The sequence below is a fragment of the Hypoxylon fragiforme genome (genome assembly GCF_022984875.1).
Source record: "Hypoxylon fragiforme strain CBS 206.31 chromosome Unknown GGS25scaffold_3, whole genome shotgun sequence".
NCBI classification, from domain to species: Eukaryota; Fungi; Ascomycota; class Sordariomycetes; order Xylariales; family Hypoxylaceae; genus Hypoxylon; species Hypoxylon fragiforme.
Window position 1 is genome coordinate 3,559,834 of NW_026054758.1, and position 528,182 is coordinate 4,088,015.

Genomic DNA, 528,182 nt, shown 5'->3' on the forward strand with positions numbered 1-528,182 from the left:
TGTAACTCTTCAATGACACAAGACATAACTGGAGCTGTAAGGGTTCAGCTATATCTTGAAGCCACGAAACTAGACCTGGTTCCTGGTTCTGCTCATATTTACTACGTTTGTGAATGTAGCATATCATGTCGCAGGGGTATACTCATTGGTAGTAGGTTGGTTGATATTTCGTGACCTCAGAGGCTATATCGTATAGAACAAGGCACTATTCATCCTTCTACATTCGAATGTTACATTTGCTAGAAGAAACTGAATCAATATGCATATACCGACTACTACAAAACCATGTGAAAAGTTGTGGCTGTGGTTGATAGTCGTGGAGATCGGTCGCTTTTGAGGTCACGATGTTTCGACTTTGCCGCCCACCCAAGCGAGACCGTTAACGAACGACAGCAAAAGGGGGGCGCTGGCAATCAATCTTACAATTTCTCCCCAAATCTTGATATAAAAGAGTACATCTCCGGTCTCCCAGATGAGCAGAACAGACAGTTTGGCAAACGGGCGAAGAGACTCGAGGAAAGGAGTAGGTCCGATGAAGCGGTTGCACGAACAACAATGCCTGAGGTTGGCTGGGGGAGTACACGCTTGGGAGGATGGGTTTGGCCTGATACAGGAAGACAAGGCGCTGCATATGTATACCTGTGGGAAGCTTACTGAGCATTGGGCTATTATCAGGGATAAGCATTCGTACATGGCGGCGGAGAAGAACAAAAAACCTAACTTTTATTCTCTCGCCTGGACAAGCGACGGCTTCGTCTGGCCGGTGGATAGTGAGATGTGGCGGGTTACGCGCCGCGATAATAGGTGTCGTCGGGTTGATCTGTTCAGGTGTACGAGGAGGGTTAAGTTTGTGGAGACGCATGGGGGGGGGGGGGGAGATGGGGAGGATACGGAAGAGGTATAGGGATGCTGTGGTGAGCGAGCTTGTTTATCTTAACTAGATACCTGCCTAGTAGACAGGTAGGGAGGTGTGTCTTTTGTGTGGGAATAGCAGGATGCTGGGCACATTCATTATATCATTATTGTAGAAGCCATTTACCACTCAAAGGGGGTTGATGATGATGGATTATGTCGATATCACCACTCTAATACCCCCGCAAAATGTCAAGTACTCCCATTACTTACCGGCCTATCATTCAACCCAACAACACCCATCCAAAAGACCACCCAAAGCCAAGAAGTTGACCACCATATCGGTTAGAAACACCTGCGCCATCAATGACCGACTTAAGCCAAGGCCACTTACACGTAAACTACCAAGCAGGTCTGCCCTGATGAGAAATTCGAGCTCCCATTCCTTTGACCTGCGCTCTTCTCGATACCTAACATAGACGCTATTCACAGCTTTTTTTTTTTTTTTACCCCACCCCCTTTTTCCTTTCTTCCAAATCCATCAACCTGATACCACCAACCAACAACAAGCCACTTCTATCTCACCCACTATCTGGCCTAGGTAGGTACGTCTAGTAAAACTGAACTATTCACAGTTCTCAGCAAATTTTATACAGAATACCATCACGTAGTAGGTAATTTACGTATGTATGTCAATATCTCTCATCACCATAATAAATAACCACTGAACTTCCCCCGAAAGAATCAATCCACTTATTGTAGCACTAGGCACCAAGCACTCATATAATACAGTCATAGCCATAGCAAGGTAGTTGGTATAAAGAAACAACAACACTCGCTTCCAATTAACACTAACACTAGGTATCACTACCACCAACTCTAACAACCTTGAACGCTAACAATAACCCAATCACAATACTCCAACGCTATGTCTCCTTGACTCCCTTATGTATGTATGTATGTATGTGTGTATGGAGGGGATGGGTATACAGCAATGATAACCTCCAACAAAGTCCCAAGATCCCAAACCAACCCGAAACCTGACAACCTAATCCTATCTTGCGATTTCTTCCTTTTTATACAGCCCAGCAAGTCCACCAAAACTAATAATGCCTAATAATAATCCAAAAAAAAAAAAAAAAAAGCAAACAAGGATATCTCCCACGCTGTATCTTCTTCGCTTCGCTTCTCTTCTCTTCTCTTCTCTTCTCCTTCGCTTTCTCCCCCTTTCCACAAAAAGTTTCCCCCTCTTACAAAGCATCTCGCCAAACTACCAACCTCTCACCTTCCTGCTGCTCACCTTCCACACCCGCACCCGCAACTCTACTCGGCCCAGCTCCGGCAGCAACTCTACTCGGACCAGCCCCACCCGCACCTCTACTCGGTCTGCCCACAACTCTCCCCGGCCCAATCGTCGGCCCCGCAGCCGCCGCAACAGCAGCACTTGATCGCGGCGTCACGAGCGGACGCACTCCCACTCCCTCTTCCTCTCTCGCTACTCTCCTCACCCTCTCCAAATTCCCCCCCAAGCTTCTTCCAATACTTCTGGCCCCCCCATCCCAGCGATCCCCCACCACCCCCTCGACTCTCCCCGGCAGCCTTCCCACGGCCCCAACCACCTTCTTCACCAACTCCCCCTTCTTCTCCTCTTTCTCCCCCACCACAGGCTCCCAAACCTTTCGATTCGCAGCCTAGATGAACCGATCGGCGAGGTTCTCGAGCCTAGCGTTCTTAAGCCTCTTAGCCGACGGCGCCAGATCGGGGGCCGGGAACCACGACTCCAGCGGCCCGTCCGGCCTCCCCACTTCGCCCACCACATTGTCGAGCTCGGTGCCCGACAGCATGACGCCGAGTGCGGTGCCGCACATCCAGGCCCAGACCATGCCGTCGCCGCAGTATCCCGCGGATATCCACTCGCCGGGCCTGACGATGCCGCGGTCGGCGCTGCTGCGCTTATGTGGGGGGAGGTCGGGCTTGCGGCCCGTGAGCCTGGAGCCGAGGCGGCCGACGAGGGGCAGCATGTCGCCCGTCACGCCGATGATCCCCGTCCAGGCCTTCATCGACCCCGAGCGCCCGTTGGCGCCGCTGCCCCAGAACTTGGAGTCGAAGATCGTCGAGAGGATCCCGCCGAGGTGCGCGACGGGCAGCGGGTCCAGCTGGCTGTCGTCCCAGACGCCGACGGAGCTGGCGCCTTCGCCGAGGGAGCGGGAGAATCCGCCGCTGACGAGCAAATCGCCCGGTCGACCGGCGACCGAGGGTCGCTGGACGGCGTTGTCGGAGTGCTGCCCGTAGATGACGGACCACGACCTCTTGCCGTTGCGGTCGGGGAATTTGACGCCGGGTCGTTGCGCCGTCGTGGTCCCCAGGAGCCCGGTCAGCTTCCCTCGTAGGCCGGGTACGAGCTCGGGCGCGAAAGCATTCGTGGCGTGCACGACGTGGTTGCAGAGGATGGTGCCTTGAAGAGTGATAACTCCGTAGGCGTAATTTGGATTGTCTTGTGTCGTCTCGATAGCTAGCACTGGTGTGTTGGTTTGCAGGAACAAAAAATACTTATACTTGTACAGAAGTTCCTTCCACACCAAGGAGACAAAAGCGTAGGGCCAGATTGCGCCGGCCGTGTACGTCATGGCGCCTTTGACGAGCTTGTTCACATCGAACCACTGGGCGGGTTATATCAGCATTCATGTCGGCACTAATTCATCCCCCCCTTCCCCGGACTACTACATTGTCCTGAGGTAATATAAATCGGGACTCACCTTTCGTGCTTCGCGTCCGTCCCATTTATTAGCTCTGAACTCTGGAATATGGTTCCGCATCTCTCTCATCTTCCGAAACGCAGCATCGCGGTCCTCTTCGTTAAGGAACAGATCCACCGTCTGTAGCTCGCGACACTCGGCAATGTCCCAACCCTTGGCATTGCACATCTCACGGAGCATGATCAAGTTGTACAACTGGAGTCTGGCGAGCTTAGCGGCACGGGTGGCTCCTAGTGATGACTTGTGGGCGGCGAATAGTTCGTGCGGCGTGCTCTTGATGTGTCCGCTGCTTCGCCCCGTAGCTCCCGAGCATAGTGACCGTGACTCGAGGACCACGATACGACGTCTCTTCCCCCAACGGTTGCCTTCTTCAAAGACGGAGCGCGCAACAGCGGCAGCTGTAAGACCGGACCCAATGATGACGATGTCGGCCTGGTTCGAGGGAAGTGGCATGAATGCATCGGCGAGATCGGGAAACAGGGGCTGGCCTGTCCAGTAAGGATCGGTTGGGTTCTTGACGGGGAATCCTGGCTGCTCGCTGGCACGTTTGAGAACATTCTTAATATGATCGTTGAGACCCTGGACAGCCTGCGTAGCGCGCCATATCGACTTGGCTGTAGACTGGACGACACCCATCTCGGTGAGTACCTACCTGCCTATACTTAATACCTAGTAGTACTATGTATGTAGGCACTAGGTACGTACAACGGTAGATGAATAGATTAAGAGTGGTGTCTATGAAGCGAATGGATGACACCCCAAGAAAGGAAAGATATTCAACAAGGTATAAAATTTTATGAGATTCATACAAAGTATTGTCGGTTAGGATTAGATGAATTAATTGTACCTAGTCAACCACCGTATCTTGGAAAAATGATACATCTACCTAGACAAAACATTGAAGATGATCGATGATCGAAATATGACAAAGTCTAGTAATAATCCATTACCGTCCTTCGGAACCAAGTATGGAGTTTGTTCGACCGGAGCCAACATGTGGCTTCCGATAGTTCCCTCTTTTCTTTTTTTAATTATTTTCTTCTTCTTTTTCGTCTTACCTTTTCAAACGCCAAGTAAGATAGGTAAGTAGGTAGGTAGGTAAGTAGGTGTTGTCATGTTGCAAAGACAAGCTTACAGCACCTTCTTAAGGGGCTGAGATTATTGGTGGTTTCCATATTGTGGAGAAGGAACAGGATATCAGGCCATATGGATGTTGAGTTGAGTGTGGATGTGGTGTAGATGTGGTGCAGATGTGGATGGAAGAAAGATTGAGACAATTGAAGTCTAAAATTGAAGATTGAAGATTGGAAGATTGGAAGATTGGAAAGCTTGGGTTAAGCGGTAAAGGGGTAAAAATAGTATTGTACATACCTTAGGATTGTACCACGTACTTGGTAGGTGGATTTTTATTAGGCTTTTTAACTTTCAGTGTGGTCCGTGCATTATAGTAAGGTTACTATGTAGATTAATGAAGACATGTCTAGCAACTTCCATTCAAGCTCTTCATATTCACATGTACATAGTTACTACTAGTAGTACATAGAATACATATATGTAGATACATTATTTATGTATGCATTTCTAGAATCTCAAGAATTCACATATATATTCACAAAAAAACCGCACAATACACACATCTGAAGACAAAGACAAATGGTGAACTTGTATCAACCAAACACTCTCAGAATCCTGGGTAGTCGTCTCAGTCTCAGTCTCAGTCTCAGTCGTAATAGTAGTACACGTCAACTGCATCACCGCTCTTTCCCATCATCAATATCACCATCACCCTTACAACTATCGCCATTACCAAGCATAATAATAAGAACCATGTCGTCAGCACAAAACCCAAACCCAGAACCGGGCACCAGCAACAACAACTCGCAGGAAGCGACAGCGGCTGCGGCTGCTACCGAACCTCACAAAACGCCGCTTCCACTCCCAGAGCCCACCCACGCCAGCGACAACAACGTCACACAACTACCCGTAGATGGGGAAGGCGTCCGACTGGATCATCGTAAGTACCTACCTCCCCTGCCCTGCCCTATCTACATACCTACCCTAGATAGTACCTGTCACATGCTTCCCTCCCCTTACCCTTCCCTACATCCCTAACCCCCCCCCCCCCCCCTCTCACCAAAAAAAAAGCCACCACCAAAAAAAAAAAAAAAAAAAAAAAAAGAAAAAAAAAAAAAAGAAATAGACGCTAACAACAGCCGGTATCCGCCCAAAACAGTGGGTCCCCTCGTAGTCAACCAAGACGGTACGACCAGCCGCATCGCCAACTGGGGCGAGATGGCCGAGATCGAGAAGCAGAACACGCTGCGCATCCTCGGGAAGCGGAACAAGCAGCGGCTTGAGACGCTGAGGGGGGGACAGCAGGGGAAGGAAGGCACGCAAGGCTGAATGAATGGATGAATGAGGGAAGGGAAAGGAGTGCTTATGTAATTAGATGTCTACTACATACATATACTATGTACTAGTAGTAGTAGGTGTGCAATGTGCATGAGTCGAAGAATGCACTTGGGAAAGAAAAGCAGGTCCAAGAAAAGAAAGCTCGGTGTGTGAGTCCAGCTAGCTAACATACCTTACATATGTAGCTAGGTAAAAGCTAGGGGGTGCTAGTACGAATTGATCGTCCTGTCCTATCTGTTGTAAAATACGAAATACCTATACCCAATTGCATGCATATGCCATACATACCTACCATACATGTAACTGCCATAGTACCTACCTATCTATATATACCTAGTTCAGGGGTACATACTAGGCGCGGTACTGGGCACGGCACCTTTTTCATATTAGAAGATTCAGCAATAAAGTATACTGAACAAATTCCCCGCCATGAGTATGTAGTACAAACATCAATTCGTAGATAGCTGCTGGCGTGGCGCATACACTATTAGTGATAACTGGCGGTAAGTCGTTGTTTGAAAACTAGACAAAGCTTTGGTAGCGGATCTGCCGGAACTATTGTATACTCATACCCAGGACGGAATAGTTCCAAAATAATACAAACCGTTGATCCCGAGATACCACCAGAGGGCGTACATACCTGTCTGGAGACGTGCCCTCAAGCTGATGGACAAACAGTCTCAAACGGTTGCACCCACCAGTGTGTCCAAGGGGAAGAGGACACCATCGATAGATAGTTATGAATAAATACCCAACATATTCATGCAAATTGCTTCACAATAACGGCGACTGATAGTTAGATTTAACATATGCCAATAAATGGCAGTTAGGGCATAGCCCATATATTGTAAATTAGGCACGAAGGCCCCCAAGAAAAAGATCCTGAAAATAGACGTGATATAACCCAAAAAGCAATCGCCCAACCGCGACGTGCCACCTTATATGCTTCCCCCCCAATAACGCCATCGTCAATGTTTCATGGCGAGATTTAATCGTTATGAAGCCTTCTCAGCTTCCACCTTTGCATTACTTTCCGACTCCTTGGCGTTAGGTGCTTTCTTTTCGTTACGCTTTTCTAATAAGGACGAGATGAGCGTGTCGTTTCCGCCCGTCTTCTCCATTACAAGTTCCCTTAACCATTTGTTCTCGGTCTCAAGAGTCTGAATTCGGCCTTCGAGGCTACCAACTTTGTCGCTTAACTCCTTCTCGCGCTTCTCGAGTGCTTGCTCGCGAGCCTTCTTTTTGATGCGGAACCTGGCGCTGGCAGCCGTGTTCCGCCTGCGCTTGTCCTCTTCCGCAGCAAAGCGCGACTGATCCTCAAAGGATAGCTGGCGGCGGGGTGGAGCAGCAGGATCATCGACAGACTTTCGCTTTTCCCCGGTTTGCGAAACTGATGGGGTGTAAGGGGTCTGTGGTGACCCGGTAGATGGGAATGCCGGAGAGGGCTGGATAGGTTGCAAGTTTCCCAAGTTGTCTGGATAGGCCGAGACATTTGGTGTAGAGTAGGCGTGGAAATCAAAGCCGTTGAAATCGCCTGGAGACATGACGTTAAAACTGTGGCCCAAATGACGAGTGCAAATTAAACGCGACACAGAGCCTTTCCAAAATGCTGAACATTATCGGTGACGACTTAATTTGTCAAGGAATGAGATAATGGGATAAAGAGATAATGAATAGGGTCAAGCCATGTTTTGCAAAGTTGTCAACGACAAGCAACGGCGGACGGGGTTGAGCTCTTCAGGTCCATGACTTCGGCCGGATCACCTAAAGATCACGGGATATTGCACCATAGCTCGATTGCGCCATCGCAGGGTAATCTTTCGTGTGCATACAAGTGCAGACAAGTGCAGACCTGTGCAGATAAAAAAATAACAACCTAAACCACCGATCGCTTGCACTTGGATGCGACATGGGGCAATCCGCACCAATCAGACAGTCAAGAATAGGGAGTGTGTACTTGGTGGGGTAAGGGGTAAGGATTATGGCTTGTATGGCTTGTATGGAGTGTATGGAGTGTATGGATTATGGATTATGAAAGGGCCTAAGCCGTGATAAGACGAGGAACTCTCCTTGGTGGCCTTGGGTAGTTTCGGTGCATGGTCAATCCAATCCTTTCCCTTTTCATCCTACAGTTCCACTGCACGAGGACGCCGCGTCCACACACACAGACCGAAAATGATTGGAGGTTGAAAAGAAAGGACAGGGCAGTAGGTGGTACAGATGAGCAAGGCTGATTATCTTGTCAAGGTCACCCCGACAAGAATCGCCCATTGCGCAACGCCGCCTCGTAATTGTCCAATGCGGGGGAAGAAATGGTAGTAAAGATGAGAAAGACGAGAAAAAAAGAAGAAAAAAGAAAGATACGATTTGTTAATAGACTTGAGAAGTCTTGATAGACATGGGAGAAAAGGTAAAACCCAAACATGGCTCAGGTTGACAGGTATAGAAAGATAAAACAAAATAAAATAAATACAATAAACAAAATAAAAACAAATAACAAGGCAAAAAATGAAGATCAAAAACTTACCTGGAAGATTAAAATCAAATCCTGCCAACTCTCCTCCAACTGCTGGTCCTTCTTCCGCAGGCGATGCCGTCGTTTGCGTATCCATATTAACACTAGGCGGATGCCTATGTCCTTCGTTCGCATCCCAATCAATGAAGTTCGTGTTGGTAAACATGGCAAGCTCATCGTCGAGACTCCGTAGATTCTCTTCAGAGACTGGAGCTGCCGGTTCTGGGACCCTGTTCAGGTCTTGTAATAGTTGCGACACGTTGACGGCCTGGCCGCGCCGGCTAGAGTAGGTAGGAGGCATCTTTTCCAAAAACTCTTCGATTCCTTTTTCCTTTTTTCCCTTCCTTCTTTTCTCACTCTCCGTCTTTTCTCGCTGTCAACTCACATACGCACGCACACACTCTTCCTATAAGATTTTATAAGTCGCAATGACGACAGACTTTTTCCATGCACTCGAGTCGATAATGCCGAGTTGCTGACAATATTCGAGGTAGTATTATGCTGTGTATACTACCTATAGGATTTGTGTTTTTGTCGAATTCGACTATGTAGTTGTAGTTGAAGAAAGAATTTGCTCAGATGAGAAGATCTGGCGGGTTGGCAACGGAATATAGTAGCTTCAAAGTATCGAGTGGGTCAAAGGGGACCACTAGACAAAAAAAAAAAAGCGAAGTTTGTTACGAAGCAACGCAAGTTTCAGGCCGATTTTGACCGATGGTGGTACTATGGCCTTACTCGTAAACCGGCTGACGCTCGGTTGACGTTTTTAGGAAAGGCGGTCCCTCTAGCCCCTCTTCTTTAAGATGCCGCGGTATAGATGTATTATTCAGCTATTGCTGTACCAGTGTGCAGTCTGTACCAGACATACATGTACCTACCTTACCCTAGGTTGGTAAGTTACCTAGGGTAGGGTACTAACTATCTGTGACTTAATTCTCTTTTTTAGTGGCGGGCTGAGGGGGATTGGGGTTCAAGGTTGTAAATTGACTTTGGGGGTTATTATTATTAATAAGAATTATTATTTCATTTAATAATTTTTTTGTGCTCCAACAATGATTGACTGAGATGTACAAGTTGAAGAAGAGAAAAAAGTTGCGAAAAAAGTCGGAAAAACAACCTTCAAGCAAATGGGAACTCTTTTGAAAATTGAATCTGATTTATTACATATGTAATTCCATATATAGGTAGGTACACCAATGTAATGTTATTACACACGTACATACATCCATACATACATACCCGCGAACCACTCCCCTTTTACAATCCTACCATAATAGACCCGAGTTTCCCTGAAGTAGCATGCAGCCCCGGGCCTGGAGTGGATGACCTACCATGACTATTAGTAAAACAAACTGTTCTTGACCAATGAACGGTTGGGGGAACCCTAAACCTTCCACGCTGCCCACACACTCTCGTAGATATTCTATTCCAACTGTAACGTGAACCCCCACTATGTTCCTCGTCTGGAACTGGTTGGACCCTGATTGTCTTAAGGACCTAACTACCTAGGGATGTAGTGTATCTCTCAAATCATAAATGCTGTCGGACTGTCCTGCAGACTCCTGCTTGTTGCTTGATTAATCGAATTAATCGAGAATGTCTATAAGCTATTAAGCTGCATGTCCATCCCGTACACATGCATGGTCCTATGTAATTCTATAAGTGTCTTAGCCGGTGGATTAGAGGGTAATCCCCCCATTCGTTTCCCTTCTTTTTTGTTGACCAAGCGGTATTACTTGTGTGCTTAGAAATCAACTGTCTTCGACTGCCTATCCAACCAACAATCGTGGAATATTGGAAGAAAATAGGGCTAATGGGGAAGGTAAGAGCTTAGTAGTAGAAGCAACCAAATGCTGCAAGGATTGGTCAAGTGACATGTCCTTATTTTATTTCTTGATAGAATCAGGTAATGGATGCTATTCGTCAATTGGCACCCTATTTATTACCGGTGGCAAGTACACGGTCAAGGGCTGACGGTGACATATGTATATGATGGCATGATCTGAGCCCAATATCTAGGTACATATCCAATATCCATTATAATAGAGTTAAACAGACAAAGACATCTGGAAGCGTTCAAGTCTTGACGTCAAGTGCCACAAGAAATTCTACAAGAAATTCTATAAACGTCAATCATGTTAGAACCTAACAGCCTAGCAGCCTAGCGGTAGCACAGGTAGGTAGATTGATTGAAGATCCTCGGGTCCGTGGTCAGATCTACACCAATGGATATCTGACGCAGTGACGGGATATTTATTTATGTAACATAGTACCTAACCCAGCTCTGCCCAGCGCCTACATAAGATTAGATAGCCCTGATACAAGGTACATACATACATTTCAGCATGTGTGCATCCGCATCCATCCCACGGTTTCTCGCCAAGATCTGTGCGAGCCGTTATCGGGTAACGTGGGGTACGGCCGGCTTAATGTGAGACTCGGGCGTTCGGAACTTCGGGATACTGTAGTATTTTCGTCGGCGTCTGGAGTCATTCACATATGACCAGAAACATATCATTGTATATATCAAGTGTATATGTACGGGTTGTTTCATATGGAAGCTACATGTAAGAAACCTAATCTGTCAGACTTTCAATATTTCCAACCTTGTTGAATAATCACATATTCCAGAGTCATCAATCATGAAAGTACGGTAGGGTCTAGGTTAGGTAGGTAGATTTCGGCAATACTACGGGAGTAAGTGCATATCTTTGTCCACGTGCAACCTCAACTCAATCAACTTAAGGTTTGCAGTATCTAGGAAGGATGACGTAATCTTCCAACGGGCATCTTACACTGGCTACAACATTTTTTGAATTGATAGGGTACTGCAGTCTTTAAAGCCATGGTCATGTTATACTAATCAAAACTTAATCATTAACTTTACAAACACATGGACATGTAGGTTTCATTGCATGTCTTATCGTACATACCTAGCGTAGCCTTCAATCGGCTGGATATGCTACAAGGAACAAGAGAAAAAAAAAAAAAAAAACCTCCGACGCGTCGCGTGTTCCACTTGACTTCACGAATGACAATCATTGATCGACAAACATCCAATACGTAACCTCGCCATTTACGTACTAGTATTATACACAACATTGAACAGGTGCATTTACAATTATACTATTAGCATAGTATAGTATATAATCGCATCAATCAACCAAAATACTAGCTTAGGTACCAGACAAGACAAGACAAGACAAGACAAGACAAGCGGACTCCGCGTAGCCATGGCACGTTTATCGTTGCCAACTGTCGCGCGACTGTCCTCAGCCTTACGAGTCGATCCAGCGAATACCACTGTAATCAAAACCCTCAACCGCCTCTCGCGATCATCCCTTTTATCACTTGTACTCGACTGGCTAGATGAACAAAACCAAGCCTTATGTCCGCCTCTCCTTCGACGCCCCGACGCCCCCGACGATGAAGACGAAGATGATTTTTACCCCCCAGTGCAATCTCTCGATGAGTTGCGGGACCTATTCGAAGCTATGCAAGCGCGCAAGGGTGGCCGCCGCGAGGTCGTTGACCGCGTTTTGGAAGGCGACTGGAGGTACGGACTAAGCCTGTATCAGCTCGCCATGGCAGATCTACAGTACCTATACGACCACCCGGGCAGTCTGAAGTGGACAGCGTACCGCATCCAGCGCCTTCGAACTCCGGACCACGAGGAGGACGCCGAAGGCCCGGAAAGGGCTGATAAGGAGTCCCTTGTAGTCCCACGCTTCCACCCGTCGACTTTCTTGCAGAACTTGCAAGCCGAGGTCTTGCCCGATGTCAAGGCGCATTACAATTTCGACCGCCCGAAGGGCATGCCGTTATTGCTACTGCGCATCTTTATCGTGGATTCTCCTTATAACACAGACCTAGCTGTATCCACGCGGCACCGTGGCCGGAACGGGATTGGTAGTAACTTACATTCCCACGGCAACGCAACCACGAGCTTCGACGCCTCCCGCACTATATACATCGCCTTCCCTGACGCTTCACCACATATATACATCTCCAAATCTACTTCGGCTGCCGCCGGTTCATCGTCAGCCGGCGCAGCCGCCAGCACTGCAGGCGAGGCCAAAAGCCTGCGTGCTCTCATCGTCGAAGGTATCCCTAAAGCGCTGTCGCGACCACGCGAGCGCTATGCTCTAAAAGCCACAAACTTGACTACCAAGAACTTAGCCGCTATGCTCGCGGTCAAAGGACCGGGCCGCACAAACGCCGCCGGAGGGGGCTGGAGTGTGTACGCCGGTACCGAGACGGCGGATCTGAAGGTGGATAATCCGTTGCAGACGATGTTGCCCACGCCCCCTCTTTCAGATGCGTCGTCCGCGGATGGGGAGAAGGAGAAGGATGGCGAGGGAGCTGAACGCAAGAGGACGAGGGGAAATGAAGAAGAAGAAGACTACGAAAAGCAAAGCAAGAAGGCAAAACTTACCGCGCAGGCAAGGTTTGGAAGCAGCGCGAATATGGCCGATGGGAAAGGCATCGAGAGGCTGGACGTCATAATCGAGGACCCGTTCCCCGTGGCCAAAGGCACTGCTCCCATAACCACTAATGACGACGATGACGACGAAAATACCCCGGTTCCCTCCGAAGCATCGCGGCGGAAGTCAAAGGGGGGCAGAAGAAGCACGCTCGACTTCAGCAGTCTACCAGCGCAGCCGGAAGAAGACGAAGAAGGAGAAGAGGAAATGGACAGAGACGGGGGCGCGGGGAGCTGGAGGCCGAAGGTCAAGCTCTCGTTTCACGGGTCCCATGTCTTCGCCGGCCTGCGCCAGCTAGTCGAGGCCGGCATTGTGGATGGGGCGAGGATGCCCGGTTGGATGACGGGCGAGGAGGGCGTGACGATTGGGGCGGTGAGGCATGGGAGGATTAGGGGGTTTAAGGGGTCGGGGGTGTGATGGAGGTAGGTATACATGCATGCAGGGGGGCTACCCACGCACATTCACCACAATTAATCACAACATCACCCACCCTTCCCTCTCCCTCCGAGAGATATTCGACGAGGGATGGAAGGTTCACTTACTTGCATAGCCCAGGCGTTTGGCTTGCTTTTTTTTTTTTTCGGTTTGCTAGCCGGTCGGCATACCTAAGGATATTAATAGGACGGGCGGACAGGCGGATGGACGGACAGATTTGGTGGAGGGCTGGCTACCTTTAGCCCCTATCTAGGTACCTAGGTTACTTGTCTATGTGCCTATTAAATACTTGGCTTGCAGTATATATCGTATGCCTACCTAGGTAATAGGTAACCCCCTATCTGAATCAGGAATCGAGGAGGCTTTCAAGACGCTTTTGTGAAGAGTTGCGGGTATTGTAATGATATTGTGATGTTGTATCCCTCTCAGCTGCGCTGCCTCTTAAGTTAGATATCTACCTAGCCTAGTTAGGTATCTAGGTGTCTAGGTGGGTAATCATGATCTACTCTCATCTTGTCTTTTCTTTTCATTCCTTATTCCATCTACTCAGGTATCTGTCTAACCAGGTATCTATCTCTGATTCTCTGTAAGTGAGCACGTACCCAGACATCCAAACATCTGGGCCAGGCAGGTGGGCACCTACCTATCTGGGTGTGTATCTATTCACCCACCCGAAACACCCTCACGGTATTCCGCCACGCCGCCTCGCACACCTCCTCCACACTAACCCCTTTAATCCCCGCCACGATCGCGCCCACCCGCTCGATCATGCACGGCTCGTTGCGCCCCTTCACCATCGACCCTTCCGTCCACCTCTCCTTCCTGACCGTCGGGAAGCGTTCGGGCACCGAGGTGGGCTTCTTCTTCGGTTGCGATTGCGTTAGGCGTAGGGGTTCTTGGTTTCGCTTAGGCTTCTTCTTGGATTTGGGGGGTGGGGGTGGAGGTGGAGTTGTTGGGGCTGAGGGTTCGGTGGCCGTATTTGCCTCAGCGTTTGGATCTGGGGGAGTATCTTCCGTGCCAGCAGCAGCAGCAGCAGCAGCAGCAGCAGCAACCTTGGGCTTCCTTGGCGGTGGCTCGAGATACTTCCACCCTTCGTGGCTGGGCCGGACCTCGCACCAGGGGCCGTCCGTCTCGAGCATCAGGCGGTCGAGATCGATCTCCTTGACGACAGCGCAGTTCTCGGCCGTCTTGAAGCTGCACCCGTTGATGCCGATGTACAGGCCCAGGTCCATGAGCTCGCGCATCTCGTCCGCCGTACCCGTGAAGCTGTGGACCACGCCGCCGTGCTCGAGCTTCTCGAGCCGGGGGCCGAACTTGGCCTTGAGGAGGCCCACGAAGTCGGCGTGGGCGGCGCGCGAGTGCAGGAATAGGGGGAGCTGGGGCTCGAGGGAGAGGACGAGGTCTAGCTGTGCGGCGAACGAGTGTAGCTGGATCTTCTTGCTGCAGTAGTGCAGACGGTCGTAGTCCAGTCCGAATTCACCGAACGCCACGAGTGGGCACGGGCCCATGAAGCTGTTTTCCCGTGCCTCTTCAATTATACCTCGGAGTTCTGAGATTATCGACGCCGTTCTCTCGACATCTGGCTCGTCGTCTTCCGAGATCGGCTTGGAAGGGTCTGCATCACAGGGCATAGTATGGCCGTCGGTATCCACGTGGGAGTGGGTTGTGCTAAATATGGCGCTGGAACAGGGGTGTATTCCAGCAGTCGTATAAACAGTTCCGGCTTTTTACTATGTTAGATCCCGCTTTGGGTACCGCAATGAGGGCTTTTCTTATATGAAAAAGGAAAACAAATAGCTACTTACGGAATTCTTCAGCTACCTCAAGCGCAGTCCTAGAGCTTTTGAAATCTGAGCCGGTGACAATGAGTCTTTGGCAACCAACTTCCTGAGCCCTCGACACAACATCTTCTAGGTCGTCAGGATGTCGCTGGGTACCGTGATATTCCCCCCGATATATTGGGTCTGCAAGATTGATACCAATCTAAAATTGAGGATATTATTAGAAAATGAGTTTTGATGAGAGTAGAGTGAGAATAGGAGAGAGAACTGAGAAGAGGAGTTGGGCTAATAAGCCCGTGTGTTGCTTACATCGATATATCTTGGCTTATATGATGATTCATTCGCAGGCACTGTTGAGCCTTGTGGGCTAGCAGCCATCTTAGAAATGACTGGATATTGGTATCTTTGATCAATTATTCTTGAGATCACTATCCTCTTTGCGGCAAAGCAAGTATGGTGTAGGGCCCGACGTTGCATCAAGAGTGAAGTATGGAGGTATTTCAGCAGGATCTTGTGACTCATACACCTAAAGTAGTTCTCTGTTAATTATTATTCCTTTTCCTCCAGTTGTCTAAGTTTTATATATGATAGTATAGAACTTGGCGAGTCAGTTTGAAGCATGAGTTAAGCTATTGTGCATTAATTGTAGAGAATATTCGAAGTTGAGAAAAAAGGTACATGAACAGAAGTACCTTTTTGAGGTTTTTACCAATTAAAGTGCATCTTCTAGGCTTGGAACTCACGTGCTTTCGTGGGGTCGTGAAGTCGTGTTGTGGGGTTACAATTAAGGACTAGAGCTGCATTGACACGACAAATATGCATGTGCCTTACTCTAGGTACCTAGTACAAAACAATGGAATGTTCAACAATTGAGATTTCCTACTACTTAGTAACTACCTAGTACCGCTGTTCAAAAGGGAAAGCGATTTGAATCAGAAAAGGGAGTTGCTATCCGTATAAATGAAACAGAGTTTTAGGGGTTCCGTGTTAGAGACATTCAAAATTTCAAATGTTATTTTATCGTTAAGATTAATAAGATAACGGCATACACTTAATTCCATGTGGGGCAAATCCATTCAACTTAAAAGCACGCGCGTAATTAACAGGGATAATGGTTAAAGGTTACACAGGAAAGCACTTCTGGTAAGACCCCGCGACATAGCGCGTTTAGTGGTTTGCACTTCAGCACGGACGGCCACAAGATTTTAGAAGGCACAAGCAACGTTATTAAAATCCTAACAGTGCTAAACAGTGCTAACAGCTGGCAACAGGCCTGTCCATCCTACTTAGGCATCTACTTCATGACAAACCTGATAACCTTAACGAGCTTTAATTGTTCCGATATCCTACACTGTTTTTTATTTTCTTATTTTTTTATTTTTTTTACGCGCTACCTACCTAGTAAGTGCTACACTAAGCAACGCGCCATCAACTATAACACAACGCGCTCTACTTAAGAATCTTCTTTACTGCTCAAGATTCCAGTCCCTTTCCCTTCCAAAACATCTTCCGCTCGTTATCAACCACAGCGGCCCACCACTACATCATACAATAAACTTTTACGCCGCATACTTCTGCATGCTTCTGCATATCAGTAGTATACATAGTGGCTTCTAATTGATCCAATTGATCATCCTCATTCTCTAAATCCTACTTTATCACCCTTTCCTCCTTCTCCCCATCTTCCATCTTTCACTTCTTTCTACCACTTTTAGGTTGTCCACCCCCCAATCTTCAAGATGTATGTCAAGAAGCGTGACGGACGCCAGGAGCGTGTCCAGTTCGACAAGATCACTGCTCGAGTCTCTCGATTGTGTTACGGTCTCGACACCGACCATGTCGACCCAGTTGCCATCACCCAGAAAGTTATCTCTGGTGTCTATGGAGGCGTCACTACAGTACAACTTGACGATCTCGTAAGTTTCCCCCCCTTCAGAAATTGATCAACTAGCTTGCTAACCAAGTACTCCTCATAGGCAGCCGAGACCGCCGCGTACATGACCGTTACCCATCCAGACTATGCCATCTTGGCCGCACGTATTGCCGTGTCCAACCTCCACAAACAAACCAAGAAGCAATGGTCCTCAGTCATCAGTGACCTCTATCACTATGTGAACCCAAAGAACAGAACGCCTTCTCCCATGATCTCCAAGGAGACATACGAATGCGTTATGAGACACAAGGAGGACTTTGACTCTGCCATCGTCTATGACAGAGATTTCAACTACCAATACTTCGGCTTCAAGACACTGGAGCGATCCTACCTGCTTAAACTAAACGATAAGATCGTGGAGAGACCGCAGCATATGATCATGCGTGTAGCCGTCGGTATCTGGGGCGATGATGTGGAGAGAGTTCTCCAGACCTATAACCTGATGTCAAGCAAATATTTCACACATGCTTCACCCACTCTATTCAATGCCGGAACGCCGCAAGCACAGTTATCATCCTGCTTCCTCGTTGATATGAAGGACGACAGCATTGAGGGAATTTACGATACCCTCAAGACTTGTGCCATGATCTCTAAGATGGCTGGCGGTATTGGCATGAACATCCACCGTATTCGTGCTACCGGCTCATACATTGCCGGCACTAACGGCACCTCCAACGGCATTGTGCCTATGCTACGTGTTTTTAACAACACCGCAAGATACGTCGACCAAGGTGGAAACAAGAGACCTGGTGCCTTCGCCATCTACCTTGAGCCATGGCATTCGGATGTCTTTGAGTTCCTGGACCTTCGCAAGAACCATGGCAAGGAGGAAGTCCGTGCCCGTGATCTCTTCCTTGCCCTCTGGATTCCTGATCTTTTCATGAAGCGGGTTGAGAAGAATGGCGAGTGGACTCTTATGTGCCCTAACGAATGCCCTGGTCTAGCCGACGTATATGGCGATGAATTTGAGGCTTTGTACGAGAAGTATGAGGCAGAGGGCCGAGGCCGCCAGACGATCAAGGCTCAGAAGCTTTGGTATGCAGTCCTCGAGGCACAGACCGAGACTGGTAACCCATTCATGCTCTACAAGGATCACTGTAACCGCAAGAGCAACCAGAAGAATCTCGGTACTATCCGCAGCTCAAACTTATGTACCGAGATCATCGAGTACTCGGCCCCAGATGAGGTCGCTGTCTGCAACTTAGCGTCCCTTGCGTTGCCATCCTTTGTGGACTATACCGCTGGCACCTACGATTTCCAGAAACTTCATGAAGTTTCTCAGGTCGTTGTCCACAATCTAAACCGAATCATTGACGTCAACCATTATCCTGTGCCTGAAGCCCGTAACAGCAACTTGCGACATCGTCCTATTGGACTAGGTGTTCAGGGTCTCGCTGATACCTTCTTGGCGCTACGCATGCCCTTTGAGTCGCCAGAGGCTAGACAGTTAAACAAGCAAATCTTCGAGACCATCTACCATGCTGCCTTGACGGCATCTATGGAAATCGCTAAGGTAGAGGGGCCTTATTCCACATATGAAGGCTCTCCTGCTTCACAGGGTATCCTACAATATGACATGTGGAATGTCACCCCGTCCGATCTCTGGGATTGGGCCAGTATCAAGGAGCAGATTAAGCAGAACGGCATCCGCAACAGCTTGTTGGTTGCTCCTATGCCCACCGCCAGCACCTCCCAGATCTTGGGTAACAATGAATGCTTCGAGCCTTACACTTCCAACATCTACTCTCGTCGTGTTCTTGCTGGTGAATTCCAGGTTGTCAACCCTTGGCTGCTAAAGGACCTAGTTGATATGGGTCTCTGGTCTGATGCTATGAAGAACCGCATCATTTCTGAGGGTGGTTCAATCCAAAACATTCCCAATATCCCCACAGAGATCAAGACCCTTTACAAGACTGTCTGGGAAATCTCTCAGAAGACCGTTGTCCAAATGGCTGCCGACCGTGGTGCATTTATTGACCAGTCCCAGTCATTGAACATTCACATGAGAGAGCCCACCATGGGCAAGATTACTAGCATGCATTTCACCGGTTGGAAGCTTGGCCTAAAGACTGGCATGTACTATCTACGTACTCAGGCTGCCGCGGCTCCTATCCAGTTCACTGTGGATCAAGAAGCTCTTAAGGTCACGGATTCGGCCTCGGCAAAGACACTGAAGAAGCGTGCCCCTCCGGGTAACTACGTCTCTTCCACTTCTACGAGCCTAGCCAGACCCTCATATGCCAAACGGGAGGATTCTAACAGTCTGGCTATATCGGCTCTTAACGGGGTCCCGACGCCTAGCACTACCCCACCTCCTGTCTCAGAGGCCAAAGTACCTCGACCAGTCGCCTCCCCGAACAAGGCTGCGCCATTCAAGGCAGATGTTGAGGAGGGCGAGAGTCCCAAGGCTTTAGCTACCGAACCAACAGAGAAGATTAAGGACGAGGAACTTCCCGAGCCGGCTCTCAACGAGAAGAAGTCAGGCCAAGATGAAGACAAGGAGGACAAGAGCAAGGAGCGTGAATACGACATTTACGCAGATGCTGTTGTAGCTTGTGAGTCTATATAAATAACCCACTCATGTTAATTCATACTAACCAATATTATAGGCAGCATCGAGAACCCAGAATCCTGCTTGATGTGCAGTGGTTAAAGGGTCTAATGAGGACATAGAAACGATTACGATACGTGGCTAATGATGGACGTAATGAGAATTTGGGGTTTCTTGACCCCGACCTGGTTGGCATAATGGCTAGGTAGGCTTTGGGGAAGAGCCACACAACGGGAATGCAGATATACCACGGTTAAGGATTATAGGGTACTGTTTTTGCCCTGGGCATGATTTTGCATGATCGTATCGTGCTTCTCGACAATGGCTAGCACATGGCGAGCACATGGCTTGTGTTGCCTTGGGTGCCAATTCGCGCATCTGCGGCGGTTGATGGCCGCTGCTTTTCCCGTAGGAATAGATGAATCACAATACGATTATGAACCCAATGCTGTCCTGAGTTCTGTGATGTTGATGAAAGTGAGGCGCATGTCTTCCTAATTACTCACTGGACCTTGATTTTAAGCTGCATAGGCTATATCTTGGTGTTTACCTAGGTAGATACCTACCTACGTAAGGGGTATTAACTTAATTCATGCATCTCTACTCAATTGTCTCACCTTCCTCGTTCACAACTCGCTGGATAGCATATTAGGGGAAGCATGACCTAGTATTAGTGAATGAATGAATGAATGCATTCTGCTCTCAAATATCAAAGGAGGTTTGGTATGATTTGGTTTGATAAGTGCTCATGAAATAATCATAGCCATACCTACATACCTAGCCGTCTCCGCGTGAAGACGGCGAGTGCCCAGGTAGGTAAAACAATGAGCGGTGGGATCTATTCCTATTCTAGGTACTATGTAAATTGAGCACGAAGGAGTATGTTGGCGAGGCTTTCCTCTCGTCGTAGAAATAAGGATTTTAAAAGCCTAGGTTGGGAGTTATGTATGTATGTATGTATGTATGTATGTATAATAAGTCGCGGTCTCTGATCGTAGGGGCATAGGGGCATAGGGGCGCAGGTAGGTAGGTAGGTAGGTAGGTAGGTAGGTAGGTAGCACGAATGGAAATGAATCCGAGGTGTCTACGTAGTCAATTCATTCGCTCGTTCATTCATTCACTTATTTCATCCATTCGTTCATTCGAAGAAGAATAAGAAGACGAAAAAGAAAATACCGAAATAAGAGACTACCGGAAATGAGTCGTCTTGAATTGTACGAAAATCTTTCCTTGGGAGTATAGATTAGGTCGAGACATTGTTACACCCTTTTCCAGGGTTACAGTAGTTATACCTTACAGTAGGTCTACTCACTCACTCCTCCCTCCTTTCTCTGTTGCCATTGGAAAATGGTTTATAGTTGGTTGCGAGGTGCCTGCCTCCACGGTTTACCCTATGCCCTATGGAGGTACCTACCTAGCCAAATACCTTGAGGAGGGGGCAACTCCAGCACTCAGTTGGGGAACAAAGGAGAGGTCACCGATAGTAGTAGTAGTAGTAGTAGTAGTATGTCCGCAAGGCAAGATATCCCAAGGGGGCGGGTTTTCTTTCTTTCGTAAATATTCCCAGGAAACACGCGTCCCCTATTACAGCGTCGGCGAGACATCAATCACCGTGAGAAAACACCGGGGGGCCGTCGCACAGAAATCTCCCCTTCCCTTATGTACTTTCCCCCTTGCCTCGCACGACTGTCGTACACAATCAAAAACTCTCAGCTGGGCTTTGATTTCTTTTTTCGTTACTTGTTGTTGTTCTTCGCCGCCGCTAGTGTTGCTGCGGCTACTACCTACTAGAAGAGGGAGCTTGGAGTTGCACTCACCGCCGCGTTTGCCTTATTTGATGGGGAAGCAGGTACTAAGTATGTATATATGTAGCTCCGGCAATGGATGACTGATTAAACGGCAGTACCTACAGTACTAGCGGCGAACATAGACAGCTGAAGGGTTTGACTACTGATGTTGGGGGCGGGTGTCGGTGAAACCTGTGTAGGTAGACAGCCCATATACCAAGATAGAAGACGTTGTCACTGCATCAATTAGAGCACCAATGACGGTGGTGGAGCCAATGATATTTTATCTGTGCGGAAGTCCCAAGACAATTGAGGGAAAGGACAAGGCCTTACCATAGGTACATTACCTAGTGCCTCTGCTGTTGTCTATGGACCTACGTAATCGAACGGGCTAGAATTATTCCTCCAGATATCGGGATAAGGTGCCGTCGGTAGTATTGGAGGCCATTGGGCATTAGGTACATGTAGATATTTTACAACCATCTGCTTCGTACCTACATAGCCTTTCAATGTTGACAACAGGACTAGTTACCTATTTCCATAATGTGGTACCAATCAATGGCTTGGGTCGAAGTTTGGCCAGTTTGTCGGGTAGCTGAGGAGCATTTACGCCCATTGTTCGAAAGTGGCACAGAATAGTCGTGCAAATTTCCAGGTGTTTCACTTGCCGAATGTGGTGGTTTTCTTCTTCCCGGTTGGATTGCTCAATCCGACATAACTGTTATGCACTTGGGGTATTACCTATACTATGTAAGTCCTTGGATCAAGGTAAAGTAGCCCTGGAGGTAAGATCCAAGGACATCGAGATGGGAAATTTGACCGGAGTAGAGGCAGTATAAATCCCTTCTAGGAAAAATGGTGAAAATTTCGTGTGATGGGATACGAACCTATTAAGATACCAGCCCACCTACATGAGTTCAACTTTTGTCTCGCACATACATACATCAGCATGCACGCTCTGGAGATCTTTCTAGCCCCGCAGGACCGATTGATATTGATGCAAGCGACGGTGAGGAACCGTGCAAGTGGGTTCACCAGAAGAATCGGTTGGCCTGGCCACCAACAGGAGTGACACTTACATAAATTATGTATGTACCTAGTAGCTATTCGTATGTGTAAGTAAACACTATGTTACCATTAACAAGTAACAGGTTCAAGATCGGAGGAAAACTGGTAATGGGGTGGTTGGCATGGAGCATACGCCCCGAGATCACATGAGGCCTCAGTGAGTCGGGGGGAGTCAGCCCACGCCCGATAAGTGACATCAACATACATACTACCATGTAGTTATGTCCATAGACTCCATACTATGTATTTTCTTGTCTTTGATGATTTGACGATTCTTCTTTGCTTTTGTTTCCTGTTCCCTGTTTCCTGTTTCCGGGAAACAATTAAGACATGGGCCGGACCTAAGAAGCTTCAAAGTGCATGTTATTGACGATGGATAAAACAAATCAAGAGGTTGGGAAACCCTTGGACAACAAAGTGTTAGTCTTTACTATAGTATCATAGTAGTGACTGGTAGTCGTACGTTAGACAGGAACGCCTCTTGAATAATCTTCTTTTTCTTTCCTTTCAATGTTATTAATTTCTTTTTTTCTTTTATGAAGGTGGTGTGGAGAAGAGTTGAGCTGAGCTGGCCTGGCAGCACTCACGGCACTAACACTAGCTCAGATTCACACAAAGCTAGTGCGGGGCAAACCTCAAGCATAATATGATGTTCTGATCGCAACTTCTCATTGGTAAATCCCTCCAGGTATGACGTTTATCGTACCTAACAAGTACGTACTTCGTAGCTGGCCTCAAAAAGAGCCGTGCCTTGCATTTTCGATTTTCAATGTTGAATGTTCTACTGTATCTATCCTCTTGGCGATCAAATGTGGGTCCACAGACTTAATTCGACCTTCAATGTTCATTAACTTCATTCTTTGAAAGTCGAAGCAACTAATCTTAGGGGATCACAATATTGATGTTTAGTATTTCTTAATTAGATGCTATAATTACCTACTTCTATATTATTTGCTTTAGTTTATTCAAGTTGGAACTACTGCAACAGCCACAACCCTGGAAATTTTCAAGTTGAAGTTGCTAACAGCAATGAATAACATAAGTTACATAACAACGACTTTGCTCTAGCTCAGATTCTTTCTAGCCAATCAACCCAGTATCCAACTATCCATATGCAGTAATTACATGTACCTTGTTCCAAACCCTTGTAAGAGCTTGACCTCCACCTTGGATTAGCTTCAACTTCTTTCATCACAAAAAAAAAAAAAAAAAAAAAAAAAAAGACCGGAAAAAAAAACTTGCTTTCCCCCGCGAACGAACAAATAACATCGTGATATCCTCGATGACGGTTTGGTTCTTCCGTAGCATTACATAGCACGTACATACATCCCTAGTATTATTGCTTTGTTGGACGAGTAACATAATATGTCAAGTAACGAGCTCTATACGAGGGGGCTAGAACAACGACAAGAAAAAGACAGCATAGCATGGAGTATCGTTGGTTGCTAGAGTTACCTAGGTTAGGTTTCCTCTCATTGACTTCCACAAGCAGCGCATGCTTCCGCAGTGCTTCTATCCGTTTACGGCGAGCCCTGCTTTTACACTACATAGTACTATGATAGTAGTAGCATATGATGTTTCCACCTATGGTCTGTGAAAGAAATAGGATTCCCTCATTCGGCAACGCCTGGTGAAGCTATTTACACCAGGTCTATCTACTATATATATACTATAACCCCAAAGCGTCGGCGACCTGAAGTTCATCGCATATAGTTGGTTCCCACTCAATGATGCAAATCGGTATGAGCCGTCGTGTCCCGCACCACGCGCCAAGCTATAATCGACCACCCAAATGGGTGAGGCGGGTCAATATCATAATTCAACGTACTATCATCTATTATGTAGTGTATTACTAGTATCGTTCATAGTGTCGGTAACTAGTATTGCCATCCAGCTAGGTTGGTCCGAGGCCTCTTCCTTGCATTAGTTCATGTTGATAGTAGGTAGCTACATAGAGTGACTAGTGAGGATCTTCGAGAGGTCGAGAAGCTGCTGATCCATGCATGCTTAGGCATAATTGGAACATCAGGTATACACGGTATTTGGCCGTATTGAGCTCACATTGCCTCACAACGCGTAGAGATTCGAGTGATTCTATAACGTACAGGGCGTGCTTCGCTTCGATAATACTTGAATCTGGCACTGGGGTACTTGTGTACTTCGAGTTGAAAGAACCTGAACTTGACGGATGCCAGGTTACACCACAGTACCACATGCGCATCAGATCCATGATATCCACGTACCGTGTACATAACACATTAGTAGCAACCGCCTAAGGTTAGTCGATATATGTATGTACAGAGTAGGTCGCGCCTGCCCATGCTGCCCATTATTCAACAGGGTATGACTTCACTGACCAGATCGAATATTTATTTAATTACTCAGGGAACCTACGATTCTGTTTGTTTCTTCCACGTCCCTCCAATTTCATATTATCTGCCACGTGCAAGCAACCAAGTGGAAAGAAATACCGAACCACAAACAACCAAAGCTTCCAACTTTTGACATCCCATCTCTTCTTCTTCTTCACTCTCAAACCTTCAACTCTCAATCGTCAACCGTCAAGCAATAAAGCAGCAGCAGCCTCTAAATTACGACCAATCTTCCAACTTCGGGTTCATCAACCTTTCTGAAATTAGTAAGTGGCCAGTCAGTACATTGTGCTGCCGTGTTCAGCGCGTGCCTGCTTTCCTTCTGTCTCTCTACATTACACACACTACACACTGGGTGCGTATACACAGTACCTACTATATTGTTACCGCCCACTTACCCGCACCTCCACCATATTGAGTATTATATACATATATATATATATATATAGTCGGTATACCTACACTTTCCTCTTCTTCCCTTCTCCCCCTTCCCAAATTTGGTCACCTCTCCATACATACATGCAAGTAGACCTACCTCACTTTCTTTCTATCTGCATCCTCGTTTCGTGTCATACATCACACAAGTACATACGTACATAGTACTAGGTACACAGCCGAACGAAATTACCTCCTCAGGCAGAACCCAGGTGTGCCTTCCTTTTAATAACCATCACACCTGCTTGTTAAACCTCTCTTCGTCTATCAACCGATAAACAAACCCTACACAGTGCCCCCCTCTCTTCCTCTTCCCTCCTCCTACTTCCCACTCGAAATCTCTAATCCTCTCCTCTTCCACAACATTTCAACACATAAACAGATCAGAAGGACATCAATCTTCCAACAAACATCACAATCGTAAACTCCACTCACACAACGCATCTACACATTTTTGCAAGCTTTTTGAGCATCAATTTCAATTGTCTTCTTTTTGAACCAAAAATTCTTACAGTTATTGGCAGTTACAATCAAATCAATCAATCTCGACCATCAACTTTTTACGCAATTCAAAATGAAGACTCTCTCGATTCTCGTCGGCGTTGGCGCTGCCGTCACAGTCGCCCAAACTACTTTCCCTAATGGGTTTCCCCAGTGCGGAGTAAGTAATCTCTTTTCCCATTTGATATTCGGGACCTACTTCTAGGTGCCCATTCTTGATCACAGCAGCAACTCCGAGTTTGATCAAACAGCAATAACATGTTCCCTATATCTTGCTAACCGCCTATGTCCTAGATTACCTGTGTTCAGAACATGCTGAACCAGGCATCCGAACTTGGTTGCGAAAGCGCTGCCCCCTCGTGCCTTTGCACCAAACAGAACTTCATATACGGAGTTAGAGACTGCGCTACGGAGTCGTGCCAGGACCAATCCATTGCCCAGCAGGTCATCCAGTACGGCAGTCAATACTGTGCTGGTAAGTTGAACTTGGCAATTCAAGTAGATGGCTGGCCCATGTAATTTGTACTAATTTTGCTGATAGATGCTGGTGTTGTTATCTCTGGATATCCTGGTGCTGTAAGTTGTTATTACCTGGAGTCAACCTCGAGTTTATCGACTAATAAATTATACAGACTGGCGGAAACTCTGCATCAACCACCGTTATTGCAACGGCTTCTGCTACCGATACCGCGAATGTGAGATATTGAATCTGAGTTCCTACTCCTACATTGGCATCTGCTGACAAGACTAAAAGGCTTCCGGATCGGGCAGCTCGGGCTCATCCACCGAAAATGGAGGAACTGGAATCAGTGTCACTGGTTCCAATGGCGAACCTTCAATTTCCACTAGCTTCTCCGGTGGTTCAGTCCCTATCCTGACTACAACCTTTGAGAGCACCATCACCATGAGCGATATGACCATGACATCTTCGATCACTAGTACCGTTTACTCCCTCACTGGAACCGCTGCATCTGAGTCGGGCGCTTCTGGCACTGAATCTGGATCTCTTACTACGGGCGTGACCGAGTCCTCGTTCACTTCTAACGGCTCGACCTTGGTGACCAGCGTCACTACCACGGGACCAGCAAGCAGTGAAGCCACGGAGACTTCTACCGGTGGCGAATCCGCTACCGAAACCAGCGCCGAGGCCCCTTCGTCCACCTCGAACCCTGCCGCTCAGTACACTGCGGCACCAGTTGGCTTGATTGCCGCTGCTGGTCTAGCCGCCCTGATGTTTTAAACGGGCAACCTAACAGGGCGAAGGTTGGGTGGAGTTTCGGTACCTGATGAGAAGCAGGGCATCTAGGGTTGGGAGGTTAGACACATACGTCACATAATGTTATTGGTCGGCTTGTGCATGGATGGCTCACGAATGCGAGGTTTCTCTTCGCTTGATGATGAGATGATTTCGAGATTGCCGGAGGTTTTTTTACGATGTATAAATGATTCATAGTCCTCCTAGGACTCCTAATACCTGTTTAGAGATACCCACCCCTGAGCAGATGGCGTCAGGCATCAGACAGTGGAGTTGGTTTTCTCGTTCATCAAGGCAACTAATAAATAGAACTTCTTCATCTGCACCTGTGTTTCCTGTGAATATCGATTTCCTTGACATTTTGACTGCTCCTCGGGTCTTGTTACCTGCAAATGTCCAACTGCTAAAACAAACAATACAGTCGTATCATTATGAAGTTTATCTCCAGCTAAAATGTTAGCATGTTTTGTGAATATTTGCTCTTCCCGGTAGAAAGTGCAACGTGAGGCGCCATGCTCTAGTCAGTGTGGTCATGCTATAAATAAATTTTATTCATAACTTCAAACACTATTCTTCGAGCCTAGGCAATTGACCATTTATTAATAAACAAGCGCCTCTATCCTTGGAGCTGGGTATCGATCTAACCTAGGTTATTAGACAGGTACGAATACGTATCTCATCTACAGTAGGTACGCATCTAACCATCTAGCCATCTACTTGACCTAGGTAAAAGTAATAGGTAGTAAGCTCTGTTTTGGTATGGCTGTATTGATCGATTTGTGTGTGTGTGTGTGTGTGTGTATGTATTATCAATCATGGTCCCAGCCTTGGGTGGATGGGTGGATGGGTGGGTAGGTGGATGGGTGGATGGGTGGGTAGGTAGGTTAACTGTGAAAGGGGGGTGGGAGTGGCTAGTTGGTATTATTGAAAAAGGAATATTGGAAAATAGGCTTGGTAGGTAGGTAGGTATATTATTATGTGGGAAAAGGGGAAAGGGGAAAGGGGGGTGGCTAGTGGTATTTGTATGTATGCATGTATGTATGTATGTGTGGCTGTAATAGGGGTAATCCAACTGCTGTGACTTTGGCGGCTTTTATCGGCGTGGTATATCGATTTACCTCGGTGTGTATGTGTGTATATACCAGGCTTTATCGAATGAACTTTGCCGAGAAATGGAGTGCCAAGGTGGAAGAGGGAGTAGTGATTGTCATGTCTGTTAGCCGTCCCACGCCCGGGAGGCGCTATTTTCCACCCTGGGCGTCAACTGCAGCCCACTGAGCGCCTGGTTCATCGCTCTGCCGAGAACACTGTGTATCGCGGATTCCGGCGCCAGATCAGCGTCCGTGTGAAACACCAGCTCTTTCAGCTTGGGGAAGTGGGAGCCGGCGAGTCGCGGCTGGATGGTATAAAAGTACTCGAGGAACGGGAGGCGGTCGGCGCCGTACAGGTGGAAGGCGGTCAGAGAGGGCGGGAGGATCTTCTTGAATATACGGCGGTCGCGGGGGACGTCGGCGAGGTGCCAGCGGACCAGGAGCTCGTAGTCGATGTGGGCGACCTTGAGCGAGGTGCAGTGCAGGAGATTAAGGTCCGGGGGCTGGGGCAGGATGGCGGCCATGGTGTGCTCGAGGACGGGCCACTCTCTGTATTGATAGGATAGGAAGGCGTGGGTGTTGACGGGCAGGTTGCGTATGTCCCGGTGCACATCCCAGACGCCTTTCAGGTAGCTGAACACCTCGAGCTTCGGGCAGTGCTGGATCAGCATGCCCTCACGGGACGTGTAGGGCAGGTTTCCGTCGATGTGAAGCGCTCGCAGTTTGGCTAGCGTGGGGACCAGCGCCGGGCAGAAATGGTGTTGGGCTAGGCGTCTGGGAACGTACATGTCGGTCAAGACGTAGCGCGGCCGGAGGAAAAGGGTGTGGATGTTGGGGGCTACCCCTGAGAACAAACCGGGCGCATCCGACGGCCTGATTCCCGTGCCTTCTGCGCCGTAGTCCAGCTTCACGACCTCTAGCTTGCGGAGACGGTTGTCGGGAGACTGGTCGCGCCAATAACATAGAATTTGGAACTTGTAGACGCCTCCAACGATCCCTAGTCCCAGATGAAGCGTTTTCCTGTGGGAGTAGGTAAGGCACCTAGTTAGCCATTACAATCTTCCGGAGTAGGCACACTGGGAAATATAGTAATAAAAGGTGCTGAGTACAACTTACAGATTCGGAAGCAAACACGGTAGCATGTTTATTATGATGCGGGCTTGTTCGAAGCCTGACATGCTTGGCAGGGCAGGCTTATTTACCCTAATTCCTATCTTCTGACCTGCGTCCTCTAAGATGTGATGACTATACTTAGAAGCTGTGGAAGAGTCAATCTTGTCAATTCGAAGAGTGGTGACGAGGCTCGCCAGGCGTGGCGAATTGCAGATGGTATCGAAGTAGGCAGCGAGCGACCTTCCTGCTGCCTCCCCGTAAAGGCGGTAGGTGGTGTATGTTCGGTAGAGGTGCCGCTCTGCGAGATCATTAAGGAACTTGTTGCACTGGGAGAGATGGGCTATGGATTTGTAGCTGCAGGAACGCTCCATCTCATCCAAGATGCCTAACCAAATCTCGGCTGGGAAATGGCCGAGTACTGTTGGTTCTTTGCAATACATGGTGATGGGCCGTTGCTTGGTAATTTCCTTTTTTGGGAAGAAGGGAAGACAGTAAGTAGGTAGCTTTTGATACTAAGATATGGCAATCCTATATTTCTATTTCGTATAGATCAAATGAGGAAGACATCAAGTCAGAGTGGTAAAGGATAGATGAAATATAAATAGCATTGAAGGGAGGTAAGCTCATCGCATTTTGCCTTTACCTATTGATACCTATATGAACTAATTCAGTGTCTATCTCCTCTAAGCACATACCTCCGGTTAGATTCAACATCACCGAGAGTTCGGCTACCCGCCTAGATGGTTGGTGCGGTAGGTACATCTTTTTTTTTTTTTTATTATTACAAGCTTTGATGCCAAAGGATGATAGCCAAGTTTGTTATGAAATGGGAATGGAAATGGGAATGGAAATGGGAATGGAAATGGGAATGGGATGAAGTTAATAAAGTAGAGTTGGGTTGGGTTGCATCTTAAATAGGTATATTAAATACAACTAAAGTAAACTAATGCACCCCAGATCACGAGACGTAGCGGGGCAAAAACGCCATAGGACTGATAGATTAGGCTTCTTCTTGAGGGGTTAATGGGTTGATGGGTTGATTTAAGTTTTTGTCTATATTGATCGAATTAGTAGGCGCCTCCCCAAATAACTTGAAACATTAAAGTGCCCTATGCATAGCACTAAGGAGCTTACTATATCAACTTACTGTATCTTCACTTTGAGCCTCTTCATCATTTTGACTCTTCTCCATCATACTTCTCATCATACTTCTCATCATACTTCTCAAGGCTAGGTACCGAGTCCCCAAAGTTAACCTACATAACTTTAACAATGTCTCCTACATTGATTAGGTTGGCAACAGCCTCTCCATCCACAGCAAATACACCATCGGAGACACTAGCTCAACTTTACCAGGTTGCTAGCATTGCTGCTGCTAATGATGCTGATATCCTACTACTTCCCGAGGCTTATCTAGGTGGCTACCCGCGAGGTTTAGATTTTGGATGTAAGATTGGTTCACGGACCGCCGAGGGCCGTGACGAGTATCTCCGCTACTTCCAGAGTGCTGTCGATTTAGGTGATACTGTCGGCGATGGAGCTGGTGCCGGCGATGCTTGGGTGAATAAGCAGCTGGGGGCCCAAGCCAGGGATGGACAAGCTGACGCACCGGTGACCAGGGGTGATGGCACGCGAGAGGAGCTGGAACGAATCGCTAGGCACACCGGTGTGTTCATCGTGGTCGGCCTGGTCGAAAAGACAGGAGGCAGCTTGTATTGCTCTGTTGTTTACGTTTGTCCGAAGTTGGGAATGATTGGGAAGAGGAGAAAGGTCCTACCGGTAGGCTTTATTCTATTCTATCTTTCTTTTTTTCTCTCTTTCTTTGAATACTACTGTTCACCCAAGTTGCTTACGCACCCCCCTGCCGACTACCTATCATTGGTCAGCTGAGAGTTGCCCCTTATCTTCCTCACCAATCGTAGCTGTTGATGCTGCAGCTATTTACTTCATAGCCTTGCAGGGGGTTTGCTTGACAATCTCTTATATCTGGAATGACTCCCCTCCATAAGATCCCGGAACTCGCATTGCTATACTACTTATCCGTGAAGACCAAATTTCGGTCAGAATCATCTTCAAGATGGATTGTCAATCACACGACAATTTATCAAGTGCATATCCGCAACTACAGAATCGGCCAAAGAAATACGCAGCTCCGTCAGAATGGGAATCTCTTAGGGGGGTCATTAAGAGTCTTTATTTAGAGCAGAATAAAACTCTTAAAGAAGTCAGGCAGATTATGGCTAAAGACCACGGATTCCACGCCACGCAAGTTGCCCGTACAATGCAATATCCCAGAATGACCATTTCTCACCATGAACAGGATGGGAATGTACAAGAAGAGGATCAGAGCCTGGGGCATCGATAAGAAATTGAAGGAATCTGAGGTTCTGGAGATTCTTCATCAGAAATCCGAACGAGACTTTGCCGGAAAACCGTCTAAGCTGTTTATTCGAGGTCGAAATGTGGATTTGGAGAGAATCCAGCGTTATGTGGAACATAAACGAAGCTTCCGAGCCAATTGTGAAAACGTTTACGAAAGAGTTCCTTTTGGCGCCGTCGTGCTGCGCACACCATCACCAGTTGCTCTTGCGTCGCCGCCAGATGTTCGCAAGTTGGAAGAGATCATGACCGTCTTGCGCGATTACATCAGAGCGTGCACCGTTGGCCCTCAATCTCGTTGGGTGCGGACCCCTGATGGGTATTCTACTCGGAGTCCCGCCCCCATAGACTTGAGTGCTTCGAGATCATGTACAGTCGGAGCTTGGGATGAGCTTGCGTCCCTCCATTTATCTATGGAACATACAAAGTCTCCAGCCGAAATGTTTCAGGCTTTGGATTCGTCTCTGAACAATCTGAAAGATGCCATGAAGGATGAGCTACCCGAATTTGTCGTTATGATGATCTACTTCTTACGCTTCACCTGGCCTGGACATCCCGTCCTACTATACATGTTTCGAAAGCATGTTGGCGATCTCTCCTCGGTACTCCTTGGCCCAATACATCCGTTAACTCTTATCTGGAAAGATGCGTCTAACCTAGAGGATAATTTTGACGAGGTCGTTGAGGAAATCCTACACGTGCTATTCAAGGAGCTGTCGGAACGTCTTGGCGCAGATGATGACATCGTTGAGCTTGCTCGGCGGGGTTGGCGGTTCGCCCCAAACTCACTGGAGGGCATGTCGGAAGTAATGAGACAGTATCAGACATGGTTGGCTGCTCATGCAGACTGGCCTAGCTCTATGTTGCGTTCTTTTATTGTGCAGACACGCCTCATAATAGCGAACTTCGATGAGAAAACCTCGAGAAACCAGCTACTTGAGGCACATGCCACCATACAATCCATTTTGGGTAACCAGGAGACCAGTGACCAACCTCCCGCAAGTGCGGAGGAGGCAACTTCCCTGGCCAACCTAGATGGGGGTCTCTCCTTGCGCTTAGGAAATACCGTCGAAGCTGAGAGGGGCTTTTTGAGAGCAGTGGAGATTGCTCGACGTCATAAGCTACCATCGAGAAACCAGATCATCCCCCTGAAAAACTTGGAGATGCTCTACAAGGCTAAAGGGAAGCATTTGGAGCTCGCAAAAACCAGGCGGGAACTTCAAGTGTCAGAGAGCAAAATACTACAAGAGATTGGGCAAGCCCAATGATTCGAGCATCGAGTTAGGCAGACTGAACACTGGCTTTATAAATCATAGCCACCAAACATAGTCTACATATCATCATTTTCTTAGATGAATGCTGACAGCGGACTTAGACAGGGTCAGAACGACTCATTTGGGCTCAGGGATCGCCCGCAACCCTCAAGGCAGTGAGCACTACTATTCGTGGCGTCCGAATTAATATGGCTGCTGCTATCTGTTGGGAAAATTACATGCCGCTTTTACGGCAGACCCTCTACGCGCAAAACATCAATCTCTACCTCGCTCCTACTGCGGATAACCGTGAGGCTTGGTTAGGACGTAAGTATTTTCGAACGTGGTTATCCCTAGTAAACCATATGTTGAATCTCTACCACCTTATACTTTAAATGTTGCTGGTGAGGCAATTGCTAAATACACCTTTCTCAGTGATGCGTACTGTGGCAATCGAGGGTCGTTGCTTCGTCATCAGCTCAAATATGTGTAACACTTCGCCGCGTGACAACAAGCCAAGCGACTCTGAATCAGCCGGACATGGAGGCCATCGAGCCGGCGGGGCTAATGGCGCTGCTGGGAGGAGAAAATCTGTGATTGACGAGGACGGGAACGAGATCGCGCTCCCCAATGGAAAACAGACAGCTTCGACAACTGCCGTATTCGAAGCTGAAGGGGTCCGAAAGAACGGACATGTCGAGCCGGCGGCTAAGGCTGCCGTCGCCGCCGCTGCTAGCACTCGGGGCGGATCGAGCATTGTCTCGCCGTTTGGCGATGTCGTTGCCGGGCCGCAGTGGGATGACGGCTGTAACGTCATATTCGCGGATGTTGATTTCGATGACTGCGTGCGAGGGAGGCTGGACTTGGATGTTGCTGGGAGTTATTCGAGGTACGCACATGCTTTTATTTGCTGTTTTCTTCTCCCTACACCCCCTTTTAATTAGGTGCCTGGCATCTATCTTCCTTTCCTTGGTGATAAGGAAAGACTGTTGTTGCAACTTCCGTATTTGGAGATCATCTAGCTGACCATAGACGCGCATAACCATAGAAACGACGCCTTTAAATTCTCCGTCGTGGGCTTGAACCTTGAGCCCTTGCCGTACTGATAATTTGCTCTGGCTGCCTCCTAAGCATTCTGCTCCCTTCGTTCTCTTTCTCGTCTGCCTTTTAACACGGCTTATGATTCATGTAAACTCCGTTTCATCCATATATTGCAAGGTATCCATGTACATCATATGGCGTTGACGAGTTGGCTGAGCATGTGGAATAAGATGGGACAGGACATCTACCTCAAATCTTTGGGTACGATTTATGTCTTTCTTTCAAGGAGGATGATGGAATAGTCTATATTGCAGTATAGTATGGTACCTGTACATACCTTGTATATATACTACTACTATGCACCTATCTGCGTACACAAGCTCCACCCCCCCTCTCTTATACTCCCCGTTATTAAAGGCCTCTGAATCTCTAGGTACCTAGGTAGGCGTGTAACGCACCTGATGATATCATGTCCACGACCCATCCCTCACTTATATTTCTACCTCCCGAGTACTCAACAGTGCCCACTACCTAGTACTCTCCTTACCTACCTACCTACCTACCTACCTACCAACCAACCAACCACATATCATCATCACTACCAGTATACACTAAAGCTCAAACACCCCATACCTACCTACCTATCAAGACCAACAAGCACAAACCAACAGTAACCGAATAACTACCTACCTAACCACCCCGGACCAGGTCATTAAATATTTGTACACTAAACACGACCCCCCTTACCGTAGAGGAAACAACGGTAGCGGCAACAGCTAACCTAGGTAGAGCAATATCATCATGCATGTATGCATTTATGGTTTGATGTATACTACCTACTAGTAGGGTAGGATACACTGGAGCGGACGTGGCCCCTTTTCTCCTGTCATGGGAATATAGGAGTTTATGTAGGTACAGTACGGAGGTATATAGTACTAACCTAGAGGTAGCTCTAAGTGTTGTATAGGTATCTTTTTAGGGAGGTTGCGAGGGCAGGTTTTTTTTGCCATCTTGCCACGGCGTTGGATATAGGTATCAACTAATCAACCAACCAACAGTCATTGGTATTACCGGCATCGAAGTACATAGGTAGGTAGTCACCCATAGGTACGCATTAAACCCTCCCAAGTCATGAATACCTACCTAACCTAGGTAGATACCCCTAAGTAGGTAGCCACCCAAGTAATCAATGATTGCCATGCTTCCCAGTTTCAAATACTCAATCTCAAATTCGCGCTTAGCATTCTCGTACCTAGATAGGTACCTAGTAGGTATGTAGGTATACAACAACCCCATAGACAGCATACAGGTAAAAAGGTAAGTGCCTAGGTAGGTGAGTAAGTAGTAAACTCGAAAACCCAGGTCCTCTCTCTCTGTGTTTTCACTCCCTTTCTCTCTCGCTCAACTTACAAATACAAGTACAAGTACAGTAATAACGGGTATCAAAAATTTGCTTCGCCTTCGCCTTGGCCTTTGTTTATCCACTCCCTTTGCTCCCCTCCGAACCTTTAGGAGCCTCAACCCGGTCCAGCCTAAACCTAGCCCTGCCTGCCAGCCAGGTAGTCGGTGCAAAATCAATCAATCAGCCAACCAATCCTCTCATTCCCCAAAGTCCCCAGGGTGGAGGAGGCAACTCCCAGGTAGTCACTGACTCCTGGATTTATGAAAGAGAGAGCCCGTTGAAACCAACCCCTTTGCTTACTCTACTGCTCAAAGGAATGGAATTTATAACTTTGATGCGTGCCTGTACGAACGACTCTTCGGAGCTGTTGGAATGCTGTTTCCCGGCCTTCAATGCACCGCCTTTCTTTTTTTTTCTTTTTTTTTTTGCTTCGTTTGGATCAGGTGTTTTCGGGCTTGATAGCCTAGTATAGTTTTACCACCCTTTATTCATAATGAACGCTATACCCTCATCCTATTCTACAACCGTGTAGCCTTTCTCCGCAGCCTCGCGTGGGGATGCTAGTGGGCTTCCGGCACCGCTGACGCTATCAGCACGGCCATGACCTAGCAATCCACTACGCACGCTAGCTGCATCACCACCGAGTCCCTGCTTGCCTGCGTATAAACTAGTGCGCTCGCCGGCTAGAGTGGTAGTAGGCGTAATGCCGGTTGTGGAGTAGATGCTGGTACGCTCGTTGAGGCGTGACGTGGATTGGTGCAAGTCCCGGCCTGTGCCATCGATGTTCGCGCTCAGTACGCTGAGAGGGAGACTCTCGCGACTGCCACCCCAAAGAGAGGATGGCGCAAGAGCGCGCACGGAAGCGTCGGTGTCCATGGATCGGCGTCGCCGTCGTTTGCTGGAAGAAGCGAGGGTCAAGACGGAGGCGTTGTCCGTAAGGAGGTTGTTGGCGGTGGCCATGTTGTATGTGGTTGGGTGACCGGGTACCGAGTGCGGAGCTAGGTACGGCGGGATCGCGGACGCGGGGGAATTTGTGGGGAAAGGTTGAGTGAATTGGATGGTCTGGGAATTGGCTGGATTGGGTGAATGCCCGTTCTGATGCGTGCCGTTGATCACACCATTGGGACCCATGGATTGAATGGTGGTGAGGGTGGTGGTTAAAGATCGCACCGAAGGCGCAGGGGATGAGAAAGTGCTGTCTCCTCCTCTTCTCGAGTCAAAGTTACCGGCTGTTCGACTAGTCCCTGCCACCGAAGATTCCATGTTGGAAGAGGCATGCAAAGAATGTGTGGCTTCGTGATCGGTGGACATCGTAGGCGCTACCGACATATTACCGCGGGTGGGAGGACCGGCGCCATCTATGGATGTGCCAGCTGAGGAATGACTTCTTCGAGCGAGGGATGGATCGGAAACCCTGGCGCTTTGGGCAGTAGAGAAAGAGGGATCGCTCTGATGAGCAGGGACGGATATGCCGATGTGACCGGATTGAGGATAAGGGTTATTGTTTTTGGAAGATCGTTTCTTGGAAACCTTGGGGACGGCATCGCGTTTAGAATGGCTGTGGCGGCCACCTTCTGTAGTACCGTTCTTAAAATTGGCAAGCTTCTTGACCCATGTCGAGAAGGGACGTCTGCGTCCTGGGCGTTCTTGACGATCTGTCATAATGACTGTTAGAGCAGCAGGTTGGGATTCATCGGCTGTGCTGGGGGTTGTGAAATAAGAATGTAAAAAAGGAGAGTGGTTGGAATGGCGATGTTTGAAACGAAGGGACGGCATATAGATGATAAAGTATTTCCAGGAAGAGAGCAAATAATTACCAGTAGCAGCAGCAGTAGCAGTAGCTGTATTAGTAGTAGTAGAGGTAGTAGCAGTAATAGGAAGCGGGGATGTTTCAGTCATAGCCATCTCAGATCAGATGGGCCTGGGGGGCTTTTTATCTTTTCTATCTTTTTATTAAGAAGAATCGACTTAGCAGCAAAGTGTAAAAATCGACAAGTAACGATCGAATAAGAATTTAACTTTTGGTTGTCAAATAAAAAATAATGATGCTAAATAGATTAGGTAGATAAAAAAGATAAAAAATGATGAATGATGAAGAGACGTGTCGTGTCGTGTCGTATGGTTGTATGAGTGGACGCGATGACGATTTTGGGGGGTCTCAATTGACGACAGTTACGCAGCTGTATGGCCCTGGAGAACTGGAGTTGGGCAGCTCCGACTAAAGTGAAGGGATGAGAGGTAGTGTACAGTATGCGACAATGATCTAGACTCGTGTAGCCTATGCAGCCTATGTAGCCTATCTAAAGTTGAGACGGAACGAACGGATGGGGGGGTTTTATCGTTTAGTTCTGTCTACTAGGCTGTTGGCGCTTTTGGGATTTCTATTCAGTGTTGCACTGTTGGCAAGAAAGAAGAAGCTAAAGGTTTGAATTAATGCGGCCCAACTTGAAAAATGAAAAATAAGGTAAGATGGAAATAAAATGAGATCAATTGATGTTAGTGGATATCTACTTAGGTACCAAAAGTAAAATAAAATAAAACAAAACAAAATATTTCATGGATGATGGTGGCTTCCTCTTCAAAGCGCTGACAGCATCATCCGTGATACGTGATACGGTGATACATCAATGAAGCAAAGCCCCTTGGTATTTCCGATGTCCCATTTGATCATTGATCCATCAATGATTGATGAATAGTGGATATGAGGCTGATGCCTTTCTCCACAGAGATTACTACTAGGTGCTAGTGTAGTACCGCCTGGTACCTACTACTAACATCACCTAGAGTAACATAGAGTAGGTGCCCAAGGTAGTTACATGATCGATACAAAGTAGGACAAAGGACAATAGTTATCATCAGCCACATTACCTTTCAAATTCCACTACGTCAATGTGGCTAGCCAGCTTAAATAATCAAATAACATTGAACATCAACTTGGATGTTTAAACCTTTGACTTGGGAACTTTGGTATCATTTTCTATTCTGAAGTTATACCTGAAACCCCATGAACGGAAATGAGAATGTTGAGAAAGGGAACAATATTCTACATTCAGCGATGTCCATCCAGCAGTTGCCGGATCATGTCATTGCCCAAATCAAATCGTCTACCACCATAACATCACTCAACGGTGTCGTTTGTGGCCTAGTTAAGAATTCCCTCGACGCCAACGCAACCAAAATCAATATATCTATTGACTATGTTCGAGGAAATTGCTCAGTCGAGGATAATGGCTTGGGTATCTCCCCCCAAGAATTCAAGTCTACTGGTGGCCTTGGCAAGCTACACTACACGTCGAGGTTCCCTCCTTGCAATCATAGTCATGGTCGGCATGGTGTTTTTCTAGCTTCCGTGGCATCACTATCCTTATTGTCTATTACTTCCCACCATAGTGGTTATCATTCCCATAATTCGGTTAGAATCCACAACTCTGAGATATTGGCACGGCATACCCCTTCATTGCCAGAGCAAAGGTTGTTAAGCTTTCCTCATGGAACCCGGACAACCGTTAGGGACCTTTTCGGCTCCATGCCTGTTAGAGTGAAGCAGAGGGCCCTTGACGCTGATAGAGGCGCCAATGCCAAAAATTGGGAGCGACTCAAGCATTCTCTCGTAGCCCTATTGCTTGCCTGGCCATGCCAGGTTACCATAACAATTCACGATTCCCTTGACCAGCGAAACTTTACGCTTCGTGCCCCGGATGAGCCCTTGAATCCCCAAGAGAATAAACATGATATTCCTAGTCTCGTTACTCGTGTTTCGAGGATATTTTTCCAAGCCCAACTTTCTGATGACCGCTCTCGAGACTTATGGGTATCCTTGAAGGCATCAACAGGTCACATCTCTGTTGTAGGTGCTGTGTCACTAGTTCCTGTGGTATCTCGGCAAATGCAGTTCATCAGCATAGGCGTTAGACCCATCTCCAACGAGCATGGCTCAAACGTCCTATACGAAGAAATAAACCGATTATTTGCGAATTCTAGCTTCGGAGTTAAGGAAGAAAGTAGCGACCTCAACGAGGATGAGCAAAAAAGGAGGGCGAAAGACCGCCGATATAAAACAGACGGCTATACCAACCAGGAACTTCGAGGTAGGAAGGGAGTGGACCGATGGCCCATGTTCTACATCAAAATCAACTTGGAAGAGCCAATTTATCGACTTTCCGAATGTGACGTGGAAGAAATACTGAATGAACGTCACAAAAGTCTGAGAGAAATCGTGGATATTCTAACGGCGGTGATTTACCAATTCCTCAAAGCACATCACTTTCGCCCGAAGTATTCTAAGCCTCGTCAGACTGCGTCGTCCAGATCATTACGGCATCAAGATGTACGCAGCGAATCTTCATCTAGAAGCTCTACACCAAAGGCGGGTCATAGGACAGACCGGACTCGCGTGTCTCGAAGCCGAGTATCGAGTGGGGACTTGGCGAGCACCCGTCTCAGTTTTGCTTTGGATACTTCTCGCTCACGACCCGAATCTCCGTTCAATTCATGGACTCGCGTTAAATCAGGACAGCCTCAATATGCACATCCACAGGTGAAGTCCCATTTACATCGAGAAACCTCTGCAGATCTTAGTGCGACACAGCCCCCTATAAAGTCACCACGCGTTGAGAGCGATGATCCTGATAAGGAAGATCCCCTAGTTGCTCCAGACGGCACATTGCTTCGTATCCCTTTCCCCGACATAGAAACTAGCACACCTAAGTTTATTGAAGAACCTCCCCGTGAGAACCCCAGTATTATTGAAGAGCGACCGGAACTTCGGGGAGGCGAGGAAGTCTTATGGAGCAACCCGGCGACCAAAGAAACCTTGGTGATCAACGCACGAACTGGCGTTGTAATCCAACCCGTGAAGAATAGAGACGCAATATCTGAAGGACATGATGATATCAATGGCCAGTCATCTAGAAAAAGGCTACGAGTAAATACCCGACCAGCCTCCCGAGATGAGAGAAGCAGTTGGCTAGGCGATCTTTTATCGTCTTGGGAGAATCCCGTTTTTCCATCCCAAGAACCGCCAATTCCAGTTGTTTTCGATGAAGAAAAGGCATTAGCCTTTACAGATTCCTCCGAGGGCCATTGCCACGGATGCCATTCCGGATCGTTGGATGTGCTACAACCTTCTTACAGCGTGGAGGGCCGTCTTTCAAAAGAAAACCTACGAAACGCGACAGTCATAGCGCAGTTGGACTGCAAATTTATCTTGGTCAAAGTACCTTTGTCATCCTCGCCGTTCCATACACATGCTGAAAATGAGCCTGGGCCTTCACTACTCGTCATAATTGATCAGCATGCCGCAGATGAGCGTTGTTGGGTTGAAGCCTTGATGAAGGACTATTTTGTAGTAGTAGAAAATACTGATACATCTACTGAACAGCCTCAGCCATTGGTTCAAGCCCAAGTCGAGCTACTAGAAAAGCCTCTCACATTCGACATTTCGGCCCAGGATAGCCGCCAACTCGAACGCTCCGTGGAATATTTCAGATGTTGGGGGATCTTGTTCAAAACCAGCCTGGTGGCGAAATCCAAGCCAAACAGCCAGCGCCGGGCGCAGTTGCTAGTATTCGCGCTACCACCAAGCATAGCTGAAAGATGTCGTCAAGAACCTCGATTGCTGGTCGAACTACTAAGGAAGGAAGCATGGAAAGTTGAGGAGCAATGGCCCAGCGCCTCTCAGCACATTCGGACAGAGACAGATCAGGATGGTGGCGGTAATTCTACTGAATTGCATTGGCTATCTCGATTTCATGGATGTCCAGGAGGAATTCTAGAAATGATTAACTCCAGAGCCTGTCGCAGCTCTATCATGTTCAACGACCACCTTTCTCACGAAGAGTGTGCCGACCTTGTGAGGCGGTTGACCGACTGCGCGCTACCCTTTCAATGTGCGCATGGCCGGCCATCTATGGTACCACTCGTTGATTTAGGAAACAGTCCACTGAAGGAGGTGGATATAGGGAGATATACGGGCAATTTTGGTAAGGAGTTTAGGAGGTGGAAACAGAGGTTTGATAGCTCAAAAGCATCGTAATGAGTGGGCATATGATTTGTTTTATTCGTATTTAATTTACGTAAGCATGCAGAGATACCCATATATACATCAGGAATAATCCTTAAATTTGTTTGTATTTGATTTTCTATTAATCTTTTGCCATGATTTTCGAAGTTTGGTGACGAATATCACGTACATGTACTAGACTCTGGAGACAGTGACCTACTGTAGGACCTAATGATGCTATACGCCACAACGCCACGGGTAGTTCATCTGGGTTAATAACTAACCGCCGTGCGTTGACCGTAACACAATGCATGAATTTAGTGGACACTAAGCTTATCGATAATCACCTACCTATGTACTCCTAAGCTCTAAATTACTGGGTTAAGCTCCCCGAGTTCTAGTGACGTCCCTCAGCGTCTACAGCGACTTCAGCCTTCTCAGCGTCCTCAGGCTACAAAGATATCGAAACTCCATCCTTTGCAACGATGAACGACACAGAACGGATGCTACCAAGTTGATTGTCGCAAACACCTGAGCCTGCACCATGGCTCTGCTTTTGGTCAGTTAATGCAATCAATGCCCTTTAGTCTCCATATCCTCTCTCTACACTGACTTTAGCTAACTTTCATCGCGTTTCCTTTCTTAGTGGAAAGCATTCGATTTCTTCGAGGTCAGTCAGGTTAAGCTCGGAGACGACGAGACGCGATCCTTCTTCGAGAACAACGAAATATCGAGCGTATGTTCAGGATCCGACAGTTTATTCCTCGGAAGCGACAATGGATATGTGCGAATTATCGGACCAAGCTGGAAAGTTGTCAGAAGCTTTCTTGCCCATGAAACTGGTCGTATTACCCATATGCGCCAGGTCGAGGGTACAAGCTTGTTAGTTACAGTCTCGGTATGAAAATCATGGCATATGGCATATGGCATATGAAATGTAGCATATAGCATGCTATCAACATTATGGACGGTATCGAACAGGGCTGATGAATAGTAGGAAGATCTAAGCAACGAGCCAGTATTGAAAGTCTGGGCACTTGACAAGCCAGTAAAGAAGACGGGATTGCCGACTTGTTTGAGTACATTAAACATACACAACGGCCGAAAACAGTTTCCAGTAAGTATCTACTTGCACTATCACCCTGATGACATAACAATTAAAACTGGACGACACAGATTTCCTCTTTCACCGCTCTTGAAGACCTATCACAACTCGCTGTAGGCTTTGCCAACGGGGCCGTTACAGTGATACGTGGCGACCTAATACACGACCGAGGCACGAAACAGCGGATCGTCTACGAATCCGAAGAACCTATCACAGGCGTAGAATTTGTGGCCGACCCCAAACTCACCACCCTATTCGTCGCAACCACTTCCAAATTTCTCAAATTAGTCATCTCTGGTAAAGGACAAGGGCAGCCTGCCAGAACCATCGATGATGCTGGGTGTGCTGCTGGTTGTATGACCGTAAACGATAAAACTGGAGACATAATCGTGGTTCGAGAGGATGCCGTCTACTATTATACGTTGGAAGGCAGGGGACTTTGCTTTGCCAATGACGGAGCTACAAATCTGGTCGAGACATTCCAGGATTATGTCGCTCTCGTTTCTCCTCCCCCAGTATCTGGAAGTGGAGCATCAGACAGTATTGGAAGACGGTTTGGAACGACTAATACCGACTCCCTCTTCAATGCTGCTAGATTTACCATGGTGGACCCAGCCTTGCAAATAGTCGCCCATTCAGAGTCTCTCATCTCACAAGTCCAAGCCATTTTCCAAATATGGGGGGATCTATTCATTCTGACGCAAGACGGAAAAGTGAGGGGAATGATCGTGTCTATACGCGTGTTGCAATATGCTAATCAGAAGTCAGGTCAGTCGCTACCATGAGAAATCGCTGCAGCAGAGGCTCGAGCTATTGTACCAGCGCAATCTGTTTCCGCTTGCAATCAACCTTGCGCAAAAGTCTGGCATGGACTTGCAGCAACAGAATATCATTTATAGGAAATACGGCGATCACTTATACCAGAAAGGGGATTATGATAGCGCCATGTCTCAATACATAAGAGCTATCGACAACACGGAACCTTCGCAAGTCATCCGGAAGGTGAGTATCCTATACCACACATATATCCACACACACATACATATTCATGTATGCCTATATAAAACCCCACTCTCTAACAAAAACAGTTCCTCGACACACAAAGAATACATAACCTAATCGAGTATCTTGAGGAGTTGCATGAACACCACAAGGCTACATCAGATCATACTACCTTATTGTTGAACTGTTATGCCAAGCTAAAGGATGTCGACAAGCTGGAGAAGTTCATCAAGTCGGAGGGAGACCTCAAGTTTGACTTGGACACTGCCATAACTATGTGCAGACAGGGCGGCTACTTTGAACAAGCTGCTTATCTTGCGACGAAGCATGGCGAGAATGATCTAGTAGTAGATATCCTCATCGAGGATTCGAAGAACTATGCCGAAGCACTTGACTTCATATGGCATCTAGATGCTGAGACGGTATGTAATATAACTCAAATCTTCACTTCGTTCTGTCGCTGATCTTAACAGGCATATCCAAATCTGATGAAGTACGCCAGGGTACTTCTAGAGAACTGTCCAAGTGACACCACCAAGCTTTTCATCGACTACTATACTGGCAAATACAGACCAAGAGTTCATTTGGCACCAGCCGCGGAGACACAGACCATTTCAAGCGGTGGTCTCGCAGCTGGAGCTGCCATTGCTGTACAGAATCTTACAAGTCTACTTCCATTACCATATATGAACACCTCTTCGCTTCCTACGCCTACTGGTCAAGGATCACAAGCAACTGGCAGTGATGCAGGTGCCGGAGATTCGGATACCACGGATCAGAAGTATACCCCACCACCACCTAGAACCGCATTCTCATCTTTTATCGACCACTCGGACGAGTTCATCGTCTTCTTAGAAGCCTGTCTACAGGAAGATTCACTCCAAGAATCTGACAAAGTTGACATTTACACAACACTATTTGAGATGTACCTCCACAAAGCTAGCGAGAGGAAAGGCATGCAGAGAGAGGAATGGGAGCTCAAAGCAAAGAAGCTGATCGAGGGTCGCGAAGTCCCCATCGAGAACTCAAATGTGCTATTATTATCACATCTCTCAGACTTTCGGGACGGTACCACACTTGTTAAAGAACAGGCCGGACTGCTCTTTGATATCTTTCGGTCGTACACTTCAGCCAAGGATACCCGGGGTGCCATCAAAGCTTTGCGGAAGTACGGCGCCGAGGAGCCGCAACTGTATCCCGCGGCGCTCGCCTACTTTACCTCGGACGCACGGATCCTAGAGGAGGCCGGACCCGAGGAACTGGCCAATGTGTTGCGCAAAATCGATACCGATGGTCTGATGGCCCCACTTCAGGTCATCCAGACCTTAGGCTCCAACGCCGTCGCGACCATGGGCATGATCAAGCCATATCTACACGAGACGATCTCGCGCGAGCGCCGTGAGATCGCCGCCAATAGGCGACAGATCAATTCCTTCCGCAAAGAAACCCAGGCCAAGCGCGCGGAGATGGCAGAGCTCGGCGCCAAGCCAGCCGTGTTCCAGGCTCAGCGATGTCCTGGCTGCGGCGGCTTACTCGAGCTTCCCGCCGTGCACTTTTTATGCAAGCACAGCTTCCACCAGCGGTGTCTGAAGCAGGGCGGCGACGACGGCAACGAGGTGGAGTGTCCCGTGTGCGCCGTCAACAACGCGGCCGTGCGCGCCATGAAGCGCAGCCAGGACGAGAGGGCCGACCGCCACGACCTCTTCCAAGATGCACTGAAGAAGAGTAGTAGTAGGGGCGAGGAGAGGTTCAAGGTTGTTGCGCAGTGGTTTGGGCAGGGCGTTATGGGGGCTGGGGTCGTGGAGAGATGAGTAGGTACCTAGGGAAAGGGGTATGCTGTATTGTGTTGAAGCTTCCAACGTCATGGGAGCAGTATACTTCTAATGAATGGCGAATGAATGATATTTTGTCTAGATACCTACTTACTTTACCTACCTAGTCCATACTCACATAGTTTATGAGTGTCGTCTCGATGGATAAATCGATGAATGGGTCAGCCGCTTGGTACAGATTTTCATGTCTTATGTATGTCTAGCCTTTTAAATACAGGGATGATGGTATATATCACCTAAGTAAGGCTGTCTTTTGATTCTTTTGCCCCTATTCCTTTGCGTCGGTAGGTAGGCAAGTTCCCAGATACCCCATCCCAGTAATACGTAGGTACCTATGTAAGCATCCACGGATGCATCACCACCTCCCCCCCAAACTCCCCATCCCCTCCCTGGCCCCCTTGCCGCCAAACCTGCCGCCCAGCGTCAGATACTCGCTCAGCATGGCGCTGGCCTTGGCCCTGGCGGCCTTCTTGACGGCCTCGATGCCGAACAGGCCGTTGAGCCACCGGGCGACGCTGGGGTCGTCGACGTGGGCGGCCCAGTCGGCGACGCGGTGCAGGTGGGTGCCCTTGAGGGACTTGGGCAGCCAGCGGCCGGACATCTCGACGATCTGGCCGCGCTTGATGGTGGCGCCGGCGTGGAAGCCGGGGGGGATGTAGACGGGGAGGATGGGGGTGGGGCGGGGGTCCCCGGGGATGGCGTCGGTGGAGAATTTGAAGGTGGGGGTTTGGGTGTAGAGCCATTCTTGAGACTGTTGGTTTTTTTTTTGGTTAGATATTATTTCGTTGATGGGGGGGGGGGTTGTGTGTTCGTTTGCTGGTTCGGGTGGTTTTGATAATTATTTTAAACGAAAAAGGGGGGAGAGGGAAAAGGGGAGGGAAAAGGGAGAGCGGGAAGAGGAGAGAGGAATGAAAAAAGAGGGGAAAAAAAAAGAGAAGAGAAGAATAGGAAGGGGAAGAGAGGAACTACACACCCTAAGCTCATTATACCCCTTTATGATATCCGGTATAAAATCCAGCGTCTCCCTCGCCTCGGCGCTCGAGATGATCACGGGCTCCGTGGGCTTGTACATGCGGCCGAACTCGGCGACGACGGCCTTTTCGAACGCGAGCCTGCGCGCTTCTATGATTTCGTTGTTGTCCTTGGCATTGCTGCTGTGGTTGTGGTGGTTGGTGTTTTCGGGAAGCGGCCACACGTTCCGCACGGGACTGCGCACGCTCCCCACGCCCTTCGCAGTGATGAAGGGTGCGGCGGGGGAGTTTAGGAGGGCGCTGACGAGCCCGATGTTGGGCGAGGCGAGGAGGCAGGTCCCGTGGTGGAGGGAGCGTTGGCGGGTTAGTTTGTATGCGGAGCCGGAGATCTTGAAGGTTTGGATGGGTTTTTTGTCGCGGGCGGGTGTGCTGGCGGCGGTAGTATCAGTAGTAGCGGCGGCAATAGCGGCATCAGAGGCACCAGAGCCAACAGGGTCGGCAGGATCGGCCGCGTTAGCAGCGCTAGGACCGGCAGGAGTAGCATCCGAATCAGTTGGTGCAGGGTTAGGTGCAGGGTCCGCAGCAGCATCATGGTCTGCAGGAACCGGACCAGGTTTAGGAACATATTTGGGACCAGGAGTACGAGCTTTGGTAGGAATAGGCACATCTAGCACAATATCGTGCCGCTCATTGACGCGAGCCCCCTCCACACCTAGGGAGTTTAGGGCTCGGACGACCAACTCAGCATGCTTGTCCCTATTGAACACTATAGGATGACAAATAACGCTATAGTTCACGTTTCCAGCATCATGGAACACAGCCCCGCCCCCCGAGCGACGACGGACAAGCAGGATCTCCTCCGCATTCGCCCGCGTCCGCTTCCTGCCGCCCTCGTAATAGGGGACCAGGCCGTTGCCGTGCTTGAGCAGGTTGAGGTTCACCTCGATCCAGGGGTTCTGGTTGCGGCCGATGACGACGCACGGCCGGTTTGTGTACAGGAACAGGACGACGGTGTTGGGGGCCGACTTCAGGAGCAGGAAGTGCTCGATGGACAGGTTCAGGTACGGGTCTGTGGACCGCGAGATGTACACCTGGATTTTGTTGGCGGGGTCGGCGACGGCTTCTGCGCTGAAGAAGCGGTGGGGGGGTAAGCCTAAGCCTGACCCTAAACCGGACCGTGAGTGTGAGAATGAGAATGAAGATGAGTATGAGAATTGATTGAGGCTAGGCCTTATACGTGGTGGCTTGGTGGATGTGAGGGTGAGAAGGCGGCGTGGTAAAGCCATGTGGAAGGTTGTTTGTAGGGAAGCTTCCCTCTCATGTCATTCTTATAACATGATATCTTATTTCAACTTTTTGATTCCAAAAGTTCGATTCTATTTCATCCAATGAGATCTTACACTTAACAAATGAAGATATTTGAAGTGAAGTGAGAGTGAGTTCTAAGTAAAGTACACTGGTACTTAGGAGCAGTAAGGCTGACGTAAGGAGGAATAAAAAAGGGTCTTTCCTTATGATAACCGATAAGAAAGAAATCGCGGGGCCCGATTCGGATATTTTATTTTATTTTTTTGGTTAAACTTTTCATAACTCGGGGTTACTTTGATACGTGAACTTTTCAACTTCTTCAGTTACCGAACCTCTTTGTTCCCTCTTTGACTCATCCGAACAAAGACCTATCTATATTCATATCCACTTGAGACATTTCTCCATTCCTTCTTGGAACATAACTTCGACCAAGTAGTAGTCAATTGACATGTTTAAGATTGACTTCCAGTTCCCATTCTGTTCTAAATATCTAAGATCTATCCATCTACCGTAAATATCTTATCCTCCACCAGTCACCATCTATAGATTCCTTGTGACAGCATGTCCACATTCGGGGACTTCTTCAGGGTCACCACGTTAGTTCCATAACCCAATTAGATTCTTAACCCGTCCTAATGTCTCTTTCATAGCTACGGCGAGTCCCATTGCCGATCTGTAGGATGCATAGTGGACGGGTGCCCGCCGGGTATGGAGCTCACCGAGGATGATATCCAGCCTCAGATGACTCGTCGTCGCCCAGGCCAGAGTAATATTACCACTCCCCGAAATGAGAAAGACCGTGTAGCTATACAATCTGGCACTGAGTTCGGTATTACCCTCGGCACTCCTATCGGTCTTGTAGTCCTCAACGAAGACCAGAGACCCAAGGACTATGGAAACAAAACGATGGACCTATACCCACGGCCGAGCCATGCTGATTGGACTTACCTCGAGAAGTATGGCGTGAAGGCTAGTAGTGGTGGTGGAAGAAGCTCTGCCCGTGAGACTATCGGTAGAGTGGCTGCCGGCGCTATCGCTGAGAAATACTTGAAGCTCGCATACGGTGTTGAGATCACTGCTTTCGTCACCTCTGTCGGTACCGTTCACATGTTCCCGCCCTCCGCCGAGTACCCCACGCCCAGCCAAAATCCTGCCTTCATGGAACTGCTGCAGACCATTGACCGCGAAACTGTCGACAAGTTTTTGCCTGTGCGCTGTCCGAACGAGGAAGCCTCGCGCACAATGGCTGACTACATAGCTGATTTCAAGGAGCGCAATGATAGTATCGGTGGAACTGTGACATGTGTCATCAAAAACATACCGAGTGGATTAGGAGAGCCGTGTTTCGATAAGCTGGAGGCGAAACTTGCTCACGCTATGCTTAGCATACCCGCTACTAAAGGCTTTGAGATTGGCTCTGGTTTTGGTGGTTGCGAGGTCCCGGGATCCATTCATAATGATCCCTTTATCCGAGCACCGGAAACAGAGTCAAAGAACGGAGTACCGAGGCCTAGGTTGACGACTAAGACTAACAACTCTGGGGGTATTCAGGGTGGTATCTCCAACGGTGCGCCCGTTTACTTCCGCGTTGCGTTCAAGCCAGCCGCAACCATTAGCCAAGCCCAGACAACGGCCACGTATGATGGCGACTCCGAGGGTGTTTTAGAGGCTAAGGGTAGACACGATCCCTGTGTAGTACCGAGGGCAGTGCCTATTGTGGAAGCAATGGCATCGCTAGTCGTGATGGATGCGCTGATGCAGCAGATGGGGAGGCATGAGGCTAGGAGGCATCTTCCGCCCTTACAGCGAACCGTGCCAGTTGCTGATAATGAGATTTCAAAGGGGGTAAAATAGGGAAGGGGGGGTAGACGAATAAAAGGGGAAAGAGAATGTATTTCGAAGATGAATATCGGTCATGTACAGATACGAGTTGATGTCTGTATCTATATGCGTAAACCTATTACAAGCGAAGGTCACATACATGGTACTTTGCAGTCGCGAAGTGATTTCTAGAACTGGTATTATTCTACGTAGTAGATTGATTATTGTAGTCACAGCAGTCAACAGTAGATTATATCCTAAGAACATATAGAGTCTCTTATTGTCTAATTCTAGGATTTTATTCGATGATGTTTCAAAATTTCATGACTGCTGGTCTCTGGCTGCCTATCTAACCTAAACCCCAAAGTAGCCATGTCATGAGCGAGGAATAACATCATGACGGGTAATGACATGAACAAGATGAAAGTTGTATTTAAAAGCTACGTAGTATATTTACCGGAGTGTTCTACCTCGCACCACCTATCATGGTGAAATATCTCCCCTTAATATATTGAGGGGCACGACTGAAGGTCTGCGTGACTGATCTTTGCGACAAACAACTTCACACGGCTCGACATAAGTTCACTGTTATTTGGTGTTTAGCTGTACTAATTGATCACAGATGTGTTGCGTTGACGCCCCTTTGAGCAGCATTTGGTGGTGAGGTTATTGAAGCTATGGAAAATTCTTTCTTTGGGCAAGAAGGAGAGTGGGTTTCCGGCACGTAGGTATTGTACAACATGTCAGAACATACCGCTACGCCTAAGGGGGAACGATTGGTCTTTCATCGATTATACTTAGTTTGTGAGCATATCTGACATATGTGCCCCCTTAGGTTCCAAGGCGTAACACCGCAAACTGCTTGCTTTCTACGCTGTATGCTTATACCTACCTATCTATATATGTCATATGTAGATTCGAACCTAAGTTACCTTGGGACTTTGTCTTTTAGGGTTGTTTGTACTCTTAACGGGTAGCGGCATCTGAGTTGATTTTTATTCCAAAGGGATCAAACGAATGAGGCTCTTGATTGCCAGATTTTACCGCTACATATAGGGGTGAATGATTGACTGCTCTTAGTTCATGTCAGTATATCTAGCACGGTGCCCAAGGGAATTATGTGCTCTGAAATATTGGTTAGCGTAAGGGTCTCTTGGTACGTTATGTATGCCTTGTGAATGAGGTTGCCTGAATACTTACCAATGGAGGGCGGTGACCCTCCTATCCAGTATCTTCTACCTAGAAGGAGGGAATATACACTGCCATATGCTAACCCTAACATGCCTAAGGGTATCAAGGGGTACTCACCTAGCTACTAGGTACTGATTAGGTGCTGTTTACTAGAAAATGCTGCCATGGTAGCGTCCTGAGGCGGCGATATTAGGTACTGAAGTAGCTTTGACGCCTGAAAAATAGGGGCGACAAGGCGACAAGGCGACAACAACAGCGTAGCTGCCTGAGGCGACGACGACCAGGCGGTGAAAGATATAAGTTGGCAGAATGAAAAAGAAAACTATATAAAGCCCAAGAGATGCAACAGATTCTTGTTTACTTCTCCCGCTTCCACATCCAAAAAAAATAAAAAATAAAATATTTACGTCTTTTTCCCACCACCACCACCACCACCAGCCACCACGGCGAGGGTATTTGTAGAATTAAATGAGCACAATCATTTCATTTATTCTACAAATACCCTTTGGACACAGTAAGATGAATCATTAATCAATATTCATTCATCATTGATTAATGATTCATCTTACTGTGTTCCACACTCATCGTCTCCCTTCGCTCACTCATCCACACACACACCCCGACTTCGTGGTGCTTTGCTGCGGGTTTCGCATTACCAAACCCAACGCCTAGCATCACTTAGTCCAATCCGTTCTCTTCAAAGCCATCTCTTCACAATTTGTTGGCATTCTTTCACGTCCTTGTTACCTGTTTCTCTCATTCTTCACGCACACTGAGATCTAGAATCGCCACATTCTTCTCCTATGACTTCTTGGAAGGTTCATGTCGCGAACCTTCCAAGAACGAGGACGAGAATCAAGTCTATTGGCCCCGAGTGCCGGGGCAAACTGATCGTTACCTTGGGGCGAAGGCCACGTGTGACGGATAATTTTGACAAAGTTAAGATGCTCAAGCATATGCTGGGCTCTTTACAAAGTCAAAATGATCCGGCGCGCGTGGGCTTCGCTCCAAGGTAAAGATGTTAACCCACATTCTCTGCTCCTTTCAAAGTCAAGATGATCACTCACATTTGGGCTTCGCCCCAAGGTACAAGATAACTTTGATCTCGCAACCCGGTGGGGTGCGCTCGCCGAATCACAGCAAGGTCTTCGAGCGCGCGCACCTAGTCGATAAGAGCTGTGATGGACCAGCTACTCGAACTCGCACTCGCACTCACTGGTGGTTCTGGTCTTCAGAGACCTCATCGTTTCTCTGCGTTACCCACTCGAAGTCATACGCCGGCCTTTTCACACGTGCACGATATCAACACCCTCACATAAGTGCATCCACCTATGTGCATCCCAATACACCACAATTGCCGTCCCTAACTATCGACCACAATTACCTACCCACCCATCCTCTCGACACACATGACGGGCCTAGATATGACGGCCTTAATGAGTCTTTTTCATCGGCATGCATCATTATGACACTACCGCTCGGTGTTCCTCCTGGCACTCACTCCCCCCTTCCCCTTCCCCTCCCTGCCACGCACTCTGAGGCAGGGAGGGAGGCTTCCTCTTCTCCAGACAACTCACCAAAGTCTGAGAGAACGAGGCCTCGGCGTCTTCGGGTGACGAATACGTCGAGTAGCTGGGAAGGATTAAAATGGACGCGATTGTATAATGGGACTCCTCCGACCAAATCGTCCAGCTAGACCGATTACGATGATGATGCCAGCGACAACGACCCGAATTCCACCGTCGGTTTCGGTCCGCCGAACGAGAGGGAAAGCCAACGACATCCTCGATAACTGTGACGACCGCGACGTCGCGGGCGGAAGTCTATTCTGCCAAAGATTTGGTGTCGTCCCGTTTGCCTCTGCCGCACAGTGTCCTCAGTCCTCCCAACGCATTCAGCACTGGCAGATGGTTCCGCACCAATATCTTGGTCTGAGGTTGGGGCAGGGCTAGACCAATAGGCCCTCGACGAACCACCAACAAGAAAGCCACAAGGTCGCTGGCTTAGATGATGAATTGATGGGCAAAGCAGAACGCGACATCACACACCACGAGAATAACACAAACATAAACGGAAAAAAAAAAGGAAGGCTTGGCTGGAAGCCGGCTATAGAGAAAAGGCTATCAGCCTGTGTCGGTGGCTTTATTGGAAGATCCATATCTAGGATGATGCCATTCGACATTCCGATTTCCGACTCCTTATGACACCTTGCAACCCACAACTACGCAACGCGGGCTCCCATCCTTCCCGCTCACGTACCATCATCGTCTCTCCCTGGGGCGCGATACAAGAAACTGTCAGCAGTGACAAAAAGGTTTCTCGCGGGCTGATATTTCGGCCGCGGTGGAGACGCCTGTCCACGTGTGATCTGGGCTGGTCCCGAGACGCATGTCAACATGCGAGCTACTGGAGCCCCTCGCCATGATCCCTTTACAAGGTGAGCGGGGACATGTGCTCTCAGTTGACATCACACGAGACGCATGTCGACATGCGAGATCATGGAACTCCGAGACCTACGGGCCAGGACAAGCGAGCGCAAGCATTGTCGCTTGTTCCTGGCCCGGTCCTTCAACTCCTGGATCTCGCTTGTCGGCGTGGCGTTTTCGGGACCTGCCGGATCTCCGGGGCGTGGTGGTGGAGAAAGATGAGCAGCGACGTTTGTTGCCCGTCCGCCGGAGAAATTGTGTGCTATATGCCGAGTAAGACGGCCGAATCTTCCCAAACATACCTACCCACAGACATAAGTTGCTAACTTTGCTTAGGACGCAAATGGAAATATGGGACTGTTCTACGTGGGCGAGACGAAGCTGGCAGATTAACAGATTGCTCGGGTCTTTCTTAAAATTATATATGATTGCCAAATTCATCACCGGTGTACCTAAATCACGAGGGCGAGTCAACCCGCCCAGACGTCTGGTTGGGACACTGCAAACTTTACTGTGCCGCGGGCCTTGAAGAACTGACACGAACGACGTTGAATCGCCGGTCTGTTTTCTTTCTTTTTCATTCTGCAACCATTGTCTCGGGATGCTATCGACGGTGATATCAATGTTCTGGGCATGTACTAGCTACAGACACGGGTGACAGCTACATTGTGTCCTTGGTCTCTGGCGGTGGCCTCGTTTGGACAACCATCATCAGCCAACATGTGGGCCTCGGTCGGAAAAGATGAAGTCAAGCCTGGCGAGGAGTACGACCTTCAGTCTACTCCAGAGCTGGCTTATTGCAGTTGTTGCGCGCGATTGAAGAGCGTGAAACGTGGCTTGACGACACGCTCTACAATCTCGCCCATGAAAATCTTGTAGTATTGTCATGGCGTGGTTGATCTTTGTCACCTATTCCGCGGGCGGTTGGGGACGCCGCCAACCGAGAGTCGAAGGTCGCAGATTGTAGCGTCCTGGCCCCCTTGGTCTCCGAATCAGCCAAAATGCCCCGAGAACTAGGCTCGGCCAATGACTTGAGGATCGGTGTCGACGACGATGATCACGATCACGATCACGATCACGATCACAATAATGACAACGACGACGACGACTATGACTACGATTACGATTACAATATTGGCTGCTATGATGCTGACAGTCATGGTTTGGTCAGTGTCACGGTTACCCCTCATCGCTGGACCCATCACCACAAGCCGACTACCCAGACGTACTGGGGGTTTGGCCGGTGCGAACGAATGGTACTTCCCCATGGCGTTGAACACCACACCCTTGATGGGCATACGTCTTCGGCCAATATCCCTGACCCTCACTCTCTGTCTCGCCTCTCTCTCTCTCGCTTCACCATCACGCAAGCACGTGCAAGCTGAACCTACGAATTGACGCTATCCACCGACGGGCCTACATCTCGACTGGCCTTGCTAACCTCATAAGTTACGCCTGGTTACCTACACTCTTCCCTTGTTTCTCGTCTTACTTACAAGACCCCCCACCTCGACATACCTATGGGCCGGGAGCCACGCCAGCACGACCAACGCACGGCGGGCAAGACTGGCTGAAACCCCGCCAGCCGGCCTCCCTCCCTCCCTCCCTCCCAGCGGACCACGCGGCGCAGACAGACATCCTGCGCCGGCGCGTTGTGGGAAGGCGCCGCTCCTCGTCGACTTGGGCAGGGATATTCGATGGCAACTTCAACTGCTGTTCTGCTGAGACCAGTCCCAGCTCCAGCCCTAGGGGGGGGGAGGCGCATTGAAATTTTAGCGACAGCGCTCCTCCCCCTTCGGGTTGGGCTGGGTGAAGTTCTGTCACTAATGCCTACCGCGACCGTATGGGAGCGGTCTTTCCCTCCTTTCTTCCCTCGCCTCAGGGGAGGCAAGGCCAGAAGCCGGCCGACACACCGCTGGCCTTCTGCTCCCCTGGGGCGAGCTAGTCGACAACGGCGCAGCAATTCAGCTCCCGTTTTGTGAGAGGTTTCAGCGCAACGATGATCCTTTCACCTAACCTACAGAGTTTGTCATGGCAAAGAACAGGTCCTGCATCTTGCGCAAAATGGGGAATGGGGACTACCTTGCCGTTCAAGCGGTACCGTGACCGCGATTACCTCCTTACCCGTTTCCCCTCCGTCTGACGGGGGGGGACGGGTAAGGAGATATACCATCATGGTCCTCCTTCTCGTCAACTCCGCGTCACCTCCGCAACAATCGATTCCCCTCTTCGATCGGACCCTGGCGACCCGACGTCACCTGCAGCGCTCTTTTCCCAACTCTGGGGCGGGTGTCCCGACACCACCTTCGCAACAACAATGTTCGGTTCCGTTCCACATCGACGGCTTCCTGTGATCGGCATTTTGCGTCGTGTCTTGAAGAAGAAATGGGAAGGCAATAAGAAGTTAGCCTCGTTCCGGTTTGTGGCACCCATAGATGCCTTCCATCATCTTCGTTCGTGTGCCTTGGCCCGATCACGCCATGGGCGGTGGATGACTTCATGGAAGCCCTACGTCGGGGCCGGTGGACGATGGCTTGCATCTATCAATCTATCTCTGGGCCCCTAAGCAACGATGAAAGTCCACCTGCGAAGCTATCAAGATAGTTTCCAGGAGATGTCTTGTCGTGCAGGCTGCTGCTTGGAGAACACATGAGTCTCCACTCACGGGTCCCGGCGTGGGCTCCTGGGCCTTAATCGTTGTTCGCGACCATGGTGGCTCTTTTGAGTGGGCGACTGTCATCTTGGTTCAGCAATAACTACCGTCATAACGGAGATCCATGCCGCTCTCGGGTCAGAAATGAACAGAAGAACATTAAAGATCACTGGAAGAAGCACCACACGCCGGATTCCGCGTACCAGAGGGTCCGGAAACTAAGGTTGGGTGTGCAAATGATTGTTCTGAACGACCTGAACGACCTGAACGAGATGAACGACCTGAACGAGACGAACGACCTGAACGAGATGAATGATACAAAGAAGATGAATGATGTGGCAGGATATCACGTGGAGCTTCAATACATGTGCTCGTGTTAAATATCACACGACTTTATTCTGTTGGACTGGGTTTTGGTATTCATGATGATGGGATGGGATGGGATAGGCCTTTTATAGTTAGCCATAGTCACTTAGATACTCAACAGTCACAATCAAGGTTGGAGTACCTATAATTTATTTTGGTCCTTTTCTTCGCATTGATCGTGATACCTCCTCTGATGATTGTTAGGTATGGCAAAGAGATATGTCTTTGAGAGAGTGTATTATGGTATAAACCATGTAGAATAAGGGGCCCCAACTCTTACACAAGCACTGTGGTCTGCGTCTACCAGTTCAAGTTGATGGCGTTATAAATGATTTAATGTTGCAAATCTCAGTTTTAAAGCCACTTCATATGTGGCATATACTAAACTAATATACAAATTAGTTTTGAATCATTCCTGTTCTTTTGGATTTTTAAAAAGAAAGAAATCGATGAAATTTATCGAACTGAAGAAAAGAAGGGTAGAGGCTTATGTCATAATACCGTATATTTTCGGCATTATGGTCCTCTTGTTAGCTCCACTTATTTGTGCGCCTTGCCCAATGTGGTTAGTTCGGTGCTGAGGCTCTAGTACTAGTGTTATCAGAATCCACGTGATCATGATTTTACCTATCTTTCTTTTGTGTTTTTTCAATAAGGATAGGTTTAAAGTGTTATGCATTAATTGAGAAGCTTCAAATATCCATACATCTATTAAGAAACAACAGACAAACGTAGATATTAGAGAGCAGATATCACGTGTCGGCACGTGATATCGCGTGCTAATATTGTAGGAATCGGATAAGAATCCCTCCGAAATGAGGTGTAGTTGAATAAACCTTGGGGTAAATCACCCTAATTAGGTAAAGTGCATTAATAAGTGGAGCCAACAAGAGGACCATAATGCCGAAAATATGGTAGGGGAGAAGTACAAAAAGCACTACTAGTAAGTTAGTACCTACATACACTGTCATACAGTATGTAGGGCATGTCCAAAGTATTGGCAGCTGACCGTCAGCTGGAGCGGGGCACAGCGAGCTAATCGGCTATCACCGTCTTTCAGGGCTGTCCCTCAGCTGATGGAGCTTACTATGCAATGAATAGCGAGCACTACTAGTAGTACCTAGGGTAGGCAGGTACTAACTACTACTAGGTAACTTCACGATGTCGAACTATCACGGCCTCAAATCGCAAGGTCCCAATTTAAATCTTACGACCTTTTTGTGAAACTTACGATCAATCTGCCTATTCACCTTGATCTTCGGATCTTCGGATTATTATATTCATATTTAAAAGACATTCGTCTCTGATTAGTGTTACAAAATGTCCAATCGTCAGTTCGGCCAGTTCATCCGATTACGGCTACAACTTCTAAGAGCCAGTCGCCCTCCTCGACGATCCTTTACCACTGGCACTAGCAGGACCAACAGTACCCGTTGGATTACCGGAACTACCGTTGCTGCCGTTTCCATATCAACTGTAGCCTACGCAATGGTAATATACCTTGATTTGAACCCTGTTGCAGCTCTAGATGGATCGCCTAGTTAACCAATTTACTCTGTTCCTTTAGGCCAACCAGAAACCAGTAAAACTCGACGCACGCTCGCTCGCCGAGCTCGACGAGCGCACGAAGCGCGAGAAGGGCGTTGACGAGAATTCGCCAATGCGCCTGCGCATGGAGGAATTCATCCGCGAACAACAAAAAGCCATTGTCTTCGAGCTCGAAAAGTTAGACGGGAAGAGCTTCCAAGAGGACACGTGGTCAAGAGAAAAGGGTGGTGGTGGCATTTCCTGCGTCTTGCAAGAGGGCAACGTCTTCGAAAAGGCCGGGGTGAATATCAGCGTCGTGTATGGAACATTACCGAAGCCGGCGATTGCGAAGATGAGGGTCAACCACAAACACATCGCGGAGGCGGACGAGGTCGACTTCTACGCCCTCGGTCTCAGCATGGTCTTGCATCCGAAAAACCCAATGGCGCCAACAGTCCACTTAAATTACCGGTACTTTGAGACAATGCGACCAGATGGTACCTCGCAGGCTTGGTGGTTTGGAGGAGGCAGCGACTTGACGCCTAGCTACCTGTTTGACGAGGACGCCGTACACTTCCACAAGACCCTGAAAGAGGCATGCGACAAACACAATAAAGACTACTATCCCAAGTTCAAGAAATGGTGCGACGAGTATTTCTGCAACACGCACCGAGGCGAATCTAGGGGTGTGGGGGGCATATTTTTTGACGATCTGGACGAGACAGTGGCTGATGCGGACAACACTTTTGCCTTCATCCAGGACTGCTTAAAAAGCTTCTTGCCCTCCTACCTGCCCATCATGGAAAGGAGGAAGGACATGCCCTACACAGCCAAGGAGAAGGAGTGGCAACAAGTGCGCAGGGGAAGATATGTCGAATTCAACCTGGTTCACGACCGCGGCACGGCGTTCGGGTTGAACGTGCCCGGATCGAGGGTGGAAAGCATCCTGATGAGCTTGCCGTTGACGGCGTCTTGGCGCTACATGTACGAGCCAGAGCCCCGGAGCCGGGAGCAGAGACTGGTGGAAATCCTTAAGAACCCGAAGGAATGGGTGTAAAGATGCTATGTTATGTTATGTGATGTTATGTACCTAGACAGAGACGGGAGCTATGGATGTATCATATGACAAAAAGGCGCACGACGAAAAGATTAATAATGATAAGGATACTTGAGTAACGGATAGGGCTTGATGTATACCTAGAAATAGAAGCTATTGATTATTATATAGGGAATCCTTATGAGAAGATGAAGAAATTCAAGACAATTACAGCTTATACGTTTACATCCTTACCATACTCTAGGCATTCTCGTATTATATTTCTATATACTGGAACCAATTTTCTCTTATACGTAGCTAGCTAGACGATTGACGGTACTATGTAACCTTGAAGACTCAAGCACTCTGTATTGTACTATTGCTGCTACGTTGGCGCTTATTATAGTGAGCAATTAAATGAAAAGGTGGACCCGACTGGGTGGAAACCCCGTTTAAACTTTCGACAAGTTTAAATATTCCGAGGGTACGAAAGCACGTGCCAAGTCTTTGAATTTCAAGGCTCTGCTGCAAGTCAAGTTTGCGCATAGTTACAACAAATGCGGCGTACATACCAACATAAGGCAGGTTAAGCCTAGGGAAGAGTCATCATTATGGGGCTTTTAAGGCTTGTGCGGCGGGTTGAGATTGGTGAAAATTGGGGGGTTGACGCTAAGGGATGAGGGAAAGTCTTACCGTTTGGGGGGGGAGGGGGGCTGTCAGGGTAGTGTCAAGTTTTAACTATTAACCGTTAACTGACTAACTAGTTAAGTCCAAGGATTATTCTAACGGTTCAATGTTAGGTACATATGTATTTTACCTCCAGGCTACTATACTAACCTACCCTAGGTATCCCCTCGAGACCCAACACCGGGCTTTTTAGCGCCCCCCACTAAAACCTCACACGGGCCAGGCTCGCTACCAGCTTTTTACCATCGACTATGTACCGGTTCAAATAATAGGCGCGTTTTTACGTGTAGCAGCAACGTGTGGTACTTAATTTTTTGGTCCCGTTTGTATTAATCCTTTAACGTTCGAGAAACTTGATGTAAAAAAATTAAGGCTAAATTTTATCAACGACAATACCGACGGCGATAAGTTTAACGATAACGATGTGACGTATAGATTGGCGATATACAAACTGTTGATTTATTTAAAATGTTAGGTAGTTCTTTATATGAAAGGTAACTATTGATAAGAGTAGCATACATACATATATGCCTTATATTGAAAAAAAACGCGTACAAGTATCAAAAGTTTAATTGATTTTTCTTAGAAGTAGTGTACAAAATGTTCAAAATAAGCTCAGATAAATATATGGAGAGTAGGTCTAAGCTCTTGTATTTTATTCGCCAGCGAGGCTCAAAATATGGGGGGCGCTAAAAAGCCCGGTGTTGGGTCTCGAGGGGATAATAAAGCTGCGTAACGTTGTCATTCAAGGAAATTCATCAAATAACTCGAAAGGGAAGGAAAGAGCAGAACATAACAGCGCAAAATAATAATAAGACGTCAAACAGACCAAAGAAGAGAAAATACCTACATACCTAAACTGATAAAGATTAGAAAACCAAAAGCTTCAACCTTTTTTCTTTTTTCTTTCACTCTTTTACAACCAATAATATAGACGACACATCCCTACAAATTCAACCCCTCAACTCGTACTCAAACCCGAACTTGAGCTCGACTTAACTCAATTCAATCAACATTGAAATCTTTAAATCTTGAAGATTACGTTTATTTACAGGCATCTTACGTCGCTATTTGATCGTCAGTACTCAATACTCTGTACTTGTATATATACAACACCCTCACCTACATAGCAGCCTACATAACTACGTAGTTGCTTGATGTTCATAGATGCTGTCGATCCCTTGATATCGCGACGATCCATTTTTTCCCGTTCTTGTCTTCTACGCATACATGCGACAGAACATCATTCTAACCAACCAACTCCTTCTTTACTTAACGTCACCTGAAATATCGGTGTAAATTCATCTCTCATCCCTGCCGACAAACGTTACATCCTGCCTAAAGCCCTTGGGAACCCTAATAGCTGTTCCCGTCCGAGTCATGTTGGGAGTCGGTCTGCAAGGTCTAACTTTTTAGATCCAACCCATCGGAATGCTCTCACATCTCCGCTTCCATAGACGGGGCCCGTCCAATCCCTCTTCCCCCATCCCCGAAAATAGTCCTTGGGATGCTACAGCTCTTCAGCCAGCCCAGCTTGTCCCCGAAGATGGAGTTCCCGCTCCAGAGATCCGACCGCGATCAGCCACCTCCGTTCCCTTTGCTCATGGCCATGGCCAGCCACCATTGCAGTCACCTTCTCAGGTAGCGTCACCTCAATCGCAACAGCAACCGCCTGTCTTGCCACCCATTGCGAGAATTTCTTCGGCCGACTCAGATTTATCAATCAATGTCGCGAACCTCGAATCAAATCCCCGAGAGGAGTCGAAACCGCTGCCGCGATCACCATACAGCGAGGATACTGGCTTTATCGGTGGATTGGCTTTGCAGAAGTATCGCCAAAGCCAAGAGCTATCGCGACCAGGGCCACCCGATAGAAAGACGAGCAATGTGTCAGAACCCCCAGTTTTCAATCGTCAGCCGCCACCTGCGAGACCTACCAAGGCTGCCTCTTCCTTTGTCACACCCACATCTCAGAATGTGGTCGCGTCAGGGAAAAGACCGCCGGGCGCTAGGATGACTTCGGAGCCGCAGACTTTGCAAACCCAACCGGCGCCTCAAGGTGCTCCCAGGGGCAAAAAGAGTCTGCCGTTTCTGAAGAACCCCATGTCGACGTTGTTAATGCGGAGGAAGACTAGTCAGAATATACCAGATCTTACTTTACCATTACGCGGCCACGACGACGAGCCTTCGTACGATCCTCGAATTAGGGGTACCCGAGTGCATGATTTTAGTGCTCCGCGGCCGAGAAAAGTTGTATCGAGTAGTGAGCACACGGCTTCAGTGGCTGAGAAGCCTCGCCAAGACACCGTATCACCTATCGTAGAGTCTCCTTCATCTTCCGTGGCAGCACCTCCGGTGCCTCCTAAAGATGGTACTTCCGTATCCACTAGAACATCGTCCACGGGTTCTCGGACATTATCGGTAGACACGGGGTCTATTCAGAAGTCTCGGAGTTCTAGAAATGGACAAATGAGTGTTATGTCTAGGAATGAGATGAACAGCCAGAGGAGAAAGAGCTCCGTCCCAGCATCAATCAGGTCGTTATCACGCAATGTATCAGAAGCATCTGCTCGTGACGTTCTTTCGTCCGTACCAAAACATATGAAGAGCACATCTTCCCGGTTCAGTTTTGATATGATTGGCGCAGCGAGGCAGGAAAAGCTATTGGAAGAACGTCATCGGCAACGAGAACAGGATAAGAAGATTGAGGTTCCTGCCCCCCGGGATTCTCGTTTCGATGACTTCGATGAAGATGCCTTTGACTATGACGCAATGGATTACGATGATGGCTTAGAAGAGCGGATACCAGGTGTAAATGCTGATCTAGACGAGTACGAAGAGGATCATTTCGAGGGCGTAGACGACCCCGACAATGATCAAGAAAACTTTGCGGGCTTTACTTTCCAGAGATCGAACCCCGTTTCCGAGCTAACGAGCCCTTATGGCACTGGACTATTACCTACCCCTAGGGATGCTGATGGTAGTGTCATTGGCTACGCCAAAACTGGGGAGACCCCGGATGCTCAGCTATCCCCTGACGCTTATCTTCAGGCCCAGATTGAGGCGCTTTCCAAACAGACTTCTGAACAGAATACCCCAACTGGACTTGGCATCCAGGGGCTTGAGGCTGCTGGGGGAGTACCGGAGCAAGTCTCATTTCAACAGCAGTCGCAGGAGCCTATAGCACAAAGAAAGCTTGATAAAGATGATGAGCTTTATTTTAATGATGGTCTAATCCATGATTTTGATGGAGAGGGTGACGGCTCGGCATTCGACGAGTCCATATTTGACCTGGATGACACCGATCAATATGGACGGCCTATCCCAGGACTGTTTGCCAGGGCATTGTCACAGAGAACAGGAAAACAGGAGACGGAGGATACAGAGGGGTCGAAGAGGCGAGAATCAGACATAACCTCCAGATTGTCGGCGCAGTCTGAACTCTCGCACTCCACAGCGCATACTTCACTCAGTGCTGACCTACAGTCCAAACCGACGGAAGCAGAGATCAACGAAGACCAGGTTCCACGCATAGAGGAGCGGCAGTCGTCCATTGCTGGCTTGCCTCCTGCAGACCAAGACCAAATAGCAGCCTATCAGGCGGCCCTTGCAGCCGCAGCTTATGAAGCCGCTGCTTCGGGCAAATTTCGAAGAGATTCATCTCCATCGTTGCCTACCGAGCTTACAGTGACATCCCCCACCACAACAGGATCCTCCTATCACCCACCCGAAGAGCTAGATGAACTCAATGGGTACGATTACGACAATGAGCTATCGTCGGGACTGGACGATTACGAGCTCGACGACGACGACATTATCGCAGAGGCTAACGCTAGTGCTCTGGCGAACGACTCGGATGGCTGGTATGGACAGGAATTCGGGTTTTATTCTGTACCAGCACCGCTTAACGTTCATCATAATACTAATAACACCAATGTGCTTAGCGAGAAAAACCTGTTCCATTATTCCCATGGTGGTTATTTTGGGCCAAGTGGTGTCAATCGCTCCACTTCCGGTCGCGTCGTTTCCCGGGAGCCGAATTTGACACCTATCACGGAACGCTCCGAGTACTCGAACCGAAATTCCATCATGAGTCTAGGAATACCTCAAAGCGCAAATCCGAACGCACCCTTGCAGAGTCCTGGTTTGGCTCAGCTGGCGATGATGGCCGACGACGATAATATGTCGCTATCCGCCCTGCTTCGCCTACGCTCTAGGGCCTGGGGTGGCTCCCAAGCCTCATTAGTGAGCTCACGCGACGGATCACCCAGTGATAGAAATGGAGCTACGAGCCCGTGGAATCAAGATCAGCATGGGTTTGCGCCTTCGCATGCTCGCAAGAACTCTACCTTTTCCATCATTAGTCAGGATTCAACAGGACCAGGTAGCGGTTCGGGCAGTCCTACACTGACCATGTCCATGTCAGGCCTTCCAAACCATGCTATCCCACCCCTCAGTATCCCATCACACTCCGATCCAACGTCTTCCGCATCTCCTGTCAGCGCGCCAGTCTTCTCTCCCATGCAACCATCTTCAGGTTGCCCACCCGTTTTCGAGGACGAGGAAGCAAGTCCCCTAACGGAGAAGAGGAAGTCGACTGGAAGCACATGCACGTCAGCGTCGGGTACATTACCGAGACCTTTTGCGGAGAATATGAGTCCTACGATAGGTGTGCCATCTCAAAGGAGTCCTAACATGGGTCACAGGCACAGAGGAAGCGCAGACAGCATATCATACACCAAAGAAGAGGATAGTGGCGAGACACGCTGGGTGATGGAGCGACGTCGCACTGCTGAGTCGGGAGAGATTGAGATCCTAGGCCGGCAAGTTGTGGACCAGGGCAGGATCTAGAGGTTTCTAAAGCGTCTTCCCGGCTGACAAGTGAATGTCTGGTAGCTACCTATGACATCTCTTCAGTTGAGTGATGGTAGTGGGATTGGCGTGGCATGCAGGTGGACGATATACGTGGCATGGTATATGGCTTGTATGTCCCACTTGATTACGGTTTCACGGCGTGTAGTATTAGGGATATCCAGGACTGGTAGCATAGATATACAATGGGTTTGCCGGAGTATAAAAGGAATTGCTGGTTTCTTGGAGTTGGATTTGGGAACTACACCTACCTAGGTTAGGTAGATACGGAAAGCAAACCGACTCGCTTTCGTCGCTGCATACCTTAAGTGCCTAGGTACCTGCGCGAGCCACTATAATAAGTATAATAATAATAATATCCTGGTTCCTGATGGGGATTATGCCTTGGAATGATGAAAGTGATAGTAAGACATTGGTATGGGAGCTTGGTATACCACCCTAACCTAAGTAGATTATAGAGGTGGCTGACGACTTGACATTCAATATAGTACCTATCTATATCTGTCCATACCTATGGATTAGTATGTTTCTATAATTTTGTCATCCGTACTGCCTATGTTCATGTCCATTTTTCCCACCCGTAGCCTTTACATAAACCTCATAGCCAACCCAACTCCTAGGCACATTCGCTGAATATCACATATACTGCACATCGCCCGCCCTATCTCCCTAACTCTCCGCCTCCTTGCCAAAATCATCACATTCTAATTCGGAGAAACATGAACCTGCCAAAACCTTCTCCAATCCCACCACTCCCCCCTTTCTTCTTCTTCTTCCTCCTCCTCCTCTTCCCCCTTCCCACCCTTCCCCTTCTCCCCCCGCCCCTGCCCCTGCCCCGGCCTCCAAACCCCAAACCCCCTCCCCTCATCCAGCTCCTCAAACTCCGCCTTCTCCTTCAACAGCCCCCTCGTCTCCCCCTCCCCTAACAGCAAAAACCACAAAAAGTCCTCCGTAACATGAACATACTGCCTCAGCCCCTCCCCCACCTCAATCCTCGCGCCCGTCGTCCAAGATAGCAGCCGCGGAAATAGAAGCGGCGCGTCGGTGACAGACGGGTGGGAAGTCCCGAGCGACGTCGCGAACCAGGAGGGCGCGCCGCGAAGGTTGGCGTTTTCGACGAGGTCGCGGACGGTGGCGAAGTGGGGGCGGCCGTAGAACAGTGCGCGGTTGCTGTGCGTGGTGCGGCTCCATGAGTTACTGTGGATAACCAGTATGGGCACCCTCACGTCGTCGTTGAGCCGGCCGCTCTGCTTCCCGGGGTCGAGGATCACGGCGCCGTGGAAGGGGCGGCGGTGGCTTGGCCCCCCGCGGAGCGCTTGCAACGCGCCGGTTGCGCCGTAGCTGTGGCCTGCGATGACCATGTGCTGGGTGTTGAGGCGGGCGGTCCAGCTCTCGAAGTCCCTGCCTTCCCCGCCACGGGCATTCGAGGCGCGGACCTGCTTTCCGTGGCCGTCGTTTATTCGGCGGAGGACAGACACCACTTCTTCGATCTCGGCCTCGCGGAAGTCGAGCTGTGCTTTTTTGAACTTCTCGATCGAGACTTCTTCTCCCCCTACCCCCTCACCGTCTACCGACGCAGACGGGTACTCAACCTCGTCCGCACGGAATGTCAACCTCACCTTGTCCGCTTCACCCCGCCGCATCACCACCGTCCCCGGACACGAGCCATCCCTGTGCTCAACCAGCGCAACAACACACCCGCGCGACGCCAGCTCGCCCGCGTAGTGCGTGTAATCGGTGCGGCTGCTCGCCATGCCGTGTGAGAAGACGACGACGGGGAACCCTTCGCCTCGGGCGACGATGTTCAGGACCTTTTCCATCTCTACTTCCACCTCCTCCTCCTTCTCTTCTTCTTCCCCTTTCCTTCCATTTCTCCCCCCCGCCGACCGAGGTTGATCCACACCCCGCCCCTCCCCCACATCCGCAAGCGGGACGTCCACGCTCGCCGGAATCTCCACGCCGCCCACCAGCACCTTCAGCGCGACCTCGAACAACTTATCGACGAAGGGTAAGAAGGCATCAGCACGCGCGAACCTGGCGTAGCCCCGTGCCGTGGCGGATATCGGGCTGGCGACCCAGGGGTGGTGGTGGTGGTGTTTCTGCTTCTCCCCTTTCTCCTCGTGCCTGTGGGAGGAGACGGCGCGCGTGCCCGCGGGATAGTACAGCGAGAACAGCACCGTCTCCAGCGCAAACGCACTGTCCCCGCTTCCCTTGAACCGCGCCCCGTCGCCAACAACCCTCGCCTCGGCAGCCGGCACCTCGACGTCCACTGTCCCCACCGCGTGCGGGCCCGTGTACGCGGGGAGCACGCCCGCGACGAAGAGGGGGGTGGGGAATATGATGGGCTGGGATGCGGTGGAGCAGTACACGAAGTAGAGCGCTGCGGCGGAGCAGGCGAGGTGGCGCCATGGTAGTCGTGGTCGGAGGATGCGGGGGGGTGGTGGCCTGGGTGAGAGGAAGGAGGGTGGTGGTGGTGGTGGTGCGTCTGGGAATGGCTTCATCTTTGCTTGCAGGATTAAGATGGTAACCTAGGTGTTTTGTTGGTTTCAATTCGTTCATCGATACGTACAGTATCTAGATGTAGGTTATCAAGTCATGTTCCGAAGAATGGGATGGGTTCAAGTGGCTGAGCAAATATATACATACTAGGTATCTAGGACTGGAATTCATTCCAAGAATAATACGTACATCCGATGATGATGATGATGTATAAACCCCCACCTGTTACGCAAGTGGCTTCTACAGTGTCTGAGCTGTGAACCGTTCGATGAGGTTAGTACATTCTAAGCATTCAGGTTTTAAGCCAATACAAGTAAATAAATTGAATCCAATATTTAACTCTCTTAGAGTCAAAGCCGTCGGCCCTGTCAGTCTGTTTATGTGGAGGTGACGCCATCTTGGAATTCTTTAGCTTGGATGTTCTTGTAGGTATTGTGCCTAACCTAGGCAGCTTAGAGCCGGCTACGCTACCTACTAGTTTTCTCAACGGTGCGGTTCAGTTATATAGGTAACAGCATGCCTACTGACCCTACCCAACCCATGGAAGCCTTAATAGATATATGTACTTATTTCTGAAAACTTTTCGAGTTTAGGTACCTAGTTAGTAAAGTTGACAAAGTTAGCATAGCAGCAAAGGACTGGACAGTATCTAGGTACCTACGGACATATTTCTCGTGCCGTCAAGGCAGCTTAGGTTATTCACCGGCCAGTAATCTCTCACTACCTATGTCAAAATGGTTTATTTGGGGTCGGTATGCATATTTCGATACTTCTAGAAGGGATAAACAAAATAGATATATATTATTTTCAGCATAGCAGAGGAGATTTATCCGATAAATATTTAGGCACAGACGCAAGCACACCCGCAAACACATTCACACCCCACACCCCACCTCTACGCAGGCACCTTCATAACACTGATCGTAACCTTATTCGTCGTGCTCGGCGGCAGCCTCCCGCCCCCCGCAATCAGCAGCGAGCTCGGGTCCTCCTGGAACACGCGCAGCGACCGCGTGTACGACGCCGCCTCGGGCGACGCCACTTTCCTCCACGCGCCCTCGGCCCCCAGCGCCGTGTTGACGTAGATGTCCGAGCAGCACCCGGAGGACACCACGATGGTGCCGTTGACGCCGCCGGCGGACGACCAGACGACGTAGGGCGAGCCCGTCGGCACCGTGCCGTCCGTCGTGCGCAGCAGGTGGTGCGCCGCGGCGCCGATCGCCTCCGGGTCGCTCGACAGCCGGTAGTAGACGGGGAACGTGCCGGAGTTGGCCGGGTTCGGCCCGCCGCCGTACTCGTACAGGTAGATGTACTCGCCGTTGGGCAGCAGCGCGAGGGTCGGCATGCCGGGGCGCTGGCTGTAGGTCGGGTACGCGACGTCGTCGACGACGGGGCCCCAGGTCAGCAGGTCCGACGACGTCTGGTGCACCAGCTTCTGCCCGTGCGCCGGGTCCCGCTGGTCCGAGTAGTAGTAGATCAGCTTGCCGTTGTGCAGCAGGAGGAACGGCTCCCAGACGGGCGTGACGCCGTTGTTGGGCTGCGCCTCCCCGCCGGCCGCCACGTGGCTGAGGAACTTCCACGTCTGGCCGCTGTCCTCGGACGCGTAGAGGTCGAGCTGCGTCGAGGAGAGGTCCGTCGGGATGGAGGACCCGGCCAGCAGCACGGTCCCCGCCTTGAACCCGGCGAAGTCCTCGGGCAGCACGTACAGCTCGGGCTGGTAGCGCAGGCCGTAGCCGTACCCCTGGTCCTCGACGCGCGAGAGCTCCGTCCAGGTGGCGCCCTTGTCGGTGGACTTGTAGACGGGGAAGTAGACGGCGGGGGGCTCGGGGCTGTAGTTCTCCCAGGTGGCGAGGAGCTCGTCGTTGGGCAGCTGCGCCGTGCGCGCGTACAGCACCCGCGGGTCCTTGTAGTCCGAGGGCGGCGTGAAGATGACCACCCGCGAGAGCTCCTTCACCTCGGACGAGTCGGACGTTTGGGGGAGCGCGGTGGCGGGGAGGGAGAGGAGGGCTAGGCTCGCTAGCAGTTGTTCGTAGAGCAACATTTTTTTTTTAAGGCTTCGCTACCTTGGGTAGGTAGGACGGACACAGACGGGCAGGTGGTGATGATGTGCAATTCGATGGAAGTGATCTTCACGTTGGAGATCTTCCCGCTGCTGCTGAATATATGTAAGGCACCTAGGTAGGTAGGTAGATAAAGTAAGGTACCATCTCCAAGTTATATATGCATACCGATACCTGCCTAGTTTGCAATATAGGCGCATTGCGGTTAAAAAGTAATGCATCCATACCTGCCATAACATGATGCCACATGCGACTCGCTATTCTCTCCGCCGAAAACTACTCCGCACAAAGCGAATCAAGATCTTTTTCTCCCATGCTACCCCGGATTTCAACTTAGTCGACCCAATCATCGATCTCCCCCCAAGACGAACTGGGTAAGGGGGGGGGGGAGCCTAGACCTACGCTGATTTACGGATTTTTCTCTCTCCTGAGCTGGTACATGGACATGACCTGAGGGTCTTACTATGTAAAAAAGCACCATCAAGGGTGGTATTTCATCATCTAACCTTAACCTGCCCATATTCCATGCCAACCCCAGCCTCCGATGGGATGGGGTAACGGAGCCATACCCCTTTTTCGTTCTCCTCTTTTCCCCACACGTGCCTACTACATATGTACATGTATGTAAAATGGGCCACCAAGTTCTTTGTCTCCAAAACAAAAAAAAATAGCTCCCCCATTGCCCATGCGCACCTATGGGGAGGTAAATGGATACGCCAAGTTCGACGGATACGAAGAAAACCCACTTACATAAGCTATTTATATTCAGCATCTCCAGCCGACCAGGTTAGCTAGTTCAGCTCAGCCTTCGATACCCATGCCTTAAGGGGGAACTGATAGACATAGGGGATTAACAGGATAACTAAGGTCAGCTCCCCGATAACTAGTGTATTTACGTCTGAGGATGTCACGCGGATGTTTGACGGCTTTCATAACCTTTACCATAACCTGGCCGAAAATAGCTTCGTAAAGTCAGACATGACCAGATTTACGGTATAATAACATGGGGGGCCTCAGCTATATATATGCCCAAGCGCTGACCGATAGTAGCTCCACCGAACATATAACGATATGCTTGTTAGCAATTAAGAATTCCGAATACGCGCGGAAGCGACGGCACTTTGCCTATGGATAGCAACCAGGTACCTACCTACCTACCTACCAACCTGGCCATATAGCACCACAACTCATAGATATTTCAGATAATCAACAACAAAGATTCAACAAACAAAGTCGTAAATGAATTCTAAACACCTAGCAAGAAACAAATAATAGGTCTTTACTATGTACATAAACAGAAAGAACATGAAAACATGGATGTACAACCCACATCTCACTCAATATTGAACGAATGATTTGCCATAGTTAATTTGATTTTGGATTCTCAACCTTGGCCTTGGGAGTGGGATGAATTCAACACACGAAACACGGCGTTGACTTGGAACAGCCAGGCATGATTTACCCAGCGCAAAGCTTGGGTCGTACATATTCCTGGATCTCATACAAAAGCTACCTTATACAATACGCATCTACCACAGTAGAGCCCATTACACGGTACAAATGTATTGCGTTGTGCTTCCCCTTACGCATTCTTGCGTTACCCCCTCCTCCCCGAAAAAACATCCCACACAAACATACAATCACCTCGTTAAAAGCCTGAACTTTTCCCTTTGACCTACGAATTGCCATTCGAAGGTATGCCAAACCTCTCCTGCTTTTGTAGTCCAAACAATTGCATCCACAAATAACCGGCCCCCACCCACTCCCCCCTTTTTCTCTCGTAGTTTGGCCTAACCGGCTCATCCCCAAGGCGATATGTATGTGACTCAAAACACATGAGTCCACAATAGAAGTTGTAAGGTCGTTCCCATTTCCTTGCCTATAAACGCCAGTATCTGATGCGATACCTCAAATGAACACCAACCAAGTGTCCTAAGCCCCAAATGCTTCGTAATAGAACTCAATAAAGACGCAGAAACAACAGGGGTATCAATAAATGTGATGAAAAAATAATGAGGTGACGGTAATACTAGTAGTAAATATAAGGGCGAATAAAAGTAATGGTGGTACTAGTCGTGGAACAGCGATTCCGCGACAGGAAAATCAAATAGGTATGTCGTTATGTAGAAAGAGGAAAAGTGTGGTTGTTGTTGTTGTTGCTGTTGCTGTTGCTGTTGCTGTTGTTGTTATTGTTATTGTTATGACGGTCTCTTGATATCCAGCCAAACAAATCACCCTTTTGACCGGATGGCGTCGACTCAGTTGGAGTCCTCGTACTCAGAAAGTTTTCTCTCGGCTCAAGCATCAAACTTTTCCGGTAATAACTAACTTGGACGTTGCCTTGGTCGGATTCCTTTACCAGGGCAATCTTGGCCTGAATCCATTCCTGCATGTCAGGAACTTCCGCGAGTCTATACGGGATTTGAAATCGTTGTAGTTCGCCGATAATTTTAGCCGTTCGCGTATGCTTGTCGAAGTTGATCACCGTCAACCCATTGTCGTCCGACCCAGCGCTAGGTAGCTGTTTTGTGGCAGGGTTGCCGATGTCCACAAAGGTAAGATCGGTCAGGAACATGCCAAGGAAGGGCAGACATGGGGGAACGTGACCTTGGAGGCGTGCTCGAAGGACTTTGTTGTTACTGGCAGGTTCGACTATAGCTTGCAGGGACTTTAGCATTTCGCGTCGTTTGAGGCTGACGAGCTCCCAAGTCTTGCGCAAACGACTGATGACCGAGTTGTTTAAGCTACACACAATAGCCATGAGGCCGTCGTAGTTGTTAAGCTCAAGGCATTGATGTGCAATCTTGATCCATTGTTTGATGACCACGGCGCGCTTTTTCACTTCTGGATATTGAAGGATAGTGTCTGCTACGAGGTTGGATAGATCGGTAGAAAGCCCGGACATCGCTTTTACATTCGGCGAAGCCGCGCCATTCTTCTTCATCCACTGCGAACCCAACAGCTCCTCGGGTAAAATGGAACAGAAGATGTTCATTTGCCGAAGAGTTAGTTGGCGAGCAATTTCAAGGGGCTCAAAATCGAGAAAAGAAGGGAGACTGCCGCCTGATTTCCAATTGTTGAGGAGACCCTGTTGACTTTTGGATAGAATGGGATGGGGAAGAGGCGTATCCACAGGTATGTATTGAGAAATCGAGGTACTTGTCTTTCCCATGGAGGACACAAGACGCGGAACGAGGGAACCAGTCGTAGAGGAAACTCTGAGTGAGAGTTCCATGATTCGTTTTCCTGCCGATGGCAGAAGAGGCCCGAGCTTGAACTCAGCGAAGCTCTGGATATGTGGTAGTGCTTCATGGTCAGTAGCGTCACGCCAATGAGACTCCATCCACCCCTTTAGAACGTTATATACTCGTAGTCTGACAGGGCTCGCGGTATTGGGGTTTTCGCCCACATAATCGAACCGCTCAACAAGGCTCTCAACCAACTTGATGGGCGTACAGAAAAGTCGGAAGGTTAGGTAAAAGGCAGACACAAACATGGCGTCCGGTGTTGCTTCGTGTGTTGTGAGGCGTTCAACCAAGGCAGAGAGCGAGCCACCAGTAATTTGCCCCTCCTTGTTAAACATCAGCTCGTGCGCAAACGTCTTCTCCAACAGTTTTGACTCAAGCTCATCAGCTTCCTCGCTCATATTAGAGCTGCCCGCAGTGCTCAAGTCTGATAGAGAAGGTTGGGCCTTCGGAGCGAGAGTAATGTCTGGGGTAGTGGCGCGAGTTGAAGTGTCAGACACCATGCTAGATTCCGAATCGCGACTGAGATACGTGCTGTTGCTTCCGGAGCTAGAAGCGGTACCCGTATCGGAGCGGAACGAAGTATGAAACTCGCTGTCGTGTGAAGCCTCTGTTGTGGGGCTGTACGGGTCTTCCGGCGGAAGTGATGTAGTAAGCTTCGGTAACGCTGGCAGTGAAGGCCGGATGGATGATACGGAGGATGCCATACTCGAGGCAGCATCATCAATAACCATCGATTGCGGACGAGAGGCTGTTGGGGAGGCATCCGTCGAATCCCGTCGCTCTTGCTCTTGTTCGTCCACGGGGACCTCGGGGAGGGGCTTGTCGATCGACGAATTGACCGAGTGCGTGGGCCTATGTGACGACGGTTCGGACGGTTTGGCGTCCGATATGGTTGACTCAGCGGGTGTTCGTGGCCGACTATCCGTCACGGCTTCGAATACGCCTAAATCGATGCCCAAGTTTCCATTATCGGACTCGAATTCGAAATCGCCTATTTTTTCCAAAACCCATTTCGTTTTCGCAACGCATTCGCCTGCTGCCTTTACACATCCGGTCGCGGCGAATAGAAGCCGGCTATTATCTTGAGGCATGATAACATCTTCACCATCAGGTCCTTTGTTGCCCAGTATTTCGCGGGCCGAATAAACTAAATCTCGGATCCGATCGTACATAGCGACGCGTGACTGTCCCAACGTCTCCGAAACAGACGTGTTGTGATCGCATATCGCGTCAATCACGGCGAAAAGGTCCCCGCCAGAGATAACCGAGTGTTTGATGGCAAGGGCCAGCTCCGGTCGCGATTGAGATTGGACGTGTAACCGTCCAATAAAAGAACCCAAGTGGGACAAAAACGTATCGTGACAGGAATTGAGCCGCTCCGAAACAAGGTTCTGCGATTGGGAATGGGACAATGACGAAGGACCGGCTAGAGACACTCTGTGTGATATAGTGGCCGACATTCGATGCCCATGGGAGGGGTTGATTTGAGACAACCGATTATTTGTCGCGTTGGCAGGCGAGTAAACAGAAGATAGACGCTTGTTGGTCGGTTCCCCCGTTTGTACACCTTCGGTTACTGGTGGCGCCAATCCACTTGTACATCCTGCGTTGGCATCCGTTCGGGTGGATGCAGCTTGATCATCTTCTTGGCTATTGTCGAATGCAGTCGACTCCATCGGTGGCGTCGGTGGAACAAACGATTCTTCAATAACTGTCGCCATTACTGTTACTGCCCGTGCACGTAACCGCCTATCTTCCTCGATTAGGTCAAGAAATCTAACACCTTTAACGACGATCTTGAACGCCTTCAAGATCATCTCATCAATGATGTCATTTACTTCTTCAGTAGTTTGGGAAAATCTCAACATTTCTTGTAGTCGTTTCGCGGTTTTTACTAGAGACGAGAGTTCAGAGAGGAGAGATTTCCTTCCTTTCCGTAAACTCTCGCTTCTCTGTATTGTAGCTGATTCGCGTGTTAAACAATGACTCCGCTCCTATGAAAGAGTTAGCTTTCGTATATCACAAAGACCATACAATGAGTGCGACTATGTTGGGGTAGATCTCACCAAGAGATAGCGCACACCGGCTATAATGCCTTTCATAAACTCCTGGTTGCCAAATATGTCTCGGTCATTTGTCGCCGCGCTCCTTAGCAGATCCCAAAAATTCAAGAGCGCCTTGAGTAGGTTTCTCATCTCATCCGGGTCGTACGCCTCGCAATAATTCGTCGGTAACCATCCCCTCGCACCGGATACTAGCAAAGTTCCATCCGCCCATCCATTGGTGTGGATAGAATGAACCAAGACTACATCTCCTTCATTTAGTGGTAAAGTGACCGTCGAATCTGTCATGGCATAGTTAGGCTGAAACGGGTAAAAGGCCCGTAGGAAATTGTGGAATATAGGATTTGACGGTGTCTCAGGAACCAATTCTTCCTGAGAATCATTGGGGGTTGATGGGGGGGTTATTTGCGACTGTGAGTATAGATGTGCAGATGTCGCTGTTGCTGAAACATCATCCAGCGCGCTCTCCGCCGCATTTTCGGAACGGGACTTGTTGATTGCGAGGGGAGCAACCTGAAGGCTCGCTCGCATGGGTTGGTCATCCAGCATCATGATTGCTGTAGGCCTGCGCTGTAGAGAACCATGGGAACAAGGTGTTGCTGTTACTTTCGCAACAGCCGCGATTAGGAGAGGAGAGGCCCTAACTCCTTAGAACGTACAATGACTTCTATCTTCCGGGTTGTTCTGCACGTTTTCGAGCGCCTATAAGGTTCTGGCTGGCATAAACGATATTGGCTAGGCGTTTCTCGGATGCCGAATTTGGATGATGCGAGAAACGCGACTGTGTGAGTAGTAACGGCGTTACGATGACGAGGGTCTGTGTAAGTAAGATGGACGTCAGCACGGAATCGTTTGTTATTAGGAACAGGCGCGAGTAAGGTAATGTGAAGACATGACTCGAAATGGAATGTAGGGAGATCAGATTAGATGTTATCGGATTCTACATGAAATACATGAAAGGAGGAGCTAGGAATGCTTAGGGTATGTTGACGTAGAATTTCAAGCATTTCCCTCCCTATGACGAGCTCCCTTCAATTGAGTGAGAAGGTATAGTGCGGATTGTGCGGAGGAACGTAGGAGATACCTTCCCCCGTTGCACGATGCGGGATAAGAGGTCGGAAAGGAGTTATGCTAGTATGCGTACCTCGTGGATTTCGATGCAGCAACCCGGTAAACGAGACCAAAGCCTTCCGATCCTTTTCTTTTCGTACGAATGGGAAAGGCCACGATAAAATAAATCACCAAATCACTTTTTCGGTAGACCTTTGCTCGTATACCCAAGGTTCAAAGAGAAAACAAGGCAATGGCAATTCCAATTCCAATTCGGGGTTTCCAAGCTGGTAGAGATGTCGAGGTTGAGTGAGGATTTACGAGACCCAGCTGGCAATTCCACCAATCCTCCAAAATAACTTCCAATTCTGTGGTGTTCTTTCGTATTCGATTTATTCGGTTTATTCGGTTTCTTCGTCGTCCCTTCGATTGCCAATTATATGTTGTTTTTGAGGGTATTTGAGGGTATTCTGAATGCAAGACCAAGTTCAAATTCAAGCGCAGTGGAAAGGTGACACTACAACTAGTTATTCGAGCTCGACTGACTGACGTCTAGGTTAATGTACTGTATTAACGCATTCAAGTGGGGACGGCTAGAGAAAAGGTAGACCAAGTAGACAGATGGAAAGATGGATAGATAGAAAAGAGGGTAAAAGTGTTGTATTGTACTCTCGGACCCGTGCGATCGTTGAGTTGCGTTCTGTGCAGCCGCGATTATCAGACTTACAAAATCAAGCCGAGCTTGTGTAAGTGGGCGCAATGTATGAAGGAAAAGAAATGGTAGGACAAAAAACGCAGATACGGTAAGGTATGTAGGGGGAGATGCAGGAGAAAAAAAAGAGATACCAATGCGCTCTTGCTCTTCTATGCCCTGCAGCACTGCAGCCCTTGGCTCTATCAACTAGTACACTATTCTCTTATTACCCACGTTATTGGCCCTGGCCGTTGCAACCCCCCATGCAGCTATGCCTAACAAAGACTCGGCAACGTTTTTATTAGGCATGGTGGACCTGCGAGCCGGGAAAAGTACGTACCTGCAGGGGTGGGGGAGGGGGTGTATTCAGGAAAATACAACGTCCCCAGGGTTATTACATAAGGGTTCTACAAGGTACTAGGTTGTACTGGGAGACACCCTAGCAGTTAAAGTACCTACGTACCTAGCTACTAGTCGCAGTAGCTTCAATGTTGTCTAGGTTATTCGATGTTGGAACTTGACGGCGGACCCTTCCTCGAGCTTTGGTTGCAAAACCTGCTAATTTGACACCTACCCACGACGTAGCATGGGTTGAGGTTCAGGGTAGGACCTCATGCAGGGGTATCATGGGTGGAATCTTGCAGGGACTCCGGGGCACCCCCAGTTGATATGAGATGGGCCATGTACTATGTGGTACAGTAACGCATACTGTACCTAAACTTCCAACTTCGAAGCTTTTCTTCAAGTTACGAGCTTTTGAAGTGTCTTACACAGCCCAACATGATATCTAACTTAGCTTCTTTGAGCCCTATGTATTTTACCTCGTTGAGCAACAATGAAATGAATGCCTACTACAAATGGTAACTACATGTAGTTTCTAGAACCCCTATCCGCTCAGGAATGATGACACATATATCCTCATATAAGCCATCTTACGCCATTGGCAAAGCTATACACGTTGTGGCATTAATTTTGGGAAATGGCTGCGAATAGCGTCTCTTGAATTGATTCCTTAACATGCTTTGGTGAGTAGTGGTCATGACCTAGGTAGGCGCAAATCCCGGGAGTTCCGTACCAGCCTACTCAGCTGTTGTAGGTTTTAAAGAAGCTTTGAAATCGAAATAATGCGTATGTTTTGTCTTCAAGCCAATAGAAGTTCAAGCAGAAAAGGGATGGATGGAGCTTGGGCTTTGAGAGCATTACGATCCCAAAAGCCTAGAGGGTTGGGTGCATTTGACTTATATTATCATGTTAGAGGATGATTCGGTGGTCTCAACTCCGTCCAATGCCGAATACTGTAATACTCAATGAGCAGCACCATAATCATATATTTGTGGCTCGTCGTATCCTGTTACTGTTTGTATTGTCGGGTTTTTGGATTAGCGTACCAAGCTGAGAGAGAATGTGGTTGGATGTAATCACCCCAGCGGATCGTACCGCCCTTTGAGAAGAGAAAAAGATCGAGATGGTAGATCCCGTTGAGCCACTGGGAGCTTGTCAGCGGGAAAATGTTTTTTGGCAAAGGCAAGGAAGACTTTTCCCCGTCCGAATTTCATACTGAAAAATGGCATGCCATGCAATGGAACGGCGTAGGTCGGTCATTGTGAGGTTGACGTATTTATCTATCTCGGTTATTAATAAGAACAAGATGGAATTACCCGCGAACCTTAGCTACATAGTAGTGCTACGTAAGTACAGTACATATCCAGGGATCACAAACGTTGAATATAGTAAAATCATCGTACCAGCTTGAAGCCCTAACATTAAAGTTACTACTCACATATCATCTGTAGGCACCTTCCTAACAGCATTGGACATCCAATCATTACTAGGTTACTTGAATGTATGTACGATAAGTACCTAGTAGTATGGTACCTCAACTACATACTCCAACACTTCAACCTCATAATCTCGCAACCTATAATAGATTAAATCGTATTTATATTCAGATGCTGGGATATCAACCCTTCAAGTCGTAAGACTGTTCTTTTTTTTTCTACCTCACATCGATATCACACTACCCACATGTGCAATTGGATGTATACCTACCTACATATAGGTAGACACACATATAAAGATATGGCTATTGCTGTGCCCAATAGAAAAACACACCACATACGGCCCCTTGCTGCATGAACGCAGTGCGACGTTTAACACAATATCGTCTAGACCCGTCGTATAGCTCCCGCTGAAGAGAATGAACGCCATTTTCTCATCCCACATTCTCATCTTTCCAATGATCTTCAGGGACAGCTTCAAAAGGGTCCAGATGATTATGAATTGTTCAATAAGATCGTTCCCCGGTCACACGCGGCATTATACTTATTCCCATCACCAATAGCCTTCTCAGAGAACCTCTTTCAGAGTCCACCCCGAAGTCCGACTCATCGCCATATAGGTGTTTCTTAAGAGACCCCTCCTGATTAGCTACAGACTTCTGAGGCTTGCATTATCACCACCATCATCACCATCTTGGCAGGAGGCCAGTTTCTAATAGTTCACCCGCTGGCTTCCTAATCAACCTTGGGTAGCAGACTGAGGCACATCGCCACCGGATCGAAATCATCTATGTATCTAACAGAATGGCTTCGACCATTAGCATTGGCCACCTTACGAATAAACTCGTTGGCGGGATGGCACACGAGCCACACCCACAAGTAAGCAACCAATCGTGTCCACCGGCTTCTTTACTACATCCAGGACGCATAATATCGTTATTATTATAACATATACCTACAAGTAACGGTTCAAGGATTCCTTGTGATAAGTCCCGAGCCCCAATTAAGCTTTGGGTTGCCAATGCAAGCCTCTCCCATTTTCACCGGCGAGGAACTTGGGAGCATCGAATTCGCCACGCTCGGATAGCTGCCAAAAATGTGCCTTCTTCCGGATGGCTGATAGCTCGATAAGTAGGTAATGTATTATGCGAAAAAAAAAAAGGTTCCGGCGGTCCACTTACTTCCGAATTCGATATCTTCCCGTAGGATGTAGCTCAGGTAAAAAGTCTTCGTCATTATGCTTAAGGCATAACACTAACACAGGCAGAGGTATTGACGCAACACCTACATGTCTACGAGGCAAGTAGCTAGGGTGTAAAAACTGCCAAAATATCAACTCAAGTGATGGAAAGCACCTGTGAAATAAATGGCCAAGCCAGCCTATTGAAAACGAAGTCTTATGGCGTCTTTAATTGTGTGCAGCTCGTATCTGCATTGAGGCTGCAAAATAGTCCATTCTGACCCAATGGCAGCAAGTAGAGGGGTGAACGATAGCTAAATCTTGAACTAGGTACAATACAGAGCTCGAGGTTTTATCGTCAGCGCAGTCATGTTGTGCCCCGCGGTGCAGATCAGCTCGGCGAATACAGAGGTAGGTCCTTCGTTGGAGCGTCCAGCCGTGCCGCAAAGCTCGCAGCAGTCACACGAGCCCCGTTGGATCGCTTGGGTGCATGAGCCAGTAAAAGACCCTGGCCAGAATACTCGAAGCATTGACCACAATGCCATATGAGAGCTTTCAAGCCAAAAGGATCAAATTGTGATTACGAGCAACCACGCCTATACCTTATTCGGATGCCAATCCGGGGAGTAGACCCGAGAATCCTCCAGAATTAGCAGAGCAGTTTATGTACGTATGATAACTATGTACATATCTACGCGCCTTGTATGTACGTTCTTACTACACTATGTCGTACGTACATATGTTATACTGATATACTTACTTCAGTGCGTGGTCTGTACCTAATGATTCTAATGAATAAACACGATAACGTCACTTCCAGGGCTCTGGCGCACAGTCTGAAGAAGCTGGAGGTCAACTAACTAATGGCTACATATAGTATATACTAGGTACCTAATCGAGCAGCGCTAATATCGGGCCAATGCAATTACGAGCTTGGAAGGGATTCAAGCATTAGGTTTGTGCCGGAACTCGAGAGCTAGTCTGAATTCTCGGAACTGTTAAGACAAAAAGGTAGAGACGCAACAACCATTTCGCAACTGATGAATTGGGCTACGAAGTTCGGACAGGTAAACATCCATGCCCAAATCTCACTTTCTTACAAAGTCCACAACGTTTAAGACACATCCGATGAAAATCATGACTGTTGAACTGCCTCGGCATGTGAGAGAATAAGCTACCAGTCTGTGCGTTTCCTTCCTATTTACACGCCCCCAAGTGGTCAGAAGAGCTTGAGCCATTCGTTCCTAGAAATTTACAGCTCATATAGGTAATCCCCCACCTGCCTATCTGAACAAAAGATCGATTTTGAAAAAGAGGTCTTTCTTGCTCCACGCCGCCGGAATAGGTTCCGGGAATTGAGATGCTGACTATGGAGCGGGATAAATTCGTTACGCCATTTCGAGAAGAGGGCCTATCCTTGAAGATCTCATCCGTCGTGGAGCGGAATCTAGGTATTGCTCACATTAGGTACATGAGCTCGTGCTCAAGTCTCGGCGTACCTCACACTGGCTCACAGCCTATAAGGTAAGTGGGTATTCTATTAGAAGGTGGATGGCTGCTAGGTGCCTGAATTCCCACCGTGATTATTGAGCTTGGGGAGCTTGGGGAGCTTGGGGAGCTTGGGTACCTGCATTTTCTTTGTATTCTTGAAGTTCTATTTTGACCATCTCGAAGGAATCAGCCGGTTACCCTACCAACCTAGGGTTTTCTCTTTAATTCTAACATGATGGTCTTTGATGAACTAGGTTCATCCTAAGATACAGAGCGACAAGGTTAAGGGTCAACAATTTACCATCGCATGAGACTTCGAATTCGTCTCATACGATCTATCTTGATTGCCTATTTTATGTAGGTACAAGTACCAACTCATGTGCTTCAATATCCGATCTCCTGGGACGCGCATCTGTCCATCTAAATTTGGCCGAGGACCAACAAAAAGTTTCCAAATATGTACTGTACGACGGCTTTTAGTTACAGCTAATCGCATCTCGATTCTTTTTGGGGATTTCTTTTTTTTTGTTTGGAAGCTTGTTAATTTGACGAGATTCAAGGGACGGGCTGGGGCTAACCAAGCACTTGGGCCTTCAACGCCCTGTGGGGTTTTAATCAACTCGTGGCAAACCTCAGGGAGCTTGCAAGGGGCTTCCCAAGATTTTAATATCCAATCTAGCTACCTACCTACCCAGGTTGGCAGGTTAGACACAGACAAAAAGCCAGCTGCTTTCCTGGGAATAGCAGCATTATTGGAATTTGGAACGTTTTTTTTCATCCCGCCTAACCTTACCGGTAGTATTTTCTTATTCTTGCACCGCACCCAAAGATGGCATCATGTCGTGTGCGATTATTTCCACATAGAAGACAATGTTTCAGTTTCAAACGTGCGAGCCACAAACTCTTTAGTTTCCTACATACATAGTAGACAGTAGACTTCGTAACAGGTGGTACGATTATCTACGCGTCTTTGCTGATTAATGGAAACAGAGCGAGCGCCCTTTTAGTAACAGCACAAGCTTCTTTTTCGTCGTTTTCGTTCTTCAAAGTTATTTTTCTTAAACTTGGTATGTGCAACAGTTCTCGGCTTCTGTACGAAAGTTCGAGCCGCTAGTTAGTTAAAGGAAAACACCCGAAGCACGGATTCAAGGTTAACTGACTTACATATTCGTACCTAACCTACATTATGTAGGTTGAGCTGATGTAGGTTAGGGTAGAGGCCCCAACGAACCTAGGTTTTAAGCATCTCTTTTAACCCCCTAAAAGTCTAGCGTGGACGTACCGGTTAACCCTTCCGTCCCCATTTCAAGACCGAAACTAGTTAATTATCACCAGATTTTGAGATTCTAGACTCTTTTCTTTTATTCCTTCCCCTTGTCTTGTCTTGTCTTGTCTTGTCTAAGGTTGGGTTGTTAATGCCGTCCGTTCGCTCGTCCGTTGCAAGCAAGTTAGGTTAAGGCAATGAATGAGACAAATGGCCAATCATCCCGAAGACCTACCTAACCTACGATATTCTAACCAACATCATATATACTGTACTTACTACTAGTCCAGGCCATGACATGACGTGGGGCTACGTTAGTAGCTATAGTGTATACACCGCGAAGTAAGGCAGCGGAACGAGGCGAGCTGCCGTCGCTTAGCTAGTCGACAGACTATTATATTACTATCTATCATATGAAGCTAGCTAATGTCCGTCTGTGGCTGTCAAGTCAACGGAGAGGCGGGATGGTGGAAGCCACCGATAAAAAAAACAGAGCGAGCGCATCGGGGTGAAGTGGTCATGTGGCTTTTGGCCAATTTGCACGAACAAACGAACGAACGAACCGTTGGTCATTGCTCGCCTCGCCGTTGAGCTACCTAATCCCCTTAACTTGAACCTCCTAACCTAGCCGAGAAGAAGAAAAGGTTACGGTTAGTCAGTCAGCGGGAAGCGGGAAGCAGATTTGATTGATTGATTGATCCTCACGAGGAGTTGCCGTTTCGAATGCTTGGCCATTTCCGCTTTGGTCTAACTTACCGTGTATGTGTGTATGTGTGTATGTCACTGGCTCCTAGCTATGGCAGTTCATACCTACATATACAATATCAACTAGGCATATGAAGTTCTTCCCGTGTGCAAACCACGGCTCCGGCAATGCCGTGTCAACTCTGAAGGGCTGAATGGATGATCGGCTTCAGGGATATTCTAGTGTGTATTCGACCACGTGCATGAACGCAGGTGCTGATTCCGAGATGGAGAGATCATACATAGCCTGTTTCGCATTTCTATGTCACGGCAACCGAGAAGACTAGAGAGAGGAATAGGGAGGCAGGGAGAGAGAAAGGGAGAATTGGCAAATACTCTAGAAGGCAATCAGTAGCACCGTACTCCTCTCTGATTCCGAATTCCGATGGCGTTGAACGACATCAGTTATTAGACTGCCTGTCATGTTCGTCGCTTAGATGTTGGTGTTAGCTGGTGTGAGTCGTTAGTAGCTAGCGCTCGAAAGCTGACCCGGCTCGGCTTGCCTTGCCCTGCCGCTAGCTAGACTTGACTTGACTTGACAAACAAGCTTGCATATGAACCCTTCACTCAATGTGTTGGCTTATGTCTTGTCTTACCTTTGCCGGCTTGGGGACTGCTGATGAGAGAAGAAAGGGGTGATTTTAGGAATGGCTTCCAGGCAGGTACTCACATACCGGCATACGTAGTATCTACTGTATCTTAACCTAGGTTAATAGCAAGTACCGCACCTGGGTAAAAAGCAATATCTTCACTAAAAAATTCAAGCCGTCCATTTGAAACATCTGATCTTGTTATACCACACCATCCATCCATCCATCAAAACCATCAGCCATCGACTACTACATACCCCAGCTGCCCACGCGAGCTAAGCAGGCATGCGAAAATATCCACGAGTTGCCCTGCCACGAGGGGAATGAATCCCATTCATGTAATGTAGTTAATCCTCAATCTCTGAAATGAATGATTGCCGAGACCTGCGGTGCTGCTAGGTAACTGATGTTGCTCCAGTTCCTATTCCGTCTGTCCCCCAGAAAAATGTAGGTGCTAATTAACTAGAGCGGGAACCATCCCATCAGTGGGCCTGGCCGCAGCTATCGCAGCCTGCATTTGCAGTGCCGATCTTTCTTGTTCTTCAATCCTTCCTCTCCAATTTTTTTTCCAGTTCGTTCGTTCTTTCTTTCTGTACGACGGAAGTTTGGCTTGCTTGCTTGCTTACTGGGTGACGGTCCCGGCAAATGTGCGATGAAAGCAGGTTGAGAGGAGAGACATCTTGGATCTATGTATCTCGCTGTGTTCCAGGTTATTATTAGGCTTCTGTAACTGTGCGACGCAAGCTGTACGTAGGGAGTAACTAAACTACCTCACCTACATAAAGTATTTCCATACATACATACATAGGACATACGAATACACGCATGCATATAGATTGTAGCCGGCAAGCCTTGCATGGAGGATTTCGGCAGGTACGCGACCGACATGCCCAGACTCCAGTATAATAGATTATCCTCTACATACATATTATATTAGGCGCTCCCCCTTTTTAGCATCCTTCTTTCTTTCTTTCTTATCTAGGCATAATGCTGTCTAGTCTTTGAAAGCAAAATAAGTATGTAGGTACGTAAGCACTATTTTACCGGCCGTACGAATACGATGGTTCGTCGTCGACTTAATAAAAGAATTATGAATATTCATTACGGTATTACGTTTCGGGTAAGACTACGTATGTACAGTAGTTACCGAATACACAGAGCTATCTACGTACCTAGTAACTAGGTTAGGTTAATTCCTTCATGTAAGGCACGGCACACAGGTGTAGTTATGTAGATCAGCCTACTACTGCTACTGCGGCGCATACACAAAAGCCAACTGATCCAGCTCGTCGCCCCCCTGCCCCAGGAACCCCACGATCCCCCACCCCTGCGGCGCCGCAAACGTCGCACAGTCCGCCGTCCTCGTCCCCGCCGCCACCGTCCGCCCGCTGCTCGTCGTCGCCAAGATATAGAAGTTCCGCGTGCGGCCGTCCTTCTGCCCCTGGCACAGCTCCGCGCTCGCCCAGTGCTCGCCCGCGCCCAGGCTCAGCGTCGACGCCGTGCCGCCCGTCCCGCCGTGCGCAAACGCAGTGGTCCCGTCCGACAGCGTCAGCCCGACGTTGTCGAGCCGCGAGCCGCCCCGGAAGGTCAGCGTGGCGGCTCTCGGCGGCTCCGGCTTGGCGGCGAGCGCGGACACGTCGCTGAACCAGGTGCCGTGCGGCCCGCCCCAGAACCCGCTCTGCCGCAGCGACGCGCCCGCCGCCCACGTGAAGTTCACCGCGATCGGGTTGTGGTCCGAGAGGATGCTGCCGTTCGCCTGCAGGAACCGCGCGCTCTCGTACGCCCACGCCGTCGCCTGCAGCGACACCAGGGGGCTCCCCCGGTAGAACACCTTGTCGACGGTCTCGCAGGAGGGCGTGGTGCTGGGGTTCGCGCAGATGCTCTCGGCGGAGGGGATGGAGCCCGCGTGGACCAGCTCGACCCACGGGTCTGTCAGCCCGGCCGCGAGGAAGGCGCGGATCCCGTCGCCCGCGCGCGTGTACCGGCTGTTCGTGTCGCCGAAGACGAGCACGGCGTTGCCGGCGCTGCGCGCGGCGATCGCGTCGGCGACCTGCTGGATGTTGGCCGCGCGCGCCGCGATGTCCGCGCTCTCCGTCCCGGCGTCCGTGTGCAGGTTGTACACGTCGACGAAGGCGCTGCTGCTGCCGCTGCCGCCTGCTGCCGTGGACCCGTCGAGCGCGAGCCGCATGAAGGTGTACCCCTTGGGCGTCAGGCAGTCGGACCCCGAGGCGTCGCTGCACGTGTCCCACTTCACGCGCTCGTAGTCGAGCCACGGGTAGTTCGCGAGCGTGTTTAGGCCGGAGCCGAAGGGCACGCCGCCCGAGGTTGCGGTGCGGTAGGCGTGCGTGTCGGTCTCGTAGAGGTAGGCGTGGTAGTTGAAGTCCTGTTTTTGGTGCGCGGGGTGGTTAGCTCATGCTTTTCTTTTTTGGGGGCGGGGACGGTCGGGGGGGGAGGAGGATGGGGAGGTAGGTAGGTGGAGGATAGAGGGGGGGGGTCCATTTCTTTGGACTGAGCCTGAGTCGTTGACGTATGATGCGCTCTCGGACCTCTTCTTCGTTCGGAAGGAAAAGGGGTGGAGAGGGGAGAGGGATAGGGCAGATAGGTGGTAAGTGCATGCTGATGCTGGTTGCTGGTGGCTAGTAGCAGGGGCACGAGACGTGAAGATGTCGTTGGTTTCAAAACGCAACGTATGTTTTTTTTTTTCTTTTTTTCTTTTTCAACCCCTTCCGCATCGCATCGTAGCGTATCACCAAATGCAGGGAACGGGAAAAAAAAGCAGGAATAGAGGATAAGATAAGACAAAATAAAGCAATTGGAATAAAAAGATGGTGTATACCTCCTGTACGTGAATGATGTCGTAGCCGTACTCGGCAAACTTCGCTCCTATCGTCCGGGTGTTCGTCGTCTTGTCACCCGGAACCTCGTTGCCGTTGAGGATGGCGGGCAGGCCTGCGACGTTCATGGTCAGGACGTTGAAGTCGCCGCTGGTGGCGGCTAGTACGTTGCCGGCGGACAGTGCTAGCACGCTAGCCGAGATGGCCCGGTAGCTGGTTTGAGGCTTCATCTCTAACGTTTACTTGAGAGAGCGACGATGAGGATTTCTACCAAACTAGGTAATTAAAGTGCCTACTAGATAAATACCTAGGCTACCCCCTATATCGATAATGAAGGCTCTACGATACCTTTTATGTTGTAAATCATTGTTATGCCCCTATACCAAGCATCTCACCGGTAGTTAATATTAAGATTGAGATGACGACTGCGTGGAGGAAAGCTCGTATCCCGCTTTCTTGCTTCTTCTCCCCATCTTTTCGGCCTCTGATTACCATAACGGGGTGCTCTGCCGGCGTCGGTCCACGGCCACTAATAGCCAATGCAACTTTGGCCGCTGATGTTAATTAGACAATTGAACAATGCCCTTATTTACATAGTAGTTCGTGCCGAAAATTGGCGACACAATTGGCTTGTGAAAGCCACTAAGCCCACGTTTTGCGGCTTTGCTTGCCAGTTCTAGAAGGGTTCTAAGGCCTTTTTGAGGATGGCGACCTGCCTGCCTAACTTGGGTATATGGCTTGAAAGCTTCATGTTACCAATCACCACCACACGTGATAGTGTTCATGTCAAATAGGTAGGTTGTGCGGACCAATCGCGACTTGGACATCAATACCAAGGTGTATAGATCGTGCACGGGCAGAGTTCGTCGCGGGTAGATGATGAAGCATCGCTTCCCTTGATCATTCTCGCAAGTGGTAATATGTGATACATTGGTCAATTCTTTGCATCTACCCGACAATCTCCTAACTCAAGGTGAAGAATTGCCTGCTTACCCATCATTAGTTTTGCCCACGCACGTGGTCGGTCACGCACTAGGGCCGGGACGACTCTATCCAGCGTTTTTGGAGGTTTCAAGGAATCGGATGCAATAAATACCTAAGCCAAGATGGGGGGTTCACGATCTTCTGTGTCAGTCAACTCTAGCTAACCCTACCTATGTACCTAACATGCCAGCCCTGCCCTGTCCATGCTACGCACATTCCCTGGGTGGGTGTGAGCTTATCGACAAGGCGACGAGGTCATGGTATGAATGTGGTGTAGTGTAGTATGATTTACGTACACGTACGCGAGGCACACGACGATGAAGAAGAAGAAGGGATCTGGGATAACTAAGTAGGTATGCGAGAAGATGATCTTCTCTGATCTGTCGCAGGGTTATACCTTCAACATCAGACTGTCCTAGTTTCAGGCTTCAAACACGCACGTCCCTTGCCCACGTGTTGTTGCGTGGTGGCATACTACACAGTCTACACTATGTAATAAGTATATCGGCACTAGAGCTCTTAAGTTTCGGACGACTAGACTTGATTGATATCGCGTAGTAGTCTTGCTTTAGTTCCTGCTTTAGGCTGGCCGTTATCTAGATGTGTCATCCCGAAAGACTTGGCCTACCTGTTTAGTTATCTAATAGGTAGTAATAGGGGTCCAAAGGAGGGTCTTGATTCGAAATTTCTTGAGGGCTTCAGATGGTGTCGAGGTTTTCCTTCGAGCTTATACCAACTCAATGGCTGGTAGAAATGTGTGTACGCACACCCAGAATCTATAGATGTGGCAATAATCAAGCATCGATTCCCTCATCACCGTGCTCAGACTCCATCCAAGTCGTGATCACTTTCCCCGCATAGTACACCGAGATGCTAGATATACTACTACTAGGTAGGTATGATATCTGAGCAGACCAGGGCACAAGAGGAACCTGTCAAGGAATGCTCTTCATCACCACTACCCCCCCACCTTTACTTCGCCCATCTGCATGAATCCCAACCTGCGAAAAAGTGACGAGATGAAGATCCCAAACGGTATTATATTTCCGCAAAGTCTGTTATGCGGGTCTATCCCCTAGCTTCAACAGTTCCCTACCCAGCTTGGGTTGAAAAAACAGGAATGCCCCCGGTTCTGCCATTGCTTGGAAGACATGGGGGGCAGGGCATTGCCGACAGATGTCATAGCATTAATTATGGACTTGACTAACTGTCTGGATAACTTCCGGCAGAGCTCTAGGCCCCGACGATCAGTAAGATGTGATGTGATGAGGCTCGGTCCATGGGTTCCCAAAGTCCCTTGCCAGTGAGTGCATCACAAAGAATTCCCACCCGGTTGTTGCTCATGTGTTCTAATCGTAGTGGTGGTCGTCGTAAAATATTGGTACAGATCTGACTTGCTTGCGGCGAAGGACCTACTACACTAGTTATCACACCGCTGAAAAGAAAAATCTGGCCCCAAAAATGGTCATGTCTTGCCGCTTGCATCTGTCTATGCAACTACTAACTATGTACATACAATACAGACATTATCTTTCCTCCTCCTCCTCCTCATCCCTCCTAAAAACTCCGAGATCTCTGAATTTGATCGCCCGGACCCGCGCCCTATCCCACGACCAAAACAAGCAATCCGAGTTCCGCGGGCCCTAGCTTCTCACCACCCCTCCCCTCCCCTCTTCCCTCGTGCCTTTTTGTTTTGCCTCTCTCACCCCACTGTCTGTGTGTGAAAGAGTCGCAGGAATAGTTACCCCACACAGCTCTGTCTCTCTCTCTCTCTCTCTCTCTCTCTCTTGCATACTTTGCTTATCTGCATCATGTAATGTACACATGTATGTGCGTACAGTGCGCAGGCAACAATACCCCATTTTCCCCTGCGTCAAGCAGCGGGTGGTCCGCCTCACGGACTCAAGGACGACCAGTTAGTTGAGGGGAAAGAAGAGAAAGCCCTAACCTAGGTATGTAGACTACTGTATGTATGTAGGTAGGTATATTGCCCCAGCATGGAAAGAGGAAGGGGGGGGGGGGGGGGGGTTGAGATATAGGCATGCGGGGGCAGCAGCACAGCACTTCCAAAGCAACGCAATGTCTGGTACAGTAACCCAACCCAACTGCTGCTACTACGAATACAGTATTTAGGTAATAACTAGGTAGCTGACCGGTGCGGTGCTCTTAATCAGAGCCACCAAGTGGATGAAGAACTCTAACCTAGCACCTACCCAACTACACTATCGCTCTGAACAGTAAACACTTCTTTGGTTCCAGGCTTACTTAGGGTACTAGGTATTAAACCAAACGTGCTACCGAGAAATGTAAAATGTGCAACAACGTGCTGCTGCACGAGTTAGCCAGGTCCACACCTGTCATTGTCACATACTACATGATTAGCGTGGCACCCTTAGCACGGTAGTTGGACTGACTGACTGCCTGCCTGCCTGCCCCCCAATTCGCGAACCTGTTTTAATGGGCAGTGGTAGTTATACCAAACTAGTTAGGTGGGTAGGTATAATAGATAGCTGGCGCTTAAATTCACATGTGATGTATGTATTGTACGTATGTAGTGCCCTTTTTTAACGGATCCCCAATGGCTCCTCTCTGGCTAGGGAATCGTCAACTCCTCCACTCTTCGTCACCATCATTAATTAGATATCGTGCCTTTTTTTTTTTTTTGGCGCACGCTGGGGCTACTAAAAGTATATGGGTCATAGGGGCGTGTAGTTATAGCATACATTATTACATTACCTCCATCTAACTACTAGCTGCTATGATGGCTGTACCTACCTACTTGCGTACGTCTTAGCTTACTTCTACAGTAGTCGTTAATGGGGATCATCGGCAGTGGACAGGCACTTAGACTAAAGCTTGGAACTAACCCGCTAAAAGGCATCAACAGGATCAATAGACGCGGCATTTTCTCGGCCCCCATGGTTATGTATACTATGTACACTCACTACATCAACGGTGACTGGGCAGCGCGTCTACCTATGTATGGGCTTTTACTTTTGCGGTCGTGGGGAAATAATAAGATCAGGCGCCTACCCGATGCTAACCTAGGTGCGGAAGTGGATTCCATCGCGCGAAGCTATTTGGTGAGTTAGGTTAGCTAGGTAGCCTCGGTGAGAGGTCGCTAGTGAAGTAGGGAAGCAATGGAAGGAATGGTCGTTCGAAAGTGGAAATTCGGTGACGATGCGACTTTGACCGCTATTGTTGCGACTCGTGACTATGTTTTTTTTTTTTTGAATTGATAGGTTAGGTGTATACAATAGTTCTGTGAGCGATGTCACGATCTTGAGATGAGGTTGCTCCTACATACATAGGCCAGACACTTGGTTGTTCAAATTAGGTTCTAGAGGTTCTATTTTACGGTACGGTGAAAAGGATGTTGTTGCATGAAGTTACAGATTGGAGATTGCAAGTTAGCAATGAGCTGGTATGCATGCCTGTGTGGCCATCTACGTAGGTGACCCACGCAACGGGCTTAAGTAGAAATGACAACGCAATGGAGTTTCTAGAGGCTAGTAAATGAGTCTATATGACTGTGTCATTTGGGTTTGAAGTCCGTTGAATTGAATCTATCGTCTAAACCCTAATAACGTAAGATGAATTCATGATGCTAGTTAGGATCTGTTAAGGGATGCATACGTAGGCAGGTATCATCATGAATTGAGAGCAATATCATCTGAATATGAGGTCTAGTTGATATATCGCTTATGAAGGAAACTCTACAACATAGGAGCAATTTTCATCATCTACTTAACTTAACTCCTTGGTCCCGTGTGCATCTAAGATCCTAAGGCGCGTGTGTCGTGGTCAGTAAGGCCGTTCATGCTCACATGAATGAATGATTGCAGCATCTAAACGATAGGTGGCTAACGACCACTTGAGTAAAGACCGTTGAGATGTCTACTAGGTAGATAGTAGATGTATACCTGAGATCAATGTGAAGGTGTCAAAAGTAGTCTCTTAGTCTAAAGTTCACCCATGAAATATCAATCTCAGAACTATTAACGTCCATATCATCTGCTTACCCGAAGCCTTTTCCTTTTTTATTTTTTAAACATCTAACTAGGCTACCATAACGACCTTGGAGCTGTATCTCATGATCTGCCAGTAGACCTTTCATGCCTCTCACATCTACTCACAGTACCTATTCAATTAGATATAAAAACCGAGACTGAAGACACGACGATGTAGCTGAAAAGACTTACCTACCTGTTGAAGGGCACCAGTCATATACACCCCCCCTTTTCTTGCTACCTAGCTACGATATCGTCCTAGATTAGGCAAGTCTTTGACAAGAGCCATGCTCGGTGGGGATTGCTTTACGGGTTGTTTTTGACACCCGCCAGACAGGATCGGACCAAATATCTGAGTTTGGCCTCATAGTTGATGCCATTTCTATGAGGTTTTACATCTCATATATGCGTATTAAGGTGGTCTGTTCTATTATATAGTACTAGTACCTAACTAGGGGTCTAACCTAGATGCTCCCATAACTTAGCCATATAATCATGATATGTATCTGAAGATATGCAGATATATGCCCTCAAGGTCGTCTGTCAAGGGTACCCAGGACTACATAAGGGACCATATAGAACAATGACGGGCGGCTGTATGTATAGGAGCTTGACAATACTTCCACATACTGTCCTGGCGGTAGCTGGGTGAAGAGGAAGCCTTATATCTAAGGTTGCAAACGCATCAACCTCCGCCTCCGGCCATACTATTATTCCTTTCCAGGCTCAAGCTAGTCACCCACCTTGCTGCCTTAGTCACCCACCTTGCTGCCTTATCTCCCGAAGTTAAACTTATAGGTCCCCGGAAACCAACAACTACCACTTCCTGGGTGAGAACCTGGGTGCCTGGGTTTTCAACCTAGGTTGGCTCAGTGGTAAGGCGCGAAAACCACCAGGGCTCCCCGAAAAGTGCGGGTTCAGAACGAAAACCACTGTGGGACGTCCGAGGGTGCGGGTTCAATCCTACCACAAATCTTTTGGATGTTTCTGTTTTTTTTTTTTTTTTTTTTTTTTTTTTTTTTCACCAATCTACCCGGTACACTTAAAAACTGAAGCCATTCATAGGTAATCAGACTTCTCCTGTCATTAAATTCTACTCTCCAAAATAAGAAATTACTTTACAAAATGACCTGGAACTAGCCAGTATATAAGGTATATACCTATGCGGTTTCCATAGCCTCAGGAGCCCTGGAGAAATATCATAGGTCCCCGCGCGGCAGCAGAGATGTTGTTCTGCGTCTTCTAGGTTCCGCCTCATGACAAGCCGGCTTGGAGGTGTTGTCTCGCACCAAGGTTTCGATTAATCATCTGGAATCAACACTCAAGGTGCCATATGATGGCTTGGAGGCGATTCAGATCGAGGCGTACCTGGGCTCATTGATATGCGGCAAACGCTTCCCATTCTCGTAGCCATTCTACGAACCTCTTTGGCCGAAGTTGAAGAGATTCATTCTCCTTCTCACAGGGCTCAAGGGCAGCTTTAGGTTAAGCTCCTCTGCGTGGAGTCTTTGATAACTGATAAAGTCTCTAGCATAAAGTACATACCTAGGTTAGATACCTTAGGCATTTGCGTATAGCTTCACTCGAGTAGGTAGAGTAATCCGATAAAGGGGCCTAGAGGGGGCTTGGAAGGTGGCTTGGAAGGTGGCAAAAGCCAATCTGTAAAACAATCTCCCAACCTTAACAGACTGTGATTTTCAATGTCCACCTAGCATGGCTCTTTGATAACGGCAAGTATCACTGCCTATACAAGTATCACTGCCTATACAAGTATCACTGCCTATAGTATACCTAAGTCTAAGACTTAGTAGGATCTTACTTTGCTAAGGGCTTCTTGAGCACATACTGCTGAGGCTTTCTGTGGCGGTGTCAATCTCGTCGTAGTTTCAATAGAGTACCTAATATGCCCTGAATCCTTCTCGGGGCGGCGGGGATGATGATGGCCTCGATACCTAGGTATGTTTTATATCTGGATTATGAGTTGATTATTTGGTAGGGACTTAACGGTTACACTTGCTACCACAACAGGAACGAAGTAACTCAGCAGAAATACTACATATAGCGAAGTGTAGGTACGTATAAACTTACCCACCTACAGCAGGTAGGGAGTCGGTGTTGGCACTTCAAACTTGAGCCCTATATAACATTATGCTTCTATTAAAGAACGTTATAACTTGAAGGTAGGTGCAGTTAAGTTAGAAGATAGCATAGTAGATAGCCTAGCTTTATACTTTCTCTATACGTCACATTCATCGTCCCCTGACACTTGCCTATCGAAGATACTTCCAGCTTTATTGTTATTAGCATTCCCCTATTCCCGTCATCGAGGTTCATCTTCTACACTCTACGTATGTACTAAAACACACGTTATATAAACCTATCGTGAAGAGGTATCTAGTCTTTCAACATCCATTCGACAAGACTATTTCATAAATCTACCCTCCACATGCGAAACCGATACTACCTGGTGGCTAATCGAAATCCTAGAATAAGCCATCTCTTTACGCCAGACAACCGTTTATCCTATCTAACTAAGCCGACACTCAAACAGCCTTTTCGAAGAAACAACAATGCCTAGTCTTGCAAACCCAGCAACCCTCGGCAAAATTTGTGTTAGTGAGCTCGCAGTACCTTCCCCCTTTTAAGTAGGTAGTCTTTCTAAATTCAACAGTGCCACACCCTGTCGTACATGATCAGCAACCTAAGTGTCGCCTTCCCAGGGACGGATACATATGACGAATCTGTGGAGTCGTATTTCTCAAAACAGCAAGAGTCGCTCCATCCCGCCTGCATCGTGATGCCACAGAATGCCCAAGACGTCGCGGATATCATCATTCCATTGGGCACGATGCAGCGTAGTCAATGCAAACTCGCCATCCGATCCGGTGGACATGCGAGCTGGGCGGGTGCTTCCAACATCGCCGATGGTGTTGTTGTCGACTTACGTGCTCTCGATGACATCGATGTTAACCAGGATACGTCCGTGGTTTCTCTAGGAGCGGGCGCTACTTGGGATACCGCATACGAGGTGCTTGATCAGCTCGGATTGAGTGTGAACGGAGGTCGAGCTGCAGGAGTTGGTCAGTAACCTATCCGTGACCCCTTAAACTTCGAATAGTGGAACTGACTTTGCACATGAAAGGCGTTGGAGGTTCGACACTGGGAGGCGGCCTATCTTTCTTCTCTCCCCGCTATGGCTGGACATGCGATAGCGCATTGAGTTTCGAGGTTGTGCTGGCCAACGGCTCTATCGTCGAGGCAAGCGATGCTCAAAATCAAGACTTACTCTTTGCCCTTCGGGGCGGAAACAACAACTTTGGCATTGTTACACGTATCACATTAGAGACATTTCACCAAGGTCTTATTTGGTCTGGCACCTTCCATACCTCGATCGATTACGCGGATAATCAGATCGCCGAATTTGTCGAAATTAGCTCTGCCGATCCGTATGACCAGTACGCTTCGTTCAGTACCACCTTCGGCTACTCACAAATTGCTGGTCATTCTGCCATCTACAATCATCTGACGTATACAAAGGAGGAAGAGAACCCGCCCATTTACAGAGGGATCCGGAATTTGCCTTTGCAGGTGAAGTACACCGACACGACTAGAATGGCGGAGCTTGCCAAGAGAACAGAGGCCATTCAGTTGTACGGTGTACGGTATGTATCTTGCCTTTTCTTCAGTGCCGTGGAAGGTGACTAATCATCGAACAGTCGGCTTACTCGCGTAGCAACTATCATTCCCACGGTGCCGTTATTGAAGGCTGCGGTCATGCACTGGAATAGAAGCATCGTTCCCATCGCGGATGTCGTTGATCTCGTCTGGGACCTCACCTTCGAACCGCTACCATCAGAAATTTATGCCCGCGCCGTGGATGAGAATGCACTGGGCCTCTCAGACCGGACCGGCCCTCTTGTAATCGTCTCATTTCTTGCAACCTGGTCGAACGAACAGGATGACAAGCAAATCTATGATCTAGCCCACGCACTCATAAGTTCTATTGTCGGTGAAGCAGAGAGTCGTAATGCGTCTGATCCTTTTCTTTATCTCAATTACGCTGCACAAGACCAGGACCCGATTGCCAGTTACGGTGATAGAAGTGTTTGGCGTCTGAAACAGGTTAGAGAGAGGGTTGATCCTGCCGGTGTTTTCACATTTCAGGTACCTGGCGGATACAAATTTCCTGTCAAAGATTGAGTATAGGACTTCTCAGGGGTTGTATCGCGAAAGGAAGGCGTTCTTTGCTATGAGATAAAGCGGACCTTTCATGGGGCACTCTTCGTAGCTGTCATAAGAAGGCTCGGTATGGATAAAGGATAATGGCCTCCTACTGACATTGATCAGTATGATAAGATATACATATTGGGTAATGAATCTGAATGAGTAATGATAGAGTGTATGAGTTGAACTCGCTATGAATTAGATCTTTCTGAACTTGGCATCTACTCATTGATTGTAATGTAGACGATATTGATATTTGCTTGTCATCTGGACTGAGGCAAGCTACATGGACAACGATAGATGGCTTCGTTGCGTACTCCTTGAGCCATAAACATGGGCCACATGCAACAATACACTTTGACGAGGTATATAGCATACCTAGGCATAATACCCAGATAAGTACACAGGGTTCCTCGGCCTGTGTTACGACTACATACTAGTAAGAACTGACTTGAGATTTCCCAATTGGTCGAGAATATTGGAATGATAAGAGAAGAGAGGATTGAAGCATCTAGATCAGCACTAAGGCGACCCAGCATTAAGGGTATGTAGATGAGGCTCGATCCACATCCACGTGGTTTTCAGCAATAGCTTGCTGCGTGCTTTTGTTCTCCTATCCATGGACATGTACGATGCAATCGAGGCTGATTTGGCGGTAACTTGGCGGCTGTTTTCCTATACTACAGCACCAATGTTCCTGAGGCGTCACGGTCTGTGCAAGGTTGCTAGCCGGCTGAATCAGAAAATGTAACATCATGCATGCAACGACGATTCGGACCTTGAGTTGTATACGTGCCAGTGCGGGGAATGATAGCATGTATCTATCTCCGTGATTCCGACACAGCAAAGGCAATGTGCTTTACTTACTTATCACAGAGGGAGTAGCTGGCCGTTCTGTTGATTAATAACTGTTCTAAAGGCACGGGATGTATGCTAGATATGGGCACGTCGCCGCCAACTTACCATAGAAGTGATAGATAATATCTTGGGTTTCGTCTTAGGTTTCGTAGGAAATGACTCCTGAAGGAAAAAGATCGCTGACAAGATTCAAGTTCAAGATTGAATACATAGCTACTACCTGTATGATAGGAAAGTTTGGGCAACGTTACATACTAAGGTTAGTACCGTTCGGTATCACAGGCAGGTACTAGGCTGGTAAGCCGCCTCTAGGGCTACATAGTATCAACGACACTCTATCTGTATCAGGATTTTAAGTTACATATTGGCTTTTCCCCAAGTTTGCTTTTCTAACGGGAAGCTACATATACATTGGTACCTAGTGTGCCTATTGGTCCAATGATCAATGATTATTGAGGTTAATTGAAATCCTACTATGTAGTATGTACATGTGTGTCTGCTTCAACTTTCAAGTCAGCAAGCTACCTTCCCCGGACGTATGTCATTATCCGCCTGCCCAATGATAACGACACTTAAGTTGTTTAAAGTGGAGTTCAGCTCACACCTGGGATTCACAATGTCCAATCAGATCTGGTAAGATACCCACATTCGGCCCGCTCTTATCTCTCCTTATTGTCGCTTATCTCATCAGCTGCACTGAATTTAACACTGAATTTCAAAATCTGTATGCACTCTCCTTATCCTTGTCTCGGAGAAAGTACGAAATCCAGGGTACCTAACCAGGGCAGTATATTGCAAGGCTATGATTGGAGAATAAAGTTTAGACGAACTTTATCCCTGCAGAAAGTCTGCAGAAAGTCTTTTAGAAAGGGAAGGCGGAAATTTCAATTTCAATGTGACTTCTTAGCAGGAGTCAATTGGATTGAGGGATCCTAGCTACCTACCTATTATTGTACGTATGTACGTTTGTATTGTACATATTCAAGTGGCATTCAAATTGTGCTCTTGACCTTATACATAGTAATTCTGAAAATTTATCGAGACTGATGTTTCTTTGTTAATCACAGGCTGAATCTTTTTTTAGAGTGGCTGGTTTTACAGCAACACGAGATTCGCCTGCTAACACGAAATTCTTACAATGGGTAGCTTTACTGGGCATCGTACGAATTGAACAACAGAGAAGTGATTTGAGCGGAGCTTGCGAAGGATTGTCTAGAATCTGCCCACTGAATTCACCCAAAAATAGCTTAGTGCCGTGACCCTGCCCCAACATCCCCAGAAATCTAAGGGTATTAGTGGATTAGCACCCCTGCTCCCTTCCTTCGTCCTGTCTCGTGCAAAGTTCAGCTGCTACCACATTTTCTGTATTGGTACATATGTAAAAGTAAGAGGGTCATGAAATAATGTACATTGATGTACCTATCTAATGGCATTTACTTTATGCTAATAACTACCTCTAGTACAGTATCTGCAATTGATATTTAAGAGGGTCACGTAACGATCAAGCAATTGACCTTCTATCATATCATGATGCTGACCACACTTGGATTAGGGGTGGATGATAGCGCATACAAACCACATGCAACTTGGAACTACATGTATCTAAGCTCACGAAGATATGTACTATGTAGGTAGATATGCTCACAGCTGTCGATGGTCTTACCATGTTACCATGCCTATCGGCCGACACTCCTATGTAACTATCCTGTAGTTATCTCTCTGCGACTGGTGGCTGATAGATCAGCATCGGAGCCAGTAAAGTACAATGTATTGTACTATGTAACATGTACTATGTAACATGCGACCGCACTAAACTTTGGCAGGGCCTTTAATGTAGGTACAGCCACATAACTATGTATCTAGGAGATAAATGTGGGTGGACCTGAATATTAAAAGGATAAGATCTAAGGATCAGACCTTGCTACTGAAATGTTCTTAAATACATGACCACAGTGCTTCGCACTTTCCTCTCTGGCGTACCTGCCACCATCTACTGGGGGGGGACAATAGTGCCTGTCCCAGGCACCTCCAGGCTTCGTTTCAACAGCGCCAACAAGCTCTGATATAGACGTTCCCGAACCACACAGCCATTCAATGAGTATCAGAGATAGGTGACGCTGTATTGGAACAGCGACAAGGTGCCAGAAGTGTGGTCTTTTAGAGTAAGGGGTTAATCGGATAAATAAGGTGTAGTGCATCCCATATGGGAGGTAACAAAATGAGCCATAATGGCTAGTAAACTGTGGGCTTTTTGAATTGAATAAACGGTTTTTGGACTTTTTGATTTGAATAAACTGACTGTGGACTTTTTGATTAAACGACTTTTGAATAAACGGCTTTTGGAACAAACGACCTTTTGAATAAACGTTGACTTTCAGAACAGAGCTTTCAATCAACAATAACGTTTCAATCAATAAAAGGATCAAAACAACTTTGAAAACAAAAGCCCAATTATCAAAAAAAACCAAAAACCAAAAATGAGGCTATCACCACAGCTCTTCCGGTGTGGGGGGGGACCAGATAAATGTGGGTGGACCTGAATATTAAAAGGATAAGATCTAAGGATCAGACCTTGCTACTGAAATGTTCTTAAATACATGACCACAGTGCTTCGCACTTTCCTCTCTGGCGTACCTGCCACCATCTCTAGGGTACTTGCATATACTCCGCACATGCCACTTATCGTATTGATCTATGTATCTATTGATCTAAACAACGCCTTATCTCACAACCATGCATGTACTATGTAAGGAATACATACAATACATGCAATGTACTTGGGTTAATACGGGTACCACCCGTTACTTCTGCTGTCCAAACATTTCGTATATCATCTGCCATGGCGCATTTGACGGATTTTAATTTTCTCTGATTCTCTTGTCAGCCCAAAGGTCAAATTCAATTAGCCGTGACGGCGACCAAATAAAAGTTCTAAGGTTAGTACTTGCCTATTAAACAATTATTTATGTATAGTGCCTCTATGGCCATTGAATATTTAACACAGGCTCAAGTATTCTTTGGAATGGAATGCTTCTGCTAGAATCTCCCAATGCGCTTATCGTCACAACATAACATTTGTGTCAACAAACAATATCAACTAATTCTCACCGCTTTTAGGTCCAAACCAAAGGACTCACATTTCAAGTATTGCTTCCATTTGCTAGGGAATATCGATCGAATACCAACTTTAGTCGGCCGATTTCCGATATAGCTCCAAAATGTCAGACAAGGAGGCTCCCATCGAGGCTCCTCCTCAATATGTTGCCCATACACACTCCGACCATGGCGAGAGCACGCACCAGCAAGAGCGCCCTAGTGGAATATTATATCGAGGGTTCAAAATCTTTGGAAAGGAGGTTTGGTACGCGTCACCCAAGGTTCAGCTTATAATGATATCCTTGGTGTCTTTCTTATGCCCTGGCATGTACAATGCGCTCAGTGGTCTGGGCGGTGCTGGCCAGCTCGACACCTCCGTCCAAGATCACGCATCCACAGCTCTCTATTCCGTATTCGCCGTTGTTGCCTTCTTCTCTGGCTCTTTCGCCAACAAGCTTGGTATCAAGACCACTGTGACCATTGGTGGTCTAGGCTACTGTATCTACTCCGCTAGCTTCCTATGCTATAACCACACCAAAAATGTCGGATTCGTCATTTTTGCTGGTGCGTTCTTGGGTCTTTGCGCCGGCCTGCTCTGGACTGCCCAAGGTGCTATTATGATGGCTTACCCACCCGAGGAGTCCAAGGGCCGCTACATTAGTTGGTTCTGGATTATTTTCAACTTGGGTGCTGTCGTTGGTAGTTTGATCCCTCTTGGGCAGAATATCAACAATTTTAGCGGCACCGTTACTGACGGCACCTATGTCGGATTCATTATTTTGATGGTGGTTGGTGCTGGTCTGGCTAGTTTGCTCGTCGATGCCGACAAGGTCATCCGAGACGACGGTTCCAAGGTCATCATGATGAAGAACCCTACCTGGCAGAGCGAGTTCAAGGGGCTGTGGGAGTGCATTTCTCTTAGCCCTTGGGTTGTTGCTCTGTTCCCCATGTTCTTCGCCTCCAACATCTTTTACACCTACCAGCTGAACATCTTCAACGGCGCCTACTTCAATATCCGAGCCCGCTCATTAAACAGTTTGCTGTACTGGCTGGCGCAGATTATCGGCGCCGTCGTTGTAGGATACGGTCTCGACTCCAAACGATTTCGACGATCTCTCCGCGCTAAGATTTCCTTCGTTATTCTCTTCGCTCTCACCTTCATTATCTGGGGTGGCGGTTACGCGTGGCAGAAGCCCCAGGTCAACCGAGCTACGGCCATGAGCACAGACTATGACCCGTACAGAATTGACTGGAGTGACCGCAGCTTTCTCGGACCTATGTTCTTGTACATGTTCTACGGTGTATACGACGCCTTTTGGCAAACTTGCATCTACTGGTACGTTTATTATACCCCAACAACCTATCGAATTCAGCTACGGTATGAATGCTAACTTAAATACAGGTATATGGGAGCTCTCTCAAACTCTGGTCGAAAAACTGCCAACATGGCTGGTTTCTACAAGGGCCTCCAGTCCGCCGGTGCCGCAATCTTCTGGCGCTTGGACGGCATTCACGTCGAATACGACACCTTATTTGCTGTAACGGTTAGTGATCCCCTTTTTCGTAATTGAGCCTGAACTAGTGCTAACCTTAGATTTTAGTGGGCTGTCTGTGCCGCGTCCCTTCTAATCGCCGCCCCAATTATCTTCCTCAAGATACAAGACACTACCGATCTCGAGGTTGATTTGAAGTTTAGCGACGAGACGGCCTCAGACGTTGTGCCAGGTGCCGCGGTCGAGCAAAAGAATGCTCCTGCTACGGTGTAAATACCTAATCATCTTAAAGCGATTGATGTTAATGTTGGTCTTGTGGGTGAAAAATGCATGGGAAGGGGGTTTGGAGTGGTAATGGGGCCCTACTACTTATTATGGCTGGCCGATGGCGTATGATTATACGTAGATGATACATAATTTTGATGTGAAATAATGAATCAGTACCTTGACTGTACATTTTTAGGAATGTGTGTCGAATATGGCTAAGTTGTGCGTAGGTACTTTATAGCCCTCTACATAGGTACCTAAGGTAGAGATGTAGAGATGTAGAGAGAAAGCGTAAGGAGAGCACTGATTTAAGCATGAGATCGATCTTGCATAGGTATCTACAAGTCTCCCCCCTTCAACTTTACCTACACTATGTACCTTAGGTAGCTCTGGGGGTACCTTATGTAGTAGCATAAAATAATCTTGGAAATGAAGCTAACACTGATTCAGCCCCTGATTTAGTGTAGTGTAGTGTAGTGTGCTACCACTCCCGTTCCCGCTCCCGCTTTCTGATTTTCTCTGATGGTATTAGTGGGGATCCCGGGGATTTTGTACGCGTATCTCTTTGTCTGGGCCCACTTATCCGGCCGCTAGTCAAGGCCGGCCCGGGTGGTGGTTGTAGGTTAGGGGCCGGTGGGTTGTGGGGGTTGATTGATCTGGGAACTACAGGTAGGGGGAACACGAATGACTAGGTAGTTGTGGACTTGTGGGCATGTATGCTTGGGTAATTGGGCAATTGGGTGATTGGATGTAAGTATTTGTTGTTGGGGATGCTATGGGTGGGGTGGGAGTTCACGATGGTTAATAGGGGGAGAGTGATTTTCACAGCTGTACCAAGACTACTAGGTAGTACATGCCTTTTGTTTTTCTAAAATATGTTTGATTTCATGGCACATTCATGATCTACATTCAAATCAGGTATAGATACCTAACTCTAGCAATAATACAAGTACTGTTGCGTAGGCCAGCTTCAAAAATACACTCATAATCATGGACAAAATCGACTTTATGGCGCAGTGGTACAGACCTCAAAGTACCCCTATTTAATAGACCTTCTTGTACCCTTTGTCAGATCAGATCAGGAGGCCACATCAGTTCCCCAATTAGTACTAGTTCACAGGTACAAAACGTGGACCATGACAAAGAATATCGAAATACACACTGCTGGGCATGAACTGGGCCCAAAACTGGCATACCTTGTGGGTTTTAATTAGTATGTAGGTACTTGGTGAGTACCTGGATTAGACAAAACACTGATCTTATATGAAGCTATCGCGAACCTCACGTTCTGAAGTAGTGATTTTCTTCAGCATTTCCTGGCATATATCTCACCTTTAAGCCTGTACATAATGCTTTCAACCTACGTAGGCCTTCTGCTAGTGCACTATAGTACACAAGATTCTAGTTTAATGAAGTTCCAGTCCTGTTTTGTCATGATATTGAGTGAAAGGAATAGGGGTATACTGGCCACTGCTGCGTGAAGTGTATGTCCATGAGCCGCCCATCCCCAGAGAGAGTGTAGTTCCTTGTACTCTACCCTCTGTACCCTATGTAGGTTACTGATTGTAAATCCATGCCCTAACCCCCCATACCTGTCGACATCGAATCAAATAAATGATTAGCTCTAATAATTCTCTGCTCCTTCCATGACGACTTGTACCAAATACCCTTTGTAGCAGCTTCAAGTTGCACGACACCATCAGCCCCGTATTACTGATTTCGATTCACCCACAGAACTATAAATAAGGCCTCTGCCTTCTGTGCACCTTTTCCTTTCTTCCTTTCTTTTTTCTTCTGGTTCCCCAGAAGTGTAGGAAAGTTTGAAGTTTGAACTGCAGTGTATTCTATCATCATCAACCCCCTCTCTATCATCCTGACTCTCCTTATAGGGGATTCTACTGAATCATATTGTGATTTGTTTTATTGTTTGTTGATCTTTTGACTGAAACAACACTCCTCTCACACTTCTTACCCATCACTAGTTTCATATACGCACCCAAAATCCATTTGTTTTATCATCCATTGCGAGACACCATGGCAACGTACGGACTACGATCATCAGCCAACATGTGGCTACCAGTCGAAAAAGATGAAGTCAAGTCTGCCGAGGAGGCTTATGCAAGCACGCAGCTGGTTCCGCACCAACTATTTTCATTCCATAATAAGCTTGTCCAGAAGCTGGACCACTCAATGGTTGTTGATGCTGTGAGTAACATTCCATCCCCTCATGACCTATTCTACAAGCAAAGCGTTCCTTCAATTCTTCGAACAGTTTCGTAGCTGTATAGAAGATCTACCCCCCAAAACATCTTTCAAGTCACAAGACCCCGAATACTGAACCAATCACTGACTTCATACTATAGTGGCATCATCTTCGCATGCTAGGTGGCCCGTACAAGGAGGAAATGGAGTCGTTTTTTCGACTCAAATACTTACCAACGACCAGTCTATGTATTCATGGCTACGATCTCCTTATCTATTTGAAGTTTGTCAAGGTCTCCGAAGACCAGAAGTTCGTGATCTACGAATATGATACTACCTATGAGGAGCCCGCAGACGGCCAGAAGTGGGCGTCGGCCTACGCGAGTTGCCCTGGGAGTAACCGCATTGCGACGCGCCTCATATACGGGCATAGTCTTAATGTGCCACACATCACTGCGGGAATGGTGAAGTTAGGAAACTTCCATATGACTGCCCGCAACCCCCGGCGAATCACTTTCGAGTGGCTCCCAGTCATTCAAGCCTTCTTCAAGGCCTATCGAGAGTCCATTTTGATGGAGCAATACAAGTACATGACTCGCCACACCTACACCGCGAACCCACGCCCGTCTGAGCGATTTACGGCAAGCACTCGTAAGACGAATTACGATGACGAGTATCATGAAATCATTGTTCCCCCCTTCCCGGGTGACGATGTTTTCAGCCCCCCGGGCATGGAAATCTGTTAATTCCTCCCTACCTTATGTACCTGCCCGTGCTTAGTACGGAGCCTCGCGCGGAAAGAGAAAGAAAGAAAGAAAGAAAGAAAGAAGAGAACCGCGCCATATCTTCGAGCCTATTATCCTCGACTTGAACCAAGAATACGTTTGCAACTCGACATTTATATTGTCCTGTTCAACACCAGTACCGTACCGCACCATCATAGCAGAGACCTCGTATGAAGGCCATCTGTTCCAAAGAAGTAGTGGTACTTCCGCCGTCGACTTATATCGAACTTGCAGTTCTCGTTCTATTTTACTAGCTATTGGCTCGAACGAACCCCGAATTGAACCCACCCACCCATCTCGACTAAGAGACTAAGCCAACCATCGAAAGCAATGGAGTAACGGTACATACGACGTCCGATTGATCGCCCAACGAAACAGCAGTATCTCGCTTGCCGAATACTCCATTTGCGATTCTGGTTCTACTTTCGGGTTCTATTTTCCTTTTTCCTTTTTTTCCTATGTCCAAGAAAAGATAAAATACAAAAAAAAAGCCCAACAAACCAACACATCAACATCGTTCCTCTCGTCAGACAACCAGTACTTACTCTCTTCGACATACATATATCCGACAAGAACCGTCATCGTCCGCGCACCCTCGACGACCGACCATAAGGAAAGACAATTCCAAGATCAACAAGAAGAAAAAGAAACCAGGATGAGGAAAACGAGGATGGTGAACACCCACCATAGGACGTGGGATAATGGGGGGTGGACGCTAGGAAGCCCTGTTTCGATTCGGCATTTGTCTTGATTGGTGTGTTTTTGACCTGTGAAGTGTACGAAGTGTGTATTTTTATCGTGAGAAAAGAAAATTTGGCAGACAAACAGACAGACAGATTAGGTAGATAGATGGGTAGGTTCCCCTTTAGAGGGGGAGCTTACCTTGAATTCGATACTCGGTCGTTGTCGCCATTTTAGCTGGCTTTATGAGAAAGGTGACTTGAGTAAGATGTAGGAATTCTAACCTAGGACGTAGTGATCCTTCACTAGGGATCGTAGTGACTCAATCTCGTAGCTAGTAGGCACCTACCTACTTTCCCAACTAGTGCTAACCTAGGAACTGCTGTAAATGGGCACATAAGAAGACGAATGCAACTGGCAACTGCGCTGTATGCACCATCGTCTTCTCGACTACATGTGCTGTGTAAGCTTTTATAGCCACAGTCACCAATACCTACCTAGTACTTGGTAGATGGATAACCTTATCATCCCAGGATCACAAGATGCCGTAGAACTTATTCGATACCATTGATTCCATCACTTAGCACATCTTGACACAAGCTGCCTAGCTGCCTACCTACTTACATGTAGGTCCATTACTTTCCTCGAACACCACTACACTTAACCTCACAACAACCACAGCCCAGCCCAGTCCAGCGACACGGGCCTCACCCTCCACACATCCCTCTCCTCTTGCCCTATAGAAGCGCCTCCAACTCGGCCCTCCTCCCAAAACTCCCGCTATTCGCGAGCGTGATCGTGTGCACGTACCGCAGCTTGCCGTTCTCGAGCCGGAACTCGTGGCTGTCGGGCGCGTTGCTCAGGTGCTCGAAGATGCACAGCACGTCGACGGAGCCGTAGGACGGGTCGATGACGTAGCGGCGGTGCGAGTTGGGCACCTGGTTGTGGTTTGTGGGGATCCTGTGGTTGACGAGCCCTACCATTTAGCCGCGCATCTAAAAGAGTGTCGCTTTTAGGACGAGAGGAGAGGGGAGAGGAGGGGACAGGAGAGGAGAGGGAGTAAGTAGGTAGACTGCTAACCCGGGCTTGCACGAATCCGTCGGCAGGAAGTTCCCCGTGTACACGCTGCCCTCGAGCCGCGCGCACGGCGTGCCCCACGGCACCTTGTCCGTCGCGCCCGCGTCGCTCCACATGTCCAGGTACGCGTCCGCCGCGCCCTGCAGCGCCTCGCGCGTGTCCCGCCGCCCCTCGTCGATCAGCGTCCAGTTCTCGCGCGACGCGTACTCGAGCGTGCGCGTCGAGTTGAACAGCCAGGAGCCGGTCGTCGAGACGATCAGGTCGATCAGGTGCACGCTGAGGTCGCCGGCGCTGTGGCGGATCTGCGTCCCGATCACGTAGGGCGCGGGCGCCCCCGAGGCGCTGTGCGTGATGATTAGCTCGGTGTACGAGGCGCAGTCGAGGGTGTCGATTATCTGCGAAGAAGCTCTAGGTGTTAGTTTTAGTTTTCGAGGTAGACGTATATATAATATGGGACGTAAGAGGGCTGGGGGAACTTCCTGTATGTCTGTGGTCGATCTTGAGCGCGTTGCTGAGGATACCGCTGGCGATCTCGCGCGTCTTGTTGTTTTCGAGATACGTGAAGTTGTCGGCGATGTTCTCGAGGTTCGACAGCTGCCCGCTCTCGTGCGATTTCACGTACTCGTCTGCAAACGCCTGGATGTATGTCCGGTTGCACTCACTCTGCGCTGTCACGGTGGGTAAGAGGGCGGCGAGAACCGCGGCGCTTACGCTTAGGAGGCTGTAATGCATGGTGTTCGAGATATTATTATTTTTTCGTTTCTACGTTGGAGCGAGCTCATTCATGTGTCCCTGAACTTACAGTACCTAGATTTGTAAGGATGTGCTTCTCATAAATATGATCTTTGAATGGGGTCGTCAACAGCAAGTGCCGTTGCCACTAGTCGAGTACCCCTTGTGGGCAGAAGCATTCCCGGCTCCGGGAGAATGAACGGGAAAATAGTGCGATGCCATTACGACTCCAATCCTGCCTGATGAGAGCTCCGCGCATATTAAAATGTGACTCGAGAGTCTTGGAGAACTCCTCGACCTAATGGGGAAAATGCAGCATTTGAATGTTTAAGCCCCGGGTATCTTAGGTAAGTAGGTTATACCCGCATTCTCCATCTTGGGTACTAGGTAGCATTAACTATCTACAGCCTGGCTGGCATATACTTTTGACAGGTGTGATACCTGCCAATATATACAGACTCAGAGATGACAATACATTATGTTGTACATTGAGCAAGCTCACCTATAGGAACAACTGGGGCGCTTAGAATCCCATATAAACGCACCAAGGCTATTGTTCTCCAGCTTCCTTCACTGAGTTAGGGATTGACTACCACGAGAGCGGTGAGATGATAGAGACGAAGCCCACCAGATGTTGAGCCTCGTGGGGATAGGCGAAAGCAACACCTTAGTACTACGACTTAGGTATGCCTTCTGCAATCCTGGCTAAATCTTCAGGCATCAGCGCGTCCTTCTCGATGCCATTGATGGCTTGATCTAGCATAACCCTGGTGAGATCCTCAATGCTGATAGGGATGACGCCGAACAGCCATTTGGTTATGAAGGCCGCGATGCATCTCCAGATCTCACCCGGTGTCGTGATTAGACCTGGTCTGGGCGCGGTTACTTCTATCCCTCCGAGCTCTGTCGCCAATTCCTTGACCTTCTTTTCAGTCTCGCCCTGCAAGATGCGATTCAATCAGCGCACGTCTATGGAGATGTGGAAAGTGAGGTTGTACCCGCATCCGGAGATACTCGAGCATGTACCGCGGTACCTTTGATTCATCCCATCCAACTCCCGCCCCACTCATGTAGATGAAGCGAAAGGGGTTAGAGAGGCCAGACTCGTGCATGGCACTCAACCCTGCAAGAGTACTAGTTTGACAGATACGCTTGACTTCCTCGGGGTCGTACATTTTGGATTTACTTGGTGTGATGGCAACTGTCCTAGTCCTGGTCAGTGCTCTCTTCCCGGCTTTGACCTTGAATGTCGGGGTGAAAATGATCATGGAGGTTATGTTTGGGGGATCACTACCATATACAGGCATCAGCGCCTGCGAATTCTCTTTTTACTTCATCCGAGTAGCGGCCATAATCTTCTATTATCACGCTCCTTAGCTTCGACGTGTCTGCACCTTCTGGGAGACCGTCGGGAACGGGGACAGGTTGGCGGGACAGGGCCACCACGGAGGTGATTTCACTTTTGCATAGACTCTGCCGTATCACTTCCCTTCCCACGTATCCTGTAGAGCCTGTGACGATGAGTTTCATTGTAGCGAGTTGCGTGATGTAATGTAATCAATTATTGGATCTATAGAATGTAAGGTATACTAGGGATCGGGGAGATAAGGAGAAGTACGATGTAGGTGTAAATCTGTTTAAAATACAGTTAGTACGAGTACGGCACTAGGCATCCATAGTCTCGGGCTCGCTCTTTGGCCCGCGCCGTAGGACTACCGCTCCAGTGCTCTGGTTTAGGTGGATCATCCCTTTATTGTTCTAGAATGTCATTGGATTACTACTAGTACAGCGCCATGCTATTAAGGCTGAGCTAATTTCAGCTCCCTTATCCCGTTTGCTCATCCTAAATTCCGGTCAGCAACGCGTGCTGAATCATCCCGAACCGATCTTATCGATCCTAAGATATTGAGTCAGAGTCCCTGGTATGTGATTAATCTGTCAACAACTAGGTTTCCTTATATAAGAATGAGACAAGGCATAAATGATTTCTTTGAAGTCTGAGGATATTTTATCTGGAATGATAAAGAAGCATAGGAAACGAAACAATCGTATACGAACTACAAATTTAACCAATACGTCCTTGGCACAATTTTTATTTGAACATCCCTTAACTATTTACGACTTGTGTGTTCATATAACTAACAGTTCATTTACCTAGTTATATCTGTCTTACTATTCCATGATAATACCAAGAGAAAATAAGCATAGTATACAACCAAATCCTACGACGACTTTGGGGTATCAGTAAGGAGACAGTCTCAAAGCACCGTGCTTCTACAAACCCAGAACCACTTAACACAGGATCCTCTCTATCTTGATTTTGCCAATTCGGCGACGAAGTAATGACGCGGCCAGCAAAGGTATTGTCGCATTGGCTTCCGGTTTGACTGTCGATCGGGACATTGCGTAGGAATAGTGGAGACTCTTCTCTTCTTGGAATCCAATCTCCTGAGATGGGCACGGGAGACGTAGGTAGCTCCATGTGTTGGTACCGAGGTTTCTATCTTGCAAAGAAGAGTTTAGTATTAAAGGTTATTCCTTTCATAGCACCGGGCTGTCATGAAAGCGATGCATACCTAGTAATCACACACATTGGCCTGTTGGCCCACGTGGACATACCAAGCCCTACAGGGGCGGAGCCGGCTACCGATTGAGTCGAAAGCGATTGTCGCTTCAAAAGCCGACTGAACCCAGCACCGTCAGACCGGATTCTATGTTAGAGTTCTCCCTAACGATCTCCACAAAATGACCATCTCGGGACGGCGCGGAATACTTGGACGCTTTGAGTGTAGTAGACACTTCACGTTTCTTGTGGCGACGAATCACTCTGTGTACGTACCTAGGTTAGCAGGATGTGCTTTACGACGAGGAATATAAGCAATTTATTCAAGGCTACCTTATTGATGCGTATAAGTCATACAGAACTCACAGACTGTGTGTTGTTATGAAGGTTCGACGTGCGCCGATGTGCGATAACCCCCCTTTTTGACATTGGATGTAGCTCGACCAAAGACCGGATAACCAAAATGTGATTAAAGCCCCTCCCGTGGGATGCAGGATACCTGCTAAATATATTACCTGCAATTCAAGCTGCACAAACTTTGACATTGCTCCCTGGCATGTTCCGGGTATAGATCTTGCTTTGATAACTACATCACACCCCTAGTAAAGGAGAATCACGTACAGCATGAGGGTTAGGGTTAGGGTTTGTCAGTGGAAATCTGTCAACTGTATACCTACCTCGGTACCTAGATAAACTTTTGTTGCAGGATAACTGCAACCAAGAAGAAGAAAGATGAAACGAAGAAAGCTTGCTTTATTCCTGACTACACTGGCGGAGTGCCAATATATGGCCTAGTGGAGCCTATGGTGCCTCAGGCACCTGCACCATTTTGCAAGCAAGATTTCATGATATTCTTACTATTGAAAATCATCAACTCTATGTTAGTAGGCACTTAACTACAGAGATGCAATCAGATAATCGAATCTGCGTAACTTCCACCTATCCGGTGACCAGAATGGAAGGTCGCAACACACAGCTCCATAACCAAATCTTCGTGCCATATAGTCTCAATTCGGACCATAAAGTTGATCTATAATTCCGTGGTACGGTCGTACACAATGTGAATATCTACCATTAAGGGATAGAGCAACTTAAGTGCAAACATATCAAGCTTGCGTTACCTACTATGGCACAGTAACTAGTAGATCCTTAGTATTAGACACCTGGAAATGGACTATCCTAACCATACTCTAACCTACTTCATATCATGTGGCATACTTGATTGTCCTTATAGTTGCCAAGAATACTGAAGAGTTGATGGGTCCAAGGACGTAGATCGCCGGACTTAGACTTGAGCAGGGTACAAAACCGACCGATAATCCGGCGGCACAGCTGCGAATATGAACAGACGATAATACACCACGAATCATAGAGATATTATCTTCAGTCTAAGATGTCGGTTTTATCATCGGACCTGTTTACTCTTGAGATGGATGGCCTTGGCTTCATTATCCTGTGAGATTTGGCATGTGTTAAGACGGGGATTGGAGGGCTTTTGATGGTATAATGTGATGTAAACGAGTAGTAGATGGCTAGGAGGCTATGACATCAAAATAGTATAAATCACTGCTTGTCCTCGAGCTCACGATAATGATAGAAGTTTGGTCATCAACGCATGGTCAGAACATAGAATCGTGACTCAAAGAGACAGTGAAAACTAACCGAAGAGTCTCTGCAGCATATTGGAACAATCATACCTATCGATCACGTTCGAGTTATTATACGCCTGATTTCAGTCAAGATGCATGCATTCTCCGTGCTCATGGGCTTGCTAAGTCTAGGCCTTGCCCAACAAAGTATGTTCATCCCTCTCAAGCTACCCAGACACGAAGCTAACACTCGGGAACCAGAGCCAAATGTCCAGCTCATCGACCCCATCAACCGGTTCAAAGACATGAACTTGTCACTGCCGCCTCCTAGTGACGTTGTCCTCCAGAGCAGCTTCGAAGTTCGTCCGGACTGTGGAGAAACAAGCTACAAAGGAAACGGGAGACTTCAAGGTCTCAAAACACTGATCACGGGCGGCGATTCTGGCATTGGCAGGGCTGTAGTCATTGCCTTCCTCCGAGAAGGGGCGCAAGTGGCTATCAACTACCTCCCCGAGGAGGAATCCGATGCGGAGGACCTTGCCAAAACCTTAGAGCCTGAGGGACTTACGTTTGAGCGTATCCCTGGAAACTTGCTAAACGAGACCTTCTGTGCCAACCTTGTTAAGGAAGCATCGGACCGTCTTGGGGGGATTGATATTGCGATACTAAACGCGGCGTACGTACCCCCCGAATCCTCTAGGCTATTATCTACCTTGGAGGTTTGTATTTAGGTACCTAGACATTAACCATCACCAGCCATCCGGGTAACCTCACCTCCACGATCGAGCACCAAGAAACCTCGCACCTCGAGCGCATCTTCCGGACCAACGTCTTCGCCAACTTCTTCCTCGTCCGCGCGCTCACCCCAATCCTGCCCCGCGGCGGCACCATCCTCTTCACCACCTCCGACATCGTCAACAACCCGGCCCCCACCGCCGTCGACTACGGCGCCAGCAAGGCCTCCATCAGCCACATGATCCGCGCTCTCGCGCACCAGCTCGCGCCGCGCGGCATACGGGTCAACGGCGTCGCGCCGAGCATTACCTATACCCCAGCCCTGCCCGGCGGCGGCTATACGACGGAGTTTATAAACGACTTTGCGGCGAATAGTGTCTGGGGCCGCATCGAGCAGCCGGCGGAGTTGGCGCCGTTCTTTGTCGCGCTGGCGGACCCGCAGGGGAGCTTTGCGAGTGCGACGATTTTGTCGACGACTGGTGGTGAGCCGGGGCCGCATTAAGGGGTTTGCTGGTAGTCTGGGGATGCGGTAGCCTGTGAAATTATGAGATGGGTTACTGGATTACTGGGTGTAATGAGTTTCGTGTATATTTGGAGCGTGTGAAGTCACGAGGATGTACAGGTAGCTGTAGCAAACGGAATAGAAATTAAGAAGCCTCCGGAGTTGCTATAATTGGAACCATCAACCGCGGACATTACGTGACGGCCTAGGTGATCACTAATCCTTTGTATGACCGTTACTCTCCATCCTGCGAATAAAAAGACACCGACAACTCGACCCGACCGGACGGGATCTCAGCCAAGTTGAAGTTGAATTTGATATTCCACTGTGGCACGAAGTGTGACTGTCTCCCTACCCAAGTAACTTCTTCCATTGTAGCACGGGGATTCCAAGGACTCGAATGACACGGAAGACGACTTATTTCAAACGCGGAAAGGGGCATCTTCCGATTATCAGGATAGGACACGGACAGCTGCACCTGGGTTCCGGGGGGTCGGCTCAAGATGGCCGAGATAGGAAGTCAAGTTTCGCGCGCACACAACAAGGCACCGTCGAATATACATAACGCAACTCCCGATGCCAAGTTTTGGTCCTACAGTACGTGCCGTGGCCCCAGCCCCAATCCCATATTATATGCCATGTCGGACTCGATGCAAGATGGGAGTTCCACGATTAACACCCATGGAGAAACCTTTTGGGCAACCCAAGCCTACGGGATCGAAACCAACGCCCCTTCCAATCAAGTAGGCTCCCCCCCTTTTTTTTCCAAGATAAATAGCTTGTTATCGGATCATGCGTTCTGCTGTTACGTGTCCCCATAGGGATGCTGGAAAAAAGCAGATGGCCGTCTCGCGGCTGCGTGCAGCAACTGATCGGCCGGACGGGAAGCAGAGAAGGAAAAGTCCACCAGACCCAGTCAATGGGGAACGGACGGAATGATATCTCGGACGAATCTTGATCCAGCCCTGTTTTATTTTCCAGTGTTCTTTTCTAGAAACGACCCTTCCCGAGCCAGCCTACCTTCGGACCGGCAGGGGGGGAAGACAAGCGAGACAAAAAAAGCAAGCAAACCGTGTCGACTCCCCCCCCCCCCCCCCTATTAATATGCAACGGTGGCGCAATGGCATCACGAAGCAAAGAGGCGGTCTTGGGAGGATCTGATAGAACGCCCCTGGGTCCAGGGACACCGTCTGATTTGCCAGACCGCCCGCTGATCATGCTGCGAATGCTGGACTCTGGAGTGCGGGCGTGACCTGACCTGGCGTAGCACAGGGCTTTCAGGCGGCATGGATACTCGGTACGTGTGTGCAAACATGACGTTTGGGATATGGGAAAGGTGTGCTGGTTTGCCCAAGGCTGTCTTGCCTTTACTCCCGCACGCGAGAGGTACCCCAGGCTGCAAGCGAAAGAAAAAAAGAAAAAAGTCCGTTGGGCGAAAGCCTGGCTTGCTGTCTCGATTAATACTGGACTCCTAATGGCTGCGTCTTCGCGATGCAATGGGATGGCGATTACGAACGATATTTCCTGCATGAGGATGTCGTTATCCCAATTAATCTGATTAAGCCTGATGTCCAAGCACGTCGACGCTGACCGCTTCTTTCGGGTAGGGTACTCTGGGTAATCTACCTTGCACAGGACGGTGGGAAATAGATTGTCATGGACGTCAGAGTGAAACTGCTACCGCTGGCACACGAGAGCTCATCGTCGATTTAAGTATGGTACTTAAATATGGCAGTGATGTCTCCAGGAAGTGATGTTTGTTGACACAGATCTTACCACATTTGACTCTAGAAACTACACAAGAATACCCAGCTATTCCCCCTATTTCCAAGTTTAAATCTTTACAACATGTCTTCTCAGTCAAATAGCAACACATCGAGCTCCCCAGTAGAGGATCGAGCGATATTCGGGTTTGGGCCTGACCACCGCCTGCCCTATTCATGTTCCTACTGCCTCGGAACCCCGAGGATGTAAGTTGTGCCAGTCGTTGATAGTCTTTCAGGCGACAAGCTGACTAACACGTCTACTAGGGTCAAACAATGCCGTCCTTGCAACGGCACGGGGCTGATGTGGGATCGTGGCTCAGACGACGTGTATCAACGAAAGGACGAGATACAGTATACCCCGGGCGGTTCGTCTCCTGGAAGTTCTTCGCTATCATCATAGACTAGAGAGGCTAGAACTGTCTACCTATTTCAACGCTCTATGCTGGTTATATCTCTTCTCTTAACATGGGGCAAGCAACAACTGTTACCGTCACCGGAACTTCGTATATGTCGACCTTGATGGTCTTACATGAATAGTCATTGATACTCGGATTTACGGGTTATTCTTCTAGGGGTATTGGTTTCATACAGTACGTTTCTGGGTTGCGGAGTTCATTGGAATTCGGGGAATATATCCAGGGGCACACTTCATATTATCTCGATACTAGGCATTATTTCATATTACAATGATTATTTTGTTTTCACTGCTCATACCTATTCCCAACGAGCCTAGTTGCATGCGGAGAAGCTGGAGAAACTGGGGAAATGTGCTGCAGTCCTCCACTTCCTCCACTACGGGAGCTTCCACCACGACGTTTAACCGTGATAGCGGGTCATTTATTCCCGGTTCTACTCCCCAAGGCTCCCCAATCGTCAATTAAGCTGCCCTTGCCACACTAGCAACCCTAGCAGCGAGTGCTACTTTGGCCAGGTCTTAGATGGGGAATCGAGAGGGGAACCTGAATAACTGGAGGTAATGCGGAATCATGGTCGCTGTAAGAGACGATACATGGATACCGAGGGTAGGTAGGTAGATAGGTATATAAATGTACCTACCTCGGTAGCCATATAATTGCTATCGGACTTACAGCAACGAATTCTCAAGATGTCAGCATCAACATTCTCCGTGGTCATCCTCCTCGGAACATTCGCTCGCGTGGTCACAAGTTCCGCGGACGCATGTGCATCCTTCGGAAGCCGCCTCTCCATCCCCAAAACCGCATTAATCGCCCACGAGTACCACCCCAATGGCACGAGCATCCCACTCCCCGGGACCGCACCGTCATGCGGCGGGCCCGACCTCCACGCCACCGCCACCGCCTCTATCTGCCGACTCGTCCTCGCGACCAAGACCTCTCCCTCAAGCAAGCTGCAGATAGAAGCGTGGCTCCCCGACGAGCAGAACTGGAACGCGAACCTGCTGTTCACGGGCAACGGCGGCATCGGCGGCTGCATCGACTACGCGACGATGCAGAACGGCGTCGCCGGCCTCGGGCGCGGTGGGTTCGCCGCCTTCGGGACGAACGCGGGCCACAACGGGTCCGTCGGGCACGAGCTCTTCCTCAACCGGCCCGAGGCCATCAATGACTTCGGGCACCGGGCCGTGCACGTCGAGGCGGAGGTTGGGAAGGAGATCGCGCGGCAGTACTATGACCGGACGGGGAAGGCGGCGCGGAAGAACTACTACGCGGGGTGTAGCACGGGAGGCCGCCAGGGGTTCCAGAACGCGCAGATGCATCCGCAGGACTTCGATGGCATGTTGCTTGGCAGCCCCGGCGTCGATTGGCTGCACGTCGTCGCGTCGAAGGGGATCCTTGCGCGGCGGATCGGGTGGCCTGATCTAAACTCTCCGGCGTATGTGCGCCCGGAGCAGTGGGGGGGTATCGTCGAGGCGCAGGTCAAGCAGTTCGATGCGCTGGACGGCGTGGAGGACGGGATCATCGACGAGCCGACGACGCACCGGTTCGACCCCACGATCTTAGCGTGCGGGACCGGCGTGCTCAACGCTTCGCTCTGTCTCACTCCGCAGCAGGTCGAGTCGGTGCGCAGGGCGTACGAGCCGATTGCGAGTTCGTCGGGCGAGATCGTGTACCCGGCTTTTGAGCTCGGCTCGAGGACGGATGTGTTCTCGGAGAACCAGGAGAATGGGACGGCGAGGATGGGGTACACGATCTTGCAGGACTTTTGGCGCGGGGCGGTCTACAATGATACGGACTGGACGCCGGAGAGTTTCAGTGAGGCGGATATGGATTTTGCGGTGGGGATCAACCCGGGGTTGGTAAACTCGGCGGAGAAAGATTTGTCGAGCTTTTACCAGAGGGGCGGGAAGATTATTTCGTATCATGGGAGGACCGATGAGGTGGGTGGCCCCCTGACTATTTCTTAACTGAGTGATGATAGGGGATCCCGCGCCGATTAACTCGAACATATATTAACATCATTCAGACCGTCACATCTGCTAACTCCGAGCAATTCTTCACCGGGGTCCAGAGCGCCCTAGACCTCACGCTGGAAGATATTCATAGCTTCTACCGACTATTCTTCCTACCCGGGATGCACCATTGTTCAGGGGGGCTAGGCGCGTGGAGTATCGGAAATGCTATGAAATATCCATATGACAAGGCGTTGTTAGATCCTAAATACAACGCGCTTGCTGCGTTGGTGGAGTGGGTTGAGAATGATGTTCCACCGGAGACTTTGATTGGCACGAAGTACAAAGATGATATTGTGGGAGGCAGAATTCTAGCGCAGCGAAGTGAGTCTTTCTTTTTCTATCGTCTGAATATGAACTGTTGTCGTGTCGTGCCATTGCTGACTACTTCAACTAGCACATTGCCCCTATCCCTTGGTAAGCAAATGGGACGGTGGTAATGACACCAAGCTAGCGACTAGCTGGGAGTGTCGAATGCCTTTGTAGACGGTACATAGTTATCAGAATTTGGTAGAAAGACGGAATAAAAAGAAAAAAGAAGAGTTGACGATGATGCCCCCACACCGGATTGAACGATGGACCTCAGCATGTCGCATATGACTAACGATACGAGTGCTGCGCCTGAGTTACAAGTTAGTAAATGTGATCAATGCGAACTAAATGATAATTCTCGGTGACTTACTCTACCACTGAGCTATAGGGGCTGACTAACCCATTGCAGTAGCATTGCCTTCCGCTACATGCTATTATATGTGTAGGTGCTAGCCTGGCCCACTAGGATTTTTAGTTACCAAAACTCTGGATAGGGGGTGAATAGGGGGCTAGAGAAAACGATGAGCGTAATATTTTGATAGTCCAGTTTCAAAAAAGTAAGCGATAAGATTGTTTCCCTTTAGATCTCACTCATCTCCATCACTGTTAAAATCAAAAGACTTCAATGGCACAGAGTGAGTATTACGTTAGGGTTAGGGTTTTGCCCCATAGAGTCTCGACTCTCGATGCTTGCCTACCAGGTCTCTCTCCGGGAAGTAAAGGGAGTGTTGCAGGTATGCTTTCCACAAAAAGAGAGAAAGGTGAAAGGGAAAAGGCTTGCTTTATTCCCAACTACAATGGCGCAGTGCCAATATTTAAGGGAAGCCCAGCCCAGTGGGGCTATGGCACTTAAGGCACCAGCAACAATGAGAACGGCGTCAGACGAGATACGCTTAAGTATCGTACTAATGTCTAGGTTAACCTAATGCTCTACTCGTATGAGACCTTTCGCAGACCGACCGAGTGGTACTGGAAAGTTTGTTTGACGGAGAAGAGATGCCTGGAGCCTACAGCAGCGTAAATTGGGCTTAGATCATTTTAGCGCTCGAAGCCTGAATACCTAGGTACCTAGACAGGTATGCTTAGCGGCTGACTGGAGATCCAGACCAACGCTGCGATTAGCTATTCCAACTGGTTCCTGTGTGTCGTCATGAAAAGGGTGGTGATCGTCAGGTGACTGACCCAAGGGTAGCCATCACTACTAGGTAGTGTCCTGCGTTGGGGAGGACTGATTTGGTGTATTGGGCTTTGAATTTCAATGGTAGAAGAGTATGAAATATACCGCTCTGTATTGTCTTATTGTTTAGTCTTCTAGCTATTCTGTAAAGGGCAGATGTGATCCTGCTACGTGGCGTATCGAAGTGTATTGATATCAACCTCGAAAATGCAGTAGTCAAGACCGCACACTCGGCCGTAGGCAGGTACCCAAACTGCCAAGGTGAGTTCCATTACGAAACGCCAAATCTAGAACCATGGTGAATACCGGGTTTCTCTCATCTTTCAACCTTTTAGGACAACGATAGTTTACCATGAAGTCCGTAATAAAATCTATACCCATCTAAGCTTCGCTAGGCTGACCGTGTTATGCTGGGTAGTACGTAAAGACAACCTCTTCGTATATTTGCGTCTCAGTACCACCATCAACGCAAATAGGTAGGGATATTATTTCCCCGCCCGTGAACCCCATTCTTTTGTAAAAGGGAGCTGCTTCGACAGTGCTCTCCAAATACAGGGGAAAACCGCTTGCCTTAGACTGCTGAATACCCCACTGCATCAACAGTTTACCGGCTCCATGTTGAGCGTAAGCAGGATCAGTACCGATATAAGAGAGATCTAGTCATTACCTCATCAGCATCTCGATGTCGGCTGATGATGAAATAAACACCGTGGGTGGGTTAGGAAATGCCCTAACAAGGATGGGGACATACGATAGCATTGAGCATCTCCGATACAGCGTTTCTCAACCTCGGCAGCTTTGGTGACCCAATCTCCTAGGGTTTTGAGATCAGTACCCTCTGGCCATATCCAAGGCGGTTCGACGTAGTCTTCGCCGGGTTGGACAGGGTGCGACCACTTGGCAAATGCGACAACAGAACTACCAGTACTTTCCGGGTCTGCTGGCATCCATGGATGTAAGAGTTAGCGATTCAATCATGTCATGATATTTTATGCCTCAGGTTAGCTAGCGGTGATTGAAGCACCGGCACCAGAACACCCCTCGACATCCACCTCTCCATTATAACCATGAAGTTATGGGAGCATGACACTTGGACAGCAGATAGTTCTTACCGTCAGAACTTGTCACCACAAGCACAGTCGTCTTTGGGTCATCGATATCAGCGAGAGCCTTGTGTTCGATGGAGGTTTGTAACCCCTGACGGATTGCGGGGGTGGGAAACTGGGCATGGAGCATGGCGTTGGGGCCAAACGCTGCCATATGAATCTCCGCAATCCGAGGTGCGTCTTCACGTGTCGCAACACGCATCGTAAGTTGCTTTGATGTCGCAGCCATCCCTTCTATTTTTGCCTTCTTTTTCCTTGTGAAATATAGAAGTAAAAATTACCCATAGCGTAGTAGTTGGATCTCCCTCATGCGTGTTGGTTGTGAGTGTTGCCTTCCTTGCCTTTCTGCCAACTGATACCGCCTAGACCTAGGCTCAGTTGAATCCTTCAGATCTTATGTGGCATCTGTTAAGGGATCAATGGCGGCGAGAAAGACAACATATGCATGGAAAGCTTTAAGATAGGTAGTACATGCACATCATCTTCAGATTTAGACAGGATGGAAGGATATCTTCTCCATTACTCATACGCCTAGATTCTTGCAATGACTTGTGCGAGTACAAGGATGGAACAATGTGTTTGACACACAGGTAACACAGCAACAAATGAGTCGAGAATTGTGCATGCAAAAAACTGAGGTCTCTTTCATCTGAGAACTATAGAACACATAAAGTGATAAAGTGATAAAGTGATAAGGGGATAGCTTCGAAGCTAGAGCCCAGGAGCTTGTTAAAGTTTAAAGAATAGGGGGTGGGGGTTAGGACGCGGGATCCCCCTTTTTGATCATAAAACGGTTAAAGTCCGGAGATAGTTCGCATTGTCGTCATCGGCCGGCTCTATTCGCCGCTTATCTCCATTCCCGATTTTTCTCACTGAATTTATCAATCCCATCCACGCATCCGACGTAGCAAGACACAATGAACCCTTACTTATCCTCGCGCTTCTTAGAACGCTTGAATGGCTAGAGGGGCAGTACCTCCCTATATTTGCGCTTCGTGCGCTCGTAACCTGTTCAATCGAAACATCCAATGCGCCACCCCAATTCAACGAAGGAAATATGCAGCGAACATTCACGGGGCTTCGGGAAACATCACCTCTGAAAATAAATCTAAGGAAAATAAAGAATCCGAAAATTTAGAAAACTCTTCCAATGGCAACACCAAATCTGAGTTGGGCCCATTGGCCCGTCGTCTTGAAGCAGCGACAGAGGAGACCTTATTCACTGGTGGGAGAGCAGGCCGACGAGCTGTAGAGGATGCGGGTTTCTCGGACGAATTGAAAGAACGTCTGTTAGCAAAAGTGAAGGATGCAGAGTTTAGATCGGAACATGCAGCAGCTTTTGCTGAAGCTAATATGCCCTCCGAAGCTGGCGCAGGTACTCGTCTCACAGCTACTAGTCAACCATGGACAGGCACCGAAAGCACAGAAGACGCCGTTTTACGAATGCTCCATGACGCACATAAACCATTAAAACGAGAATTACGAAGCCGCCCCAAAATACCTGAACTTCAACCAATTGACATGCGAATTGGACAAGAGCGTAAAATGAAGCCAGGGCATAGAGCCGCCAATGCCAGGGATAAGGCTTCGATGTACGCGAGTATGGGCATGAAAGAAGCAGGGGAGGGCCTCAGTGAGAAGGAGAGGGAGGAGATGCGAAAAGAACTCCGCGACCGATTTCGACCCGCCGCTCGAGCTATGCCAAATACATTGTCTGGACTAGCTTCATTGGCAAACGAGAGAATCGAAGACGCCATTGCAAGAGGACAATTCAAAAATATTCCGAGAGGCAAGGGCATTGAGCGGGACACGAGGAGTGATAATCCATTTATTGATACGACTGAATACATCATGAACAAGATGATCAAGCGTCAAGAGATAGTACCGCCTTGGATTGAGAAGCAGCAGGAAGTAGCGAAAGCGGCGCATGTGTTTCGGGCACGGCTACGAGATGACTGGAGGCGCCACGCTGCTCGGATGATTGCGAGCAAAGGTGGTCGCCTTGAGGATCAGTTGCACCGAGCGCGACAATATGCGAAAGCCGAGCAAGTATATAACCCGCGAAAGCGTAACGTAGACCAGATAGTGGTACCTACCAATGTGACGGATGATCCAATTATGGCCAAGATGCGAGAGCAGGCATCCTTGGAAGAAGCGAATTCCGAGACGGCCCCGGACACGGTTGAGAGTGGGGCGACATCTCCAGACGAGCCCTTGCCACCTCCTTTCCGCGATCCAGATTGGCTAGCAACTGAACAATCTTACATGAATCTCTCAATTAGCCACTTGAACACACTCACTCGGTCATACAACCTGATGGCTCCGGAACTCGCGAAGAAGCCATACTTTTCGCTCGAGCGAGAATTAAATAATTGTTACGCCGACGTTGCGCCACAGCTGGCAGACATCATCAAGGACCGAGCTGCCAAGCCGTCTAGCAAGTCACTGTTGGGCGGCAACCACACTACCACCAGCATCTTGGATCGTTTTGGAAATAGTAGTCATACTGCGAAAGTGTATGACTCGAAAGCGCCTCATTATGGGTTTAAAGAGATGTGGCGGGATCTTTGGAGCCGTAACTGATTCTTGACTCCTGATGAATGAACGGGGTTTTTTGTTAATGCATATTGATTCCTGGTGATGAATGAATTCAAACACGAAGAGTTAGTTGCCCATGCATTACATGTAAATTAAAGATAAATGAATCAGGTCTTTAAATAAAATATTAAAAACTGATTGTGCTCTCGTCTTTATATCGAAAGAAATACAACCTGATTGTCTTGAGTCTTGACCCCTTTCCTCCCGGACTAAAGGGAGCTCAATAGGTCTCGGGCCGAGCCGTCAGCAGGTACTCCCGGATCATAGCCGAATTTGGATTATCCAGGAACGGACCACCGGCGCAGCGGCGTTATAAGTACCCTGCTAATGTCGTCATATCAGTATCAGTCAGTACCTATCCATAATTTTGATATGTTTGTCTGATTTTGAACTTTAACGTGGATTAACATAACACCTGAGAATATTACAATTAGAACATCAAAAAAACAAACACATTGGATGTTTAAAGAAAAACAATAAGACGATTTGTTTACATAGTTCATTCTATTGCAACACAGCCCGAAATCGCCTGTTTTGGTGGCTAAAATAGTTAAATAGTGGCACCACTTAGGCATTTAGGTCACTTAATGTAGCCTAGACTTTTTGGATTCATAGGATTTATGGAATTACTGGGCCTTCAGTTTCCGCAATAATCGGGGGGCATTCGGCGTTCTCCATTACTCCAGAAAGCTTGAAAACTTGTGAGTCGCGACTTATCTCTCCTCTAATTTCTTTCTCCCCATCTTCTTAATTTCAAGTTTCTCTTTCCTTTCTATTTCCTTTATAATTTCCTTTAGGATTTGCGCGGGTGTCAATAAAAGTTGCTTGCAGTGCTACATACCTACCTACCCTTCCCCCCTCGACCGAATCGACAGCTAGATCGATCGATTAACCCCTGTGTTAGATATCGATATCTCATCTGCCCCTCCAAAAAAAAACCCCCCAAAAAACTACACCAAATTTAGAGCTGTTAGCTGTTAGAGCTATTGAGCTCGGATCGTGACATCATGGCGTCGCCAATTGCATCCGCAGCTCTCAAAGCTCGCGTTTTTCGACCGTCTATGCTGAAGAAGCTATGTCGACCTGAGGACATGCTACACCATTTCCCCAATGGCGCCTACATTGGCTGGTCCGGGTTCACGGGTGTGGGCTATCCCAAGTAAGTACCGGCTAAATTCCCATTGTATAGCTTGTGGGCTGGAGATCTAATACTCAATTCGTAGGAAAATGCCCACTTTCTTGGCAGATCACGTAGAAAAGAACAATCTACAGGGCCAGCTACGTTACACATTATTCGTCGGAGCTTCATCGGGAGCTGAAACGGAGAACCGATGGGCTGAACTAAATATGATTGAGAGACGAAGTCCTCATCAAGTCGGCAAAGCTATCGCGAAGGGTATCAATGAGGGGAGAATTCAATTCTTCGATAAGCATCTTTCCATGTTCCCTGTAGACTTGGTATATGTAAGTTGAAGCTGCCAGAACGTTCCACAATACCACTCAGGTGTTTGATGAAGCATACTAACTTTTACTATCAGGGCTTTTACACCAAAGATCGGCCCAACAACAAATTGGATGTTGTAGTGGTGGAAGCAACAGAGATCAAGGAGGACGGTAGTATCGTTCCCGGCGCATCTGTTGGCGCAACACCCGAACTGGTCCAATTAGCAGACAAGGTATGTAAAGCTGGTGAGGGTAATATCTAAAGTTTTATCACTAACAAGAGTTCGCTATGCCAGATCATTATTGAAGTCAATACGGCTATTCCTAGCTTCAATGGACTTCACGACATCACAATGACCGATCTACCACCGAACCGAAAACCGTACTTAATTATGGACGTCGAAGATCGCATCGGCTCTACATCTATCCCAATTGACCCCGAGAAGGTCGTGGGTGTGATCGAATCCGACTACCCTGACCAAACGACGGATAACACACCTGCTGATGAATCTTCGCGCGCGATCGCTAACCACTTGATCGAGTTCTTCGAGCACGAAGTCAGCCACGGCCGCATGCCCAAGAACCTGTTACCCCTACAGTCAGGTATCGGCAATATCGCGAACGCCGTGATCGGTGGTCTTAGCGAGTCCAACTTCTGGAACCTTAAGGTGTGGACCGAAGTGATCCAGGACACCTTCCTGGACCTCTTCGACTCCGGCCGCCTCGACTTCGCAACTGCAACCTCGGTCCGCTTCTCCCCCGACGGGTTCAAGCGCTTCTACGATAACTGGGAGTCGTATCATAACAAGTTACTACTCCGATCGCAGCAAGTGTCTAACTCGCCCGAGATCATCCGCCGACTAGGCGTCATCGGAATGAACACGCCTGTCGAGGTGGACATGTACGCGCACGCAAACAGCACCAACGTGATGGGCAGCCGTATGCTCAACGGCCTCGGCGGGTCCGCCGACTTCCTGCGCTCTTCCAAGTACAGCATCATGCACACTCCCTCGACGCGCCCCTCCAAGACCGACCCCATCGGCGTCAGCTGCATCGTCCCCATGTGCACGCACGTCGACCAAACCGAGCACGACCTCGACGTTGTCGTCACCGAGACCGGTCTCGCTGACGTCCGCGGCCTCAGCCCCCGCGAGCGCGCGCGCGTCATTATCGATAAGTGCGCCCACGAGGAGTACCGACCTATTCTCAAGGGCTACTTCGAGAAGGCGGAGTACGAGTGCTTGAAGAAGGGCTGGGGCCACGAGCCGCATTTGCTGTTCAACAGTTTCGATATGCATAAGGCGCTTCTGGAACAGGGGAGTATGCGGAAGATTGGGAAGTGGTAGATGCCTGTCTGCTTAGACAATTAGATTCGTGTTAGAGTAGAGATAGGGGAGAAAGGGGAATAATGAGTGGGGCGGTTGCACGACTTTTGTATACCAGGATTTCGGCGCTGGCAAAGATGGACAACTGTTAACTGGGCATGGAATCTGGTGGCTAGGTCATCTCATATCTACTTGATGTCGTACATACTATGTAGATGCCATGTAGACTTTGGATTATATGTAGCATGTAGCAATGTAGCAAACACGTATTGTACATATTTCCTTGGATTTCTTTTAAGTATCGTTTGGTCATTGTATAGTAAGTCTGCATGTATCAACCTACTAATATTTTAGGTTAGGAGCTTGAAGGAGGCTATAAGGGGTAAACACTTCTTAGACTTTTACGGAGGTGCCTTTCTGAATATTCTTCCATGTTACACCCCTGTCAGAGCCGTTGTCGGTTGTCAGGCAAATCTGCCAATTGGTTATCAAGCTCCCCGCCACCTGGCGGTAGCTGTGTCGGTCCAAGGTACAGAGGCTATACAGTATGAAAGAATAAGACAGATGGCAAAGAATGGAGGATAGGTGGCAGTTATATTTAACAGCCGACAAAGATCCGGCAGGGGATTTGGCGGGGGTGTATAATAACTAACTATGTCTGAAAGGCACCTCCGACGGTCCTCCGTAGTTAGGCAGCTGGGAAAGTGATCTTCCTAAGGGTATGTATAGAATAATTGCAAAGCCCCTCCATAAGTCTGAACGAAAATAGCTATCTAAGTCTTTAAGGAAAAGGGCAGGGATAATATGTAGGTCTTTGGGGTCCAAGGATGCTGTAGATAGTAGGCTGAAGAGTGTGATGGGGCTGGGGATGAGGTACGCCGAATAGATAGTGCGACGCACTGTAGACATGTAACGATACGAATTTCTATAGATTTGAACCTTCTCCAAGCTACACCACTTCTCTCAAACCTAGTATCTTCCTATAAGAAGTACCTATACACCACAGTGCGCCTCTTATGTATTTCAGTAAATCTATACATAATTGAACCGACGGCCGCAAATGTGACAAACCACCACCACACGCATTGCCCAGCAGGGGTTCTATCAAGAATTGATAGTTTCATGCGAGGCGTCATTCTAGGACTGTCCTTTTGCTATACCTGGACCGCCCGGCCTGGGTACATGTTTCCACCCTACGCTTCTCCCCCCCTAGGATTATTTCATTTTTGGCGCGGTCTTCTACATCCATGGATCTCAGACACACGCAGGTAAAAGTGTATCGTCAAGCATCTCGAGAGATATCCGCAACGGCAGCTGAGAATAGCACACAGCAACAAGACCAACCGTCAACCATGGGCCCAAACACCAAGCTCCCCGCCTCCGACTCCCCCCAGCTGTGCCTGCACCAGCCCACCCCCGAAGAATGCATCCAGATCTGGTCCAAAACCGCCGCCGCCTGGAAGGACTCCCTGACCGTGCCCCTCTACATCCTCGAGGCCCAGTACCTGACCACCGTCCCGCTCGCCCGCAACCGCGGCATGACGACCTGGGTCCTCGCCGACGCCTCGCTCCCAGCCAACCACCGCCCCCTCCTCTGCTCCAGCGAGAGCTTCCGCAAGCGCGCGCTCGCCAGCGACGCGCACGGCAATGTCAAGGAGTGCGTCGTGCACGGCATCGCGAGCGTCTTCTGCCCCGCGGAGTTCCGCGGCCGCGGGTACGGGTCGCGGCACATGCGGGAGCTGGCGGCGGCGCTGAGGAGGGGGTGGCAGGGGGAGGGGCGCGGCGCGAGCGTCGGGTGCGTGCTGTACTCGGACATCGGGAAGCGGTACTATGCGCGGCTGGGCTGGCGCCCGCACCCGCGGAACGCGCACTTTGCGTTCCCGCCGGCGCAGGGCGGGGTCGCGGAGGAGACGCCGGCGCGCGCGCGGGCACAGGTCGTCGCGGAGCGGGACCTCGGGGCCCTCTGCTCGCGAGACGAGGCGATGGTGCACGCGGCGATGGCGACGCCGTGCAGCGCGACGGCGCGCAGGCGCGTGGTGGTTCTTCCGGACCTCGAACACATGCTCTGGCACATCCGGAAAGCTGACTTCGCGACGGCGTACATCTTCGGCAAGATCCCGGCCGCGAAGGGGGCTGCGGCGGGAAGCGCCCCCGGGAAACAGGTCTGGGCGATCTGGACGCATAGGTACTACGGACACCCGGATCATGTGGACGAGGCGGTGGAGGGGGTGGGGGAGGCGGGGGGCAACGTGCTGTATATACTGAGGCTCGTGGTCGAGGGCGATGGGACGGCTAACAGGCCGCGCGAGGAGGGGCGGTTACCGCCGCTGCCGATGACGGAGAAAGAGACGGAGGAGTATACGGAGAGAAAGGAGGCGCTGGAAGCGGTGCTGCGGGCCGCGCAGAGTGAGGCGGCGGAGTGGAGGCTTGATAGTGTGAAGTTGTGGGAGCCGTCGCCGCTGGTTGAGAGGATGATTGAGGAGAGTGGGATTGAGGGGGTGGAGTGGGTGGAGAGGGAGGAGGAGAGTATTGCTAGTGCGCTGTGGTTTGAGGAGGGGGGGGAGGGGGAAGATGGTGGTGGTGGTGGGGATGGGGATGATGGGGAGGGTGTGGTTTGGGTGAATAATGAGCATTATGCGTGGTGCTAGGGCTACAATACGCCGGCTGTTTCTTTGAATGCCATTTTGAAGGCAATACCTTCATGGCTAGTTCAAGTATTAGGTAGGTATGTAGGTAAGTACAAATGCCATGTACAAAGTAAACAGGATCTGTGTCGTGAGAATAAAACAGTGGTATCTCATAATGCAGATTTAACGCTGTGGAAGATTATATACGCCATTACGCGAGCTAACCCAACACCCCAAATAATATAAACTGCATTCCACCTCCCCCCCCTCTTTCTTCTTCCCCCCTTTTCCCCAACCCCCCAACACTCCAACAACAACATCTACCAAATCTCAACCCCCCTAATCCCCCCAATCAACCTGTATATAATCAAACTCCCTAATAACCTCCTTCACACTTCCATCCCACGTCCCCGCCTCCATCGCCACCATGCTCGCCCTTTTCCCGTCAAGCGTCTTCGCCGCCTTCCGGAAGCTGGGGTGCTGACACACTAGGCGGAGAAGCGCTGGGTCGCCGATCTTGGCGGCGTAGTGGACTGGGGCCCAGCCGTCTTTGCCCACGAGGTGCTGGGACTGAGGATGGAGATAGAGATGGGGGTGGGGGTGTTGGAGTAGGGCCATGGCACATGGGATATGGGAGTTCGAGAGCGCGGTGAGGAGGGGCGTGTTGCCGTTGTGGTCTCGCGCCTCAAGGATCGCCTCTACGCTACTAGGACTGGAACTGGAGCCACAGTCGGAGTTTGAGTGGGAGTTCGATAAGGATGATGACGATAGATACTCCAACATAACCTGCAACGCGGCAGTCTCCCCGTCGTTGCAAGCGCGATGGGCCGCGTTCTGCCCCGCGTCGTCCGTGATGTCGAGGCTTGCCCCGTGCTGGAGCAGGAGCTCGACGCAGTGCGCGTCGTCGAGGAATTCAAAGAGGGGTGGGCGGCCGTTGGAGTCTTGCGTGTTGACGTGTGTTGGTGTTGTGTTTGGCGTATTATTATTATTATTACTGTTGTTACTGCTGCTACCGTGACTGCACAACACGGCTACAATAGCAGGCCTCTGACTACTCTGCGCCGACAATCCCGCAAAATGCAACGCCACCTGTCCGTTCTCCTCCTGCACATCGGGGTCAGCGCCGGCATCGAGCAGCAACTTGACGCACGACGCGGAGAGGCATGAGGCGACGTGCACGGCGGTCTCGCCCCAGACGTTGACCTGGTTGATGTCCATCCCTCCCTGGTCCGAGCCACCACCACCACCACCACCACCAATGCCGCGACACCGCTTCCAGATCTCCAGTGCAGCAACAAGCCCCCTATCATCCTTCGACTCGACCGCCGCATGGATAATATTCGCGCCCAAATTCGACAACAGCAGCGGGTCCGCGCCGTAGTTTATCAGCGTGTGCATTGCCTCCACGCGGCCCGACGACGCGGCCCAGTGCAGCGGTGTCCAGTGGTACTTTTTGTCCTTCTGGTCGATGAGGTGGTGGATTACTTTGGTTCCTCGGGGAAGCGAGAAGGCGGAGGCGCGGAAGTACTCGAGGATGGAGGAGAAGAGGGGGGAGCGGTGCCGGTATTGCTGCTTCCATTGCGCCCAGTTTGTAGTCGCGGGGGCGTTGTTCGCGTCGTCCGTTAGTTGGAGGAGGCTGTGGTGGTTAGCATAGAAACCGCATAGGTAGGTAGGTAGGTACTATGCATTGCACTTGTGGTAAGGTATGTACATACTTTTCAATGGATGGCCGCTCGCGGTCTTCGGGGCTGTATAGGTCTAGTACTGCCACGTGTATGGGGGTAAACTCGAAATCCGCGAGGACGTCATCTTGATCGCCGAAAAGCGCCACAAGCTTTTTCTCGTTCTCGGTGGCGTCTTTGCCTATAGACTTGAGCACAGCAAAATCGGCCGGTACTCTAGGGGATGAACATCAGTACTCGCGTAAGCAGAGTGGGCATGGAGGGGTTCCGAATTAAAACATACCTGGCTCCGATGTCGCCGGTATGGGTTGCGACTCCAATTTCTAGCAAATATTTCACTATTTCGGTCTGCCTGTTGTATGCAGCAGCCTAACGAAGGCAGTATCAGCACTCCCATCCGACGCTGTCCATTGATAAAAGGGGGACGACTAACATGTAGCAGCGACCACCCATCAGGCGCCGTGTCCCATATTGTAGCTTCCCCGGACTCGATACACCCCTTCAGCTTCTCCAGGTTACCGTGCTTCACATATCGCACCGCGTCCGATCCTTCGGGAACCATCCGGAATGTCCGGAGATCGTAGCGTACCTCTACGCTCTTGGCCGACATGACGTTCGACAAGACCTTGCGGAAGGAGCGTGAGTACTCTTCTGCCGTATCCTCTATGGTGCCATTACCCCTGCAGGCCGGGTCGGTGCATTTCGGCTTCTGGTTCTTCGAGCCGCCGCGAGATCCCATGAAACGGTGTCGGGGTTTCGCAGCCGGCTCCTCGTGGCACTGGCAGTGGCAGCTGTAGCGGCACGACCGGCGCGTGACGAACATGTCTTGGAGGAACAGCTGCCGCTTGTTTTGGTGCGTGAGGTTCGTCCTGGCAAGAGCTTGGGTTTCCGGCTCGGCGATGCCCAGCGCCGAGTCGCTGGAGCCCCAGGACGTCGAGCTTTCGATGCTAGTTGCCGCGCTGGCCAAGGATATCCGTTCCATTAGAGACGTGGCGTCTGAGGCATTGGAGCTGGTGGCGTTGGAGCTGTTGCTGTTTTTCCTCGGGCGGAACCCGATGCTGGGGACTTGTAAGTTAGACGAGCTTCTTGTTAAGTCGTCACTGCCAGCCGGCTCTGTAATGGTGGTCTCTGTTCCTTCGATGAGCTGCGAGAGCATAAAATTTGGGATCTGACTCGTTATGGCCATGAAGCTCTCGCTGATGATAGTTAGCTTGGGCACCAGAAATTGAGTGCCGTATATCTAGATGGCGGTAGCATCTTACGCATGAGTGATGGACAAGAATGTGTGCAACATAGCGTTCTTCTCTTTTAACTTGTCGTGAATTTTCCTCACGGAGGACTTGTGCTGAACCCATTTTGCCCGGCGTATGGTTGCCAAGCTCGAGCTTCCTATCTGGCTGATATAAGTCTCGAGCTCTTGTAAGAGCTTATTAGAATGGCTTAGTATATCTTCGATGACGGGACCGGAGACACGGTGCAGGGTGTGTTTGCTCCGCAAGATTCGATCAAAGCTGATCAACGCCTCGGTAAAGACGGAGAGGTCCTGGGCTAGCGTCGCGAGTTCCTTCTCGCCATCTTTGAAGCTCCTGATCACGCCGGCGACCTTCTTGGCGGAGTTGATGAGCTGAACGATGGAGGCGGCTAGGCCGATGATGGTTATCGGGTCCATCAAGATCTCTCAGGCCCGCCTTTTTCGAAATGACGAGGCTCGGCAATCGTAGTCAACTAGTGAGGGGTGCCTTTTACCTGTGACCCCTATTATTACATGGTTGATCGGTACCGATCATGTTGGTTACTCTATAGACTATGCGATGAAGTCACTAGCTCTTAGCAACAGAGATGGAAGTGGAAGAAAATGGCGATGCATGGGTAGATTTGTTTGACGACGGGCACCCTTACATGGGCCCAGGTTTACTTCTTCTGCCTGAGGTGCACTTTACAGGGCTTCGTGGGTGCCAGGTGAACATTGAAACTCGATTAAGTATCAGCCACATGCCTCTGTACTTCGTACATGTACATGGTGATGCTCAGCTTAATGGGTTCAAGGCTCATGCATTAGTGCTTATTTAGTTTATGATGCTATCCAATCGTTTGAATATAATAGAAGCTGTTATCTGTAGGATGTTGTTTTTGCTAAAAATACCCAGCATCAGATAAACCAACACACATACGGGATCTTTATAGGTAGCCAATAAGACCTCGGGTACTTTTGAACTAGACGCTTTTGCGTTTGTACTTTGTGTACTGTGTACTACCATACTAGGCATACATATTACATATGTATTGTAGTAGTTATAGTACAATACAATGCCATTGAACATGTCAACGAAGGACCGAGGTCTGTCAACCAATAAGATCACAGGATGGTGCTTCAGGCATGTCTTGATTGATGGCGATGGTCAGGGGTAGCGGGACTATCCGAAGTGCACAATTAGATAACTAAGCTTCTACCACGTGATCTAAATCGTTCTATGATATTGGCCTTGCTACAGATGGCTGTTTGATGATACCTATCTACTATCTCATATCTAATACTGGATCATGTGAACTAGAAGTTCTTAGACAAGGCAAGCCTCCTTAATTGCAATTGTGTCAATCTTTGTGTATCATCATTGTAGATGCTACCTTAGCTATGGTAGGTACCTAGTAGCTACTTGTATCCCATATAAGTACCTACCTACACCAAACTTCACCAGCCTTATCCATCACCATCCTCCTGATCACGCCCACTTCCCCAAAAAGCTCATCAGCACCATTCCCCCCACCAACCCCAAGCCTCCAAGCGCCGTAACCGTCTTCCCCGCATGCACCAGCTCCCCACCCGCAAACATCCAGTCGCCCGCCCACATCTCCACAATGCCAACCCACATCAGGATGCCCGCGGACAGCGCGTCCAGCGTGCCGAGCGCGATCAGCGTGCTCGGGTCGTTGCCGTTGAACTGCCGCAGCACGCCCGTCCCGATCGCCATGCCGACGGGCGTCACGAGCGCGAAGGCGGACGCCATGAGGAGTTTTTTCGGCATCGAGAGTAGTCTTGCCTTTCCCGTTGTGGACGTAGACTCGCTGTGGTGGTCGTCCGTCCGGTTTTCCTCGGCCGCGACTAGCTCTTCTTGGCTGCGTGGGGCCTTGTTCTGGTCCTCGGAGGTGGAGGATGGGGTGTGCGTGCCGTTGCGGTTTCCGTTGGTGGCGGTGTTTGGGGAAGAGGGGGAAGAGTCGTGGAAAGCGCGGGTGCCGACGGAGGCGATCCGGGTGCCCAGGGCGAGACCCTCGAACATTTGGTGGAAGAGGATTACCACGAAGAGGGTCACGAAGAAACTGTCGCCGGCGACGACGAGGGTTATGCCGATTACTGGGGGGGGTGTTAGCTGGATGGGTACCGAGAGAGCCCAGCTAGGTAGGGTTAAGGGCGAATAGGAGGGACTTACGCAGCGAATGGAATATGATACCCGCCTCGAGGACCGCGACGCCGACTACCTCGTCATTGTACTGCGACCTCGACCAGAATTTCTCCGCGATGCGGTGGCTGGAGGTTTCAATGATGAACGCGAGGAATAGACCAGCCATCGTAACCGCGGCGGTTGTTCCCTCGTACTCGAGTTCGCCGAGGCATTCGTTGGTGAACATTAGTTGGGCATGCGTGAAGAGCTAAGAACGCGCCCAGGATAGGTTAGTAACTATGACTAAATTTCGTTCTGTGTCTGAGATAAATAGGGGTTGTGGGGGAGGCTTACGTGGACGAACGCCGTCGCGATAATAACCCCTGTGCCGAATTGCTTCAGAACGATGAACACCGGTTGGAATTTGGTGGACAGGACAGGCTTGAGGAATATCGGTCCCGCAACACCTAATCGTTGAGTATCAGCGCGTCATTCTGCTCGTAAAGTAACCATTTGAAACTCACCGATGAAGCTTGTCGCTAGGATGACGAAGATGAGACCGATTCTCAGCGGGATGTTGTATTCTCGGTCTCTTCGCGAGCATTCTGAAGCGCCACTTTCTCCTTCGGCGCTAACGCAGTGTCTTTGAGATGTTAGATTTGGAAGCACCAAATGAGGATAGGAGAGGATATGTATGTGGCTTACTCAACACCTGCATGGAAGTGGCAGTTTTGACCACTTGCGCTGCTGCTTTCAGTGCTGGAGCTTTCTGCTGCGTCAGAGGTACTGCTGCTCTCCTCTGACCCCCCAACGTTGGGATCGATCACTTGAACTTCAGATCCATCTGGGCGATAGCAGTATCTAGGACGTTTATTAGTTCTATTTCATATACATAGAAGTTTCTTGACTTACATGTCACTCCCGTGGCCATGGCAGCCAGTGTATGCAGATGGAGCCTCCGTGGTAGCTCGTAAATAAAGGGGGGCAGGTTCAGTAATCGTTGGAATAGGTTCCTTTGAGAGGATAACCGAAGCCGTAGTGCCTTGAAAGATGTTGCCACAAATTAAGGGGAGGGCAACAACGGCCAAAATGCCATTTAGGAGGCCCATTTTGTCGAAAGTGAGTGATGAAAAAAAGAAGAAAAGAATGAATGGCCGAGTTGAATTTCACCTGTTCGTGAAATTTCACCTTTTCGTGAAGTTTATATCATATAAACTCACAGACTAAAATATTACTGTCTGTGTTCCCAAGTCGTTATTAGCAGAGCCTCATAATATATTAAAAGACCCAGACAAGTACCTCGAAATGGTTCCAACAAGCGCCTGTGTGTAGGTATGTGTGTATTTCCCAGGTAAATATCTTCTGGCCATCAAGGTTGCCCCCGTTTCTCTCCACCCTACCAAAACCGTCCTGTGTGCGGTACTTGGCGCTCTCACGATGCGCAGTGGAAATCTCTCTTTGTCCCCTGTAACCCCCGATGCTAGGCCATCCTTTGCTAGGTACTTGGCAGGTTCCAGTATAAATGGCCCGATGATGATTATTTTTTTTTCTTCAAAGAGGAGTTATAAGTAAGCCGGATTTTGATGTAGAATCGGGCATGCAACCCGAGACAGGAGAGGACCTTGATGGCCCTTTTTGTATGACTCCTGGGAAATGACTTCCCAATTTCCAGGTCGGACAGAAATGTACCATGGCGATGGACATTCATCATTGTGCATTTATCCGCATCTAGGGGTACTATAAGTCTGGCAGGAAAAGAAGGGGAAAGGGGATGGGAATGGGGGAGTATACGACGCAATATGCAATGTAGGGGTATTTGATGCATACTGATTGGCCTGTTGCAGCGGAGTGATGTACATAACTAGATGCAGTCAATATCTATAGATTACTACGATGTTACTATGTGCGCTATTTGGAAATACCATCATATTGACTTTTAGGTGAGTAGGTAGGCATTTTTCTTAGTATTCGCCTCTTTGTGGAGACGACAACGAGCACGCGATCTGCATGACTTCACTTTACTATATATATATATACATGATGTTCCTTGGATACCTAGTACTAATGGATGTAGGTATTGCTATGATTTATATCACCAGGGTCCCTTATATTCACAAGCCCATTCCCGCAGCTGCAAGTAACCCCCCTACGAGAGCGGCACTACCCATTCTCAGATTCCCAGCACCCCCCGTCTCCGCTGCTGCCTCCGAAGATGTGGTGCTAGCAGGGCCGTCACAGTGCCAGTGGTCACCATGAGCCTCGCATCCGACAGACTCGGTAGGGCTTGGTGCTAGTGTTGCAGAGCCTTCTTCGTGGTCCTCATCGTGGTCTGATGTGCTAGATGAAGTCACCACGCTGACCGTGCTGGATGCAGTCACTGAGCCGGTAGCGCTGGATTCCGTTACCGAAGCGATAATGCTAGATGCAGTTGCTGCTTCGACGGTGCTTGAAGCTGGTCCATCGCAGTGCCTACCAGAGGAGTAATAATGAGTTTCTAGCAACACAATAAAGTAATACAATTAGATTGATAAAGCTTACCAGTGATCTCCGTGAGCCTCACACCCGACAGATTCAGTGGGAGAAGGGGCTAAAGTTTGTGCGGTGGCTGATGAGGCGGCGAGAAGAGCCATCATCAGAATATTAAAGTTATACATATTGTTGGATATACAACGCAAGTCTATAAGCGTGAAGATATCAAAAAACGAGTGGCCTGACCGCTCAAATCGTCGGTTGGCACAAGTCGGGGGCTTATATAGATGCCCACCTCCTGGGCCCATCATGTCAACGCCCCAGGATCCTTCCATGAACACCACGAATTTGATGACAACAGAGAACTCATTACTGGGACTTCGACCATCAAGGATACTATGCTAATCCTCTCGGTGAGCGATGCAAACTAACCCCCAATCTAGGATATTCAACCGACTGCTGCCCGCAGAGGTTGACGCCAAGCTGGGAGCCTGAATGGATCACGAACTGGAGAAAGACCGAATTATCCCACAAATACTAGGCCAGTTAGTAATGTTTTTCTCTTTCCGTAGAACCTATAGGTTCGACTCGAGTCGTATAGAACTTGCATGGTGGGAAAAGAGTACAGCAACGGAGCACCTTGATGGCCGTCGGGATAGACTATATATCTTGGCCTTCTCTCTAAAAGGGTCAGATCCAATTTTTGCGCCTTCTTGGCGTGGGCGGTTGGCCCGGCCATCATCGATGCCAAGTTATCGAGAAGCTTTTCAGCCTTCGTCACTCACGATTCTATCCCGCTTGTGCGATGACCTTTTTCGAGCTCCGATCGGGGGACCAACAGAAACCGGATTTGCTAGGGATATTTGACAAGGTTGTTGAAATTTGAGCTCCTCGGTGAGGGGAAGGAAAAATAGAGACCTCAATGGCTTTTTTAGCTAGTAAGAAGAAGAACTATATAATGCGGTGGATATAACAGGACGGTGCTGGTTCGACTTGAAATCCGGGTATTGATTCCTAAAGGAGTGATCATCTGTTCCCGACTTAACTCCCCTGAGATTTCTTATTGATCCAACCGTCCAACATGCGTTACTCCATCGGAACTGCGGCCCTGCTGTGTCTCGTGGCCAACATCAGCCCCGGCCTGACTTCTAAGCTTCGTGTCCGACAAGAAGTGGTGACTGTAACGCACACAGTCACCAGTTCCCCCTCAGAGCCAACACCTTACCGCTGGGCCGCCGGCGCAACTGAGAACTACCCCATCCACAGCTCCTGCAACGCCACCGAGCGCGCGCTTCTCACCCGAGGCCTCGACGACGCCATCAAGCTCGCGGAACACGCCAAGCAGCACGTGCTCCGCTTCGGCAACAGCTCAGACTTCTACGTCAAGTACTTCGGCACGGCGCCCTCGGCAGAGGTTATCGGATGGTACGATAAGATCGTGAGCGCGGACCGCGGCGGGATCTGGTTCCGCTGCGACGACGTTGATGGAAATTGTCACCAGGATGGTGAGTGCTGTCTAACTCTTACTTACCTACTTCTCTCTCTCTCTCTCTCTCTCTCTTGCTGCCAAGTAACAACAACAAGCTAACCCCACCCCCACTCCAGGCTGGGGCGGCCACTGGCGCGGCTCGAACGCGACCCAAGAAACCGTCATCTGCCCGATCTCCTACACGACGCGGATGCCGCTTGAGGGGCTCTGCGGGTACGGGTACTCGGTCGCCGCCGGCAAGCTGAACCTGTACTTCGGCTCGGACCTCGTGCACCGCCTGTACCACCTGCCGTCCATCGGCGAGGGCGCCGTCGAGCACTACGCCGACACCTACGCCGAGTGTCTTGAGCTGGCGGTGCATGACCCGGCGCGGGCGGTGAGGAACTCGCACACCCTGCAGTACTTTGCGCTGGATGTGTATGCGTATGATGTTGCGATTCCGGGCGAGGGGTGTACGGGGAAGGCGCCGGCGGAGGAGGACTCAGCGTCTTCGGAGACGCCGTCGTCAACGACGTCTGCTGATGCGGGGGCTTCGGCTACTGCTACTACCACGGCAGCTGCGGTACGTGTGATGAATTAATGAAGTTTGGGAGGGGATTTGTGCAGCTAACATGGTTAATAGGAATGTCATACTCACGCTGATGGGACCGAGCATTGCTCGTAGTCAAGGCGATACACCAACCTGGAAACTTAGGTTAGGTATTAGGGTAGTTAGTTTCGACTTAATAGTGTGATGGTGGTTCTAACTTCAGTAGTTCTATCAGAGAAGGGCTCTAAATTTCTTGTATATATGTATGAGCTACTAACGTAATAAGAGACGGGTTAGTTTGTGGAAAGTAATCATGAGCATTTTCTGAGTACATATCGACCTACCGAGGTATCTATTAATGAGGTACTGAGTATGGTAGCCTCAGGGTTTAAAGAACCTACCCATGAAATACGATGCTTCACGCCCCATAGTGTTAACCCTATAAGTAGCACGCCTACGATAACCCAGTATAACAACTTGGCATTTTAGCATTTAGAGATTAACTATGCCTTCATAGACATTTTTTTTTCACATTGAAGTTGATCTTATATGAGTGTTAGATTATCGTAGTTTTAGCTGTAGTTATCTGTATCCTCAAAAAGAGCAACTAACTAGAGATACCTAAGGTTTCTTGCTATAACGGTCTACAAAACCCCGACAACTACCAAGGTAGATTTCTAAGCATTATAACCATTGCAACCTTAACTCAATCCTTCCAGACTCAAGAACTATGCCATGATACGATACTTATACGACGACCTCTTAACCCCCCCTCTAACTAACCCCTTTTCCACACTATACCCCGATACCTCCGCAAAGTCCTTTACCATCTCCTTGGCATTGCTCAACAACCAACTCTATCCAAGTAACATCAACCAAACAAAAGTCAAAGTAACTATGCTACATCATAGATCCTCGGGCGTCTCGCAAAACCGAGGCCTTATTCCGACAGTCGTACCCTCTCTCCGAGCAGATCAAATTCCCAAAGAGGAAATGCACTAACCCCGGGCGCGACGCGAGCGGCGCAGCTACCTAACTCCGGAAGTGGCCGGGGATAAGCGCCCCCTACTATGGTAGCTAGAATAGTTAGAAGGAGAAATATGCTTTGGAATGACGTTAATTGGATATAGCGGTTTTCATAGTGACCGAATCTGTGGTTTAGAGGAGCTCAATACTTCGGAGATGCATGGATGGATGGATGGATTGTAGGTTTGTACAGTATATAAACCATGGCCGCCTCCTTTTTATCATGGAGAGTTTGTACTACGCAAATCAACCAAGCCCCTGAACGAACCATATCTATCTTCAACAGCAATCATACATACAAGCTCATCTCCTTCGCAGTATAAACTCTCTCTTTCCAAGAAACATACCCCAAGCTCAAGATGCCTGAGAACAACCACATCAAGAATGTAGCCCTAGTCGGAGTACGCTCACCCTCCTCTCCCCACCAACTCTCCTCCCAAACAACCCCCTCTACTAACACCCTTCCCCCCAGGCAACCGGCACAGTCGGCGTCCTCATCGTCGCCTCCCTCCTCAAGCTCGGCACGCACACCCTCACCGCGCTGACCCGCCACGACAGCCCCGCCGCCAGCTCCATCCCCCCCGGCGTCAAAATCGCCAAAGTCGACTACTCTTCCGAAGCCTCCCTCGTCTCCGCCCTCCAGGGCCAAGACATCCTCATCATAACGATGAACTCGCGGGCTCCCCTGTCCACGGAGCTATCCCTCGTGCGCGCGGCAGCGAAGGCGGGGGTGCCGTACGTGCTGCCGAATAACTGGGGCATCGATCTCGCGGACGAGCAGCTGGGGGTCGATGTCAAGCTAGACAGGAGGCCAGTGCTGCGGCTGGTGGAGGAGCTGGGCGTGAGCGCTTGGGTGAGCGTGACGACGGGGTTCTGGTACGAGTATAGCCTGGGGTACGGGAGCGAGACGTTTGGGATGGATTGGAAGGGGAGGACGTGGACGTTTTTCGACGGCGGGGAGACGAGGATGAACACGAGCGTAAGTTGGCACGGAAATCGGGAATGATGTTTATTACCTATAGGGTACTAACGCGCACGTCCAGACCTGGCCCCAAGTAGGCAGAGCCGTCGCCGCCCTCCTCTCCCTCCCCCTCACGCCCCCCTCCCCCGGTGTCCCCAGCCTCTCCGACTACAAGAACAAGTTCGTCTACGTGTCCTCCTTCAACCTCAACCAGAAAGAGATGTTCGCCTCCGTGCTCCGCGTGACGGGCACCAAAGAATCCGAGTGGACGATCAAGCACGAGGACAGTGTCGCGCGGTACCAGGAGGCGGAGAAGCGGCTGAGCGCGGGGGATGGGGCGGCGTACCCGCAGCTGCTGTATAGCCGGGTGTTTTTCAAGGACGGGTGTGGGAATTTTGAGGAGAGGAGGGGAAGGCTGGATAATGGGGTGTTGGGGTTGGAAAAGGAGGATCTGGACGAGGCGACGAGGGTGGCGGTTGACAGGGCGGAGAAGGGGTTGAAGTATCACTAGATCTGGTTTCAACAAACTAGGTAGATAGGGAGGCCTCTGGGTAGATACTGTATGCTACAAATCACGAGACAGTTTATCAATTGAATTGACTTTCGTCAATATCATTCATCTACCTATCGTATTCTACGGCAGATTTCCTTTTCCTATTTTTTTCTCTTTTTCTCTTTTCTTTTTCCTCAAACAAGATTCGGACTCGCCTTCCCCAAAAGCAGCCCCGACGACGGACTCATCGACACATAGTTCGTCAGCGCATAATACATCCCCCCCGCAACCGTGCTCGGATCCACCGGCATATGCGGGCAAGTGACGAACGCCAAGCCCGCGACCGTGAATATCATGATACTCAAGATCGCCACCGCCATCCAGAAACACACCGTGTGCGCCCAGACGTCCTCCGAGGACTGGTCTAGCGCCGTGCTGAGGACTAGTGGGAGTATCTCGGAGAGGATGGCGGTGATGGAGACGAGCCCGAGATAGATGTCGCGGCTTCCGGGGGCAAGCGAGTACCAAAGGCCGCTGAAGGGGTTGGTGGGGGGTGTTGTGTAAGCGGCCTCGCCGTTGTAGAGGCGGATGCGGAAGAGTGATTTGTGAGGGCTTAGAAACGCGACCGCTAGAGGATATCTTTGTCAGTACTGGTGTGTAGAAACAAGGAGGCAGACGTGATGCATAAACCTACCATAGAAGAACGAGTACCAGGCAAGCGAGACCAGAACGCTAACGCCAGTGAAAACAAATCGCACGATGCGCCACCTCCCATTGATGAACTCTGTATACTCCTGGTCCTCCCCCGTAATATTGTATATCAGCAAACCAACCTGCAGAGCACATAACAGTGCTACGAAAAGCAGTCTCCCCGTCCACGTCAAGATGAAGAATGGAATCGCGTTTCCCTTCCTTCGCCGCCGTCTCACATTCCCCTTTCGAGCAAGCCCTGATTTCCCCTCCCTCTTCAACGAATGCGCCTCGTTCGGGATGAGAATGCTATACTTAAGATCTTCGTTATCCTTCCAGTAGTCTAGGACAAAAGGGACACCCGTGAAAACCTTCGTCGCCTCCTTGCTGGTGATACGGCCCTTCTTCTCGCGTAAACGCCGCAGTAGCAGTGTGCGGACTTCGTGATTGGCTGCAAGGTGGCCCATGTGGAACATGCTCCATGGGTTCCAATCTAGGCCTGTCTTCCACTTTCGTAGCACAAACACGACTACTCCAGCCAATATCGTCATGAATGCGAGGAGTCCAATGGTGATGTATGCGGGTATTGGGTAAACACCGAGAGCCATGTTGCAGGTCGAAGAAACCAGCGCCGTCGGTGAACAGTCCGGGCCGCTTAAAGTAACCCGGACGGCCTCCGAACTCAAGGGAACCATGATAATGCTTCCCAATAACAGAAGACCAGTTAGCGTGAGGAGAATATCGCCATTCAGTAGCAACCGAGCGCGGGCCTGGAGGTTCCACGGATCGCTAGTTTGAAAACACAGGCTATCGCGGGCCTTTGACTCGGAAGAGGTTGCGAGGGCGTGAAATGGCTGGTAGAGCCTTGCGTTTTGGTCAATTAAGCGGATAGGGACGGAAACGGCAATGGCGATAAGAGTCGGAAGCATGAGCCCTAGAAAGTACTTCCCATCGGACATGGAAACCACGTGTAAAGCTTTGCTGCCTTGCTCGTTTGGCGAGGCTGTCGAGCTCGGTAAGAGAACCGTGGTCGTCGTAGACAGCGGAACAAATTCAGTTTTCGTGAGAGTCGCTACATTGTTACTATCATAAAGGGTGGTAAGGTGCACGCCTTCTGTGACAGCTGACGTCCTGGTCGTAGTCGGAATGCCGTTCTCATCGCGTAAAACTTCCGTAGTTTGACTGACATAATAATCTAGAGTCTTCGTTGCCCTTCCTTGGTAATCTGTTAAAGTCGTCTGTGAAAGTGGGATATTGTAGATGATTGCTCCTGTGCTGGTAGGCTTCCCATTTGCATCGGTGTAAGTGGTGAGTCCTACAGACAATTGCTTGAGTACTTTCTCTGTCGAGATCGCGTGCCCTAGTGAATCAAAACGGGTACTATCTTCCGTCTCCAAGAAATAACCGCCTTTGATTGGGCGGATAATGCTGACAAAGGAAGTCTGTGAGAACAATCCATTGCTCAAGCTGGCTGAAGTTACTATGGTTGTTGTGATGGGGGGCAGTTCCGCTGACTTGGTTTCTATGGCGGGGGAACTGGACGATAGGGATTGTACTGTATGAGCCTTACTCTTTTCCAAGGTGCTAGTCACTGAAGGAGTTAGATCGGTAGATGACTCATGATCAGTTGAGGCGGTATGAGGTGGGCTTGCTATCACACTGGTTGGTGCGTCAATAACAGTAGGAATGTCTACGAAAGTCGAACTACTTGAAAGCGATTTAGTTGAGGTTGAGGATGGAGGACTCTGATGTGATGTGGAGGGGGTATCTGGCTTGCTTCGAGTAGGGGAGGCTGGCGGAAGGGGAGTTTGTGTCTTCCCAGTGGACGTAGGGGATGTTGGGGTAGACTCGTAACTGGTCGATTCTGAGGATGAAGGGTTGGGCTTTGGAGGGTCCGGTTTTGTAGGTTGGTCTGGGAGGGTGGATGTAGGCGATGGATCTCCAGCTTCCGAGGTTGTCGCTTCACTAGTGGACGTCACTGTGATTGTCGCTGTATTAGATTCCTGTTTCCCTGGGAAGGTCGTTGCTGGAGACAGTGTAGAGGACGGCGTAGAAGATGGTGTAGAAGGTGCTGAAGAGGATGGAGGTAAGGGGTGATTTTTTGAAGTACTGCTGGCGGGTGTGGGTGGTGGGGGTGGTGGGGGTGGCTCAAAAGTTGGGCTTGAAGACGGCGGGCTTGGGTGTGGGTGTGGTTCTCCGACTTGAGACCTAGTACTAGTTGGAGGCGGAAGAGGTGATGATGACGGTGACGATATTGAGGTTGTAGTGGATGATGGGGGAGGCAGCGGAATATCCGGGACCAGTGATGAAGTAGAAGCAGTGGGTGCTGGCTCAGGCGGCAGATTCGGAATTGTGATCGGTGGCGTAGGTATTTCTGTACTAGTCGTACTAGATTGCGACGTTTCACTTTTTACGGATGTTGTTATTGTTGTTGATGGCTTCGTATGAGTCTGGGTTGCTGAGCTTGAAGGTGTCGTTGTTGTCGTGACTTCAGCCGACGTCGACGGAGTTGTTCCTGCATCAGGCGGGGGGTTTCCATCAGGGTTAGTGCCGTTCTGACGTTTAAAGGGAATTAGAAAATCGGATGGATAGAATTGGCCGAAAACAGCGGACCGCCGACGGATTTCGGTAGAGTTTGATTCAGGGGGCGGGATGGCACCGGATGCATGTGGAAGAAGTTGAATGGCCAATGCAGCTAAAGCCAGAAGAATTACTAGAACTGAAAATATAGCAACTAAGAATGGCCTCCTCAAGACACGGGGTTTATAGTTTTGAGGTTCGGTTGGGTATTGCTCCTGAATTTTCCCTTCTGAGCCGTGATAGCTGATGTGGTCCCAACGATCGTCAACGTGTAGTCCATTAGGAGACAAGCCAGAAGCAACAGGCTGGGAACCGACTTCAATCCCAAGACCGGCCTTCAAACTTGGTGTCCGGTTGAATTGACTAATTTCGGGGCCATAATGGCCATGATATTCCAGATAGTCTCCGATATCCACTTCCTCATGATCGTGTGTAGGTACGTCCAAATAATCACCAATGAGTGTAGTATCCGAGAAAGCAGGCGAGCCCTGGACACTCGTCTGAAAACCTAGATTATATTGCACCACGCTCTGTCGAAGAACTTGTTGGACTTGGCTGCGAAAATCTTTTTGAGTCCGTCTTCGTAGCGGTTGTCGTCCTGTTTGTTCTTGCTCTTCACCATCAAAATCTGTCGGGGCGTCAATCTGGGGAACCAAGACAAACCCGCCGCCACCGCCGCCGCGGGTCCTCCCGCCCGGCGTACGATGCATGGTTGGAGATAGTGTCACCGATTAAGGATCGCAAAACAGGCCCTTAACTAAGTCCAGCATCTTTTTAAAAGCAGTAAATTCCAAAGATTCTACTGCAAGGGGAGATGAATTGATAAAATGATTGTCGCAAAAAATTGCGACTGGTGTGCAAAATCGAATCTTGTAGTCAGTAGAGTCTTACTCCTCCCAAACTCCCTTCACTTTAGAATAATCCATGGGCTCATAACAGAACGGTGTAGCCTCGATATTATCAATATTACCCCTCAGTACCTACCTAGTAGGGTTGTACGGTCAGCAGTGCGACCTACTATATATGTTTTCACGGCTATGTTTAGTCTCTGAGAGGTGTTGGCTCTGTTGGTTACGTATATAAATGATTCGATACTACGGTTCCGAATCAGCATGCAACCCAGTCCCGAGAGCCAATAGGTAACATCTATACTCACATAAGTGTGTGGCATACAGGCCCCCAATATGCAACATGTCAGCAGCTTCGCCTACTTTGGTAGTGATATAGTGATATTGGATGGTTACAACCTCTTTATGATGCATTCCGAAATAGCACCATTGTTGAACCTGCATCAAAGTGAGCCAATCAGTGTAACTGTCTGAGATGGCCCTAAGACTTTCAGATTAAGATCGCTTGTGAGTAACGCGAATCGATCAAGGTCTAGCCTGGGTAGGTTGGAAATTGCCAAGGCCTCAAAGACATATGGCCCCAATGTGCATTTTGTAGGATGACTTTCCAAGGTCTGGCATCATAACTATTGATTATCTGGGTAGGTATTATGTAGTATCACATACTGTCAGCTTGTAGTTAGTTATGGGTTAAAAGGTGCAAGATGATGAAAATGTCAGCCCCGCGGGAAATAGCGTTTTAAAGGTCGGTGGAGGTGGCGTCAGCGAGAGGTGGTCCGTGTGTTCATACGCACATAAGATAGAGTGGATATGTTAGATAATTACATAATCAGCCCTTGGCATGATGATTGAGTTCTTCTAAATTCAGCAACCAACTTAAACCCAATGCTCCCTTTATGGAACTCTGTGAGACCATATAAGGGCTAGGGTCAATTAGACAATCTCTTGACTTGAGGCTCACTCTGTCAAAAGTCCGGTAGAGGAGCCCCGGATTCTAGTTGATCAGCTTCTCGCCGAAGATAATCAGCTTTGAACCGCCTATAAGCGACCTCAATTCGTTTGCGCCTCGCCTCGTCTTTGCGAATAGCTCGTGACGCCGACCACGTCCCAAGGAGCAAGCCCAGCTCACCACCCAATATCGTCCCACCAAGACCAAAGAAGAAATACGCAGCTATATCGCCATATCTAGTCGGTTGAATAAAGCGTGTGACGTCGGGTATAGACTCTGTGAGTAGATAAGAATCTAGTTTTCAACGCTGTATAACGGTATGTGTATGTGCTTCAACGGGATTTCTGTGCTTACCCCTTCTTCCATCCGCGAATACTACGTGCGTCGGCTTCTCTGTGGCTCGGAATGCGCCAAACAGGTCCGTGCGAATGCGCCGCAGCCGGAACGCAGCATATATACCCAGACCCAGCCCAGCAATAGTCCCAATAACGGCCGGAACAGTCACTCTTGATGAAGCTTTGATAAGGGCATCTCGATCGTCTTGGGTCAGGTCATGCTTCATATGCTCTTCGGCCAACTTGCCCAAGTCAATGTGTGGCTCGGACTTGCGAAAAGCGGCGAACGACATTTTGAGATAGCGTTAATTATAGAAGCCTTAGGAATATCAACGTCCATTCGCTACACAGAAAGAGGGATGATTTTTTTGTAGGGCGCTTTCTGGTAGGAGGTCGTATTTATTGACATCGCAGTCCCATTCGCAACCCAAAATATCTATGACGTCACGATATGAACAAGACTTTGCACAATTTAGTACCTATTTTGGATTAACTGACCATTTAATAGGTAGCTATAGAGTGATGCCCTATCATTATTATTAATTACATAAGTGTTCTGTTTTTATGTAAATGATCAAGACATATTTAACGGAGAGAGAATAGGGGCATCCATGCCTCAACCTTAGCCCCTTAAACTTAGAACGGGGAACAGATTACCTACGTACCTAGTAAGCACTGAATACTCAGCTTCATATATCAGAAGAGAGGACCAGGAAAATACGCGATTAATTCATTACCTAGTACTTTAGGTATATACATAACTAGGTATGTAAGAAAATGGGCTAGGTATTCAGCTAGCTCCTGGAATGAAGGCTATGTAACTCTGCTCACGGCCCTCAGCTCCTCGGTCAGCTTTATCTAGAAATCACTCTTACCAAGCGACTGCCAAAATGGGTCGAGGACTCTATTTTGTCAAAAAGCACTATCATCAACGCGCACGGTCTTGCAGATGCTGCGTTTCGACCGAAATTGTATACGGTTAGCATCGAGAAAGGCAATTTTATAGAACCAACTCACATTTGAAGCCCCGCCTCCAACCGCTCAAGATACGCACTTCGTCTTCTATTCGACAAGCCACCTTATCCGCCTCGATCTGAATGGAACGAACCGGAGAATGGACCGGAAGACAGTCAGTTATGGGACCATGTGGAGTTTGTCAGCCGGACTTCTTCGGACCTTCTAAAGACGGTAAAGCCCATGAACAACATAGTATGTATCGGTGAATGAATGGAATAGCTGCGTGGTTTGCTAAATGCCTCGATTGCCTCAGCTGCCAAGAAACCGACGCCCCTATTCCTATAGTAAATGATGGATACTAGACTCCCGTCCTACACATTGAACTATCATTTGTCGTACAATACCCCCCCTTCCTCAGCTCCATAACACGGCAAAGGCGAATTTTCACCGGTAAGTTCTTCAATGCCACCTCTCTTCGACATGTTAGCTTCGCTGATTGGAAGCTAGCCCGTCCTCAATGCCTCATATGAGCTATTGATTCTCGTCAGTGGCGCGCTCTCAAGCCCTGAGAATCTGCAACTACACATCTAGGCTAATGTGAAATTCTCTAATAGTTGAGGGATGGTATGAAATCTTCCGTAGATAAATAGACGAGGAGTTCTCTTAGCTATTCAATATGTAGCCAGCTCAATAAACCAAACTGGGTCTGAATCCACTGCCGATACTCAATATTCTCATCTTTCTTGATCTCTTATCGATCGTCAATAACTTGAAGAACCCGATGGATATCCCGGACGTACGAAACTGTATCAAGTCCTTCTTGGAGGGATGTGATCTCGTATACCCGAAGACAGAAGCTCACCTTCAATTCGAAGCAGATATTGTAGCTGAGAGCAAACGACGAGGATACATCACACCCGAAAATGCCAAGTTAAGGCCTTTCATATCAACGGGAGTCTCGATGGCTTGCAACGCTTACTGTCATCAATCACACGAGATCCAACTCTTCGTCTGTTTCTACACAGCGTTCCTAATCTACATGGATGATTCGTACGAAACGGATATTGAACATATTCTGCCGTACAACCATAACTTCATCACCGGCGAACCTCACAACGACATCATCCTCAACTATTTCAGGGAGTTGATGCTGGAAGCGCCAACCTTGTTTGGCATGGCTGAAGCAAATATTATCATATCTGCCACACTCAATTGGATCACCGGGCTCACGATCGAGCAAGAAGTGAGAAATGCGCAGGTATGATTCTTACATTCTTGTTTTGAGCAGAGCTAGCACTTTTAACACACACTCACAAGCTTGGGCCGTCCTCATACCAACTGCCGACCTTCGCCAGGATCATGGCTGGCGCAGCTGAGGCCTTTGCGCTTTACATCTTCCCAAAAGAAGTACCTCTGATATGGAAACTCCAAGCACTTACACATGCTTGTCCGTTTATCAACGGGGGAAAGTAGGTCCAACATGCAACAACTCACTTCTCCTACCTAAAGTTATATCAGCAGGATAAGTACTGATTTGATTGATCTATTAGTGATATCCTATCGTACTACAAGGAGCAGGTGCTCGGAGAGACAACCCGGGTTGCCCTCACATCCAAATGCCGCGGCGTCACGCTGCTTGTCGTTCTCAACGAACTGGTAGATGAAGCTGTGACTGCTCATCGCCAGACGTTAATAGCATTGGAGGGTAGCGGCAGCGCACTTGAAGCTTGGAAGGCGTTCAGTCAAGGATACATAGGATTTCATGCCGGCAGTACCCGCTATCTGTTGGACAGGCTTGACCTGGAGGCAGCTGCGTGAAGAAGTTCACGAGGGTCACTACTTCACTGACATCATGGATAACAGACGGTACAATGGCAATAATGGCGGAAACAGATAAATACACGCAGAGTAGGTACCTGAGAGGAAGGATTAGATGATATTTTCTTTCCTTTGCTTCAATGGGTTTGACTAGGTAACAAGATAGTTCTTAGCTAATAAATGTGGGACCTGAAATAATAGGGGTTGACTCAGGCACCGACTTAAAAACCTCATGGATGTGACTGAATGCCACGTGTTGCGTCCGCTATAGCGAACCTATTATTCACTTGAGAGATGTGAAACCCAATGTACTCCATTGCCGATATGTACTTGCCTACTTACCATCCTACATGCCTACTTACCCAGTAAAGGCCTAAGTAGGTACGTATGCTCCAGGTAGATATTCTAAAGCCACCATTACCAATACCATGCAAGGCCAGCAACCGATAGCCAGCCATGTTTCCCAAGTTACCTACTGGTCGTAATGCGCCGGATTCAGTCCCTTCTCAACAGCCGCGATCTGCAGCGCAAGCGACAGAGAAAACTGGCGACACCACATCAAGGCACCACTCATGTACCAGAACCCCGGCAACCCCGTCGGCCGCCAAAACTGCAGATAGATACCGTTAGTCATGCATTCACACGTCATTGGTAGGTAGGTAGGAATGTACTCACCCCTTTGCGCTCCTGCTCCTCATCAACGTCCATGAACTGCAAGCCCCCGACCTTCTCCGCGACCGCATCGCCCATGATCTCCCTCACAATCAGCAGCGCCCTCTGCTGGCCGGTCGCCAGCACAACCACGTCCGCGTCCACCTCCCTCCCATCCGCCAACACCACCCCCCTCCCCGTGAACTCCCTCACCCCGCCCTCGCTTCTCAGTATCTTGATCCTTCCGTCGATGATCATCTGATTAGCCCCCTGATCCACGTAGAACTTCCCACCGCGTATCAGCTGGAACTCCGCCAGCCCGACGCCGTTCTCGCCCGTGCGCACGGCGAGCCCGGCGGCTTTCAACCGGTCGATCATGTCCCGGTCGCGCGCGCACATCATGTGCGAGAGCGGGACGCTGAGCGCGCGGACGACGGCCGTGGGCAGCGAGTTGCCGATGACGTCGGCGTCCTCGAGGGCGACGCCGGGGGTGTTCCAGCCCGCGAGCAGCGTCTGCTCGACGGTGTCGGCGGAGAGGGAGAACGTCGGGCTGCGCTGCACGAGGGAGACGGACTTGGCGTTGTTGGTGACGAAGTCGAAGGCGAGGTCGTGGCCGCTGGGGCCGGAGCCGATGATCACAACGTTCTTGTTCGGCAGGTCGGCGATGTCGGATGCGGAGTCGTGCGAGAGCGAGTGGTAGAGCTGGCCGCGGAAGAGGTCTTTTCCGGGGATGTCCGGGAGCACGGGCTTCTTGCTGAAGAGGCCGGCGGCGAGGACGACGTGGCGGGGGGTGAGGATCTTTTTCGCGCCGTCTGGCCCTTCTATCTCGACGCGGTATCTCCTTTTATCTGCTTCGTACTCTGCCTTGGTTACAGTAGTCTTAAGCTGGACGTTGAGGTCCATTATCTGACTGTAGTGTTCGAGGAAGTCGGCAACCTTGTCTCGGCCGATCCACCTCGGCCAGTTATCTGGCGTCTTGAGGAAGGGGTAGTGGTCGGTGTATTTCGGCGTGTGGAGCATGAAGACGCGGTATCTCTCCCTCCATGAATCTCCTACTCGAGCGCTCTTGTCGACAAGAAGGGTGTTGATGCCCATTGCTTTCAGGCGTGCGCCTAGTCCGCATCCTGCCTGACCTACACCCCCATATTAGTTACTAGGCAAACAAAGTGCTAGAGATGGGTATTCTTTTACCTGCGCCCACGATCAAGACTTGCAAATCCTCATCCAACTGGGTCTCCTCCGTAGCAGCCAGCGCCTGAGCTGCAGATGCATGGCTCGCATTGAGCTTAGCTTCTAGGTCCTTTTGGAAGTCCAATTGGAGCAGCTGGGTAAAGACAATCCATGCCCTCCAGTCAGATTTCCCCACATTTGCCAGTCTGACGAAACCCTTACCCTCGCCATGAGGATGCCTAAACGTAAACCCCCCTTGTACCCAAACCATACCACCGGTATTCACCAGCGCGGGCTCCATCCCGGTGGACTTATCCGTCTGTATGTTTGAGAGATGGCTGGTAGCGTTAGACAGATACTTGCTGATCGCCGCTTGGCCGTGCTTCGTTGAGAAGTCCCATGTCAGGCCAACTATGTCCCTCCACCAGCAGTCTTCGATAAGCAGCTCAGAAAGATTGTCGAATGACTTTGTCTTGAAGACATCGTTCAGTTTTGAGATCCAACTTTCCACAATCTGACCGGCGTCGACATCTTCAGGGCTCACTCCATCCTGAAACGTGAGATTAGGGAGGGGAACATGGGTGATGTGGTCCATGTTTAGAGGTTCTCATACGTAAACGGCGTTTGTAGAGAACGTGAAAGATGAGCAGGTACGGTTGGTTCATATTGCTATCGCTATTGCTTGGAACCATCGCCATCTTTTATATCACCATCGTTAAGCGTGTTGCTTACAAGTCGAAGGTGGGGCCGTAAGCACAAGCTAGATGATAGACAGTCGACAGCCAGGCAGCGTCGCATTTCACGGGGATGGTGGGTCTGAAGTGACAAGGGGCGTGTATTCATCCCAACATACTTAGTAGGCTGACCTATCATTACAAGGATTTTCAAGTCGATGGATTCGTGCATCTGCCACTATTATAGGCTTCTTTGTAAGCTTAATTGAATGTATGTGATATCTGAACTTTTAATAATACAACAGACACCTACGTCCTCGGACAGCAAATCGGAAAAAGCAAAAGAAAAAAAAAGGACCGGTCCACGGATCCCCGCGCATTCGCCCATCCAATCCCTTACATCAACGGTAAACGGTACATCAACGGTAAACGGTTGCCTGGATCCCAGGTTCTTACCGACATGACCAAAAGCATGGACACCGATGGCCTAGGTCGGAAGAGACGGGGAAGTACTAGAAGTAGGAGCGGATGCTTGACGTGCAAGAGCCGCCATATACGGTGCGACGAGAAACGTCCCAATTGGTAAGTGAAAAGATGCTGCAGGTACAGCTGCAACCAAAAAGAAGAATGCTTGCTTTATTCCAGGCTACGGCCTCAGGCACCTGCAACAAAAGATCTATACCCGTTCTGGCCGAATAGACGGGAGAGTGACGATGCCGATATACGGTCGTATCAACACGGCATCCGTGCCCCTAACTCCTCTCAACTGCGCCGTTTCCAATACCATGGATAATGCTAACGGCCCTTGCGATCAAATAGTACAAATTGCCTTAACAGTAAGCGATCATGTGATTACCCACCGGTCCAACTGCCACTCCGAGACAGACGGTTGCAGGACAAGAGGCTACTATTGCCGGGCGAACAACAGCCCTGGGTATCTTGCAACAACCGTCCAAGCTCCGCTTGCCAGCTTGCTCGCGGCGCCGCTCTAGACCCCTTCGATGCTCTCCCCATTCGTATGCCCTTCAAATCGAAAGAGCTCTTCCATTACTGTATGTGGTGTTGTATTTTATGCATCTGCATGGGTCTTTACTAACTCCGTCGTATCAGTCTACCAATTCGGGCACTCGTTGAAAATAGTCAAGACGAATCAGGCCGAGGACTGGTAAGTCCACTGACTTGGCTACACGCACCAATATCTTTTTAGTATTCTACTTCTACTACAATTAAAGTATTCTAACCGAAGCATTGTAGTCTTACCTTAGCAGTCAACGACCCACACGCGCTCCGCAACACCCTGCTCATCGCCGGCCTGCACTACTCCTGGAACACAGGCGATTTGCAAGTATTCGACTCTGCCTTTTTCTTCCACAAAGTAGAGACCATCCGGACCGTCAACAAGCTACTCGGAAATGCGAGTCCCAAGCTGGCGGTGCTCTGCATATCGCAGATCTGCACGCTGTGCTACACTGAGGTGCGACGTCTCATTAATTTGGATCAAACCCCCCCCCCCCCCCAAATAGAAAAACAGAAAACACTAACCCGCCTCCATCCATGGTTCCAGGCCTGCTTAGGCAACGTAGCAGTCGCAGAAACGCACCTGGACGGGCTCATGACGTTCCTGGACGCAATGGAACAGCAGAACCCCGCAGTGCTGAGCGGCGATGATGCGGACAGCGAACACGCTCGTCGCTACCTCCTTATGTAAGTCAACACCAGCAGGATGCGGACTGCAATGCTACCTTTACCTGAGTAATTGCTAACCAGCAAATCACCACACCCTCAGCACGTACAACTTTGTGCACAACATCAAGAGCCGGCTCCGCGCCTTCATACTCGCGTCTGCGTCTGCGTCTGCGTCTATGTCTGAGAGCGCCCAGCCCCCAAGCCCAGAGGACGACCCGTCCGCGGCCGACGCTCTGGACCGCATGCACGAGTGGCACCAGATCGAGTACCTCGGGCTCGAGAACCGGCTCAAGGCCCTACGGGTATTACCTTCCTTCATCTGCCCCGCCCCTTCCGCCGGGCCACCGAAAAGGTTCGACGCCTCGACAGTCCTCCAAGGGCTGCGGGATGTAACTGCAGGCATAGACAAGAGAGACATCGACCCGACGGGGAACAAGATGTGGAACGAGGGGGCGCCCAATCGGCTTTTTGTCGCGCTTGTGAATCACCACGCGCAGTCGTTCTCGAACGAGCACACTACCACAAAGCCCTCAGGCTCGAAGGGGGGGAGTAGGAGTAGAGAGACTGCAAATACTAACCCTACCAGCACTAGTACTACGAATCTACTAACGACGTGGAGCGGCATCACCGCAGTCATGGGCCTGTACATGCACAGCGTGCTCAGCACAACCAACAACGGCGACCCGCTCGACCCGCGGCTCCTGCGGCGCGTCGCACTGGAGGTTGAGAGGGACGTCGAGGGGTACCCTTATGGGACCAAGGGATCTAGCTCCAGCATCACCACCAGTACAAGCGGCCACGACTTATGGCTATGGAAGGCCTTCGTAACAGCCATCGCGCTGGCGAAGAACCGGGAGCACTTTGCGAAGCAGAAGCGGAAGACCATCTGGTCGTCCCCAGTTCCCCACGCGGGGGTAGCGAAGGAGAAGCACGGCCGCGACTTGCCTTCAATTCTGGAGCGCATGGAGGACAGAGTGCGCCGGTGGAGCAAAGACACGGGTGTTGCGGGGTGGGCGGAGGCGAAGGCGGCGCTGGCGAGGGTGGTGTGGCCGGCGGATTCGAGTGGGCTAGAAGAGAGGGAGTTCGAGGGGGTGTGGGGGGTTGTGAAGATAGGGGGGGAGTAGGGAGGTAGGCTAGGGATTTGGGCTGTGTATCTAGCTAGATGTGTTTGTTTATACAGGTATCGGGTATATACATCTTGTAGTTGGTTTCATCGGTGAAGTGTTATATTGCGTTGATGAATCATCCTTCTTTGTCAGATATCAAGTCATGTGGATGCATTCAGTTGAGGTTCCATCACGTGATGCCTGTCTAAATCTTGTCGGCTGTTGGGGACATCTGCCACCTGTCAGGTTATTTTCTGTAGCTTAATTGATTAGGCGGAAACGTCAGCCAGGTGGCAGTGTAGTTTGCCCCACAAATGGCACCGCACCTGACAGCCGACAGGCATCCCGACAGTATGGAAAAACATCCTGCGAGCCACCTCCATACTTGGAATCTTTGTGGTTGTTTAAGTCGGGTGCGTACATCAATGATGGACCGAAGTAACATCTTGGATGTGGCTGATGACACTGCAAGCGCCGCTACGTTTACGTAAATTCGGACCCCTTTTGCCGGCCTTAGATGAGGGGGCCCTTGAATAACCCCAACCCCTTTTGTGTCCTTTCTTCTCTTTCTTTATTCTTTTTTGATCTTTTTTACCTATCTTATTAATTCGGCTTCGTCTTGCTTTTCAAAGTTTCAAAATAGCAAAGCCATGAAGCTGGGGGATGAAATGAATTCCAAGGTAAGTGGGTATCTTGATACCTAAGGTATCTCTCCTTTTCCAGTGTCCTTTCACATCACACTGCCATATATCACGTCAACCTGACCAGCTCCCTCCAATCCAAAATGATGAATAAAATTTTAGGTCTGCTTTGCCTGATCTAACTACATGATGTTTCACAAACACAATTTCTGACTTGGATATCCACTGTGCACCTACCTACCTACTTCCCTATTCAACATCTACTTACATCTTTCACGGGGAATCAATTAATAAGCTTGTTTTCGGCTAACATGAAATGGATGAAATAGGTTTATTTATTTGCTTGGCTAGTAAACATGCGTATAATGGTATCTATGCAAATGAAACTTTTCCGCCTTCATCTAAAATATTCCCGGCCATTGGGTTCAGTGCTACGTGAGCTTCTGCATTACCTGCCCCTATATACTCGAGGAAAATGGCCGTTTCTAGCAACCACAAAACTTGTGGTTTAGACATACATGCCTACCTCTTCGGTTTATAATTGACAATATGAAATTGGTCAACTCCCTTAATCCTCGTACTTCGGCATCTCCCCTATCCCATATGGCCACTGCAAGTGCGAGGTGTCAACCAGCTCATGCCAGTCATTCGTGCTCTGCTTACCCTTGGGCACAATAGCGTAAGCGTGGCAGTTCAAGCAAACCCACGCCTCGATCGGATTTCCCTCGCCCCCATCACTGCCTATATGGTGGTACTGGTCGACGCCGGGATTGATCCTGCACAGTGGACACACGGACTTTCCGTACAACTGCTTGCAGTAAAGCTTCATCTCAGCCGCTTTGCCCTTCATGTCCAGGATGTACTGTGTGCGGTGCGGGTTGCAGAGCACTCTGTTCCAGAGCTTGACGCCGCAGCCACACCCCGTGAACTGGTTTGGCGGTCCCTGCCATCCGCCGGCTCGTGCCGTCAGACCGTTCGCGGTAATGGAATCCGCTTTGAGGGTGGGTAGACTATGCCCTAATAGAGGGTTATCGGCCCATACTACAAGAACGTCAAGTTAGCAATCCTGCGATTTAATCGGAGATGTATATATTGGGGTATTTATAATATACGAGCATCAAGTCCCCAAAAAGCTTATGGATGAGCGTATAGCTCGTCAGGGTCAACGGTGAAGGCAATGACCCAGGAGAAGTACTTGGGGATGAAAAGGGGGATGAAAATTCAAAGGGGAAAACAGAAAGGAGAAAAGAACATACAAAAGTGTCCTTGGTTCTTCAACTTGTTCAGCAGTGGAACGACGCTGTATGTACATTCCGAACAGAGATAGGCTCTGATTTCCCTGGCAAAGTCATCGGTCCGGGAACGTGCTCGGCCATGCAGATCGCAGTCCTGGCAAACCGGAAACGCTTCGAAATGCCGCCTATCCTCGCACGCTCTCACCGTTTCCTTCTCACATATCCCCAAGACGGTGTTGTTCGCGCAGGTCACGCCTTGCTCGGGAGTCCAAAGCGCTCCATTAGCCCAGAGCCGCGAGAGGGGGACACTCGACATGGCCGACTCGGCGATCTCGTTGGGGTGCAGCGGGAACGGGAATCGTCTGATGACGGACATGTCGACCCGCTGGGGGTGGAACGGCGAGAAGAGATTGTCGTTCGGGAGGACCGGGATCTGCTCGGCCTTCGTGTCGCACGGGATGAAGTACGCCGGCCTGGCGGGCCCAGGAGATGGAGGCCGGCCAATGGGACCCACCGAGACGTTCTTTATCTCCGCTACAAGCTGCCTGTCTAGGTCGGCACTTGGGTTTAGGTACTGCACCCAGCGTACATCGACAGGTTTGATACTGTCTGGGGGGGCAACCGGGACAGATCTATACTGGTAGTTATTGGTTCTGGAACACACCACGGCCTGTCGACGCGCATAGGAACACAGATCTCGAACGGCTTGCGATGAATCTGCAATTATTGATGCGCTGATGTCTACGAGCAGCTTGTCTGCAATGGCGCGCAAATTAAAATTACCGCCGTCTCTTTCAATATTTTGTGCTTCGTTCACGACAAGTTGATATGGCCCTTTTAGACTGTCTATAACTGTCTGAAGATTTGGGGCAGCCGGGTTAGCTAGATTCGGAATGGTCTTGTCACCACTCATCCACCGTTGATATTGTAAATGGTAATCAGGGGGTTGCTGCCAAGGCACATAATTTGGGTCGTCAACGCCAGTAGGGCCACTATAATAACGTGTCAGTAGACATCTCGGAGCAAGGGACATTAAACAGCAGAAGTACACAAAGGCACTCGACTATGGAAGGGGCCAACGAGTTATTAACGAGAGAATTGCATACCTCCCCAGGTTGAGATAGTATCCCCACATATCATCTCCCGGAACACCTCGGGCAACGGCTCCAAATTTAGATCCAGTACATTCAACATTGTTCGCATAGCATCTATCACACTAATTAATTCAACGACGGTTAGCAAACCAATTTTCTTCTACAACGAACATAAGGGGTAATAATTCAAAGCAGAGCCGCCAAGACTTGGGTGCCCTGAGAACCTATACATACCGGTCTCTTATAGTCGCATTTCTTCCCCGTAAACCGACAGTTATCGCAATGTGGAATAGCCAGCCCCGGAAGTGGCGTTGGGTGGGGCGGCAAGGGTACGCCGTTGAGGACGCAAACAAGTCCCAAGCGTCTGCAAACTCGGCACTAAGAAACAACGACAACAGCCAGTCAGTAAGTAAAATCGATAAAATAGAAATGGCTTAGAATATGCAGATATAGGATCGGGGGGTTATAGCGGAATGGAAGGAATTACTTACACCGGCCCCATCAACGTCTCTTCGGCATTGGCCTGCATGGCGGCTTGCTCGTGACATACAAGCTACACAAGTATCAAGGTACCTCTCACCCCTTTTTGCATATTTGCGTTTCGGTCCGGTTTTTGTCCCCGTTGAATCTGTTTTATCTGAACTTTTTGGGCGTTTGTTTGAGGTACTTGCTGATTTTTGAGACATTATGATCAGGTCTTTCTTGATATTTGTCTAAAGCAGGTATGTGGTGTTTTCTTTTCAAGTTAAGAAATGGCACGATGTGTTGGTCGAATAGTTTCGATAGGATCTCACAGTATGTCTTAGATAAAGGTCGATCTTATGTGATGTATATAAGGCCAAAAAGAGAAATCACCAACCTCATCGTCTTTCCATATAAGTATATGAGCAGCGTTAATACAATGTTCATAGTTCTATACCATACCTTTGTCCAAAGCTAACTGACTCTTGCAATTTCAATTGGATAATGTTTTTTGAAGACTATGAAAACAATACTATTCATAAGTTCATTCATCTTTGGCTCGAAACCTCCTCTATCACGTATGAGCCGAAAGCTTAATCAATCTGTTATGCCTTCTTGAGACATTAGATATTGTAGCTCCACCTAATTATCATGTACTGGAAGGTAAACGATGCATACGATGATTATATGAACTGAGGTTAGCTATGTACCTACCTTGTGGTTACCCATAGGGGTATCACGTGCCTACTATGTACACATGACATGGCAACAGTCACATGACTCAGGTGGCTGAAGGGGGGATCACCAGACTTGAGCGGTATCCCTGGCAACAGTTCCCCCGCCGTATATCAGGTTTCCATTAAGCCTAGGTACGATAAGTCATGAATCCTACATGAAACTTACTTCAACCAACCTGTTCATGTTTGCCAAAACCTCGGATTCCTGCCCACAGTAGTGCCACTCTAAATTGCTGATATCGCGACTAGTACCTATATTAGCAGCACACTGAGCAAGACACTACCTACGTACCTAAGGTTAGTTAGTTTGCACAACCAATAACTAGTTACGGGGCAATTAAAATTATGAAAATGCGTTCGGCGCCCAATAACACGAGATATACGAAGTGTTGGTCGATCATTTGCCGGCACGCCCTAACCCAAAGTGGAAGGAAGGTAAGGTCCCCTGCTTTGTCCGCATGCATCTCTTCGCCGGAAAGGGGAAGGTCGCTACGATAGGGAAGTGACGCGATGGACCTTGGGGCGTAGGCGTGTCGGGGAGATAAGCTGCAGTAGGTAGGTAGGTAAAACCGACCCTGGGCAATCATTTTCTACTAGGGAAGCTCAAGTTCCTCCCTACCCAACGTCGTATCGTAGCTAAACCAACAAGGGAGAGAAGCGGGCAAGTTATAAATAATGGGCGACCTACCTCGTCGTATCTGGGTGGTGGTCCTCGGGGCTTGTTGCTTGCTTCGCTTTGTTTCGTAGGCCGCTTGTTGTTGGAACCGTCGTCGAGATGAAATCTTTCGCAGCCCTTGCCCAGCTCCTGCTGGTGGCTGGCAGTGCCTCTGCCAGGTACATGAGAAACCAGGCCGGCATGCAAGTTGGCCCAATTGACGAGTTAAGCATCATGCGAGCTGACAGCAGCACGGCCGGTTGGGGCACTTTTGAGCAGCTGATTGATCATTCCAATCCCGCGCTCGGCACATTTTCGCAGAGATATTGGTACGGGTCGCAGTATTGGAAGGGACCTGGCTCGCCAGTTGTCTTCGTCAACCCTGGAGAGCAGGCTGCGGATGGGTTCAATGTGTCGTACACCACAAACCAGAGATTGACGGGGCTCATGGCGGAGAAACTAGGAGCGGCCGTGGTAATCATGGAGCACCGATACTGGGGCAAATCGTCGCCTTTTGATGTCTTAAGCGTTGCGAATCTTACATACCTCACCCTCGAGAACTCCATCAAGGATAACACCTACTTCGCCAACAACTTCAAAGCGCCGTTCGACCCTACGGGCAAGAGCACCGCAAAAGACGCGCCGTGGGTTTACACGGGAGGATCCTACCCGGGCGCGCTAGCCGGGTGGATCGCAGCCAAAGACCCGGGCACATTCTGGGCGTACTACGGGACCAGCGGCGTCGTCGAAGCCATCGGGGACTTCTGGCAATACTTCGTCCCCGTGCAAGAAGCGACGCCACGAAACTGCAGCGCGGACCTGAACACCGTGATCAACTACATCGACTTCGTGCTCCTGCACGGCAACCCGCGGGAGAAGGCGAAGCTGAAGGGGAAGTTCCAGCTCGGCAACCTGCAGGACGCCGACTTCGCCGCCGCGCTCGAGAACGGGCCCTGGACGTGGCAGTCGGGCCAGTTCTACTCCACCACCAACCTCGGGTACACGCCCTACTACCAGTTCTGCGACTACGTCGAGAACGTGTGGCCGAACTCGACCAACGCCGTGCCGGGGCCCAAGGGCGTGGGTCTCACCAAGGCGCTCGACGGCTACGCCAAGTGGTTCTTGGAGGTCGCGCTGCCGGGCTACTGCGAAGGGTACGGGTACTTCGAGGGAGCCAACAACACGGACTGCTTCCAGTCGCTGAACGCGTCGAACCCGATCTACCACGACCTGTCGCCCGACAACGCCGGCAACCGGCAGTGGAACTGGATGCTGTGCAACGAGCCCTTCGAGTACTGGCAAGACGGCGCGCCGCGCGACCGCCCCACGCTCGTCTCGCGCCTCGTCAACAAGGCCTACTGGCGCTCGCAGTGCCCGCTCTGGTTCCCGGAGCCGGAGTACGGGATCGCCAAAGGAAAATCCGCCGCCGATGTGAACGCGTACACGGGCGGCTGGCGCGAGACCAACGTCACCCGCCTCATGATGGCCAACGGCCAGTGGGACCCGTGGCGCGACTCGACGCTGAGCTCCATCTTCCGCCCGGGCGGCCCCCAGCAGAGCACCCCCGAGTTCCCGATTCGCGTCGTGCCGGAGGGCACTCATTGCTCGGACCTGTACGGCCCGAACTGGAAGGTCAATCCTGGCGTTAAGGCTATTGCTGACGAGCAGGTTGAAAACATGGCTACGTGGGTGCAGGAGTTTTATGATCAGTGATTATGATGTGATTTAGGTACTAGGATGGAGCAGAATTACATATATCGCGCACATAATATGATGTAGCCAGGATGGGTATGATATAGCATGAGTTCGGATATTTAGAGTACCTTTGTAATGTTTATATCACATTATTTCTATGACTATGCCCCTGATGATAATGCCCATCGTACCCGATCCAAGGTTTCTGACACGGGGCACAACGAAAGCGTAAGGCATGAGAACAATGAAGTTGTTGTGCGAAGAATATGAACACAGGTCTTCTTTGTTCTTTACCAAGCCCCCTAGTCATTACTCTCCTAGACTCTTCCAGATAACGGGTGCTGCTAGCCCCACTAGGCTAGCTCCTTATCCTTATGAGCTGCCTTAAATCTATTGGCACTGCGCCAGCATTGTTAAAAATAAAACAAGCTTTCTCCCTTCTCTTGTCCCGTTTCTTGGTTGTTGCTTAGCTACATCAACTCCCGATTCCCGGGTTCCAACATATCCCTGGGCTTTGTCGCCTTATCTCGACTGCAGGGATGCCCCTTACCTAGCCAGGTCTTTAATTATATACCTACCTCATGAGGCTCAGCCTATGCAGGTACCTGAATTCGAGTTTCCTCTCACTACCTAGTTAGACCCTATCCTTATACGATATCCATTCTTTCTTCTTCTACGTCGTACTTCGTACTTCGTATTTAGCTCGCATTATCACAATATCAAACTCCTTCGCAATATTTTCAAAATCTCCAAACCTGATCAGAACCATTTCGTTTCTCATTCAACGTAGTTAATACCTATCAGAACTACAAGCATCCAGCACCGTACCCCTCAACTCTGGCCCTATTGAGCTAGTATCAATATCACTCTCTAAACCCAGAAGACGATATCCATGCTTGTAAGAAATATCACAACGGCCACCTCACCCCGTCATCTCCATCCATCCCAACTAATCTATCAAATCCGGCGGATCATAAGCCGCCGCCCCAATGAAGCGAGCTAACTGCCGTAGCTCATACGTCACCGTGACTCTGAACGGCCGCCTGTCCGGCCGCTCTCGGTACAGTATGTTGCGAGCCATTCCACCTGGATTTCTGGTATACGGATCTTGCGGATCAAGGTATTCTTCAAATGCTTCAGTGTATCCATTGTGCCCGTTGAGGCCATTTTGACCGCCGTTCAGCCCACTCTGTCCGTTTAGTCCGCCATGCCTATTCTGCTCATCGTATCCATCGTGTCCATCTAATCCATTGTGTTCGTTATATCCATTCTGCTCATCGTGCTCATTCCTTCCATTCTGTCCACCACCATTCTCAACAGTCGGATTCCCCCAATCCCCATACCCATGCTCATCCCCATTCCCATTCCCGTTCCCGTTCTCCGGACCCCTTAGATCCCCTAGACCCCCTAGACCCCCTAGCCCACCCTGATCCCCACCCTGATCCCCACCCCCCTCACCACCCCCCTCACCCCCCTCACCACCATCACCACCATCATCATCACCGTAATCATGATGCTCCAGCGTGTAATCCTCACTCTCCAAACTCACATTCACCTCGACAAAATGCCCATGCTCATCCAGCACCTCAAAGTACCCGTCCCCAAACAGGGGGTCGTACTCGAGCAAATTCCTGCGATTGGCCTCGTACGCACCGTCGATGACGGCCCCCGCAGCCCTCAGCACATTCCAGACCCTGAACGGGGGGCGGTCGCGCGACTGCATCGCGCCCGACAGGAAGACCAGCACCCGCGCGTCCGGCACCTTGAGCGCGCCCTTCCCGTACGACCCGCTCTCCAGCACCATCCACGTCGTCCCGGGGCTGAACGTCATCAGGCAGTCCGTGTTGTCCCCCGGCGGGTGCGTGTACGGCGTGCCCCAGCCGTCCACGAACACGAGCCCGTTCTGCTTCGCCGTCAGCGTCGCCACCAGGTCCAGCGGCGACTCCGGCGGCAGCCAGTACATGCCCTGCGTGAACACGACCCACATGCCCGTGTCCCCGGGCGCGAGGCGGCCCGAGTTGTAGAACTCGCGGGCGGCGGGGACGTTGGCGGGCAGGGTGAGCACGCGGAAGTCCTTCCACCGGGGCACGTAGACGATGCGCCCGTCGTTGACGTACACCCACATCGTGTTCTGCTCCGTCATGTGGATGGGCGGCCCGATGTTGTACAGGCTGACGTCGGGGGAGAGGGGCTTTAGCAGGTCGACCATGGTGCGGTAGGGGAAGCAGGGCTCGAAGCTCGGGAGGAGCCAGTGCGGGCCGAAGAGGGTTTTCTGTCTGTGCGAGCCGTACCACCCGATGGGGGTCGGGGAGGACTGGTCGAGGGCGCCGGGGCCGAGGCTAAATACGGTCTCGTCCATGAAGCCGGATTCCTCCTAGGAACCGCCGTCGGATCCGGACAATGTGACATTTTCCTCCTGGGTGGGATAGGAGGCGCTTTGGCCATCGTATTGACCGTTTTCATTCATTGCTGTTGAGTTGGGGTGATCGTAGTATCTAGGCTTCGATGGTACTTGACTTGTTTCTCATGCTCAAGCTCACTTGAGGTATGAGTCTATCGTTCAATTACAATCTTGCATGCAGATGAGGCCGTAATGGTTATGGGGAGAGGTTTGGGGCTCCCTGTTCTACTGGAGAGCTGACGACAGAGAAAGCACATATGGGGTGTTACTGCATCACTTATGTCAGGCCTCACGACTTCCCAATATACAAAAAAATAATTATAAGGCAAGGTAGGAGAAGGTTCGAATGACCAATGCCATTGATGATTGATGAATATATGCGCAGGTAAACCTTCAAACCATGATAGGTGAGTCTAGCTCATAATCCACCAGCACATGCATTGAGCAACACGACGTACTAGGTACCCAGTATATATCCAAACTACTGGTAGGTACACAAGTGCACAGAAGTAAATATCTTGACAACGTCCCTATAAATACGCAACACCAAGAAAGACCACCAAACAGCATGCCCAAAGTCTAAACTCGGAGTGGCGCTCCATCAGACCCCTTACGCAACGACGACAGCGGCTGCTGCGTTTTTCTAAGCCACTCATCATCCATCTGCACATGGCGCTTCAACAGCTCAGCAGCGCGCCTGCCAACTTCGAATATGGTTCGTCGGTTAACGGTAAACTCTGTCCAGAAGAGGTGTTCGTCAGGTGCATCGCACACGCGCCACTCACTACCATCATCACCGCCTTGTTCGGTGCTGCTTGTGGTGGTAGTGTTGCCAATATCGCTGTTACCTATGGTGACTCGTTTGATGCAAGGCTCCCACACCTCCGAGTAACCCTCAGCGCTCGTCATTGCCCCGAGTCCGCTATGATCGACAATATCCGCGTTCCGCAGCTGCTGCTCAACGATGAGCTCCCTTATATAGCCCGAGACGTCGTAAGTGATAGCCTCTCGCCGCGCAGGTGGCACAGGACGTCCCACCACCCCCTTTTTCCCCGTCGTGCTCTTCTTGCTGAGTAAGAGATCGGCATCTTTAATATCCGACAAGTCGTTGCCATCTTGATCAGTCTCTTCCAGGTCGGGAAGCCGCACCCACTCGCTAAGCGTGTCCTGCATTACCTTGTCCCAGTGGTTAACCAGGAACGCTGCATTGCGGACCTGCTCGGCTTTGGTGTGTGGTGGTGGAGGTACGAAGCGGACGTTCTCGAATCCAGGGGTCAGGGATATATCGAATGGTCTGGGTAGGAAGACGCGAAAAGGGGCGCGAGACAGTGGCGCTCTATCGATATCGTGCTTAGCAATTATATTTGCATCAGAATAGTAGTTCGAGAAAGCAACAGAGTTGTTCTTGCGTGCTTCGCTATATAGAAGCTCCAGCTGTGAGAAGACGTGTTCAGCCTCGGTCTCGATGAGGCGAGTAGCAAGCTTTCGGGGTAATGCTGCCAAGTGCCATATATCCCAAAACCCAATATTAAACACCCACAGAGTTTCTTGAGGGGTTGGCTGAGGTAGGGGCCCAGAAAGAAAGGCCTTGACCTGGCTGAGTAGGTCTAGGTTGGTTGGAACCGGATAATTCTCAACTAGCCAGGAGTAGTCAATCATCCCCGAGGTATTGTTGTCTACGGATGTAGTACGATATAAAGCGGCCTCGAATAGCGAGTTTGAGATGATAGCGCCCCCCTCGTCGCCAGTAAGCGGCGTGAATGAGAGATATCGAGAGCAATTTAGCTAAGCAACAAGACGTTAGCGCTGTATATCAACTATCGTGGAGCTGAGAGTCTCAATCCAGAGACTTACCTGTTGACACAAGACATCAGTCCACCCAGCATTCGGACCACCTAGCCGCGATGAAGATTTACTCGGCGTCGCAACATCGCCCCCACCAAACACCACTATCCTCAACCCACCTCCACCACCTCTGCTTCCCGGCTCCCCATGCTCCCATTCAACGACTGTGCCGTAGTCAGAACTCATGGTATAACCCGCAAGCCTCGAGGACCATAAGTACGCCCCGAAGAGTAATATGGTGATCCCGACTGCGATTTGCGGAAGTATTTTCGAGCCGCCGCGCAGCAGCTTGGCCGGGCTCGCGACTACGAGTCCCATCAGCACGAATGCTTCCGCCAGGTGGTTCATACCATAGGGCTTCTCCCATGGGGACTTCGTGGTCGCGTCGCCTCCTCCGGGGCCGGGTAGTCGTAGCGAGTATAGCATATCTGTTTAGTAGCCTTTGAAAACACTGTTGTGTTACATGTCTCGACGATGTTTGGTTGCTAATATTCCCCGAACGATGTTCTATAGAAATCACCGTTGACAACACCAAAACATTATAAATGCTATATCCGTGCAATAAGAAGAAAGTGTTAGAAACCCTGAAAACGGTAGTACTACATAGCAGACAACGTGGTTTGGCAGGTTGGTTTAACTTTTCCAGAGCCCGGACCTTGTGTCAAATGATTCTAACTGCCCTCTGTCTAGTGTTTCAGACCAAGTTTGTCAAGACTTTTCACCAGTTTACTGACTTTACCGGCTTTACCGACTTTACAAAGGTTATTGTGACGGCCGTGCGAGGGGCGACAACATAAGGGATAGACTTCTCACCAATGACGTATCCATGACTAACGTCCCCGTTATATGGATCGCTGAAAGGCTACGATAATAGTCACTTGTTCAAGGTACCTAACTCTAAGTTCCTATCTTTGTACCAGCAGGCCATTTGTAGTCATAAGATAGTGAACCTCTTATACAAGGTAGATCCAAACCGACCTAGGTAGGGTACCTACCTAGGTGTGAAAGCTGTGTCAATTATTGAGATTTACCATGTAGCGTAAAGCCTAGCTACCTAAGTAGGTATTGTACCACTACCCAGCATGATACAGTACAGTTCACAGTATACTCAGCTATGTCGTCATACCTATGTTGGGCATCCATAGGCACTTAGGCATTTTTAAGAGACTACATGTAGGTTACCTGAAGTGCTACACACATGCATACCTAAGTAGTCCCCATGGTCCCGTGTAACAGCGATGATATACGCCTAGATTGATGTAGGTAATTATCTTGCATGTAGGCCCAACGTCTCCTGTCGTCCGGTGGTAAGGTCGCACACAGTAATAGTTCTGGCCACTACCCTCTGTGCGGGTGGTCGTGTTGATGCCTGACTTGACTTCTATGGGTAGGTGGTGGCCGATGCTGGGCTGATTATCATGTAGCTGTTCTCATAGGGACAAGAACTCGATTGGCTTGGGATTGTTTGGGCTACCTACTAACACGCGGCAGATTCGTCCGAGTTTTACTGGATTGCGAGATTTTTTGGAACTCTTGGAATTGCTTGAATAGGGGCTTGGTTACACATATCTAACCTACCGACATTTGTCTTGCTCCCTTCATCCAATGTAGTCCACGAGCAGGAAGCGGGGAATGTAATGGGTACTGTGTAGGTAGGTATGTTATATACTACCTAACCTTTGGTAAATATATATTTGCAGACAGCTCCTATCCATAATAGCCGCCTTTTCCATCGCGATGGAAACTGCCACTAAAGCGTTTGTACACCTAACGGGTAGCGGCGTCTGAGTTTATTCTTTACTTAAACGGGATCAAACGAAGGAGACTATCAATTGCCAAAACATACCGCTACGCCAAAGGGTGCATAATTGATCTCTCCTTAATTGTCGTGGCCTAGGTAGTTCACGTCAATATATCTGACGCCTCTCCTTGTTCACGTACCAGTCTTGCACCTATATGAGACCCCCCTACCCTTTCCGGCCATGCCAAAGCGGTATGCCCTCCTAGTCGGCGTCGACCATTACTTCAGCGACGGGTTGCGGAACCTCAAGACCCACCAAGTATCCCTCGGAAACCTCCAGGGATGCGTCAACGATGCCGAGGCGTTTCGCGGCTTTCTCGAGCGCACCTACAGGTTCGACAAGATCTCTGTCCTCTTGTCCCCCCTGCAGAAGCTCAGTCCCTCTGATACTCACGCCGTACCGTTCGACGACTCGCTGCCGACGTTCGCCAACATCAAGAGGCAGTTCAACGCCCTAGCGGCCCTGACGCAGCCCGGCGACCTCTTCTTCTTCCACTTCTCGGGCCACGGGGCGCTGCTGAACACCACGTCCAAGTCCCCCATCGGCCGCGACAAGGACCCTTCGCTAATGACGGCAGATTATTGTTGTGGGAAGCCTGCCTTGCGCGGTTGGCAGCTGAACCGCTGGCTGAAGCGTTTGGATCGGAAGAACGTGCAAGTGGTGGTCTCGCTTGATAGTTGCTATTCCGGTGGCGCCTGGCGAGGGTATCAGAGAGATGTTGTGGGCTACCGCACACCAGACGAATGGCCCCTCTCTATTCCCAACTCGCGCGCGGACCTTGAGGCTCTCAAAGACGAAGAGAGCGATGATGGTGATATGTTGGAACCGGCATCTCGTGATGCCGTTCTTGAAACATCCTGGTCTATCAACCCACAGGCATTCACCTTGATGACAGCCTGTGAAACTTATCAAAAGGCCGCAGAGGTCAAGCACGAAGATGGAAAGATAGGCGGTGCCTTTACATGCGGGCTGATCGAATATCTAGAAGACAGCAAGTTCCAAGTGAGCTACCGCATGGCACGGGATTACCTACAGGCAAAACTCGAGCCTCAGAGACCGACATGTTTTGGCCGTGATCGGTTCCACTTTTTCGGGAAGTCAGAGCCCCTGAACGCAAATCCCATTTCATTCCGACTTGAAAATGACCGGGTACACATCAACGCGGGGCGGGCTCATGGAATCTGCATAGGATCTGAGTTCACCCCTTTCCCTGTTTCACCCACCACCGCCCTCACTATAACAATCAACAATATTGAAGAATTCAAGTCCAGCGCAGAACCGACTAGGGAGTTCAAGGAGGCCCTGAAGAGGCACAGAAGCGAAATGGTTATTCCGTCACGATGGTGTCTAGGAAACCACATGATCTTCCGCGTGGCCGTAGATTCAAGTCTCGGGAAAGATTTCCAACGCTCACTGCGCGAGATTCTCAAGAGCCGAATCGTCAACGAGATCGACATAACTGAGGATGCAAGGGACGACGATACAGTATTCAAGATTCGACACGACCGCACTGGAACCAAGATAGTCGGACCTGAGCGAGTGATAGGTTACGATGGCCCGGTGAGAGCACTAATGCTGGGAAACCTTTCTGGTAATTCAAAGCCGGCAGCGCTTGCTGCCGAAGTAGCTGCTCCCCTTTTGCACCTGGCTCGATTTCAGCACACTCTCGAACTGAAACCAGAATCCACGTCGATGCGACAGCCATTCGTAGTATCAGTAGTACCAAGCGACGAAACCACCACAGCGAGTGGCGGCAGTTACGCAACTGGCCAACGTTTTGTGTACGTGTTTAAGAATACCAGCAACGAGGACCTATACCTTGCCGTTCTCAACATTACCCCTGAATTCAAAATCCAGCAGCTCATCCCGCCTAACGACTTTCCAGATCGAGTAGGACCAGGGGGGGCCATAAAGCGTATTTTCACCTTTAACTTGCCAGATACTTTGCCCACACAACTTGAACACGAGATCCACCGCAGTGACCGTCGAGACATCATCCGTACGCTGGTGTCGACAGAGTGTGTGTCTACGTGGAAAGCCCTGGAGCTCCCAGAGATTTGGGACGCCGATAAGGTAGATAGTCCGGCTGCGCGATCGGCTCTGAGGAATGTGACAGTTGAGCGCGAGACAGAATGGTGGGTTTCCGATACACATGTCACCACAACTGATTTTAACTATACTATCCCAACCACTATCCCGGCCACCATTCCTGACGATAAACCTAAAGATAATATGACCACGGTAAAATCACCAGAAGGACAAGATAGGAAAACGTACCCCATATCTGGCATTCCAATGGATCCTAGCTTCCGTATTCCCATCCGCCAAGATGTCGATGACTGGTATCGCGAGCAAACAAGCCATCAAGGCAATCGTATACAGCTCACGCTGTTTGTAGAAGCATTGATCACTATTCAGCAACGCCCATTAACTGATGAGAGGTCGTATTTTCGCTTAGCTGGCATCCACGGCGCCCCCTGGACAGATTGGGACGGCAGTGCAGCTCCTCTGAATAAAGATAATAGAGTGACCGGCTTTAGCGTCCATAACGATTATACCTTTCCGACTTGGAATCGGGTTTATATAGCCTTGTTTGAGGTAAGACTTGTTCTCGCCCAAGTTTTCTGCTGGTGCTATTCCTGGAAGGGGTTATACGCCTCGGTAGATACCTAGGCACTGACGAATTATCTAGCAAGTGGTATATGAAGCGATGATTGACTTCATAGACAAAGCCAGCAATGTACTAGACGAAACCAAGAATAAATGGAAGACAGAAGCCAAGCGATGGCGTCTGCCGTACTGGGACTTTGCGCGGTTTGCCTCGCATGACGGCACCCCAAGTGATGAACTTCGGCTCCCAATTCTGGCCACGCTCCCTGTGGTCAAGGTCAAGGTTTTTGGGTCTGAAAACGAGTTGGTGAACAAGGCCAATCCCCTGTACAAATTCCAGACCCAGACTCTCATGGGCGACTTGGAGCGCCCTTATAACATCACCGCCCAACGCACCACGAGAAACGGTCGAGATATGTATGTCCCGGTACGTCCCTTCCCCACTCAACTATCCTTTTGTTTGGCCCAATTTCCGGTTCTCACAATAATGAGTTCAGTTCGAGAAATGTCTATCTACAACCAAATACGGGCTTCTCGAAGGCTACAGCCCAGATGTCTGGGCGGACGCGGGACAGAACTGGCTACGAGCCAATCTGGCTCTGAATGAGCATCCCTGGTACCAGAACAACACAGATGGCTGGGAATCGGTCCCCACATTGCAGGATATGACCTTCCGGCTACTCAAGATGCGGCTGGATAGCTGGGGCAGCTTTGCATCGACCCGGCATTCTGACGGTAAAAGACCTGCATATTTGGGAACGCAAGCCCGGAATGGGATAAATCTGGAAACGATCCACAATAACGTCCATGTATGTGGTAGTTCAAGAAGATTAAATACTATTTCGAAAAACGTTCCCGTAGCTAACGCTTGGCAGAACTGGGTTGGGGGATTCATGTTCAGTCGTCCTGGGCGAGAAGATCTGAAGCTCTGGGGTGCTGGCCACATGGCCAACGTGGACGTGGCGGCGTTCGATCCCATATTTTGGCTGCATCATTGGTGAGCCATAGCTTCGTCCTATATTACTTACCATCACACAAAGACATGCCTGCTAACGCGAGTTGGTGAAGCAATATTGATCGACTGACTGCAATCTGGCAGTGCTTGAATCCTGAGAAGTGGTTCGACGACCAGTGGAGCCAGGCATCCCAAAGCAATGTGCTGCATCCATTCCATAGAAATACCGAGGGTCTCGTGTTCAAGTCCGACGATGTGAGAGACTGGCGAGTCTTTAACTATGAGTATGCGATTACCATAGACCACTGTGATTTAAATAAGATCGAGGAAAGAGTCAAGATTCTTTATGGGCAACGAATGATGGATGTGTATAACAAATATGAGATGATTGATATCGTCATCATCGTCAAGTACGACTGGTTAGTACATACCTATGCATATTTGGCCTACGAACAAGGCGACATACTTGTTGGTTTGCTAACAGAATATAAGGAATGCATTGGGAGGTAACCCCTTTCAAATCAACATCTTTTTCGGTTCCTTGGACCCTAAGAATTTTTACGACTCCCGGTCGAAAAACTTCGTGGGCAGCGTCTTCAACTTCGGCGGTAGTTTCCAGAACAGTCACTGTTCCAAATCCTCGAAGCAGCAGACACAAGACAACAAGGCAATAGGCCAGCTTCCCGCTACATTGGTGTATCACTACAACATGAGCGAGTACGAGAAACTCCCGACGCTTTCATATGTAGTGGTGGATAGTCAGGGGAAGGTAAGGGCTCATTTTCCAGCCATCAACTTTTAATAAGTAGTTCACATGCTCACATGCGGCTTCAGTCTGTGGATATCGCAGTCGATATTTCCATGAGCTTTGCCTCGAACTTTTTCTGGTCCGATGCCCACGGTCGCTACCTATTATTTGGCCCTACTGGAGTGCCCGCCGAGGTCGATTATTAGTGTGCATGCGTGCGAAGGTCGGGCTGTCGAAAAGAAGAAGGCAACTAGGCGGGTACTTTGTAAATGAAATCAGTTCAAGTATTAAGTATTTCAGTTCAACATTGAATTGCCTCATGAAGACCTGGTATTTGTATACCTACCTAGGTAGGTAGGTAGGTAGGTACCTAACGTTGGAAAGAGATGAAAAATTGAAGGAATGAAGATACTACATGTAGGTACTAGGTTAGGTACCTAATAAGCATGCTACAGCGCATCGCACTTTCCTCTTTGGCGTACCTGCCTCTATCTACAAGTATTTGAAACTGTTTCAAGAAACTTTGTTTTGTCCAACATGAATTTCAGTGAATGCCTAGGTATTCCATTCATTCCCCCAGCACTCACACCACCCCCACCATAAACCCCCCCGCCTCATCCAGCGCCTCAGCAAAAACCTCCCCAGCCCTCCCCTCATCAAGCCCCAGCCCAAAGCGCAGACTCGTCATCACGAACTTCTCCGCCTTGAAATTCGCCACAAACCACTCCCCGCTATCCTCCGCATGCCTTCTTTCGAAAAACGCAATCACGCAGATCGCAGCCCAGACCTGGCGCTTAACGTCGTCGTCGTCGTCATCTCGGACCTCCAGAGCAGATATAGCCGCGGCGACGGCCGGGATCCCGCCAGCAATGCCGCGGAAGACGATGCGCTCGACGACGGCGGGGTCGAAGGCGCCGGTGGTGGCATCTTGCGCGGCGATGAGGTCAGAGAGGTCGTCTTCGCCGTCATTGCTGGCGATCGAGTCGGCGTCAGAGGAGGAGGCATCGTTTAAGGGGAGGGATAAGCTCATCGCGCCGATGCGAGGCATCTCGAGAGGAGTTATCTTCAGCGGTGGTGACGGCGGCAACGGCAACAGCGACTCGCCCCTGAAAACTTGGTTGCGCATTGTCATTTCCAGTTTCATTTGCGCGGTAACACTAAATTGCGCGTGTACGAAGTTGAGATCCGAGGCAGTATCACCCTGGGGGACGCTGGACAGACGGGTCCGGCCGCCTGGTGGAGCATTACTGGTGATCTTGGCCTGAGTACCCACGCCCGCCATGGTGGCAACGAAGGAGGTCTGCGTACTAGCCAGGCTGTAAGTTTTCCCTAGCCGGACAATCTCGGCCTCGTTCTCGTACTTCTGGCCCGCATTGGTGATGGAGATTGCCTTGTCCTCTAGCACTTGGATCAGGGCGCGCGCGGCAAGGCTGTGCACCAGACGCCCGGGGCTGTTATCTCCGTGGCGGATTTCGATTGTGTTGATGATGCCGCCGGGGATCTCGTACTCGATCTTGACCTTCGGGGTGTTGTAGGTGCCGTCGATGATGGCGTACCAATGGCTGCGGACGGCCCAGAACATTGTGCCGGGTAGAGGGGCCTGTTGAATAGCTTCAGGTGGAGGGACATTATCGCCCTTAGCAGCCGGTCCCAGTTGGCTTTGATCAGGTCGGGGGCGACTGGCCATGTTCTTTCCACTTGCCTGAGGCGGGCTTTCCGCTGGGGTCATCCCCCATCCGATGAAACGAACACGAATAGGGGCGCGGTTGATGCTGTTGATCATGGTCCAGGCTTTAAGTTCGCAATGATCACTGTCTTGCATCCACGAGTCGCTTATATATGCTGTAGCTCCTGAGCCACTCCGCACCAACGCTTCGCACATTCCTCTCGAGACATCGTCACCCAGGCCCATGACAAAGACTCGCAAGAGCTTGCCCTGTTCCGCAGCTGCTGTGGCATGCTTCTGAATGGTCTGCATAGCGGCCGTGACGCCCCAGTCAAGACCGTCGGTGATTACCACGACAGAGCAACGAGGCTTAGCAGCATCGCGTTGGTTGAAGACGGTGGTCAAGGCAGAGTTAATGTCCGTGCCTCCCCAGGCGTCCCATGTGTTGAGCCGATTGATAGCAGCGAAAACGTTTTTCTTGTCATATCCGACGCTTCGGCCATTGGGGAGGATTGATTTCGCTGCCGTGTTAAAGCCGTATATATTGAACGATGACCTCTTTTTCGTGGGAAGATTGGCCAGCATCATTTCGACGACATCCTTGGCCATTTGCAGGCGAGATCCTGACATGCTCCCGCTTCTATCAACAAGGAAGATGTATTCTGTCGTGGCCTGTCAGAGGTACAACTAAACTCAGCATGGCATGTGTAATTCAACTCACCATGCTCTTCAGGGTCTAGCATCACGTTAGAAACCAATGTCAAAGCGAAGGCTGTGGTTTCAGCTTGTCCATCAATCGGCGGGTGGAGTGGCTCGAAAACGCAACGGCCCGCGTCCATGGACTGGACCGCCCACACCAGGACAAAGTTGCCTCTTAAGAATTCTTTGCTTTTAAACTCGACGTACGCTTTCCAATCTTTGAACTTCTTGTTCATCTCCGCCGGGCTGAGACTCTTGAACGAGTTGTCGGAGAATCCATAGTTGATAGTGGCCTGGTGAGAGAGACAATTGAGACCTAAGATTCGGGTGGAATTAACATGGATCCCAACAGTGATGGTGACCGCAGCTGTGCCGGTAGGGGCCGTTGGGTATGTGGCGGGTCCTGGCCTTCCCGCGTGAGGTGCAAGGCCACAGGGGATGGTCAGACGAACAGAGTCCTCTATCGTATCGCTCGAAATGAGGTGAGCGTAAGTAACACTAACGAGATCAATACGGTAAGCGATATAAAGAAGAATGAAGATTGTTGGGCTTACCGGGTCATGATCGATGAGTTAGGAGCGATGTTTCCCAAGCTTATTTCGAACACTTGACATAGTGACGAAAGTCAATATTGAACTACACGCCAAGAAATTCCAAAGAAAAGGAGAAAACGATTTACCTTCTTCTTGAACCTTATCCAGCTTCCACGCCTGGACGCCAGCTGCTTTAGCTTCTTCATACTTTGCATTCGCCTCCTCCTTCTCATCTACGATCGCTTCAATACGGGTATCTCCGATCTGGGCGGAAAACCCGGTCACTGACGCCTCAGGGGGAATCTCAAAGAGGTACGAAACATTACGCTCGACATTGGTCTGAGCTTGGTAGGTCTCTGTAAGCGTAGCCTCGACAACGAAGTCCCGAACCTTGTAGCTATAGTTGGAGCTGAGAAGGGGATACTCGATGGGTGTCCAGTGGCCGTGCCAGTAGATGCCTTGGCGCCTGTGTGTAGGACCGTTGTAGGCCATTTTGTGGTAAAGTGGGCTTGGGGGTTGTGGTGCGTGAAGTATCGGAAAATAACGCAAGAAAAGAAGAGAAGGGTCGGAGACTTAGTAAGGAGTATATATATCGATGCCAGGCATCGATGAGATGAGCCTCAAGCCATGCACATATTCACAAAGAGCTCTTCACGGAGTTTTCATGTAGGGTATACAGACCTTAGATTAGACACCTCGTACCTATGTACATAGTTGAGCACACTTATTATTTCCAACCTACCCTCCAAAGAGACTTCGACTGGCATATGGCGGCAATGGAATAAAGCCCTTACCTAGATCAAGTACTCAATGGTCATGAGCATTCATGTGATTAATGAATACCCAAAAGTCAGAATGTAGTGCAACACGACACCAGGAAGTGCCTTCAATGCTGTTTGCGCAACTCTAAATAATCGATGCCCTCATACCTCCATACCTATCTAGGTAGGCTTGTATAAGAACATGTCAAACACAGTGCCAAGTACAAACTGTTCATGGTGTAGACACTTGCGGCTGAAGCAAGACCCTTCAGCCAATCGCATCACGAGGAATTATCATGAAATATTAATTGGGTGGTATAGTTCATATTAGGTACTGACCTAGGTTAGCTAGGCAGAGAAAGCGAGATAGCAGACAATTGGACTCGTGACCTTCCATTCGACCTACTGTACTATACTATATGACGCTGTGTTTCCCTGAATGATTTCATATCAACCATATGAGTGACATTGATGCACGTATGCCCAAGACCGTATATAATTGGCTGCATTATGCGTGATAGCCGTAGAAATTGATCCTTGGGTAGCCGGAGATAACCCCGTGGAAGCCGCCGAGGAGGGCCGAGAAAAAAAGGAAAGATAAACATGAAAAAGGAGGGAAAGTATTGGATTAAAAGGGAGGGGGGAGGAAAGAAACACTTGACTGGTATACATTAACGTCAAATATACGAAAGTACTCACCAATACCCCAAACCTCCTAGTTAGACTATCCATCATCCCCTATCCGAACCGTCATGTCAGACAAATCCCGTCTCGACCGCGTATACGCGCAACTCTTACGACACCATCCCTACGGATGGGCACTCTACAAGAAGGTCACAAAGCGAGACATATTCCCCGGCAGCTGTGGCTATTTTGACACGGATGGTGACTGGAAGACCCTGGTGGACCTGAACGACGGACCTGGTCTCGTCAGTCAAGGATGGACCTCGCCGGGTGATGGGATAACCGGCACGAAAAGCCCCGAGGCGATGACTTGGGGTCCGAAGAATTCGGTCTCGATCCAGTCGAACCACGTCGGAGGCACAGTTGGGGCTGCGTGAGTACAGAATACCCGTCTCCCATTTCTCACAGCGTCGATGACCCCTGAAGCATGTCATGTCATGTCGCGTCACGTAACCTCATCTAACACCCGCGCAACCCAAGTATACCAGGCGCCCCCATCTCCGCCTCCATCTCAACGCTCTTCTCGACCCAAAGCTCGCACGGCGCCGTCCTCGCAACCCAGCCCCCGGTCTGGAAAAGCGAGATCGGCAGCGTCGGCAGCGCCGTGCGCTGGATGATCGAGAACAAGCGCGCGATGTTGCAGCAGCACCGCGACGTCTTCACGAAGCACGGCATCTGGATCGTCACCAAGACGTACTCGACGCGGCGGTGCGCCGTCGCGGTCATGACGGCGAAGTCGTCCACCGTCGAGATCGGCCTGGAGGCCGACGCGCAGGGCGTGCTGACGCTGGCGCCGAGTAGTGGCTGGACGAGCAGCACGGGGAGCTCGGCCGTGGAAGTGCATGAGGATGAGAGGGATGGGCTTGTGGTTTTTATCAGTGGAGTTTATTTTTCCCCCAAGGTTTTTAGCTGGGGGTTGAGCCACACGGGTGATCAGGGGAAGCAAGGGGGGAAGCTATTCCGTGGTGATGAGGATGGAGATGCGGATGACGATGTTATGCTGGATATGGAATTCTACCCGCCTCTTGAGGAGGAGGAGGAGGAGGAGGACATGGGCTCTGAGTTGGACTCGGAGGGCGATTGATGGCCGGAGTAGTGGGCTAGATACCCAGCTGAACTCATCCATACCTCATCTCTGGCGTTCTAATCACGCTGAGAGACTTTAAGAGAGACTTATCGTGCGCTTATATTCTCAATAGCCTTATATTAAAAAGCTCCTCTAGGGTCGCGCGTACCGGAAGACCTCCTTCCTCAATCCAAGTCTTTAGAATTGATTAATAGCGCTTCATTATCAATCTCCTGTGCAGCGCTCGGTTTTGATTTGAAGTGGGATGTCCTGTTATGATCTATGATGTAGGTAGTAGGTACCTTGTCTCCGTTTGCTGGGTAAGGGGAAGCTAGCCGACCGCAAGAGATACATCCGGGATAGGAAACCGAGTCCTCACATAAACCGTGAAAGAAACTCGTGATGCTGATATGCATGTTATACATTCGAGCCATTAAGGTGAAAAAGTTCCGAGATCGTGAAGTTCGAGATAGTGTCACCAGCCACTAGTTCCCTCGGAAATAAAACCCTCCCCCCATCCCCCTTTTCCCCCAAAACGTCGGACTCGGCTTCGGGCTCGGGGGTATCGGCTTCGGCAAATTCAGTCCCTTGAAAGCCTTCACTCTTGATCCGTCCAACCCATCCATCCATCACATTTCAAATCTTCTTACCTTACGCGAAACAAATCTAGATCTAGATCTAAAAACAGTTCGTTTATATAATTTTTCATATTAGGTAAGATCTTAATAACATAGGAGGCCAAACACCCCGTTAAACCAAAAAACCCCAAGTACCGGATTATATACATGTGAACAAGAATCACTATGCCCGACCCCGAACGTCGGCGTAGAAGACCACCCGTGTATGTGTTTCTTTTTTTTTTCTTTGTTTCTAAAAACCCCCCGAGCTCAGTTTAGCTAGTAGTCAGTCAGTTAGCCGGTTCGCTGGTACCATGTAAGTCAATAATAGTGTGCGCGCTGACAGCGGTGCAATCCTCCCAACATAGTTCGTGTTCCCTGTGCCGGAAGCGCAAGATCCGGTGCAACCGGGAGAGTCCGTGCAGCAACTGTCTTAGATCAAGGCACCACAACGGGGACTGCGTCTACGAGGAGCTTCCTCCTCACCGTCCGGCACGGGCAACAACCACCGCTGGACCCGGCCTAGACCCTGCCGAGGAAATAACACAGCTCCCGATCCTTATCCATGGAACTTCCAGTCACACCAGCACATCTTTATCCCCCACGACACTCAGCCATGCATCCAACCCCTTCCACCCATCTTCTATCCAGAAGGTCAGCAGCAGCAGCTCCACGGCAGCCTCAACTCTCAACAGTAGTGAGCCTTCACCATCAGAGATCGAGGCCCTGAAACGGCGGATCAGATGCCTCGAGGAGCAGCTGTCTAGCCATGCTGCTGCTAGCCAATCTTCTTCCACTACCAGAACTTCCGCGCTATGGAAATGCAGCCCCACCTCTAATAACATAGAGACGATATCGTCTCGTATCAGCGGGACCTTCTACATCCATCATGAGGGCCGCCAATCTCCGGCCATCTCCCGGAGCGTCACGCACAAGAACCGGATATTTGGGCAGAGCCACTGGGTCAATGGCTTTTCACTAGTATGTCTTTCTCCTTTTTTTTCCATGAAGGTTACAGCCTCTCTGACAACCCCCAGATGCGAGACATAATCGACCTGATCGAGCCGCACGTGCGCGACAACTCCAAAGCCGCCCTCCTAATGCAGCGATCCAAGGAGCTCGCCCGAATCATCAAGGCGCGGCGAGCGCCCCCCTGGCCCTCGCTAACGGTATCCCACCTCCCCCCCAAGGACGTCGCCGACGAGCTGCTGGACTGCTACCTCCGGACCACGGAGCCCATCTACCGAGTCCTGCACATCCCCACTTTCAAACGAGACTACGAGGCCCACTGGATCTCCCCCGCCAGCACCAACAAGGCGTTCCTCGTGCAGATGAAGCTCGTCCTCGCCATCGGCGCCGCCACCTACGACGACAAGTTCACCCTCCGCGCCTCGGCGATCCAGTGGGTCTACGAAGCGCACACCTGGATCTCGGAGCCGGGGTTCAAGCACCGCCTCAGCGCGCAGTACATCCAGACCAACATCCTGCTCCTCCTCTCCCGCGAGATCGTCGACGTGGGGCCCGACCTCGTCTGGGTCGCCGCCGGCTCGCTGCTGCGGCGCGCCATGCACATGGGCCTGCACCGCGACCCCGCGCACCTGCCCAAAACCACCACCTTCGTCAGCGAGATGCGCCGGCGGCTGTGGAACTCGGTCCTCGAGCTCTCGCTGCAATCGAGCCTGACCTCGGGCGGCCCGCCGCTCATCTCGCTCGACATGTTCGACACCGCGCCGCCGGGCAACTTCGACGACGAGCAGCTGCTGCTGCTGCCGGCGGCGTCCTTCGAGGACCCACGGGCAGCAGAAGAAGAAGAAGAAGAAGAAGAAAGGAGCGCGTTCACGCAGATGTCGACGGCGCTCGCGATCCGCAGGACATTCGCCGCGCGCCTCGCCGTCGCGCGGTTCCTGAACAGCCACGGCTCGCGCGGCACGTACGCGGAGACGCTGCGGCTCGACGCCGAGCTGCGGGCCGCGTACAGGCCCGTGCTGCAGAGCTTCCAGGCCTACAGGTCCAGCGCGGCGGGGCCCCGGCCCTCGCAGTACGAGATGGACGTGGTGAGCCTCATCGTGAACCGCTACGTCCTGTCCCTGCACGTCCCGTTTGTGGGGCCGGCGCTGCACGAGGCGCCGTACGCGTACTCGCGGAAAGTGGCCGTCGAGACCGCGCTCAAGATATGGCGGCTGGTGTACCCCTCGCCGCAGCAGCAGCAGCTCACCACCCCCAACCCCACCTCCCCCCACGACCTATCCCGCCTCTCCGTCAGCGGCTCCGGCTTCTTCCGCATCGTAACCCTGCAAGCGAGCCTCCTCATCGCCACCGAGATCCGCGCCCAGATCGCCGAAGAGGAGACACTGGGCCCGGGCTTAGTGCGCGCAGACCTCGTGTCCACGCTCGCAGAGGGCAAGAGCTGGACGCTGAAGAGCGTCGAGGCGGGCGAGACGAGCATCAAGGGGCACTTCATCGCGTGCGTGATCGCGGCGCAGATCGAGGGGCGGATGCGCGGGCTGCGCGGCGACGAGCTCACGCGCTTCGTGGTGCGGGCTGCGGAGGACGCCGAGGAGAGGTGCGTTCCGCTGTTGGAGGAGATGGTGGCGGCGGCGGAGACGCGGGAGCATGATAATAATAATAACAACAACAACGATAACAGCACGTCTGAGACGACGCCGTCGCAGACTTTTGGGGATTGGGATTTCGTGGTGAGTAATGTGCCTGCCTGCCTACCTACTAACCCAGGTTAGTCGTTTCGGATCTTGCAATGCTTACAGTTATTTCTTCTTGTTTGGGGGTAGATGTCGGATTGTCGGTTTGATTTCGATGATACCGAGCCGATTAATTGGGCTTTTGACGAGTTTTCGCAAGGGCCTATTATTTGACCAGATTTAGGTACCTAGGTATCTACTTAAGCACTGGGGAGCTTTAGTTTCTGTAAGAATAGCTGGTGGTTAAGACAAGGTGTCTTTGATATTAGAAGATTACGCCCCTCCTTAGTATTACATAGTAACCTTAGGTAAGTAGATAAAGATCGCAGTCCTGGAAGAGCTGACGCCCCCCTTATCCTAATTGCTCATACGGGAGTCCTGTACCTTCCGTATGAAAAGCACTGCATACTAGGTACCTAATAAAGCATCGTCTCCCTGACTCCTTCTAAAGTGCTCCGAAGTCATTGGTATCAAGTTCACCGCACCTGTGCATACCATAATGTTCCCTTGCACGCCATCCTGCTCTTCGTGTATTAATCTTTGACTACCCCTCGTTGATGAACAGCATCCAGTCACCCCTTCTTCGCCTTCGCCGAAGTCCTCTTTGCATTTAATAGGTTATATATGTCGAAGGCACATGTAGGTAAAAATCCAGGTCGTCTAGTTGAGGATTGCCTCTACCACCCAAAAAGCATAATTAACTTGGGGTGAGAAGGAACGGATGATGGACGGATATGATAACAACTATCAGATATACACTGGTATAAACTAGAGACATTTAACGAGAGATCGATCATTTGACCTTCTGGCGTAGCGGTATGTTCTGAAAACAGCCCAAAACGACAAAGTGAAAGAGCACAAGACCGTTGAATTTTTCTAAGATCATCAATAAATGAGAGTCTTGGTTACTATATCCTAACATATTTTCCGTGTGCACCATGTAGCGATGACCAAATACCAAAATTTCCACACAATATACAAGCACCACATCTCCCAACCCCCCCCCAAACACCCACCAGCCCACCCTTCTCAACCCCCTCTCCCTAAACACAGAAACTCATAAATCACAGATACCTGCTTGCTTGCTATCCTATATCCCTCGTATCTCGTATCGTCGACCATCCAAACACACCTGCTCAATCACTGGTACTCAATCGTGCACTCAGCATTGAAGCCGGCGCCGAGGTAGCAGCGAGCGTTGGGCGTGAGCTTCTCCATGTGGCCGACGAGGCAGCCTCTGCAGCCATTGTAGCAATGGAGGGGGTTTTGCCACTGTTGTCGTTAGTTCAGCGTTCATCGTGTCTTTGGTTAGCGGGCCATCATCGCTGCTTTTGGCTGGGTTTGTGCCATTCGGGAAAAGGGGGAGGGTTTGATGATGGGGAGCCCGGGGTCAGGTATATAGGAGGCATGTTTCCGGGAGTAAGGAAAAAGGGGGGGCTACTTACGTGCGACCCACGACTCTCAAGTTGTTTCGAGGTCCCTGGGAATAAAATCGCATTTTTATACCACCCGCCTGTCACTACTCCGTTTATTAGCATCGTGTCCATATTCATCCCCTTCTTCCCTTCCTTTCTCTTCCCCGCCACCTACACAGGCACCCAAAGCGGCAGGTCGAGGGTCAAGTTATCCAGCACCAACAGGTACCTAGTATCTAAATAAGCAAGTAAACAAAATACAAAACCTACCCATCAAAACCTCATCGTAATAACTCTTCATCTTACTACTCTCCGTCTCGTCCAACGCGTCCTGCTGCTGCAGGAAATTCGGATGGCACACGAAGTGCCTGGTGATGGGTCCGCCATCCGCGGTGACGTTGTTGTTGTTGTCGTCGGCGGGCTTGGGGCTGTCGAGATGCGAAAGCTGGTATTGTGCGTCCGCATAGGTGTCATCAGATGACAGCGGCGCGCACAGAATTGTCGTGGACGACAGCAGGGTTGTCGCGAGGATGTTTAGGAGACGCATGGTACGTAGGTGTATATGAAGTCGTGTGGGTATGTGAAAGGACTATACTACCCTATGTAGGTATGTTGTAACCGATGTAGGCAGGTAGACGGGTAGATTATATAGTTTCTTGACTCGATCGATGTGTTGATTTCACAGAAAACGAGTAATATTACCGACGTAGATAGGAAAACAAGAACAACAGTGGTAGGTTTGGGAGGAAAGGGGGGACGGGCCTCTGAGAGCAACTACTGCCATCGCCCCGACCTTAAATAAGAATGCTATTCACCTGGGCAACGTCTTAGCATGGCCTTAACCTTTCAACTATCACGCATGGTGCCTCTCGACAACTTAAATTTTGCATCATACCTACCTACCTACGTACATACCTAACTTAGGTAGGTAGGTATCCCTATCAGACCAAATCTTCCACGTAGTTACCTAGGTAGATACCACGATGCTGCCGACATGTGGGAAATACACACAGCTGGCAAGCAGATAAAGTTCCCACGCATAAACATAAACAAAAGATTACCTACCGTTGATGAGCCTCTGGCGGGCATAGGTGTCAACAACAGCTTGATTCTTACTCTGAAGTTTTGAAGTTTTGAAGCTTTCTGACTTCGTCGATTAGACCCCCAATTATTGACTATTCATCAAAGTCCGTCCGTGCACTGGCCTTGGTCCCACGGCAACCCTGGCAACATTCATCTTACGTTCTTTCGTTACCTACCTAGGTACCTAGTAGTCATGTTCACCAAGACCACCCACCCACCTAGCTACCTACATATTTACTGTACATCTAGTACGTATAATTCTCTGGTCTGAATGTTCCATGATTTTAGCACTCACCAAGTGCTAATTTGTGGTTATTCAGCTTGAGCTAGCACTACGAATGAACTGCTTGGCAGCTTCGGCTTGTTTGAATTTAGGCAAGAGATCCCATTACAATGCAATGATACTGAGTCACTTACGTATTTACAAATTAGGACTGAGTCATAATAGTCTTATTGTTTGAATTCATCGACGTTTGATTCCAATATCCTTCGGCGACGGTAGCAACAGAAATTTGCTGACCGACCCTGGACATATGGCCATCAACCAACTCAAATCAACTCACCACCACCATTCTGCGGGCAAACCAGCTAACGCGGCAATGTAAGCCAAATTCAGCGGTATGAATTCCCTAAGAAGCCCTACGTTTGAAGGGGATAAAAACCGCACAGCAAAGGGTACTAAAACTTTTCTCCAGGGAGACGGATTTTGACTCTTTTGGCGATAAGCTTTGAGTCACCAAGTCAACGGTCAACCGTCTAAATTAAGACATCGGAAAAGAATATGAGACGTCATGAATTAATGCGAGTCACGGATTTCCGAAACATCTCATCATGCGTCGTCTGGGGGGGTTGAAAAGTGGTACGTAAATGTACCGAGGATGTAAAGCTTGCCCAGATTACCGATAAGTTTTTATCCTCATATTCTTCTTCGGAATCAATATCCTCTTCACTCTCAAGTCTACGGAGTGCTTATTCTTCTTCGGAATCACTCTCCTCCTCACTCGAATCCCCGGGGTGGTTGTCCTCGACCTCGCCAGGTAGAGGCTCTTGACTGCCGCTGCCGTGGCGCTGAAGTTGGGCCTTGAGCTCACGGAGCTGCTCGATTTTTCGTTCTTGTTCGTGTTTGTTCATTGGCTTATTCTTCTTAGCCTTGGGTGCACTAGGTTTGGTGTCTGGCTCCGCCTTGACTGGGACACTGAACTCCTGCTTCTTCTCGAGAGCAGCACGGATGCCCGGGTTCGACTTGTGGATGATGTCGTAAAGCTTTCGCAGGGCATCGATGGAGAGGGCATCTATGTCCAGCTCCATTTCGCCGTCATCATTCTCCTACAACAACATTAGTTTTAAATACGGGCTAATGGGAAAATGCCCTGCATCAACACAGCTTGAGGTGGGCTCAAAAGATAAGGGACGAGGGATAGTGGGTACGTACATTCTGTCCCGTGTCTCTCTTGATAATCTCAACAGCCTTCGTCAGAGTATTGCCATCGAGGTCACTAATACCTTCCGCGATAACTGCTTTCTCCAACGGTCCTACTGGGCGGCTTTTTGGAGCTGCCTTCTTGTGACTACCAACATGATTATGAGGCGCCTTTTTGGTGGCCGTGGCATTTCCAGCCGCTGCTTTCTTACTGCCCGTGGCCGCGGCGCCGCTTCCCCCTGACTTTGGCTTGCTCTTGGAGCTGCTCTTCTTCTTCGGCTTGGGCTTCTTCTCACTGTGGAATTTAGTTCGCTCCTCCACGAGCTTTCGTTGAAGCATTGAAACCATCTGCTGTTGTATCTCGAGCATCGTTAAGTCCGGCTTCTTCGACCCTAGGTAAGTGTTTAATTTTTCTTGTTCCTCGTCTAATCGAACTTGAAGAGTTCGTATTGCTTCATTATTATTGTCCTCATTGCCGCCCGCCTCACTTTCCTCATCCGAATCATGAGCACTTCGTTCAGGACTAGGCGCAGAAACGTTCGTCGTAGATGGCACTTCTGGAGGGTGATGTCGCTTCATCCATTGATCCCGCTTACTCAACTCGGATTTGAAGAGTTCTTCTAGCCGTTTTGCCAAAAGGGTGACATCGTGGTTCTGGCCATTGAACAGTTCAGCATTATGAACAATTAATCTCATGTCCTTCTCTATGTCCTTCACGTTCTTGTAGTCGCCATCGATGTTTTTCTGCGTCATAGTAGTAAGGTCCATTGGCTTCTTGATGACGCTGAAGTAGGTCGGGATGTTCAGCGCTACAGGGTCGACGGGCGTGAGGAACCATTGGTTTAACGCATAATGCTTTCCTTTCTTGACTTCATCCAAGACAATCTCAAAGAACCGTTGTTCGGGCTCCAGCTTTTTGCGATTAGCTGAGGCGTAGTCTAGGTCACGATTCTTTGGTGGGTGTATTGGTCGCTTGGGTCTGTCGTTGTCTTCTCGCGTCGAATCACGACGAATCTGAGGAATGCCATTGGGGGGGATAGCGAAAGCTGGCGCCGAAGATGAGGTAGCTGATTGGGTGGCTTGCGCGGGGGGCGTAGGTCTCGGCTTCGGGCTTGCTGCTGGCGGTCGCGGCTGAGACTGCGACTGTCGGCGAGGTTGAGTCGCTGCGCGAGGTTCAGGATGGCGAGTCGCATGTGCTTTACCCTTCTCAAGCTTGGCAGGCTCTTCCAACTTCGAAATTTCGAACAGGCGTGCCAGAACCTGATCTCTAATAATACCTGCAGCTTGCGTGACGCTGTTGGTTTCACCATTGAATGTGACTGAGTTATCATATAGTAATTGGAGGTCAGCCTTGAATGCACCGTAATTAGAGTACTTGTCTTCGCGGAGCTTCGACTCAAATAGTGAGATATCCACAGGATTCGTTATCTTAGCTCTGTAGTCATCCCACAAACCCGGCCACAGTCGTTCTACAGACTGCTTAAAATTGTTGCCATTCTTCGTCTTCTTAACTCCTGCCAAAACCTGCCTGATTTGTCTGTTCTGAAAGGGCGTGATAACTTGGTCATCCAATTTCTCATCTGTGGAATCAGTGGAAGTTGTTGCTGGCGGCACATCATTCGCGACAACCAATGAATCTGCGGCAGGTCCGCCCCGATCTTCTTCAGTCTTTGCCCGCTTCGCTGCTCGCTCATCGTCGCCATCCTCTTCTCGCCCGCGTGCGACCTTTGCTGTGGACGCTAATTGATCAGTCATAGGAGTGTCGGGCTGGGAGGTAGTCGCATCAGGTTGAGCATCCTTGATGTCCAACTTGGAAAGGCCGGTAGACGGCTGGCTCATTTCCTGAGATGATGTAGGGACAGACGAATCGTTAAGATCGGTAGGTTTTTGTTGTATATCAATTTCGTCATTGTCACCATTCGATGCTGGCTTAGTGCGTTCTGCAGCGGGATCCACGTCCATCGCATCCACAGGTTGTTCGACGTCGGAAACATGCGGCGCAGGATCTTGAGTCGTACTACCCTCCTTCGCAGGTTGTTCCTCGGGTACTGAGTCGGCCTTGTCTGCTTCCGCTGATACAGGCTTGTCATTACTATCCGAAGTCCCATTCGCATCCGGCATATCGGTGTCAGTAGTTTGGGGGGGGTCTGGAATTGAATTCGTCGACGTTTGCTCGGGGAGACTGTTGTTAGCAGCAAATGCTTTCTGGTTCAAAGAATCGTCTGCGCTTGCCAACTTCGACTCTGACGATTCTACTTTTCCATTGACCGTCAAGTCTTTAGGATCTGCCTTGACTTCTTCCGATTTGGAGTGTCTAATGAAACGCGTCCTTTAGTTTACTGAGCTCAAAGAGAAGTAGGCAAGTTACTTACCCGTTGACCGGAAGGGTATCTGATGTGCCCACTGCCATCTCCTCGTCTGGCGGAGAACTGACAACCTTCTGATCTGTTGATGTTTGAGGCTGCTCGGTCGCCATAATTGCCATTCACCTTGACAGTGTATGAATTTGATCGCGGGATGTCACGGTATTATAAACCTCTCACATGAACATATAAGTTCAAACCTAATAAAAGTGGATCGTTAGTTTATTGCACTGGCTGAAGTTTGAGCAATGCGCTACAGGTTGCTATGCTACGCAACAAGCCTACGCGATAGCACGATCACCCTCTATACGCACCACAAGGCTGCTCGAGGGCATCAGGATAACTAACCTTGAAGTATTAGCGAACGGATCGCAGCGTATTCTGATGCCTTTCGAAATGATTAGTGATGATCAAAATAATAAGCGGATTATGTGGCAAGAGTAATAGGAAAAAATGTGATTATTCAGGATGATGAATAAGGGTAAAAAGGGAAAAAAAATCTGAATGTAGAATACACGCAACAAGACAAGACCAAACGAACGACGAGTGGGTTTGCGATACGGTGAGGTCTGTTTGCTTCGTGCCTTCTGTACCCAGCCTTGCGAGATGCGACAACCATAAGAAGAAACACGGTACAATGTGACTGGCCAATGGGAAAAGAGGCTGGGAACAATGGGTATCTTTTAGTCGCAAGAGACTTCCAAGTATGGATATTAGCGGGATGGTATGGTCTTTTTATTGAAATTCGTCCTCATCTGAGCATTTTCTTGTCGATGCAAAGGTCTGCATTTTAACATGGCCGGCCTTCTATCCATGGAACTTTGGATACGCCAATAGTCAGTGTGGTCAGCTACGGTCAGCGAACCAGGCGGGATTACCGCAACTGGTCACTAACAAGCCTTCTCTACCTACCTCAACAATCCAAAGATGATTCGCGTTCAAATATCGACGCTAAGGACCGGGAGCGTGGACGCGTACTAGTTGTGCAACGGCCAGCAACGGCCAACGGGTTGAACGGGTATCGGGGCAATATGAAGCCGCAAGTACCAAGATGGATATATTTGGCTCGCGTAGGTACAACCTTCAATTGGGAGCGAAAGGAATTGATGATACATGTATGTATTGGCCAAGATGGCAAGATGGGAGGTATCAAGATAAGGGACAGCAGGGACAGCAAGTAGGATGAATAATGAATCAAGAATGACAAAAGAAATTCTTTCATTTGCCTTACCTTCGAATCCCGAATCCAGAATCCAGCACTCAAAGAGTTCGGATAAGGGATAGATGTATAGTCAGGATGGGGTGGCGATGATGAATAAAATTATTTTTTTCTTGATGATGCAAGACGGAGATGGAGATGGAGACCAATGGAATGGCGGTGGTTTGGTTGGTGATGCGCAATGGTGGGATGAGTGGATGCGCGTCGTTAGATGGCAGTGTTGTCAAAAGTGTTTAATGAGGTTTGGTGCGTTGAACTAAATCAGACCAAACGAACATTAAGCCGGCAACGATAATCCGCTTGTAGTTGAGGATAGGCGACGATGGGAATCAATCGCGAAAAAAAAAAGGCGATGATGAGGCAGATGCGCGAAGATGCAAATGCAATGGGTGGTCAATGCGGCTGCGGTCGCGATAGCTGCTCAATCCTACCGTTTTAGGGGATGGATTGGGGTGAATAAAAAATAAAAAAAACTTTAAAAATATTAAAAAACAACGAATCGTCGAGCAGCGCGCACACGAGGGAAATAAGGAAAGACAGTTAATGTAAAAGAAGTAAAAAGGTACCTGGGTACTTTTTTCGTCGCGTGGTGCGCGTGTGATCGGGGTGTTGAATTGAGGTAGAGAAGGGTATGAAACCAATTTCTCAAGATGCGAGGCGGTGTCGGTGATCGGAATATTAGACGGGAGGGGGTTGGGGGTTGGGGTTGGGCAGAAATTAGAAAAATAGGAGGAAGGGTTGTAAAAAAGATCTCAGGAATCAGAGGTCTCTTTTTTTTGACTCATCGCGAAAATTTCTGGATTGGGGCCACTTTCCTATTTGTAGAACGCGCTTTCCCGAGCTGCGAAATCACGGTTCGCCATCACTGGAGAATTGAGACAGGGATCTCCTTGAGACCGCGCCTACCGTGGGTGTAACAACGCATCCGACGGCAAATCATGTTATCGAGATGCCACGATGTGGGTCACTTTGAGACAAGGATCAGGGTACACACTCCTAAGATTGATCATGTACCTGCCACATACAACATTGCGTGTGCATGTAAGTATTGTGTGTATGAAAAAGTGTGAACGTATGAACATCATTGTGTATGTAGGTACTGTGGACATCTGGATGAAAAGAAAAAGTACATACTAACCTACCCACTGCTGCAGTGTGCACTGATAGGCAAACACGCATCGCATCTTGGCCATTGACTTGTCGAGTTCCATTTGAGTTCCATTGGAATAAGCAAATTATTCTCCCCAAGGGGTCCGCCGAAAATGGACTGTCCTCGGAATACAGTGAAAACTTCCCTGTGATAGTACTTGAGTCGACATTCCGAAAAGAAAAACTTATCGATGCGGTTTAGAAATTAGAAGACAAGACCCGGGCTCGAAGTTTTTGATGTGAGAATATTGTTTGACGGGCCAGATACAGGTATCCAATCAGAGTCCGAGCGCAATGATGACTACCCGGCTATGGCCCAATCATGACGCGTTGTGTTTTGGTATCCCTGTTCATTTAAAATGATGGAAGCCACCGACCGTCTCTTTTTTTTTTGAACGATGCTCGATGCACCCGAGGCGTGAAGGTATGCAGAGTATTCGTTCATTGTCAAGGAGAAGGTCGATAAGAACAGCACCAGAACACTAGATAAGGTCAACTTTAGGGCTTCGTGTTGCCACCAAGTACCTAGGTTTTGGTGCCTAGTATCATCACATGATTGACCCGAAAGAGCTTCATGTCGAAATCTCGCTGCCAAAGATCCTCCTTGTCCGCATTGAGAAGAGGGATTTCGTGCTCAGGAGAATAGCTTTGAAACCCTGAATGTGCGTCATAGATTCGAAGCCGGAGACCTAACCGGGTACCTAGATAATGGCTCCATATCTAGTAACTCAGTGTTCGGTGTTCAGTGTTGGCGACAGTTTAGAAATGCACAAATGTGATCTGAACAAAAAAGTTGCGGTGGGGAGAGATTTTACGCCCATTTGAAAAGAATGAGGAGTGCAATGGGGCGGCGAAGAAGATGTGACTACATAGTATGTACGTGGGTACTAAGAAAAACAGTACAAAATTCCAAATACTGTACAATACAATGCATTTACCCACGCAGCCACGCTGCTTTGAAGCTAGCGACAGCCGTCGAATAGTTAAGCGCAAAAACTTTCAATGTTGAGTAAATCTTAGGTACTTCAAGTTAGTACTGCATATGTTATGTGGTCTGAGCGTATTGTACATAGTTAGTATTTTCGGTAGCGGAAATACCAAGTGCCTATCGTACTGTGGAATTGATTTCATCTCTTATCATAGGAAAAAAAAAAAAAACTACCTGAGGTACCGTACCTTGCTTATAACTATTCGGAATCGCTACTTTCGTGAATAGTACAAGAACTTTTCAATCTTGCGCTCTCACCCTCCGCCAAATTTTAAGGTGTATTTTCTGATCAGTCACTGGAATATAAACCTTCTTGCCTAAATCATCTTCCTACATAATCAACTCAACCTGTCTTTCGCAGCCAAGGAAAACATGTCAACTAAACGAAAACCACCAAACGTGATCGCTCACCCAGTGGTCAAGCAGAGCGCAAAGATCCCCTCTAAGACTACTATCAACGAGTCTGAGACAGCTGTGTCAATTCCTAATATTTCAAAAGAGCCTGGAATCACGGGCGAATTGATAGAAATTTCAAGCGACAGTGCCAGCAGTGACTATGAGTATTCAGATGGAGAAAAGGAGGATGGGGAATCTACGAAATTGCGCAACGGTGCTGCTAAGGCCGAAGTTCCAGCTTCCCAAGACCAAATCACGCCAAAGAATGACAACCCACCACACAACAACGACGGAGACGTTGACATTGATATGGCAATTGATGGCGAGTCTGACCAAGACCCTTCCCAACCCACATTTGGCGAGCTTGCTCGCGCGCACGACGCCATTGAAGTTCCTGCTGCGATTTCCACACAGCCTCACGCTCCCGCTGCCCCGGGGCGTTCGTTAGCTCCTCCCAGCCTCTCGTCCCTTGGGACAGTTCTATCCCAAGCACTTCGCACCGACGATTCAGACCTCCTGGAGTCGTGTCTTCATACCACTGACCGTGCCACAATCCGACAAACCATCGAAAGATTAGACTCTAGCCTCGCCACTACCCTTCTAACCAAAATCGCATCCAGATTGCACAGGCGTCCCGGGCGGGCTGGCAGCCTCATGTGTTGGGTCCAATGGACACTTATTGCACATGGAGGCGCATTGGCGACCCAGGCTGGATTGGCAAAGAAGCTAGGGGAACTACATCGAGTGCTTGAGGAGCGATCACGAGGTCTCAACTCGTTGCTAGCCCTCAAGGGCAAACTGGATCTGTTGGAGGCACAAATGGACCTACGGCGGGGGATGCAACGGAATAGAGACCCCGATGAGGAAGATGACGAGGAAGGTGTCGTCTACGTGGAGGGAGAAGAGAGTGATGCAGATTTGGTTAATGGGGCAATGGACATGGTCGAGGATAACGACGAGCTGCCTGTCACCAACGGCGTGTTCGAAAACGATTCAGAGGATGACGAAGAATCCAGCGAGGGTGAAGAGGAGGGTGAAGATGACCTAGCGGTTCAAGATGATTTGGACGAGAACGAAGTGAAGCATGATGATGTGGAATCAGAAGAGGAAGATAGTGAGGCTGAGGCGGCAGAGTCTCAACGACCGGTGAAACGATCGAGGACGAAAAGAATATGAAGTATTATTGTGGAGAGATGCTGAATAGAGGTTTTCATCACAATATAAACTGATACCCGTCACTCTCCCTTGATTCACTGTAGTTCATCAATGGCATGAGGAGGCACACATACAGATGTACCAATACCTATATAAGTAGGTGCTAAGTAGCTTGAGATTTACTACTAAAATAATACTACGTGCCTACTTTGAAATTTCATGGAGATATTGACAACTACCTAGGTATTCAGACAGGCCGATAGAAATATCTAGTAATTACTAGTGGGGTGTAGTGCATGTCTCATCAATCATCATGTGTACCAGGGATTCTATATAGCTTCAAGTTTGATCGACGAGTTAAAGCTTCAGTATGGGAATACCATAGTGCACGCCCTCCTATTACTACTAGTAACCTAAGGTTAGTACATTACATACTAGGGTATGTATGTATATAACCATAACGGTAAGTGGGTCTTCTGAGGCCTATTGCCCGAAACTCAAAGTCTGATTGGAACACGAAGGAAGCCGTTATCGATATGAATGCAGGTGTGTATAACTATTAACTAAGCTCCAGCTACAAGGACCTAGATAGTACGTACACCTACATAGGTGGTTAGTTATGGGTATTCGAAATAATTTATCTGAGCGCGTCTTCGCCTTCTAGAACTCAACTATTACTCAACTATTAACTATTCCTATTTCGCGTCAATGACATTCGATTCTCTTTTTTCTTTTTTGGTTCGGCCTATGTAACTTATTTATAGTTGCTTCATAGAATGATTATCCATTTATACGTCTCTTAGATCCTCGCATTCCCGAATTCCTTGCCACTCACCAAACTCGAACGCCATAATGGTTGAATGTCCAGTCTGTAGCAAACATGTCCAGACAGCCAAGATCAACGACCACCTCGATTCGGGCTGTCAGACTTTCATATTTGACCCCTCGACGGTCTCATCCTCCCCCTTCGTCGCTTCATCCACCCAGCCCAACGGTTCTATATCCTCGCAGAAACGGCCCGCGTCGACCTTCTTCCAAACCCCTTCCGCCAAACGACATGCCACACCCGCCAAAGTCAACTTGCCCCTCGTCAACGGCAATGTGGAAGGTGCGAGGTCAAATGGAAGTCTGAAGCGTTCATATGATGAAGGGCCTGGAGAGGTGCCACCTGTACACAATGATAGCAACAAGATGGAGGAGGATGTGACACCAGTAGAGACAGGCCCGATGCTGAAAAGAAACAAGACCAATAGGGCAGCACCCCTTGCTGAGCGCATGCGACCACGAAACTTCGACGACGTCTTTGGGCAGGAATTAGTTGGCCCGCATGGTGTCCTGCGATCACTAATCGAGAACGATCGGGTACCTTCAATGATACTATGGGGCGCATCAGGTACAGGCAAGACAACCATTGCGCGCTGCATAGCAAATATGGTGGGCTCCCGGTTTATTGAGATGAACGCGACAAGTTCTGGCGTAGCGGAATGTAAAAAGATCTTCAACGACGCAGCCAACGAGCTGGGACTCACGGGGCGAAAGACGATAATATTCTGCGACGAGATACATCGTTTCTCGAAATCACAACAGGACGTCTTCCTGAAACCAGTCGAGGCAGGCACTATAACTCTTATTGGCGCAACAACCGAGAACCCAAGCTTCAAGATCGTCAACGCGCTACTTTCGAGGTGTAGGACTTTCACACTCCAAAAGCTGACAACGCAGGACATTCAACGCGTGTTAGCACGGGCGTTGCAAGCTGAGGTCTCCGCCACTTCTTCGCCCCTCTCCCCTCTCCTCGACGAGGAATTGATGAGCTACCTGGCCAACTTTGCCGACGGAGATGCGCGTACCGCACTGAATCTTCTGGAACTAGCTTTGTCTTTGTCAAATAGAGATGGGATGACGAAGGAGATTATCAAGGAATCACTTACCAAGACCCTTGTCTATGATCGGGCGGGCGACCAACACTACGATACTATCTCAGCCTTCCACAAATCAGTCCGTGGCTCCGACCCGGATGCCGCACTATACTACCTAGCGCGTATGTTGCAATCAGGGGAAGACCCTCTTTTTGTTGCACGGCGAATGGTTGTCATTGCATCCGAAGATGTCGGGTTGGCAGATAACTCGCTGCTAAGCCTAGCGACGTCGACATATACCGCAACACAGCAAATCGGCATGCCAGAAGCCCGGATTCCACTAGCTCATTGCGCCGTGGCTCTCTCGCTCGCGCCAAAAAGCACACGTGCGTACAGGGGACTCAACAACGCCTTCGCGGCCCTGAAGGAACCAGGCGTTGCAGCTTTGCCGGTGCCGGTCCACCTGCGAAATGCGCCGACGAGGCTGATGCGAGAGCTGGGGTATGGCAGGGAGTATAAATACAACCCCAATTACAGGGATGGGAAGGTCAAGCAGGATTACCTGCCGGATTCACTCCTTGGACGTACATTCTTGGAAGAGCGGGATTTGGGTACGGAGGTGGACCCGGATTTGGTTATGGCGGACGCTTGAGTAGTGCCTAGCCAGCAAAGAATGGCATTAAAGGTACTAGGTATGGACTGTATAAAAGGGTAGTACGAAACAAAGTACATTTCAGGGGAAAAGGATCATTGATCTTCATGGCACGCACGGATTGCGAAGGCGTTGTGGTCAGGATAAACCATGCATTAAAAAGTGGTAGGCAGGTAGTTTATATAACCGCCATGAAAGCAACTCACTTAGATAGGAAAGGCATTGACAGGTTAAAGGAATCTTAGACATTTTAGACATTTGCGGCCTTGATCGCGGCCTTGATTTATATGAGACCAAGCATTGCAGTGTGCTCTCCACAACCTTGGGGTGGTTTATTGGAAATCCCTTCTACATTATGTATGCTCTGGAATTACAATGGTTGCGGCCAAAAGTAGGACCAAAAGATACCTTAAAGGTTATAGCACATTATAGCTTCAAAGTGTGCTATATGGTGCTACAATTTTAAGGGTTGTGGGCGACTTGACTTTGAATGTGTGCCTGGTAGAGCCCTCCGAATAGTGGCGCACTATGGGGTTGAGGTATCTTTTGGTCCGTACCTTTGGCCGCAAACTTCGTGCATTGGATGCTCACCTACCTACCCAGGGTACTCTGCCTAGGTACATAATAGTGTCTTTATCACTACACCAGGAGATTCCATGCATCTCCCTGTACTTCGCACAATTGCTCAAGAGCTGCATCCCATTTGACGGCTTCCCAAAATAAGTTCAGGCTAGCTAGGTGTCTTCCAATCAGATGGTTTCAAGAATCGCGCCAAGCATTTGCTCAATCGCCATTGGTCAGAATGTCCCTGGGTTGTCCAAATTCGGCAATTCCTTGTTGCGTGTTTGTGTCATAGGTATCAAGGTAAGGAGTTAATAAGATAATGGGGAGGTGAAAAGAAGGGGGAGGAAGAGAAGAAAGGATAAGGGGTTTGGTTTGGTTTGGTATGGATTGTATGTTGAGTGGATTGTGTGTGGTGTTTGGCAACTAAAAAGTACATAGGTACCTGGGTTGGGTTCTTAGGTAACACTCTTGGTGTCAACCTCAATACCTACTGACTCCTAACTTTTTTCCCCAAAGAAATGTCTGAAGCAAAGATTATTACTTGGGATAACTACTATGATTTGTATCTTAGATAACCCCCCCACAGAGCTAGTTCTTCTGCAGAAGTTTCATTGTGCTACGATTCACTGTGGTGGTGACCGTAGTATTGGCCCATCACCTCAGGGTGAACAACACCCCAACCTTACCACTTAGTTTTCTTTTCTTTTCTTTAATATACTGTACTGTCTCTACTAGTGATTTTCCGTGCAAAATTCTCCCAAGCCTAAGGCACCAAAGCCCCAAGGCAAAATATGCATATTCCCAACCTCACCCCAACCAAGCAATTCAACCCTTCAACGACAGCAAGGTGAGTCCGGAGCCATCGGAAACACCTCATTTGATAGTGATCTAGCCACCCATATTCATGGTTCCAAAAAAAAGTGCTCAAATACGGTCCCGAACCGTGTACCAACTCACCGGCCGGGCACCCAACCACCCTCGGTCTAACTCCGTCCCCGGCAGCCGAAATCCGAATTTTAGCCGAAAATCGGTGTCTCCACTCCCTCTCCGGCCTGTAGCCCACCTGTTCCGGTTCCTTGGCTCCTGGCCTCACCCTCGCTGTTCCCCGGCACCCCTAAGCATGGGGATTTGGTTTTGGGGGGTAGGGAGTGTTAGAGTGGGTTTTTGGGCCGGGAATTGCTTCTAGGAGGTAGGAAAGGCCGTATTCCAGCCTAGATGTACTGGGTGTAGGATGTTGTTGTGGGAAATATAGGTTTATTTGCACAAGTACTTGGTTGGTGGCTGTGTGGGTGGCGGCCTATCTTCTACCAATACAGCGATGAACTAGGGGCTTGTATAGATTTAAAACACTCTTTTATACACGTACCTCTTATAATTTACGTCCTTAGATACTTAAATGGGTTTGGAAGATGGATGCTCATAGCGAATCCGCAAAAATGCCGATTGCTACTATCACGACTCATGAGGCGGAACCTAGGAGACTTGGGGCGGTATTTTTCACTGTACGGAGATCTTTTACATCCCTAGGGACTACTAGGGGCAATATATATATATGTATTACTCTCTATTCTATGACTTACTACCGCGAGAAAATTCGAAGAATGACTTATACGCGTGATAATACCTAGGTACCTAGGTACTACCTACAGTATGTACTAGGTAGTAGGATATATGGCTCAAGCTTGGGAAATTTACATCGGAACCCTCAACAAAGCAATCATTCTTTTCATTCTATCTTTCTCTTCTTCTCATGCTTACCCTTTTTACAAAAGTTGCTTATATATCAGTCATTTTGGGTGCTTGGTAGTACGTACATGGTACCTAGTACACGATTGACCACTACCTAGGTACCTACCCACCTTCTCCTTTTTAGCATTCACGTGTTTACAACGATTCGACATGCCCCATATGTACCCGTGGACCTCTCCAGTCATGAATCCTATCGACATGTCCCTTCCTCATCTACCCTAGGTATCCTCCAATGCCATCCTTGCGACTGAGAAACATCAAATTCTATTTTGGTGTTCTACACTGAACTTAACCTAGTGTGCCTGATACCCGTGAGATCAAAAGGTAGGTAATAGGCCAGTCGATTGTACATATGGGGCTCTTACACGTATAGAAAGAGCACTTGGGTATAGAAAACTCTCATGCATGGGCGTGGCCTGGTATAAAACGGCCTCAACAGAGCAAGTATCCTGATAGATGACACATACTACGGACAAACGTATGATCATTGAATTCAAAACTGACTCATATGCCACAGAGACAGGAAGGTTCGGTACCTACCTACTACAAATGTAGGTATGAAGGGAGGGGCTCGTGGATCGGAAGTAGCTTTGTAAGGATCCATAATGTCCCCATCTATACCCGCAAGGTGACTCGATAAGAATCCAATGGGAGTGAGGGGTATTTTTGAGTTCAATATGCTCAGTACGATGCTGCTTGGTAGATGGTGACGAGTAGCAGAGGCTGTCACGCTCGAATGTGAACAAACATGCCTCATTCTTATTATTTACCTAGGTACCTAGTATCTAGTAGTCAAGGAGTAATGTCTACCACCTTTCTAATCACCACTACTCAAGTATTGACTCAGGCAACACTTTGGCAAAACAAACTGTTTAGATACTAGATACCTAAGGTACATGAAGGGTTAGGGGTCATATGGGATAACCTTTCTGACAGTAACATTAGATTCTCACCTTGTCCTAGGCATGCAAAGAACTGGAACCTGTGACACTACCTACATAGTACTTACCTACCTACACGTAACTTAAAGTGGCATCATCATGATATTCCTACCAAGTATCACTATGTGGGCAAGTACAGGGCACTGAAGTCTGTATCCACGGTGTATCATGCCTAGGCAGCAATCTTATAACTTTGCAACCAGCTCAACATATTTCTTTCGTCTCTTCCCATCTTCTTCTCATCCTTCATCTTCATCTTCATCTCCTCCTCCTCCCATCTACAAACCTCCTGGGCAATCTTTACTCCAAATACTACTACACTTCTACACGGCATCACTCCATTGCCAACTTCCTACACATCCCAACACTCCATCATACTCTATATTCCTACTAGGTATATACTGTCCCAATCCTATCATCAAGACAATTGTCTTCACTCCTCTTTCTCGACACACCGTCATTCCTACAAATGCCATAATCCTAGGTGTGTTGATCAGCAACTAGGATCGTGGCATCTGTTGCGTTGACACACAACTACTATCCTAAAACACACTGCATCTATCAGACTCCCCTGCCTTACAATATCATCAAGCAAATACGCATATCTGTGCTCCCACATGGCAGCAAACTACTTTACAATCCCCACTTACTCGGCTACATCCGTTTGTGGAATGACTATCAGCACCACTTCACCGACGCTTGGTTCGGCGTGAAGCAGATCAAATCTCCCTCCACTTTTTGTGTCGGGTAATGAACCACGGCTATTTCAATCCATTTCTCCTAACGTTGGTGGGTATCTAGGGCTGTGGGGCTGTTTTGCTTGAAATGAACACGTTCCCCAGATCGCCATTAAGAAGAAAGATTGACTGGTGGTATTGATTGATGATCAATCGATCCTAGTTTGCGTCTGCCTTCTCACGTCAAGACATGTCATATATTACCAACTACAACCACAACCTCAACGTCGCATGGCGGCGGGCAGCTTGCATCACTGCCACCAATTTCTCGCCAATTCCCAAGCGCGCCACAACAGCCTTGGCTGTACTCACCCAAGACCACAACCATTCCAGACATCTTCTGCGACCCCATACGTACGACCTTGTCGATTTCATTCTTGACGACAACTCCCTCACTTTGTACCCATACCCCATAACCCATAGACTTGCCCCTTCAATTATTCACCTTTCAATTTTATCCACCACCGACTCTGAAGCTAGCCGGCCTAGACGCAGTTTCCTAGCCTCCGCGAACATCATCCGCGCTACGTGGGTATCACGAGCGAGCTAGTCCTGGTTTCCTAACCGATATATGTGCTCATTCTACGGCTCCTCGTCAAGACATTCACCAGGGGAAGCATGTGTTGCCCCCCCCCCCTCCTTTCGAATAGTGTTGCCTACTATTCCAGTATTGATGGGAGCACTCTACAGTGCCGCGAACCCATCTCTTTTGGCAAGCCTATCGAAGAGCTGCTGACCGGCGCATAAGCGGTCTCCACGTGCAAGAAGCTCTTCGATAGGCTCGCCAAAAGAGATGGGGTTAGGAAAGAGGCCCCTCTTTCTTCCCCCGTCCTACCTTGCCTACCCATCTTCCGAGTGTCGAAACGTGCTTTGCTAAACCTTTACGACTGCAAGCCGATTATTTGCGAAGCTTCCGAACATCGGCCCTCAATTCATGGTTCCGTCTCACCTCAACAACTCGCACATGACGGGGGGGTGGCGCAACGCATCCTCGATATTGATGGTGCCTTTGTGGAGTTCCGATATACCAAGATGCCCATACTCTCTGTTCCTGGTTTACGGAAGATTATTCTTAAGGCGATCTATTGCCGTTCGTTGCCGGTGCGTCCGCACACTGTGCGCAAGCCCCCTACAGAAGTCGGTCATACCTATCAAGTCATATCAACGATGAGGAAGCCCATCTCCAAAACCTCTATAAGGGCTCAACCACATTTCCAAATTTTAACATCCCTCTTATATGAGGTTTATCACCTTCTCTTTCTTTTAGGGCGGGGACAGCAACATCAACGTCATGCTCAAGGTCGAAATCGACGCCTTCGACTGGTGCCCTTGTATGCGATCTGCAACAACAAGACCAAGGCAGCTGAGCCTAGCCTTCACCCTCATCTACCTAGGTACGGACAACTATGACGCTGGTCTAGATCGATCTCTATACGTCTTCAGCAGACTTCAAAGGCAATTTTAACGTCGCTCTCGTACCCCGTTACGACCCGGGGGCAGAAACCCGTTTCCTGCCAAAAGATGGGGGGGCCAGAGAAATGGGCAACCAGAACGCCCTTTTTCATTCAGCTTGTGAGGTTTCGTTAGGATCCATGGTCCTGGCGCGTCGAAACCACCAACATGACGTTTCCCTCCTGCCTTTCCTTCAGCGTTTTGTGTCGCGACTCACCTTCGAAACGATTTTCACTATACAACATGGCCGAAAACGCTGGCCTTCCCAGATATTCAGATCTGGAGGGACATTGTGCGTGTGACGAGTTCTCGTACATCCTCTTCGTCCACCGTTCTCGGCAAAGCTCTTCCACCTCAAGAGCGAGCCCCCAATGGGGTACGTATTTGGTACCTATAAGACTACACGCGGAGTGCGTGGGAGCATTGTAATTATAGTAAAATACCCTCCTCTTCCATGCTACTTACCTCACATCCCACCTTAGTCTTGGCTCTACTGAGAGACCACCCACTATTGGCGGGGGGAAGGTGCTTGTGGCCAGAATGGCATGACTTCTCGCATTCCCTCTAACGGTAACCATCACTCTCGGCGACAACTCCTATCTAGCAGAGAGCCTCGAACACCTGCATGGGTAGCATCAAAGCTAGACCCGCTTCCTACAACGTGGGGCTCTGGGGAGCCCGATCCCGAGCCCAAACCCAAGGGGCGATGAAACTAGTCTTCATCATGGGGGCTGGCTGTCTTGCGTGTTTCGGCTTGATGTTGGCGCCATCGTCAGCCGGCTGTCAAGTTCGACATCTATTCGTTACGTGTTTTCTCACCTTACTCCCGCCCGCGTCATGAGCTCTCAAGAATTACTCGAGTCGCTAGAAACTGCCGTTTGCGATGACGAACGCCGCTACAGGACGGCTGGAACCAGATTGGCCGCCCCGCGCGCTGGGCCCAGTCCTCCTATGGCGGCATCGCAATCGCCAAAGGCAGCGTCGTAGTCGCCCACAGATGAACCGCCATGGCAGAACTTTCGTGACGTGGGTGGGACGAACCTCCTCCCAAGTCAGTTTCCTCCGCTGGAGGCCCGGCCCGGGAGCCACAGCACATCGACGTGCACCGACAGAAGGTGCCCAAAACTTGCTTTGCTCTGCGCTCTGCGCTGACGGTAGGACTCTCATGTGCCAGATTGCCTGCCTCTCGGCTTCCTGCTTCTCGGCTTGCCACCAAGCATCAATGACAGCCGGTTCGTTCAACTGCATCCCTTCTTTCATTTACGCCTGTCCTCGTTTGAGCACAGCCAGACGAGGCTCGAACCGAGGTACTTGTCGGTGTGCAAGGGATCTGCCACATACCAGAGTCCCAATTAAGGGCGCTTCTCCAGCATACTTGGGAATGAAGTAGGCTTTCTTCGCCTTCTTTCCCCATTTCCTGGTTGCGGTTGACAGCAACACTGGACCCTGTCACCAAGAAGGGTCCGCCTTGTCGTGCGTTATAATGGGCGGATCGCTTGAGGGAATTGCCTCACGGCCTCGTGGCCAGGAAGTCGCTTCCATTGCAGTTGGCCATGGGGCCGTGGCCGTGGCCGTGTGATACCACAATCCCCACCGCTCATAAAACCCGCCTGGCGCGTTACCACCACCACCTTCACCTTTCCCTCCTTCACCTTTCCCTCCTTCACCTTTCCCTCCTTCACCTTTCCCTCCGCCACCTACAATTCCTTCGCTCAACCAATAACAGCCATCTCACACGGCGCCCCGGTCCGAGCGCTTCAAGCACATCTGCCTTAGGCCGACTGGCCGGGCAGGTGGCAGCCGCGAACATACAGGGGACACCACAGAGCAAAAAGGGTCTGTAGGAGCTACGAAGGGCATGGCAAGTGAAGATGACAGCTCAGATGACAGCCATTTCGGAGAGAGGTGAGAATCTTCACGGATGGAAGTTGCAGCATGTCGGATATTTCCATCCCGACGCCCCTGCATCTGCTGGTGTCGGAGATTGCGTTACTATTGGATCCGGCGTCCATTGGCGCGACGTCAGCCTGTTTTGTGACGCATGTCGCAACCACTCTCTACATCCGGTAAAGGTCTACGCGGGGGGGAGCTACTCTCTACATCCGGTAAAGGTCTACGCGGGGGGGAGCTAAAGCAGGGTAGGCTATATGAGGAACTAGCTAGAGCAAGGACGACGACTTTATGTATACATAACCTCCATAGGTAGCCTTCATGGAGATGTTAGTGATCCCCGCGCAACAATGATATTGTTCTGAGTATTCTAGGTTCCGCCTCGTGGCAGAGGTGATACTCTTGGCTCGTGAGCTTCTATTGTGATGACTTGTCTTATGTTGGTATCACTAGGTTAGCCAGCAATAGCATTATGCGTGAGGGGATATGTATTATACGTAAGAGGAATATTGGTATCTGGGTTCCTGGAACGAGAAGGATTGTATCTAGCCATGTCGTGCTCATGCCTTGATACTGTCGACCTGGAAGAAACGCTCAATATAGTTGACGCCTTGCTCAAATCGACACCAATGCTTGAAACTTCTCCAAGGTCTCTGTACTTACAGCGATATCTCTTTCTAGCACGACCTAATAGCTTACAACACCAATTTTACGCAAGTACTTACCTCCCTAATCCACCCGGGGACCTTTGCCTTCCAAACTGTAGCTACCTACCTATCCACAATCAACCTACCTATGAAGAACCATGTGTCATGCACTTCAGCTACATAGAACCACAACGCCTCACTAATTAGGTAGGTTGACCTAGTACCTACCGCACCTAGGGCTGGGTAGTATAATTTCCACAGCTGAACTAGAAACTCCCCTCGTACCTAGCCTAGCCTAGCCTAGCTTCTCACCGAAAAGCTCCCATCATCTAGAGAGGAGAGAAGGGGAACGAGAGAGAGAAGAGAGAAGCCTTTGGGGTTACCTACCGACCTACCTACCGACCAAGTAAGAGGAGCACACGATCCACAGGTGTATGTATGTATGTATGTACGTATATCACGGATATATATGTATACTGGGTATACCGGGTACCTAGTTCGTTACGTAAAAGCGGCAGCGCGCCCGCTTCTCTCTCTGGTTCGGAATAGAAGGTAGGTAGGTAGCTGTCGAGTTAGTGGTGGTGGTGGCGGTGATGTTGGTATTGGTATTGTACAGATACCTGAGTTTTTATTACCCGGTGCAAGACCTAGCACTCTGAGCTGGGATGGGCTGGGCTGGACTGGGCGCTACATGGCATCTACTACATATTTATCACTACCTACCTAGGTAGTATGTAAGCATGTTGATAGGGAGGCAGGTAGGCAGGCAGATATTCGTTCCCATAAGACTGCCCACCTACCCAGTCAATCACACATAGAGAGAGACGGAGAGTAAGTTTAAGGGGAGTTGACATATACAAGTTAGACGAGGAGCTAACGACTGACTAAATAACTAACTAACTAACTGACTGACTGACTGACTGACTACCATGTATCCTGCCCTTTGGACAGAAGATAAAACGAGAGTGCTAAGGAAAATCCTGACAAGTAGGTAGAAGGAAATGTTGATAATCTTCGTGGTTCATAATCATAGCAAAGCCGTTGCTCTTTCTCCTTGAGTGTGCGTGTGCATGAGAGAGCGAGTGTGTGTGTTTGTGTTTTTTTTTGTTTTTTTTATAAGGGGGCGCGGGGGTTAGGGGTGGTAATGATACTTCATGACAAGAAATCTGTGATGTCGAAGCCTAGAAGCCAGAGATTCCAAAACCAAACAGTAGTAGTGCCGATGACATCAAGGACTGGCGATAGACCCTTCCTCAACTGCAACCCTGGAATCATTCTGCCAAACAGCAGGTATATTGGAACCATTCCCCCGGGTAGATGCACAGCCATTGGTATAGGCATCCAGTTTATCAGATTGATGAACTGCTTGGCGGTGGAGACTGAGATCTTCTAGACCAAAGAACTCACTGTTGCAATCCTTGCAGTAAACAGCGTAGAACCTCTCAGGACCAGCCCATAGACATATAATCTTCTGTTCCTGTGGATGCTTCTTCGTCAAATGGGCTATGAGGAGGTTCACAGTCGTATACCCTTTAGATCCAACTCGTATGCACCCATCCACATAACAAGGAAACGGAGTCTGGTTGTGAGCATCTTTCATGTGTCCGTAATAATCAAGTTTTCCTTCGAACGGCCGTTGCAAGAATTTCTCATGCGATAAAGGAAGAAGTTCATAGTCCTTGCCTCGATGGAAGCCGCAGTTAAGGTGAGGACATGCCCTGACAAAGTGCTCGCCTTTGTCCACTAGCAAAGGCTTCACAGCTTTGAAGTCGAATTTATGATAGCCGCGAAGATGTTGGATAAGATGATCCTTGCGGCGGAATGCATGCTTCCCGCGATGGCTCTTGCAGGAAGTACACGGGTATTTCCCATCGCCCGCAGGTGATAGGGTTTTGCAATGTCGGTTCAGAGCGTCACTACGTGCAAATGTGTTACCACATGAGCACTTAAACACAAACTTTGTGTGGTTCCATGACTCAGCATGGCACTTGAGTTCTTTTCTCGTTGGAAATGACCTCTTGCATTCGGCGCACGTGTTTGGCAAGGGATCTTGAATTGGGCAATGGTCAGATTGGCTTCCATCTTGTGTAATGTTGACAGCCAGGTCTCCATTTACTGGCTGCGTGGATGAGCATTTGCTGTAAGCTTCAGTGCTCATGGATCTAGGCTAGAGCATCAGAGGTGCAATCTCAAAAGCGAAGAATAGGAATAACTTACGACTCTCCGCGCTGTTTTTCCGAAAATTTTTTGGTATCTCGCCACCTTAATTGTTAGCAAAGCTCAAAAAAAAATAAGGCCTCACAATCCGCCGGGGGCTGCCGTAGCGTCGGGCGACATCTGCAGTGACGAGGAGGTGTCGGGATAGATGGCAGGGCTCTGGTCTCCCTGGTTGGCTGAAAAGATGTTGTCCGAGTGGTCCTTGTCGTAGTTGTACGCCCAAGATGGGGGGTACTCAAGGGAGTCGAGGTTGTCAAGTGTGACTGGCATGCTGGGGAAGTAGTCCGACATATCGCAAGATGTACTGGTTGAAGCGGTGAAAGGTACTCTTCTGGCTGAGCAACTGTAAAAGACAGTTAGAAATCGTATGCCGTCGAGATTAGCGACGAGAGGGAGGGGGCTGATGAATTTAGAGAAAATAGTAAAAGAGCCTGCATGTAAGCATCTCGAACAAAGTAAAGGTACTTAGGCAGGTACATGATGAATAGGGTGGAGATACTTCCCAACGCTGAAGTTCAACAGAGACAATGCCTGCGATTATCATGTCTGATAGGTTGCCGTGTCTACAATGTACATGGGTGTATGCCATGCCACGTACATACCTACCTATATGTAAGCAGGCAGGCAGGCAGGCAGGTGGCCAAAGGCAAAACAGGGTGGAAGAATGCAGGGTTTGAAGATGAGGCTGCATTATAAGTGTTATGGTGTGTTGCACAGGCAGAAATGGTAAGGCAGGGTGGCCACCAGATACCGATCTCGGCACCTAACCTACCTACAGCCACACACACACAAAGTCCAGCCGTATGTAAGCCTCGTCGCGTACCGGCCGTACTAGATACCATGATACCTATCCAAGCCCCTAAGATCCGATATTATGCTACCCACTAATGCATTAACCTAGGTACTAGCCTGTGTATAGATAACTTTATTCTACCTGAGTGCCTACCTAGTACCTCGGAAGGTAGGTATGTAGGCACCTATGTATCTCAGTAACGCTATACCCGTCACGTCATGTCCTGTCACGTCACCTCACGTCATCTCACCGTCCACTCCTAACCCTCGCATCGCCATCGCGCGCATCCGCGAGGACCCCGAACCCCATGCCCTTCCTTTTGCGGCGGCGCGCCGGGCCGCCGTCTCCGTACTTCTCGTCGAACTTGCGGATCGCCGTCAGCGTCTCCATGTCCTCCGACACGCTGGCCCCAATTTCCTGGAGAGCCTTGCCGAAGTGCCTCTCCCGGAGGATGCGCCTCTTCGGAGTGTCTGTGGCTGTATCGTTCCCTTGTTTTTGTTGTTGTTGTTGTTGTAATTTTTCTTGCTGCTGCTCCATATCCAGCTCCTCTTTAACAGCCGCCATGGCCGCTGCCACACAAACGTTCTTAAGATCCGACCCGGAGTACAGCGGCGTGCGCTTGGCGATGTCCTCGATGGAAACCGTCGCCTCGTCCAGGATCTCACCCTTGAGGTGGATCCTCAAAATCGCCGCACGGTCCGCCTCCGTCGGCAGGTCGATCAGCAGCTTGCGGGGCAGCCGGCGGAGCACCGCCTCGTCGAGGTCGAACGGCCGGTTCGTCGCCACCATGATGAACGCCTTCATCTTTTCCATTCCATCCCACTCTCGTAGGAACTGGTTGATCGTCTCGCGTCTGGAAAGTAAATCCCCCCTTCCGCGCGCCCCTAGCAAGGCGTCCGCCTCGTCGATAAAAATCACCAGGGGCTCCCTCTTCTTGGCTAGCCGGAATAGGGCGCGCACGTTCTTCTCGCTCTCGCCGACAAACTTGTTATTGATGCTAGCGCCACTAATCTCAATCATATTGGCGCCACTCTCCTTAGCCACCGCCTTTGCTAACAGCGTCTTACCTGTGCCGGGTGGGCCGTATAGGAGACACCCTGGTATCCTGTCCGTGGAAAGTACACCATAAGAAAAGGCCTCGGGGCGAATTAGGGAGAGTGTGGTGAGCATCTTGACAGACTCGATCGTTTCCGGTGGCGCATGGACATCCTTGAATGTCGTTCGGATGTCTTCCGCGTTCACCAGGCCAGACTCGAGGCTTTTCTCATGGTTCTCTTCATCCGGGCCGTATCTGCGTCCATCAAGAAACTCTTTTAATTCTCTTCGTGTGTTTTTAGAACTCTTGTCACCAGAGTGATTGTCACTCAGTCTTTCAAGGCTCCCAATCACCACGGCAACCTTCTCAGCCGATTGGATGTTGAATACATCCATTGGACTTTTGGAATAGCCAATCATCGCAGTTGCGATATGATATACCTCAGCGAGGGGGAGAATGCTAGTTAGCCAAGGCCTTGGTAACTTTTTCTCGTCTATCTGGCTTATGCCTATCTCTCCAGTAGTTGCTACTGTAGAGTCAGGTGGAAGATCCACCATGGAAGCCAGCGTTTGTACTATGTTGGCCTCATTTTCTCTTAGGTAGTCTGTTCTCTCCCAGGTCTCGAGCCTGGTCTCAAATGAGGCTAGTTCTTTTGGCACAAGGAGAGGCGCATGGTCCGGAACCAATCGAATATTCATCACCCGTTCTGTTAATTCAAGTTCAGTCAATGCACTTATGTATGGTTTCGGCGCGTCTTTAGAGGAGCAGGTCCCAATGAGCACTATCTTTCGCTCCTCTGCCCATAATCTGTCAATGAGTTTCCGTATCTTGCCTACGATCATAGCGCCGCATTCAAGGTCCGTATTTAGAGCGACGAAATCATCCAGATGAACGAGAAGTGGTCGCTGCTCAGTAGATTTGGAGTCTGCAGTATGGATAATTTCCTCTAAAGCGGCATTGATCTTCAAGTCTTCCCAAAGGTCGTCGTTTTTCCCTCGAGTTGGACCATTGAGGAAATCATCCATCAGAGAGATGGACTTTTTGTTGTCCTTCTTCAACCTATCATCGCGTAGCAATCGGAAGCCATCATAGGTTTCACCTTCATCGCTAGTCATCAAGTTTGTCTGTATCGATCTTCCGCTGCTCTCCGCAGCCTTGTATCCTAGTTGCGATATTGCACCAGGTGCTCTCATAGCGTCTTGTAAAAGATAGCCCCCAACAATACGTGCAATATCGGGTGCTCTTATGTGTAGAACGTCAGCTTCCAAGCTAGCTCCGATGTGCCGTACAAGATCACGCCCTATGGAAAACCCAGAGTAGCCAGGCGTATTGATGATAGTGACAGGCCGTCGCAGATCCGCGAGCTTGACGTTCTTGGGAGCTTTTATTTGGAGGTCGGCGTTGACAGATGCGACAACATATTCGAATAATTCCTCTTCGATCCACTTCACAACAGCCCCTTCAGAGGGGGTGGGTTTGTTTGTTGTATCGCGGGGTATTGGATAGATTCCACGCAGAGTCCCCAGTACATCGTTTCCGGCAAGTACCTTTGTATAATGGAGGGCCGGATACATATCGCTAGAACTGTGAATAGAACTGTTCTCCAACAACTTTTTCACCGCGTCTTTTCCGTAAGCTTCACGAGTTAAGAGAGCGGTAGCCCAAAAGGAAAGTGCAACCATTTGACGCCCCCTTTCAAGAATTGCCTCTCCAGAAACAGAATCTGATGCCAGGGTATTGATGGCCTCGCGCACGCTTTCTTCGGTCAAAGCCGTAGCTCCGAGTAAGGAGTCTCCAGGATCATCCCATATCCGGAATTGGTCGTCTTCGAATAGCACAGCCTCTACTGATTCGCGAAGCTTGTTGGTGTCTACGGGATTTGATCCCATAGGTTTCTTCCCATCCTCATAGCGGTATAGGGCGCTGGGAATAAAGGATTTGGGCAGCTGCACGGGTGGAAGCTCCTCAGCCTTTCGATTCCGCAAGGTCCGCGACCTCAAGGAACCGCTGCCGGGCTTCTTACGACCATGACTCTCCTCATTCACCGTCGCATTGGTCTCCCCAAATAGATTCTCCCCCGTGGTATTATTCTCGCCATTCTGGTCTTCCTTTTCTGGCTTGTTTCCATCGTCGCGTGGCTCGGCACTACCGCTACCACTGCCACTGCCACTACCACCACCACTACCACCGCTGTCGTCAGTAGCTCGAGCAACGGCTGAGGCGTGGAAAGATCGGCGGCTTGAACGTGTCGTCGGGTGTGGTATTTGTAAGCTCAGTCTCGCCAACCGAAAGGCGCGCCGCGACAAACTATGCATTCGGGGGGTTGGCGCTCGATGTGAGCGGGCGAATGCATGCCTTGCAATCATGTAAAAGAACAAAAAGGCAAAAAAGAAAGACGGAAAATTCATTGTTTGACCGATGTTGGCCGAGCATTGGACGGTCCGGTCCTTGCCGTGTGGTCCAAGCGCCCGCATTCACCGATGCTTCACCGAGGCTTCACCGAAGATAGCCATCTTATCTGATGTACTTAGGTACAGAGTAAAACCCCTGAATTCACATATCCAAGGTGTCTCCTACATAGGTACAGTCATAAAGAATGCATATATACTAGGTTAGACAAATAGATGCAGCGGGTATATTTATATTTGACAGCATCCCCTTTAACCGGAACATAACTACCATCATATCATCCTCACGTCTAACTCCTCTTCATTAAAGAGTAGGTAGGTAGTCAGTAGGTAGGTATCTATGCAACATGCATCAACCGCCAACGCCATGCTCAAAAAATGCATCTATAACTAAAACAAAAATCTATCGATCGGTAACAAGTCTAAGTCCAGCCTTGAATTCGACGCTGATGGGCCCCAGCTGGCGCAGAGCGAAAGCGAAAGCTGTTTATATTCCGAGGCAAGCCTCCCTACATCCCACTTTGACTGTGTGGGGAGTAGTGTGAAATCGAGGTCCGCGGCCAAAACTTGTGCGAACTTCTCGACTTCGTCGTTACTCTCCACCCCGAGCTGTTCCCGTGGCGCAGCACATTGAAGTGGAAATAGAGAGTTGCCGGTGTTGAGAGAGTTTCTTATATGCTTATTGGCCGTGATCGCGTGGTTCGTAAGGTAGTCGATTCTCTTGGCAATGTCTCGTGCTACTGTAGACTGAGACGGCGCGTTATTTACCAAGTAGGCTGTGAACATGGGCAAGAGTAAGTTGAGGAGGTGTATGAGTTGGGTAAGTGTGTAGAGAGGCATATGAGGAGGGTTGGGGTGTTGCGAACATCCCCAGACCCTGGCAATCGCCGAAATTGCATAATCCAGGAGAACGACAAGATTGCTTCCATCCCGCTTTCCAATTTGCCCGTGGATGCAGGGCGTTGTAAGCATGTCTTCAAAGGCCTCCATATACAAGTTCAGTAGTGCCCAGAATGTGTTAACCCCTCCCGATAATGTTGTGATGATTGCCGGGAACATTCTGCCAAGTATAAAGGCGAGAAAATGCCGGTTTCTCATTCCTTCCATAATAATAACTTTTTCTTCCTGAAGCTTAGATTTCTCAACAGCAAGCTTGAAGTTTGGCAATAGAAGGTAGAATAGGTTGGATGCAGCGTTAGTTTCACCTTCCTCTAGCCTGAGAGCCCATGAGAGTATGCCCGCCAGCTGTAGGCGAGGATCCTGCCGAGACGGGGAATACTCTGGGCTGATTCGGTAGAAATAGGTATCTACGGGGCAAATATCATGCGATTTAATCATGCTGACAATTGACTGGACGAACTCGATGTAATCTTTGTGCGCTTCGCGTGTAACGGTTTTCTCAGCCCACTTTAGATCAAGCTTCATTTGATCCATCGTGCCCTTCACGGTCTTGGAGAAATCCGCCTGTAACTCTCGTCGCCTTTTGCTATCCATAGACAACAGGGTCTTACGCATCATGGCAACGACGTCTGGATAGATGTTAGTACGGGTTCATATAATGCTTATAAAAGGGAACACTCACGTCTAAACAAAACCCTGTTTGAATTATAATCAGGGCTGTTTCCAACTTTAATGGCAGCATCTTTCAAATAGGGGCTACCATGACGTTTGATTGCTAGAGCAAGGCGGTTCTCGTAGGCTAGGAAGTGGTAAGGCTTGACAATTTCGGTTAGGATGAAATCAAGGGTTGTGCAGCCCAAGTCCTTGGATATTGTTAGTACAGGCCAAATAATGAAGCATTTAGGAGACGAACCTTGAAACTGCATATGCCCTGCTCAACCAGCGTGGCCAGGAATAGAGTATGATATTGTCTTGAAGGCAAACCCACGGCCGTCGATGGTTTACGGGACATGCCGAACCCCACAGCTACAAACACTTGAGAGACAGTCTGGCGATCATGTTAGCATGTAACTGAAGCATAATACAGGAGCAGGTAGCCTACCATAAGTTGAGCATGAATTAACCGTGCTGCCAGTCGGGCCCCGAGCAAAATAGCTTGCTCTATGCATATCATACGATCACTCGTGGGGCCGAGCTCGGAATCCCTGAAGTCCGTCGTGGTAATTGTGCGAAGCATTTCGAAAAAAGGTGCAGCCATTTTGCGCTCAAGAAGCTAAAGGTCAGGATGTTAGTGGGAGCATGGTCGTCTTCTTGAGCTTTAGAATCTTACCAGTATGGCATCTTCACCGTGCCATGAGTAGTCAGCTTCTATAAAGTCCTGGCGCAAGAATTTCTCGATCTGAGTGATGTAATAGTCAAGAATATCCAATGCAGCCCGCAGACTACTCCAATCGAAGTCTATCGACGAGAAGGGGAAACGTTTGAAAACCTGATCCAGCTGATCTAATGAAAAGTTAGATGGAGTTGCTTAAATGGGTTAAGGGATCAGACATACAATAATTCAGCGCAAACGATGCGGCGCTGAGAGTTGGAGCGTTCTGCATAACCCCCAGGAAGCCTCTCATCGAGAAGTATAGCACATCCATTGCGCTTTTCCTGTTTAATTTGATAACCGTCTTCATCATTTCTCGGCTGATGTCTTTCGAGGCATTTTTAGACATGTTTAATAGTTGCGTTTGAATGTCGGTTTCGGCGGATAAATACTGTTCCATTACCTGCTGGAAAATATTCCTCTGCCAATCCGCGAAAGCTTTGTACTTGTCATTGTCCTCGTGGGATATTACGAAACGCGACAGCTGGCTCCAGGCTCGCAAGCTAATCAAGCATGCCTCTTTATGGGAACTGCTAGGTAACACTAACTTCTCGATGGTCTGCACCGAAGGTCGTAAACTCGGCGGCGCCGCCCAGAAGAGTGTGCAGAGAAGATCATGGTGATTTCTTAGGGCAGCTAGATCACTTTCGTAGATATCCTTCTCTTTGTCGTACTGCCGGTCATGATTCGGCAGTACTCTGGCTACCAGGTTTCTGGTATCCTTAGTCAAACCATAGTTGTTAAGGCGTTTGATGGATAAGGCTAAAAGCTTTAGAAAAATATGAAAGCACTTGTCTTCCGGTAGGATGACGAGCGAGGGAGATTCCGCAAGGTTCTCTAGAAATTCAGGTGACTTGTAAACTTCCTCATTACGCAAATGGGAGAGGCCTCGGGCAGCAAAGAAGTCGAAGATGGTTCCAATTATGCTATTGCACTTCCTCCAGCCCCACTGCTCTACGAGATAATGGCAACGACTGACAATCCCTCGACAATAATCATTGAAACTCGGTGCTTGCCGCGAGTTGCTCTCGTACAACTGGAAGATTCGCTTGAGTAGTTTTTGGGGTAGAGCCCAGCCCTCTAAAGGTGAGAAATGCCTAGTGCCTGGAATAATAACGCCCGTATTGTCGAACTCGCCGAGGGGGAGAAGAGTAAAGAGGTTACGCCATATTCGCTCGAAGGAATGTGCATCGTTTATAGCGCTTAGGTCTGTGTTTAGCATGGCAGAAGATACAAGATCCCAGAAACCGGACTTAGGAATATGAGCCTCTTCAAGAACTCGAATGAGTATGGTCCAGCACACCATCGAATGATGCTCATTGCGAATACCTCTCTCGCGGAAGCGTGTTTGCTGTAGATCACAGAATATGTTCCGAATATCTACCAAGTCAGTCGCTAGTAGTTCATGGACCGCCCTTTTTGCGATTCGTGAAAGCACTTCTTCAAGATGGAACAACTCTGATAACTGACCAAGGTCATGGCAAATTCGCAAGACTTGCAACGTGATCAGCAAGGTGCGGCTCAAGATGTCTATGAAAAGCTGGGCTTCACTTTGAGCGCGTCGTGGCAAGGCCTCTAAACGATTCGCAAAGCTTTGCAACATTTCCAAGGCCCGACCTGTGAAATGTTTTTCACTTTCGTCACCCGAAAAGCTTACATGACACTGAAGATAATCTAGGATGAATTCCACAGCTTGTACTGGGCTCACACTATTGCTAGAGTCGGAAGGGGCAGAATGAAGGTAGTCGACAATCCAGTCAAAGGCTATGCCTACTTCCGACGAAGTTTGTGCGTCCCATCGACCCCAACGAAGTGTTTTTTCGTCGAGAATAAACGTGCCATGACCTCGCGGACGATGGAGACTATCGCGAGGTTTTTCTTCTAAAGCTTTCATTAACCTTCCACTCCCGAGGAGAGTGCTCTCATGGAAGAAAACGCCTAGGTCGAGTGGGAAAATCTCGAAATGCTGTGTGTAGTGCGTGCCAAATGGTCCGAGTCCCAGCAGTTTCCCTGTGGGCTCTGAGGGACGTGTGACTTCTACAAAAGGGCTAACAGGGCTTACCTCTGGAGGCAGAGGATCGTTGGCATGCGCATACTGGGGTTCTGCAGTATCTACTCGCCGGGGCTGAAAATGTTTTCGGGGCTTCAACCGTTTACGCAATGGCACGGGCTCGAGCTTTTCAGGGCTGTTGCTTGGTGGCGGGTCCTCGTCATGTATATCAGAATCTGCAACAGACTCACTACCACCCACCAATCGTTCCAGCCCAACACTGGTTGAAGTTGGCAATGTTCTACGCGAATTTCGATATAATGCATCCAGAGCTCTCTTTTGCGCATGAAAGGCGTATCGTCCAGCCCTTTCACCAGTTGTTTCAAGTTGTGCAGGCCGTGATGCTGCATTAGATGAACCTGTTCGATTTATTTGACGGGGTCTGGGTAAAGGATTGGTAGGTTGCGGCTGGGTAGGTTTAGAAGACACTGCTGCTTCAGTGGTCACGAAATTATCAAGCCTTGCTTGTTTAATTGCGACAAGAGGTTGTGAGAAGCGGCTGGAGGGCACAGTTCGATGTGGTCGAAGTCTAGAGCCTGATTTCGGCGGCCGAATAGGTTGATTCTGGGACAAAGGTTGAAGGGGCTTGGATGAGGTTGGTAGCAACGGATTTGTGGTGTTATGAGAAACCTTGGGTTGAATACGACCCATTTTCCAGTCTCTGAGAGTACCCACAGCATCGACATTGTCTGAGCGCTTCCCGAGGGCAATTTGCTTTCTTGAAGGGCTTGATCTCCCCTTATCTAGTCTATGACGAGCAGTCCTAGCAGCTACACGAATGAAAGAGGGTGCATTTGATTCCATAACATCCAAAATGCTAAGGTACGGTGGGGGTGTGAATGTTGCTGACACTCTCCCAGGCTCCTTTGTTCGATGTTCTGTATGTGAAGCGTTTTTGCCTCGACACTTATTGGCGACAGATCGGGCGGTAGTGTTTTTGGCCCCATCCAAGTGCTTGGTGATTCTCGGTTGACGATGTTGACCCTTGGGAATCGGCTGGTTATTTTTTCGTCGTTTTCGAGGTCGGTCCGTACCGTCAGTGACAGCATTGGTCCTTTTACCACGAGAGAGCATATAGTCGATAGAGTCATCTTCAACAACTGAGCCAACATCGTCTTCAAAAACGGGAATAATGTTGCTGGTGTTGCTGGTGTTGCTGTAAGGGTCGTCGAAATCGTTTACTCCTAACGTCATATTGTCGTCTGAATCATCAAGAGAAGGGATTATGTTAGTGCTGGATCCCGACAAAGCCTTCCGGCGCTGAGCTACACCCTTTCTCTGGGTCCGCTCCGGCGAATGATCTGGACTTCGTTGTGGTGGTGCCCTCTTGTTCTTTTGGTGTGTAGTTTGCTGGTCAAGACGAAGCCAAGACGCAGGCAATACACCACGTATCCTTCTTCTCATGGTGGCCTGTACAACTTCGGAATCACTTTCAGAGTTATCGCTAGATTCCGTTTCCTTCTGGTCATTAGGCTCATCTTCATCGTCCATTATGGTAAGATCTATCGTGCATGGTCTTTGGTTTGCTCGGGCAGGACTGTCAATTAATCGAGATATTGTGCTGCTTGGCTTTGGAGTGGACAAGGGTATAGGTCGAGAACGTCCAGCGGCGCTATCCGGAGTCAAGGCGAGGGGATTTGAACTTGTCTGAGGCGGAGATAAAGGGATGTCGAAGATGCTGTGAGATGTTACTGGTAGTGAACCCTTTTCCGCAGACCTAGTAGACTTGTGCAGGCTTTGGAGCTTGTTTTTCTTCGATAATTTAGGCGAGCCCTGTCTCTTAGCACTGACAGTAGTCGTGCTTGATTTTTTCCCATCCAGTTTCCACTTGTCAACGTCAGCCAGATCAGGAAATTCATCCTCGTCAATTTGAGAACTGTTCAGCCAAGTATTTTGTGGTATCTCTCTCTGCTCGTGAGTTTCAGATAGACTACCTGCTGGTGGAAGCTCATCGTCGATATCGTTCAAGAGATCAGCGGGTGGGATGTCCTGGCTTTCCTCAGCTTCCTCCCGGGCAAATTCGATAGCAGTCGACTGGCTTTCATCTTCGTATTCCTGTTCTTGCGAATCATCTTCTTGTCTCCTTCTCGCCGCCTCTTCAGCTTGCAACCGTAATGGACGTAAACCGCGAGACTTGAGAGCGTTACTGTACTGAGCACTTTCCAACAAGTAAGGGTGCTCTTGAATCGGTTTACGTGGTCGCAATGATCGGCCAAACTGCAATGTTCGCTGCTCAAATTCATCCTCGCTCTCGTCCGAGACATCCTTTGCCTCAAATACAGCAGTGACGAATTGCTCTGGTGAAACAACACCGGCTGCTTTAGGCGTATTAAGATGATCTGACACGACGTTACCAACCTCGGCAGGTTGTGCTGTATCTTCCAGGTCATTACTAGGAGCAATGGGTGGCGATGAAAGAGGCGATGATTCGAGATGGTAGGGATCGAGAGGCTCGTGGGGTTCATGAGAGTTGTGGGTTTCGTAAGTGGTTCGTGGTTGGGTAGAAGAAGCTTGCAGTGGTGGTTGAATTAGATTTCGATCAGCATTGCGCTCTTCCACCTCTTCATTGACTTCATTGAAAGTCTGGGATGATAACGGTATATCCCAGACTGTGGAATCGTTTACAGGTCCTGCTTCTTTGGCAGATTTTGGGTGAACATCAATATGTTGCTGTGGAAGCTCGGGTTCAGATTCACTACTGCTGTCAAATGCGCTTTCGTCGTCCGAGTCTGGCACCTCCCCGAGCTCCTTCCATCTCGCCATTGGTCCTTAAACACATTTCCTTGCACTATTAGAAGATTTAAATAGACGAGCAATATTGTAAGGGTAAGCAGGTAGGATTTGGTTATGAATGAAAGGGTTGAAGACGAAGTGATGCATCGACAAGCTGCCTAATAATATATAGGTACCTAGGATATGTATTGTACATAAGATGTGAATTCAAAGATTGGGACTTAGACGCGTTGAATGCACTTAAACGCGTAACGTATTAATACGCAGAACCTTATCTCAATTAAGATAAAAGTTGGTGGGATATGATCCACAATTGTGTACCGTTGACATGCATGCAGTGACGCCACTTCATTGATACAAATGCATAACCCCGTAAGATGCCTTCCACATCAATCACTCTATGAGTAAAATTCACTAAAGCAATACATTTATTAGTAGTCATTTTTAGTAGTCATTTCGCATTCAACCATCATCTCCATGAGTCCTAGTCCATGTTACTCAAAACATACTATGTACCATTGTCCCGGTTATTTTCTCATATCCTTTGATGCTCCGTCCCTCCCCTACAAACTCATAAACACTCGTATATTTAGTTAGGGGAAATCATGAGTTCGTTTGGCCGCACAATTCTTCCCGTTGGGCTTGCTGTCGCATTTGGAATATGGAACGGTATGAGTTCACTAATAAATCCTCGTATTAAAAAATTTAAAAGGACTTATGGTCATGCTGACCCAATTAATATAGGTTTCTATGCCTTCAGTCCTGCATTTCAGGAGGAGCGCCAAAGAAGGGAGCAAGAACAAGCGGGAACAAATAATAATCCACAATTTGATACGACAAAGGTCAAACATGAGGAAATACCAGAAACACACACCCCTAGGTAGTGGAAAGTGATCAATTATCTGTCAGCACTAAAACTTCCGGATCATAAACTCGATTATTCGGCCTTCGCACATGAATAGAACTTCTATCTTGTCAAATATATAGCAACAGCACAGCCGAGGTTTCAACTCCTCGCATTGATCGGACGGCTCTGAGCATCGCGGCGGGTGTCAAATAGCCAAAATATCGAAGTGCCAGTGAATCGACATGGAGAAATTTACCATCTATAAAACATGGTCAGACTATCTTATCTCATACCTCAAGTCAAGTTTTACGCTTCAGATTATATAATACCTACCTAGTTAAGCCGGGGTTCCAGCTAACTATCTGATCAAGGTCCGATCTTAAGTTAGAAAGCTGAGAAGTCGAAAGATTGGCATGCATAGTTCACTTAAATTCCACCTCTGCTATAAAATGAGAAACATGAGCAAGTAAAGAGTTGTTACTTGTTGGTCTTGAGGCAGAACTTGGCATTGTGACAATTTTCTGTACTACTCACAGATCAACACATTCAACTTTTCCTCGCATGCCATTACCTGGTAATTATAGAGTACTATAATTATAGAGTACTAAAAATTGATATATGTCCAGGGAAGAAATACTAGGTATTGAATTGCCTTTACAAGATACAGTAATATGTACCAAATACATGTACCTCAAACATTGAACCCATTCATATTGACATCGGATTACCTTCCTGTGACGTCTTCACCTTTTACCTAATCATGCCTTCACCCGAGTTTCAACCGAATCAGCCGAACAAAAACTAGCAATTCATTAGTACATAGTATTAGTGGGGGGAATTCACACCTGTAGCTTGCAACTTCCAGTGCAGCTCCTCCAATTGGCTCCACTACAATCATACGACCACTAACCTCTTGAGGTCCCGAGGAAAACTAACTTTCTCAGTTGAACTTGGCACTACAAACGAAACCGCCGATTGAAAAGAAAGCACTTTCCAGCATTGACAACAATTATCAGTCAAGTCAACTGGTATCACTATCTACCAACACTTATCTACGATTGCATCTTTGCGTCTAGTCTAGATAACTAGTCTAGGTTAGTAGCTTCGCGACTGTGTTGATTAAACATCCCATCTCCACTCCTCCAACTCTCATTCGCACTACAGAACTATTTTGACTCAATTTCATCTTCTTTTTTTTCATCCTTTTTTTTTCAACCTCTTTCATAAACCGAGTCACGATGATGCGCACTTCTCTTCTCCGTGCAGGCCTTCGCGCCACCACTACCAGAACTACCACTATGGTCCCCCGCGTCGCCGCCTCTACTCACGCAATCTCAAACCCAACTTTAGCCAACATTGAGAAGCGATGGGAGGTCCTGCCGCAAACCGAACAGGCCGAGCTGTGGATGGCTCTCCGCGATCGCATGAAGGAGAACTGGGCTGAACTTACCCTCCAGGAAAAGAAGGCCGGTATGTGGTACTTTTAGCATTCCATTTTAGCCATCGCCAAATTTCAGACAATGTTTTTTTAGCAGTTTGGGTTGCTTCAGGGCTGTTGAAATAAGGAAATAACTCGTCCATGATGTGCCCTTGGAGCAATAGTGGATCCCCCTGTTCCTTGATCTGGCCATTCACAAATAACCTATTTGAAGATATCGCCAACTGACTTTTTTTTCTTCTCGCAGCATACTGGATCGCCTTCGGTGCCCACGGTCCCCGTGCCGTGCCGCCTGCTGATGAGAATCGCAAAGTCGCTTTGTATGTTGCTCTATCTTTGCTCGTTGCTTTCGGACTTTTCGCCGGCATGCGCTCGTTCGCCGGCCCCGCACCCAGCACAATGACTCGGGAATACCAAGAAGCCAGTAACGAGTTCCTCAAGGTAAGAAAAAAAGGCCATGGTTTCCCCACGTTTTATCTTGCATGGTGCAGGACGTATAAACTAATATACAATAGAACCAACGCGCCGAGCCTCTCACTGGTCTTACCTCCGAAGGTTACAGCGGCAAGGGCATGGTCCAGTCTCCTCCCAAGAACTAAGTCTCTTTTAAATACCAATAAAATCATCCCTATCGCCTCCCATTTTCTTTTTGTCGCCAGAAGAACCAGCGAACTGCAATATAAGGCATCCAATTTCCATTGTACAAACCAAAAAAGAGCAGACTAAGTGGAATAGAGTCGTAGAAGAAGAGGGGGGATCATTTTCCCCTCTTCTCTCGATGGGCAGAAAAGGGAAAATAAAGTTGGCTACCCAAATATGACATTTCGACCATCGACAGAATCAGATCCAGATCCAGATTCAGGCAAACTTGGGACCAGAGTCTGGGCCGCAAGCCAATATTCTCCAGGAAGACCAGACCGACTCCCCCCTTGTTTTTTGTTCGTTTGAGCTCCCGTTCAAGGATTTTGATTCTCAGTGGCCGTCAGTGGGAGCCCGCGTCGCGCCCGGGAATATGCCCTACCTACCTACCTACCTAACCGTCACACATCTGACGTTGTAAATATGTACAAGAGGAAAACAAAAAGCCTTCTATTGCCGTTCTAAACTGGCTCTTCGTTGCAATGAGTAGTAACCTATAACCTACCTACCTAGGTACACATATAAACCAAGTACTAATCGTATGCTTCATATGCATCTTGAGACTGCCCCTTAACGTAGGTATCTGCCTGGGTACTACTATCTTAGCTTCGTAGAGTCCCAAGTTGGTAATGATGATGAAGCAAAGTGTATTACCTATGTAGCTCAGTTTGTGGCTTCAGATGTCAGGTAGGTACCTATCTAATCCAGTATTACATTACATTACATTACAGTAACCCTCGCCTAATCAAACATATCTAACCTAAATACCTACATATATACCCCATCCACCTATGTAACCTAGGTTAGTACCTATATTCATCCTCTCTTCGTGAAACGGTAGGTATCTTGAGATTTATACAGTAGATACTCCCTCTCATACATATATATGTATATGTGCACAAGGAGAGTGCCCGTGATGAATAAACACTAGCCTCTGTACCTACTGTACCTAGGCATGTATGTATGTATGTATGTATGTATGTATGTATGTATGTATGTATGTATGTATGTATGTATGTATGTATGTATGGAGTGAGTAGGAACCTATGTATGTAGCAATAACCTCTGTTACCATGAACATTCACCATTCACAACCCACCAAGCAGCCTCTAACCAACCCGCGTGTAGCCAGCCAGCCAGCCAGCCGGACGCAGGAGACGGCAGCCACTAGATGATGATGATGATGATGATGATATCGATATCGGTGTAAATATGTACACCTAGTACTACTTCCTACCTATGTACTAATACAACCCAACTAGGGTAGTTAATCCAAGCCCCCTTCCCCTTCCGACGTGAGCGCCAAGCTCCTTCGATCAAAGCGGCTGGTAGGTATTAAACAGACATCCTTAAAAACAACCATGAAGCAAGCAAGCAAGCAAATACTTGGATAGATTACCTAGATGAACGAACTATAACCCATGATGTGATGCTGCCAACCTTGGAACCGACCAACCTCCATACCCAAACACCCAAGAACTCCACGGAGGAACAGTTATTCCTTATCTGCGTATATCAGACTGGGTGCCCAATGCCCAATGCATCAATCAATCAGGCACCGCTCTGGCCCGCTTCTCTGTACCCGCCCAGATCACTGACGATCTCTCTCGCGCCCGCATCCGCGTCCTGTCCGGGCACTCCGCCAAGGCCATCCTCCTCACGGATCAGCCTCTCGACCTCGAGCCTCCCGTCTTTCCCCCAGTACCCGACCTTCTCGCGGCCGCGGACGGCGGCCTCCGTGACCAGGACGTAGTGGGTGGGGGCGTCGAACATGGCCTCGGCGAGCACGCGCTCCATTTCCATCTTGAGGGCGCGGGCGCCTGTTTGTGCCTTTTCGGCGCGTTCGGCGATGGCCTCGAGGGCTTTCTGGGTGAAGAAGAGGTTGGAGGGGTAGGTTTGGAACAGCGCTGTGTACTGCGCGACGAGGGAGTTGCGGGGTTCTGTTAGGATCCGGAGTAAGTCGGAGCGCGAGAGGGGGGACAAAGCGACGATATTGTGTACGCGGCCGATGAGCTCCGGGATGAAGCCGAAGCGCTGCAGGTCTTCTGGGGCTGTGAGATCAAGCGCTGTTAAAGATGATGTGTCGGATGTATTAGACGGTTGATGAGGGAGGTGGCTGAAAAGTTCGGGTGAGAGATCCGGTTTGTTGTCAGTCGTAGTGCGGCTTCGAATTTCGGAGCCGAAGCCCATGGAGGATTTGGATACGCGGTTTAGAATCGTTTTGTCGAGACCGACAAAGGCGCCGCACATGACGAAAAGGATATTGCTCGTATCGATGGTATATTGGTCTACTTTCCCAGTTGGGGGAGGCGTCGGCTGGGGACCTGAGGTGGAGGATGAGCCGGTATAGTTCGTAGTAATGGGGCTTGCTGAGCGAGATGAGGACGCCGAGCGGTTATCTTTGACGTTAATGGTGACCTTAGTTCCCTCGACAAGTTTAAGCAGTGCTTGTTGTACACCTTCGCCACTAACATCCCTTCCATTCATGGTCTCCCGCTTAGCTATCTTGTCGAACTCATCGAGAACAACTATCCCTTGTTCGGTAGCCCTCACATCATAATTGGACTCTATTAGTAATCGTTCGATACAGGTCTCGACATCCTGGCCTATGTAGCCGGCTTGGGTGAAGGAGTTGCAGTCGCATATCGTGAAGGGGACGTTGATCTTCTTGCTTAATGTCCTGCGAGAGCTTAGTCAGACAGCGCACGTATTTACGCATAGGGAGTAGTGAGCACTCACTCGAGTATGTATGTTTTCCCAACCCCGGTCGGGCCTATTAACAGGAGGTTGCTCTTGTCAATTTTGACGATTGGTGCTCGGCTAGTATCTTCGGGTAAATAGAAGTCTACCTTATGTTCGACTCGTTGTAGCGCTTGGTGCATGCTGTGTATAGAATCATTGTGGCCGGGAAACTCGTCCTCAACGGGGTGTATATCCCTCTCCCTAATATTACGATCACGGGCAATGGTTTGCCTCATGAGCCTTTCTTCCCGCTTCCTTTCCTGTTCTTCTTGATATTGTCTCCGCCTAACATTTTGGTAATGGTTAAATATGACGGAAGATATGGTTTTCTTTGCTCGATCTTGTCCGACTACGTATTCATCGACTCCTTTCTTGAGATCCCGAGGGTAAAACTGCGGTACTCCGATGGTATTCTTAGAGAACATAGGGCCTCGCCCTTCTTCGTTCGGGTCATAGCTACTAGTGAAGCCTGAGTTGAAGTCGGTGGTACGTCTAGGGGCGATCCGCAAGGCGGTGGAGGTTGACAAAGGTCGGCAACGATATCTCAGAGCATAGACAGCCAGAAACGGCGTTCTACGTTTTACAAGGACCGGCCTCATGTTGATACACCTGAGGCGGTCCTTGAATCGATGGCGACTACTTGAAAATATAACACCGCGACGCAACGTGCATGGGTGCGTACCTATGTAATCGGAACGTACGAGTTTCCTGGCTAGATACTTATTGGACAAAGGGGCAGGCAGTGCATTCCAGATTTGTCAGACCAAACGGAAGTAAAATTGTGTTTATCAAAAGATATTATGTGTTTCTTTTGGGTACGTGAATCTTGTTCTAGGAATTCAATGTTCTTAGGAATTCCAAACTCTATTCGATTTGTTGTTGTTTTGTTTTGTTTTGTTAAGGTCAACGGCTTGAAGCCAATGATGCAAGTAAAGGGAGAGGTGGATACTTCGTACATGCTTAAAGTTACTCCTGTATCGGACATAAACATGCGTAAGATCTCGCAGCGATAACCCCCGTAAGCCAATTTCCATAAGACTATGGGTCAATCTTATTAATACAGCACTTGAGGTGGGCAAGCGGGGTAGTTAAATGTTGAACTGTTTAGGCTCTGGAGAATATGAAGTCACTAAGAGAATGCCCCGCACCTAGAAATCTAGAATCAGAGAACTGCAGACTATAAAGACATTTCCTCAGTACATGGAATGTATCATTTATTAGGATTGCTAGCTCACTTACTATTAAATACTTTAATATCTACATCAGTAATACATTGTATAGTCCAACTACTACATCCAGTGTTCAAGCTCATAGGATATAGATAGCCTTTGAGGTAGACATACAGCTACCAAAGGCCCGTTGACCTAGGTACTAGCATCAATAGTAGGCAGACAATCCGAGCTTCAATGTTCAACAGAACCATACTCTCACAACTAACCAAACTAATGTAGAAGCTGTTAGGTATATCTGCAGTGCATAAATCCTCTATCATTGCAGACTATAAATATCTAGTATCCAGTTACAAGAAGACCTCAAAGTTCTAGACACTCAGTCGGCCAATGGGCAATATCCACATCCACTGTGCAGCCCAACTGTGACTTGCTACGTCATTCAACAAGATGATTTGGGCAGCTTCAACTCCTCTTCTCAGCAGAAAAAGTTTGCGACAACAGTCGTACCTATGGATCTGTAGTAGATCTGTAGTATGTATATAAGATAGGAAATAGGTAGATAAATAGAAAAAGAAAAGCTGGTGTAGATTTTGTCATATCATAGAGTTTTCCTCGTTCATATCAGACGAACCAAATTGTATACCTAGGTACATCAAGAATACCTCGACATCTGGAGATCAGCTTTGAAAGGACTTCCTAGTTCAACAAGGGTCTTTCTTATCTGTGCGACCTTGGGTCTTATCGATCACACACCATCACACACATAGCTTCCTTCCTTGTTATATTTGCGCTACTAGCTTCCACCTATGCGGTCACCTCGCATAGCTTCTGTAGCGGGGAGCTTGATTAGGCGCCTACTAGGTAGGTACAAGGTTGTCTTCAAATTGACTTGACCTAACAAATTCATACACTTGATACTCCTAATACTCCTATTCCTGTTCCTGTTCCTGTTATTCTTACTATTCCTAACTCCTACAACCATCTCAAAATACTCATTTTCCTCTAACTTAGGCAAATCAGTCAAGAAGATGGCCCCCGCTACTGATAACTCCGCGAACTCTCTTGAGTCTGGTACTGCCGCAGGAGTACCGGACGATGGCACTGGTACGGTCTTATTCTCTTCAATGTTCTTAATAAGTGACTTGTGAATTGACCACATACTTTCATACAGGTGTTGTCCAGTTAGATCCTTGGTTGCAACCGTTCGAGGGCGCCCTGAAGAGAAGATACGCAAAAGCTCAAGACTGGATAAAAACGATTGACGAAACTGAGGGTGGACTTGAGAAGTTTTCTAAGGTTGGTCTTCAACTTATTGTCATGACAAGCAAGCTACTCCTGAGAGCGAGAGCACAAGCTAATCACGGATGGCTTCACCAATCTTAGGGGATAGAGAAATTCGGTCTCAACGTTGACAAGAACAACAACATCTTGTACCGAGAATGGGCTCCAAGTGCCATCGAGGCTTTCCTAATCGGAGACTTCAGTGAGTCCCAGTTCTCTCGCACTCATCACATGTCACCACGCTAATGCAACATCACCAGATGGCTGGAATAGGGGCTCTCATCCTATGAAGAAGGATGCATTTGGAGTGTGGGAAATCACCGTGCCCGCGAAAGACGGACAACCAGCTATCCCACATAATTCTAAGATCAAGGTACCTTTTATATGACCTTATTAAGCTTGACCTAGCTTTGCACTTGCTAAAGATTTTATGATAGATCTCTATGACCTCGGCATCTCATGAGCGTATCGACCGCTTACCAGCCTGGATTAAGTACGTGACTCAAGATCTAAGCGTCTCGCCGGCCTACGACGCCCGCTTCTGGAATCCTCCCGCTTCTGAAAAGTATGTGTTCAAAAATGCTCGGCCCAAGAAGCCACTGAGTGCCCGCGTGTACGAAGCACACGTAGGAATCTCCTCGCCGGAGCTGCGAGTCACAACATACAAGGAGTTCACCAAGAGCATGCTACCAAGGATACAGAGCCTGGGATACAATACTATCCAGCTCATGGCTATCATGGAACATGCTTACTATGCTAGCTTCGGTTACCAAGTAAACAATTTCTTTGCCGCAAGCAGTCGCTACGGCACACCGGAGGATCTCAAGGAGCTAATCGACACCGCCCACGGCTTGGGTCTGGTCGTGCTTCTTGACGTTGTTCACAGCCACGCCTCAAAGAACGTGCTTGATGGCTTGAACGAATTTGATGGTTCAGATCACCTTTACTTCCACGAAGGCGCAAAAGGTAGACACGAACTATGGGACAGCAGGCTTTTCAACTACGGAAGCCATGAAGTCATGCGATTCCTACTGAGCAACCTGAGATTCTGGATGGATGAATACAAGTTTGACGGCTTCCGCTTCGATGGTGTGACAAGTATGCTCTATGTTCACCACGGCATTGGAACGTAAGTTTACTACACATCTCTATCAGCACACGTAATGTATACTAACAATCAACAATAGAGGATTTTCTGGTGGATACCATGAGTACTTTGGTGCACAAGTCGATGAAGAAGCTGTAGCCTACCTCATGGTCGCGAACGAACTGCTTCATAAACTCTACCCCGAGGTCATCACGGTTGCAGAAGATGTTTCTGGTATGCCTGCCCTCTGCCTCCCATTATCACTTGGTGGTGTTGGGTTCGACTATCGATTGGCTATGGCTATCCCTGATATGTGGATTAAGCTCCTCAAGGAGAAGAAGGATGAGGATTGGGACATGTCCAACATCTGCTGGACTCTTACCAACAGACGCCACGGCGAGAAGACAATTGCCTACTGCGAAAGTCACGATCAAGCGTAAGTAAAAGCTTTTATGACCTAATGAAGTTGAGAGACTAACACTCCTAATTTTAGTCTCGTGGGCGATAAGACACTTCTTATGCACCTCTGCGATGCTGAATTGTACACCAACATGTCGACACTCACCACCTTAACACCCGTCATCTCGCGGGGTATGGCATTACACAAGATGATCAGACTACTAACACACGGTCTCGGCGGCGAGGGGTACCTCAACTTCGAAGGTAACGAATTTGGACACCCTGAATGGCTCGATTTCCCTCGAGAAGGAAACCAAAACTCGTTCTGGTACGCGCGGCGGCAGCTGAACCTTACTGAGGATCCCCTGCTACGGTACAAGGACCTGAACGAGTTCGACCGCCAGATGAACAAGACAGAAGCTCAGTTTGGGTGGCTTCACGCGCCACAGGCATACATCAGCCTCAAGAATGAAAGCGACAAGATCATCGTGTTTGAGCGCGGTGGATGCGTCTTCATCTTCAACTTCCACCCCACTCAGAGCTTTGCCGACTACAGAATCGGGGTCGATGTACCCGGGACGTACAAGATCGTACTCGATTCTGATACGAAGGAGGTTGGTGGCTTCGCAAGGCTCGACCCGAGCACCAAGTTCTTCACCACACCTATGGAGTGGAATGGTAGAAAGAACTGGACGCACATTTACATACCTTGCCGCACAGCTATTGTAAGTTCAACATGAGAGAGAAGATATGTGTGACAGAGAACGTGAGGCTAACATGATGATAGGTTCTTGCGCTAGAGAAAGCTTAAACGGGTGGATAGCTACCCAAATAACAGGGGATGATTGTAGAAAAGGAGGATGCGGTTTGTGATATCTATGGTGACTCGTGGGTGTTTGAAAAGTATATCCTCAAAAAGCAGGAGTCTTGGTAAAGAACGAGAAGGGTCATGATGTTTTGTTTGGCGGGGATATGGAGGAAACGGCAACATATTCGGGGGCAGTGGTTGATTGGTTGATGGCGGTGGTGACGGTTTTTATATTCTCAAAAAATGTTCGCTTGTCATATTTTATTTACGTGGGTCATGAGTATCCTAGGTAGAATTGGCCTGGGGGCTTGGTATATCTAGGTAATATGATTCAAAGATACCTACCTATCCTTACTTGCTTGGACGAGGAGTCTTGTGCATACCTAGGTGCTTACTTGGGGAGTAGTGATGTTGTGAACGTTGTAGACGGTCGTTGAGGATGAGTGAAGTGCTTTAGTAACGTTCCAAGGTTATTACGAGTTTGAGGTACATATCTAGGTATCTACCACCTAAGTAAGTATGAGTATTACCTACGGGACGGTGAGGTATGGTATATGGTAGGGGATATTGCCTAGTCTATGTATTCGGTACCCCCTTTGTTTCCTAAAAACACTTCTATATGTACCTAAATAAACCCGGTATGGATATAAGAATTAACACTACCTATTCACTTTAATAGCCTCGCTTCATTCTCGGCATCGCCTATCTACCCATCTACCTATCTACCTAGTACGCAAGCACCTATATCCTAGGTAGGTAAGCAAGCAAGCACCCCTACTCAACAAGCCACTCCTCAACCTCAACCCCCATGCTCCTCCCCACGGCGCGCACAACCTCCCACCCGACCCCGACCCGCCACTTCCCCCCGCGATCCATCGCATCCCCCACCAGCCCCCCCCCTCCGACGCGGACCAGCAAGCGCAAGCTCGTCAGCGTCGCGATCGCCATGCCGACGTCGCCGTCTACGCCGCCCCAACCACCACCACCACCACCACACTCGTCATTATTATCGCTGATAATGTTGTTGTTGCTGTTGTTGTTGTTAGGGCCAGCCCACTCCCGCCGCGTGGCAGCGTATATCGCGACCATCCTTTCCAGCACGAACGCGCCGGGGCCGAGCAGCTTGCGCGCGATCTTGCGGTGCTTGGCTTTGCGGGTGATTTTGTTGTTGTTGTTGGAGATGGCGGCGGTGGGGCCGCCGCCGCGACGCCGACGCCCAGAGTGCCAGGTGCTGAAGATGGTTTGGTCGTGGCGCGGGGGGTTGTGCGAGGCGAGGTAGGCGGCGATGAGGAGGAGGCGGGCGGTTGGGGGGAGGAGGGTTGCGAGGTCTTTTTTGTTGTTGCTGGTGGTGGTGCTGAGTCGGGTCTCCTCGCTCTTTTTCTTGGGCGTATTTGTGCCGGGAGTGATGGTGGTTGGTGGCGGTAGTTTGGCTTTGGCGGAGGTGAGCGTAATGCCGGGCTCGAGCATGTTCTCGTCCTGGAAGTAGGCACGTGCCGCGACGAGGAGCTTGCTAAACTCACGCGCGCGGTGCGTGCCGGCTGCTACGGGGGCGGTGAACCGCGGCCATAGCGAGGCGCTGGCGCGGGAGAGCCCCGGTAGGCTGCGAGACGCGGGTTTCGCAAGGGCGTCGTGGACGGCGCCTACGAAGCGTGTCCATAGGTCGGCTGTTTCTTGGGCTGTAGTGTTCGGGAGAGGTGGGGGCGCGTAGGGCGGGCGCGAGAGGATCGTTATGTACTCAGGTTTCGTGTATGGTGGGAAGTATAGCTGCGGTGTTGAGGATACGCGGAGGAGGGAGGGCGAGGGGGCGGTTAGGATGAAGATCGTCGTTAGGCCGGGTATCTAGGTTAGAAGATCATATTAGTTCACCGTGTATAACCATAGACCTATAATAATAATAAACCTACGATTTCGGACAGTCTAGCAAGAGCGGGTAGCAATGTAGGAGGCGCTTCTCGTTGGCGATCGATGCCGTCAAAGACCAACACGAATCTCCAGTCTTTATCCTGAGTCGCGTCGCGCTTCAGCATCTTGGTAAGCTCAACGGTAAGAGCAGCAAGCGTCTCGCAGCGGCCGACGACTCCTCCCTCGTCCGATTGCAAAGCGTGAGCTACTGAACGGACGGTCGTCTCGAACAGGTGTCGTGCCGTCACACACTCGGCGGATTTAATAATGGCGAAGTTGAGAGAGGGACCATCGCCATCGCCATTGTTTTCACCATTATTGCGCAAAGCCTGGAGCAAGCGAGCGGTGACTACACTTTTGCCGGTGGCCTCGGTGCCGTGGATGATAAGGTTGCGACACGGTGCAGCTCGGGGGTAGAGCAGCGTGGCTAGAGCTCTGATCTGAGCATCGCGACAGGGGAAGTTCTCGATCAGAGTCGCGACGAGCTCGTCGGGTAGCTCGAAAATACTTGTCATTGTGTTCTGTTTACGTGTTTAAAAACAATTGAAGCCATTAAACCTCATGAGATGAATTGGTTACGTCGTACATGCATACATGTGTGTAGATACCTACTAGGTAGCAATTAATATGCAGCAGCAATGCAGCTTTAAGGATAGAACCTTGAAGGCTTGAAGTAGCCAAGTACTATCATGTAGGTACCCGGCTCTGATAAAGCTTATCGCGCAGAGGCTAAAACCTTGAAGTCAATTGACGTGATTAATCAGCAAATAGGGCAAATTAAGCACATTAACAACCTCTCACATCAATGATCTTCATGGTAGATGCCTGCGCCTCAACGATTACGGCGCAGTATTGTGGGCCTAGTGTACGTCAGACCGGCCCTATGATGCCTAGCCCTATCTATTTTAGTATAGCTAGGTACTATGCAGTACTACCTGTCGTTGCCTCCCCTATCACAGAAAGCAGAAGGCGCCTACGACATTACCTATGTAGGACCATTGTAGGTAGTGTCTTACCAGGTCCTACACAGTACCTACTACCTACATACACTAGGGCCTAGGTAGGACCTGGTAGGTAACAGGTATTGTACATAGTAGTATCTACTAGGTCCTGGTCCGATGTCAGATTATGGAGTAATCCATTTCCAAATTGTAAACTTGTATGAGACTTCTGCCTACCAAATATCATTCCTTAATTTCCATCTTTATACTTCGTACTCAATACTCTAATTATCTGTATGCCTTCTACTTTCCTCCTACCCAACTCGACGACGCGATGATTCAGAGTTGTCTCAGCCTTAATCGGACTTACATAACACAATGTTCGGAGTTAATAACAGTAATTCTATCAATGATTTCAGTAACATCGACTTCGAGCTAGATGGGTTTGACTTGGATGTCGATTTACTCACTGTCAATGATATCAGCTTCGGTTTCGATCCCAGTTCATCTAATACACTATTACCCAGCGATGGTGCGGATCTCAACAAGCCCTATCATGCAAAAAGACCTCACAAGGTAATCAACTTATCTTACTTCATCCTAAGCCAATTAAATTCATAACTAACCAAACATCACATGTAAGAAATCACGAGCTGGATGTCACCAATGTAAAAAGCGTAAAGTGAAGGTAACAGCTCACTAAACCCGGCAATGGAATTCACATCGACTAAAAATCTCGTCTAGTGTGATGAAGTGAGACCCACGTGCAAATCGTGTAGGCTTCGGAGAGAGAAGTGCGCATATCCAGCTGTGCCAGCATCTTCCTCATTAACATATAGGGCTAAGTCTGATGCCTCTTCTGGTTCTTCTTCCCCCGAAGAACACTCGCCACAGCCATATCAAAATGAAATCGTCTCGCAGGGAACCACCATTATGGAGCCTTTGTATCGCCCGCGCGAGATGGCAGATGATTTGGACATGAAGTTGTTATGGTTTTGGACCAGTCATGGCTACCGGTTCTTTTCAATCAAAGGCGGCCGTTCTTCGATCGTCGATAATGTGCTGCAGGTGAAATTTGTCCAGCACGCTTTCCAGTCCCCCTTTTTGATGCACTGCCTGATGGCCGTGTCAGCATCGCATCTTCGAAATTTGGGTCAGCCTGTTCCAGCTCATCGCGCCATCAGCTATTCCACCAAAGCATTCGAGAGCTACCGAACCGCTATCGAGGCAGCAAAGCCCGAAGACTTTCCCGCTCTAATAGCAACTTCTCTTCTCATGGTGGCCGTAAGCAGTCAAATGTTCCGAGAGACGGATAGAAAGCCGCTACACATTTTTGACTGGATCCAAGTCTGGAGAGGGATTGGTCTCATTATAGATGTTGTCTCTCCCAAAGCTCTCCAGGAGTCGGGCATGGCAGTGCTTTTCCACAGACCACGAGTTGATCTTAAGAAGGCATCAACGCACATTCCCAACAATCTCCTGTCTATGGTCGAATCCATCGGACCTGGCGATGCGGATGAAGAATATAAAGAAGTGTATCATGACATGCTCAAGTACCTTGGGTCGCTTTATCAGGAATTAAAGGAATATGGCTTCAATCCCATTCTCGATCTTCGCATTATCATATTTTACAGTGCGTATCAGCTCTTTCTCATGTCCAGAGGGCTTACTAACCTGGCATCTTTATAGCATATTTACCGAAGCCCTTCATTCCTCTTGCCAAGGAACATCGACCACGGGCGTTGGTCATGATAGCCCATCACCTATGCTTCCTTAAAATGCTTCCAAAGGTGTGGTGGATTAACGGGATCGCAGATCATGAAATTAGGCAGATCTGCCAAGAAGTCGGTAGCGAATGGGCACATCTGCTGCGAGTACCTGAGATGGTCTTGAAAACAGACGACAGGGTCGAGATGGCACGGTTAATCATCGATAACCATAATTGGACACCTTCTGAAATGGACCAATATGAGAGAGACCACGACCCCAGATTAAACACCGATCTCAAGCTGCATGACAACCAAGGGATAGAGATGTTGATCTGGAAGGGCGAATGGAGACGAAGGTCGTCTATTTCAGATATTGAATCAGATTCGTCCCTAGACCAAAATCCCGATATCAGTAATCCTATCGGTAATACTTCATTCGACGCACCATGAATAAATTTACGAGGAGTCTCAATCTACACGCCCTATTCCTTTATGTCGGGTGAAGTACTGGAAAAGGTACGCCTTCAATATTTACCGGAAAATCTTATCCACATGTATACAATAAGGTAATATTCGACTTAGCCTATATACTAACTGACCTAGGTTAAATAATTCCCGTCGTTTTATCGAAGTTGCCAACCTTTTCGTTATTTTCGGACCTCAGATGCCATCACAAACCAAACCACTCCTCGCTAGCCGTAAGATTCGATGGAACCGAATGTCCGACCCCCTGAGCGTAGATGCCCTGGACCGTGTCACCAAAGTTATTGGTCGTATACCCCTGTTTCGGGTAGTCCTTCTGCGAGCTCGTGGGCTCCTGCGTGACGTTGAAGACAGCAGTCCACTGCTTGATCTCCTCCTCGTAGTTCTGCGGCGCCAACGTGCTGTCGGTGCTGCCGTGCCAGATCTGCATTTTTGGCCTCGGCCCCTCGTACCCCGGATACATGTCCAGCACCACCTGCCTCCACTTCTCGGGCGTCGCCCGCGACTGCCCCCCGCTGCAGCTGTTGTTCCACTGGTCGACACCCCCCGAGGAGCTCACGAAGCACCCCGCCGCCACCCCGCTGTACAGCGAGACAGCTTTGATTAGCTCCGGGTACGTCGCCGCCAGCACGTTGCTCATCATCGCCCCGGAACTACCACCAGTCACGTAGACACGTTCAGCGTCAACCCCGTACTCCGAGATCGCGTACAGGATCATGTTCGCGATGGCCTGGGAGTCGCCCCCGCCGAGGTGGGTTAAGGACTGCTTCGAGGATACGTCCCAGCACGTCCCGCTGTTGGGCGAGGAGGGCCACACGGTGATGTAGCCCTTGCCGTCGGATCCCTTTTTCCAGGGTATGGCGCTGTTCTGGAAGTAGGATTGTGCGGTGGACTGGCACGAGTGGATTACGACGACGAGGGGCGGGTTGGCGACGACGTTGTCGGGCTTGTAGACGTACCTTGGGTGGGTGTGAGTATGGTGGGGTAGGTAGAATAGAGTTGCATAAGGACGCTGTGGAGGAAGGGGGAGAAAGAGGAGAAAGACGGACTTACATCTGCGCCTTGGACGTCGCGTTGTTGTTGTAGTCGGAGACTTGCGTGAGCGAGGCTGCCAGGGCCGTCCCGGCCAGGACGCCCGTTGTGAGGAGGGCCGAGAACATCATCATCATCATCATTGGAAACTTCTTTTTTTTTTCTCTCTCTCCTGAAAAGTAACCCTACCGAGGACGAATATCTAGGGTCCAAGGATTTTCCAAGCTTTGAAGGGCAGGCACATGGTATGTATATATGTGTATGTGTATGTGTACGTATACCCCCCAAATATACCTAGGTACATAGAATGCATAGAAGGCGTAGAATAACAACTGGTAGAAATACCTACCTACCTACCGGCAATTCTTCAACCTTACCCCCTAAAAAAAGAAAGAAAAAAAAGAAAAGAAAACATATCCCCTCTTGTCTAAACAAGCTTTTGATATTTATCCATTTACCTATGTACACGGGTGGTGAGATCTACATACCTACATCGTACATGCCGCCGCGGGTGGGGTAGGGGTGGGTAAAGTGCTGAACCTACCTACCTACCTACCTAGGTAGCCAGCTACGTACGTACGTACGTGGTGAGTACGTGGTGAGTACCTAGCCTAGGGAAGTAGGTTGTATGGAAAACGTGGGTGCGAGTACGGGTACGGGTATATTGAACCGGAGAGAAGCAGTGACGTGAGAAAGAACATACCTAGGTAGCACCCGTTTAGAACAAGCTTTTTTTTTTTTTGCCTATGCGGCTCGGCTAAAGTGATATACCTACCTAACCTAGATGAATGGGATCGGTGGGTAGGTGGGTAGGTGAGTGTGTGGGTGGTGAGACCCTGTCGACCTGGGTACTTGCCTACCTATCTAGGTAGAGTAGAGTACCTAGAGTAGGTACCTATTTATTCTATTCTTAGGTAATCGTATGAGAGAGAGAGAGAGAGAGAGAAGTAGGTATCAAGGATGCCGAGGTTATCAGGTTAGGGCTGTTAGAAGAAAGCTAGGGACTGGCATATTGACTGGTGAGACTAGGTAAATATCTACGTAGGGTCGGTTGACTTGCCTACACAGAATTATGTACCCGATGTTGATATGAAGCTATAGTACTCAAGTTCATAGATACCTAGGTTAGTCACGATCAGGTTGACCTGTACTTAAACATTTACGTCCTGTGGGAGTGGAGTGATCACTGATTCACCAGAGGGCAGCAAAAGTCATCAGAAGTAATCGTCGGTATCAATTCAACGATAAACCCCCAATATCATATCTGTCCTGTCCTGCGTGCAAGCCTATGCAGTCCCTTCCTTTCTCAAATGGTTTCAGTTTTGGCTCCAAGCGGGGGCCATCAATCCCCCGTAGGATACCGTACAGTACAGAAGCAATTCCAGTCCTTTTCCTTTTTCATTCCAGCTCTTGTCCATTCCTTTCTTTCAGCAAGACCTTCCACGAAACCCCTCTCCTTCCGAGCTTTTCAGGATAGGTGCGTAGTGCCTATTGCGGTGCCAAACTTCGAAGCTCCCCTCAAAGAAAGAAAGGCGGTAGGTAGGAGCTGGTACGTAAGCAACTTCCGTAACGCCTTCTCGTGTGTGCGCAGCGATCAATCAGTCGTCCTTTGGGTATCATATCGTCCATCCTGCCATAGTAGGAACGAAATGACGAACGAACAAGCACACCCCCAAGTAAAGAAAAGAAAAGAACAAGTCCCAGCCCACCCTCCCACCCAAGGGACAACAGAAAAGAAAAGAAAAACAAGCAAACACCATCACCATCACAATAATCTTCTTCTTTGCCTCCGAGGAGAGCAGAGTAACTTCAAATAGTTCACCTCATAAAACCTGAGGGGGACATATCAGTTTCCCCCCCTCACTCTTGGTTCTTTGCAGCTCGGCACCTGGTTCCAGGCGGGTGAGCCTCGAGGCTGAACTTGCACCACTTGCCGTTGGTGCAGACGCCGTTGACGACGCTGGGGCACTGCATAGGGTTAGTGATGACTACTTGAACTTGAGTGGCTGTTTGGGTGGTGAGGGTGGTGAAGGATGGGAGAAAGAAGGGGGGGGGAGAAGGGGAGGAGGGTATAAGGGAAAAAAGAAAGGAAGGGAGAGAAGAAGAAAGAAAACTCACATGATGCCCATAAATGCACTCCTTATTCCCGCACCCCTGGCCCTTGCCACAAGGATTCATCCGCGCAAGAAGGCGAATCACGTTCCTCTCGTCATGGTTCGGCTTGTAGTTATGAACAAACTCGCAGTCGAGCTTGTTGCACGGCCCGCGCAGGAAGTGGTTGCAGCAGAGCTTCTCCTTGTCCGTGCGCTTCTTCATTCGTTCCAGGACCTTCGGGTTTATCGGGATCTTCGGGTCAAGGCCGCGGGGGCCGGGGTTCCAGTCCCAGTTCGGGGTGGAGGTAGAACGGGAGGTGGTGGATGGCTTGGGTTTGTTGCCGCGGCGCCCGCGGTTGTTGTTGTTGGTGCGGTTGCCGAGGGCGAGGGGGAGGGTGATCTGTGGTGGGGGGCTTGCTGGGCGGGGCAGGACGTTCTCGTATGCCATGGTAGACTCCTCCTCCTCCTCCTTCATATCGGCGTCGTGGTCATCCTGCGAGGTAATCGCCGCCGGGCCAGCTGGGCCAGCTGGGCCGATTGCGGTTCTGCGGAGCAGCTGGGGGAAAGTTACGGTGGGCAGATCAAGGTCCACGATTCTGCGGTGCACGGGAGGACCATGGAGCAAGACGAGGCGTCGGCGTCGGTTGTCGATATGCATGAGCTCTCTAAGGAAGGGAACCTCCGTGGGCTCGTTGGCAAGGCCTAGGACGAGCCGCTTGCAGTTGAAGTTGCGAAGGTGGAACTTGGCGGTTCCTAAGTATGATTAGTTAGATACAAGGTAAGTTGCTTGGTAGGTAGGCAGGTAGGCAGTAGGACTTACCATCAATCTTCGCATGCACCGCCTGCCAGCTGGTGTTCACATCGACAAAATCGAATGTCGGATGGACCTGGTTGAAACCAGAAACAAACTCATAAAGCCGAACCTGGTGTTCAATGACGCCGGCGTTCTTCAAGGTCTTACTCAGACCTGGAAGGTTGCCAATTACATTGGCATAAATCTGCGGTGGGGGCGCTCCTTCGACTGTGAAGTACGTCTGCAGGGAATTGTGCAGATTCTCCGCAGCGATCTTTCCGCCTGCAAAGCCTCGCTGAATGAGGAAATCGTCGAACTGGAGTCGAGGGTGTTGATTAGTAGCTGGAGTTACATAGGTATACCTAGAATGATGAAGGGGAGCTTATTCTGGTGTCAGAACTTACAAGTAGCTCGTTGCCATCAACGACAACCATGATGTAACTATTCATGTCCTAAATAGTCTAGAGTCAGTCGCGAAGGATGGGGTGTCGGAAGATGGGAAGATTTGTTTCACATACAGCGGAAACGTGAAGACTTGCTTCTAAGTCCCGATGGGCTCGGCGAAGCTGGGACTGCAGCATGGGTATCTCGTTATGGAGGACTGTATCAACCCGATTGGCGTATATCATTACGTCCTAATAAAAACAATTGGTAAGTTATATACCGGTAGGTGAGAAAGAGAATAGATGTTATTTCGCTTGGATTCATACCCTTATGAATAGGTCGGTGGTATCACGGTGGTCCCTGTAATCAGCGTAACGGCGAACCAGGTCATCGAATGCCTCTTCTCCCATCATTGCGGCTGCTAGACCTGCTAGATCGTTGTTGGCCATTTTTAATGGCTATTCGTGGAATTTATCTTGACAAATGAAACGCAGATAATTGCTCGTTCTATGGAACGCAACTTGGAAATGGAGAAAGGTGGTGTCGTGGTTGGAGAGAAAGGATGGAATGAAAGAAGGTGAAAAGGTTTAGGTAGTGGGGGTCAAATAAATAAACAACGGTAAGTTCAGAGGTATCCTCCCAGGTACTGGAGGTCCTTAGACTAACGGTTCAAGTAGAATGTAGGGTGACGAGTCACTCGAAGCTGGCACGACGGCTGGCTGAGGTGCTCTCGACGGGATCAATGAATTTTATAGTGCCTAATGAACGGCGGAAAGAAGGGAATATTCTCAGAAGTTTTTATTCAAGTGAATAGAACGACTGAGCGCGTAGGGTAATTAACAAGTTCGGACATATATAAAGTATGTCAAGACTGTTGCGTAGGATGGGAAGATGAAAATTTAATAATTTGAGCCCTTCGCAAAGGAATATATCAATTTGTGTAAGTGAATTATAGTGGATCCTGCTGGTACCTGTCACAATGTACCGCTAGATCCCGTCTGCTGTACATAACTAGTCACTAACTGAGATTAGCGGTTCGAGGAGCCGAAAATCTGGGGTAGCCCCACTCACACTCAGCTAACGGCGCTGTGTGGCAAGGATACCAGGGGTAACTTAGCGCAATCAGCCGTGTTTTGCTCAGCTCTCAGCCCTATTTGGGTATCTGACGGATTTATTCTAGATTTATTCCAGATTTAGACTTTGTACATTGTAGTATGGATAACCAGGTATCTATAAGGTATATTCACGTAGTTCAATCGCAGCATAGCTACTACGTAAGTACATACATGACTTAAAATTTGTTTCTAGTAGTTACTGGGCAACATTTATTATGTTTTAGGTCTAGCTGAACTTCCAGGCCAATTGCGGCGTACTACGTACCTAGGCAGGTAAAAATGTTTACCAAAACGGCATAGCGTACGAAAAATGATATAAGATCATTGGCCACACCAAAAACTGATCTTGTAGATTCGTGTGAATCAACATAAAGCGGTTGATAAATACTTAGGTACATTCTTAATTTTCTAACGACGGGCTGAACAGCAATCAAATACGTAAGTCCCTCGATCAATATTCCTCTGCCGCACCTTCCTCATTACCTGCGTTCAAAAGCAAGCACTGAAGGAGGGTCAAATATTGACAGAAAACGGTTAAACTGCTAATCTAGACAACTAGCAACCAATGATTCTCTTGACATTTCACAAGCATGTTCAAGCCTAAGACACATAAGTAGGTGGTACCACTTTCTATTTTCTATTTCGTTGCGCAAATCGAAGAATGTTAAAACAAACAATCAAAAAAAAGTGAGTGATAAAAATCCTGCTTCCCAAAAAATATCCGTTGCTATTCCCCTTCCCCTTCCCCTGACTTATCACCCTTCTCCTTCGTATCTCATCGTAAATCAGTAGACAGGTGGGTGTGCATGTGTATCGCTACAAATTTTTAAGCGACACAGGTCAAGCTGCCGTCACGGCTGTTGCAGGCTGTAGGAGGGAAAGCTTGTCAGTCTCTTGCTGTTCATGTATTATCGGGGATAGCGTAGAGGGGAGGGAAAAACTTACTGCCGGAGATTTGGCCAGACTTGTCAGAGGGGCCGGAGTAGTACTTGCAGCTGCTGCCCTGCTTGTGCTTGCAGTTGTTGGGGCAGTTGCAGGCGTAGTCTATGTTGGATAATATGTTAGTAAGAGGTATCCGTGGAACATTGTTTGTGGTAAACACGGCTTAGAGGACTGAAGTAGAATACTAACAAGGGTCGGTGGCGATCATGGCAGCGCGAGCATCAACCTCGTGGCCGGGAGTCTCAATGGCAGCTCCAATGGCGGTGCTGGCCATGAGGAGAGCGAGGGTGGAGAAGACGGTGGACTTGAACTGCATTTTGAAGGTTGGAAAGGGTTGAGAAAGTTGGTTGTTTGTGGTGTTGGTGGATTGGTCGAAAGGTGAGTTATTGGAGCTTTGTTGGTAGCTTTGTAGTGATGTTGTGATGAGTTGTGAAGATGCTGTGATGATGATGATGAATTAAAAAGTGAATCGTCGGGTTCATGGCAGAGACTTTATACTCTTCAGGCTCCTCGGAAGTCTCTTATTTTCTTGACATATCTCTTTATGTGTCAGCCTAAAATGGATATCCACCACGGCTCACTGTCTCCAGCGTGGAGAACTTCTATCTTCTTTGCTTCCAACATACCGACCAGAATATGATGATCTCCGCCCGATCTTCTGCAGCTCGGGGGCTTCGGATTCCCCAACCTTTCGTAGGATACAGCCACATCAGGCAGCTCTCTCTTTTCTCCGTACCCGCTTCCTAAGAATTCAGGCCAATGCCATCATGATTACGGTCTAGAGGTCGATAGTCTTTGTTTTTCTTTTCATGATCTCACGATAATAATAGGTCTTCCCCAGCTGGCCATGGTATGATCACTTCCTAGTTAGGTGGTAAGTAAAGAATCTGCTGACATGATGGGAATTAGTATTAGGCATCTGAATTAATTTTTAATGCGCCGAGGATTATCCCTTGTTCTTGTTCCGTTCCGCACTTTGTTCCGATATGACGGTGTGCTTGACAATAATGTTGACAATAATGTTGAAAATAAAAATAAAAATAACCAGGTAACAGTAACCGTGACCCAATAGCCGGTAGGAAGGATGAATAGGCAGCTAGATTTCTTTCTTCCGATCGAGATAATATGTTGTAATATGTGGAAATATGTTGCATTATGTTACATTATAGTGAGCGCATGAAGTAAGAGCTAGCCCCCAAATTTTCATTTTTAAGGGGCTTCAAGGCTGTCTTTTCAGGGTCTTGTTGTCAAGGGTTTGCAGCTGGGTTGAGCTGGGCTTATAAAATATGGGGTTTGAAACATTAAACAATTACCTATTACAACTGCTGCATGCCGGGAAAAGGTTCTGAAGGATGTTTAGATCAGCTATTCCCGTTGAAAGGGATCCGCTTAGCGTAGTTAGCTAGCGTTAGTTCCGGCAATGATCAACCTAAATCTACAGTTGTTTCGGTGCCTAATTGCTAGCGTAGGTAACTAACCTAATAACTTAAGCTATTCAAGCTACCGCTCAACCTTACATAGTATGAGCTGTTTATCCCGACTAGCTCAACTACCAAGCTATTGTTTGATATTGTAGCTGCCTTGACTACTTGATGAATTACGAGGGACATACCCTTGAGTGCCATAACACTGCTGTTGATTAATAGAACCCACATACAAACTAGGCAGCCAATCAAGTCTCAGGCGTCTACCTAACTGGGTATGTATTTTTAACCTCATCCATGAATTCTAGTGAAAATGATCTATTGTATGTATTCTATCTGTAAAGTCTTACGGCTCCGAGACCGATAGTTATTTTATTTTTGGATCCATCTTACATCCGTCACCGCTGATCTCTACGTACCTGGGTAGTTGGATATCGTAGTAGCCATTAGGTTATCATCAAGGTTTACTCGAACCAACACCTTTTGCGTGGAGGTCGTGAATGTATAAGAATTGGGCTGTATATCGGAGAGAATGTTTGAAATGTCTCTGTTCAGCATCACCACTCATCTCACCCATCTTCTCACTCATCCCATTATCAATCACTTCAAAGCCACCTTCACAAATCACTATCACTCCAAATATTCAACATGAAGTTCCAACTTAGCACCTCTCTCATCATTGCCTCTGTGGCTTCCTTCGCCGCAGCTGGCCCCTTTACCATCCGATGGTACTCTGGCCGAGGCTGCACTGGCGCCAGCTTGGGCTGCAACAGCTACAACGCCTTCCAGTGCTGCGAGGAGCCCCCTTACCCATCCGGCTTCCCCTCCATGCGAGCCACGAGCGCCGGCCCTCCTGGTGTCCTCGTCTTCACTGAAGTGGCCCAGGATGGAGGCTGCGGCTTGTGCTCTTCCACCGGATCCATCAACCAATGCTACCTCAACAGGTAAGCCCCTTTTCTCTCTGGCCCCCCTCCTCTCTTCACCCTCAATCTGAGAGACAAGCTAAGCTAACCAACCCCGAAAAAAAAAAACAGCCCCTTCGAAACCGCCTTCGTGGCCTCGATCACGCAGTGCCAGCCGCCGCACAAGCGCGGGCTCGACCGCCGCGAAAAGGTCGAGACGCTCGAGCGCTACAGCGAGTGCAACTCCACCGTCCCCCTCGACACCGCCAGCCTCAACGGCTACGACTACGACCTCACCGGCGACGACCGCCTCGAGATCATGCACGACATCCTCAACATGGACGCCCCCGACTTCGAGAAGAAGTGGGAGGGCTCGCGCAAGGGGGCTGTTTCTGCCGGCACGTCGACTACCAAGGAATAGAATTGAATTCCCGGGAATGAAACCAAAAAAAAAAAAAGCTAAGAGGTTAGTGGTATAGCAGCTACGGTGATTAGTGAGCTTACGCTAACAGACATGCTTTGCAGTTCACGAATAGTAGATTCTTAGTTTACACAGCAACGAGGTGATGGGTGGATGGATGGATGGATGAGGAAAATGTGGCGGTGGCTTTGTGTTTGTTCAGTTAAATATTATACCATACTATACTATTAGTTCAAGTTAGTTATGTAGGCTCACAGCCTTACTAAGGTCGGTCGTTTCCAGATTTTAGACGGAGATGTATTATGTATTATTCGATGTAGACGATTGACGGAGTTACTCGAATCAATAAAAAAAAAACTACATCGCCCGACGTTGAATCCAATGTTGTATTTTTTTTTTCAATGTGCAGAAATCCACGTGCATAATACAGTATGCACCTATGCCTGTTTTTGCCTTCTCGCTTTTTTTCATTGGTCGATTAATCATTAAATTCTTCATGCATGGTACCTAGTAGTTAACTAATTACAGGGTTATGTAATGATGGATGCCTGGAGATATAAATAACGGCACTAGCAGCTTCACTAAACTCTTAGTTGACATCACGGGTGCCGTAGCACGTGGCGATGCCGGGCTTAGTTATTCCTCAAGTGTATTTTATTTACTATGGCAGGGGATCGATCGGGAACGTCAAGCCACATGATTTTTTTTTTAAAAGGTTGCCTAATGTTATGTAAATATAAATACAAACCTGGTGATATGACGTCGCTGCTTACCTAGTAATAATCTAATCTAGGTTACTGACTTACCCAATATCAATATAATATCATCCCTAGCTCTTCTTCCCATTTGCTTTTATTGCCATTGTTTAATTTAACCCCCAATTTCCACAATCCTATCTACATACCTAGTGCCTAACCCACTCTCAGCCATGGACACCACCGCAAACACCACCACCACCACACCCAAACCCGCGGGCTCCATCCCCTCCGCCGCGCCGAACAACCTGGCGTACACCGACGACAAGGGCGTCGAGCACAGCATCTACCTCCCGCAGGGCACCATGCAGACGGCCTGGGACCACCTGCAGAACAAGCGCTGGGACGAGCTGGCGAAGTATGCGCCGTATAGTAAGTTGTGTCTTTTTCTTCCGTGTAGCTTTTTGTTGTTACTGTTTGTTTATGTTCATGTATCATGGTTCTAATGCCACGGCCCTTATCTAGCAAACCAGGGGTACTCCGAGGGCGACTTTAAGAAAGGGGAGTAGGGAGGAAGTCGAGTACTTGCTGTCTAGATCTGGGGGGCTACCTAGGTCTTGATCAGTCTGAGGATTTAGCGTAAGCGAGGGCATTTACCTACTTTCGCTGTCGGGGCTGTGGTTTTCGTGGGCTTCTGAGACTTGCCAGATACCGCAGATAGTAATAGTTGGTTGCCCTGCTATGTATCAACATGTCTGACGGGATAGCTGCTTAAACTGTGCTTGAGGGGCTCAAGTTAATGTTTCTTATCGTATTCATCCAACCAGTTCGGATATCTTTCAAATTTTACTGTCCGTTCAACTCGTACCTCCTCACACCATACAGCATCCTTCGTCCGGACTACCCGTAGAACTACTTGTAACTGTAACTGTAACTGTAAGAGCAAAGGTGGCCACCTAAGTGCCAACCCAACTAACTGCTCCTAAAACACACCCGAACACGAAGATAAAATCCTAGCCTAGTAGGTACTACTTACTAGTGTATGCACCTAGGTAAAACGGTCAAGGACTACACAATACCTCCCTACCTTACATCCAACGGCTAAGTTAGGCAAGTTAGGATTTGAGTCCATTGTCACCTCCCAGAATGTATATATGTTTCTATACGTCAATCTAATGTTAGATTCACACATACGTATTTTGATATCCACACAAGCATAGTTACCTAGTAAGTAAAGAATCTAGGTTAGATAATCTCTAGGTATTCCATCCATGGATATGCCGACTTTCCACCGTTGGGCATTTCCCCCTGTCCATCTAGATACCTCCTACCTACGTACCTACTAATTGCCTACTTTCCTCTTTCCCTAGGTACCTAGCTATAAGGCAGGTAAGTACATAACCTATGTAGTAGGTTCCTACATATCCAGCAACGAGGCCAGTAACTACCTACCACGGACTTCACGTATATATATACATGCCCAGGCGTAACTACATACCATTGAACCTTAGAACCCCGCCTATCAAAGTGACCTACCAGCCGACCGGAACTTTTAGTTACTTACCTAGGTAGGTAGTAACTTGGCTTCTTGCATACATATGTACCTGATAGATATTTATATATACCTAGGTACGAACACGTACTAGTTAGGTAGCTTCATGATGATATGCATCGAGGTAATCCTATATATATATATCCCACACCAAGCCTCCACCTTACAGTACATCCTCCATCTTGCATCCTACATCTCGCATAATACCCCATCATACCCCGTCTTACCCGACACCGTCTCATCCTGCCCCGTATTACTTTACATACCCCGTCCCATCCTACTCGATCCCGCCCCTACGTCATTGAATCCCATCCGATCCTCTGTCATGTCCCATCCTGCCATATCCCATTCTATCCTATCCTATCATATGATATCATCGTCACTTTCATCGTCATCATCCACCTAGAAACACACAAGGCATGAACTCACAAATCGCTTTTAGTTACCAATACCCAAACCTCCATAGTAGTAGTAGCTTAGTTCCTACGTGTAGTGCCCAAGATACCTCGTGCCTGACCTAGTTAGTATATGGCCTAGTACCTCGTGCCTAGCCTCGTGCCTAGATCCTACATATCCAGTAGCTCGTACCTAACCAAGCGCCTAGCCAAGCACCCAGCTTTCCCCGATCCCCAATCCTCTAGGTAATTGTCTAATAAGTAGGAAACTGATTCAAGATATTCCACAACGTATCATTCCCAAACTCGCCACCAAACTGCCAAGCCATCGGCTGCTGTTCCTCCCCTTCCCCTCCACCTCCCACAAGCCCCGCCATCCCCGTCCCCGCAAGGCCTCCCTCCATCGTATTCACTGTAGCCGTAGTAGCACCCGTAAAAGCATCCCCCCACGTCGTCGTGGGGATGGGATCCCCAACCCCACCAACACCATTAGTCGGTACGGCGGTCAACTCGTTATACGCGATGTCGCCCATGGGGAAGATGGGCATGATGGAGCTGAGGTCGAAGTCCGTGGGCAGGGACCAATCCGTGCCGGCGAACATATTGCTGGTATCCGCCCCTGAAGCGGGGGTTAGCCCCGTACTTCCGCCTTGATGATCCTCCGCCGTCGTTGGTAGATTATTCGTGGACGAGTTACCCCCCATATTCGATACACCACCCCCTAAATTCTGCGAAGTCTCCGAAACCACCGAAACAGAAACCGAATTCGGTGTCTGCATATCCGAAGCCGAAGCAGCGCTTCCCGTAGTCGCCGAGCCACCCACCACCTCGCAATCTCCGCCTCCTTTCCCCATCAAGAAACCACACCCCACGGCCTTCTTAAAGCGGACATAAATCGCATGCAGCACGCCCAGCGCCGCCTGCGCGAGCCTATTCCTCTTCGCCATCGTCTCGAAGCGCTCGATCGCCCACTCGAAGTGCTGGCGCACCTTTGGCAACAGCTCGACGTGTTCTTTGGGGAACAGGATGTAGATGGAGGCGATCATGATGATGGCGTCGAAGGTGCCGAAGAACAACGAAAAAGTCTTGTGCTGCTGGGGCTTCAGCATGGCGAAGTAGAGCCGCTGCGCCTCGAGCATGTCTAGGCTGGCCTTGAGCGCTTCGTTGCGGCTGGCGGGGCGCGTGAAGATGTAGGGGCGGTGGAGGGCCATGAAGTTGAAGGCCATGATTTGCAGCAGGGCGGGGCGTGCGTAGGGCAGCCACCAGCACTCGGGGAGGTTGTCGAACCGCGTGTCCGGGTTCTCTAGACGGAAGGGGGGAGGAGTCCGAGCCTGAAGATCTAGCAAGTCTTGATGTATTTTCCCCACCTTCGAGAAGTCTTTGGGGAAGGGCCCTTCTTTTTCTAGATCAAGTATATCGCGCAGTGGGCTCATGGATTCCCAGGCCCAGATAGCTCGCGTCAAGGGAGTTGGGGGATCATCCTCGCCGCGCGGCACTATAGGCGACTTCCTCCTATCTTTGGGGATGACGGAGTCGACGGGGAGGCTTCGGTTCATCAGCCGATGGTCCACGCTAGTAGGTCTGCCCAGCACGGCACCCGTGTGTAGATCCCAACCGAGGAGGTTCATCCAGGCTCGCCGTCGCCCCTGAGCTACCCAAATTTTCTCTAGATTATCTTCCATCGAATCATCTAAGCTTATTTGAGGGTCCATCTGGTCACGATGCAAACCTATCTCTTGCGCATCTCGAATACTGGTGCCCACTTGATGCCACTATTACCTAGATCAGAATACTGAGATATTGATTTATCAAGAATTAGGAGAGCAATGACTTACAGCCTCTGTAACCATACCGGTATATTTGAGGAAAGCGGCCCTTACCCAGCCAGCCAATACGGTAATGATAGACATTTGGCGTTTGCCTAAAAGTGATAATATATTGATACCAGATTCACTATACTCAAGTGCTAGGTCGTCGAACGTCATATTACTGGTATACTTCAACGGCTCAAACATCTCCTCATACTCCTCTGGTAGATATAGTAGAGCTGAGGCCAATAGTTGGAACAGTAAAGCTGGAAACGCCCTTAACATGGGATCTAGAGCTTGCGGTCCGGAGTTGGATAATATGTTGAACGGCATGGTGTACCATTTTTCCATCAGTCCTCGAAATACGGGCTCGTCGATGGTAAAGTACTGCCAGTTCACATCCCGAAAGTAAATGTCGGCTAGCTTGTCCACGTAGGTGCGGGCAGGCAATAGTCGGACCAAGGTCTTGTATCGCTCGCGTATGCCCACGTTATCCCCCTCAAAGCTCTCCGATGGCATTTTTGCCAAAAACTCCCCATCCCCTTCGATCTTGCGCAATATCCCCAGCGTCGAGACTCCATTAGCGGAGTAACCAAAGTCGGCCGTCTTGATAGGTATGGTCTCTATGGTTTCGGGGGTGCGGTCGTTGCCACTCTGGGAGGAGGTTTTTCGATCGGGCTTGGCGAGCGGCGTTCCTGTCTCATATCGACATGCCGTTTCCTTATTCCGCGACACACAATTTGTACATGGCATCTTCCGGTCGCACTAAGGGAACGCATTAGCATACACGGCATATGCTAGATTGACTACAAAGGTCTTGAGCTCTGGCACCTTCTGTTTCCGCCTATGACATTCGGTACAGCTTATAACAGTCCTTCTACGTTTGCGCGGTGGTGCTTTTTCGCCAACATCGTGATCTGTCCCATCGTTCGTGTGGACAGTATTGGTAACTGGGTCGGTATCAGACATGGGGGCGCGAAGAGTGGGTGGACTCGTTCGGGTTCAAGGTTTGGTATAATCGGTTGGGTCGCGTATTCCAATATGATTTAGATTTAAATTTTAAATGAACTGAGATTAGTTGGAATGGTCTGGGTGGTTGTGATATTGTGAATTATTAAGAAGTTTCGATGCTAAGGTAATCCAAATGATCTTGTCTTACAATAAAATTGATCTTTAACAATATGAAGATGGCTGCTTCCTCTTGGGGAAGTAATACATGTATAATCACCCCTGTCCTGTCAAAGATCACCCTGGTATTATGTTGTAGGCAGTTACCACCCAGATCACAACGGTGTAGACATACATATTACATACTACATGTTCCAAGTTTGGGTATGTTACATACGCCTCTTGCTTGTTGTCTCTTTCCCAGGAAGAACAGTGGGAACATCCTTTCTACATCTAAATTTCCCCCGCTAAAACCGTTGTTCCCGATGCTGACATAATCATACAGCCCATAAGTACCTACGTACCTATATAACATTGAACCATGATGTATGCAGTACTAGGTACTAGGTAGTATACTACTAACAATCCTAGGTCAAGGTACATAGGTTGCTATACAATATCAAGAACTGAACGCATTGCAAATCATGTTAATATGACGTTAATTATATCAGGACCTTTCCCTTTTTATTGCTCGTATTGCTGGCCAGAAGTTCCCTAATCACATAGTCACGACTATCTTACTACAAAGCCAAAAAGAACTCCAGGCTCCGGGATGAAATGGTCATCCGTGTTTGATGTTGTAGATCCGCTTGGTGTAATACGCCTGTATAGTAGTAGTAGGAGAGACCCTCTTCATATTTCTTGCCCTGTCCGTTGGAGGTATGCTTTCCACGCTTTCCTACGATATCTCTCTGCTTCCACCGGCGGTGATGCTGCCTTGAGAATGCCTCGTCCAACAATGATGATATCGCTACCGCATAGCCCCACCAGTTTCGCAGGCGTGTTATACTGCTGGCCAAGGCCGTCACCCTCCACTTCGCCATCCTCCTCGCCCTCTCCATCAGGGGGCAATTGGCAGCCCGGTGTCATCGAGATGAAGCTATCGTCGGGTTGACTGTTGAGCGATTCCTGAGATATGAAGCCCATCACGAAGTCCTTGTGCTCTCTGGCCGCCTCGACACAGGCGTCCGTATATTCCTTGGTCATGAAATTTCCCTCGCTCGACATCTGCGCCAAGATCAGCAGCCCCCTGTCCCATGGAGGCTCCTCGATGCCAGCGTACAAGAGCTCGTCGCCTTCGTTTATGGTACCGGAAAAGCGAGGCGAGTCGACAGGTTCGAAAGATTGCGTGAGGGTGGTGATGGAGACGATGCTACCTTTTCTACCGTTGTAATCGGGGCGGAAACCTGACGACGAAGGTCGATCTCTCGGGGCAAGCGAGGAGTTGGAGAAGGGGCCCTCGTCTGATTCCTCGCCATTTTCATCGAATGAGTCTGAAGTGGGAGTGCCGACCGAGACCGACGTTTTCACTTCGTAGTTGACGCGGGAACGCCATCGTTTGGCTGACTCGTGGAGTGCGCTTACCGCTGCCTTGCCAGGTACCATGTTGACATTTACAATGTGTGCCCAGTCAATAATACGAGCGCTGCCGGCGGTGTACTGAAGTTGGACTGTACTTCCAATATCACCAAATTTTCTGTCTTCGAATATGAGGAAACCGTGCTTCCGTGCGAGGACTCCCAACTTGGCACCGGTGCCAGTCTGTGGATGAAAATCCCATCCGGCGACAAGATCGTGGTGTGTCTTGAGAACAACGATGGATGGTCCCATCCTGTCGGCCAAAGTAACGAGTTCGCGGGCAGAGGTAACGTCGGCACTTAAGCACAAATTCGACTTCTTCAGGTCCATGAGCCGGAGAAGGTAATTGGCTAACGGATGAGAGGTATTCCTGGCCCTTTCGGCGAAGCTCGCCTTAAAGGCCGGGTGGTGCTCCCGAGCTGAGCACATGGCAGATCAATTGTTCGTGGTGATTGGTGATGGATGATAGTTGGGTGGTGAATTTTTTCTTTACTTTGAAGATCCGTTCTTCTTTCTTTCTTTCCTTGTTTGCTCGCTTGTTTCGATTTTCTCCTTTTACGAGTGAGGGATGGGATTTTTTAAAATGGCCCAGGGAATGCGATCGCAAATAATTGTGGGTTTGTAAAGTTCCGACGAACACGTTGACCTGGTTAGGCTCTGCCGACAGAAGGGTCTAGGTATCGGGGGCGATCGGCGGTTGGGCGAGAACCCTGGGTATAGTGGAGCTAGATGATGTCAATTTAGTTAGGGGGGAGGAGATTATTATGTAGGGCAGGGTAGGGCATGTATGTAGGTATGTATGTACATTATAGGGTAGTAGGCAGTACACATGTAAGTAGGTAGTATGTAGTATGTAGGCAGATCTAGAGCTATGTACTAGGTCAGGTATGCAGGAGGTATGTAGGTAGGTAGGTAGGTAGGCTGGCTGGCTGGCTGGCTGTCTGGCTGGCTGGTAGGTAGGTAGTAGGGTAGGTATTTAAAAGGGATTTAAAAGGGATGTAGGTAACTATATCCAGACTGTCCAGCTTGTCTGTCATGAGATAAGAAAGAAACTAAAATAGTAAAAACTTTGTAGATTGACGGGTTCCTGATTCAGATAATTCTAAATCTAAATTCCCTTCATATCCCTGTATAATGGTACGTATGTAGATGTAGATATTGAAGGCAATGATGGGCGACTGGAGCGAGAAGGCAAAGCAATGGAATATTTATCGAGAAGAAACCGGACATACCTAAAGGCTGAGAGGAGAGAGACGAGACGGCAAGACCGTCCTCTAATGCTACTAAACTAGGTAGTACTAGGTAGTAGTAGTCTTATGTAGTGTTAGCAGTAGGTAGGACCTGGTAGGTATGCAGTATGTAGTACATGTAATACTGTAATAGCAGTAGCCAGTAGTAGTTGGTGGCAGTACTAGGCAAGTTAGGGTTGGCAGGTAACTCGGTAGTAGGCACTCCAGATGTCGGTAGACCCGGTAGACCGCCCTCGTACTTTTATTTAAGAGGCTGACCGACAATCTTGTGCATATGCCGTTCTCCTCTCAGGCCTTAAGAAAACGTAGGGGCTTCGGGCCTATTTGTTCTCTTTGGTGCGAGTGTTTGCTAAGAGAAACGGGAAAAACGAGAGTATGCGGGTTCGGGTCCGAACCTTGGAATTTGATCAAGATCGGAAGACAAGTGTTCGTGAATTACCAACCGCAGATTTCAATCAGAAAAATCCCCAGTTAAAGAAGGGAGATATCGATCAGATTGGGCGAAAGACTGGATGCGGGAGTGGGAAATTGAAAAGCAACGAGTAAGAATGTATAAGATGAGACGCCGTTGGTGATTTGTATTATGTAGATGGGGTGTTCAGGTCTACATATGTACTACATGTAGGTAGATACATGTATGGAACTTGTCAACGGCTGACCGCACGGACTAGATAAATGAAGACGAATATACCTAGGTTTAACCTGGTATTACATATGGATAGTTGACTGTTCGTCTGGTGGGTTTGCTTTACTGATTCCTTGTCTGAACAACAATATTGAACCTGGGAAGACCTTTTTAGTTCAACATTGAAGGCGGTGGAGAGAGGGAATGTGAGAGGGGGGAGAACATACTAGCTATACTAATCACAGTCTACATAAGTAGACAGTCTTATGTAGACAGTAGAACGGATTGATTTGATCGGTCGAGTTGTAACGAATATTGATTGGAGAAACATTGAATAGGCGAATGATCAATTGTCCGTTCGGTCAAGTACTTGAGGCTAGCAGTACTGCCAGTAGGTACATCAAAGACATACTAACCTACTATGTATCCAATGTATTGTATTGTACCTACATAACAGCCTACAGCCTACCAGGTTTTTATCCTACATACCTAATTATTCGTACTTACTTCCAAGGTTGATAATGTAAGGATTTCTTTCTTTTCTTCAGGTTTTTCCTTTCCTTTCTTTTCTTTTCAAAGGTCCGAGGATGAGACTCGGTGGCTTTTAAATGGGTTACAGCGCAGACCCAGCTTCCACTTCCTAGCACTATTCATGTGCTGCTATTGGTGTCTTTGGCGTTGGCAACTTGAATGTCCCCGCGTAGGGGCGGGCCTTAAAAGTAAAAGTACCCTGTACACTATTTAGGGCCTGTGTCTCCATGAGTCCATGGAATCATGGATATTGTACTGCGTCTACCAGGTAGCGCACAGTAGGATTGCATGTACTAGTGAGAATAGGGGCGTTCTTAACAAAAAAAAAGTGCCCGCCGTTCCAGGTACTAGAAACAACGTACATTGGCCACGGATCACAGCGCCAAGAACTTTGAGCATGTAGTACAAAAATATGTTGCATACAATCATGTACTATGCCGTACGTAGTTGGTACTAGGCACAGTTAGCAGTTCGTGGGTACGTAAGCTACTAATGTTAATATGCTATGTATGTATAACAGCCTGACCTGGTAACCTACCTGCCTACCTACCTACTAACTAGATAGACTTGGACTTCTTTCAATAGACAGTATCAATATTGAACCATCTCCATGTCTTGTCGATATGTAAAGACATCCGTACCTAAAGTATGTACAGACATCAATGCGTACACCAGCCTGCGATGGAGTGGTACTACAGGGTGCAATACACGTAGGTGGCGCAAAAACTGTGTTCAGCCAATCCGTAGGGCCAAGTTTTACATGCTTTACTGTTTGATAGCATCCTTCTTCCTCGAGACACGAATTCGAGGGAATCCTTTCTTTTTGTTTCCACTGGCAGCGGGTTCAAAAGAACAAACCCGAATGGAGTTGATGGATGGCCTGACTTCGCAGAGGACTAGGATAAGCCTCTTTCCCACACACCGCACAAATGCATGAAGAGTTGTATGGTCCCAAGCGTTGAGTTGACGATCCTATGCAGTATAGTGCATAGTGTTATTGATACTATGAGCACTATTAGTATAGGCTATCTCCAAAACATCATATATCATACCAATATACGACATACTGGGTATGAATGTCCCTAGTAGGTACTGCCTCTAAAGGTAGTGTGAGAAATGCATAGCTAGGAATGGTATAGTTGTTCCTAATCTGGGTATATGGAAAAGGCCTAAGCCGGATCTCCTAGCCTCGTCCTGTTGGAAGGGATACTACCCAAGAACGCCTTTTTCGGCAGAAGGTATCATCGACAGGGTCCTGTACTATGTAGGTGTGTGTCTTTTTTCCGCCGTACTATGTACTACGTAAGTAGGGAGCTGGAGAAGATGGAGAAGATCCAGCCGGACGACGTCACATGTGGGATGTGTTGCAATGGATCTCGATGCGTAACACATTCGGTCTGAGAAGAGCAATTGGCCTCATAGGAGGGTTTAGTCAGATACGACGACACCAACACAACACCGCACAATCACTACGACCATACTCTTTCAGGCTTATTGTGTAAGAAAAAGGGGAGGGAAGGGGGATGGGAGGAGGAGGTGAATTCAATTTTTAACCATCTTCCATGTTCCCTCATGTATGCTTATCACTTATCGAAATAGATAGTAAGACTGACGATAGTACCCCGCGGCTTGATAACGCAGGGCGTTTAGCTATCGTCTATCGTCTATCGTCTATCGTCATCGTACAAGATAGCTAGGACAAGTAGGTATGAGTGGCAGGTGGCAGAAAGCAACGCAACATAACACCTGTGATCCGGCCTACCTGTACATGTTCAGGATTACAAATTGCGACAGCGAACACAACATATGCACCAAATAAATTTAGAGAAATAAATTTAGAAAAATAAAGATATGCATTTAATTTGTATATAGTATTAGCTTATTAAACTTTGTATACTTCGTACAGATAAAAGTCATACTGCAGCTGTAGCTGTAGATAACTAGAGCCTTATCAAAGTTATCATAGCTGATAGCTTGAACTATAAAGAAATTGTGGGGTCCACATCTAATCAGTCAGTAGGCAGTACTAGGCACGGGTAGTACCTAGCATAGCACAGCCCTGGAGCTCTTATCCCTCTAACCTAATCAATTTCACCATCATCTGAAATCCTTGGCAACTGGCAACTTTTCTTTTTCCACTTTCACTTTCTTCCGTCGATGCCGACCAACCCGAAAGAAGGGCATCTCTTATCTTACATCTTACATACACACAGTACAACTTACAACTAACCTACTTCTTTATTCTTTTTATCATCAATACCAATACGCGATCGCATCCCTTCGTTAAGCTGATGATTATTATATTTGTATCATCACATTATCACCACTAGGCACTACATACCTAGGTACCTACCTAGGTAGCACATCACACCAACACCACACCATACCACATCATACAGCCACAACCGTATAATTACCACACCGGCGCAACGAAGCTGAAAGCGCCATCTTTCAAGCATCTTTTCAGCTTCCCCTACCTACCCCTATCACCTACAGCTACATTTTTATATTCCTCCACCTCCGCGCCCGTCGCTACGCTTTAAGGGTGAAACCATCATGTCTGAAAGGAGAACCAGACGGCAGGCCGCGTTGGCAGCTGCAGCTACAGCTACAGCTACCGCAGACGATACTCTTACCACACCCCATAAAGATGCGCCCACCTTAAACGGTGATAGCAGCGACATCGGCAATGGCCAAGCTGTGATGGCATCGAAATCTAAACCCAAGAACTCTCTTCCTGAGCCCGAGCACGAGAACATATTTGGCTTCTGGCCTAACATTATAGGTACCCACCCTTTTCCTCGACGTCCCTCTACGTCACTCTGTCTCATTGCGTCTCCTCTATCTTAATCTCGATATACGTGACCCAGACTAACATAGACAACCAATCATAGGTTACTTTCGCATTGTCTTGGCCATCGCGTCCCTTTACTACATGCCCCTACACCCTCGAACCTGTTCCATTCTCTATAGCATCTCATGCCTTCTCGATGCCCTTGATGGCTATGCAGCGCGCTACTTCGAACAGTCCACCAAATTCGGCGCTGTTTTGGACATGGTAACCGACCGATGCACCACCTCCTGTCTACTCGTATTTCTATCCTCGGCCTTTCCACGATGGGCCATTATCTTCCAGGGCTTGATCTCTGTCGACTTCGCCAGCCATTACATGCATATGTATGCGACATTAACTATGGCCGGGACGGATACCAGCCACAAGAATGTTGATAAGTCTCGGAGTTGGCTATTGAATATATACTACACCAACAAGGTCAGTTTATTGTCTAGATATAAAGCTCTCTTCCATTATTCTAACCAACTATTTTATCTAGACCGTTCTCTTCTTGTGCTGTACCCTGAACGAACTTTTCTTCATCGCCTTGTACCTTCTCTCATTCTCCTCGCCGCTCTTATCGCCGCAACTACTCGAACCCCTCGGCGAGTCCAAAGCTGCTGCTATCCAAACTGGCGCGCAGGTTAACAGTTCGGTGCTCCACCAGCTATTCACCAACCCTTACAGCGCTGGTGCCCTAGAGATGGCTCGCGCAAACAAGATGGACTCGACTTTCCCTTGGATTCTTGCCGGGATTAGTGCCCCTATCATGGCGCTTAAACAGTTCCTTAACGTTCTTCAACTAGTCAAGGCGAGCAGGTGGTTGGCAGAAGGTGACGTAAGGGCACGAAGAGAGGCCGGGCTACCGAGAAAGAAGGCCGAGAAGAGTGCCTAGAAAGCGGCACCACATACAAATCGGATACGGGGCATGGTGGAGTTTGGAAAGTTGGGGGCATGACCAGAAAGATGGTCGGGGCCAGGTCGAGTCTGGAGATATCGGAACTGAGGAGGGTTTTGGTCTGTACGAAAGAAGTATTGTTTCATCGAATAAGCACTTAGGCCTTAGGTTTGGCCAGGAAGGTCCGTAATTACACGGCTTGCATGGGATCGGGGCATGGAATGCATAGAAAGGCGGTTTTTTGACTCTACAAAGTGTGTGGCCTTCTTTATCTCCAATATGGAGCAGAGGGCCCAAGAACAGGGTCAAGTAATGAACATATCAACAGAGAGAGCCTTGAAGGCTTCGGCTGCGTTTTTTGTACATATTGATGTAAATCCTAATACGGGAGAGATTTTTGTCAAAACTCACGCGTATGGGTAGGTTACTGTACTTAGGTATTAGGTACCATGGTCTGGAAAGAAATACAAAAAAAGCATAAGAAAATATGACAAATCGATCATTGTGAATTATTTGATATTATAGGTTCTAGTTGCCCTGTCTAATAGGCAGGTATCTACTCGCTCAAGGCTGTTGATGCTAGGTATGCTATTCTGACTATCTTGATGCGAGCACGATGAAAAGGAGGTAGTCACCCTATTGTGAGCGTAATAGGAGAGAGGAGAGGGAATCTTCCTAGGTAGATGTTGTCACTCGTAACACGATCTCATCAAGCATCGATATTTAACCCTACGCAGGTAGAAATATAGGTACCTACTAATATAGGTGCCAGTATAGGTGCCAATATACCTAGGTACCTATTCATCTAGGTTAAGAACAACTCTATCTACCTAGGTTAGCCAGGAATAACTACGTTCATCAAGGAATGCATCCATGCACATAAGATCGATAGAAACTGAGAGAGAGATTATTCCAACTTGAAGAATTACTCTTCGTCTGGTAACAGCTTCTTCTCAATTTCTATCGATCGTATGCATGGATTCGTGGGATGAAAGTTTAGAATGATTCTCGCGATAGGGGGGGAGGGGGGTCCCGCTACTAAGACGGTCTCAGTGTGTGTCACCCGTCCAAACTCCGGTACCACCCACCTACCTACAGACGTATGTAACTCGGGCCAAGTATACTATAAAAAAACGCACTTAATTACCTGGTCGGCGTCGGACTTATGGACTTAGGGGCTCGGGATAGGAGCTAAGGTTGTGGTTGCTGAGTATACTGCTGCTGCTGCTGCTGTGGAAGGTGAGGATTAAGTCGCACAGATCGTACAGGTCAGATTGATTGAGTGATGTAGTGGCTTTGTGTACGCTGTTCTACAGTAGGTGGTTGGATGGTTAGATGGCATTGGATGGTTGGTGTACGAGGGGTGGAAAGGAGAATTGGTATCCTTAGAAGCAAGTAAGAAGGTTGTTGCGGGAGTAGGTCGGTGGGTGACTAGAGAGTAAGTAGGTAGGTAGGTAGGTAGGTAGGTAGGTACCTGTGTAGGCGTGAGTTGATTTACAAGAGCACAAGATATACTGACGTGCAGTATATTGAAGTAAGTAAGAATACCTATCATCGTTAATATGCTAACCCACCTACTAGATCTGGACTATACCACACCACACCACAGAGGCAGCAGTACCACCACCACCAGCATACCCAACACCAAGCCCCCCCTTTCCTCTCAAGCACCCCCACCCCCCACCGACGTCAACCTAACCAACAACGGCGGCTTATGCCACGCGATATAATTCCTCTGCCCATCCAACCACCGCGCACTCTCCTCCACGAGCTCGATATCAAAGTGCCACAGCAGCTTCGCCAGAATAACCCTCGTCTCCATGCGCCCCATCGTAAGCCCAATACAGTTCAGCGGGCCCGAGCTGAACGGCTGAAACAAGTCCCTCGCGTCGTCGGCGTACCTCTCATCGCCGCCCAGCCAGCGCTCGGGGCGGAACTCCTTGGCGTCCCGGAAGTACCGCTCCCACCGCCCGATCGCGTGGTTGTGGAGCCCGACCATCGCGCCCTCGGGGACGAAGTACCCGTCGACGGTGAAGCCGCCGGCGGGCGCGTGGCGCGGGTTGAACGACGTCGCGACGGGCGGCCACAGGCGCATGGTCTCGTCGAGGGCGGCGAGGAGGTGCGGGAGCTGGGCGACGGAGGCGGCGGTGATGTCTGCGTCCTCGGCGAACGCGGCCCTGACTTCGCGCCTGACGCTCGCCATCGCCGCGGGGTGCGTGAGCAGGAGGAACAGCGCGGTGGCCGACACCGTCGCGACGGTCTCGGAGCCCGCCATGACGAGCATCTGCGCGTTCGCGTACATCTGCTCCCGCGTCAGCACCTCGCCCTCCTTGCTCGAGCCCGTGATGAACGACATGTAGTCCGGGTGCTCCGTCCGCCCCTTCGCCATGCGCCGGTCGACGAGGTCGAGCGTCGTCTTGAGGTGGTAGTCGGTGGCGGCGGCGTAGCCGCTGCTGTAGCTCCACTTCACGTGCTGCCAGAGCCAGAGGGCGAGGGGCGAGATGTCGTTGAGCGCGTGCATGTACACGCCGCCGGTGAACCAGGTCATGCTGCTGCGTGTCCACGGGTGGTACCGCTCCTGCGATATGCACTGGAACACGTCTTCGCCGAAGACGAGGTCGCCCTGGATGTCGAAGGTCGTCCACATCGTGTATTTCTCTATGTCCACCACCTGCCCACCCGCCGCCGCCGCCCGCAGCTTCTCGATCATGGCGTCGACATACCCCATGACCAACGGCTCCTGCTCGCGCGACGCCTTCTCCGAGAACGCCGGGTTCAGCTGGCGGCGTATGCGCGCGTGGTCCTGGACGCTGGACTGGAACATGCTCATCGCGCTGAAGGTGTCCTTGATCGGCGCCGTCCGCATGTCGCGAGCCAGGGGGCCGCCCTTGCCGTACCGCGGGCCGTAGACGTCTTTGAAGGCCGAGGGGCCGGCGCAGGAGACCTCGTTGGGGCTGACGCGCACGATGGGGCCGTACTGCTCGTGCAGCGCGGCGAAGGTGTAGGGGGAGCGGCCCTGCGCGCGGGACAGGCTCATGGGGAGGCTGGACATGGCGTAGAGCTTGGGGCCGGGTACGGGGGATAGCGGGTGGAAGAAGACATTGTAGATGGCTTTGGTGAGGGCTAACGCGGAGCACTTTGTCTGGAGTTCAGCTGAGGTAGAGGGGGGTGCCTTATAGTGGAGTTAGGCTAGTTCTTACCAATAGAATAGTGAATGTCAGGAGCTCTGTGAAGGTGGTGTTTCTTAGAGGTGATACGAGCTGGAGAAATTCCGTAGACATCTTGCCTTGTTTGATGTCATTAGTAAAGGTTTACCGGTATATTTTATTTATAGGGGGTTTTTAGTTCTGAACATAGTAGGATGGCAAAGTTATAAATATGGATGTATATACACCAGGTACCCTCCCTTATTTATATCCCCCTATTCGAGAGTGGGGTGTCGCTGGCGACATATCAGTCAGCTCAAGACTAGCCACCACCATGATAAGTATGTTTCTATTTACGTGCGGTATACCTAGGCTGCGGTAATGTAAATGGCTTGGCTTATTGATACCTGCAATACGGCACTTGGATGAACTCTGGGAATGGATTATAAATGTCCGAGAAGGTAGCATTGTCACTGCCTAGCAACTTATACACAGCCTAGGCCAAGCTTCCTATCACTGGCCAGTAAGTTTTATATGGACTCTTGGAGATAACGAAACGTCTTGGTGTTCTTTGTGAGGCCAGTCTGGTTGTGACCGAAGGAATGATCTGCTGTAATGCTCATCATCAAGCATTCCACTAACTACAGCGCTTGAAAACAGCATCTCGTTTGCAATTAAAGGAGGCAGGAACAGAGTGTTATCCTTGAGAAACCAGACTAGGTGTGGTGATTCACGGCCCGTTCTAGAACACCGAAGCAAACATAGAAACAAGCTCAAGAGACAAGTGTGAGAGAGGTAGGAGAGAAAAGAATGCCGGCAGTTCTTCAAGATAACGTCAAAAGTGTAAGCGATCGGTAGCCGGGCCGGGCCGTGATCAATGCAATATCCGGTAAGGAGGAACGTTTCTCCACAAAAAAGGTCCGGACAGAAGTACTCATGTACCTACAGATCTGGCCAATGAAGGGCTTGGTGGGGCTGACCCCATTATCGGGGTCTTGGACATCTGGAAGGAAGCTCAATCGCATGTATGTACCCCACATTACACAGTCAAAACTTGAACTCAACTATGTACCTAAGGTTAGGTAAGCTAGGTTAACCTAGTAGGTTACAAACTTCAGTCCATACAATAATTCTACACACCTACATGTAACTACATGCTTCATACAACATTGAAGTAATAGCACCCCATGTAGGTACACCACAAACCATCACCACCACCACAACAACTACAAAGCCAATACACACCAACCACCCAACATGTCCCACGCACGAATAGAAGAAGTCTCCGACAGCGACCTGTCCGACCCCAGCGAGGGCGACATCGACGACTTCGCCGAAACCGACATCCTGCGCCAAAAGCCCGTCTCCCAACCCGCCCCCTTCCGCGCACCACCAACAGCAGCCGCCTCATCCCCCCCATCAATGCAGCACCCCTCAGCCCAACAAATCCAAGCCAACGACATAAAAGACTACCAGATGCTGTACCCGCTGTACTTCGACCAGACCCGCTCGCGCGCCCAAGGCCGCCGCGTCCCCAGATCCCTCGCCGTCCCCAACCCCCTCGCGCGCGAGATCGCCGCCGCCTGCGCCGTGCTGCGCCTGTCGCCCGTCTTCGAGGCCCACCGCGTGCACCCCAAGGACTGGGCGAACCCGGGCCGCGTGCGCGTCAAGCTCTCCAAGGCCGCCGACGTGAAGAACAAGCACCACCTGTACATCCTCGTCGCGCAGCACCTCCAGGCGCACCCGACGACCGACCACAGCGACGCCCTGCGGCGCGTGCGCGTCCCGGGGCTTAACACGCCCGGCGACGACGAGGCGTGGCCCCGTCCCGCGGTGCCGCGCGGCTGGAAGATGGGAGAGCTGTTGCCCGCGTATAGTGCGGCGATGACGGGGGGCGGGGTGAGTGAGAATGCGTTTAAGGATATGATGCGGGAGATGCAGGGGGGTGCCGGTGGTGTTGGTGGGCCGGGGGGTGCGGGGGATATGATGAGTATGCTTAGCCAAGGGTTAGGTGGTGGTATGGGAGGTGGGCCGGGTGAGAGTAGTGGTGGAGGGGGGGGAGGAGGTAGTGGTGGTGGGAAGAAGGCGAAGAAGGGGAAGGGGAAGGCGTGATGTGGGGAGAGAAATAATTAAAGCCTGTTCCCTAGTATCTACTCTTGCCTAGAGTAGGTGAGCTTAGAATGGGCTCTGTTGGAGAGATGGTAGAAAATTAGGTACCTACCAATCTATCCCCCGTCTAGACCATATCATTAAGATAGAGAAAAATGGGGATCATAGTAAGATACATGAGTTCTCGCCTATTAAATATCATACCATGGCGTATTCTACATCTTGCAGCATCCATCCCTATAGCACACACCACACAGACACAAATCCCCAAGGTATCAGAATAATGATAATGATACAAATGTTAATACTACTGTACGGTACTGTACGGTACTGTCCTACACGATAACGTTAAAAGGGGGTATCTATCTCTTCATCACACCAACGTCAACGTCAACACATCAACATCACAACACACACCACCCCATCTCCCCTCTCCTCTCGTTTTCCACTCGCTTGTTTGCTTGCTTGCTAACCACGCGAGTCAGAGTCTCCAATTCAACCAAGAGGCGTAGGTAGAAAATATTATCATCGTCACCACCCTCTCTTTGCCCTTTTTGAGTAACTGTACAATCAATATCTTTTCTTCTTTTCTTTCCAAACTACTAGGTACTACACAGCCATGGCGAGTCTCCCCTGTAGCCCCTCCCACTCCCTGGACCCCACAATCTGCACCTGTCTTCCGCCTTCCCCGGCAATGGCTTTGCCTTGCTCGTCCGGTAGCCGAATCCTTAGCCGCGCCGCCGCCCGCCGCATCACCATGCTCTTCTCGTGCTCGGCGTCTCCGTGTCTCTTGCGTCCTTGCTCGGCGCTTAGCACGAGTCTGGTCTTCTGCACGACGGCGTCCTGCCAGCTGCGCCACGCGGCGTAGTCCTCGACCTGTTTGGCGGCGTGGTATTGCGGCGTTGCTTTGGCCGGTCGCCACGCCATCTTGTCCTTGGGTAGCGAGCTGAGGTCGTATACCTTGGCAGAGGTTGCCAGGCGCAGGAGCTCGCCGAGGGCGTCCTTGCCTTCGGCTGCCACAAGTGCCTTGCGCTGTTCCATGACCGGAACAGGTTTTCGTAGGGGTTCTGCAAGCCAATCGTACTTGGCCTGTTCCGTGGCGCGTGCGCGACGGTTGTCTTCGCGTAGGTGACGGACTGCTGCTTGCAGACTGGCGATATTGTCCTTGAGGGCGTCCATCTCGCGTGCCGTGGCCACTGCGCGTTCCTGGCCCGCCTTGGCTCCGGCTGCGTTGGTTTCCTCACCAAATGCCCTGCTATCACCGGCAATCTTCTTCCACTTGTCGCGATCGGCCTCGAGGGTCTTTGCCTCGCGGTCTTGCTGCTCAATGTCCTTCTTGAGGCTTGACACAAGTTCCTGTGCGTCAGCAATTTGCACCTCAAGATCTGCGATTCGAGATGTCTTGGCGTTGGCGTCACGCATGCGGGCCTCAAGCGTCTCGATACGGAGAGCAGCTGTGCTGAGATTCTCGTCGCGTAGAGCAATGGTACGACGAGCTTCGTTGTAGTGCTCCTTGAGTAATCGCAGCTCTTCTTCAGCATCAACTGGGATCGTCTTGAGAGCCCTGAGCTCTTGTGCTCGTAGAATCCAAGGTGCCACGCTGCGTTCAAATTCTTGCGTCTGTGACAAATCACCACACACAGCCGTGAGATCAGTGATCTGGCTGGTGAACACGCGGAGTTTAGATAAGTAGGTTGAGAAGAGGTCGGACTCGTCGGCCGAGAAGTCGGTCATCACTGTACGGTGAACCGCATTCTGTACTTCGGGGTACGTGAACGGTTCGGCACGGCCTTCTTCGCTGAGTAGCGCGTGCAAGTCCACACCAATCTTCCGAGACATGTCCGCCAGTTCTTGACAAGCGGCTTCGCACTGCTCAAAAGCCTCCGTGGTATCAGGGGTTAAGGCTAGCGATCTGGCTCGGAGATCTTCTAGAGACCGCACGGCCTTGCTTACAACAACCTTGGCACTGCGGGTCTGAGTGATCACAGCTTCAGATTTCCTAGTAAAGTGTAGAGCATGCTCATCTTCATCGCCGGTAGATGGGATAACTCTCTGCACCATATCCTTAACGACATTGAAAGCGGTAGCAGCGGACTCTAGTTGGCTCTGCATGAGGACGGTCTTCATCTGTATCTCGTCTGCGAAGCTTTCGAGGCCTTGGGAGATGTGGACTTCGCCAAGGTGGGTCATGAGAGCAATGGTGCGCTGTAGTTCACTAGCACATTGCTTCTCCTTTAGTTCATCACGTCGTAATCCATCAATCCAGGCATTGAGGGCTCTCTCCACAGGCTCTAACTCGTACAATGCTCCCTCGAACTTGGCAAATTCTTCTAGTGAGCAATGGCTGATGGCGTTGACGAAGCGATCACACATAGATGACACCCAGGTTAACTTGTCCGAGGCGTCACAGCCAGCAAACAAGTCATCTTCATGGCCAGGGTGTGCTTGTCCATTGATGCGCTCCTTGACAAATCCATGCAACAAATTCGCCTTGAAAGCCAACCGACTGAAGCGTAGCAATGCCAAGACGGAATCTTTATCAACATTGTAGCTCTCAGGTAAGAACAACTTGATGATTTGGAGATGCTGCTGTGCTTCTTGGGCATCCATGCGCTGTAGTTCTAAGTCGATAGTCTTGACTTGTGTCTTCGCGGCCGAGATCTGGAGTTTCTGGTTGAGATCCATCATGGCTCTTGACTTGCTATTAAGCTGCTCAGATTCAGCCTCGTTAACAGCGTGAGATGCACGAATGTCCTCGAGATCGGTCTGCAAGTTTGTAACAAGCTCCCGGAATCGAGACAAGGTGTACTCCATGTCTCCAATAGTTTCGTCCTTCTCGGTAATTCTCTTCGCTTGTTCGGTAATAGCACTGTCCTTGAGATCGAGTTCCTCTTGCATTTCCTTTTCATTCTGGACATGGTTGACTTCGAGCTCGTCGTTGATTTCTTTGAGTGCCTCGAGGTCATCTATCACGGCCTTCAATTCATTAATATGTTCGGACTGTTGTAATTTTTCATAGCTGAGCTGTTCAATCATGGCCTCTGCGCCCAAGTTATCATCGAGCTGTTGTCGGAGGTCTTCAGCACGCGTCTCTGACTCTAACAGCTTCTCCTTGGCGATCTCATATTGTTCCTTGATAGCGTCGTATTCTTCAAGGTCCTTCTCCAACGCCTTGATCTGTGCTCTTGATTCTTCTTCTTGTTGTTGCGTGAGGTCCCGCAGTCTAATTAGTGCTTCGCGTAGCCGCTCATTGTGGCGTTCCATCTGTAGCCACCCTGTGCTCGCTTGTTCTTCAGGAGACATACCCTTGGAGTATTCTGCATTCTCCTCGCGCAAAATCTCGACTTCAAGTTCGAGCTCTTCTGACTTCTGCTTGAGAGCCTCGAGCTCAGCCTTGTAGACTTCAGCGGTTTCCTCAGCCATCTCTCGGTCTAACGTGGCGAGCTCCATGACGGTCTCGTGCTCGGCTTGTAAAGTCTCGATCTGTCCCAATCGGTCTTCTGCTTCTTTCAACTGCTTTCGCAGACTAACATTCTCCTGCGCAGTAGCCTGAAACTTTCCCTCGATCTTCTTGTTGATATTTTCGAATTTGTCTCGTTGCTCTTGTAGCCTCTCCATCTCCTTCATCTTCTCCCGATCTTCCGAACGCTTTCGCTCAAGGACCTTTAGTTTTGCTTTTAGATCCTCATTTTCTCTACTTACTGCATTAGAAGCAACTGGACGCGCAGATGCTGGAGTGGAAGCCGTTTTGGATGATGCGCTTGCTGTTGGTTTTGTAGATGCCGTTGAAGGTGGTCCTGCCGACGTAAGTCTCTCTAGAGCTCTAGTTCTGGAACGAACAGGGCTGATCGTGTTTTCTCCATCGCTCTTAAGGGGAGAATCTAGGCCCGATCTATTACCACTTGAATTGCCAGATAACGAATCACCTGATCGTACCCTCCCCGAGTTCGAGCGAGATCCGCGAGCAGGTCCTGTGGAAACGCGTGGATTAGGGGGCCGAGTAAATCCACTCGCACCCCTTCCGGTAGACGAGGTTGATGGCTGTCTTCTGGGCCCGGCAGCAGGCAAGGCTGGTGGACCCATCGAGGTCCTACTCCCTCCTACCGAAGGCCGAGTCTTGGCTCCCATGGACGATACGCGAGTGTTCGAGGGTGTTCCTGTCCGAGAAATAGTACCGGCCGTTCCTAGCTGCTTAGTAGGCGACTTAGTAGGAGACTAACACGCTGACGTTAGGTTTCGAAAAATAACCTTTTAGGAATATATGGGACGTGGAGACACTTACCCTCACCATAGAAGAAGGACGAGAAGTTCTAGGTACCGGACTAGGGCTCGGAGCATTCAAACTCATCCGTTTTCCTACTGTAGATTCACTTATGGAGCCAGCCCGACCAGCAATGGACGTAGTCCGAGACCCTCTTCGAACAGGGGCCGGCTTAGGAGTAGGCGTGGGCGCAGGCGCAGCCCGTAAAATAGTAACGGTACTAGGACGGACAAACATTCCCCTCCCGGGAGTGCAGTCGAAATACCTTTCTCCTTGTACAGCTCCATCGTTTTTCCCGCTGTCATCGTCAAGCTCAACACCCACCCAATCTCCTGGCGCGAAATGAGTTTGTCCAACATAGCGAACAAAGCCATTGCGACCGTCGCTTAGCAGAATTGCCTGCCCGACTGCTATATCCGTCATTGTGGGCAGTTTCTACCTAGTTGTTAGTACATAGCGATGAGATGAGGTGGAAACGTTGGTCGTTTGTCGATTGTCGATTGTCGATTGTCGTTCGTAGGTTGTCGCTTAGGGAAAGTTGAAGATGAAAAGGTTCAAGTTTCTTTGTTCTTTTCGCTCTTCAAGTCGGAAGTCGAGACAGGGGCAACGCGTTCTTTGATTCGTCGCTTTGATTCGTCACGCGAATTGTTGATTGCCTGAAGGAGCTAAGGGGGGCACTTTAGTCGGGTTTATGTCGGATGATTACAGTGTCACCTTACAGTATTTATGTGTGATCGCAAACTGTGGATACTTCATGTAATACATGCAACATCAAATGTCATCAATTGAACTACAATTTATTATTTGCGCCAAATTCCAATATTAAACTCAACCTCACATGTACTACTAGTACCTAGTAGTATCACCACTTAACACGTACATCAATAAAATGACATCCACGATATTACATTGGTATTTGAATTCAATTGAAAGGGGTATCCTAAAACCTAACTATCGAAGACATTCATCATCGATGCTTTTTAACATGCCAAGTAAAGGAGGGATGGAATCGCGTCGCATCTGAGACTCCGATGGAAGCTCACTTACACGACTTGGACTTCCATCCTAAGTCTCACATAGTGGTCAGCAGGGGGGACTAATAAGACTCGCAGACTCGCAGAGACGAAAAAGTCCAAGTGACGTTATAAACTACAAGCCCGTATGCAGAGTATCGCACTATGCCCAGCCTATCCAATCATCCCCTACCATGTCCCTCTCTTTCCCTTCTTTCATCACACCCGTGACTCAGGCCTCCTATTATCCATGCGAACCAAGTAAGTTACATACAAGTGCAAGATTGTATTTAATTTCGTATCCCTTAAAACCCCAAGTATCGAACAACGTAATATCAATCAGCCCTTCAACCATCACCGATCCGTAGGTCCCCTTCCCCCCTTCCCCCCTCCCCTTACATCCTCTACGCCCGCAGCGTCGTCGTCGACACAAACCCACTCCTGAAACTCCCACTACGTACCCACTCAATGATCTCAAACCCAAGCCTCCGCTCAAGCCTCTCATCCACTCCCCATGTCCCTCCTCCTCTACCCCCTTCCACCGCTGCCGTCGGCGTCAAAATCCGCAAGACCATGACCCCCGGTCCCACAAACTCAACGCAGTTGGTACTCTGCACCTCGGCCTCACCTACCCTCTTAACATAGATCGTCAGGTCCGCGCCCACGATGCCCCTCCACAGCGTCGCCACCCACTGCCAGTGGTCGTCGGCGCGGTACGCGTCCCCCACCTGCAGCGACGCCGCGTACCGGTCCGACGTCGTCAGGCTGTATCCGTCGGCTACGATCGCCACCGGTAGGAGCTGCTTGGGGGGATTCGGCTTCGCATCTTCTCTCCCGGCAGTGGTGGTCTTGGCACTTTCGCCGCTGCTGGTGCTGGGCCGTGGGTGGTGGGTGATATACCGTATCAGGTCCTCTGACGTCTTATGCCAGCGCAGCATCCTCGCGATATAGCTCGCCAACCCTGGCGGTCTTTTCGCCGGGGCCGTTGTAGTTTCCACCTGTTCTGGCTGAGTTTCGGGGTCATTGTTGTTATTGTTATTGCTATTGCTGCTGCTCTTCCTGACCCCAGTTTCCCCTCCTCCCGCACTCGTCTGCGTCTGCGCCTGCTGGGCATGGTCCTCTGTCCACGTCTTCACAGCGTACTCACCCGACACAGATAGCGCCTTCTCCACCACCGAAGCCACCTCCCTCAGCACAGACGTCGCCGCGCCCTCGATCGCAATCAGCGGTCCCCGCGTCTCGAATCCCAGTTGTCCCGCCCCAGGCGGCTTGAGCGGCGGGCTGATCGACCGCAGCACCTCCAGCTTCAGCAGGAATGGCCACCGCGGCGGCATCTGCGGCGGTTGTTGTTGCTGTTGTTGTTGTTGTCGCGAGGGCCCGCTGCCGCCGTTAACGATGCCTAGGCCCGTAGTGCCGTGGGCGGGCGTTTGCGCACTAGGCGGTGCCCCCCGCGCCGTGCCCGGATCCGAGGAGCCCATGGCTGGCGAACTCGGAATCTGCGTCTGCAAGGGGGGTAGCCGAAGGGACTCGTCGAAGGCGGCGTTGGAGCGGGTAGTAGACGTGGGCGTGTGCTGGTAGGATATTGAGGGGCGGGGCGGCGGCTGCATGTGCGGATGAGCATGGCTGCTGTGGGGGTGGCCCGAGTAAGGCGGCGGTTGGTGTTGGTGTTGGTGATACTGCGTCGTCGCGAGTCTCGGAAGCGCGCCAGGTCCGTACCCCGTGGCCGATATGGGCGGGTTGCTGACGGATGGGCGCTGCTGGAACCGCGGGTCCACCGGCATGTAACCCATCGGTGGCGATCCGGGGACGAAGATGTTAGGTCCGTTAAACCGCCGTCGTTTTATCTCCGCCGACCCTGGCCCCGGGGACATCATCGCGTAGTCCTCGTCGATGTGATGCAGATGCGACTGTGGGTATCTACGGTCCATTCCATCCAGAGACATCGTGCTCGAAGTAGATCCCCGACGCAGGTGGTCCGTCTCGATCACGCGTGGGTTCGGCGTTACATAGGGAGGCATGCTGCTGGAGCCGGGCCTCATGAAGTCGGGCGTCGCGGCGCTGAAAGGCGTCGAAGGGGTTCTAGGCGTGGCTATATAGCGGCCACCGCACTTCGGGCAGTGGCTAGGGTCCTCGCCGGTCGCGGGGAGCGGTCGGTTATTTGCCGTCTTGCCTCCGCGTCGCGGCTGGTATCTGTAGTCGGGGTACTGGCGCTGGTGGCGGATCTTCTCCTCCTCCGCGAGCCGCTTCCAGTTGTTCTTGATGTCCTCGGGCTGCTCCCTCCACTGCTCGCCGATGAGCTTCGATATCTCCGGGTTCGCGAGTCCGGGGTGACGTGCCGCGACTTGCCCTTGGTAGTGCTGTCGGTAAAGAATGAAGGCTGTTGAAGGGTAAGTAAAAGTCAAGGGAAGACGTTAGCCTACGCCATCTCTCATAAAAACAAAAACGCTATAACACAATTGTTTTTTTTTTCTTTCCCCCTTTTTTTGTGACACGGTCCTAGACAGGGTTATAGGTTTCGTCATCGATCGATCTATAAGCACATACGCACGTACGTTATAGAAACGATCGATATAAGACAAACCCCAAAAAATATCAGCCCCTTTCATTTCCCGTCCTCTTTGACCTCATTGCCAATTACACACAAAACACAGCAACAATAAGTGGACAAAGCCCATACCCGTCCGAATTTGCCGTCTCGGGACGGGGGGGGGGCACCTCCGAGACCTTGCTGTGGTCCCCCCCGGGTGTGTGTGTGTGTGTGTGTGTGTGTCATGACCCAGAAATAAGAAACAAGAAACACAGAATAAGAAGAAGAATGAGAAATAAGAAAATCGGGAAATCAACGGGGGCCGTTTGAGAAAACAAAAGCGGTAGAGTAATGTTCAGCTCGGACCCAAAAGTCCAAGCCACTTTTCAGGAAGAGGTAAGAGGGCACAAGTCAAGAAGAAAAAGATGGAGAAAAGTTTGTTTTTTAAAAAAAAAAAAAAATGGCATACCGTTACGCGGCCTAGGCACCTTGGGCGCCTTCGTACACAAGCATATCAGCTCCCTAGGCGCTTCGCTGCCGACGCTGCTCGTGTTCGACTTCGCCGTGCTGGGCGTGTAGAGCCGGAGATCTTGGATCCGCGGCTGGTTGGCCTCCTCGGTGTCGATGGAGTGGGCGCGTTTTCGGGGTGGTTTGGGAGTTGTGCTGGTGTTGATGTTGGTGTTGGGGCTGGGGTTGGCGGTGGTGACGGTAGAGGTGGTGGTGGTGGAGGCAGATGAAAGAGATGAGGAGTGAGGTTCATCGAGAGAGGGAGGGTTTTCTGGTCGAGGTGCTGGTGATGCTGCTGCTGCTACTTCTGCTGCTGTTACCTCCCTTTCATGATGATGGTGAAGGTGCGGACTCGTTGCCATTGCTGGCTGATTCGCAGTGCTGGTCGTCAATGTGTCCGAAGATGCTGTGGTTGGGAGGGAGGACCTGGCATTGGAAGGGGGAGGACGAGGAGGGGAAGGAGGTGTAGAGGGAGAAGAAGGATTGCTACTGCTGCTACCAATGTCGGTCATATTCCTTCTCGCAAACGAGGAAATGACCAAGGCAGGAAGAAAGCAGATAGTTATGTCGGTGTGTGGGGGAGGGAGTGAGAGAACAGACGGCCAAAAGAGCGGAGTGGCTCCTGCCCGGCAACGTACGTACACTACGCTACAACAACCTGCTACCAAAGTCTCGGGCTTTTTATTCTTTTATTTCTTTCCTTCTTCTATTCTTTTTTTATTATCCCTTATGCCGAGTGACGGGTAATGGTGATGATGATAATGAATTATGTGATTGAGCCCAATTCTCGTTCTCCAGCAGCAGTGCCCAGTAAAACTACGTGGCGGTCGTTTTGGAAGGAGAGACATGAGACAAGAAGAATTAAAAAAAAATGGCGGCGGCGGCAACAACCAAGGGCTTGTTGGGATTGTCTTCTTTGTTTGAATCTTCCTTTCCCCCATTCACAAGGCCCCCAGCTAAGGAGACAATGATCCTAGGGTTAGATTAGGTTAGGTTAGGTAGGGTTTTTGTCAATGAATGAATAGTATGAATGAAAATGAATCAATGAATGAATGAATGACCTTATGCCACCGCCACCGCTGTCGTTGTCGTTGCCGCTGTTACCACACGCGCAGAGACAACACTAGCGTTGGCCATAATCGAGAGATGGGTGTGTGACCAACGGTGTATGTACTAGATTAGATGGCTTCACCCTAGATAATAATGCTGACGAGTAAGAAAAAAAGTGAGAGTTTGAGTAGGTACTAGGTCGAGATCAGGAGACGAAAGAAGAGAAAAAAAAAGAGAGATAGGTTTCTTTGGGACTACATATGTCTCGGGAGTATACTGAGGCCCAGGCTGTTGCAGAATTAGTAGCCACATCTTTTTCTCTCACACCCTCATTCTCTTCTCTGTCTTCTCCTCTCTTGTTCTCCTCTATTCTCTTGTTCCTCTAGTCCTGTTTCCCTTTTCCTATTAGGTAAAGTACGTTTAGGTTAAAGTACATACCTTCTTCCCCTTCCCCCCTCATCTCTTTGTCCAGCGTTTGCAACAACACAATCAACTCTTGCAACCAACCTTAACCGTTCGCAGTATATGTCGATAATAAGACCCAATTCTGACCACAGGAACAAAAATGACAAGTAAACAAAGTAATATATATAAATAAATAATGAAAGCCTTCTCTCTCACACCCCCTCCCCCTCCCCCCCTTTCTCCATCTCTACTCTTGTTACTTACTTACATGTTACATATTACTCCATGGTGAATAATGACAGAATGAAATACATCAGCAGCCTTGTCTAACAAGGAGTTAGTTAGTTAGTTAGTTAGTTAGTTAGTAGTTCAATTATATCCCTCCTCAATCCTCTTAATCACTTTCTTTACTTGCTTCGTATAACAACAAAAAAAAAAAAACGACACAATGACATGACACCAAACTTGACCACCACGACCCCTTAGTCCTTGAAGGGCCGGCCACACAAACACTAAAAAGTAGGTAACCTAGGAATGTTCTTCAAATCCTCCGTCTGGAACGGAGAAAAGAGAGAAAATGCACCTATGCTTGTCTCTCATAAGGCCCCCTCTTCTTCTCCCCCCCCTCTCTACAACAAACCGAACAAAGAAAGACAAAAGACAATTGTCCACCGAAACGGGCTTAGACATCCCCATCACGTGGACTTTCACCACCCATTGTTCCCACTGCAAACTTTTTCTTTCATTCCTTGTTTATATTGTGTAGGTATATGTCCCTGAAGAAAGAAAGAAAGAAAGAAAGGGAAAGAAAGGAGCAATATTTCTCTCGTTTGGCAATGTCTCAAAAAATTTATTCTGGGGGTGGCGATCTGAAAACAACCAGCCAGCATGTTGTCTATTGATTGAATACCAGTAGTTACTGATTGAAGTAACTAGGTAGGTAGATACATGAACAATAAACAACCAACAACATCATGATTCGTCCATGCCCAGGTAAGGTACCAGTGCCTACTAAGTACTGCACACTATACATGGTCAGGCTTTCACTCACATACATAGCATGGGAATAGCAACGCGTAGGAACTCCGAAACCCCCTTTCCGTAATTGTAATTTTCCTAGCCCGATTGATTTGATTGATCTGATTCATCGATTTCCGTGGTTCGCGGTTTTTTTTTCTTTAGAACAGAGCCGCAGCCTTGCGCGAAATTAGATTATTATGTGTGGTTGGCCCAACGTCTTCCCGTCTCTGTAAGACATATAACCCCGTGCTCATGAGATGAATCCACGTCCTGTCTCACCACTCAACAAGTCGGCACTTCGTCGTGCGTCGAGGAAGAGATCCTCGCATTCTGCAACGTCTTTTATGTCGATCTGACTGCGACCATTGACTCGAGCAAGAATACTGTTTGAATCTGTTAGTTTTTAGGGGCTCATATGGAGTATAGATGAAATACGGGTTCAAGTAAAGAAAAAAGATGAATTACCTTGCGGGAGTCAACAATTGGAGACAATATCTGAGACTAATGCGCACGCCATGTTCTGCAATCTTGTCAATGGCAGCATCGGTAATTTGTACGCCTTCTGTTGTCGCTCGGATGCGTACGATTCTCTTAATCTCGTCGGCGTCATATGGAGTCGTGGGAATGATTAGGAGTCGAGCAAGAAGGTCTGATGGCATGCCATGCGCAGCCACAATGCCATCTGTACCACGGATCGTGCACATGCCTCGATTCGAAGCAAGAACGACAATTGGCGAGATAGAAGATTCTAAGGCTCGGTTAAGATATGTGAAGCACTCGATATCAAGCATATGAGCCTATCGGAAGTTAGTTTGTCAGTCTCGTCCAAGTTATCACAGATACTTGGTGGGGTTTTAGTTACCTCGTCAATGAATAAGACACCGGGAACGAGCTCAGCTACACCTTGATCAATGTACTTGCTAACCACCTTGTCGATTTCACCTCGCAGCTTGTCCGTAATCTCTGTCATCTTAGGCTTCATTAGTTGGCCCATCATACTCATGATATCCTGTCCTCCTTGTGGTCTAGCGTTGGCAACATCCAAGTCGTGGAGTGTGACATCTTGTACAATTTCCTTCTTCTTGTGTACATCGCCCTTGGGAATGGGCACGTACTCCTCCGCCTCAAGATCGAATTCTGTAGCGTACGCATCCGATCGACCGACTCGTTTACAAGCGCCGGTGTTAGCCTCAATGTAAACCACATCTCCAACTGTGACCCTCTCCTTTTGAATAGCCTCGTATATGCTTGGATCTAGTCTGAGCTTCTTCTGGCCTCTTGCGCTCTTCAGTCCGATGAGCAGTGTGCTGATTGTCTTGCCATAGCCACCGAGCGGGTTCTCCGCTTCTTCTGGGGTCAGCTCCGTGACCTCGCCCTCGTAGACCTCCTTTGTCTCTCGCACCTTCAGGCCAATCGCTCTTCGGAAGTTCTCCATCAACACTTCCGTCTTCTTCACCTCGGTTGAGTAGATCTCACTGCCGACGATGGGGCAGAAGGGAATCTTGGTACCGAGCTCGTGGCTAAGGGCGAGCGCAAGGGCTGTCTTTCCGGTTCCAGGTCCGCCAGCAAGTAATACACCTCGACCGGCCATCTTCTGAGCGCGAATAAGATCGACGACAACACCAGCAGCCTATAAAATTATATGTTAGCCTTGGGTGCTACGAAGTAGCTACTAGACCAAGTATAATAAGGCTGAAGCTTACCTCGCGGGCCTGTTGCTGGCCTACAAAGCCACCTGCCTGCTTCTCAGCTGTGCCATCGAGCTTGAGACCCAAGCCTTTAATATGAGTGTGGGCTGCAGTGCGATTCTCGCGATTGTTGCCTTTGACCTCACTAATCTGCACCATCTTGGCGAAGGGATGGTTTCTTTTGTCGCTAAGTGTAAATGACGTGCGTTACAAGTAATCGGAAGATGTATGTGAATTTCCGATTAATTAGTATGAGAATTAAAGGTGGTCGAAAAAGGGTATCGCATCAGAAATCGTGAAATTGTAGAGTTGTAGAGTTGTGGAGCTGTAAAGTTGGAAAGTAATTGGAAGGAATATTGAAGCTTCAGCTGTTCAAAATTCCCAAAGTCGCGAAACTTTTCTGGGTCGCGACTACATGGACAGTGTGAACACAGTAGATGGCACTGTACCTACCTACGTAACTAGCCTATGTAACACTTCGATTATCTTAGCTGCTTACCTAATCTACTAAGGTTAGTTATAGATAACAGCATTGAACTTCACCACAACTTGTTAATGGCACTTACACTTTCACCTACATCTACAGATTCTACACCTTAGGTCAACTACTTTCATTCACCTCGAATACCTAGAACTCATAAAGACTGCCCCATTTGATATCGCCCATCGCTTAATCAATTTACCTATCGTACCTTAACTATCCTCTATACAACTGTTATATCCATGTCTACAGTCGTCTAAGCGAAACACCATCTTCCTCTTCTATATCTATGTCTGAGTCTAGATCGTCGATAAGTATCGGCACTCTCTCACTTCCGGTGGTACCCGGGACATTCGCCATCATGCCTCTCTCCGCATCACCGTTGTCCTCAATCCCGGTACCCTTTTCCTTTGCCTGCCTCGTAAGCGCTACCCAGAGCGCACTCCCCACTATAAGCCCGCACCCCGTTACACTTGTCCAGCCCATGATGTGTCCAAACACCCATCGGTCAAAGGCTGCCGCAAACAACATGTGCGTGTAGATCATGGCTGTGGCGCGGTTGCTCTTCTCTGTCGCCAAGGCGGCCGTCATCAGTGTTTGCATGGTCAACCCGCACGCCACGATGACTACAAGCAACACCCACTGGCGGATGGAGTGTGGTAGCTCAAGTCGCATTTCCGGTTGCCCGTAATCAAGCACCGGAGCCAGTGAGAGAACCACCATCGACACCACTACGCACCACGTACTAAAGTAGTTGATCGATACCAATGGGTGAGCTCGTTTTCCAATCCACCGCAGTGACGTGATCGCACCAGCCCCGCCGAAGACGCCTAACAGGGCGAAGCCGATGGCGACCAGCCGCTCTATGCTTGTTACTCCATCTTCTCCCTCGGGGAATGAAGTTGCCGCTGTCGTCGCGTTCATCACTGCCTCCATCTCTAATGAATCCGATGGAGTAGGCGTCGAAGACAGACCCGGGAGGAGAGATAGGGGTCGCGTAATTAGCACAACGCCTCCCAGAGCTACCAGGGACCCGAGCTGCTCTGTCCGCGTAAAGGGGTCATGGATGAGGAGATGACACATGTACCCGGCTATGTTGGGGGACAAGAAGGTGATGACGGTTGCCTCGGCTAACGGTATATACTTGACGGAATACCACATGCCGTATATTCCGAAGAAGCCGCAGAACGCTCTCAATAGCAGCAGCCACCTCACATCTTTATGACCCAATAACCCATGCGGTATTCTCTTCCACAGTATGTAGAAGGAGGCGCCTAGAGCAGTCATTGCCTGTCGCACGAAAAGGAGACGCATCGGATGCATCCCGCCTTCTTCTACCTCGAGTATGCGGGCTGTAAGGTTCATTAGGGCTCCAAATAGCTGGGCTGCAAACATCAAAAGAGGAGCTTTGTTTTTCTTCCATGTTGATTTCCACCAGCCCCGGAATCTCGAGCCATCGTAACTCCTCCGGACTAGTGGCGGCCTTGGCGAGATACCTCTGGTGCTGGTCGGAGTCGTCTGCCCATCACTTGACGATGGATCTGAGTCGATGTTTACAACAACAGGTAAGCCCGACTCGAATTTATCCTCCTTCGCGCCAAGGTAAGTAATAGCTGTCGCTTCATCGTCATCAGAAATATACTTGGGCTTCGGAGTTGGTACAAAAGGAGACATGGCGGCACGTGAGCACTTCGGTAAGCTTCAACAACACAAGCTTCATGCACGAAAGCGTCAGCTCTTGGAAGGGAAACGATGTGAGCCAGATGTGAGTAAGATATGAGCAGTTTCTCTCTTTTGGTCTTTCTAATGGTGTATAGATACTAGGTTGGGTAGGTAAGTTGGTGGTGTACATCCAATTCTAATTTCTCTGCCACGATAATTCCCAAGTACGAAACAAACACAGGAGCGTGGAAGGTGAGAGAGAAGTAAAGGTATGTAGGTCAACTCAACCCAAAATCCACCCTTGGCCGAAATTTGGAGCCCTTCTCCGTTGAGCGGGGAATCCGCCCTATGGAAACGATAAAAATCAGGTCAATCGATTAATAACAACATTTGCTGCCCATCGCCTAGTTGGGAGTCATCGGTGTCCATTCCCAGATGCAACCCTAACTAACCTACATACATGTCTACCTAGGTACCGACTAGGTCTTACCTCCATACCTAGTATAAGTAGGTCGTGCCGGCCGAAAAAAAGCTTGTGTGGGCAGGCGAGGGCGGTTATAGAGCTGGTAGGTATGTATACCAGGTAAGTAGTGTATAATATCGTACATCCTTTGGGTCAAACTTGCTTCACTATACCTAAAAATACCCACCTACTTACCTGCCTAGGTAGGTATCTAGGATCCATCGTAAAACCAAACCCAATCCATCCCATGCGGCTGTCAGCAACGTTTTGACAGGGAACGGTGTCAATTCATTAGCGAAAAGCGTGCTTATCCTACCCTATACATACCTAGGTAGGAATGTGTACCTACCGATCGTCATCTCATTCAATGTGAAGGAGGGACCTACACTACATATACATATATGTAATTTTACAAAGCACACAAGCGGGACTTACTCGCCCACTTCCCCCGTCCGTTCATCTCTCCGTCCGTTCCATCCGTCGTTCGCAACCCCCCCCGATGTCGCGGGGCGAAAGCTTGCGTCTTACTTACACCTAGCGAATCGGCTTTTAGCCTTTACTACCCCCCCTCTTCCCTGCGCGTGCGTGGTGGTGGGCCGGGGTCGTGAGCTGGACTGCGCTATAGTACACGATCAACCTACCTACATACATATACATTATGTATGTGGTGTAGACCGGGGATTTGGCTCTTGAACTTATCTAGTGATTTGTTCTGTCTGCCATAAGTGGTATACCATCGCAACTGCATTAACAAACCTGCGCGATATATCTCCTTTCTCTCTTTCTTTCCTCTATAATGTTCCTCGCTATTAATAGATTGATCCCTAGGTAAAACACCAGGCAAGATGCCTACCTACCTACCTAGATGAATTGATAAAACAAGAAAGAGAACGACCACCCTTCCCCTCCCCCTCACATCCCCTGGAGACAGAGGTAGGGTTACAGTTTTCTTCTTCTTCTCCAAAACTACTACCAACACACACGCTAGAGTTATCTACCTACCTACTTACCGATGCGACGGAACGTAGTAGTTGAGCCCGGCCTTTCCGAGCCGTTCGGCATACTGACTCCAACTACATATGTAGATAGGCACAAGGCAGGTAGGTAGGTAAATAACTACTAGCATCGTCAAGAAGAGAGATTATGTGTGTGCGGGGGAGAGAAAGAAGGTAAGGGGTAAGGGGGTATGGGGTAAGGGATAGGGATGAGGACGGGGATGGAGATGGTTGCTGGAAAGTTCAAAAAATGAAAAATGAGATGGCATCACCTTATATACGCATGCGCGTACCTATGTGTGGGTGCGTGGGTGCGTGTAGGTTCTCTACGTGATGGAATGCATCCCCTTGCAGATAATTACCTATATATCTACCCAGTACCTACCTACCTACCTACTCTACTTGATCATCGCGGTGGTTGCATACGCACATAGTTACACCCATACACACACACACACACACACACACACACACACACATATACACCTTCATACCTTCAGCAGCTACAATCATGCACACATTCATACATGCCTACAATTCTCCTTACAACCTAACCTAGACAGGTCCCGGTAAAACGTTCCGCCCATCCCATCCCATCCCATCTCAAGTCACTGTTCAAAGTATCAATACCCCATTAGAGAAAAATAAAAAATAAAAACGAACAATTTAGTTTAATGGTTTAGTTTGCGACAAGACTTTTCCCCCCTCCCCCCCCTTTTTTTCCACCTCCCTCTCCCTCTCCATAAAGAGGTGGTGTGCAGGAAGGCAAGAAGTGTAGGTAGGTACAGTACATAAGGTAAGGTAAGGCAGGCCATTATTTATCTACTTATTTATTTATTTATTTATTCATCACCACTTGGACAGTCTGATCTGAATAAAGTAGGTATTCTACCCTAGGTAAGGCAAAGGCAAAGTAAAGTAAAGTAAACGAGGTACATAACCCTCATTCTCTCCCCCCTTTTCCTTTTATTTTCCCTTTTTGGCAAAGGGGCAAATTATAATAGTTTTGTATTGTATCGTGATTGTTGGTGTAAACTGCAAACTTGCAACCTGGTATTGTGCTTCCCACCCCGACCCCGACCCCAATTCCCTCCCAGACCGAAAAATAGAAGAGGAAAAAGCCAAACTCCGTTGCTATGCTTGTGTGTGTGTGTGTAAAATGCAGATTCTGATTCTGTCGGTCGTATTTTGTCGACTCCTTTGTGCGATGTAGTGGAGGAGATGCGTCTCGGTGACAGATAGGTAGGCGGACATATGGACGGACAGACGGCTTGCCGGCTTGTTTGCTTGTGTGTGTGTGTGTGTGTGCCTGCTTGCCTTATTTTGTTGGTGATCTAGTCCGCGACACTCATTTCGGAGTTCTCTTCCTCTTCTTGCTTCCCGTGCCCTTCGACGACGTCGCCATGTTCAGCACACTCAGATCCTCATCCTCGTCATCCAAGCCCTGCAGCAAGTCCTCCTCCTCCTCCTTCTTAGTGTTGGCGGCAGCCTCGGCAGCGGCGGCGGCGGCCTCCTTGCCGTGCTGGGCGGCGAGGGCGTCGTCTTCCTGGTCGAAGGTGCGGCGCATCTCCTTGATCTTCTGGCGCTTCTCAATCATAGTGCGAACGCGGCCGAGATACTGGGTGTTGCGGCGGAGGGCGAACTCGAAGTCGTCGAACTTGAGCTTCTGCCGCCCGGCTACCTGCGCGTGCCGGCTCGCCTCGAAGCACACCCCTTCGAGAAACTCGGTCACGATCTCGTCGAGCACGCGCACGGTGTCGGGCATCGGCTCTTCGACGTCGCCCCAGGCGTAGAGGAGGGAGGAGACTGGTGCGAGCGGGTCAGGTTAGAATGGGGAAAGAAAGATGGATGGAAGCTTCTAGATTCGCGTGTGGTGTGGCGGAATGCGATGAACTGTAGGCTGGACAGGTGAGTAGCTTACTTTCTCTACGGTTGAAAGTTTCCTTGCCGACATTCTTGCCGGCGCGAGCTCGAGGCTCCATCGTGTATAGTGAGTGAAGTCGTAGAAGGTGATGACGATGATTGAGCTCCAGCTAGGTTTGTGTGTATGTTGTAGTTCGCGTCGTCGAGAGATTTCGAGGTATTCTGGAAGCGAAAATTTGATTCCAAGTTATGAATTTGTCTCTCTGGACTCGTATTTTGAGTTGCGCGACGAATGTAGCAGTCAATGTTGATTGAAGTTGACGAGCTGCTTGATGGAAAAAGGTGTATGGACCTTTGTAAATTTGTAGAAAGGTAAAGATGCAAAGATGTGTACGTAAGGCTGAAGATTGAAAGACAGTACGCCTAGATCAGATGCTGGAGCTAGCGGATCCTGGTAACGCACGGGCCTGTAACAATGGAAGTTCAAGGTTTAATTAGGTACTTCAGGCACTGTATCTCGGATCCCTGGATTCCCTGCTACTCATGTTCCGGTTTATCTCCGGGAAATTCTTCTTTTCTTTCTATCTTTCCTTCTTAGGTAATCACTTTCGAGCGATAGCTGGCTTTTGGAAAGTTGAATTGATTGACGTGACGTCTTGAGCTTGAAACTTGAGCCGGCGCATTTCAAAGTTACACTTTTAACTCCTAAGAATAATCACCGCGATTAATAGACAACAACCTATCTGTCAAAATGGTATGTGAATATAACGACTACTGATTCATCTTATTCAAGAAAGAAGAAGCTAATTGCAATTCCAAAATAGTCTGCGCTCTTCAACTTCCAGTCCCTCCTGCTCGTCATCCTCCTCCTCATCTGCACATGCGCCTACGTACACCAAATATTTCCCACGATCCTAGACCGGAATAAGCAAGGGTACGTGTAATTGGCTTTCTCGAAGAAAGTAGCGCTCATCGTTATATCGTAACAAATGTACTAAAACACTTATCATTACAGTTTCATGGGCATCTTCTGGAAGGCAGCCAGAATAGGGGAGAGACTAAGTCCCTATATAAGTCTATGCTGTGTGTTCATGGCGGTAAGCTGAGCATTTCCTCTTCAAGAGGGTCGCGAAATAAACACACAGCTAACGGTCACAAAGGTCTCCATGGTTGCCGGTAACTAGCGCGCATCGATTTACGGCCCTGGAAGTGTATCGCATAAGACAAATAGGAGTTGGGGTGTTTGGTTTTGGGCAACGGTGTAATTGGTAATATTGAGAATTTGAGGACGTCCCGAATGATCGAAGTTCCCTCCCTAACACGATATCCGTCGCATACTAGGTGCTCTTTCGACTTCTTCGTCTTATCCTAAGCTTGTGGTTGTGCTGGTCTTTATCCATGTCGCGTTGGTCGAGTGACAGCACAATATATTGTTTACTGCATCATGGCGAGCGGCCAGTGATGGTGTACGAGGATCTATCTAGTATCTGTTTGCGAGATCGGCCCTCTTCGGCATCCTTACGCCTCGACTATCGATTATCTGATGTAGGACTTGGCAACACGTCACGGGCAATGCTACGGGAAACCCACACGGACGGCTGGTGTTGCGTGAGAATACTGGGTGTCACAGATAAGAATTACGACACAATTACCAGATACACCTGCGTGAAGGGGTTTTCGTGGGGGGAAGGGAGATTGGGTATCACTCCAGCGCAAGCGAGTGACCTCTACGGGATAAGTGCAGGCTGTCAATGGTATCCTACATAGACACTATATGCCGGAAGAGACCTCATATAATATAGGGTGTAGCATATTGTAATCACATCCATAAATGCTTTGAAAATTCGGGATTCTGTACACGTGAGTAAGACTACATGTATACGGCTATGCGCGTCGCGGATCTGCCCCTCGTCGAATAGGGGAGTCATTAATCTGGCAATGCACATGTCACGTTTCGCCGTTTAAAGGTAGCGCGCCGTTTACAACGAAAGGGGAAACCGTTCAATGTCACTTGGCTGTCAGCTAGAAGAAGAAGCAAAAAGGAAAAAGGAAAAAGAAAAAAGAAAAGAAAACCCCCCTCCTACCACCCTCTTCTCTCGCTGTACACCATCTCAGCCTTATATTGACTGCATGTCAGATTATAGTTTCATCGCTTTATATAGAGATCGTCCTGGTTTTACAGCCGTGTTCTTCCTATTTCCGGGAAACCGGTTGCATTGATTCACTCAATCGAATGCGAACCTGCGTTCGTTTCTGCCTCGATCCTTCGGCCTGTTTCCGGCATTGTTTTGTTATTTATTTATTTTTTGTTGCATACAGATGTATACTACCTATTACATGCTTCTATACATAATACACTATGTAGGTACAGTAGGATTATGATAAACATCTAGAAGGGGGTGGTGAGGGTGAGGGTGAGGGTGAGCATGACTTGCATAAACGATAAAACGGCATGATCCGTCCCTTGGAAGGGGGTCGCACGGCCTTTTGCTCACTTTCATTTTCGCCCGACAGGACCACATTGCCGTTTTGTGCTGCGGTGAAGCTGCGGGATGAAATTGGGTTGTTATGCGAAGAGGCGTTATCAAGTGTGGCTACATGGATAATAATGCGAAGATCGAGAAACATTTGCGAACGTATGTACTGTAGCCAGTCTGCAGGTGTGTGCTACAGTAATGGTCTATTTCGATAGTCCATGTCTGAAGCATTCATGCGCTTGCGCTCCCAAGGTGCAGCAGACACCGGCCAAGACAACACCATTTAGGAAAAACAGAAACATGCCTAGGTTAGCTAGGTACACATGGCACATGCACTACCTATGTATAATGCAGATGTCAAATAGTTAAGATGCTATATTGATACCTTGTAAGTGAGTGACTCGAAGTCTTCGACGTCATGACAGAACAGTACACCGATTGGTTTTCAATACGCATCAAACAATTTGTAAATAAATGCATAGATATTATTAAACTAGTAAGATTAGTTAGTGCTAGGCAATAAATAAATAAATAATATACCATCATCCGGTCTTACGACTTCGGAAACGCCATATGGCGGATGACGATGATGCGGATTCCTCGGGAGCTACGTATTACTCACTACTTACATACATAATCATACCTAGGTAAACGAGTCCATACTATCGGCGTTACCGGGGACGGAAGCTAAGGATGCAGTGCTCGAGTCGGGAGCAGTTAACCACCTGACTCGTAAGAAAGTTGTTTTCTATCAATGCTTCGTCCGTTAGACATCGGAGCTAAATAAGCAAAATGTCGAATACCTATGATAGCGGCGTGTGATCAAGTCAAGAGAGAGATAGAACATTATCGAAGGTATAGGTGAAGGTAAGTCTCCTGGCGAGCTGCAGGCCCCAATTGGTACCACCGACATATTCATTGTGTACAGTAACACCGTCGATAAGAAGGCGGCTGTTTCAAGACTCGTAATAAGGCCTATGTAAGTCAACTGCAGTGCTGATGTTCCTGTAGCACAACACCATGACATCTTAGGCGAGTATATGTATATCATTGGTGTAGCAAACATCAAATGTCACATGCCAGAAGCGGGAACATCTTGAGGGAACCTGAACACACACGCAACAAGTAGACATACATAGTTACTATCTAATAAAGCTCCAACGAATGAGGTTGCCGCATTGGGGTTGTAGGCTTTCCTATGTTGGCGAAATGCTCGTAGCCCGAAATATGCGTTAATCTGTAATTAATACGGCCATTAATAACTACCCATGGTCAATCCTTTAACGAGAACAGCTGGAGGTGAGTGAGGCTGGAGAACAAAAAACTCACTTCACCGGCCACGCCTTGCCTAGGTACGGCCCCAGCATACACTTACATACTTAGGCGGGACCTTAGGCGGTGCGGTAGGCGGTAGCGGTAGATGGGGGTGAGGCGGATCATGAGATAAGACGCTCCTCCCTCCTCCCTCCGCCCCTCCTCCACCTCCCCTCCCCTCCCCCCCCTACCCCTACTTTCAACCCTTAGTTAGCCTCTCCGGAAGACAGACGCTGGCCGTCCGGCGCGTCGATGGTATGTGCGCGCTATGATATGATGCCCCCCCCCTCCCCTAGTGGTTCCTCCTCCTGGACCCATGGTAGGAGACATGTAGGTAAGAGATGTTAATAAGTGTCGAACTCGAATCTCGATTGGCGAGGAATTTTGCTTAGAGAAGCGGCATTGCGCCGGCGCTAGCAGGCTGGTTGCGTATTTGCAATTGCTCCAGCCCGTCATTCTCGGTACGGAGTTACGATGCTTACATATGATGTAGTAACTATACGACATATAACTACTAGCCCTGGAGGGAGGTACACATACACATATCTATCTATCTATCTATCTGATCAAAGGGTGCCGGGCAGCTACATGAGCGCGTAGTATCGTATCTTTCTATCTAGTGTAAGCTACAACTTACATAGTATTATACTGCGACTGCCACCAAAAAGCTTTGGGGGAGCACAGGGAAAGAAGAAAAAAACAAGGGACCTGCATGATCTTCCGTCTCAGGTACTGAGAAAAGTATCACGACACTAAGCCTGTTCCAGCTCGGTTAGACCGCCGATTCCAGCCCCGTTAGCAGCAGCAGCTCGCCTCACTTTTTTTTTCTTAGCATCCGCGTAAGTAGTGTAGTGTAGGTAGGGGGGGGGGGGGGGGGTTTTTTTTTGAGAATGAAATTAATATCGATACCTACGCATGGCTACGCCAATGATGTTGAGATGCGCGCGAAAGGGCATACATCCTAAAGGAAATGGCACCTACGAATAGCCAATTTACTTCCACGTTAAGTCATATTGTCTATCGAAAGGCTAGACGAGTAAGTTTTATTATTTGTAGGCAAGTCTAGTAATTAACTAGCAGACAAGCAAGCAACTGGGGGATGGGATGGGATGGGATGGGATGGGGGAGAGAAGAACGACAGCATTGATTGCATTTCACTTCTTTGCTCGCTCATCCACACACCGCTAACTAATAGGTACTTCCCAGCAACGCTTAGCTGAATCGGATGTCGACGCAATCCTTCCGGGATTTCCAGAAGCGCACACCATACACACCATGATCGTCAGTCAGACTCGTGGCAATCTCATGGTCGTTCCGTTCCTTTTGTATGTAGTTAACTATGTACTTTGAAGAAAAAAAACCCCGGCGCCTAAAAGAGAGGCGGTTGTTTTCTTCTTCTGTGACTCTGCCTTCCTTCCTGGTCAGCTGTGCTGTGCTTGAGCCTGAAATGCCCACTTACTGCCAGACCCAGCTATATTAGTATATTGATATGTATTGTATTGTACATACCTATAGTATAGTATACCTCTAATCATCATCGTCATTGTCACCAGGCGTCGTGGCATCTCCGGCTCAATGTTTGGATGAACCATACATACGACCTCACCGACAGATGCATGTTTCTGCCGCTGCTGTTGTTCAAGTTACCGCTGCTGCACACCACGACAGGTCATTCAACCGGCAGGCAGAATTAATAATAATAAAAAAACAAAATAAAAGAGATAATCGCAACCGATCGTATACTTTGTGTTTCATTTTCTTTTCTTGGTGGACTTGCCTCATATACAAGTTGCATATTTGAGAAATGATAGGACATCGATTTGCAAAAAAGAGGAAATGAAAGAAAATCGATGGCGGAGCGATAAAAGCCTATCATCCTTTTTTTTTTGTCACCTGGTACACCTCTTCGTCTCCATCTGGGGGTATCGTCGTCTGCTGCATCGATCTAGCGTTCAGGCGATTCTCGTCTGCATACGTAATGATAGGGCGAGGTCTGTTACGTAGGCAGGTCAGGTCAGGTCAGGTAGGTAGGCAGATGGCTAGACACATATTTGATAGTCTGCAGTAGTAACGCAGGTAGTGCGTACGCCTACATATATAACTATGGCACACACATGACAATGATATCAATCGTCAATGTAGTTATTGGATCTCAAGGCAGCCCTGCGCCGGAGCAATTCGCAGTTTGACGAGCTTGCAGGAACCAATTATAGGACAATACTGGGAAGGATAGATATGTGTATTAGCTCATTGGCTTTCGAGAAACTGGATACCTAGGGTTAGTGTAGTGTAGTTAGATCAATCCCGGACTTTGTCCCAAATCAATGGATCCCACCACAAGCCTCAAAGCCTCAAAAACAAAGCCTTAAGAGAACTGAACACGAAGATGAAGACATCAAGCTAAGAATGTAACTATCCAGATAACTACAATGCTATGTATACATCCAGATATGTATCTATATTTCACTGGTATAGGCTAGGCTAGGATATGCTAGGCTTGGGTAGTAGGTAGCCCAGGGTAAGGGGGGATGGTTTGGATGGTTTGGATGGTCAAGGATAGTTAAGGATGGTTAGGGTAGCAGGGTGGGCACGCAGGGTAGCTGATCAATTCGATGTTAGCTGATACTCTAGGTACTTATGTACCTACCCTTAGGTATCGTTAATACCTAGGTACAATACCTAGTAGTTTAAACGTTACGGCAACACCCCCCTGAAGCCACTTCCTATTTCAGCATTAAACGCTAAGGGATTTTACGACCCTGGACCCCGAAACAAGTCGAAACGGTCTGTTTCTCGCTTGGACCCTTTCCTTTTTCCCTCTTTTTATTTTTTCCTTTCCTATTTTATTTTAATTTTCCTTCTTCGCCTCTTCCATAAACGAATCAACGAACTAACATTGATACTCCACAGCTTCTTTTTTGCTTTCTAACGACATTCTTTCGCTTGGCTTGGCTTGGTAAGGGACATACATAGTACATTACTATCGTGCACAGTATTGTCGTCCCCACGTCTTTCATCATACCATCTCGGACACTAATTAAAGACCGTCATCGGAGTCTTTTCCAAAGTCGGTGTCAGCTATGTGTGTATGTGTGTATGTGTGCACTTATGCTGATCTGATGGCTACCTACCTACCTGCTATGTATGGTATGTATGTATTGTACAATACGAACAAAAAAAAAATACGATACAATACATGCATCCAGCATTAGCAGAGTAGTATGTAGTAGGCAGTAGGTAGGTTAGCGTTTTTTTGTTTTTTTTTCTTTCATGGAGGGATCTTGTTGTTACCCATCCCTTCCCAGATCCCAATTTGACTATTCTGATGAGATGTTCTCTAAAAATCCCACCTTCTGCAAGCCAAGAGAAATGAAAAAGACAGGCCCCAACCTAACTAAGGAACAAGGGACAAGCCTCATTACATATGGTGTGTGTCAGTTCAATTCGTGAGTATGTACCTAACCTGGAGTGAGCGAGTGAATGAGTACGAGTGAGGGAGAGTCAGTCAAATCGAATATTGAAAAGAATCCTTCGCGGTTCAGTCGTATTGCATCGTACGAATTTTTACGAATGTTGTGTCGTTAATAGTCAACTATCATTCTTGCTCTGTTGGCACTTGGTGCTGATCACAAAGTTCTCGTTCCCTTTCGTTCCCTCTGGCTGCTTCTGGTCTTTCCTTGGTCTTTCCTTGGTCTCTTTTTGGTCTCTCTTTGGTCTCTCTTTGGCTTCGGAGGGAGGCCTAACTCCTGAGTCGTGGACAAGTCCATTTTATCGGTCTCCTGCGAGCCTGGAATTCCTATCGTTTCTCCCTCGATGTGGACGATCTACCTACCTATCCCTGGGGGGCTCTTAGGGCGCCCCCCTTCTCTTTCCATCCCCCCTGGTTCTCCTTTGGGTTCCACGCCGCCACCGCTGGATAAGGAATTTCCCTATTGATATCGTCTCAGCCAGCAGGAACGAGGCGTCAAAAAAAGGTATGTGTACTAACTAACGGGTCTCCCGCATCAGCGCGTTCCAGCTGCATACTACCTTATTACCTTACCACCTTACTACCTTACTACCTTACTACCTTACATACACTACCTCACTAAATACTTCGTACCTAAGGTTGAGCCAACTTGAGCTAACTTGAAATATGGAATGAAGTATTATTAGTTATAGTACCTACATGCATGATGTATGTAGGTAGGTACATATTACTTCGTACATACACTACCGGCTCTACCTTACGCTACCTTACCTACTATGTACGGACCATTATCCATGAGCCACGGAAGGATGTGGTGTGGATGCAATAGCGCATTGAAGTATCAATGCTTCACATTCTCATTTCCCCCGGAACCATGTCCCATTGTCCACCACCCCTTACCCGCGCGGACCGTGGATACTTATTATGTCTTCCAAGTTAATAATAATCTACTTTCCCGTGATTGATTACTGCTTTTAGTACGGTAATGCAACCCTTGCCCTTTTCCATAGTCCCAGCTCCCCTTCCGCCAACGCTTTACCTCAACCTACTTATTATTGATCGCCTCGTTCCTGGCGCCTCGCGATATCTTCCTTCCTTTCCCTTTGTTTGGCCCTTCCTACCTAATTTGCCTACCTGTATACCTACCTGTATACATACATACATACCGATACATATACACTCTACTATACTTGCATAGTAGTAACTTCATTCACACTTACACACATACACGCCTACGTCTAGAAGAAAAGGAACCCAGAATAAAAGGATAAGGAAAAGGAAAGGAATAAAAAAAAAAGGTACATATCTTCAAAACTAAAAACATTTGAAAGCTCCTTGTTTCTCTACATCGTTCCTCCAAGGATTTCCTACCTGCAAACATCCATAGTTCCTCTGGCAGTAGCTGCTAGTTGCCAGTCCTTTTCAGGGTTGGCTTGCAGCATACCTCTTCAAATCATAACTGGCCATGTAAGACTTCAAAAAACCCACAACACGCTTTCCCACAGATGCAACAAACATCACCGCTTCACACCTTTCGATTCCCTTGTCTCGAAGTACACGACAGGGCGAAGCTAGGGTACATCTGCAGCCAACCGCATTCACGAGACCATCCCGTCCAACACCGAGCCTGTTTGCCAAATCTCTTTCATATAGAACCCTCCCGCTGACCACCTCCCCGATTAATAGTCATATTCTTGGATCATCATCCATACTACTTACACACTGCCTATTCCCTCGAGACCTAACTTGTGTGTGCTCTCTTAACTAGAAGCAAACTCACGCCTACACATCTCATACCTCTTACACCGGGAAACGAGTTCAAGGCCTTTCTCGACTAATACTGGCTTTTCCATAAGTTGAGAACCACCACAAGAAAGAAAAAAAAAGATGGGGGACCAAGGAACAGGCGGCATCGAAAGTCGGGGCGTGGAGAGCAATACGACCAGACGAATGTCGGAACCACGCCCAAATACTCACGACGACCAGATCAAACAACAAGCTAAGGAAACGAAGACATCTAACGCCGAAGGTGAAGAGCAAAAATATGCACAGACTGGGCCGCGGCTACTATTGCCTGTGCACACATCCAACACGGCAGCAAATGGCGGACTTTCTCGGAATCCGTCCACGAGTTCCAACGCTTCTAGGGAATCCCGAAACATGTTTGAGTTTTCTCAAAGATGTCGCTCTTCTAGACCGCTTGAGCCCCCAGTCACGAAGTCTACTTTGAGCGAGTTGGATGTAAATAAGATTATCCACAACCCAAAGCTACGGCATGACATAAACTTCGATCCAGATCTTCATTTTAGGCCTAATGTCGACGGAGAAAAGGGAAGACGCAAGCAAGAGAAGGCGAATCAATTCTGGAATGCGCTTACGGAACAATTGCAACTGTTTATCGTTGACCGAGATGAATTCATGAGCCGATTTGGACAAGGAGAAGAATGGTGTCTGCCATTGTTGCTGAAGTCTGTCAAAGAAATCATCCAGACATTGGTACCGCAAAGAGACCGAATGTACCTGGATGAGGGACTAAACGTCGAACTAATCATGCAGCAATTTGGCAGAGGAATTGCCGATTTGGAAAAGTTGGCCTCGTGGTTGTCCGGAGTCCTCAAATCCCATTGTGCACCTATGCGGGACGAATGGGTGGACGAGATGCACAGCCAATTGACAAATGGTAACAACACTAATGACATGGAAGAGCTGGTCCAAGGTATGCGCAGCCTCTTGAGCGTGCTCGAGGCCATGAAACTCGACGTGGCGAACCATCAGATCAGATGTCTCCGACCAATCTTAATAGAAGACACTGTGCATTTTGAGCAACGTTTCTTCCTCAAGAAAATCCGAGACCGAAAGATGGATCCGAGTCCAGCTCAGGCGTGGTATCTGACAGTCAGCCAATACTACTCTCGAGATCCTGCATCCGTTCAGGCTTTTGGAGAAATGGGCATCTTTTTCGAGGCTCTATGTAAGATGATACTCCCGTCAACAGACCCATACTCCCATCCCGATACATTTGTCTTCGACGAGGAGCGAATGGCCAAGCTCCGATCTGATATGCTTGATGCAATCAATCTGGAGATATGCATGCGCCTGTTCGAGGGATTGGAGAGAAAATATAGATATTACGATTCGATGTCTAGCATAAACTCCTCCGTTCCTACGCCATTCCTAGCTACACCCTTCTCTGATGCGTCGGGCTTTCTAAGCTCAAGATCGGATGATGGGGGAAGCGATAATATGGCCACTTCGAGACCATCCAGTTTGGTTTTCAGCTCTTCCGGTTCCGCTCAGTCATCCCCTCGAAACTCTCTTGTGCTACCCACTCAGCCAGCCACGAGTAGTGCAGACGATCAACAAACCAAGTCAAAAGATCTATACAACTCTCTAGTGGCCCTCCTACAAACTTCCAGCACTAGTTCCCGATCTATTTCTCGATGGAAGGCGATGAAAGATTCCCTGGCTCTACAAATATTCCGATACACCAATGCGCCAGCCCAGGATCTGCTGCAGTTTGAAGATGAGCTTGACAGCCATCTCTCAGAACTCGCATCCCCACTCTTCCAGCAGGTAGAGCAATACTACCATTACCGCTTGCTCGTGGAACTTCGACAACGAGTCAAGGACTTCAAGGGGCTTACGGGAGCCGTTCTATTCTCGGTCGCTACGGGCGGTCGGTTACACGGCCCGACTCGCAGCTGGGATGGCCCCCGAGAGAGCGTCAGCCGCGAACGCACCTCGCTAGAAAACGCCATTCGAGAAGCTCGGGAAGAAGGCGGTGTGGAAGACATGGCTACGCGTCTTGCGCACATGGGTCTCCTGCACTGGAGAGTTTGGTCGCATTTGGCCTACGCCGGAGATCTCGAAAGTGTCATGGCCGTGCCCGATATGCCCATGGCAATCTAATTATTATCGGGATAATATTCGAGATTTTCGCCCCCAGTCTTTCGATCGCTGGTTTACGGATAGAAACACACGCACACGCCTTACACCACTAATCATCTCTGCATCTCGTCTTATCTCCTCATCCGTCTTTCATGATTACATTTCGAGTGGGTTTTACGGCGCGTCGGCAGCATTAATACCCATACTCATACCCATTACCTACGCTTAATCACTGCATTGGTCATTTACTTCTTGAGACGTTTTTCTTTCTTCAATAATATGGGTCTGGCATCGTTCCGGTGTTTGTTTAGGAGTAATGGTACTTCTCATCTGGTTTGGGGGGCTTGGGGGTGGGTGGAGGCTTTGTGGCTGGGCATTGGCAAGAGATACAACAAAGAGTCAGAGTCAAGAGAAACAGAGAGAGAGAGGCATTAGTCTTTTTTTCATTTCTCCTTTTTTTTTTTTTTTTTTTTTACATCTGTTTATTAGACTTGCAAACCTGTTTCGTGTTTTTTTTTAAAACGCTTCATTGTGGTTGCGACGTCTCGATGGCGAAGAAAAAAAGGGCTTGCATCAGAGAAATACATACCCCCTTTTTGTTATTGTTTTTTACTTTGCTTCACGCACATTTTACAGGGCGTTTAGTTGTGTTCTCATATTTATTCCCTGGTGGCAATGCAAGCAGGGAAGGCAGGCAGGCAGGCAGGCAGGCGAGGCGAGAACTTGTCTTTTTTTATTGTTATGCATCGATACCTAAACTACCTTACCTTAAGACCTACCTATCTATAGGTATCTTACCTATGAATACATACAGGATAGTTCTCTTTCCTCCTACTGATGTCCTCCCCTTTTTTCTCTGCCTAGGACAGAACAACGAGAAAAGCCAACCAGCCAATCAAATGAAAGGGCAAAGGGCTTTTTTCGGTCTTGTTTTAATGTAATGTGATGTGAGGTCGGAGGAAAGGAATGGAATAGTGGAACGGAATGGAAATGGAGAATACAATACATACATACTTATTTTAATGTCCCTTTTTTAATGTTCCCTTGATATGGAAAGAAGCAAGCAACGCAAGCAAGCACAGTCGGCAGAACTACGACGACGGTTGCATGATGTTGTGATGGGATGGGATGGCTAACCCAGAAAAAAAAAGGGGGGAGGGGGAGCAAAAAGACGGCTTGCGTTTATTACCGGTTTTGCCGTTTACACATTTGCACAGGCAGAAGAGAGCAGAACAGAGCAGAACAGAAGCAAATACATAATAACAACAATCACCTGACCTATCCGACCCGATCCGAACGGGTCCGTTTTGATCTGATATGATCGTGTCGTTTGATTTATGTAGTTACATACCAGCAATGTAGTTACATGTAACCCACCCGTCTTCGGCACGGACGGGCGGGCGGACGGACGGGCGGGGGGTTTTTTTTTTTTTTTTTTTGAGAAACGACGCCTACGGAAGGAATACATACATACATACCTACATAAGTGTGGAAACCAACCAACCATTGAAGAGACGAGTTTTTTGTTTTGTTTTTTTCTTGGTCTATGACTAGCAAGTTTAATACAACACAATACAATACGATACGGTGCAGGTTTTGCCAACATCGAAGTTACATACATACATACATACATACATACATACATACATCTTCTTCAACTTCCTTCGTATGTATGTTCAACGAATACATACATGTATTGTACATAGTAGTTAATGATTGATTGGGGGCCCCAAAGTTACCATACCCATGGGTCTTCTCGCTCGGGCCTCGGGCCTTGTTAGGTATCGTACAATACCTACATACAATGCATAGGTAATATGTATTGTACCTAGGTTAGTTGTTTACAGCACTCAATGATGAGTCCCTAACCTAGGTAACCCAACCTACATTCCCACGTGTTAGCCGTTCCGCCGCGGAGATGGGAATCCTGTGTATGTATGTATGTACTAAGTAACTAGTTATAGGGATTTGACGTAGGTAGGTCGGTAGGTCAGTAGGTATGTAGGTTAGGTAGGCAGGCAGGCAGGTAATATGGATCGCGCTTAACGGCTATCCTATGCCTCTGCAACACGTAAGCAGGTAGGTAGGTAGGTAGGTAGGTAGGCACATGTACGCATTGTGAATTGTCTTTTTTTCCAAATTTTTTCATACATACATACATACATACATACATAGCCCTCGGCTTTTGCTAGTACATTCAACGTACATATATATGTAACCTAAGTAAATTGGTGGGTTAGTATGCACGTAGGTGTGTGTTTAGCAGGTAGCTAGGTGTATGTTGAATATACAAATACATATAGTTACAGGGTATGAGGTACGTAGGTACGTAGTCGTAAAAAAAGGGGGGGGGGGGAGGGGGCCAGGCCAAGTACGGACGGACCCAACATGAATGACTGCGCATGTGACCTTCGTACTTACCGACTCCCTGGAAATGGTAAGTTGCGAAATATGTAACTAACTATGTATGTATGCTTATTAGTAAATTCAATATACAAGGGTAGGTTGTAGGTTAGGTAGGTACATATATGACAGGTCAGATTTGAAGGACGTTAATAAATGTTAAACAAAAAAAAGCATTAATCTCCGTTGGTTCGCTCGGTCCCTAATTCGTTCGTTCATCCGTTCGTTCGTTCGTTCGTTCGTTTGCTTGTTTGTTGGTTGGTTGGTTGTGTTCCGTTTGGTTGCCGATGTAATATGTAAATGTAAGCAATCTATGGAAGTTGTTACAGAAGAAGAATGAATGGAAGGGTGATACAAAGTTAAGTAGGAGTAGTTAATTTGTTCAGAGTTACACAGCGCTTGCGGCTTCCCCATAGCCCGCGCGTCCCTGAAATTTGAACGAATGAAGAATAAATTATTAGTTAGGTACTAACTAGGGCGAATTTTTATTTTTGAGGTTTGTAAGCGTAGGTTAGGTTAGGTTAGCCGTTTGCCGCCTCCATCTCCATCTCCATCCGTCTTCCGGGTTCGGTTCGGACTAACCGGGAAGGAATAGTAGTGCAGTTGGAGCTGAGATGAAAAAGGATAGCGGCTTGTGGGTGAGAAAAGGGAATTGGAGAATGGGGAATTTGGGGAATAGGAGAGCTAAAAATATCTCAGCTGAGAGGTTACTACTGTACCTCATGTAGGTAAGAAGATTTTCAGGTGCATGATATACTACATATGTAAGCTAGGCCGGTAACTGTGCATAATACCTTAATAAGTATCCTCTCATTGATTGTGGATATCACGTATGTACTGTCTTGCATACATTAAAACTCCATATATAGAAGAGATAGATGTATACGTGGATGGGAGTTTACCTGTCTACACAAGCTACCTAACGTAAGCTAATCATGTATGTATGTACGTATGCGCCTGCATATATGCAGGTAAGTCTATAGGCATTCCCGAGGTTTTCGTATTGTACGATAAATAAACAGCTACATAGTATTTATTTGCATGTAAGTGCTTACCTACTACATACTCGTACATACATACGTATCCAGGCATGTAGTATCTACATCCACACAATACATGTAATAGATACGATGGCACCCGTCACGTGACAGTGAAGTGAGGCACGTTGGAAGTTTTTCTCAAATTCCCCATTTCCCAACTTTGACAACATCATACATACGTCACCGCGTAAGATAATCTCTCGCTCCGGAGTCCCGACTGTCTGGTAGACAAGGGCCTGTCGGCTAGACCCAACCCAACAACGCGGAAGAAGAAGAAAACGGAAGGAGAAAAAAAAAAAAAAAAAAAAAGAACTCGGCGTCATGGCGTCTAATCTGATGGAACTTTTCGCGATAAGCAAACGGGATGGTGAGCGATGGCATGGGCAACGTTGCTGTTGGAAGTTTGATCAAGTCGAAGATCGTCGTCGTCATTCTCAGTCATGGAGGGTGGATGGCTAGCCACAAGTGGGAAAGTAGAGCCTCCCGACGCCGGCGTCGGCCAACATGCCAAGCCCCATGGATGATACCGGCCAACGGTACCAAGCCGGACAGATATGAGAGTGGGGATGAGCGTCGCGCCCGGGTAGCATGTGCGATGAGGTTGTGCGATTATGTTATCAGATCGGATGGCCCGGTAGTCTGGTATCTCTGCCAACGTACATATCACATCTTACGATCCCTACATCTCGGAGCTTCGTATACTCGTCCCCCGGCCCCTGTTACACGATTCTTCGCTATAGGGTAAGTAGGTACCCCGGAATTCTATCCGTCTTTCGGCTCTGACACGCATTCCTAGCCGGAGACTCGGGTATGCCTACCTAGTATTTTTGTTTTTTTTTTCCCAAATATACCTTATATCTGCTATACCTGGATCCGACCTCAGTATCTGAGCAGAACCATGCCCAGCACATAACTATACATAGATCTACACATCCCAGCACTTACACCCATGCCCCTACCCTACCCATTCCCTCAAAAAAGGAACAGAAGAACCATCGCTACCGCGGGTGTGAGTGAACCGGTTTGTTTCCGTGCCTCTTTGCCCAGAACTCCGCTCATCCATCCTTCGATCCTTCCTGTCTGGGGTCTATCTAGTGTACCTGGGGACTGGCTACATGGGAGGCTAGAGGGGTAGACATCAACAAAGACAGCTTGCGTGTGTATGTAGGTAGCTTCCATACTAGGTAGTCTCCGGGGCGATGTCAGAGATCCCCGCGTATCAATGATGATGATGATGATGTTGTTGTTGTTGTTCTGCGTTCTCAAGGCCTGCCTCGTGACACTTCAATCTAAGCCTTGGTAGTTGAGTTGGTAAGCTGGTTAACCGCTCCGCCGCTCCTGTCTCGGGTTGGGATCATCTTCTTCTGGGGTTCATGTCTTTTAGATAGGGCCAGCGCAAATTGTACAGTTACCTAGCCGGGTCTTTATCTGCGAGAACCAGGCACGGGGCTATGCTCGACATACTTGGATTTTATACAAGTTGGGGTTCGGAGATCTAGAGCATCTAGAAGAAGTAAACAGCGCCAACTACAAGTTCTAGCATCTAACGAGATGTCGATAGATGTAAATATTCAGATATGTCTAAGAAGGTACCTATATAGGTAGGTACTTAAGTGGTACTCCATGTATCTACTAAGCTGGCTCTTTGGATCAACACCAACAAGTCAACGAGGGCTTACGTAGGTAGTTAGTTCTCGTACCAGGTTGAAGCTAAATCTGGACGAACTTGAATAGGTTCCTACATGTATGTACATCCTAGGTAGTGTGCGTATGTGCATCGTTTGACTTCTCACGTAGAAACAAAGCACGTAGGTAGGCCGTGGTAGGCGGTCGGTATTCAACCTACCAACGACTTGGTAGGTACGGATAAGAAAAAAAAAGGAGGAATTGATACGTCCATACCTATATTCCAAGAGGTTAGTTCTCCATGCTTACCTTGGGGCATATAGTTCTTATGTCAGGTACCCAGAACTGCATGGATGAACATCGCTTCGTGACACATCTACTAGATAGCTACCTAGTAGCTCAACTCATAACATCTTAAGCCTCACACCACCATCATCATCACCCCGGCCCTAACTCACCCACACAACAACTGAGCCCCTAAATGTCCCCATCCTAATCCTCCTTTCTGGCCCAGCCCCCAAAGTCTCCCCTACCACCGTATACCCGACACCATAACACTCGGATCATGGTCCGACACTGCCCCCCCTCCCCCCGCCATAACCCGCGAGTTCACGTGGACGAACATGCTTGAATTTCGTGCTAAGCGAGAAGGAGTGTAGGGGCGACGTGGAGGCAGACTCTTTGACAGTCGCCTAGCGCTACGACGGTGCTGGGGTCGAGGGCGAGGATACTTGGGATGAAGGGCTGGAAAAGGGGTTGAAAAAGAGGCGGGGGCAAGTCAGTAGGTATTGTACAAGTAAGTATTCTCGTAGGTCTTAGGTACGTGAATTTCTAAGACCTGGAGGACTCTGGGGAAAAAAGGAAAAGGGGAAACGAGGTGATATGGCAGTACAGCGAGCGAGTTGCATATCTTGATGGAGGACAAGAATACAATGGGCAAGGTGAGCAGGCAGAAAGAAAGAAAGAGAGAAAGAAAATTGAACTCAAGGCCGTAACACCTAGGTAGGTATCTACGACTCTTAGTCTTCTTCTATACCCCTATCCACCGGCGGCCACCATTAAGTTAAAAAAAAAAACAAAAAAACACCTCCCACCATTAGACCCTAAAACATGTTTACCGTGAACGATATCCCCCCCCCCTTTTCTCCCTTCACAAACACCCACGCCGCCTCCCCAGAATCGACATATCCCCGGTTGTACCCAAACCCGGGACCCGGGCAACAATATTAGCCCCGCGCTCCCCGGTTTCGGGCCACACAGCTGCACGGTGTCGGCGCGGATATTACCGCCAATCACGGCGCCCCCGAATCGTCGTTGAGGGAAAAGGAGGGAGTAGCTCTGGTCTGGCGTGTGGTGTACCTATATGGTAGGTAGGTAGGTAGGTAGGTAGTAGGTACCCGGCGCAACGTGGCGCGGGATGGCCCGTACGCTGGCCCTTCGAGCGTGTTGCCTACACTAGGCGCGTGCCCCTCTAATGAGTATAGCCTCGGCATTAATGTCCGTCCGTCCGTTCACCGGCAGTGAGCGAGTGAGGCGGTCGCCGACGATGTTGATATTAGAATACTAGACTAGAGTAGAGGAGAGGAGAGGAGAGTAAATCAGCCGGCTAATCGTGCGAGTTGCTTTGCGCTTCCTGAGCAGTTCACCGTTTGTCTATCAAAAACTCACAGAACATTTGGGCCGTAGGTAGTTACCTACTATTTACCATCTATGACTCACGCCCAAGCTGGGAGAAAGGGGGTAGGGGGCTGCCAACGGAGATTCAGGGCTCTCGGGTGGTTTACTCAACACAGCTCGGGACGGCCTGGCACGGCAAACCTCTGTGCCTACATATCTACCTGTACAGTGTTGTGGTTATCAATAGTCACGGGAAGAAAGGTCTCTAAGCATTGATCTTACATAACATCCCAAATATAATCCGAGTTTGCCCGAAAAAAGGAGAGCGTAGCCAGACAGCTTACTCGTATAATATATAATACTTCTTATCTACCTATTAACTGAACTCGTGCACAGAGAGGTGAAAAGCGGAAAAGTTCTGAGCCCAACTACATACCCCATAAAGCAGGGACATGGTGACCTGTATCTAGCTAGGACGGTCATAACCCAGAATTTGATGAGATCCTGCCAGTGGACTTGTGCATGCCAGATAGCCATAAGAGGGACCAGTCGTGTCAACCGACTGAATCCACGATGTACACTTACAATCTCAGCATTCCTTAGAAACTGACCGTGACTGCTGAAGCTCGCTCGTTAGTCCACTTTGACCTTGACATCGGAGCCAACTCAATTGACAGACACAGAATAGGGTAACCCCCTTGTGCAATAAGAACCGTGACGTGAGCTAGAAGAGGCTGGCTTACTTCAAAGACCAATCAACGTTGCTGGTACACAATAAGTAGTATACAAATAAAAAGAGAATAAGTAGGTAGAGGAAAAGAACGGCTTTGAATATTCGTTTTCTCATTCTCATACTGGAATTCGAAAACTCTCTCGCTAATGTCGAAAACCCAAGAAAACCAAATAGCAGGGCGGTTTGCTCGAACCAGGCCCCAAGCAGTGATATAAAGATCCAAGAATTTTCCCAAATCGCCGTTCCCAATGCAATAATCTCTAAGCCAAGAACCAAGAACCAGAAGAGCCGATGACCAAGGACCAAAGGCCAAGATCCACCAACCAAAAATTTATACAATAATGTAATGGAGAAAAAGGAAAAGAAAGGATATGACTGGACTAGTCAGACATGGTGCGCCAAGCGAAAAGATATATGTACGGGTATAATATTCAACAACCGAAAGCTGAAGGAAGGAAATGGGAAATCAGAATGCTCATCGAGTAGTCAGTGGACTTTTGCCTGGTCCTTGTGCTCTCTTCAATGTTCTCAGCTCGTCCTCGATCTTCCTTCGCACCATCTGTTCCGCCTATATAACCTGTTAGTCGATGAAGTTTTATAAAGCCACAAGAAAAAAAAAAACATACCCTGAGTTGCTCCTCGTACTTCTTCCTCTCAGCCCTCAGTCCTAGCCTGTAGGAGTCGGTTAGGTACGTGGTTCCCTTGTTGCCAGCGGGCGACAGTGGTCCTCTAGCAGATCCCAGCCGCTCTTTGTCGAGCTCGTCCTGCAATTGCTCCTTCTCTTTCCGTAATCGTGCGATCTCGCTTTCTAATCTTTCTTCGAGGTCACCAGTAGCCTCGTAGAGTCGCTTTTCAAGTTCCTCGCTCATGTTGTCCTTCTCTTCCTTCAGCTTAGATCGCTCAGTCTTGACCCGGTCGAGCTCATCTTCCAGCTCCGCAATCTTCTTCTCGCTTTCGACAGACTGCTTGACGACATTGGTCAGGTCTACGGCGGTTGCTTTCAATTCCTTCTCCAGCACAGCAACTCTGTTCTGGATCTTAGCCGACTCAGAAGTGTTATGCAAAGCCGCAACCTCGGCAGCCCTCTCTTTCCTAGAACCGTAGGCACCGTCCAGCTCGGCTTTAGCAAGAGTAGCTTCCATCTTAAGCTCAGCAACCATACCCGTCATCTGTCCAAGCTCTTCCTCCTGAGCCTTGAGCGCATCTTCCTTGTCCTGGACAGCCTTGTCGGCAGCCTCCTTGGCGGCAATGGCTTCTTCTAGTCGTGCAGTGATGGCCTCGACATTGGTTTCAGCCACTACCAAGTGTGCCTGCATGTCTCTGTTGCTGGCCTCTAGTGACGCAATCTTGGCGTTCCTCTCCTTTAGACGCTCTCTTGCCTCATCCATGACGGAAGATTCTTCATCTCGACTCTTTTGCAACATCTCGAGATCATTCATGGCCTGTGAGAGCTGTGATCGAATCTTATCTGTTTCCTTCTCGGCTAAGTGGAGTGAACCCTTGGCTTCATCCAGCTCGTCCATCTTCTCTTGTAATGCTTGATCCTTCTCAGAGTCAGATCTGCTGTTGAGCTCACGCTGCTGTTTAATCTGGCGTTTCAAGACACCCTTCTGCTCTTGTAATTTAGTGGCTTGCGTGTATAGCCATTGAACCTTAGCTGAGAAAGCAAATAGCGAGTATTGCTCATCAAAGTCGAAGGATTCACCGTCGGACATATCAGCCTCATCTGGTTCCAATCCCTTCTCCAAACGAGCTTTCCGTCGGTTCTGCTTCCGTTGCCGGATGTCGGCATAGCCTGTTTGAATAGTATCCCAAAGTCCCTTGAGTATTGTATCGGGGTCACTCCTGTTGTCGAGGGCGAGATCTGCACTGGGTCCCCGTCGGAGCTCTTCTTCTACTATACGCAGCGAGTCCTGTAGGTAGTCAAGCTGTTCATCTACGCCCAGATTCACATCGGGAGGTGCTGGACGATCTATATTGGCACTTCGGAGTACATTCTGGATATGGACGTTCTGAGCCTCTATCTGGCTTGCTACTTCAACCGTGTTGTTGCCTTGAACTCCAGTCTGAGCGAGTGTTATCAGTCCGTTCTCAAGATAATCCAAATGACTGCCGATCATGTCGCCGGGCTCAATCCGACCTGATGGTACATCTCTGTAATCAGCATTCTTGGCAGGATCTGCGCCCACAATTACATCGCGGAGTCGGTAATTTAAGCTCTCCAGTTTGGTTTCTGTTTCCGTAATCAGATTCCACCCCGATTGGGCTTTCATTTGATCCATCTCCGACATAAGCGAGTTATTTTGGGTTCGTAGATCGCGGTTCTCTTCACGCAGCTTCTCGGTTTCTTGGGTAAGTTGCTTGTTCTGTCCTCGAATGGGTGACTTCATAGGTATCTCGATGGGATTCGGGTTCGGGCTCGGCATTGGGCTTGGGCTTGGACTTGGGCGAGTTCGATCTTCGAATTTATCGGACGGGTTAAAAGACAAGTAGAAGCTGGCTTCGTCGAAGCTATGACCATCTTCTAAAAAGTCCATGTTGAGACTATCACGACTATTTGATGTGGTATACATACTCTCGGGACTAGCGGGTACGCCGTTCAGGAGAGGAACCCTTGGGGTCGGCGCAGCTGGTTTGTTGGCAGCCTTGTGTGTGAACTGTAGGATAGCAGCAGTATGTTCCAGCAACTTCCTTTGGGGCTCTATTGCGCGCTTCTCTAATGCCCACAGCTCCCAGGCTAAGTCATCGCACTTCTTCTGAATAGCGCTCAACTCCTGCTCAGCTTCTCGCGCCGCCTCGCTTGATTCAGTATGTCGATGGCCCCGGAAGCTCTTTCTGCCGGAAGCTGACGAGGGTGGAGAATATAGTTTGGACATGGACATCGCGGCATCACGATATTTGGACTGGATGGCCAGACTTGACCGAACTTGCTCGATGCGCTGATTTAATATATGGCGTTGTTTCTTGAGATCGTCCACTTCCTCTTGAGAGAGAATTTCATATCCCTTGCTGTCGAGTAAAGCAGTTTCGGTAAGTAAGTGCATTTGGACGGGATCTTTCAAATCAACCAGCGCCGAGCTGTGGACTCGGCCGAGTTTCCTCTACTTGAATATAAGTATGTTGAGGCCATAAAATAATAGCGCAAGACATTAAAGCAGTTGGGGTAGGAGCTTACTTGGTTGGATCGCATTTTGACACTACCAAATCGATTTATACCTTCCGCACCGAACGAATCACTTAGTGACGAAGGTGTCGGCGAAGGAGTTGGGCGCAAAGGCGCGGGTATGGCAGAGTCGAAGTCATGAGGACTTCGGCTTCTAAAGCGGTTCATTTTGGTCACTTCTGAGAAGATGTCAAGTTCGACCAATGCATTATCTAATGGAAAATATGGCGCGGGAAGCCGCTTCTAGCGTTCATCCGATCGATCGGTCTTATGTGTTCGATCCCTCCCTTACTCGGTTGCTCGCTTGCTTGACTGAGTCGCGTTCGGGCGTGTTAGGGTTTCGATACTACCTAGTAGTAAATAGTATTAACGGGTTCAAAGCGAATCGAATCGAATCGAACTAGAACTAGAATTGGAATTGGAACAAAAATATAGAAAATGGACTAGTATAATTTTGTATCCAAGGTAAAAAGGGAACTTGTTAAAAAAGGCAGAATTCAAGAATTCTTACGAAACCAAAACACACCCAAGAAACATGAAGTGGAATATGATAGCACAAGAAAATGGAAAGCTGTCAATCAGAGCCCAAAATGAAAAACGTGGGTTGGGTTTTAGCCTCAAAAAGATGAAATGGAGAAAAGGAGTTTTTTTTCTTTTTTTGGTTTTTGGGGTTTTTGCTTAAATGCCCAGCTTGTCCAAGTACAGGCAACAAAATATGACCAGTGCAGATAGATAAGTGATTCAAATGGTACAGGTACAATACAAAAAAAGGTTGAAAAGGTTGGATCAACATGCCCCCCCCCAGTTGCCTTAGAGTTGCCTATGCCTTACATACAGTACTTGCCTAACCTTAGGTTAGTAAGAGTAGTACACGACTGCTGCGCGGGCGAGACGGATTACATGATCGATTGATGAACCTAAAATTGCTTAGCGGCTGAGCTTTCCGGGAGCACGCACACGCGCTTTCGCTGTTAGAAACAGTTGGAACAACGGCAGCACTAAGGCGTAAAATTAAAAGTCTCGATTGTGGCTAGGGTATTGCATGCATATACCTAGTTGGAGTCTTACGTACTTCTTACAGGCATATAGTTATTAGTTATATGTACATAAGTACATGATTAAATAGCCGCCGGATAAGACCAGATAATCTATAGTAAGTAGGTGAGTAATGGCAATTCCATCATCCATCATATCGTATAAATCGTATTCCTTTTTTTACTTCCTTTTCTTTTCTTCCCATGCGGCACTGAATGCTTGGTCATTTCCTACAAGTAGGTACATATACTAATAGTATGTATGTGCAAACGCAATATAACTGCTACCTGCATAGTGGTATGTACAATACATGGGTCAATAGGTACAAAGCTGCAGTAAGCGCAAGACTAAAAATAAAGTGCTGTGCCCCTGCAGTAGTAGCGCCCGTTCTGTCGTCGTAGTATGGTTGTACCCTTGGAATCTCAAATGCTGTTCGGGATTCTCGGTACCATTTCCAAGTTTTTATGTATATACTGCACATTAGGAGTAGTAAACATATTCTTATACAATAATATACATACACAACTTATCAGTTGACATCTTATGTATCAGCTCACTTGCATTGCTGGCGCTTCCCCCATGCCCCCATCACCTTTTTTGCTGATCGAAATTGTGCTATACAGTTTTAGTGCTCTTGTGACAACATAGTCACTTTGAATACGAATATGTTGCAGTATGTTGCAGTATGTTGCGGTAAAATGAATGATTATCTAAATCTCTGCTAGAATCAGAATGGGAGGGTCCGCAATCTCAAATCTCAAACCTTTTTAATCTTCTCCATCGTCAACTCCTCCGGCCCCTCTCGCGGCTGTCCCGCCGAAGCGGTTCGCGAATATCACTGGGTTCAGTCCTTTGGGTCCCAATAGATTGGTAGATTGGAGGGACTGTCGTATAAAATTGAAGATCTCTCTATCCTTGGGCTAATCCTCTTGTTCTTTTCTTCTTCTCGCTTCACTGCAAATTCAAACCTGGGTAACTCGGCCTGGCTATGCTCCTCAACAATGCCTCCACGGCACATACATATTTAGCTCGATACATCGTAAAATGGTACAACACCATATTCTAAATATACTCTATTTATGAATCAGATACTCTCTTCGTACTGGCCCCTGCAGCCTTAAGCTTAGGTTACAATATTTGGGGCCGTTCGTCAGTATCCTTTCAGGTGCGGGAGGATCAGTGCTACTACCCACGTACATATATCTTCCTAGGTAACCACGCCATCTTCGCACTCGTTTACTACTTTCGATATATGTATAGGTAAGTATATATGTATACAACTTAACTACGTGGGCTTAGCCACGTCTATCTATGCGGGGCCGACATCGTGAATCCATAGATGGCCGAACGCGTACGAGCCGAGTGACCACGGCATACTCTATATGGGTGAGCGGCTCAGCCAATGCCCGAATGGGTATCATTTGGAACGTAAGACCAAATCTATCAGAGCAGAGCTGGCCGCACAGCAAGGGCGTAGAAAGCTTGGAATAGGATCATGGGACTATGTCCATCAAATCAGCCTCGTTCGCCTTCTACCACACGCAAAACGTGGCGGGGCAAGCGAAGAATAGAGTGATAGCACCATCTCACAAGAAACTTCCCATAATAGATCCCTATTCGGACTCTTGTGATTGCAAGCAAGAAAAGAAGGGGAAGCTCTAGAAAAACCTTGCCAAGGTGTTGCCCCGTAATGAACGGAATCATGGCGGCGACACCAAGAATAGAATCATCATGTTGGTCTCAAGCTCATGCGTCGATGCATTATCGCGCCGTTAGACCGTTGCACTTCTTGCCAGAGTTATACAACCTAGAGGAATCCGTAAGCTGACGCCTTTCTCCAGATAGTTACCAAGACTGTCGAATCCGTCAACACTACCTGTGACAGTTCGAGTCTGGGCATTGTGGAAGGCTTGCTCCTGGTGGCAGTGTCTAAGCCCAGACAGCCTCGCCGTAGGCTTGAAGAGGAAGTTGACCTTTTCTATGGGATCTGCTGCCACGTTTTCCAAGGATATTCATACTGAGTAAGCTGGGTTTAGTATTTTTAATGATCGTTTGCCGAGACGAACATGGATCATGAATCTCATCGGCCGAGATCGTCGTCAGGATCCCCAAACTTACCTACCTACCGGGAATGCGAAGCGAGAACTGCAATATGTTCAAGGTTATTTTCTTTTTTTTGGTTCCCCTGAAATCACAGGGAATTCACTCCCCTTTCCAAAGGATGATTCCATGTCTCGCCTGCACAGCCACGTCTCTAGGACGGCTATTTCTAAATATCAAGAGGGGCAATCGCAAGCCGCATAGTCATCGCATGGGAGTGCTGTTAGGGTTTTTGATACGCCATTTCGATTAGGATAAGTGACCGGGTATGTGGGTAATCATCAAGATAAAAAGAGATTCATGTGAAAAATGAAAGAATCACATATTGACAAGGCTTCCAAAAATTTACAAAAAAATTGAGGTGGATGAAAATCCAATTGTATATTGCTATCTGCAGGGTTCGAACCTGCGAATCTTTCGATAGTAGAGTTTATGCATGGAAATGACTTAAATCTACCGCCTTAGACCACTCGGCCAAGATAGCTCTATGAGATGAGATGATTACTTAGCTTTTAATGTGGTCTATATAGCAAACTACCTCGTGCAAGGCTAGTTGGCCCGTTATCGGACCAATCCCATTCCACGATATTCAACTGTCCTTAAAGGCTTTGAAGGTTCGGGAAGACGATGATTATGATAAGCTGGCGCTTTAATACGTACAACTGTACCTATGCAAGCTCTAAATAGATTCACCGATGTTACATAGTACTGTATCATGTAACTTGGAAGAATATAGCTCTGACGAAGTGCACCTTACCACTTATCTTGATAGATTTATATCTCCAAACAGGAGTATTAAGGGGGCTTCGCTCATTAATTCTATATGCACCTAGGTATGTTATCCCCAAATTAACTGATATATTCCAGATACCTTGTATACTTGCGGGCAAGTTTAGAATGCCCCTCGAAATTGGTCCATCACTTGCTGGCCCATCGTCCTTCGCCTTCCACCCTCACCACTGGCTTGATTCTGTACGCCCGTTGCCGCGGCTGTAGATGCACTCTCTCCCTCGAGTCTTCTGCGCAGCCCTTCGAATTCTTGACTTCTTCCCTGAGTTCGCATCCCTACTACCCATCCTGGTAGACGCCATCGTATTAACGATCGTGGCAAAACTTCCATTCTCCAGGACAAACCCACCATCCAACCTACTAGTGCCCCAAGCAAGGAGCCAGGCCACTGCAGGAGGGCCAGCTGGAATGCAAGTAAATATCGGTACGATTTGTCAGAGAAAGTAATGCCTTGAGCTTGGTCGTCCGTCTGTGCAGACGTCGAGGTCGCAACTTTGTATTTGTATACCGGTGGTATCATCGCATGGTACTGAGCTAGTATCGCAAATATTATAGGAGTTGGGCCAGCGGGAAGGTAGTTGAATAAACCCCAAGTAAGTGGCCTCAAGAAGAGGGCCAAGATCGCGGGGGTAAGGAAGCTGGTGCACAACGAGCTAACGAAGATGAAGGTCTACAGAACGTTTGCTCGCGTCAGCTAGATATAAAACAATAGCAACTTAGTAGGTGATGATGCGCTTACAGCGAACTTCCTTGACCCCCACATCCTCTCTACCGATCGCATGTTGTATATTGTCATAGCAGCAAACAGCACCTCCGATGAATTCGTATAGCATAGCTGGTAGATAAGAGCCCTCCATGTCTGGTGGAATTGCCAGAGATGTAGATCGACTAAGATATAGAAGTAGTGCTTGATGTCAAGCAGACTAACTGCTATGGATACTCCAATAAGTCCATAGACAAGACTGCGCGTCACTGGCGCATTCGTAAAGGACATGGTGTCGGCTCTATGGGGGGGATCGTTCTTCTGATGGCTACCGGCGCATTGCAAATTGTACGTTAGTGGGCTGGCATACCACAAGAAAAAGAAGAAGTCTAAGTTAAGAATGTATTTCCTTGTGAGTCTATGTAGTTGCACTGAAGCCCAAGCAATAAAAGGGTATGTAGTGCCCAAGCAGCTGCTGTCTTTCTCCGAATGCTGTGTTGGAACGGCAGAAGAGCTTGGAAGTTAACATGTGCATGTAATTATTTGGTATTCACCTATGACATTCATGGACAAGGTGTCTTTAGGCCAAACTTTTATGGATTATTACATATTCGCATACTACACTACACTAAAGTTTACTATGGTAACCTTGGAGTCCACCTGGACATAGACACTGGACAGGGATCTCCAAGAGCTGAAATCATGATCCTTGAACTTCAGCCTTATCAGTATCGATAAGGTACTTATGGAGACTGTGCTAAGAATCTTGAATTGGCCACTGTTTTGTTACTTTGTAACACCATTGGCGGCGTCGACAGGTGTACATCTTTCTTGTATTGTACAGCCCAGTCATTACATTCTAACCTAGGTTAGTATCATCATCAATTTCACTGCGGCTTGAAGCCACCTTCGTCGTCATCTCCTCTTTATGATTTCAGTATCAATATGCGAGAAACTTAACATTGAACCTTCTTTTAATTCACTGTGTTTTTTATTTATTTAATTTCCCTTCGACTGACTGTTTCCTATCCTTAATTTCACACAATATACCTATCATAGTTCATTGCGTTTCCAACTACATATCCTTCATTCTCAGCCACGAACCTTCACCATGTCCGACCTATACCTTTCCACTATCACAAATTGGCTTTTCAAGTCCCCCCCGGCAGAATGGATGATCAAAAATGCTCGAGAGTTGCTCATAGGCACTCTCAAGCAGGGTCCTATACCCCTACATGTCGCGTTCGAGATGGATGGAAATAGGCGCTTCGCCAAAAACCATAAGATCGAAACTATAGAAGGCCATCACCTCGGCTTTGAAGCTCTTGCGCGTGTTCTCGAGATCTGCTACAAGTGTGGCGTCAAGGTTGTCACAGTCTACGCCTTTAGTATCGAGAATTTCAACCGACCTAGACACGAAGTAGGTGGCCTAATGGCAATGGCCAAAGTCAAGCTAGAACAGCTTGTGCAACATGGGGAGCTTCTCGACCGATATGGCGCTGGTATTCGCGTGTTGGGAGAGCGGGACCTGATACCAGCCGATGTGTTACCTTACGTTGACCGAGCTATCGAGATGACAAAGCATAACAAGGAGTAAGCTTCTTCCTTGATGGTTACCGGAATACCGCCCCTCCTAAACAATGCTAACTATCAAATTTCAGTGCCGTGCTTAACATATGCTTCCCCTATACCTCCAGGGCCGAGATGACCAGTGCGATCAAGGCTACGGTGGACGAATACACATCTGCACCTCGGCTCTCAACTACACCATTTTCCCAAACGCGAATCTCCCAGAAGATTAGATCCAACAAGTCAAAGAGGTCGGACTCGTCTTCGCCTATGGACTCTTCGACAGATCAGAATATGAAATCTGATGATGACTCGATGTCCTCCACTACAGCGCTTGATCCCGAGTCGCCTCCTCTGAAGTCTACACCGGTGAAGACGGTTAAGTTCCAAAGCCCGGAGACTATCACGGCTGAGACTATCAATAGTCATACCTATACTGCCGAATGTCCACCGCTGGATATCTTTATTCGAACTAGTGGTGTCACTAGATTGAGCGATTTCATGTTATGGCAGTGCCACGAAAACACCCAGATTTTCTTTTTGAAGTGTCTTTGGCCTGAGTTTGACCTATGGCATTTCATCCCCATCCTTTTAGAATGGCAGTGGAGGCAGAAGAAGCTGAACGAGAAGGAGGGTTCCCGAAAATGAATAGATAGGCAAACTGTATGGCATACCCTGGATTGGCGTTACGGCGAGGCGTACCTGTTGAAAACTTACATGCGAGTAATAGCATGATAGCATAATGCTTGTTTACCAACCTTCCTACCCATTCAATACTCAAGTTGAGTCAGGTCAGGTGTAGTAGATAATGAAGTGAGTTACTAAACAATATAGACTGTGATCTCCTTGCAAGTACATAAGACACCATGCATATGTTAGATACTAGATGCTTAAGAGATCCATCCGTCTGTTGAAGAGTGATGTCTTCCCGCACATACAGACTAGACGTACCTACATCGTCTGCAGCTGCCAGCATACCTACATACATCAAGACCTACATACAGTATGCATAATCACCTGCAGAGACAAGTGTCGGGATCCTACTGTACATTTGAAATCGGCCAGCAAAACACGAATAAAGTAACAAAGTGGACTCTCTCTAATGACGCCGAGGCCTGCAGGGGAGGGAGAGGGGGCTAGGAGCGGAGAAGTGTCATTGTTTACGGTGATTACATATTAGTAGGTACATACGTTTACGGCTTTGGGTAGCTTATCTTATCATTTCTTATCGCTCATTTTACATAGAAAATATAGGACGGATTAATTGATTAAAGATACCCTACTTATCGGATCAATTGAGTCGCTTGTCATGGTCCAGACTGACCAATCAAAATGGCTAAAACTACCATTTTCTGTGGCGTCTGCAAGCCCACATTGCCAAACCTTAAGTTTCCCGCCGATAGAAACCCGCGCGCAATGGGGGTCCCTAGTAGGTCACTGTAAAGTTACCCAGGCTAACTAAAGTAAAGAGTAAAGCGCTGCCGTCCGCTGCCGACTCACCTGCAATTAATAAATCTCGTCCATACAAGCTGCCGTCCTCTTCTTCCTCTCTTATTTTTTGCGCCCCCTTTCCATGCAGCTTCTTTTGCGTTACATTTCACCCTAATTTTATTAGTATTGGCTATTCCATATCACAAAATGACATGAGCTTCAACATTTGAAGCTCCTTGTCAAATTACTCTCAACGCCAAAGACTGCAAACTTCTCGAACAACAAGCCAGCCAGCCTTCTATCCCATTCAATACCCGTCTCCCCATCTCGACCACAACTACCATTTACTATTTAATACCCACCCACTTTCTCGAAAAAGAAAAAAAATACACCAAGATGAAGACTGCGAAACCACCTCAAGCAGACGCCGGTCCATCCTCGAACCGAAGAGCTCAACCTGTCCGTCAGACTCGAGCGAACCCCCCGCGAACCACGTCTACCTCTGGCCGCACTCTCGCCGTTAGAGAGTCGCTCGGAACCACTCACAATAATGACCAACCCATCGAGATCTTCCCTGCAATCACATACTTCACAGATGCTATATCATCACTACCTAAAGACCTCGTCCGACATTTCACTCTTTTGAAAGAAGTCGACGCCAAAATATTTGCTCCTGAGGAGACGCTTGTCCAGCTTGTCGACGCTGTCCTTAAGTCGAACCCCCCCGAACCTAGAAATACCAACGATGCGTCAAGCAGCGTGGCCGCGGCTTCAACGCCAATGAGCGCCCAGAACAGCTTTAGTGGATTCACCGCAAGCGGCAATCCTGCTGGATCGACCGATGATAGCTACAGCTCTACAGTCTTTGATCCAGGCAACCTTCCTCGGCGACAGCTCTTTCGTCAAACCGCGTTGAAGGTCCAAGAAATGCTTGTGTCGCTAGAAGAGAAGAACCACGTCATGACCACTGCGAACGAAGCGCTATCTAAACAGCTATCTCGGGTCAACGACGTGTGGCCGCACCTTGAGGCTGAGTTCAGCGACGAGGCTAAATGGGGCAGTAACACACACTGGGCTTATCCTGAGAATAGGATCAATCGAGCAAATCAAGCCGAGCGATCGCGCCGAGATGGTGCAGCTACCATTACGGCCGCTGCCCAACAGCTCGCTGACGAAGCTGCTGCGCGAAGCGACGCGAGAAAACAAGCGATCATGGCCAAGAAGGGGCTTAAGCACCCTCACCAAGATTCAGACGCAGACGATCACGATAATAAGCAAAAAGGCGAGCCGGCGAAAAGGGGCTCCAATAACAACAACAAGTCCCGAAAAAATGCCGACGCAAATGCGCCGGTTGGATTAGGTATCACGGCGGGCGCTGCGACTACTACTAACGGAAACCCCCCGTCTAAAAGACGAAAGGTTGAGGCCAACAAGGCTGCCAATGGTGGACAGCCCATGGAACGTGCTATGAGTTCAGTCTTTAACGGCAACACCACCAAGGCCAAGAACTCTAGCCCGAGGGCGACACCGGCTCCTGAACAACCTAAAAAGCGCAAAGCTCTCCCGACTGTCAATGGCGGCTCAAAAAAGACGTGAGCATACATACCCTGCTTCTATAGCTTTGCTGTATTCGTTTTCGCTAACTCTTTACTCTGCAGTAAAACAGCCACTGTTGCCGTCGCTGCACTCTCGCCTGCAATGGCACCCTCTCCGATACAACCTAACTTCGACCCAAAGGTCGTTGCCCGTGCTTCTCCAGCACCCTCCATAGCTTCGGTTCGCCCCGCCTCATCTCGAGCGAGGCAGAATTCCATACAGTCCAACGTAGAAAATGGCCGACAACGACCAACTTCGTCCGCGTCCAATAGGCCGAATGGCATCGTAGCTCCACCCCCAGAGCTTACGACGGCCCAGAATGGTGTTCGCCCCCTACCCGACACCAACAATTCAAACAAAGAGACGATCGCCACCATCAAGGTTGAGGCTTCCAAGGAAGAAGCAGTACTCGCTATTGCGAGCGCTAGTAACGCAACGACGAGCAGTAAGCCCCCTGCCAAGGGGGATGATGCGGAACTCAAGGGGGATCTCATACAGACCCCGCCAGCAGCAACAGCGGCAAGCATAGTCACTACTAAAAGTGGACGAACCAGCAAGCCGTCAACGCCGGCTTTAGGATCATTCCCGGACCCCCAACCACGATCTCGGTCGTCACGAAATACATCGACAACTAATGCTAAGAGGAGTCATAAGAAAGGCGCGGCTCAGCAAGTTGCAGCCCGAGTGGCAGACGAAGACGCCAACAGCAGCGTCCAGGGCGACGATGAAGGCGACGTTGATGCTGACGAACCACTCTATTGCTACTGCAATGGTGTTAGTTACGGAGAGATGGTTGCTTGCGACGCTAATGACTGCGAACGAGAGTGGTTCCATCTTGACTGTGTTGGTCTCAAAGAAGCTCCACCATCGAATAGTAAGTTTACGAGATGGACGGACGTTAAAGTAGATTAGATGAGCTAACAATCTTGGCAGTGAAATGGTATTGCGATAACTGCAAAGATCGAATGAAGGCTGGAAAGAAGGTAAATGGCAGGTGATGCGCCTTTCGTCATAGCGTTTGCTTCAACGGGTATATGGAGCGCCTTTCTAGAATTAAAGGAGTTCACGGCGTCCATTTAGTTGCAGTCACGACAGCTCGGCACCCGGTTGGGAAAACCGGGGCCTCAGGACGGGTGCAACATGATCTCACGTATACTGTGGCGTATCGGATTTTGGAGTTACTAGATATCTAAAGCGTAGGTACCTATACCTAGTACTTATTCATGGTCTCCTTTTCTTTTTAGGAAGCTGAATAGGTGTCTGACAATAGGGTTGGTGAGGTTTCCATGGCTTTTTAGTGCGATAGTATCATATCGACTCGGGGTATATTGAGAAGTCATGCGAACAGGAGCTAGGTGTGGTTGATTCTGTACACTGGGTACCTCTCTCGGGTTCAATGTTTATTTTACATGGATACATATGTGTACCACTTACATCAAGCTGGTTACAGTTATTATAGGACTTTGGCAGACCTCTATAAGGTGCCGGTCAAACTCAAACAATATTATCATAGCTTATTGAAAGAAACATATAGTTACTCTCGATGTTCGTATGCTAGGAACCTTGGTCGTTGCCTACCTACTGTAGGTATGCACATAGCTACGTGATGTAAGTTGTAGTCCATGGGTCGAAGTGTACCTAAGTTACATACATGTAGGTATCTACATTCTCCATGCATATATACATACACAACGTAAGGTCTACATGGAAACATGCATACTCTTAGTAATAGATACCTACTACATACGTCCATGTAACCCTGAACTAGGGACGGATAAAGGCTTGGTAAAAAAAAAAAAAAAAAAAGGAGTTGGCGCCGCCACCCGTTGACTGAATAATTGGACTAGAAACCCACCTTTGATGTGCCCCTTACGTAGACACCCAGGCTCATGGTAGCATTACATTAGGTATGTAGGCAACCTATCGCCATACTATGGTCTTAGGGGTGGGAAAAAGGACAGCCCTAAATAACGCGCTAATGGGTGGGCCTATTAACAGCACTTATCTTATTAATGATAGTACTTTTAATCGTTTATTTACTTTTAGTCTTCCTAAGTACCTATGGGGCAAGCTTAAAACGCTAACACCTAATCTAGTATGGTATACGATCAGTGCGGCCCCATCGGTACTTCTTAACTGCCCCCTGACTGTCCTTTTTCCCAGGCCTGATACCGTCGTATCAGCCGCATGCTCTAAAACTTGGAGAAGGCGATACGCAGAGCTGATTGGCCACGTGGACTCGGTCGACCAAGACATGAGGCTATTTTTCCCCGCAAACGTACTAATCTGAATATGTATATGTATGTATGCCCCTTTGTAAGTTATTAATTAGCTTATAGTTAGGTAGGTTCCATGCAGGTCGGACTAGCTACACTAACACCACCAGGGCACCATCCCGTTTCTAAACGGGAGGCACTTGGAACTACTGTAAGTACTATTATGTAGTACACTAAAAGCTACCTGCCCTAGATCGGCACGTCCGGCTCATCAAAGCTTTGGTTTGGCAAACAATGGGCAAGAGTGGACAGCTAACTAGTACCTAATGATTATAACATTGGATCAATACATAGATGCCTCTCAATGGGGGACCGGGCAGCTGGGTGGTCTAAGAACTTTTTTTTCTTCTTCTTCTTTTGTTCTGTTCCTGGGGCACCTGATGCGTAAGCCCTCCTGAAGAACAAGCCCCCCTTCTTCTCCCTCTCCTTCCTTTCTCTGCTTTCTTCTGGCCACGTGAACTAGGTCGCGTGGAAGACGTAAAATTAGAGCTACGTAGGTACCTGCCTAGCTATGTACTCTTATGTATCAGTGCTTTTTTTTTCTTTTTTTTCGTTTCCGGAACGGCAGTCTAAGGGGTTACTCGGCCAAGACCGGAGCCAAGAGCGGTCAAGCTAATGTTTGTGAATAGTATGCATGTATGTAAGAATGTCGTTCTTTCATTGAGATATTACATAATTCTCCTCACTTGTTTTTGGCTTGATTGGAGTACACGGTTTCTTGTCATATAATCTGCATTGTCTACTCGTACTACGTAGGTTACATGATATTCATCATAGTATGTACATAGGTATGCATGTACATACATACGTAGCTGGTTCAAAGATGGCCTTTCTTGCGATGTGTGTGTCAAAGGCTGAGTGATCAGGAGGAATAAAAAGCTAATGTTGGAAACGTATATTGGCTTTATGTATGGGGGCAGCATGATGTGGTATCATTGCGCAATATGGCAAAAGCTGGTCACGATACTCGGATACGAGCATAAATATAGTAAGCTCCGTTAACGGACGCCGAAGCAGAAAAAAAAAAGCTATAGACGAGCTACTTCTTATTACTCTTACCTAAGAGTATAATCTTACGTTGGAGCAAGTGGCAATATATGTATGTACATAGGGAATTACGAAGTATTAGTATACAGTAGAAAAAGACGAAGAATAAGAAAAAGTGTGGGCAATTTGAAATATGCGAGGTGTCATTCCTCAACGAGCCCGTATTACTGTAGTATTGAAATTTGATATCATTTTGCAACTTTGCGATGTTCCAAGTATCGAATTCGTAAAAGGGTATAATTGAATCTGGGGAAAAAAGGGAACATTGAAGACAATTTAACCAATTTGACGGTGTTGCGCCAATTTGCCAAGGCATTAGTTGACGGACCCATGAACGGGGGTCCACGGAAACATACCTAGGATAGCCCTGAAGGTTTAAGAAACTTTGAAGTTCGCTAAACCCGGCTAGCCTTAATATGTGTCTAGGCCACTTAGGCCACTCACAGAGTCACAGCCAACAGTCTAGTTAGTTAGTTAGTTAGTTACCTACTGTCTGACAAACATTGAACAAAATCTTCCACCGAGTATCAAATCAATTTTTACCCTCTCCCTGCTCCTCTCTCCGCAAGCTCTAAATCCTGAACTTTCAATGTTCATCCTTTCTCCGGGATCTCCAGAAAAAATGTTTTTTTAAAACAAATAAACGAAAAGAGAAAAATAAAATGAAAAAAAATATTTCTTCATCGCGATGACGATATTACCCCGTAACAGCAGCAGGTCTGGGATCGCCTGACATTCTTAACATTCTTGAACGTTCTGGACATTCTCATTACCAAATAGCTATCTAAGCGGAGCATTCGTTAAAGGCCAAGGCGACCTTTCGAATTTCTTCTCACCCATTTGCCGCCGGTCTCGATGGCAACAAGCGTTGGTGGGTAATGAGCTCAGGTGACAAAGAAGAATCCAATCCCTCTGCTATTCTTTCATTTCCATTACCCAATCCATGAAAAATGGAATCATGGGAGTTTGCTTCCATAACCAATTCTAGCCACCTGCGGGGCCGGCCATACAGTATGTATGTAGGTATCTACACACATACGCAATATACACATTCTATGTTGACACCACTCGCAAAAGTTGTTCAATGCTCAACGTTGCTAGTGTACTAACTACCTAGTGCACACTTACTATTGCTATGGCCCGTGGGTGCAACTGCTTATACTGCCTACATTGCCTACTTACATACATATGTAGTAGGTATGTAGGCAAGTATAGACACTACATATACATACTTATGATTTTTAGTATAGGTACATTACATACAATGCCTCACTCCATTAAACGGTAACTTGAACATTGAAATCACAAAGGCCCAGCTGGTTGATAACTGGGTTTCCATGTACTATACTATTAGTACTACTAATTTATTCAATAGTACTATTGGTACATACTATTGACATTAGCAGTTTTCAAAGAAAGAACCCGCAGAAAGCTCAACCACGTGAGACTTGGTAGCTTCACGCTTGGTGGTCTTGGTCTCTTGTCTTGTCCATGGATACTCCATATTTACGTATGAAGAATTCGATACCCCCTAGCGACTTCCAACGACGACGATGAACAACTAGCATCGCCCCGTTTCTTTAACGTGCCACCCCCGGGCTGGCAAAATCCATCCTTGAACTGGATCAATTAAATTATGCCACAGACGCAGACGCAGAACTGAATATACCTACCTAAACGACCATCTAAACACACTCTTTTCTTAATAGCCCTGGAATATATAATACATTACAATATACGGGAAAAGGAAAAGTACATATACAAGGGGAACAAAAAGAAAATACATACCTACCTATATATTACACGGCGAATCCATCTCATCAGTCTTTCCCCGCATTGCGCCAACGAAAGCTGTTACCTAAGAAATCGGTGATTTGACTAACAGAAAACCCATCCAGGTTTGCCCGGGCCATCTCTCTGCATCGCGTGGTGAAACCTGGTTGCCTTTGGTGGTGTCCCTGGGGTGCTTTGGTGCTTGGTTGCTTGGTTGCTTGGGTGTTGGCTACTTTGGTAGATGGTCGGTAGACCATACCGTGTCGTACCCGGGAAAGGAAGACAAGAAAAAGGATCCATTGCGCTATTGAGACCGCATCTTGCATCTCTTCCTCGCCTGTGCGACTGTAACCCTGGCTCATCTTCCGATTATGGATCGAACAATCACCTCTCCTGTCGTTGGACGCCCAAACCATCTGCGTAGGAGCAGCAAACTTAAACAGAGCCCTATTCCCAACCTACATGACAAGATGGATCAACCTGAAAGCACTACTCCGCCGGACAAATCTACCCGCTCGTCCTTTTCATCCGTCCGAGAAGTTGACTCTGAAATAGCACAGAACTTTACTAGTACTAAAGTCTCTTCCTACTCTCAGTCGGCTGAAGAAGCTATCGAAGACCGCCCGTCGCCACTGGAAATGGCCACCACTCAAACCCAATTCGTCCCACCCGTAACACGACCGAACAGTAAACTACAGGGCTGCTGGTTTCCAGCCGTCGCCGCCGAAGGCTTCCAGGGCTGGAAGCAGATCGGCGTAAAGGGGAGGCAGGCGAGCAAGAGTTATGGAGATTTACAAGCTTTGAAAATCGTTTGGTCGACTCCGGCTACTCCAGAAAAGAAGAAAGATCCTGAAAGACCACCTCCAGGACTCTCTCCCATTGAGAGATTGCCCGCTGAAATACTTGGTTAGTAGAAACTTTTGTATCCCGTCCCGGCAGCTAGATCATGTAGCTTACGAACTGATCCTTATAATAGGCCAAATCATTGATCATCTGGTCCTTGATGTACCACCAAATGGAGTCTCTGCTCGTAACGTGGATTTAATGTCGTTGTTGTTGACGTCTAGAACACTTCACTCGGCGACACTAAACGCGCTTTACAAGAATATCACGATCCCGCACTCGAGAATCTTCCGCAAGTTCCTGTCTCACGTTTCACAGAACCAGGAACTCGGAACCATTGTGCGCCGCATCGACTTCAGTCACTTCAACCCGACGACACTTTTTTCGACGGCAAGCGAGCGTGCTACTACCCGCAACCTTACGCCGGAGACATTGCTGCAATGCTTGGAGCTGACCCCCTTCCTCCGTGAGTTTTTGGCACAGGAATATGTCGAAGATGAGCTCAGCGCGGATGTTCTACGGAAGTTACTCTTTGGACTCGAGAGATTGCAGGGACTCGACTTTTGCGGTTGCTCGTCCACATCTTTCAAGAACGCCTTTCAGACCATCATTTCATCCGACTGGCCAGACAACCTCGGCATTACTCGCCTCTCTTTGCACAAATGCATTACTCTACCAGCTTCCGTGTTCGAGACATTGCTCCCCCGACTAGGAAGTTTGACGCATTTGGATCTCGCGGGAACTCGCGTTACGAACGAGGCACTCCAGTCCATCCCCCACAACGCCAGAATCACACACCTCAACTTGGCCAAGTGTAGGTTGCTGACAGCTGACGTTGTGATTGACTTCTTGGCAAACCACCCCGCAGTCCAGGAATTGGTGTTTTTGAGTCTCGGAGTAGACGCTCGCAGCCACCAGTTATTCGATGAAGATGACCTTACCAAACTAATTCCTGTTCTTCCTCATACCTTACGTTCGCTAAGCTTGAAGGGGGGCAAGATGGCCCCTTCTCATATCGATTTACTACGGCCACTGACAAAGCACTTGGAAGAGCTTGCGCTAGGCCGCCGACTCAAGATTTCGGATATCGATCGTCTCTTCATCCCCGACGAGAGTAAGGACGGGAATTTAGAGGAGCAGCTGGAATGGGTCCCACAGACGTTGAAATACCTGGATCTATCCGATTATACCGCCACCGAACTCGACTTTATTTCTCTATTTGGACGCGACACATACATCATGAAGAAGCTTTCGTCGCCGTTGGAAGTGATCGAGATCACTGACGACTTGTACACGCGACTAGCCAAGTCGCCGGTTGTGAAGCTGCTAGGGTGGACAGTCACCGAGAATGGAAGCAGGGCGTGGCTTGTCCGTCTCCACGAGCCAAAGGACGGACCCAGGGATTCCGGTCTTCGGTCTTGGAAGATGGGCGCCTCGTTCTGGGGCATGCGCAAGATACCCATTGCCTGTGCCGAAGTTGGCGGCATGTATGGCTCGTACATGTTTAAGCGAAAGCTATAAATGGGAGGCAAAACCGCGTTTATACCTTGCGTCTCCTCTCGCCTATACCACGGAAAGGGGATTTTTCCCCCCCAGTCCAACCTGTATCTCGTCTCGTCTCGAGGAGAGATTCTTTTTTTTTCTTTGGATTTTCTGATACCGACATAGCGTTCTGGGGTTCAGGCCGGGGTTCAGGGAAAGGGGGATTTGGGCTAACGATTTGAAACGAAACGATTTGAATTGACTTGAATAGGAGGGTTAAAAGAGGGTGGTTGTTCACGATACCTTGATTAAAGAAAAAAGTCTATTGCTAATACAATTGATATCATGTTGTCTTCTAGCTTGTTGTTTTAAAAAGAGAGAGCGAGAAAGCGAAAAGAGAGCGAAGAAGATGCTGGGGTTTTTTTTTTGGAGAGTTGGAGTTGGAGAATAGATTTGGTAGGTAGTAATTATAGGTAGTAGCTAGCGAGTGAGCGTTGTGTACTGTATGTTGAGGTTCGATTGTCTTGTGTATGCTGTGGTCTTTTGTGGTGACGATGGTTTTTGTTTGTGTTTGTGCTTGTGCATGGATGTGATGTGATGTGCTTAGATGTTGTGTGAGACGAGACACTGGTGATAATGGTGATGGTATAAGTTGTCTATGTCTGAGGTGTTACACCGTACCTATGTTGGTAGTTCCAGGCACCCCATACGTATGTATTCAGGTAGGTATCTAGATAGGTAGGCAGGCAAACAAGTGGTTAGGTTAGGTAGGATATGCTTACACTTATACTCACCCGCACATCCTCCCTCGCCTACTTCTCCCTTCTCCCTTCTCCCTTCTCCCTTATGTAGATACCATTGATGTAAGCTAAGTGCTTTCAATGTTAGGTACATACCTAGCCGAGGTGCTTACCTACCTACCCTACCTACATATACTTGTTTGCTACCTATCTACATACGACCCCTTATACGAGGAAATCTCGGCCGTATTGTTCGTCGTTTTCAATGGGGGATAAAGAACTCATATATTGCCCTAGGTGGTATATGTTACTCTTTTTGACACCCTTTCGGACCGACGGGGGTTAAGGGGGTTCTTTTTTGCTTTGTTGTGTTGGGGCTGGTTTTGTGTCTACGTAATAGGGTAGGTTAGGTAGGTTGTTACATGGGGTATTATCCGTGAGAGTCGTTTTGACGGTGTCTTGTCTTGGTTATCTGGGTAGAGATGTCTTTTCTAAGGGGGATGGGTGGGTGTGTCTTGAGGGAGGCTTTACATCTTATATCCGTATAATAGGTAGGCGGATATGGGTTTGGTTGTTTTATCTATGGATGGAATATAGCAAAGAACTATGTACATTAGGTAGGTATTTTCATCAATTATATATAGTTTGATATACTTATGTAGAAACTATGGATTGCCCTGAACTGCTTTATTTAGGTGCTGTAGCCATTACTGCTGTATTTACCTGGAATAGCTTTCTGATATTTCTCTAGGAATTCAATTATGTATTCTATTAAGCAGTACGAAATATGACAATATGTCGTAAAGAGAATTGACGTTACTGGTAGCGATACCAGCGCTACGTCATACTACATGAATGACTTCAAGTTCAATTGATGTTCAAGATGTACATGGTACATAGGTACAAATGCATGAGCCACATCTAGCTTACGCGCCTCGTGACACCCAGCCACAATCAATCCCGAATTAGTAGCTTCCAACTTCTCGGAACTGCAAAGGTTACGACGTTTCTTCCGGAGCTTCTTCTTCGTCGTCATCTTTAAACCATCACCATTCAGCTTTGAAGCGCAGCGCCATCAATATGGCTACTTCAAAGCAGTCCATGTTTCGCTCAGCGGACATGAGCATGGTGCAATTATACATATCCAACGAAATTGGCCGCGAATGTGTTAACGCGTTGGGAGAACTTGGACTGGTCCAATTTCGTGATGTACGCCCTTCATCCCCTGATTCCCTCACGCCCTGATCTCCTACTCACCCAAACAACAACTAATAAACGCGTAGCTCAACAGCGATGTTAGCGCATTTCAACGTACCTTTACCCAGGAAATTCGAAGACTGGATAATGTCGAAAGACAACTTCGTAAGTACTGATCCGTCTTCGTATCCCATCCAGCAAACTTCAACACGAGGCGATGTCTAACGTATGTATGGCTAGGTTACTTCTATGCCCAGATGGAAAAATCGAATATACCATTACGAAGGCTAGATCTCGATGTCGAAACCCTTGCTCCCCCTACCACTACCGAGATCGACGAGCTTTCCGAACGAACCCAGAGCCTCGAGCAACGCATTTTTCAACTCAATGACAGTTACGAGACATTGAAGAAGCGCGAGGTTGAATTGACTGAGTGGCGATGGGTTCTTCGCGAGGCCGGTGGCTTTTTTGATCGCGCCCACGGAAACGTTGAGGAGATTCGAGCTTCGACCGAGGACGACGATGCTCCTTTACTCCAAGACGTGGAACACAACAATCATGCCGGTGATGTTGAGCGTTCTCTATCTGGTGTGAACATTGGCTTCGTCGCTGGTGTCATTGACCGTGATCGCGTCGCAGCGTTCGAGCGTATCCTCTGGAGAACTCTGCGCGGTAATCTTTACATGAACCAGTCTGAGATTCCCGAGCCTTTGATTAACCCAAGCAACAACGACGCCATCAACAAGAACGTGTTCGTTATTTTCGCTCACGGAAAAGAGATCCTGGCCAAGATTCGAAAGATTTCGGAGTCAATGGGCGCGGATATTTACAGTGTTGATGAGAACACGGATCTTCGTCGCGACCAGATGCATGAAGTTAATGCCCGTCTCAACGATGTCCAGAATGTCCTGCACAACACCCAGCAGACCCTCGAGGCTGAGCTGACCCAGATCGCTCAATCCCTCGCCGCGTGGATGATCCTCATCACGAAGGAGAAGGCAGCCTACCAAACCCTCAATCTCTTCTCATTCGACCGACAGAGGCGTACTCTGATCGCCGAAGGCTGGTGTCCTACGAATGATCTACCTCTTATTCGGTCTACACTCCAGGATGTGACCAACCGAGCAGGCTTGTCCGTTCCCTCCATTATCAATGAGATCAGAACCAACAAGACTCCTCCGACCTACTTGAAGACCAACAAATTCACAGAGGCCTTCCAAACTATCATCAACGCTTATGGTACGGCGACGTACCAGGAGATCAACCCTGCCCTACCGGCCATCGTTACCTTCCCGTTCTTGTTCGCCGTCATGTTCGGAGATTTCGGTCACGCGACCATCATGTTTGCTGGCTCCTTGGCCATGATCTACTGGGAGAAGCCCCTAAAGAAGGTCACCTTTGAACTTTTCGCCATGATTTACTATGGACGATATATTGCCTTGGTCATGGCTGTATTTTCGCTCTACACCGGTCTCATATATAACGACGTCTTCTCCAAGACCTTCACCTTTTTCGACAGTGCTTGGGAATGGGACGTACCTGAAGGATGGCAACAGGGCCAACCCCTAGTGGCTAAGCTCAAGGGCGACACCCGATATCCGTTCGGTCTCGATTGGTTCTGGCACGGTACGGATAATAATTTACTCTTTACCAACAGTTACAAGATGAAGATGTCCATCATTCTCGGTTGGGCGCACATGACCTACTCGCTCTGCCTATCCTACTTGAACGCGAGACACTTCAAGAAGCCGATTGATATATGGGGCAACTTCATTCCTGGCATGATCTTCTTCCAGTCCATCTTTGGTTATCTTGTTATCTGCATCATTTACAAGTGGTCCGTAGATTGGTACGCCATCGGAGAACAGCCCCCTGGACTTTTGAACATGTTGATCTACATGTTTTTGCAGCCTACCAACCTGGACATACCTCTTTACCGAGGCCAGAAAGGTGTCCAGATCACATTGTTGCTCCTCGCCTTCGCCCAGGTTCCCATTCTGTTATTCTTAAAGCCATTCTACCTGCGATGGGAGAACAACAAGGCTCGCGCTAAGGGCTATCGCGGAATAGGTGAGCCGTCTAGGGTCTCGGCACTTGATGATGATGAAGGCGATGGCCATGTGGCGGGTAACGGTAATGGTCGCCATAGTGTGGACTCGGACGATGGTGAGGGTGTTGCTATGATCGCGCACGGTGACGATGATGAACACGAGGAATTCGAGTTCAGTGAGGTCATGATTCACCAAGTCATTCATACCATTGGTAAGTGGATTCGATGCCACCCTGGTCAGTATTATGAAACTAATCGATGAACAGAATTCTGCTTGAACTGTGTCTCGCACACGGCATCCTACTTACGTCTCTGGGCCTTGTCGCTTGCTCATCAACAGCTCAGCGTTGTGCTTTGGGACATGACTCTCGGTCCTTCCCTCGCCAGGCCTGGCGTTGTCGGCGTTATCATGGTCGTTGTCGCCTTTTACCTGTGGTTTTTCCTCTCCTGCGCTATTCTCATTTGTATGGAAGGCTGCAGTGCCATGGTACGTACCAACCCATCCAGAATTCTCTCTGTTGTCTATGATTATTTTGCTAACACTGATTTCTTCTTAGTTGCACTCTCTTCGCCTCCAATGGGTCGAGGCGCAGTCCAAGTACGCCGAGTTCGCGGGTAGCATGTTTACCCCGTTCTCATTCATCACGTTACTGGAGGAGGACGACGGGTTAGCTGAGTTTAAGGGTTAATCAAGTATTGAGTAAGGCAGTAAAGTGTGTATGTGTTATTAAGTGGTATGGGAAACAAGGCTGAGAGAAACAGAAAATAGAAACCAGAAAACAGAAACAGAGTGTGAAAAGAAGGGGGTGATGGGAGAGAGAGAGAGTGTGTGTGTGTGTGTATGATCATCAGTCAAACAAAACATTGTATTATGCGTACGCGGATTGAATCAATTAAACTACGTAAGTCAGTAGGTAGCTGTAGATCTAGCTGTTAATCGGTACTTTGGTAGCATCATCCATCATTGTTCTTATTCTTTTTCTCGTTGCCATACCTAGGTACTCATCCGCATTCTCATGATTGATTATCATTACCTAGGTATGTAGGTATCCTCGTTCTCGTTCTCGTTCTCGTTCTCATGATCATCTTCGCCCTCCTCACCACCCCGCCACCCTTGCCCTCACTCTCACTATCACTATCGAGCGTCTATCTACCTACTTCGTAGTTAGCCCCTAGTAGGTAAGCTAGGTAAGCTAGAGCAAAGACGACTGGTTATATGTATATGTCCCTGGGGACGGAGGTAGATAGATAGATAGATAGATAGATAGATATATGTTAGAAGAACCCCGTGCAAGCAGCTATAGGTACCTAGGTATTGTTGTTGTTGTTGTTGTTGTTGTTGTTGTTGTTCTGCGTCTTTTACGTGGGTTCCGGGTTCGCGGCTATACCTACCTACTAGGTAGTCACATGGATGATATATAGTAGTTGAGGTGTATTGTATTGTATTGTATTGTGTATTTCCTTGATATCCATAGTAGTAAGTAGGCAGGTAGGCAGGCAGGCAGACAAACAACAATAGATAGACTAGAGGTTTTTTATTTTGTATTTTATTTATATTTATGCAAGTGGGTATGTAAGTACCGTGGTAAGTAGTCAAGTGAGTAGTTCCCCAACCTAGACATGATGATATCCAGGATCTATATCTCGGACCTCTACCTTCTACTACTAGGTATGTATGTATGTAAGCCCGTTCGAGCACTCCCATCCCCCTTGTTTCTTCCCTTCCTTCGCTTATTTCCACCCTTTCTCTTCTCTCCCGTGATAACTTCTCGTGGGTATTGTATTTTTTTTTCTTTTTTCCTTTTTTTTAACGTTGACTTGTGCCATTCTCATTGTATCCATAAAAATCAAATCCCGCTTATCAACACCGCGCTATATAAAAACCCCGGGCAAGAAACCCGAATAAGAACAAGAAATAGAAGAAAAGAAACAATATCGCTGGCTATTACCCCTTTCCCCATCGCTGTTAAGATTCAAAAACAGAATCTTCAAAACCAAATCCAGAAATATGTACCCTAAGTCGATAAAGCCGACCATAGAGATGGCACTGATGAGGAGAATATGCTTCCTCTTTCCTCCTGCATCGTCTCAATCTTTCTCTTCAGTCGTCTTACTTCCTCCTCTGCATCATACATCTTCCGCTTGAGAATCTTGACCTCCTTCTTTGCATCCTTGCTGTACTCGTCGTCGTCATCGTTGCTTTCCGTCCGCGGAGACTTGAACCCCATTTTCACCAGCGGGTCCGTCATCATATCATCATCGCCGTGACCGTCGTAGGAATCCTCGGCGATGTCCTGGAGCGTGGAGGGGTGTAGTACGTTGTGCCGCGTGAGCAAGTAATCAACGATGAATTGCGCGGGGCCGAAGTACTCGCTCTCAGCTATCAGCTCCTCCTTCTCGAAGTGCACGTTGCGACGACGATCACAGTTCATGGCCGCGTTGATCCATGCCATTTTGACGTTGTCCTCGATGGTGAATCGCCACGTGCTCGCCCAGCGGACAACAATGCGGGGAGCCTGCAGATGCTCTTGTTCGACGACGACTTGGAAGCGGCCAGCCTCGACGTCGCGGGCCTTGAAGAGCTCGAAGACGCACAAGGCGGGCATGTGCGGGATGAACAAGGCGATGTTTCTCAGCAGGTTGGGGAGGTTGAGTCGGCGGTCGGAAGCATGGGGGCTGATGCTGGAGGTGGTGAGAGTGAGGAAGCGCATGTTGGCCATGTGGGGCGAGGAGGCCAGGTAGTAGCGGCTCGGCTCGAAGGCAACGAAGAAGTTCTCAGCCTCGACAACGTTGCATACGCTAAGCTCCTGCATACTGCGGCTGCGCTGGGCGAGCTCGGCTCCCACTCGTGTCTGTAGAATGCACCAATCGGTCTCGTCGTCGCCATGCTCGAGCTTCGGCTCATCATCAACGTCCGGGCCACCAAAGTCGGCGCCCAGGGCCTGGTAAATGGACATTTTGCGCACGGAGCGCGGCCACGTCATTAGCTGGGCGCAAAAAGGCACGGGCATCGCGTAGGTCGATTCTGCATCGCGGTACCACTGCTCGAAGCGGACTTGGGTGAGGCGCGGGAAGGCAAGCATAATCTCAGCGCGCGTGGGCTCCTCGAGACAGCTGAAGAAGCTTCGGAGGATGCGGAAAGTGCCGACAACGGGGACTTCGGGCAAGTGCTCTCGGCAAGTTTGATAGTCGTGTATATGCTCGCGCAGGCTCATCTCATGGAACGCCGTAATTCCGTACAGCTCGGCTGGGTCCGGGCCGCGGTTGTAGTCGATGGCGAGTTCGAGGGCGAGGCCATTGCCGGTGTTAGCCTTGTAGTACGGCTCCGCCTTCCAGAGGGAGAGAATGCGCAACACATGAACAATGGCCTGAATGAAGCGCAGGCGATTCTGTTGCCGCCGCTGGTTTTCCTCGTCGACGCGTTGCCGGTCCCGCCGACTAGGCTGGCGTGGTAGGGTGGTACCAAAGGCGAGGCTATCGGGGAGCTGGATGCGATAAACGATGTCTTTGACGTAGGTCTGGCGGCGGTGGTTGCGGGCAACGTATTCATAAAACTTCACCACGTCATCACTGCTGATGTCAAGAGTTTTGAAGGCCTGCTTCTCCATCTCGACCTGCCACTCCCGACATACGACTGCGCAGGCCGGACGGTCTGCAGGCGCTACGTTTTGGAAGATCATATTGGTGATCTCGTAGGGAAATTTACTCCATAATGAAGGGGTTGGTTTGGTCAACACAACTGTTTGATTTGTTAGTTTTTATTTATCTGTCATGATATGAAAAATAAGAAAAACAAAGAGGCTTTACCTTTAGACATGGCGATATCTAACTGAGAGGAGGCCATGGGAAATCGCGGCATCCAAGCAGGTACGACAAGACTAAATAAAGTGAAGTGATTTTGGTGATGTAAGTGTCGATATAAGTGTCGATACAAGTGTTGATATGAGTAGTCAAGTAAAGTTGATTTAATATGATTCCTCAAGAATGCTGATTCGTGAAGATGTTGGTCCAATATGTTATTGAGTAAAGAGCCTGCTCAATGATTATGAGTGGAAAATAAAAGAGAAAAAGTAGTTTGGTAGGCAGGTAGGTACTGAAGAATAGATTCAGTCGAAGAAAGGCGTAGAGGAACTGCATGTTTAAATATTGTGGAAGGTTTGGTTGTATTTGTGATAAATGCCTTCGTGTACTGTGCTCGTTGCAACGACAAGGAAAGTGCCAGAGTACAACAGTACTAACTAATTCTCATGAATCTAGGAAGGAGACAACTGAGAGACCGGATGAAAGATGAGAGATGAAAGATGAAGAATTCTGATTCGTTATATACCTTAATCCTCGATCCTCGTCAACCAGGTACCTGGGGTAGTTGGCAGCTACAATGTGAATGATCTGGGAGTAGTCAGTGGTCACCCAGTCACAGATAATAAGACCAATAAAGTTCATCTGACCTTGCCCTCAAGGTTTTCCCTAACCTTATTCAGATCTGGTCACTGCCTTATTCTCATCGAAACCCACCAAAGCTTGTTTCAAATGTTAGGATGAAAGTATTGTCTGATCTGCACCTTCCTAGGTAAACACATTTAACCTACATGTACAGTTCCAATTCTAAATGGCCCGGGGAAAAGAAAAAGCTTATGTAGTTGCCGCTTTGGGAATCTTTTCATCCCATAGGCCAATCAACGTGCGATGCTGGGATTTTGCTGTGTACTCTTACAGGGATCCAGGGGATTCCAGGCCTTTGAGGATCGAAAACATTGATACCTACCTCACTTACTCAGCGCTATCCACGTGGTATGTAGTACTGTGAAGGTAATGCTATGTCTGTATTCACAAACTATTGAGAGCCGTCAATCATCTAAAGAGTAAGATTAGTTAGTTACCTAGAGAGTTTGGCATCTAGTAGTAAACCATCACGCGAATCTTACCGTAAAGCTGTGGCCATCAGAACTATCTGAGCTACAATTCTCTTCTATGAATTATAGAAAGAGAGCCCTTCTCTCCTTTACTCTTCCCTTCCCCTTCCCCTTCTTATCTCCTCAGGATACTCACCTTACGACGTAGACACCAAGAGTGTCAAGTCGAGTTTCCTCGTCCTAGAACTATAGGATATCTTTTACACCGTGGTTCATCACTCATAGAACTAAGAGCCACTCTACGTTCTACACTATACAGTATATTATACTCGGCAAACTACACTCTGCCCGTCTATTCATCGATCCAGTCATCCGATCATCCGGCCATCTGGTCATCCAAACACTCATCTAAAACAACAAATCAACAAGCGAATAAACAAACAAACAAACACACAACCCAAAAACGAAAAACCCCCTAGTTAAAGAAAAAAAAAACTTCAAACAAACAAGCAAAACACCATGTGGCTCCTCACACACCTCCACAACCTCCTCGTCACCCTCGGCATCCTGCCCAGGCGCGCCAAGCTCCTCGTGCTCGGGCTGGACAACGCCGGCAAAACCACCTTGATCCGCCGCCTAGCCAGCAGCGAGCACCGGGACCTCACATCTGCTTCTTTTGCCGCCGCCGCCACCGCCGCCGCCGCTCCTACTACCACCGGCCTGGCCCCCACAACCCCAACAGCCCAGGCCTCGACGCACACCCTCAGGGTCGGCAACGTCCAGTGCCTCACCACGGACGTAAGCGGCGCCCGGCCCGCACGGCAACACTGGGCGTCTTACTACACCTCCGCCCCCGCCCTCTCCCCCTCCCCCTCCTCCCCTCCTTCTCCCCCTTCTCCCCCCTCCTACTCCAACTCCCCCTTCATCCCCCGCCAGCCCACAACCACCACCACCACCACCATCACCACCACCCCCACCCCCAGCGTCAACGGCCTAATCTTCCTCATCGACGCGACCGACCGCTCCCGATTCCGGGAGGTGAAGCGGGAGCTCGATGTGCTGCTCGCCGCGCCGCAGCTGCGGCGCGTGCCGATCCTGCTGCTGGGCAACAAGGTCGACGACCGGGGCGCCGTGTGCGCGGACGAGCTGCGCTGGCGGCTCGGCCTCAACAGGGTGTTCCGCCGCCCCGTGGCGCTGGCGATGTGCTCCGTTGTGGGGAGGAGCGGGTATGCGGATGGGCTGGGGTGGCTTTTGGGGAATTTGCGGTAGTTTTTTTTTTGGTTGTTGTTGTTGCTGTAGGAATTGTGGGATGCTTTTTTTTTTTGGCTGTGGGTGTTGTACCTAGTTGTAGGAGAGCGAGTGGTTGGAGCAGATGGCGGATTTTTTTTCTGGATATGTATGCTGAGGATGGGAGTAATACGGATTAAAATGTGGATTAGGATTGGGATAATAGGGTTGAGCTCTTTTCTTTTGTTTCTTTTTTCTTTTTTCTTTTTTTTGGATAAACATCTTAAGACGCCCGGTTCGAAAGCTCCTCATATAACAGCATCGTCGTCGCTGCGGTCTGTCTATACATCTATGCAATCCAGTATCATCGACACTCGGGATCATCATACAATATTTCCTGCTCGGAGTTTTGGCAAATATTACCTAACGGTCTACTTAATTACTTCGGTACATCCTCACGCCTCGCCGGCGAATCTTCAGCTTCAAGATCGGATTGCAGTTAATACCTAAGACACTCGGGACGATAGGGATCAAGATCTAGTTATTTGGTTGTGTTTTTATAGTATAATTACCTATTTACCGTAGACAAGACAAACACATCAGAGTCTGTCTATACTAATGTATTATTATAATAAAAACTGTCAACTTATGAACCTGAAAATCATGTGTAATCCCAGTGTTCAATGCTGCTGGATGAATCAAGCCGAGTGCCTATGAGATGAATGTAGATCGACGTGTGAGATGAGAATATATTAATCCCACCAGAACATTGAGATTGAGTGAGTATAAGATCCCGAGAAATAGAGTACTGGAAGTGATGCAGTTTGCTTGCGCAAAAACGGGAACCAAAGGTCATGCTTCGTTTGACTAGCAATGCTACATAGTTATGGAGGTAAGGAATATTGAAGACATGTTGTTTAGGTTAATAATGGGCACTGGTGAATGACGACGTTGAAATTAACTATCCAGGGAGCATCATGAGGACAAGATACGTAGGGGCTGAATTTTTACAATATTGTGGGTAGTAAGCAAGTGCGGCGGGCAGGTAGTAAATTTTTATTATTCAGTGTTGATGAAGGAAACAGGATGTGCGAAGATAATATCAACTATTGCTAGGTCGCGTCAATAGTGACGTGAAAGGATGTTTACGAATAACGTCAGGTCCTCCAAATGAAGGGCGACGGCATATTACGCAGACCAAATTGCACCATCGACAGGAAGCAATGAGGCTTCATTAATATTACATTTGAATGCAAGGCTAGATAGTTCACGACTCTTCCTCGCATCGCGCGACAAGCGCACGAAAACAACGAAAAGATAAAAAGAAAGGCCTGTCAGACGTCCACCATCGTCCACCCCGGCCGCGCGCCCGAAGGCAAGACCACGGCGAATCGGGGTTGAGATCATCACCACTCTCTATACAGCCAGCTCGGTCCGAAGACCAAGGATTGACCGCCACCCTTGCGGGCAGATCGAAAGTAAGGAGCAAGGTGACCAGAGGCCGCGGTGCTCCCGTAATAAAATTTTCACTCTAGGACGACGGGGATATTGGTCATCAACCAGGGTGGGATCTGTGGCTCCTGTAGGGAACACAGAGTAGGACGAATACTATAGAAATGATTCTCTGAAGTACTGTTTGTTGCGAAAAAGACAATGGTTAGTTGGGTGTTCTGAAGGATACTGAGTAGTATGGGGGGTAGGGGTGAACTGACTTGTCGACATGAAGAAGAAAAGAAAAGAAAATTGAAATGAAGGGAGGGTAGAGAGGTTTATATAGGCGTTGGGGCTGGGCGGTGAACGGTTTCTGCCGCCGTAGGATCAGCCAGGGTGGGTACCTGGCAAACAGTACCTTTTTTTGTCATGGCGGGTAGGTGCCCCACTTAGCCGCGCAAATTTTACGCGGTACCACAGTCTATTTGAATCCAGCCAATGAAAAAATCAAGATGGCTGTTTGATGATATGGGTCACAGTATTACTATGATGTTTTTCCATATAATAATTGTATTTAATACTGTGTTCAGTACGTAATTACTCACTGTTTGCTCCTCTTTGAGGCTTTAGATCAGGTCCATTAGGCCCATTGATACCTACTGTAGTTACTAGGCTACAAGGCAGCAAGGCTGCACAGTTTTTTCCGCACTAGCAAATTCCAGTCGGGCCAATTAAAAAAATCTGATCCCTGCCCTGAATCCTTCCATTTCAGGACTAGTGCCAAAACACCCACTTTGACTCATCGGCCCCATTACTGATCTGCCGCCCCAGACCGCCCTCCCAGATTTTCTATATAAACCTCGACACTCACCTCCCATTTTTACCTTTTTTCCTTCTTTTCTTCTTTAGCTCTCTTTGCCTTTTGGCTTAGATCAAGTGTAGTATCTGTTCTTTTCAGTTTAATCTCTGAAAGAGTCCTACTTGGACTCAATCGTGATTATTCTAATTTTTAGCCTGCGGGCGCCGCATCCTCTGGGCTTGCCCATGATCGCGCCCACCGTGTCCCTGGTATTACACTGCCTCCAGGTGACGCGAACCTTTTCATTGCTTACTCTAGCTTGTCTAGAGCTGCGAAGAAGATGCGCCCTCCTTCTATCATTGCTGCGGATAACCTAATCCCTGTACTAGCCACACCATCGTTGCGCTAATGTACTGACCATAATGATAGCTGTCTCTTGTTTTGCATGCCACCATTCCCGTTGAGCTGTGCTGAATTACCGAGTAAAACCCCGGCTTATTTGCATGGCCGTCACCTGTGCACTTACACTGCAGATGCTCTCCCGACGTCAACCATGAAAATCTCTTATAACTAGCTCCTTCTAATATAGCTATACCACCATTACGTCCCAAGAACTGCCAGCTCCCAACTGCCCAAAATAATAAAAAGGCAAAGCTGGGTAGACATCTATTCCATCAGCTATGTAAGAATCCCAAGGTTGAGAAAATGGGGTATCATATATGAAGGAAGGATCTCAAGTCGTCTAAAATACGTACGTGCGAATTTATTAAAGTGCCTTGCTACTACAGTAGGCCTTGAGAGTAGAACATCCCACACCCCCGAGGTACTGCGCACTTTGACATGCTGCTGCGAACAGCCCACTGCGAATAGCTTCAAATGTTCAAAGGGAGGTAGGTATATTGCATAGGTAAGCCGGCGCTGCCAGTCGTCAGGCGGATCAGACGAATGAATCACTCTGCGAACACTCTGCAATTAGCAGAGTTCTTTTTAACTATTAGCATTATGAAGCCAACCAGCGTAAGATTTCGCCCATCCAACACGGCAGCAGATAAGTGCTGATTAGTACATAGACGCCTAACTACCTAGGTATCTACATCCGTAACTCTAGACCATAAAGTAATATTGACTCCCCCATAACCGCTTCACATTGAGCTTGCTAGCCTAGATGCATACTATTTTTCAGATTTTTTTTCTTTTTAAACAGCTTACTTTTGGACAGATGATCGGTGATAGACCGAATCCCTACAGTTGAGGCCATTCCCAGTCTTCATTAAATGCCTTAGCCCTATATAATACCATACCATTCGTTCGTACTCGCCCCTTGGCTTAAGCTTAAGGTCACGGCAGTTCCTACATAGCCAGACGTGTCTCTATCGTAAAGAGACCCCTCTCTAATAGTTATGTATATACTAAAAAGAGTCGACTTCCTCTTTGGCCAAGGGTGGGATAGTTACGTAGATGATCAAAATCAACAGTAATGCTAGCAAATCAGTTTATAGATCTCGCGATAGCAGTGCATCCTTAGGTACGTTCGAATCAGTCATATATGCAGCATTCGCATTTGTTGACCTTCAGCGGCTTGGAGTATTCAGACGTAGCCAGGTATTATAGAAAGGCAAGGCTTAGGTTGTATGAAGGTTGAGAATAACCTCAATTGTACGAAGTAGCGGTTCCGCGTAGCACTTGTTAAAAAAGCAATCCGAAAACAGTCTGTATCTAGCATAGCTCTTCATATTGAACGCCATCCACACATCTATTTATACACAGTAGACTCAACTTAAGCAAATCCAAAGTTCGAGATGCTTTAGGCACTCATCCTCCATCACGGACCCGCAACCTACATCCAACGCAACAACAGTGACACAACAGAAAGTCGCTTCATTCCACGGCACTACCCAGCACGAATCAAATCACCAACACACCATCTACCATGACTAATACATTATTTATTTTAATTAAGGATACCTATGTACTCCATCCTCGCCATGCTGGCCCTGCGTATATAACAACTGAACGACAACTTGCCTATGTCTCTTCCCTTCGACGACCCAGTAAGAAAAAAAAAAAAAACCGTGAGACCTACACGGCGAACAAGAAACATCAATCCATACTCCGAGAGATGACCTAATGATGTACTGACAGTCCAAAAGGAAGAGGGGATATCATGATGAATCAAAAATACGACTTTGCCTTCGCCATCGTGTTATAAGAACGAGGCGGGTAGGGTAGGCCCGGGTGCAAAAGACAAAACTCGTAACTTTTTAGTAACTCCCACCAAATTCATATGCTCGTCCTCCTGTTCCCCGCCCGATGGTCTTGTAACTTTGCCACACACCATCGGCGCCAAGGGTATCAAATCGACTCTTGCCTATCGGACCCATCTGAGTTTCCGTATAGCTAGAGAAGTAGAACCCAACCACGACCACCAAGTATGTCAGGATCAAGACGCTGCCTTTGAAGTAGTTGCTCTTTCCTTCTCCGTACATGTAGCTGAGCAGGAACACACATAGTATGACGGTTACCATGTCCCATTGCGGGAATAGTAGAGTAAATGTCCAATGAGTCGGGTCTGTATCACCTGCCGGTTGAAGGGGATAGACTGCAGAGAAGAGAACCAACGCTGGTATCTGAAGAAGACAAACCTGCAATGCGTACGCGGAACCGATTTCCATCGAGAGGGCAATGTTTCCATTCATGGCAAAAGAGATAGCATTCTATAGTAACACACCAATGATTAGTTTCATGTCTCCAGCAAACATTGGGGGGAAAAGAGAGAAAAAAAGAGAAAAAAAAGAATGCTCACCAAGAATTCCGTAGTGTTGGGTACCAGAGCAAACAACGTGATACCTAAGAATTTCGGATCAATCGCGTAGTTGTCTAACACTACATCCACCGTGTCAACTAAAATCTCAGCAACAATTGCATAGAGAACGGTAGCGCCCATCAAAATGACTGAACTCTTCGTCCGGCTCCAGTTCGGGGCATCGTGGCCTCCGTGAGCAGGCTGCGCTTGCTCGCCGACTTCTTCTAAATCGGGGAAGGTAGTAGAACGAACGGGCGTAGGTCGTGTTATTGAGCTGCTAGCTCCTGCATTAGACGGTTGAGCAGAAAGACGGCGGGGTCCTCGGGCATCACGGGCTGCAATGGCAGCTGCGGTAGCGGCCACTTCGGTAACACTACGGACGAGATCGCTGTTCTCTGCATCAGAGAAACCAGGGATGTGTACGTTCGAACGAATGTTATCGGAGGTGCCCACGTTGCCTTTGGGCGGAACCATATGCGGCGTCTGAATACCACCGTTCATTGGATAAGCCCCTGATGGTTGGCGAGAATGGCGACCACCCTCTCCAGAAAGCCCGACTTGCTTTAATGACTGTCCTAGAATTCTCTTATATAGATTGCTGTCTCGGATATCGGCACCGGATGCATCAGCGACGTTACGTACCTCGGACAAACGTGCATGCTGTTGTTGAGCTTCCTCGTGCTTCTTCTCGTCGACCTCAGTGTTCCAAATGACCGCTGCATGCGTTCTGAGAGTGAACCATAGGCCAATGACATATGATAAGAAGAGACAGGTGGCAGCGATGTAACAGAAAGGACGCACGGCTTCGATGTAGAAGCGGTCGTCGAGGGCTGGGACCTGTGAGTAGTAGCAACGACGGCAATCTCGCTCCTTATTCCACACGGAATCTGTGCAGCTCTGGCATCGGAGTTCATGAGTGCCATAAATTTGGTAGAAGAGAGTCGGCCCAAACGCAGCAACGGTGGCAAAGATAAGCATCGTTGAGGTGACACCAGCGGATTTCGCATTGAAACGTTGCGTTTTGCGTTTGATGGCACCGAAGCACATGGACAAACCGGGCAAGAAGAGAATACCTGCGAAGATACTTCCGATGACGCTGCCTTCAACTAGCTGGCCTTTGCCATCTTTAAGCGCAACACAATAGAGGAAAACTTCCACAATAGTCGAGAAAAAAGCATTGATTGCTGCGCCCAAGCCCATGGAAGACTGCGCCGAAATGGACGCGACGGCCTGGCCTATGAAGTATGCGAGGGGAATGATAGAGAACAAACCAGCCACGAAGAGAAAGCCCGGGGAGGTCAAGAAGTTCTCAAGATGGAGAACGCCGGCTAGTACAAGCCAGTCAAAAATGACGAACATGACAACAGCCATGAGATTAATGAGGAAGATGTTGGTGCCATCGATAGTGTATTTCCAGTACTTTGGACCCACAGCACGATACGTGCAGAGGAGAATAGACGAATGCGAACCATCGGATGGTCTGGCGATACTAACATCGGACTCGAAGGAGAGCGCCAACGGATGCCTTCTGAGATGATCAAAAAGGAGGTTGGTAACTTTACCCATCGGGATCCAGAAGACCAGCAGCCAACATATGGCGGAGACGGTGATGAGAGACGGTGTAATAAGACCCCAGAAGAAGATGAAGAAGATAACCCGGCCAATGTTCCATTGACCTCGACCGAATAAACGTCTCTTGAGTCGCCGTCCTGGGTCGTTTGCAATCTCATCGTAGCGACCACCTGAACGAGGGAGTAGGCTATCAGTCTCACTAGGCTCAGAGTCAATACTTCTTCTCGAACGACCAATAATCGAGCGATTTCGTTCGGGTCCGAAGAACAGTCGTCCATATTCCAGATCACCGCTCTGCCACTGCTCATATTCGCTAATGCTTCGACCCTCGCCCTCGTCTTCGTCTAGATATGCTTCGTCCTGTTCAAGTCTTACAAACTTTCCAAAGGGGTAGAAAAGATAGCCGGCCAAGCCCCATAGCACGCGGCCGTACTCTCTTCCACTAGGAGCTGCCGCGAAAATGAAGCAGGCCATCGCTCCCGTGGCAGCAAAAAGGGCCATCCACCAACCAAAGGCCAAAGTCCAAATAATGTTAAATAACAATAGCCAGCTGTTGACTCGGCCACCAGGGGAGGAATGAATATCGCCCTCGGCGGTCTTCTGGACCGATCGATCTTTCTTGTACAATGCAGGCTTCCAAATCCTGATACCAAATGGATGCGTCTCGTTGATGGCTTGTTGGCGGTCCTTCAAGGTAAAACTCTCGGCATCGCTTAAATCCTCATCATCTTCATCATCCTCCATAAGGCCAGATTCGGGGGTCACATCCTGCATTGCTTCCTCCTCGTGTTGTGATTGCTGCATGGGTTCATCTTCATCTTCCTCCTCTTCTTCCTCCAACCGCTCCTCGATACCCTCTTCTTCGGGGGCAGTACTACGGGTCGAATGCACCCGAGACAGGGTAGGCGGGGCCATGCTTCGTCGCCTCAGTGTAGACTGCCTTCCTGACTCGTTGTTGTAAGGTGGTAGAGGGGAGAAACTGTGTCTCCCGATAGCACCACTCTCCACCTCCGTGATGTCGTCGTCTGTCGAGAATACCTCCCCGCGATGGGGAGCCACCGTGTTGGATGAAGCTCTGCGAGACATAGCGGGCTTTTTAGGGCGCTGTCGGCCATGTTCTGGGGCTAGGAGTGGGGAACGAGGTGGTTGAGTTCCGGTTCTCGAATGGGATCGGTCGTGGGCGGTGGGTTCTCCCAATAACTGCGAACTTCCACTTGCAGGCGGGGGTGGTGACTGAAGAGTGCCTATCCATAAAGTCAGGTTAGCTCATGTCTGACATGACATCGATCAACAAGCCATTAAAACCAGAGTTAAGTTTTAGATAGGCAGCAGGCAGGTTCATTAACTGGGCAGCGGCAACGCACCATAAGACTGGTCTGTTCTTCTCCGCAAAGTCTCAGTAGAAGATTGGTAGCTTTCGGGGAGCGCGTCCACAATTCTGGTCTCTCTGGGTTCGCGTCGCAAAGATTGCTGTCGCGTATCTGATGGGGAGGGAGGAGTAGTAGAACTACCACCGTCCTGCGAAGGAGGGTCCATGGCCAGGGAATACTCCGAGAATATGCGAAAGAGTATTCGCTGCCAACAAAGGCTTATCTCAAACTACGTAGTTAGGGAAGCATATGAAATTGGGTTTCGAAGCTTCTGAGACAAGATGATTAGGGGGAAAGAGAAGATAGGATGGGTTTTAGCTTTAAGGTTGTCAAGAGAGGCGAGACCCAAAGCAGATGACGAGGAGAAGCACCCGATGTTTGAGGGGACCTGATAGGAATGTATCGTGTGTATAATCCGGGTATGTATATTGTATGCCCTCTGGCTGCAGGTCTAGCGTGCTGTGGGCTGTAAGCTTGCTGCAAGCATGTCTCACTGGCGAATCCCAATGTGGAGATCTTCGAATGATAAACAAGTAAGGTAGGATTAATCTGAACAAAAAAGAAAAGAAAGACGAAACAACTTTACTTTAGTACTAAGTATCAATGATTCAATGATACAGTACCTACATACATCTATGTAGGATAAGGAAGTTCAATGTTGAGAGAGAAAGAGAAAATAAAAATGGATATGGATGAGGCCAACAAGCTGAAAGAACCTCGAAAGCTTACGAGTTTTCGTAAATGTTATCAGATCTCATGTAACACAGAAACGGACATGGCTACCACACAGACTTCAGCACATGGGATTATTTTATCTTTTATCTTTTTGGAATGACACAGGATGGAGTGAGTCGATATGTAGTTGGAAGTTCCCCAAAGTTCTAGTGCAAAGTTCCCCAAGTACAAGTGTGTACCTGTGTAATCTGATTATGAGTCGTGATTGTTCCTCGTGATTTATTTACAGTGTGAGTGGACAAGACGTTATAGCGGGTCCCTTATCCAATCCAGATCCAGGGATGTTTTTTTTTGTCCAATGATGCGGCCTTGGATAAGCCTTAAAAGGTCGTAGATTCCCGCTCATGCCCTCCATTACCTACAGCATCCATTATCATATGAGATACCCTATGGCGTAAGCCGAGGGGTGCAGTCCGGTTGCTGGGTAGGTGCTATGTAGGTGCTATGTAGGTGCTAGGTAAGTGCTAGAAATTCTTTCCCTAAAACAGGCTGGTACTTGGCCGTACTTCCCTTTGAACCCCTGCCTATTTACTTCCAAGGGTTGGTACTAGCTATCGAGTGACGCTTAATTTGCACTTGATACGGCAGCCGCGCCTAGAGATTCGAAATTCAAATTGCAACGGCGCCATCGGCAACCTTAAAACGTGCTAGTAACCGAATTATGTGCTATCTTCCTAGTAGTATTTTGGTATAAAATGCCAATATTATTCCCAACTCCTGAAACAATGCGCTTAGATAGATAACACTGACAGAACTGACAGAACTGACAGAAAATAGATAAAAGAAAACAAACCTGATAGTTATCAATAATATTCAAGCTTTACCAAGGTTGCATTATGATGATGGTTTTCTGTAGGCAGTACCACATGTACATCATCATACACTATGCTGCTTGAGGGATTCTGGAAGATCTTCGAAGTTCCTACGTAATAATACATGCGAACCAGTTATCTTGTCTGATAGGAATACATAACTATCATTAAAAATCAATGCACGTTTAACGTTGCACTTGTTACGGACGGAGCCCTGGAGAGACATGCATTTTGGACCCACCCCCATTTGGAGATTCAAAGTTGACAAGGACAGGCGGGACCCACTATAGTCAGTTAGTGCCCACATCATGGATGCACCCGTGATCTCCAATGTTGGCCTTGGAGTTTAGTACCGGAACTTTAGAATTCCCGTCATTCCGGAACGCGTTTGCTGCAACTGCCTTGAATTACCTAAGCTGGAAGCTTGAATCTACTGTACCCTTGTCGGACATCTGGAGTTCATCATTGGCGCATTCTTTTTACTTACTACCTACCTAGTAGTACTTACGAGCCTTGAGGTACATACAATAATAATACCTAGCCTTATTACTCTACCACCACATTATCACTTTGCCGCATCATCAACATTCAAAATCCACATCTACAATTCCCACCACCCAATTTACCCTCCATACCCTCTACAACATCCGATTCGCAAACGAAATACCACTCCCAAAGGAGTTCCAGCAATCATGGCGCTCGACAACTACTACCACAATAAGATCGAGGCCATGAAGCTCGAGATCCTCAAGGGTCAAGCTGTCCTCCGACGTCTCGAAGCCCAGCGAAACGACTACAATTCGAGGGTGCGGTTACTACGAGAAGAGCTGGGTCTCTTGCAACAGCCTGGATCGTATGTTGGTGAGGTGGTGAAGGTGATGGGGACGAAGAAGGTTTTAGTGAAGGTGCATCCAGAGGGCAAATATGGTATGAACCCGACAGTAACTAATCCTAATTATCATCTGCATGTAACTAACTATGTTCGCAGTCGTCGATGTCGCCGATACGGTAGAAATAGCAAAACTCACCGTGGGCAAACGAGTGACCCTTCTATCCGACAGCTACAAACTCGAGAAAATCCTCCCATCCTCGGTTGATCCTCTAGTATCTCTCATGATGGTAGAAAAGGTGCCCGACAGCACATACGACATGATTGGTGGTCTGGATCAGCAGATCAAGGAAATCAAGGAGGTCATCGAGCTAGGCCTAAAGCACCCCGAACTCTTCGAATCCCTCGGTATCGCTCAACCGAAAGGTGTGCTTCTCTACGGACCCCCTGGAACGGGAAAGACGCTGTTGGCTCGAGCTGTCGCACATCACACCGACTGCAAGTTCATCCGAGTCTCTGGTTCAGAACTTGTGCAGAAGTATATCGGCGAGGGTTCTCGCATGGTTCGTGAGCTCTTCGTCATGGCCCGCGAGCACGCACCTTCCATCATCTTCATGGACGAAATCGACTCCATCGGTTCCTCGCGAGTAGAAGGTTCGTCCGGTGGTGACTCCGAAGTGCAGCGGACAATGCTGGAGCTTCTAAACCAGCTCGACGGCTTCGAGCCCACCAAGAACATAAAGGTTATCATGGCGACGAATCGCCTCGACATCCTCGACCCCGCGCTGCTCCGGCCCGGCCGCATCGATCGCAAGATCGAGTTCCCCCCGCCGTCCGTCGAGGCCCGCGCCGACATCCTGCGCATCCACAGCCGCAAGATGAACCTCACGCGCGGCATCAACCTGACCAAGATCGCCGAGAAGATGAACGGCTGCTCCGGCGCCGAGCTGAAGGGCGTCTGCACCGAGGCCGGCATGTACGCCCTCCGCGAGCGCAGGGTTCACGTCACACAGGAGGACTTCGAGCTCGCGACCGCCAAGATCCTCAACAAGCACGACGACAAGGAGGTCTCGCTCCAGAAGTTCTGGAAGTAGACTGTATCGCAAGCTACTTTTTTACGCGAGCAAGCTGCATGTGCTCTTTACGGCTTGGGTTTTACAGAACGTGGCCGCAGCCTGGTTTACTAGGACTAGGGTGTGCCGGTTTACACGAAGGAATGCCTTACGTACCTAGGGTACCTTACCTACCTACTAAGTAGGTATTCTAGGGCGTGACACACAGGGGGATTTAGGTACCATGGATGGGCTCCAGTGACTCGACATAAACATAAAAGGAGGTCATGTCCTTTTTCTTATCTTATTATTGAGGAACGTGTACAATAAACCATAAATCCCTAGAGATGAGATGATTAGGACTTACAATACAAGGCGAGAAGGGGCGGGACGGGGGCGAGGTCTATTAATAAAGGTCCTCGCTTTTGTTTCACTTGACTACACTTGACTTGAGATGTGTGTTTTGCTTTGATGATGATGCTGATGATGATGATGAGGTGCTTTCGTTGTGATAGTGATTGCTACTTCCCAGTTGAAGGTGGCTAGCTAGCTATGTATGAGCCAAAGGTTATAATGGCAGGAACCAAGCTGGCCAGTAGCCAGATGCCAGATAACGACTCTTTTCGTATTGGCCGTTCAACGGCAAGCAGAGAGCTTACATCTATCTAGGCTGCTTTTTTTTTTTTTTTTTTTTTCTTCTTTCCATCTACATTACTTACAGTCACGAGGCGGGACCTACCTACAGTAGAAGGAAGACGCATAACAACCTCGCTGTTGCGCGGAGATCTCTAACACCTCCCGGAGACTACAATGTAGGTAGGTAGGTACCTATTCAAAAAGGGGCATAATAACTATGTATCAACAACACAATGTCCTCCGCGACTTTAGGCGTTTTGTTTCTTAACCGCCTAACTAGGTACGTACCTAGGTGGGTAACCCAGGTGTGGTGTGTGTCTAATTCACACAGAAGAGGATGGATGTATGCAAGATAGTTATATACAGGTAAAAGATATACCTATCCCCATCTCCTCGTTTTTTTTTGTTAACTCACTTGCTTTAGGTATGTAGGTACCCATCTACCAAGCTGAAGCGAGATAGTATAATAAGAATAAGAATAAGAATAATGTAATTACTCTATCTCCACCCAAGGCCCATCGGATAATCCAGGACATTACTTTCCTAAATCCCCAACTTTATAACTCTTAACATCACCTACCCCAAGCTATAAACCATAGGAGACATCAACGTCTTCCTTCCTTCCACCCACCAACCATCTCAAGGGGCCAGGTCGGTATAAAAGGCGTCACAAATCACCATTACCAAGCACATTCAAATCACCATCACTCATAACACAAACACCAATTCCAGTATCAGGTAATAGAGAGCATTCATTTATATCCATCCCATCCATCTCTGCCCCGGCATTATTAGCAAGTAAGTATTATTGTTCGCAACTAACTAACTAACTTCTTTGTACTCGCTATTATAGATAGATAGTTACGGTATCATCATTTGATATGTGGGGAACGGTAGGCACCGCTATCGTTGTTCGTCTCGACTTGATTTTCCTCCTCTAATATTCTTTACTGTATCCCCACTCCTTCCTACTCCCGCTACTCCCGCTAATGTACAAAAATCCCGTGGTGCCGACGAGGCTGCTGTTGGTTGGAGGTAGGTAGGTAGGTAGGTAAATGGGTCTCCCCTTCTTCATTCCTGCTCTACGAATTCAAACGTGTGTGTGTGTGTGTGTGTGTGTGTGTAGCGTGCAATGTGCGGTGTATAATGCTTTCGTCTCGCTGAAAAGAGTCGTATCAGAAACGAAACCAAATTCATATATGCCATGCCGTGTAGCAACCCAAATAAACGCCTAGGATGATCACCCAAATCCTTATGAACACCGTGTTCCACTCTTATGCCATGAGTCGAACCATCTAGCCCGTTAAGTATGGACCGTCCAAGATCTTGTTAATATGCCATTGATGATGCAAATGCAAAGTTTTTTGAAGCCCTTTTCCCCTGGATCCCTTTCCATGTTTACGGATTGGTGTCGCATGCACCATCAACGTTCTAATGGGACGGCTCCCATGTTCGTATGATTTATCTCCTGGCGTCTAGAGTCTCGCTTCGTGGTCGTCCCCTGCCACCGAGAGTGCTGTTATGTCTCTCCTGGTATCTACAAACCCATTCTACCACAGTCTCGTAACAGAGGACAAATTGCCTTAGACTTTGAACCATGCTTATTCTTTGTCGTCTAAAGTCCTCCACAGTCGTCTCAACTAGGTCGAGATTTGTGTCCGTGAGCCAGCTGGTGTCTATTTCCTTGGCTCCGATCTTGCTCTGCCCAAGGTTGGGTCCACTAAGGACAACACTTCGACGGCGATTAGAAGAACCTTCGCTCATGCTTACATCCCCATCAGCATCGGGTCGGTTGATAGCGGCCATGCGTTGTCGTTTTAGCATATCAATGACACTATCGACGGTACAGAACGTGCCAGTACGGCCACATCCAGCTGAGCAGTGTACAAGAATTGGTCTAGCATCTGTATCCGATTCAGGATCGTCGTACCACCCCATGGCCGCTGGATTGTCAGTAGCAACTGACGCAGCAATCGAATTCGCGTCCACAGGCAAGGCCGCACGCTGCATTATGTTCGTTAATTCAACGAGAGCGAGCAGGTGTGACGGTTGCGCAGGTGCTCCGAAATCGGGCCATGACGGATACTGAAGTTGGGTGATCTCTCGTATGGGGGAGAATGGATGGGCAGCATGCGACAGCGCAAACTTTCGAACAATGACATAATGGGCATCTGACTGTGGTTGAGGAGGTTGAGCGTTTTGGGCCGCGTTAAGCGTGGTTGTGGTGTTAGCACGGCGTCGCCCGGCATCTGCTGTGTTAGCTGCAGATGACGCGGTTCCAGTAGCCGATCGATGCTTGTCGATATCTAACGATACTTTCTTTTCAGATATTGGCCTGAGTTTGATCGACCCGAATTCGTTCTTTTGCCAGTACGGATGACACTTGAGCTGACCACCTTCCGATTCCGCCGTCAACATGACGATAACACGAACGTCTTGGTCCCAAATCACCGACCAGAAATCCTAAGACAAAGGACATTAGTTTCAAAACAAACATAACAAGGACTGCGAACTTAGCTAGACTTACATCGAAAGTAGCTGGCAAAGGTCCCTGCGACGCAATATAACGCTTGTGACTGCGCGATGCCTGAACGTGGCTGGCGTTGATGTAATCGCAGCTACCCTCCACTCGACCGGCCAGATGAACACGAGCATGCTCAAAGGGGAGAATATCCTTGTAACGGTTCTTGCCTCCCTTTTCCACTCCCGATAGGCGGACTCCCCCAGATTTCCCAGTTAGGGGCGCAGATGTATTGAATGACGCATAAGCTTCACGCATACGAGATTGTTCGCTGCGCTCTATCTGCAAAAATCTTTCAGAAGCCTTTTTGCCGTGATCTGAGGGTCTGGTAACATCCTGGAGCCAATATGGAAGGTTGGTGGCATCTAGATTGGCTGGAACCGAGATGTCCATTTGTCCGACACCATCAGCTAGATCCATATTCTGCCGTATGTTGCTGAAGAATGGATTGGGATTGTTGGCGCCAGAAGGGAGCATCACGCCACCAATCACGGGGGCAAAACTCGGTCGCCCGCTATCCGGTGAAGTTGAAGTACCGGGCCGTCCGGAGGCTGACTGGTAATCAATGAACGCAGGATATTCGGTCGCAAAGGCTTGAAATCCCCCCTTTAATAGGAGCGTATTTCCATTAAAGCCTTGATTCACGAACTTCTTGAACATATTCATAGCCGACACAGCATCTCGCTTCTCGGTCGAAAAGCCGTCGTATACGATAAGATACTTCACACTTGCCCACTGCGCAAACTTTTGTTGGTCCTCTTCAAGCTGGAGAGTTTGCTGCAACTTCTCGAGATTGAACGTGGCCCGCTTCAACAAAGTTGTCGGAATACAAAGATTCAAAGCACCACGGATTCGCGATTGGGCATATTGAGTAGATACCCGGACATCCAATAATAGATAGTCATTTTCCGGCATATTCTGGAGCATTTCCTTGAGATTACTCGGCAAAATTAGGCCCGGACCACTTTCCAGTGTCGTCGGCAGGGTCTCAGCACGTGGCTTCATGTTCTCCATCGATTGCTCCCACCTCTCATGAGGAAGGGATAGTCGTGGATGTCGATCATCAATCTTGGACAATGTGGTCCTACGCAAAGGCTCAAAAGGAGAGTCAGCATGAGCAGGAGACTCAAAACGGGGCAGGTTGCTAAACGATGGCAGATTCAGTGACACCTCCGAGTTCCTCTTTGAATCTGATGATACATACGCAGAGTCGTTCAGACTATCCGTATCAACATCCATGCGACTGTTGGCACCATCCAAATTCCTTCCAGTAAACGATCTAGAACTAGATACCTCAGAAGCGCTGTCACTATGATTGGTCACTAAACGCGGCGGCCTAGGCCTTGCTAATAAAGGTGACTGGGCGTTTGCAAAATAGGCATTGCCGAGATTAAAACCCCCAGTCCGATTTGCATCGACCTGACGTCTAAAGGCTTCAAATTCGGGATTGGCGTCGAGGGGAAGCTGCTTTGGTATTGCGGCACCGAATGACTTAATAGATGAACTGGGAGGACTCCAATGATCGAGAGGAGCAATAGCTGAGTCTTGGGTACCAGCAGTTGAATGATCCACATTTAGGCCAAAGTAATTAGGACTTGGCGGTCGAACGTTTGCAACGGCAGGCGGTATTTTGGCATTAGGAGGAGGATAAGGTTGACCGACGGAATGAGGCATGCGAGGTGACGCCACAGGCGTTGTTGTTGACCTGTTAGCGCGGAAGGCTTGCATATTCGCCTGGGAATGGCGAGAGGGATGTGGATGAGAATGAGATGAGACAAGCGGTGGTCTTGTGGAAGTCTTCATGGTGAAATGATGTGTAGGAAGAAAAGAAGTAGAAGAAGTGGAAGTGGAAGTGGAAGAATAGGGTATAGTAGGAGTAGAAGTGGCAATAGCAGTAGTAGCAGTAATAGCAGTGGCAGTGGCAGTATAAGCAGAAGCAGAAGCAGATGTAGTAGTAGTGGCGGTAGTGTTAATGGCAGTTGCTGTTGTAATTGCTGAGCGGTCGCTATTTTTGGTCGTCTCTGGAGCCATTTGCACCTTCACTTTCGTTCAGCGTATGACGTCGTTTCTTTCAGCAGTTCAACCTTTTCTGCCCATGTCATCAATTCTCGCTTCAAATCTCTCTCCCCGCCTTATAAACTCGACATGACGAGTGATACTAAATTTAATTTCTTCTTTCCTTTGCTTTTTTTCTTTTGTCCCTCCTTTTTTTAAGGGATGATGATGATTAGATTTTGAAAGTATAATGATACTATATAAAATAATATCACCATATATAGACGACCGGATATATTATTTCTTTTAATCTCCTAGCTGTGTTGTAGTCGTAGTCGTCGTAGTCGTAGGTGGGTAGGTAGTCGTTTTGTTATATGAACGAGTGGCTGAGGCGTGGAAAAGGGAAATCCTTTGGTTTAGAGTAAGATGGAGAGAAGTTGTTGGAAGGTGGCGGCAGCGACAACAACAACAACAACAACAGCAGTAACAATAAACTTTAGCGCACCATGAACATGTAGGAAGGAAGACGAGGGACAGTAATAGAGCCCAGCTCTTACAAATGTCGAGAGGAATGGAATTTCGAAATTTCCCAAAGAAGAATAGGTTTAGGTGGGTAGGGTGGTGTAAAAATGAAGAAGAGGAGGATGATGATGGAAGAATGTCTTTTCTTTTCTTTCTTCCCTGCCGTTCTTTTCGGGCTTCCAGGGACCTCGTTGCTTTTTGTGTGGTACGGTCAATAGATGGTGTGTATGCGTTGTGTGCGTGTGTTAGGAAGGAATGGGCAATAAGGCCTGGACCCCGACGATCTCTACTTGGAACCCAGGTACCTAGGTTACCTAGTTAGGAACTATACAAACTTGGTCGCACGGAAAATAGGACGAAAGTGCGCTCCGGCTTGATGGAATGTACGGTACTAGGTGGTGTAGTCTGTAGATTGAGGGCGGTTGTCGGATTGCCTGACTTGAGCGAGGCGAATGGGCTGGGTTGGTCTCAGCGACCCGTGCAAGGTACTTAAAGGGACCAAGAACAGCAAGAATACCGTAGGCAGATTTCGGGGGTTTGTCAAATGTCATAGAGGGACGACACTACGGGAGTTTCTGGACCCTAATAGGGCAAGAGAAATCGTCGGGTCAGGTAATGATCTGCGATTCAATGGCGCTACTATGCGACGGCGGCAAGGGTGGAAGGGTGGAAGGGGTGCTAGTATGTAGGTAGGTATGGATGTATGTACTAACTGGCACTGCGCCTTTAGAATATGGAGGTTGAAGGGTAGGTATAATTATAATTCATGGGCCGCTTTCATCATCAGGAACTATCGTCTTAGATAGTGGTTCCCACTTCTCTCAACACTATTACTAGTAGAGAGTAGGTCGGATGATCACAAGAATACCTGAGTAGACGAGTGTATGTATGTATTCGCCCAAGAAGAGACAATACCTTCTTTTATGTTGTTTAGACGTTTAGATGAGTGTGGTTTAAATCCGAATCATACTAGCCTAGGTATGTGTAGCTGTGTTAAAATCAACGAGGATGTTAGTAGGATGCTTGGCTGTTTGACTGTTTGACTGTTTGGCCGTTGAACGGAAGAAAATGGCATGGAGGAAAAGGCTTAAAGTATAAATCAAAATTAAAAGGGTTTGAGGCTCGATGACGAAATGGCAAAAATTGGGGGAAAGCATTAAGAAACAAGACCCTTTTAGATTGATGGCTCGGCGAAACAGTTCATATTGTTATTAACACGGCATGACATAGGGTAAGCATGTAAATTCTAGGAACTAACAATTTCTTTATTGCTTACCATCATCAATGCTCAATGTTCCTACAAGGCGTGCGTACGTACATACATCACATACATCACATAGCTGAACAGTGAAGGTGATAGTAATTATACGACACATACTTATTTACTAATGTTACTGGATATGTATATAGAAATCGTTTAGTTAGGAATATGACAAGGTTAAATACTTTATGTATGTAGACGGCTACATATGTACATATAGGTAGGTACTGGAAATAGACAACGACTCGATGCGGGACTTGAGCAGCACGAGAGTAGAAATATGCATCCCTGGATGTATAGACGCGGTCCCGAAGTGGCGTATTTTAAAGACGTCATACCAACTAGTTCAATACGACATATACGTACATAGTAATATCATACGATAAGTGCATATATGGATGTAGATGTCATATCTGTCATAGCTGTCATACCCGCCATATCAATGATCCATCTGCTTTACTAGTAGTACGTAAGGTTAATGTGTAACTACTAGGTAGTTAGCTACCAGCTACTAACTACATAAGAAGTAGGAAGTTATGTACTAATAAGGCATAGACCACGTGCAAGCCCCCTATTTTTTTTATTCGGGAAATACTAACTGGAAATAATGAGCTGCCAAACGCTAAACCTTCCCAAGATTAGCCATTGCTTGCTTTTACCACTCCCCCCCCCATTGCCCCCTTCCTTTTTTTTTCTTCCCTTCTTTTTCAAGGGTCCACTACCTCATTTTTGGTGCGTCGTAATGTTATTCTAGACCCTTTCCCCTCATCCATAATCGACAAAGATCGTCCGGGTCTGCTTTGTACCACGTTTACAATTCCACTTTGGAGTTCTGTCTTGTCTCCAAAGAGTTCTGGTCCAAAGAGTTCTGGTTGTGTTTCTTTTAATTGCTCGATAATTTTGGACCGGTCAGCAATGCTGCGATAATGGCCGTGGGCTTCCTTCATCTATTAGCCGGCCAGGCCAATGAACCCCGTATTCCATTATGTTCTAGAGTATGTATTGTATGTCCGTATGTCCAGGAATGTTTCCAAGAATATCTCAAAACAGCAAGGCTGATATTATCGCCGATCGGGTAACAGGTTTCGAGTGTTTCAAGGGTATGTTATAATATCCTAGGTTGCGGTATTAGAAGGCCGGATTCATCATTGCCAATACCTGCAAATACTTGCAAATACCTGCAATTCCTAATAATCAAGGAAACGGGACTCGCATACTGACCTTATTAGGAAATCAAGAAAGTAGTTTGGTCCATAGATCACCCGGGTTCTTGTCAAGAGTCCTAAGAATAATACATCCATAACTCCAAGATGTCTTGCTCTGAGCGATACTACACGTGTAAGTACCCTATGGACCCTACATAATGGATCTTATCTAGCCCCTGGCGCTAGATACATTTCAAGGGCAAAGCCCACACTTGCCTTATGGGGGGCCGACTAGGATCGGTATCGGTATGTAACCTACACCACTTACCAGAGTAGCTTGATCAGTTTTCAAGTGATGACTTACCCGATTTCAGTTAAGCAGTGTTGAATAGATGCACCTTACGGCTGTGCTAGCTGGCTAGGTAGGGCCGTAATGGTAGCTCAAGGTACAGTAAGCATGGCATGAGATCATCCAACTCTAGGCACAGGGCACATCAGCTACATATCTAACCTATGTACTAACTAGCCTACTAGGTACCTACCCTAGGTAAGCAATAGGGTCAACCCAGGCTTGTTAGGGCGCCACCTCGTTCCACACTTGTCTGTTAAGTGTCTTTAAGGCCAGCAACAAGACGTGTGAATGTACGTTACATCCATGGGATATGTATTACATACCTCTTTACCTGATGGCCCGTAGATTTGGCGATTCACACTTAAATAGTCTCCTGATCTTGTCAGAATTGGCGACAGGCAAGACAGAGATGCTCTTAAGTATTGCGTCCGGCATTAAATGGTAGTTGGATTTTGGTCTATGCGAGAGATGTCTTGTCACTTGGCACTCTTTTATAGCTCTTCTCATCACCCCATTTCTACGTCATTGTGCTTCGTCATATGCTGTGCTACCGTCTTCCACGAGATCCAACCCGTTGCCTTTTAACAGCTACTGATTACAGGGTCATCTTTGTACATAGCTACGACCTACGACCTACGGCGCAAACTTTCAGAATTTTGCAGATGGGCTTCAATCCTGTTGGAGACGAGACAAGGCACGACAAGACAAGACACATAATGGGGTTATACTAACTTGGCTAAGCCGGCAGGCCGGTGACATATAGATACCTAGTATAGTGGAATGCATGTCGGTTTGCACGAATCCCCGCACCAAGGAAAGAGTTACATTCATTTCGAAGGTCTGGAACCGGGGATACAAATAGGGGAATCTATCGGGGACCGCATGGTATTGAGGCTACTGTCAACCTGCTTGCCTGTTTCAGCGCTCCAGCTGACATGCTGGTTTCCCAATTCCGACTTTGGCGGCTGATCCCAAGATCTCGGCATGGGGAAATGCACCGAGTTATTCTATACTGCCATATTGCGTTATCGCGCCATCCCGCTTCCTCCATTTCTCACCGCTGTAGCACAGAATAAATACTAACCTAGGTACATACCTTATTACCTGCCTACCTACCTACCTACCTACCTAATCCTATTAGATCGTCAATCTACAGACCTATGTACGCTTGATAAGTGGGTGCTGTCCTCCGTCACACATCTGTTAGTACCGCCACCAACGAAGCACTACTTTACTGGTTAGACAGTTAATATTTCATATGGTCCAACTAGTATCACTGTTAAGTTGCGCGACTACGTACTAAATCCAACACCAGGAATAAGTCACCGCCATGTAAAAATCTAACCAGTTCAACTAGCAACTTTAAACAAGACTTCAAGCACGGACAAGACGACGAGAGAGGCAGTTGCGTAAAAGTCTTCGTGTTGGAGCATACCGCTAACTATAAACACTGAGGCTATGTGCTCTATATCTACCTATATGTGGTAAATTACCTACCTTGACCAAGGCCTGGCTGGCACGGCGTCTAACCTTAGTCCCCGACAGCCGTCTCTCCTCGCGGGTTCGGGGCTACCTACCTACTCTAACCACGCAGGTTCAAGTTGTCTGCTTGCATAATAGAAGAGTCTAGGCCAGACGATCCAGCTACCCTTTAGATAACGCGAATAAGCAGGCTACGGCATTACAATCGCCGTGCAGATGGATGCCAGATGGAATGGCTATCGTGTTTTTTTGGATCCCATCAGGCTATAATACAGCTTCTATAATAGCGTATATACCTATAAGGAGTCATCTTGGTCTGTTCATCTCACGTTATCCCGTGCTGTCGTCTACTGAATATTACCTGCCTACCTAAGGTAGGTAGATAGGTACTTGTGTATGCTTTTACGACTTGCTTAGGCTTGCTTACATACATTGTACATGGCTAGTCGGCGACTAGCATCGTCCCTGTGGAAGTTGCTAACGTCAAAGCTTGTCGTAGACTAATCGCGGGGGAAAGGGTTGATATTGGATCGGTAAACGACTAGTTGTTACATAGCATGGATGTCTATTTTCAACGACTACATGCCTCGTATCGTCGCCTTCTCCTAGAGTCCTAGCTATTCAAACTATTCCTCGCATAATCTCCGTATCGCAACCTATCCCCTTTTGCTAGAATATCCGTCCGTTCAGATGGTAAATTCCGCTATAGAGACGGTGAAGTTTAGGTACACTCTCCGTACCTAGCTAACCTACTGGGCTATGTACAATACGTAGGTAGTCCACCAGCCGAACTTGAAAGGAGGTGAGATAAATGACCTGTCTGTCATCTTTGACGAGGTAGATAATAATAATAATAATACTACTAACCAACTTCTGGCATGACCTTAGGCAAGTACATATATAGGTACCTAGGTGGTAGTCAACAACTCCTCGCCGGTCGAGACCCTCTACCTAGGTAGGTTAACAATCGCCGCCTCTTATTTTTGCCGCGCCTATGATCTGTGTAGGGGAGGAGGGGCGCGCGAAGATCAGTTACTCTTCAGTATTACCTCTCTTGGATTATATACCCTACCTACTTACATATATACTTACCTACACTACCTTGTACCTACCTACCCGCAAAGCGCATGAGAAACCCTACCCCCCCCCCCCCCTCTCCTCCACCTAGATTTGGAAAAAGAGAAAAAGTCAGCTATGCATCATGGTACTGTAGATATGTACCCAGTGGATAGGTACTAGATTAAGCAGTAGGTAGATTAGTAGGTACCTATTAACTATGTAGGCAGGTTTGACACATAGTTAGCAGGTAGGTAGGCTTTTGGTATTGTATTGTATTGTACAATACAATGCAGTAGGTTAAGTAGACTAACAACCCTCGGGTTACCCGTGAGGGCAAGGATTAACTACTGTATCTCTCTCACATCCATCCTTATGTACAATCAATCAATCAATCAATCCATGGATTCTTTGCGCTACCCTCGGGAACTATAAACAGTGAATGTTGTTCGGTTCGGTTTGACTCGCCGAAGCGAAGCGGATTTTTTTTTTTTTTTTTTTTTTTTTTTTTTTACTTAGGGAAATATCCGGCTTTATGTGTGGTGCAAGTAAGGTAGGTACTAGACGTAGAAGTTCAGATGCCGAAGAATAAATAAAAAAAAATTAAATAATAGGTAAGTTATGAAGTAGAGAAATGTCAGAGAGATCTTACCCAAGTTCGGAGTCCGATGATATGATACAGGGTAGGCGATATGTTTCTCTGGCGGAGGGGGGGGGGGGCTGGTGTCCCAAAGGGTCGTTTTGTGGCTACTACACTATGTATGTGAAGGCATTCTTCACCAAGGCTACGATACCTACTAGGATGTAGTTACATAGGTATGCGATAAAGATAGGTATGGGAACTATGTAAATAGCAACGCCTACATACCTCATAACCTCACACGTGGTAAAAAATAAAAAAAATAAAAAAAACCGACTACGCCGGTTTCCCGGGGTTATTGTATACACCTATCTACCCACCCACCTCCCTCCGGTGCAATCCAACTACCTACCTACCTACCTACCTACCTGCCCATTTATCTACAGACCTAGTACATACATACCTACATATCGATACTCAACGGGCCGTAGGACTCATCTTTATCCCGCAAGGCAGGCAGGCCATCAAGCCCGTGTCCGCGATAGTTAACTACTACTCGGCACTACTTCGTATGCACATTACCCCAGAATCCCGATATAGCGATCGGCAAAACATCTCTATCTATGTAGGCACATACATAGGCTAGGATTGCCTGCCTGCCAGTTAGTTAGTCAGCCAGTCAGTGCATTAACTGTTCGGTCAGCTAGCCGGTTCGCTGGCTAGCTAGCTTTGCTTTACACTACACTACACTAGACGCGTCGTCGTCGTCGTCGTCGTCTTGCGCGTAGCGCTCGCGGAAGATACAGTACCTAATAGGTTACGGGTGTTATGCATTCATTGTACACGCTAGGTAGTTATCGATCAAGACACATACATTTATAGAAGCGCCGGGCGATCATCCTGTACATACATCGTATGTACGTACATATGTCTACGTACAACATGCCTAACTTAGGTAGATAGGCCCGGTATGTACCTACCTCCACCGGACGTTGCTATGCAAGTAGTAGTTAGTTATATAAATAACTATACCTATAGCAAAGTAGCCCGGCTATCCTAACAACAGCATGAATATATCCCCGGGTCTTAATAGTTAGTTAGTTAGTTAGTAGTTACCTACCTATTATTAATACCACTTCCAAGTTTTCAAGTTTCCAAACGCCGTCTCGTATACAGGGGAAAAAGGGAATACACGTTTAAGCAAGAAAGAGAGAGAGAGAAAGAGATAGAAAGAGGAAGAAAAAGAAATAAAGAGATGGAGAGATGGAGAGATAGAGGAGGGTATCACGAGATCTAAAAATAGCCAGCCCTGGAGCCCATGGAGGTTTCCGAGGACAGGACCCCCCTGGACAATGGTAATATGATGGTTTATGCGACACCTACCCTAGGCATTGCAGATATCTATCGCCTTTTAACGATATAACCTCAATTCTAAGCCTGCTGGTCAGGATATTTCAAGCCAGAACATAATTATTACTGCACACTATCACATGAACATAAATCCATTCATAGTAGGTAGTCTTATTATAAGCAAAGTCCGCACAATTAGAGGTATACGTATAACCTAGCACACAGCTATGCAAGCTGAGAATGCCTGCCCAGGTAACTATATGAACCATCCATCCATCGAGCCCAGCCAAACACATGTAACTATCCCGCAACGCCGAAAGCCACGCATATACAATACGTAGGTAAATAATAGGGGGGTATCAAGGCGAAACCCGAGTTCGTTCCATCCGTATCGCACTTAATAAGCCGGTGCTAATTCCCATACTCGTAATTACATCCGTAATCTTGTATTTTTTCTTCGCCTTTACTCCAGAATACCCCAGCCCAAGCTTTTCGTGGTAGACTCAGATACCCTTGGCCATCTCCGCCTCGATGTTCCAGTCACCTAGGAAGTCGCCCAAATTCTTCAGGACATCGGCGACGTCGTCTACCTCTTGGCTTTCTTCTCTCCATGGTGTTTGCTCAACATCAGTCATCTCCATCTCCATCTCCATCTCCTGGCCGGCCATCTCCGGAACAGCACTGTCCAGAGCTTCTGGTATATGTACTATATATTTATCGGCTTCCCGGAAGGCATCGGCCATGGCGCCGATTCCTGGACTCATAGGTATCCGTTGAGATTCGCTTGGGAGCAAGCGTCGCTTTTGCGGACGTCCCATATTTTCGCTGCTGGCACGTCGCTTTACGGCATCAAAATGGGTCCTAAAATGACCCTCGGTGCTATCATCCTCTGTATCGACCACCTCACGGGGTGGGGGTGAGGCAGGTCTCTGAACGCTGGATGCTGGCGCACTGACAGCGTAGTCTTCGTTGTTGGGTAACGGGGCAAAGGATACCCGTAGACTTGATCGTTTACTCGACCGTCTACTACCCCATGGATTTGAAGCGGTGTCCCTAGAGAGAATGCCACGTTTACGACTGCTAGTTGAACTAATGGACCGTCGCCGTTTTTTTGGTGATGGCGTGTTGAATATAGCAAACGCCTTGATCGATTTCTCCAGTTCGGGGGTATGTGCCTCAATTTCACGCATTTGAGGGGGTGTGGTAGGTCTGTATTCTAAATCCTCTGATAGACATTCACCTGGTTTATCGGCTGATGTAGGTGGCTGGGATAGCGAATTGAACTGCTTCACATCATGGGTTATGGGCGTAGTCGTGGCGAACGGAGTTTTCACAGGAGAAGTGATGTCTGTGTGCATTCCAGCCCACGGACTCTGGCCTTGATAAAGGCTCGGACTTGATGTCGTAGTCAAAAGTTTGATGGTTGTATTTGCTGTATTTGTTGTAGCATGATCCTCTTGTGTGTTTACTGCTGTCAACTCTGGGGGCTCTGCAATCCAAGGGCTCTGTTGGGACGGCGTGATTCTAGACACACTGTAACCGTTGTGTTGAGAGCCTGGTAAGGGTTGAAACAGTGGTTGGAGAGAGATATTGGAGTCGTCGTTAATTTGCTTTGTATTATTGTAACCAACTTTTGCATCTGGCTCACACAGGACTGTAGACGCCCAAAGGCTTGATCGTGGAATAGTGACCGGAGGGTCTAATAGAGCCGCCTGGGTTGGATCGTTTTCATCAGAAATATTCCCAGGCTTGACATGCTGGGCCGCCGATTTCTTCTCTGTCATATTTCCTGGTAGATTTGAGGAGTTATCCATAGCTCCGACCATGCCCAATTCTAATTGTGACAATGGTACTTTAACCATCATGTTGGCTTTAGCGTCTGATTTGCATTCCTGCGCTTCATCCTTCATCGAGATTTGCGTAACAGCACGTGGCTCCAATGACGGGTCGACTTTTGTGTCTATATCAATGGATGTGTCGTGGGTTGGAAGTAATTTGCCAGTGGTAATTCCCATCCTTTGGTTAGGATCCATTGGATCACCAACTAGTGTAGAATCATCGTTTGCCGGTAGTCTAAGCGTTTCTGGCTCTGCCTTGTTTGATACATGATTCTCCGAGAGCGTGACATTTTGAGATACTAAAGTCTCAAACATTGGATGTGGCGCACGTTGATCGTCATGGAGTTCGCAGAGGCTCTTCCTAACATTTTCACTCTCCACTGAAAGAGAATCTGGGTCTTTGGGCATGGATACGGATTTGTCCGAATCAATGGGATGTGAAATCATTTCCTCGACAAGTTCTGTCTGGGCTTCCGAGGGCTCGCTATCAGTAATAGTAGATGTATCACTGGAAGAATTACTCTGTCTGTTGCCGTCCTCGGCCTGGTGTCCCTTGGATGCTTCTTTCATCGTAATTGATAAACTGGCAGAACATTGCTGGTTCGGAACATCACCATCTTTGTCTTGGTCACACACTAGGATTGGTGGATATTCTGATATTTGCGGCGCCTGCTTGTCTGGCATTGTGATTCGTCGAGAGGATGGATGTTGTTGTTCTACTTCAAGAGCTGCAGCTATTGTCATGCTATTGTGGTTTGTAGATTCTGGTGTTCCAGTCTGCGTAAGCTCGGGGCAAGTGCCCGTTCCTGGGACATCCAAATTGGCCGTGGGGGTTGTTTGTTTCGCTGGCCGAGCTCGGTAGTGGAAACTTTGATCTAAGTAACTCTCGAGATCTATGTCTTCCTCTGTTTCCTGAGGTTGTTGATCTTCTTGGTTTGTCGGCTCTTCGGTTGTCTCCTTTATCTGATCACTATGTCTAGGATCTGTGCTCTTGTTATTTTCTCGGCTATTCTTGTTGTACGATGATTGATCATCAGTGTGGTTGACTGTTGTCTCCGTGGACTGCACATCCAGGTGATTCGTGGCTGATTTGGATATGTGAGTCGGATTGTTGCGAGACGGTGTTGTTTTATCGGCGGGATTTTCGGCTTGTTGTCCTTCGTACGTAGCCTCTAGAGCACTCTGGCTAACAATAGAGGATGGTGTAGCCAATTGAAAGCTTCGACTAGCTCGTGGTTCGCAAAGGATGGGCTCCGTAGTATAATTGGTGTCTGTAGGTACTGATTTACTGCGGATCAAGGGCATCGGGGTGGGAGTAGATGCTGCGGCGGCTGGATTTTGCGAATTGCTCAACCTCGTCTTCTTGGATGGTTTCTTCAACCATGCATTCTTAGCATGTCGTTTCTTGGAGGGGCTACTAATTGCTTCCTTAGGAACCGGTGCAGGGGCCCAGAAAACATCCCTCTCTAAGGTTCCTGTTTGTGATACCTCATTTGCCCAAGACTGTATTCGACTACGCTTAGAGTTTTCGGGAGGGTCCGGGAGGACTTGTAGTCCGCCATTGTTGATAGGGCTGGACACATGGCAGCGCATTGAACTGTCTGTGCCTGGCGTGCTATCATCTTGCTGCATTGATTGTCCCATAATATTACGAAGGTATTGGTTGAATGGAAGTTGAGATGGTTCAGGAACGGTGTACTTGGGTCCAGATTCTTTGGGTAGCCAAGGATTCTGCCAGCCTGAGGCCTTGTCGAACGGACCACGCAGGGATGCTGACATAATTCTTAAAGGCTTACCTTGCAGATATCGGAGTCCCTGGGCTTCATATCTCAGTCTTTTTGCAACCTTTTCGTGCTCATCAAGTTCCTCATCCGACCCAAGACATATAATATCATCCGGATTAGATGGAGGTGGCGCAGAGTAATAGATAGGTTCGTCTCCCAGGTGAACCCGCCTCCAAGCCTCAACATTGAGGTCGTCCATGGCTACGATATCAAGAATGAATGGGTACTATTATGTCATCTTCTGGATTCCGAATTAGGAAGATAGATGGCGCATTCCAGGCTGGATTGGAGTTTGACCTTGGTTTGGCTTAAGGGGTTTTGTGGAGGGTTTGGTAGGGTGAAAAGGGAAAAATGATAAAAATTGAAGATGAGAGGAGGTTGATTAGTCCGGTTTCGTCAGTTGCAATATTGCATTGATAGGTAGTACGTTCTCGGAGGTATGTATTTTGCCGAACATAGACAGTTGTACTAGATAACAAACAATTGTAATCTACTCAATTAGAATTTAGGGATTTGATTAGGGACCTGCTTAGGTATGTGCCATGTGATAAGCATTTAATATGTGATGACCAGTGACTTATCCGCACCGTAATTTAAAAAAAAAGGAACGAGGAGGCACTTGGATTGAATAAGAAGACGCGAAAGACGCGACATAGCGCGTTAATTAGATTTAATTAACACCCAAATTGGTTAGTGGTGGCTTGTCTACTTTCGGAATGGATGTGGCTGAAGTGTGGATTGCAGTTGCCACAGTAACCGGTACCGCACATCCCTGGATCACATCTTTCAGTGCTTTGACCAATAGTTCCAAGTTTTGTCAGTTGCGGTACAGGGCTGTTTAGTGTTAATACGGGGTACGTTCCAAAAGGTAAACGGACCAACAGTTCAATGTTAATGTGCCTTTTTTATCTATCGATACACCGCCTGCACGACACACCCAGAACTGGTACAACACACACACATACTTGACATACCTACATATGTACATACATACACCACCACCATTACGTATCTAACCAACCAACCCTCTACTCTTTACCAAATCAAATTAATCCTACCAACCTCCGACTTGGGCATACATCATAGAGCCTTATTGAATTAGTTATTCTTGTGAAGACATACCTTGATGAACAATCGCAATAACCCCATTGTACATTGTATATCCAAATCCCTCTTTACACCTACATACCTAGTATACATTGAACCTGGTACTTTTTACTTGGTACTGTACTCCTCCTCTACATAGTACATACTACCTGGTACCCAGCACTTATCGCAGCACTGAGCCGAACCGCATACACGCTTCACAGACGCGCCCCGAATGCCCCACGCTTCATATTGTCAACACAACGCACTCAACTCCACATTCGACATTCGATTCGCGACTCGATAAGCCACAGTCCACCACAGCCCTATATTATTACTCTAACCAGGTCTACTGAAGCAATCATTGTGATCGCATAATCACCAGGATCTTGGTTATATGGATGCTCGCCGGTGTTGACGCATCGCGTGTAGACCAAGACATATATTTTGCCCTCTATGGCTCAAGCTTGGCTTGACTCGCTTTCTGAGGATTGGGTGTCCCAGCCCCGATCAGATCCTCGATCCGATATCTCGCTAGAACAGTCGCAGTCGCAGTCGCAGTCGCCTAGTCGACCAAATACATCTACAACCAGTGCGAACGGCAGAAGTCCGCGCGTGAGTCGCATTCCACGGTTTAATCCTGCGAATGTATCAGCAACAAAAAAGGTGCACCCATCCGCGCATAACAGCAGTTCCATTCAAATCCTAAGCGAACGAACCATGAACGATATTAATATCCGAAAATCACAGCCTGGTCCATCCAAACTTATTCAAGAATCTAGATCCTCCCAACAAGGACGCCATCCCAGCCGATCTGCATCTGCGTCCACCACTGCCTCCGTCGTACATAACACTGTCCAACAGAACAAATCGCAGAGCAGTTCCCCTTCGAAAACGAGAGAAAATGTACCCGAATGGAAGAGACGGTTGATTTATGGCGAATTGAACTATGGCGAGTCTAAGGATCTATTTAGCTCGGCAGGGACTGGTCTGGAGAATATATTCCGACCACCAATGGCGCAAGAGCCCACAGAAGATGAGACCATTGAGAACAGAGAGGTTGGCATTAATGATACTACGCTACCCTCAAGCCCTCCGCCCTACTTGAGGCGCATACACGAGACCCGCCAAGACGAAAGCTTCGAACCATCCGCCAACGAGTCGCTAATGCCGCGCTCTCCATCTCGCAAGAAATTTCTATTTCGAAGGACAGAAGCAGATGCCGACCAGTCAAGCAGAATTCAATCACGGCTGCCATCAAATGAGTATCGTCATGGCCAAGGGAAGGAAACGAATGGGTTAGGTGAGAGATCTGCCATGTCTCTCAACTGCAATAGTGGCCTCGATGAGTCGCGAAAAGTGAGTGGGCAAAGCGTCGTGCGAAATGAGGATCTTAGTCCAATTTTATTATCGCGTCACAATTCTGGAGATGGAAAAGTGAGCTTTGCCCCGGTTGAGCTTCCAGCGGAACAGCTGCGCAAGCGTTTGGAGAATTTGAGACAAAACCAGATGGTGTTGGACTCAGAACCCGAAAGTTATTTGACTCCAGAACCGGCTATTACTACGGATGGCACTCCAAAAGTCGACAGTACGGATGAATTCGTAAAAAATGGTGGATATCTAAATACTCGGCGGGGTGGACGCTCAGCAGAGGGGTCTTTTCGCCAACGTCCCCTAAGTCCACCACTGAACACAGACACATCGGAAATGCTTCCAGAATCATCGCTTCAGGCCAGCACTCCTAAACAGTTTCCAACTGTTAGAGTACAACGTGTTGCGTCAGCTGATAGAATAGAGGACCCGGAAACTCCCCTGAACCTCAAAGTACCTCGTGCTCCTCATCCAAGTCCCGAGAAGCGTATTCCTGAGAAACGCATTCAACCGTCATCGAGCCAAGGCGGCAGCCCTTTGAAGCTTTTTGGTCCGTATGATACATTTACTAACCAAACTCTTCTTCGTCGCATAAGTCAATTTGAGGACCAGATGACGGAGGACCCTTCGCGCTCAAGACTAGATGATACTATTGCTTCACCAATGGAATCGTCCCCTTCCAAATCGGAAACGAACAAAAGCTTCATAACAGAGTCTACTCCGAGAAAAGCGGCGCGAGCCGATTTTGATTATCCAGATCACCTTGAAAACGTTAGCTTCTTCGGAGCAGGAGAGCTCGATGGATACGAGTTCAACGAAGAGATCACTCAAAACTCTATTGATTACTCGCAATTCACAAATAAGGAAAACATGGCGCCCGCAGACGACTCGTTGCGACCTACTCACTTTATCAAGTTTCCATTCTACCAAGGTCTTTCATTCCAGGAAAACCCCCCCTTTGTGCAGCGCCGCCGTCACAAACCATCAGGGTCTTCCTTCTCTCATCGACGTAGCATGGGCCTAACCAGGTTTTCTGGTAGCACAAGAGCACATAGTTCCACGCATCCTAATGGATTGAATGGTGGATTCGAGTTTATAACGAAGAGAGAAAGCTCGGATGGTAAGAGGCCGCGGACCTCGCCGTCCAAGGATCCCACGCCGAAAAGGAGAAGGACATTACATCGATCAGATATTGCGTATGGATTAGAAGATCAGGTTGTAGGGATAGAGTCGGTCCAGTCATCACACCGAACTATGCAATCAGTCATTGCGAGGAAACGACAGCTTTCTAACCAAAACCAATTACAAGACGCGAATTCAAGGTATCTTGCGACACGCCAGGTTCTTCGACCACGTTCACCAACTCCCAGTCACAGGTTATCAATAGCGCATGAAAGATATCCACTTGCGAATCTTCATTACGATCCAGATCATCAAAATGGCGAGTCGGATACATCCGGTCAAGACTTTGCTGTTGACGGATCAGGAAGGACATCCATGAAAACCCAAGATTTTTTCGACGCCGCAGAAGAAATCATGGCGATGATTCGCAACAAGGCGCGCCCTCGTAATGATCTTAGCAGTGTAGAAGAATCCGAAGCTGAAAGTGCCGAACAGCGGAGTTCAACCCCAAGAGGCGGAAACGAAAGCTCATTCCAGGAGTCAACCAAGGAACCGTTTTCACGACCCCCGAGCCGGGAAGGACCTCCCATCCTTAATATTCCAACTCGCCAAGAGGACCCGGAGCTGGTTGACAGGCTAAGGCAGTACGAGGAACGTAGCGACCTTGGAGAGATCATTAGCAATTCGATGAATTCGATGGGACAGATTAGAGAGGCTATCCACAAGGCTAATAGCCTTAGTGAGTCTCTCCGACAAAGTGTCAGGTCCAGCAAAACGTGGGATGATTCTCCAGAGGAGCAAGATGTCGTTAGCGACTTGTCAAATGTGAGAATCTCGCGCAACCCAGACTTCCACGATCCTGTCGAGGATACCATGGAATATCCTACGAACGGGACACGCTCTTCCGAAGGCTCCACGAATCACTCTTTCCCTACAGCCTCTTCTCAGAGATCTGATTCAAGGAAACTCATCGTCCCGGATGTTGTCACTCCTCTCATTGGCAACCAGGTCGGTAATATGGTGTTTGATAAAGAAACCAACAGATGGTACAAGGTCAAAGAGCCAAGACCTACTTCACGTGGTGGGAACATCCTTCCGTCGGAAGATAGTGAGGATCCGTTCGCTAGTATTCCGGATCTTTCGGTCGATATAGACAGAGAGACAGAGAACCTAGCGATACCAACGAGACAAAATTCCGTAGAAAATGAACAATCCATGGAGGAAGGGGTGCGACAAGGGCCCTCATCGAAACCATCTGCCGTTGTGTTAGATTTCATGGAAGTTAGGAATATGATGAGTCAAACCAAGGGAAGGTTCAAAAGAATGAGGCAGACCATGACAGAGACTGCAGTCGAAGATGATGAAGAGATTGAGCATGAGATATCGATACACGAAGACCGTATGCAACAGTCAACTTCCCCGTCACGACGAAGGAATCTCACCATCTCATTTTCTTCCCCCATTGCTTCTGTCATACAAGACACGACCCATCAATCAGATGAAGACAATATTGGCCAGGAACCCGATCTTCCGATGGAATCGGTTGAGCAAGCGGAGTATGAACCTCCAAGACGCGGACGGCAATCCAAGCCGTCAAGATCTGCTGGTAAATCGACTACGAAGCCAACTACCAAACCGAGATCTCGAAGCCGTTCCAGAAAGAATTTATCTGCCAAAGGGCGGGAATTTGTGCCGCGACCGGTGTCACGTATCGACGAACAAGACGAGGACTTGACTGGAGAACAATCGGCATCTGAGCAGCAGATTAGTCTTCGCGGAGAATCGAGTCTGATATGCGCGGAAGATGATGATAAATGCAACAATACTAGCTTGAGCGTGGTGGTGACTACACCATCGCCCGTAAATCATGCTGCGACCCCGATTATCGGGCAATACGTTGGCACCTTGTCATTGAGTCCTCTATCTGACTTTACCATGCACCAGGCCGATCAATCATGCGGCCTGGAGGTTAGCTATGTCGTAGGAGACCGTTATCTTGCCACCGGGGATGGCTCCAAGAAGATTATGTCCAAAGCTATCCAGAATCTCGTGGAGAAGATTACGGAGGTTGAGCCATTCGAGCCCGATTGGGAGTGTATGGATGAACTGGATATCAACAACAAGCAGCTCACGACACTCCATATGCTGGATGAGTTTTGTACGGGTGTTGTTACACTCAACGCATCAAATAATTCCATCGAGCATTTGGACGGTGTGCCCGAATGCGTCCGAAACTTGCGGATTACCCACAATCACCTCTCCGAGTTGACGGCTTGGGGCCATCTGATGAATCTGCAATATGTCGATGTGTCTCACAACCAGATCGGTAGTCTGAACGCCTTTAAAGACTTGGTTCACCTACGTAGTCTTCGCGCCGATCACAATCAAATTACCAGTCTAGACGGTATCAAGATGCACGACAGCTTGCAAGTCCTTCGCGCCAGGGGTAATCTTCTTCGTGACGTCAACCTTGACGGCACCAAGATGCAACGCCTAACTGAGCTAGACTTGGAAAACAACCAGATCAGCTCTATTCACGGCATCGAGCAGCTCTCCTGTCTCGTCACGCTCAACCTACAAAACAACGACTTGCCGTCGTTTGGTCCTAGCATGGATGTCCCAATCTCTAATCTCAAATACTTGAACCTCTCGAACAACGACTTGACGACCGTGGATATGTCACTATTCCCTTCACTTCGGCTCCTGCACGCAGACCGCAACCAAATAGTCAGTCTGACAGGCTTCTCTCGCTGCCGCCGCCTCGACAGCCTCTCACTTCGCGAGCAGCGTGGTGATACTCCCCTTGACGCCTCATTCCTCAACGCCGCGTTCGAGGTCCGAAAGCTTTTCCTCTCGGGTAATCTCCTCGCATCCTTTGAACCTTCCGTCGACTTTCTCAACCTCCAGTTGCTCGAGTTGGCCAACTGTGGTCTCGAGCGTCTGCCCGCGGATCTTGGACAGCTGATGCCAAACTTACGCGTGCTCAACCTGAATATGAATGCGCTCGAGGATGTTTCGGCCCTACGGTTTATCCCGCGATTGAAGAAGCTTCTCCTAGCTGGAAACAGACTCGCGAACCCGGCAGACGTCGCGGATACTCTGGCTGGCTTCCCGCACTTAGCACGGCTAGATCTCCGTGACAACCCCGCAACGCAGGGCTTCTACGCCCCGGTCCAAGCACTCGTGTCTACGGACGCAAACGGAAAGGGGGGAATCGACCCATTCGTCTTACCGGACGCAGACCCAGAACGCGACGCGCAGTTCGCGAGCCGCTCCGACATGGGCACGCGCATGCGCCGGCGCTTCTTCGAGATGGTCGTCCGCGACCGGTGTCCGCGCGTTAAGATGCTCGACGGCCTTCCGGTGTCCGCAGGCGGTGGCCCCACCAAGAAGCGTGACAAGGTCTGGGATGCCCTCGTTAAGACCGGCGTCGTCCAGGACTTGGAAACGGGGATTGAGGCGCAGATGGAAGCTGTGGAGATTGATGGGGACGAGAAGAAGAAGAAGAAGGATGATAAAAGGAAGATGAAGAATAAGAATCAGAAAAAGAAAAGAGGGGTAGAGCTGGAAGAGCTCAAGGAGGAGGAGGAAGAGATGGAGCAGTGGCAGTAGGGCTGCGAAGACAGCTTTGGCTGATCTTTCTTGAAGCTGTCCTCCGGACTTCCTTTCTTCACCTGGGACCTTTTGACTTGGACTTGGACTTGGACTTGGACTTGGCAAAGGTGAAGGTGAAGGTGTCTACACTATGAAGTGGATCGGTTGGATGGGAAAGGGGTGGATTGGAGTGGAGTACTTTACTTTCTGGAAGCTGTGTTACTTGTGGCCTTTGCCTTTTTCTTTTGATTGATCGACCCTGTGGTGTGTGTATGGCCCTACTAGGCGGACAGATGGGCAGGTGGACAGGAAGGAAGGAAGGGGTTCGTGTGTGCACGAAAAACAAAACGGGGATAATACCAACCAAAGGAGAGGGTTTTAAGGTGGCGTTTTAAGGGTTATTATTGTCTCTTCGTTTCCTCCCACCTTTCTTCTTCACCTTCGCTTCCTATTTTCTGCTTTTTCCATTCTTCTTGGCGCATTTGATGAAAGAGGGGGGTAAGAGGGAAAGGGGAGGAAGGCACGCAAGCACGCACGAGTTTAACACGCAACGCACGCGACCAACGCAACGCAAACCAACCAGAACAAAACAAAACAACAAAACAAAGTGAAGTGTAGGATTAAAACAGGTCAACCGGTCGACTGGCTAGCTAGCAAGGCGTCTTGGGAGATAAGGTGGTTTATTAGGCGGCCAAGGGAAAACCGGAAAGGGGCAGGGGTTTAGCTGTGAGCTCGGGGAACTAACTAACTGTCCGGCGTGGCACGGTACGGCTATGGCTGCCCAGTATATGGCTGGTTTGGTTTGGTTGGGGCCCGGCTTGCATGGTTCGGTATGGTATACCAAGGGGTGCGCCCGGGTGGTGTTTTGATTGATTGATTGTTTTATTTGCTGAGAGAGAAAGAGAGAGAGAGAGAGAGAGAGAGAGAGAGAGAGAGAGAGAGAGAGAGAGAGAGTTAATGGAGATTCGGTACTTTGGGTACATAAGTACATTAAATACCTAACTAGGCGCCTATGTTATGTTACGTCGCGGAACGGACCGGGACGGGACGGGAGTAATGAGAATATGACGATGTGTTCTTGTAATGCTCTTCTAATGATTCCTTCCCGCCTCTTTATAATCCTCGCCTGTTTTGTTGTGCTGCTATCTGCTTGGTTTGATGCTTTGAATAACATTGAAATTTATGACTTGCTTGCTTGGCTTTTGGTTGGATAAATACCTAACCTACCTAGGTAGGTACCTACTTGACACGATATCGTGGAGGTGAAAGGGGGTTGGTTAGTTGTAGGTATATATACTGTACATGCCTACACATACATTCAGGTTACATACCTACATACAATACCTAAATACCTCCAGGGCTAAATACTACCAGTTGGCCGTAGGTAATTGTTCAACGATAATTTAACCTATCCTAACCTAGGTACTTACTTACTTACCTAACCTACTACTCTACCTATACATCTACATCTACATATAGTAACCTTGAAATGAGTAAACAAGTACCAACCAACCAACCATCTTCACCAGCGATACCATACTATACCATACCATGCCATACCATATATACAGTGCAGATCTCACTACTTTCACGTAGTGCCAGCCATGTATGTATGTAGGTAAAGAGGGGGAGAAAATAGTCACCTACCTACCTACCTACCTAGGGTCTGGGACGATAAGTCCTGATACGTTTAGTTAGGTACTGAGAAGCAAGCAAGCAAGCAAGCAAGCAAGCAAGCGAGTAGGGGGGGGGGGGATAATAGATTGATTATCTTATGTAGGTAGGTCTTCGTTTTAGTTTTAGTCGACTTCGTATATACCTGCTTACTTACCTACCTACCTACCTACCTACCTACCTACCTACCTAACCTAGGTGCATACATACTAACTACTAGGTATTAGGTAGGTAAGTAAGGGTACGTATATAGGTGCCCTGCTTTAAGGGGGTAGGTAAGTAGGTATGTAGGTATCTATTAACAACACTAGGTAGGTACACAACAACACTCGATCAAAACCCATATGCATGCGTTAAAAGCCAGCCAAGTTAGCTAACTAGGTAGGTATGTAGGTATGTAGACAAGTAACACTAAAACAAGGAAAAAAAGAGACAGCACCAAAAAACAGAAAGAGCGAAAAAAAAAAAAAAAAACGCCAAAAACGATGCTGGGTATTATGCGAAAATGTGCAAAGAACCCATCTCCATATAGAATATACTTTCGTTGTTCCCACAGTCATATAATACCCTAGGTGTAAACGTATGTAGATGTAGGTAGGTATAGGTAGGTTGTTACCGTCGTGCCTGTCCGATTATTCCAGATTCCCTTTCCTCGTTCGCCTTCCCGCCCTTCGCCCTTCATCCTCCAGGTAGCCTAGTAACCTAGGCATCTATCCCGAGTATCGTAATATCCCGTCCCATGTACCCCAGTTCATGAAATCATGCGGCCATATTCCCCTGCTGACTAGCATTGCTGGTCGTTCGCTCGTGCCCAAATCCAAGCACCCGCTGTATGCTTCTTCGCATGGAAGCCTTGCCTGTCGCATGATCCTCCTTTTCTTTTTCTGGGCGCGATGTGTTGTTGTTGTTTTCTGCCGTATTGCTGATAGGATCACCACCGGCCGTGCTGCTTTGCCTTCGTCCTCCCAGGAAGCTAAAGCTCATTCTCTTGCTCTCCCGCCTTTTATCCTCTGGCACCTTATTCTTCCACACAGCCGGGAGCTCGGCAGCTCGGCCAGACCATTCACCGTCTCGTTTCCAACCAGTAACACAAGCACGAATCACATGGCTCAGATTGACGGGACCCAAGGGCGCCGCAGACTCTAGCACGAGCTTGTTGTAGAGAGCAGGATACGCATTAGGGACGACAGAAACGCGCATGGGAATATTGGCTGGTAGGATAGGCGGGGGTATAGGTATGAGAACTTCTACCGGATAAGTAGAGGTATCCTCTTTTGGCTTCGTCTCTTTGACATCTGCGTCGGACGAGCATACAGCAGTGGTGTCGCCGGATGTACGAGTTGCACTAGGGCTGAGAGCTACCGACTCTGGAGGAGATGGAGGCAAGGGGGAGCTGCTCATATGCCAAAAAGAGAGACGCTTTCCTGCAGGGGAGGTAGGTATCGAGGTAGTTGGTTTTGGACGAACACGAGCCGCCTTTGCACCAGTCCAGGCGTCGCGTCGCGCATTGAAGCAAGCTAAACCATCGTTCCACTCCATCTCAGCACGCACCTCGTGTCTTCGCTTTGCACTCTTGGCGAGAGCAGATCTCTTTACTGAATCCCCTACTGCATCTGGGTTATCGAATCGGTAAGCCGAAGGTGATAATGGGGGACCTTCATCGTCATTATCCGGAGGCATATCTGATAGCCACTCAGCCCGAGGGCGAAAATTGGCGAGATCCTCTGTAACTGTGCTGTACACTGAGACTGCATCGTCGTCGTCATCTCCCGAGCCTGATTCTTCTACTGAAGGACCTTGATCTTGATCTTTTTGATCTTTAGCCTTGGCGCCGACATGTCCCGGAACTGGGTTCGTAGGCTCAGGTGGCCATGTAAATTGCCAATCATTCCGCACCTTCTCTGCTAAAAGACGTTCGACGGCAAACTTCTTTTTATACTTATCCTTGCTCACGAGGTCCGGGTCATAGTCCAAGACGACGGCGGGGGCTGGCTGTGAGTGATGCCGTAACTTGGCAAGCGGTACTTTGGTGGACTTGTATAAGTCTGAAAACAACATCTTTGGCGAAGAGATGGAAAGTCTTCTACTTTGATCTGCCCCAGTTGGCGATGTAGGCGACATAGTAGACGATATAGTAGCTTGTTGGTCTACCTGACCTTCGACTTGAGTGGAATGCGGGGAACCAATGTGACTGGTGGTTCCATGTATAGGTATTGTTGGCATATTCGCTACACATGTAAAAGACCGCGTCAGTCATTAACTAGGTACCGTAGATTAAGTACCTCCCAAGCTTGGTGGCGTTATGTGTGGATTGACTGTCAAGATCTTGGCCGTGGATATAAATTGGTGGTGTGCATATGATGGCAGGTGGTAGATGGCAAATGGCAAATAGGGAAGGGTGAAAAGTTACATTCAATCAAGTGACTCAATTCGACTCGACTGGACTCGACTTAGAAAGTGAATAACATGTAACTATTGCCGTCTCTACCCTAACATATGTTGTCTGACAGAGACATGTAACCCCTCCATCGTAACATGACGAGCATGAATACAGATGCATGTATGTACGAAGTAGATACGATGGAAAATGAATCATAAAAAGAAAAAGAAAATCTAGAAATAAAATAGCAAAGTCAAAAGTTTGAACAATTACTTACATATGCATGGACTGTGACCGTCTGGGGTAGCAGAGGTCGGCACTGTGATCCTGATCCTCTCTTCAGTTCCCGATATCTGACTGTGTAGGTTTAGATCAGGGTCAGGGTCGGGGTCAAGGTCAGGGCCAAGGCCATGGCATGGGTCATGGTCATGGTCAGGATGAGACCCAGTCTTGCCCTGTAGATCAATAGCCGGAGAGTCCGCTGGAGCTGATGAATTTGATTCTGTGGCCTGCATCCTGAGGGAATAGAGAGAAAGCGAAAGCCTCTTCTTTTGTTCCAGCTGCCTAGAAAAGGTGAGATTGAGAAAAAAAAAGAGGCTTTTCGGCCTTTTTTTTTTCTTTTAGGATTGTATACCTAAGGGCTTGTGTAATTCGTGAGAACTAACAAGCAGCTACACTAGCCAGCGCAATGTTTCTCGATTGAAAATGCCTAGTTTAGCTTAGGAATAATATCGGATGACCAGGTGCAACGAACTTAAGTGAAAGTGAGCAGATGCAGGTGGATAGATGGGCTGGATGGGTTTAGATGGGTTGAATGGATACCTGGGCACAGCTTGGTTACGATTCTGGTTCGCTGAGAACCCTGGAGTCTCTGGAGTTTCTGGAGGCAGACTGGAGCCCTAAGAGCTCTGCTGGAGTGGACTAAACAGTCAGCCGAGAATCGTGGTGTCGGCAGTGTCGTGTGACCTAATGTACTTAATGGCCGTCCAAAGCCTCGATTTCTTTTTTTGTAATAACTACTTTTTTTTTTTGGTTTTCACGGGAGTGTCGTCTAATCCATCGCATCGCATCACATACACTGACTGCACCGAACAGTACTGTGCTACTATATGTACCTAGTAGGTAGGTAGGTAGGTCAAAGGTAGAGAGAGGTAGGTTAAAATATACACACCCTCGTGTATGCCGGTTGTAGGTGGAATGCCAATATGTATGTACGGTATGTATGTAACTCCGGAGGCAAAAAGTAAAGGTACTAAAGGAAAAAAAGAATGATCCCCAGATTTATTGAGCACTGGAATGCATCGGTAGACGCCGCGCTATTAGTGTAAATAGCAGAATGATTAGCTGCAGGTCCGGGATGTGTGAATGTATGCATGTATGTATGAATGTAGGTAGGCATGTATGTAGTAGTGATTCAAGAGGGGAGAGTATCAAAATGAGGAGAGTAATGATGATACCTAATAGTTAATTATCATGTACCCACAGTCTTGGTATGATGCAAGTAAAGGTTGCATTTTGTACTTGAGAAAGGGAATGATGAGATCTATTGGGTCTGTTCATCAGTGCAGCATCACCCAGCATCACCACTACCACATATGTACATAACGGAAATCTTCAGCGGTCAGTTCCACCACCTTAAAAAAAAAAGCAACCCCCCTCAACCTCGAATGCCGTCGATCCCCGGCCGAGAGCCACATGACGAAGCTAACCTACAACATAATTGGCTCATGCCACTTCGCTTATTTCAACCGAACAGTTTGCTAGGCGAGTCCTAGTTTGTATGTACTACGTCAAATATGTATTTACTAGGTATATATGTATATACCGTGTATAATATGGCCCGTGCGAGGAGTTGCAAGCTGGAATATGGATATGAAGGTGTTAATTAAGGTTCACCATCACATATCTACCTACGTTGTACTTGTGCATCAACATCCAACATAGGAAGGTATGAGTTGTGATGATACATACAAATCATATAAATTATGCCGAAAGAGCAGCATTAAACCTTGTAGAGTTATGAAGGAATTTGAATGAAACTGCATTGTTGAAAGTTCCTGCATCTTTGATTTATGAGATATGAGCAATGCAATTAATCGAACCACATCACGAGGATCCTTATTAGCTAAGCATGAGGCATCATGTAATCAAGTTGAGACCATCACACTTGTTATTTACATTCATATCCACCACTTAATGCATCATCGAGGTTACCAGTCACTGAAGACTCCCGTGGACCCCGTCATCTTGTTTCCCGAGTCACTGCCATATTCCATAGTCCCACCATACACTCTTCTTCCCTTGAGTGAATCACTTCAATCTCCTTTTTCTTCTCATCATTGACTCCCTTTCAAAAACATGCGTGAATGTCATCGTTGTTGTTATTGTCATCTTGATTCCAGCAGCACCACGCCCCAGTCCAATTCCTTCTTCCATCGATGTCAGGTGCCGCTTCGATTCAGAAACGAAGGTAGCTGTCAATATAGTTATCACGACCAACACCACCAATCGTGGTGGTGTAGCCTACGTGCTTACCACCCAGCGCAAGAAACCTCTAATCACGTGATACATGGACCCTGACACTCATCGAAACATCGTGGGTTGGAGATCAAATGTTCCAAATACGGCTTTATGATCGTAAGGAAGACACCGCGGCATCAGCCTCATCATAGTCTTCCCGTAGACAAACCAGCCATGGCCCGTTCATCCTCATGGAGTAAACACCGATGCAATTGTCGTTCGCTGGGCAGTGTTGCTGGACTCCCGTGGATTTTGAGAGAGAGACATAGGAGCAAGGTTGATAGAGGATTGCCCACAAGTTCTTTAGAACCTCGAAGGCCAGGAATACCACCACGAGTCTCCTCCACAGCGCGTCGAACGCGACGGAGCGCAGCGCCGGGTCATGTAGAGAACCACAGCCACACCGTCGTTAACGGCTTTGTACCCAAATTGCCATGTCCTTCTTCAAAATACCGATGACGTTTGACCACATTGTCAACTTCGTTCGTGTGTAGCAGCATTTTCGAAAATGTATGTGCATTCCGCGTTTGGCCCGTGACAGAAGAACGTTGGTTCTGCTTGATGATATAGGTAAGCCCTAATGGAAAGTGACCGCCTATTCAACAAACAAACAACTGTGTGTAGAAAGTGCACGTCGATCACCCCAAACATCGTAGAGGAAGAGGAAGAGGACGCCAGCTTCAGCTGGCATCTGTAGCCATCCGTCGACGGGCCCAGGAGCATAGAGTGCGGCGAGTGGCCTAACCTTAGGTAGCATCAACAGGACCTAATTCTGTCTCGCTGTTCGTCGCCAGGATGTGGCGGGCTGGTCCACCAGGCCGGCGTGCCCATCCCCTCATCCCAGGGGACGACAACGCCAGCCCGCGTCGAGAAGGTGTGTGGGTGGCTGTGCGAACAATGCGAGTAGAACGTGGCAGGCGTCGCCCCCGTTTCGTCGATTTTGACCTTCTCTTGGCCGAGGAAGAATGACGCGAGCCGTCGATACGATAGGTGTGCCGTGCCGTGCCGTGTTAATCCACCCATCCAATCTCTAGGTAGGTAGTCAGGTGTATCAGACAACGGCACTGTTGTATCCTCTCCATAACCACCACAACCATCATATCCCACTTGTAGTCCGGCGAACCCACCGCACCAGCCCGTCTGCCGCGTCATTTGGCCTCCAGCGCCATCGTTTTCGACTGGGGCATCTGCGGCAGCGGACGGACGGACGAGCGGGCGGGCGGTAGCAAATATGTGGGAACCTCTCCGCGCACAGACAAACAAGACGACCAGCCTTCACTCTGTTCCTATCCCAACCCCGCCCGCCGCCGCCGCATCCTCGGCGTCAATCGCCTTCGGACGTGGATGGGCGCGGCGGGCTTGGGTTGGGATGGATTGGGGAAAGAAGGAGAGAGATAGAGAGAGGAACCGGGGATAGATTGCTCCATCCCCTTCGCCTTCCCCCTTCGCCCCCCCCCCACCCGCTCGCTTTGGAGGGTCAATACACAAGTATTGACAGCGAGTGAGGGGGTGACTGGGCATGCGGCCGTCTCTCCTCGGCAGAGCGGCGCCGAGGAGGAGAGGAAGGTCTCTTTCCACCGCTCTTGTCCCGGCCCCCCGACCCCAGGCGCTTATGGTCCGAGGGACCCTCGTGGTGCCATTGGCTGGGATTTTCCTGGGGTGGGGGTTGGGGAAGAAAGGGGAGGGAGGGGATGATGATAGGCGGAAGGTGTTCGGAGAAGATAGGTGCATGGGTGCGTGGGTGGACGTGACCAGCCAGTGTAGTTTGGCGGCTTGCTGGAACCGGGCCGTCTGTCTGTCTGCGTGCCCCGGTTTGCTGAAAGAGGAGTAGAGAGGAGAGTAGTGGACTTCTCTCAATGTGAATGTCAATCTCGATCTCAGAGTTGAATGACACCGTTACACATGATGCTGTAGTGGTGCGCGGTGTTGGTTGGTTGGCTTGTTGTTGCTGTTGACTTGGCTGGGTACACCGTCTCTCCATCCCGCAGTTGAAAGACACCGTTACACACGATGCTGTAGTTGGCCGCGTTGTTGACTTGCGTGTTGACGGCTTGACCGGGCACAACACCGCCCCAGGTAGTTGGGTGAGTAGTCGAGCAGCGCACAGCGCAGAAGCGTGTGCCACGACATTTTCCATCATCGTCCACGTCCAATTTCCCATCTTATCTGCCGAAGCCATTCTGCTCGACGTAGGTACTCCATCGCCCGAAGACAAAGACCGCGACAATGGGCATGGCCAACGCTCAAACTCCAAGTCGGGGGGAGAGAGCGCGCCCCCACCATATGTGCGAGTGGCAGGACCGGCGCGCCCCGCCCCCGGACTTCACGGACCTCAGATTCGGAGTTCGGCTGTCGAACTCACTCTCTCCCTCCGATTGTGAGTCAGAGGGAGAGGGAGAGGGGTCTAGGGGCGAAGGGAGGTGCCCGTGAGGTTGTCGGATGGTGCGTCGCGTTGTTGGCTCGGCGCAGCAAGGTGAGGATGCTCCGGGTGTGGCGGGCCCGGCGCGGCTTCAACAGGGCCCAACGGGATGGTCATTGTCCCGCTGGGCCCCGCGTGGTCTGTCTAGCGTTGGGTTGGGTTGAGTGGAGTTAACGTAACGAGTCTTTACCGAGTCGAGCCGGAGACGTTCTTGAGAGTTGCGTCGTTCGCTGGAAGAGCGTGGTCTCACTGAGGTGGCTGTGGACGAGAAGGAGACGAGTCATAAGTGTTTTCGTCGTGACGCGTCGAAGGGAATGGTTCGCTTGTTGGTCCTTTGGGTAGGGAGAGGAAGAGCTTCGCGTTATGTTGCTTCACGAGACGCGGCAGCATACTGTTATAGCGATTTATGACCCGAGAGCGGCATCGGTCTCCAGGCAGACGGTCCTTATGTAGTGTTGCGCATTTTTGGTCTGTATTCTTGTCCATGCGTGGACTCGGGCTCGGGTTTTAGTTCTGACCTTGGTTGTTGGTGCAGTAGGAGGCAAAGAGGCAACTCCCCCGTGGCGCAATGTTGACTTTTTCAGGTGTCAGGGTTGACAGGGAGATACCCTCTACCATGAGAAAACCACACAAAGCCACTCATGACAATGTTCATGAGCGCACCCTTTGTGAGCGAGTGGATGGTTCCGTTCTGTTCCACTCGATATCACGGACGTATAAGGTGCAGGTAGTAATCGCGACCTGGGAATATTATGCTGCTCCGGAGGCTCATCTTGGATGGAGCCGAGTTCACAGCCACCCTATTTTTCTTCGTGTCGCCTTGATCTCTTGAGCACATTGACGCCGAGCAAGAGTAAGTTGATGAGTAGGTAATGAAACGGGCGAAGCCGAGACTGGTAGGAAACAACCCCAGAGAAAAATGGAAAAGGACTGAAAGACGAGAAATCAATCCCTCTATCTTCTCCCGTCCTTTGCCAACAGCATGCGAAAGCCTCCGTGTTGATCTTATTATTCGCCCCAATTCCTTTTCACAAGCCGGCCATTCAAACGTGTTTCCCTGTAAACATCCATTAAGGTCCATCAGACCTTATCACATTACACCTCTTCTTGAGTGCGTACAGGCACATACCTCCCCCCTTCAGAGAACTAAGCTACGCCTGTTTCTCCTACTTAGGTATCATAGTAGTGCCCCATTGCCTCCGTGCAGTAATCTAGCACAAGCTTGCAGCCCAAAAGTTCGTTAACCTTGTCCACTGAGACGATGTCTGCAATGGCAGGGTAATCAAGGTTAATGCCTTGAAGGCGGTCGGCCATGAGTCTGGCCCCGACTCCGGCCAGTCGCAGGCGAGTTCGTCTTCTTCCAGCAAGCCGGGGCGGCGGCGTCAAGGGATGGAACGACGCCCGCCAGGATTTGGGATTGACGATATCCCCGACGACATTGGCAATGGCTGGGGGGCCAGTGTAACCCCCCAGTGTGACCGTTGGCCTGGTGGTGCGTGCCATATTGGTGAGTTCGAGGTTTCGTTTCCAGATGAGTGACAGAAGGGTTCGCTGTTGATGCTCAACGGATTGGGTGTTGTCCCAGGTATAGGCCAAGCTTGCCGCCAAACAGTAATGCGAGAATATGTGAACGGGAGTTTTGTCGATTCTCGATGCGGCCTGGGTTGACAACCCCCAAGCCTCTAGAAGCACTTTGTCATCGGAGGTGTCGCGGAAGAGGTACTCGCCGATCCTGGGTGTGAAAAGACCGACAGACAGAACCCCTCGGGTCCAGCTTCATGTATGTTCGGTCAGGTGTGTTAGCGCCACCCTGGCTTGTCTAAAGACAAACTCGCCTGTGCCGGTAGGCGTGTCGGGATAAGAAGCATCCTCCATTGCTGCTTGAGGGATTGTATGTCATCCCCGGTATAAGACAGGCTTGTCCGCAGAACAGTGATGTGTTGTGTCGAATGAGGAGGAGTTTCTCGGTACTCGATGTAGGCTTGGTCTGTGAATCCAAGGTCTCAAGAGGTTCGCTAGTTAGAAAGTGGCTTTGTGGAAGAGGAGCAGACCTGCTGCTTTGGGATGAAGGCGCGTCACCGAACAACAGGCCTGGATGTCGGAAGAAGACAAACTCGTCTGTGATTGAGGCATTGGGACAAAGAAAGGCTCACCGGCGTTCAATGAAAGTGTTCATGTACACAGGTAGACAAGACACGCCAGTGATGTAAAACATCCATCGGGGATAGCAGGGAAGGAGAGTTTGTCAGTGTTAGAGGTTGGGATCGTATGTCCCAAGCCTCAAGAGACTCGGTCTGCGATCGAGGTGTCGCGAAATGATGATGTGTTTGTGGATGTCTGAGAATCCGTGCTACCTCCCCCAGTCATAAGCAGAGCTCAGCAATTTCCCTGGGGGGGGGGGGGGGGGGGGGGGGGCATGGTTATGGTAGGAGGAACCCGCCCATCGTTGGGCCTGCTGGGAGTGTGTGTCGGTGCTCGGAAATTGACCAACCAGACTCCCCGTACTGCAATTCTTACCAGGCCTGGAGAGTAGGAGGAAGTAGTCGAGGTTGCCGACATGTGGGGGAAGGATTGCCTCTTGAGGCTTGGGAATGAGGCTCTTCTCAGAGAATAAGGGCTGAATGTCGCAGAGATCTTGTGGTATGTCTCGTCAAATGTTGCTGAGGTTTGCCGGCGGGTAGATGTTAACACATCATCATCTTCACCTTAAAGAGCCTCTGCCAGCTCCTCTATTTCCTTCTTCTTCTCAAAGTCTTCAGAAATAGAAGAGTTGCAGATCCAACAAAAGCCCCCTCTCTAGCCTTGACCGCCATGGTTCTAAGGCGGTCTTTCTGACTGCCCGGCTTCTCGCTCTGTATAATCAAATCGTTAGAAGAAGCAGGGGAAAAAAATGATAATCCACGAGATGAATTTTATTCCTTTCACTTGAATGTGTTATGTTTGGATGGTATGAGAGTTTTATTACTTACGAAGCCTTTGGCCTTGGTAGCAGGTGTGGCGTTGGTAGGTAGGACCTCCAACCCACTAACAGCATCGTGACTCAACGAGCTCTCGAAGCCGGACAGTCAGAAATCACTATGTTAGGTCAGCAATGCGAAGTCAAGGGATAGTGACAAGTACTAGGAAATCAAAGTTAGGGAATAAATACCTCCATTGGGGGGGTCTGTAGCCCCCCACGTTGTGGTGTCTTGGAAACTGTTCGCCGCAACGTGAAATGGTCTTCTGGCGTTGTGAATTGCTGAAAGCTTGATTGCTTTAGCACGCTTCAGATTATCCCAACCTTGTATCAAGCTTCCTATTATTATCATCATTAGCAAGGACATGTCAATTGTGAGCCATTGGAGAAGGGAGGTTAGTTAGGTACTTACTCGTCAAATTGAAATTGAGTAGCCCGATAGGTCAATTCCAATTTCAAGTCTCGTGAATGAATAGTGACGACGACGAGATCATCGTATTATACTGCTCTGCCAAATGCCGAAGGTGGCTTGGTATGATCAGCCTAAAAGTAGAATGCGTCTTTTAGGAAGAAGTAAGAAGACATTGGTGTAAGGTGTTGAGTGCTTTGAGTAATGAAAGACTTATTGTGAATTGAGATTCATGATCACTAGTAATGCGTGTGATAGAATGTCAATGAATAATGGGCGAAGGGTTGAGAAGTTCATATGAGAGAGATTAAAGAGAAAGGGTAGGGTGAGGACGAGGACCGCGGTAGTAAAGGATGTTTTTTTTTTTTTTTTTTTTTTTTTTTTTTTTTTGGGGGGGGGGGGGGGGGGGGTATGTCCATGGTGGCATGTAAATAAACGCAAGAAAAAATAAAAGAAAGGAAGAAAGGGATGGAGGACGCCTCGCTTTATATAGTTTTCCAATGGACCGCACAATCAGTAACGGCAGTGGGCTGCCTCAGGCAGCAACGGTCACCCTCAGGCGACAAAATAGGCATACATCGTGAAGGTACCTGTCTATGAGGCATCAACACCGCGAATTAGGACTAGCGCCCTTTATTCCACTGATAATAACAACCTCGACGACCTCAAAGCGTCTATAACGGGTTTAGGCTCGTTGAAAGACCCGGATCAGAAAATAAAATAAAATAAAAATCGAATTTTCGGCGAATAGGGGGGCGGTTTTGGATCAGGGGTTGATGGCTTCGCGTAACGCGGGTCTATTTTTTTTTTTTCTTTTCACAAACAAGGTACCTAGTACTAATACACATAGGCTCTTGATTCCAACCTTTTCAGTACCTAAGGTACTATCCTCGTTATTGTTGATCCTCGTTCTTATGACTGAGTTGTCGTGCTGTTTTGTGCTGCATGTTCACTCAGTGTGCTTTCCCCTTTGCTGTACTTGACTCCCGCCATTGCTTTTCCTTGTCTCACCATCATACCTAAATATTCTAGTAGTGAATTGTAGTAAATAATCATTTCCTCCATTGATTGGTCCCTGATGGCCTATTAATTGTAATATTGCCACTTATACCTATGTCTTGAGCTCCTCCAGACTTGTTCTTCTTGGAGACTGTAGGCGCGCCGGGGACTCACTCCCAACTACTACGTATCCTACTCGACGTGCTTCCCCGTTGATCCCCCCCATCCAGTTGCATTTGTTCTGCAGATTGGCTTTTAGGACCGGCAAGGCTAATCAGGATATATATCAAGCTTTCTCGATAACATTAGACATTCACAGCAGTTGCTTCTCCTCACACCTACGAAGTACGAGGTAGGCATGTATATACTTTTCATAGCGTACTAGACACCTAAACTAGATAACTCCGTAATTCTACACATCCACTAAATATACGGATCATCTTACGCTGCCCACTCCTGCGAACCAAGTTATCACAAAAGTCCGGAGAGATACCTATGTGCAAAGATCTGCCACGCTGGTGCTAATGTGTAAACCAACAACACACCGCCCTACCTTAAGTATCCAACTTTGAAACGGTTAGTCCACGAAAGAGCTAATAGCCATGAGTCTACCTCGCCATTTCTTCGAAATCCGCGTCCTCGATGGAAATGCGCGAACCTTGACAAGCAACACCATGCCATGTCAACCTCCCACCAACCCCTCCCGCCAAACTTGCACACCCCAAGCCAGCCAGCCGGCACCCACCCGCCCACTCACTCACTCACTCAAGTCCCAGCCTCTCCACAACCACCCCATACACCTCCTCCACCCTCTCCAAGAACCTCACCCCAAACTCCCGACACACCATCTGCACATTCCCCCTCTTCCTGTACCCCTCCGGCGCGACCGCGACAACCTTCCCGGGCACCCTCGCCCAGAGCCCGAGCTCGAGCAGGCTGACGGGCGCCAGCGTCGCCGGGTGGAAGTACACGACGACGAGGTCGGCGGCGCGCTGCCTGCTGAGCTCCCACTGCACTTGCTCGCGGTAGGGGGGGAAAGCGATGTCCTCGCGCCAGGTGGCGTCCCAGTCGGGGCGGTGCGGGTTGAAGATCGTTACGGGGTGCGGGGAGAGGGAGGCGGAGAGGGTTTCGCGCCAGTCGGGGGCGGCGTCGACGGCGGTGGTTGTGCCGGCGAGGAAGACGGTTTTGTGGTGCGGGGGGATGGGCTCCTCGGAGGGAGCGTGGATGGTTTGGCTTCTTTGGGTAGATGTCATTGTTGGAATGGGAGTGTGATGAGGGAGTAGTGATTGCTGTGAGATTACTGAGATGATAGCCTGAGAAAAGTGTGTACTGTAACTTGCCATAGAGATGTTGAACTTTATATCTAGGATATCTAGCAACAAAGGGACGGACGTCTTCTAAGGGTATTTAAGTACAGCAGCGGGCGGGGTTTCTTCCCTGTGGTTATAAGAATCCCCGCTACTGCAGCTACCCACTGGCGACTTTGACGTAAGACTGGGGGGCCATAGGTAGCATATCTTACCATATAGGTCGTATATTCTGCCATTCAGTGATACTGCCCCACTAAAACATCTATCTATAAAGGGGTAAAGGGGTAAACCGTGATGATAACCACGAGCACGCAAGAGTAACCTAACCTTAGATCCCTCTACATACAAATATTACAGAATCAGTATGCCCTCTCCTAAGTTAAGACGGGTAACTCTGCCCCTTTAGGATCTGAAGACGAAGCCCCTTATACCTACCATCTGGAACCCATAGAATTCTTCCTTCCACCAGATTATAGGGAAAGAGGGCCTAGATTGCTATACTAAGTTTCTCGATAAATACCTGCATACCTACCCAGTAATATCAAAGGTTCTCGCCTTTCTAGGCTAGCCACCGCGATGGCTAAAGTTATGGTGACGTTCGGTAGGTACCTACCTAACCTACCTATCTATAGACCGTGGCTGCCCGCAGGGAAATAAATGCGAGTACTGTAACTTCTCTGGAGGAAGTCATTATGCACAAGATGAGAGTAAAAGAGATCACAGCGTCCTACTGAGCAGTCCGATGGCTCCTATCAATCAAAATAGTTGGGTTGTGATATCCATTTAGACAAATGTAAACAAGTATATATAACCTGAATCTGACTCTTTCAACTTTCAACTCTTGACTTTCGTTTTCAACTCCAAACCTACATTCTCACGATTGTTTCCTCCCTCAGTAAAAAAATGCTCCGGTAGTCTTTTAGCATACTCTCAATATTACGAAGTCTCACTTGACACTCTACTATGCAGGCTGTCGTTTCTCTCCCCATGTGGGCTCAGTTTGTACGGACATCAGTCCTTCATCATCGCCCGGGGTGCTCTCCTTTTTTGGAATGTCAACAAACTCCATCCAACCTTTACACCATGGTTGGTTCGGCCCCAGCTTGACACATAATAAGAAACCACGCTGGTGCTGGTTCGCTTAAAGGTGTGTGCTCTCCTTTTTTGGAATGTCAAGAAAATCCATCCAACCTTTACACCATGGTTGGTTCGGTCCCAGCTTGACATATAATAAAAGCCCCTCTCAATATTGCACTTGGCCACTCAATGCCATGATGCGCCATAAGTGAAGGGGAACATGGAGCACACACAAGTCGTCGGCCCTAGGCTGACGCATAGTTTTTTTTTCTCCCTCATTCGATAGGCTTTCCCTGACGAGTTCTCGCGAAACCAAATGTGCTCAGAAATAATTCATCATCGCACAACCGAGGAACCCTCATATCGACTGAGGTCGTGATAGCACACTTGTGATCACGAGGTGCGTCTCTGCCCAAGATTCCAGAAAGAGAAAGCAACCAGCTCAGAGAGGAAACAACAATTCCTCGTCGTCATCACTGGACCGTAAGGATCATGCCCTAAAAACTTCCAGGGCATACCTAGGTTCCAACTAAATGAAGCAAGCAGGAGACAGGAAACCCCTACCTACTACTTAGGTAGTCGTGCTCAGACAGTAAGTCGTGCGTCTGAGACCATCGGGTATTCTGGACGCACATATCTGGCCGAGACTCAAGAACGACCATCCAAGAGTTCTAGCTGGAACGCAGCCTGACGAACATCTTGGCCATGAACCGAAAGGCAGGTGCCAATAGCAATAGGCAAGTATTTCTTCTCCTCTTCGCAACCATGGCTGTGTGGCCTTGGACTGATAATGGATGTTAGTGATGTGGACGAATGAAGAAAAGATGGGAAGAAGATGGAAGTCTGAGTATTTACAAACGATGAGAACAATGTCGGGCCTAGGTAGGTAGGTATAAATAGGGAAAGTATTCTGGGCGAGCTCAAGGACTCAGATGACGATGACGATGGTGATGAGATGGAATTAGAAAAGAAGGTGATAGATAACGAGGGAAAATGATTGATGGGTTTGAGGAATCGGGGAGTGAAGAGAAGGGATGTTCGCTTGTTTATATACTGTGAAAACTTTATGTTAGGTTCAGGGTGCAACTTTAAGCGGGAGCGAGGCGCCAACATTGATCTGACAATAATTAGCGTTATACGCCAATCCGTTCGGCTTATCTTTCTAAGATTATTATAGTTTCCTTGACTGACGCCTTCGTACTGAGCGCTGGATACTTATCTTTAATTTCAGGCCGAGTTGAGTACTGGGATCACCTTGAATAGGGGTATTATGAAGGTATTAGGTTAGTTAGTAGTATATAGATGGGTATATAGTGTTGTAAATTTATATAAGGTAGATTACCCATCACTACCTACCTAACCTACTAGCACGAAGGTTACTACACGGTATAAGAGCGTAATACGCCGCTTTTCAGCGGAATCTGCCACACAAACAACCTTAAAGTACCAGACCAGAACTACTCGAAGCTATTCACAACGCTAGCACACTTACTTTTGACCACAACCTTCATGCCTAGGTAACCATCGAAACTGAATGTATGGATGGACATGTATAATATTGATTTGGTGGTTTACTAAAATATGATGTAAGCCCACCGTTCCTGTCGTTGCCTTGCCTCCCAAGTGCCCATGCTGTGTAAACAAATCCCCCCCAGAAATAAAACCTTAAAATCCAATGCCACTTGTCATCATTCTCGGCGTCGTTGTCGCCCAGGAGACCGGCTCCTGGCTTACTTCGTAGCGTATCACGGCACACCATGCCACATCATGTACTTAATATAGGTGGGTAGATAGGTACTCATCATATCATGCTATATCCTGTGTGATGTATGATGTATGGTACAAAGCATTTTCCCAATTTTCCGGCGCCCAACCCAGTACCATCCCAACACACCAAAGAGCCAAAGAGCCAAAGAGCCAAAGAGCCAAAGAGCCAAAGAGCCAAGCTATATTTACAAGCACTCGAACATGCTTTCTATAGCCTGCTTGAGCTCTTCAAAAACCCGAGCCTGATCCACAGGCTCTTCCGCTGGCACCACCTCCGCAGGCTGCTCCGCCGGCTTCTCCGCCGGCTCCTCCACCCGCTTCTTCCTGGGCGCCCTGGGCGCCCTCTTCTTTCTGGGCGGTTTCGGCGCAGGGGTCGCGGTAGCTTCGGTGGTGGTTGCCTCCGCCTGAAGCTGTTGTGTTGGTGGGGGGAGGGTGCCCTCTTCCTGTCCGTCGTTGATGGCGACGGGGACGCGGGCAGGGGTTGCCTCTCGAGAGCGTGAGAGGTCGATCGGGCACTCGTTGGAAGTACCCTCCGGCGCAGGAGCTTGCGCGGCAGCAGCAACAGCGGTGGTGGTAGCAGTGGTGGTAGTGCTGCTGCTGCTGGCGGTGGTAGTGGTGGTGGTGGTGGTGGCGGCTCCCTGGGTGAGATTTAGTCAGTACTGTGCTAGCTTCATGTAGGCAATAGACAAGCTGCTATCGGTTTGGTGTAGTGTTGAACCGATGAGGAAGTAGATGAAGGAAGGATGAGTTATGAAAAAGATAAACTTACCCCCGTCATCCAAGAGTACTTCTTTCGATTCTTGAATGCGTTGTCGATTGCCGCGGAGGTGGCCTTGGCAGCGTATTCAGAACAATCCGCGCGGATCTTCTTGAGAGCCTTCTTCCGCTGCTTGTCGCCGTTGTCTTCGGCGGATCGCTTCTGCTTAGGCATTTTTGCGATGGGTATTTGTTGGTAGAAGATGGTTTGTGGTGTTTAGAAGAAGAGAAGGTGACAAGAGGGTGGCTAGTGTGTTTATTATACTCCTATAGATGGAGTATTAAGTTGTGTGAAGGTGGTAAGGACTGGTAAATGTCGATAGGTGACGACAGGTCTGTTGAGTAACTTGTCTGGTAGTGATGGACAAGTGTGATGGAACAAGTTGTCAAGTAGTGATAGACAAGTCAGTTCCAAGTAAGTTGCAAGCTTTTTTTATATTTATATTACTTGCGAACGATGTGTGAGGCAGGAAGGAATAGGAAGAAACCAGGAAGCACGGCCGGTATTTATACTCTTCGGCGAAGAGAGCTAGGACCAGCAGGTTTGCTCGACAACCATTGTAGCTCAAACCATTGCGCGGCAACAATCGTGACAGTGAATGGGGAGGTGAATGGGAGGCGGGTGTTTACACTGCTTAGACCTGCACTGTTGGGCTGGGAGTCACTTTAGGTGCGAGATAGCACCGTACTAGGAACTGTAACCATTCAGAACCTTGGAAAAATCTGACATATTCGCTCACTGTATCCAACCTTAAATATAGGCCGCGTGAGGTTTGAATGGAATACAGTGTGCGGCGCGGACACAGACCACAGGTAGGCTTCTACTGTAGATTCGTTACTGTGATATGGTTTCGGCCATTGATTCGGAGTCTCGTTTTGAGCTAGTTTTGGCACATACTGTATATCGTCCTGGTAACTGGCATGTCAGCCAGTCACCTGCTAGGTAAGGAAGCCCGAGAATCGGCCGCAGATAATCGGATGGAAACTTCGTGCTAGATTCAAGTATATATACAGCAGTGGTTGATTCTATGTAGAGGATAGCACCTTTCGAGTATTCTCAGGATCGTGGCCTCAGCTGGCTGGCCCTAGAATAGCTTCTACCTGGAGATATATATCCGCCGAGGGTAAAAAAGTGCCGACCTAATCCACCGACAGCTTCCTGTATCACGGTTCCTCAACCCTTAACAGATAGCAAAGTTCGGTATCTAGGGGAACTCCAATGATTTATATATGCATACACCTAAGTACCTAGGTATCTAACCTACTCAAGTATCTAACTTTGTAGAAAACTTCGTGACAACAGTGGAGCTCACCCCTATCACAGCATGAGTAGAGCAGTTGAATCACCAGAAAAACACCTAAGACTAATTTACATAAGGACCTACTTAGTACCTACTCAGGACTTCATATTTGTTTGCACTGAGTCGCCAAACCCTACAATACGGGCAACAAATGGAGTCACTACGGATCCCCCGTTGTCGGAAAAAGTGAATCATAGTCGAAGCAGATGAAAGAAAAGCAGAATAGACGCATATAATTGGTGCTTTGGTAGTCACGGTGCAAACTGTCAGAACATATCACTACGCCAAAAGGTGAAATGATTGATCGCTCATCAAATATCTCTCGTTTGATATCAGTATATCTGATAGGTACAAACTGTGAAAATAAACCCATGAAGGTATTATGGCTGAATAACAACGACGGTGGCAAATTCACAGTTGCGTAGATGTGGTAGTTAGGTGCTTAGAATCCCTACCTAACTTGGATACTGTAATGTGCTTCAATGGTTTCTAGTGGTCTTAATTATGCTATATATTTGTCAAGAACCTAGAAGACGTAGAACACCATCGTTATTGGGCGGGTATCCCTAATATCACACCAGAGACTATGGAGTTACAGATGTCTTTACTCTATCTAGCCCTTATGTAGTCCCCAGATAGACCTTCACAGTTATAGAAGGTACTTTGAATCCATAGATATTATGAATAATATACGCGAAGGGTTTCAATTAGTCTTAACCTAAGTATGTTACGTACCTACTTACTGGGTAGATATCTAACATTCAAGCTATAACTTCAGTTATACAACATCTGACGCCACAGAACACAGAAAACAATCTAGCAATATATCTGGTACCAATCTTATTACAGCAAAGTAAAGAGCCAGTGATGGCATTAATGGGCCGCCGTGTGTTAATATGGCTTGCTCTAAAAATACAAACGCGTGACTGAATAGTCACCTAACAAGAAAGTGTATGGTAATGGCGACAAAGCGCCCAGAACATCCATCAGCTTAGAAACAACCCTGGAGAATTGGCCAATCATCCATGAACCATTAGTGAGGATGATCATCCTTTTTATCACCTTCCTTATCCTCCATTTTGTCATCCTATGACACCTCTTCCACCATCTTTCCACGTCCAAGGCCTCCCGTTACGAAGACTCTGCCTATGGGACCGTTGAGCATCTCGTGGGGGACAGCCACTCGACTACCCTCCTTTGTGCTGATCCATCTTGTAAAGACAGGATTGGCCCTGTTGTGCTCACCATCAGGAGTTTGATCTCCTGCGTGATTTTTTCCCTTTGTCTTTGGTGCTTGTTTCTTGAGGAGTTTGTTGATAGTTTCCATCTATGATGTGATCATTAGCTCGTGTTCATTTTGATTATGACAGTATAGCTCACCTTGACTTCCTCGTTTCGCTTCTCACTAAGGTTGCGTCGTCGTCGGGCCATCTCAGCACGACGCATAGAAAGCTCTTCAGCTGTGAAGTGCTTCTTTGCTTGCACCTCTGTAGTTCGTTAGTCTAGGTAAGATTTAGGGGGGGGAAATCGATGCTAGAAACTTACCATCGGAAAGCTTCATCAATGCATCTCCATTCTCTTCGAAACGAGCGCGCTGTCGTTTGGTCATTCGTGTAAGGTCAGGAGTGTCTGCTCGGCTCTCGCCACCCCGGTCACTACCAGCATCGTCGTCATCATCCTCTGCGGGATTTGCGGCTTCAATCTCCTCGTCTTCACCTTCGGCATCTTCTTCATCGCCTCCTCCGACTTTAACGGTGTCCTGGATTTCATCCGCTTCACTTTCAAGCTCGCTCAGCTCATCATCGCTGTCCTTAACCTGAGCTGCAGCAACCTTCGGATGGGCCTTAGCTGATGCCTTGGACTTACTAGCAGAGGCGCTCTTAGATGATGGCTTTGATACTTTTATGACTGGGGCTGGCGGGGGAATGGTATCGACATCCATGTCATCATCTTCACCCTCGGCATCCTCTTCATCGTCGTCCTCGGCGTCGATATCCATAGTGTCGTCAACTATGATTTCACCTTCGGCGTCTTCTTCGCCCATATCGATATCATCTTCGTCATCGTCCCCTTCGGCATCATCATCGTCATCGTCCTCATCTTCCTCCTCAACCTGAACTTCATCTTCAGCCTCATCATCGTCGTCGTCGCTGCTTTCAACGACATAACTCTTCTTTTGAGTTCGGCTTCTCTTTGCTTCAGGCTGTTGCGGAGTAGATTGACTGCCACGCTTTGTTCCAGATGAGGTAGCCTGGCGAAGCTTACTAGCCGGTAGCTTAACTGTAACAAGAACATGATGGTTAGAATCTAAGGGTGATGAGGGAGGGCCGCGCGAGACGGATACGGCGACGCTCTTACCCTCGAAACGGCGAGAAGACCTGGATGACATGGTTCTACCGGTACGACTGTTGATATGATTGTCGCTATCGACCATGTCAGTAATTGCGGTGTTTGCCCTCTGGGCAGCTGCACGACGTGGGCGAGAAGCCATTATGAGCTGATTCTGATAGTTGGTTGAATGGGTATGTGGATTGAGGGATATGAGATACGGGGAAGGGTTGTTGAATTGATGGATGAGGGTGAAGATGTAGAGAAGACTTGGAGGAGTTTAAAAAAGAGTAGGTAAGGTGATGGAGGTGATCAGATTGTTAGCCTTTTTGAGAAAAGCACAAAGTGTGAATTTTGGAGGTGGCGCGTCAGGCGCAAGGACAACGTTATTAATGTTGAAATAAGCTTGTAGGGTCAGACACCGTGACACGTTATATCTACGGTGCTGTGTTGCTGTATTGCTGTGGTGCTGCTGCGGCTTGCGGCTTGCAACTTGAGGCTGGTGGGCAAACAAGCATATGTGCACCGTAGAACAGTATGGAAGACGTAGACCGCAGATGAGGGCTTGGTAAGTAGGTTACCGACCGGACGGCATCTCGGATAGGGCAAGAGAGGATTAGGATAGGGCTGTGAACAAGTAGGTAGGTAGGATTGACGTTGGGGATTTGCGATTGGCGGAGGATTGGAGGTAGCTCAACCAGTTGCATTCATTCAACAGGATATTATGAGGCAACACACCCAAGACCTTTTCGATGCAGCCAACCCGACAACAAAGATTTCCCCCCTTCTTAACTTAAGTACTTGACGGTTGAACAAGCACAAGCCAAAGCCTAAGCCCAAGCACTGGCCCGTCTCCCATGCAACACATCCATCCCATCCCGTCACATCATCTCTCTTTTTTTTTCTCCCTTCTCTTCCTTTTTCTTTTTTTAAATCGTCAACTCCTACCAGAGGTTATCTACTCAACCCCCCCTTTTTTAAAAAGCAACATGATCAATATCTCTCTCCGTCTTTCGTTCACTTGAACCTTATTGTCCTTCTTTTTAAGTTGGCTTTATCAACCTTTCATCGTCTTTATCGACTTCATCGTCTACCTACGGGAAATACCTTGTATTGACGGATATGAGATGAGAAGGGAGGAATGTGGATGAACGAAGTGCTGACGAGAGATGGCCCATTATAAGGATTGCGTCTAAAACTTACCTAGCAGGTAGTAGGCAAATGAATTTGCTTAATTAGAGGCTGATAGGCTAGGTATGGGCCAGGGAAACTGGTTGATTTTTGGGTGTCGCGGAGTTTCCGGCTTTCAGCTGGCCAGCTCGCAAGCTGAACTCAACTCTTTGGCTATCGAAGTTCCCCCCGGACTACTTGGTACCTAGACAATAAGGTATTGGTCTATGCCAAGCTTCTAACGCAACGGCAATCAAAAGAAAAGGAGGATAGGCGTACTAAGAATGAAATCTATACGTCCTTTGCCTGATCGTCGGTGGTGTTGCAGGTGGATACTCGGTATTTTTTTTTCGATGTGATACGAAAGTTGGAGCGCCGTCTCCGAATGGCAACGTTTTATTATCAATGGCTTAAGAATGAGAATAAAGACTGTTTTTTTTCCAATTGAGCTAATCAGTGGTTTATATGAGACGGAAGAGAGAAATATAATGAGAGTAGAAAGTAACCAATCAATGCTAGATTGGTAATTTTTATCGGGATTAAAGGATATCTTTATGAAACTGTAATAACTGTAACTAAATAGACAAGTAAAAGAAGGTTATTGACGATGGAAATGATGAAAGTTGAGCAAGCGCGATTGAAGACAATGTCACGTGCATGTTGATAGAACATAAAACGCTTTGTTTATGTAAGCTAAAGCCTGTTGTTATCTAAAGTTTACTACTTATGCCGTATTAGTAGTTAGTTAACCTAGTCTTTTTGTTTTCCGGGAGCCGAGGCACTGGGGTAGTGCCAATTATTTCACGTTATTTCCCTTCCAAGCTCAATGCTCAATTGTTCAACGTTTAACTATTAATGTTCATATCTTTTAGCCACATGTGCACTCACTTCAAGTACATTACATTATTATATCACAGCACTTGCTATATCCAACAATTAATCTATCACTCATAATAGTACTTCTTCCTCATTGAGTCTATTAAATTGACTGTACTTCGTACTTCAACATGGATGACTCCAAATTGTCAAATGCCATACCGTCCTGGCAGCAGCAGCGTAAATCCCACGACGAGACTGCCCTCGAATCTACAAATTCCCATTCCCAAAGTGCCGACGAGACGGACGTAATTCTTGATCAAGCCCGAAAGTTCTTAAGACATGAAGATGTTCTACGCTCCAGTGTAGAAAAGAAGACCGAGTTTCTCAGAAGCAAAGGACTCAACGAAACCCAGATCCAAAAATTACTTCGAGAACCTATAAATGACGATGACGATGATGACGACGGCGATAGTATCACGTATTCGAACTCAGATGGAAACGGAAATCTCGAAAAAAGTAGTTTATCATCTTTATCCACAAGAGACTCACCGCCAATTATCACGTACCCCGAGTTCTTGACCACCACTCCTCGACCACCCTCACTAATTACACCCTCCCGTCTTGCCAACATCCTTGCCGTCTCCGGAAGTATATGGACAATTCTCTACGGAGCCGCACAATTCGTCGTCAGTCCCATGGTCGATACCCTCACCGAATCCCGAACCGAGTACCTCGACCATGTAAACGAGAAAATGGAACAGTTTGTGGAAAAGCTCGAGGGTGTAGTCAGTGAAGTCCCTTACAAGAACAACAAGCTCTTGAGGTCAGGAGAAGGGGGTGACGATGACGACGACGCCGAGAGTACGTTTAGTGACCCCACCGAACTGTTCCACCGAGACTTCGGCACTCAGACCTCCTCTCCGGTACTACGACCCGATGATTTGAATTCGGCCAGCGGTAACCAGTCAGGCAAGGTCATCGACGCTCAGGTTCGCCGCCTCGCCGCTGTTCGGGCTTCGCTTCGCGAGATGAATGATATGCACATACGTCGTGCTGAAGACTCGACCAACCTGAACGCCATACTTCGTGAAGTCCGTGATGAAATCGACAAGCTGGGTGCTCCACCTCTAGCCGACTTCACCTCCATACACAGCGGGCTAGGCTACGGGCGCAGTGCAGAGCCTGATGACGAGGTCAAGAAAACCAAGGATGCCATCCGCAGCGTCAAGGGCATGTTCCTGAGCACGCGGCGTTTCCCAGCCTCGGCAGCAAGATAGGAAACCAACGCTGCTCCGAGTATTTTAACTAGCCGACGACGAACATTCCCAACTCCATCTGCTGCTGCGTTGGCCTCGCGGCCGACATACCACGAGATACGTGTTATCGCCCGTCCTACTCCTGGTGCACACAGACACACCACTTGCCCAGTGGTAGATCCACTGACAGGACGTCTCACCTTCTACGAATTCCACCTACAAACCACCGTCAACGAGAAGCCCCCTGCTATTACCGATATTAGACCTCGGACCACTGGTCCTCGCCTATAGCCGTCACGCGCCAGATGGACTGGAAGAAAGGCTGCGACGGCTCAGGATAGGGGTTCGCCAGGAGAAGCTGTGAGGATATGAGATGGGATGGCAATAAATATCACCCTCTCACCCTGCCTACCCACCTACCTATCTGGGTACCTACCTTTGACTCAAGAGAAGAAAAAACCCCGGTTGGATGTGGTGTAATACGGTGTCATGGTTTACGAGGATACGGTGATGACTTCTACCTCCCGCTCTACCTACCTACCCCCTTTTCTCTTATTTTTCTCGAAACCCCACCTTTTTGGTTGGCTTATTGGTGGTGTATATTATAAATAACTAGTAGCGTGAGCGTTTTTTCTTTTCGATGATGAGGGTATACATACATAATTTAATGCGGTTGAACTACCCTGGTTGCCTACGTGCTCAATCTTGGAGATGCGTCGGTTCTTGAATACCTATATCAATACTCCTACCTGGATAATCATGTGTGTGTGTGCGCGCGTACGTGTTCTTGAAACGGAAATTTTACGTGCCTAGGTATATATATAGACGAGGGAGGAGGAGTAGTAGTGCTTCTCGGTCACTCTCACTGTATTGTATAGGTGCTTTTCATGGATACGAGTTATGGCATGCGTGTTTACTCACTTGAGCACACAAGTAAGTAAGTGCCTTGGTAGGCAGTTAAGCAGATGCTCTGTTAAACCCGAGAAAACACGGTAACAGATGGATGGATAGGATGGATGGATATCATATTCTCCTATTCAGGTAGGTAATATATACCTCTTAATCTCTGCTATGTATGTATTGCCGTGGTAGTACATAACAATAGCCCAGTAGGTTAGGTAGGTAGTATACTAGGTTAGGTCTTCACATTAACTAGGTAAGTACAGCACACACTCCCACGACTCCAATGGATATCAAAAATTCTCCTCCTCCTCTCCTTTACCGTCCAGACTACCTATCACCACCAATCCTAGCGTCGGCCTGTTTCAGTGAAAAAGATCGAAGCGAAATAACGGAACTGATTATAGGTAAAGTATTGACGTTTGATGCAATGAATATGTGATGCGATGTTGGCGTAGGCCCGAGATAACCTGATCTCTCTTGTCTTGTATTTTTCTTTCTTTCTTTCAATGATGAGAAGAAGGAAAAAAGGGGGAAACCGAAAATGGAAAGGGGAAAAAATAAAAATAAAATAAAAATAAAAAAAGTCCAACGCAACGCAATGCAATGCAATGTCATGCCCCGTGCCAATCCCCGTATCAATGCTAATAACCCGTCTGATTAAGTATACCTAGAAACCTAGATAACAGTCACTCTTCTTCAATCGTCCATTCCATATCCCATCCTCGTAACTCCATGCGCCTTTTGCCTTTTGCTGTCTCGTGTCATGGAGGGTAGGTATTTGCCCATGATATTAAGTATGTAGATGATGGTAAGGGGGTGGGGGGGTATATATTCTACTCATGATAATGATTGAATAACGAATGAGTGACCGAGTAGGTATGTAACAAAGGAAAATAAAAATGCTAAAACCCGAAATCATAATGATAATAATAAAAGGCGAGGTAAGGACGTGAGTGTCATCAGCTACTAGTGTCGTCGACGCGGCTGCTCCGGGTCCTGAAAGGGGTTTTCAGGAACGGGGGACAGTGCGTTCCTTCCTTCCTCAGAACCGGAACCGGAACCAGAGCCGTGGCTATGCTGCGGCTGCTCGCGGCCCTACCGCTTCGCATCGCCGTACTGAACGTAGCTACTATTCCTGGTATACGGGGGCACCTCCTCGGTCGTAACAGGGCCGCCATGCACTTGTCCGCGGCTGAAGGCGTCGTCGCGCGCGAAGGGGGAACCGTTGTAGTGGTCCGGGTGCGCGCTGACGTCGCCGCCGAACTGCGGCATGTTATGCGCAGATGCCTCGGGCCTCATTCTACGCGTAGACATGGGCACGGCCTGCGACTGGTCGAAGTCCTGGATGCGCATGCGGCGGGTGTCGCCGGCGACGTCGTTGTGGCCGACGAGGGTGCGGATCACGCCGATGAGGATGATGATAACGTATACAAGGAGGAGACCTAGCGAAACAAGGGCATTTTGGATGATGTTGCTCAGGAGCCAGTCAGTGACATGCGTAACAGCTCCTGTGACCTCGTCAGTGGTAACGCTGCTTGGTGTGGCCAGGAAGGTCGTGAGATCCGAGTCGCCAGAGATGGAATGAGAGGCACCGGCAGAGAAGACATCGTTGGGGAACATGGGGAAGTCGATGTGAGCGTGATCGTGTACCCAGGTGAGACCTCTCTGGAAAGCCTCAATCTTCAGACCGATCAAGCATCGGATGGTGTTCTGAGCGAGATCCTTGAACATGGTGTCACCGAAAACCGTAGTAAGACCCTTGTTAACCTCTTCCGTGAAGGTGTTGATAGTATCATTGACGGCGCTAGTTCCGTTAGTGACCTTCCCGAGGATGTCGTCGTTGATTTCACTGCTGAACGACGTGATAACGCCGTTCGCATCGTCTGCCCATTTCTGCGAGACGTTGCCCAAGGTGTCAACCACCTGTCCGGCAAAGTCTCCAACTTGGTCGGCGAGGGCTGGGATCTCCTTTTGAATCGACTTCAGAAGGACCCACTGGCAGAAACAAGAGAAAAGGCCTGCTAATGCTAGGGACAGAACGAAGAGAGCTGGCAGGGAGGTGGCGTATGCAATACACCATCGCACCAAGAGCCTGCGCTTCTCATCAAACTTGGAAGCAATCCAGTATCCCACCCGAGATGTGCAAGGACGTGAGGTCAAGTAGACAAGATCCATGTCATCGTAAGCACTCTCCGAAGCGACTTGGGCACGGCGCCATCGGCGAATCTCCATATACGCCATTGGGATACAGACAGCGATCGCAAGAATTGACAGAACCGCAATTGCTACTATTTTGGCAGTGTGTGCAATCTCATACAGTCCTTCGAAGAAGTCGTTGATCGCCGAGTTGTCGGAACAGAAAGACAAGGCTTCCTTCTTGGCGACGGGGAATACGCTATCGTTGAATGCCCAGTTGCCGTAGGCTTTATCCAGCTGATCTTTGATCAAGCTGAAGGGGAGTGATACAGCGTTGGAAGTGAGTTTCTTGATGTCATCGAAATCCGGGATATTCTGGTTCAACTGGTCGAGATCCGAGACGAAGCCGGTGGTGTTGATGTGGACCTCGGATAGTTTCGCGGCCACTGATCGAATATCCCCAGCGACTTCTGGCTTGGGTGGAATAGTAGCCCGACCGAAGATGCCGCTGATAGCAGTCTCGATGGCACCACCAACTTCTTCTGTGGCGGAAGCGACAGCTCCTCCAACAATGCTAGTAGCTTTGTTGCCTGTGTCCACCGCTCCGTTAACGACCGAGTATATAGCATCGACGGGTTTTTGGAGATCATCTGCGGTGCTGTTAATGGCTTGGGCAATCCCATTGATAGCCTCGTTCATGGCATCGGTGGTCTTCTCGATGGCGAGAGCAGAAGCATTTAGCCCTCCGTGGATTACCATAGAAATCAAGCAGACGTAGGTATCCGTCATCATCCCAATAACGAAAAGGATTAGCTGCTCTACACCGGTAAGAATCATGTCAAGAACCTTCATCAAGGCTTGAACGGAGTCAGTGATACCCGACGCGGTGAGTTTATTGACGCCGACGGACAAGTAGTGAGGCATCGAAGCCATGGCACTACCAATGTCCTCGACCTTTGTACATGCCGACAGAGCCTTCGCCTTAGCATCGCCAAGGTTGTCGTTTAGTGTTCCCAAGGTCAGAAGGAAGTTGACCAACACCAGGAGGAGTAGGATTGTCCATCGATTAAACCAGATCTGCGAAAGTCGTGAACCGAGTCCGAGGTATGGGGTAACACCTTTGGCCGAGCTCTGGGATAGCAGCTCGCGAAACTTCATGTTGCGGATGTCCTTGGTTTCGTACGCCTCGTGTTTAAGCGAGGAGGGCACTTGAGGGAAACCCTCCTTTTCTCGAAAGGTAGCCATCAATAGTAAAGTGGCTTGGTCGTTTCTTTCGAAGTGCTTTTGCTATAAAATATCGTAAAAAGAATTGAAGGAGAGAATGAAAATAAAAGTTGAAAACGAAAAAGAGTGTTCAAATTGTCGTAAGGTATTCTCACTTTCAGATTAGCCGCACCAGGTGTATTTGTGTGGATTTTGGTACGGTATGGTCCGTGTATGTCGATAGGAGAAAAAAATACCTTGAAAGAGATATATGTATGAAAGGGTATGGGTGAGAACAATAAAACAAGATTGAGAAGAATAAAGGAATAGTATAGTGAATCAATCACTGATCTATTTTACTTCCTGAGTCTATTAATGACATGAAAAAAAAAAGTATGGGGAAAAAACGAGAAGTTTGGTTTGTGAGTGAGTTATGAAGTAAAGGTAGGACACAATGACTAGGAAGGGGGGGAGGTGGTCGATGATAAAAGAGATTCCGAGCATTGTTGCACCCTCAGGCACCTCAATAGTCACAATGACCATCTTACGACCAGTCAAGGGCCACTTAACGAGAATAGGTCGAGTTTCAGAATAGAAATAATAGATGTCTTTGTTTCGTGTACTACATTCGAGTAGACGATTCTTTGTTGTTCCCATAGGTTACGCGCGGTGTAAAGAACCACCCTAAGCGCCGGCTTTCATTCTGGGCCAGTCGTTTCCTTTGTATGCACGCCATCGCTAAACAAGTTTCCTTGATCGACCTACTACCTGAACTAGGTACCTAGTAGGTAGGGTAGGGATGATGTTCTCGAGAAGCTAAATGGAATTTGACAATGGGATTCCCTTCTTGTCGAGTGAGATGTATGTTACGGTGATCCCCGATTATCACGGAGGCTCTTCTTTATTCCCCGCCACCTGATGAGTGTGGGCCTATTCGCACTGCTTTAAGTTAAGCAAGGGATCACGACTAAAAACACATACTTCGGTAATTACAGACGATTCTCATCTGGTTTGGAATATCGCACTGCGTCATAAGTCATTAAATCGCCCATCTTTTATGTTGTCGGAGGATTAAGACCCCAAATGGTAATCTAGATCATGCTGCAGATTACCTACATACCTGTTACTACCTGGAGTTGCTAGATGCTGTGCGTTCGCCCCAAGGTCGCATTGGTACAACACATACCTATGTACGTAAAGCATAGCTAATGTATGTGCCTGTGCCTTTTGCATGCAGCACACACCGCTGCCGATGATCTGCGTCATGAGGCTTGCCGAAAGATTCAGGTACACTTGGTACACTTAGGTGTGCACAACAGCATAGTTTTTGTCGAGGATATATTACACCTAACATTAAGTTGTTATGCGTTTGTACCTAGGTTTCAAGGTAGCGAGCTTGTCTACTTGACGATAGCTGCGTGACTGCATGTCCATAGGCTTCTTTGAAGTTTGCCGACGAAGTTTGAACAGTGACTAACCAAGTTGCAAGGCAAGTTGTAAGGGTTTTCAACGATGAGAGTCGCCAAACAGCCGGGAACAAATAACGTCCATCAGCCCAAAGCTTGGCAGGGCCGTCAATCTCGGCTGGGCGAGCCAATCAAACGAATATATTCCTTACCTTCGGCATGACATAAGGATTCTAAATTTATCCACGGCAGAACCTCGGCAGTAAGTTGTAGTTAAGTTCTTCAAAATTATGAGAATCATCCAATCTGAAAGTACATATATCACGCTAGTAGGTATGTAATTGAACGGCAACTTTCATTTTCTACATACGTGTATATCACGAACAGTAGGAGTTATATAGCTAAGTACGAATTCATTTATTCGTCGGTGATGTTCCTGCACCTGAAACACCCCGCCGATTACCTATCATTCGTCATATCTACCTAGGTACAATGGTACATAAACGGCGATCTCAAAACAGCGGCAGCGACATTTTCAAAATGATTGGCTGAAAAACCAGGAGCGGCTGTAGCCGACGAAACGAATTAACCCCCCTGTTTTCGCCCCATATATAACTAACCTAGTCCCTTCATCCCAGTCTCGCGGCAATTCGAGAAGATTGAAGTCACAAGCTTCTGCTTACATAAACAAATAACACTGGCATGATTTAATCCCTTACCTATGTACCTACCCTAGGTGTGGTACCTGCCAACGGTACTAACCGAAACCCAACAACCTGCGCGTCTGCTCGCTGTAGTGGGCCAATTAGGCGCTACAGTGGGCTACACACCTACCTGGTAGCTAGACGACCTGAACACGGGTAGCCAATGAAGCGTTAAGCGCTAACGTAGCTCAGACACTTTCCCACGGTTCCACACCCCTCCCTCCCCCTCCCCCAAAAATGAGATAGATTGAACCTTAAATAGACCTCGACCTCGACCACTGAAAACTGACAGGCCTTCCCCGCTGAGGGTCTCTCTACACTACACTAACCTAGACACACTACACTACACTAACCTAGTCTTTCTTATGCCAACATTACGATCCGTAACCCGAATACCCTTGGAGGACGAGAATATGATGGCCTGTCTTAGGTTGTCTAGTACCGACCCAGTCTTGTTTGGTGAATGAATTTAGTGTGTGGTTTTCACAAAGTATTTAAGAAAAAGAAAAGGAAAAGGAAAAGGATAAGGGAAATCTCGGCGGTTGACAGCGATATTCGTATTATCATCCGACTATTTACGATAAGTCCTGCCCCGGAGAGAGCGATAAACGAGACTAGCTAGAGATGCACACATCAGGGTACATATATATCTAGCTCTCACTTCTCATCAGCATCCCCCTCCTCCTCGCTCTGCTGGTCCGGCGTAGCAAGCTTTCCGCGTAGTTCGTCGGCCTCTTTGACCTTCAGCTGCAGCAGCTCGTACCAGAGCTCGGCCGTCTTCTCGAAGCGCTGGTCTTTGGCCTTCTTGCGCAACTCCGGTGTCGACTTGCGGCTCATCTTGCTTCGCATCATTCTCAGCTCCGATTGCTTCTCCTCTAGCTCCTGGTCTTTCTGGGCTACCTGGGCTTCGTGGCGCTTGAGGTCTGCATCTCGCTGGCGCACGGCTGCTTCGAGCTCGATCTGCTTTTGCTGCAGCTCTTTGTCCTTTTGGGCTAGCTTGGCCTCGTAGTCTTTGAGGTCCGACTTGCGCTGGCGCTCTGCAGCTCGGAGTTCCTTCTGGGGTGAGAGATGTTAGACAGTCAATCTCAAGACGATAAGTGCAAGACGGGTGTAAAGCCCCCTTGGTAAATGCTGCTTAGGTGGGTACGTACGTCTTTGTTGATTAATCGATCCACGGTATTGCCATGGGACTGGACTGATGCGTCCAGTCGTTCCTGCAATGTAGTGATCAACTGGGTTCTTTCCGTCTCGATGTCGTTCGGTTCCTATGTCTCAAGTTAGCAAAGGGGCGGCAAATCAACAGTAATCCAAAGTTTTGAATGATGTTGATATGGCAAGCTTCGAAAACCGATTCGTAAGCTCCTGATTCTTGGTGTGTATATGTTAGAACCTACGATAGAGATTTCAGCAGCTTGTTGATAACGTCGCGGACCCTGTTGCGGACTCTGCGGCTGGTTCTGCGGCTGGGTCTGCTGCTGGGCTTGTTGCTGGGCCTGTTGCTGAGCTTGTTGCTGGCCACCTCGCTGGCTACCTCGCTGGCCACCTCGCTGGTTACCTCGCTGATTATTTCGGTGATTCCATCGTTGGCGACGAGAACCGCGGCCGGCGTTCCCAGATTCGTCAGCAGGGTTTGGGGGATCCATGGTTGCGATTGATTTTTCCCTACGTTTTGTTTTACTCCGTTGCGAAGTAGTATAAAAACGTAGGTGTGAACCAAGTGGAAAGAGTGACGGTAGGCACTTCATTTTGTATGGAACCTATATTTAAAGTTGTTGTTTACATGTGTTTGTGGAATCAAAGGGCGTGCCTGAAAACACAGGTTGTACTGGTTCAAAGATTGTACATCTATGTTTTGCGGTGTACCTGGCAGCCTCTCCCAGGTAGCGACGCCTTTTTTCAGGCAGAAATATGAACTGGTTAATGCCTAGGTACCTAGGTAGGTTGTATACTACACGGGCTTTGACTATGCACACCGAGATCCAACTCATCTTTTCCCACGTAAGGACGAAACAGGACCCGCATCAAGAATCCATTGTCATTTTCATCTGAACATTGTGTGCACCTACCCAAGTACTTACTCACAGTACCTAACACGCAAACTTCCCCTACCTGCCTGCAATAAAGCTTCCTTATTCCTTATTTGGCGTGAAGTACACATCACTCCCCGACCCACTCTCCTCCGCCGCCGTCCTAAACGCCTCCTCCCAGCTCTCCAGCCTAGACTTCCCCGTCACCTTCATACCCGCTCTGTCCCCGATTTCCAAAATCCCCCTTTCGACCAGCTTAATCAAGTCTTTCGCTTGCTGGGCGGTGTTCATAAATTTTCCTTTGATTGTGAGCCCCTTGTGAACGAGCTGTCCATATGGGAACCCAACGTCGCCCTTTAGGCCCCCCACGAGGCTCACGCGCCCGCCTGGCCTCAACGCCGCCATGCCCGCCAGGAAGTGCGAGCTATCCTTCGCGCTGGCGGGTGAGATATCGAAGAACACGTCCAGTGGGCTGAACCGCGCCAACGCTTCGACATCCTCCTCCACGTCGCCGCTGATCTTTACCGTAGCCACTCTGTCCGAAATCCGCCCCAGCTGCTCGAGCGCATCCTCGCTCCTTCCCATAGCAATAACGCGCGCCCCCGTCGCCGCAGCAATACGCACCGCGCCGCTGCCGAACGATCACGTCGCCGGCGCAACCAGCACCGTCTCCCCGACCCGCACGCCGATGTCCGCGAGCCCACCATAGGGCACCACGAGCTGACTTAGCGCGCCCAGCTCCTCGATCCGATACCCTAGCCGACTGCCGCCAGCTCCTCCCACACCCCGTTGCGCCAGGGGCTACCCCCCTTTCCCCCCTCCGCCGACAGCAACCGCGTCGCGCCCTCATGAAACCCGCGCAGTATCTTTATCCCCGGATCATCGCGCGCCCGCACCGTCATCTCCACAGACACTAGCTGGCCCGGCGCAAGCCGCGTAGCATCGACGGGAACGGCTGCCACCCGCGCGATGCAGGTGCCGCCTGGTACGAAGGGGAGAGAGGGTACCTGTGCCCGCGCGGGTTGCCGTTGGCGAAGATCTGGTTCGCGTACTGCACGACGATGGCGTAGAGGGGGCGCACGAGGACGGTACCGGGAGGTGAGGCGGAGGAGAATTGCAGGCCTGTGTAGGTCGCTGGGAGCGTCATTTTGGTTGAGCGGGTTCGGCGAGGTGCAAAGGGGGTGGACGGTGAAAGTTTTGGGGTTTTTCGTCGTTCCAAAAACGCGAATGGCAACGAACTGCAACGAGATGGTCTGGTGATTAGGCAACAACTGGTCCTACGGTTTACCCTTTGCATTCAGTTCAGAGCCTGGAGATCATGATTTCGGTTATGAACTAACCTGAATCTAACTATAGGCATCGCTTGACGTCTCTAGCTGTGCATATAAGCTCCAACGGAGGAGCATAGGCATTAAAGACATCACAAACTCTGCTGGAGATAGGGGTTTATTCACCCGGGTTTAAGACGGCCTTGCTACCACTGGTCGGACATCGAGCGTCTGCGGGGAGAAGCCGTGCCTACAACGAATTACCTAGGGTATATTTTGCGCCATGCAAGATGGAAAGAGGGTTTTCATAGCAAGTGCATTGAATTCACTGAATGGGATGTTTCGATCACCCTTACCAGCCCTTTATCAAAAAGGCCAGCACCGCATACTCGATGGACCCCGACTTAAGACTTGAAGGGCTCGACTATCTTCGACGATTATCTTAGTGAAGATGAATATTATGTGGATATCTTGAAATTTTGGATTTCGTGATATCCGAGAAAGACGTGGGAGTCACTCCTCGCCCGGAGTGAGCAAGCAGATGATATCCTCGGCTGAATCGACGCGGATGAATGAACCCCGGGACCTAACCGGAGCCAGCATAATGTCCTAAATCCCTCCTGCCATTGGGAGTTGTAAACAACAAGACAACCTTGAAGGGAGCGGCGGTTTTGCATGGGTTCACTGATGCTTATATGTCCCCAAACTCCTCAACCGAATACCCGGACCTCTTCGGGCCCTAGGTTAGGTCATATACCTCTACTTTAGGCAACCCTGTACCGAAGAGTAGCTCTTCCGGGCTGAAGGCTGTTTAATTGGTAGGCCAAATGATAGCCCCTGGCTAGATTAGAGCTGACGGGGCACAATCATTTGCATCGGACACCGAGACCCTTTTGTGGGTCTCACGGCCGGAACTGACAACAACGCTGGTCGTACAAAGCCGCTTAGCTCGAATAATAACATGCAGGTAGCTCCGCGTTTGCCTTCTTGGTGGTGTTGACTCTCGTTCTTTGACTAAATACGGGTCAATATTAGATGTTCCATATAAATGATATCTATCGGGCCAAGGCTGAAGTTAAGACACCCGAAAATGGAGTCATGAATGCCTAGGTTAGTAGTAGTCTGCTCCACATAACTCTTACTTGATCAAAACTGGAGAATATTAATAAATCTTGTTGTCTCCAAGGCCTCTACGTCAAAAAATATTGCAAATTGTAGTACAGGGGAGGGTTTTTGGTTCAAGACATCGGATAGGATGGCCGATTAGTAAAGTGAACTGGCTTGGACATCAAGGTTGTCATCAAGGTTGTTGCAATAGGTAGCATTAGCCTCCCATATAAGTGTATATATATCTCACCCTCCCACCTGCCTGGAATTTCTCTGAAATGCGTCGAATTCATCGTGTCATCTTGTCCTTGGAAGGCCATACTACCTCGACAAAGATGAAATCACAACGAGCTATGCAGAAGGGTCGTCGGCAGATGGTAAGCGCATTATCTGCGAGAAACCTGCCTAGAACACTACCCCTCACCGACTCCCGTCTGCGAAGCACGCTTCTGCAATGGCATGGAGCAAAGATAATAAACCAACGGCCACTATACCGAGAGATTTCCTGATATGCCGACGAGGCGAAGCTCCCAAGAAGACGACTTGCCGCCCTAAGCTATTCGCGGGGTTGGTTTTTTTTTCTGGCTCTTGGCCCTCGGCCCCTTAGGATCTTCCGTAACCTACCCCCCCTCTCCCAAGTGCCGATGCGATGCATTCGTTTTCCAGCTGAGCTATTGCTGTGTGCCGGATATTGCCCGCATTTGATTACGCAATGACAAGGGGGGCTGAGGTTATTATTCTTTCGATCGACGATCGACTTCTATTGACGGGAATAGGAAGGCTAAGGTCAAGACGTCTGCCGCCGTGGCATCCAGCCGGTATGGAGGGGGGATATCTCGGCGCGCCGGATTTATCTCGGTTTTGCGTTTCGCAGTGTTCGATGCAGCTCAACCTCCATGTGCTATAAAGTACTGCCTCTCTCGATTGTGTCTGGGTTGGAGAAAGCAGTTCCAGATTCAATTTAATCAGCAATCCAAAAAACCACCCCCCAAGCACGTCACTTTACATAACCGAACACATCCAAAACCAACCAAATCACCCATCACCATGGCTTCTCTCCACCCGTCCATCGACAACGGCCTCGTCAAGGGGAACCCCGACTTCGCGGGCGGCAAGCTGCACTGCCACTGCAAGACGAACCCGGTCGAGATCACCGTCGCGTCCAACGTGCTGCACAACCACGCGTGCGGGTGCTCCAAGTGCTGGAAGCCCGCGGGCGCCCTCTTCTCCATCGTGGGCGTCGTCCCGCGCCCCTCGCTCAGCGTGACGGGCGCCCCGGAAAAGCTCACCATCGTGGACGAGAGCGCGGCGATCCAGCGCAACGCGTGCAAGGAGTGCGGCGTCCACCTCTTCGGCCGCATCGAGAAGGAGCACCCCTTCAAGGGCCTCGACTTCATCCACGTCGAGCTGTCCGACGAGAAGGGCTGGCAGGAGCCCCAGTTCGCCGCCTTCGTGTCCTCCATTATCGAGCAGGGCTTCGACCCCGCGAAGATCGACGGCGTGCGCGAGAAGCTGAACAAGATCGGGCTGAGCACGTACGACGCGCTGTCGCCGCCGCTCATGGATGCGATTGCGACGTGGACGGCGAAGAAGAATGGCGCTTTATAGACTGGTTATTTTTAAATGAGCTGGTTTATTGAGCAGGTAGTCGACTACCTAGGCTATTGAAGTAAAAAAAATAAAAATAAAAGGAGCATTGCAAAAAATTGTAACTGTATCACTTCGTTATTCATGTTCTTGGTGTTCATCCCTCGCCGTGCTTGTGACCGTGTAGTGTTGTCTGACTTTCTACGACTCTTTACGACAAACTCTTATAGAATAAATACCCACCTAGGTACACATTTGATACAATAACTTATTTTACTTGTTTGTTCCTTATTCGTTAATAACAAGGGCAAAAGGCAGAGTTGAGTAGGTATAGATCTCTTAGGATTCCCTCGGGTCTAGAAAGGAAGTGACAGCTAGGGAGAAAATACATCATAACCGCAACCTGAAAGTGATAAAACGAAGGTAGTACGAGGCCTGTTGTCACGAGGCGGAACCTAGAAGATACAGAATAATATCATTGTTGCGCGGGGACCTTGTATTTGGCCTACGTCAGTCCTCTTTATTCTAAGTAGCCCCCCCCTGAGTACGAGAATCCTCGACGCTTATGAAATATGATATCGTCGACACCTATGTATGGTGGCAAAGTTATATCACATTTTCTAAGTTTCTAGATATGATGTAGCTAGTACTTAAGCCGTGAACTTCAACAGATAGTTTACAGAAGACAAGAAGATTAAATCTAATTTTTATTTCGACATCAATGCCATAAACCGCTTTGATGTTTTCTTATCCACGATCATTTTAACATAGAGTAACTACGCTACTCATAGTTGAGCCACTACACCAGACGACCATTTCTCTCGAAGCATGGGGCAATTCCTACAGCCAAGTAGTCCCTTTTAATTTTCCAGGGCTTAGCAGCTGCTATAGAGGGAACTTAGTTTCGCCGCCCTGAAGATTATTGAAGCCAAGCAGTGCCTACACAGTACCTAGTAGTCATGGCTTCTGCTTGTAGGTTTGCATGGTTTTGCAGGATGTATAACAACAAAGTTCTTCCCATGCACTTTTGTTTGGTTTCTCACACATTTCCAGTTGCTAATTCCCTCCGTCTTCTTTTGGCTTACGTGAGAGAACTTGACTTGGAATGCTGGGGCTCTATGAAGCTTGGTGTAAGTTGACTTCGCTAACCTAGTTCCCACCCAACCCACACTTGTGAATTGTAAATATTAAGCCTTCCTAGTTCCTCTCGCTTTGATATATACCTAGACAGTACTCATAGTTATATATATGCCCTATTCTTGACATATTATCATTTTAGTAAGGGTTTAGTGGAAAGTGAAGAGAGGCCGAAGACAGCAGATAATTGGAGGAGAGGCCTTGAAAGAACAGCTGAGGCAGTCATGCGAAACAGCTGAACATGCAGGAAATATAAAAAATGACCAGGCCCCAGCCTAGGACCCTGAGGTCCACGAGTACCATCATTGATGATACTATGTAAGTCAATGTAACTAATCAGGTGCAGAAAACTTGAAGCTAGTGTCAGGTACCTACATAAGCTTCAAAGTACAGTACCTAGCAATACGGTCAATACCTACTCCCAGGTACCAGGTACACAGAGTCACAGACATCTACGATGATGAAGATGAGATGGGATGGGATGGAAATGCAGCTGGTGGACGACTGACTAATAAGTATTGAATGTTAAAATGGGAAGAATAAAGTAAAGAAGAATAAATAAAAAGCAAAAAGGAAAATGGCCGAGAACAAATGAACAATGGAATGGCCGAAAACAGCTAGTGCCAAATAACTAGTTAAAGTTTGGCAGGACAATGCCTGCCGTGCGAATGGCCACATTTGCGTGTAGTACACATGTGCACTGTACGGACCGCAAGTACTTGGGTACTTGGGTACATTACCTAGTACCTAGTATGTACCTAATCTCATCGATAGCAGCCCGTGTGATACAAACTTTTGATTTCTCGCATTTCAATTCCACACACCTTCCCATTCAACCCACTCAAACCAATCCAATCCATTCAACCTTACAACCTTACAACCTTGACACCTTTTTTCCTTCTTCTTCCCATTCACATTTTTCTCACTCTCGCGACCTGTCCTGGCAACCCGTCCTGGCAACGTAAAAGAAAAACTGACAATTACCACGGTAGAAGGATCTGTATTTCTGGACAGTGCATGCGCAACCCAGGAAAAGTAGGTACTACTTACTCGCAACAAACAATCCATCAATTTAAATCCAAACCATCTCTGCCTCTCTCTCTGCCTCTCTGCCTCTGCATAATCAATCCATCCATCCATCGCCTTTTCCATTCAACAATCAATTCAATTTTCCTTCTTCTCACACCCAAACCTTTCCACACTTTCAACCACTTTCTTCACCTTTCCCACCCTCTCATCCTCTTACACTCCAATCTCTCTCCCTCTCTCTACTCTCCAACATCCTCAAGCTACTTGACATCCAACCTGGTACTCCCTTCTACACCTTACTCACAACATCAGTAACTTCACTGTGCTTGACTCAGGTGACAATTGACACGAAACATCCACGACATATACATACATTGATTGGATGCGACACATCCTGGTCGCCTTTATCAAGACGTCAATTTTGCCTCGACCCATCATCTTGCCGCAGGTAACTAAGTACCACATTGATTGGACATTGTCCACCCAAAACTTGTCACCTGCAACTTGAATGCTGCTAGAGAGAATCATCAAAGCTTTTTTGCCTGCCTTGAAATCGACCTAGACCTCTGCTCTTTGATCTCACTGCAAGTATTTGTCGTGTTACATTCCTTGGGTTTAAAGCATCAGCGCAATGGCGGAAGCACAGCCCAATGTCCAGGCTATCCTGGCTGCCCTCGCTGGTAAGTTTATAGCTCCTTTCCTTTTCCTTCCAAATATTATAATATCTCTAGATCCATAGCTAACCATGCTTCTGTCCCTTATAGCGGCCCAAGGTGGTGCACCCTCAACGCCCTCGCAAGGCAATGCCCCGTATGGCACTCCAGCATACCCATCGAACCCTGCTGTCCCTAACCCGTATTCGACTATGCAACCCGGAGCTCAGCCCGTGCCCTATGCCAGTAGCGGGTATCCTATGCCGCAGTCTTCGACCTCTGGAAGCTTTGATTTGAGTGCCATTAGACCGGTCAACTCTGGGACCGTCCATCTCAGCGATGCTATTGCACAAGCTAGATCATATGCAGCTGAGCAAGGCTTGACGCCTTATGAGCAACCACTCTCGGGTGGTTATCCGCCACATGATGCTCGTACTATCGATTCCAGAGTATATAGATCTCGGTCGCGATCGCCTCGCCGTCGTGATCCATTTCGTGACAACTTCAATCCTTATCGAGATGAGAGACGTAATGATCGTGCAAATCCGCGTGACTATGGTCGCGACCGCTCCTTATCACCCGGCGTTAGCCGCTCTCGCTCTTCTGGTGGTGCTTTCCCTCCTCGTGGCGCAAATAGCCGTGATCGAGGTGTCGATGACGATGATTCAGAAATCATTGAGATTGAGTCAAGCCTTGTAGGCCTCATCATTGGACGACAAGGCGAGAACCTCAGACGTGTTGAATCAGAGACCTCGTGCAGAGTGCAATTCATGTCGCCCAGTGGAGAACCAGGCCCTTACCGCCAGTGCAAAATCACCGGCCTTCGTGCTAGACGTGCTGAAGCTAAGGCCGCTATCAATAGAATCATCGAGGACAGTGGAATGGGCGCCTTAGCACGCGCAGGTCTTGATGGGCCCCGACATGCCCGCCGTGATACCAATGCCCCTCCTGCTGCTAGCACAAACATGAGCGCCAATGCCAACCAGAGTGCTGTCTCCCCAAGCACCCTCAGAGATGGAGAGGCTTGTATGCAGATCATGGTCCCTGATCGTACAGTTGGCCTGATCATTGGCCGCGGAGGTGAAACGATTAGAGACTTGCAAGAACGCAGTGGCTGCCATATCAATATTGTCTCTGAATCCCAGAGCGTTGAAGGTCTACGACCCGTGAATCTTATTGGTCCTGAAAATGCTGCTGAACAAGCCAAGGAGCTTATTCTTGAAATTGTTGCCAGTGACAGTCGCAATGTCAATAATAGCAATGATGGTAACAGAGCTCGTGCACCCAGAGTCGACCATGGCCATGATAACGCCCAAGTTGGTGGTGGTGGTGACAAGGTCAACGATTCTATTTACGTGCCCTCTGAAGCTGTGGGTATGATCATAGGTAGAGGAGGTGAGACCATTCGCGAAATGCAAAACACGACTAGTTGCAAGATCAACGTCTCGCAGTCGTCAGGCCCTGGTGAAGTGGAACGTGAGATCGGCCTTGTTGGATCCAGAGATGCGATAAACCGGGCTAAACGTGCCATCGAGGACAAGGTTGAGGCAGTTGTAAGTACCCATTCACCTTTCCAGGCATCTGCCGGAGCAGACTACTTACTTACCTCACAGCGTCAGAAGAACAATGGTGGCGGTGCGGGCCGTGGCGGTGGTGGTGGTGGCGGCAGAAACCAACAACGCCGTGACTGGGACAGCCCCAGCTATTCCCAACAGGGAATGAGCAGCCAGCCGGCTGGATCGATGAGTGCCTCGACTGGTAGCGCTGTGCCAGCCGCTCCTGCTAATGGGGCTGAAGACCCCTATGCTGCCTGTAAGTTGACAGCAACATCCATTGATCATCTCAGACTAACTCCAGGGACAGATGGTGGATACCAGCAGTACTGCGCTCTCTGGTACGCCTATAGCCAGCAAGCCGGAAGCCTGCCTCAAGGTGGCGAGGCTCCTCGACCTCCGGGAGCGTAAAGGCTTTGCTTCGTACCTTTCTAATCGAATTCGATGGTTCCATCCACGTTACCCATCGACGCAAACGAGCTGCAGGGATTTATCTGCATTTATTTCGCCATTATAATATATTGGTCCTGATTGACGTCTTATTTCCCGGCAAGCAGAAATAGAAACCAGTCCTTTTCTTACGACATTCTCGTTACATGGAAAGATATATTGAGAGGATCAAAAGCCCAATACCCGGCGTTCAAGGAGTCAGGGGACGAAGATAAAATTCATGACTCGGTTTTTTACGACTTACACTGTTTTGGAATGAAGTTTTTGTTCTTACATTCCATGATCTCTCTTCTTTTTGATTTCGTCTCCAAACCGGCACCTTGACCCGCAGAAACAGACCGACGTACGATACATATGACACGAGACTCGCAAATGGAAATACAGCATGAAGGGCAAAGAGGTATTTTGGTTGGTGCACGTGATGGTAGAGGGGTGGCAGTGAAATTGGCGGCGGACTTGGGCATAGGGAAAAAAAGGGCGAGATGAATAACATATGCTTGGCGCATAAGGGGGGATGGGGGGGGGAATTGAAGGGAACCATCATGTTCATTATTCCCAAGTGAACTACTTTCTAGGTTCTCGATGCTTTTTATACTCGGTATCCATCTGTACTTCGTCGTACGGGGCAGCTTTACTACCTAGTACTTCTTCGGTGCTTTACTTACTAAACCGTTAGGCAGTTTAGTTAGTTAGTACTGTAACTAGGTCGTCTGCTGCTGCTTACCAGTCTCCAGTGCTTTTTTCCTCGTGTTTTTGCTTTTGCTGTTGCGCTGATGTGATTGATGTGATGCGATGTGATATGGTGCGCATGATTCCAGTGGATTTACATATCTAGGTACAGGATTCGAGATGGTTAGGTATCCTCATCCTCATGGCATTTGATTTGGGTGATTTGGGTGATTTGATGATTTCGTGCGTAGGACATTAATTACCTAGGTTAGGTAGGTATACATTCATTACACTGGCAAGTCAAGTCAAGTCACGTTGATACATACCTAACTAGTTAACTAGTTAACTAGTTGACTAGGTAGCTCTCCTCTCATTCTTTCGTTACTTCATTACTTCATATTTTTTCATTTCGGTTGGTGTACTAGGTATAGACATAGTAGGCAAGTAGGTAAGCCCCCCTTTTCACATACAACCCAAGGTTTTTTTTTTTCTGGTTACCCTCCTTCTCTACATAGTAACCTAGTTCTTTGACTCCATTTCCTCATCCGTTGTATGATATAGTACCTAGGTTGGTAGCTTATGCTTCTGTACTAGGTACCTAGGTAGGTACATATGTACTTAATATGTCTCATGCGGTGTTGAGCCGCCTTCTGGGTAGGTAGGTGTTGTTTAGTTGGTTGCTGCCCCTTATTGGCTGGCTGCCTCCCCACCCACCCAGAGATGATTTGGTTGTTGAAAGTTGTTTGCTCATCTACTAACTACCTGACTTTGGTAGACTAGCCCACTAGTGTTCAATTCCTTCTTTATTTTCTTTATTTTCTCTCTTGTATCGAATACTGCGCATGTATAAATGTCTGGGTAGAATGTCTAACTAAACAGACAAATCTTCACCCCAAACGTCCTTCGCGATTTCGACCATGAGTTTGACCTTAGCCCACTGCTCATCTTCGGTAAGATCGTTGCCCTCGGAGGTGGAGCTGAATCCACATTGGTGGCTAAGGCAGAGTTGCTTGAGGCCCTTGGGGCAGAAGGAGGCGGCCTCTTTTAGGCGGTTGATGATATCAGCCTTCTCCTCCAGATCGGGCTTCTTGCTGGTCATGACGCCGAGTACGACGACCTTGTTCTCGGGCAGGTGGCGGAGCGGCGAGAAGTCACCGGAGCGGGCATCATCGTACTCGAGGAAGTAGGCGTCTACATTGAGTTCCTTGAACATGACCTCGGCTACGGGCTCGTAGCCGCCCTGTGCGAACCACTGCGAACGGTGGTTGCCACGGCACAAGTGGATTCCGATGGCGAGATCTGCGGGTCGCTTCGAGATGGCTGCGTTGATGAGCGCGGCATATTGGCGCGCAAGAACGTTAGCGTCGCCATGTCGCTCCTCAGCCTCGGCGCGCATCTTGGGATCGCAAAGATACGCTAGGTTGGTATCATCGAGTTGGACAAAGCGCGCGCCAGCTGCGTAGAGGTCGGCCAATTCTTCCTGGTATACACGCGCAAGGTCTTCGAAGAAGGGGTCCAAAGTCGGGTAGGCCTTCTCATCAATGGTCTCACGACTATTGCGGAAATGAACCATAGTTGGGGAAGGGATGCAGACCTTGGTTGTAGCCTTAGCGCCGGCAGCCGCAATCTGGGACTCGAGGTATTTGAAGTCGTCCACTTGGATAGGCTTGTTGTGAGCGATCTTGTCCACAACCACTAGACGCGGGGGCATGGTTCCTCCAACACTAATATTGGTCGATTGCAGGGCGCCCTGATACTCTACTCCATAGAGATGTCGAAGGAAATCGACATGGAACCATTGTCGTCTGAACTCCCCATCTGTGATGGATCGTATTCCGGCGTCGAGCTGCTTCTTGACGACATCGGCAACGTACTTGTCTTCTAGCTCTCTTAGTTCTGTGGGCGTTAACTTTCCTTCAGCAGCCTGCTGGCGTGCTTCGAGAAGCTGGCTTGGCCGAAGGAAAGAACCGACCTGATCGGCGCGGTATACACCGTTTGGAAGAGACATGATGATCTATGAGGTGGGTTATATTTCGATGGAGATACAAGCGACTGAAAGACGAGAGAAGAAATTCAAGAAAAGTCCAAGACAATTTTACCCTAACAAGGAGGGGCAAGCTTATTACATAGTAATATTTTCTTGCATACTTATGGAAAGTAGAGCCCGAAAAACGACAGTAGTGCGCAACTAGTAGTCAAGAAAACCCCACACGAATGAATGACTTGCCGCGAAATCGCAATCTCGTGCCATTATGTCTCCAAACGGAGTAGCGCATATTCCTGGCAGCTGCTGGGGGAGACGAGGAATACTTGGACTAGGTCCCTGCCAGGTGGTATCATAACCTAAGTGCCTAAGAATCCTGGCGGAGGAGCTGGAATCCATTATATCCAGTACCTACTACTAGTTAGTAGTAGTAGTGTTGACATAGTGATACTGGGAAGTACTAATATCTTAGGCAGCTGACTACTCGGTAGGTATGTAGGTAGGAACCCGATCTGTCGGGGACCGAAGGCCTAGTTCGAAGACTATGATGATGTAGTAGAGTAGAGCAGGTACCTAGGTAAGTAGATATTGACTGTAAGGCTCCATATTGGACCCTCCCCCCCTGAGCAGTTAAGAAGTCGGAGTTACCCCAGTCACGAATATCAACACAACTAAGCGATGAAAAGTCGGTAATTGATTGAGGAACTCATACGACAAGGATACAAGGTGAGCAGAATCCAATAGAATATTGGTTGGAAGTGGTTAGAAGTGGTTGGATGGTTGAATACATTAGAAAGAGGTAACAATCATAAGAGGGGGTAAGCTCGGCATAGGTGAATAGACCATGAAGGTCCATTCTGATTCGCTATCGTCATTGGAAAACCATTATTTCCGATACAGGTTTACCGGTCTGCTGGTTTTAACACCCCGTCGATCAGAAGAAAGGGATCTGAGATGACAGGAATGTCGGGGGGGAGACTAAGCTTTTAAAGAAAGCATTCAACATTAAAGAATGAATATTGAACGTTGAACTTTTAAGTTAACCTTTGAGTGAAGACGCAACATTGTGGTACAGTTAACTATATGTATGCAGAGGGTGGGGTTCATAAATGTCGGACTATGTACATATGTAGTATAATTGAAATGAGACTCATTAAAATTAGTACAAGAGTATTACAGCAGATTAAATCCACTTTTAAGCCTCGTTCACACCTGCACTCAATTATTGGTGGAGTAAGTTTAGTGTTACCAACCTGCGGCAGCTACATATGTATGTACAGCCTGCAGTACTGTACTCCGTGAACCATGGATGGATTTACCCAGCAGCCCTAGGTAGCTAGGTATACAGAGAACCCAGACGGCCCAGACAGCCCAGACCGTCAGATTACTACAATTACTACGTAGTACGTACCTATTCTTAGGTTGCCATCTCTTGTCACGGTACATCCAATGTTGTATTGTACATACATAGTACCTACATTCTCAAACTGCGACTTCGTTGATAATTTGGCCTCATTCAATACTTCACTATTACTATTGCAGCTTGCTAGCTAATATCAAAAAAAAAAAAAAACAAACAAGCACATCCATCTCTCATCAGCCTTGTCATTATATCAATCTTTTATTGGCTCGCTCATTACATACTCCATTCTGGAACATCAGATCTCCATACGCAAGTCATCCGACATAAGACGGGTCGTTCGTTGCCATGTCGAATCCGAACCAACTGTACCTTTTAGCCGACCACATCAAACTATCGCTGCTGGAGCGCCAGCGTGCGCAGAGCCTCAACCTTGATGGTGATTCGAAAGATGGTCACATATCCAGGTCATTGGATCAGTTCCGAGATGGTCTAGCAGGACTAGAAAAGGAACAGAAAAGACTAGAGGAGGCTGGTGAGGAAGAGTACGTGATGATGGGTCCATGTTCAAATGTTTACATACTAACACAATCGACACAGAGATGCACTCACCATCTCCGATGCTTTGCCTGGTCTACAGAAACAATACAGCGACCTAACAGCCCAATTCCACGGCTTCTCTTCTCCCTCAAGCGCATCAACCCTCACACATCCGAACGACCCGACACTTAGTGCCGACTTCAAACACGCCACCACATCACTAACCGACCCCCTCACTGATGCCGCACAAGCCTCCTCCACCTCAAGCCTACGGCCCAAGGGCGTCCGCACAGCTTCCAAAACAGTACGTTTCACGGACAACCCAGCGAGCCCTGCAACCACCGAGACCGATCTTGAAGCGCAGCTATTCGGAGGTAGCCGGTACCGAGACAACCCCGATGATGGCAGTATGGGATACCGGGACGAGGCGTCAGGGATGGAAAACACACAGATTCACGCGTACCATCAACAAATCCTAGACCAACAAGACGCGCAGCTAGACGCGCTAGGGGTAAGCATCGCACGGCAGCGGGAGCTTAGCATGCAGATCGGTGACGAGCTAGACGAGCACGTGGCTATACTTGATGATGTCGACAGTGCCGTCGACCGCCATCAAAGCCGGTTAGACCGCGCCCGCAACCAAGTCGGCCGCATCCAGAAGGCTGCCGGCGAGAGCAGGCAGATGATCGCCATCATCACTCTCATCATCGTCCTAGTCCTACTTATTGCAATACTGAAATAAAGCAAATTTCAACTAAACAAAACATAAGAAAACGAAAAAATTACTTTGGAATCGAACCGAGCCGGACCGGGTCTTTGAACAAAGGGGTAATGCTTAGAGGAAGAAGAAGCGGAAAACGCGGATAGACGGGGTTGTGATTTGGCTAGATTTGGCACCGATTCCCGAAGCCCCCTTCGTTTTGTGTTGGCATTTATTTTTGCGGCATGGCGTGGCATAGCGGCGTTCGTTCTCATATCGCAAGGGGAAAGGGGCTCGGCATTGGTAATGGCTGGCTTGACCTAGTACCTCACCTACTTCCCTCTACCCCTTTTGGCTTCTTCTCTCCTTCTTGTTTCTTAATTTTACTATCTTATACATATCAAATCTGTATACAAACAAACAGTTGGATTTGGGACCGCGGACTTTTCAGTACCGACGTCTATCCATATAAGCCTAATTGGAGAAAGGGGAAGGCCGGGGAGGGAGGTGTCGTACATGATTACCTCTCTATCCAAGGCTTTCCGGTGCTACTTACTGCTGCCTAGGCCGTTTTATCTTCGCTAATGATGGGTGTATGTTCTTTACATACCTAGCTAGGTACCTACATACCTGCACACACACACACACGCACAAAACATACATGCATAACCTACCTTATGTACATGTCCAGTTCCGAAGAGATGGGATGGCGAAACTTTTGTTTGTTGGGGGAGATGGAGATGGAGATGGAGATGGAGATGGCTCAGGTATCTATCAATCTAGGTATATATCTCGATTATTATACATGTGTGCAAGGTGGATTGGTTAGATGGCTAGATATATTGGTACGTTAAAGTCACGGAGGAGACGACGACGACGGGGGTGGTTGGGATTAATTAGATAGGTAGTAGGTATTGGTATTATCTCTCATTGATGAAAACGCTCTCAAAAAAAAAACAACAATCTGAAGATGGGTTGTGAGTTTCAAGGTTGTTGGTGTTGATGTTGTCCAGACTTTTTTTGGTTTTGGCCTATTTACTTATTTGTACAATGGGCATGATGATGATAGGAACCTTTTGATTAGTTAAACCCATCCGCGAAGAATCATGGTGGTGAGGAGACGATGAAAAAAGAAAAAAAATGCCGTATCTTCATGATATCGAAAGACATCCCGGCAATCCTTCAATTCACATCGTCGGGTCCCGCCTCGCCATCCCTGTCCGTCCAATCGGCTTAGAAACCCGACAGAGAGCCCCTTGAATTCTTCCATTCTTCCATTTTTCTTTTCTGCTTCTTTTTTTGCTTCTTCCTTGGATTCTGTCTGGTCCCACATAACTAGTTAACTGACATCACGAACTTGGCCCCACACATTCTTTCTTTCTGGCCGATTTACCCATACCCATTACCGATGCCCATGCCCCATCCTTCTTCATCCGCCCGTTCACCCCTTTCCCCCCCTCCCCCTTTTTTTTTGTCACCCATCACACATTTTATGTAGTTACCATCTAACTTATCTTACAACCCATCGCGCATGCTGGTGCCGGCCTTGCTGGTCTCCTCGGCGGAGCGCTTGGTGCGCTCCTGCAGCGCGGCCATGTCCTCCTTGGTGTCGCCGGCGTGGCGGTCCGCCTTCAGCGCCTCCTCGCTGTCCGACGCCAGCTCCGGCTTCCAGTGGCCCTTGCCTTGCTTGTGCTTCGCGAGCAGGTCCTGCTTGTGCTTTTCGGGGTCCGCGCTTTCGGTGTTGTCTGTGAGGAGTTGGCTGGCTGGTTTGGGGAAGGGTGGATGGGGGAGGAGGGTGGTGGTGGTGGTGGTGGTGATGGTGAATGGGAGCGGGAGGGGAGAGGAGAAGGAGAGGAGAGGGGATCACTTACGGCTGCTTTCCTTGTAGGAGAGGATCGCGGGGGTGGTGGTGAAGGTTCGCTGAGCGATGGCTTGTCTGCTGGTGGCAAGGCCAGCAACGGATTTGAGGAGTGTTCGTGAAGCCATTGTGTGAGTAGATAGGTATGAATAAGACTTTACGGTTGTTCTTAGGGATGAATTGGTGTAAGTTACAGTATAGAAGGTAGATTTGTAGATGGTAGAGTTAAAGCAGAGTAGATTATCTGTTGTTGTTGTTGTTGTAGAACGTAGTTTACCTGGAGAAAGAAGCAATTGGGTAGGGTGAGTCAAGACAATAGCTTATTTTTTTACAAATAGTTAGCGTGCTATGTAATATTCCAAATAGGTCTGAGGTAATTCTGTAGTGGTCATGTCATTGAACAACGGCAGCTTTCCCAATGGCCAGGCAAATCATCCTAAAGAAGGGAAGTGCTTGCTTCGATTCTTTCATCGATCTGTATATTCATGACGTCACCACCTGGGCAGCTAGTAAGAAGCTTTCTAGTGTACATAGTGTAGCTTAGGTGGGTAATGTTACTAGGAAGTATGTAATTTATTGAAGATGATTGGCTTGGATGCATGCATTGTGCACGGTTCATGTAGTTATTAGTTCAATTCTTTCTTTCCTTCGGCTGATGTTGAAATCCCCATAAGTTACTAGGTAGTTATTATGTAACTACATATATACGTAGTTACATATAACTAGATGCACAACTTCAAGGCTGTATGTATGTTGCATCAGAGACCACGTCATACCCGCTATGTACATAATACATAAATATAACTGCCTAAGTGTAACTATCTGGTAGATGATTAAATAGTACGTAGCGAATCAGTTTCAACTTAGCAACTCGTCATCTGACCAACTAACCTCGGGATATTTATCAATTAACGTGCTATGGTATATCATGTCACTATTCAGTCGCCTCGATTGCCTCGATTGCCTCGACTATTTCCTCTCACGGCTCAGAGTATGTTACAACAGTGAACTTGATTAGGTTAGGGGCATTTATTCCCATCGTTCCTCTCTACAGTCAGGTGACTCGGGTCATTTTCCCAAGTGTCTTCGGGTAGTAGTTATGTGCCTGGTCATGTGAACGTGACTCCTCGCTTCATCCGCCGAGCCCGCATATACGCCCGACACGGGTGAAGTTGTATCTGGGCCGATGATTTGTTGCGTCGTTGCATTATCGCTAGGTTGAGCCTACCTGCTATGAACCTTAGCGAGCAAGCAAGCTCGGCTCATCGACAAAGATAGACTCATCGAACGTGATATTCGATTGGTATGATGTGTCATGTCTAGTAGCCACGTGGTGGTCAGTCAGGAAGTTGGGCGTATAGACGTAGCGATGTGGCCTTGTCGACCTTTGAAACAGCACTTTTATTCTTTTCCACGAATTCTTCTACGCTCATAGTATAGGCAATGCTATGTGAGTGGTAGAGTATGGTAACCCTTTTTTCACCTACATAGTAGTCAAGGGGTTCCTTGCATTTTTTGCTTGTTCTCCGATTGCGTATAGCATATAAGCGATTGCCCACCAAGTAGTTGAATACGCTTCAACAATATATCCAGGCTCTATCGTGGAAGGAGCGTGGCCAGGTAGCAGGATAGTGAGTATTGTCTTTGCACCTCTCTTACATCTTGTAGACACTTGGGCCAGTTTATGAAGATGGACACCTGGCCTTGTAGAGGTGAACACGTCTTTAACTTGTTAGCCCTTGGATAATTAAGCGGCATCGTTAATATCTTTTGAATGCTGTGTTACAAAACTCACATATAAATTGGGCGTTCTTGTCTTGCTCCCCTACAACTACCGAATGTTAACCTAGGCTCGCTTTTACTTACACCTCCCATTGCTACCCTCCGGGTTTGTCTCTTCCAATGGACGTAATAAGGATGTGAGGCTGTAGGTTGAAGCCAACTAAAGCCATTTCCGATACCGCATCTACCTAGGTTAGATTAGTATCCATGGATGTAAGTTAGGATTGCAACCAATGATATTTACGTAGGTACTTTTCAAGGGTAGGCGATTATAATTCAGCAGGCTGGTAAATCCACGCCACACATATGTTGTGTATCCAGCATCTGTAGGGCCTAACAGGCGGGCTTTTAGTAGCCTGCATCTATCTCAACACCGCTCATACAAAACAAGGCCTAAATTCAAGGCAACCATATCGTATAACCAAGGCAACCTCACCGTCATGCAAGACTTTCGCTCCTACAGCAGCACGTCCCTTTTCTCGATTGTTCAAGCACTCGGCACATGGCCGCGTCACACGCTAAGAGAGCAATGCATTGTAAGTCACAATTCTCTAAGTCGATTAATGTTAGTATGTCTGTTGGATAGGTAATCGAGTAGCTACATGGTAACTTCTATCAGCTGTGTCGGCTATGCATTTCAACAAGCCAAGTGTTCGCTAGACGGGAGGTATATATGGATGTATTTGGCTTATTGTATAGTATCGTATACTCTTTGCTATACTTTCGTTCAGTCCAATCCATTCTGAGCGCGTAAGTATAAGGCTATCGTCGGTTCCTTCTCAGCTATGATATCAAAGACAATAGTATATCCCTACTAGGTACCTAGGTTAGTATGCAGTAGGTATCTTCACTGCTACCCTAGCCTTAGATATCGTTCGTAAATAAAATTACGTTGCATAGCTAAAAGCTATCAAGATCTTGATCAATCATTATGAGACTCGTCATTATCTACATGGCCCAGTCAGCCGCGCTTTCAAAACCCCTGTTACATATCGCAAACCCCTAGGGGAAGCACGTCTGCGCACATGGCGATGCATCTTCCCTGGACCCTGACTGCATGCGTACCTAGTAGAATCGAGATCAATGGTATATCCTCCATTGCGGTGCTCAAAGTATCGGCTTACAACGGCCCTCTTTCATCCACTTCGGAATTCGTTGCACCAGTCGATGCGAAATATATCTTAACCGAGCAGAGTTAGGAGGTGTATAGGCTTGTTCGGTTAAGTGAGGGTATAATATCATATCATGTCTTCCGAATGTGGCCATAAACGTACGAGCACGGCCTCTGGGTCTTTGATCGGGAACTGCTTACTGCATGTATTAGGCATGTAGGCATATAGGGCAGGGTAGTCGATGTGCCAATCGGCCATCGATCACAAATGACATATGACAGAGATATCAGCTTGCGTGAATGTAACCGCGACGATGCCATATCCACCTATGAATGTACTAATGTGTGCAGTTGCTGTAAGTGATAGATACCTACCTAACTAGGTACATAGATACTTAAGTGCCTACTCAAGATAGGGGTTAAGCAATGGCACGCGATGTCGAAAGGCAAGACCACCACCATGTTACCCACCTACCTAGTCATATATAACCGCGCAACGGGAGTTAAAAAAAACCCCCAAGCAACTGGAAAAGAAATAAACTTTGATATCTGCCCACGGCTTCTAGGCTGAAAGTTTTGAGGCAAGACGACTCGTAGCAGCTCAGGAGAAAATGTCTCCTCAGTAAGAACGAACCTAGAACACAACATGCTCAACCCCTAAACTGCAGCTAACCCATCATCACAAGAGAACCCACACCGTCAGACAGAGACGAGGGCATCGTTATCCTTCGACGAAGCAGCAGACGGGCCCGTCGCCATGTCACCGACCACCAGGCTATCATGGCTAGCGAGGCAGAGCAGCCCCCCTTAACCCTTCCAACCAGCGGCCACACCCAGGATCCCCGGAACAGAGGCGACAGCCAGGAGCAGCAGCTCAACCCCCCCGACCAAGAACCGGACCACCCCCCCGACCAAGAACCGGACCATCCCCCCGATCAGCCCCCCTCCCTATCCAACACGCCCTCAAGCCAGGCCCCAAGCACACCCACCTCCGAGATCGCCACCCCGCCCCCAGAAGACCAGGACACCAACACCAACAGCCAGCCTCGCAACGGATCCACCAGCCCGCCCCAACAAGCACTGCCAACGACGGAAAGCAGCCCCCAAAGCCAGACCCTAGCCGACTACCTGGCCCGCCAGCCCACAGACCGGGGCTACGCCGTCGCCACGTGGCGGAACCAGTCGCCTGGCACCGATCCCTTCTGCGTGGTTCCCGGACGGACGAGGTGATGATGGCGATGGTGATGATAGATGAAGCGGCGGGGAAGTTGAGTTTGGGGGGGTAATGCGGAAGACGAGGAATAGAGAGTGCATAACTTACCTACTTATACCTGATAGGTAGGGCTGAAGGGTGGGCGTGGGGGGGTGGGCGTGGGGGTTCCTTGATAACTAACCCCTATCCACACCCACTTAGCTTCAACTACAGTACCTAACTACATAATGTATCCGTGATAAGCTTGGGGGATATCATTTACTACACTGTACATTACATCTGATGTAAAGTTAGGTAATATTACGATATAGATTTCATTCCCTTCACTTTGTCACCATCAAGAACGTAAATATAACAGTTATACAAATTATAATTATTTGAGTCTCTTTACTCCATAGCATAGCCTAGTCTAGTCTAATCTTAGACAGGTAGGTAGGTAGGTAGGTGCTAGCTAAGCAATGTGTTGTACAGTCTTCTACTTGTACAATCATCGACATATCCCCTCCATTCCATTCCATTTCATTTCATGTCTTTTCTTCTTTTTCTTTTTCGTTTCTTTCATATATTCTCATGTTTCCATTTCCTAAACATCAGCGTGTTCTTCCTCATGCAGAGAATCCGCATGGATGCCCTCGGGCAGCTTGCTGCCGTCCCAGTGCGCGGACTTGATGGGGTTGACGCCGAGGAGGTACATGGTGTCGATCTCCTCGAGGCTGCGGTCCTTGGTCTCGATCATGAAGAAGTAGACGATGATGATGAGGGCACCGCAGCAGCCGGCGAAGATGAAGCCGTAGAAGTAGTCGATCGCGTCGGTGATGAAGCGGGTGAAGAAGGAGATCATACTAAAACAAACATATATTAGCATATATTCAGTAAGGTTAAATACCATGGGGCGTTGTAAACTCACAAGTTCCAGAACCAGTTAGAGGCAGTGGCCAAAGCCATGCACGGGGCACGATAACGCGAAGGGTACAGTTCAGCGACGACAGCCCAAACGAGAGGTCCCCAGGTGGTAGCGAATGCAGCAATAGCAAGGCAAGAGAACACAATGAGGACTGAGCCTGCGGCGGGGGTGTTTAAGGGGTTGGTTGAATCCAAAGCGTAGTGACCGACGAAAGCGTAGATGCTAGGGTTATCAATTAGCTCAGGATACTTCAAAAGGGAATTATAGGCAAAGCGGCTTACAAGAAGCACATCATCATCCAAGCGGCACCAGCCATAAGTGCCTTTCTGCGGCCAACGTTTTGCACAATCCACATAGCGGCAATGGTGGTGACAACGTTGACGGTACCGAGAATGATTTGAGTGACGTAGCTGTCACTCAAACCAGTGGACTTGAAAACGGTTGTTCCGTAGTAGAACTAAAGACAAGTTAGTATTAAGATGGTTTCAAAAGGTGTGTTAGGGGGGAAACGTACGAAGAAATTGGCACCCGTGAGCTGCTGTCCGGCTTGAAGCACTATTCCGAGGAGGGTTCTGTGCAACATCTTGGGTCCAGTGAAGATTTCGTACCAGTTAGCCTTGCCACTAGCATTGTCCTGGTCTAACTTGACGCGAATCTCCGTGATTTGGTCGTGGACGCTGCGGTGCTGAGGGTCAACACCTGCTAATCTAGCAATCGTGTTTCGGGCCTCATCGACCTTGCCGTTTCGGTAGGCGTGTCGGGGACTCTCGGGGAGGACGAGAATTCCGAGTCCAAGGAACAGAGACCAAAGGAAGCCGAGACCGTTGGGGATACGCCACGAAGCGCTGCTGGACATGTCCTTGGTACCCCAATCGACCATGTAACTGGTCCAGATACCGAAGGTAATGAAAAGCTGGTATGTCGAGACTAGAACGCTACGGATGATGGCGGGACTGCTCTCGGACTGGTACATGGGGACCAAGACGGACAGGGCACCGATGGAGGCGCCGGTAACCAAGCGACCGATGGCGAACTGTACCCAGGAGGTTTGCGACGAGATCTCGATGACATTTCCAACGCAAGCCCACAGTGCGGTGAGCGAGATAGCTAGTCGTCTTCCGATTCTATCGGCAAGTTGTCCAGCAATCAGGGCACCGAGTAGACATCCGATAGGCAGAAGACCGACGATGGTTCCTTGTCTCGCCGCGCTGAATTCGTATACACCTTCTGAATTTAACTCGCCGAATCGTGAAGCATAATCTAACATGTTGAAGAAACCAGATATTTGACCACTGTGGAGAGAGTCATTGATTAGTATCAGACAAGTAAGAAAAGGGGTCTATATTCCATCAACATACCTGACATAACCAAACATGAAACCACCTATACTGGCGACTGCTCCTAGGAAACAAGCTATGAATGTGACCTTTTGCTTGCTAGCCGGCGAGGCATTCGCAGCGTTGCCATCCTGCTTCACAGCAGGGTTCGCCGCGTTCGAAGTCGAGGCGACATTTGGTGAAGACGTTTTCTCCACCTGATCGGTGTGTTGTTTAAGGAAAGGCATGATGCCTAGTAACTATCGATTATACCAAACAAACAAAGGATAGAACTGATAGTTGTTGAATATTGCGTGTTGAAGTTGGGGTAGTTGTATGAAAGACTTAACTTTCTCAAAGCTGGAGAGATGAGAGATACTTGCTCTATTAAATGATGTCTCCTTTTTTTCTCTTCCCCTTCTCCCAAGCGGCCCACGGCCCTGTTTTAAACCTTGAGGCGAATCTAACAAAACTCATTTTTTTCTCGTTCTCGTTCTTGTTTACCTTACTACCTGGTACCTAAGGATGTACTAGGTTGTCTGGGTTGTCTAGGTTGTTACCTGCTAAAAGGTTACTATTACCTACGCCTCTCCCTACCATCGAGCTTCCTAGTAGTGCGTCATCACCCCATCAGACTCGTGACGGCGTGTCGCGCGAGGGCGGTTGTGTTAAAATTTCTGTATTCAACGCCGATCGGCGGGCCCGATGGAACCATAGATCGCCTTGAGTAGCCATAGGGATGCCCACATATATATGGGGCCATCATGAGCACCTCACGCAGTAATTCTCGGTAGCCCTGATAGCTATTCGCTCCGTTGCGGTTAGTCCCGACAAGAGCCGCCCATCCGGCAGACCCGGCCTTATCTTACCCTTAGCTATTTGCTTAGTTAGTAGTTGCTGGTAGTTTCATTATTAGTGTAGCTATTTTTTTCTAGAAAACTGGCGCCGGACCCCGAAAAGGCTTGACACATTCCAGGAACAAGGGACTTTTTTTTTTTTAACAAGCGGCACGACACTTCGATTTCGTAACAATCTCGATAACTATTCCCAAAAAAGAAATGGAAAAAATAGTGATCGTAACCTACGTAACCTGTAACGAAAAACCAACAAGAGTTTCTCAATTATCTTTTCTCTGCCAACTCTAACATCAACTCTAACAACTCGAACAACTCTATCATCATCTAACTTTGATCCATACGAGGCCATAACATGCGTCATTGGCCAAGAAGAGATCAATGTAACGTCTTAGGGTGGCCGAGCAAAGTACCGAGTTCGGTCCTGTTGTGGAGTCAAAGCGGCTCTGCACTAGGTCTCGAGGTTTGAAGAGGCTTTCTCGTCTGTATCTCTTGGCTCTTTTTTTATGGCTTTTTGGCTTTTTGGCTTTTTGGCTCCGAGAGCGAAATGAGTGACAGAGCATGAAGAAAATAATATTGGCAACTAAAATTCGAATTAAAATTAGGAAAAAAAAACCCCCCCAAAGAAACCATTGGCATACTGGTAACATGACATGTCAAAATACCTAGGCAAGTTGACTAAAGTGAGGAAAACTGGACCATGGTGTTCCTCTACATAGCATTTCGATGCGGTGTACCTTGAAACCCCTTTACCCTCAGCATTGATGGTACTGACCGTCCTACTACTACACTGCAGTACTGCCACCCGATATATGAGTCGGTCGCATCATATATGTACAGTATGTAACTACTACCATACCAACCGTAACCAACGAGGCATTTGTCAAAAATATAGAGTTCCCGTCCGGATCGCACTAGACAGTTCTTCGGTGTCGATAGCTTGAGTCCATCAACATCAAGACAGTAAATTAGGAAAATTAGGAAAAAAAAAAAATGAAATAGCCAAAGTCTGTTGATGTTCCCGGACGATGGCTTCCGCAACGAACTTCGGGTAGTCTAAGCAAAGTCGCCTTCCTCAAAGGGTCTCGAAACAGATGGAACGAAGACTAAGCAGGACTAGGTCAGAGAACCGGACGTAAAAGGGGTCTTCGATGATAACTTCATCTCTCACGTGCGCATTAACAATCTTTCTCTGGTTACATTTTGCTGCGTCTGTTACATACATACTCCGTAGGTACATACAATGCATTTTCTCCAGACTCCAGTATATCAGATCAGACTGCCATGCAATTCTGTCTGGACAAGCCTCCCCCCTCCCCCCCGAATCTACCCATCGCGAACCCACTTTCATCAATGTGGCAAGATTATCACCGTCACCCTTATCCACCCACTAACCGCCTCCTGTATCTTTTTTTTCCCTTCTACTCTTTAATACTAATTCAATCCTTCCAATCTTTAATGGGGTCTCCATCGAATACTACCCATTGTATCTTACCTATGCTTGACGTGTTGTGCATCTACCTACCTCATCGCTGCAAGTCAAAATTCGGTTTTGGGAATGCGGGCGATGTCGCGAAACCCTTTTTTTTTTTTTTTTTTTTTTTGGAAAGGGAATCTCCGGAGTCTTCTCCAGGTTCCTTCACTGAGCAATCTCCTGGCGAGATCTACTGTAACTATCGGCCCGTGGGTGATGACATGTTTCTGTCCTACCCATAAACTACATACCTATGTACATACATTACCGAATGCATTAGAAAAGTAAATGAAGATGATAGCATATTAGCAAGAAAAAAAAATAGTTTCATTCATTCCCCACTGTCCCAGAAATCTCCTTCAATTCCCGCAGAAACCGCATTGTACCTAGAGTTGTTAATGCAATCCCATCCATCATCCATCCACCTCGTGCTTTTTTTCTTTTCCCACATCATCCATATAACCATCCCCACGATGTTTCATGCTCCATACCCCCACCCCCCCCCCCCCCATCCCATTCTAAGCCAACATCCCGCACGAAGGAAGACCGCACTTTCTTCTTCTTCTCTCTCGCTTACTTACATACCATTTGCTCATTTTCCCATGGCCCCCTACCCCCTACCCCCAATCCCCCCCGTTTCGCGCCGCTGCCCTTTTCTCGGTCGTACTTTTTTTTTTTTTTCCTGGAGCCCCCGCCCCTTTCATGGTTGGAGACCCCGTTGAGGGTCCTGCGCCTTTTTTGCCTTCTCCGGCCTCAGTGTTTGTTGTGTTGTGTTGTGGAGGAAGGGCCGTTAGGTAGGTACCTAGGTTCGTACGTACGTATATATGGATGGATGGATGGGCTTAGGTTAGGTTAGTTGGGACGTAATAGCACCGTGCGCTACTATTCTGTTCTGCTACTAGTAGCGACTTCCCAGTGTCCTGTAGTTATAGTAGTTGTTACATACCTACCTAGGTATTGTACAGTATCCGAGGCATGTAACCGCGCCATCCTGGCGCGTCCTCGAACATCGTGATGAGATGAGATGAGATGAGATGCTACTCCCAGCCCACTCGCGTAAGAGAACGAGGCGGGTGACGGGCCTTTTTTTTTTCTTTCTTTCTCTCTCAATGCGTCCGTGGCTGAATCGCTCGTGAGGCAATACGTACACACTGTACTGTACGGTGAGGATCGATAGTGAGGCTAGAGTCTAGCTATCTGTCTGTGTATCTAATGTATTATTCCATGTGTGTTGTTGAGCTGTTCTCCACCATCCTCCCCATCTCATCAATAATATAATGCGGGCGCCGTTACATAGGTATGTACTACTACTACTACCTACCCCCATCCCCATCCCATGGTTCAAATATTCGCTAGCTCCGGTCACGAGGTCCCATACCTACCTAAGCAATCTGATCTCTCTGGCGGTACGGTGGGGAGAAGGGGGGAAGGGGGGAAGGGGGGGGGGGGCTACTTTTATTCTGGAACGTCGTAGGTAACTAGGTGAACAAATATCGGGAGAAGTCGCGGCTTGTGGCTGCTAAAGATTTCCCCCGTCTTTTCGGTGGTTTTAGTTTTCGTTGCTCCGGGTGATGCTGTCAGATGTGTCTGCGCTACATACATACCTATGTAGATGTTCTCTGCATGGTCGCTTCCTCGATGGCAGGTATGTACGTCGTCATCTGCGTCATTTTGGGTCCTTCTTTTTCCTTTTTCTATTCTCAGGAGGCCCGACTACTGGGCATACACTGCATACACTGCAAGCTCTTGGAGGTTCGAGCGTTGTCAACACTAGACGTTCCGTAGCAGAGCTGAGCTGCGCTGGCATAGACTACTGTGTTAGGCAAGAGACCGAGAGTCTGTTATTCTATCGATCTCCCCAAACTAGGATATGGCTGTAGAGATCACCGCAAGACGAGACGTCCAACTGCTACTCAGGGGTGTGATGACTACTAGTACCCAGCTAACGATGCAGGCTAGTGATAAGGAAAGAGAGATTGTCAGATATGGTGACTGACTGACTAGCTCTTGCCAATAACCGTGAACACGAGCGTTGATAGCCTAGACAGCGGTATGTCAGCATATGAACTACTAGGTAATGGTGAAAGCCTTTTGATAAGTGGAAGGTAGGCAGTGAAAGCACGACCCCTTAAGAACAACACCACAGCTTATGTAGTCCATATAAGATTATCAGGTTTGGTATATCATGGCTAGGTGTCAATGAAAGCGTTGACCTTTACAGCGCACCAGTGAAAAGGGGTTGAGCCTGCGACGGCGCAACGCCCGCGCAGATTACCCCTATTCGACCGTCCACCCACCTAAAACTTAGTAGGCATGGAGAAAAGTACGATACCTACTCAAACGTGAATGTCTTTGGGCCAGAAATTGATTGAACTCTCAGTATACCGACCTGGTAGGTATTCTCAAATCTACAATACACTCAACTCCAGCATTTTCCTGGAGTTTATATGACGATGTCGTGATCGTGGGTTTCAAATGTCGAAGAATGCCATGTACTAGCGACAGCAACATGCATAGCGCTGTATTCCTACCTACTAGGTACCTGCCTAGGTAGCCACTAACTATTCGGGGGCCTGCTGTAACCTACCTAGTGTCCACATACCTACTAGGTACTAGGTAGTAAGAGGTTATTCACGGGTACACATGTCACATCCCAAATGAATTTATTAAATTATAACTATCCAGTAGTCCAACTTTTACCTGCCAAGTACCCAACCGCTCCCTACAACGGCAAAAATGGCTTGTTAATGGTGAGGTATTGTACAATGCAGGCAGGTAACCCGGTGGCAGCGTTACAGCCCTAGCGCCCTAGTCAGGTCTGAGTTGGCAGACTGGCATCTGGAACGGCCCTGTCAGTCAGCCATTAATCGTAAGATCTAACTACCTAGGCCGAGAAAGGTCCAGGGAATGATTGAATGCGGCAAAAGTCTAGGCTATTCTTTCTGAATCTGGTCGGCTTTTTTGAAGTATGGTAGGTAGTAAGTACATAGGTAGGTATGTAGGTATGTACCTGCATATACGTACCGGATCATCTTGGTTTTGGGAATACATGCGTGCATGCACTTAGGTCGGTAGGTAAGGTAGCTGTCGCTAAGTGTGAATAGAATTGCGCCAAACCCCGGGCTGTAAGTGCATCCATCTACAAAGCCATTCTCTCGCATAGACATTCCCTGTTCATCGCTGGCTCTTGAAATGCTACCCAGAAGTAGACATCAATAAGTGTTGTCAGGTAGGGCGACATTTTCCCCGCGATCATCTATCTCGCTTGTTTCTTGCCTCTCGCCTCTCTCTGGGACTCTGGGGTGCGTGTCATGGCATTTAGAGACATACGTATGAGTCTTGGCCAATTAGCACCCAACTTAACAATCTGGTAGGTTAGTCTAATAGGTAGTCATTACTAAGGCAATTCAATTGCCACGAAGCTGTCTGGATATCCGAACTGACTCAAACAAGACTGGACGACCAACTGACAGGCCAAGGAAAGGGTTGCGCCGATGCGCCGTTCCTAGCGTACAATACATAACCAACATAAGACCCCATGACTCCGGCACCCTCCGGGCCAGCCACCCGACCGACACGCGGATATAAAGACGAACGAGTGCTCGGCGGGCCGTGATAGGCTATTGGTTACGAGTTCCTGGTATACCAATCAACCACCGTAAAAAAGAAAATTTAAGTAGTGGAAAGGCTCGGCATCGGGGACGTCTCCGAATTGTCAACTTCGCTCGTACTATTATTCGCAAGCTGCCGGACTATTGCGAACATCACGTATTGATTCTCGGGCCGTGATAAAATAGCTTGTTAGGCATTAGGCATCTGTAAGATGGTATGATGGTCGTATATACATACATACTTTTTGCTCATCACCTGGCAATGTGAATTCTCAAGCCTGACTAAGTGCCAAGCAGGGAGAGATGGCCCTTTGAGTGAGAAGCTTCAGGAAGGCTCGGTAGCACGATGTAAGGTCGATGCGAAGAAGATGTCGGCTTCTCAGTACCTAGGTAGTTACCGGGGTGAATAACAGCCCCATACCAAGACGCTTCCAAGAGTGCATCGTTGATGGCGTCTAAACCTAAGGAACGTGTAGTAACTGAAACGCGTAGTCTGGCCGTTACCTAGTCTAGGCACAATTGATGCAATGATCATTTGCGACGTTAGAAATACCTTATGTAAGTTAGCATGTCAATTATTCCATGCCCGCCCATTCTTCAGATGCATATGTAATCGCTGGGCGTTAAATGTTGCTTGCAAGTTCGCCAGTTACAACGATTGTGACACTGAATACCAACATCGCCTGCCATGGGTTTGCTCAGGTGGTGAAGAATGCTGTCAATGCTATTCGCCTAAGAGAGAGTCAATAGCCATATCGCAACCGTTTCCCTTCCCGCCTCCAATATAACAAGGTGAAAAAACGTATATGCCAAAATGCAATGATATTCATAACCTGATTTTGTACGTTACCCGTCCGACCGCTCATAGACTCATCAAATCGCTAAACCATAGCAAAAAGGGGTATAAAACATTCCAAACTCCATCCATGTGTCTATAACCAGGCCAACTCCGGCCGGAGTGTATAATTCTGCCGGCTATGCCATCTTTTCCGATTCGTCGTCGATTCATATTTAGTCTAACCAGGCCCAGTTCCCGGATACCCTCCCGCTACCTTCCGGCGCCAAGCGCGTGAACACGGCGATGCTCAAATCCAAATCCGCCGCTTCGCATCCGACGCAGCGATCCACAACCGTGACATCTACACTGTGGTTTCCCGTGCCATTCTCGACGAAATCTCTTGAAACTCTTATTTTCCTGCCGCAGAGCGGATTGGCATTCGGATTGGAGCCCTGGCTGGCAGCATCAAAGATAATGTGTGATACGGAGACAATGTCCTCGCTGCTGGTAGACTCTATACCACAAGCGCCCAAGGCAGGATCGTAGTAAGTCAATTCGCCCCTGAAAGTTTCCGTATTGCTCGGAAGCGGCAGATTTGACGTGGAGGACGAGCGGCGTGTTAGGCCCACGCCGAGGCCTACTGCTAGCGGGACGACTACGAAGAGAAAGATCGCCGCCGGTAGAATGATACATAGGAATAAAAACCGGCGGGAGCGGCCGAAATACTTTCTATGTGGAGGGAAGGCGGTGTCAAAACGCGCGTGCAGTGCAGTGGCCAGCGTACCCTTTGCTGCTGCGCCGTTCTCGGTGGGTGGGTTATGTAACGGGAGAGTGGATGCTCGACCAGAAAGCGATTTTCTTCCCAGAGTACGCTCCGCCGCTAGAGAGAGTCGAGCGGATATAGGTCGATTCTCATCCTCCTCATCAGGCTTCAAAGGGATGAGTCTACCTAACAGCGACTGACGAGGCTGTTTGGGGGGGTGAGTTATGGTCTCCCATTCGGGGAGTTGATAGACTGGTGCAGGAACAGCAGGTTCTGTATGAGGTTCTGGACCAACTGGACCAACCGAGGAAGCATTTTCGGTATTCTCTGCCATCGTTTCACTAGCATGGACGATTCTAAAGCGACTCAATTGGAAATCCTCGAGTGTCACGAGTCTACTTAGTTGAAAGACTGAAGGGTGAAAAACTAAGGGAGCAAGACGAAAGAAACGAAGGGCAGCATCTTCTCCTTTCGGCGAAGAAGATGCATCGAAGGGAGAGAAAAACAAAGATAGTAGTAGGTTACCCAGATAAATTTAGTCACAAAAAACAACTAGGCGAAAATCGGGAAAAGATACGAAGATATTCGAAATTGGGATGAGTGTAAGAGTGACAAGAGTGACAAGAAGTGACAGGAAAAATGAAGGAGACGAGAAAAAGGTTGGGGTTGGAGTAACGTCAGTTGGAGAAGATAGTGGGGTTCGATGCTTCCAAGTTCCAAGGTTTGTCATTAGTACAATACATTAGTAGCTCCCTTTGCTGTGAAAGGGATTCATAAGGGATTCATACATAGTACATACATGCACTCTACCCTACATATGTAGGCAGTAGGTACCTAAGGTAGGGAATTCATAGGTGTAGATGGAATGCGGGGAACACATCAATTCTACCCGAGACCCCTGTTACTTTAAGCTTTCCGGGCTAGCCAGGTACGAGACAAAGATGCCTACAATGGCCCTACATACCTAGGTACATATGCACCTAGGGTAGGTATTAAATTGAGTGATGTTTTCGGTTAAATTCTTGGATAGATGAATGATTATTCGTCTTTCCGATAATGATCTACGTAGCTATCTAACATTGAAGTGAAAAGAAAAAGAAAAAGAAAAAGAAAAGAGTTAAAATCTTAAACAAAACAACTTTTTCAATAATGAGTCTGGGTATATCGTGACGTGCCATGCTAAAGATACAATGAAAGAAACCAAATCGATATACGCCAGAATTCCAACAGCCAGCCGCTATGATACATTAATGTATGTCGAGGAGGAGGGGAAAAAATGAACGAGATCACTAGAATGGCCGCGTCGAAAAGTGTCTAGGTCCTACCTCTGGCCTCGCACCCACTTCTTGGGCTAAGTCGGGGCTCCAGACTGGATTTCGCGGTTGAGGCGCACTAGAGTTACGCGACGAAATTGGCCTCATATTCCAAGTCGAGCTCTGGCTTTGAGCTTGCGGCAGAGGTGGTAGCGACTGCAACGATGATATCGACGGCATCGAAGGTAGATACGGAAGCGACGGTGGCGATGAGATTGCATGTTCAGTAGCCGACAACGACTGGCTGTTCAGTGTCGTTGTGGTAGAGGAATAATTATGTTCGCCAAGTAATGGCGTACCAAAGTGATCACCGCTCATCTGGGTATCGTCTTTCCAAGGGGGCTGGTGCCCAAGGCTGACCCGCTGAGGCCAACTAGTCTCACTTATTCCCACCGTTCCAGTATCGCCTATTCCGAATCTCCCCTTTTCTGGGTCGCGTGGGGGGATCAAGTTGTAGCTAGAAGGATCAAGGTATGGGATAGTCCCGTCCTGCGGAGGCATCTCCTCTTGTTCGTGTTTACGGTTTTGGTGTTGTGTACATTTCTCTGTCAGATGCCCCAGACATGTGTCAGTTAGAAGAGAAACAGAAGCAAGAAAAGGGCGAGAGAAGAAGGGAACAACTAACCGCTGATGATTTGAGCAAAGCTAAAGACAATCAATGCACTAGAGAATAGGGGAACCAGTTGACCAAAGCTTTTGGAGTCGTTTTCCTCGTTCAGGCCGTTCTCGAGTTGGATCCACTGCGATTTATCAACCCATCTGCGGAGCTCAAAGATATATATTGTTGAGGCGATGGCAACGAAAAGGCTAATTCCTACGCCAGCTAGGAGGTAGATCAAGAACATGTTCTGTACCAGATTCCTCAGCGGTGTTCCGAGCCCGCAAAATCGTCGAAATTTGTCGCCGACATGGGCCCTCCATCCAGGCCTGCTCTTACCCCGTCGGATGAACCTAATCAGTTCGGCAATGGTGGCGGCTCCGTAGAAGAGGACCGTGATGATGTACAGGTTCCAGCCTTGAATCTTGTTGTCGCCCGACATCGAGTGGGTGAGGGCATCGCTGAAACTTTTAGCACTCGACGTCACCTCTCTAAATGTATCTGCAGCCGAATGTTGGTCGCTCTGAAAACAGGCTGCGGGCAAGAAGATGGTGCTATCATCCATATTCGCTGGTGGAATACCCGTGGGGAACGTATAGCCATTGTCCACCGCATCTTGGTTGGTCATGAGTAAGCCTGTGGCGATGAAAACAAACGTTACGCAAATAACACGAAGGGCCGCAAGCCAGGGAAACTTCCAATAGTTTCGAACGATGGTTACCGACATAAGATGTGTCGCACATGTGAGCAACATCATATTCGCGACGATGTTGTAATGGTATGCGGAGATTGTGCAGCCTTTCCAATATCTGAGTGTAATTGCATACGCAGCTCCCGTGAACACTTGCTGGTCACTACAGGCAAGAACTAATGTTTCCATGACTTCCGAAAAGCTTGTTCGTTTCCCTCCTTCGACTCTTCGCCTATCAGAACTTAGTTGACGTTCACACTTGGTCTCTTGTGCTTTACTTACTCATCAGCAGAAGTCGTCTTTACCCGATAAGTTTTAAAGATCTGCCAGATCACCGTCATGAGACCAGCAAGTATGGAGAACATAGTGACCGCGACGAAGACTCCGAGGATCTGTTTCGTGTAAGCATGGGTGATACACGAAAGGGCAAGTATGAATCGCACTCCTATACCAGCAATGTCCGGATCTCCAGGGACCTCCCCCCTAGAGTAGCCTCCAATACTTGTGAAAGGAGGCAATATTTTGGTTGTGCCGTTTATAGTCTGATTGACGCCTTGAACGCCACAGTTGAGAGTGACATTATAGTGTGCCTTGCAGTCGACAATGGAGACGTACGAGCCCATTTTGGTCAGTCAAAGTATGATGATGCCGAAAGTTAATGGTGGAACAGAATTCGACGACGACGATTGTTAAGTAGGTGGCTTGATGTATTTACAATTCGATCAATTCATCTTTCATGTCGAGTGTATATTGCATTTTATCGAATAGATGCCATAAATAGTATCTACATCAACGTGTATGTCGAGCATCGCCTACTATACTGCTGGAAGTAATTCTAACATAATCAGGCTGGCGGGAATCTATCTAGAGACGTAGCACTACAGTTATATGCCGTGTGATGTTCCTTCGCGTGCTCCATGGTAACCTTGAAGAGAAAGGGGTGGCCCAACCCGCGATATGCAACATGCAAAAGCCACCCCGAGCGATCCTTCCAGTTCCAGCCCGTGGGCTTTCAGACTTATCTCCGTCTTTCTCAAACATATATTTGGTCGAAAGCTGAGAACTACTCGGTAGGTTCCAGAACTACCAGGTAAAAATCAATATACCAAAGGAAAAAAAAAACAGCTGGGGCGTTGCAAATCATATCATCAGCCGCATGGAGATGGGTGGGTGGATGGATGGATAGATGGATGATGTGTGAGACTATGCAGGGGCGCTGCCGCTACCGAACATCTTGCGTCCCAGATAAAACCACCTAACCACTAGAAAACAGCATACATAACTATTACCTGGGTACCTTGGTATCAGCTAGCCTACCGAGTAGGGTGCCTAGGTAGGTAGGAACCGGTAACGGTAGCACGTACGAAGAAGAAGAAGAAGAAAGCAAAGCAATTGATTGAAGTATTTTTGGTATTCGCAAAGTTAGGTGCACGAATAATGCGGTATGAGGCTACACTGCCTCCCGTGTGTGCTGCCGCCGCCCCCCTCCTCCGAGTTGGGTAGTAGAGAAACGAAACACTCGGATCAGACCGCCAGATGCGTGTCGCATGTATCGGTCGCGATTGACGTATGTGATAGGACGGAGTAGAGTCTGTAGACATAACTAACACACATGCTAGACATGCGGAGGTAGGCGGGTAGGCGGGTAAGTAGGTCTGTAGGTAGGTAGGTAGAGATAAGCCTTCTGTCTCCCCGCGTTACGGGCCAGATACATAGGTACCATACCATACAAACCCCATGTGGTATTGTTCGCTTGAGTAGAGGGTGGCCTAAATATGGAACAAGGCTGGGCTGTGCTGCTTCCCATCATCTACACTATATACATACATACCTACAAGATGGTGGTGGTGGTGGTGGTGGTAGTATCGCTTTTGGCGTTAAAGCCGCATATGAGGATCCCGTTCAGGCAACGTGTAGGTATGTAATTGTATGTATGTGGGTTAGGCTAGGAGTGAGGGTGAGGGTGGGTGAACTTGCATCGGAGAAAAATGTGCAAAGCCGGACTTACATAATACCCATGGATGGCCATAGCCCACCTATATATATATCCACGGGCGTGATTTACCTAAAGTAGGTGTCTAGGTAAGCAATATTGATATGTAGGTAGGTAGGTAGGTAGGTAGGTAGATAAGCAGCGTAGGATCACACACCCAATATGATATATCTCTACCTACCTACCTACCTACCTACAGCCAGTCCGGAGAATAGAAATCTGTAAGTCAGCAAGTACCTAAGGTTAGGTAGGTAGATACAGGCAGTCCCCCGGAACCAGACACCGAGCCACGTAGGTAGCATTTGTGTCACTCGCTTCCTAATAAACACCATAAATCGAATCAGAAGCGATTCGAATCTACCTACACCAGGATACCTACATGTAGTAGAGAGGTAGGTAGATACCTAGGTACAAAACCCAACAAGCCAGCCAACCGAACCAACCAATCCAACGAGCTACCCGATTATCCACCCCCCTTTGTGAAACGCGATAATTGTGTGTGAGAGAGAGAGGGAGAGGGAGAGCAGCCAGGCAGCGTTGCATTGCACATACTTATGTCTCAGATCCTCTCTCTCTCTCTCTCTCTCTCTTTCTTTCTTTCTGGAACGAAACCAACATACATAATAAGTATCGGGTGTTGGGATTGGGCTTAGCCTAGGGGATTAACGCCGGGATTTTGAGTTGGGGATTGAGGGATGGGATTGGGGATTGGGGGATTGGGGGCCGAAACGACAACGGACGTAAGATGGAGGAAATGCGGGAGTTGTGATGTGTGTTTTGGCTTTAGATGCTAGGTACGGGCTAGGAACTGGATAGATAGATAGATGCCTAGGTAAAGTCCTGGGAAAGTGGCACATGAGAGGAGAATCGATGAATTTACTTATTGTGCTTCATTTGGTGGAAATCCCTTGCTTCGCTACCTGTATACCTAATGAGGGCATCGCATCGCTGGAACTACATACTTCCTACCAACAGCGTTCCGTGATATGAGGTAGTTAGAGAACGGCACTGAAACGAAGCTACTAATACCAATGTGGTAGGTAGGTAGCTGTCTGTCCCGATTGTAGTTGACCCAAGGACAAGGCCAGAAACACGTCACTGATTGTGATGTAATATGTCACATTATCCGGTGGCACGGAACTGACTTACTAGGTAGCCATATATGGCAAGATCTCCAAGCAAGATATGCACTTCCGTAGTACTGTACCTTCACTAGCACATGTACAACAAGCACTCAGACACACGACTCGAACCCGAAACGACAGACGAATCTACGAGGACGAAGCAACACACATTCGACAAAGGTTCAAATCAAAACACTGCAACGAACAAAAGTCGTAGTAAATAGCTTGTAATAAAATCTGAGTTGGCAAGAGTGCTCTTCAGTGCACCTTAATTGCTAGTCCGCCATAATGAAATGGCGGGACAGGCAACTCCCCCCTTTCTAATGAGATATACAAAGAAGGGGAGGAGTATCCAACTACCACTCGAACTAAACGAATATATCATTACAGTACAATCAAGTACGTTAGAATAAGAAAAGGGGTGTAGCAAAAAATGAGTTAAGCCTAACAACCAGCCAGCAACGCGCCAATGCATCGTATAGATATGGCGGTGTTTTTTTTCAGCCGGTGGTCGTGTACAAAACCCCATCATTGCATATTACCCCAACCACGACAAATATTAGCTGTGAAGAGAAGTTCCCAAAGTAAAAAAGTAAAAGAAGAAAGGCATAATCAAAAAAGGAAGAAGGATAAATCAGTCTCCTTTTCACTTTTGCTCCCCGTTGCCCCACTCACAACTCCGCTGCTAGCCAAAAAAATAGATAAAAATGTATGGGCAGCACCAAAGCCAGGCCCAACCAAGACCGTCCCGTCCCCTAACCGTCTAGCAGCCCAGGCGACAACAAGCAAGTAGTGGTAGTATTGTCTACACGCGAACGCCGGAGACAAGAAGAGGGGGTTCAAGGAAATAGATCCTCACCCCCTTCTCCTCCGAAGTCTCCCATCCCACATAAAAGCAATGAGATTAACGAACAAACAAGTCCCAGTCTCCAAAGAACAGAAAACGCCATGGCCATGATGTGATTTGGCGAGCAAGGAAGCATTAGGAAAGGTAATAAAAAATAAAAAGGGCAACCAAAACCTCTCTTCAGGTCGCCGGGACGCCTTCATTCAGGTTCTCTCCTCGCGGAGTACTTCCCCGTGAAACAAATGCAGGTGAAATGACAACCCAGCCGCATCATCTTTCAGCGCGGCCGGCATAAGAGATTTCACCGGGCTTGCTGACCACCGGTAGCAAGCCATCTATGCATCGCAGTACATGCGCTCGTTTCGATCGCGCCCGTCTAATCCACATCCCAAAAAACGTTGTAGTATATTGCGATGTACGCAAAAAGTGGTGATTTTGGTACAATAGCCTAACACTGCTGTCCACCTAGTTCCTTCTACCAAACAGAGTGGTTTGGTAGGTAGAATAGGAAGTAGGAAGTAGGTAGGAAAGAAGGAGAAGCAGGCGATGAATGAATAAACGTATCCTCACGGATCCCACCCGCCTAATCGATTACTGTAATTGCATGATGATGACCAGACAATGAAGGACAATAATGCGAAGATACCTGGTAGGTATGTGACTCGGTTCCTTGAACAAGTCCAGAAATGAAGCGTAAGGACCTAGTAGGTGTGTGTGGGTTGTGAGCGTTGGAGTTTGGAGTTTGGAGTTTGGAGTAAATATTATAAAAATAGGTAAAGCGTAAAGGTTAATGGCGTAGCGAGCGACTAGAAATCATAAACCTGAATAAGGTTTCGCGAGTTTCGAGGAAACCGCCTTGGTGACAGTTTTTAATCGGAGCTATACTGCGAGACGAGATGCAGGTACGCAGGGTTTGCTTGTCGAGAAGAAACGAAAGGCCGGTCGCTAAAGAAAGAACAAACGAACTTGGCGCCGAATAGAAAAAAAGAACTAGAAGTAGAAAGCAGCGTTAAAGTTCACTTCAGGCCCCCTCTTCATCTTCTTAAAACAATCATTCTTTCCTCTTTCCTCTTTCCTCTTTCCTCTTTCCCTTAAAACTTTTTTTTCTTTTTTTCGTCGTTCCTTTGTTGGTTTTTTTTAGTCCTTCATCTTCATCTTCTTCATCTTCTTCAACTTTCTCTTCTCATGCTTCGGTTCAGATCCCTCGAGTCGGGTTCTCGTATATTCATACTCGTGAAGAATTGATTGATAAGGAAAGAATGGAAGAAAGCAAGAAAGAAAGAAAGAAACCCTCATCTAACACCTCTGGGCGAGATCATTGAGGATAGACCATGCTGAAGTCGAAGTCTTCCACGTGTGATGGTTCGTGGTAGGCCGTCATCGGGGTGACCGTGGCAGACGATGATAGAGCTGAGCTGAATTGGTTCACATGGTCATGGGGAAGTAATGTCGACATGTCTGAGCTAAAGTTAGGTGACATGGTAGCAGGGGACATGGCATTGTTGAAGTTGAAGTCGGCAGACGAAAGCGGCATGCCGTTCATATAGGCGACGTCGGTGTTGACTATCAGGTTGCTGTAGTCTACCACCTCGGCGAACACATTCCCAGCCATCTTGTGCGTCATGTTGAACTCTCCGGGATAGGAATCCATCGCTCCAGGCTCGGTATCCGCGACATGGCCCATATCTTCTTCGGCATCCTCTTCATCGTCCGATTCGAACTTGCTCACCCAGATTTCTTTCATCCAATTCTTAAGTTCAGTCATCGGAGGCCAATCACCACCTCCCTTGCCACCACGTTTGTCTTCGTCGCTGCGGTTATTGTTGTTACCCTTATTCTTTTGTCGCGAAGGCTTCTCCTTAAAGTGAGTGCGGCGAAGATGGGCAGCCGCGTTGTAATACGCGCCGTATTTCTTTTGTGCTTTGCAGGCCTTGCACTTACTCAAGGGATTGACAGCCGGTATGCCTATCGCGATGCCGTAGGCAGCTGGGTCGACGCAGATCCACTTCTTGACGGTGGTCTGGTGTTTGGCGTCGCGATGTCGGCGAAGCTCGTGCTCGCCGCGGAACCCGTCTTTGTGCTCTTCGCATTGATCGCAGTACACCTTGGGCTGTTTTGGTCTTACGTATTTAGTCTTGGTAATGGCTGTCTTACCATCCTTTTTGGCATTGGCTTGCGATTCCTTAGCGTCTTTTTCAACGCTCGGCTTCGGTTTTAAGGGCGCATTCAATGCACGTTGGCATTGCTGCTTTAGCGTATCTTTGGCCCGAGCCTTGAGTGACGAGTTAGATCTTGTGCTAGCCATGCTTGCGCTAGATATCGATCGTTCCATGTCTGAGGAAGCGAGAAGGGCGTCGGTAGGGGCGGAAGCCGCGTATTGATGGGCATACGGAGGCGCGAGACTCGACCCAACCGCGATGAGGGCATCCTCACTACAATAGGGTCGTTTCCCTAACGGCGAATTATCCCCACTGCTCCCGGTGTGTGGTGAGCCATCTGGATAGTACGCCTCGCCGCCCTGTGACATCTGCGAACCAAGGCTCATCATGCGCACGCCGCCCGACACTGATTGGTTGTCGAACAAACTATTTTGTCGAGTCATCGGTGCTGTGTCGTATGTGGGTGCTGTCGTCATTGAACCGCAGACTGACACGTTAGTGATATTGAATTGAGGCACCTCAACGTCGTGGTTCTGTGAGGGCATTGATGATCCAAAAGAAGCCATCGATGGCGGAAGGTCTTCGTGAAACGGATGTTGCGCGAAGTAAACTTCAGGGTCGAGCAGAGCACCGGTCATGGGTCCAGACTCTGAAAGGGTGGGCATTTCATGACGATGCTTGGATGATTGGGAAGACCGCATGGACTGCGATGAGGCAAGGGCGTAAGATGATACGGGCTCGTCCTTGTCTACGTAGTCTACCATGCCAGCACTCCTCATCTGCATGTTACCGTTATGTATCCGCTGGGGAGGGGATATGGGAGCATTGCCGGTGAATGGGCCAGCGGACTGGGTGGACAGGTTTGAACCAACGCGGTCCATCTTCTGTGACGACGGAGCCTGCTGAGACATGGTCCTAGCACGCTTGACAGCGTGGACATGGGCATGGGCATGATGGCTGTGCCGATTCTAATGAACGCCCGTCAGTATATGGGGCTGACTACAAGGTCATGCACGAGGGCGTGTTTAGAAATTGGTCTTACAGATGATCGTGCAGCACTGTCGTGGCGATGATGGCCATTGACAGCATTGCTGTGAGGGATGGTATTACTTCTGGACATGCCATCTTGGTGAAAAGGAGTGGCAGGTGTACCGGTAGTAGTACTTGATAGTTGGAATTCATTATGAACAGGAGTAGAAGTAGCAGCAGCAGAATCGTCAGGTATGTTGTGGCTCGGGGATTGAGCTACTTGCGATTGAAACTGATAAGAGTTTTGTAATTGCGATAATTGGGATATTTCTTGTTTCGCTCTGCGAAGATCCGCATCCTTAGTTCTCATCGCCTCCCGATGTTGGGCATCTCTGTGCTCCAACAGGGCCCGAAGTTTCTTGATCTCGAGATCCGGGTTGGGGCAATGACTCATGGTGTGCTAAAAAAAGAAAGCAGGCCAGCCGTCTTTGTGGGGGGTATAGTTCTTGTTTGTGATGCTGGGAATCAAATGATTGCCGAAAAATGTAGGCGGCAGCGTGAGGCGAAAATCAACTTGTCTCGAACGCTTCGCTATTTCTTTCCTCCTCCCCCTATCACACTAATGATGAACAGCCTCGCTGGGCAAAAGAGAGTCTCTTACGGGGAGAGCTGGACAACAACAAGCAAGGATGGTTGTGGTTTGTACGTCTCGTCGAAGAGAATTGTCAAGGCGAGAACAATACCTATTGACGGAGTGAGATCCGATCTAAGAAAAAGTTATGGGGAAATGGGAAGAACGAAACAAGACTTCAATAACCGAAGTCTAGAAAACCAAAGGATATTGCTTAATTATGTACCAGTCAGTTCAAGACGAGGCTTTGGGAACCATGCGCGGCAGCGGGTCTGTAATCCTCGCTCTCTTTCCACACAGGACGCTTTGCCCAAAGTTGCATATATTGTATGTACGTAGCAACGTACCGATACGTGGGACTGTCGTGGGTACTGTACATGGAGGTGGTACATGCACATCAATGTATGACTATTACTAGGTATGTATGTACAATACATGGAGTACTTTTACATTAAATAGGTATTCTAGTTATTTAATTTACGAGAATCCCGCGGACCTTAGATCGACTCTTGGCTTTTGCGACCTGGCCGGGTTTGGCTCCAAACCCTTGCAACGTTCAATGGGTGCCAAACAAGCTAACGTCCCAGGAACTGGTGTGATTTGACAGGCATCTGAGGACTAGAAGGACGTCAGTTGATGACTAGTTCACTGGGGATGCTTTCCGGAGGGTAGGATGGGCCGCCGTAGCCTACCAGAACCAGTTGTTTTCTTACCTCCCTCCCTCTCTCCCTACCTACCTACCTACCTAGCCTACCTACCTAGCCTACCTGGTAGTTAGTTAGTGCTAAAAGGTAATAGGTAGCTAGGTTATTAGGTAGCTGCAAGAGAAGGAAGAAAGGAAGAAGAATAGTAGTATTAACTAGTTACTAGGTAGCCAACCCACTTCTGGGGATTCGAGACTTTTTCGGCTTTCAAATGTTGCTGACAGGCCGATAAGTAAAGTACCGATGTGTGGTAGTGTAGATCTGACAAGGTAGGTAGGTAGGTAGGTAGGTAAGGTAGGGGAACAGCTAATAAACCAAACTAGCACCGTCCGAGATGGGATCATTTGTGATGTCTGATGTCTATCTACATACATAGTATTACATAACTATGTACATACATTCAAGTGTTCGGTTTTTTTTTGGCAGAATCCGACATACATACATTACATGCTATTCTACGTGTATGTATGTATGTATGTATGTATGTACCTACCTAAGCAGTGTAGTACACCACATACAACACATACACACACCTGCAAGCATGGTATGTAAGTATGTGTGTATGTACGGTCAGGTCTGGTCTGGGTGTGATGCAACACTGCAAAAATAGTTACATTGTATGCAAAGTGAGTTCAACGCCGAACCTCTGCTATGGGATCAGCTTACAGGTCAGAATTTCTTTTGCCCAGTTTACATACATACAAGATACATACATACAAGGGGGGAGGGAGGGAGGGAGTGATGAGTGACGCAGTCAGCGATCGACCTAATTTCTTGCTGCATCGTACCCAACGTTGCTGCTGTCTTTGCAGACACGTTCAAGGGCTGGCTCCTTGCTAGGTCTGGTGTCTGATGTTCGGGAAACACGTAGGTAGGTAGGTAGGTAGGGTAAGGTACACGTATAGATGTCGGTAAGATCAGGTAGGAGGGTAGGCAGGGTAGGGTATTGACTGCGCTGCGACTGTGGCTGCACTGGCACCGAGGCAGAATTTCATGATTTTTTTTTGTTTTCAAGTCTAACTACTGTACCTAGGTAGGCTAGGTATGTTACGTAGGCAGGTAGGTAGTGTGTAAATTATACGAAGCGACGATGGTGTAGTTTGCCGACGCCAAATACGACTTTACGCATTGTATGTATGTATGTATTGTACCTAGTTACATACATGTCATGTCTTCTTTTTCGTCGCTTTCTAATTTACTTGAGAATCATACCGGATTCCCAATGGGCTATAGTGCTGAAGAACTATGCCGTAAAGTAGGTTACATATAATTACCGTTGACACAGAAGACTAATAACTACCTAGTTTAGCTTGCATTTTTGTAAGTTTACCCAATTTTCCTGTAATGACGAAGTCTTTTTGCTCGGTTACCTACCTATGGATGGGGGTTATGGGGGGGGTTATGTATGCGTATGTTACCTGAGTTAAGTAATTGATTGATTGATCGATCCACTTGGATCTCTACACTAAGATGCGAGATATCAATCAACTAGGTTAGGGAGGTACCTAAGGTAGGTAGGTAGGCAGGCAAAGAAGAGAGAAAGGCAGATTAGAAGGAACCTGAAGATTAGGATTACCTATGGGAGAAATGGAATTCCCATATGATTTGCCCATAGTTATTAAAACTAGTGTCATGTGTTATGCTATCGCTCTGTTGGCATTGGCATTTAGGGGGGGGGGGGGGAGGGGGTAAAAGGGAAGTCCCCAGTCCCCCCATCCCATCCCCCCCTCCCCTGAAAAGATCTAGAAGAGAACATTGAAGGGATTAATAATGCCTAGCTACATACATGACATACCATCGTAGCTTCAATCTGTCAACCCTCTTTTTTTTTTTTTCTCAATGTTTGAATACTGGATGGACATTGGCACTCTTCCGAGTCTTTCTCGTTTCGCTGTAAAAAGCCACGCACACACGCACGCCCGCACGCAACAACTCGCTAGGCAGGCAGGCAGGCCATGCATGATGTTGTCTTTTTTTTTCCCACTATCCGCTTTCTACTAACTACTGTTCGTCGTCATCCAAAACGTGGGGTTGCATACATGCTAATACTATGGTACAGGATAACCTCGTACCTAGGTACGATACCACCTGTGCTTCCAATTGGGGCTGCTTGGTTGGTAGGCAGGCCCAGTCGGCAGTATGGTATGGAGATAAAATCTCTCTCGTCGGTGGTAAGCCAGATAGATAGAGATAGTATGTAGATGCCTACCCTACATAGCAGGTATGGACCTTTGATTTGATGTGTTTGTATGGAGGATCTACATGCGTACATGCATACATTACTTATCGGATAGGTATGCCCATTGACGGTTATGTATGTATGATATGTAGGCAGGTAGGTCATGCGTTTGTTTCGAGCGTCTATCATTTCTCTCCTGTCCCTCTCCTTGATCTCTCACTCGAGGAAATCTTTGTACATATCTTACTCGAGGCCCACTTGGAAGATAGATCATTCATCTCGTGAACCTCCTAGCGTGCATATATGTAAGATAGTTATTACACACGCGTTTGCGCAGGACGAATTGGTTTTTTGTTCAAAATAAAATGCACAATACAAAAGGCAGAAAAGGGAAAGGGAATACCTATCACTACCTGGTACTAAGGATACTACTGTAAACGTGAATACTACCTCCTGTACCTACCTACAGTAAGTCTTACCTACCTAGATGTAGATGAATATGAAGATGAAGATGAAGAGCGCCAGAGCTAGCCCCGCATCGGTCTGTCTGCAAGGGAAGAGGGAACGAAACCTCGTGCCCATCCGTCCAAAGGGAAGATGCATGGCAATGACTTTGCATTGGACGATGTTTCGTTTCCTATTAAACTAACCTACCTATGTATGTACCTACCTTACCTACCTAGCTATGTATGTATGTACAGTGTAGTTTATTACATATTTCTGGCTACCAATGTTTTGTTTGCCTTTCTTTTTTTTCTTTGGTTACTTTTGGATCTTTCCCTGGCTGAAATCGAGACACTTCATTGGGCTGAAATGAGTCAAATGTGTTGTTCAAAGAAGAAGTGAGGCGACCATGCCCCCGCGGCCCCCTTGAGTGGCTGAAGATTCTTTAAGCGGGTCTGAGCTAGATCCCTGACGGGCGACGGTGGGTCGCGCCGAGGAGGGATGGGATACATACATACTTACACATATCTATCTAGTATCTACTATCTACACTATCCATCTAGCCGTTAGTAGTATCGTTCTTTGACTGCGGCTGCGGCTGCGGCTGCTGTGTTTCTCAAGTGGGGAGGGGGGGGGGGATACATATGGAAGAGGGAGAGGGAAGAAGAAGAGGGACCCAAGACATGTCGATGAAGGATTAGAAGGAAAAGAAGCACCGAATAGTTACACACACATACCTACCTACAACAGTAACCGCCTCGTGGCTAGTAAAGGCATGCGGCCGACTCGGTGGGTATGTACTCCATAGGCAGGTATAATATGTACCTACTCATACATACATACATACCTACCTACATATGTAAATCATTGATGCCATTCGCTGCTAAGACGGTCACTTACTCACTCACTCACTCACTGTTCTTGGAGCCGACGTATTGTACATAGTCCCAAACTGCGGCTATTAAGTTTAAACACCTACCTACCTACCTACCAGACCTATTGGCCTAGATTACATACCTCAACTTACACATCTACATACATACAACGTACATACATACAGTACCTCGTGCATACGTCTTGTTCTTTCGGCTGACCGCCCCTCCATGCATGCGCAGCCATGGTTCCTAATAATGCATACCTAAACTGGGCGGCTTATACATAACTACCTATGTATCTCCATACCTACCTACCTACTGGAAGGCGCTTGCTTTTCCATCGCATCGGACAGCCGAAACGGATGTCGGTGAACCACCTACCTACCTACCTACCTACCTACCCAAACCTCCCCCGCGTGATTGCGATTTGCTGTTCTGTTTCCAACTTTTTTTCTGGAAGTTCTGCCGTCCGCAGCGGCGGCTGCTGCTGCTGGCTGCCACGTTCATGCCCATCCCATCCCATCCCATCCCATCCAAGCCACAGTCAGCAAGGAACCAAAAGCCCAAACCACACCCTCGAGGAAGGATGGAATGGTGACGTGGCTGCGTGGGTGTTTGTTTGTTTGTTTGATGGCTGGTTTTCTCCAGATGTCCTGATATGGGGGGGGAAGGGGGGGATACTTTGTGAAAACTTGTATGTACTTGGGTAGGGAAGGACATGGACATGATGTATGTAGGTCAGGTAAGGTACCTGGTCTGCAGGTAAAGAATTCAATGTCCTAATGTCCTTTTTTTTTTTCTTTTGCTCACTTTCTTTTTTTCTTTTTGCCTTTTCCGACGAACAACAAAAAGTATGGTGGGTAGATAGATCGCGATTCCAGATTCCCGATTTCAGATTTCAGATTTCATGTTGCTATTCTTAGCGACCAGAAAGTTGATATGTCATTTCGGAATTTCAGTTTGTGGGCAAATGGGTAAATTATATTATCTATCCCCTACCTACATAGTATTCATCTCATCTCAATCACAATCACAATCACAGTCAATAATAGGCTACTACTAGTCTACCACCACATACATACCTAGGTAAATACCTAGTAATTAGTTAGGTAGGTTAGGTATGTTTAACTGGGTTGCTTAGGTAGCTTGGTAAGAGTTCCCATTTGCCCATCATGAATTACGCCATTGTAGCCCAAAGCTCCCAAGTGGCTGTTAATGCTGGTCTCCCAGGAGTCAGGGTGTTATCGTCATCCGTTTGCACGGGTCGGTAAATTGACGTAGATGGATTTGTATGTATACCTGCATATATATATGTAGTATAATACCATACGAGGACATCTGGAAAGGAAGGGTGTGTAGAGGACGCGGGAGAGCAGAGTATGCTTCCGGGGTAGTGTTTGGTATGGTTTTGGTTTGTTGTTATTAGCTATTATTGCCTAAACCATCTCCAACAACGGTGTGTGACATCTCCAACGAGCACACATCAGCGTTGGCCAATGGGTACGGGGATGGGATTTGGTTAGGCGCCAGTAATGCTGACAGTGGCACAGTGGCACAGTGTCCCCTTGTTTGTGCTTATTGCTCGTTATATGTACAATACAATACATACCTGCATACCTACCTATCGGACTTAACTGTTATCCGGCAGTTCGTTCTCCTGGAGAAGCCCCCGACGACCTCGAACCGGAGGGATGTGGGCCTTGAATTCCCGGAGCAATAGCCCCGATATGAACCGAGGCGCGGGTTGGATGTATGTATGTATGGAGTCCCGTCGATAGTTGTTCTTACTAACTTCTTAGTGTTGACAAGAGGACCTGGACCTTCAGGCCAACAGGGTTATGTAGGTCCCTAGTACCCAGTAACTTCAACATCGTACCTAGCGTTAGGTATTGTACCTATCATGGATTCATGGAATCATAATCATGGCTGCATGGATATAAGGTAAGTAATTAAATGTATGGAGCTAGTGGCGTTGATGGTCCGAGAGGACTGAAATGATGGGGGAACTTGAAAGAGATCAGATGACATTGTTTAAAGCATGATGAACATTTTATTCGACGTAGATTGATAGTCTATTAAGAGAGTTTCTTCGTAATCGCATAGAAACATATGACAGGGGAGCTCCAGTCGGTTAAATATCGGAATAGACAAGATAAGGCCACCTTGGCCAAATTACCGTTGCTTTTCGTTATCGCGAACAAGAAACGTCGCAAAGCTTCATCATGTGAAATATTCCTTAACAAAGCGGCATCATGTGCCGTAACAAGGTCTTCCTCTTTTTGAACGGCCTGCTGCAGCTGAGTTACTCTCAAGCTCGACAGCCTGGCTTCAGCATCCATCATGACCTTCTCGCATATCCTCAGGTGTGTATATCTTCCTTGCACTCCTTGTCTACTCTTGCGCAAGGCCATCAACTCAACCTTTAAATAAATGTCGAGTACTGATCAATAACCTGCCACAGTTCGAGGTAGTCCTCTCCGAGTCATACATATCCGAGAACGAAGCCCAGGCCTTGGTTGAAAAGACGAATCCTTCACATCCAAACTACGAAGCCGACTTTACCGGCCAGGCTAGCCTTACCTCTAACATACAAACTACCAAGGATGGAGATGATGGCAGTAATACCGATACCGACGGCGACCATCAAATTGCCGAATCCTACGAAATCATGAACTTACCTCCTCATCGTTACCTATGCACCATCCCCATCATCGAACCACCGCCCGCCCCCAACAAGACTGCCACCGAGTTAGCTAAGGCTGAAGAGGCTCGCGAACTCGCAAGAGCTTCGGCTCATGGCTGGGATCTTATCGGCGGCCTCGACGGCGCCTGTCTCTATTACATGTCTGGATGGTGGAGTTACAGTTTTTGCTACGGCCACGATGTCGTGCAGTTCCACGCTCTTCCTGCAAGTGTGAAGAGTGGCCCCCCCGTGAGAGATCCCAACACTGCAGAGTATGTCCTGGGACGGATACCCGATCCACAAGCCGCCCCGCGCTCCACGCGTCGTGGCCAGTCCAACCGATCCAATGACAAGCAGCAGCCCGCCAATCCTACGCCACCCAATACGGAGCTGCAGGTGAAGGGTGATCAACGATATTTGGTCCAGAAGATGGGGGATGGTACTGTATGCGATTTGACTGGCCGGGAACGGACGATCGAGATACAATATCACTGCAGTCCGGGTAGTACGCAGGACCGTATTGGATGGATCAAAGAGGTCACCACGTGCGCGTATCTCATGGTGGTAAATACCCCCCGGTTATGTGTCGATGTCGCTTTCCAGCCGCCCAAAGAGGAAAGGGCAAATATCATTAGCTGTCGCGCAATCGTATCGGAAGCGGAAGAAGCGAGTTGGCACGCCCAAAAGACTCTAGAGGCGCAAAGTGCCATGGTTGGTCAAGCCATGGGTGAGGTGAAGGCTCCTATCACGATCGGTGGAGTCGTGGTGGGTGGCAGGCAATTACTCGGCAAAGGGGAAGACGGAAAAGAAGCGCACAAGCTAGCCCCCCCACGGAACTTCCGCGCCTCGAACATAGCCCCGCTTATTGAGGTGGTAGCTCAGGGGAGCAGCAAGAATGAAGGCAGCAAGGTTAACGAGCTGACGGATGAGGAGCTGGCTAAACTAGGTCTCAGTCCCGAGGTTATCGAGGAATTAAAGAAAAAGGTACAGGAGCTAGCCGGAGACAGGGGCTGGAAGCTCGAGGTCGTCGAGGTTCCGGATGAGCCCCGAGAGATTCGCGGGGTGGTTGATACGGACGAGGACGAGGAGGGGCAGGCTAACGATAAAGACAATGACGAGGGGACAGGGAGCGAGGAACAGTTCTTCAAAGAGGAGCTTTGAGGTAGTTACGAGGTACTGGCAGGCTAGCATCACGGCGTTTTGTTTGTTCCTACATTACCTAGTAGGCAGGATTGATTATACATCTTCGTATTCATGTTCATGTTCTTGTTCCTGTTCATGTTACGCATTGCAGAATCCCATCACCCACCCTCACTCAGAGGACCTTGAGATTTGATGTCGCCTCGACTCAGTAGAGCAGGCACATGCTATGGAATGGAATATTACATACATACCTACATCTACCTACCTAGGTATGTAACGTTAACGTTAACATTAACGCTGATGTTTAGTTTTATTTCATCTTCTTCAACGCCCGGAGCAAGCAATCAAGCAAGCAGACAACTACCTAAGCAATCAGATAATCAGGCAGACATCTAGGCAGGCAGGCAGGCAGGCAGGCGACGTGCGTTGACTGACACCCACGTAGATAATGCCCGTGGCCGGCTTCACTACTATGTACCCTATCCTCTCCTGATCTGTTCTGTCTCCTCCCGTCCCGATGCTCTGACACCTGTATATGTACAGCGGGTTGGCGCATGAGGCATCGGGTAGATAATGTCAGGATCTTGGTCGTACATTGCATCCACCAGCTAGCCAGGGGGGGTATGTATATGTCTAGGTTGTGTAGATGGAAGCAGGAGGTACGGATGTAGGAGATGAATACATACATATGCCTACCTATTTACTGCCTAAGTAGCTAGCCTAGGCAGGTGTAGATACTATATTGCAGGTAGTATGAGGTAGGTGAGACAGGACAAGACAAGACAAGATACGGTGGGCAGGGTAGGTGGGATCTGTTTGTTTGACTCGTGGTCTCGGATGTTTGCGATGAGTGTCTGAGGAGTTGGGAGTGCATCGTAGGTAGGTAGGTAGGCAGGTAGGCATCCCACATGTGGACATCATCATCATCATCATCGTCATTGTCAACTCACTGCTTCTTACGTGTACTGTAATGTAGGTGGGCAGGCAATGCTCAGGCTGCTTACTGGGTTATCTCGAGGTACCTATGTGGTCTTGACAAATGGAGGTGTTAGGTACCTACATAGGAAGAGACGAGGTTGCCACTTCTGGTGATGCAGCACACAGAGAGAGAGACATCAGAGTGGGATCGTGCATCTCGTAAACAAAAACTCCTCCTCCTCCTCCTCTTCGATACCCACCTACCTAGACAGTAAAGATTTCACATCACATTCACCCCCGTTTTCGAGGTTCGGGAGGCTGAAGGAGGGACATAGGTACGTTGAAGTTGATAATCATAAGATGCCTATGTATGTATGTGCCAATGCTGTCACCGGCGCGTACCCGACCAATAGACGGGGGGTTTTTTTTTTGGTCGTTGGGTGTGGAGGAGGAGGAGGAGGAGGAAAGCACAAAAGACATACATACATATATGTATGTATGTATGCCTCGATTCGTGTGTTTGCTATAGGGTAGAGCAGACTCCGGGCCAACGACACGTCAGTGTGCGTTATTGGTATGTACGGGGGGTTTTTTTTTTATTTCTTTGGAACGTTGGAATATATGTATTCATATTCGATGTGAATGAAGGCGTTTAGGTACATAGGGTACTATGTAGGCAGTAGTATCAATTGATACTGGGATATGTATGCGTTGTACTGTATATACCTAGGCAATTTCAACACGATACGCAGTTCTGTTGATGGTTGCATACCTGCCTACCTCGGCACGCATGCCGTCAAACGTATAATCTCTAGAGTTGGCACAGCAAAGACACGATTGGTAGCTTGCCACGTCTTTGGCAGGCACCTACCTAGGTATGCATGGTAGGTAGACCTTTCGACGGCTAGGCACTTGCATGTGCCTTTACCTACCTGAAGAGGGCGGCTGTTGTGTATATTCGGATGTTAGAGATTGGTCCTACATACATGTAGGTTATCTGGGCCATAGTTGCGTTTTGAGTTGCATCTATCCACGTATATAGAGGCACATGCATTGGTAGACCCAGGTGTCTGGATCCTTACATGTATGTACATAAGAGAAAATTGGCTTTAGACGCCAGTTCCGCGATAGCTACCCACAGCTACTATCTACCATCAATGTTGTTAGGTAATACAATATACGGGGTAGGATCCTGTGCTGTACTTGTACCGGGCTATGCATTGTAGGCACTGGAGGGGGCTACCAATGCTACGTCCCTCGCCTACGTATTATGTTTTGAACGTATCCGTGGATGGGTGCGAGAATGCCCGTGTGAATGTGTCCACCCGGGATTTCGCGATAGCTTCTTTAGGTGTGATGGAAGAGTACCTCTACATTAGCTACTCTACATAACTAAGTATTTGGTCAAGTTGGAATCTTTCGTCTCTCATAGTAACTATGATGCATGATGTAACGATGGGACCTTTTTTTTTCGAGCAGGGTTCAAGTTTTTAAACTTGGTACACTGCATGCCAGGTATGTACAATACCAAAAAAGCATCGGGTTGGTTCAAAGTTGTTATTTGTACACTAGTTATATCGGCTGGCTGGCTGCTCTCATTGGCGGATCTGAAGTCCAATAGTTTTGACTTTGTAGGGTTGGCGAATCTAGAACGAAGAACTAATTATTACAGGTATGTACCCTACCCTAAGTAGGTAGGTAGTAGGTATGTATGCACCGATATTCCTAAACTCAGAACATTGAATAGCTACCTAGGTTAATGAATAAGCGACCTCTCAACCGGCCATCCCAACCTTGAACCCGCGGCCCGGCTAGTCCCCGTTCCTTCGGATGTTTCATACCATCAATCTAGTGCAACGCTAAAGGAATACAGCCCGTCAAAAAGTTTAAACACTAATAATAACTAAAGTGCTTGCATAGAAACAATTTGTGCCTTACTTGGGCAGGTCCGTAAAACATTGAATGCTTGGTGTGCTCAATTCTTGAAATTATGTCTTTTACATATATGTACCTACCAGTGCTATGATAGTATTACAATAACAATAACAACAAGCCAAAGCTTTGTGATGCTCGGACATTCCAGAACCTTTACCTTGCTCTAATCAAAGTATGTAGGGGTTCTAAGTAGAGTGCTCGGTGGAGCAGTGGTATTGCAAAACTTGAATTTAGAAAGAGACTCTTTAGAAAATAGCCATGTTGCTTTTGCTTTTCATTGCTTCATTGCTTCATGACCTCATTCTCATACGCGTACATGCCTAATGTACATTGCAGCACGTCCATTTTCAGACAAATGAGTAGTACATACTACATTAGGCATGTACATAGGTAATATACAAACCGTGATACTGTAGGTAACCCAATGGCGTCAGGTATCACATCATGGATGGGGTTAATGGAAAAGAAATGGCATTGCAACTTGTCGGAAACTGATCACTTTAACATAGGCCCTGTAACGAACCCTAGCTTCCACCAATCACGCTGTTTCCCAGTACCATGGAAGCCCAGTCCAGCTCCAGATGTCGTTCCGGCTCACGCGGAGTGCAACCATAACGGGCTAGTTGAGGGACCTTGCCAGGGGGTTTAGCTACTAGTAGCCGAGCTAGGGTCTGCCAGGTACGAGGTCTTTCTACATAGTACTAAAGGTGTAAGAGATTCAACGTTGGGCTGATTGGTACTAGTTTAGGTGCTGTACACTTGAAACCCTGAAGGATCTCTATCAGACTCTATGATTCGATGGGCTTAGCTATGTCGCTATGCATGTACGATAGAGAAGAATGTTCAATGTTCTCTAGGTTTCTAGCCTATTGCCTTACATCTACCCAAGACCTACGGACAGGCCTTCCAAGTTCCTGTCCGTGCTATTATCCCCATGTAAATATAAGGCCAAAATTAGATCACGCATTAACTACTTTTACGATAGGATATTACGAAAAACATGAAGCGTACATGCTGTACATATGTAAGCACTATACAAATTTTGGGCTGGCTCAATCTCATCACAAGCAAGGGATATAAAAGCAAAAAAGTTGAATCGAAATCAAAACCAATCGGTGGTAAAGGTTCGTGCTGACCAGGGGTTAAATACAGTATCTCTTTTGGCTCCAACTAATGAATTAATCCCTTGTTCCTGGCAGGTTTTGGCGGGCCCAGCCTCTTTAGTCGCTTTTAACTGCTAGATACATCATGTACTACACGCTGCTAATGTAGCGAAAATCCATATGTCCTGCAGGTCCCCCTTATATTAGGTACATCATAGTAACTAACTATCGTACATGCATTTACATGGATTATTAGGTACATAGATCATTGATGTATTATATGTAATGTTAAGGGACCACAAGGCAGGGGCAAGCTAAAGCAGGGGTCTCATAAAAAGGTATGCGACCCGCTCAAAAACGCGGCATTCGACATTCTTGGAGTGAACAAGGGGCTCATAAGGGGAGATGAAGCAGGAGTTTCCCCTGTCACTTTTGTCACTTGCAAGGTAGAATTCACCTATCGATAGCATTAGACACATGGGACGTGATGTGATGGAGGCAGGAACCATAAGAACTGTAAGAACTAGGTTAGGTAGGTACGGGGCACTTGGGGCACGGAGAAGTGGAAGCTACCAAACGTTAGGTGGAATTGGGATTTTTTTTTCTTTTTTGCTTCTTTGATCTCTCTTCCCCATGTTCCCACAAATCCTATCTTTCGTCTGTTCGTCGTGAATCTATCGTCACTTTCGCTCGAACCCTCATCCGTGCCCCTATACTTTGCCCAGCCGATAGCCACCTACGATAGTATACTCAAGTGCTCCTTCTCGAAATTCCATAACCTCAAGAACCTCACGAATACCTCATATCATCGATTGACTTAGTAAATACATAATTCATTATCATTATTCCTATCATTATTATCAAATTGTTATTATTCGACTTGAATTGACTTCAAGAATCGACTTGCTAGTTTTGTACCTAGGTCCACTGTAGCATAGTTATCCTCTCCTTCTTATTCTTCTCATTCTTCTTCTCCAGCTTCTTCATACTGTCCCTTGTTTCTGTTTCTGTTCATGTTCATACCTTCCTTCCCTGACCCAACCATGCACAGTTTCCTCTGAGACACAACCACAGATCTTCCTACTTTCTGGTGTAACAGCCAACGAGTTCTTGTCCCCTTCTCCTTCTACACACGTCTCATCTTACAAACATTGGATTCCAAGGGTTTGAGTTACAATCATAAGCTCCAATCTTGGGTTGAAGCTGCCTCTGATAGCTTGGGAGCCTTCAATTGACAATCGGAGGTCGTGATTTGGTAGGGCAACAGCAATACTGTAGCATCAACCGAGTATCCGCCATATCATTATTATATGGTCCCGAGCCCTTCCCAGCCCTGTGGCCTGATGAGATTATCGTGAAGATTGCGCTGAACGGTCCTAGCAAACCCGGTCTTAAGTCGTTGCGCTAAGACGCTCAAGCCACCCGGGACAGCCAAATACAGATGACGCCTCGTGTTGTCGGCCTCTAGGCGCCGTGATCTTCTGCCCACCCTTCTCTCCACATCGAAATTCCCCATTCCCCATGGAAGTTCAATATCTGTGAATACCTTTTTCATAGCATCGGTCGTTTTATTGCCAACCAACAGTCCACACGGTCCTTCGTCGCGAAAGCACAGTACGGTATTGTCTTTAATCATATATCCTTTTTCTCAACGCCCTCAATCGGAGTAGGTAGTTTCAATTGCCAGTGATTGAAGGTCCTCTCTCTATTCTTTCCGAGAGACATCCAAGTCGAGAGGGTTGCGATATAGTCTCTCGCTATGGATGGCATCGGAGGACAGAAAGAACCGCGCGAGCGCTCTTTTCCCCGTGCGCCATCTCGAGCTAGTACAATTGGTACTTTGAACACTCAAATGACGCCGAACAGTGCGAGCAGCTCTTCGTCTCGCTTACGGGAGGTAACGCATATGAATGAACCCACAACTCACAATTATCAACACAATGATTCTGGTAGGGGCATAGCACCTGCTCGGCCAATGTCGCGAATATCGCGAGAACCTGGTGACGAGCTACGCGACCCGACGACATCTACCCCAACCTCGAGCCTTCTACAGGAGAGATTACAACGAGAGAGAAGTGAAAGGCAGGCGACCAGACTCGGAGGCGACTTGAGTGCCTCTACCGGTGATATTCGAGGCAGGGATGTGCAGTACTCACCCGTGAAAAGGAGTGCTACTGCCATGGGACGACAAAGCTTGATTGGTGGCGATGATATTGCCAAAGACGGCGCCGGGATGGGAGCCAGACAGATGGAAAAGGTAGGAGATGTCCATGACAATACGCGCTCTCCTAAGAAGTTCCGTACCCCGGCTGACTTAGACGAGAAGACCCTGGAGACACTACACAAGCAGAATTTCGACTTAAAACTCGAGTTATTCCATAGACGTGAAAAAGGTCTTTCTTTAGAGGTCAGAAACCGCGAACTTGAGTCCCAGCATAGCGACATGCTGAAGCTCCAAGATGACATGATCAGAGAGATGGGTCAGAAAGACAAAGCTCTTGAGGAGGCTGTCTCTCTAATAGTGGGATTGGAAGCACGAATCGAAGATTTGGTTCGGGAGAGAGACATGGTCCGACTAGTTGAAGCAGATGGCGCATACCGTCACTCACCCTCCGGTAAACCCGCCCCCCAACCTACAACTATCGTTACGCCGAAAGTAAAGAGTATCTTTGTTCCACGTTCAACCGACGATACCCCCCCAAAGACGCTGGGACGTATGCCTAGCTTCCTTTCAGAACGTAGCCACCATACCGAGAACCTACGAAATGTAGTTCTAAAAGGACGAGGCAGCATAATGCATATGCGCAAGGTTTCCGAGTCGTCGACTGCTGACCCTAGCGATATTAACCGTATCGCCAGTCCCAGCTTAAGCGTACTCAGTGAAAGTTCGTTTGTCAGCATATACGGTATCAAGGATGGGAGAGATAAGGCGGAGTTGCAGCCACCGGCTGATGTAATAAGCATGGATAGGAGCTACGCTGATCGTTCGTTCACGACAACAAAGACGAAGAGGGAGAGTTTGACCGGTGGTGCCAGGCTCTCGGGTCCTGCGTTCTCTATCAACAACATCATCGATACGAACTCGCCTTTACAGAAACTCGAGCGACTTGAAGGACGCATGGCAACTGATGATCTCACTGGGCAGCCCGTAACTAACCGTGGTCGTGACACGACCACTCCAAACCCTAGGTCTACGCATCCACCGCCCCAAGCCAAAAAAACCAAGCAAGAGAAGCGCGAGGCTCTGCAAAGAGTTCTGACGAATTATCCGCAACACAGGGATTTTTCCAACCCACAGGCTTTCCCTCCCACCCCTGACACGGTATCATCGTCCACGCTTCGAAAGCAGCAGAACCTGAGCAGTTCTCAAGACAGTCTCATGAAGCAAGGAGGAACTGTTTCGGGTGATGATCTAGCGCCGAGAGAGCCTGCCTACACAGCGTCCTCAACCCAGCAAGCACCCAATGCAAGCTTCTCTAAGCATAGGCCGTTACCCTTGACGGGCTTTAAGCAGGACCCGTTTTCTGATCTTGCGCAGCTGGCGCATTCTCTTCCGCCACGTCCACATTCAGCAGCTGAGACAACGAGCACTCGTAACAGGGCAAACAGTCTAAGATCTGACTCAGACTCGGATGGTGGAGCAGACGCCCGCTCAGAGTTAGAGAATGATAACTTTGACTATTGGATGCGTGAGAGTATGAAGCCCAATGAATACCAGACGAATGTACCACAACAGGCTGGGGGTGCTCCTCCTGCGTCTCCGGATCTTTTTTCCTTTCCAGTTGACTCCCAAGGCTGGGAAGCGGACGCGATGTTTGGTGCGCTGAAAGGCCATGGCTACCTCGGCTCACCGGTGCCAGCTCTAAAGCGGGACCCCATCGACGAGATTACGAGCTCGTTGCAAATGCAACAAGCAGAAGTACTGGATGCTGCCATGAATGGTTCCGCACCCCCCACCCCTGATCGAAGATCAAGTTTGCATGCACGTACCGGTAGTACGAATACGATGCATAGGTTTGGCAGCAAGCTTTGGAAGAGTCCGGTAAAAGGACCAGTTGCGGATACCTGGGCACACGAGAGAGCTAGAAGCAACAGTGTAGACACTACAGCCCAGGGATCTGCCTTGAGAATGCCACCTCGACAATCGGAAGCAACGGCGATGGGAAAACGTAGCCACTACCCACCCATCTCTGGACAGGCGTCTAAGGGGCGCAGTCTAGGTCTGAATACGTTCTTTAAGAGGTCCGGCTCAGAAAGCTTCAGTGTCCCTTCCAGTGCCACTGAGGGTACTTTTCCCATCCCTACGCCGGCCCAGTTACAATCCTTACCTCAGTCGCTGAGCTACGCACAAGGCTCAGGAAGAAGTACTGTCCCGCCTCCAGCAACCATGTCGTGGTGGCACCCACCGCCAGGTGTCCAAGAGGACGAGCTTAGCAGCGCGACACCTCCCCCCATCATGCGATCCCGTGGTCATTCATTAGTCTCGAGCACTGGAGGCATGCAATCAACGGGCCCGACCACACCGCAGCATTACGGCGGTGCGATGCCACCCCCAAGCACGCCGACGACGGTAGTACCCGTACACGGCGGACAGGTGGGCACAACTCCTAATGGAGGACAGAGTGCGGGTAAGAAGAAGTGGTTGAATCTTGGTAGAATGGGGAATTTGAAGAATAGGATGGGCTGAGTATGCCTATCGTCTACAACTTGTACAATACGTACGTGGGGTCTGCGGCGGTGGAGAAAAACACCAATGGACCAAGATGGGCTGAGGAATTCCATCAGCAAAGCAGCAAAGCAAGGAGGTAGCATTTATATTGGATGTGCGCAAGCACCGGATGCAAGGGTTCAATTTCCACGGTTTATAGCCGGTGTTTTGTAACCCATGCGTACTTATGTAGTATTATTGGAAGGACAAGCAGGCTGGCGGCGTTACAGGGGTGGATTCAAAAGAAGATATCCCAAGTCCTGTTACAAGTCGAGCAGTCTCCATCATGTCAGATTGGTCAAGATTATTATGACACGACGATGGGGATGCTATCACGAAGTCATGACGGGCGTATGTGGCATTGGACGTGGGCGTTCATGAGGGAACACCTAATCTTAGGTAATAACCTAGGCAGGGAATGGACTCTGAATAAATAATGAAGATTAATATTCTTATAATCCTGGAATTATTGCTATGAGCCTTGCTACATTACCTTGGAAGAGCTGTGGATGAGGAGGTGAATTGGTATGGATTGATGCATGCCTAAGACTAGCATTGCTTAGGTAAGTATGCCTAGGTACAATACATTGAACATCCCCGGGGTCATAAAGACTGTAACTAGGTTAGGCTACTAGGTACCTAATTGTACATTATTAGCGCCACAGGCTTTCCGATTTCTCGATCTGAGCTATCCTCAGATTCCCAAGTTGCCCCTTTGACATCACCACTCATATTATTTACTTTTGTTTCATACATATAATATAGTGTCCAATGTCACTTGCAGTTGCGAATTGGGGGGTAGCTGGGGTGCAATGTTCTCATTATTGGCAGGCTTGCGTACTAGATCTGTACAGCAAATTTTATCAAACACCACAAAATCTCGTCGTACTTGACCCAGACGTTATTTTCATCATACCTCATATTTCAAGACTCATACCACAGCGGAGGACTTGTCTAGCGCATAGCACTGCTTCTAGTCAACTTTCGGCACTTACGAAAAGGAGTGGCATTGGAATTACGGCTACTGGTGGCATTAGATCTTATTCATCACGGCAGACACTGCGCTTACGGCGGCAGGTTCGCTACATGTTTAGAAAAGCGGAAGTCGCCGCGGAGCGCGCGGCGCGGGCGCAAGCACGTAGCGGCGACGCGACCAGCACCGTGCAGCTCCGACGCAGTGCAAGGAATGCGGGGTTGGGAGTGGGTGATGCGTCGTCTGCTTCTAAGCAAGAGAATTCACACGAGAACGAGGAGGTTACGGTCTGGCCAAAGAAAAGGCCCGGAGTCGCGAAGATGAATGATGATGACATTGAGGCTACGCGTCCGGCGAAACTGGCGAAGGGTTTGCCGCCGTCGTCGTCTTTAGGCCCCGTTCTTGATCTGTTGAAAATTTCTAAGACGTTGACGCCGAGCCCTGAAAAGAAGATTAAGGATGAAGAGGAAGACGAGGGGGAAAAGAAAATGGAAGATGATAGGAAAAGAGAAGATGAAAAGAACAAGGCCACGAAGAAAAAACAAGAGGACGATCTTCGAGTGAAGAAACTAAAATCGTACACGCAGTTCGTCGACAAGCCGCCGTTCCCGGATTTCAAGAACCCGAGGCCGGAGGAATGCCAGCTCGCCCACAGGATTCTGTGCGCGCTGCACGGCGAGCGCCAGCGCCCGCCAGCACTGAGGCTCCCGCGGACAGGCGTCGAGTGCGGCAACGTGCCGTCGGTGCTAGACGCGCTGATCCGCACCGTGCTATCGCAGAACACCAACAGCCGCAACAGCACGCGGGCGAAACATGACATGGACGAGGCGTACACGGCGTTCGACGAAAAAGACGGCAGCGTCGATGTGCAAGCGCGGTGGCACCGGATCGCGACGGGCGGCGCCGAGCGACTGGGGAAGGCGATCGCGAAGGGCGGGCTCGGCGCCGTCAAGAGCAAAGTCATCGTCGACATCCTAAGACAGGTGAAGGAGCGCTACGGGACGTACTCGCTCGACCACCTGTTGCGCGTCGGGGAGACGGCGTCGTCGCTCCGCGAGGAGCAGGACATCGTCATGCGCGAGCTGCTCTCGTACCGCGGCGTCGGCACCAAGACCGCCAGCTGCGTGCTGCTGTTCTGCGTCGGCCGCGACAGCTTCGCCGTCGACACTCACGTCTACCGGCTCGCGGGGATCTTGGGGTGGAGGCCCGCGAGAGCGACCCGCGACGAGACGTTCGCGCATCTCGACTCGAGGATCCCCGATCAGCTGAAGTATAGCCTGCATATCCTGCTCATCGAGCACGGCCGCGAGTGTCCCGAGTGCAGGGCCGGCGCTGTAAAGGAGGGGAACTGCAAGCTCAGGAAGGCGTTTGTTACGTCGGCGAGGCTGGCGGCTGAGTACGATGCGCGGGAGGGCATGAGCCGAGTGAATGCCGACCTAAGTACCTAGACCTAGATAGGTAGGAGATGGCTGGCCTGGGGGTGGGAGAGCTGTGATGCGATGCGATGCGATGAGATGGATGCCGAGGTATAATAGGTACAATACTTTACAGGCGGTCGCAGTACCTCTTCTCTACAGCTATACCCTACCTAGGTATGTAGTACTTAATATATACTACCTCTATGCCAGCCTGTAATTATTATACCTACATGTCTAACCTACTGGGTAATACCAATGTTGTTAACTTTGTGTTCACCTATGTATCTAGGTTAGGTAGATGCAATAGTACGACATTGTTTAGGGTCTATACACAATATAATGCAATTAAACTACCTAAAGAGTGTTACTTGCTGACTACAGCTATTACTATATTGAGCCATGAGGGGAAGAAGATGTATACCTCTATAGTGTTGGAGGAGTACGAAGTAGTAGCAGCAAAAGTGGTAGTAGTACTAAGTATAACTAACATACATGTATATGTAGACAGACAACAAAGAACATATGCAAATAGTCTTACAATGAATCAAAACCCTAGTTTATTTTAATAATCCAAGGTACGAGTAATGCAGCTAGAGAGGGAAGAAGGACGCTCGTCACGATGACAGGGGGGGTTTGGCTCGATTAGGGGCTCTGATGTAATGATGATTCTCACGGCTTTTGCCCACCCAACACTTGCCCGCCCCGGAGCAATTGCTGCGGTCTGCTGTTAATTGTTTTAATCGTTACCCTATTCTTGATCCATCGAACTCTTCTTTGATTTCGCCCAGGATAATCCAAACTACGTAGAACTACGCAGGATGAAATAATTGAATAATCCTATATGCAACACTTACACAGTTGTCAGTTTGTCAGTTGTAACCTAAGTTTAAACAAGTCAAGCCCGAAAATAAGCAGAAGCCGTTTGCGCAATTATACCGTCAACAAAGAAGGACATTAAAGTAGTCTTACGCAAAAGAACGTAATACAAGTACCTATCTGCCCGGAAGGTAAGGTACTAAGTTAAGTGGGTGTGTGTGTTTGTGTGTGTGTTCACTGCCCGTCTTGGGTAGATGGATCCTTCACAGTACCCTCCACGATCCGATGGCCTACCACCCTCGGATCAACAGTCGTGGGGCTTCGAACTACCACATCACTTCCTTCCCATCGGCGGTATGCCTGATATGATACCACAAAACTTTGATCCCGGCCTAGTACCTAGGGACTCCCATAATGGTTTGAACAACCTCGCCTCCGCTGCCGCCATATCTAACCCTTACCATGTATCCGAGCCACCTCTTCCCGGCCACCGGAGGTCGATAGACGACGGCGGCCCGTCTGCCTTTATAGGCAACGATGGACTTGCATCCAGCACCTCGGCGGCGGTCGCACAGCAGAGAGAGCAGACCAGAGCCAGACGCCGCGTCCCGAGTTCTCAGCGCAAAAGGACACAGATCAGTTGCGACGCCTGCAAAACCCGGAGATGCAAATGTGTGCGCCTAAAGCCCCCTGATGGCAACAATGCTGCCGAGGGACATGAGAGCCACTCACCGTGCAAGCTTTGCACCGAAACCGGTATCGCCTGCGTGACCACCATGCCGCGAAAGCAACGGGTTTACGGAAGCGTGGAGAACTTGGACAGGCGGTATCGAGCTCTCGAGGCGCTGGTGTCGGGCCTGTTTCCAGATCTGAACCCCAGAGCCTCTGCGCAAGAACTGATTTCTTTTGGAAGAGAGAGGGCGATAGCGATGCCTGATTTCAGCGACTCGTCCAGCCAGGTCCGGTCTCCGTCATCCGAGCCCAGCATCAAGCCAAATCCATCTGAAGCGTCGTCTCACGGATCGGGTCAGCTCAAGCGCAGACGGAGTTCCAACTTGGTGTTTGCAGGGACTGATCAGGAGAAAACCGTATTGCCTCCTTCGTACCTTATGAGGTTTGCGCCGGTGACCACCCCGCAAACCAAAGCTTCCCCTGCTGACTCGGTGCTGGAAAATGTTGCGGAGACAAACGCGGAACGCACGGGCTTGATCTTGGACGCCACCGGCCGTCCGCACTACATTGGGCCATGCGGGAGTCTTGCCTTCTTCGCGAAGATGCGGGAGCTGTTCTCCCAGCGGCTGAACGCTACAACCGGTCCCGGCGACCCTGGCCAATCTGCCGGCAACTTTAAGAGAGACAGAACGGGCCAGTTCATCAACAACCCCCTCGCAGCATCGCTGGGCGGCACCGGAGATCGCGGACGTGGCGGCGGATCCCCGTCCGGACGAGAACATCCTTCCTCTTCCCATGCGGGCCCCCACGAGCTAGACCATCTAGAAGGAGACTCCCCGCCCCAGATATGCGAGAACATGCTCAAAGACCACCCCAACGACCCGGAGTTCTGGCGCTACCGCCAGCGCATCTCCAAGCTCAAACTGCCGCCCCGCGAGCGCGCAGACGCCTGCCTGCAGGCCTTCTTCCGCTTCGTGCACCCGAACTACATCCTCTTCCACCGGCTGACCTTCCAGGGGTCCTACGAGAAGATGTGGCGGTGCTGGGACGCGCACCGCGACGAGCGCCCCGGAGCAAAGGAAATCGCCGTCTCGGTCGGCTGGCTGTGCTGCCTGTACATGATGTTCGTGCTGGGCTCGCGGGCGCTCCCGCAGGACGCCGAGTCGCTCGAGTTCCAGCGCAAGTGGTTCGCCGAGGTCGACAAGCTCCCCCCGCTGCTCGGGACCTCGAGCCTGCCGAACGTGTGCGCGTACATGCTGCTCTCGCTGTACTACCACAACACCAACGACCGCACCAGCGCGTGGACCTTCCACGGCGCCGCCTGCCGCCTCTCCATCGCGCTCGGCATGCACCGCGAGAGCGCGTCAGGGCTCTTCGACCCGCTCGAGCGGCAGCTGAGGAAGCTCGTGTGGTGGACGCTGTACGAGTACGAGCAGTTCCTGTGCTGCTCGCTGGGGCGGCCCAGCGCCATCGACGACCGCGAGATGGACGTCGGCATCCCCAACGACGACTACCTCGACGCGAACCTGCTGCCCCCGCGGTACATCGAGCACTCGGCGCGGCTGAACATGCTGCTCGCGGCCGTGCGGCGCGGCATCTTCGACCCGAACTTCGTCCCCGAGAAGATGCACACGCGCGCGCTCGAGTTCCTCGAGACGATCCTGCAGTGGGAGGACACGCTGCCGCGGGGCCTGCGCCACGACGGCCTGGACTACGGCGTTGTCGGGGGAAACGGGGGAAACAACGACAACCCCTGGCGCAGCGTCGCGCTGCTGCACATCCGGTACCAGCACACGCTCACCTTCCTCACCCGGCCTTTCTTGTTCCAGGTGATCCAGCGATGCACGCAGCACAACAACACCAACAACAACAACAGCAACAACGAAGGCCCGCACGCCACCATCGACGCGAGCGCCGCGTGCAAGGCGCGGGGTCTCAGCAAGGTGAGCCTCACGGCGGCGATGCGGGGCGGCGAGCTGATCATCCGGATGTGGCGCGCGGGGCTGGTGAACGGGGTGACGTGGCTGGACCTGTACTACGCGTACATGTCGAGCCTGGACATCTCGCTCGCGCTGCTGGCGCCCGCGGCGTTCGACTGGGACGAGGTGCACCCGGAGATCCCGAGCCAGGGCCTGCTCGTGCAGCGGTACAGCGCGGAGCAGATGCGCGACGCCGTGCGCCAGCTGTACTTCGTCATGAGCCACATCGAGGTGTGCGGGACGAACGCGCGGTTCGCCAAGGCGGCCTTCGAGTTCGCGAGCGCGCTGGGCATCGCCACCGTCGACGATCACTCGTTGCCGGTGTCGGCGGCGGATGGGAAGGCGGTGGCGATGGGGATGGCGGGCGAGGACAAGGACATGGTTGGGAAGAATGTTTTGGCGGAGATGGGTGGTGGGGGGAAGGGCGATGACAGGAACAGTAACAGGAACAACAACAACAGCATCAGCAGCGGCGGGTTCTGCGGAGACGGGAGCATAGCGGCGCCACCACCACCCTCGGGAACCGACGCTTTCGCCCAACAGAACACCAACACCAACACCAACACCAACAACATGGCCTCCCTAACAGCGCCCGGCCCCGGCCCCGGTCCCGGCCCAGGCGACTACTACCCCACCACCGACATGAACCTCGACGTGCAGACAGACCTGATCGCGCCGTACCCGCAGCAGCGCGACGAGATGAGCTACGTGCAATGGGACATGTGAGTACCCTACCCTACCCTCCCCTCCCCTCCCCTATCCCAAAACTTGGAAATACGAAAATAAAAATAAAAATCAAGCATTGACGCAGCAATGGATGGATGAACTAACCCCGCCCCGACTGTAGGATCATGCCTCCTTCGCAGTGGAACGATGGGTCGCTGAACATGGATCTGGACTGGGTGTGGCAGTGCCCGAATCAGAGCTGGCATGGGGGGTTTAATTATTCGTCGCAGTGATGATGGGTAGGTAGGTAGGTAGGGAGGAGGAGACGCTGAGGATGATGATGATGATGATGTTACTGGATATATACCGAGGGGCACTCAACTTCTTAATAGAGGTTTATAAGCTAGCTAGCTAGACAGATAGATAGCAATATAGATCTTTTTAAATCCCAACCTCAAGTCTATGTAATTGTATCTCTCGATTCCAACCCCCCTTAGCTGACTTGAATCTTCTTGCACCAATCTCTCCCGTGCCTCACCTGCCAATTGCAAAGCTGCACCTCCACCGCCATGCCCAAAAACCCAGCAATGCAGATACCGCCACTATCACTAACGCTCGTAGCACCGAGGCTAAACTCTCGTTCGGAAGCGGGCACGTTCTCCATGATCTCTGCAAAGGTGTTCACGTACACGGCGCCGCCGAGCAGGCCCTCCCAGAACACGATGAGGAACACGACGTAGACGCTGGGGATGAACGGCAGCAGCGCGTGCAGCGTGAGTAGGACGAGGTTGCCGACCTGTAGGAGGGAGGGCAGGTACAGGTGCCGGATGCGGATGAAGGCGATGGAGGAGCGGGAGACGAAGACGCCGAGCTGGTAGAGGAAGCCGTACATGGGGTAGAAGTCCCGGAACTCGGTAAAGGGGGTGGACTCTAGGGGGAAGAGTAAGGTGGGTGATACGCCTTGGTTGATGGTGTATTCGGCGACGTAGACGAGTAGGAGGGGAAGCATGTACGGGAAGAACAACGACTTTGCTCGTCGGATATTGGATCTAAATTTCGATAGAGCATCGGTGTCGTCGGCAGTGGATGCAGAATCTGGCAAAGGTGTGAGGAGGCTGGAGGCTGCGTCTGCAGTAGGCAAGTCGTCATCACCATCGGCATCCTCCTGCCTCACCTCCCCATCCGACACCGCTTGATACCCCTTCCTTCTCTGGCTTTGACGGAGCGGCCCTCTAGGAAGTATCAGGAAGAAACTAACAAGCATAATCGCCGGCAAGAACGCGGAAGCCAGCAGACTGTCCTTGACAGAGAAGCCGATCCAATCGGTAAACATGACGTACAGCCCCGCGCCCACCAGGCCCGCCGCGCCGGTGCCACTGCCCCACGCCGCCAAGCTCATGTGGCCGTAGTAGTGCGTCAGGCCGAGGAAGCTCAGCTCGCCGGCGCCGCTCGAAAGGCTGGCGAAGATGACGCCGGCAAGCTTGACGCCGATGGACCGGTCCGCGGGGGTGAGCGCGATCATGAACATGCCGATTGAGGAGAAGGCGACGAAGGCGACGATGCGTAAGGGGTACGGCACCTTGTGGATGAAGTAGGGGGCGATCAACTTGGTTAGGAAGGAGGGGAGGACGTCGGCGAGGAGGACAACGCCCTTGGGGACGTCGGACCCGACGAGGTCTTGGGCAGCGGAGAGGATGATGACGTACAGGACATTGTTGATTAGGCCTTTGGGTTGTTAGCGATCGCGAGGGGGTATCGTATACACACATAAAGGTATAGTATCTATGATAGGGGGATAGATATACATACCAAAAAGCCAAAAGGCGACTAATACGGAGCTATCGACATTGTGGAAGATGGATGCGAATCGAGCTCGGTAGATGGCCCAAGATGACGATGGCGAGCCTGGTATGGGCAGTAGACCTGACGACGCCGGTGATCGACTCATATTAATGCGTGGTTACGCGAACGAGGGGATTCCGAGATTAGCATTACAAGCTGTATAAATAATAGGGTAGCTAAGGATGTAGGTTAAAGATGATGCATTATGATGGAGTAGCATTGGATCAGCACGATGATAAGAATACGGGGGGCTTAACTACCTAGTATGTACCTAATCTAAGCCCCTGTTTTGACGTACATAAGCTTATAAGTGCATAAGCGCATAGTTAAATAACTATACTGATAACAGCTTACGCTGGTTAAGCTGGCATTCTTCTCAATTTATAACTTTGAACTTCGATATTTCAATGTCTCTCTTACTCCCTCTATCCCCAAAAGTTCAGAGAGGACAATTGGCCATCCAGGGCCAATCAATGTTATATTTCATAGTATATCATGTATTAAAAAGTACACGCATGTGTATTTGCAGTCCCTATCCCCCATATCCCCCATCCTCTTAAAAAGCGAGAAGAACCTGCTCGCTGTACTCTGTAGGCCTGCCAAACGTCACCTGAGCCTTCTTGCTCGTTAGATCCATTACGATATTAAAGATAGTCTGGGTATGGCTGTTGCTTTCTTGCTTTCTATTGATAGATGTCGGATACCCCTGGATATCCTTGAACGCCTCAAATATCGTATCAACTGATGGATCCGGCATCTGGGACGTGAGCTCTCGGATTCGCGCTAGTCGTATTGGGGAGTCATCCAACCAAGGGGGCTCATCGATGTCTGACTTATCGAGAACGAGGTGGTTCGTATGACACACTCGTCCCTGGTTGTCCATAGGCAGTTCCTTGACCCAGAGACTTGTGCACTCGAGCCCCGTCGACCCTGTTGGATCTCCTACCAGAATGTGCCCTCCCCCAGCCACGCCAGAATGCTCAAGCATTTTCACAGCCTCCGCTCGAGATCGTGATTCTAGCACGACTCGGAGTGCGAAGTGCACTGGTAACTTGGACCGGTCGAGGCCACGACAGCGGATGGCATTTAAACAGCAGCCTACTCCCTCCGAATTGAACCCAATCTTCCCGATAATGCCAGCTTCGGTGACCATCGAGATATCGGGAATATCTGTACCTGGGTGTGCTATCCGGCATATGATGAGATTATCCCCTTGTTCAACCCTCCAGTCCCAGTTCTGGCCAAGATAAGATTTTGACTTGGACAGCCAACCTAGACTGGTGCAGCCATCACTGGGGACATTGATTGCGCCCTTGGTTTTATTAGAAAAGAGACCGAAATTGATCTCAGATCGGACGTTCAACGCCAGAATATCCAGGAACGGTATGTTAGCCCCATCAGCAATGCCACTGATCTCCACCAGGTATCGTGGTGCGATCTCCTTTAGACGCTGAAAATACGTGGAGGCCTCCTGTAGGACTTCTGCCCAGCTCAGTGAGCACGACTCTTGAAATAGTTGTCTATAGAATGTGATAGACCGCACTATTTTATCCCTAGCCAGTTTTCCATGCGTATGGCCGATCTATCAATAATTTTCTTCTTAGCAAAGTCCATCCAGGGTAAAACGAAGGTGTCGATATCAAGGGTTCCGGGAAGGTCATATCATACTTCGTACGGCGTCCCACTACATTGGATATCAAGCATCGTGCTCGTGCTCGTGCTCGTGCTCATCTAACAACGGCAAGGAAATAGGATCCCGTGTATTTGAACTAGACCAGCTGCACGCGTTCGAACATCCAAAACCTTGATCAGGCCGCCAGCTAGTATCAAAATACCAATGACGGAAGAGAACAGAACAGGAGATGTCGGGTAGAAGGCTATTTCTGAAGTTGGTACATATAAGCTTCTCCGCACGCACGGCTGAGTGCTTGCATGCCTAATGTTGGTGTAAGCACTTGGGATACCCCCGCATCCTTACCGGCACATATCTGCTTACTTACGTACTAGGTAGGGAGGGATGCACATGATGACAAATTTCAAATGCTCCCTCGAGTAGCATCACTTTTGATCACCCCGTACATACCTGGGTACCTGGGCAATTTTACATACCAGCCTAGGTTAGGTGACTATAAACTGACAGCCCAAGCAAACCGATTTCATCCAGGAGTACACCTCAAAAGGGTTTGTGTTCATAAGGGGTTTGCTTGAGAATCTGCCTTGCAAGGAAGGTCAAGAACTCAGCTTTGCCACAGGCTAACATTGTATAACAACAGATGTAGGACCAAGGTCCAATTGATCTATGCAGATGAACAAAGTACTATCTGGGGGCCTTTGTTTCGATGTCCTGGAACCATTGAGGCTCATGAGCGTTACTTACTACTGCATGTGGTCCAGCCCCCAGGTGTGCTAGGTGGCGGGTATGACATCCGTTAGCTTATGCCAAACACACCTCCAGGGCTACTTATGCCCGAGTTTTCGAGGGTTACTGTACGGTTTTTTTCTCAAGGGGATTTGGCTTACTAATCAGACGCGCTAGGCTCAAATAGGAAATTTTTTCCACTTTAGGAAGGTGGGGATGTTGTTCACGTAAGCTTGTGGGTCTCTAGGGGAGGAATTTTGGACTTTGCAAAAGAGGAAGGTTTGCCAAGACTATCAAGCCACGTGGGGAGCCACAAATGCAGCCACACGTATGGAAAAGTGCTTAAGCTTCAAGTCTCATTAAGTGCTTAAGCTTTCAAATAAGGAATATTGAAGGTTTAATATTATTATAAGCCCTGGAGACATTCAGATCCGTCAGCGGCCATTAAGATCTGATTAACCTATTAAGTTGGAATAGGGGGTCCCAGGCACTCCTGGTCTTTTGGCCCCCTGTCTATTAATGGATCTAGTCTAGCCGCTTTTAAGATAGCGCGGTACATTGGAAAAAAAGAGATAAATTTCTACAATCTAATTGGTTAAAAAAGCTCCAATTGCCATTCTGAGCATAGCTCCTCAAATCCAGCCAATTGAACCATCCCACTGTTCCCCCTTGGGTTTAGCCTTTTTTCCATTTCGGTCCTAGTGCGAATAATATGCTCAACTTGAACAAACGTCTCATTTGGATCCGGACAAACCTTGGCTCGCTTAGAAGGCTTAAGCCTTTCCACTAGCCGTCTTAGGCTAGCGCATTCAGCTTCAAATAGCCAATCGGATCGAGAGTTGATCCACTGCTTTACCTACTTTTTCGAAAAGTAGCTTTCTAATTGGATTGTTAACTTCAATCGGAAAAACCATTTGAGCCGCTTCAAGTATGTCACGTGACTTACAGGGGTTTAAGTCCAATCAAAAGGCTCGATTTGGATTAGCTGAAGCAGCCGTTGATTTGTCCTTGTATGGTGCTTCGTATGTAGCTGGTGTTGCAAGTATTTTTACAAAAATTAAATAATATGATTGGTCAGCTGATGAGGTAATGAGATTTGATTGGCTGAATAAAAAAAAAAAAACAATTAAAAATGTAATGGTGGAAGTACATGAATATATAAATTAAAAAGCGGAACCTCTGTTAAACCGCGCACTTTTATTGGCTTTTAAAAGACGCTACTCTACAGGGGGCCGAAGGACTTGGAGGGCCTGGGACCCCCCCTTCTAACTTACAGCTGTTATAAGAATGGAAAATATATGTATTCAATTACCTCAATAGCCCGTGCAAGAAAGTCGAGATTGGCTGGAATCACTGGAATTGTGGGTCCCAGAGGCTGCTCTCAGGCTAGTGCCACGCAAAAGATTTTTAAGGTTTTGACACGATGATTTGATTGGGTGCAGTATCCATTGGATCACATGACCTGCTTTTTCAAGCTGCAACTCTTTTTTTTGGACTGTAGGAGCCATCAACCCTTCTAATGCAACCTTTCCAATTGAACCCTTCTTATTCAATTCAGCTGATTAAATTGATCGGATTGAATCAATCGGATTAAATTGATCGGATTGAATCAATCGGATTGAACTGATTGGATTGATTGATTGATGGATTGATGATTGATTGGTTGATTGGTTGATTGGTTGATGGACGGATTGATTGAATGCAGCATCTTTCGGATCACGTGACAGCCTGCAACACTGTCTTTTTTGGGATGGCAGGGAACACACCGGCCATCAACCCTTCTTATTCAACCCTTCTTATTCAACCCTTCTTATTCAATTCGACTGATTGAATTGATCGGATTGATTGAATTGATCAGATTGATTGAATTGATGGATTGATTAAGTGAATAGCTGATCTGCATATCCTGTTATAAGCTGGCTGGCTAGCTGGCTGGCTGGCTGGATAGCTGGTTGAATAGCCTGGGCCAGCTTATCTAACGTTAAATCTAATATTAGATCTAAAGCTGGATCTAATAATTGCTTAAATAATTAATCAAATATCTAATTAACGATTTAATTTATTAAGTGATTAAAGACTTAATTAAATAATAAATTAAAGAGATTAAAGGATTAATGTAATTAAGGGGATTTAAAAGTTAATCGAGAATTTAAATAAAGATGTTTTAGTTATATAATTTTAATTAAGTTTTTAATTAATTCTTAAATCCTTTAATCCCTTTAATCCCTTTAATTCCTTTAATTTAATATTTAATTAAGTTTTTAATTAATTAATAAATTAAGTTATTAAGTAATTATTTAAATAATTATTAAATTTAACTTTAAAATTAATATTAAATAAATTAACTTAAGCTATTTAATTAATTATTTAATTAACTTATAATAAAATATATAAATTAACTATTTAATTAATTAATCCATTAATTTATTAATTTAATTAATTTAATTAATCTTAATTAAATTATTTTAATTTAAATCGATTAATTTAATTAATTAAATTAAGTTTAATTAAAAGGGTTAATAACTTTTATTATATTAAAAAAAGTGTTACAAGCAGTCACGTGATCCGAAAGGTGTTATATTTAATTAGTTAATTTATTAATTAATTAATTAATTAATTAATTAATTAATTTAATCAATTTAATTCGATTAATTTAATCCGATTAATTTAATTAATTAAATTAAATTAAAAGGGTTAAATTAAAAGGGTTAATAGTTTATATATTTTTTACCATTTAAAAAAAAAAATTATAATTTAAAAAAAAAAGTTATATAATTTAATAAGTGCCTTTAATTACTTATATTAATTTAATTAAATAATTTTTTAATTATATATAATATAACGATATAACCAAATTTAATTAAAAAAGCATTTAATTATTAATTAATTAATTTAAATTTTTAATTAAAACAATATATAATTATAAAGTTATTTAAGTAAATAAGTTAATAAAATAAAGGCATGTAATTAACGTTAAAATTATATTATAAAAACCTTTATACGTTAAAAAAAGCCGTTTAAAAGCCTTAAAGCCGTTTAAGATTATTTTAAATAATGTTATATGATTTTTTTTAAATTTTATATATTAAAATAACTTTTTAATAACGTATTATTTTAATTTAAAAACGGTATTAATAAATTTATAATTAAATGCGTTTTTAATTAAATCCGGTTATATTTTTACAGCTATAAATTTTAAAAAATTATTTAAAGTTAAAAATATTAAATAAGGTTTAGTTTTAAAAGCGTTAAAGGCTTTTTAAAGTGGCTTTAAAGGTAATTATATACTTTTTATTTTACTAATTTATTTACTTAAATAATTTTATAATTAAATATCGCATTAATTTAAAACCGGTATTAATTAATTAATAATTAAAGGCGTTTTTAATTAAACCTAAGTTTATTATAATGTAATATTTAATTTAAAAGTTATTTAAGGTGGAAAAAAAGTTAAATATAATTTAAGTTAAAGGCGTTAAATTAAGCCTAAATTTAAAGATTTAAGGGATTTAACGAATATATAATACGCTAGCTTATTTAACGCTGGATTTAAAGCTAAAACTATTTAAATAATTATTTAAATAATTATTTAAATAATTATTTAAATAATTATTTAAATAATTAATCAAATATCTAATTAAATACCTAATTTGTTAATTAATTAAAAACCTGATTAAATATTAAATTAAAGGGATTAAAGGGATTAAGGGGATTAAGGGATTTAAGAACTAATTAAAGACCTGATTATAATAGTTCCGAGACTTCAATCACATGATGTGATTGAAGTCACATGATCGGAACATCTTTGATCAGCTCTTAGATCCCTTTGATCCCTTGATCCCTTTGATTCAATATTCAATCAGATCTTTAATTAATCAACAAATCAGGTCGTTAATCAGGCATTTAATCAGCTATTCAAGCAGCTATTACATCCAGCTTTGGATCCAGCGTTGAATCCAGCGTTAGATGAGCTGGCCCGGGCTATTCAGCCAGCTATCCAGCCAGCTTACAATAGGATATGTAAATCAGCTATTCAATCAATCAATCCATCAATCCATCAATTCAATCAATCCAATCAGTCCAATCCGATTAATTCAATCTAAATCGATCAATTCAATCAGTTGAATTAAGTTCAGTTGAAAGGGTTGATGGCCCCTACTATACCAAAAAAAGTGTTGCAGGCAGTCACGTGATCCGAAAGGTGCTGCATTTAATCAGTCAGTCCATCAATCAATCAATTCAATCAATCCAATCAGTTCAATCCGATTAATTCAATCCGATTAATTCAATCAGTTGAATTGAATTGGAAGGGTTAAATTAGAAGGGTTGATGGTTTGTATATTCCATGCCATATAAAAAAAAGAGTTGCAGCTTGAAAAACCAGGTCATGTGATCCAGTGAGTGCCCCCAGCTGCCCACATCAATCCAATCAAATAACCTTTCAACCACATGTGGCACCACGATGCAACCGGATTCAATTGAAAGAGCATTCAATTTTCAATTGATTTATTTGGATCTCGAACTGAGTCGATGTATGGTTGCAAAGTTATTCAAGTAAATAGGTTGGCAAAATGGGGGCACGTGATTAGCGTTGGGGCCACATTAAGAGCTCTTTAGAGCTATTAAGGGCCTTTAGAGCCGCCTAAGAGCCCTAAAAGCCACCTGGGGTCATCCTAAACAGTATTACGTGGCCCTTTTCAATAGTTATATATACCCAAATAACTTTTCAGCCAAGTATCGCCCCAATCTAAGAGCGGTATTAATGAATTGGTAATTGAATGCACTTTCAATTGAATCCGGTTGCTCCTTTGCAGCTATATTTCTCAGAAAGTTATTTAAGGTTGAAAGTGTTGAATAAGGTTTAGCTCTAAGGGCTCCAAGGGCGCTAAGGGCCCTTAGTGTGGCTTGAAGGGCGATCACGTGCCTCCCGTTCTGCCACCTATTTACTTGAATAACTTCATGACCAGATATCACATCAATTCAAGACCGGTATCAATCAATCGGCAATTAGATGCACTTTCATTTGGGACGGGTTTCACTATGGTGCAATATCTGATTCAAAAGTTATTCAAGATGGAAAAAAGGTTGAGTGTGGTTTGGGCTAGGGGCCCGGATTTGAAGATTTAGGGGACCTAGAGGATGTACAATACCCCAGCCTATCCAACGCTGGATCCAAAGCTGGAGCTGTTTGAATAGCTGTTTGAATAGCTGTTTGAATAGCTGATCAAATACCTGACCTATTGATTGATTAAAGACCTGATTGAATACTAGATTAAAGGGATTAAGGGGATCAAGGGATCTAGGAACTGATTAAGGACCTGATTAAAGATGTTCCGAGACTTTGATCACATGATCGGAACATCTTTGATCAGCTCTTAGATCCCTTTGATCCCCTTGATTGCGTTGATCCCTTGATCCCTTGATCCCTTTGATTCAATATTCAATCAGGTTTTTAATCAATCAACAAATCAAGTCGTTAATCAGGTATTTAATCTGTTATTCAAGCAGCTATTAGGTCCAGCTTTGGATCCAGTGTTGGAGGAGCTGGCCCGGGCTATCCAGCCAGCTATCCAGCCAGCCAGCCAGCCGGCTTGCAACAGGATATGTAGATCAGCTATCTAAGCAACCAATCCATCAATCAATTCAATCAATTCAATCAATTCAATCAATCCGATCAATTCAATCAGTTGAATTGAATAAGAAGGGTTGAATTAGAAGGGTTGAATTGGAAGGGTTGAATAAGAAGTGTTGATGGCCCGTGTGTTCCCTACCATCTAAAAAAAAAGAGTTACAACTTGAAAAAGCAGGTCATGTGATCTAAAGGGTGCTCCACCCAATCAAATCGTCTTATCAAGACCTTAAATCCTTAGCGTTGCGCTAGCCCGAAAGCAGCCTTTAGTAACATTAAAATTGGGTCCGAGAAAACTCGGGCATTTGTGGCGCGCGCGAGCGTGTGCCCTCTAGTAAATAGTTAGACCCCCAAGGATAAACGCTGTGGATATTGATGCAAATCTAACCTAATAAGGCGGTATTATCTCACTGATTCAACCCCGCAGAAAGCGCACACGCCCTCATCTTCAGGGGTATGAATGTCCTATCTCAGGTAAATAGGATGACCTCTAGCCTCTTCTTCTTTTTACCTACTTGGCTGTTAGGTCTGTTAGGCCACAATACGTAACTGTGACACTCCCTAGTCACACTTCTCAACGCCAAGCAGTTAGAGATGAAATCGCCAATGACGCCAAACTCAAGATGCATCAGGACCAGACTGTTTACGGTAATAGCAAGTAGGAACAGGTCCAGTCGGTGTGCATGCACCGCCATCTTCTGCTGGCAACCCAAGCCAGAGAGCAAGCGTCATAGGGGGCGAGATCTGGGGTGAATGCGACGATCAATGGTAGGCTGAAAGACCAGCCCCATGCATCTGACCTCTAGAGCCTTACCACTTTTTACGTACATATCTACCCGGGTAGGCTACAAGATGCTAGGTGAAGCATTCGATTTTTCATTTAAGAATAGAAGTCTATTCCCTTTCGACTAGTCGCGGTGTGCCTTCATTTCCTGACCTTTCAGCCCCGTGGACACCTTGGCAGGATTGGACGAGATCACGCGCCGATATCATAACCTTACGAAAACTCCTTGGCTCAAGTTCCACAAAGGACAAAGGACGACTACCTTTCATTCTAATAGAGATAAAAAGGCGGCCGTCGAGCCTTGCTTAGTGAAAATGGCGACACGGTACAAGTACACGGGCGCAAACGAGATGCAGCATCGCACGAGAAAAGAGCGTCGGTTCGACGAGACCGAGCACGAACTACCCAACTTCTCTCAGTTCACATCCGCGCTGACCTCAACCGACAAAGCCTCCTATCTTCTATCCTATCTCGGCAAGAAGAATCCCTTCCCGCGCTCCATCACAGAGGACGACACGGTTTGGTTGCTCGATAATACCGCGTATCGCAACGAGAAAACGGGAAAATGGGAGGCTGAATTCGTCTCGGCTGCCTTCTCCCAGCACTCCTCTTGCGCTGTCATTGACGCGGTCACGGCCATCGCGGGCAAGCTTGACTTGGACGAGAAAGACCCAAACTACCCCACGATCGAGGAACGGCTCCGTCCATTTGTACAGGACATCAAGCCCGGTTCGCAGGTCAAAGCGGTGCACGGAAAGACGACGCTTAAGCTTGGCCCTGGCGGCAGGAATGGAATCAGTAGTGACATCAAGACACTCCCAGATGGTAAAAGCGGCGCGCTAGTCCCTACATCTGCGGAAGTCCCCAAGGGTGCCAATGGCGAGCTGAAAATGAATACGTTCTACGCTGAACCTGAGGGTTGGGGTGTGATATCGGGTAAGTGCTGACTTTCAGGCTGGTCATGAGAGTTAAGCGACGAACTGACACTACGCTGTGAAGATATCGATGACACCATCAAGATCACTCAGACGAGCGATCCGATCGGGATCCTGCGAACCACCTTCCTCGAAACCCCCGAGGTCTGCCCTGGAATGCCCGAGTTATACAAGAATATTCAGTCGCTCGTCCAAGACAAGTCACCGTGGTTCTATCTATCAGCCTCGCCGTACAATCTGTACCCTTTCTTGCGCGATTTCCGAGACCAGAACTATCCGCAAGGCACCATCATCTTGCGCGATGCCAGCTGGATGAGTCTGCCGGGGCTACTGACAACACTTACCCTGGGCACGGAAGACTACAAGGTTGATCGCATGGAGAAGATTTACTCGTGGCTTCCCAAGCGCAAGATGATTTGCATTGGCGATTCAACGCAGTCTGATCCCGAGGCTTATGGGGAGATGTAAGTGAATTTTCTGTCTGTCAACCGATACTTGGTTCCCATGATGTTAACCATTTTTAGTTATCGAAAATATCCTGGCTGGATCAAGGTGATCCTCATCCGCAAAGTGGAAGACATTGCAGCCATTGGGATCGAAGCCAAGAATGAGCCGGAGCGGTTCGAGAAGGCCTTCAAGGATGTGCCGAAGGAAGTATGGCACGTCTTTTCGGACCCGGCTGAGTGCAACAAGCTGGTCCAAGATGTGGTCTCGAAATCTTCCTAGGGATTGCATAAGGTATACATAGCAAGCAACGGGCGTTTTTTATCTTGCGAGGTTGGTATGATGAGGCATGTAATAAGGACCGGGATTGGTGTCTTGAAATCTTTAGTTTTTCCATCCCTTTCTCGTGCTTATTCCTTTTCTTTTTCTAGATACCCCCTTAATTGGATTAGATGATCTTGTGTATTTCAATGACACTATTCTTCGATTTCCTTTTTTTTTTGGGCATACCCGTGAGCCGATGTACGAATCACTACGGAGTCTCTTTTGCAACATCGATATCTGGGGCGTCTTCCCAGTCTCTGTGCAAGTACTTACCTACCTGACAAATCTACATACCGGATAAAAACTGTACCTTGAGCCTGCATGATGCCAATGAATCTACAACGTCATACGATCGAATACAGCTGGAGACCCCCCGCACGTCTTACATGACATGCAAGGTACCCACACCATAGAGACCTATCATATCATATCCCGTCCAATTCATTCTGAGATGCCACGGCTATACCGGAGTTCGGTTCGTGGTACAGTGTTCGGTTATCTCAATCAAGCTTCTTTAGATTCTTACATCATTACTATTACTTGCTCTTTTGCCTATTAAATTTCACGTATGTATAAACCCCAATTCCTCTCCAGTTGTATCTGTAGATACTTGCGCAAGTCATACACTTCATCACCAACCAAGAAGCCATCCTTTAATACCCCACGCTTCTTCTCTATTCACTCCTCTCCCGTCCAACAACACCATCACACCACCACCAACATGTCTCCATCGCCCCCACCCAAGCGCCAAAAGTCCTCCAAAGACGTCCCCTACGAACTCATCTACTGGCCCGGCATCCCCGGCCGCGGCGAGCACATCCGCCTCGTCCTCGAGGAAGCCGGCGCAACCTACACCGACACGGCGCAGATCCCCGACGGCGTCGCCGAAGTAACCGCGCAGATCTCCGACGCCAACGTCGGCGACGACCTCAACCCGCCCCCCCTCGCTCCCCCCATCCTCCGCCACGGCAGCCTCACCATCTCGCAGACTCCCAACATCCTCCTCTACCTCGGCCAGCGCCTCGGCCTGGTCCCCGCCGAGGACGACGGGGAGCACCCCGACGCGCTGTACAAGGTCAACGCGCTCGCGCTGACGGCGCTCGACGGACTGAGCAACGAGGTGCACGACTGCCACCACCCGATCGCGTCGGGCTTGTACTACGAGGACCAGAGGGAGGAGGCGAGGAGGAGGAGTGCCGACTTTGTGAAGAATAGGCTGCCGAAGTATCTGGGGTACTTTGAGAGGGTGTTGCAGGGGAAGGCGGCGGGGGAGGGGCCGTGGTTGTATGGGGGGGCGTTGACGTATGCGGACTTGGTTTTGTATCAGGTGAGTTTTTTTTAGTTTTCTTTTTTGATATGCGTGTATATCCCCCTTCCCCCTTTTCGGGCAGGAGATACACATATCTAGGCGCAATTCATTGATACCTACCTACCTACCTAACTACCTACCTACCTACCCACATACTAACACAAAAATCCCAAATCAGTGCATCGACGGCACCAAGTACGCCTTCCGCAAAGCCATGGCCACCATCGAGCGGTCGGGCAAGTACGCGCATGTGTTCAAGCTGTACGACGCCGTGAAGGAGCGGCCTAGGATCCAGGAGTACCTCGCGAGCAAAAGGAGGCAGGACTACTCGATGGGGATCTATCGATACTATGACGAGTTGGATATTGGGCTTGATGGGGAATAGTATCTATCTAGTAGGTAAAAGGGGGGGTGTTATGTGATTAGGTTGGTTTAGGTTCTTGGATATTGTAAAATGTAATGGCCGCATCGCATGGTGCGATACCTAGCGGGATTAATCGCCTGGAGATAGTGATATAGCCTTTACAATCCGCAATGTTCTAATGCGCCTCGCCTCGCCTCGACTTGGAAAATTTCACCTTTTGGCACTGCGTGGCCTCAATTGGCAGATGCTGCGCTCTGCTCCCCTGACAGATATCTGGAAGATGAGAAGGGGGGAAGGGGGAAAGGGAGAGAAAAGGGGTAATGCTATGCTCCGTTTCATGTGGTCTAGATACATAAATGGAATGTTCATTGTTGCGGGATGAACTGCAACCAGACGGAAGGTAGAAGGATGGAAGAGAGTTTGGTTTTTATTCCAGACTACCTACGATGACGGAGTGCCAATAACTATGGCAGGCTTAGGTTAGGTGCTTTCATCTTTTTTACAATTTCTGATATTTCCCCCTGTTTGCAGAGACACGCCTACCTCGAGTTAGAGTCTCGTGTACATTTCCCAGATTGCCTCCCAGCGTACTGGACCAATAATTTCTTGGAGCGTTTTCCCGTTTAGCGAACTGTTGGTACGAACTCGTTGCTTTGATACCAAATTAGACTCTTGGTGTTATGGATAGTTGGTTCGCGGTGACGGTGTGCGGTTGAGTATACACTTCAATAATGTCGTGGGGTGAGCGCTTGTTTAGGGGGTTGTGTATCTATGCATGCACTGACGAGACTTCGATGCTCTTGTTTATTCAAACAACTTAGGCAATTAGTATGACTACAAGTAGCCTTAGGGGTCAGAGAATAATAAGCTGGCATGAATGACAGGATGTGTGTTTGATCTATCTTGACTGGTCTCTAGTATAAGATGCGCGTGAACGCGCGCTATTTCACATAGAAAAAAACTGCAGAACACCCTGTGCGAGGATTCACGAGAAATCAACATGTCTAGTTTCTTTGTCTTGAAATGTCTCGTCGATGCCTAAACTCGGAAGTCATGTGCTGGCAGAGGAGATGTGAACTACCGGGTACTGTAGTCTGTAGCTGACCTATAGTTATACCTAGGTAGCTAATCTCTCATACGAGCTGCCGAGAACTTGGCTTGATTCAGACCTTCTAGAAACTCTTATAGTTTAAAGTAACGTCTAAGGGGTTTCCTGAGCGTAGTAAATACCTACCTATTGGAAAATACGAAATAAACAATGCCTGCCTATGAAGTGTGAGCACAAAAGGCCTGTTGATTGATCGCGGGATATCGCTCTGGGGGTTTTATGGTAATTGGATGCTTAAAGGATAACAAGCTTCAGCTATAAGTAGATTATAACTATGATCCTTCATAGATCTTAAATTGATAATTCATAGACTTTACACCCATAGGCTACTTTGGCACCTTGATATTGCTCTGACCTGAACCGTTACTCTTGCCCCTTAGTACATCGTAATTGAGGCCCGTTTCAAACAGCATGCAGACTTACATACATAGGTACTGGGTAGATACTCGGCTTGGTGAAGGGAATGTCCATTATCATCATTATCACCATCATTCTTTTACCCCAGCCTTGTATCTCCCCAGCATGTAGGCAGTCTCTCCCCCCCCCCTTTCTCCTTTTCAGCATAAGAGTAGGTAGACCCCTTACTGGGATCAGCGAGTTTTTGGCGAACCAGAGAGGTTCACCATGATTAAAGGCTATGTACCTATCTCGTCATCACATCCCTAAATTTACTGTACAACCACTTCATAATCGATACCTAGTAGATAATATCCAGGGTCTGCTCGGAGCCTACATGGGGGGTCTAGACAGAAGAAAGATGGCTTACATACGTAGAAGTAAGTATCCATGGATAGTTATGTAGATTCCCTAGTCTCCGAGGAGATGAGATGTCAGAGATCCCCTCGAGATAACAATGCCTATGTCGTTCTGTGTCTTCTTGGTTCCGCCGTGACGGGTAGTATCGCCTTAGCTGCTTCTTGGGTAGTTATCTGCCTAGTGTAGGTAGGGGCATAGTTATTTGAAATCATCGAGATTTGAAATGACTTGTCGAGTGTCCAGGTAGGTAGGTACCTAACCTAGGTAATTACATACCTGCCGAAACATGCCCAACTAACCGAGGGAAAGTATATACAGCTTATCGAGGCTATATCAAGGCTATAAAACTCCTATTATCGGTACATATCAACAACTATGTACTTACAAGGGGGCGACAGGCCACCTATGTCCCTCATAATCCTCACCGCTTACGCGATACGCAATAACTAACTACCCGACATCTATGATGATAGGGTTTTATACATAGCTACTAGGTACCTAGTCCAGGTATCGTATTGTACATCGCACAAGGTAATCCCACGATCCTGGATGGCGGGTCGGGTCTGATCTCACCGCCCCCCTGTCCCAACGACACTTTGACTCTCTGCTCGGCCCGGCTCTCTCAGCACGCGGCAACTGCGTTTATTGGAAGAGGAAGGGAAGGTAAGTATGTAGGTACCTAGTAGTTATATCTACATTGTACATTATCGTTGTACTCTATAGATGGTGGCAGGTACGCCAGAGAGGAAAGTGCGAAGCACTGTGGTCATGTATTTAAGAACATTTCAGTAGCAAGGTCTGATCCTTAGATCTTATCCTTTTAATATACAGGTCCACCCACATTTATCTTCTATGTATTGCCTCGTCGGTCGACCTGCCTAATAAACTCATTTACACGGATAGGTAGGTACGTACGTACGTAGCCTGCTTCGGACTCCTAACTCCTAACTAGGTACCTAGCTATTGCCGGTACTGTGGTGTAAGCCCGATGTCGATGTTGGTTCCGCCTCTCACGCGTCCGTCCGCCAAGCAAAAGCGCACCCCAGACTCTAGAGGTATTCGTGTCTCATGACCAGTAACTGGGTATCGCTGATCTGATCTGATTTGCTTTACCAAGGTTACCGAGCACCCTTCCACCCCTTCCCCCACAGACCCAGACCCGGACCCGGACGTTTTGACCTTTAAAGAAGCGTGTTGGTATGTATGTACATAGGGTAGGTATTGCAGAATACGATACGATATCATATCGTTTGCGGGTTAGCTGGAGGTGAGGCATTATTCGGATCCGCGCTTGATACATAGGTGCTCGTATAGTACAGGAATCATACTTCCAGCTTGCTTCTCTCGCTGCTTCTTTCTCCCACTCTACCCATCCAACGGAGATTTCTAGGACTTCGAGAAACTTCGGAAAGTCTTGTCATGTCTTGGCCATCAAACGATCGGCATCTTCAGCGAACGTATTGGCGCGGATGCTTTTCTTTCTTTCTTTCTTTCTTTCCTTCCTTTGCAAAAGGGTTGCCAGCGAACCACCTCACTGATGGGTTATTCAGCTCTATGGGCGAAAGGCTCCTGCTCCCCTAACCTAGGACTTTGCTACACAGCCAGCAGCTTGGGTAGGCGCCTACCTACCTACATATGTATACATACCTAGCTACGCAAGCCCTTCGTCGGCAACTCAAAGCATGGTGCATATTGCTCCCTTGTCTGCTACCAGGGTCGCACACACACGTACATGTAACAGGCCCATCCCATCCCGGCAGATGGGAAAGGGTTGATTTTGGAGGCAACTAACTATCTAATTTCAGCTTAGGACTTTAGGTACGTATTAATTAGGTGGTAGGTATGTATGTGTTGAATGGGGTCCTAACACTTTTGCTTCTTCTTCTTCTTCTTCTCACATTCTCGTTGGAGGGATCAAAGATCCCGAGTTTGGTGCGGGCCGCCCTAGGGGTCGATCGTTGGCTACCTACCTATGAACGTTCTCCGAACGAGGCGGCAGGCAGGCAGGCACTGCGGCAGGCTGTGCGGTTATGTATGTATGTATGTAGGCATGTATGTATGTACATGTACTAGTACGTATGCACGCCCAACGGCCCGTCACATATCATTCTCAATATCAACCAGCCCTGCCTTCTTCAAGGAAAGGAACGCCGACGCCATGGAGCTACCTACCTACGCAACGAATAGATGGGGTCTACGTAGAATACGCTAGATTGATGTTGTTGATGACCCCGGACATCTGAGATGCTCATGAATCTGGGTTGGCCGTTAGATGCGTACACAATGACTCGGTCGGTCGGCTGCGATCAACGCGCCGCGGAGACGGGGCGCCTGCCTACCTACACTACCGACTAGTTAGGCTATCGATCCTTGGACTATCTTTCCTCTCCGGGCGTTGTGCATAATGCGTATGCCTACCTAGGTAGCTGGTTAGTTAGGTATGTAGGGAGGTGGAAAAAAAAAAAAGGGAAAAGGAAAAGCGAGGCAACGTGATATCATACATAAGTCCTCGGCCGAGGCCGTGTGTCCGGCTCGACCTAGTTAACGAGAGGACTGGACTGACAAGTGACCCGTTCCTTCGGGTCGGTCCGCGCGATAGCTAGTCTGGACTCTAGAGTGTGATGATGGAGTCTAGTAGGTGGTTAGCGCTTATACCGCGCTTGTTTCGTTCTATATCACATACCTGACTACCCTATGCAATGACTTGCCTTACGCCTCTCTCCCCTTAATGTGCCTCATTGTCTTTTTCTTCTGCATGGCTAGCAGACACATCGATCGCATACAGTGCGGGACGCTTGGTCTCGATGCCATGAGGATGTGGTAATTAGTTCCATTTTTAGGATTGATTTTCCTTTTTTTTTTGGTTTTTTTTTTTTTGTCAATGATGTCTTAGAACTCCACGAACTACATACATACCTAGGTATGCAACTACCCTAAATACTGCTACTAATAATGTATTGCACACCTACCCAGGTACCTACATACTATATGTAGGTTGGTAATAAGTTACCCGTGCTGCCGTGGCTGGATACGATGACGACGACCAAAGAACTCACTCACCTTGCAAAATCTAGCTTCGTACATATGGGGACATAACCTACCTTACACGACCCTGTCACATGAATAAGTACTCATGCGGGTGAGGGGGAGCAATAGTGGGGGTGGACTGATGCCGGAGCTTGGGTGATCATCGTCCCCAGTACCCGGTTTGAGCTTTGAGCTCGATATGCTTGATATGTGCATTTTACGATGTCCTATTCGTTTCTGCTATGGCTATCTCTTTCCCCATGTTGGCTAGTTTTGTTTCAGCGAGATGGTCTAGAAGCAAAGGTATCAAGCTGAAGAGCCGAGCCAAGACCATCGGCAAAGAGCTCCACACACCACGAGAAAGCATGGCTGCCAACGATATGATGGTTAATTCTTATTGCCTACCTACATGTATGTAACTACATAATTTTGCCTCTCTACCCAAGGTATTTGCCATGTAGTAAGTACATACATGTAGTACCCATAGTACATGGCGAAGTCTATGTACATACATACTTACCATCGCATACATGTATATCACTCAAGTTGCCATAACCTCTTCCAAATCGAAGCTAGTTAGGTATGAAAAACCTCACCGCTTGAAGCAAAGATGCCATTCCTTTTAGTAATACCGTATATTCGAAAAGGTTTCCCATGCGGAATTGATAAAACCCCAAATAATTCGCGCTAGGTCATAATGAAATATCGTAAGATTCGGCATAATCCAATGCAACATCGGGTCTTAGATACTAGATTTATATCTCGGTCAGTTTAGTTTAGGTGTGGATATTATCATATCACATACAGTCATACACTACTGGCCTGGTTGAAAAGGCATAGCTCCATGAGTGAGTGAGTGAGTGGGGTTCCAAGGTCGGCAGGGGATTTAGTTAATCATAATTAGATGCGTACGTACTTGATATAGGTGGTATTGTACATGGTTATTGAGGTGACGATGCGGTAGAGGATGTCTTTGATACATACTAGTATGAAGTAGGAAAACATTCTCGAATGTTTCGAGAAGCCTTGCCTAACCACCTATTGTAACATACGTAAGGTCATACACATATATGATTACTCGTGGTGTACAAGACCGCAACACGCAGTAAGCAAGATGGGGAAAAGCAGATAGTCAAGATAGTCACATTTTGTTGCTTCTAGAAAAATATGATAGATCACAAAAATCTCCGCCGTAATTATGTTCCCCTAATCTACTAGCTTGGCTTTGCTCTTTACTCTTTTCTTTTTCCTCGTGCTCCAGGTTTATCCCTTTCCCTCCCACATGTTCTCCTTCCCTTTTCTGCACAAACTTCTGGAGACAGGTTTTGATTTAGGGCGGTTACGAAGCAAAAGCGCTCCCTTTTTCTTTTTCTTTTTCTTTTTTTTTTCTATTATTTCCTTTCTTTCCCACGTGCTGCGGTGACACCGGGACACGATGGTAGACTGGAGGCTGTTCCGAGTCCACGCAAGCTAAACACATGCCGGTTACAGAAATGGGATAGGCCAAGCGGGGTTTTCCTTTGCCAGCGACCTCGCGAGAGAGCCCTGCCAAAAAAAAAAACAGGGGTAATCATGCTGTAAGCTAGTATGAATGTGGGTATTTTAGAAGCTGGCCCTACAACAAGACGACCAAACCTCAAGGAGATGCCGGATGGTGTATGGTAATTTTGCAACACCCATGGACTTTCATGAGAAACGTCTTTGACGTCGTTAGATTGACTACATACCTACCTACCTACCTACCCGGTAGTTAATAGAGATAGTTATTCTATCGCGATGAATCGCATTGACTTGAGCCCCTTCATTTATCAGGACAGCACTGAGCAAAGAGGAAGACCACGGGGGCATGTTGCCTACATTGCACTATGTATGACTTCGCATCGGAGTCAAGAGCTCGTCTAGATATGAATCCCCGACTGTAACATTCTGCAACTGTGCCTAATCGGGTAGGTCACATTGAAAGCTCCCAGGTCGTCATATACATGTACAATGTAGGTCTTGTAAGTAATTATGTATGTATGTAGTTATTAGGTGCACGTCAAAGTCAGTCAGTCAGACGGCATGTGAACATTACATTGAAGGGATCTCTTTCTCGGGAGAGGTACATACTATGCCGTAATGGGCGGGAAGAAAAAAAAGCTCCCTTCTGCCGATGATGGTAGGTTGTAAGGAAGCATTAATAGATGCACATATAATAATGTACCTACATATACTCTACGAATAACTACCTAATAAGGGTCTCAGACTCTCAGGTTCATACATACATATTACATACATATGCATACACGAACAGGGGTCTTTGTATGTAAATAGCACATCAAGAGGGTCATCCTTTCGCAGCAAACAGCCGGCACCCCGCCATCTTACAGATCCGTCACGTTGGGTTGAAATGCGCGAAGCTAGATAATCTGATGAGATGCACACAGAGTGGTATTTTGTTTGGCTTACAGATGTGTATCGTGTATTGTGTTATTGTATTTAGTATATTACCTACTTCCTACATATCTTTATACATATTACATAGTAGCTTAATAGGCGCCTGGGCAGATGCAGACTACTAGACCTAATGTATACCCACGTTAAAGCCAGCTAATTGCGTATGTAGGTACAATACATACATATGCACTGCTGCAGGTATGTCCGTGTATCTGGACGGTCGGTCTACAACGTTATCCCTGGGCGGCTGCTTTTTGATAAGGGAGATATGCGAATCTTACATCTACCAGGTCTGAATGTACATATGTAGGCATGTATGTATGGATATATGTAGACCTACATATTACATGCACGCACGCTCGACATCCAGATGTTTTGACCCATATGTTACCCGTGACCGGGATCAGGATTAGATCATCTCGGATAGGGGCATGTGTCCCTGCAGAGATGGTGTGACCTGAGGAGCGAACGAGCTTGTAGCTTGACGATCACGCGCGGGTGGTGCTATGTAACTATGTATGAGAAAGGCCTGTTTCTGAGGGTTCTCGCAGCTTGTATGTACGTGCGGATATATATGTACCATAATTACTATGTAGGTATTGTACATACATACACACATACACACATACATAGGGTCATAGAGTCGTTGCTTATCATACATAGGTAGGCGAGACTCACATCGACACCCCACCCTCGAAGATATCTGCTACGGTAATCATGATGCTTGGAAGGGGGTGGGTGGTTGAAAAGATTGTATGTCTGGTGATGCGCCTCTAGGTCAATCTTGTCTAACCCCCTTGCTATAGCACTAAGTAAGAATCATCATCGTAGGTAGGAGGTAAGCCAAAAGGAGATATGACCGTTGAGTTGTTAGGGCGACGGATATGGACAACACTTCGCTGGCCGTTTTGATTAGGTACCGCATTGATGGTATTGTATTGTATATCTGTACTACAATATACCTAACTATGACATGGCTTCAATGGTAAGTAGAGATGCATGCAATGCGGATGGCCCTAGACGTTAGATAGGCATAGCTCTGCAGCAATGGTGTTATTAGTACCTACATAGATATGCTGCTTTCTGCGCGACAACGCAACAGCACACACCATATTACTCGCGGATAATCAAAATTGGAACGGCGTATTTTCCAGGTTCAGTAGAAAGTCAAGATGCCGCCTAGCAGCATGCGATCTCGAGAGAGAAAAATTGATAAGTGACGTTTCAACGTGTCGTCAGGGCTTTGAGTGATCGAGCCTCGTATCGTGTCGCGAAAGCTCCGGTCGTGTAACGATGCGATTCGCAGTATATTATATGGTCTAATTACTATTTCGCTATATTTGCATTTACCTATAGTTATTTATATTTATATTTATTTTTATTCTTATACACTTTTGTTTCATGTCGGTAATACTCTTTGCATGCATTGGTGCCCGTTTCCTATTTGGGCCCTCTTAAGAAATTAACCTAGGTTAGTGAGTTAATATTGTGCTGATGCGATTGGACATGTTGGATTCCATCTTGCCTACATGGTATTCCTTAGCAAGTTAGCAGGATTCGCGAGAGCTCTTGGCGGTATGAGAGTCTCTTTTGCCTACGAAACACCTCGTACCTTCAATGTTAGTACGAAGTAAGTAACTACTCCAGAGTCCAGGGCTGTATGTCCCGTATGTAGATATCTGCCCTATCAGCTCTGCATTGCAATTTTGATGACAACTCGATTCGAATTGCTAAGTTAAGCTGCAATACTTCCAATGCTTTCATGTTCCAATGGCAGTACAGAACATACCAAGCGGCTGAGACCAGTGGGGATAAGTATGGAGTGGCACTGGAGACATGTGGGTATGTCGGTATGAAGGAATAATCCTAGGTACCTACATACATACAATACATGTAGTTACGTATGATTCGTCAGAAACAGATGACAGGGCTGGGAGCTCTAGAGGTCTCTGTCGTCTGAAAGCATGTAAAAGCATGTATGCAAAAGGAGGTAGTAGTTACAGTACTATACATGGGTAATAATATGAGATGCCTGTTGATGCTGTGTAGGTAGGTACCTAGCTTATAATATTGTACAATACATATCCGATACTGTAAACACCAATGACCGCTAATGCAATGCCTATGTAGGTCCCTACATTACAACCTATGTATGTAGAGTACCCAGTACCGGTAGGTTTATATATTCCGTCATTTTTGTACCAATACCATTCCCGTCCTATTATTAGGATATTCCCAGTTAACCCATCGCGATCGCGAACCGAACACCTTGCATGGCGTCCTTTATGATCCTTATCCCGAAACACCAAACTCCAGACTTAGCTCCCTTTTGCCTTCGTTATGGCAGTCCAGTCTTCTGCTCTTCAAAGAGCGAAGCGAGGCCGTAAGCGTAGGGGGTTGCTTGAACCTAGCTACAATCTGAAATGAGCCAGCATCATGCTTAAGCATCCTTATATCACATATGCCGTAAAAAAAGAAAAAAAGAATAACCCTAGACATTCCCTCCACCCCTTCCTCCCAAAACATTATTTTCTCCGCATAGGTATCCAACTACATGTTCCAACGTTTGTCCGGTCAAATTTCGGCTTCGTCAGGGAGCGATAATATGCTCATTTAGACGTAAGAGGTGTGTCTCTTGCTTCGCCTGATCATATGCTCCCATGGTGGTGGAGAACGTGGTCGACAATCGGCTAGACATTGTAGAGTTAGCAAAGCAGTTATAACAAACAAACAAAGTAAGAATAATAGACCAATGTAGACGAATGTAGACATAGGTTGGACGTAGAGAGGATAGGGTAGACTCGTATCGGGAAGCTGGTGCATAGAAACAGAATGTGGGGGATTTCCCGGAATGTCGATGACTGCCAGAAAGATGCAAGAATCGGCAAGGATTGGAGAGAAGATGGAGGGGTTGAGCTTACAGCATAGTTCATCATGCCTAGTAATATGTCATCCGTTAGTTTACACCGGTCGAAAAATAAGCAGTGAGGATAAAACAATGTGCTGCAAGGCTACAACCATAACCACACAAAAAAGACTTACCTAACTTCCATATGCGTGACATTCGGCGCGCACACCTTGTTTGTTCTCTCGTACACTGAACACCACCTTTGTACCACGAAGCGGAAATGCTGACAACTGTATTCCACCTGATGAAGAATAAATCCCGTATTAGAAGATTACTAGGTAACTAGTTTGGGGGTCCTTTTATTCTTTTCTTTTGCTTATGTTGATATTCGGCAGTTGTGAGAGGGGGGGGGGGGGGGGGGGGGGGGATATACCTGAGTATAATCACACATCGTCGGGGCGAAGGATTAGAGCTGTTGGCGATAGTCGGAGGTTTCTCAACTCGACTCGGCTCAAGTGAGGTTATGTTTGTTTGTTTGTTTGTTTGTTTGTTTGTATGTTGTAGTTCGTATGTTGTGTGTAAGTGGATCGGAGGCGACACAATTCTTCTGGTGGATAACTATGTATCTAAGATATTTATGTGTATGTAGTTCTTCGGATTGTGCTACGGCCGCGCTCTAGAGTCTAGACTCCGCCAATGCCTAGTGTCGAAGACCTAAAAGTCTGGGGAATTGGGAAAAAAAGAGACTAAAAGTTATGTAGGTGGTGGTAGTAGCAGTAGTAGTGTATAAGTAAGGTAGATGGTATAATAACCTTGCGGTGGATTCTGTCTAGGTATTAAGAGTATGTAGGTCAGGTTCAATGTTGGCTTAATGATATATAGGTATATGTAAGGTATATGTAGGTTGGTATGTAAGTCTCGGATATCTATAGACAGTTCTAGGCACGTAGGCAATAATGAAGGAGGATCCAAGTGGGCGGAAACTCGTATGTATTTAAGCTTGCTGTATCGTCGATCGTGCTTTCAACCGTCAACCCGAGGAGAAGAGGCACAACACCAGGAACCCATGGCCAGGTGTGCCTGGATTCAATACAGACCACGCTACTTTGTTCAAGTGTGCCAAGACTCCATCGCATGCACCTATCATGGACGACATTTGGATGGGCTTGTTGATTATCGTCCCTGTACCATGATCCTTGTAAGACGAGACAGGAGTTATGCAGCCAGTCAAGATGCACTCATCGTAGGATAGGGTAGGATAAGTACTGGTATTCTAATATAAGATATTAAGATCATGTAGTATGTAACTAGTAACTATGTAGCTGTGTATTGTACAATTACGATACGATAACTACACCATGGTCTCCTAATACCTAGTAGTTTAATACCACTTACATCCTTACCAGGCTTAATTAATAACCTACTTACGATAAGTAGGACCTAGGTAGTTATTGTGTAGTATTCCGTGCTAGTTCTCTAACTGGCTTCTTGGCTCTTGGTCCAGTCTACGGTCTACCTACTTACATACCTAGGTCCTAGGGTATTAGAACAGAACACTAAAGGTCAGGTAGAGACCTGGTAGACTGAGGTGGTACCTAGCTCAGAAAGTAGCTCAGAAACAGAAAGCTGTGAGAGTCCACCAAGCACGATTCGCCCGAAGACCCATCTTCCTGGAACCAACGATTGACATCCACTTGTCACTGGCCTGACAAGGCGGGCCCCCTTTAGCGTTGGGCCCCCCGTCTAACCCTCTAACTAAGTAACTACCCAGGTCCTAACTACACTAATTGACAACCCTGACAGCCATGCAACAGGGACAACGAACGGACTATTCTCCGAGCTGTCAAGCATATGGTGCTTATTATGTACGTCAGCAACGCTGGAATGCCATGCCAGGTAAACTGCATGGAAGGGTCAATAATAGCACACGTATTATAGCAGCATCTGGCTTTGTGTGTTAAGGGTAATCTACAACTACATGTAGATATTTTATGTATGACATTTTACTTATCCTACATATATACATATCCTACATACATGTATCCTATCCTACCTACTCGAAACGGTTACACCGCTGACCTTGTATGCCTACGGCATCCTGCAAGGGAACACTACATATTAACACCGTAGGTAGTATGTACTGTGGAGGCTGGAATATTTGTGAATGTAGCATTGGTATTCATAGTATCCAAGCACAATAAAAATATCGTACAATACAATAAGTTCAATAACTACAAGTACCGTACCTACTTGCCTACATCTAGTTAGCTACATACTATGCAAGGAGTGCCGTGTTCAATGTTGTCACGACCAGGAATTCGGGCCAGCATCTCCACCATACGGCAAAATAGAAAATGGCCGTTGTTACGGTACATGGAGGGAGGCAGCTTAAATGAAAGAGGGAAGAAAAGCCCTACAATGTTCTCGATACGATGAAGGCAAAAATCAAGTGCCGTTCTTATTATTGTAATAGGTTAGCATGTACTCTGACATGTACCACGAGTAGTTGCTAAGATGCCCATTCTATTCGGGCTGTTCCAGAATGCCCAGTCTGCCAGTGCCGTAGTGCGACACTAAGCAGGCGCTGCGGCACAGTTGACAGGAGAAAAAAGGGGAGAAAACAAGAAAACCGATCGTTTTCGAAACATACCAGACCCATTCAACAGTCAATCCGAAGGGCGATACTAAACTAGGTAACCCTATGCAGCATCGCAGGCTGGCAGCACTTACAAGTTACAGTACAATACATACAGTAGATGCCTACTATGTAGATAGGGTACCGACCTAGAGATGGAGGCATGTAAGGTGACAAAATGATTCGCATGCCCAATCGAGGCCTTCTAAGGTTACGACTCATACCAATTCATTGCCCGACCCTTCTTGCACCATCGGAAGTGAGCTCTTCATCTCTTGGGCTATCGGAAAGGCATTATTGGGCGTAAGAAGGGAGTACCCGAGCAGATCCTACTTTATGACCACCTTGGCCAGAGCTTCGTAGACTCTATCTAGAGGCCCAAAGAGAGAGTCATCGCGTAATGCGTAATACATATCTCATACGAGGGCGTGTTCGGGCCAACTTAAGAACATGGGGCATGATTGTATACAAACACCAGAGAAATGCGCCCCAAGATTCATGTAGCGTCACTTACTACCTACATGACCTACCTATCGCATGTAGGTAGTGTACGCCATGTTCTTTTAATACATTGCATCGACGCATCGACGCATCGACGCATCCGTGTGCTGAGACACGTTTATCAGATGCTACATGTAGGGAATATGGTGTAGGTATCCCCACGATCTCACCCACTCAACCTACATACTACATGTAGATAGGTAACCTTGGAGGACTCCGGGAATATGCTCCTTCTACTTACATTAGTCATTGCGCAAGCGGTGAATCCTTCTTCACGATACATACATACATACATACCTGCCACGGCCCACGGTTAGTGCCTATGTACTTATATAGGCTAGGTACTAGGTATGTAGGTAGGCTGGTTTATCTTTTGGGCTTCCAGGAAGAGGTATGTACAAACGGCGGTGACCTCTCACAAAGGACACACAAAATACCTACCCTGATGGCTATACGCAGCCTAGTGTCATAGTAGAAGGTCAAAACTTGGAAAGCATCGTCAGCCCCAAAGGCTAGCACGTGGGCACCAAGATCGTCGTGGTCTCGATTCCGTCCTGCGATTCCGTCCTTCGATTCCGTGCAGCCAAGAAATACACAATAAGACCACCAAAGCTTAGCAAGGTCCACAAATGGTGGCTGAAATTTAAGACAGCTACACTAAAAGAACAGCGAAGACTTCCAGAAAGATGTGGATACCAGAATTTCTTACTACGACGTTAGTCATTCGCTTCATTCGCTTCGTCGCAATACCGAGTGCTCTCAACTCTTTTCACGAGACACTACACACATACGTACATGCCATACATGCCATACACACCATACTTGCATACAGCAGCTGATACTCAGAACATACCACAAGCATAGGCGGATACAAAAGCGGCAGGCTGTAAATAGGACACTTAATACCGTCATCGAGCCGCTCTAGCCACGAACTGGTACACGGGGTGGAGGGGAATAGGTAGGTAGGTAGGTAATATGTGGCTCTGTAGGTAGATGTCCTTGAAGCAGCACATTTCCTTCCTGTACGACGAACACCACGAATAAAATGACTCCCAAGATAGCCTAAGCGAAAGAAGCCCCGTGGACAAACTTCTAAGGTTAGTCTTTCCGAGTTTAGAGCGAAACGTTGCAGGGCCATCTCGTTTTTTTTTCATAATTCGAGATGAAGGCATCCATCCATCTATCACCATCACCAACACCAAACACGAATACCAATAAACCACACCAACAACTCCCTGTGTCTCATTTGGTAAGCCCCAAAACCCTCATTTTAGAAATGAAAAAAAAAAAACGGAAAACGAAAAATGCATCCCTAGGTAGGTAAGGTATTTGGGATGCGGGAAACGTACCGCTAAAGGGGCTTCAGCCACGTGTCTTGGCTATCCACCAGGTAAAGGAGACGCCGAACTGCGGATCATTTTGGCGCCCGTTGTAGTCCCGCTATGTGACAAACACTGGACGCGCCTTTTTTTCTTTTTTCTTTTCTCATCTGCTGTAGTAGCGTAAAAACTGACTCGTGCTGCCGCAGGCAGGCCTTCAAGCCAAAAAATGTCGTCAAATGTGTTGAACTACGGTTTAGCTAGGGGTGGTGGGTTATGACTTTTTTGATGCTTTCTTTCTTGTCAATCCCTTCCTTGCTCGTTCAGTCTTTGGTTTTGCCCATCTACCAATCTGCCTAACCTAGGAAATTTCATCCCATTCAGGTATTCAATACGTAGTAAGGATTCAATTGTTAATCCCATGGCATCATAAAGCTGGATCGTAATACACTCTATTCCTTGTCCATTGGACGGTACAGTCCGTGTAGCCAAAGTGGTCGTGCACACAAAAAAAACCCACAGGTAACCTTCCCCCCCCCAGAAGGATATCGCCATCACTTCATCATCAGCACAAATCGTCCGTGATGTCAATTGTTCAAAGGCAAGTGGAAACATGACGATCTTTCTTTGTAGTGGGTAAATTTGAAAGAGTCGAGAACAAATGCCCAAGTGTTCCTAGCCAATGAGAACAGACCCAGTGCAGCGTCTCGGGTCCGTTAAAGTGGTCTGAATCCATGTTACCGGGATGAATTAGTGGTATCCCGAATGTCGTACTCCACCCAAGAGGCAAGGGGAAGACAGTACCAAACCCTTACCAAACCCATACCCATTACCCATACCCATTACCCAAACCAAGCCAGCATACGATTCGTAATATGAAAATACTAGGTAATACCCGGACGCCTAGTTAGGAAACCGTAAACGGGACACATATCTACCTAGGTATGGTATGTAACCTAGGTAATAGGTAAGTAGGTAGAAGATGGTAATGAGGCTGTAGTAATAGTAGTATACCAAGATATGTAGTTAAGCATAGGCAGAATAGTTACTTATTACCTACTCACGCCGTTTTAACTTGGAAGAATTCTTGGTCCAGTTGGTGGTGGTGGTGGTGGTGCGGTTCGAGCCGAGCCATCCTGTCATAGTCGAGGTTTTATAAGTTCTTACGATTGCAAGTTAATGCCTACATCATTGTAAGGTACATTAATTATAAGTTACATATAACTAAAGAACATTGTTTTATTTCACGGGATTTTCATATTCTCTTCTTCAACCTCGCCAAGTGAATGACCCCCTTCAGTATACATATACTGGCTAAATAAATAAAAAGACCCTTGAAGGGAAAAAAAAAAGAAGGGAAAAAAAGATCGACAGCATATCCCATCTTCATCGTAGTTACATTCAAGCTCTTTTAGCTCAACCAATAGTCTTTTATCTTCGGAAGATGAATTAATAGATCAGGAAAGGGGCTTGGCAAGGTTCTCACTCACCACTCCGGTCCTCCCAAGTTCATACGTACCTACATACATACACATACACATACACATACACATACACATACATACACATACATACACTACAACACAGTACACTGCATGCCTTCGACCTTCGTGGGGCTCATGTGTGGAATAGAAAAGCAAGATGCCTACGTACATACATAGGATTCGCTATCAGGATCTTCGAAGCAGTGCCGTTTTCCCGTAAAATGTCATGCTCGGTCACCAGTGAACGGGTGCTGCGGGTGCGTGTGAAAAAAACCCTACGTACATGTACCAAGGTACTAGACTATGTTTCCGATGTTTGAGATATTATCACGCTATACCAAGACTCGTTGCAGCACTGTTTCGTCTTCATGTGACAAATTTCACAGCCTCATCTAGCTAAGGAGCTTGAGCTGTAACTAGCCCGTACCTGTCTCAACACCATAATGAATCGGCAAATCAATCAAACAGTCAATCAATCAGAGCTCGATGCGTCTATGGTTACATAGGTAGGTAGCAATACTAACACTCCACGCCCACCTGTTTACCCACAGTCGCTCTTCTGTGGCGCAGGTATGTAGCTTGGCCTCCAATGCAAATATGATATCTGATAACTCTGAAGACTATCATTTTCACCTGACACGAGATAATCCTCGAGCTATGAAGCATCTAGGTTAGTATAACTAGTTCTTGCTGCTCCATCTCTACACTAAATTAGATTGTAAGCTAGACATGCAAATGCCGGCTTCGTACTGGATTACGTAGGCAAGTTTGTCCACTATACAGTTCATACCTTATGTAGGTAGGTAGTAGGTACCCACGTACTTACATACATACCTCCGTTCATACATACATCCATGGATATCTTCGTCCGATGAGGCTGAGCACGAGGTATGTTTTGAGGGACTGAAGGGGTCACCCCAAGATGGAGATCGTGAGGGCTAACATAGACCAGTGTACATAACATCCACTTAAACCGCTTAGGTACCCTGCGTCTGTCTGCAAAGCTACTAGATACATACATAGCGGTATCCTTTTTTTCCCCCTCTGCGATCCTCTCCCACGATAACTTGATTCGTTACCAAAGACCCCGTCCTTGGGGGAACAGGCACCACGTGAGGAGGTGTTTGGACCAACCCAAGATAGCCAAAGCAGGACGGATGGACCGATGACCACCAATCCCACTTTGTTTTTGTGTATGTAGTTTAGCATAGTGCAGAAACATGGAGAGAGGAGAGCAACGTGTTTATCTAGCAGCAGCATTAGCCAAACCGCTTTTCTCCATAATCGAACACGGGCACGAGATCATACCTTAGCACCTGTCCTATCCCGTGAAGACGCTTAGGCCAGAGATCGGAGGATCAGACTGCGCATGACTAAGTTAGGTAGATATCTGCTAACCTAGTTGGTAGCAAGGCATACCTAGGTATTGTACTGGGTATAGATATTCACAATATGTATGTAGCTATCAGCGTACCTCGTAGAGCACAAGGGGAGTTATGTAGACATTCTGGGTCCACCTCCTCGTTTCACGTGTTAGAACTACGTGCTTGCTTATACGATGATACTTAGTGCCAGATTCTACTATGTTCAAAGCCAATTGATTGGATTGTTGTTTGTATTATCATTTCTACTACTTACCTAAGTATCTAACTACCTCTTACCCAGTGATCGTCAAGGTCAGAAGCAGAGCTTAGTACATACATACATACATACATACATACATACCTGACCTACATATGTATGTATGTAGCTCTTGCTGTCCACGTTGCACGGGCTCAATGCCTAACTGGTTATAGTATTTCTAAGAGTGCGGTAGATAGTTCTCCGTGGCACCATCATTACTCATACAAACCTGCCTCCGTATATGTACATGAACGTTAAGAGTATTGCGGGTCACCCTTGCTGTTACAGCTCTCAAGAAGAGGCATCTATAGCAAGGACATGGACATAATGTTTTTTGTTTCACAGTGGCACGACCATCGGACGACTCTTTAAGACACGAACGCTTGATAAGAAAGAGTTGTAGGTATGTAGGTATGCATGCATGCTGTAGTATAGTTATACCTATATAGACACACTCCCAAGGGATTATCCAGGGAGGGAGTGGTGATTGTTCTACACACGAACTCCCGTGTCAACATCCACACAAGGGTTACATGCATGCATAGTGTAGTTCACGGGCCATAGACCATGGGGAATTACGCACAGGCTTCAAGGAAAATAGGAGATTTGTGTTTTAGAAAAGATTTTATCTTTGAGATAGGCGCTTCTGTGCGGTTCCATTCGGAGTGGCTCACAGGTTGGATGGGCATCGTCTGCCTTGATTATTAAGACTTACACGTGTGCACGGTACCTGGATTGTAACTACTACTACAGACTACTATGTAGTAGTAGTACGACAGCAAGTCGCATTTATCCAGAATGGCTTTAAGGACTAGAATGAGACTTGAGTATTTCAAATATATTTCATAATCTTTATTAAGCCTCCAAGGTTGTCCAGATAGTTGAAACCAGAACTTCTATTTTCTTTTCTTCTTTTCTTCTTTTCTTCTTTTCTTCTTCTCAGATCGTAGATCTCTTCTGTTAACGCCTAAGGCAGCTAGACCTACTTTTACCCCAGATACTACTAGACGATATGGCTGCAAGATTGTGCTTCACGTTTGTACATACTCTTTTGTTTTCAGATAAGAAGTCTTCTGTCTTCAGACAAGAAGTAGGTCATGAATTGCAAACCGAAGATCGATCACAAACTTTGAGACGCATGTGGTTGGCAACTTAATAGGAATAGGAAAAGGAAATATGTAAGAATAGATACCTATACATAAGAAATCATGTACTACTAGTAGTAGGAAATCAATAACTACAAGGAATCAAAGGCATTAACCTAACTGGTTGGATCACGTGATCAACTGTGACCTGTTCGAATATCCCAATACTTGCATCGCACCATTTGGACTTCAATATCTACAATATCTACAACATCTACATCTATCAACTCACTCCAATGTTCAATACAAGCAACATCTCAAACAACTCAAGGAACATCACGAAGTCACCGTCAACTTCATGATGTCGTCCTCTGCCAGGGAGTCTGGCACGATTAGTACCTACCAGAGGTACAAACTCGGCCAGGCCCAATTTCAAAAATGGCTAAAGCAGGCCTCAGACAAGCTTCGTTTGGCCAGCACAGAGCTGGTGAACCCATCAGAGAATAAGAATAATAAGAAGGGTCCAAATAAACCAGTAAAAGGATCTCAGTCCAAGTCGAATCCTAATACTGCGTCTGCGGTCCACTGGTCGCAGCTGGAGTCCATGGCCGTTACCATCATAGACAAGTCGGACCCAGAACAGATCCCTGAGTCTGCGATTAAGATTCTGCGCGATGTCGTACATCTGCGAAAGAAGAGCGCGCAATTCTTCCGTTCAGCTGCTGCCAAGTCAGACGATGATAAGCTGAAGCAAAAGAATGTTACGCATGAGCACATCATCAAAGTCCTCGAGAATATATTGGATCGGTTCAATAAAGCCTTGTTAAAGCTACGTCGCTCGCCAGCCGAGTCGTCGTCCCATCAGAAAGAAGCCCAGGAAACAGATAGGCTAGGCATGGGTGATATCAACAACATGTTCGAGTATTTGAGGGTCGAGGAAACGCCCGACGGAGATTGGGAGATTGCCGACACCCTTTCCGACACAGAAGGGGCCTCTAAATCATCAAAGAAGTTGCATAAGAAGAACGGCAAGAAGGGCGGCAAGAAGCCGAAGAAACAGCCCAAGCAATCCCGCGCCTCCAAAAACACCACTTCCACAGGGCCTTCTTGGGTGGATACTTTCCGGTGGACAGATGATGACGAGGATGAGGAGGAAGACGAGTTCGACTACTACATGCTCATCTACTGCTACTTCCAAGACTTCAACTCCATCCGCACCTACGTCGAAGATCGCTGGATGGAGTACTTCTACCACAACTCCGTCCCGCTGGAGACCCTCGCCGTGATAACGAACGCCGCCTGCGAGCTATTCCACGGGATGGAGCACGACCTGCAGAAGACGGTGAAGGACACCCCGGAGCTGGCCGAGTACTCCATCATGCTGAAGACGCTCTTCTTCGACTACGGCCTGGACCACGTCGATTACGAGGGCGAGGACCAGCTGACGGAGTTCGACAGGAACTTCAAGATCCTAGGCGAGGCAGACTGGCTGGGCTTCTTCGCGTTCACGGGCGTCCAGAAACTGCTGGAGTTCATCCCGCCGGGGAAGGTGCCCATGTTCCCGCCCTCGGAAATCAAAAGCCCGCAGTATGGGCTTCTCACACCCGACGACTACCAGCAATTCGTGAGAGATATCGTGACGGAGCTTGCTACGGAATGCTGCCTCTTCAAGGCCATGAAGACGAACTCGCTAATCCCCATGGTTCTCAGCGCCCAGGACGAACTGTCGCTCGACCTAGAGCACATGTTCCGGGTGCGGGACTATGATTCCGCCTTGATCTTCGGCCTATCGATGTACATCGATATCCGCTACATGATGGAAGACCGGATCACCGACCACTTCAACCACCTGCAGGCCACAGCCGCCCGCGTCAAGGCCACACTAGAGAACGAGCTGCCCAAGATCAAAGGCCTCGGGTACATCAAGAAGGAGTGCCGAAACCGAATCGGCGAGATCGAGCAACTGATCATCGAGGACTTCGTCGAGGAGGACAAGAGCAGAAGACTGGCGGAGAAGAACATCACCGAGCCGATCGAGAAGCACTTCCTCCTAAAACGCGACCCCGTCTGGTCCGGCCTCCTCGCCTTCCGCTGCAAAGTCGGGCTGAACAGCATCGGCCACCGCTTCGCGAACGAGTCGACCCTCGTGCTCGGCGCCGCCTTCCTCTACGTCGCATCGCAACTCAGCAGCAGCAACTCCGCACCCGACCTGCACTGGCCCGCGATGGACCACCTCTTCCAAGCGCTCGGCGAGTTCCGCGTCCTCGGCGGCGTCGTCACCCCCGGCATGACGCCCCCCGACCTGCTGCAGAAGTTCGTCATCTCCAACCTCGCGACGCAGCACTCGCGCACCGAGTTCTTCAGCCCCTCCCGGTCCCTCGAGGCCCTGTACAAGCGCTACGGCGGCAACGCGGACCCGCACCTGCGGTCCTCGCGGGCGCCCTACCACCAGGAGATCGTGCGCGAGCGCCTCGGCAGCAGGTCCAAGAACCCGACCAGCAGCGACCCGACGCGCAGGAGCGTCCGCGTGACGGAGGCCGAGGCCGCGCTGCTCGCGAGGGTCTCCCCGGTGCAGCTGCTCGAGGTGCTGGACGAGACGACGACGTCGCTGCTCGAGAACGAGCTCGCGATCGATTACTTCGGGCTGCACCACCAGAGCGTGCGGCTGTTCCGCGCGCTGCTGAAGGAGTTTGCGGCCGAGGTGAAGGCGGATAGGGAGGCGGCTGGGGCGGGGCTGTTGGCGCTGGGCGAGGAGGAGGTCGATATGGGTAAGGTGAGTAAACTGGCTTTGATGGTGCCGGTCGTGTATCGCGCTTGGGTGGAGGGGAATGCTGGGGAGGTGGCGAGGAGGTTGGGGAAGGTGGTGGCGGGGTTTTGTGAGGCTCTGCGGTAGGTAGGAGGAGGAATGTGGTTTGGGGTTGGGGCATGCTGTGCTTGTGACACTTGCACGGAGAGAACTCCGCTTCTACTTCGGTAGACGGGTAGTGATACAAGCAGTGCTAGCAGTGCTGTTACCAAGTACCTAGTGGCTATGTGGCTATGTGGTCGAGGTCGAGCACACATTATGTAGCAAGATAATGTTCCATAATAGAAGCCCACCCATACCCAAACGCCGCGTGCCAGCATATACATAGCAGCCATGCATCACGTAAGGTAAATGAGAGTATCTACACCCTCCGCAACATCTTCATCCTCTTCTCCGCCTCCGCCATCGCCACCTCATGCCCCAGCGCCGCGATCTGCTCATCAGCCTCCTTCATCGCCCTCCTATGCTGCGTAGCGTCAATCGGCCCCAGGCTTCCGCTTCCATTCCCCCCCCTATCCCTACTCCCCATACTGTTCTTCCTCGCGCGGTCTAACTCGGCTATCTGGCTCTGCACGTGATCCATCTCCCGTTGGTGCCTTCTAGTATGCGCCTCCGCCCCTTTCCTCGCGTGCGTTAAGACTTCTCTCTTGTCGCGGCTCTCTGTCACGGCGTCGTTGTAGGCATCTTGGAGTTTCTGCTTTTTCACAACCCCCCCCCCTTTCTCCCCCTTCATCATCATCATCATCATCATAAGCGTCATCCCCCTCTTCTTCTAGCTCCTCCAACTCCCTCATCCTAGCCACAGCCCTCGCCATCGCACCATCGTACTCCCTGTCCAGAGCAGCGAGCTGTGCGTCTGCTTCGGCCATGGCCGTGGCGAACTCCGCGTTGGCTTTGTCCTGCGATTGTTTGAGGCGGGACATCGCGGTGTCGAAGTCGGTGGGCGTAGAGGTGTGAGACATGCTATCTCGTTGATTACATGTAGGTATGCAACGATGGTGTTTGGAGTAGGTACCTACTTAGTACTAGCTAGGTATGTATACCTTGATGGTAAAGATCGCAGCAGAATGTTAGTTGGAGCAGGGGAGGAGCTCTAACTTTGAACTTACCTACCCTAGGTACAATACATATGTAGGTAGATATAGTACTACTATGTACTATGCAGTGTATGTACCCCATGTGTTAGCCACCTGCTAGCGTAGCTATGTTGTACCTCAGCTCGACCTGTGACGTCATACTACTAGGTAGGTAACTACCTTGCAGCTAGCTAACAGGGTAGGTATGTAGCTCTAACAATATCGAAGCTTCGCTTCCCCGGCATTCAGGTACAGGTTTCTCCCCCTGTCTAGTAGTACCTTGCAGCTGTCATCATGTGCCCTTATACATAGTACTCCAAACAAGGATTTATGCAAGAGTGACAGCGTCGGGAGGCACGGTATTAAGCCAATTGCAGAATAGAGAATAGAGGAACGAAAGGTTAAGCGACCTAAAACAGTAGCGAGGTAATAGATCATGGGGAAATGCCTAGTATGAAGTCTAGACTCCTGTCACTCCTAAAATCCACCTTGTACCAGTTCGCTCAAGATCAAAGATGGTTTTTTTTTTGGTTAGAAGTTATACTGGCGTTGATCATACGTACTGACCTACCTTAGGTACCTAGCGGGTGTATGAGCAGAATGATTTGGATCTTCAAATATCTGCCTACTTGTACTCAAACTAGGAGGTGTAGTCCCAAGCTTACGATACCATCATACCTACCATCACAATCATCGTGGATCCTTAGGTAGGTAGCTTCTTGATTGCTCTTATAATAAATGATGTCGGTCTTGGGCTTGATTCCTCAAGCCTTCTTAGCGTCTAAATCGTCATCCATGATATTATGCGCGCGCAAAATATTGTAATGCTTGAGAGCCTGACAGATATATATATCCATCGTGACAACATCACAAAAACTCCCCTGTAAACAACCCCTTAGGATCCCAACTCAGCTTCAAGTCACAGTCTCTGAAGGCGTCTCCCCCCCTTAAATCGCTCCTGGCCCGGTGCCGTCCTTGAGAAGTTACCATAGATAGAGTAATCACGCTTATGCTGACACTGTCGAAGATGCTCCTTGGACTCCTAGGCTAGGTATCCCATCTGCATAATCGAGCGCTCCCTCTCGGAGCTCCAGCAGAGCTTACAATATCTTCGATTTCATTTCCGGTAGTTGGAACAACCACTGCGCCAGGGGCCTCTATGTCTACGCCAGTCCATCGTGTGAGGGATTCTTGGAGGTCGACTTTCGACGGGATGACCCATATCTTGGACTCTTTTGGAAGAGTAACATCTCTAGGATTCTTGATGAAGGTATCAATTCCCATGATTCAAACCCTATAATTATAGGAGGCGGATGAATGGAGTTGTAGCCTTCTCAAATTACCTACCTAAGCAGTAACTAAAGATGCCATTTTCCTCGCTACCTAGCATAGGAAGCATTAACCGCCCTACTGGGACGTAATGAGTTAGGTTAGGTAGGTTAAGTGGAGTGCTGCCCCCTTTTCTCAATCCAGATAGAACGTAGGCGTAAATACGTATAAGCACTAATTAGGTCTCACCAAAGGTCTCATATCATGGGACAGACCCTGATGCAGACATGGCCCCGCAGCGTCACGTGATACCCTTCGGTGGCACACGTGCGTTAATATCAAAACGGTCAGCATTTAAGCTCCTATGGAGGACCATCTTGACAGAGAGATGAACGCTTCTTTTAGATTTGGCTTGGTGCCTAACCTATGTTTGCTGCTGGGATAGCAATATCACAGCTGTTGACGGATTAAAGAAAATTATAGAAATTCTTGATTCAATGGATCAGCCTCGGCATTTCTGTGATGATGTTATTTAATATGAGATTCCGTTAATACGAGATCGATCTTGATGTTCTAGGTCATAGGAAAGGAAAGGAGTACAGCACATGCTTTCTCATATAATCGTATGAGCACGCACGCAGATACCTATCTTGCGTATAGCGCGTGGGAGGCATGGCGCGGGGGCGGGGGAGGGGTGAATTAAATTTAGGTCAATGGTATGTAACTACTACACTAGATACAACTAGCAGTACCTACCCTAGGTACCGAAGGTAGCCTATTTATTTAACAAATTTTTTTTTTAATTTTATGGGCATCAAGTGTGGGGGTTTTGTGTTTAGCAGCACATCTATGCATGCATTTTTGCATTTTTGTGGTATCTCAGAACTTGATTTCTCACTCGTACAAAAATTAAAAAATGGTGTTCCCCTCAGCTCATACCATTAGTCAATTAAATGGACTTGTGGTCCTTAGGCGACTTCATGTTGGTCGTACTGCAGTATCAGTATCAGGTACTGGAAACGGTTTGAGGGGTATAGCGTTAGGTACTTGTACCACCGCTACAGGTACCACCACTGCAGCGGATGCGGGTTTAAGTTTCACATGCAGTTCTAGCAGTTCTAGCAGTTGGAGGAGAAGCTTAAGCTCAAGCTGTAATAGAACATTGAATTCCTCCTTCTCCTCCTCATCATCTTCATCTTCATCTTCCTCAACCCATTTTACCAAAAACTATACAACTCTGCCCATGCCCATACCACCCTCCTCCTCGCGAATTGATTGCTTGTTTAAGTCATTGGGTAAAAGTCACAAGACATTTAGTATACCTTGCCGATCTTTTACCTGTACACCTGCCACTTTCGTCTTGATCAATTCGCAACATCAATCTAAAGGAAGATCCAGACCCCACCTCGACTCATACCACCACCAACACCAACAACGCCAAAACCATTCTCTTTCTTCCTCTTCTTCCTCTCTTTCTTGCCTTACTTATTCCCAACGGCGTGCAATTCCTCGATTGCGTACAAATATACCTGCACAGGTATACCCCAACTGTCGATCCTTTTCTTCTTCTCCCATAGTCTCTTGCGCGGCTATCATCCCCTCCTCCATCATGGCGGACCGAGACGTTCTTCCCCCCACCGTCACCCCCTCTCACTACAATCTCTCCATTTCCTCTTTGAACTTCAAAGACTGGTCTTTCCAAGGCAACGTCGACATTGACATTGCTATCGCCGAACCTACCAAGGAGATTGTCATCAATTCTATTGAGCTCAAGTTACTCACTGCCAAGCTTATAGCCGACCCCGCCAACCCATCTTCGTCCGTAGAGACCACAAGCTTTAACTATGACGAGAAGAAGCAGCGTGCTACCCTCGTCTTTGCTGACGAGATCCCGGCCTCCAAGAAAGCATCTCTCCAGATCACCTTCCAAGGAAACTTGAACAATGATATGGCCGGATTTTACCGGAGCAAGTATAAGCCCACCGTACCTGCTGCAGATTCCGTCCCTAGAGATGAGAACTTTCACTACATGTTCAGCACCCAGTTTGAGGCCTGCGATGCTCGTCGTGCTTTCCCTTGCTTCGATGAGCCTCGCCTGAAGTCTACTTTTGACTTCCAAATCGAAATTCCGGAGGATCAGGTTGCTTTGTCGAACATGCCCGTCAAGGATATTTCCAAGTCTAGAGATGGCTTCGTGAATGTTTCTTTTGAGCGGACTCCCATTATGAGTACCTACCTCTTGGCTTGGGCCGTAGGCGACTTTGAGTATGTCGAAGCTCATACCGAAAGGCGATACAATGGAAAGCAGATCCCTGTACGTGTCTATACTACCCGAGGCCTGAAGGAACAAGGCCGCTTTGCCCTAGAGCATGCCCCCAAAACCATTGACCTATTCTCCGACAGCTTTGGCATTGAGTACCCACTTCCAAAGTCTGACTTATTGGCCGTCCACGAGTTCACCCACGGAGCCATGGAGAACTGGGGTTTGGTGACCTACCGCACGACAGCAGTCCTATTTGACGAGAAGACATCGGATGCCCGGTACAAGAACCGTGTCGCATATGTCGTAGCTCACGAACTAGCTCACCAGTGGTTTGGAAACCTTGTCACCATGGACTGGTGGGACGAACTCTGGTTGAACGAATCATTTGCCACCTGGGCTGGCTGGTACGCTGTGAACGAGTTTCATCCTGACTGGCAAGTCTGGGCCCAGTTTGTGAACGAGGGAATGGAGATGGCGTTCAAACTTGACGGAATGCGTGCCTCGCACCCTGTTCATGTTCCCGTCAAGGATGCTTTGGACGTGAACCAAATCTTTGACCACATTAGCTACCTCAAAGGGTGCTCTACCCTGCGAATGCTGGTCAACCACCTGGGAGAGAAGACTTTCCTTCAAGGAGTAGGTGCTTATCTACGGAAGCACGCCTATGGCAACGCCAAGACCGAATATCTTTGGGAGGCATTAACCGAGGCATCTGGGACTGATGTGAATGGTTTAATGAACAACTGGATAGAAAAGATTGGCCATCCGTTATTGACCGTCACCGAGGACGAGCCCGGGAAGATCTCAATTAAACAGAGCCGGTATCTATCAACTGGTGATGTGAAACCAGAAGAGGATGAGACTGTATGGTGGGTTCCGCTCTCCCTACAGGGCAAAGTCGGACAGCAAGATATTCAAAGGCTAGCTCTCACGGAAAAGAGCACGACGATTAGCGACATCGACAACGACTTCTACAAGATCAACAGCAACGCCACTGGCTTCTACCGAACAAAGTATACTCAGGATCGTCTGCAAAAGCTCCGCACGCAACTTGACCGTTTAAGCAACGAAGACAAGATATCCATCATCGGCTCCGCAGCCGACTTGGCCTTCTCTGGTTACGGTAACACCCATGCTCTCCTCTCTTTCCTCGAAGGGTTTGGAGGTGAAACCAACCAACTTGTGTGGTCCCAAGTTCTTGATTCCTTAGGCTTGGTGAAGACCATCTTTGGCGATGATGAGGCAATTCGGCTCGGCCTGGAGAAGTTTATCTTGAAGCTTGTCAGTGATGCAGTAGAAAAGCTTGGTTGGGAGTTTAGCGAGAAAGAGGACTATCTCACAGGCTTGCTGCGGAAGAGACTTTTACTCAGCGCCGCAGGAAATGGACATGCCGAGTAAGCACTCCTTGACACAGAGAATGCATATGTAGTGACTTTCATTTGACTGACCAACCAATGATTTAGGGTAATCAAGAAGGCCACGTCGTTGTTTGACGACTGGGTCGATAACGGAACCCCCATACATCCAAACTTGCGAACCGTGGTCTACCGCACCGCCATCAAGACCAACCCTGAAAAGGCCGTCAAGATCCTAAAGAAAGAATGGTATAACGGGACATCCATCGATGGAAAGGAGGTCTGCCTATCCTCGCTGGGCCACGTCCGCGACCCTGAGATCATCACCAAGAACCTTCTACCCTTCAACTGTGACCTGTCCCCGCCCGCACCCCCCTCGGAATCTGTCCCCTCAGGCGACATGCACTCCCTTGGCAGCGTACTGGCAACCAACACTGTTGCGCGTCCCCTTCAGTGGCAGTACATCCGCGACAACTGGCAGCAGCTAACGACCAAGATGGCGAACCCCGTCGTCCTAGACCGCTTCGTCAAGCTTACGCTGCAGAAGTTCACCGACGCCAAGTACATTGACGAGATTGACACTTTCTTCCAGGACAAGGACACGAGTGCCTTCGATCGCACGCTTGAGCAGGTTAAGGATGCTATCCGTGGCCGCGCTGCTTACCGCAAGAGGGAGGCCGAGTCCCTTAAGGAGTGGCTAGGCGCTAACGGCTATCTAACGACAAGTTCTTAGAGTGAAAAACGGCACGAACATATTGGCATACCTCCATATGTAAATACTAGGACTCCTATTATCCAGTTATAGGGGAAAGCCATGGAGCATATATAGTCAGCTTAGCTTAGCTTAGCTGCCGTATAACAAGCAGATGACATAAGTGAATAGAAAAATCAAAACAAAAACAAGCTTTCAATCAAGTCAAGTCTACCAAGTGCCTAGTAATCAAGTATAGGTATTGATCTGTGAAAACCATTCTTCTATGAAGAATACACTAGGTTAGCCATAATAAAATCATTGGGATGCATGTATTTATTCCATCCAGTTTAGAATGATTCTATCGGATACTCTTAGGGGGTTCCCGCTACGGTAAACTTGCCTCTCCCTAATAACTACATCTATAACCCACTTGTTACCTACCTCTAGCCTCTAGGTACTTACGATGTATGTATGTACCTACCTACTTCTACCCCTTACCCTCTTTCAGTAACCTACATATGTAACCTAGGTAGGTAGATGAAGAAATAAATCTCCTGCCTTGCTTGCTTTGCTTCATTCATTCATTCACATGAGCACCTACCTACCCAAAGTACCTACATAAGAAATAATCACAGATGGCATTGAACATCATCAGATGCATCACATAGGTAAGCATACGCGCCTAGGTTAGGTTAGGTACAGTAAGTACCTTAGGTAGGCACTCACTCTCCAGCATTTAACAAAACCACCATCGAATCAATCAATCATTTCATTTCATTCATTACCATTTCATTTTCAACTCAACTCCAGCTTTCTCTCATCCACATCTGGAACAACCTGCAAGCCTTAAAGTCCGGGGCTCTTGATATTTTCTTTCTCGCTTTCTTTGTATTTCTCCGGAACGCAACCGTAGCCGTAACCGCAATCGCACGCAAATGCTACCAGACTTTTATTTGGGAAGGGGTGGGTAGGTAGGTAGGGGGTTAGACGGAAAAGGGGAGGGAACAATACAAACGCGAAGGGATTTCTCTTTTCCCATCGACCAAACCAACCGAGCAGCCAACCAGCCAGCCAACCAACCAATCCATCCATCCATGGGTGTAGTAGTAGTAGTAAAAAATGCCTGTGATGTGTATGTGTATGGTATAAGAAAACCCGACGCCCGTTTGTTGTTCCGCCTCCTATTTCCCGCCTCACCCTTCCCCTTCCCCCTTTTCCCTCCAGAAACCGTTAAATCAGAGAAGGGTCAAAAGCCGTCGCCGATGCATGATGACCATTACCATACCATGCTTTCCTCCTTGTAATGCCCTTATTTTCCGTTTTGCGTTGTGATTGAATTTCGTTCATGAATACACACGTACACTAGGACGAACTAAATCCCAGTGCCGTTATAAGAGGTTGTACCTCCCCCTTCATGCCCAACTACCCTACCTATTGGTTAGGGGGTATCCAGATGTAGTCGATGGAAATGAGGCAAGTGGGTGAGTGTCAGCGCCATGATTGTCGAGCCAAGAGGGGATCCCGCGAGAGGCGGCAATAAGATCGACGGGAACTGACGCGGGCTCGAATCCTCTACGATTCTTCATTGCGCGGTCTTCCTCCACGCGCGCCGCCCGATCCACCCCGACCACGTCCGCGACCTCTTCCACGTCCCTCGCCGTGGTGACCTCGGTAACCACGGTACTCTCCTCGGCCGCGTCCTCTCCAACCTCCTTCCCGGTCGCCGCGCTGGGGTCGGTTACGTTGGACTTGATGAAATCCGTCATGAGCTTGAGCAGGGGCCTGATTCTACCCGAAAGTTAACAACATCCTCTCTGGAAGCATAGCCCCTTCAAGCAACTGATACAGGGTATGGTGCACTGGGTTAGTATCCACTCACCTCCGTGGGGGGGTTTTCAGGCTGCTCATCAGCCCAAGACTGGACGTTACTGGCAGCGGCGGGAGTGGCCGTTAAGCCAGTCTCGGTCTCGGTAGGGTCTCGCGGGACCTTGACCCACTCTTCTTGAGAAGGAGAGGCGCTTAGGTCATTGCTAGCATCCCACTGGGATTCAGCTGCCGCATTAGCAGCGCTATCCGTGACATCCGCATTGTCAGTAAGGCCCGAGCCGGTTCCAGCTTCAGCATGGCCATTGGTCAACGGGGCTGGAGTGTCAGAGTAATCGATCTCAGTAAGGCCAGCATAGGCAACGGTAGGGTCGGTTCCGTTCACTTCCGCAGTCTCCGGTGCGTCTGCCTGCTCGATCTGATCGTACTGGTCCACCAAAACCTCCTGGGAGAGAGCCCGGACCTGGGCAACTGTGAAATGGTTAGAATGAAAAGGTAGCAAACATCATCTCATACAGCAACGTACATGAAGTCTGAAGCTCATCTCCATCAATACTGAACGTCTTGTCTTCGGAGCCTTCGATGAGTTTCAACATAGTAGAGACGGCCGGCTCGTCTCCCTTGTAGACACTCAATAGAACACCCTCTATAGCCCTATTCTCGTCTGCAGCCTGATCAAACTCTTCTGATCGTCGAGCCGCAGCCAGTCGGAGAAACTGTGACAAGACTAGTAGACTATCATGTTGCACAGTCACAGCCTCAGCCTCGGCCTGTGCCTTGATTTCGTTGATCGCATCGGCCTTTTCCTTCTCGTACTGGTCGGTCAGAGTCTTCGTGATGGTAGCCTTCTCAGCGGCGGCGCGGGATCGGTAGTCCTCTTCCACCTTCTTATACTGAGCCAGCTGCTCCTCCAACTGAGCAAGTTGGGCTTCTAGGTGGGGTTTCTTAAGGCGCTGGGCGCGCTGGTCGGGGTTGATAATCTTAGCTTCGACAAGCTCTTCCAGAGACTTTCCCTTATGCTGGTCGATTATACCATCGGTTTTAGAGGCATTGGTCTTTAGAGATAGATATAGTTAGATACAAGGGTACACATTTCGTGAAAGATTGGGTTGCAATGTGGCGCAACCAACAGCTTACAATTTTCTTGTTGATATTACGAATGTTCCTAGCAGTGGTGTTAGTAACGAAGAGAACACTAGATGGTACTTACCTAGTAGGTAGCTAGGTAGGTAGCGAGGGTGGACTGACTTCTGAAGTTCGCGCACATATGGACTCTCGGAGCTATCGTCCTGTCCATCTTGAGCAGAGAGAGAAATAGGCTTCTCAGCTATAGACAAGGCAGAGGGTGCAGGAGATTCGGTTCGCTCGAGTCTGGCCTTCTTCTTCTTAGCAGTCTTAGATTCAGTCTGAACCGGTGGGTTTTGAACAGATGCGGAAGACATGCTGAAAGATGTATGATTGTTGTTTGAAGATGTATGAACGTGTGGTTTTTTTGGTGGGATGAGATAGATGGTGGGGGTTTTTTTTCGTCACTTTTTTTTTTTCGTCGGTATTCGTTTGCTCGAATTGTGCGAGGTGCAGGACTGGTGGTTTGTTAGGTAGCTAAAGAAGAGGTATGAAGTAATAGCTATAGGTAAGTAAAAATAATAATAGGAGGAAGCAAGAGTTCTTGCACAATAATATTGGTTGGATGGTATTTAGGTTGTTCTAGGTTACGTAGGTGGTTTTTGTGTTGTATTGTGGAAAAGGTGGGATATGTAGGTTGCATGTAAGGTAAAATAAAAATAATAGTTGATGTATTGTACTGGGTAAGGTCCTCAGGTGCTAAGGTTCTAAGGTTCTAGGGTTCTAAGGCATCCATTCTAGTTTTTTGGACTCTGGAGTCTTGGAAAACCAAAGTGGATTATTGCTGTCATTTTTCTGCAAGTGCGACCTATGCTTGCCATTTGACCTTCAACTTTCGGGTCCACCCGTTGAATCTAAGATGCCCTTACTTTTTAAGCCCTTTTTAAGCCCTTTTTAAACCCTTTTAGGCCCTAACGTCCCCCTCACCCTCACCCTCCCCTCATCCGCCCCCAATTCACTGGCATTCAGCTATATGTATTGTTATTGTATTCAAGGTTGTATTGTATTGTATTGTACACTCCTAGGTATGTATGTGGGTGCTTGTCCTATGTATGTACTTATATCTATAGTGTCCAGGGAAACGCAGCGAAACCCTAAGAACCCTTAGTACATATCATGGATGTATGCACCAGCTCACATTTGAACTCGAAGACATTGATCCATGCTTGGCGTGCATTGCATGCTTTTATAGCTATTTACCTAATATGCCCACTGCGTGCTGATAGGCCCAGTGACTTATTGACATTATAAAGTTCAATCTTTGCGATAATATGTACGTATGCAGTGTACGATAATTGGTAGTCGGGAGGCTCTCACTACTTTATCCCTTAAACTTGGCCAGAGTATCCTGTCCAACAGTTAGCATTCAGTAGCTAAATAATACATCGGGAAGATCTGAAAGAAAAAAAAAGAAAAAAAAAAAAAAGAATATCCCTACCGCGGTAGCCTTCTTGACACTCCTAGCGCTAATGCCCCTTTCTCCAGCTTGCTTCGCGTCAATAGCTGACTCCTTCATAAGCCTGTTTTCATATGATCTTGTCAGCCTTGCTTGCCCCCTTACTTAGGTACCTGGATAATAAGACTCAATAGTCTCATGAAAGAAGCAGATCTCTTACGTTTGCATGAAGAGCACATAGTCGAGAAACATCTGTTGGTGGTATGTGGGGTTAGATGGTTGTCGAGAACGGTGGTAGGATAGGTTTACATACCATGACATCGACGTTTTTGCTGACATTGCATTTTGAATGCGCCTTCACGATCTTCTTCACCGTCGCCCTTGGGTACATCTTTTGGCCCGGGGCCATTTTGAAGTGGTGGATTCAAGAAGAATCATAAAAAATAATTTTTGGTGTAGTGTGATGTGATCAAGATGGCGTCGCGATGTATGTATGTAAGTCGTTTTTGTTTATTATGATGAAGTCAAGACAAACTATGCAATTACAGAGTAACTACATAAGTTAGTAACTAGTTGCATAAGATATTAATATGGGTCTAGGTGTATGTAAGTTGGGCCACTCCACCAATCGACATTAGCTGCCGCCTTCGTACCTACATGTTGTACATACGTACCTCGGGAGCTTGGGCCAACCTTGGTGTCCACCCTGCATAATGCAACTCAATGTTGCAACTTTCTCGTGGCAAAACGAAGCAGATCCCCAATGGAGGGGTCACATGCCTGAATTAACTTCAACTGTGCATGCCACTATCATCAACATTATACCTAGTACTAGGTACCTAGTAGGTAGTATATGTACCTAGTAGGTACCTAGTAGTACTACATGTATCCATCATGTAGTCAGGAGCATCGATATCACGATGCTACACCACATTTCATCTTCAAAGAAACAATCACTGCAAGATGGAAGAGATCAAGAACCCTTATGTAGGTAGAAGAACTTGAATGAAGCTACCTATTTTATCATATCCGCGACTCCATGCGTCGCAAAGTCACCGCAAAGACACCTCCTCCCTAGTATCCTTCTCCTCCTCTAGGTTCCGTGTCCCTCGGATCTAAGCGGCAGCAGGGCTGACGAAGAGGACCTGCTGGCCGTTGGCGTTGAAGTGCAGAGTCTCGTTCTCCGCAACCTCCTTGAGGTTAGTCTCGCAGCAGGTGTTGAACTGTAGATGTGTTAGCAGGGCAAGTCAATTAGGTCACTTCTACCTTGGATAGGTAGTGATGGATGAGAAAGAAAGGTTCAACTTACACTCTTGTTGGTACAGGCCTTGCCACCGCTGCAGTCGGTGTTCTGGCAGAGAACACAGTCGACCTGGCAGCAAAAGTAGGCGTACTGGTCAGTCTTGACAGAGCCGACATCAGTGGGGACTGGGATGGGCTCAGCGCCGGCAAGGATTGCGAGGGATGCAGCAAGCATGCCTCCAATGAGACGGGTGCTCGAAAGGAAGTGCATTTTGACTAGTGCTGAGACTTTGTCGTTTGAATGGTGTTGAAAGTGTTTGATTGATTTGTTGGAATATCAATGATACTCGAAGAGATTGGCTTGCGAGTGTGTGAGTTTGCGTATGGAAAGGTTGCGTGGGAGAGAGTTCCAAAGGGTGTGAGGTAGGTATTTATATAGTTTTCCCAGTCCCCACTCCAGGAGCCGATACTTGGGAGCAAACAGCGTGCCTGAGGATAGAACTCATGCCTGAGGCTTGATTGTTCACTGTACAGTCAGGCACACGATGGAGATGCCTTAGGAAGTCGCGGGTGCTCGTATATGCGTCTATTGTTTGCAAGGCACCTAGGGTACCTAAGGCACGCCTCCAGTTTGTTAACCCTCTCAACGCGCACCTTCCGCCGGCAGGAACTCAGAAAAATCACTCAGCGGCCTTTATCATTGGCGGAGCCAGTACCGTGCCGGATATATAAAGTTATTTGACGGCAGGAGCGTTGGAGATGACTGGAATATCATGATGCCTGAGTCACGATTTGAGGACAAACAGCTCAATACCCCTGGACATCTTACATAGCAATTAGTACGGAGGGATGACTGTGCTCAAGTAATGTACTATCGTTCTTTCCCATAATCCATCAGCTTTCCTATTCTTTGATACGGCATGAAGAATTCATCTCACAGTACCTTGTTAGAGCCGCATCAGATACGCAGCAGAGAAAGCGAGTCCTACTTGTTCACGTAGATGAGCCCCATTGCTCGCCCCTATCTAGATTCCCATCACACAAAGATATCCATTGAGTATTTATATAGCTACAGAAACGTCACGGCTTCAGTACTGACTAGGGGAAGTGATATAAATGAAGATCGGAAGGTACACCACTAGTATAATTGCTAAGTGTTTGAGATATATACGCAGAGACCCAGTAGTCGAGCCAACAGACGAAGAAACTCCTTCTGAGCAACGGCCTATACTTGGTTGAATTCATGCCCCTATACTCGGAAAAGTAACACTACCTAGACATTAATCAATAGCATCCTTCCAATTCGTAAACCTCCAAGGTTATGACAGAGAATGGTTATACGACACCGAGGATGTTCAGTAGCTTTGATTATGTTGCCTGACTAGATGTTTTATTTTCCTCCCTTCTTAGATTTGGTGATCATAACGAGCTCCTATTTGGTAGCGTGACTTAGGCGTACTAACCTAGATATGTCCTGTGAGCGACAGACTAATCCTCCAACAACGAACTATGCTAATACAAGCAAAGAATTCTTTCCAAGGCATTCGAAAACTCAAATATCGGCAACTAGCCCCGCCGCTTCCTCCCTCCCCACGATCCTCTCATCAACATACACGCCCAACACGCCGCTCCACCGCTCAGCCAACACGCACGCAAGCAAGTGCTTGCAGCACGGCACCCCTGCAATATCAGAGCCCTCTATGCCGTCAAGGCTGAGGGCTCCAAACTCCCACCCATCTCCTCCCCCATTTTCAAATAGGTGATCTTCTTCTTCCGCGTCCCTGTCTGTGGGGAAAAGGGGAGGAAAGGGTGGGTTGATGGTGTAGCCATGCTGTTGCTGCTGTTGCGGTTGTGATTGTGATTGCGATTCTTCCCTTGGAAACGCGGCAAAGGCAAAGGCAGCGCATGAGCAATTCCAGGACTGGGTGCGCACCACATAAGAGATACCTGGCCGCGACGAGGCAGAGTCGTGGCGGTGGTGTCGGCGTGGGTGTGTGGGTTGCACCGAGCGGACTAGGTAGAAAACTGATGGTTTTGCATCTGGTGTCTGTTGGCCTTTGCCGGGAGCTCCTTTACTTGGGTCTTGCGTTAAAGTGTTTTGTTGGGAATGAGGAGGAGGTGTGACGATAACCCGAGTCACCAGACGTCTATCTAGGAGGTCTAGAGCGGGGAGGAGAGTCAAGGGGTATAGCGCATATAGTGTGGTGAGGAGAGGACGGCATGAGGGCGGGATAAGTTTAAGGGGGTTAGACGCACGAGCAGATGCAGATGAGGTAGATGAGGTAGACGTTGTGACGGCTGTTGGAGGAGGTATGGAAGTGAGATTATCTATCAGAGATGTGAGAAACTGTCGTGGGTTTGGTATGGATGAGGTCATTATTTCAGTGTTTGGTTGTTTGGATGTGATGATGTGAATGAGAGGATGATGGAGATGAGGCAAGAAATGAGAGGATGAAAGAGTAGAAGTTACAGTGTTATACTGTATAAATATACTGTATTGGCTGCAGCTAAGAGGGAAAGAGCAGACATATCAAATAGGGGAAGCAGCTCTCCAGTCCTCTATATGTATGTACTATATGTATGTAGTCTGTGGCACATGTTGGGCGATAGCTTACGAGATACAGATTGGACGTTTAAAAGAAGCCGACTTGACTACGGATTATATCTTTTGACAAATCACATAGGAAAACATAGCATCATGTAATCAATCATACCAGGCTTGCCCAAGCACTCTCCTGGGGTAATTTGTGCCTTTCAAAGGGGTTCTACCCCTGACTAAAACTCTATGCTTTATCATGTACGTGGGCACTCCTGAGGGCACTCCTGACCTCAGAATATGGCTCATTCCTCCTGAAGCCAGCATAGTTATACAGGGGTCGCGACTTGATAGCCGTCCTGTATACTAGGTCGGTACCTAGGTACCGGTAGGTAATCATCATAAACCGCTCTATTTCTTCTTTTCCTTTTCACTGCTCTTTTCCGTCGGCTCTGCACCGTTGACGCCGTTCTCTTTCTTGTCCTTGTCATCCTTGCCTACCGCCGCAGCCTCCTCCTTGGCCTCCTTCTCCTCCTGTTGTTGCCGGTTCTGGATCTTGTTCTCGATAAGGTCGTGGAAGGCCGTGATAGCGCGGATCAGACTGCTCAGGTAGATAGCTAGCAGCTGATCATTCGTCTTGACACTCATCGCGTAGGATAGCTCTCCCGTTTGGCTACCCTTTCCTTCAACGCCTGGCTTGGGAGTCGAGAGGTTCGGTAAGAGATTGAAGATATCCTGGAGGTTGCCTAAGACTGCATGGTTTACCGGTAGCTTGCCATCCTGGACCTTCTGGAGGTAGGTTTGAATATCGCGTAATCGGAGGTGTAGTCCTTGTAGAGACTGTAACTGGTTCGTAATGCGCGTCGACAGTGTGCCGATAGCCACATCTCTAATATCTCGAAGCAAATGCTCAACACCAATCTCTTCGGCCTCTTCGGCCTCAATAGTGGAAGGGGTGTGTACAAAGGTCTTGGTGGTAGTCGTGCCATCCTATCCATGATTCGTATTAGCATATCCCACAAGTAACTTGTAGAGCTAGTGGAGAGCTACGTACGTCCTTGATCTCCTCTACTGCGAAGTAAGCATCTGTGGGAACGCCAGACTCCTTCGGTTGGACATCGATAATGACGAGTAATGGATTTGCTGTGTATCTCTTGAAGAGTTCGTTGATCTCGAGATCGGATGCGCGCAGCTTAGGTCCGGAGTGATACCAGCCTATTAACTTCTCCCGGGCGTTGACCTTCTTGAACATGTCGTTCATGTTCTCGACGTAATTGTGGTCTAAGAACCAGACGGACGGATCATCGTTGTCTTCCTCGAACGGAACTAAATTAGGTGAGTGATTGGGGTTAGTGATGCTGATTAGACTGAATTTGAGAGAACGATATGCTTGCAAATGCAACTAACCTGCGAAGCTGTTCGACACACGAACATTCTTCCCGTCATTTTGACCCAACAACACGCCCACCACGCGCTTTCTTGTACCCTTGGCGACACGGTTGAAATGGTCTACGACGGAGAGAAGGACGAGGGGAGCGACGGTCACATTTTTGTTGACGAACGAGAGGGTCTCTGCCGTTGTAGCAGGCATTGTGGGCGGGCTGATTGTGAGGTGTAGAATGTGGGAAATGGGAAATGGGAAGTAGAAAGTAAGAAGTGGGATCTAAAATAAAACGACAGAATGCTTTGCGACGATAATGACGAATTTGCAAGGTTAGAAGTTTAAAGTTACAAACAGTTCAGGCAAGTCCACTGGCAGTAATTGAGAAGGCTGTCGTATGCGTATGTGTGAGGCTGCCTTCTGCCTTCCTTACGAAATCTCCAGCCAACCCAACTTGAGCTTAGTGCTTGATCGGGCTTAGCGTTTTCAGAGGTGTTGCAACTTGCCAGTGCACTATGTATCTAGTACCGTGTAGTATAGTGCACGGACCACCAAGCGATCCCGATAGCTGATGTAATTCTTAATTGCACGACGGGGTTACTTCAATTATGTAATAATGGTGTGGCTGATGACAGGACATTAAGGTTACCTACTTTAATCGTTGATGTCTTCATCGTCCATCTGCTTATTTCGTTATTTCGTAGCACGTTAGTCAACACTTGCATTCAACCGTCTGCATGGAATTTTGCGGGTCAATAGGGTGAGATGGGCCTACGGGTACTAGTGACCTTGCACCTTTCTATATACATACATATAACTATATGTATGTACCTATGTTAGTATGTAGGCTAGGTGAAAGGAGAAGATCAGCTACCAAGTCGGACGCAAGGCTATGATCGTTGATGTTCAAAACGTCCAAGGTAATGCGTAGTTATCTTATTTTATCCGCTTGCCCGAGTTTTCGGCCGGAGTTGAGCTTGACTATCATTCGCCTTACTAACCTTAGGTAGATTAAGTTAGGTGCATACACTTGCGCCGTTGAACTGAGATGTTTGTGTAGCTAGTTAAAGTACGGTAAGCATGATCTCACTTTTGAAAAGGACAATGATGAGATTGAGATTGGTAGACAATATGGGGGTATATCAAGATAGAATATATCAATATTGTTGACCTCGGCGGCCCAACGGAATGTTTGGTAAAGGTGGCAAGCTTATAGAAATATAACCGAGCCCCAAGAAGACACTTGACCGTTGGCGTGGGGAGGTACATTCATAAGCCTTGAATTGGAAGCCTTGGTTGAAGCTACTACGTGGTACTAACTAACCGTTAGTAATATACTCTTTCCATTTGTTCTTTTCAAGTTGCATATATCCAACCCATATAGGCTAGGTGCTGCGAGGTTGTGCCTGTGCCTAGGCAAGTAGTAGCTTTCGGCTCGTCATTACTACTAGGTACCTACCTAGGTTAGTAGTATGGATGTATGTACCTCAAGAATTGAAAGCACGAGGCCGCTGCATGTGCGTACCGTTGACGATGTATTGTACCTACATTGATAGTGGTATTAGGTACCTAGCACTGACACCAAACCCGCATCATCAATGGCACATGCCCCTAAAATAATAGCCATTGGTGAGCCCCAATTGTTCCTAGGTTCCAGGGGGGGGCTTGCAACATTTTTACCTAGTAACTAACTACACAGTTACTCTGTAGAGTCTGTACCCTTTTCTCCCTTGTCGCAATAGAGGGACCCTTGAAGCAAGCACGAAGCAAGCACCTGTAAAAAAGAATTCCCCGAGCCCCGACGTCGCCAGATGATAAGGTACCCTATACCCTATGCAGTAATACTTACTAGGTATAGTAGTACTATAGTACTTACATCCATATCTTATCCACCGAGTTTCCGGCTACTAGGTACGATTGAACTTACACCTTTACTTTTACTACTTTTACTTACTACGCTTCTTCTTCTTCTCCCTCACTCAGCTGCTCTGCTCTGCTCTCCTCTCCCCTCCTTCGTGACCCTTTGCGTCTTTTTTACCCTCTCCCCTCCTTGCAATTTTATATTCTCTTCTCTTCTCTTCTCTACGTTACCTGTCGCTTTTGCCCTCTTTCTTTCCTTGCATTGGTCTGGCTCAATTGATCTCTAGTGGCTGTTGCAAAAATGGGCGTTATTGACAATGAGATGAAGAAGCTGCAGGACGTAGTGTCCGGGCTGGAGGATCGTGTAAGACGTCTGGAGCAACGACAATCTGGCGAGAGTATAACTTCAGAGAGTGTGCGCATGATTCTTATGGGGCCTCCAGGAGCTGGTATGTTGCGAAAATCCCGCTATATGGGACCGAACCTCCCCCCCCCTTAAGACGAGAGTCGCGCCGACTTGCTTACCATTTTGCGATTTATAGGAAAGGGAACCCAGGCACCCAAGATAAAAGAAAAGTTCGCATGCTGCCATTTGGTAAACTAGACGATTTCCGCAAACAAATACCAACTTCAATTACTAACGATCATCGCTAGGCCACAGGTGATATGCTCCGATCCCAAGTCGCCAAGAAGACCACTCTTGGTCGAGAAGCAAAGAAGATTATGGACGCTGGTGGCCTGGTTAGCGATGACATTGTTATCGGCATGATTCGGGAGGAATTGGACAATAATAAAGAATGCAAGGGCGGGTATGCTTCTCACATGCATGATATTTGTTGGGAGACTGGAACAAATCTAACAATGACCTAGTTTCATTCTCGATGGCTTCCCTCGTACCGTAGCCCAGGCCGAATCGCTCGACAAGATGCTTGCGGATAAGAACCAAAAGCTCCAACACGCCGTGGAGCTACAGATTGACGACGCTCTGCTTGTCGCACGGATCACTGGTCGCTTAGTCCACCCTGCTTCCGGTCGAAGCTACCACAGTATCTTCAACCCACCAAAGAACGCCATGAAGGACGACATTACTGGCGAACCCCTGATCCAACGCTCCGATGACAACGCTGATGCGTTGAAGAAGCGTCTGGTTACGTACCACGCCCAGACTGCCCCTGTCGTCGGTTACTACAAGAACACTGGCATCTGGAAGGGCATTGACGCTAGCCAAGAACCCGGCCAAGTCTGGTCCAGCTTGCTAAAGATTTTTGACAACAGCCAAAGCTCCAAAACCAGTGGTGGCCTCTTAAGCAAGCTAACCCGTCAATAACCCTGTAGTCGCCACTGTCACTGTCTTTAACTTTCAACACCCAGCCTGGTTTTTAACAACCTATCTCTAAGTGGACGGAAATTTGGTACAAATACGGAGGGTTTATACCAATGAGCAGGGCATCGCACGATTTGTGTAGCAAGGATGCTTACCTAATCTTGTAATCCAATCCAATGCGACGCAGTGTGATGCGATGCGATGCGATGCGGTAGGGAAAGGGTATTTGGAGAAGCTTTTACGATACCTGGAGCAATGGAAGTGATGATGAGAAAAAAGGGGGGCGGGTTGAAATGAAATGAATAAAAAAAAGAGGGCAACGACGCATGGGACTGAACGCGACTTTGTATCATACGCACGACCTGCATGTACTGTGTCATTAATTCAGCCTTTTCGAACATATGGATGGATCTCGTAATCATTCCTTCGTTGATGCTCATGGAGCGATCTTTTGACTTGCTACGAATATGTCTTGTTGTGACCTTCTCGTCATGGTACGTTTAGTAGAAAGAAGTAAGACACTGAATGAAGCCTGATTCTCTTTGTGAGGTCTGGTATATTCTTCTGTCTCATAATCTTGCGTGAGGGCTTCCTGTCTTCTTCAGTTACTAGGTACCTAGTAACCTAGACACGTTGTAAGATACCTAGTAGTTATACCTTCTCGTACCAACCAACCAACCAACCAACCAACCAACGAATCGTGATTACGAATCATTCATCGTAATAAAGTAAGACTTGAATCGCATTCATTACCTATGTACCTATCCAACCACATTGATACTTGGTGATCGTTACCTACAACCTACGTGACAACATACATATCAAATATTATTCACAAACACAACCCCCAAAAAGATACGTCGTAGGAGTTTCGATTCTCGCGAGCCCTCCTTTCCACCGTGCAACTACCTATACCAGCTAGCTAACTACCTAACCTATATCAAAAACGGCGGATATTATATACCCGCACTCACACGGGTGGAAGAAAAAGATGAACAATGTGCCTGCCAACCGCATGCCACGCTATGCTCAATGGATTCGATACCTAAGTAATTTCACCGAGGCCCCCGTCCACCAACTACCCTATATAAAGAAAAATGCTCGATCTTAGGGAGGGGGGGATGGATATCAATCATTCCAATTTCTAGACATGAGATATAAGAGAGCCAAGTTAAAAAAGAAAAATGTCATGTGGGTTGAAGAGACAGAAAGGAGAATAGGGGGAGCATCAAGCTGCTGTGGCGCATGTCCAAGCTTGAACATGCCATTAAGGGCCTGGCGCTGCCAGAGAAAGTTAAGAATAAAGGGAGTAACTAGTTTCGTTCATCAAGCATCATTGTGCTAATATTGTGTCGTACCCCAAAAAATCTTTACTTTCGAGGTGTGGCTATGCGATGTTTTAGTAAATATAGGTATCTACAAGAAGATACGCCGAAGTTACTCACCATTCACCATCTGTCTCTGCTTGTTCAGCCAGCTCTTAGGGACATCCTGCCGCCTTTGTAGCACGACGTGGTTGCTCTGCAATCTGCTGGTTAGATCGTACCACGCTGTGGTAATCATCGCATTTTCGCGTTGCAAGTTTTTGATTATTTGATCGGTTTGCGCCTGACGTTTTCTGTTAGAAATTCAAAAGCATAATCCATATTCACATAGAGGGAACCCATTGGTCACAGTAGTTGATATACATGAAGACGCAAAACATGATGGTAATAAAAATAGTAATAAATGGAAATAACATATTGCATAACTCTCGTCCAACCAATTTATATGCGTGAAGAAGACTTCGGCTGGGTCTGCGAGCAGATCACCATGTTGAAGGTAGACTTGGATTTGACGTACCTTCTGAGCACCAGCCTCTACTCCGGCACGAACGGCTTTCAGGGTTCGCTCAAGTTCGCGATTCTTAGACTCTGATTGTTCGTATTGCTGCAAGTGAAACACGTTATTAGCATACGTGGTTTCAAAACGACTTTGAACACGATAGTTGAAGCATAGATATGCCAAGTAGCCCCAGTCACTTGGCTGAGATTTGTCACCTTTGCTGCGAGGGCGATTTATTAGGGGGAAGTGACAGTTTGAAATCCGTATTGCCTCGTGGGATAGATGCGGAAGCACTCGCTTGAACGCTGACATTTGCATATACATGACTGCCATCGCTGCGAGGAACCATTGACGCCGACATAGGATAATCAGGTGTGCTAGTTGGGCCGTCTCGATTTGGTTGATAGGTGTAGATAGTACTCTCAGGTCGTGAGGGTTTTCTCCCAAACCAAGGACTGATGGCTTGCCAAATAGATTGGCGCTTGACTTCAACCTTGGTGACATCCCTCATATCGTTGTCGTCATCGTTATCGCGAATGACTTGGAAGAAACTTTGAAGTTCGCTACTCACCAGTGACAGTTGCTTGTAGCGCCCTCGGAGCTTCTCCATTTTCTCGGACTGTTTGACGCTGTCCGTGCTGACGGTTAGTCCATCTGCAGCTCTCTGTAGTTCTCGGTTCGCCGCTTCCGCTTCGCGCCGGAGCTGATCTTTCTCGATAAATGCTGTCAGTAGCTGCGTTCGCTGGTTTTCAAACTCTTCTCTTAGCCCCTTATGCCTCTTCCTCTCTAATTCGAGCTCCGCACGAAGAGACACAGCAAGCATGCCATCGGTTTTCTTTAGCTCTGCAAGGGCATCAAGGCTCGATTTTTCAACAGCGTTCACTTGTTCCGGAGAGTCAGCACCTTGTCCGTATAAAACATAGTCCTTAAAGATGATCTTACAATCACCCCGCGCCTCTAATAAAGCCCTCTCCTTATCAGCCAGCTCTTCATTGATCGCTGAGAGCTGCCTCTCGAGTTGCTTCGTACGGTTCTGTTCGGCGAGGACCTGTGTTCGCAGGTTGGAAAATGCCTCGTCTCTGAAATAGTTTGACATCAGCCACTTTGTGCCCGGAGCTAGATCATAACAAGCTTGAAGAGCCTGCACTAACCCGTCTTTACCCATGTTCTGGATAAGTGCATCCAGTTGATGTTGTCCGACTGTGAACTTCTCGAGTATATCGTTATACCTCGCCTGGAGAGCATCGCGAGAGTTGCGAATGTCCTCCATCTCGTGAATAAGTTGTCCTTTCTCTGTTTCTGTGCCAATGCTGCTCTTAAGGACAGCATTCTCCGCTTGAAGACGCTGCAATTCGAGGTTTCTCATCGAAACGGCACTGCTAGACTCGTTCAGTTCGTCTTCGAGGGTAGTCGGGCGGGGGCCTATGGGCGTAGTCGGGGTAGTCGAGGGATCAAGCATCAGGACCTTCTCCTGAAGCTCTCGTACAACCCCTTCGTCTATCTGGCTGCGGGAATGTAGCTCCTCCAGACGCAGTCTCAATTCAGCAATCTCGGCAGTGTACATCGTCTTTTGGTTGTTAAAATTGGCGATATCGATTTCGTATCCCTGCATCTTGGTAGCATATGCTTCTGTTTCTCGTTTTAGTGTTTCATTCCTTATCGTGGCATTGCTGAGTTGCTCCATAAGTTTCGTTGCGTCGACCCTTTCGCTTTGGAGTGCCTTGAGGTCGACTTCTATCGTCTTCAGCGACTCTAGCTTCTTTCGTAAGTTGTCAGCCATGTTAGCCTTTTTGGAAAGATCCTCGTTTTTGGAACGGAGTTCTTGGTTTTCGTCGGCTAGCAACTCGGCCTTCTGCGCCACTACTTCAAGGCGAGCCTTGTCCTTTAGAAGTCGCTCTTTTTCTTCAGCTAGGTAGTTCCTCTCGTTTTCCAGGTTTGCGATGAGAGTCTCATTTTCTTTCAGTTGACGCTGAAGTCGGTGTTTATCGAAGTTACCAACTTCCGACTCAATCTGCTTGTGTAGTTGCTGGTTTTGTTCCTGAAGCTCCTCGTGTTTCCTTAAAAGCTCGTCGTAATTATCCTGGAGTCGGTCCAACCGCAGTTTCAAGCCGCTTGCTTGTCTTTTTGCTTCATCTGCTTCGCGTTGTAATTCGGCCAGCGCTGCTTCTTGGGCAAGCTCATCTTCAAGGTCGCCGGCGGTCCGACCTGGCTCAAGATCGCCATCACCAGCTCCGCCTACCTGTCCAAGCCTATGATTAACTTCCTTGAGGATCTGGAAGATACCCTGCTGAAGCTTTGGTCCTAACTCAGTGACTAGAGTGATGTACTGCGTATTATCATCTTCGCGGAAGCAAGCAGCTGATACAAATAGTACCAAGATCTGGATAAATTCAATCTTAGCTTTGGACTGCTGAATTTTCCGAGGCTCAGCTTTAAACGACGGCGAGGTAGGGCTGTTTACCTCAGACATGCCCGCTTTGGTAGGTTCTTTGCCCAGCGCTTGGAAATCAACTTGGTTAATCAAGGGCTCGATTTTGGAGCAATGCCGCCGCGCGAAGTCTTTCAAGCCCATATGAATGATATGCAGGTTTCGCCGTCTGCCTTGGGATACATCGCCATCAGTAGAGAATGCGGCATGGCTCTGTTGAAATCTTGAGGGGTTGTATTCGGTATCTAAGATTTCGAGTAGGGCAGAGAAAACGGCGCCGTCGAAGAGATGTTCGGGCTTCTTTGCTCTCAATTCCGGATTGCGTCCAGGCAGTAGTTGCACAAGCATAGAGTCAGCCTATCAGAGTAGCACAGGTTAGCTGTTGATCTACAATTTAAGACATGATAAAGGAATGTAAAGGGAAGGGAAGGGAAGGTATGGAGGATATATTACGTACCCATTCAAGCAGGGTCACTTGTGTCGCTTGTGTGATGGAGGGGAACATCTCGGCGACTTGTTATTACGAGGAATTATGCACTTCCGCCCGTCTTCTGTATCGTATTAGGATTAAAGGAGGCCTGTGAATCAGAACTCGACTCGTGTTAAATTGAGGGCAGCTAGCTGCGCCGGTCAGTTCGTACAAGAGAGTACGGCACGCAAGGAAAGAGTATAACTCTTGGGTGCAGAAGTAGTTTTGCTCAACAAACAGAGAAAAAAAAAAGGTGAAAAAGCTGACCCAAGTTTGTCAAAAACTTTAGGCAGGTTGGTTTGGATTCCGTGATCGAGGATGACTGGGAAGATGTAAGATTAGGATCTTGACATGCACGGTAGCACTATAAAAGAACAAAATGATTCATTGTCCAGAAGAATGCGGTTGTTTAAATGAAGATAAAGCACATTGTTTGTGTTCCCGGAACACTCTTTCAGTTCTGAAGGAGAATTGTTGTTCTCTTCCAAGGTTGAGTTCAAAGACAGCAGAGCTGATGAAGGCTGGAGGTGTATTGAAGATGGAGGAAGAGGTACATACCTAATAAGAGGCCTAATAATTGAGGTTACTGTCTAGGGTATCTAGTGCAAATACCTATCGTCTTTGGGTCAGGCGGTACGAGCCCCAGTGGAGTCCTCATATCGATTAAAGACCCCAAAGGGGGACGAAGACCCTCTTTTGGTGCCTGCATGTGCATCTTACAGGGCGCATTGGCAGGGATTGGAAGGGATGAACAAGGGTACTCCATGCTTCAATACACCTAAATCCGCATCGACTCGACAAGCCAATTTCGTCAACATGTAAGGTACCAGACTGACAGAGTGCATGTAAAGTTTACTACAGGTATCTTTGATCCTACACACATATGTACATAAAGCCATCATTAACTCGGCTTCGCAATCCGCTGATCCAGATCATCCGATGGTCCTTTGTTTAACGATTGATAATCCAAGATGCAATACCCAGTAGTTACGGAAGTATGTAAAATGGAAGCACCGAATAATCGAGAATAATATATTTCCGTTGACAGAATAACTACTTCCTAGTCTAGTCTGCACATGGGTATGTAGATGCTCCTGTCTGAGGCTGTCTCCCAATAATAGTTATTAACATTGAACCTATGTAGTAAGGTTACTACCTAGTAGTAGGTACCTAGTTGTTGATAGGTACACCGTATTAAGGCTGGCAGTTTGTTATTTTACTTACTGTGTTTGCTTTGTAGTTATCTTGAAGTCAACTACAAAGCAACCTTCCACTGCACAGCATGATGAAAGAGTTCCTTTTTTCTTTCGAGTACAATAGGCTGAATGGTAAGTTGAAACAATGTTCACGTCAGTTTTGTTATTTCGATTTTCTCAACACGTGTATTTCTAAGGATTTGCGCACCGTCGCAGTTTATCATCGACTTTTGTTTCAAGTTGTGATCAGCCCCACATTGGCAACGATGTAACACGATCAGACTTTACGCCAGCGTTTTAAATTACCTGTTACTACTTACTAGGCAGTTGGAACTTGGTAGCAATTGCTCTGCTAATAAATCATGGAGCGGTAGTTAATAATTAACTAGTAACTACTGTGTATTAGAATTCTACTACTAATTATGTCTATCATTGATGTAGTTGACCCAGTGACTATTATGTCATAATCAGATATTCTTTTTTACCAACCTACCATTTCAATCAACGTAGCAAAGTTGATCCGAATGGTCAAATACTTCCGAACGGTCCGAACGAAGGGCTTCAAGGTTCTCTCTCACCACATTTTAGATTTATTTGGGTCTACCGCCTCTTGCGCAATTATGGCTCTTACAGTTGTTCACCTGCCTCATCACGTGTATGTAAAACGTTCGGATAGGGGTTGAGGGGTTACACAGTTGCTCATGTATGAAAAGGGCTCAGTAAATGATGCCACCTACCTACATATGTGACAAGGTTAATAGCCTACATGTAGGTGTCGTCTACTCCAGCACCTAACTATATATTTATCCAATAGATCCTTAACAATTCTAAAGATACTCATAGATCGGAACATAGTTAGTATGTAGCGTATGTATTAGGCAGCTAGGAGGAGTACGTAGATAAAGAGCTTATTGCAACCTACGGATTACGTACTACGTGCCTATCCAACAATATTCTAGAATAACAAGACCATATAGGCGTAACAAGAAGTATTGGAATGATTATAATATTTCTTAAGAACGCAAGTAAAAACCTCTAATCCATACCGTTCCTTTAAAGCAAATACGAAAGTAGAAAGAGCCTCAGCCCCTGGTACGATAATTCGATGCATTTCGTCTGGGGACTTTTATATCGGGCCACCTATCTCTGCTTTTAAGGCCATCCTATCTAACTTTCCTGCTTGTAGGTCCGTGGGATCGGAGGGGGTATCGTGCAGGTCGTCCGGCGCCTTCACCATTACTTCATTACGTATATGGGAAGACTGTTTTAGCGCATCGAGGCGAGCAATTAAGCCATATTTTTCAATTTACTTGTCGTTGCTGCTAAGGATTCGGACTGTCTGGTCTTCTTCGATGGTGCCCTGATACTCTGCGCTCCACGCTGTTACTGTCTCGATGATCTTTTGCGGTGCGTTCGCGGCGAAGGCTCTGTTTGAGGCAACGTTATTAGTCTACATCAACGTAACACCATTGGAAGCGTAGGTCTTTTTGATTCATGGAGATTGACCCAATGATATGTAACGGGAAGAGGACGTATTGGAAACAAGAAAAAGATGGGAATGAATGATGGAGATGATGGCGTACTTGATAAGTTTATACTCGTGAGTGATCATACCCCCCGCCTTCCGGATATCATCCTTGGCGCGGTTAAGAATATCGTCTGTGGTGTCCATGGGGAAGCTGACGATCACGGACTTCTGTACATCGACAGCGGAGACGCCTTGAGCTACAGCAAGCGCTGCGACAATGGCTGAGTAGAAGCGCATTTTGGGAAGTTGAAAGGCCTTGTCGAGTCTAGTACGAAGAAATGTATTGGCGTAGGTTGGTGCTTCAAATGAAGTCTATTATCTGGTATTGAAAAGGCGGTTGGTAGGTTTGGATGGTATGGAGAGTTGCGTAGTAACGAACAAACAAAGAGTTGTCAGATCAAAAAAACCAGGTGTTCCGCACAAAGCTTGGATATGTCGAGGATCAAATGGGAGTCTGAGTTGAAACCAAATGAATGATGAATGCTAACGATGATGGAACTTGGCAGTTTGACCTTCAAAGTTGGTGTCGATCACCTTAATAGTGAAGAACAAACACACTAGTGGCCTAGAATTCGTATGTAATACTGGTACTAATAAGTAGAAGCTGGGGTGGGATGGGGCCACTTGGAGGCCCGGCCGAGAAAGGGGAAGGTACGTAGTTTAGGTACAAAAAGAAGTGCCAGGTGGGGTAACAAGTCTTTATCGCGTAGCCAATTCCCTGATAGGCAGGTAGTGGGGCATCTAAAAGACAAACTGACCAATGACTATGCATGTGTGTCTCGTAGTCAATCTAAAATGGCAGTCCGGAGATTCCCATTAAACAACTTTAAACAATGGATTACATAGGTATGTTAGACAACGGGATTTGAACCTGTGAGTTAAACATGTGATCACCTGAACATGAACAACATTACACATTGTACAAGTACATAGTAGAAACATTAGCCCCAAAACAACATGATCTCTACCGACGTCGCTCAATTTCAGATTGAGTCAACCAAATCTATTTGCTACTTACGTTGAATCAACAACCATGATTAATCATCCGTTGTATACCAATACGACAGGTAATACATCCATGATTTAATCAACCATGGCTCGACACAATGACCTAAGATAATTGCGAAGTTAGCTGTGCACCACGGCCGTACCAACCCCAGCCGTGATAAGATTTGAACGATACGGTAAGCCGGCATCAACTGCGCAATAGTGTCTAATCTTGCTATCCGAGTCGATATTACCCCAGCGACTTCAGTGCCGACCGAAATGCCACTTCCGGGTGGTTGATTTCTGTAAACCCTAGAATCGACTTTTCGACGCTAGCAACCCGGAAACTCTCTCCGTCTACGTCAGCTTCACCAATACTCAGAGAATAGAAATCTAAACGTGAATCGTATGGTGTTGTCTTGCAATGTGCGCGCTGCAATCCATCCCCGTCGACACACACCGTAGCACCGGACTCAGAACATGCGCTCATCTTGCCACGATGCCCAGCTCATAACACAAGAGTTGCATCGCGTATAGCTTTCTGTTCCAGCTAAATGATCGCGGGTCACCAAGACAGACCCTTGACTGAGTCCAAGCCAGGCCCTAGATCAGTTGATAATAAAGCAGTAAGATTGCTTTTCTGCTATCCTGATGGCCCCTTAATTGTGGTCGGCTATGCTAAACGAAAGAGTAGGACAAAGGTAACATCTCAGGAAAGAGATCACGTCCAAATATATGTGGTCGGAGCATAGTTCTTGCAGGCAATGGGCCTTTCCAGATTACGAAAGCATAGTTTAGTCAAGACTCTCAGAGTATGCACTGGTTCTACATACAGTAGTACGAGATGAAGTCTGGGCAAGCACCCCTATACAAGATCACGTGCTGATAAGTGCTACTACCACCAGCTTCAAGGTGGAATTCTGGTCCACGCTTAAGCGTAGACTCAACTGACGGTAAATTCATACGTCATTATCACTTCTATTTAACTAACAGTCTTCAAGTTCATGATCTCTAGGACCGTCCTAGTGGACAAGCTTGGATCTATTGATATTTCCTATGACTAATGAATCAGCCTCAACTTCTTTACCAGCCCCCTTGTACACCGGATAAGAAGTATCCGAGCGCAGGGGTATGACAACATCATGCAATTACTACTAGTAGTAACTACACAATAACTAACTATAAACCAAAAGCTCCAGATGTCCGTATCTACCTCCTAATAACCTCGACCTGGTCTTTGCTTTTGTACATAGCTATCATACTACAGATCCATCAGTTAACAAGATCTTAATCAAACTTTTTGCTTTTCCTATTCCAACCTGAACAAATCGTGTTTCCCTACTGAGCTACAAAACCGGATAATATTCATAAAATGGCAGAGCCAACCCAGACCGACGATGTAAAACCTCCCACCTCAATCAGCCTCCGCCCGCCCTCCAAGTACGTCGCCGACCCCTCCCAACCCCCCACCACCACCACCGGCGAAGTCTTCATCTCCCCACCCCTGGAATGGCTCTGGCGCACCTGGGCCGTCACCCACTCCACCCTCTCGATGTGGCGCTCCGCGCGCAACGTCCGCATAACCTACAAGCCGTACAAGCCAGACGTCAAGCCCGTCGCCAACGACAACCTAGTCGAGTACGAGAAGAAGAGCGGCAAGGGCGGCGTCAAGCGCGTCGAGGGCATCGAGAGGCCCGATGCCAAGATCCCTGCCGCCTGGATGTGGCGCGGGAAGGGCTTGCTGGTTATTGCGAGCAGTCACTGGGAGGTCTTGGGGTGGGGCGAGCGGCCGCTGGTGGGGAATGCGGGTGAGGGTGTCGAGCGCTGGGCTGTGACCTGGTTCGCACCTACGCTGTTTACGCAGGAGGGCGTGGATATTTACTCTGATCGCAAAGAAGGGCTGAGCAAAGAGACTGCGGATGAAATTATAACGGCACTAAAGAGTCTGAAGGATGCGCCGAAGGTTGTGGAGCTGGTTGAGAAGCTGATGCAGGATGTAGATATTAGTTTGCCTTGGAAAGAGGGGGCATAGTGGTGGTCGATCGGTCGGTCACGTAAATAGCAGCAAGCAAGCAAGCATGCCGTGGAGAGAATGATACCCATAGAGATATACAGAAGTCAACAGAGGACAAGAAGTAGTAGTAGTACAAATAGTATCCGTCTCGGGATGAATACATTAGCATCGAACACGTCTACAAAGCATGGGGGGTATCTAATATAAGCACTAATAACTAACTAATGGAAGCGATGGGGATGCGATGTTAATAATTGTCCGCCCTTCCTGCCCGCCGGCGGTCGTGTTTGGACCCCTGGCGCTTATCACGGTCTCGATGTTCATCGTGATGCCGATGTCGATGCTCTCTATGCTCCGAAGTGTGGTCTTGAGCTTGAGCTCGTTTGCCTTCATCCCGGGACTGGCGGTCATGTTGCCGTTTACGGTGATCGCCATCGTCGTCTTTCTTAGCTTGTTGCTCGGCGCGGCTTGAACTGGTGCCGTCAAGACTGAATCCCTCGAGATCGGCATCACGGCTAGTTCCACCTTCTCGTCTCCGCCTCTTCTCCTGTTTCTTCTCCTGTCTCTTCTCTTCCCTCCGGAGCTGTTTGAGCTCTCGTTCCCTGTCTGTGTTGAGCTTCTGTCTCTCCTTCTCGACTTCCCGTATCTTCGCGGCGCCCCGTTTCATCATGGCCAAAGGATCATTAGCGACAGCGCGTGCGGCTTCTCTCTCCTTGCGCCGCGGATCCTCGTTGCCCCACACGTCCTTGCTCGGCGCTTCGAGGCTCTCGGCCACAACGCTTTTCATATCTCCGCCCTTCGCGTACCAGGGGCCGTCTAGTCCACCTCTGCCTGCGGCATTCGAGAAGCGCATGGTGTACTGGTCTTCATATTCACGCTTTTTCTTGGCGGCTTCTTGCTCTGCCTCCTCGTTCTTGTGGGAATGTGCGCGGGTCCGCTCTTCCGGGAACAAGTCGATGTGACCGGAATGGTCTACCACCGGGGCATCGCTCTTACTCCTCGCAAGCGCGTCGTTGGCGCTGGCGCCCTGTGAAGGTCCCACTCGCTCGCGCGCAAGCCGTAGTTCCAAGTCCGTGTCGTCTTCTCCCGCGCGCTTCCGCCTTTTCGGTTCCTTGCGTTCTCTGCCGAGATTTGAGGATGGTGCCGGGTCGTCACGATCTCGTTTCCGCTTAGGAGTCTCGTCGTCGTCGGCGCTCGGAGGGGGTAATGGGGGTGGAACCTCGCCGCGTAGAATCGCAAGACGACGTTCGGCGTCGACTTCCTGCTGTCTTTGTTCTTCTGCTTCTTCCCGCGCCCTGGCTGCTGCTTCGTCCTGCTTCACGCGCTCGATGTTTTTAGGGTTGTAGACATTCCATGATTTCTTGCCCAGCAGGTGTCTAAATTTGGAAGGTTAATGCATGTTCCGGGATGGGGGTGATTGGGATTAGATCGTAGGTGGGTGACTAACAAAGGCATTTTGAATCTGTAGATGAAGCTGATCCTGCTAAATACTATATACTATATGCTGAGTACTCGGTGCTGTGAAGTGCCCATTCTGGTGCATACCTACATAGTACCGCCACGATGAGGTTATGGAAAGAGAGACTGCTGAGGGGTGCAGCAACAATTGAACGAGTTTCGCAGTGTACCCTAGGTAGGTTCCGTGCCGTCATTATGAGTCAGCAAAAATTGCAAGGATCTAACGAGCAAAGGCAATGACAGTGTTTGGCAACTGCCAAGAGGTCCGACGTTCTACTACTAGTAGTATCTCATTTCTCATTCGTCAAACAACAAATTCATCTCAACTAAACTATTTTCTTTGGATCCAAGTCATCGCTACATCGCTACACCCTTCTTAAGTACTAACCTAGGCATTTTGACATTTGGGAAACCTCTCAATATCTCTGCCACATTATCAACTGGCATAATCGGGATAACTGGGATATGATCTTCTAATCAATATCTTTATTCCTCTTTAGGCAACCCAACAGAATTGAACAATTTTAACTCATTTTCATCCCATCATACATAATCTACCAGTAAAGGCACCTTTGAGAACGGAACATCACCCACATTCATCATGGAAGACGATGAAGACATGACAGCCGCCATGGCTCAAGCCATGGGATTCTCAAGCTTCGGTGCGCAGGATAATCCTAGCAAGCGCCGCAAGTTCAATCCTCGTGCTGACGCTGTGGTTGACTCGGACACTATTTCTGGCATCTCTTATCGGGAGGCCGCATCGGGCTCTAATACTACGCCTTTGGGTACTAGGTCATCGAATCAGGACGAGATTAACCTCGAGTCAGATGAAGACGCCGTCATCATCCCAGGCGGGAGTGGAAGCGATGGTATCAAAGATAGCCATGGGGGCCAGGAACCACAATCTCTGGAATCATTACGCCTGCCTGGGAAAGTTTCAATGGACGGTTCAGTGGATAAGGTGCAATCTCGAATCGATGACATTGTTGGGGACATCCCCAGTCACCCTCTGCCTACACGGCCGTCTTCTTTGAATGGCGGTCGGGGTGGCAATAATCGCAGAGGCAATAATCGCGGAGGCCGGCACAACAATCGGGGTGGCCATGAACCAGGAAGGATATGGTGGGAAGACTACTACGACCCAAGTTCGAATATCAATCCCTGGGAACAGCTGGAGGTATCGATGGGCTTAAAGGCACAAGGCGAATGGATGACTTGGGAAGAAGCGAAAGCGGGCCGTCCTTCCCAAGCAGGTGCAAGTTCTCTGCCGCCGTCGAGTTAAGCTGCTATGGATGTACAATACGCATATTATGAATCAACAGTAAGAAGAAGGAAAGCAGTTATAACCCGCACACCATAACTCTTACGTTTTGCACCTGTATGTCACTACCTAGCACCCCAGCATCTTTGACATTGGCTGAATCAACGCTCAGCACCTGACCAAACTTTGGGCACCGCGTCATCACGTGACGACCTCCCAGCCTACACGACAGAACCCCCCTCGGTCTAAGATGGGTTCACCTTAGCGTCTTACATGATAGAGCTGTCGTACTCCCCTCTACTTTATTGGCTCATGGGAGCTCGCATGGCAATGGCCCACAGTGTCTAAGACATACAACACCTACATACATACACACAATACTGATTAGGGCAGGTCGCTAGACGGGAAATCACTGTATTGCTATATTCAGGAGAAGCAGGACGCTGACCCAGTAAGACCCTCTAAAGAGACTACTTGGTCAAAACCGGCCAGCCACTACCTAGGTTACCGCCAAACGTATTCCCAAAATGGCAATATCCACATCCTGAAGCGGATAAGCGTTGTCCCATCTCTACCTAGGCAATGGAAGGTGTGGTGTGTGATCTATCTAGGAGTACCTCGTTGTCTTCACGCCCCCGAGTGTGTCCCTAGGCAGCTCGATCGTTTTACCATACTCTCCACACACCACACCTCCAGCCAGTCCCTTGCTCCTAGCTGCAGGTGTGCCAACCGCAAGAGCTACTGGCTTGGTCAAACGCGCGTCATTCCCGTCACTCGGGGACATACACACCCTGCTAGAAATAAAAAGATGGTGTGCTTTTAGCCCATGACGCCCCCCGGATCGTCCTTGATCGTCCAATCATAGCTCGTAACCTCGTGAAACAGGCCTGTCTAGCTAAGCGGCTCGCGTGGGTAGCAGGAATATGCAGGAACAGAGACGGAACATGCGTCCATTCTCTATCCACACACACCACCCAGCATGTACCACTCCAGCCAGGCCATAAAAGCAGCGATGCGGATGGGTGTCTAATTTGCCGCCCCTGACACCCACACATAACTGTCAAACCAGTGTCCGCCTTTCTCCGATCCCTTCTCTTTTTTTTTTCGGTATTTCCCACTAAACTTACATTAAAACCTTCAGGGGTATGCGCATCAGCTTTTAGGAACCACAAAAATAAGGAAAAACAAATGAGACGCGAAAAGGAGGGGGGGTGTGCAGGAAAATGGCAGGGAGAAGGAAGCGCATCCGATCGATCTCGCATGCATTTCCCTCCCACGCCCCCCTAGATGTCGCGTGGCAGCAAGCAAGCCCACACCTCCATCCCAAATTCCAGGAACGCTGCCGGAACTAGAGCGATCGGCCGCTAAAAAGTTAAAATAAACGACATGTGTAGAAAATACATCCGATGGGTAAGGTATGGAGAAGATTTCGCCGCATTCTGGGGCTCGCTAATGGCAAGTCGAGATGCGAGATGGCGTGCATTGCGTATTATTATACCGTCCCCTGGACTTTTATTTTGCGGCTAAGAAATCGCTAGCAGCCGTTTTTGCGTAGAAGTTCGAAAGCTGGCGAATAGAACGCATTCACCCCCTTTAGTAGTCAGGTGATGGGTAACGCTCGCGCGCCTTCTGGTACTCCTTAGTGTGCTTTTTCTCGGCCTTCTTCTTCATCGCTCTACATAGTAAAAATGCAATGTCAGCTAAAATTGATTCTTTTTTTTTTTTTTTTTACAGCGCTGAAACGTTGGGTGTATTTCATGCGGTGATAATTTTGCAGGCTGCAACTTACGAGACTTTCTTAGACGTCCATTCCAGATCCGCGTGTACTTCTCGCGCGTCGTTCAAACCCTGCTGGAAGCGGGCTCGCGTCTTTGCTAGACGTGCTTGCGCTGCCGCTTGCATTTCCAAAAGCTCGCGGTGCTTGTTGTTCAGCGTGCCGGAACTGCAAGTGAGTTTGTTAGTTGGATTCTGGTCTTTATCAATTTTCTGTTTTATTCGAGCGCTTAATCGCTCGGTCGCTCGCATCAGAGCAGAGCAGCGTCGAGCCCGAGGAGCAGCTACAAAAAAAAAAGGGGGGGGGGGGGAGATTTAAACTCACGTCTGCGCCTGCCGCGCCAAACTCCGATCCAACGGCATCGGGTCAAAGCTCTCATCAAAGCGCGTCTGCATGTACTCGTTGATATCGATGCCCGCGGCGGCGCCCCCGCTGCTGCCATCGTAGTAGTCGCCGCTCGCGTAGCTGGTCGCGTAGCTCGCGGCGTGGCTGCTGCTGCCACCGTAGGACGGCACGCCCGAGGTCACGGAGGCGTCGCGCTCGCGCTGCTCGTCCTCGGAGGTGGGGGAGGCGGAGTACGCGCTGCTGCTGGGGTTGTGGTGGTGGTGCTGGTAGTACTGCTGGTATTGCTCGGCTTTGGTGGGGATGGGGACCGCGGTGGCGGGGGCGCTGTAGTATTGGGGGGTGTAGGATGCCATGGTTTGGTTGGGTGGGTGTGGTGATGGCGATGGGATGAAATAGAATGGTAATGTAGGTACGAGATGTTGTTTCAGTGGTTTGAGATGATATGTGACGTGGATGTGACTCTGTGGGTGTGTCAGGGCTTCCTTTGTCTGTATGTGTGAAGATGTATGTGTGAGTCAAGAGCACAGGTGATGGGTCTTGACTGAGGAGTGTGAAATATCTCCAAGGTAGAAGATATGATACGATGTGTGAACGTTGAGTAGGTAGGTAGGTGGTCTGAAGTTTGAATGATAAAAAGAAAGAAAAGAAGAAAAGGAAAAGACAAGCTTGAACCCGTCAACAAGACCTCCTTTTATACCCATTTTCGAGAGTCGAGACAGGGCTTGCTTGCCTGCCTGCCTGCCTGCCTGCCTGCTTGCTCTAGATTCTATTCTATGTATCAAACATAGCGAGAGAGAGGGAACGAACGGACCGGACCCTCTTACATGGTACCTACCTACGCATGCTGTCACTAGGGGGATAAGTCTCGACAACACTATTCGCTGATCGAAGTTATGTTATGAGAGCATAGACTCTTGCGTCTGAGTAACCCCGCTTCCCTCATCGTAATAATGCCCCTGCTTGGTCTGGTCTCGAGGATGGGCAAGCAGGCAAGCAACGGGGATATGGAAAGACGGAGGAAGGCAAGGGCTAGGCTCGCATATACTGCCCCCCATCCACGTTCCCCGGTGATAGTAGACTGGCTAAGGATATGTGTGTATGTATGTATGTACAAGACCGGTACAATACTTACATATGGGTAGGTATATACATATACATAGGACTTGACTACCTATGTAGGTGGAGAAGATGTAGGATATACATAGGTATGTATGTATGTATGTGTGTCATTGGCGCGGACACACAAGCAAGCTATGGTATTACTAGATGCGTTGCTTTTCTTCAGACTAATCCTTACCTTACCTAGGCAACATGGACCTACCTATGTATACTCTACCCACCTACCCTAGGTACCTAGGTTTTAACTTATCCATGGATGTTTCCATAAGTGTACCTACCCTAGGTAAGGGTAAGTAGAACACTGTACGATAGATACATAGATGGTGGCGTCCTGGGGAGCTAGGAGCTAGGCGAGATAGGAAATACCGAAGCTTAAACCGCATGGTTAAAGGGGGGGGTGGAGGGAAGGAAAAAGGGAATAAAGTCAAGTATTTAAAATCGAAGAAAAAGCCGCGCAAACATGACGAGATACAGAGCCTGGCCATCTATATCCCGTGTGTGGCATGTGTATAGGTAGATAGGTAGGTAATATTGGGTTAGGTACGTGGGCAGATCCCCAAGGGGCGTGTGCATATTCCAAATCAAACAGGGACCGGGTCATGTGTGAAGGTAGACATGTAGGTAGGTATACTGGGATGGGTATCGAGCTCGTACGCCCCCTGGTTGGAAATAATAGGGATGTTGATACCCGGGTGTTATTAGCACCATCGTCGATTCGGTAGCTTTTTCTAGTACGCTCCTTTTATACTCGAGCCATATGCCGAGGAGAGGCGAAAAAGGAGACTATCACTTCCTCTCGTGAACGATACGCAGTGGGGGTAGTATGTATGTATGTATGTATGTATGTAAAGGATAGGCTACCCTCCGGGGCGCGTATAATGGAAGCCTTGATGGGTTTCAATGGAGGGGAGTAAGGCTATCAGATGCAGACAGACACGCCACTGCTGCTTGTCTATACATGTAGACCGGGGTACATGAAAAGGAAGGGGCAAATTGGCAAATTGGGAAGTACAAACATAGAATGGTTGCGTCTGGTGCAGAATAGAAGTGCTTGTTTTATGTGTGAGTGAGCCATGCAGGCTATGAAGACGTAAGACGGAGGGTGGTATGGGACCATCCCGGGAGCATACGTTCGCAGAAGAGAAAAAAGAAAACCAAACAATAGAATTGTACCAGAAGGCTTCTTGTGGTATGATGCAGATTATGTATAGGGGATGAAGGATGAATAGGGGTATTACGGCTGACATGAGAAACAAGTGCAAAGCTTGATGACTTGTGAGTGAAACGAGGACGAAGACGAAGATGAACCGTAGAAGACTTGATAGTGATGATGATGATGATGACAAGCTCCAACGAAAACACCTCGCTACATAAATCTCTCTCAGTACTAGGTCAGCTAAGGTACCTAGATACACGGACATAGAAGTTCCCATTGCCAAGGACAAGAGCCCGGTATACATGTATGAGAAAAAAAGGGAAATAACAGGAACGAAGTTGGGACGGTTCTTAAAGAATTCTAGAATGTACATGTACCCATATAAAGGCCCATCGGAATACCCATAGAAAATATGGATGTATATCGAGATAACTCTAAGCTGTTAGTATGTATGTAGGGGGCGTGCGTGTAAGTGGTCCCGTTTGGTATGGATGGATGGATGGATGGACGGACGGGACATGTACCAAGCTGGCCACATCAAGATACTTCTTGAAAGGGGGTGTAGATAGATAGACAAGCAGCCGTTAGATCCGTATGTTGATATTGACGACGTCGTCTGGTTTATGTAGACCAGCTTTTTGATAGACCGATTTCTTCTTCTCCTTCTCCATCCCTTCATCCCTCCATCTCCCACTCTATCTAGCCGACCCTTCGCCCCAAGCTGGATCTGGTCTCTAACGCTAGTTGGAACCATAGACGGCATTTCACCAACAGGCGTCTGACGCTAACAAGAATAGTAGTATCTGGTGGCCCGTAAAAGCAGCGAGCGACCAATTCCCATCAGAGGCTATCTATGGTTCGGCTAGTTAAGTTCCCTTTGGGGAAGAGGGAGGAGGAGGAGTGGGAAAGCGGATTGCATATTGCAGCTTTAGGCTGACTTGTCGTTGGCCGAAATCCCTTTTTCCTCTTCTTCTGCGGACATGGGCCAAGAATTTTTAAAAAAGAAGAAAAAACCCCCGAGATAATAGTAATTAAGTATATGTAAACGAGGGAGGGCATGTCATGACATGAGCCTGCGAGAATCAAAAACGTCCGGGTAAGCTAAGAAAGTTGTTCGTTACTGGTCAGTCAGGCAGAAGTGCAGCAAAGATCGGGCATTTTGTGTGATGATGTGTTGTCAAAAAGGGTCCAGGGGGCCCCAAACTAGCCCAGCCAAATGGAGGGAAGAGCATTTATTTTTTTTTACTTTTTTCAGGGTAACTAACTAGTTAGTTATTATTACAATTATTTTATTTTATTTTATTTACTTCATTTAGTATTTTACATAACTACATAAATTCCACCACTCCTTTTCTTCCTTTTTTTTGCACCTTTCAATTCCCATTTCAGGGACACTTGACCGTATAAGGTCTCTTGCTTGACTTGACCTCCCTTGTTCCTAAAAGCCGGGGCTGACATGCAAGAAATACCGCCTAGAAGTGACCCCTGGTTTTCTGTATTAGGAAATCTTGAAGGAAAATTCGAAAATGGAATTTTCTGATTGGTCAGAAATTCAACAATCCCACTACTGAAGTACTACAAGAGGAAAGAAAGGGCAATTATTACGTACCTGGGCCGTTTTTTGGTACAAGTACAATTGAAAAAGGGGAGGTATCCGCTTGCCCTGATTTGTGAATCCATTGGAAGGGGGGAAAAGAAATCCATACCCAGGTATGGATACTATGTACTCAATAAAGCAATAGCCAGCCAGCCCCCACCATCAAGGACTGGCCTGGTTATCAACAATGGTCTTGGCGAGGCCAAGTACATACCTTCTTCACGGGCCTCGGAAGTAGATCGTGGGGAGTAGGTGCCTAGTAATAAGGTATAATATATATTATATGTATATGTAGGTGTAAGTACATAGGTGCATACATATGTAAGA

At 48.3% G+C, this 528,182-nt stretch overlaps 143 protein-coding genes and 2 non-coding genes across 145 annotated transcripts; 65 read left to right on the plus strand and 80 right to left on the minus strand.

Moving 5' to 3' along the window:
• Positions 1–2,442: 2,442 nt before the first annotated feature.
• On the minus strand, positions 2,443–4,378 carry GGS25DRAFT_202991 (FAD dependent oxidoreductase). Its single transcript, XM_049256820.1, has 2 exons — positions 3,609–4,378; positions 2,443–3,512 (listed from the first exon to the last, which is right to left on the minus strand). Exons 1-2 carry the CDS (start codon positions 4,242–4,244, stop codon positions 2,544–2,546), a joined length of 1,605 nt encoding a protein of 534 aa, XP_049119389.1. The 5' UTR covers positions 4,245–4,378; the 3' UTR covers positions 2,443–2,543.
• Positions 4,379–5,126: 748 nt separating this feature from the next.
• GGS25DRAFT_483429 (uncharacterized protein) lies at positions 5,127–6,448 on the plus strand. Its single transcript, XM_049260369.1, has 2 exons — positions 5,127–5,622; positions 5,842–6,448. Exons 1-2 carry the CDS (start codon positions 5,262–5,264, stop codon positions 6,009–6,011), a joined length of 531 nt encoding a protein of 176 aa, XP_049119390.1. The 5' UTR covers positions 5,127–5,261; the 3' UTR covers positions 6,012–6,448.
• On the minus strand, positions 6,444–8,664 carry GGS25DRAFT_483430 (uncharacterized protein). The gene is made up of 2 exons (XM_049260370.1): positions 8,548–8,664; positions 6,444–7,554 (listed from the first exon to the last, which is right to left on the minus strand). Exons 1-2 carry the CDS (start codon positions 8,630–8,632, stop codon positions 7,016–7,018), a joined length of 624 nt encoding a protein of 207 aa, XP_049119391.1. The 5' UTR covers positions 8,633–8,664; the 3' UTR covers positions 6,444–7,015.
• A 2,656-nt stretch (positions 8,665–11,320) lies between these two features.
• GGS25DRAFT_203055 (CHL4-domain-containing protein) lies at positions 11,321–13,835 on the plus strand. Its single transcript, XM_049256822.1, has one exon. It carries the CDS (start codon positions 11,769–11,771, stop codon positions 13,434–13,436), a length of 1,668 nt encoding a protein of 555 aa, XP_049119392.1. The 5' UTR covers positions 11,321–11,768; the 3' UTR covers positions 13,437–13,835.
• A 278-nt stretch (positions 13,836–14,113) lies between these two features.
• GGS25DRAFT_519932 (uncharacterized protein) lies at positions 14,114–15,613 on the minus strand (the record flags this gene model as incomplete). The annotated part of the gene is made up of 3 exons (XM_049263796.1): positions 14,114–15,177; positions 15,260–15,437; positions 15,545–15,613. 3 exons carry the CDS (start codon positions 15,611–15,613, stop codon positions 14,114–14,116), a joined length of 1,311 nt encoding a protein of 436 aa, XP_049119393.1.
• A 1,220-nt stretch (positions 15,614–16,833) lies between these two features.
• On the plus strand, positions 16,834–19,919 carry GGS25DRAFT_203037 (ribonucleoside-diphosphate reductase large chain). Its single transcript, XM_049256821.1, has 3 exons — positions 16,834–17,151; positions 17,212–19,723; positions 19,778–19,919. The coding sequence occupies exons 1-3, from the start codon at positions 16,975–16,977 to the stop codon at positions 19,819–19,821; spliced, it is 2,733 nt and encodes a 910-aa protein (XP_049119394.1). The 5' UTR covers positions 16,834–16,974; the 3' UTR covers positions 19,822–19,919.
• Positions 19,920–25,955: 6,036 nt separating this feature from the next.
• GGS25DRAFT_519934 (uncharacterized protein) lies at positions 25,956–27,188 on the plus strand (the record flags this gene model as incomplete). The annotated part of the gene is made up of 6 exons (XM_049263797.1): positions 25,956–26,042; positions 26,177–26,357; positions 26,424–26,458; positions 26,515–26,577; positions 26,637–27,115; positions 27,146–27,188. The coding sequence occupies 6 exons, from the start codon at positions 25,956–25,958 to the stop codon at positions 27,186–27,188; spliced, it is 888 nt and encodes a 295-aa protein (XP_049119395.1).
• Positions 27,189–28,353: 1,165 nt separating this feature from the next.
• GGS25DRAFT_519935 (uncharacterized protein) lies at positions 28,354–29,781 on the minus strand (the record flags this gene model as incomplete). Its single annotated transcript, XM_049263798.1, has 2 exons — positions 28,354–29,248; positions 29,345–29,781. 2 exons carry the CDS (start codon positions 29,779–29,781, stop codon positions 28,354–28,356), a joined length of 1,332 nt encoding a protein of 443 aa, XP_049119396.1.
• Positions 29,782–30,192: 411 nt separating this feature from the next.
• GGS25DRAFT_483450 (carbon-nitrogen hydrolase) lies at positions 30,193–34,399 on the plus strand. Its single transcript, XM_049260371.1, is given in 5 exon segments — positions 30,193–30,530; positions 30,543–31,120; positions 33,096–33,300; positions 33,409–33,862; positions 34,022–34,399. The coding sequence occupies 4 exon segments, from the start codon at positions 30,614–30,616 to the stop codon at positions 34,077–34,079; spliced, it is 1,224 nt and encodes a 407-aa protein (XP_049119397.1). The 5' UTR covers positions 30,193–30,530; positions 30,543–30,613; the 3' UTR covers positions 34,080–34,399.
• A 1,398-nt stretch (positions 34,400–35,797) lies between these two features.
• Positions 35,798–37,657, minus strand: GGS25DRAFT_203332 (uncharacterized protein). The gene is made up of 2 exons (XM_049256823.1): positions 37,234–37,657; positions 35,798–37,071 (listed from the first exon to the last, which is right to left on the minus strand). The coding sequence occupies exons 1-2, from the start codon at positions 37,319–37,321 to the stop codon at positions 35,930–35,932; spliced, it is 1,230 nt and encodes a 409-aa protein (XP_049119398.1). The 5' UTR covers positions 37,322–37,657; the 3' UTR covers positions 35,798–35,929.
• Positions 37,658–38,332: 675 nt separating this feature from the next.
• Positions 38,333–41,573, plus strand: GGS25DRAFT_483464 (uncharacterized protein). Its single transcript, XM_049260372.1, has one exon. The coding sequence runs from the start codon at positions 38,421–38,423 to the stop codon at positions 41,448–41,450; it is 3,030 nt and encodes a 1,009-aa protein (XP_049119399.1). The 5' UTR covers positions 38,333–38,420; the 3' UTR covers positions 41,451–41,573.
• Positions 41,574–41,961: 388 nt separating this feature from the next.
• On the plus strand, positions 41,962–45,335 carry GGS25DRAFT_519939 (vacuolar protein sorting-associated protein 11; the record flags this gene model as incomplete). Its single annotated transcript, XM_049263799.1, has 7 exons — positions 41,962–41,976; positions 42,064–42,315; positions 42,415–42,534; positions 42,594–43,235; positions 43,291–43,524; positions 43,611–43,946; positions 43,998–45,335. The coding sequence occupies 7 exons, from the start codon at positions 41,962–41,964 to the stop codon at positions 45,333–45,335; spliced, it is 2,937 nt and encodes a 978-aa protein (XP_049119400.1).
• A 188-nt stretch (positions 45,336–45,523) lies between these two features.
• On the minus strand, positions 45,524–47,839 carry GGS25DRAFT_203391 (uncharacterized protein). The gene is made up of 2 exons (XM_049256824.1): positions 46,330–47,839; positions 45,524–46,107 (listed from the first exon to the last, which is right to left on the minus strand). Exons 1-2 carry the CDS (start codon positions 47,611–47,613, stop codon positions 45,712–45,714), a joined length of 1,680 nt encoding a protein of 559 aa, XP_049119401.1. The 5' UTR covers positions 47,614–47,839; the 3' UTR covers positions 45,524–45,711.
• Positions 47,840–47,914: 75 nt separating this feature from the next.
• Positions 47,915–49,729, plus strand: GGS25DRAFT_483468 (chorismate synthase). Its single transcript, XM_049260373.1, has 2 exons — positions 47,915–48,231; positions 48,286–49,729. Exons 1-2 carry the CDS (start codon positions 48,197–48,199, stop codon positions 49,487–49,489), a joined length of 1,239 nt encoding a protein of 412 aa, XP_049119402.1. The 5' UTR covers positions 47,915–48,196; the 3' UTR covers positions 49,490–49,729.
• A 1,721-nt stretch (positions 49,730–51,450) lies between these two features.
• GGS25DRAFT_519942 (uncharacterized protein) lies at positions 51,451–52,599 on the plus strand (the record flags this gene model as incomplete). The annotated part of the gene is made up of 3 exons (XM_049263800.1): positions 51,451–51,659; positions 51,734–52,275; positions 52,340–52,599. 3 exons carry the CDS (start codon positions 51,451–51,453, stop codon positions 52,597–52,599), a joined length of 1,011 nt encoding a protein of 336 aa, XP_049119403.1.
• Positions 52,600–55,782: 3,183 nt separating this feature from the next.
• On the plus strand, positions 55,783–56,106 carry GGS25DRAFT_519946 (uncharacterized protein; the record flags this gene model as incomplete). The annotated part of the gene is made up of 1 exon (XM_049263801.1): positions 55,783–56,106. The coding sequence occupies one exon, from the start codon at positions 55,783–55,785 to the stop codon at positions 56,104–56,106; it is 324 nt and encodes a 107-aa protein (XP_049119404.1).
• A 950-nt stretch (positions 56,107–57,056) lies between these two features.
• On the plus strand, positions 57,057–58,941 carry GGS25DRAFT_483473 (coproporphyrinogen III oxidase). Its single transcript, XM_049260374.1, has 2 exons — positions 57,057–57,583; positions 57,660–58,941. The coding sequence occupies exons 1-2, from the start codon at positions 57,413–57,415 to the stop codon at positions 58,674–58,676; spliced, it is 1,188 nt and encodes a 395-aa protein (XP_049119405.1). The 5' UTR covers positions 57,057–57,412; the 3' UTR covers positions 58,677–58,941.
• Positions 58,942–60,090: 1,149 nt separating this feature from the next.
• GGS25DRAFT_483475 (uncharacterized protein) lies at positions 60,091–64,585 on the plus strand. Its single transcript, XM_049260375.1, has one exon. It carries the CDS (start codon positions 60,774–60,776, stop codon positions 64,191–64,193), a length of 3,420 nt encoding a protein of 1,139 aa, XP_049119406.1. The 5' UTR covers positions 60,091–60,773; the 3' UTR covers positions 64,194–64,585.
• A 50-nt stretch (positions 64,586–64,635) lies between these two features.
• GGS25DRAFT_530366 (PAF acetylhydrolase) lies at positions 64,636–67,091 on the minus strand. Its single transcript, XM_049265371.1, has one exon. The coding sequence runs from the start codon at positions 66,713–66,715 to the stop codon at positions 64,919–64,921; it is 1,797 nt and encodes a 598-aa protein (XP_049119407.1). The 5' UTR covers positions 66,716–67,091; the 3' UTR covers positions 64,636–64,918.
• Positions 67,091–68,865, minus strand: GGS25DRAFT_203545 (glycoside hydrolase family 93 protein). Its single transcript, XM_049256825.1, has 2 exons — positions 67,185–68,865; positions 67,091–67,110 (listed from the first exon to the last, which is right to left on the minus strand). The coding sequence occupies exon 1, from the start codon at positions 68,752–68,754 to the stop codon at positions 67,609–67,611; it is 1,146 nt and encodes a 381-aa protein (XP_049119408.1). The 5' UTR covers positions 68,755–68,865; the 3' UTR covers positions 67,091–67,110; positions 67,185–67,608.
• Positions 68,866–70,734: 1,869 nt separating this feature from the next.
• Positions 70,735–75,089, minus strand: GGS25DRAFT_203596 (ras GEF). Its single transcript, XM_049256826.1, has 2 exons — positions 74,088–75,089; positions 70,735–74,015 (listed from the first exon to the last, which is right to left on the minus strand). Exons 1-2 carry the CDS (start codon positions 74,634–74,636, stop codon positions 70,893–70,895), a joined length of 3,672 nt encoding a protein of 1,223 aa, XP_049119409.1. The 5' UTR covers positions 74,637–75,089; the 3' UTR covers positions 70,735–70,892.
• Positions 75,090–82,943: 7,854 nt separating this feature from the next.
• On the plus strand, positions 82,944–83,793 carry GGS25DRAFT_483515 (uncharacterized protein). The gene is made up of 2 exons (XM_049260376.1): positions 82,944–83,274; positions 83,342–83,793. Exons 1-2 carry the CDS (start codon positions 83,246–83,248, stop codon positions 83,529–83,531), a joined length of 219 nt encoding a protein of 72 aa, XP_049119410.1. The 5' UTR covers positions 82,944–83,245; the 3' UTR covers positions 83,532–83,793.
• Positions 83,794–84,124: 331 nt separating this feature from the next.
• GGS25DRAFT_519953 (mannose-binding lectin) lies at positions 84,125–85,939 on the minus strand (the record flags this gene model as incomplete). Its single annotated transcript, XM_049263802.1, has 2 exons — positions 84,125–85,258; positions 85,712–85,939. The coding sequence occupies 2 exons, from the start codon at positions 85,937–85,939 to the stop codon at positions 84,125–84,127; spliced, it is 1,362 nt and encodes a 453-aa protein (XP_049119411.1).
• Positions 85,940–87,206: 1,267 nt separating this feature from the next.
• Positions 87,207–88,481, minus strand: GGS25DRAFT_483522 (uncharacterized protein). The gene has a single exon (XM_049260377.1). The coding sequence runs from the start codon at positions 88,176–88,178 to the stop codon at positions 87,927–87,929; it is 252 nt and encodes an 83-aa protein (XP_049119412.1). The 5' UTR covers positions 88,179–88,481; the 3' UTR covers positions 87,207–87,926.
• A 4,508-nt stretch (positions 88,482–92,989) lies between these two features.
• GGS25DRAFT_530374 (putative oxidoreductase) lies at positions 92,990–94,903 on the plus strand (the record flags this gene model as incomplete). The annotated part of the gene is made up of 4 exons (XM_049265372.1): positions 92,990–93,315; positions 93,375–93,783; positions 93,846–94,365; positions 94,420–94,903. Exons 1-4 carry the CDS (start codon positions 93,274–93,276, stop codon positions 94,901–94,903), a joined length of 1,455 nt encoding a protein of 484 aa, XP_049119413.1. The 5' UTR covers positions 92,990–93,273.
• A 3,662-nt stretch (positions 94,904–98,565) lies between these two features.
• Positions 98,566–100,823, plus strand: GGS25DRAFT_483538 (MFS general substrate transporter). Its single transcript, XM_049260378.1, has 4 exons — positions 98,566–98,721; positions 98,797–100,217; positions 100,284–100,425; positions 100,483–100,823. The coding sequence occupies exons 2-4, from the start codon at positions 99,004–99,006 to the stop codon at positions 100,645–100,647; spliced, it is 1,521 nt and encodes a 506-aa protein (XP_049119414.1). The 5' UTR covers positions 98,566–98,721; positions 98,797–99,003; the 3' UTR covers positions 100,648–100,823.
• A 1,852-nt stretch (positions 100,824–102,675) lies between these two features.
• GGS25DRAFT_519956 (uncharacterized protein) lies at positions 102,676–103,589 on the plus strand (the record flags this gene model as incomplete). Its single annotated transcript, XM_049263803.1, has 2 exons — positions 102,676–102,846; positions 103,005–103,589. 2 exons carry the CDS (start codon positions 102,676–102,678, stop codon positions 103,587–103,589), a joined length of 756 nt encoding a protein of 251 aa, XP_049119415.1.
• Positions 103,590–105,046: 1,457 nt separating this feature from the next.
• On the minus strand, positions 105,047–106,118 carry GGS25DRAFT_519957 (uncharacterized protein; the record flags this gene model as incomplete). Its single annotated transcript, XM_049263804.1, has 3 exons — positions 105,047–105,269; positions 105,390–105,794; positions 105,844–106,118. The coding sequence occupies 3 exons, from the start codon at positions 106,116–106,118 to the stop codon at positions 105,047–105,049; spliced, it is 903 nt and encodes a 300-aa protein (XP_049119416.1).
• Positions 106,119–106,791: 673 nt separating this feature from the next.
• Positions 106,792–107,648, minus strand: GGS25DRAFT_519958 (NAD(P)-binding protein; the record flags this gene model as incomplete). The annotated part of the gene is made up of 3 exons (XM_049263805.1): positions 106,792–107,058; positions 107,117–107,319; positions 107,420–107,648. 3 exons carry the CDS (start codon positions 107,646–107,648, stop codon positions 106,792–106,794), a joined length of 699 nt encoding a protein of 232 aa, XP_049119417.1.
• Positions 107,649–110,422: 2,774 nt separating this feature from the next.
• GGS25DRAFT_519959 (oxidoreductase) lies at positions 110,423–111,507 on the plus strand (the record flags this gene model as incomplete). The annotated part of the gene is made up of 3 exons (XM_049263806.1): positions 110,423–110,477; positions 110,532–110,946; positions 111,027–111,507. The coding sequence occupies 3 exons, from the start codon at positions 110,423–110,425 to the stop codon at positions 111,505–111,507; spliced, it is 951 nt and encodes a 316-aa protein (XP_049119418.1).
• A 1,848-nt stretch (positions 111,508–113,355) lies between these two features.
• Positions 113,356–113,673, plus strand: GGS25DRAFT_519960 (uncharacterized protein; the record flags this gene model as incomplete). The annotated part of the gene is made up of 2 exons (XM_049263807.1): positions 113,356–113,477; positions 113,538–113,673. The coding sequence occupies 2 exons, from the start codon at positions 113,356–113,358 to the stop codon at positions 113,671–113,673; spliced, it is 258 nt and encodes an 85-aa protein (XP_049119419.1).
• Positions 113,674–113,868: 195 nt separating this feature from the next.
• On the plus strand, positions 113,869–116,330 carry GGS25DRAFT_483553 (tannase and feruloyl esterase). The gene is made up of 3 exons (XM_049260379.1): positions 113,869–115,632; positions 115,719–116,028; positions 116,102–116,330. Exons 1-3 carry the CDS (start codon positions 114,379–114,381, stop codon positions 116,188–116,190), a joined length of 1,653 nt encoding a protein of 550 aa, XP_049119420.1. The 5' UTR covers positions 113,869–114,378; the 3' UTR covers positions 116,191–116,330.
• On the minus strand, positions 116,258–116,408 carry GGS25DRAFT_t23. The gene is made up of 2 exons: positions 116,373–116,408; positions 116,258–116,293 (listed from the first exon to the last, which is right to left on the minus strand). It is a non-coding gene; the product is annotated as a tRNA-Leu (tRNA).
• An 880-nt stretch (positions 116,409–117,288) lies between these two features.
• On the minus strand, positions 117,289–119,026 carry GGS25DRAFT_483556 (putative GNAT family acetyltransferase). The gene is made up of 3 exons (XM_049260380.1): positions 118,306–119,026; positions 117,945–118,130; positions 117,289–117,849 (listed from the first exon to the last, which is right to left on the minus strand). The coding sequence occupies exons 1-3, from the start codon at positions 118,526–118,528 to the stop codon at positions 117,599–117,601; spliced, it is 660 nt and encodes a 219-aa protein (XP_049119421.1). The 5' UTR covers positions 118,529–119,026; the 3' UTR covers positions 117,289–117,598.
• A 72-nt stretch (positions 119,027–119,098) lies between these two features.
• Positions 119,099–121,035, plus strand: GGS25DRAFT_483559 (uncharacterized protein). The gene has a single exon (XM_049260381.1). It carries the CDS (start codon positions 119,257–119,259, stop codon positions 120,880–120,882), a length of 1,626 nt encoding a protein of 541 aa, XP_049119422.1. The 5' UTR covers positions 119,099–119,256; the 3' UTR covers positions 120,883–121,035.
• Positions 121,036–121,904: 869 nt separating this feature from the next.
• GGS25DRAFT_519964 (uncharacterized protein) lies at positions 121,905–123,686 on the plus strand (the record flags this gene model as incomplete). The annotated part of the gene is made up of 4 exons (XM_049263808.1): positions 121,905–122,056; positions 122,121–122,361; positions 122,436–122,573; positions 122,637–123,686. 4 exons carry the CDS (start codon positions 121,905–121,907, stop codon positions 123,684–123,686), a joined length of 1,581 nt encoding a protein of 526 aa, XP_049119423.1.
• Positions 123,687–124,622: 936 nt separating this feature from the next.
• Positions 124,623–126,313, plus strand: GGS25DRAFT_530384 (uncharacterized protein; the record flags this gene model as incomplete). The annotated part of the gene is made up of 1 exon (XM_049265373.1): positions 124,623–126,313. Exon 1 carries the CDS (start codon positions 124,913–124,915, stop codon positions 126,311–126,313), a length of 1,401 nt encoding a protein of 466 aa, XP_049119424.1. The 5' UTR covers positions 124,623–124,912.
• Positions 126,239–129,904, minus strand: GGS25DRAFT_483573 (ankyrin repeat-containing domain protein). The gene is made up of 5 exons (XM_049260382.1): positions 129,237–129,904; positions 128,408–129,170; positions 128,258–128,343; positions 128,008–128,190; positions 126,239–127,928 (listed from the first exon to the last, which is right to left on the minus strand). Exons 1-5 carry the CDS (start codon positions 129,641–129,643, stop codon positions 126,632–126,634), a joined length of 2,736 nt encoding a protein of 911 aa, XP_049119425.1. The 5' UTR covers positions 129,644–129,904; the 3' UTR covers positions 126,239–126,631.
• A 790-nt stretch (positions 129,905–130,694) lies between these two features.
• GGS25DRAFT_519967 (uncharacterized protein) lies at positions 130,695–132,460 on the minus strand (the record flags this gene model as incomplete). The annotated part of the gene is made up of 6 exons (XM_049263809.1): positions 130,695–131,323; positions 131,400–131,619; positions 131,706–131,818; positions 131,876–131,994; positions 132,057–132,212; positions 132,264–132,460. The coding sequence occupies 6 exons, from the start codon at positions 132,458–132,460 to the stop codon at positions 130,695–130,697; spliced, it is 1,434 nt and encodes a 477-aa protein (XP_049119426.1).
• Positions 132,461–133,462: 1,002 nt separating this feature from the next.
• On the minus strand, positions 133,463–134,559 carry GGS25DRAFT_530388 (uncharacterized protein; the record flags this gene model as incomplete). Its single annotated transcript, XM_049265374.1, has 4 exons — positions 133,463–133,820; positions 133,890–134,216; positions 134,278–134,357; positions 134,425–134,559. 4 exons carry the CDS (start codon positions 134,557–134,559, stop codon positions 133,463–133,465), a joined length of 900 nt encoding a protein of 299 aa, XP_049119427.1.
• Positions 134,560–134,901: 342 nt separating this feature from the next.
• GGS25DRAFT_530389 (major allergen Asp F2) lies at positions 134,902–135,973 on the plus strand (the record flags this gene model as incomplete). Its single annotated transcript, XM_049265375.1, has 3 exons — positions 134,902–135,325; positions 135,426–135,871; positions 135,932–135,973. 3 exons carry the CDS (start codon positions 134,902–134,904, stop codon positions 135,971–135,973), a joined length of 912 nt encoding a protein of 303 aa, XP_049119428.1.
• Positions 135,974–137,223: 1,250 nt separating this feature from the next.
• GGS25DRAFT_530390 (NAD(P)-binding protein) lies at positions 137,224–138,336 on the plus strand (the record flags this gene model as incomplete). Its single annotated transcript, XM_049265376.1, has 3 exons — positions 137,224–137,265; positions 137,337–137,843; positions 137,908–138,336. 3 exons carry the CDS (start codon positions 137,224–137,226, stop codon positions 138,334–138,336), a joined length of 978 nt encoding a protein of 325 aa, XP_049119429.1.
• A 176-nt stretch (positions 138,337–138,512) lies between these two features.
• GGS25DRAFT_519971 (uncharacterized protein) lies at positions 138,513–142,298 on the minus strand (the record flags this gene model as incomplete). Its single annotated transcript, XM_049263810.1, has 2 exons — positions 138,513–138,946; positions 139,013–142,298. 2 exons carry the CDS (start codon positions 142,296–142,298, stop codon positions 138,513–138,515), a joined length of 3,720 nt encoding a protein of 1,239 aa, XP_049119430.1.
• Positions 142,299–143,401: 1,103 nt separating this feature from the next.
• On the minus strand, positions 143,402–144,013 carry GGS25DRAFT_519972 (uncharacterized protein; the record flags this gene model as incomplete). Its single annotated transcript, XM_049263811.1, has 2 exons — positions 143,402–143,661; positions 143,740–144,013. The coding sequence occupies 2 exons, from the start codon at positions 144,011–144,013 to the stop codon at positions 143,402–143,404; spliced, it is 534 nt and encodes a 177-aa protein (XP_049119431.1).
• A 1,227-nt stretch (positions 144,014–145,240) lies between these two features.
• On the plus strand, positions 145,241–146,731 carry GGS25DRAFT_204399 (isoprenoid synthase domain-containing protein). Its single transcript, XM_049256827.1, has 3 exons — positions 145,241–145,935; positions 145,995–146,146; positions 146,228–146,731. The coding sequence occupies exons 1-3, from the start codon at positions 145,459–145,461 to the stop codon at positions 146,493–146,495; spliced, it is 897 nt and encodes a 298-aa protein (XP_049119432.1). The 5' UTR covers positions 145,241–145,458; the 3' UTR covers positions 146,496–146,731.
• GGS25DRAFT_204448 (flavin-containing monooxygenase) lies at positions 146,455–149,307 on the minus strand. The gene is made up of 3 exons (XM_049256828.1): positions 148,338–149,307; positions 147,171–148,279; positions 146,455–147,105 (listed from the first exon to the last, which is right to left on the minus strand). The coding sequence occupies exons 1-3, from the start codon at positions 148,909–148,911 to the stop codon at positions 146,968–146,970; spliced, it is 1,821 nt and encodes a 606-aa protein (XP_049119433.1). The 5' UTR covers positions 148,912–149,307; the 3' UTR covers positions 146,455–146,967.
• A 396-nt stretch (positions 149,308–149,703) lies between these two features.
• GGS25DRAFT_519975 (uncharacterized protein) lies at positions 149,704–151,800 on the plus strand (the record flags this gene model as incomplete). Its single annotated transcript, XM_049263812.1, has 6 exons — positions 149,704–149,826; positions 149,886–150,042; positions 150,101–150,155; positions 150,245–150,464; positions 150,555–150,694; positions 150,777–151,800. The coding sequence occupies 6 exons, from the start codon at positions 149,704–149,706 to the stop codon at positions 151,798–151,800; spliced, it is 1,719 nt and encodes a 572-aa protein (XP_049119434.1).
• A 1,191-nt stretch (positions 151,801–152,991) lies between these two features.
• Positions 152,992–155,281, minus strand: GGS25DRAFT_519976 (uncharacterized protein; the record flags this gene model as incomplete). The annotated part of the gene is made up of 5 exons (XM_049263813.1): positions 152,992–153,464; positions 153,680–154,650; positions 154,765–154,866; positions 154,987–155,130; positions 155,244–155,281. 5 exons carry the CDS (start codon positions 155,279–155,281, stop codon positions 152,992–152,994), a joined length of 1,728 nt encoding a protein of 575 aa, XP_049119435.1.
• Positions 155,282–156,324: 1,043 nt separating this feature from the next.
• Positions 156,325–158,462, plus strand: GGS25DRAFT_483605 (peptidase S28). The gene has a single exon (XM_049260383.1). The coding sequence runs from the start codon at positions 156,727–156,729 to the stop codon at positions 158,317–158,319; it is 1,593 nt and encodes a 530-aa protein (XP_049119436.1). The 5' UTR covers positions 156,325–156,726; the 3' UTR covers positions 158,320–158,462.
• Positions 158,463–159,250: 788 nt separating this feature from the next.
• Positions 159,251–160,660, minus strand: GGS25DRAFT_519978 (uncharacterized protein; the record flags this gene model as incomplete). Its single annotated transcript, XM_049263814.1, has 1 exon — positions 159,251–160,660. The coding sequence occupies one exon, from the start codon at positions 160,658–160,660 to the stop codon at positions 159,251–159,253; it is 1,410 nt and encodes a 469-aa protein (XP_049119437.1).
• A 621-nt stretch (positions 160,661–161,281) lies between these two features.
• Positions 161,282–162,973, minus strand: GGS25DRAFT_519979 (uncharacterized protein; the record flags this gene model as incomplete). Its single annotated transcript, XM_049263815.1, has 2 exons — positions 161,282–162,487; positions 162,557–162,973. The coding sequence occupies 2 exons, from the start codon at positions 162,971–162,973 to the stop codon at positions 161,282–161,284; spliced, it is 1,623 nt and encodes a 540-aa protein (XP_049119438.1).
• A 1,556-nt stretch (positions 162,974–164,529) lies between these two features.
• Positions 164,530–168,868, plus strand: GGS25DRAFT_519980 (common central domain of tyrosinase-domain-containing protein; the record flags this gene model as incomplete). Its single annotated transcript, XM_049263816.1, has 7 exons — positions 164,530–166,947; positions 167,042–167,386; positions 167,457–167,768; positions 167,835–167,956; positions 168,028–168,333; positions 168,407–168,683; positions 168,749–168,868. The coding sequence occupies 7 exons, from the start codon at positions 164,530–164,532 to the stop codon at positions 168,866–168,868; spliced, it is 3,900 nt and encodes a 1,299-aa protein (XP_049119439.1).
• Positions 168,672–172,052, minus strand: GGS25DRAFT_530401 (uncharacterized protein; the record flags this gene model as incomplete). Its single annotated transcript, XM_049265377.1, has 4 exons — positions 168,672–170,990; positions 171,050–171,525; positions 171,582–171,633; positions 171,707–172,052. The coding sequence occupies 4 exons, from the start codon at positions 172,050–172,052 to the stop codon at positions 169,246–169,248; spliced, it is 2,619 nt and encodes an 872-aa protein (XP_049119440.1). The 3' UTR covers positions 168,672–169,245.
• Positions 172,053–173,073: 1,021 nt separating this feature from the next.
• On the plus strand, positions 173,074–174,172 carry GGS25DRAFT_530403 (uncharacterized protein; the record flags this gene model as incomplete). The annotated part of the gene is made up of 2 exons (XM_049265378.1): positions 173,074–173,378; positions 173,486–174,172. The coding sequence occupies 2 exons, from the start codon at positions 173,074–173,076 to the stop codon at positions 174,087–174,089; spliced, it is 909 nt and encodes a 302-aa protein (XP_049119441.1). The 3' UTR covers positions 174,090–174,172.
• A 538-nt stretch (positions 174,173–174,710) lies between these two features.
• Positions 174,711–177,837, plus strand: GGS25DRAFT_483623 (putative C6 transcription factor). The gene is made up of 5 exons (XM_049260384.1): positions 174,711–174,785; positions 174,842–174,912; positions 175,057–175,669; positions 175,726–177,384; positions 177,478–177,837. Exons 2-5 carry the CDS (start codon positions 174,875–174,877, stop codon positions 177,559–177,561), a joined length of 2,394 nt encoding a protein of 797 aa, XP_049119442.1. The 5' UTR covers positions 174,711–174,785; positions 174,842–174,874; the 3' UTR covers positions 177,562–177,837.
• A 583-nt stretch (positions 177,838–178,420) lies between these two features.
• GGS25DRAFT_483626 (uncharacterized protein) lies at positions 178,421–179,925 on the minus strand. Its single transcript, XM_049260385.1, has 3 exons — positions 179,073–179,925; positions 178,833–178,906; positions 178,421–178,659 (listed from the first exon to the last, which is right to left on the minus strand). Exons 1-3 carry the CDS (start codon positions 179,347–179,349, stop codon positions 178,528–178,530), a joined length of 483 nt encoding a protein of 160 aa, XP_049119443.1. The 5' UTR covers positions 179,350–179,925; the 3' UTR covers positions 178,421–178,527.
• A 929-nt stretch (positions 179,926–180,854) lies between these two features.
• Positions 180,855–183,781, minus strand: GGS25DRAFT_519985 (Bromodomain-containing protein; the record flags this gene model as incomplete). Its single annotated transcript, XM_049263817.1, has 3 exons — positions 180,855–181,211; positions 181,318–183,619; positions 183,678–183,781. The coding sequence occupies 3 exons, from the start codon at positions 183,779–183,781 to the stop codon at positions 180,855–180,857; spliced, it is 2,763 nt and encodes a 920-aa protein (XP_049119444.1).
• A 3,429-nt stretch (positions 183,782–187,210) lies between these two features.
• GGS25DRAFT_483630 (NUC189-domain-containing protein) lies at positions 187,211–188,790 on the plus strand. Its single transcript, XM_049260386.1, has one exon. It carries the CDS (start codon positions 187,397–187,399, stop codon positions 188,594–188,596), a length of 1,200 nt encoding a protein of 399 aa, XP_049119445.1. The 5' UTR covers positions 187,211–187,396; the 3' UTR covers positions 188,597–188,790.
• A 386-nt stretch (positions 188,791–189,176) lies between these two features.
• Positions 189,177–191,378, plus strand: GGS25DRAFT_483631 (P-loop containing nucleoside triphosphate hydrolase protein). The gene has a single exon (XM_049260387.1). It carries the CDS (start codon positions 189,428–189,430, stop codon positions 191,084–191,086), a length of 1,659 nt encoding a protein of 552 aa, XP_049119446.1. The 5' UTR covers positions 189,177–189,427; the 3' UTR covers positions 191,087–191,378.
• Positions 191,379–195,267: 3,889 nt separating this feature from the next.
• On the plus strand, positions 195,268–197,612 carry GGS25DRAFT_530405 (uncharacterized protein; the record flags this gene model as incomplete). The annotated part of the gene is made up of 6 exons (XM_049265379.1): positions 195,268–195,609; positions 195,972–196,214; positions 196,345–196,408; positions 196,521–196,649; positions 196,727–196,905; positions 197,175–197,612. 6 exons carry the CDS (start codon positions 195,268–195,270, stop codon positions 197,514–197,516), a joined length of 1,299 nt encoding a protein of 432 aa, XP_049119447.1. The 3' UTR covers positions 197,517–197,612.
• A 2,380-nt stretch (positions 197,613–199,992) lies between these two features.
• Positions 199,993–201,952, minus strand: GGS25DRAFT_483632 (uncharacterized protein). The gene has a single exon (XM_049260388.1). It carries the CDS (start codon positions 201,222–201,224, stop codon positions 200,295–200,297), a length of 930 nt encoding a protein of 309 aa, XP_049119448.1. The 5' UTR covers positions 201,225–201,952; the 3' UTR covers positions 199,993–200,294.
• On the minus strand, positions 200,953–202,148 carry GGS25DRAFT_205413 (uncharacterized protein). Its single transcript, XM_049256829.1, has 3 exons — positions 201,781–202,148; positions 201,284–201,628; positions 200,953–201,185 (listed from the first exon to the last, which is right to left on the minus strand). The coding sequence occupies exons 1-2, from the start codon at positions 201,972–201,974 to the stop codon at positions 201,337–201,339; spliced, it is 486 nt and encodes a 161-aa protein (XP_049119449.1). The 5' UTR covers positions 201,975–202,148; the 3' UTR covers positions 200,953–201,185; positions 201,284–201,336.
• GGS25DRAFT_483635 (AAA-domain-containing protein) lies at positions 201,953–205,483 on the minus strand. The gene has a single exon (XM_049260389.1). It carries the CDS (start codon positions 205,476–205,478, stop codon positions 202,323–202,325), a length of 3,156 nt encoding a protein of 1,051 aa, XP_049119450.1. The 5' UTR covers positions 205,479–205,483; the 3' UTR covers positions 201,953–202,322.
• A 247-nt stretch (positions 205,484–205,730) lies between these two features.
• On the minus strand, positions 205,731–212,822 carry GGS25DRAFT_483637 (Mus7/MMS22 family-domain-containing protein). Its single transcript, XM_049260390.1, has 6 exons — positions 207,976–212,822; positions 207,751–207,923; positions 207,523–207,693; positions 207,334–207,468; positions 207,103–207,283; positions 205,731–207,049 (listed from the first exon to the last, which is right to left on the minus strand). Exons 1-6 carry the CDS (start codon positions 212,603–212,605, stop codon positions 205,911–205,913), a joined length of 6,429 nt encoding a protein of 2,142 aa, XP_049119451.1. The 5' UTR covers positions 212,606–212,822; the 3' UTR covers positions 205,731–205,910.
• A 139-nt stretch (positions 212,823–212,961) lies between these two features.
• Positions 212,962–214,047, plus strand: GGS25DRAFT_205475 (uncharacterized protein). The gene is made up of 2 exons (XM_049256830.1): positions 212,962–213,244; positions 213,320–214,047. The coding sequence occupies exons 1-2, from the start codon at positions 213,181–213,183 to the stop codon at positions 213,457–213,459; spliced, it is 204 nt and encodes a 67-aa protein (XP_049119452.1). The 5' UTR covers positions 212,962–213,180; the 3' UTR covers positions 213,460–214,047.
• Positions 214,048–214,660: 613 nt separating this feature from the next.
• GGS25DRAFT_519993 (cytochrome c oxidase polypeptide V) lies at positions 214,661–215,459 on the plus strand (the record flags this gene model as incomplete). Its single annotated transcript, XM_049263818.1, has 3 exons — positions 214,661–214,892; positions 215,108–215,301; positions 215,376–215,459. 3 exons carry the CDS (start codon positions 214,661–214,663, stop codon positions 215,457–215,459), a joined length of 510 nt encoding a protein of 169 aa, XP_049119453.1.
• A 1,359-nt stretch (positions 215,460–216,818) lies between these two features.
• Positions 216,819–218,940, minus strand: GGS25DRAFT_205545 (P-loop containing nucleoside triphosphate hydrolase protein). The gene is made up of 2 exons (XM_049256831.1): positions 218,239–218,940; positions 216,819–218,179 (listed from the first exon to the last, which is right to left on the minus strand). Exons 1-2 carry the CDS (start codon positions 218,838–218,840, stop codon positions 217,051–217,053), a joined length of 1,731 nt encoding a protein of 576 aa, XP_049119454.1. The 5' UTR covers positions 218,841–218,940; the 3' UTR covers positions 216,819–217,050.
• Positions 218,941–220,015: 1,075 nt separating this feature from the next.
• GGS25DRAFT_483643 (carbohydrate-binding module family 48) lies at positions 220,016–223,336 on the plus strand. Its single transcript, XM_049260391.1, has 8 exons — positions 220,016–220,517; positions 220,585–220,709; positions 220,797–220,896; positions 220,955–221,067; positions 221,132–221,823; positions 221,882–222,217; positions 222,275–222,905; positions 222,968–223,336. Exons 1-8 carry the CDS (start codon positions 220,442–220,444, stop codon positions 222,989–222,991), a joined length of 2,097 nt encoding a protein of 698 aa, XP_049119455.1. The 5' UTR covers positions 220,016–220,441; the 3' UTR covers positions 222,992–223,336.
• Positions 223,337–223,539: 203 nt separating this feature from the next.
• GGS25DRAFT_530423 (origin recognition complex subunit 5 C-terminus-domain-containing protein) lies at positions 223,540–225,549 on the minus strand. The gene is made up of 2 exons (XM_049265380.1): positions 224,893–225,549; positions 223,540–224,827 (listed from the first exon to the last, which is right to left on the minus strand). The coding sequence occupies exons 1-2, from the start codon at positions 225,403–225,405 to the stop codon at positions 223,763–223,765; spliced, it is 1,578 nt and encodes a 525-aa protein (XP_049119456.1). The 5' UTR covers positions 225,406–225,549; the 3' UTR covers positions 223,540–223,762.
• A 531-nt stretch (positions 225,550–226,080) lies between these two features.
• On the plus strand, positions 226,081–228,144 carry GGS25DRAFT_205605 (uncharacterized protein). The gene is made up of 5 exons (XM_049256832.1): positions 226,081–226,407; positions 226,475–226,519; positions 226,576–227,464; positions 227,521–228,056; position 228,144. Exons 1-4 carry the CDS (start codon positions 226,210–226,212, stop codon positions 227,988–227,990), a joined length of 1,602 nt encoding a protein of 533 aa, XP_049119457.1. The 5' UTR covers positions 226,081–226,209; the 3' UTR covers positions 227,991–228,056; position 228,144.
• Positions 228,145–228,210: 66 nt separating this feature from the next.
• GGS25DRAFT_519998 (carbohydrate esterase family 1 protein) lies at positions 228,211–229,195 on the minus strand (the record flags this gene model as incomplete). Its single annotated transcript, XM_049263819.1, has 2 exons — positions 228,211–228,982; positions 229,077–229,195. The coding sequence occupies 2 exons, from the start codon at positions 229,193–229,195 to the stop codon at positions 228,211–228,213; spliced, it is 891 nt and encodes a 296-aa protein (XP_049119458.1).
• Positions 229,196–230,772: 1,577 nt separating this feature from the next.
• GGS25DRAFT_483649 (uncharacterized protein) lies at positions 230,773–233,249 on the minus strand. Its single transcript, XM_049260392.1, has 6 exons — positions 232,652–233,249; positions 232,460–232,576; positions 232,346–232,393; positions 231,969–232,257; positions 231,174–231,901; positions 230,773–231,023 (listed from the first exon to the last, which is right to left on the minus strand). The coding sequence occupies exons 1-6, from the start codon at positions 232,772–232,774 to the stop codon at positions 230,916–230,918; spliced, it is 1,413 nt and encodes a 470-aa protein (XP_049119459.1). The 5' UTR covers positions 232,775–233,249; the 3' UTR covers positions 230,773–230,915.
• A 968-nt stretch (positions 233,250–234,217) lies between these two features.
• Positions 234,218–234,903, minus strand: GGS25DRAFT_205635 (uncharacterized protein). The gene is made up of 3 exons (XM_049256833.1): positions 234,572–234,903; positions 234,386–234,484; positions 234,218–234,307 (listed from the first exon to the last, which is right to left on the minus strand). The coding sequence occupies exons 1-3, from the start codon at positions 234,696–234,698 to the stop codon at positions 234,267–234,269; spliced, it is 267 nt and encodes an 88-aa protein (XP_049119460.1). The 5' UTR covers positions 234,699–234,903; the 3' UTR covers positions 234,218–234,266.
• A 1,353-nt stretch (positions 234,904–236,256) lies between these two features.
• GGS25DRAFT_530427 (uncharacterized protein) lies at positions 236,257–237,129 on the plus strand (the record flags this gene model as incomplete). Its single annotated transcript, XM_049265381.1, has 2 exons — positions 236,257–236,750; positions 236,841–237,129. Exons 1-2 carry the CDS (start codon positions 236,455–236,457, stop codon positions 237,127–237,129), a joined length of 585 nt encoding a protein of 194 aa, XP_049119461.1. The 5' UTR covers positions 236,257–236,454.
• A 928-nt stretch (positions 237,130–238,057) lies between these two features.
• On the plus strand, positions 238,058–238,393 carry GGS25DRAFT_520002 (uncharacterized protein; the record flags this gene model as incomplete). Its single annotated transcript, XM_049263820.1, has 2 exons — positions 238,058–238,256; positions 238,350–238,393. 2 exons carry the CDS (start codon positions 238,058–238,060, stop codon positions 238,391–238,393), a joined length of 243 nt encoding a protein of 80 aa, XP_049119462.1.
• Positions 238,394–239,303: 910 nt separating this feature from the next.
• GGS25DRAFT_483655 (uncharacterized protein) lies at positions 239,304–242,937 on the minus strand. Its single transcript, XM_049260393.1, has 3 exons — positions 242,411–242,937; positions 241,607–242,344; positions 239,304–241,543 (listed from the first exon to the last, which is right to left on the minus strand). Exons 1-3 carry the CDS (start codon positions 242,546–242,548, stop codon positions 240,026–240,028), a joined length of 2,394 nt encoding a protein of 797 aa, XP_049119463.1. The 5' UTR covers positions 242,549–242,937; the 3' UTR covers positions 239,304–240,025.
• Positions 242,938–243,220: 283 nt separating this feature from the next.
• On the minus strand, positions 243,221–244,900 carry GGS25DRAFT_205709 (Orotidine 5'-phosphate decarboxylase). Its single transcript, XM_049256834.1, has one exon. The coding sequence runs from the start codon at positions 244,532–244,534 to the stop codon at positions 243,380–243,382; it is 1,155 nt and encodes a 384-aa protein (XP_049119464.1). The 5' UTR covers positions 244,535–244,900; the 3' UTR covers positions 243,221–243,379.
• Positions 244,901–248,559: 3,659 nt separating this feature from the next.
• On the plus strand, positions 248,560–250,728 carry GGS25DRAFT_483666 (CDP-alcohol phosphatidyltransferase-domain-containing protein). The gene is made up of 3 exons (XM_049260394.1): positions 248,560–249,296; positions 249,406–249,782; positions 249,844–250,728. The coding sequence occupies exons 1-3, from the start codon at positions 249,068–249,070 to the stop codon at positions 250,237–250,239; spliced, it is 1,002 nt and encodes a 333-aa protein (XP_049119465.1). The 5' UTR covers positions 248,560–249,067; the 3' UTR covers positions 250,240–250,728.
• Positions 250,729–251,905: 1,177 nt separating this feature from the next.
• GGS25DRAFT_530443 (benzoate 4-monooxygenase cytochrome P450) lies at positions 251,906–254,243 on the minus strand (the record flags this gene model as incomplete). The annotated part of the gene is made up of 2 exons (XM_049265382.1): positions 253,443–254,243; positions 251,906–253,384 (listed from the first exon to the last, which is right to left on the minus strand). Exons 1-2 carry the CDS (start codon positions 253,521–253,523, stop codon positions 251,906–251,908), a joined length of 1,560 nt encoding a protein of 519 aa, XP_049119466.1. The 5' UTR covers positions 253,524–254,243.
• Positions 254,244–254,459: 216 nt separating this feature from the next.
• Positions 254,460–255,803, plus strand: GGS25DRAFT_205865 (signal recognition particle, SRP19 subunit). Its single transcript, XM_049256835.1, has one exon. It carries the CDS (start codon positions 254,646–254,648, stop codon positions 255,498–255,500), a length of 855 nt encoding a protein of 284 aa, XP_049119467.1. The 5' UTR covers positions 254,460–254,645; the 3' UTR covers positions 255,501–255,803.
• On the minus strand, positions 255,804–260,379 carry GGS25DRAFT_205873 (CAP-Gly domain-containing protein). The gene is made up of 2 exons (XM_049256836.1): positions 259,780–260,379; positions 255,804–259,712 (listed from the first exon to the last, which is right to left on the minus strand). Exons 1-2 carry the CDS (start codon positions 260,179–260,181, stop codon positions 256,107–256,109), a joined length of 4,008 nt encoding a protein of 1,335 aa, XP_049119468.1. The 5' UTR covers positions 260,182–260,379; the 3' UTR covers positions 255,804–256,106.
• Positions 260,380–261,175: 796 nt separating this feature from the next.
• Positions 261,176–264,167, minus strand: GGS25DRAFT_513629 (uncharacterized protein; the record flags this gene model as incomplete). Its single annotated transcript, XM_049262898.1, has 3 exons — positions 261,176–262,447; positions 262,547–263,148; positions 263,768–264,167. The coding sequence occupies 3 exons, from the start codon at positions 264,165–264,167 to the stop codon at positions 261,176–261,178; spliced, it is 2,274 nt and encodes a 757-aa protein (XP_049119469.1).
• A 1,917-nt stretch (positions 264,168–266,084) lies between these two features.
• Positions 266,085–268,410, minus strand: GGS25DRAFT_483683 (TBP-interacting protein). Its single transcript, XM_049260395.1, has 4 exons — positions 267,984–268,410; positions 267,143–267,910; positions 266,746–267,077; positions 266,085–266,663 (listed from the first exon to the last, which is right to left on the minus strand). The coding sequence occupies exons 1-4, from the start codon at positions 268,125–268,127 to the stop codon at positions 266,531–266,533; spliced, it is 1,377 nt and encodes a 458-aa protein (XP_049119470.1). The 5' UTR covers positions 268,128–268,410; the 3' UTR covers positions 266,085–266,530.
• A 285-nt stretch (positions 268,411–268,695) lies between these two features.
• GGS25DRAFT_520011 (uncharacterized protein) lies at positions 268,696–270,123 on the minus strand (the record flags this gene model as incomplete). Its single annotated transcript, XM_049263821.1, has 1 exon — positions 268,696–270,123. One exon carries the CDS (start codon positions 270,121–270,123, stop codon positions 268,696–268,698), a length of 1,428 nt encoding a protein of 475 aa, XP_049119471.1.
• Positions 270,124–272,529: 2,406 nt separating this feature from the next.
• Positions 272,530–273,642, minus strand: GGS25DRAFT_205936 (TFIID-18kDa-domain-containing protein). The gene is made up of 2 exons (XM_049256837.1): positions 273,491–273,642; positions 272,530–273,375 (listed from the first exon to the last, which is right to left on the minus strand). The coding sequence occupies exons 1-2, from the start codon at positions 273,549–273,551 to the stop codon at positions 272,918–272,920; spliced, it is 519 nt and encodes a 172-aa protein (XP_049119472.1). The 5' UTR covers positions 273,552–273,642; the 3' UTR covers positions 272,530–272,917.
• Positions 273,643–273,983: 341 nt separating this feature from the next.
• GGS25DRAFT_483693 (DUF1242-domain-containing protein) lies at positions 273,984–275,275 on the plus strand. Its single transcript, XM_049260396.1, has 3 exons — positions 273,984–274,186; positions 274,257–274,366; positions 274,448–275,275. Exons 1-3 carry the CDS (start codon positions 274,184–274,186, stop codon positions 274,536–274,538), a joined length of 204 nt encoding a protein of 67 aa, XP_049119473.1. The 5' UTR covers positions 273,984–274,183; the 3' UTR covers positions 274,539–275,275.
• A 6,905-nt stretch (positions 275,276–282,180) lies between these two features.
• Positions 282,181–284,865, plus strand: GGS25DRAFT_206277 (T-complex 11). The gene is made up of 2 exons (XM_049256838.1): positions 282,181–282,268; positions 282,379–284,865. The coding sequence occupies exon 2, from the start codon at positions 282,580–282,582 to the stop codon at positions 284,599–284,601; it is 2,022 nt and encodes a 673-aa protein (XP_049119474.1). The 5' UTR covers positions 282,181–282,268; positions 282,379–282,579; the 3' UTR covers positions 284,602–284,865.
• Positions 284,866–288,069: 3,204 nt separating this feature from the next.
• Positions 288,070–288,954, plus strand: GGS25DRAFT_206348 (uncharacterized protein). Its single transcript, XM_049256839.1, has 2 exons — positions 288,070–288,764; positions 288,820–288,954. Exons 1-2 carry the CDS (start codon positions 288,388–288,390, stop codon positions 288,911–288,913), a joined length of 471 nt encoding a protein of 156 aa, XP_049119475.1. The 5' UTR covers positions 288,070–288,387; the 3' UTR covers positions 288,914–288,954.
• A 3,520-nt stretch (positions 288,955–292,474) lies between these two features.
• On the minus strand, positions 292,475–295,330 carry GGS25DRAFT_513632 (Up-regulated during septation-domain-containing protein; the record flags this gene model as incomplete). The annotated part of the gene is made up of 3 exons (XM_049262899.1): positions 292,475–292,567; positions 292,626–295,100; positions 295,175–295,330. The coding sequence occupies 3 exons, from the start codon at positions 295,328–295,330 to the stop codon at positions 292,475–292,477; spliced, it is 2,724 nt and encodes a 907-aa protein (XP_049119476.1).
• Positions 295,331–298,682: 3,352 nt separating this feature from the next.
• GGS25DRAFT_t22 lies at positions 298,683–298,781 on the minus strand. Its single transcript has one exon. It is a non-coding gene; the product is annotated as a tRNA-Leu (tRNA).
• A 130-nt stretch (positions 298,782–298,911) lies between these two features.
• Positions 298,912–300,394, minus strand: GGS25DRAFT_483716 (uncharacterized protein). Its single transcript, XM_049260397.1, has 2 exons — positions 299,826–300,394; positions 298,912–299,756 (listed from the first exon to the last, which is right to left on the minus strand). The coding sequence occupies exons 1-2, from the start codon at positions 300,078–300,080 to the stop codon at positions 299,190–299,192; spliced, it is 822 nt and encodes a 273-aa protein (XP_049119477.1). The 5' UTR covers positions 300,081–300,394; the 3' UTR covers positions 298,912–299,189.
• A 148-nt stretch (positions 300,395–300,542) lies between these two features.
• GGS25DRAFT_483719 (Undecaprenyl diphosphate synthase) lies at positions 300,543–302,200 on the plus strand. The gene is made up of 2 exons (XM_049260398.1): positions 300,543–301,382; positions 301,451–302,200. Exons 1-2 carry the CDS (start codon positions 300,901–300,903, stop codon positions 302,004–302,006), a joined length of 1,038 nt encoding a protein of 345 aa, XP_049119478.1. The 5' UTR covers positions 300,543–300,900; the 3' UTR covers positions 302,007–302,200.
• A 610-nt stretch (positions 302,201–302,810) lies between these two features.
• On the plus strand, positions 302,811–305,912 carry GGS25DRAFT_483721 (uncharacterized protein). Its single transcript, XM_049260399.1, has 3 exons — positions 302,811–304,381; positions 304,448–305,259; positions 305,319–305,912. The coding sequence occupies exons 1-3, from the start codon at positions 303,186–303,188 to the stop codon at positions 305,381–305,383; spliced, it is 2,073 nt and encodes a 690-aa protein (XP_049119479.1). The 5' UTR covers positions 302,811–303,185; the 3' UTR covers positions 305,384–305,912.
• Positions 305,913–309,148: 3,236 nt separating this feature from the next.
• GGS25DRAFT_206570 (uncharacterized protein) lies at positions 309,149–312,304 on the plus strand. Its single transcript, XM_049256840.1, has 2 exons — positions 309,149–310,387; positions 310,458–312,304. Exons 1-2 carry the CDS (start codon positions 309,853–309,855, stop codon positions 311,843–311,845), a joined length of 1,923 nt encoding a protein of 640 aa, XP_049119480.1. The 5' UTR covers positions 309,149–309,852; the 3' UTR covers positions 311,846–312,304.
• Positions 312,305–313,561: 1,257 nt separating this feature from the next.
• On the plus strand, positions 313,562–316,696 carry GGS25DRAFT_483729 (V0/A0 complex, 116-kDa subunit of ATPase). Its single transcript, XM_049260400.1, has 5 exons — positions 313,562–313,755; positions 313,830–313,908; positions 313,984–316,005; positions 316,060–316,280; positions 316,351–316,696. Exons 1-5 carry the CDS (start codon positions 313,627–313,629, stop codon positions 316,480–316,482), a joined length of 2,583 nt encoding a protein of 860 aa, XP_049119481.1. The 5' UTR covers positions 313,562–313,626; the 3' UTR covers positions 316,483–316,696.
• A 1,112-nt stretch (positions 316,697–317,808) lies between these two features.
• GGS25DRAFT_530451 (uncharacterized protein) lies at positions 317,809–319,610 on the minus strand (the record flags this gene model as incomplete). The annotated part of the gene is made up of 2 exons (XM_049265383.1): positions 317,809–319,532; positions 319,601–319,610. 2 exons carry the CDS (start codon positions 319,608–319,610, stop codon positions 317,809–317,811), a joined length of 1,734 nt encoding a protein of 577 aa, XP_049119482.1.
• A 1,366-nt stretch (positions 319,611–320,976) lies between these two features.
• GGS25DRAFT_530454 (P-loop containing nucleoside triphosphate hydrolase protein) lies at positions 320,977–322,191 on the plus strand. Its single transcript, XM_049265384.1, has one exon. The coding sequence runs from the start codon at positions 321,166–321,168 to the stop codon at positions 321,913–321,915; it is 750 nt and encodes a 249-aa protein (XP_049119483.1). The 5' UTR covers positions 320,977–321,165; the 3' UTR covers positions 321,916–322,191.
• Positions 322,192–325,831: 3,640 nt separating this feature from the next.
• On the minus strand, positions 325,832–330,258 carry GGS25DRAFT_206660 (Sodium/calcium exchanger protein-domain-containing protein). The gene is made up of 3 exons (XM_049256841.1): positions 329,843–330,258; positions 326,907–329,722; positions 325,832–326,817 (listed from the first exon to the last, which is right to left on the minus strand). The coding sequence occupies exons 1-3, from the start codon at positions 330,012–330,014 to the stop codon at positions 326,365–326,367; spliced, it is 3,441 nt and encodes a 1,146-aa protein (XP_049119484.1). The 5' UTR covers positions 330,015–330,258; the 3' UTR covers positions 325,832–326,364.
• Positions 330,259–331,521: 1,263 nt separating this feature from the next.
• On the plus strand, positions 331,522–333,714 carry GGS25DRAFT_483735 (26S proteasome subunit P45 family protein). Its single transcript, XM_049260401.1, has 2 exons — positions 331,522–332,322; positions 332,384–333,714. Exons 1-2 carry the CDS (start codon positions 332,088–332,090, stop codon positions 333,316–333,318), a joined length of 1,170 nt encoding a protein of 389 aa, XP_049119485.1. The 5' UTR covers positions 331,522–332,087; the 3' UTR covers positions 333,319–333,714.
• Positions 333,715–335,373: 1,659 nt separating this feature from the next.
• On the minus strand, positions 335,374–338,236 carry GGS25DRAFT_513638 (uncharacterized protein; the record flags this gene model as incomplete). The annotated part of the gene is made up of 2 exons (XM_049262900.1): positions 335,374–336,375; positions 336,440–338,236. 2 exons carry the CDS (start codon positions 338,234–338,236, stop codon positions 335,374–335,376), a joined length of 2,799 nt encoding a protein of 932 aa, XP_049119486.1.
• An 8,127-nt stretch (positions 338,237–346,363) lies between these two features.
• On the minus strand, positions 346,364–350,415 carry GGS25DRAFT_483772 (uncharacterized protein). The gene has a single exon (XM_049260402.1). The coding sequence runs from the start codon at positions 349,995–349,997 to the stop codon at positions 346,680–346,682; it is 3,318 nt and encodes a 1,105-aa protein (XP_049119487.1). The 5' UTR covers positions 349,998–350,415; the 3' UTR covers positions 346,364–346,679.
• A 705-nt stretch (positions 350,416–351,120) lies between these two features.
• GGS25DRAFT_207093 (uncharacterized protein) lies at positions 351,121–357,303 on the plus strand. Its single transcript, XM_049256842.1, has one exon. It carries the CDS (start codon positions 351,341–351,343, stop codon positions 356,987–356,989), a length of 5,649 nt encoding a protein of 1,882 aa, XP_049119488.1. The 5' UTR covers positions 351,121–351,340; the 3' UTR covers positions 356,990–357,303.
• Positions 357,304–359,304: 2,001 nt separating this feature from the next.
• On the minus strand, positions 359,305–361,081 carry GGS25DRAFT_207144 (uncharacterized protein). The gene has a single exon (XM_049256843.1). It carries the CDS (start codon positions 360,866–360,868, stop codon positions 359,405–359,407), a length of 1,464 nt encoding a protein of 487 aa, XP_049119489.1. The 5' UTR covers positions 360,869–361,081; the 3' UTR covers positions 359,305–359,404.
• A 3,220-nt stretch (positions 361,082–364,301) lies between these two features.
• Positions 364,302–365,724, minus strand: GGS25DRAFT_520028 (uncharacterized protein; the record flags this gene model as incomplete). Its single annotated transcript, XM_049263822.1, has 2 exons — positions 364,302–364,818; positions 365,030–365,724. The coding sequence occupies 2 exons, from the start codon at positions 365,722–365,724 to the stop codon at positions 364,302–364,304; spliced, it is 1,212 nt and encodes a 403-aa protein (XP_049119490.1).
• Positions 365,725–371,089: 5,365 nt separating this feature from the next.
• GGS25DRAFT_520031 (uncharacterized protein) lies at positions 371,090–371,581 on the minus strand (the record flags this gene model as incomplete). The annotated part of the gene is made up of 1 exon (XM_049263823.1): positions 371,090–371,581. One exon carries the CDS (start codon positions 371,579–371,581, stop codon positions 371,090–371,092), a length of 492 nt encoding a protein of 163 aa, XP_049119491.1.
• Positions 371,582–374,667: 3,086 nt separating this feature from the next.
• On the minus strand, positions 374,668–375,413 carry GGS25DRAFT_520032 (uncharacterized protein; the record flags this gene model as incomplete). Its single annotated transcript, XM_049263824.1, has 2 exons — positions 374,668–375,120; positions 375,252–375,413. The coding sequence occupies 2 exons, from the start codon at positions 375,411–375,413 to the stop codon at positions 374,668–374,670; spliced, it is 615 nt and encodes a 204-aa protein (XP_049119492.1).
• Positions 375,414–377,626: 2,213 nt separating this feature from the next.
• On the minus strand, positions 377,627–379,030 carry GGS25DRAFT_520033 (PAPA-1-like conserved region-domain-containing protein; the record flags this gene model as incomplete). Its single annotated transcript, XM_049263825.1, has 3 exons — positions 377,627–377,866; positions 377,920–378,026; positions 378,085–379,030. 3 exons carry the CDS (start codon positions 379,028–379,030, stop codon positions 377,627–377,629), a joined length of 1,293 nt encoding a protein of 430 aa, XP_049119493.1.
• Positions 379,031–380,767: 1,737 nt separating this feature from the next.
• Positions 380,768–382,307, plus strand: GGS25DRAFT_207263 (peroxisomal membrane anchor protein conserved region-domain-containing protein). Its single transcript, XM_049256844.1, has one exon. The coding sequence runs from the start codon at positions 381,045–381,047 to the stop codon at positions 382,131–382,133; it is 1,089 nt and encodes a 362-aa protein (XP_049119494.1). The 5' UTR covers positions 380,768–381,044; the 3' UTR covers positions 382,134–382,307.
• A 1,563-nt stretch (positions 382,308–383,870) lies between these two features.
• On the minus strand, positions 383,871–386,561 carry GGS25DRAFT_207280 (uncharacterized protein). Its single transcript, XM_049256845.1, has one exon. The coding sequence runs from the start codon at positions 386,394–386,396 to the stop codon at positions 384,111–384,113; it is 2,286 nt and encodes a 761-aa protein (XP_049119495.1). The 5' UTR covers positions 386,397–386,561; the 3' UTR covers positions 383,871–384,110.
• A 2,560-nt stretch (positions 386,562–389,121) lies between these two features.
• GGS25DRAFT_520036 (uncharacterized protein) lies at positions 389,122–390,107 on the minus strand (the record flags this gene model as incomplete). The annotated part of the gene is made up of 3 exons (XM_049263826.1): positions 389,122–389,520; positions 389,616–389,729; positions 389,859–390,107. The coding sequence occupies 3 exons, from the start codon at positions 390,105–390,107 to the stop codon at positions 389,122–389,124; spliced, it is 762 nt and encodes a 253-aa protein (XP_049119496.1).
• Positions 390,108–390,401: 294 nt separating this feature from the next.
• On the minus strand, positions 390,402–391,240 carry GGS25DRAFT_207330 (uncharacterized protein). The gene has a single exon (XM_049256846.1). It carries the CDS (start codon positions 391,074–391,076, stop codon positions 390,594–390,596), a length of 483 nt encoding a protein of 160 aa, XP_049119497.1. The 5' UTR covers positions 391,077–391,240; the 3' UTR covers positions 390,402–390,593.
• On the minus strand, positions 391,241–392,003 carry GGS25DRAFT_207331 (uncharacterized protein). The gene has a single exon (XM_049256847.1). It carries the CDS (start codon positions 391,786–391,788, stop codon positions 391,405–391,407), a length of 384 nt encoding a protein of 127 aa, XP_049119498.1. The 5' UTR covers positions 391,789–392,003; the 3' UTR covers positions 391,241–391,404.
• A 1,191-nt stretch (positions 392,004–393,194) lies between these two features.
• GGS25DRAFT_483804 (S-glutathione synthase) lies at positions 393,195–394,545 on the plus strand. The gene has a single exon (XM_049260403.1). The coding sequence runs from the start codon at positions 393,914–393,916 to the stop codon at positions 394,472–394,474; it is 561 nt and encodes a 186-aa protein (XP_049119499.1). The 5' UTR covers positions 393,195–393,913; the 3' UTR covers positions 394,475–394,545.
• Positions 394,546–397,246: 2,701 nt separating this feature from the next.
• GGS25DRAFT_207433 (uncharacterized protein) lies at positions 397,247–399,351 on the plus strand. The gene is made up of 3 exons (XM_049256849.1): positions 397,247–398,825; positions 398,886–399,084; positions 399,136–399,351. The coding sequence occupies exons 1-3, from the start codon at positions 397,365–397,367 to the stop codon at positions 399,234–399,236; spliced, it is 1,761 nt and encodes a 586-aa protein (XP_049119500.1). The 5' UTR covers positions 397,247–397,364; the 3' UTR covers positions 399,237–399,351.
• Positions 399,352–400,258: 907 nt separating this feature from the next.
• On the minus strand, positions 400,259–402,534 carry GGS25DRAFT_207442 (UROD/MetE-like protein). Its single transcript, XM_049256850.1, has 4 exons — positions 402,390–402,534; positions 402,093–402,339; positions 400,692–401,958; positions 400,259–400,624 (listed from the first exon to the last, which is right to left on the minus strand). Exon 3 carries the CDS (start codon positions 401,950–401,952, stop codon positions 400,816–400,818), a length of 1,137 nt encoding a protein of 378 aa, XP_049119501.1. The 5' UTR covers positions 401,953–401,958; positions 402,093–402,339; positions 402,390–402,534; the 3' UTR covers positions 400,259–400,624; positions 400,692–400,815.
• A 627-nt stretch (positions 402,535–403,161) lies between these two features.
• GGS25DRAFT_483826 (v-SNARE) lies at positions 403,162–405,281 on the plus strand. Its single transcript, XM_049260404.1, has 2 exons — positions 403,162–403,833; positions 403,889–405,281. Exons 1-2 carry the CDS (start codon positions 403,637–403,639, stop codon positions 404,568–404,570), a joined length of 879 nt encoding a protein of 292 aa, XP_049119502.1. The 5' UTR covers positions 403,162–403,636; the 3' UTR covers positions 404,571–405,281.
• A 671-nt stretch (positions 405,282–405,952) lies between these two features.
• On the minus strand, positions 405,953–406,722 carry GGS25DRAFT_207523 (uncharacterized protein). The gene is made up of 3 exons (XM_049256851.1): positions 406,664–406,722; positions 406,400–406,554; positions 405,953–406,273 (listed from the first exon to the last, which is right to left on the minus strand). Exons 2-3 carry the CDS (start codon positions 406,512–406,514, stop codon positions 406,044–406,046), a joined length of 345 nt encoding a protein of 114 aa, XP_049119503.1. The 5' UTR covers positions 406,515–406,554; positions 406,664–406,722; the 3' UTR covers positions 405,953–406,043.
• Positions 406,723–411,075: 4,353 nt separating this feature from the next.
• On the minus strand, positions 411,076–412,960 carry GGS25DRAFT_513643 (general substrate transporter; the record flags this gene model as incomplete). Its single annotated transcript, XM_049262901.1, has 5 exons — positions 411,076–411,334; positions 411,400–411,618; positions 411,678–411,853; positions 411,911–412,688; positions 412,755–412,960. 5 exons carry the CDS (start codon positions 412,958–412,960, stop codon positions 411,076–411,078), a joined length of 1,638 nt encoding a protein of 545 aa, XP_049119504.1.
• Positions 412,961–419,550: 6,590 nt separating this feature from the next.
• Positions 419,551–420,635, minus strand: GGS25DRAFT_207612 (RlpA-like double-psi beta-barrel-protein domain-containing protein-containing protein). The gene has a single exon (XM_049256852.1). The coding sequence runs from the start codon at positions 420,524–420,526 to the stop codon at positions 419,663–419,665; it is 864 nt and encodes a 287-aa protein (XP_049119505.1). The 5' UTR covers positions 420,527–420,635; the 3' UTR covers positions 419,551–419,662.
• Positions 420,636–421,205: 570 nt separating this feature from the next.
• Positions 421,206–423,554, minus strand: GGS25DRAFT_207712 (uncharacterized protein). The gene is made up of 4 exons (XM_049256853.1): positions 423,238–423,554; positions 423,077–423,186; positions 422,131–423,026; positions 421,206–422,050 (listed from the first exon to the last, which is right to left on the minus strand). The coding sequence occupies exons 1-4, from the start codon at positions 423,415–423,417 to the stop codon at positions 421,482–421,484; spliced, it is 1,755 nt and encodes a 584-aa protein (XP_049119506.1). The 5' UTR covers positions 423,418–423,554; the 3' UTR covers positions 421,206–421,481.
• Positions 423,555–427,517: 3,963 nt separating this feature from the next.
• On the minus strand, positions 427,518–430,538 carry GGS25DRAFT_207738 (uncharacterized protein). Its single transcript, XM_049256854.1, has 2 exons — positions 429,960–430,538; positions 427,518–429,885 (listed from the first exon to the last, which is right to left on the minus strand). The coding sequence occupies exons 1-2, from the start codon at positions 430,338–430,340 to the stop codon at positions 428,074–428,076; spliced, it is 2,193 nt and encodes a 730-aa protein (XP_049119507.1). The 5' UTR covers positions 430,341–430,538; the 3' UTR covers positions 427,518–428,073.
• Positions 430,539–436,649: 6,111 nt separating this feature from the next.
• GGS25DRAFT_207921 (glucosidase II beta subunit-like protein-domain-containing protein) lies at positions 436,650–438,736 on the plus strand. The gene is made up of 2 exons (XM_049256855.1): positions 436,650–437,082; positions 437,181–438,736. Exons 1-2 carry the CDS (start codon positions 436,972–436,974, stop codon positions 438,561–438,563), a joined length of 1,494 nt encoding a protein of 497 aa, XP_049119508.1. The 5' UTR covers positions 436,650–436,971; the 3' UTR covers positions 438,564–438,736.
• Positions 438,737–443,635: 4,899 nt separating this feature from the next.
• GGS25DRAFT_207943 (uncharacterized protein) lies at positions 443,636–447,287 on the plus strand. The gene has a single exon (XM_049256856.1). It carries the CDS (start codon positions 444,261–444,263, stop codon positions 447,186–447,188), a length of 2,928 nt encoding a protein of 975 aa, XP_049119509.1. The 5' UTR covers positions 443,636–444,260; the 3' UTR covers positions 447,189–447,287.
• A 1,013-nt stretch (positions 447,288–448,300) lies between these two features.
• GGS25DRAFT_483891 (DNA glycosylase) lies at positions 448,301–450,007 on the plus strand. Its single transcript, XM_049260405.1, has one exon. The coding sequence runs from the start codon at positions 448,503–448,505 to the stop codon at positions 449,628–449,630; it is 1,128 nt and encodes a 375-aa protein (XP_049119510.1). The 5' UTR covers positions 448,301–448,502; the 3' UTR covers positions 449,631–450,007.
• A 531-nt stretch (positions 450,008–450,538) lies between these two features.
• On the plus strand, positions 450,539–454,009 carry GGS25DRAFT_208028 (uncharacterized protein). Its single transcript, XM_049256857.1, has one exon. It carries the CDS (start codon positions 450,671–450,673, stop codon positions 453,791–453,793), a length of 3,123 nt encoding a protein of 1,040 aa, XP_049119511.1. The 5' UTR covers positions 450,539–450,670; the 3' UTR covers positions 453,794–454,009.
• Positions 454,010–455,836, minus strand: GGS25DRAFT_208133 (Batten's disease protein Cln3). The gene is made up of 2 exons (XM_049256858.1): positions 455,543–455,836; positions 454,010–455,458 (listed from the first exon to the last, which is right to left on the minus strand). Exons 1-2 carry the CDS (start codon positions 455,679–455,681, stop codon positions 454,227–454,229), a joined length of 1,371 nt encoding a protein of 456 aa, XP_049119512.1. The 5' UTR covers positions 455,682–455,836; the 3' UTR covers positions 454,010–454,226.
• Positions 455,837–456,131: 295 nt separating this feature from the next.
• Positions 456,132–457,306, minus strand: GGS25DRAFT_520052 (AAT-domain-containing protein; the record flags this gene model as incomplete). The annotated part of the gene is made up of 2 exons (XM_049263827.1): positions 456,132–457,157; positions 457,244–457,306. The coding sequence occupies 2 exons, from the start codon at positions 457,304–457,306 to the stop codon at positions 456,132–456,134; spliced, it is 1,089 nt and encodes a 362-aa protein (XP_049119513.1).
• Positions 457,307–464,661: 7,355 nt separating this feature from the next.
• GGS25DRAFT_513649 (uncharacterized protein) lies at positions 464,662–467,744 on the plus strand (the record flags this gene model as incomplete). The annotated part of the gene is made up of 5 exons (XM_049262902.1): positions 464,662–465,283; positions 465,347–465,746; positions 465,807–465,978; positions 466,670–467,377; positions 467,538–467,744. 5 exons carry the CDS (start codon positions 464,662–464,664, stop codon positions 467,742–467,744), a joined length of 2,109 nt encoding a protein of 702 aa, XP_049119514.1.
• Positions 467,745–477,366: 9,622 nt separating this feature from the next.
• On the minus strand, positions 477,367–478,318 carry GGS25DRAFT_208470 (uncharacterized protein). Its single transcript, XM_049256859.1, has 3 exons — positions 478,093–478,318; positions 477,801–477,988; positions 477,367–477,740 (listed from the first exon to the last, which is right to left on the minus strand). The coding sequence occupies exons 1-3, from the start codon at positions 478,101–478,103 to the stop codon at positions 477,664–477,666; spliced, it is 276 nt and encodes a 91-aa protein (XP_049119515.1). The 5' UTR covers positions 478,104–478,318; the 3' UTR covers positions 477,367–477,663.
• A 6,384-nt stretch (positions 478,319–484,702) lies between these two features.
• Positions 484,703–485,419, minus strand: GGS25DRAFT_483935 (uncharacterized protein). Its single transcript, XM_049260406.1, has 3 exons — positions 485,257–485,419; positions 485,146–485,200; positions 484,703–485,084 (listed from the first exon to the last, which is right to left on the minus strand). Exon 3 carries the CDS (start codon positions 485,044–485,046, stop codon positions 484,750–484,752), a length of 297 nt encoding a protein of 98 aa, XP_049119516.1. The 5' UTR covers positions 485,047–485,084; positions 485,146–485,200; positions 485,257–485,419; the 3' UTR covers positions 484,703–484,749.
• A 1,044-nt stretch (positions 485,420–486,463) lies between these two features.
• On the plus strand, positions 486,464–489,575 carry GGS25DRAFT_208624 (uncharacterized protein). Its single transcript, XM_049256860.1, has one exon. The coding sequence runs from the start codon at positions 486,904–486,906 to the stop codon at positions 489,436–489,438; it is 2,535 nt and encodes an 844-aa protein (XP_049119517.1). The 5' UTR covers positions 486,464–486,903; the 3' UTR covers positions 489,439–489,575.
• Positions 489,576–492,799: 3,224 nt separating this feature from the next.
• GGS25DRAFT_483939 (peptidase family M1-domain-containing protein) lies at positions 492,800–496,277 on the plus strand. Its single transcript, XM_049260407.1, has 2 exons — positions 492,800–495,353; positions 495,423–496,277. The coding sequence occupies exons 1-2, from the start codon at positions 492,940–492,942 to the stop codon at positions 496,045–496,047; spliced, it is 3,039 nt and encodes a 1,012-aa protein (XP_049119518.1). The 5' UTR covers positions 492,800–492,939; the 3' UTR covers positions 496,048–496,277.
• A 1,063-nt stretch (positions 496,278–497,340) lies between these two features.
• GGS25DRAFT_208675 (uncharacterized protein) lies at positions 497,341–499,484 on the minus strand. Its single transcript, XM_049256861.1, has 5 exons — positions 499,081–499,484; positions 498,970–498,997; positions 498,359–498,887; positions 497,888–498,303; positions 497,341–497,796 (listed from the first exon to the last, which is right to left on the minus strand). The coding sequence occupies exons 1-5, from the start codon at positions 499,272–499,274 to the stop codon at positions 497,581–497,583; spliced, it is 1,383 nt and encodes a 460-aa protein (XP_049119519.1). The 5' UTR covers positions 499,275–499,484; the 3' UTR covers positions 497,341–497,580.
• Positions 499,485–499,910: 426 nt separating this feature from the next.
• GGS25DRAFT_483941 (uncharacterized protein) lies at positions 499,911–501,046 on the minus strand. The gene is made up of 5 exons (XM_049260408.1): positions 501,028–501,046; positions 500,667–500,906; positions 500,574–500,605; positions 500,396–500,477; positions 499,911–500,305 (listed from the first exon to the last, which is right to left on the minus strand). The coding sequence occupies exons 2-5, from the start codon at positions 500,760–500,762 to the stop codon at positions 500,279–500,281; spliced, it is 237 nt and encodes a 78-aa protein (XP_049119520.1). The 5' UTR covers positions 500,763–500,906; positions 501,028–501,046; the 3' UTR covers positions 499,911–500,278.
• Positions 501,047–501,342: 296 nt separating this feature from the next.
• GGS25DRAFT_208783 (uncharacterized protein) lies at positions 501,343–502,020 on the minus strand. The gene is made up of 2 exons (XM_049256862.1): positions 501,663–502,020; positions 501,343–501,576 (listed from the first exon to the last, which is right to left on the minus strand). The coding sequence occupies exons 1-2, from the start codon at positions 501,864–501,866 to the stop codon at positions 501,469–501,471; spliced, it is 312 nt and encodes a 103-aa protein (XP_049119521.1). The 5' UTR covers positions 501,867–502,020; the 3' UTR covers positions 501,343–501,468.
• Positions 502,021–502,644: 624 nt separating this feature from the next.
• Positions 502,645–504,032, minus strand: GGS25DRAFT_483944 (uncharacterized protein). Its single transcript, XM_049260409.1, has one exon. It carries the CDS (start codon positions 503,970–503,972, stop codon positions 503,148–503,150), a length of 825 nt encoding a protein of 274 aa, XP_049119522.1. The 5' UTR covers positions 503,973–504,032; the 3' UTR covers positions 502,645–503,147.
• Positions 504,033–504,228: 196 nt separating this feature from the next.
• On the minus strand, positions 504,229–505,987 carry GGS25DRAFT_483946 (26S proteasome regulatory subunit rpn-8). Its single transcript, XM_049260410.1, has 3 exons — positions 505,539–505,987; positions 505,186–505,457; positions 504,229–505,121 (listed from the first exon to the last, which is right to left on the minus strand). The coding sequence occupies exons 1-3, from the start codon at positions 505,720–505,722 to the stop codon at positions 504,543–504,545; spliced, it is 1,035 nt and encodes a 344-aa protein (XP_049119523.1). The 5' UTR covers positions 505,723–505,987; the 3' UTR covers positions 504,229–504,542.
• Positions 505,988–506,957: 970 nt separating this feature from the next.
• Positions 506,958–509,295, plus strand: GGS25DRAFT_483948 (adenylate kinase cytosolic). Its single transcript, XM_049260411.1, has 5 exons — positions 506,958–506,990; positions 507,069–507,821; positions 507,915–507,967; positions 508,027–508,181; positions 508,243–509,295. Exons 2-5 carry the CDS (start codon positions 507,674–507,676, stop codon positions 508,697–508,699), a joined length of 813 nt encoding a protein of 270 aa, XP_049119524.1. The 5' UTR covers positions 506,958–506,990; positions 507,069–507,673; the 3' UTR covers positions 508,700–509,295.
• Positions 509,296–509,396: 101 nt separating this feature from the next.
• Positions 509,397–513,999, minus strand: GGS25DRAFT_483956 (uncharacterized protein). Its single transcript, XM_049260412.1, has 8 exons — positions 513,406–513,999; positions 512,982–513,305; positions 511,672–512,900; positions 511,463–511,599; positions 511,092–511,402; positions 510,539–510,625; positions 510,142–510,304; positions 509,397–510,083 (listed from the first exon to the last, which is right to left on the minus strand). The coding sequence occupies exons 1-8, from the start codon at positions 513,451–513,453 to the stop codon at positions 510,067–510,069; spliced, it is 2,316 nt and encodes a 771-aa protein (XP_049119525.1). The 5' UTR covers positions 513,454–513,999; the 3' UTR covers positions 509,397–510,066.
• A 1,920-nt stretch (positions 514,000–515,919) lies between these two features.
• On the minus strand, positions 515,920–516,378 carry GGS25DRAFT_520067 (uncharacterized protein; the record flags this gene model as incomplete). The annotated part of the gene is made up of 2 exons (XM_049263828.1): positions 515,920–516,040; positions 516,197–516,378. 2 exons carry the CDS (start codon positions 516,376–516,378, stop codon positions 515,920–515,922), a joined length of 303 nt encoding a protein of 100 aa, XP_049119526.1.
• A 1,715-nt stretch (positions 516,379–518,093) lies between these two features.
• Positions 518,094–519,275, plus strand: GGS25DRAFT_209176 (uncharacterized protein). The gene has a single exon (XM_049256867.1). It carries the CDS (start codon positions 518,501–518,503, stop codon positions 519,158–519,160), a length of 660 nt encoding a protein of 219 aa, XP_049119527.1. The 5' UTR covers positions 518,094–518,500; the 3' UTR covers positions 519,161–519,275.
• GGS25DRAFT_209080 (uncharacterized protein) lies at positions 519,275–520,740 on the minus strand. The gene is made up of 2 exons (XM_049256864.1): positions 520,590–520,740; positions 519,275–520,518 (listed from the first exon to the last, which is right to left on the minus strand). Exons 1-2 carry the CDS (start codon positions 520,595–520,597, stop codon positions 519,390–519,392), a joined length of 1,137 nt encoding a protein of 378 aa, XP_049119528.1. The 5' UTR covers positions 520,598–520,740; the 3' UTR covers positions 519,275–519,389.
• On the plus strand, positions 520,578–522,502 carry GGS25DRAFT_208998 (uncharacterized protein). Its single transcript, XM_049256863.1, has 3 exons — positions 520,578–520,775; positions 520,834–521,981; positions 522,037–522,502. The coding sequence occupies exon 2, from the start codon at positions 521,202–521,204 to the stop codon at positions 521,883–521,885; it is 684 nt and encodes a 227-aa protein (XP_049119529.1). The 5' UTR covers positions 520,578–520,775; positions 520,834–521,201; the 3' UTR covers positions 521,886–521,981; positions 522,037–522,502.
• A 789-nt stretch (positions 522,503–523,291) lies between these two features.
• Positions 523,292–524,891, minus strand: GGS25DRAFT_209099 (uncharacterized protein). The gene is made up of 4 exons (XM_049256865.1): positions 524,819–524,891; positions 523,963–524,444; positions 523,654–523,806; positions 523,292–523,539 (listed from the first exon to the last, which is right to left on the minus strand). The coding sequence occupies exons 2-4, from the start codon at positions 524,334–524,336 to the stop codon at positions 523,458–523,460; spliced, it is 609 nt and encodes a 202-aa protein (XP_049119530.1). The 5' UTR covers positions 524,337–524,444; positions 524,819–524,891; the 3' UTR covers positions 523,292–523,457.
• An 882-nt stretch (positions 524,892–525,773) lies between these two features.
• Positions 525,774–526,909, minus strand: GGS25DRAFT_209151 (uncharacterized protein). The gene is made up of 2 exons (XM_049256866.1): positions 526,783–526,909; positions 525,774–526,692 (listed from the first exon to the last, which is right to left on the minus strand). Exon 2 carries the CDS (start codon positions 526,629–526,631, stop codon positions 525,960–525,962), a length of 672 nt encoding a protein of 223 aa, XP_049119531.1. The 5' UTR covers positions 526,632–526,692; positions 526,783–526,909; the 3' UTR covers positions 525,774–525,959.
• Positions 526,910–528,182: the final 1,273 nt, after the last annotated feature.

Excerpts from the sequence above, each read along its gene's own strand:
- GGS25DRAFT_202991 (XM_049256820.1), bottom strand. The coding sequence starts at position 4,244 with ATGGGTGTCGTCCAGTCTACAGCCAAGTCGATATGGCGCGCTACGCAG. Across the intron at positions 3,513-3,608 it reads ACGGACGCGAAGCACGAAAG|TGGTTCGATGTGAACAAGCT; the intron begins GTGAGTCCCGAT and ends TAACCCGCCCAG.
- GGS25DRAFT_483429 (XM_049260369.1), top strand. The coding sequence starts at position 5,262 with ATGGTGAACTTGTATCAACCAAACACTCTCAGAATCCTGGGTAGTCGT. Across the intron at positions 5,623-5,841 it reads AGGCGTCCGACTGGATCATC|TGGGTCCCCTCGTAGTCAAC; the intron begins GTAAGTACCTAC and ends CGCCCAAAACAG.
- GGS25DRAFT_483430 (XM_049260370.1), bottom strand. The coding sequence starts at position 8,632 with ATGGATACGCAAACGACGGCATCGCCTGCGGAAGAAGGACCAGCAGTT. Across the intron at positions 7,555-8,547 it reads ATTTGATTTTAATCTTCCAG|GCGATTTCAACGGCTTTGAT; the intron begins GTAAGTTTTTGA and ends TCATGTCTCCAG.
- GGS25DRAFT_203055 (XM_049256822.1), top strand. The coding sequence starts at position 11,769 with ATGGCACGTTTATCGTTGCCAACTGTCGCGCGACTGTCCTCAGCCTTA.
- GGS25DRAFT_203037 (XM_049256821.1), top strand. The coding sequence starts at position 16,975 with ATGTATGTCAAGAAGCGTGACGGACGCCAGGAGCGTGTCCAGTTCGAC. Across the intron at positions 17,152-17,211 it reads CAGTACAACTTGACGATCTC|GCAGCCGAGACCGCCGCGTA; the intron begins GTAAGTTTCCCC and ends TACTCCTCATAG. Across the intron at positions 19,724-19,777 it reads CGCAGATGCTGTTGTAGCTT|GCAGCATCGAGAACCCAGAA; the intron begins GTGAGTCTATAT and ends CCAATATTATAG.
- GGS25DRAFT_483450 (XM_049260371.1), top strand. The coding sequence starts at position 30,614 with ATGTCTCCTACATTGATTAGGTTGGCAACAGCCTCTCCATCCACAGCA. Across the intron at positions 31,121-33,095 it reads AGAGGAGAAAGGTCCTACCG|ACAGGGTCAGAACGACTCAT; the intron begins GTAGGCTTTATT and ends CAGCGGACTTAG. Across the intron at positions 33,301-33,408 it reads CCGTGAGGCTTGGTTAGGAC|TGATGCGTACTGTGGCAATC; the intron begins GTAAGTATTTTC and ends CACCTTTCTCAG.
- GGS25DRAFT_203332 (XM_049256823.1), bottom strand. The coding sequence starts at position 37,321 with ATGGCTATGACTGAAACATCCCCGCTTCCTATTACTGCTACTACCTCT. Across the intron at positions 37,072-37,233 it reads TGCTACTGCTGCTGCTACTG|ATCGTCAAGAACGCCCAGGA; the intron begins GTAATTATTTGC and ends TCATTATGACAG.
- GGS25DRAFT_483464 (XM_049260372.1), top strand. The coding sequence starts at position 38,421 with ATGAACGGAAATGAGAATGTTGAGAAAGGGAACAATATTCTACATTCA.
- GGS25DRAFT_203391 (XM_049256824.1), bottom strand. The coding sequence starts at position 47,613 with ATGGCTTTACCACGCCGCCTTCTCACCCTCACATCCACCAAGCCACCA. Across the intron at positions 46,108-46,329 it reads AGGGGTATAATGAGCTTAGG|TCTCAAGAATGGCTCTACAC; the intron begins GTGTGTAGTTCC and ends AAAAACCAACAG.
- GGS25DRAFT_483468 (XM_049260373.1), top strand. The coding sequence starts at position 48,197 with ATGTCCACATTCGGGGACTTCTTCAGGGTCACCAC. Across the intron at positions 48,232-48,285 it reads GACTTCTTCAGGGTCACCAC|CTACGGCGAGTCCCATTGCC; the intron begins GTTAGTTCCATA and ends TCTCTTTCATAG.
- GGS25DRAFT_483473 (XM_049260374.1), top strand. The coding sequence starts at position 57,413 with ATGTCCAATCGTCAGTTCGGCCAGTTCATCCGATTACGGCTACAACTT. Across the intron at positions 57,584-57,659 it reads CAACTGTAGCCTACGCAATG|GCCAACCAGAAACCAGTAAA; the intron begins GTAATATACCTT and ends CTGTTCCTTTAG.
- GGS25DRAFT_483475 (XM_049260375.1), top strand. The coding sequence starts at position 60,774 with ATGCTCTCACATCTCCGCTTCCATAGACGGGGCCCGTCCAATCCCTCT.
- GGS25DRAFT_530366 (XM_049265371.1), bottom strand. The coding sequence starts at position 66,715 with ATGAAGCCATTCCCAGACGCACCACCACCACCACCACCCTCCTTCCTC.
- GGS25DRAFT_203545 (XM_049256825.1), bottom strand. The coding sequence starts at position 68,754 with ATGTTGCTCTACGAACAACTGCTAGCGAGCCTAGCCCTCCTCTCCCTC.
- GGS25DRAFT_203596 (XM_049256826.1), bottom strand. The coding sequence starts at position 74,636 with ATGATGCTGGATGACCAACCCATGCGAGCGAGCCTTCAGGTTGCTCCC. Across the intron at positions 74,016-74,087 it reads CCGGTGTGCGCTATCTCTTG|GAGCGGAGTCATTGTTTAAC; the intron begins GTGAGATCTACC and ends ACTCTTTCATAG.
- GGS25DRAFT_483515 (XM_049260376.1), top strand. The coding sequence starts at position 83,246 with ATGATTGCCGAGACCTGCGGTGCTGCTAG. Across the intron at positions 83,275-83,341 it reads GAGACCTGCGGTGCTGCTAG|AGCGGGAACCATCCCATCAG; the intron begins GTAACTGATGTT and ends CTAATTAACTAG.
- GGS25DRAFT_483522 (XM_049260377.1), bottom strand. The coding sequence starts at position 88,178 with ATGCAAGCGGCAAGACATGACCATTTTTGGGGCCAGATTTTTCTTTTC.
- GGS25DRAFT_483538 (XM_049260378.1), top strand. The coding sequence starts at position 99,004 with ATGTCAGACAAGGAGGCTCCCATCGAGGCTCCTCCTCAATATGTTGCC. Across the intron at positions 100,218-100,283 it reads TGGCAAACTTGCATCTACTG|GTATATGGGAGCTCTCTCAA; the intron begins GTACGTTTATTA and ends ACTTAAATACAG. Across the intron at positions 100,426-100,482 it reads ACACCTTATTTGCTGTAACG|TGGGCTGTCTGTGCCGCGTC; the intron begins GTTAGTGATCCC and ends CTTAGATTTTAG.
- GGS25DRAFT_483553 (XM_049260379.1), top strand. The coding sequence starts at position 114,379 with ATGTCAGCATCAACATTCTCCGTGGTCATCCTCCTCGGAACATTCGCT. Across the intron at positions 115,633-115,718 it reads ATCATGGGAGGACCGATGAG|ACCGTCACATCTGCTAACTC; the intron begins GTGGGTGGCCCC and ends AACATCATTCAG. Across the intron at positions 116,029-116,101 it reads CAGAATTCTAGCGCAGCGAA|CACATTGCCCCTATCCCTTG; the intron begins GTGAGTCTTTCT and ends TACTTCAACTAG.
- GGS25DRAFT_483556 (XM_049260380.1), bottom strand. The coding sequence starts at position 118,528 with ATGGCTGCGACATCAAAGCAACTTACGATGCGTGTTGCGACACGTGAA. Across the intron at positions 118,131-118,305 it reads TGTGGTGACAAGTTCTGACG|ACCCGGAAAGTACTGGTAGT; the intron begins GTAAGAACTATC and ends GGATGCCAGCAG. Across the intron at positions 117,850-117,944 it reads CGGAGATGCTCAATGCTATC|ATCTCTCTTATATCGGTACT; the intron begins GTATGTCCCCAT and ends GGTAATGACTAG.
- GGS25DRAFT_483559 (XM_049260381.1), top strand. The coding sequence starts at position 119,257 with ATGGCTAGAGGGGCAGTACCTCCCTATATTTGCGCTTCGTGCGCTCGT.
- GGS25DRAFT_483573 (XM_049260382.1), bottom strand. The coding sequence starts at position 129,643 with ATGGACCCGATAACCATCATCGGCCTAGCCGCCTCCATCGTTCAGCTC. Across the intron at positions 129,171-129,236 it reads TTCTTGTCCATCACTCATGC|CGAGAGCTTCATGGCCATAA; the intron begins GTAAGATGCTAC and ends AACTATCATCAG. Across the intron at positions 128,344-128,407 it reads ATGGGTGGTCGCTGCTACAT|GCTGCTGCATACAACAGGCA; the intron begins GTTAGTCGTCCC and ends TGCCTTCGTTAG.
- GGS25DRAFT_204399 (XM_049256827.1), top strand. The coding sequence starts at position 145,459 with ATGGATATCCCGGACGTACGAAACTGTATCAAGTCCTTCTTGGAGGGA. Across the intron at positions 145,936-145,994 it reads AAGAAGTGAGAAATGCGCAG|CTTGGGCCGTCCTCATACCA; the intron begins GTATGATTCTTA and ends CACACTCACAAG. Across the intron at positions 146,147-146,227 it reads CCGTTTATCAACGGGGGAAA|TGATATCCTATCGTACTACA; the intron begins GTAGGTCCAACA and ends TTGATCTATTAG.
- GGS25DRAFT_204448 (XM_049256828.1), bottom strand. The coding sequence starts at position 148,911 with ATGGACCACATCACCCATGTTCCCCTCCCTAATCTCACGTTTCAGGAT. Across the intron at positions 148,280-148,337 it reads AGTCTTGATCGTGGGCGCAG|GTCAGGCAGGATGCGGACTA; the intron begins GTAAAAGAATAC and ends ATGGGGGTGTAG. Across the intron at positions 147,106-147,170 it reads AGGAGCAGGAGCGCAAAGGG|TTTTGGCGGCCGACGGGGTT; the intron begins GTGAGTACATTC and ends ATCTATCTGCAG.
- GGS25DRAFT_483605 (XM_049260383.1), top strand. The coding sequence starts at position 156,727 with ATGAAATCTTTCGCAGCCCTTGCCCAGCTCCTGCTGGTGGCTGGCAGT.
- GGS25DRAFT_483623 (XM_049260384.1), top strand. The coding sequence starts at position 174,875 with ATGCCCGACCCCGAACGTCGGCGTAGAAGACCACCCGT. Across the intron at positions 175,670-175,725 it reads GGGTCAATGGCTTTTCACTA|ATGCGAGACATAATCGACCT; the intron begins GTATGTCTTTCT and ends GACAACCCCCAG. Across the intron at positions 177,385-177,477 it reads TTGGGGATTGGGATTTCGTG|ATGTCGGATTGTCGGTTTGA; the intron begins GTGAGTAATGTG and ends GTTTGGGGGTAG.
- GGS25DRAFT_483626 (XM_049260385.1), bottom strand. The coding sequence starts at position 179,349 with ATGCGTCTCCTAAACATCCTCGCGACAACCCTGCTGTCGTCCACGACA. Across the intron at positions 178,907-179,072 it reads TTACGATGAGGTTTTGATGG|TGACAGGCGGGTGGTATAAA; the intron begins GTAGGTTTTGTA and ends TAAACGGAGTAG. Across the intron at positions 178,660-178,832 it reads TTGAGAGTCGTGGGTCGCAC|TGGCAAAACCCCCTCCATTG; the intron begins GTAAGTAGCCCC and ends TAACGACAACAG.
- GGS25DRAFT_483630 (XM_049260386.1), top strand. The coding sequence starts at position 187,397 with ATGTCAACTAAACGAAAACCACCAAACGTGATCGCTCACCCAGTGGTC.
- GGS25DRAFT_483631 (XM_049260387.1), top strand. The coding sequence starts at position 189,428 with ATGGTTGAATGTCCAGTCTGTAGCAAACATGTCCAGACAGCCAAGATC.
- GGS25DRAFT_483632 (XM_049260388.1), bottom strand. The coding sequence starts at position 201,224 with ATGAGCACTGAAGCTTACAGCAAATGCTCATCCACGCAGCCAGTAAAT.
- GGS25DRAFT_205413 (XM_049256829.1), bottom strand. The coding sequence starts at position 201,974 with ATGCAGCCTCATCTTCAAACCCTGCATTCTTCCACCCTGTTTTGCCTT. Across the intron at positions 201,629-201,780 it reads GAACTTCAGCGTTGGGAAGT|AGTTGCTCAGCCAGAAGAGT; the intron begins ATCTCCACCCTA and ends ACTGTCTTTTAC.
- GGS25DRAFT_483635 (XM_049260389.1), bottom strand. The coding sequence starts at position 205,478 with ATGATTGCAAGGCATGCATTCGCCCGCTCACATCGAGCGCCAACCCCC.
- GGS25DRAFT_483637 (XM_049260390.1), bottom strand. The coding sequence starts at position 212,605 with ATGGCGAGATGGAAGGAGCTCGGGGAGGTGCCAGACTCGGACGACGAA. Across the intron at positions 207,694-207,750 it reads ACGGTGAAGATGCCATACTG|CTTCTTGAGCGCAAAATGGC; the intron begins GTAAGATTCTAA and ends CCTGACCTTTAG. Across the intron at positions 207,284-207,333 it reads AGGGCATATGCAGTTTCAAG|GACTTGGGCTGCACAACCCT; the intron begins GTTCGTCTCCTA and ends ACAATATCCAAG.
- GGS25DRAFT_205475 (XM_049256830.1), top strand. The coding sequence starts at position 213,181 with ATGAGTTCGTTTGGCCGCACAATTCTTCCCGTTGGGCTTGCTGTCGCA. Across the intron at positions 213,245-213,319 it reads CGCATTTGGAATATGGAACG|GTTTCTATGCCTTCAGTCCT; the intron begins GTATGAGTTCAC and ends CAATTAATATAG.
- GGS25DRAFT_205545 (XM_049256831.1), bottom strand. The coding sequence starts at position 218,840 with ATGAGGCCGGTCCTTGTAAAACGTAGAACGCCGTTTCTGGCTGTCTAT. Across the intron at positions 218,180-218,238 it reads GGGAAAACATACATACTCGA|GACATTAAGCAAGAAGATCA; the intron begins GTGAGTGCTCAC and ends AAGCTCTCGCAG.
- GGS25DRAFT_483643 (XM_049260391.1), top strand. The coding sequence starts at position 220,442 with ATGGCCCCCGCTACTGATAACTCCGCGAACTCTCTTGAGTCTGGTACT. Across the intron at positions 220,518-220,584 it reads AGTACCGGACGATGGCACTG|GTGTTGTCCAGTTAGATCCT; the intron begins GTACGGTCTTAT and ends ACTTTCATACAG. Across the intron at positions 221,824-221,881 it reads GTTCACCACGGCATTGGAAC|AGGATTTTCTGGTGGATACC; the intron begins GTAAGTTTACTA and ends AATCAACAATAG.
- GGS25DRAFT_530423 (XM_049265380.1), bottom strand. The coding sequence starts at position 225,405 with ATGACAAGTATTTTCGAGCTACCCGACGAGCTCGTCGCGACTCTGATC. Across the intron at positions 224,828-224,892 it reads TTGCTAGACTGTCCGAAATC|ATACCCGGCCTAACGACGAT; the intron begins GTAGGTTTATTA and ends CTTCTAACCTAG.
- GGS25DRAFT_205605 (XM_049256832.1), top strand. The coding sequence starts at position 226,210 with ATGTTCGGAGTTAATAACAGTAATTCTATCAATGATTTCAGTAACATC. Across the intron at positions 226,520-226,575 it reads GTAAAAAGCGTAAAGTGAAG|TGTGATGAAGTGAGACCCAC; the intron begins GTAACAGCTCAC and ends AATCTCGTCTAG. Across the intron at positions 227,465-227,520 it reads TCGCATTATCATATTTTACA|CATATTTACCGAAGCCCTTC; the intron begins GTGCGTATCAGC and ends GCATCTTTATAG.
- GGS25DRAFT_483649 (XM_049260392.1), bottom strand. The coding sequence starts at position 232,774 with ATGGCCAACAACGATCTAGCAGGTCTAGCAGCCGCAATGATGGGAGAA. Across the intron at positions 232,394-232,459 it reads CAAGTCTTCACGTTTCCGCT|GACATGAATAGTTACATCAT; the intron begins GTATGTGAAACA and ends TAGACTATTTAG. Across the intron at positions 231,902-231,968 it reads GGTGCATGCGAAGATTGATG|GAACCGCCAAGTTCCACCTT; the intron begins GTAAGTCCTACT and ends AATCATACTTAG.
- GGS25DRAFT_205635 (XM_049256833.1), bottom strand. The coding sequence starts at position 234,698 with ATGCAGTTCAAGTCCACCGTCTTCTCCACCCTCGCTCTCCTCATGGCC. Across the intron at positions 234,485-234,571 it reads CATGATCGCCACCGACCCTT|ACTACGCCTGCAACTGCCCC; the intron begins GTTAGTATTCTA and ends TATCCAACATAG. Across the intron at positions 234,308-234,385 it reads GTCTGGCCAAATCTCCGGCA|CCTGCAACAGCCGTGACGGC; the intron begins GTAAGTTTTTCC and ends TCCCTCCTACAG.
- GGS25DRAFT_483655 (XM_049260393.1), bottom strand. The coding sequence starts at position 242,548 with ATGTCTGATACCGACCCAGTTACCAATACTGTCCACACGAACGATGGG. Across the intron at positions 242,345-242,410 it reads GTCATAGGCGGAAACAGAAG|TGCGACCGGAAGATGCCATG; the intron begins GTGCCAGAGCTC and ends GCGTTCCCTTAG. Across the intron at positions 241,544-241,606 it reads CCGGTATGGTTACAGAGGCT|TGGCATCAAGTGGGCACCAG; the intron begins GTAAGTCATTGC and ends TCTAGGTAATAG.
- GGS25DRAFT_205709 (XM_049256834.1), bottom strand. The coding sequence starts at position 244,534 with ATGTGCTCAGCTCGGGAGCACCACCCGGCCTTTAAGGCGAGCTTCGCC.
- GGS25DRAFT_483666 (XM_049260394.1), top strand. The coding sequence starts at position 249,068 with ATGTCTGAAAGGAGAACCAGACGGCAGGCCGCGTTGGCAGCTGCAGCT. Across the intron at positions 249,297-249,405 it reads CTTCTGGCCTAACATTATAG|GTTACTTTCGCATTGTCTTG; the intron begins GTACCCACCCTT and ends AACCAATCATAG. Across the intron at positions 249,783-249,843 it reads ATATATACTACACCAACAAG|ACCGTTCTCTTCTTGTGCTG; the intron begins GTCAGTTTATTG and ends TATTTTATCTAG.
- GGS25DRAFT_205865 (XM_049256835.1), top strand. The coding sequence starts at position 254,646 with ATGTCCCACGCACGAATAGAAGAAGTCTCCGACAGCGACCTGTCCGAC.
- GGS25DRAFT_205873 (XM_049256836.1), bottom strand. The coding sequence starts at position 260,181 with ATGACGGATATAGCAGTCGGGCAGGCAATTCTGCTAAGCGACGGTCGC. Across the intron at positions 259,713-259,779 it reads GTCCTTCTTCTATGGTGAGG|TCTCCTACTAAGTCGCCTAC; the intron begins GTAAGTGTCTCC and ends TCAGCGTGTTAG.
- GGS25DRAFT_483683 (XM_049260395.1), bottom strand. The coding sequence starts at position 268,127 with ATGGTGCAGATTAGTGAGGTCAAAGGCAACAATCGCGAGAATCGCACT. Across the intron at positions 267,911-267,983 it reads GCCAGCAACAGGCCCGCGAG|GCTGCTGGTGTTGTCGTCGA; the intron begins GTAAGCTTCAGC and ends ATAATTTTATAG. Across the intron at positions 267,078-267,142 it reads GTGTCTTATTCATTGACGAG|GCTCATATGCTTGATATCGA; the intron begins GTAACTAAAACC and ends AACTTCCGATAG.
- GGS25DRAFT_205936 (XM_049256837.1), bottom strand. The coding sequence starts at position 273,551 with ATGGAGCCTCGAGCTCGCGCCGGCAAGAATGTCGGCAAGGAAACTTTC. Across the intron at positions 273,376-273,490 it reads AACTTTCAACCGTAGAGAAA|TCTCCTCCCTCCTCTACGCC; the intron begins GTAAGCTACTCA and ends CGCTCGCACCAG.
- GGS25DRAFT_483693 (XM_049260396.1), top strand. Across the intron at positions 274,367-274,447 it reads CTAGACCGGAATAAGCAAGG|TTTCATGGGCATCTTCTGGA; the intron begins GTACGTGTAATT and ends TTATCATTACAG.
- GGS25DRAFT_206277 (XM_049256838.1), top strand. The coding sequence starts at position 282,580 with ATGGGGGACCAAGGAACAGGCGGCATCGAAAGTCGGGGCGTGGAGAGC.
- GGS25DRAFT_206348 (XM_049256839.1), top strand. The coding sequence starts at position 288,388 with ATGGTGAGCGATGGCATGGGCAACGTTGCTGTTGGAAGTTTGATCAAG. Across the intron at positions 288,765-288,819 it reads ACACGATTCTTCGCTATAGG|CCGGAGACTCGGGTATGCCT; the intron begins GTAAGTAGGTAC and ends ACGCATTCCTAG.
- GGS25DRAFT_483716 (XM_049260397.1), bottom strand. The coding sequence starts at position 300,080 with ATGTCCTTTACGAATGCGCCAGTGACGCGCAGTCTTGTCTATGGACTT. Across the intron at positions 299,757-299,825 it reads GGGGGTCAAGGAAGTTCGCT|ACCTTCATCTTCGTTAGCTC; the intron begins GTAAGCGCATCA and ends AACGTTCTGTAG.
- GGS25DRAFT_483719 (XM_049260398.1), top strand. The coding sequence starts at position 300,901 with ATGTCCGACCTATACCTTTCCACTATCACAAATTGGCTTTTCAAGTCC. Across the intron at positions 301,383-301,450 it reads ATGACAAAGCATAACAAGGA|TGCCGTGCTTAACATATGCT; the intron begins GTAAGCTTCTTC and ends ATCAAATTTCAG.
- GGS25DRAFT_483721 (XM_049260399.1), top strand. The coding sequence starts at position 303,186 with ATGAAGACTGCGAAACCACCTCAAGCAGACGCCGGTCCATCCTCGAAC. Across the intron at positions 304,382-304,447 it reads AATGGCGGCTCAAAAAAGAC|TAAAACAGCCACTGTTGCCG; the intron begins GTGAGCATACAT and ends TTTACTCTGCAG. Across the intron at positions 305,260-305,318 it reads AGAAGCTCCACCATCGAATA|TGAAATGGTATTGCGATAAC; the intron begins GTAAGTTTACGA and ends CAATCTTGGCAG.
- GGS25DRAFT_206570 (XM_049256840.1), top strand. The coding sequence starts at position 309,853 with ATGGATCGAACAATCACCTCTCCTGTCGTTGGACGCCCAAACCATCTG. Across the intron at positions 310,388-310,457 it reads ATTGCCCGCTGAAATACTTG|GCCAAATCATTGATCATCTG; the intron begins GTTAGTAGAAAC and ends TCCTTATAATAG.
- GGS25DRAFT_483729 (XM_049260400.1), top strand. The coding sequence starts at position 313,627 with ATGGCTACTTCAAAGCAGTCCATGTTTCGCTCAGCGGACATGAGCATG. Across the intron at positions 313,756-313,829 it reads GACTGGTCCAATTTCGTGAT|CTCAACAGCGATGTTAGCGC; the intron begins GTACGCCCTTCA and ends ATAAACGCGTAG. Across the intron at positions 316,006-316,059 it reads CCAAGTCATTCATACCATTG|AATTCTGCTTGAACTGTGTC; the intron begins GTAAGTGGATTC and ends ATCGATGAACAG.
- GGS25DRAFT_530454 (XM_049265384.1), top strand. The coding sequence starts at position 321,166 with ATGTGGCTCCTCACACACCTCCACAACCTCCTCGTCACCCTCGGCATC.
- GGS25DRAFT_206660 (XM_049256841.1), bottom strand. The coding sequence starts at position 330,014 with ATGGACCCTCCTTCGCAGGACGGTGGTAGTTCTACTACTCCTCCCTCC. Across the intron at positions 329,723-329,842 it reads AAGAACAGACCAGTCTTATG|GCACTCTTCAGTCACCACCC; the intron begins GTGCGTTGCCGC and ends CTTTATGGATAG. Across the intron at positions 326,818-326,906 it reads CCAACACTACGGAATTCTTG|AATGCTATCTCTTTTGCCAT; the intron begins GTGAGCATTCTT and ends GTGTTACTATAG.
- GGS25DRAFT_483735 (XM_049260401.1), top strand. The coding sequence starts at position 332,088 with ATGGCGCTCGACAACTACTACCACAATAAGATCGAGGCCATGAAGCTC. Across the intron at positions 332,323-332,383 it reads GCATCCAGAGGGCAAATATG|TCGTCGATGTCGCCGATACG; the intron begins GTATGAACCCGA and ends CTATGTTCGCAG.
- GGS25DRAFT_483772 (XM_049260402.1), bottom strand. The coding sequence starts at position 349,997 with ATGGACGACCTCAATGTTGAGGCTTGGAGGCGGGTTCACCTGGGAGAC.
- GGS25DRAFT_207093 (XM_049256842.1), top strand. The coding sequence starts at position 351,341 with ATGGCTCAAGCTTGGCTTGACTCGCTTTCTGAGGATTGGGTGTCCCAG.
- GGS25DRAFT_207144 (XM_049256843.1), bottom strand. The coding sequence starts at position 360,868 with ATGCCAACAATACCTATACATGGAACCACCAGTCACATTGGTTCCCCG.
- GGS25DRAFT_207263 (XM_049256844.1), top strand. The coding sequence starts at position 381,045 with ATGGATGACTCCAAATTGTCAAATGCCATACCGTCCTGGCAGCAGCAG.
- GGS25DRAFT_207280 (XM_049256845.1), bottom strand. The coding sequence starts at position 386,396 with ATGGCTACCTTTCGAGAAAAGGAGGGTTTCCCTCAAGTGCCCTCCTCG.
- GGS25DRAFT_207330 (XM_049256846.1), bottom strand. The coding sequence starts at position 391,076 with ATGGGAAGGAGCGAGGATGCGCTCGAGCAGCTGGGGCGGATTTCGGAC.
- GGS25DRAFT_207331 (XM_049256847.1), bottom strand. The coding sequence starts at position 391,788 with ATGCAAAGGGTAAACCGTAGGACCAGTTGTTGCCTAATCACCAGACCA.
- GGS25DRAFT_483804 (XM_049260403.1), top strand. The coding sequence starts at position 393,914 with ATGGCTTCTCTCCACCCGTCCATCGACAACGGCCTCGTCAAGGGGAAC.
- GGS25DRAFT_207433 (XM_049256849.1), top strand. The coding sequence starts at position 397,365 with ATGCTTCTGTCCCTTATAGCGGCCCAAGGTGGTGCACCCTCAACGCCC. Across the intron at positions 398,826-398,885 it reads AGGACAAGGTTGAGGCAGTT|CGTCAGAAGAACAATGGTGG; the intron begins GTAAGTACCCAT and ends CTTACCTCACAG. Across the intron at positions 399,085-399,135 it reads TGAAGACCCCTATGCTGCCT|ATGGTGGATACCAGCAGTAC; the intron begins GTAAGTTGACAG and ends CTCCAGGGACAG.
- GGS25DRAFT_207442 (XM_049256850.1), bottom strand. The coding sequence starts at position 401,952 with ATGTCTCTTCCAAACGGTGTATACCGCGCCGATCAGGTCGGTTCTTTC.
- GGS25DRAFT_483826 (XM_049260404.1), top strand. The coding sequence starts at position 403,637 with ATGTCGAATCCGAACCAACTGTACCTTTTAGCCGACCACATCAAACTA. Across the intron at positions 403,834-403,888 it reads GAGGAGGCTGGTGAGGAAGA|AGATGCACTCACCATCTCCG; the intron begins GTACGTGATGAT and ends CAATCGACACAG.
- GGS25DRAFT_207523 (XM_049256851.1), bottom strand. The coding sequence starts at position 406,514 with ATGGCTTCACGAACACTCCTCAAATCCGTTGCTGGCCTTGCCACCAGC. Across the intron at positions 406,274-406,399 it reads CTCCTACAAGGAAAGCAGCC|ACAACACCGAAAGCGCGGAC; the intron begins GTAAGTGATCCC and ends AACTCCTCACAG.
- GGS25DRAFT_207612 (XM_049256852.1), bottom strand. The coding sequence starts at position 420,526 with ATGGCAGAGAATACCGAAAATGCTTCCTCGGTTGGTCCAGTTGGTCCA.
- GGS25DRAFT_207712 (XM_049256853.1), bottom strand. The coding sequence starts at position 423,417 with ATGGGCTCGTACGTCTCCATTGTCGACTGCAAGGCACACTATAATGTC. Across the intron at positions 423,187-423,237 it reads CGGACATTGCTGGTATAGGA|ATCCTCGGAGTCTTCGTCGC; the intron begins GTGCGATTCATA and ends TACACGAAACAG. Across the intron at positions 422,051-422,130 it reads CTTTGCTCAAATCATCAGCG|AGAAATGTACACAACACCAA; the intron begins GTTAGTTGTTCC and ends GGCATCTGACAG.
- GGS25DRAFT_207738 (XM_049256854.1), bottom strand. The coding sequence starts at position 430,340 with ATGAGTCATTGCCCCAACCCGGATCTCGAGATCAAGAAACTTCGGGCC. Across the intron at positions 429,886-429,959 it reads ACAGTGCTGCACGATCATCT|AATCGGCACAGCCATCATGC; the intron begins GTAAGACCAATT and ends GGCGTTCATTAG.
- GGS25DRAFT_207921 (XM_049256855.1), top strand. The coding sequence starts at position 436,972 with ATGTGCCGTAACAAGGTCTTCCTCTTTTTGAACGGCCTGCTGCAGCTG. Across the intron at positions 437,083-437,180 it reads ACCTTCTCGCATATCCTCAG|TTCGAGGTAGTCCTCTCCGA; the intron begins GTGTGTATATCT and ends AACCTGCCACAG.
- GGS25DRAFT_207943 (XM_049256856.1), top strand. The coding sequence starts at position 444,261 with ATGGATGGCATCGGAGGACAGAAAGAACCGCGCGAGCGCTCTTTTCCC.
- GGS25DRAFT_483891 (XM_049260405.1), top strand. The coding sequence starts at position 448,503 with ATGAATGATGATGACATTGAGGCTACGCGTCCGGCGAAACTGGCGAAG.
- GGS25DRAFT_208028 (XM_049256857.1), top strand. The coding sequence starts at position 450,671 with ATGGATCCTTCACAGTACCCTCCACGATCCGATGGCCTACCACCCTCG.
- GGS25DRAFT_208133 (XM_049256858.1), bottom strand. The coding sequence starts at position 455,681 with ATGAGTCGATCACCGGCGTCGTCAGGTCTACTGCCCATACCAGGCTCG. Across the intron at positions 455,459-455,542 it reads AGTCGCCTTTTGGCTTTTTG|GCCTAATCAACAATGTCCTG; the intron begins GTATGTATATCT and ends AACAACCCAAAG.
- GGS25DRAFT_208470 (XM_049256859.1), bottom strand. Across the intron at positions 477,741-477,800 it reads GTCTACATTCGTCTACATTG|CCGATTGTCGACCACGTTCT; the intron begins GTCTATTATTCT and ends TACAATGTCTAG.
- GGS25DRAFT_483935 (XM_049260406.1), bottom strand. The coding sequence starts at position 485,046 with ATGCTAAACTACATACACAAAAACAAAGTGGGATTGGTGGTCATCGGT.
- GGS25DRAFT_208624 (XM_049256860.1), top strand. The coding sequence starts at position 486,904 with ATGATGTCGTCCTCTGCCAGGGAGTCTGGCACGATTAGTACCTACCAG.
- GGS25DRAFT_483939 (XM_049260407.1), top strand. The coding sequence starts at position 492,940 with ATGCCCATACCACCCTCCTCCTCGCGAATTGATTGCTTGTTTAAGTCA. Across the intron at positions 495,354-495,422 it reads GCAGGAAATGGACATGCCGA|GGTAATCAAGAAGGCCACGT; the intron begins GTAAGCACTCCT and ends CCAATGATTTAG.
- GGS25DRAFT_208675 (XM_049256861.1), bottom strand. The coding sequence starts at position 499,274 with ATGTCTTCCGCATCTGTTCAAAACCCACCGGTTCAGACTGAATCTAAG. Across the intron at positions 498,998-499,080 it reads TATGTGCGCGAACTTCAGAA|GAACATTCGTAATATCAACA; the intron begins GTCAGTCCACCC and ends CACCACTGCTAG. Across the intron at positions 498,888-498,969 it reads GTAATATCAACAAGAAAATT|ACCAATGCCTCTAAAACCGA; the intron begins GTAAGCTGTTGG and ends CTATCTCTAAAG.
- GGS25DRAFT_483941 (XM_049260408.1), bottom strand. The coding sequence starts at position 500,762 with ATGGCCCCGGGCCAAAAGATGTACCCAAGGGCGACGGTGAAGAAGATC. Across the intron at positions 500,606-500,666 it reads GCAAAAACGTCGATGTCATG|ATGTTTCTCGACTATGTGCT; the intron begins GTATGTAAACCT and ends TACCACCAACAG. Across the intron at positions 500,306-500,395 it reads GTGTCAAGAAGGCTACCGCG|GATACTCTGGCCAAGTTTAA; the intron begins GTAGGGATATTC and ends ACTGTTGGACAG.
- GGS25DRAFT_208783 (XM_049256862.1), bottom strand. The coding sequence starts at position 501,866 with ATGCACTTCCTTTCGAGCACCCGTCTCATTGGAGGCATGCTTGCTGCA. Across the intron at positions 501,577-501,662 it reads AGGCCTGTACCAACAAGAGT|TTCAACACCTGCTGCGAGAC; the intron begins GTAAGTTGAACC and ends ACACATCTACAG.
- GGS25DRAFT_483944 (XM_049260409.1), bottom strand. The coding sequence starts at position 503,972 with ATGACCTCATCCATACCAAACCCACGACAGTTTCTCACATCTCTGATA.
- GGS25DRAFT_483946 (XM_049260410.1), bottom strand. The coding sequence starts at position 505,722 with ATGCCTGCTACAACGGCAGAGACCCTCTCGTTCGTCAACAAAAATGTG. Across the intron at positions 505,458-505,538 it reads TGTGTCGAACAGCTTCGCAG|TTCCGTTCGAGGAAGACAAC; the intron begins GTTAGTTGCATT and ends CACCTAATTTAG. Across the intron at positions 505,122-505,185 it reads CAGTAGAGGAGATCAAGGAC|GATGGCACGACTACCACCAA; the intron begins GTACGTAGCTCT and ends AATCATGGATAG.
- GGS25DRAFT_483948 (XM_049260411.1), top strand. The coding sequence starts at position 507,674 with ATGGGCGTTATTGACAATGAGATGAAGAAGCTGCAGGACGTAGTGTCC. Across the intron at positions 507,968-508,026 it reads AGTTCGCATGCTGCCATTTG|GCCACAGGTGATATGCTCCG; the intron begins GTAAACTAGACG and ends GATCATCGCTAG. Across the intron at positions 508,182-508,242 it reads AATAAAGAATGCAAGGGCGG|TTTCATTCTCGATGGCTTCC; the intron begins GTATGCTTCTCA and ends ACAATGACCTAG.
- GGS25DRAFT_483956 (XM_049260412.1), bottom strand. The coding sequence starts at position 513,453 with ATGTTCCCCTCCATCACACAAGCGACACAAGTGACCCTGCTTGAATGG. Across the intron at positions 513,306-513,405 it reads AAGTGACCCTGCTTGAATGG|GCTGACTCTATGCTTGTGCA; the intron begins GTACGTAATATA and ends CTACTCTGATAG. Across the intron at positions 510,626-511,091 it reads GCTACAAGCAACTGTCACTG|CAATACGAACAATCAGAGTC; the intron begins GTGAGTAGCGAA and ends TTTCACTTGCAG.
- GGS25DRAFT_209176 (XM_049256867.1), top strand. The coding sequence starts at position 518,501 with ATGGCAGAGCCAACCCAGACCGACGATGTAAAACCTCCCACCTCAATC.
- GGS25DRAFT_208998 (XM_049256863.1), top strand. The coding sequence starts at position 521,202 with ATGGAAGACGATGAAGACATGACAGCCGCCATGGCTCAAGCCATGGGA.
- GGS25DRAFT_209099 (XM_049256865.1), bottom strand. The coding sequence starts at position 524,336 with ATGGCATCCTACACCCCCCAATACTACAGCGCCCCCGCCACCGCGGTC. Across the intron at positions 523,807-523,962 it reads TTGGCGCGGCAGGCGCAGAC|TTCCGGCACGCTGAACAACA; the intron begins GTGAGTTTAAAT and ends ACTCACTTGCAG. Across the intron at positions 523,540-523,653 it reads TGGACGTCTAAGAAAGTCTC|AGCGATGAAGAAGAAGGCCG; the intron begins GTAAGTTGCAGC and ends TTTACTATGTAG.
- GGS25DRAFT_209151 (XM_049256866.1), bottom strand. The coding sequence starts at position 526,631 with ATGTACATTCTAGAATTCTTTAAGAACCGTCCCAACTTCGTTCCTGTT.